Below are 483,356 nucleotides of genomic sequence, written 5' to 3'. Positions count from 1 at the left end.
TTCACAACGCTTCGGTTCACGGGCTCAGATTCTTTGAATGGCAGTGACAGTTTAGCCAACTTGTGTGTAGAGTTTGGGTAGAACTATGCCAGGTGAAATAAACAATAGCGCGGACTAGTCAGTAGCTGTTGTGTAGGTTGGTACAAGTAGCTGGTGTGTGTTTTCTCTGACTATTTCTGGAGCTATGTGTGGGCCTCGATTAGCTAGCGTGGAGCGGCACCGTAATCTGGGGATTCCGTAAGTGAACATGTCTTTACAGGTCATCTCTAGTAGTGTAAATTGGGAAGTTGGAATGTATAGGACTTAGTTTAGTTTGACGTTCTAATGTGTTTCTTTCAGGTGCGACCACTGAAAATTATGCCATGCAATTAATTCCAATTAGGGATTGGTATCGCATTTATTAATATTCCGTTTCTTTAGCTTGAGCCACAGCAGCTTAGCAATGGAAGAATGTTTTAGCCAACCTATGTATAAATTCGCTTAGTTTGTAGATCTTATGTGTGGATGCGTTGTGTGTTTTATTTTCGTGTTTGATTTCTTTTTATATCCTTCGATGTCATTTAATTAGTACGCGATTCATGTTTCTAGTAGCATGTGAGATTGTGTGATCGCACCCACGTTCTTCGCATGTGGTGTACTGAGCCTTCAGCTATAGTAATTCATCTTCTTATGCCGTAAGCTTTGTTATAATCTTCCGTGTGTGTGTTTTCATTTAATACAAATATCTCTCGCGACTTGGGTGTTTTCCATAGGGTATGGTTCAAATGGCTCTGAGCACTATGGGACTTAACTTCTGAGATCATCAGTCCCCGAGAACTTAGACCTACTTAAACCTAACTAACCTAAGGACATCACACACATCCATTACCGAGGCAAGATTCGAACCTGCGACCCTAGCGATCGCGCGGTTCCAGACTATAGCGCCTAGAACCGCTCGGCCATTTCGGCCGGCTCCATTGGGTTTCTTGTCTGAGTTAGACCACCTGTGTTCTCGAACCGTGGTGAATTTTCAAGACAATATAATCAGCTCCTGCTTGCTTCGAATACCAATTTCACCTTATCGTGTGTCAAATTACCTTTGTTCCAAATGTTTCTATATTAGTCGTATTTACGAAGTATTTAAGTTACCGATCATGCGGTCGACCGGTAAACCTAGTCACTCTGTGGCCCAAGTAGAAACATCCTTGTAGCTTTTATTCTGCCATGTGTCTGAATTATTATTGTGAATGTACCTGTGCTTTGACGAATCCTTTCTTTTATTTATCCTGCAATTAATGAAGTGCGTACTTTATTTTCTAATGAGTAACAGGCACCAGCATTCCCTTGCGATTCTGATTTTCATTTGATTTCTTTTGTGTTGAATAATCTAATCAGAAAATAAAATTTCACTTATTTCTTAATTGCGATCCTATTGTTAATTTATGCAAACTAGCGCCACTTTTCAGCCTAAGTTTCTTCAAAGCCATCCGCTTACCAGTCCCTCAGTGACAACTGTTTGACTTTTAATATTTTACTTCATATGCTTAATTAATGCAAGAGTCTCTATTCTGATTTCGATGAAATACTAACCAGAGAGGTAATTTTGTTACAGCTCCCGTTATTGTAACTGAATTAATTATTCACTAACATCAAACATTATTGATTGAGGCACAGAGTTCACTCAGAGTGAACGAGCACCAAGCAGTCATTCGTCTTGGCCACTGAGTAGGACGTGTTAAGTGAAAACTGATTAGGAATCATTTAGCTGGATCATGTGCTGCTTTATGTTAATTCATCTTTATGTTGTAATGCATGTTCATGTTCTCAGGCATAGCAGCCGGCCGAGACACCAGTCATCAGGGAAGTAACCGATTTTTGACATTTTACGAGTCTCTAACCAGGAGCGAATTGTATAATTTTATCTGTGTGCTTTGGTAGTGTAGTGATAATTTAATATTTAATGGACACATTTCTCGCCCATTCGTTTGTGTCGGAAAGTAAACAAATTTTGTGACAAATTACAAGTTCCTAATCAGGAGCGTATTATTTAGTCTCACCAGAGCCCTTTGGTTGTTCAGATTTTGAATCTCTGCGTGTTAATTTAATTTATTAGACACAGTTCTTGCGTTTTCCTCTGTATCTACAGCAGAGTTCTGGAGCGCGTGTCAATTGTCCTTTGTTTGTCTGGGTAGTGCAATTTTCCACGGTCTTTAGCACGGATAGTGACTGTGACTGCTGTTTGCGTGTGCGGGTCGAGTTGGTGACACATTGCTCTTAGCTTCATGCTGTGACGGATTCGTTTACGTAGCTTGAAGCTACAGTGGATGGGTATTACTGTGTCGTTGCGCGCTACGCTTACTCGGCCGTTGAGAGCTCGTGAAGAGGTTTCTGTGCTGTGGGCGCCGCGGAGGGCAAATTGTCGTGCGTTGTTCTCACAACGCGTGCAGACTGTCGTGTTCCGCGCCTCGCAGCATGGGAAAGAAGGGTGTGCAGAGGAAACCTGCCGCTACGAAGGGTCCTTCGGTTGTGCAACTCACTGAGTCTGCCGACCATGCAAGGAACTCCCGAGAAGACGAGTCGCGGCCTGTCCCCCCTTTGTACGTCAAGTGCAAAGGCGGGTGGACAGCGCTGTTCGACACCATTACGAATTGCGCTCGGAACGAGGTGGTCTACGAGTCTGTCGATACAGACTCGCTGACCTGCGTTCGAGCTGCAAACGTGGCCGACCACAGGGCGATCAAGGTCGCAGTGGCCGACCACATCGTCGACGCGCCGCCGGCGCGTGAGAAGGCACCTTCCGTAGGAAGGATGAAGACGACAGAGGCTCGGTGCTGTGACGAGGCAGCGGTCCGGGAAGGGCTGCTGCAAGCCGGGTTTGCTAATGCAACCGCAAGGTTGCACTACCGGACCAACAGGAAGAGGGCACCGCTCTATGCCGTGACCGTGCAAACGGTCGACGGCGGGAGCGACATCTTCGACTTGCGGAAGTTGCTTGGCTTCCCGGTTACGACAGAGGCTCTCCCGACCGCCACGGACCTCCAGCCCCAGTGCTTCAGGTGCCAGGGCGAGGGCCACGTCGCGAAGTATTGCCGCAACGCGGTGCGGTGCGTCAAGTGCTCAGGGGAGCACGACAGCCGCGCCTGCGACACGGCAGCAACGTTCTGCCGACCTGTGTCCGGTGTGGCGGCCCGCACGTCGCCAGCTGGCGCGGTTGTGCGGCTTTGTCGAGGCGCAACCGTGCCGAGGGCGGCGAGGCGGCCGCGGCGGCACCGACGCAGCAGAAGAAGAGAAGACGACGTCGAAACGGCGTAGGGCGCAGAACAGCCCGGCGCAGCAGAGGGACGGCGCAGCAGCAGCTCCACCTGCCAGGAGCAGGGAAGACCGCTCGGAAACGGGCAGTCGGGACGCAGCTCGCGCTCCCGAGAAGAAATGTGACCTCGAACTCGGCACCGCCGTGAAGGAGGCCACTGCAGCCCTCAAAGCCGTCATGGCCTTGAGGCAATTGCGAGCAGTCTTTGCCCGAGGCCTCAGCGCAGCAGTACCTGCGAACACTCCTGCGACCTCGCAGAAGGACGTTCGCGCGCCTGTCCCAGCGGTTGCCCCAGCAGCACCGCAGGTGAAGGGTGCAAAGGAGAAAACCGCCGCCCTAGCGGAACCGGTAGCAACGCCGACTGCTGCGGGAGCGGCCCCCGCAAGGGATCGAGAAGCCAAAAGGGCAGCCTTCATCGCACAAGCGCGAGCGAACGGCCTGACCTCCTCCGACGCTGAATTGGCGCAGCTCTCTGAACAAGCCGAGCTCCTAGAAGCTGCAATGCAGAAGAGCTTCGCTGTGCAGTAGAGGAGGACGCTGAACGGCAGCCGACCGACGCCGTTCTGCACCGGCCTGATGAAGCTGTACCAAGTCACTGACGACAAGGCGCAGCAGAGGGCCTAACAGCAACGCATGCGTTGCCGCGCCGAACTCTTATGTTACAGGGAGGAAGCCACTGCGGCCGGCCCAGGAGACTACACGCGAGCCCAGCCGCAGCATCCGTACTGACCCAGCTAACAAACACGCAGTACATAGGTAACGATGCACGATACCTCACGCTCTCATTGAGATTGACCCCTCACCCGTGGTCGAATGCCTCTGGGCGTGACAGGAGGCGAAAAACTTCTCAGGGGGCTGCACGTAAGGCTTTCCCGGTTAGTCTGACAAACAGGTTCCAGGTACTGCCTGTGGCTGACACTGTCGCTTAGCCATATGTAGACGTCTGTCCTGTTTTTGAGGAAACCTCTCAGCTTGCAAAATCGTGGCAATCTCAGAGAGTGAGATTATTGGAATTTGGTAGCTCCAATATTAGACGTTTATGAGCCACGTTAGGGACATGGTTGGAGAAGAAAGCCAATGCACACTTCGTGTACATTGGGTGGAATCACTCCAGACATGGAACGGGTCCTTCTGGCTGCCATGAAGAGTATAGGGTGCAGCCAACTGCAGGTGTTAGCTGACGTCGGTAAAATGATGTGTGTCGCTTTGGATCGGAAGAAATTCTCTCGGGTTTCGAGAAGCTGACAGAAGTGGTAAAGGCTACCAGTCTCGCTTGCGAGATGAAAGCAGAGCTCACCATTTGCAGCATAATCGACAGGACCGGTTGCGGATCTCTGGTGCAGAGCCGAGTGGATGGTCTGAATCAGAGGTTCAGACGTTTCTGCGACCGTGTAGGCTGCAGATTCCTCGACTTGCGCCATACGATGGTTGGGATGGTCAGGAGTCCGCTGCACGTAGAAGGGTAGAAGGCTGCTACTCGGGTAGTAGGGGCTGTATAGCGTGGACTGGAGTTTTTTTTTTTTTTTTTTTTTTTTTTTTTTTTTTTTTTTTTTTTTTTTTGTTAGAGCATCGCTGGGTAACACAGAAAGGGCTTCAGTTTCAAAGAGTGCAGGTCGAACACAGGAAGGACGTGGATCAAGGAACCACTGGTGTGTTGTTGTTGTGGTCTTCAGTCCTGAGACTGGTTTGATGCAGCTCTCCATGCTAATCTATCCTGTGCAAGCTCCTTCATCTCCCAGTACCTACTGCAACCTAATTCCTTCTGAATCTGCTTAGTGTAGTCATCTCTTGGTCTCCCTCTACGATTTTTACCCTCCACGATGCCCTCCAATACTAAATTGGTGATCTCTTGATGCCTCAGGACATGTCCTACCAGCCGATCCCTTCTTCTGGTCAAGTTGTGCCACAAACTTCTCTTCTTCCCAATCCTATTCAGTACCTCCTCATTAGTTACGTAATCTATCCACCTAATCTTCAACATTCTTCTGTAGCACCACATTTCGAAAGCTTCTATTCTCTTCTTGTCCAAACTATTTATTGTCCATTTTTCACTTCCGTACATGGCTACACTTCATACAAAAACTTTCAGAAACGACTTCCTGACACTTAAATCTATACTCGATGTTAACAAATTTCTCTTCTTCAGAAACGCTTTCCTTGCCATTGCCAGTCTACATTTTATATCCTCTCTACTTCGACCATCATCAGTTATTTTGCTCCCCAGATAGCAAAACTCCTTTACTCCTTTAAGTGTGTCATTTGCTAATCTAATTCCCTCAGCATCACCCGACTTAATTCGACTGCATTCCATTATCCTCGTTTTGATTTTGTTGATGTTCATCTTATATCCTCCTTTCAAGACACTGTCCATTCCATTCAACTGCTCTTCCAAGTCCTTTGCTGTCTCTGACAGAATTACAATGTCATCGGCGAACCTCAAAGTTTTTATTTTTCCTCCCTGGATTTTAATACCTACTCCGAATTTTTCTTTTGTTTCCTTTACTGCTTGCTCAATATACAGATTGAATAACATCGGGGAGAGGCTACAACCCTGTCTCACTCCCTTCCCAACCACTGCTTCCCTTTGATGTCCCTTGACTCTTATAACTGCCATCTGGTTTCTGTACAAATTGTAAATAGCCTTATGCTCCCTGTATTTTACCCCTGCCATCTTTAGAATTTGAAAGAGAGTATTCCTTTCAACATTGTCAAAAACTTTCTCTTAGTCTACAAATGCTAGAAACGTAGGTTTGTCTTTCCTTAATCTTTCTTCTAAGATAAGTCGTAAGGTCAGTATTGCCTCACGTGTTCCATTTCTACGGAATCCAAACTGATCTTCCCCGAGGTCGGCTTCTATCAGTTTTTCCATTCGTCTGTAAAGAATTCGTGTTAGTATTTTGCAGCTGTGACTTATTAAACTGATAGTTAGGTAATTTTCACATCTGTCAACACCTGCTTTCTTTGGGATTGGAATTATTATATTCTTCTTGGTCTGAGGGTGTTTCGCCTGTCTCGTACATCTTGCTCACCAGATGGAAGAGTTTTGTCAGGACTGGCTCTCACAAGGCCGTCTACTCCCGGGGCCTTGTTTCGGCTCAGGTCTTTCAGTGCTCTGTCAAACTCTTCACGCAGTATCGTATCTCCCATTTCGTCTTCATCTACATCCTCTTCCATTTCCATAATATTGTCCTCAAGTACATCGCCCTTGTATAGACCCTCTATATACTCCTTCCACCTTTCTGCTTTTCCCTCTTTGCTTAGAACCGGGTTTCCATCTGAGCTCTTGATATTCATATAAGTGGCTCTCTTTTCTCCAAAGGTTTCTTTAATTTTCTTGTAGGCTGTATCTTACCCCTAGTGAGATAAGCCTCCACATCCTTGCACTGGTGTAACAGTTGTAAATTGTCGTAGCGGTGTTAGGAAAGTACGAGAGCTCCAAGCGCTAATACAGTGCACTAATGATCAAATCGTTACAGGCATTGAAGGCTGCCTAAAACCTGAGGTAAGTTCCGCCGAAATTTTTGCGAAGACCTAACGCTGTTCAGGAAGGATAGGCTAAACACGGTTAACGGTGGCGTGTTTATTGCTGTCAGAAGTAGTTTATCTTGTAGCTAAATGGAAGTAGATAGTTCCTGTGAGTTAGTATGGGCAGAGGTCATGCTTGGCAATCGGAATAAAGTGATAATTCAGTCCTTTTACCGATCTCCCAAAACACATGATACAGTTGCTGAAAGGTTCAAAGAAAACTTGAGTCTGATTTCAAACACGTACCCGACTCTTACGATAACAGTTGGTGGTGACTTTAATTTACCTTCGATATGTTGGCGGAAATACATTCCGCAGGTACGCATAAAATATCATCAGAAATTGTGCTAAACGCATTCTCTGAAAATTATTTTGAGCGGTTAGTTCATGAGCCCACGCGAATAGTAAACGGTTGCGAAAACACACTTGGTCTCTTAGCAACAAATAATCCTGAGCTAACAACAAGCACCAAAATGGTTACAGGGATTAGTGAACACTGGGTTGCCATAGCGAAACTGAATATTGTAATCCCCGAATCCTCTAAAACTAAACGAAAAATATGTCTATTAAAAAAGAAGGAAAGAAAGAAAAAAATGGATAAAAATGTATTTGACGCCTTCCTGGGAGACAGTCTTCACTCCTTTCAAATTAACAGACTAGGTGTAGAGCAGATGTGGATTGAATTCAAAGAAACAGTATCGACAGCAGTTGAGAGATTTATACTAAATAAATTAACAAATGGTGGAGCTGATCCTCTTTGGTACACAGAACAGTTCAGAACACTGTTTCAGAAACAAAGAAAAAAGTATCTAAATTTAAACGAACGCAAAATCCCCAAGATTGTCGATTTTCAACAGAAGCTCAAAATTTATAGCGGACTGCAATGCGAGATGCTTATTATAGTTTCCACAAAGAAACTTTGTCTCGAAATCTTGAAGAAAATCCAAAGAAATTCTGGTCGTATGTAAAGTATGCTAGTGGCAAGACACAATAGATGCCTTCTCTGTGAGGTAGGAAAGGTAATGTTATCGACGACTGTGCTGCTAAAGCGGAATTACTAAACGCAGCCTTCCGAAATTCCTTCACAAAAGAAGACGAAGTAAATGTTCCAGAATTAGAATCTGGACAGCTGCCAACATGAAAAATTTAAAAGTCGACATCCTCGGAGTACTGAAGCAACTTAAATCATTAAATAAAACTAAGTCTTTCGGTCCAGACTGTAAACCAATTAGGTTTCTTTCAGAGTATACCGATACAATAGCTTCATACTTAGCAGTCATATATGACCGCTCGCTAGACGAAAAAACCCACATCCAAAGACTGGAAATTTGCACAGGTCACAGCAATATTCGAGAGAGGTAGTATGATTAATCCGCTAAATTGTCTGCTTATGGAATATCGTCTCAGTTGTGTGGCTGGATTCGTAGTAAATGACGGAAGTCATCGGGTAAAACAGAAGTGATTACTGGCGTTCCACAGGCCCTCTGCTGTACCTTATCTATATAAACGATTTAGGTGACAATCGGAGCAGCCGTCTTAGGTTGTCTACAGATGATGGTGTTGTTTATCGTCTAGTAAACTAATCAGAAGAACAAAACAAATTGCAAAACGATTTAGAAAAAATATCTGAATGGTGCAAACATTGGAAATGGACCCTAAATAGTGAAAAGTATTAGGTCATCCACATGAGTGCTAAGAGGAATTCGTTAAACTTCGCTTACAAGATAAATCAGTCAAATCTGAAGGCCGTAAATTCAACTATATACCTAGGATATAAAATTCCGAACAACTTAAATTGGAAAGAACACACAGAAAATGCTGTGGGGAAGGCAAACCAAAGACTGCGTTTTATTGCCAGAATACTTAGAAAATGCAATAAATCAGTGATAAGACTGACTACAGTACGATTCTCCGTTCCTCTTTTGGAGTACTGCTGCGCGATTTAGGATCCTTACCAGATAGGATTAACAGGGTACGTCGAGAAAGTTCAAAGATGAGCTGCACGCTTTGTATTATCCCAAAGTAGGGGAGAGAGTGTCACTGACATGGTGCAGGATTTGGGGTGGACATCATCGAAACAAAGGGGTTTTCCGTTACGGCGGAATCTACTCACGAAATTTCGATTACCAACTACCTCCTCCGAATGCGAAAATATTAGGGAGAAACGAACATCACAATAAAATAAGGGAAATCAGAGCTCGCACGGAAAGATATAGATGTTCGTTTTTTCCGCGTGCAGTTTGAGATTGGAAGAATAGAGAATTATTGTGAAGGTGGCTCGATGAACCCTCTGCCAGGCATTTCAGTGTTATTTGCAGAGTATCCATGTAGATATAGATGTAGATTTAAGTATTCTGGAACTTTCTCATTAATTTGACAGAAGTATGTTCAGTAGCCAGTTTGTTCTACTTTGTGTACGTGTCATGGAACGTGGACCAATGAACTGCAAAATTCACTGGCTGATGAATCAAAATTCGGTACAGCGTTTTCCGCAGACAGAACAACCTGCTCTACATGCATACAAGGGAGACGATGTGTGTCTTAATGTTGTCGTTGTGGTCTTCAGTCCAGATACTGGTTTGATGCAGCTCTCAATGCTACTCTATTCTATGCAAGCTTCTTCATTTCCCAGTACCTACTGCAACCTAACCCTTCTGAATCTGTTTAGTGTATTCATCTCTTGGTCTCACTCTACGATTTTTACCCTCCATGCTGCCCTCCAATACTAAATTGGTTATCCCCTGATGCCTCAGAATACGTCCTACCAAGCGATCCCTTCTCCTAGTCCAGTTGTGCCACAAATTTCTCTTCTCCCCAATTTTGTTCAATATCTCCTCATTAGTTATGTGATATACCCATCTTATCTTCTGCATTCTTCTGTAGCACAACATTTCGAAAGCTTCTATTCTCTTCTTGTCTAAACTATTTATCGTCCACGTTTCACTTCCATACATGGCTACACTCCATACAAATACTTTCAGAATCGACTTCCTGATACTTAAATCTATACTCGATGTTAACAAATTTCTCTTCTTCAGAAACGTTTTCCTTGCCATTGCCAGTCTACATCGACCATCATCAGTTATTTTGCTCTTCAAATAGCAAAACTCATGTACTACTTTATGCGTCTCATTTCATAATCTAATTCTCTGAGCATCACAAGATTTAATTCGACTGCATTCCATTATACTCTTTTTGCTTTTGTTGATGTTCATCTTATATCCTCCTTTCAAGACTCTGTCCATTTCGTTTAGCTGCTCTTCCAAGTCCTTTGCTGTCTCTGGTAGAATTACAATGTCATCGGCGAACCTCAAAGTTTTATTCTTCCCCGTGGATTTTATTTCCTACTCCGAATTTTTCTTTTGTTTCCTTTACTGTTTGCTGAATATACAGATTAAATAACATCGGGGAGAGGCTACAACCCTGTCTCACTCCCTTCCGAACCACTGCTTCCCTTTCATGCCCCTCGACACTTATAACTGCCACCTGGTTTCTGTACAAATTGTAAATAGCCTTTCCCTCCCTGTATTTTACTCCTGCCACCTTCAGAATTTGAGGAGGCTATTCCAGTTAACATTGTCAAAAGCGTTCTCTAAGTCTACAAATGCTAGAAACGTAGGTTTGCCTTTGCTTAATCTATTTTCTGAAATAAGTCGTAAGGTCACGTGTTCCAACATTTCTACGGAATCCAAACTGATCTTCCCCGAGGTCGGCTTCTGCCAGTTTTTCCAGTCATCTGTAAAGTATTAGTGTTAGTATTTTGCAGCCGTGGCTTGTTAAACTGATTGTTCGGTAATTTTCACATCTGTCAACTCCTGCTTTCTTTGAGAATGGAATTATTATATTCTTCTTGAAGTCTGAGGGTATTTCGCCTGTCTCATACATATTGCTCACTAGATGGTGGAGTTTTGTCAGGAATGGTTCTCCCAAGGTTAAGAGTAGTTCTAATGGAATGTTGTCTACTCCAGGGGGTTTGTTTCGGCTTAGGTCTTTCAGTGCTCTGTCAAACTCTTCACGCAGTTTCATATCACCCATTTCATCTTCATCTACATTTTCTTCTATTTCCATGATATTGTCCTCAAGAACATCGCCCTTGTATAGACCCTCTATATACTCCTTCCACCTTTCTACTTTCCCTTCTTTGCTCTTGATATTCATGCAAGTGGTTCTCTTTCCTCCAAAGGTCTTTTTAATTTTCCTGTAGGCAGTATCTATCTTACCCCTAGTGAAATACGCCACTACATCCTTACATTTGTCCTCTAGCCATTTTGCACTTCCTGTTGATCTCATTTTTGAAACGCTTGTATTCGTTTTTGCCTGCTTCATTTACTGCATTTTTGTATTTTCTCCTTTCATCAATTAAATTAAATATCTCTTCTGTTACCCAAGGATTTCTATTAGCGCTCGTCTTTTTACCTACTTGATACGCTTCTGCCTGCACTATTTCATCTCTCAAAGCTACCCATTCTTCTTCTACTGTATTTGTTTCCCCCATTCTTGTCAATCGTTCCCTAATGCTCTCCCTGAAACTCTGTACTACCTCTGGTTTAGTCAGTTTATCCAGGTCCCATCTCCTTAAATTCCCACCTCTGGTTTAGTCAGTTTATCCAGGTCCCATCTCCTTAAATTCCCACCTATTTGCAGTTTCTTCAGTTTTAATCTACAGTTCATTACCAACATATTGTGGTCAGAGTCCACATCTGCCCATGGAAATGTCTTAAAGTTTAAAAGCTGGTTCCTAAATCTCTGTCTTACCATTATATTATCTATCTGCTACCTTTTAGTATCTCCAGGCTTCTTCCATGTATACAACCTTCTTTCATGATTCTTGAATCAAGTGTTAGCTATGATTAAGTTATGCTCTGTGCAAAATTCTACTAGGCGGCTTCGTCTTTCATTTCTTAGCCCTAGTCCATATTCACCTACTACATTTCCTTCTATTCCTTCTTCTACTACCGAGTTCCAGTCACCCATAACTATTAAATTTTCGTTTCCCTTCACTGTCTGAATAATTTATTTTATCTCATCATACATTTCATCAATCTCTTCGTCATCTGGCGAAGCTAGTTGGCATATAAACTTGTACTCCTGCATTATCCCTATTTGATTTTGTATTTATAACGCTGTATTCAACTGACCAGAAGTCTTGTTCCTCCTGCCACCGAACTTCACTAATTCCCACTATATATATCTTTAACCTATCCATTTCCCTTTTTCAATTTTCTAACCTACCTGCCCGATTAAGGGATCTGAAATTCCACCCTCCGATTCGTAGAACGGAAGACGCCATCCTCATTTAATCATACAGTAAAGCTGCATGCCCTCGGGTAAAATTACGGCCGTAGTTTCCCCTTGCTTTCAGCCGTTTGCAGTACCAGCACATCAAGGCCGTTTTGGTTAGTGTTACAAGGCCAGATCAGTCAATCATCCAGACTGTTGCCCCTACAACTACTGAAAAGGCTGCTGCCCCTCTTCAAGAACCACACGTTTGTCTGGCCTCTCAACAGATACCCCTCGGCTGTGGTTGCACCTACGGTACGGCTATCTGTATCGCTGAGGCACGCAAGCCTCTCCACCAATGGTAAGGTCCATGGTTCAGATGGAGGGGGAGAGGGGGTGTCTTAATAGAAACAGTGAAAGATGAGTAGATTTTTGTATAATGTTAAAAGTAACAATTATCTTAACGAACAGTGCCCGAAGCGCTTTCCTGCTTATTTGCATTAGGCAAGAGTTACTCCAAAGGAGCAAATTTTAAATATGTCTAATAGTTCGTTGTTCAATCCATCGACGTGTCTACAGCCTTCATTGTGATTTGCTGCACTTATCTTCGACTATCGCTGACAGATCTAACGTAGCTTTTTACGTGCGGCCATTTTCTTTGTTTGCTGGCCGGTTACAGGTGACTACTACCTCTGGAGATCGCAGTGGTCCCAAAAAAATAATGAGGCGTTTTTCTGAGCTTAAACCATCTTTGACGTGCTTCACGACGAGAACCATGCCTCGTGTGAGCACAGCTTTAATCACCCTGATAGCGAGGGTAGTACAAACATTTTGAATACCAATATGGGCGTCATCGCCTGAACAGGCATTACAGGTGTTGGAAGGATGAAGAAAATTAATACGGAACGTGAACAAACTGCCGCCTTTATTTTATCATTGTAAGCTCTCACTTTTGGATTTTGCACATACTAGTATTACCGTTTTATTAGTTTATTTATTTAGTTATTCTGCGTTCTGATTTTTAAGGGAGGCGACTTAAAACGTGTCAAGTCCGACATAGAAATAAACCGTCCGTCTAATTTTCATGACATTTCTGTAATTAATGGCTATAATGGATAATTACACGTGATTAGGATCTGTTACGGATGACAACACGATGCAACGTAAGTCGGGGGAAGACGCCAAGTTGGGGAAAGACGCAAACATCGTTAGATTCATTGAACCAACAACCAGGTGACAGCACCTCCAGTGTCAGAGCGTGTAGCTACAATCTGTGAACGTTGTGCTTGTCAATGTCACTGTGTTTATCGGTTTTAATCGTCGTTAAACTGAAAAGTAAACTGTTTGACCGTGATGAGTACACATATTATATCATTGCGCTGTCGATTCTTAAGGTTTGGTGACGGGATCATTAGATTAGACGCGATAATGGTGTGATGTGTGTGTCGTGCAGAGCTTGGGGAGCATGTGGTAACGCGAAACAACTAGGCGGAAGCCGCAGTGCACAAAGACATCGTTGTGGATTCTTCCCCCAATGCTTATTAACATAAAGCAACACACTAAATACGGTATTTTGTAAGAGAGGAGCATTAGTAATCTACAGAAGTCGTCAGTTGCGTGTAAATGATGCCATAAACTGAACATAACATGATAAATGACCATATTAAAAACACGTTGTTTATTCATGTGTTTAATTAGTCGTCCATCCTGCCTTAAACAAATCATGGGAAGAACGTACGATCGTAAAACTCAACGTGCAGCTTGCACAGGAAAAGATCTGTAAGGGGTTTGTGACTCAGTAAACAGCGGGTCATTAAAATTATGGGATGCAGCAAAAACATTTGGAATACCATACAAAACATTAAAGCTGTGTCTTGAGACATTTATTTTTGTGGAAGGATCGCCCAGGGCCTCTTTAATAAATGTTTGTTTTGTTAAATGAAATCCATTTTACAATATTCTTTACTGATATTTGCAGAATGTCTCGAAACAGAAAATGAAAAAAGTCTTGTTAAATATATTCAACATCTTCAGAGGACAGGTTTCCACCTGCTGAAGCAGATATCCGACGTTTGTTCTTTTAATTTTTCGAAAAGAATAATATAGCCCACCCCTTCAACAAAGAAACTAAAACCGCAGGCTACGATTGGCTGCAGTCATTTCGGAGAAGACATTCTGAGGTAGCTGAGCGAAAGGTGGAGGTAATTTCGATGGCAAAAGTATTGGGAATGAACCGCGTTGAAGTTGGAAACTACTTCACTCTGCTGCTCCAAATATGTAATGAAAATGGCTTTGTGGGGCATCCAAGCAAGATTTACAATGTGGATGAATGCGGTCTGGAGTTGAATAATGATCCAGGGAATGTCCTGGCAATGAAGGGTTCCTGTGATGTTCACCATGTCGCATCAGCAGAGAATGGTGAGACCATCACTGTAATGGCGTGTTGCAGTGCAGAAGGAAGATTTCTGTCTCCGTATTGCATTTTTTTAAAGGTCGAAGAAAGAAGGCCGAGTTTGAAGAAGAGATGCCACTGGGGGCCATCATTCATGTGAACAAAGAATCAGCGTATGTGAATTCAGATGTCTTCTTTTAATTGCTGAGGACACACTTCACCCCACATAAAGACCCTGGGAAGGTGCTCCTTATTTTAGATGGGCACAGAACACATTGTTCTGATGTTTCTTTGCTGCATTTCGCATCTGAACATGAAGTGATACTGATCTGCCTTCCAAGCCACACGACTCAGCAACTTCAGCCCCTGGACAGGTCGTCCTTCGAGCCATTGCAGACATTTTGGCAGCAGACCCTAAACAACTGGATCCAATCTGATCTGGGCCACAGAATCAAACTTCATTTTGTGTCTTTGCTGAGCGCTGGGTGAGATTGCACAGCCATTGTTGGAAATGGCAGTGTGGGATTTTGTGCATGTGGAACGTTTCCGTAAAACCCACAAAAAAATTCAGAAAACGCGTTTACCATTTGTGACGATGTAAAAGGGAATTTATCTGACGACAACGAAGTCAATGCACATCCAGCCGTACCTACAAAAAGCAGCAGCGGCGCCACAACTTCTTTTGGGGAAATCAGTCCTATCTGCAGACCGCAGACACGTAAAAAAACTGAAAGAAAGAATGAAACTGCAGAAATCCCAATGGGGTGGAGAAACGAGAGGTATTGAGATGAAAGGCTACTTCGACGACAGAGAAAAGACGAAAAATTGCAGAGAAGAGGATGAGGAAGGACAGTTGATCTTCAGCAACCTCTGCTCCTGAGGAGGACGATGATATTTGCGTTGTGTGTGAGGGATACTTTCTTGACGACAAGGGCGCAAAATGCGTTTGGCTTCAATGTATAACATGCAAGAAGCGGCTACTTGAAATTTACAGCGAAGACAATTTGCATTCCTTTAAACGTTAAAAATAAAACAACAAAACAAATGTATTATCCAGCGTCCCCCCTCCACCTCCGTCCTCTCCCTCAGTGATTTATAATAGATACTGTGCAGTGTACCTTCTGTGTTGAAATAAATTTTGTAATTTTGTCCATCACAACAGTTGTTTTCAGATACGTTGCTTCTTCACCTGCATTATGTGGCATCTTCCCCACATGACGAGGGGAACACGCCAGTTTTGTTACCTTCCATGTAAATGCATACTTCTCAGTTTGACGTGTCATTAACTGTAATAATATGTATGTGACTAATAGTATAAAAGCCAACCAGGGCGTTTACATAATTGATGCTTTGTCCCTCACTTCTTTCCGTCAGTAAATGTTGGGTGTTGCATCTTCCCCCGAGTTACCTTTATATAAACTTAGCAATGAATGTTCTGAACCATTTTTGAAGACCTACAATTTTGTAATCCACTGTGATTATTTGTCATTTCGGAGAGTCACTACATTTAATTGATTTTGATTCTTTCACTGATCCCAGTTTCAATTTTTACTACAGTCCCCTATGCGTCGGTGATTCTTATTAGTAACTTCAGTTCTCCTCCTGCTTAAGTTTTACAGAGAGGGTAATTCTGCTACTTGCGGGTAAACAGAAGGAAACGTTCGCATAAGGAGCAAAAAAAAGGTCATACGCACATATATCTGGAAATGCATTCAACGGGAAATGCATTCGGTGGAGATTACAGATCTTTGACACTGTAGGCCGGCCGCGGTGGTCTCGCGGTTCTAGGCGCGCAGTCCGGAACCGTCTGACTGCTACGGTCGCAGGTTCGAATCCTGCCTCGGGCATGGATGTGTGTGATGTCCTTAGGTTAGTTAGGTTTAAGTAGTTCTAAGTTCTAGGGGACTGATGGCCACAGCAGTTGAGTCCCATAGTGCTCAGAACCATTTGAACCATTTTTTTTTTGACATTGTAGATTTCACTAATCGAAAACATAGATGAGAGCACACCAGGTGAAAAGGAATTTCCTGAAACTTTCTGACAGATTGAAACTGGGTGCTAGACCGAGACTCGAACTCGGGACCTTTGCATTTCGCGGGCAAGGGCACTACCAACCGAGCTACCCAAGCACTACTGGAAGAGCTTCTGTGAAGTTTGGAAGGTAGGAGACGAGGTGCTGGTGGAAGTAAAATTGTGAGGACGGGTTGTGAGTCGTGCTTGGATAGCTCAGTTGGTAAGAGCACTTGCCCGCGAAAGGCAAAGGTCCCGAGTTCGAGTCTCGGTGCGGCACACGGTTTTAATCTGCCAGGAAGTCTCAAAATCAGCGCACACTCCACTGCAGATTGAAAATTTCGTTCAGGAATTTCCTGTCTGTACTAGTGTTTTAGCTCCACACTCAAGAGGGCAGTAATGTCATCCATGATGACGACGCGCTCACACGTCGGTACTACAGGGCATCCACTTCATTGCTGTTGCCGACGCATCGTGGTGTGGACGTGTGTGACGTGTAGAGCGGCGTTGAGGAACAATGGCTCATTATGCAAACGAGGAACCAGCGGTCTGGTCTTTACACACTGACAGAGAAAGGGCAACGAACAGGGAGAACGACTGTACTGGGAATATTATCCCTACCGACAGCAAACATACCATGAACTGTTTTGTTGTTTGTGCGAGACAGGTTAGTTTACAGGAATGGGCAACCATGAAAGGCCGATGCACCTGGTACATACACACTCCTTGCAGAAACACGTGTTGAACACTGTACAATATAACCCTGGAGTCAGCACCAGGGGGGTGGTCTGCCAGCATAGGATAATCCAGTGGAACATGATGCACAACTGCCACTCTCTGTATCAGAATGCATGCAGGTATTCTTATCACAGATATTCCTCGGTCACGAAAGTTTTGTCACTGGCTTGTCACACAGGTCACCTCAGTAATAGGATTTCTGTCAAGCGTCCTATTCACAGATGATGCCACCTTCACGAGGGCAGTATTGTCAAGCTTCATGACATCCACCTCTGGCCTATGGGGAATCCGAATGGTATGATGGCAGCGAACCATTATCAGCGGTGGGGTTATCAGTAACCATCTCTTGAGGCCAGTTGGTTTTCCACAAAGCCTCATAGGCGAGGCATATGTGCAATTTCCTGTGGGTTGCCCCTGTCTGCCCTGTTGCAAGACGTTTGGTTGGCAGTACAAAGTATAATGTGGCTACTACCTGATGGTGGTTGAGCTCTCTTCCGCATTTCCGTTGGGATGCATTTCGACAATATATATCATGGCGATGGATCGGAGAGGTGGTCCAGTCACATGACCTGCCTAGTCGTTGGATCTCAGCGTTGTAGATATCTACCTGTGGACGCTCCAGAAATAAGTCGTGTTCTGCATCAAACCAGTCTTTGGACTGAAGACCACAACTACAACAGCAACAACATGTAGTGGCCATTAGCCTCTGGAATAAACACATTCAGCGGCTGTGACGCCATTCTGTTGCACGATGTCACATGTGACCGTGTGCATTAGTCGGTGCTGCGCCGTGTTCGTGCATGCTTAAAGGATCGTAGAGGCTGATTCACCTTGTGAACGACAGCTTCGTCACAGCATGTCATACAATTCATTATGCTATACAGACATGATGAGTTAATAAATACCGGTTCTAGGCGCTACAGTCCTGCTCGCACCTGGCCAATTTTGATTTTAAGTAGCCTCTCCAACACTACCAGCGGTTCGTGAGTTCACCTTAAAAACATTTATTTAGTTTCTTTTCTTCCTGTAAATAACGGGCATCGGTGTGATTTGTTTCGTTGTTATTCTAAGGTGAAAGTGGCTATTGCGTTTCCTTCCCATGTACACTTTCTTCACCGAAAACGCGACACACGTAAGTTGAGTTGTTTATTCCTTAGCTTCCATATAGTTTTTCTTTTTACAACAGGCGTATAGCTTTTAACTCTTTCGTGATCGATGGGATACGCGTGTACCACTAAATTAATATGTAGTTTTGAGCGTTTGGACGTCTACATTTCTTATCTGTCTATTGCTAGCACGTTACGAGATGTTTTCGTAACTCTGAGAAAAATACCACGGACCGTTGCGTGGTTGTATAAAAGGCTGCGAGCCATCAAATGGTCTGTTTATACGATTCTAAGTTCTAAGCTACTGATGACCTCAGAAGTTAAGTCGCATAGTGCTCAGAGCCATTTGAACCAATTTAATAAATACCGTGCAGCACAGACACCATGCGTTTCCAACCGTACGTCCATGTGATTTGCTTTTCTATTATCCTATCAGGGATCTTTACTGCAGTTTGTCCCTGTTAGCAAAATCACTCTACATACAGGGTGTTACAAAAAGGTACGGCCAAACTTCCAGGAAACATTCCTTACACACAAATATAGAAAAGATGTTATGTGGACATGTGTCCGGAAACGCTTAATTTCCGTGTTAGAGCTCATTTTAGTTTCGTCAGTATGTACTGTACTTCCTCGATTCACCGCCAGTTCGCCCAATTGAAGGAAGGTAATGTTGACTTCGGTGCTTGTGTTGACATGCGACTCATTGCTCTACAGTACTAGCATCAAGCACATCAGTACGTAGCATCAGCAGGTTAGAGTTCATCACGAACATGGTTTTGCAGTCAGTGCAATGTTTACAAATGCGGAGTTGACAGATGCCCATTTGATGTATGGATTAGCACGGGGCAATAGCCGTGGCGCGGTACGTTTGTATCGAGACAGATTTCCAGAACCAATGTGTCCCGACAGGAAGACGTTCGAAGCAATTGATCGACGTCTTAGGGAGCACGGAACATTCCAACCTATGACTCGCGACTGGGGAAGACCTAGAACAATGAGGACACGTGCAATGGACGAGGCAATTCTTCGTGCAGTTGACGATAACCCTAATGTCAGCGTCAGAGAAGTTGCTGCTGTACAAGGTAACGTTGACCACGTCACTGTATGGAGAGTGCTACAGGAGAACCAGTTGTTTCCGTACCATGTACAGCGTGTGCAGGCACTATCAGCAGCTGATTGGCCTCCACGGGCACACTTCTGCGAATGGTTCATCCAACAATGTGTCAATTCTCATTTCAGTGCAAATGTTCTCTTTACAGATGAGGCTTCATTCCAACGTGATCAAATTGTAAATTTTCACAATCAACATGTGTGGGCTCACGAGAATCCTCACTCAATTGTGCAATCACGCCATCAACACAGATTTTGTGTGAATGTTTGGGCAGGCATTGTTGGTGATGTCTCGATTGGGCCCCATGTTCTTCCACCTACGCTCAATGGAGCACGTTATCATGATTTCATACGGGATACTCTACATGTGCTGCTAGAACATGTGCCTTTACAAGTACGACACAACATGTGGTTCATGCACGATGGAGCTCCTGCACATTTCAGTCGAAGTGTTCGTACGCTTCTCAACAACAGATTCGGTGACCGATGGATTTGTAGAGGCGGACCAATTCCATAGCCTCCACGCTCTCCTGACCTCCTTTTGTATTTCTTTTGAGTCATCAGTCTCTGACTGTTTTGATGCGGCCCGCCACGAACTCTCCTGTTCCAATCACTTCGTCTCAGAGTACCACTCGCAACCCACGTCCTCAATTATTTGCTTGACGTATTCCTGTCTCTGTCATCCTCTACAGGTTTGGCCCTCTACATCTCCCTTAAGACCATGGAAGTCATTCCCTGATGGCTTAACAGACGCACTATCATCTTGTCCTTTCTCCTTGTTAGTGTTTTCCACATATTCCTTTCCTCTCCGACACTGCGTAGAACCGCCTCATTCCATACTTCATCAGACTACCCAATTTTTCATATTTGTTTGTAGCACCACATCTCAAATGCTTCGATTCTCTTCTGTTCCAGTTTTCCCACAGTCCATGTTTCACTACCATACAATGCTGTGCTCCAAACGTACATTCTCAGAAATTTCTTCCTCAAATCAAGACCTATGTTTGATACTAGTAGAATTCTCTTGGCCAGGAAACCATCTTTGCCAACGATAGTCCTTTCCCCGTTCATCACTGGTTACTTGTTGCCTAGGTAGCAGAATTCCTTAACTTCATCTATTTCGTGACCATCAATTCTTATGTTACGTTTCTCGCTGTTCAATTTTCTGCTGCTTCTCATTGCTTTCGTATTTCTTCCATTTACTCTCAAACCATGTTCTAGACTCATTGTACTGTTCACTCCATTCCGCAGATCATGTACTTCTTCTTCACTTTCACTCAGGATAGTAATGACATCAGCGAATCGTATCAGTGATATACTTTCACCTTGAATTTTAATTCCACTCCTGAATCTTTCTTTTATTTCCATCGTTGTTCGTTCGATGTACAGATTGGACAGTAGAGGTTAAAGATTATATCCCTGTCTTTCACCCTTTTTAATCCGAGCACTTCGTTCTTGGTCATTCCCTCTTGGGTCTTGTACATATTACATATTACCCGTCTCTTCCTATAGCTTACTCCTATTTTTCTCAAAATTTCGAACATCTTGTACCATTTGCCATTGTCGAACTTTTTTTTCAGATAGACAAACCCTATGAAAGTGTCTTGATTTTTCTTTAGTCTTGCGTCCATTATTAACCGCAACTTCAGAAATGAGCCTCTGGTGCCTTTAACTTTTCTAAAGCCATACTGATCGTCATCCAGCACACCCTCAATTTTCTTTTCGTCTTCTGTATTTTATTCTTGTAAGTAACTTTGATGCAAGAGCTGTTAAGCTGATTGTACGATAATTCTCGCACTTGTCAGTTCGTGCAGTCTTCGGAATTCTGCGGATTATATTTTTCTGAAAGTCTGATGGTATGTCGCCACCACCGACGTGAATAGTCGTTTGGTTGCTACTTCCCCCAATGAGTTTAGAAGTTTTCAAGGAATAATGTCGATCCTCTCTGCCTTGTTTGATCTGAAGTCCTCCAAAGCTCTTTTAAATTCTGATTCTAATACTGGATACTCTTCTAAACCGACTCCTGTTTCTTCGTCTATCACGTTAAACAAATCTTTCCCCTCATAGTGGCCTTCAGTGTACTTTTTCCACCTATTCGCTCTCTTCTCTGCATTTAACATTGGAATTCCCGTTCAATTCACCAAAGGTTGTTTTGACTTTCCAATATTCTATGTCAGTTATTCTGACGATCATTTCTTTTTCGTTTTCTTCACATTTTTCATGCACCCATTTCGGTTTAGCGTCCCTGCACGTCCTATTTATTTCATTCCTCAGAAACTTGTACTTCTATATTCCTGAATTTCCCTGAAAATTTTTGTACATCCTACTTTCTTCGATCAGCTGAAGCATTTCTTCTACTGCCCATTGTTTCTTCCCAGTTACTTTCTTTGTACCTATGTTTCTGTTTCAAGCATCTGTAATTGCCCTTTTTAGAGATGTCCATTCCTCTTCATCTGTACTGCCTACTGGGTTATTCCTTATTGCTTCATCTATAGCCTTAGGTAACTTCAAGGGTACCTCGTTATTCCTTATTACTTTGATACCCGTCTTCTTTGCGTAATTATTCTCCTTGACTAATCTCTTAAACTTCAGCCTACTCTTCATCACTACTATATTGCGATCTGAGTCTATGTCTGTTCCTGGGTACACCTTACAATCCAGTATCTGATTCCGGAATCTCTGCCTGATCATGATGTAATATAACTGAAATCTTCCCCTATCACCCGGTCTTTTCCAAGTACACCTCCTGCTGTCGTCATTCTTGAACAGAGTAATCGCTATTACCAGCTGAAGTTTATTACAGAATTCAATTAGTCTTCCTCCTCTCTCATTCCTTGCACCAAGTCCATCTTCTCTTGTAGCCCGTTCTTCAACTCCTTCCCCTACAACTGGATTCCAGTCCCCCATGACTATTACATTTTCATCTCCTTTACGTACTGTTTTACCCTTTTAATATCGTCGTATATTTTCTCTATCTCTTTATCTTCAGCTTTCGGCGTCGGCATGTATACCTGAACCGTCATTGTCGGTATTGGTTTGCTGTCGATTCTGATCAGAACAACCATGTCACTGACCTCCTCATAGTAACACACTCTCTGCCCTACCTTCCTAGTCATAACGAATCCTACTCCTGTTGTACTGTTTTCTGTTGCTGTTGATATTACCCTATACTCATCTGACCAGAAATCCTTACCTTCTTTCCAATTCATTCATTGACCCCTACTATATCTAGACTGAGCCTTTGCATTTCCCTTTTCAGATTTCTAGCTTCCCTACCACGTTCAAGCTTCTAACATTTCACGTAGAACGTTATCTTTTCGTTGATTATTCAATGTTTTCTTATGGTCACCTGCTCCTTGGCAGTCCCCTCCCCGAGACCTGAATGGGGGACTATTCCGGAATCTTTTGTCAATGGAGAGATAATCATGACACTTTTTCAATTACATGACATTTTTGTATTAATTTTCCTTACTCTTTAACCATTTCTATTAAGACATCGTAATCATCACCTTTCCGTGCTCATTCCTCTAACGGCCTTATGCAGTTTACAATGAAGATTATGAAAAGTGTTATACTATGTAGTACAAGGCTGATATTTATCAAAGTTTTGGGAGGTGTCATGACATAATGTGTATTAAACCATTAAACTTTCATTCCATTCGGAACTGATGTACATCATCAACATCACTCTTGTATTCCATGTGACATGAGAGTAAACAGCCATGACATGCCATGTCATACCTGAAACATATGCTGTATCAGTTTAAGAAATATGCCAACTGTAGGCTGGTGTGAAACTATGGCTTCCCATTGCATTCCAGACGAATGAGTGGACTGGGCAAGCCAGTCAAGAATCTCAGTGATCCGTAATTTCCTCAAGGCGTTTTTAGGAATATGCCAATTGATATCCTGATCTCACAGGGTTTATTTGACATACTTGCCACGTACTAGTGAGCATTCAGGAGTTGGAAGGGTAAACGTGTTGAGACTCATTGTTTTCTGTTACTTTTACGTCTACGGACACGTTGGCGTCGCTGTGACGGCCACTAAAAGAAGCGACACTCATCGTTGTACACCACAGACTGCAACTCAATGTTCCAGTTGTCTCGGTCTCCACACCGTGCACATCTCTATCGCCTGCGGTGTGGTGTCAGCGATAAGACACGTATGTCAGCTGGAGATATCAATTCAGCTTCAAGTAATGTATTCCTGACGATTCTTGTTGATAGCCTGGAATTTGTGGCCAGATTTCAGCTGTTGTTATTCGTCTGTTCTCCAGAGTCAGTTAAACAATCCTGTCATCTTCTCTGTGGAAGGACCCAGGCCTGCTCTTCTTGCCACGTCATTGTCAGCACTCGTTGTGTAGTCATTGTACTTCAGCCAACTGTCTGCATGATGTGTCCATAAGATGCTGCCACATACCTCATACTAATGACTCGACCTTTCTCAAAGTCCGAAAGATGGTAAGCTGCACGTGCACATCTTCTGAGAGTAGTGTGTTGCGATCTCCAACTGAAATGTTACTGTAACGTTAGACAAACCCATGGCCATCAATTATTCACATCATTATTGCGACGGGCATGGCCATCAATTATTCACATCACTATTGCGACGGGGCGGAAAATAAGCGCGGTTGAAGCGTTCATACGAATGTGCATATACAAATGTCCATTAAAAAGTGTTAGTGCAGATTTTGGCTCTCACGTAAGTCTCAGGGGATGATTTCCACACTTGGTGCATTAGTACACTGTTCCACACCCGCGCATTAGTTATAGTTTTTGAATTACTTTTCACTCAGACATGAATACAGCTGATGCTACGAAACAAAAATTAGGCGATTATTATAGCAAAATCATTTTTTCATGCACAGTTCAATCACTATTTATTGGCGTCGTCCTTTTCTTTCACACAATGGAATTAGCCCTGGTGAGAGGATTTACAGTTTTAATTTAATAATAATTTGATTTCGAGCCCCCACTAGCAGTAATGTAGGCTGCTATAATCGATAATTACGCAATCAACTCGAACAGAACCGCAAGTCCCACTGCCGTCTTTGTTCTCACAGTTTTGGCGCGAAACCACAGATCGCTACATGTTCACTTACGCCGATGTGTACCTCGTAATTCGTACTCACACAAGTAATCGTAGCGCTTCCAGTTCACCAAATATATGCTTGCACTATTAAACAATACTCTTTGTGGAAATAAATTGGTGCGAAAAATCCTTACTCAAACGACCACATGGGGCACCCACAAGTGGGACTCGCTCGCCACCCACCGGCCAACTCCCCCGCGACTGACCAACGACTGACCCCTGGCCAAGATGGCCGCTCGGTTATAAATTTTGACACATACATCCCTCAACAGAAATAAGTACACCATCGGAACCGCGCTAAAAAGTACATCTCATTTACTATGTTACATTAAATTCTAGGATTATTCTGTCACCCGTAAATCGAGTTTTAGTTTTTGCAAAATTTCGCTACTTAGGTTAAATTTACTTGTTTACATCTGTGCTGCAAAGTTTTAACATACACTCCTGGAAATGGAAAAAAGAACACATTGACACCGGTGTGTCAGCCCCCCCCCCCCATACTTGCTCCGGACACTGCGAGAGGGCTGTACAAGCAATGATCACACGCACGGCACAACGGACACACCAGGAACCGCGGTGTTGGCCGTCGAATGGCGCTAGCTGCGCAGCATTTGTGCACCGCCGCCGTCAGTGTCAGCCAGTTTGCCGTGGCATACGGAGCTCCATCGCACTCTTTAACACTGGTAGCATGCCGCGACAGCGTGGACGTGAACCGTATGTGCAGTTGACGGACTTTAGCGAGGGCGTATAGTGGGCATGCGGGAGGCCGGGTGGATGTACCGCCGAATTGCTCAACACGTGGGGCGTGAGGTCTTACGGGTTTATGATCAGCCGTGCAGGATTCATGGTGTCAGTTCCCACCATATCTACTTCAGACATTAGTCGAGTCCATGTCACATCGTGCCGCGGCACTTCTTCGCGCTCGCTGGAGCCCTACACGACATTAGGCAGGTGTACCAGTTTGTTTGACCCTTCAGTGTATTTCACACATGTTTAACATATTCCACATGTATTTGTACACGTATTTCACCAGTATCTCTAGCGAATTTCACCCTGCAGTTTTTGTGTTCACGCTGATAAGTGTTTATGATGGTCTTCTAAACTATGTGTCGTACAATGATATATTTTTGTAGGTACGTTCAGCCGCATATATAGATACCGCCTCCGAAACGTGTTCCGAATATACTTAGCAGTAAAGAAGTAATAAGCTAAAACGTCATGCTTCATGCTGCGGTTTTTCTACGTGAACAGCGAAAATCCAGAAGCAATACACTTTTTCCTTTCATCGTTTTATTGGAGTTGTCAGGAGGAAAAGTTTGAAAGTATGTGTAAACTTCGTTGCAAGTCATTAAGTGCTCTCATTCTCAAATATTGATTGAATAAAATATAGATATTCGCGCGTCATGACCTACACTGCTTTTTCGTGTGCGCCCTCTACCCGTTTGATAAGCAATTTCTTCTTACCATTATGGCAATTATCGCCAGGTAGTAAGTGGTATATGTGTACCTGGTTTGCCGGCCGGTGTGGCCGAGCGGTTCTAGGCACTTCAGTCTGGAACCGCGCGACCGCTACGGTCGTAGGTTCGAATCCTGCCTCGGGCATGGATATGTGTCATATCCTTAGGTTAGTTAGGTTTAAGTAGTTCTCAGTTATAGAGCTCTGATGACCTCAGATGTTAAGTCCCATAGTGCTCAGAGCCATTTGAACCAGGTTTGGTTGAAATAGGTTCAGTGGTTTAAGAGGAGACGTGGAACATACATACATATACACTCCTGGAAATGGAAAAAAGAACACATTGACACCGGTGTGTCAGACCCATCATACTTACTCCGGACACTGCGAGAGGGCACAGCGGACACACCAGGAACCGCGGTGTTGGCCGTCAAATGGCGCTAGCTGCGCAGCATTTGTGCACCGCCGCCGTCACTGTCAGCCAGTTTGCCGTGGCATACGGAGCTCCATCGCACTCTTTAACACTGGTAGCATGCCGCGACAGCGCGGACGTGAACCGTATGTGCAGTTGACGGACTTTGAGCGAGGGCGTATAGTGGGCATGCGGGAGGCCAGGTGGACGTACCGCCGAATTGCTCAACACGTGGGGCGTGAGGTCTCCACAGTACATCGATGTTGTCGCCAGTGGTCGGCGGAAGGTGCACGTGCCCGTCGACCTGGGACCAGACCGCAGCGACGCACGGATGCACGCCAAGACCGTTGGATCCTACGGAGTGCCGTAGGGGACCGCACCGCCACTTCCCAGCAAATTAGGGACACTGTTGCTATTGGGGTATCGGCGAGGACCATTCGCAACCGTCTCCATGAAGCTGGGCTACGGTCCCGCACACCGTTAGGCCGTCTTCCGCTCACGCCCCAACATCGTGCAGCCCGCCTCCAGTGGTGTTGCGACAGGCGTGAATGGAGGGACGAATGGAGACGTGTCGTCTTCAGCGATGAGAGTCGCTTCTGCCTTGGTGCCAATGATGGTCGTATGCGTTTTGGCGCCGTGCAGGTGAGCTCCACAATCAGGACTGCATACGACCGAGGCACACAGGGCCAACACCCGGCATCATGGTGTGGGGAGCGATCTTCTACACTGGCCGTACACCTCTGGTGATCGTCGAGGGGACACATAATAGTGCACGGTACATCCAAACCGTCATCGAACCCATCGTTCTACCATTCCTAGTCCGGCAAGGGAACTTGCTGTTCCACCAGGACAATGCACGTCCGCATGTATCCCGTGCCACCCAACGTGCTCTAGAAGGTGTAAGTCAACTACCCTGGCCAGCAAGATCTCCGGATCTGTCCCCCATTGAGCATGTTTGGGACTGGATGAAGCGTCGTCTCACGCGGTCTGCACGTCCAGCACGAACGCTGGTCCAACTGAGGCGCCAGGTGGAAATGGCATGGCAAGCCGTTCTACAGGACTACATTCAGCATCTCTACGATCGTCTCCATGGGAGAATAGCAGCCTGCATTGCTGCGAAAGGTGGATATACACTGTACTAGTGCCGACATTGTGCATGCTCTGTTGCCTGTGTCTATGTTCCTGTGGTTCTGTCAGTGTGATCATGTGATGTATCTGACCCCAGGAATGTGTGAATAAAGTTTCCCCTTCCTGGGACAATGAATTCACCGTGTTCTTATTTCAATTTCCAGGAGTGTAGAACTGCATATAGCACTGTTTTTAGACGTAATCTATAGCAATCTAAACATTGCGCTGCTCAAAATCTTCATATCTGTAATAATTAATTAATTATGGGCGACAAATGTTAATAATAATTTGCAAACAATGAAAACTACTGCAAGTTAAGTGTATAGTATAACTTAACTAGTTTAAAATACGTGTGATGCCACCCAAAATATTACATAGTGGCGTTTTTTACGTCATGAATTTTCTATTGAATTATATAAACAATTTCCCATCAAACTTTGTTTATTGCTCTTTACGAGCTTAATTATTTGTGAATCTTTACATATGACTACGGCACTCGATCTACTATCACGGGATATTTTTAATGAGAGCTCGCTCATCCCTGAAAGTTGTTATTTACTATTTTTATTAATCTTTCGGTGTTCGTGTTGTTAAACAATTTTCAAGTTACTATAAGTTTTGTTTCTCGTGACTTAAAATAAAGATCGATCAAGGTGCATATTGCTGGCCACAATCTACTGCCACATCGCTCTTCACCCTAAGTTACATAGTTTTCGCGTAATGCGTGAAAAACCAACCAATGCCCCAAGCTGCGGGAAACGTGGCCGCCCGGCGATGGAGCCATCCCACCGACTGTTGCAAATCTCGCACGGGCGCGCCACGCGCTTCCGTGAATGGCGCACCATGTCGCGTGCTCGCTCTCCACAAAGCAATCCTTGCGCACTAGACCTATTCGTCTAGTGACGGGGATTTGTACCGTCACATTATTCATCGCTTATTGTCAAATGAAACACCTTTCAGACTACTAAATTTCAAAATTGTTATTTTATTGGGCTACCAGTTCTGGCGATATATTATGCCATCTTCAGGCCCCTTGATCGATGTGTAGGAAGATTCCAACCTCGGTTCTGGTCAAAATAGGTGCCAACGTTCGAAGTCTGGTATCTATAAAATTTGAGGCAGCGATCATTTCAAACATCACGTGCCTGGTGTAATATAGCGCCCAAACTGGTAGCCCAATAAAATAGCAATTTGGAATTTAGACTGGTGAAAGATGTTTAATTCGACATTCTGTACTGAGCAGCCAAGATCCCGAACCATCTATGAAAAGATGGACGTACAGTGACATCATTCTTCATCTGTAGGAATGGCGTTTTCTTCCGTACTGAAAATAAAGGAAATAAATTTACTTAAGGATGAAATTTTAATCAACATGTCTCACAGGCGTGAAAATGCTGGAGTACCAGTTTGGTAAAGTTCTATAAAGGTGTTCACCGTATAATATCTTCCATTTCCGTCAGTTTATGTGCTATTATTTCCAGGATGCCATTTTTATTATTAGTTATCTGTGTTGCTGACTTGGTTTTTGACCTACACAAATAGATAAAAAAACTTCGAACTCTTGGATAATTTTCTGTCTTCTTCTACTAGTCTTTCACCTGGATCGGAATGCCGTTTTCCTTGAAACCTGCACATATCGCGAGGCTTCCGACAACCTTATCCACGAATACATCAGCCCTCCGAGGTGCGAAGAGATTAGTGCGACACGTGAACAGTGCTACAATTGGACAGAACTGTGCTGGAAGCAGCACCTTAGTTCTTCTGGTTCACAGGTCTTGCGATCTGCACCAACAGATCGCGTGCAGATCGCGAGCCACCAAATAATAGAGGCCAATGCTGTCACTTAACAATGAACCAATGTTTACGTTAGCAGACTTTAGTCACGGTGCTGTCTGCAGCACAGACTGACGACCACTCCAGCCATACGAGGTTTGTCCAGAAAATACGTATAAAAGTTGAATAATGTCTTTATGTTACAGGTTGCAGTCACCGCCAGGTGGGAGTACTGCTTCAGTTGCCCTTTTTCACCTGCCTCTGATTGAGGAACAGCGCGTCAACATCAAGTTTCTTGCAAAGCTAGGCAAGAATGGCCGTGAGATTTTTGAGTGTTTGAAACAGGTTTAAGGAGACAGTTCTCTGAAGGAACCAACCGTGAACAAGTGGTTGAAAAGGTTGCGGGATGGCCGAGAAGAAGTGAACGCTGACCCTCGCCCAGGACGCCCGTCGACATCGAGTTCCGATGCAAATGTTGAACGAATTCGGGCTTGTGTTCTTAAAGACCGTAGATTGACAGTCAGAATGATTGCTGACGAGCTGTCAGTCCCCGAAACAATCTTTCACGAAATCCTGACACAAAAACTTGAAATGAAGAAACTGTGTGCGAAAATCGTACCGAAGCCCTTGACGCCAGAACAGAAAGCAAAGAGGGTTGAGTGCTGCGAGGATTGGTTGGAAGCAGAGGAACGAGGGGACTTTCTCAAGCGACTCATCACTGGAGACGAGTCCTGGTTTTACGAATTCGATGTGGAGCTCAAATCTCAAAGCAAAGAATGGAAACTAGCAGGAGAACCGAGAACAAAAAAGTCGCGAAAATCAAGGTCCAATGTGAAGACAATGTTGATTGTTTTCTTTGATTCTGGGGGCATTGTTCACAAGGAATTTGTCCCTCCCGGCCAGAGAGTGAACGGGAATTTTTACGTTGAAGTTCCGACACGTCTCAGATCTCGCGTGGCGCGAGTTCGACTGGAGTTGGCAAAAGGGGGCAGGTGCATCCTTCATCACGACAATGCGCCCGCCCACACGTCGCTCGTTGTGTGCGAGTTTTTGGCCTGAAGCTCAATCACCGTGACAGACCACCCGCCTTATTCACACGATTTAGCCCCGTGTGACTACTTCATGTTCCCGAAATGCAAAATGGTGCTTCGGGGGCGGCACTTGGGAGATGTGGAAGCCATCAAGGCGGAAACGACACGGCAACTGAACAACATCACAACTGAAGACTTTCAGCAATGTTATCAACAGTGGAAACGGCGTTGGCAGAAGTGTATCGCGTCTCAGGGCGAGTACTTCGAAGGAGACCATATTGTAATACCTGAATAATTGTAAAATAAAGTTATTATTCAACTTTTATACGTTTTTTCCGGACAAACGTCGTACATATTTCTCACAAAGCGATTTATTAAAATTTGTTACTTTAAGGGTGCTAATAGCTGTTCAGCGTGAGTGTATGTCTTGGATATTGGGATCCACCATGTTTGATTCCCGTTAGTACTCACTAATATACAACTATGTACCCTCACCCCAATTCTAAGCGAGTCACTTTTTACAGCTATTATAACTAGTAGTACCTGCTAAGTAATTAACGTATAAAATGAACAATGCTCTTATTACACTTCCGTGGAGCATACAATATGTTATTCCTGTGCTGTAGATAACGTTTCGTACAGGAGAACAGGGCTGCATCCTCCTTGTCAGGAAATGTCCAATCAGTAACGTAACACAATATCTTCCAAAAGATGTCATATTCGCCATCGACTGTACTATTAATTTCTTACCGAGCGAGGTGGCGCAGTGGCTAGCACACTGGACTCGCATTCGGGAGGACGACGGTTCAACCCGCGTCCGGCCATCCTGATTTGCGTATTCCGTGATTTCCCTAAATCGCTCCAGCCACATGCTGGGATGGTTTCTTTGAAAGGGCACAGCCGACTTCCTTCCCTGTCCTTCCCTAATCCGATGAGACCGATGACCTCGCTGTTTGCTCCCCTCCCCCAAACAACAAACAACCCAACACAACTGTTAATTTCTTCATTTGTGTGGCCATATTGTTCGTAGTTGCTTTACAGTTCGCGAGGGTATTTTGTTCCGCCGTTACAACTACAAGAAAAGGCATTTTTTTTATTTTTTTTTACCAGAGGAGTTTCGCTTTATTCAGGTAAAGCACCATCAGTGGTCTGCAATTAAAGATATTTACAATCTAATTTGTTTTTAAGATCGAAAAACATTTCGTCAACAATTTGTTCGTTTTTACTTAGTGATTTTTGCTTGGATTCTCGACTACACCAGGAAATCCCGTCTGTTAGCATGTCTTTGGTGTCTTTATTCTTTAGATACTGATACTTGTAGACTAATTTTTCGTTTCTCAGCAGAACTATGCATTTCTTACGTTTTACACAGCACACTTTTTCGTACATCACTGTTTTCTTTCTATTTTTATACTTCGAAGAATGTATTTCTTCTTTAGACACTGATACTTGTAGACTAATTTCTCGTTTCTCAGCAGAGCTATGCATTTCTTACATTTTAGACAGCACACTTTTTCGTACGCCACTGTTTACTTTCTATTTTTACACTTCCAAGTAAGTATTTCGTTTTGTAGTGTTGCGAACATAAAACTGTCACTAGTTTGTCTTGGACCTATATTTTTGATTTAAGTTATTCTGTTTAATAATGTTGCTGTGTTTTTATATACTGTGTAAGAGTAAAGAAGGAATAGTGATGGAGCGTTTTCTTTTTTTAAATTGATGGAGGAGGGAGAAGCAAAGTTGCGTGATTGCACATATTGAAAAATAGTTATATACAAACACACATTTATGCCAATGAACGTTGTGTCTAAATTTCAAACCATTTTGTTAAAACTTTTCGAAGATTTGCGATTAGGGACATTTACAGTTTTTGTATAAGTGCAAACGTAGATGTTCGTTTCTTCAGAATCACAAATCTGACGGTTCTTCGCGGTTGCTTTGAAATTTTGACACAAAGTTGCATTCGAATACTAAAGTGTTTTATATACCTATTGAAACGTCATCTGGTACATATGTAACATATATGTAATAAAAAGGGAAACATTATAAAAAAGTAAATGTTTGTTCAAAATCGTTAATCGTGACAAATAAAAACACCTACAGCCGTCCTTGCGATTTTATTTTCTTTTGTCGCAAAAATAAAATAAGATCATAAGGACAACTGTAGGTGTTTTTATTTGTCACGATAGTAAACGGCCGTCGTCCCAGAGACCTCCTGCTAAAAGGATGGACATACAAAAATCGTTAATATCCGGAAGTTTTTGACTGATTACTTTAAATTTTGGCACAACGTCGAATTCTAATACAGGTTCCTAATTCTTTAATATATGTATATTTTAATACATATAGCTTATATACATGGTGAGTCACCTAACATTACCGCTGGATATATTTCGTAAACCACATAAAATATTGACGAACCGATTCCACAGACCGAACGTGAAGAGAGGGACTAGTGTAATTGGTTAAAACAAACCATAAAAAATGCGCGGAAGTATGTTTTTTAACGCAAACCTACGTGTTTTTAATGGAACCCCGTTAGTTTTGTGAGCATATCTGAACATATAAACAAATACGTAATCAGTGCAGTTTGTTGCATTGTAAAATGTTAATTACATCCGGAGATATTGTAACCTAAAGTTGACGCTTGAGTACCACTCCTCCGTTGTTCGATCGTGTGTATCGGAGACCACCGACTTACGTAGGAATCCAAAGGGAACGGTGATGGACCTTAGGTACAGAAGAGACTGGAACAGCACATTACGTCTGTATGCTAACATCTTTTTATATGTATTTTTCACTGACGCACATGTACATTACCATGAAGGGTGAGGTACACGTACACACGTGGTTTCCGTTTTTAATTACAGAATGGAATAAAGTGTGTCCCGACATGTCAGGCCAATAGATGTTCAATGTGGTGGCCATCATTTGCTGCACACAATTGCAATCTCTGGCGTAATGAATGTCGTACACGCCGCAGTACATCTGGTGTAATGTCGCCGCAGGCTGCCACAATACGTTGTTTCATATCCTCTGGGGTTGTAGGCACATCACGGTACACATTCTCCTTTTAAGTACCCCACAGAAAGAAGTCTAGAGGTGTAAAATCAGGAGAACGGGCTGGCCAATTTGTGCGTCCTCCACGTCCTATGAAACGCCCGTCGAACATCCTGTCAAGGGTCAGCCTAGTGTTAATTGCGGAATGTGCAGGTGCACCATCATGCTGATACCACATACGTCGACGCGTTTCCAGTGGGACATTTTCGAGCAACGTTGGCAGAAACGCGATGTATGTTGCAGCTGTTTGGGCCCCTGCAATGAAGTGAGGACCAATGAGGTGGTCGCCGATGATTCCGCACCATACATTTACAGTCCACGGTCGCTGTCGCTCTACCTGTCTGAGCCAGCGAGGATTGTCCACGGACCGGTAATGCATGTTCCGTAGATTCACTGCCCCGTGGTTTGTGAAACCCGCTTCATCGGTAAACAGGTAGAACTGCAACGCATTCTCTGTTAATGCCCATTGACAGAATTGCACTCGATGATAAAAGTAATCACCATGTAATTGCTGATGTAGCGACACATGAAACGGGTGAAAGCGGTGACGATGCAGTATGCGCATGACACTACTTTGACTCAGTCCACCGGCTCTCGCAATGTCCCGTGTACTCTGCATGGGGGCTTAATTAAATAAAATACTAATGATTTTTAGTTTTAGTCGCTGTTTGTCCGGTTACGCAGTCTCGTAACCGGTTGGCCCTTACTAGTATTACTCCGCAATCTGACTGCACAGAATAACAACAAAGAATGAAAGGAACTTTGTGTTAACACAATTAATTAATTAAGTCCCCAGCAACTATAAAAGCTACGAAACAACAAAGCACAAGTATAACTGTTCTGTATGTGGAAGTGTGATTCAACGTACACATCTGGCACGGTTCTTCCTCAATACGACAAGATGCTTTCAACGCCATTTATAATGAAGTAATAAAAAAAAAAAACAGAAGTACTATGATTGCACATAGAAACCAGAATTACAGTCAGATACATCAACACAAGCCAGATGCTTTGTTGACTGAACCTGTGACTAAAAGGCATTGTTATTTACGACTGAAATAAAAATATTTCCTTACCTTCATATATATTGACGAAAAATACACTCTGATCATTACAACATCCCCAATCCAATAACATCTGGTGTCTTGCCCAACAGAACAACTAATACTCTATCGACGTCTCAACAAGCACAGATCACGCCTATCTCAGAACTACCACTGCCCTCAGCAACTTCTCAGCGGCAACTGCCAGTGGAGGCGGCTGAATAATACTCTTTGGCGCAATCTTTGGCGCTGTGGCTCAGTGTAGCCACCTTTCAACTCATGTGTGGGTTCATGGCAACAGCAGCTAACACACCAACTGCACCCGCTTCTCCTGTGACGGACCCGTTTGCGTGCTACGACCATACCTGTTGCATACAGTTGGCGGTAAATGTTTTGCAATGTGCGACACGTTGGATGCTCTCTGTCCGGGTACCGTTCTGCATACACCCTGCAGGCTTCAGCTGCATTTCGTCAACGCTCGCCATAGATGAGCATCATCTCCGCCTTTTCAGAATTCGAATACACCATGGTCACAGATCCTACAACACTACACTATCACAGACGCGGTGTACTACAGTTGGTCTGCGTGCGGAGACGAATGCAGAATAACAATAGCACCAAGCGCTACAAGCGGACACTGCGGCAGCTAGACCAAACCACAACAGTGCACTACAGCCACACTCGTAAACACGGTCGTCACTGTAAACATGTCCCTGCAGATGCTGGCCCGACCGTGGCCCGTGTTTGTTACAACACGCAACTGAACGTCGGAGGTTACAAGCGTCAACTTCAGGTTACAATATCTCCGGATGTAATTAACAGTTTACAATGCAACAAACGGCACTGATTACGTATTTGTTTATATGTTCAGATGTGCTAACAGAACTAACGTGGTTCCATTAAAAAAAACGTAGGTTTGTGTTAAAAAACATACTTCCGTGCATTTTTGTAAGGTTTGTATTAAACAATTACACTAACCCCTCTCCTCACGTTCGGTCTGTGGAATCGGTTCGTCAGTATTTGATGTGGTTTACCAAATATATCCAGCGGTAACGTTAGGTGACTCACCCTGTATAATATACAAAGGGAAAATATTTTTACCAAAAATCTCAAAATGTACCTTTTCGATTTACTTCAAATGTTTTTACGGTACTGTCATAAATGTTTAAACACATATAGACTGTATACTTTTTAATATATAAATATACAATAGCGAAACGTTGTTAGCAAACAGGAAGGTTCTATTTATGGCTTGTGATTGGAATTCTATTACAGAATCTGAATTTGCAGTAATGATAAACAAGGGTCAAGGTCAGAGAGAGGGGGAAGAGAAGATGGACGTAGGGGTGGGAGGAAATGGACATAAAAAACGGGAAGAACGGGATAGACAGAGAGAGGAGGCAGGAGGGTATGGAAAGAGACGAGGGGGGAGGAGAAGATAGACAGAGAAAGGGGGGAGGAGGTGATGGACTGACATAGGGGGAGAGAGACAGGCAAGAGGAGATAGAGAAAGTGGGCAGGAGAAGGTGGTCAGAGAGAGGGGGAGGAGGTGCTGGACAGAGGCAGTTGGATGGAGAAGGAGATGGACAAAGAAACAGGGAAGATGCACAGAGAGAGGGAAGAGAAGGAGATTGGGATGTATATCCAATTCCCATACATATTAAAAACGTGTGCTTCCTTTTTTTATTTCTTTTCCATTGAAGCACAGCAACACTAAAGCGTGGCGCGGTATAGCCAGCAGTATTTAAAAGTAGAATTGACGGTCAAGTATCTTCTAAAAAAAGTTTTTTTCTGCGGCTGGGTAGAATTTGTATTATGGAAAGGATGAAACGGGAGGGCGAACGTTACGCTTTTACACATAATTCCTAGGCTTTTTGCTGAATAGTTACACGAATTTTCGGGATTTGGAGATCTGTACGAATGACTGAGTTTGGTAGGTAACAGAGTGCATCGATTGGAATTTGTATTGCACAGTGTATACTGCCTAGAAATTAATAATGGCTTTGCAAGGACCAGATTTGAAAGCCGTAAGTGGATGCAGGGAGAAGAAAAACTTGGAAGAGTGTTGGTTTTATGTTGATGGTGAGTGAAATTGCCTTTGATGAGCAGATACATTTCATGTATGAGGTGATTTTCTTTATGGCAGATGCGGACAGTGCAGTGTTTAAATCTTAACTTGAGATCGATGATGAGGGCTGGATATCTGATCTTTGCCTTCCACGGTAGGCTGTGGCTGAGCGGTTCTAGGCGCTACAGTCTGGAACCGCGCTGCCGCTGCGGTCGCAGGTTCGAATCCTGCCATGGGCATGGGTGTGTGTGATGTCCTTAGGTTAGTTAGGTTTAAATGGTTATAAGTTCTAGGGGACTGATGACCACAGCAGTTAAGTCCCATAGTGCTCATTTGAACCATTTGAGCCATTTGAACCATTTTGAACCTTCCACGGTAGAGCGGTTCCTGTTCTAGTAATTGCAGCATCCTAAGATATCTGTTTGTTCGTAAACGTAATGGCTTATATTCGGGGGCAATATTGGTAACATTTCAAAGGAGAATCCAGTTCTGAATTTTTTGTAGGTGATGTACTTAGCAGACAATGAATTGAAAAGTGAAAACATATTTTGATCTTCTTTTGTGAAGGAACATTTGTAGTCATAATTCAGCACTTTGGCTTTCGTTTAGTTATAATTTTTTTCGGTACCCTGTTGTGTAAACAAATGTCTGGATACTAATTTTTTGTATAATTGTCATAAAGTCAGTTCACTTAACATGTGCTTATTCTGTACCTATTCTATAGTAGTTCCAGTTCTTTTAAAAATCTTCCTGATACTATCTGCGTACCAAAAGAGTTTCCTCTGCCATATTTAATTGTTCTGCCAAGTACATATTAGCTAGAGCTTGACTGACTATTCACTAAAACTTGAAATGGACTAATTTGTTTGAGATGACTGACAGAAATATTAGTAGCAATTGAAGGAGAAAGGATACAAAAGAGATACAAAAGTAAACCTTGGTTATTGTGTTTATACCTTTAATGTTGAGTATGTATTTGAGCAATGAATTTTCAGCTCGTTTCAGCAGTGACTTAAATGATCGCTACTTCCAGGAGAGAGAATCGGAGCATTGAAAAAAGCTTGCTTCTGATAATAAGAGGGCGAACAAGGGATACATACTGTGAAAGAATGAAACTGTGTTCGTTGGAAAATGTCACAACTCGAGCCTTCAACAGTTGGGTCGGAACGTTTGTGCGGAGAGCTTCTGCGGAGAGAGAAGTCTGTGAATCCCGGAGCTCCTGTTGGGATAAATGGCTTTTCACAGGTAGCATAAATGCGCATTAAGAAGTGTAGCATTGTAGTACAGCGGGCTGTAGTTTTCGACACGTGTACTAGGAATTAGTATTTCTGTATCTTGAAAAACTGAAAAAAATTGCGACCTCTCACTTTTGCCTGATAATTTATTTTTCCGTTACCAATATCAGGCTGAGCTGCCCTTCTTCAGTTGGAGAGAGAAGGAATGGATGTAGTTGTATTTTATTTGCCTACGTTTTCACTGCAACAACGGCGTTCGATGTCCACCCATATTGTTGTTGTTGTGGACTTCAGTTCAGAGATTCGCTTAATGCAGCCCTCCTTGTTACTCTATCCTGTGAAAGCCTCTTCATCTACGAGTAGCTACTGCAACCTACATCCTTCTGAATCTGCTTCGTGTATTCATCTCTTGGTCTCCCTCTACGATTTTTACTTTCCACGCTTTCCTCCAGTACTAAACTGGTGATCCCTTGATGCCTCAGAAAGTGTCCTTCCAATCGAACCCTTCTTCTCCCCAATTCTATTCAGTACCTCCTTATTAGTTACGTGATCTGCCCATCTAATCTTCAACATTCTTCTGTAGGACCACATTTCAGAAGCTTCTATTCTCTTCTTGCATAAACTGTTTATCGCCATGTTTCACATCCATACAAAGCTACAGTCTGTACAAATATTTTCAGAAAAGGATTCCTGACACTTAAATCTATACTCGATGTTAACAAATTTCTCTTCTGCAGAAACGCTTCCCTTGTCATGGCCAGCCTATATTTTGTGTCCTCTCTACTTCGATCGTCCTCAGTTATTTTGCTGCCCAAATAGCAAAACCTCATCTACTACTTTAAGTGTCTCATTCCCTAATCTAATTTCCTCAACATCATCTTATTTGATTCGACCACATTCCGTTATCCTCGTTCTGCTTTTGTTGATGTTCATCTTACATCACGTTCCAAAACACTGTCCATTACTTTCAACTGTTCTTCCTAGTTCTTTGCTGTCTCTGAAAGAATTACGATGTCATCGGCAAACCTCATTTCTTCTCCCTGGATTTTAATTCCTAGTTGAAATTTTTCTTTGGTTTCCTTTACTGCTTGTTTAATGTACAGATTGAATAACATCGGGGATATGCTAGAATCCTGTCTCACTCCCTTCTCAACGATTGCTTCTCTTTCGTGCCCCTCGGCTCTAATAACTGTCACATGGTTTATGTACAAATTGTATATAGCTTTTCGCTCTTTTCAGAATTTGAAAGAGAGTATTCCAATCAACGTAGTCAAAAGTTTTCTCTAAGTCTACAAATGCGAGAAACGTTTGTTTGCCTTTCCTTAATCTAGTTTCTAAGATAAGTCGTAGGGTCTACAAATATTGATTCTAAGAATCTCTCAAAGGAAGTTCCGTAATGATTCCCCAGAAGAGGCATGGTCTTTGACACAATCTGCTTTCTTCTTCCCTTCTTGTGTGTTTGTGCCGTATCAGCTTATGGTCCCCACTGTTATTTACGGACCTGAAACGGTTAATTTAAAAGGTGGCCGGATGTCCTGCCTATCGTCACCTCGCTACCCCCAGGACGCAGTGTGTGTGTGTACCCCCCACTGTCTGCGTGTAGAGTTAGTCAAGTGAAAGGGGGCGACAGTTTTTTAAATGACTGAGGTGAGATTTGGGTACCAGTCCGGCATTCACCTACTGGGATGTGGGTACCCGCATAAACACTACGCCCAGGCTGGCCGGCACACTGACTCTCGTCTTTAATCCGCCGGGCGAATTCCATCTGGGGCCGGCGCACCTCCCCATCCCCATCTGGCGGGTCTTCTACGTCTTCATAACTGAATATTTTACAAACTGCAAGTGACATTACCTGATTGTGTGTCGTTTCCACAGAGCACCACAGGAGGTAGTCTTTTGTATGGGTTTGTATTTATTCCAGTCTTCTGTTAGTCCACCTCTTCCTTCTTTCTCGCTGTTCATCTCTTCCTCCCTCCTCGCTCTTCTTTTCCATCTCTTTCCTTGCCCTGCCCTTCTCCTCCTCTCCCCTCTGTCAATCTCCTCCTCCCCCATACTGTGTCCATCTCCTCTTCGACCCCCTTTTGTCTATCCATTCTTCTAGCCCCTTCTTTCTCCACTTTGTCACCTCCTCCCCGATAGGAGGCTGGTGGCTCTCACTGCCACAGTATTTCTTTCCGGATCGTAGCAAAAACGTTTACCAAATTTCGTTGAAATCGTTCCAGAGGTTTGGGATGAGCTTTCTATTCATGGCTTTGCTTACATAAAGATGTGTCAAATATTCCCTGAATAGCCAAAGAAACTGGAATAGGCATGCGTATTCAAATACAAAGATATGTAACCAGACAGAATAAAGCATTGCGGTAGGCAACGACTATATAAGACAAGTGTCTGGTACAGTAGTTAGATGGGTAACTGCTGCTACAATGGCACGTTATCGAGATTTAAGTGAGTTTGAACGTGGTACTATAGTCGGTGCACGAGCGATGGGACACAGCATCTCCGAGGTAGCGATGAAGAGGGGATTTTTCCGTATGAGCATTTCACGAGTGTACCGTGAATATCAGGAATCCGGTAAAACATCATATCTCCGACATCGCTGCGGCCGGAAAAAGATGCTGCAAGAACGGGACCAACGACGACTGAAGAGAATCGTTGAACGTGACGGAAGAGCAACTCTTCCGCAAGTTGCTGTAGATTTCAGTGCTGCGCCATCAACAAGCATCATCGTGCGAACCATTAACCGAAACATCATCGATATTGGCTTTCGGAGTTGAAGACCCACGGGTCTGCACGACACAGAGCTTTACGCCTTGCCTGGGCTCTTAACAGTGACATTCGACTATTGATGACTGGAAACATGTTGCCTGGTCGGCCGTCTCGTTTCAAATTGTATCGAGTGGATGGACGTATAAGGATATGGAGACAAGCCCATAAACCCATGGTCCCTGCATGTCAGCAAGGAATTGTTCAAGCTGGTGGAGGGTCTGTAATGGTGTGGGGCTTGTGCAGTTGGAGTGATATGGGATTCATGATACGTCTAGATACGAGTCTGACAGGTGACACGTACGCAAGCACCTGTCTGATCACCTGCATCCATTCATGTCCATTGTGAATTCCGACGGACTTTGGCAATTCCCCACACAACCAGAATTGCTACAGAGTGGCTCCGGGAACGCTCTCTTGAGTTTAAACTCTTCCGCTGGCCACCAAACTTCTCAGACATGAACATTATTGAGCATATCTGGGATGCCTTGCAAAGTGCTGTTCAGAAGAGATCTCCACCCTCTCGTACTCTTACGGGTTTATGATCAGCCGTGCAGGATTCATGGTGTCAGTTCCCACCATATCTACTTCAGACATTAGTCGAGTCCATGTCACATCGTGCCGCGGCACTTCTTCGCGCTCGCTGGAGCCCTACACGACATTAGGCAGGTGTACCAGTTTGTTTGACCCTTCAGTGTATTTCACACATGTTTAACATATTCCACATGTATTTGTACACGTATTTCACCAGTATCTCTAGCGAATTTCACCCTGCAGTTTTTGTGTTCACGCTGATAAGTGTTTATGATGGTCTTCTAAACTATGTGTCGTACAATGATATATTTTTGTAGGTACGTTCAGGCGCATATATAGATACCGCCTCCGAAACGTGTTCCGAATATACTTAGCAGTAAAGAAGTAATAAGCTAAAACGTCATGCTTCATGCTGCGGTTTTTCTACGTGAACAGCGAAAATCCAGAAGCAATACACTTTTTCCTTTCATCGTTTTATTGGAGTTGTCAGGAGGAAAAGTTTGAAAGTATGTGTAAACTTCGTTGCAAGTCATTAAGTGCTCTCATTCTCAAATATTGATTGAATAAAATATAGATATTCGCGCGTCATGACCTACACTGCTTTTTCGTGTGCGCCCTCTACCCGTTTGATAAGCAATTTCTTCTTACCATTATGGCAATTATCGCCAGGTAGTAAGTGGTATATGTGTACCTGGTTTGCCGGCCGGTGTGGCCGAGCGGTTCTAGGCACTTCAGTCTGGAACCGCGCGACCGCTACGGTCGTAGGTTCGAATCCTGCCTCGGGCATGGATATGTGTCATATCCTTAGGTTAGTTAGGTTTAAGTAGTTCTCAGTTATAGAGCTCTGATGACCTCAGATGTTAAGTCCCATAGTGCTCAGAGCCATTTGAACCAGGTTTGGTTGAAATAGGTTCAGTGGTTTAAGAGGAGACGTGGAACATACATACATATACACTCCTGGAAATGGAAAAAAGAACACATTGACACCGGTGTGTCAGACCCACCATACTTACTCCGGACACTGCGAGAGGGCACAGCGGACACACCAGGAACCGCGGTGTTGGCCGTCGAATGGCGCTAGCTGCGCAGCATTTGTGCACCGCCGCCGTCACTGTCAGCCAGTTTGCCGTGGCATACGGAGCTCCATCGCACTCTTTAACACTGGTAGCATGCCGCGACAGCGTGGACGTGAACCGTATGTGCAGTTGACGGACTTTGAGCGAGGGCGTATAGTGGGCATGCGGGAGGCCGGGTGGACGTACCGTCGAATTACTCAACACGTGGGGCTTGAGGTCCCCACAGTACATCGATGTTGTCGCCAGTGGTCGGCGGAAGGTGCACGTGCCCGTTGACCTGGGACCGGACCGCAGCGACGCACGGATGCACGCCAAGACCGTAGGATCCGACGCAGTGCCGTAGGGGACCGCACCGCCACTTCCCAGCAAATTAGGGACACTGTTGCTCCTGGGGTATCGGCGAGGACCATTCGCAACCGTCTCCATGAAGCTGGGCTACGGTCCCGCACACCGTTAGGTCGTCTTCCGCTCACTCCCCAACATCGTGCAGCCCGCCTCCAGTGGTGTCGCGACAGGTGTGAATGGAGGGACCAATGGAGACGTGTCGTCTTCAGCGATGAGAGTCGCTTCTGCCTTGGTGCCAATGATGGTCGTATGCGTGTTTGGCGCCATGCAGGTGAGCGCCACAATCAGGACTGCTTACGACCGAGGCACACAGGGCCAACACCCGGCATCATGGTGTGGGGAGCGATCTCGTACACTGGCCGTACACCTCTGGTGATCGTCGAGGGGACACTGAATAGTGCACGGTACATCCAAACCGTCATCGAACCCATCGTTCTACCATTCCTAGACCGACAAGGGAACTTGCTGTTCCAACAGGACAATGCACGTCCGCATGTATCCCGCCCAACGTGCTCTAGAAGGTGTAAGTCAACTACCCTGGCCAGCAAGATCTCCGGATCTGTCCCCCATTGAGCATGTTTGGGACTGGATGAAGCGTCGTCTCACGCGGTCTGCACGTCCAGCACGAACGCTGGTCCAACTGAGGCGCCAGGTGGAAATGGCATGGCAAGCCGTTCCACAGGACTACATCCAGCATCTCTACGATCGTCTCCATGGGAGAATAGCAGCCTGCATTGCTGCGAAAGGTGGATATACACTGTACTAGTGCCGACATTGTGCATGCTCTGTTGCCTGTGTCTATGTGCCTGTGGTTCTGTCAGTGTGATCGTGTGATGTATCTGACCCCATGAATGTGTCAATAAAGTTTCCCCTTTCCTGGGACAATGAATTCACGGTGTTCTTATTTCAATTTCCAGGAGTGTATATGTAGATCTACTTTTCTAATATGTGTGGATCTTCAAAAATGGTTCAAATGGCTCTGAGCATTATGGGACTTAACTTCTGAGGTTATCAGTCCCCTAGAACTTAGAACTACTTAAACCTAACTAACCTAAGGACATCACACACATGCCCGAGGCAGGATTTGAACCTGTGACCGTAGCGATCGCGCGGTTCCAGATGTAGCGCCTAGAACCGCTCGGCCACCCCGGCCGGCTGTGTGTGGATCTGCTAGGTTCATCAATGTACGCCGCAAGCCACCTAATGACGTGGTGCGGACGGGCTTGTGGTACCACTAACTGATCCCTTTTACCCTGTTCCACTTGCGAATGGCGAGTAGAAAGAATGGTTGTCGACAAGCCTCTGTATTGGATCTCATTTCTCAAATTTTCTCGTCGTGGTCACTACACGTGATGTGTGTCGGAGGATGTGATTTGTTGTCCAGCTCTTTCCAAAAAGTGCTCTCTAGAAATTTCAGTAGTAAACTTCTCCGTTCTGTACAAAGCTTTTTTTCAAGCGTCTTTCAATGGAGTTTGTTTAGCATCTCCTTAACGCTCTCTAGCCGGCTAAACGATCCCGTGACGAAACTCGGCGCTCTTGGTTGGGTTTCTCTATCTCTTCTAACGGTCCTACCTGGTAGGCATCCCATGTTGATGAGCAATATTCAAGTACTGGTCGAACAAGCGCCTTATAAGCCACTTTCTCCGCGGATGAGTTAAATTTACTTAAGAATCTTCCTATGAATCTCTGTCTGGAAACTGTTTTTCCCACTATTGGTTTGATGTGGTCATTCCACTTGAGGTCGCTCTGGATAGTTACTCCCAGATATTTTACGGTAGATACTGTTTCCAGCACTTTCTCATCAGGAGTGCAATTGTACAGTACTGGTTTTCTTTTCCTATGTACCCACAATACATCATATTTATTTACGTTCAGGGTCAATTGCCAGAGATTGCACCATTCTGTAGTCATTCTGCAAATCGATACTATCTTCTGGCGGTGCTACTTTGTTACAGACAACCGCGTCATCTGTGAACATCCGACACTTTTTACTAGATCATTTATATACATTGTAAACAGCAACGCTCCTATCACACCCCCTTGCGGTACTCCGAAAATCACCTTCACTTCTTTCGATTTTGTTCTGTTAAGAGCGAATATGTCGAGTTCTGTTTGCAACGTAATCTTGAATCCAGTCTCGTATTTTTTTCACTGAACGACGGTACGGGACGGTGTCAAACGCTTTCCTAAAGTCAAGGAACACGGCACCAACCTGGCACCGTTGTCTACAGCGCTATGAATATCATGGAGGGACAGAGCGAGCTGAGTTTCCGAATATCTCTGTTTGCGAAATTCATGTTGATTTTTACAGAGAAGATTTTCGTTCTCCAACAATGCCATAATTTTTTAGCATAAAACATGCTCCATAATTCTACAATAGATTGATGTCAACTATACACACTGAAGAGCCAAAGAAGCTGGCAGACCTGCCTAATATCGTGGAGGGCCCCAGCGAGCACGCATTACTGCGGCAACATGACGTGGCATGGACTCGACTAATGTCTGAAGTAGTGGTGGAGGGCTGCAGGGCTGTCCACAAATCCGTAAGACTACGAGGGGGTGGAGATTTCTTCTGATTAGCACGTTGCAAGACATCCCAGACATGTTCAATAATGTTCATGTCTGGAAAGTTTGGTGGCCAGCGGTAGTGTTTAAACTTAGCAGAGTGTTCCTTGAGCCACTCTGTACTCATAGCAGTTCTGGACGTGTGGAGTGACACATTGTCCTGCGGGAATTGCCCAAGACCGTCGGAATGCACAATGGACACAAATGGATGCAGGTGATCAGATAGGATGCTTACACATGTGTCACCTGTCAGAGTCGCACCTAGGCATATCAGGGTTCCGTCTCACTCGAACTGTACACGCCCCACACCATTACAGAGCCTCCACCAGCTTGAACAGTCCCCTGCTCACATACAGGGTCAATGGATTCATGAGGTTTTCTCCATATCCGTAGACGTCCATCCACTCGATAGAATTTGAAAAGAGAATCGTCCGGTCAGGTAACATGTTTTCAGTTATTAACAGTCCCATGTCACTGTAGACCGGCCCAGACAAAGCGTAAAGCTTTGTGTCGTACAGTTATCAAGCGTACACCCGTGGGCCTTCGGCTCCATATAGTTTCGTTGCCATGTTCGTTGAATAGTTCACACGCTGACATTTGTTGATGACCCAACATTGAAATCTGCAGTAATTTGCGGAAGGGTTGCACTTCCTTTTCTTTTCTTTTTTTTTAAATATTATTTTGTTGGCTTTTGTTCGTTGCATCTGCTCGGGGCGGACGTCGTAAGACATCCGTTTAAGTTCGTTATTGATTGATTAACTCATTTTTTTTATTACAGAGGGCAGCTAACCCTCTGACCGAACACGCTGAGCTACCGTGCCGGCTAAAATTTTCACTCGAGGGAAGACTTGATTCTGTCACGTTGAGCGATTCTCTTCAGTCGTCGTTGGTTACGTTCTTGCAGGATCTTTTTCAGGCCGCAGCGATGTAGTAGATTTGATGTTTTACCGGATTCCTGATATTCCCAGTACACTCGTGAAATGGTCATAAGGGAAAATCCCCACTTCATCGCTACCTCGGAGATGCTGTGTCCCATCGCTCGTGCGTCGACTACAACACCATGTTCAAACTCACTGAAATCTTGATAACGTGCCCTTGTAGAACCAGTAAGCGATCTAAGAACTGCGTCAGACATTTGTTGTCTTATATCGACATTGCCGACCGCAGCACCACGTTCTGCTTGTTTACATTTCTCTGTATTTGAAATCGCATGCCTAGACCAGTCTCCTTGGCACTTCAGTGTAATTGTGTGTATCTGTGTTCCGCCCCAGGGCACCTGAGCTTTCTCCCGGTCGCTAGATACCCCACTGCCAATGGGTATGACGTGCATTAAAGTATTTTTCAGTATTTACCTAATTTCCAATGATTGTCGTATTTTATTCTTCATTGTAATTTATGTGCGTAACCCATACACGATAGAAGTGATTTTAAATTGCCGCAAAATTGTATCTTTTTAAAACCTTTGCATTAATCTTGTCTGTCTTAATTGCTAACTTCTTTCTGCTTTTCCATCTAAATTTAAAATTAATCTGTCAAAATGATGGCCATCGTACTCTGCTCCTTCTCGTAGGCATTTTTTACTCATGAGTAAACATTTGGATAAAATTTTGATAACGTATTTACACTTCGGCTCCGCCCTTCAGAGACGTCGTTAGTGCGATAGTTCTATCCACTGAAATTCACATCTGTCTTGGTATATGTTTCTTATCAAGCTACAGAAGTCATGAAAGTTTTGGTTTTCAGGCGTGCTGTCATTCTTATGTGATAGAGTATTTCTTCGCATTCGTTAGGCAGGAACAAGACTACAACACTGAATTTGTTTTCCCAAACATTCACTACGATGATAATTACAGTCGATAATTTCAGTTTCAGGAAACATACTTCTAGCTGACTGGACAACTATAACTTTGAAGTTCATCTTGAGTGGCTCAGGGTTCCATCAAGGCACGTTAGTTTTAATAGCTTAAAAACTGATGACATATTTCTCGCATTTTGTTGCGTTGCAAAGCGTAAACAGCTGAAGTAGTGTTTGTTTCCTCCCAATAAATTTTAAGATTGGCGTGAAGAATAAACAACTGTCCAACTGGCTTCCTCGAACTCTTGAACGCTCTGTCCTTAAAGAGTGATTCACAGTTTTCCCCGTTTCGCTGACAAACACCAGTACTCTCCGATTCGATCCTATATTGGCATCTGTAAGTAGAAAATTGCTGCCACCATGCACCTGTGAATTTTTTCTTGAATGAATATTCCTCCAAAATCCGTTGCATTCCATGTAAGCCCCATATATTTTCTCGTAATGTGATGAATGTATTGTTCCACATTTATATGTTAGTAATTCATAGCCTTGACTAAAGAGCTACCTACTTCTTCAACGTAAACCTATGAAACTGTGGCACCTGGTTCTTTAGCACATACAACATATTTTCGCCGTTCATTTTCTGCTTCACCTGGAACACAAACATTCGCCTAAAACTATATTATTTTTAGTGGATGATTTTCCTTCGCATTTATTCTATATTACGTTTACACAATCCGCCGCTTGTGGTCTCGCGATAGCGTTCTCGCTTCCCGAGCACGGGGTCCCGGGTTCGATTCCCGGCGGAGTCAGGGATTTTCACCCGCCTCGAGATGACTGGGTGTTGTGTCTTCACCATCATCCTACATCCCCATTACGGTCGGGGGAAGGCAATGGCAAACCACCTCCACTAGGACCTTGCCTAGTACGGCGGTGCGGGTCTCCATCGTTCCCTTACGCTCTGTGAAGGAGTATGGGACTTCATCATCATCACGTTTACACAAGACCGGTAAGTTGCATCTTCTTTGTTGGTATTTTGCACTTAATACTGATGCCCTCTGTAAGTCAATGAAAGTGCCCTTTCGGTAGTCTCGGTGATCTCCGCCTCTGCAACACTTACAGCACGGAACACTACTTGTCTGTGAAAGATCAACTGCAGTACTGAACTCTGGTAGAAAGGTACGTACGACAGCCGTCACCGAGTGAATTGGTGTGTGTGGCCTCTCACAATAGTATGTGACAGATAGTGGCAGACATACCAGTTTAACCTACTTCTGGAACACCCTGTTCCGAACTCCACTAGGCTCCATAGAAATGTCAACACATTCATTTCCGCACAAGAGTCACACCATGAACGTGTCGCGGACTCGTCTACAGTTACTAGAGCCAGATCTGCGCTACACGTAGGATGGTAGAAAATACCTCATGACACAGGCCTACGTGAAGGTTCTTAAGTAGGTCTTAAACCACACAAACGTCAGTACCAAAAATTGATACGTAGAATTATGAGTTACTCTGGGGAGCTAACAATTATACAATAAAACTGTGTATGAAACTGCATGAAAATTTGTCAGATAAAATGACAACTCCTATTACATCACGGTTATCGGGTTCGGCTGTAGGTATTTTGCCTCTTTAGGTGAGAAATATATTTGACTCCACCTCCCATCTCCCGTTCCCAATAAAAAATCTGTGTTGTTTGCTCCTTGTTTTGAGTCATCAGTCTTCTGTCTGGTTTGAAGCAGCCAGCCACAAATTTCTCTCCTGTAGCAGTCTTTTCATCTGAGAGAAGAACTTGCAACCTACTTTCTCAAATATTTGCTAGATGTATTCCAATCTCTGTTTTCCTCTTGCGTTTTTATCCTCTACAGCTTCTTTCCTCTAGTTCCCTGCAAACTATTCCGTGACGTCCTAGCAGTTGTCCTGTCGTCCTGTAACTTCTTCCTGTCGGTGTATAAAATAAATTCCTTTCCTCTCCGATTATGGGGAGAGCGTCCTCATTCATTACCTCATCAGTCCACCTATTTTGCAACAATTTTTTCTGTAGCACCACATCTTAAATGCTTCGATTCTTTTCTGTTCCGGTTTTCTCACAGTCATGTACAATGCTGTGCTCCAAACGTACATTCTCAAAATTTTCTTCCTCAAAGTAAGGCCTGTATTTGATGCTAGTAGACTTCTTTTGATCAGGAATGCTCTTTTTGGTAATGCTAGTCTGCTTCTTATATCCCCCTTGCTCCGTCTGTCATAGGTTATTTTGCTTCTTTGATAGCAGAATTTTTTGACTTCCTTTACTTCCTCAGTCCCAATTCTGTTTTTAAGGTTCTCGCTATTCTCACTTCTGTTACTTCTCTTTACTTTCGTCTTTCTTCGATTTACTCTCAATCCATATTCTGTACCCATCAGACTGTTCATTCCTTTCAACAGATTCTGTAATACTTCTTCACTTTCACTGAGGGTAACAGTGTAATCAGCAAACCCTATCCTTTCACTCTGAATTTTGATCCCGTACTTGAATCTTTCTTTTACTTCAGTCAGTGCTTCTTCGATGTATACATTTAACATTAGGGGCGAAAAACTACATCCTTGTCTCACATCCTTATGCCCCCTCATGCATCTCAGAAACTGTAATTTTTAGTATGATGTTGTGTAGGTTGGATAAACAAAAATTACGAATTTAACTAACAAAAGAGGCGCAGGAGAACAATATTACATTGACGTAGTCTTAGAATTAATATAAAAGTCCGATAAGTTGCCATACAGTTCTGACACGAACATTTGCTAAAAGCTCGAAAAGGCGCAATCCCACACAGAGCAATTCGACCAGGAGGACACAGAGAAATGAGCCCCATACTGCTCAGAGAATTTCTGCCCACCGTATGCGCCAGAGAAACGACAAGAAACGACGAATCGCACGTTGCCGCCAGCTGTCTGCCAGTCACTGGATCTGTGCGGCTTGTCGCATACGATGTGGAGTGGGGGACTCAGAAAAGGCCTTAATTCACTGAAGATTATCGTAATTCACAAGAAAATAAAGAGTTTGTGGACAGTATGTCACTGTGAACGTAAAAGACTTCCTCTAGGGAAGCAGGAATATGTCTCGGATACACAGGATGATCCACACACCACCGGCAAATTTTCAGAACTTGTTCGGGGATACCTTCTGCGGGTTACCTTCCGAGTACTTTGGTATAAGGGACCCAACGGTCTCCAGCACCTCCTTGATTTCTTACCCCAGTTAGCTTTGTATCTGTACTGCAGTAAAAATACGATTGGCAGCGCAAATGTCGACGGTATGCGTTATGTCTTGTTTGGAAAGAAGCTTGTTCGATTCACTCACTGTATTTGTTGTTGTTGTTGTTGTGGTCTTCAGTCCTGAGACTGGTTTGATGCTGCTCTCCATGCTACTCTATCCTGTGCAAGTTTCTTCATCTCCCAGTACTTACTGCAACCCACATCCTTCCGAATCTGCTTAATATATTCATCTCTTGGTCTCCCGCTACGATTTTTACCCTCAACGCTGCCCTACAATGCTAAATTTGTGATCCCTTGACGTCTCAGAACATGCCCTACCAATCGGTCCCTCCTTCTGGTCAAGTTGTGCCACAAATTCCTCTTCTCCCCTATTATATTCAATACCTCCTCGTTAGTTAAGTGATCTACCCATCTAATCTTCAGCATTATTCTGTAGCACCACATTTCGAAAGCTTCTATTCTCTTCCTGTCCAAACTATTTATCGTCCATGTTTCCCTTCCATGCATGGCTACACTCCATACAAATATTTTCAGAAACGACCTCCTGGCACTTAGATCTATACTCGATGTTAACAAATTCCTCTTCTTCAGAGACGCTTTCCTTGCCATTGCCAGTCTACATTTTATATCCTCTCTACTTCGACTATAATCAGTTACTTTGCTCCCCAAATAGCAAAACTCCTTTACTACTTTAAGCGTCTCATTTCCTAATCTAATTCCCTAACCCGACTTAATTCGACTACATTCCATTATCCTCGTTTTGCTTTTGTTGATGTTCATCTTATATCCTCCTTTCAAGACACTGTCCATTCCGTTCAACTACTCTTCCAAGTCCTTTACTGTCTCTGAGAGTAATACAATGTCATCGGCGGACCTCAATGTTTTTATTTCTTCTCATGGATTTTAATTCCTACTCAGATTTTTTTTTGTTTCCTTTACTGCTTGCTCAATATAGAGATTGAATAACATCGGGGAGATGCTACAACCCTGTTTCATTCTCTTCCCAACCACCTTTCATGTCCCTTGACTCTTATAACTGCCATCTGGTTTCTGTACAATTTGTAAATAGCCTTTCACTCCCTGTATTTTACCCCTGCCACCTTTAGAATTTGAAAGAGAGTATTCCAGTCAACATTGTCAAAAGCTTTCTCTAAGTCTACAAATGCTAGGAACGTAGGTTTGCCTTTCCTTAATCTTTCTAATAACGTAAGTCGTAGGGTCAGTATTGCCTCACGTGTTCCAACATTTCTACGTAATCCAAAGTGATCTTCCCCGATGTCGACTTCCACCAGTTTTTCCATTCGTCTATAAAGAATTCGCGTTAGTATATTGCAACTGTGAATTATTAAACTAATAGTTCGGTAATTTTCACATCTGACAACACCTGCTTTCATTGGAATTATTATATTCTTCTTGAAGTCTGAGGGTATTTCGCCTATCTCATACATCTTGCTCACCAGATGGTAGTGTTTTGTCATGACTGACTCTCTCAAGGCCGTCTGTAGTTCTAATGGAATGTTGTCTACTCTCGGGGCCTTGTTTCGACTCAGGTCTTTCAGCACTCTGTCAAAATCTTCACGCAGTATCGAATCTCTCATTTCATCTTCATCTACATCCTCTTCCATTTCCATAGTATTGTCCTCAAGTACATCGCCCTTGTATAGAGCCACTGTATACTCCTTCTTCCTTACTGCTTTCCCTTCTTTGCTTAGAACTGGGTTTCTATCTGAGCTCTTGATATTCATACAAGTGGTTCTCTTCTCTCCAAAGGTCTCTTTAATTTTCCTGTTGGTAGTATCTATCTTACCCCTAGTGAGATAAGCCTCTACATTCTTACAATTGTCCTCTAGCCATCCCTGCTTAGCAGTTTTACAATTCCTGCCTGCTTCATGTACTGCATGTTTATATATTCTCCTTTCATCAATTAAAGTCAATATTTCTTCTGTTACCGGAAGATTTCTACCAGTCCTCGTCTCTTTACCTACTTGATCGTCTGCTTCACTACTCCTTCCCTCAGAGCTACCCAGTCTTCTTCTACTGTATTTCTTTCCCCCATTCCTGCCAGTTGTTACCTTATGCTGTCCCGGAAACTCTCTACAACCTCTGGTTTAGTCAGTTTATCCAGGCCCCATCTCCTTAAATTCCCACCTTTTTGCAGTTTCTTCAGTTTTAATCTACAGTTCATAATCAACAGATTGTGGTCAGAGTCCACATCTGCACCTGGAAATGTCTTACAATTTAAAACCTGGTTCCTAAATCTCTGTCTTACCAGTATATAATCTATCTGAAGCCTTTTAGTATCTTCAGGTTTCTTCCATGTATACAACCTTCTTTCATGATTCTTGAACCAAGTGTTAGCTATGATTAAGTTACGCTCTGTGCAAAATTCTACCTGACGGCTTCCTCTTTCATTTCTTACCCCCAATCCATATTCACCTACTATGTTTCCTTCTCTCCCTTTTCCTACTCTCGAATTACAGTCACCCATGACTATAAAATTTCCGTCTCCCTTCGTTACCTGAATAATTTCTTTTATCTCATCATACATCTCATCAATTTCTTCATCACCTGCAGAGCTGGTTGGCATATAAACTGGTACTACTGTAGTAGGCGTGGGCTTCGTGTCTATCTTCGCCACAATAATACGTTCACTTTGCTGTTTGTAGTAGCTTACCCGCACTCCTATTTTTTTTATTCATTATTAAACGTACTTCTGCATTAACCCTATTTGATTTTGTGTTTATAACCCTGTATTCACCTGACCAGAGGTCTTGTTCCTCCTGCCACCGAACGTCACTAATTCCCACTATATCTAACTTTTACCTATCCACTTCCCTTTTTAAATTTTCTAACCTACCTGCCCGATTAAGGGATCTGACATTCCTCGCTCCGATCCGTAGGACGGCAGTTTTCTTTCTCCTGATAACGACGTCCTCCTGAGTAGTTCCCGCTCGGAGATCCGAATGGGGGACTATTTTACCTCCGGAATATTTTACCCAGGAGGACGCCATCATCATTTAACCATACAGTAAAGCTGCATGCCCTCGGGAAAAATTACGGCCGTAGTTTCCCCTTGCTTTCAGCCGTTCGCAGTACCAGCACAGCAAGGCCGTTTTGGTTAATGTTGCAAGGCCAGACCAGTCAATCATCCAGACTGTTGTCCCTGCAACTACTGCTTCCCCTCTTCAGGAACCACACGTTTGTCTGGCCTCTCAACTGATACCTCTCCGTTGTGGTTGCACCTACGATACCGCCACCTGTATCGCTGAGGCACGCAAGCCTCCCCACCAGTGGCAAGGTCCGTGGTTCATGGGGGATAACTGTGTTTACTGTTGTCAAAATATCCACTTACTCTTCTCTCTGAAGACTGCATTCAGCGCTGCTCTGTTCTCTCCAGGGTCCGTTTTTCCGGCAGTGTTAGTTGTTGCTTAACACCGTAACGTATACCGCAGTGTGGATAGGTTTAGTGATGCAGAGTTGGCAGAGGTGCATCCAGTGTGTGTGACTTCACTGAACTCAAAGGAAGAGCGGTCAAAGACGTTACGCCACGTTGTTCCAGCAGCGAAGGAAACCGAATCGTAGTACTTTTTGCATTCAAGGTTTGCTGCAGCACTCTTTTTTGTGCTTGGTGAAGGATGTTTTCACAGAAACCTAGGTAACTGGAGCAACAAACTTAGTAAATCACAATTACATTAATACTAAGTAAGGAGCCACCTGCGACTGTGCGTCCCTTATGCCGAAATATTCAGGAGGTATCACTGTACAGCCTCTGAAACTTTGTCGGTGGAGTTGTGTATACAGGGTTCCGAAACTGTAAGTTTAAATTAGTACAGGATGTAGAGAACATTAAAACAAACATATTTATTTTTGGAACATATGATCCTCGACGTGGTTCTCATATGATTCCTCAAAGCATTGCTGAAATAGCCTGGCGCTCCGTTACGCTGGAAGTTCATAATTCATCTTACAGTCTACGCAGACCTCAGGGCCAAACTTTCGTACTAAGAGCAGTCTTGAATGTCAGTACACATTCCCATTCAGCGGTGCAGACTAAACAACTTACATCACCACCATTAACAAAATGTTTCCTAACACTACAAGTTCACTTCAGTGACCATATGCTCCTTCTCGATGTTCTTCACATCCTGCATTAATTTGAACGAATAGTCTCTTAACACCCTGTATATAAATTATATAATATGTCTTGAATGCCAGTATTTACATAATTACCTGTTCAGAATCGTGGAGAACACGTATTGTAGCTCTGCAAATTTGTGGGATAATTCCTGAAATGTTTGGTGCAGAGTTCCAGAACATGTACATCAGTGAAGAAAAAATGTCAGTTGCCACTCAATGCCTCAAACATTCTAACATCAGCCGGAATCGCCTCACAATAGTTGGTGTTGTTCTTATCATTGACGTGATTTTATCCAGCAACAACTTAAAAACTTCCAATCTCATTAGTGTAAATTTTTTAACATAGTTTCATCGTCACTAACCTGTTTCCTAGAAGTTTTTGCAATGTTCCTGACCTCCAACAAGTAATTACTTCTCCGGCGTTTTGGTTTTCTGCTTTCCCTTCTGTTGCTCAAGATTACGACCAAGAATATAGCTGCTGCTACTGATTACAAAGAGATATTGTGCTATTCTGATGTTGCTTCAGTGGAACTGACGGAGGTCCACAATACAAACTTTGGCAACTTACAGCATTTGACATCAGGCAACACTTTTGCCTGAGCGACAAACTATGTAGCACCGTTTCAAGCAGCACACCAAATCTCGGCCACACTAGACAACGTGTAGCATGCGGCTTGGAGCAAAACGACATCTAGTGCTGCTTCAGTGAAATTCCTTCTGAGGAGATTCCAGTTTCCTGTAAAAAGCCACAAATACCAACTTGAATTTTTTTGTGGGGAGTGGGTGGCTGCTCCTAGATTTTAGCTGCATGTTGTAGCTTGCGCACCGTTCTATAGACACTGTAAATGCTCGGGTTCAAATAGAGAGCCTAGCCTATACAGAGCGCAAGGAAATTGGCTGCTAATATAACAAAGGCGTCGTGTCATAGACAGCGTTAATGCTCGGGTTCACATATTGAGCCAGCCTATACAGGGTGGAGGAAAATTAGCTGATGACGTAATAGAGGCAGGGGACATGGAATTTTCCAGACAACCATAGATCGGAACTGCACCGTTGTAGAACTACGACCTTAAGACGTGAGCCATTCAGCGAAGAGGCGCGGAAGTATGTGCATTTAACTGACTTGCCCAAGTTAACATTTGTTTTGCTAAAGACTACAGTTAATGATTGGATTAGCTGAAGATAACTGTTTCAGCTGAATAGTGAAACCTTTAAATTCCTCTCCGTGATTGGTTACGTTAGTCTCGAATTTTCTGAGACGTTTACGGGATAAGGCTAGACTACTGAAAAGCTACACTAAACACAACATAACGTCATTAATTTATTAATGTAACAGGTCATTCTGCAGAAACGGCAAGCTGTAAGATTGTCGACATATAATAGGGGAGAGTGTTGTATCTGGAGGATAATGTTCCGAGAAATGCTTAATGTTTCCTAGTCAATACAACAGTTTAGTGATTGGCTTTAGAGAACGTGTTTTGTGCAGGGTTTGTAAATATTTCGAATTCTACACATGTAAGTGCAATATAATATATTAAAGCTATGTCGAGTACATTGTTAATTCTTTAGTTACAGATTTTGATGACAAGTAAAATTCTGTACATTTTATAACTAATTTTACGATGTGTGGACGGTTAACCCTTATTTCGTCGGTAGTGGACCATCCTGTACCGATGAAGGTCTCGTACCATGTGACATAAAGTATTTTCCCATTAACTGAATTTCGTTAATGTCTTCACAGTTTTACCTGTCTTGAAAATGAAAATTTTTAGTTCTTTCCAATAGTTTCCATTTCAAAATTTATTTAACTTGTAACTAGATTTTGATAATACTTCTGATTAATTTGGTTTCACTTACTGGTTATTGTACATAGTAGACTAATAATGTAATACATCGACTATTAAATACGGTATTGACAAAATTTCTCGTTTGCACACTTTTAAATTTCAACAGAATGTTTGTTCCTAGATAAATGACCATGTAGTACGTAGGAAGAGGTTTTCACATCTGGAAAAATCTTAATTTTCCATAGTAATATTTTAATTTCAGGAAGAGAATGCAGCATATACAAAGTGAATGCAATCATTTAGAAACGGGATAAGAAAATATATTGCAGTTTTATTACAGGGTTGGGTAGAGGCGAAAGTGTGAAAACTGTTCCTGGGTACAACACTCTCACCTACTGAGAGGTGGATGTTGTTAATAGAATTCGAATTTTAATGACGAGTCATATATTTTTGCTGGACTCTAGGCTGAATTTTACAACAATCTATGCAAGAATCCAGGTAGTGTAGTGAGGAAAAATGTATTTTTACTGTGCATATACAGTCTTATTACACCTTTGTTGGTAACAGGTCATATTTCGGCCAGCTTTTTGCCAAACAAGCATGTACTCGTATTTGTCGTGCCTTTAAGGACACAAGAATAAAATGATGAAATTGTTGTTCACACGACAGTGTTTCGGGTGATACTGTCACAAATAAACACAGTTACTACAAAGCTTTATTTCCCAGGAGTACGCTGAGATGAAATACATGGGATAGCACTATGCATGTATACAGGGTGTTACAAAAAGGTACGGCCAAACTTTCAGGAAACATTCCTCACACACAAAGAAAGAAAATATGTTATGTGGACATGTGTCCGGAAACGCTTACTTTCCATGTTAGAGCTCATTTTATTACTTCTCTTCAAATCACTTTAATCATGGAAAGGAAACTAACAGCAACAGAACTTACCAGCGTGACTTCAAACACTTTGTTACAGGAAATGTTCAAAATGTCCTCCGTAAGCGAGGATACATGCATCCACCCTCCGTCGCAAGGAATACCCGATGCGCTGATGCAGCCTTTAAGAATGGCGTATTGTATCACAGCCGTCCACAATACGAGCACGAAGAGTCTCTACATTTGGTACTGGGGTTGCGTAGACAAGATATTTCAAATGCCCCCATAAATGAAAGTCAAGAGGGTTTAGGTCAGGAGAGCGTAGAGGCCATAGAATTGGTCCGCCTCTACCAATCCATCGGTCACCGAATCTGTTGTTGAAAAGCGTACGAACACTTCGACTGAAATGTGCAGGAGCTCCATCGTGCATGAACCACATGTTGTGTCGTACTTGTAAAGGCACATGTTCTAGCAGCACAGGTATAGTACCCGTATGAAATCATGATAACGTGCTCCATTGAGCGTAGGTGGATCGAAACTAAAATGAGCTCTAACATGGAAATTAAGCGTTTCCGAACACATGTTCACATAACATCTTTTCTTTATTTGTGTGTGAGGAATGCTTCCTGAAAGTTTTGGCCGTACCTTTTTGTAATACCCTGTATATAGGTGGCGGAGGCATCGCGTACACAAGATGTAAAAGGACAGTGTACTGGCGGAGCCGCCATTTGTACTCAGGTGATACATGTGAAAAGGTTTCTGACTTGGTTATAGCCGCAAGTCGGGAATGCGGATAAATTAGTTTATTACGAGCAGAAAATGTATGTGAAAGTTCTGTTACAGGTGCAGAAATTCAAGAAACAGCCACCTTCACTGCTGCACCACTCTCAGTCTGTTCTTAAACGACGGGCTTATTGACTTAATGCTGCTGAGAATTACCGAACCAACTACACCAAATTAAAGACAATCTTTTATGAGCTCGATAGCGATGAATCAAGTGCTATCAGATCTGTGAAAGAAGTGTTTACAGATACCTTTTCTGGAAACTTGACATACGTCAACACCAACTTTTCAGTGGTACAAAAGTCATCGCCCGACTGAAAGCTGCTGGTACTCAACTGTGTGACGTCTGTATACTGGATCGAACTGGTGATCATGTTGAAACCTTCCCGTCTCCTCTATACCTCTTTTGTTATTGATAACCTTCCTTTTTATAATAAACTATGTAACCGTTTCTTAGGATTTCTTTCTCTGGCTTAATAATAACAAATGAAGTCATCCCTTTGAAATTTATGCTCTTTCTCTATCTTCGCATACAAATTTAATTGCTGCTTATTAAAAGTGATTTTCTGATTATTTTGACGAAACATAGAATGTGTCGTCGTCGTGTCCCTCCGTCGTTATCTGCAATAACCCAAAACTGTTCCTTACCTTTTTTACTGTTACTGGATCGCTATCTGACTGCTACGTCGAACTGCGACATGAATATACTTACTCTGTTTTACTATACTCTATTAGCTGCTGGTGGGCTTTCACAATAAGTGGCTGTATTTATTACCAAAGCTGACGTTATTCTTTAATAGCAAAGCTAATGTTATTCTTTAATTAATTAGACTGAAGTTCCGTAATTCATAGTTAAACTTTTTCTTGACAACAATAAAAATTTTGCAAAGTTTTACGTTGATGGTTTTTGGGATGGATTTTATTAGAAATGCAATATTGCTGGCAAAAGTTAATTATATTCTGAATGAAATGATTTTACAAATGTTCAAATGAGACTTACTTTTTACAATAATCTTACAACTAGCAATGCGCAAACATACCTTCAGTAGTCTTGAGTTTCCCCCCAAAAATTAATTCAATAATATTAGTCCCTCTTATTATAATAGTTAGCTGATCTCTCTGTACATTCGTTTATAATCTCTTGTAAATCATAGCTAGTGGCTGGCAGGCACACCGCTTCTCTCAACCTCTCTTTTCAGACCTGGTACCAACTCGCTTCACTTCTCGCTTACTACTGACTTCCTACGAACGCTAAAGTGCTGTTTCTCCTGCCAACTATGCTTTCTGGTGCAGACAATCCCTGCTAGCATTACAAAATATATCAATGCGCGGTCTTTCCCGCTCTTTTCTTAAAATGTATCCATACGCGGTCTCTCCCGCCCTTTTTAAAATTATATCAATTTGCGGTCTCTCTTGTCAACAATACCTGCTACCACAATTATTTCCAACATGACAAATATTAATTATTCCTACTTAACCCTATTAATAAAATATAAACATCATTCATAAATTGTGATTTAACAATAAACAATAGAAATATACACGTCTTACAATGTGACTCCCAAGGTGAACAACAAATTGCAAAATGTTCTCCAGCGAATTCCTGGACATTCTACAATGTGCGAAATTAGTGATAGTCTTTTTGGGAATACCACAACATTTCTGCATCTACATGATTACTCTTCAATTAAAAATTAAGTTCCTGGCAGAGGATTCATTGAACCACCTTCAAATTATTTCTTCGCCTTTCCACTCTCGAACGGCGCGCGGGAATAACGAATACTTAAACCTTTCTGTGCGAGCTCTGATTTTTCTCATTTCATCATGATGACCGTTTCTCCCTTTGTAGGTGGGCACAAACAGAATATTTTCACAGTCGGTGGAGAGAGTTGGTGAATTTCATGAGAAGATTGTGCCGCAACGAAAAACGCCTTTATTTTAATGACTGACTCCCCAATTTCCGTATCATGTCTGTAGCACTCTCTCCCTTATTTGGCGTCAATGCAAAATGAGCTGCACTTCTATGAACTTTTTACATGTTCTCCTTCAGTACCTTCTGATGCGGATTCGACACAGCACAGCAATACTCCAGAAGAGGGCGGACAAGCGTGGTGTAAACTATCTTTGGTTTTCTTTTCCCACGGCATTAATTATTTGATCATTCCAATTAAAGTTATCCTTAACTGTATTTAGTTGAATTTACGGGATTTAGTTTTGTGTGAATCACATGTAACCGAAGTTTAGCAGATTCCTTGTAGTACTTACGTGGATGACTTCACGCTTTACATTATTTAGAGTCAATTGCCACTTTTCGCACCATACAGATATTTTGGCTAAATCATTTTGCAATTCGTTTTGATCATCTGATGAAATGACACCATTATCTGCAAACAATCTAACAGGGCTGCTCATATTGTCTCCTATGTCGTTTATGTAGATCAGGAATAGCAAAGGGCCTATACCAACTTCCTTAGGGAACGCCAGATATTATTTCTATTTCTCTCGATGACTTTCCGTCAATTACTACGAACTGTGACATTTCTGAAATTCTGACAGGAACTCACTAATCCAGTCTCACGACTGAGGCGATAATCCATAAGCATGCAATTTCATTAGAAGTCGCTTGTGAGGCATGATGCGAAAAGTGTTCTGTAAATCTGGCAATATGGAATAAATTTGACATCCCTTATCGATAGCACCCATTACTTCCCGAGAATAAAGAGCTAGTTGTGCTTCACAAGAACGATGTTTTCTGAATCCGTGCTGATTATTTGTCAATAAGGTGTTTTCAAAGAGGTTTCATAATATTTCGATCCAGTTTACGTCTTCCAAAATCGTACTGAAAAGCGACGTAATTGATATGAGTCTATAATTAAGTGGTACTCCTATTTCCTTTCTTCGGTACTGATGCGACTTGGGCAACTTTGCAGTCATTAGGTACGGATCTTTTGACGGTATATGGTGGTAGTATATGATTGCTAAGTATGGAGCTATATTGTCAGAATACCCTGAAAGGAACCAGACTATTATACAATGTGGACCTGATGGTTAGGTTAGTGTTCTTTTAACGTCCCGTCGACAACGAGGTCATTAGAGACGGAGCACAAGCTCGGGTTAGGTAAGGATGGGGAAGGAAATCGGCCGTGCCCTTTCAAAGGAACCATCCCGGCATTTGCCTGAAACGATTTAGGGAAATCACGGAAAACCTAAATCAGGATGGCTGGAGACGGGATTGAACCGTAGTCCTCCCGAATGCGAGTCCAGTGTGCTAACCACTGTGCCACCTCGCTCGGTCATGTGGACCTGAGGTCTTGTCTTTATTAAGTGATTTAAGGTGCTTCACTACACCGAGGATATCTGCTTTTAAGTTACTCAAGTTGGCAATTGTTCTAGATTTGAATTCTGGAATATTTGCTTCGTCTTCTTTGGTGAAGGAGTTTCGGATGATCGTGTTTAGTAACCCATTTGTAGTGGCTCTTTCTTCAGTGACATCACTGTTGTTATTGCGTAGTGGAGGTGTTGATTGCGTCCTGCCACCGGTGTACTTTAGATATGACGAGAATCTCTATGGGGTTTCTGCCATATTTCGATACAGAGTTTCTTCGCAGATACTATTAAAAGCATTTCGCATTAAAGCACGAGCTAAATTTCAAGTTTCTTTAAAACTTCACTAATCTTGGAGGTTTTGCGTTCTTTGAAGTGTGACATGTTTTTTTATTGCTTCTGCAACAGTATTCTGAACTGTTATGTGAACATGGTGTATCAGTATCATCTCGTATTAATTTATTTGATATATATCTCGATACTATGTCTTTGAATTTACGTTAACCTTTTGGTCCCTGATCACTGCATCCGTCATTAAATATGCGAGAATGAACCAAAGCTGGCCTTCAGTGACCTCCTCGTTTCTTTGACGTTCAGTGTTGGGAAGATGAGCTTTTCCAGATACAAAACTACCGTCAGCGACAACTATAGATTTTTGAAACTGGAAAACCTGAAAATGCATCTTGTGATCCAATGCAACTCTGCAGAAACTGAAGATTGACAGGACGTGTTAACTAAATTGTAATACTTTTGAGAATTGGTGTGCAGTAGTGAAAACAAGGTGTTATTGTCTTCACTGTACTTCGTGTTTCTCTCAGAGCCATGCATACATTTAAAAAATAAGCGCTAGCTACTTTCAGGCATTGCAAAACCCAAGTACTATACTGACAATTTGTTCACAAGTGAATTTTGTATTACATGGTATATAAAAAAATCAACAAGAACGTTTTTTATTAAACATATGAAGTCAGATTTTATTTTTTATGCTGATTAAATTTTAGGTCATAATTACTTGCATATTTCGCTGTTTCTAGGTCATTAAAATCTGGGAGATAATTACAAATGGCTCAAATAGCTCTAAGCACCATGGTACTTAACATCTGAGGTCATCAGTCCCTAGACTTAGAACTACTTAAACCTAACTAACCTAAGGACATCACACACGTCCATGCCCGATAATTACATCTAAAGGCCACTTGTTTTAGTTTTTCTTAAAGTACAGAGAGCAGTAATATTCATTTCAACTGGTAGAGTAGTTCATAAAGTGTGAACTAAGAGAAGGGCGGAAAAGAAAAAGAAAATTAAAGTTTAAATTATCGTTTCTTTCTCAAACTATTTTTTTACAGCAAACGCTCGTAATTCTTGCCTCCCGTATCGCTACAAAGTTGACGTCACAGAATAAATAAAGAATCGCACTGAGAGACACGTCCAAACACGTTCGTTTACCGGGCAAACTCTCGAGCACTCGCCGCTGCTGATTGGCTGCCGTTTTATGGCCGTAGCCCCATAACGGTGCATCTCCGATCTACGGTTGTCTGGAAAACTTCGCTCGATTCGACGTCCCCATCCTTCCTCTGACCTAGTATGAGATTGTTTTCTTCTACCCTGTACAGATAGAGGATGTCCAATGATGATATCGTCCCTGATTGACTGAGAGCTCAGGACGCCATGTTTTTCCAGTATTATGTTTGTTTAGCCTGGTGTAATGCGTGTGGTGGTGTTGTATATTGCATTAACGCTCTGAATATCGTTTCCTTGGCGTATTATCTCTTTGAGAAAATATAATACGTCCCCTCGTGTTATGCTTTTGCAGTTTCATTTTACGTAATTTAACAGCAATAAACAACTTATTCTCTAAGTCGAGTATGTGGCGATAGTTTGTGAATCAAATTTTCACAGCAATTTTTTGGGGCTAAATTTTGACTGAAGCTGATTTGCTGATTATAATTAATTTGGCTTACGTAATTTGAGCGTCAGTCTAGAACCATGCCAAGTTCATTTATTGTTGCCTCAGAAGTCGTAGACGACTTCATAATGCGAGACCTCAAGAACAACAATAATTTCTTATAATTAAATGTTTTCCTGAGACATTTAAGTCTCTTTTTTTATTATGTATGATACCGATCGAAGCAGACGAAATGAATTAATATTTGTGCTGCGGCCGGGATCCGAACCCGTTGTTGTTGGGGAGGGCACTCAGGTTAGGTAGTTCGTGCAGCAATATTGAATATTGTGCTGTGGTAGTGTAATGGTTAGCGTTTCTGCCTAGCAAACAAAAAGACCCGAGTTCGAGTCGCGGCTGAAGTACAAATTTTAATTCATTTCCTCTGTTTCGATCATAGTAGTAAACAATAATTTCATTTCTCTTATCGTTGTGTAAGTTGTAATTATGTAAGGGGGGAGACAGGGAAGGGATGAACTGATGATATCAGCTTCATTAGGACTTTATGCGAAATCAGTGGCGATGAGTGGATATCTGTACTGGACCAGGATTCGATCCAGGAGCGCCTACTTACTAGGCAGCTGCATTAACCACTGCATCACCCGGACACAGTGTTAATTGTAAATACACAGACTATCTTGGCCCGCTCCTCGACCGACCTACATTTCAACCTGGTGCCACCACTTATCCGCTGTCCCCGTCCATGGCCTCCGTACTCGTCGTGATAAGGCGTGATCTGCTATGAGCCCACAACCATCACTGCAGATGCACAGTTAGTTCGACATCCAGCGGGAATTAAAATTAGCTCGCGCGGACGACATGGACAGGGTAGTGGCGCTAGGTGGGAATGTCGGTTGGCCAAGGAGTGCGCCACGACAGTCCACACATTCGTGATTCATACTTTTTCTGGTTGGTACAGTGGTTACAGCGACTGCCAAATAAGTAGGAGATCCCGGTTTCGAATCTCAGTCCACCACACTTTTTCACTCGTCGCTGCTGATTCCGCATAAAGTCCAAATGGTTCAAATCACTCTGAGCACTATGGGACTTAACATCTGAGGTCATCAGTCCCCTAGGACTTAGAGCTACTTAAACCTAACTAGCCTAAGGACGTCACACACATCCATGCCCGAGGCAGGATTCGAACCTCCGACCCTAGCGGTCGCGCGGTTCCAGACTGAAGCGCGTAGAACCGCTCGGCTGCATTAAGTCCCGATGCAGCTGAAATTAACAGTTCCTTCCCTTTCCATTCCACGCTTCCCCGCCCCTCCTCCTTCAATTTACATAGTATGTATCACAGCTGGTGGTGTCTTTCTGATATGTACGAAAGAACAGACATCATGCATTCATCTCTGTCATCATGATCCTGGCATTTTGACATTATGACGTGTCGCCACATTTTATTCAAAGTATACGTGCTATCTCTGCAGATAATCAGAAACGAAACATGAATATTTCAGAGAATGCCTTAGCTCTCCATGAAATATCACCCAAGAAGTCCCATAATATAATTACACTATGGCACATTAATTGATTACAAAATATTTCCAAAACTGAGTTGAGGTTTATGAATAGGTAACTGGCAAGCAACCTCTTGAAAGCTATGTCGCAAGTTCAATCTTTAACAAGGCTCATTAGAAAGCGTTGCGTTAAAAATTATGACAGGAAAAAGATAAGCTGCTAATGACCTTGTGCGTCAGGAGGGCGACGACCAGGAATCAAGAAGAAGCAAGTTATTTTGACCAGTTATTGGCCAATAGCAGTGCTCATACTTTAGCTGTAATTCTGTCACGCACATTTTCCCACTCTTGCTTGTTGTGACGTAAGTATCCCGTACTGCTCTTGCAAGATCACACACACGAGAAAGAATCGAAGGGGGCAGAGCACCTCCAACTACACGCAGCACTGTAAATAACTTTCGAACCAATTTACCATCCAGATTAACAATCGGCCTAACTGTACACGGTGCTTTAAGGTGTTGATGTTACTTGAACTCGATACAGCTCTCTTAGTACCTGTAATTTCCAGGATTCCTTTCATTTATATTTCCTGTTTAAATCCTAAATGTTCGAAGTTGAAAACAAATTCCTTACTGAGCGAGGGGATAAATTTGTTTATCTCACGTACAAATTTAGGGGCCGATTCTGCAGTTTGCAATGCATCGTCAAGTTGCCGCTTTGTTTGAAATTTCATTATCTTACGTCTTTCGGTTGTGTAGCACTGTCTGATGTTATGCAAACATCCACTGCTTCCCTTGAAATCACTATGATCTATGTCGTCGAGCATCCTTGAAACGCGCAAACACCAGTTTTTATCCTCCCTTAAATATCCGTAGTAGTTTCCTATGCACTACACGGTTATATTGCAACGGATTTATAGAAATCTGATCATAATTGTTTTATCACTCTGCTGCAGATGATCTTCCATGTCCGTAATTATTTTTAGTGCCCGATCCTTGGACAACGATATCCTTTGCTATGTTTCACTGGAAATAGGCTTTGTGGCTCCATGTCTTCACCTGTTAAGGACGTATCGCCAACATTGTATTCCTCACATACATTGTCCGCACTGACGATCGTATACGACCCCTACACATTCTATTGCCTCATCTCGCAGAAACGCTAATATTTCATCTGTCACTTCTTGCTGACTTTGCGAAATCTCTTGGGTTCCTTTCTGATGAAATGTCAACTTCAGCAGCTGTTGTTGTAGATACGGTGCAATGTTTGCTATGTTTTTCGTTGCCATTGCTCTGCTTTATATCAACACCACTAGCAATATAGCACTGTTGTGTATTACTCCTGGATTGAGCAGTTCAATAACACTCCGTAGCCCTATGCTGTGCCCGCCATTGGGTATCTACAGTCAAGCCCCTGTTGCCGTTAGCAGCCAATGTTGTGGTTGTATGGTAGTCAAACGTGGGGCATCGAATGCCTTTTGGGAGCTCACACTCAGTGGATTCCTTGTGAGATACAGTTATTGCGTACTGTTCATCACAAAAATTAATCAACATCACTTCGAAACTGCAAATAGTAGCTCCTTACCTTTGACCATTGCATGTGTTAACAAAATGTAGACATAAGTAACTTGTTGGACTGTATGTGTTTTACATTTGTCACCAGAAAGTGAAGTACAGTAGCTGTATTTTGAAAAGAGAGGGAGGAAGAATACTTTCTCTTCTCACATTTTGATTATAATGTTGCTTTGTTTTGTAAAGTTGCATTCTCTTTCTAGTAGGTATTTATAGCAGTTTGGACAAAATAACTTAGCCTGTACTTGCGCAGACGGCGTGGTTGGGGATGGGAAAATGGCAGTGCTGGGGGTCCACTATTTGGTCCACTATTAATGGCCACCGCACGGTAAGCGAGGTGCAGTGCAACAGCTGAAGGCTATTGACAAGCAGAAGTCATAAGCTACAGCTAGCGAGTCTGCAAACGATCGTATTAACGAGTCGTTCCAGTATGACCAATTATTGAATAAGTCAGCCATTTATTAATGAGTTACCTGATTACGCTGTTATCGTAACAGGAGCTATCTTCGCCTGACTTGTAATCTTTTCTTTCTTTCTCTTGTTGCCATGTTAAAATTAGATTCTTTTGCTATGACACAGAGCAGCTTACAAAATTTCACCTCACTAACATGCTAATGCAGATGCAATCGCGACAGAATCCTGAGACAATATATTATAAAACAAACAACTAACGACACATTTCAATTGCTTATGAAAAGCTTGTGAAAGAAATGTGTAACTTCTTCACTTACGTTGTTGCAAACCCATATTAATTCTCTTTTCATCTGCTATTGGTGGTCCTTAAAATTATTACATTAATTCATTGTAGAATCTATAGTTATTCGTATATTAGAGCAGACAAGAAAGCTTTGCCTGGTAACTACATAGAAAAATAATCTCCGCTTCGTGTGCTATATTTTCCGAAAACTCATTCCGATATCGTGAACCACATGTAAGTTATCAAGGATATTATCAATATTTCATTTTCATTCTGTCATCTGTTCATGTGGGCAGAACTAAGTACACATTAGATCTCATGTCAAGCTTAGAGAAAAATTCGAAATACATTGTGGCCCCTACTTTTCATTGCAAACTGTTCGAATTTCATGTAGCACCTTACTTAATAACGAAATATCACAATAACTATAGCCATTAACGAAACTATAGGCAGTTCATGATTAAGCTAACGGATTAGGCTACAGCATGTGGCAGAATAAATGTTTTTTTTTACCGAATAGTATTTTTAGAATCGTTTGGGAAAGACTGCAGAGCGGAGCACATACGCGCGCCTCCTTTTCTGCAGTGTAATGAGTCGGCCCCCTATAGCCCCGAAGCAAAGGCTGTTTTGTTCATAACAGACGAAGTGCTCAGAGTAGTAGGGAACAGAGGGGCGGACTCACCAAGCGCTGAGAACAAGAACGCGTTTCTTTGTATGGTCTAGTTTTTCTTGTGGGAACTTAGAAGCATATCCATTGTCGCAGCCGTGAGTCGCCATTACTGGACAGTGTGCTTCATTACTGAGTGGGACTGCAGAACTCAGATACCGTTCTGGCAACAAAAGAAATGCTTTTACATAATGTTGGCCAGGATGCAGAACAGTAAACGACCTAAACTGTCAGAATGAATTTTGTAAATTTCTTTTGGATTTCTCTACAAATTTAGCAGCCTATATCAAGATTTTGGCATCCTAGACAGCTGCACACATTTGATGGCAACTTCCAGTGGTTTGTGGTAGAAACGGGCCATGTCACTAACAATGGTATTAAAAGAAGCTGCTGAAATGAAGCAAATATTTTATCACTCACCTCAGTGATTTAATGCCATTTTTTTACTACATTTGGGGAATGGTGGTTCAAAAGCTGTCCAACCGTGTGTAATGTGAATTTAAGGAATCCCAAACTTGTGTAATACATTTATAAATATACTGCAGAGCTAGTATTTGTCTTAGTCGTAGGAAAGAGGAATTTTGTTAAAATTCAGTAATGGTGCAGTTGAGCGATGAAGTATGGGGCCACTGCAGTGTGTGGTAATAGTCGGCAGCCCGTAGGCCAGGAAGGGTAAACACGTCACGGAGCTGGAGCGGCGTATTGTACGTACGATTTGCTTGGAGGGTCAGCGCGACACACTGTCAATCCAAAGGGCCCGGGTTCGATTCCCGGCTGGGTCGGAGATTTTCTCTACTCAGGGACTGGGTGTTGTGTTGTCCTAATCATCATCATTTCATCCCCATCGACGCGCAAGTCGCCGAAGTGGCGTCAAATCGAAAGATTTGCATCAGGCGAACGGTCTACCCGACGGGAGGCCCTCGTCACACGACATTTCATTTCATTGCTTGGAGGGGAGCAACAGCGAGGCAGGGAACTGCAGCGTTCCTTTAAGTTATTGCGATGTATGAGCTGAGGCAGTAGGCCAGAGCCGGGAGTGGCGATGTGTAACTGGCTTACGTGTGGGAATTTACGCCTGCCATAGTTTCTGTCTCTCTCTGACACTATGTCAGAAGTGAGGGGAAAAGGAGTATAAATAGTCAGGCACTTTTAGCTTGAGAGGTGTGCCAGGTCAGTCGAGAGTCGGGTCGGACCTGTGCTGGTCTACGCAGATAGGGGCGAGTCTGGCAGCGATGTTGTAATTATTCTGTGTAAACCTGTACTTTGTTTCTACGTACTTGTTCAGGCTGTATTCCGCCTCCGGGGACACAACACTGGGGCAGGACGGAACAGCAGCCGGGTACCTGGAGACTGCACTGAAGGAGGGCAGTGACGGCAGTCTGCAGCAGGTCCAGGATGGGACACGTTCGCTTACCGGGGTCTGGGTGAGGCGTACACTGTGGGAGGCGCAGCAGCACTGAAACAGCGTTAGGGTGTTGCCATCCGGCAAGCACCACTAGTGGCAAGTTGTGGCACGGTGTACAGGAGGGCGCGGGTTCGACACCGCTACTGTCCTAGGAGCAGCAACAGCTGAGGGCCACAGGTGACCAGTACAACCACCTTCGTCCCACGGTGGGACAGAGCAGGCCAAATGGGGTAGAGGGCGGCGGGCACCAGGGGCTGTAATAGTCTCTGGAATCACGGACAGCTACGCGGCGCAAGACGCGACGCATCGGCAGGCGGCGACTGGGCAGACGCGGCTGACTTCCATTGTCGGGAAGCCTTGATGACTGCAGCAGCAGTGTCGGCAGTCCAGGAGTGCTGAGACGGCTAGACTCGCGGAACAGTGCGCGAGCGGCACGCCGACATTACGCTTCTGTGAACTAGCTGAATAAAGAAATACTTCCGAATACCGCTGTATCACTCTGCACTGCCCCTTGACACTATTGAAATTGCTCAGCCACCTGAGGAGAAACGACGCGGTGGGCCCCGACCTCGGCTCAGCCAAATGACCATCGATGGGTCGCAACAATACTCAAGTTACACTTAGATGACTGAATATAATAACGAAAGAAAAGAGGCTCTCACGATGGAAACATGTTGCTTACTGAAATTATAATCTACAAAAGCTATCGACTACTTCCTGGCATTTAACAAAAATGGTTCAAATGGCTCTGATCACTATGGGACTTAACATCTGTGGTCATCAGTCCCCTAACTAACCTAAGGACATCACACACATCCATGCCCGAGGCAGGATTGGAATCTGCGACCGTAGCAGTCGCGCGGCTCCGGACTGAGCGCCTAGAACCGCTAGACCACCGCGGCCGGCGGCATTTAACAAATGTGGTGTAAATATAGAAGGCGAAAAACAACTGTGCAGAAATACAGCCAGCATCAGACTTTATGAGCAGAGTAATGGTGGAAACTAACCAATCTTCAATAAAGTGACCGATGTAAACCCTTAAAAAAAGGCCTTCATAAGAGCAAAATGAATTTTAGTGACGCTACAACATGACATAATCTCACAAAAACTGTATATGTAGGTATTAAAACTGTATACATAGGTATTATATGCAGAGTACTTTGGTGTTTTTTAACTAAAGAAAAACAGTGAAATGCCAGTTTCTAGAGTTTTTAGACGACACTCTCAAATTGATACACAACAAGTCAGAAGAAGTGTACTGAGAAGTCGTTCTGCATGTATTTCGAAAAGATGTAGTAAGTAATCGAGTTGAAGTGCTGTGATTTAGAAATTATTTTCCGAAAAGTTACCTTCCCCATGCTCTGTGTATATATGCCGAGCATGTGCGGAAGGCAGCCTCAAATTTTCAAGGAGGGGTCATTTGTTTCTTATCCTTAGACTAAAAAAATCTCATTTGTATTACTTGTTTTAATAAAAAGTTTTGTGGTCACTTACAGATCATAAAAATGGATAAAAGTCTTCATTGGCAATAACTGTTATCTCATTCAGGAGTATAGTTTATGAAATTGTGCTGTTTTCGTATTCATAGTTCAGCTTCTTTTTTTTCTGTACAGGTAAGCTATTACAAACCTTTTGCCGATAACTGTTTCTCCACTCTTCTTTCTGTGCCCTACCTGAGTGGTACCTCACGGTTACTGGTGATAAGCTGTAACCTAACGTCCTCTCTAAGATTTTATTCAGTTTATTTTTATACTACTAACATGTATCCTAACATTCATCTACACTTCGAGCCTTCGCGCAATCGATAGCTCGCACCACGTCTCCTGGAACAAAACCTTTGGCATGAATGGGGCGTGGCTGAACATCTTTCGGACACGAGGGACGTGCACTGGAAATGGGAGTGGAGACAGTGTTCCTTTGTCCGACCAGGTCTTGAGGCTCTCCTGACGGCTCCAAGTTTTCCCACTGTTTGTCATCACAAAGCGGCTTTGTATGCTCGGCGAATTAAAAAATGGTTCAGATGGCTCTGAGCACTATGCGACTTAACTTCTGAGGTCATCAGTCGCCTAGAACTGAGAACTAATTAAACCTGACTAACCTAAGGACACCACACACATCCATGCCCGAGGCAGGATTCGAACCTGCGACCGTAGCGGGCTCGGTGAATTACTAATAGTTTATTGTTTTGGTGCCGAGACCATGCGGCATTTATAAAGACTGCTCTTTCATCCCACTGTTAGCGTGGTAATTGTGACTGGTTTGCTTCCTATGCGTGTTTGTGCCCTGCTGCTTCTATGTTGCACTCGGTTCAGCCTTTTGTTGTTTCTTGTTCCCTGTTCCTGTCTCTGGCCTGGTATTTGAGGAGTGTGTCACTCGTATCAAAACATCATTACTTCCATTTGGGAATTGTCAGGGAGTTATGACGTTTTAAATTACTGGGTTTTTGGAAATTTATTTTATGTTCAATGTCATTAGTCATGACGTCCAAAACGTTCTTCTTGCCTAGTACCTTGTGTACTAAATCATCACGTCTCTTTCTTTAGGTACTTGGAGCCCAAAGGCCTATTCACAGGGGGCAAATCTTGTTGCTTGTGTTTTGGTGGGTTATACTTCTAAGCAAAGGAGGGTTGAAGGAGTACGGTATACAGAGGGTCTATAAAAGGGAGATGCACTTGAGGGCAATATTACGGAAATGGGAAAGTAGGTAGAGGAAGAAAAGAGGGTTGGGATACTACGTGAAGAATTTGACAAAGCACTGAAAGAATTAAGTGGAAACAAGGTTCCAGGAGTAGACAACATCCCATTAGAGGTATTGATAGCCTTGGGAGAGCCAACCATGACAAAACTCTTCCAGCTGGTGAGCAAGATGTATGAGACAGACGAAATTCCCTCAGACTTCAAGAAGAATATGATAATTCCAATTCCTAAGAAATCAGGTGCTGACAGGTGTGAAAATTACAGAACTGTCAGTTTAATAAGTCATGGCTTTGAAATACTAACACGAATCCTTTACAGAAGAATGGAAAAACTCGTAGAAGCCTACCTCGGGGAAGATCAGTTTCGACTCCGTATGAATGTAGGAACACGAAGGCAATACTGACCCTGCAACTTCTCATGGCATTTCTAGACTTAGAGAAAGCTTTTGACAATGTTGACTGGAATACTCTCTTTCAAACTGTAACGGTGGCAGGGGTAAAATATAGGGAGCTAAAGGATATTTACAATTTGTACAGAAACCAGATGGCAGTTATATGAGTAGAGGGGCACGAAAGGGAAGCAGTGGTTGAGAAGGGAATGAAACAGGGTTGTAGCTTATCCCCGATGTTATTCAATCTGCATACTGAGCAAGTACTAATGGAAACAAAAGAAAAATTTGGAGTAGGAATTAAAGTCTATGGAGAAGAAGTAAAAACTTGGACGTTTGCCAGTGACATTGCAATTTTGTCACAGACAGCAAAGGACATGGAAGAGCAGTTAAGCGGAATGGACAATATCTTGAAATGAGGATATAAGATGAACATCAACAAAAGCAAAACGAGGATAATCGAATGTAGTCGAATTAAATCAAGTGATACTGAGGGAATTTGGCTAGGAAATGAGACACTTAAAGTAGTAAATGAGTTCTGTTATTTGTGAAGCAAAATAACTGAGGATGGTCGAAGTAGAGACGATACAAAACGCAGACTGGCTCTGGCAAGCAAAGCGTTTCTGAAGAAGAGAAATACGTTAACATCGAATATAGGTATAAGTTCAGGAAGTCTTGATATGGAGTGTAGCCATGTATGGAAGTGAAACATGGAAGATAAATAGTTTAAACAAGGAGAGAATAGAAGCTTCTGAAATGTGGTGCTACAGAAAAATGCTGAAGATTAGATGAGTGGATCTCATACTTAATGAGTTACTGAATAGAGTTTGGGAGAAGAGAAATTTGTGCTGACAAAAAGAAGGGGTCGGTTGGTAGGTCACATTCTGAGTCATCGAGAGATCACCAGTTTAGTAATGGAGGGAAGCGTGTGGAGTAAAAATCGTAGAGGGAGACAAAGAGACGAATACAGTAAGCAGATTCAGAGGGATGGAGGCTGCAATAGCTACTTGGAGATGAAGAGGCTTGCACACCATAGAGCAGCATGGAGAACTGCGACAAACCAGTCTTTGGACTGAAGACAACAACAACAACTTCGAAGCCAAACTTACGTTTACGTAGGTGAGGTTCATCAGCCAACCGTTCGCGTCTTTCTTCAACCTATCTTTCCCGCCCCGCGCGTCTTTTAAATATTTCGAGTTTCCGACTCGTGGCGTGATTTGAAGCTGAATCCGGGTTGGCCGCTGAACTTCTTTAGTGTCAGTGTAAGTGGGGATGGTTGCCTTGGGCAGTTAACTTATCATTAGCGACTTTTCAGAAATGTTTTGTCTTCGTTGCCAGCGTGTAATCTGATGTCTTAAGTTTATTCGCTTTACTTGAAAATTATTCCTCTGTTCATCAGGTTACCACTGTAAGTTTTTGCCTTAATGCGTTTTGTCACTGGTTGCTTAGAAAAAGGGGAGGGTGGGGAGCAGTTTATTACGCCTGCCCCAAGTAATGTGGGGTCCGCCCGTCCGGTCCACACTACTCAACGCGTGGTGGTTCCATACCCAGTGGCTTTAATTGTTTTTCTTTCCTTTTAATGAATTCCTTTTATTTTAAAGATGTTTTTGAACTACTTACTGGGAGACTGTTTTCATAGAACCTATGAAGAGATTTTTATGTAACTTCAATTCGTGAAATATTATCTTGCTTTACTAACTGAAATTTGCTGTAAATATTTCAACAATAGTAACCAGTGGCACACAAGATTTGTATATTTCTGGAAAGAGAATAATATTTGTTATAATTTTAAATTGTCGTCCTTTATGTTCTCATGAATGACTTTCGGGGAGTTGAGAGCAAGTATCTGAATTAACACTATTTGTTATTTGATCTAACTGAAATATTTGATAGCCCTGTTGGTCGATTACCTGTAATTGTCCTTGAATAATTTTATGGGATTGAACAGTTTTGCCTTAATATGTTAAGGTCCTGTTGGTCTAATTACTAAAGTTATTTTGGCTGAGAACTGTTAGTAAAAATCTCGATACGATTGATGTTCAACCCTTATTTGGCCCTGTCCTTCCACTCCCAGGAAAGCTTACGCTAGTAGAGCATACCACACTTTACGTTATTTTACAGATTAATGTCTATCTTCTAGTGTAGCCAAGTACATGTACGTAAGAGACAAATAGAATTTTCGTATCGTTTGATGTCGAGCCATGTCTTGAAAGTTGTCGGTATCAGCAACCTTTCATGACTACTTTATATGTAAAGATAAACTTCACTCCATCTAGCCCAGCAGACTGTTTTTCTGTTATTTGCTTATCATATAACAGTGCCTGGGAGAAGAAATGCATGGAAAACCAACTTCACTGATTCATTTTCCTTTTATCTCGTATTAGCATCCTATGTTACCCTAACTCAGGCTAATGACAGTTAGCTGTGTGAAGCATGAACATAAGGGTAATTGGAGTGCAGGTATGATCGCAGGATCAGTGTAGTTTCCTCGACTCTCGTTATAGAAGCACTGGAACGTATGTAGTATTTTTAGCTTTCAAAGCTGGCTCGTGGCATGATCGGACCAGAGACAACAGCTTGTCTTGCTCTTTTTCCAAGTTTTTCTTGTGACTTGTCAGTCAGGTCAACGGGTTACTAGTAAAATTTTCCGGTGAACTCTTATTCCAATTTTTGTTCGGTAAACCGGTGAGATATTGCATAACAGAAGCTGTAATTCTGAATTTCCAACCGACTCGGCGAAGTGTTTGGAGATTCGAGGTCGGTTTTAGTGACAATTGACTGGCGGCCACCTGATGAAGTTTACACCAGAGCACACAGCGTCTGAGTAGCTTAAGAAAGTTTTGGGTTACAGTAAGCCGTGGTCTCAAGGTGAGGTGAGACATACACTCCTGGAAATTGAAATAAGAACACCTTCAATTCATTGTCCCAAGAAGGGGAAACTTTATTGACACATTCCTGGGGTGAGATACATCACATGATCACACTGACAGAACCACAGGCACATAGACACAGGCAACAGAGCATGCACAATGTCGGCACTAGTACAGTGTATATCCACCTTTCGCAGCAATGCAGGCTGCTATTCTCCCATGGAGACGATTGTAGAGATGCTGGATGTAGTCCTGTGGAACGGCTTGCCATGCCATTTCCACCTGGCGCCTCAGTTGGACCAGCGTTCGTGCTGGACGTGCAGACCGCGTGAGACGACGCTTCATCCAGTCCCAAACATGCTCAATGGGGGACAGATCCGGAGATCTTGCTGGCCAGGGTAGTTGACTTACACCTTCTAGAGCACGTTGGGTGGCACGGGATACATGCGGACGTGCATTGTCCTGTTGGAACAGCAAGTTCCCTTGCCGCTCTAGGAATGGTAGAACGATGGGTTCGATGACGGTTTGGATGTACCGTGCACTATTCAGTGTCCCCTCGACGATCACCAGAGGTGTACGGCCAGTGTAGGAGATCGCTCCCCACACCATGATGCCGGGTGTTGGCCCTGTGTGCCTCGGTCGTATGCAGTCCTGATTATGGCGCTCACCTGCACGGCGCCAAACACGCATACGACCATCATTGGCACCAAGGCAGAAGCGATTCTCATCGCTGAAGACGACACGTCTCCATTCGTCCCTCCATTCACGCCTGTCGCGACACCACTGGAGGCGGGCTGCACGATGTTGGGGCGTGAGCGGAAGACGGCCTAACAGTGTGCGGGACCGTAGCCCAGCTTCATGGAGACGGTTGCGAATGGTCCTCGCCGATACCCCAGGAGCAACAGTGTCCCTAATTTGCTGGGAAGTGGCGGTGCGGTCCCCTACGGCACTGCGTAGGATCCTACGGTCTTGGCGTGCACCCGTGCGTCGCTGCGGTCCGGTCCCAGGTCGACGGGCACGTGCACCTTCCGCCGACCACTGGCGACAACATCGATGTACTGTGAAGACCTCACGCCCCACGTGTTGAGCAATTCGGCGGTACGTCCACCCGGCCTCCCGCATGCCCACTATACGCCCTCGCTCAAAGTCCGTCAACTGCACATACGGTTCACGTCCGCGCTGTCGCGGCATGCTACCAGTGTTAAAGACTGCGATGGAGCTCCGTATGCCACGGCAAACTGGCTGACACTGACGGCGGCGGTGCACAAATGCTGCGCAGCTAGCGCCATTCGACGGCCAACACCGCGGTTCCTGGTGTGTCCGCTGTGCCGTGCGTGTGATCATTGCTTGTACAGCCCTCTCGCAGTGTCCGGAGCAAGTATGGTGGGTCTGACACACCGGTGTCAATGTGTTCTTTTTTCCATTTCCAGGAGTGTATGTGCTACTCTCGAGTGCACCTAGGATAAAACATTTTGGTAGGGAATATGCTTAGCAGTTTCGCTTTCATAATGAAGGTAATGTCTGCAGTAATTAAACTGCCAAGGAAGTTTTGCAGCTAAATTTCGCTTGCGTGAATTTTATCAGTTTCCAACTCAGTTTTTGAAAGGCGACGTGTTTCTTCGTTAGCCACCCCATTAGAATTTCTCCACCATGTTCTACAATTTTTCTTGAGCAGAATGAATGGTCGCAACCCAGGTTTGATAACAACCGCTCGCAATTCGTAGGTATTACTGGTGAATTTATCTTCTAGTGTCTTCCTTCCACTGCTGTAGTGAGTGCTTGGAATTTTTATGTGTTTGCAAGACCAACAGTGTTCCCTCTTTATTAATATTAAAATCTTTGCTGACAGAATAACGTCCACAGAGTTTGTTAAGAAATCAACCACCATAAAGAACCGTAATAATAGTGCGGTTTTTGCTTTGTTAAATGATAACTGAGATTGAAGGACAGTATATCTCATGTAAATAAATGTCCATTTTCGTGGAGTGTGATTCGCTAATCTTTCCACCCACATGCATTCCACCAGTCCATTCGACCTGTAATTAGTGAGAATAGTTGTCATGCTTGAGGAATGCGTTTTCAAATTATCAAGAAATTCATTCATTGATCAGTCATACTGAAGCTGTTTGTTGAAATTATGTTCCGCTTCTAAGATAAATCATAGGGTCAAATCTCATTATATTATCTAATTGACTTCAGGCGACAGTGTGCTCACCGGAATTTACTAATAGAGAGGCACTTTCTACTCTTGATAGGAAGCAAGTAGTTCTACCAAGGTATGCTGAAAGGTGTAGCTCACATTTGGAATAGTGCTAAAGTTCGAAGTTAAGTTAAATCTAATTAAAAGAACAACAGACATCATTTGTCTGATAACGCCTGCCTGAATTTTTCTGATACTACGGAACTTTCATTAGTCGTTAAATTTACTGAAATGTCTAATCTGTAAAATTTATCTTGCAGGGAGTCACAAAAGTCTGTGTTACATAAAACAGCACTAAGATACGGCATTGTTTGTTGTATTTTTCACATACGTTTTGGGAGTTTATGTGTACGAATTTTATGGAGCACGAGTCTCTATGAGTAGATGTGGGGAAGGCATTAAGCACTGTTCCCATGACAGGCGGTGTAGTTAATTAATGGAAAACAATTTTATTTAGCGTTACATCTCGGTTTTATCATTGTTCTTATTTTCTGTTCTGGGTATGCATAGATACACTCAATCTCAAACCATGGACCGATCTGAGGTGATCCATGAACTTGTCAAAAGCGTAGGTTGGGATGTCAATGAGATCTGTTCCCAGAACGAAATACTTGTGTCGGTAGACACAATGGAGTTAGACGAAGCTGGGGGGAAGTTTCGAACTGTGACCTAAATATAATGAAGGGGGCGCGCCCCTTGGGGACTCCAGCAGAGGGATATAGACCACGCGCAATAGCAACGCTTCATGGACCAGCAGGGTGGGTACAGTGTGAGTTCGTTGAACCTACGAAAACAATGGCGAGGGCAGGCTCATTTATTATCCCCAGGTTTGACTAAGACGCTTTTCAGAACCTAATTATACAGCAATTATGGGTGCAGACTGAAAATCTAGGAAAGAAATTGGAAATACGGTGTACTGGCTTAGAGCGCTTGAGAAAGGAAATTAAAGCGCTGAGCTCTGATTTAGAGGAGAGGCTGGAAAAACGACTGAGTTGGAAAATGTCAAATTAGATGCTTATCTCGCCGAAAGCAAGGATACCACAAAAGAAATTAGGAGCGAGACAAAATAGTCATGACAAAGTTAGAAACAGTGAATGACTGGCGTGAAGAAGAGAGCTGTAAGGTAGACAAGGTGGCAGAAAACCAGGCCAACGCAACTGAAGGAATAGATAAACGTTGATAATTTTTCAAAGAGATCTGGATTTGCTATGCTGGTTGCAAAATCATAAGTGAAATTACCAAAGAGCAGATGGAATTGCTACGGAACGTGTTTCAGCAAGTTCTGCAGCATGATGAAGTATTAAACGAATGACGAGAAGTGGCAGCAAAAGTTTTGGATAAGCTGGGGTTGCTAGCCACTGCCGTTGAGCGACTGTCTCTCTGTACAGATGAATCTGTTCTCATTTGTCCCGTTGCAGTAGGCGACAAGAGACAAGTCCAGACGCTGTTAAAATTCACGCAAAATCAGACTGAGATATGCAGAAAGCATAGGGAAGCATTGCATGAGCTCCAACGGATCACACCACAACCAAATGTGGGAAGTGATAGTACAAACGCTGTGTTCAATGAATCAAGTGAGTACATAGTGAATCAGAAGAGCTGAATAAATTACTGCAAAGAATATGACAGTTTTGCGAAACGGCCGTCCAATCTATCTCATTATGCTGGTGAAGTAGAGGGTTTCTGCTGCCACTGACTTGTTTGCCGCCTCCTGAGGACGAGGCAAGGTTATCAGTACATGTCAGTTGAATAGTCGTCAAGTATGTTACTTTTGCACCCTTGTGGAGTGCTACAACAAAGACGGTGTGTAATGCATTTGCAGAGGGATTTTTGAGAAACGTACAAAACGTGGACCATATTTTTTTTGGTAATGGAACTTTCATGCTACACATTTTACAGCAGAGGAAAAGGTCCTGATTTCTGTTCATTGTTTATCCAGTAAATAGAGGTTCCTTTGTAATAAATTATACAGGGTCATACAAAAAGGTACGATCAAACTTTCAGGAAACATTCCTCACAAACAAAGAAAGAAAATATGTTATGTGGACATGTGCCCGGAAACGCTTAATTTCCATGTTAGAGCTCATTTTAATTTCGTCAGTATGTACTGTACTTCCTAGATTCACCGCCAGTTCGCCCAATTGAAGGAAGGTAATGTTGACTTCGGTGCTTGTGTTGACATGCGACTCATTGCTCTACAGTACTAGCATCAAGCACATCCGTACGTAGCATCAACAGGTTAGTGCAGTCAGTGCAATGTTTACAAATGCGGAGTTGGCAGATGCCCATTTGATGTATCGATTAGCACGGGGCAATAGCAGTGGCGCGGTACGTTTCTATCGACGCAGATTTCCAAAACGAAGGTGTCCCGACAGGAAGACGTTCGAAGCAATTGATTGGCGTCTTAGGTAGCACGGAACGTTCCAGCCTATGAATCGTGACTGGGGAAGACCTAGAACGACGAGGACACCTGCAATGAATGAGTCAATTCTTCTTGCAGTTGACGATAACCCTAATGTGAGCGTCAGAGAAGAGAAGTTGCTGCTGTACAAGGAAGCGTTGACCACGTCACTGTACGGAGAGTGCTACGGGAGAACCAGTTGTTTCCGTACCATGTACAGCGTGTGCAGGCACTATCAGCAGCTGATTGGCCTCCACGGGCACACTTCTGCAAATGGTTCATCCAACAATGTGTCAATTCTCATTTCAGTGCAAATGTTCTCTTTACGGATGAGGCTTCATTCCAACGTGTTGAAATTGTAAATTTTCACAATCAACATGTGTGGGCTCACGAGAATCCGCACTCAATTGTGCAATCACGCCATCAACACAGATTTTGTGTGAACGTTTGGGTAGGCATTGTTGGTGATGTCTCGATTGGGCCCCATGTTCTTCCACCTATTCTCAATGGAGCACGTTATCATGATTTCATACGGGATACTCTACCTGTGCTGCTAGAACATGTGCCTTTACAAGTACGACACAACATGTGGTTCATGCACGATGGAGCTCCTACACATTTCAGTCGGTGTTCGTACGCTTCTCAACAACAGATTCGGTGACCGATGGATTGGTAGAGGCGGACCAATTCTATGGCCTCCACACTCTGCTGACCTCAACCCTCTTGACTTTCATTTATGGGGTCATTTCAAAGCTCTTGTCTACGCAACCCCGGTAACAAATGTTAGAGACTCTTCGTGCTCGTTTTGTGGACGGCTGTGTTACAATACGCCAGTCTCTATGGCTGCATCAGAGCATCAGGGATTCCATGTGACGGAGGGTGGATGCATCTATCCTCGCTAACGGAGGACATTTTGAACATTTCCTGTAACAAAGTGTTTGAAGTCACGCTGGTACGTTCTGTTGCTGTGTGTTTCCATTCCATGACTAATGTGATTTGAAGAGAAGTAATAAAATGAGCTCTAACATGGAAAGTAAGCGTTTCCGGACACATGTCCACATAACATATTTTCTTTCTTTGTGTGCGAGGAATGTTTCCTGAAAGTTTGGCCGTACCTTTTTGTAACACCCTGTATACATGCGCAGTGCTATCCCATGTATTTCATCTCAGCGTACTCCTGGGAAATAAAGCTTTGTAGTAACTGTGTTTATTTGTGACAGTATCACCCGAAACACTGTCGTGTGAACAACAATTTCATCATTTTATTCTTGTGCCCTTAAAGGCACGACAAATACGAGTACATGCTTGTTTGGCAAAAACTGGCCGAAATATGACCTGTTACCAACAAAGGTTTTGTAACACTCTGTATATGCATTGACCACCGTCCTCTATGACATGCTGGAAAGTTACTAGTTTTTTGAAAACATGAGTTCTAATTTGTTTTGATGTGTGAGATGCGTTGTGTATAATGGAATATTATTATCTGTTGTTTTCATCGGTGTGATCGATTTATTGAGTTGTGAAGAAGATTTTGCCGAAGTCACAATAGCGAAAAGGGCACTGCGTTGAGTTTTGATGCAAATGGATGCAGAGGTGTGGAGAGTCGTGTAGGTGCAGTAACGAAATTCCTGCCAGATGATTTCAGGAAGAGTGACTAATATTTTTGTTTCTTTTGTAGAATTTTCTACAGGGTGACCATCTGCGGTGGTACCAAGAGAAGATTACTGCGACAACAGCATCCAAAGATAAGAGTGTTGATAGTAAAGAAAAAACGGAATTAATCCACAGAGTGATGACAGGTGAATTAAGGAATGTAGACCTATTCAGATCTATTGAAAATGTATGAAGTAGGGAAAAGAAGCTATATCAAGAGGAGTATATTGCAAGGAAAAGTAGAAGTTTCGACAATCTTCAGTCAGATGCGAGTTACTATACTTATGTCATTGTGCAGTTTTATTGCTAAACTTTATATTTTGCATTCTGCTTATGATGAGTGTTCAGAGACCCGATAGTGAAAGAAGTGTTAGGTCCAGAAGGTCCAAGATGGGAATGGCTGCAATGACGAGTACAGTGTTGGCCCTCTTATGTTTTCTTTGTCTAACTTTTAGTGTTGTTCAAAAGTAGTAACTTGGAATTATTTTTGATTGGTTTGTGGATCATGAGTTGCGATGTGTGTAGTTTAGTAGGTCTGCTAGTTGTGGAGAATGAAGAAAAGTGGCGACAACCATGTAGTCTATTATACAATTCGTAATAAAGTTTGTGATAGTACATTAGGGTGAAAAGTACAAGGAAAAGATTAGTCACTCCAGTATCAGCCGAAGTCAGTAGCGGCTAGAGTCTGTAGCAAATTTTGTGGTCTAGTTTTGGGTTTTGGTTTTATGACCAGTTGCATTTTAATGGGATTATGGTGTTGGTCTTCTAAATTAAATGACCCATACCTTGTCTTAAGTGTGACGTCAGCATCCTGAGTGAAGAAATGTTTGACTTAAGTAAGAAATATCTTTTAGAGTAGCATGGAAAGTATTACCGGAGAAAGTAACGTTTGTAAATAGCTAAACAGAAGTGTACCTCAGGTATACATAATACTGAGAGGGAGAGAGATAGAGAGAAAGAGGGAGAGAGATAGAGAGAAAGAGAGAGAGAGAGAGAGAGATGAGAGGATACTCAGTTACATCTTCCAATAAAGCTTTTAGATTGTTTGGTATGTAATGTAGACTTGTGTGAATATCCAGTCTAAAAATTTCTTTTGTGTGTAGGCTAAGTATTGCTTTTATACGTTGAGAGGCATTACACATCACACTGTAGAAGCAGCGCCAATGTATGTGAGGGCAGCAGCAGAGGTTCCTTCAGATCTACATTAGGTTGTGCAGGCGAGCAGAGCTCTACGGATGCCGCACAGACCCTGCTGCTGACCACCAGGGATAGTACTCATACCACCTTGCTTGGACCACTTCTCAGCCCTCAACGGCATGAGGACCGTCAGCCTGCAATCAGCTATTCCAGGCAGATCTTGACGGTGACCCATCAGCTGGCTGATAGTCTTGAGACACCAACAGGTCCCTCTGCTCACGTCACTGCGGGCGTTCCACACAATGGACGCTCTCCCAAAATGGACTACTTAGAACGCTATATACCATGCGAGCATCCATATCTCATCCCTGACTGCGAGTCCTTCCGCAGGCTGAGAAATGATTTGTTGTGATGAGACATCTTTTACTAAAAGGCCTTGGGCACTGGTGTTGGGCTGACGATCATTATGTAAACAAGAGATTTGTCTTGACTTACGGCAATATACGATGGAATAGCATGACCACTGATATGTGAATTAAGAACACAAAGTGGCTGTGTCATCGGTTCCTAATGCAATTGGCTTATCTCTTTATAAAAGAAAGAGGTGTTTGAACAAAATCAAGAATGCTACTGACTGCTTTCCATTGCCTGTCTAGAGGGAATAGTCTTTCCAGTTCATGAACGTTTGTACATGGAAGTTGTGGACACGTTTTTAGCGAGTGATGGCAGTGTAGAGCTTCCAAGGAAACTCTTCCTAGTGAAGATGATGGTGTGGGGATGGTCCCCAGTAAATTGCAATACTGAAGACTTTTATGATAAGTCATTAATGAAGCATGTGAGGGACCTCTAGCTCTAAAGTGCCCTCTTGGATCCTTACGTCAAGGTAAAAAAAAAGAAATATCGCTAGATTCTGATATTATATAGTAATAACAGGTCCAGCATGATTTTTGTTACTGGCATTGGAATAATGAAAGGTGTCTGTTTCAGCCACCTTAAATCAAGGCAAATGTATAATAACTAACTTGGCTTCACCTAGCGTGCTTTTCCGCTAGTTGCTTATCATATAACAATGTGCGAAGAAGGAATGCAGGGGAGTCAGCTTCACTGATTTTCTTTTCTTTTATTTCGTATCAGCATCCTCTGTTACTCATACTCATAACCTAATCCCAGTTAGCTCTGTGATCGTCATTTTTTCCATTTCTTGTCGATACTTAGTTGCATAAATATTCTTTGGAGGTATATTTCATCTTTCCAACTAAATGAAAGGCAATTTGCTTTTTTACCATACACGTTCTTCTTGTTTTATTTATGAAGCATCTCCAGTGGCCTGTAATACATGTTTGTTTTGTGAATATAATAAATCAGTTATATAGTAGATACAGGTATTTTCTTGATTCTCAGGTTAGAAACAACTTATTGCAACAGAAGTTTCGTGAGGCTAAATTCTCGTTTGGTGTTAAGTAGGATTCCAATGTTTTTAATCCATGTGTGTAATTCTGGAGATTTATTTTCTCGGTCTGAATTCTCCATATGGGCGATTTTCGGTGTTTTTGACCGCTTTTGTCTAAACACTTCACTTTCACTTTTCACTCAGTGAATTCGATTTGTGTGTGTGTGTGTGTGTGTGTGTGTGTGTGTGTGTCAGAGAGGTAGAGAGAGAGAGAGAGAGAGAGAGAGAGAGAGAGAGAGAGAGAGAGAGAGAAGTAGAGAGAGAGAGAGAGAGAGAGAGAGAGACTAATTTATTATTTAGTCTCGTTGTTTTATCTGTTTGTTGTTGTTTTAGTGGCTAACATGATGATTGATCATTGTTTGTACTGATTTGACCAATAATATTACTTCATTTTTCGTTGCAAGGGCTCTTTGTATATGAAAGTTTTCCTGTAGTGTCAAGATTTTTTATAGTAATCGTTCACTCTAATAATTTCTATGTTCTGTTCCATGTTGGATGGTCCATCTCCATGTTTTATCAGGTATTCAGTAAAGGCAGAATGGGTATTTTCATTCTTACAGCATCATATATGCTCTTTATGACTAGTTCCGAAGTTTCTCCCTATTTCCAGATACACTGATTCATGTTACTAAATTCTAAATGGTATATGTCCGCTCTGTGCTATTTATCTAGATGGCCTATTGCTGTTTGTAAATGTGACTGCACTTTGTTTCTTGTTCTGTAAGCAACATGTAATCCTTATTTCTTCAGTACATTTGCTATTCTGTGATTTGCATTTGTATGTTAAAATGTCTCATTTCTTTCCATTGTTCGTGTCGTAAGTGTTACTGTTTTGTGTTTCCATGTACTGTCGCGTCTGAATTGTTTCTGTGTTCTGTGGTGTTTGTGTTCTCTGCTTGTTTTCATCTTTCCTTAGTTGTGTTTTGACTTCGTGGGTGAGTCTTTGTGCTATACAGGTGTTGTAACCATTACTTTTTGGTTATGAGTTGTATTATTTGTAATTCTTTTTTGTAGTTTTCTTTGCTGAGTGGGATATTATTTAATCTGTGTAACAAGTGTCATATTGCTGCTAACTTTTGATTTTGTGATGGTTGGGCATGGTATATATCACAGTCTGCTGCTGTTGGTTTTCTGAAAATGTATGTTTGTGCTTATTTCTGTCTGTTTTTGTTAATTTGCTTTTGTGTCTCCTTTTCTATAGTGAATTGGCTGTTTTTATGCATATTCTTTTTACCTATTTTCTCTGTTGACTGATCTACCATGCTGATTGTCATCCACATACCTGTGCCAGTAAACAATTCTATATCCTTTACTTGTGAGGATTATATCAAAGTTTATATTTTCTATCTGGCTGATGAAAATATTTGCTTATGTTCCAGATATTGGGAATTCCATTGGAAGACCATCTTTTCATAAGAAAAATCGCTTTTAAAATTGGGAATAATTTTGTGGTGTGATTATTTTAATGGTTTTGATTATTTCTCTAGTGTTATCTGCAGCTAGCAGGTTAACTTCAATCAGATTAATTGAGTATGTCATGGGTATCAAGATGCCCATGCTCTCTATGTCAAAAGAATTGAGTGATGATGATGTTTGTGGGATGTATAAATATTTTATTTGTGTTATAAGTTCATTTGTGTTTTTCACATTTCTGTTGTTCTTTGTTTCATAGTGAGGCATTATGATTTTGTTCATGTATTTTGCTACATAGTGTGCATTCACGAAATTATTAACAGGCCTCGCTGGAATTTCAGGTTTGTGATTTTGAGTTGGTTTATGAATGTTAGTGCTTTTGAGTTCTTCTGTGTGATGAGATGTTTTTGTTTGTCTGTGAGTATATGTTTGATGTCGTTGAGGTTATCCTTGTTTGTGTCTGGAAACGTGCCGATGGATCTGATTTCAGTTTACTTGACAGAAGGTGATTTACTTAAGAGAAGGTGAAGTTCTTAGCCGAAATCTCTTGTAAACAACCTTTATTTATTTGGTAAACATAGTTAGCACCTTCACATCTCGGTAAACGGTTATTACACGTCTCCTGAACCAGCTGTACAAATACTATTTCTGAAACATTGGCAGGTATGTGAGGGAATAGATGAAAGATGCATCAGCAACTCCAGGTGGTATGGGATATGTGCATTTGGCGAATTACTCTTTATATTGACAAGGGTACTCGTCATTTATCTCATTCCTCACATATCTAGCACTGAGAGTTTGTATAACTGGTATAGGGGACATGTAATAACCTTTTGTTGAGATCTGGAGATGTCAACCATGCTTATCGAAACCAGTAATTGACAATAAAGATACTTTACAAGCGATCTTCACTTTTTCTCAAGTAATTATTACAGATTGCCTATTACCACTCAAGATGAGTAAACTAAAATATTTCAGTTTTGTTAAATTGTTAGAGGAGATGAAATCTTTAATTTTTCTATATATTGTTTTTTATTGGTCAGTACTGTAGTTATGACTATGATGTTGTTAGACTGAAGTTGTTCTTTTAATTTGTAGTAGCATTGTTTTCTGTTTGGAGGTCCCTGTTTTGCTCTTTCTTTGACGGGGTGATTGTGTTGCTTATTTGCTTCTTCACTGGTTGTTTTTTATCCCATTTTCAGTGTTATTTTCTTTTTTCTATTCCACTATGAAGATGCTTTCTGTTTCTACAATCAGATTTTCTATTTAGTGGTTGTCTGTCTTTGTACTGACGTTGCATTTGAGCCCTTTCTCTAACAGCTGCAGCTCATTCTCTGTTAATTCTGTGTCTGTGAGGCTTATTAGTTTCAGGTGGACATTTTGGAGATGGATGTGCTGTGTTTTTTTTTTCTGGTTGTGTTTTTTGGTGAGTACATGAGTTTTCGAATGTGTACATTGCAGTGATCTTGCTGCGATGTGTTCAGTTTTCTGTATTATGTTAATCAGCAGTATTGGGTTGTTGATAAATGTAGCTAGCGCGAGATTTACATCATATAACATTCTAAAAATACGAATTTGTTGGTATAAAATAATTTGATTTGTTTCTTAACCAAGTCTCTTCTGTAAATATTGCCGTTCTTTGTGCTAACATTGAGTTGTTGCATTTGCAAGTCTGAATCTGACATGTTGGATGGTCTTGTGGAGTCTGAATGGATATTCTTGAAACAATTGTATGAGTTGACCGGAAATGCCTCATCTGGTTGTATTATCTTCGTTTTCTCCGGTTTCCGTCGTTTCTTAGTTGCTTAATGGAGAGATATTCCGTCTTTGGAACTAATGCTTTGCGATGTATGCGTATACGATTAATTGGGAGTGCATATGTAATCGTCAAATTAGTATAACTTTCTTGGTTCTCACTATAGAAGCGTGGGTACGTTTGTCGAATTTTTAACGTCCGTAGCTGGCTTGTGATGTGACTGGGCTGGAGACAATTATTGGTGAAGTTGCCTTCTAGTGTCTTCCTTCCACTGTTGTCGTGAGTGCTTGCGGTTTTAATGTGTTTACAAGACCGATCGTGTTCCATATTTCTGATAGCATCATCCTTTGTTGACAGAATAATGGCCAGTAGGATTTGTTAAGAAATCAACACCCTTAAGGAACTATAATATTAAGGTGATTTTTGCTTTGTTAAATGGTTGCTGAAACTGAGGGGAGTATACCTCGTGTACTTAAATGTCCGTTTTCATGGAGAATGATTCGTTAATCTTTTCGCCCACATGTATTTCACTAATCCTTTTCATCGACTGTGACTACTGAGAATTGTTGCTTTGGTTGATAAATGTGTTTTTAAATTGGCTGTGAAATTCATTCCCTGATCAGTCGTAATGAAACTGTTTAGTCAGATTCTGTTGGGTGTTTTACATACACTCCTGGAAATGGAAAAAAGAACACATTGTGTCAGACCCACCATACTTGCTCCGGACACTGCGAGAGGGCTGTACAAGCAATGATCACACGCACGGCACAGCGGACACACCAGGAACCGCGGTGTTGGCCGTCGAATGGCGCTAGCTGCGCAGCATTTGTGCACCGCCGCCGTCAGTGTCAGCCAGTTTGCCGTGGCATACGGAGCTCCATCGCAGTCTTTAACACTGGTAGCATGCCGCGACAGCGTGGACGTGAACCGTATGTGCAGTTGACGGACTTTGAGCGAGGGCGTATAGTTGGCATGCGGGAGGCCGGGTGGACGTACCGCCGAATTGCTCAACACGTGGGGCGTGAGGTCTCCACAGTACATCGATGTTGTCGCCAGTGGTCGGCGGAAGGTGCACGTGCCCGTCGACCTGGGACCGGACCGCAGCGACGCACGGGTGCACGCCAAGACCGTAGGATCCTACGCAGTGCCGTAGGGGACCGCACCGCCACTTCCCAGCAAATTAGGAACACTGTTGCTCCTGGGGTATCGGCGAGGACCATTCGCAACCGTCTCCATGAAGCTGGGCTACGGTCCCGCACACCGTTAGGCCGTCTTCCGCTCAAGCCCCAACATCGTGCAGCCCGCCTCCAGTGGTGTCGCGACAGGCGTGAATGGAGGGACGAATGGAGACGTGTCGTCTTCAGCGATGAGAGTCGCTTCTGCCTTGGTGCCAATGATGGTCGTATGCGTGTTTGGCGCCGTGCAGGTGAGCGCCACAATCAGGACTGCATACGACCGAGGCACACAGGGCCAACACCCGGCATCATGGTGTGGTGAGCGATCTCGTACACTGGCCGTACACCTCTGGTGATCGTCGAGAGGACACTGAATAGTGCACGGTACATCCAAACCGTCATCGAACCCATCGTTCTACCATTCCTAGACCGGCAAGGGAACTTGCTGTTCCAACAGGACAATGCACGTCCGCATGTATCCCGTGCCACCCAACGTGCTCTAGAAGGTGTAAGTCAACTACCCTGGCCAGCAAGATCTCCGGATCTGTCCCCCATTGAGCATGTTTGGGACTGGATGAAGCGTCGTCTCACGCGGTCTGCACGTCCAGCACGAACGCTGGTCCAACTGAGGCGCCAGGTGGAAATGGCATGGCAAGCCGTTCCACAGGACTACATCCACCATCTCTACGATCGTCTCCATGGGAGAATTGCAGCCTGCATTGCTGCGAAAGGTGGATATACGCTGTACTAGTGCCGACATTGTGCATGCTCTGTTGCCTGTGTCTATGTACCTGTGGTTCTGTCAGTGTGATCATGTGATGTATCTCACCCCAGGAATGTGTCAATAAAGTTTCCCCTTCCTGGGACATTGAATTCACGGTGTTCTTATTTCAATTTCCAGGAGTGTAAATCATGCAGGCAAATCTCATTATATTCTCTTACCGGCTTCAGAGGGCGTTGCTTTCAGTGGAATTCACAAACAGAGAGCCACTTCCTGTACTTGATAGGAAGTACAATAGCTTTACCAAGTCCATTAATTATGGTTAAAAGTGTATTCCGTATCTGGAACACTGCTGTGGTTCAAAATTAAGACTAAATCTAATTAAAAGAACAACGGGTATGTTTTAGTCTTCCTCTAGCTTCGCTTCCATACTTGATTGTTGGAACACCGACTGTGTTGAAAATTTTTACGCCTGGTTTCGCTGAAATCTCTTTCCACATATATTTTTTTGTGATGTTCTAAACAATGAAAAAAATATTTCTCTACGATATGAAATTTTGGCGAAGATATTTCTTTCAATTGTCTCTTAACTCCTGCTTTTTTATCTTCAAATATCTAGAACGACTCGTTCCGTGGTAAACGCTTGTCGACTAAAGACAGTGGGGCACCTTACCCGGTAAAATGTAGCAGTGCTTAATTTCAACCATACAACTCTCCACCATGCCCCCAGCTCCACCTCTGAGCCATAAAAATCATAAGTTTAAATTTTTGAAAACGTGTGATAAAACATAAAAATAAGAGCTCCTTTTGTACAACGTATAGCTCTGAAATGTAGGCTTTTAAAACATAGTTTTCTGTAATTAAAAGAATAAAAAGACGAGATTTAATAAAGGTAACAGGTGATATCGTCTGTCCCCGCAGCAGCCTTACTTTTTCTTCTTAGTTTTGCTCGATACATATCGCTACAAGCTTGTAGTTTTAGCGACAATGACGTCATGTTTTCAACTGCTGCTAGCCACGACATTCAGACATTTGCGTTGTAGCTGTTCGGTGAAGCGGAAGTTTTGGGTATTCACTTGCATTACTAGGTTTTAGAAAAGCCCACAATAAATTGTACATATTGTGAGTGTTCTATACATTATAACTCGTAACTTGGTGATGCTTTTGACACGAATAAAATAAAAAAGACATAAATTTTCTGGAAACTTAAAGTCTATGATTGAAATATTTCATTAACTAACGTATTATTCTGATTATGCAGTACCTCGCTCTGCGTCCCAGCCCATCGTATCACGTTGGTCACCCATTGCCACGTTCACTGGTGCTGGCGTAGAAACAAATTATACTAACGTTGCGGTTTAACACCCGTGTAGTATTGTAAATCTCCGATGTCGAATTGTTCCAGTGAGTCCAAAAATATTCCCTAGGAGGTGCCGGAACGCTGTTCCGGCCGAAATTAAGCCCTGAAATTTAATCGATTTCGTGGTCTTGCACCTGTTGTAAAGTTTGCGTCATCAGGAAGCTGCTTTTGCCGCTGTCAGGTTGTCCACCTGTTTTTTTGCGGCGAATGCTGAGCCGTCCGGTGCATTATGCCTTCTATTGCTCATAAGCAGAAAACCAACGCACTGCTTAGTTACTGTTGTTAGGAGGGAGATACGGTTGTTGTCGGAGTTCATTAGGCGTACTTTCTTGACGGTCTAAGCAGCCATTAAAACAATATTATTGTAGTTCTCATTGTGAGATGAGGAGGTGTGCGGTTTCAGTAAATGCACTGCAGTAACGGATCTCAGAATTGTATTTTGTTTCCCCAGAATGACGGTCTACTTGGAAGACACGGACTCACTGCTGTCGGACTGAATTGTAACAAGTAATCTAGTGAGCAAAATAATTAACCTATTTAATTTCTTTCGATTTGATACAGATTAATTTATAAAATGAGTACAATATCCGTCACACCACGAATAAGAAAAGCCGGAAAGTATTGAACACCTTTTCTAAATGACGAGGTATACGCGGCATCTCTTGAAATTCTGTTATGGCTTAAACTTTCTCATTTTTCTTCAGATCAGTTTCCTGTTAGGAAGCGTCACGATTAATCTGAAATGGGTTCTGGAAGGAGAAACGAAAAGTAGAAAAACTTTAATAAAATAAAATATCACCAGTATTTTAAAGAACGAAAAGTTTGATGTGGTTTGAATCTTCCACAACAATTATTACATTTCCAGAATGAGATTTTCACTCTGCAGCGGAGTGTGCGCTGATATGAAACTTCCTGGCAGATTAAAACTGTATGCCGGACCGAGACTCGAACTCGGGACTTTTGCCTTTCGCGGGCAGGTGCTCTACTTTACAGAAGCTCTCCTGAGTCGTGCTTCGGTAGCTCAGATGGTAGAGCACCTGCCCGCGAAAGGCAAAGGTCCCGAGTTCGAGTATCGGTCCGGCACACAGTTTTAATCTGCCAGGAAGTTTCAATTATTACATTTACGTCTCACGTGTTCTACTTTTGGTTTTGCAAATAGTTTAACTGTAGTCATTTATCATTTTTGCTCATTGTGTGCAGTGAAATCAATCGTTTCAGGCCGGTGGAAATCTCACAAAAGAGCATTTTCGCTAGTATTATACGTTTAAGAGAAAGAAATGACGTCTAAAGCAAATTTACCGTTTGCATGTGCTCTGAATTTTTCTGGTCGATGTAACACGTATGGCATGTTGATCACTTTACAGTTAGTATCACAGTCTGTACTCGCGACCCTACAAAACCTTTGCTGTGGTGTAACTACAGTAGTAAATATGTTTAAAAATAGCGAAAGCATTCGTTTCTGGCTGGTAACTGTGTCACAAGCAAACATTTGCACCTTTAACCCAAGGAGGTGGTTATCTACGCCTAAATACCAAGACTGCAGTGGAAAATTAGTGTTACGAAGTCTAACGTAATGTTAGATTGGTGCTTAAGCTCGTAGCGTTTTCGTTTTGCAAGTTGGTTTTCCGGTTGCTAACGTTTATTTATCAATTGCCATTTTTATTTGTAGTTCACAGTTGCTATATGAGTTTACGTATTGTCATTTTGTCATTTGGAGGTAGTGAGTGTAGTTGTGGACTCTAGAAAATGGAGTGCCAAGTGGAGAAATCAGAACATTTCCGACGAATACTTCTGTTTGAGTTCACAAGAGGGGTGACAGCAGCCAGAAACATTTGCACTGCTCATGGGTATTGGACAGAGCACGACAAGAAAATAGTTTTCCGACTTTAAGGAGGATCGTTTTGACATTAGTGTCTCTCCACGCTCAGAAATACATTCAAGGTTTGTTTACACTCATTAACCCACAATGGTCCAAGTCAATCTACTCGAGAACTGGCAAATGTGTTGACTGTGATCATTTCATCATCGTCCGACAGTTACATGCAATGGCGAAGGTTCAAAAATCGGGTGTATGGGTACCGCAGGCTCTAAACCAAAACCATAGAAATCAGCGGGTGATCGTATGTGCATCTTCGCTTGCTCGTCGGCTCGTGAACAACACGGACAATTCCTACCCTGCACGGTTACTGACGACGATAAATTATGTCTTTCTGTTAACGTAAGGAAACTGAAGGCTTGGTTGAACCCAAACAAATCAGCAACTATTCGTGGAAAGATCTGCATGCATATAAAAAAGATAATGTTATGTAGCTGGCGGAACACTGACGGTGTGGTGTACTACGAATTGCTTCCCCAAGGTGTAACCGTCACAGCTGACATTTATTGTCAATAACTGTGACGTCTTACAATCCAAGAACGAAGAACAGGAATACTACGTGAAGTGATACTACTCCTCGATATCACCCGTCCGTATTCAGCTAGACTGGCAAAAACACTACACAGAAGATGGGCTGGGAAGTCATTCCGCACCCACCTTATTCAAATGACCTATATCCCTCTATAACGAACAACCTTCAAGGAAGCTCGTTTCCGGATGAACATGCGCTCCGAACATGGCTCAACGAGTTCTTCACCTCAAAGCCAAGTGCTTTCTACAGTCGCGGAGTCGAACAGCTACCCCAGCGTTGGCAGACTGTTGTAAATAGTGAAGAAGAATGTATTATTGATGACTAAAGTCTGTGTCAAGTGTTGTGTTTATTAAACTTATGGAAAAACGCTACAAATCTAAACACCAACCCAGTAGTTTGAGCTATACCAGTAGCATGCGGATATAATTACACTTTCACTGATTGACCGTTTTCTCTGCTTGTCTTTGCTCCTCAGCTCGTTTGTGGGTAAACTAGTAAACCCCCACCCCAGATTATTTAAAGAATCGAATTCTTATTTATAAACGATTATATCTCACGAGGTATTTGTAGTAAAATGATTTAAGTTTTCAGATACATTCATGGGTGGTATGTGGATTCTGTCTCCAAAATGTAATACACGTATATTTGGTAGTACAGAAGTAATAAATTAAACGTCATGTCTAGTGTTGCAGTTTTACTACGTGAATAGCGCAAATATAATAACCAATTAACTTTTAGTTACGCAGCCTCCAGAGACGTGCACAGTTTCTAATTAATACCAGAGTTCTTGATGCAACTCTCCATGCTACTCTAGCCTGTGAAAGCCTCTTCATCTCCGAATAACTACTACAACCTACATCCTTCTGAATATCTGCTTACTATATTCATCTCTTGGTCTCCCTCGACTACATTTAACCCCCTCTCCCCGTCCACACACACACACACACACACACACACACACACACACGCATCTTTTGCTTTCCCTCTACGATTTTTACCCTCCACGCTGCCCTCCAATATTAAACTGGCGATACCTTGATGTCTCAGAACGCGTCCTATCAACCTATCCCTTCATTTAGTCAAATTATGCCACGAATTTATCGTCTCCCCAATTGTACTCTGTACCTCCTCATTAGTTACGTGATCTATCCAGCTAATCTTCAGCATTCTTCTGTAGCACAACATTCCGAAAGCTTCTATTCTCTTCTTGTCTAATCGGTTTGTCGTCTGCGTTTCAGTTACATACGTTCCTACAGTGCAGATAAAGACCTTCAGAAAAGACTTCCTAATGCTTAAATCTATACTCGATGTTAACAAATTTCTCTTCTTCACGAATGCTTTTCTTGCCATTGCCAGCCTACATTTTATATTTTCCCTACTTGCTTCTCGAATAGCAAAACTCATTTACTACTTCGTCTCAATTCCTAATCTAATTCCCTCAGCATCACAGGATTTAACTCGAATACATTCCATTACTGTTGTTTTGCATTTGATGTCCATCGTATATCCTCCTGACAAGATACTGTCCATTCCGTTCAAGTGCTCTTCCAAGTCCGTTGCTGTCTGACAGAACTACAGTCTCATCGGCAAATCTCAAAGTTTTTATTCCTTCTCCCAAACTTTAATTCCTGCCCCTGATGTTTCTTTGGTTTCCTTAATTGTTTGCTCACTGTACAGATTGAATAACATCGAGGATACGCTACAGCCTTGTCTCACTCACTTCTTAACCACTGCTTCTCTTCCATGCCCTTGAGTCTTATAACTACCATCTGGTTGCTGTATGGGTTGTAAATGGCCTTTAGCTCCGTGCATATTACTCCTGCTACCTTCAGAACTGCAGTCAACATTGTCAAAATCTTTCTCTAAGTCAACAAATGCTATAAACGTAGGTTTGCCTTTCCATAACTTATCTTCTAAGATAAGTCGTAGGGTTAGTAATGCCTCTCGTGTGCCTACATTTCTCCGAAATCTATACAGATCTTCCCTGAGTTCGGCTTCTACCAGTGTTTGTATTGTTGTACGGAGAATTAATGCTAGTATTTTGTAATCATGACTTATTAGGCTGATAGTTTGGTAATGTTCACATCTGTCAGCAGTTGCTTTCTTTACAATTGGAATTATTACATTCTTCTTGAAGTCCGCTGTAACATCTGAAATTACTGACATGGCCTCTACCAAGATTAAAAATATGCGTACTTTCATCCACTCAAACGAAGTCGCTAATGTGTAGACCTAATATGGGTAAGATGGAGATCTCTAATTCCTGTAAAGTCACGAGAATGCGATAAGAAACGTTTGAAAGGAAACATTACAGTACAGGAACGTATTTTATTATGCATGCAGAGTACACAAGTAAACATTACAATATTAGGAAACGGCACTTAGTAGAGACAGCGCGTAACTCCTCTATAACATAAGAGGAACAGAACTCCACTCCCAGAAGTTTACTGGGGATGCAGGGCGAATGGAGGGGGAGGCTACAAATGACTAGCACAGCGAGATCTGCGTCCGATGCTTTATTTACAGTACAGGGCAGGGTGAGGGTGAGTGTAGCGGGCCACTACGAGTGCTTTCTCTTCTCTAGATGTGTGCGGTGCCGTGCCGGGCTGTGGCGACGGCTGCCACCGCTGGCGGGACCGGGCCGCGCTCCGTCTACCGGCGCCACGGCTTCATGCCCTGCAACACAACACACCGCAGCACGTCATACGGTAGCAGGCCCACGTCACACAGCTCAGTGCAGGCAAAAAGATCAATTACAACTGTTCATAAAGGATGTCCGCCATGCTTAATGTAGACTTACAGAGGCCCTAAAGTCTCCGCAGTTTCGTTCCCTTCTTAGGCGTCCGTTCTTATTCTACCAGTTAATCCCAGATTCCTTTGCGAACCGAAATGCCATGTATAAAACAGCTTCAAAAGTTTGATTACTTTACAAATGTTTTAATGTGGTAAATATTTGACGTTAAGCATGTAAGTGAGAAAAAGTTTGGAAAAAGTTTGAAAGACTTTGTTGCAAATCGATAAGTGTTACACTGGATGAATATACAGCGTGATTTTTTTTCCACAGTGTACAAACTCTAGGGATTGACCAGTGAGAGGATACGGCACAGGAAAGGTCCAGTGAACTTATGTCCGCAAATGCATGGTTTCCATGGTAGAGACCATTAATTCAATCATACTTTGTTACAAAGACTGCGGTCTAATGCGCCCTGGACCATGCATCCACAGTAACTGTATGCATGGTTTCCTCCTAGAGGGTGGTACTCATGCGTCATGCCCTAGCGCCCTCTCCTGCCATAGTAGTTGGTAATTTTGTGTCCGATTCACTTCTCTGGCTGACTCACCTTCCAGTGGATGTGATACAGCTTTGTATACAATGGTTCCGTATTCGAATCGAGAGCTTGCCGAGAACAGGCGGCAGGGACTTATGCCCGCCAACAACAACCGCAGCATTCAATGTTTGCAGCACTGTTTCGCTGTTTGTCTGAGACAGGGTCGTTTCAGGAGTTGCATTTAGGTTTTCCGCGATTTCCGTAAATCGCTCTAGGCAAACGTTGGGATGCTTTCCTTGAAAAGGGCACGACCGATTTCCTTGGCCACCTTTCGTGATCCGATCTTCTGCTCCATCTGTAATGACCACACTGTAGACGGGGCATTAAATTGTAATGTTCCTTCCTTCTCACCTATCACTTCCCTTCCCTCTATTATAACTGCAGTCTGGTTTTTGGTACAAGTTGTAAATAATCTTTCGCTCCATGTATTTTATCCGTGGTACCTTCAAAATTTTAGAATGTAATAGACAAAATTTCAAACAACGAGTTAGAATGATGTAAAATGACAGTCGAGAACGTGAATAGTGCCGTGAAACCAGTAACAGATTTATCGATGATGATATTAAAACATGCCCTGAAGTGAGAGCATGAGTAGAAAGTGGTAGGCGGACACAGGTATGTGTGAAGCTACACCCACCTGCACAGGAGTGGGCGGGGCAGCTGCCCTCTTCTTGCGGTACTGCGCAACAGCCAGTGGGCGAGAGAAGTCTGCTAGCCGGTTCGTCTGCATCTGAAACACAAGCACACACAAGGGATCAGCCGTTATCGTCTCCACACCAACGATCGCTCGAGGAGAGCCACAAACTCAGTTCCACAAGAACGGGGGAGGAATTAAGTTGTGTGCATTTCAAGCAGCCCCCATGGTACTCACACGAAGTGATTTAGAGGAATCATGGGAAACCTAATGAATGTGGTTTGAGTTGGATTCTGACCCTGCTCCTTTCGAATATAAGGCCAATAATTTAACGTCAGAGTCACCCAGTCGGGTAAACCAAGCGAAGTTGCTGTCCAATTTATGTTCTCTTCTCCCATCTTCGGTATGCCGGGTAGTTTTTGCTAGAGCGGAGGCATGGATTAGTCTCGTTCCCTTCCGTCTATTGGAAAAATTAGATACGCCAACACAAATCTATTCCACTCTCTTTCACACACACACACACACACACACACACACACACACACACACACACACACACACACACACACTTTCTATAAAATATTGTAAAGAATAAATTATGATTGAAGTTAGGCCAACATCATTCGAGTGGTCCAACCCACGGTAGTTTCAGATGTGCAACGGAAATCTGGCCCCAGGCATGTATATTAAAGCGAGGAAAGGCTCTCTCATCTACTATACTTCACACGGACAAAGAGTAAACTAGCAGCTAGCAGTGCTGTTACCAACTTTCAAATTCGAAACACAAAAGGTTGCTGGCGATACTGAAACTAGCTAAAATAGCAGTCATCTATATGGTTTCGCAAACTGTGTTCCACCGAACTCTGGTATTATGATGGGAGTGAATAAGTGGTTCGCGAAAAACTATCAGTAACACATCGTTTTTATGTCGGCTTTTTGGTGATACTAATTATTTCTTTAAAACATTATTATTTCTGTGTCATTGTTATGACTTAAAACTGAATTAATCACTTAATAAAATACGTTTTTCTGGTGTTCGTTAAAAATTTTGTTAACCTTCGTAGTACACAAGGCGTTCCATTGAAGTACCAAGATTCTCAGAGTGCTCCGTCAGAGGAAAAGTTTGGGAACCGTAAACTCTGCGGCAACACTGAGGCGTTGCCAGAGAGACGTATACAGAATAGCTTAACGTGATTGGCTGTGGCATCGCTAACCCAAGACAGATGGCGTCAACCCATTGAACAGTGTGTTCTTTCGCCGTACGGACTAGGATACAAAATCACTGTATTTTGTGGAGTTTGTGAATGGTGTGGAATGGGGCCAAGTGCAGAAAATTTGGCTAATTTGTCGTTCGTCTTTGACCATGAGTGCACCAAAAACCTGACTGTCTTGACTAAAGTTCTTAGAGAAATCACCAAGTAGCAAGAAAAGAGCGATTCTTCTATTTTATCCTCTGAAATGTACAACATTCAAAAAGTTCTCGGATAAGTGACCAGGATGTTGAGGCAGAGGTGCACAGTGTTTTGTGAATACGCTGTGTTGGTACCATCAGGCGAAACTTGCTTGTCTAAATATTGTCCATTGTACCTCTTTATTTTTTTATTTATTTATTTAAATTATCATAGGCACAATATTGGTTTAAAAAAAAGGACGTATCACTTTCACATCAAGGATATTCTGTTGTCTCACTTACTTGTTGAAAAGAATGATTGTGAGTGAACGTGCGAGATGTAAAGTGAGTTCACCACAAGCTACATTATTGATTTGTTCGTTTCTTTCTACAGTACCAACCCTTCTTTCTGAAGGTACATTTACGTTGGAACTATGATAAACGATAAGAGAGCTAAAAAGAACGGAGATTGACGCATTTATGACGCGTTCATGATGGAGCTTTGATAACGCCGTGAAAATGAGTGTTTGTTTTGGCTTTGGAATGGAAACAAAGATATTCCTAAATTTACAACTTAATTATGTTCATTCGTTTCGTACTGGAGATGGTGAAAAACAATACTATGTGCGATTAACAGTATGTTACTCTTGCAAACCACATTGCATGACTGTGAATACACGATAAATTGAGAACAATGCACCTGCTTTGTCGAATCGCAATTTCTTCAGGCGTCTGTCTACAGGCCAGTCATTTAACAGTGCAACGTTTGCTTTTCGTGCTGGAGATGCAGCTGTTGCGAGAATCATGAAAGGCAACTAAAGTTACAGGGAAAGATTTATCGAATTGTTAAAAACGAAAAGTGTAGACGTCGACGACTTCGGACAAGTGGGTGTAGACGAAACTGCATACTAATTATTTGAGCTGCCTTCAAAAACATCGAAAATATTATTTTCTTTTGTATTACAAGGACTGGCTGGTTTTATAAGTTCATAAACGCTTATGTTGGTGGATACGGTAAACAAGGCGATGGTGGAACAATTAGACCTTCACCTTTGTTTGTGAATTTGTCAGACGAGACTTAAAATTACTGTTGCGAGTACTTTGGCAAACTGAGATATAACCAGAATTGTTGAATGTATTCTAGATGGAGAATTTAGCCTTTGAAGAATAAAATTCTATAGATTTGGTCTACGATGTTGTTAAATGCCATGTTACTGCATAACTTAGTAATTGACAGAATGTGCTGAACACTATCTCATAGGGAAAAGAACTACAGAAGCAATAAATGTTACTAACTGCAGTTATTACTGTGGCAATAAACATTTTCATCTGTCTGCTGGTTTCACTGTAGCTGTCACCTCATTCCAATGTACAATGTTCTGAAGGAGAATAACTCGAGCAGTTTATTTCATAACAGACAGAATATTTTACTGAGAGACCGATAAACTTCCTATTTACCCTCATCAGTTGAGGTGACTTTTGGAAGTTTCCAGAATCTAAATCCGCCGAAATGACGACGCATTTTGATCTCCTTTCAGGGCTTTCCCGGAGAAACAGTAAATATTTTTGGAGGTAGTTGCATAGACTAACTAGAAGATTACACTCTGTACAACATGCGTCCAATTTTTACGATTGGACTCATTCCTCGTGTTTGTACTCCAGTTGCTGTAAGTTTATTTATCAACTGACATTTTTGTTTTAAGTTTACATAAATGAATTTTTCGACTGACTGTGATTGTGATGGTCATTTATTGGCCAGTTGTACCATATCGTTTACGCATACCTCAAGTACGCTATGTGATCAAAAGTATCCGGACACCTGGCTGAAAATGACTTAAAAGTTCGTGGCGCCCTCCATCGGTAATGCTGGAATCCATTATGGTGTTGGCCTACCATTTGCCTTGATGACAGCTTCCACTTGCGCAGGCATATTTTCAGCCAGGTGCTGGAGGGTTTCTTGGGGAATGACAGCCCATTCTTCATTGAGTGCTGCACTGAGGAGAGGTATCGATGTCTTCAACAGTCGGCAGTCTATGTCAGTCAACAGACTAAGTCGGCCTGTGCGCTTTCGTGCTGTACGAGTCCCTTTATGTTTCCACTTCACTATCACATCGGAAACAGTGGATCTAGGGGTGTTTAGGAGTTTGGAAATCTCGCGTACAGACGTATGACACAAATGACCACGTTCGAAGTCAGTGATTTCCGCGGAGCGCCCCATTCTGCTCTCTCACGGTGTCTAATGACTACTAAGGTCGCTAACGCGGAGTACCTGGCAATAGGTGGCAGCACAACGCACCTAATATGAAAAACGTATGTTTTTGGGGGTGTCCGGATACGTTTGATCACATAGTGTATTCAGAAATTCTGAATATGCCGATATGGTATTTATGAAGGCAAACGCTGTCATTAGTTAAAACTTCCGGGCTGAGAGGCAGTGGTCGATATGTAAAACTTCTTCTTGACGATTCGTTGCCAACTGTGGGCAACATCTTCAGAGGTGAGTCAACGACTATATAAACGGGGCCTCCACGGCGAGCAGCGAGTCGTTACCTCTGAAGATGTTTCCTGCAGTTGGCAATGAAACGTCAGGAAGAAGAAGTTTTACAGATCGATACGGCCTCTCAGCCCGGACTTTTTAACTAAAGAAGACGCCGGCCGTGAATGCCTACACGTTATGATCAAACGCTGGAGCTTGTTACTTGTAGAGAATAAGGCAAATGATTTCCTTATTGCAGAGTGCTCATTCACATTTTCATCGAACTGCGTGAGGCTGGTGCAGTGCCAGTCAGTTATTTCCCATATGAAAGTGTAAATGAACAGAATGCGAACGAAGTAGAAGACATTATTCAGTAGGCAGCACATAGTCTTTCAACAAGGACATGCAGAATTTCTACACCATTCATTGTTCAGCATAAAAGAATGTGGCAGACATTACACATAGACAATCTCTGTCCTCACCAGTAACAACGGATTCAACACCTCTGAGCTGGATTTGAAAGTAAACGATTGGAATTTTGTTGCTGACCAAATGCAAATCGCCGACTAATCGCATTAATTTAGTGTACCGACGAATCTACTTTCACTCGTGACAGTGTCATTAACCTTCGTATCTCGCATCAGTAGTCCGGTGAAAACCCCCATGCCTTTGTGGAGACTCATTTTCATCTCTCTCTGCAAATGCGTGCTTTAGTATCATAGACAATCAGTTGACTAAACCCGTCGTGCTATTACATCGTCTTACACGGCTTCGTTATCTTGCTTTTCTTGTAAACGAGCTTTCAGCATTATTGAAAGGGTACAGGGACTGGCACACGCTTGCAGCATGACGAGGCTCCTGCAAATTCTAGTCGTCTGTTGACACGACATCTGAACCTAACATTCCCCACAATCTGCATCGGCAGACACGGTCGGGTTTCTTGCCCACCAAGGAAACTCGGACAGTACACCTTCAAATTCTTGTGCGTAAGTATAGTTGAAAGGCAAAATCTACAAAGAAAAGGTAAACACAAGAAACAAATTGATCGTTCGGACTATGAATAATGACGTCTTCATAAAATAACGCCAAGGCTATCTCGGAAGAGCTAGACGTGGCGCTGCCAAGACAATTTGAAAGTGGATTGAAATCGGAGGAAGAACTTTAAAAGTACTCAACTTTTAACTTAAATATTTGCCTTTTCTTAATACCTTCTGTGAGCATTGTTTGTATTACTTTCTAATAGCTGTATATCTGTAATCAATAAAAACTGGACACATGTTTTATGGAATTTTGTATTGGAGCTCTACATTACTTCCACGTCTTCACAGACTTCGTACGGCCCGAGATGCAGGTACTGTTAAAGTAGGCGGCTTGATGTATAACAAAGGCATTAAGATCAACGTGTCACAACTGGCTGTATACAGACACGAAATCCGGCTTTCAGTTACGAGCAGTCTGTCGTCCTAGGGTTCTTTTCGCACTCTTCACGTGAACCTGTGGATGATTACTTGAACATGTCCCTAATTCGACCTTCTCGGCTATTTTGTAAATTTATTACCTGTATAGCTGTGAAAGACATTTTGACCCTATAGGACAAGAAAGGAGGTTTTGTGTGTAGCTCTGTGTCAGAGCACGTGCCCCACAGCGTTTTTTGCTGCCTGCTGGTTGCTATCTGGCGTCCGCCACAGCTTTGCGGAAGGAAATGTCAGCCAGTTTACGTTTACGCAACACTCGTACCGTATATATGTCAGTTAAACCCTTGACGGCTGCGATTTATGGTCCGCTTGCGTCGATTGCTTTACGGCTGCACAAACGCTTCGCACGGGATGCGAGCTTTCTGAATGTATGCGTTCAGAACTGTCTCGGTCTCATAGCATAAATCACAATTCATTTGCGTGGGACGCAAATCGCTTGCCGGAATATCCAGCTGTTGCTGAGAGCTACTGCACCTGGGTAAAGCACGCTCGTGATTTAACGTTCAGATGGTCGACTTTCATCAGTGTTCCGACTTAATTAAATATCGCTGGCCGCGTATCACAGAACAATGAATCGATTATGTGATCGTTCTTCTCGTGTCATGTGTTCAGAAGGTGATGGACACTCATTATGATTGAATCTGGTTGTGTTATACACGAAACTGAAGACATTACGATCCGGATGGTAATTGTCTGATTACGCCGTTGACGATCAGTCAGTGGAAATTTTCGTAACGGTAAAAATCGACGAGTACGTACTTGGAGTGATTTAAGGTGGGATGAATAAGTAAATCTAGTTGTAAGAGAGGCATATACCGCAATGGAATCAGTTGGGAGAATTCTAAGCAAACGTTATCTCCGCAGAGATAGATGATAAAATCCTCTTTCTACCTATTCTCAAATAATTTTCGTCAGTTTCGATGCTTTATCTCGGGGAATACAGAGAAGACTGAAAGGATAGTATCGTGAGCCACCGAGAAGGCGTCGCGGACGTCTCTACCAGAGAGACGACGTGCGTCAGAGAGAGACTTATTCTTAACATTCTGAGAACGGATGTAGCCCAGAAGAGACAAGCGACATCTAATTTCCTCCAACGTGTATCTCATCAAATGAGCGTAGTGGTAAACTCAGAGAAATGTGGGTTGTGCACAGTCTATACCGCCAGAAAGGGATATATGATCAATATAAATACAGAAAACTGCAATAAGTCACTTTTTAGAAATAGTTGGCGGCCGTTGTGGCCGAACGGTTCTAGGCGCTTCAGTCCGGTACCACGCTGCTGCTATGCTCGCAGTTTCGAATCCTGTCTCGGGCATGGATGTGTGTGACGTCATTAGTTTAGTTAGGTTTAAGTAGTTCTAAGTCTAAGGGACTGATGGCCTCAGATATTAAGTCCTATAGTGCTTAGAGCCATTTGAACGATTTGAAGAAATAGTTGTTTATTCCATGAATCGATTTTCGAACCTTTCCAGGCTCATCTTCAGTAGCGCACAGGAGGTTACATAGCTATTGTAAAGCGTAATGCTGGGTGCTGGCTTGCGACAGTACGGGCAACTTTGTTGTTAATAACCATCTACCTGCTTCCATTGTGATGAACAGATGGTAACACATTACTCACACAGAATATACATGTATATATACCGTAGTAACAAGCAACAGTTGCACAGCGCATGCTGTACGCTGCATGCTGCAAAGTTTCGTTACTACTGTATATATACATTCATATTCTATAAAAGTGAGTTACGTGTTACAAACTATTACTTGGAACATCCAACAGTTGTATAGCACATGCTGGATGCTGAAAAGTTCGTTTTCTGTTTTTATACTGAATAAACAATGTTTCAGGACGTAGCTTTCACCACCAACCGTAAGGTGGCTGGCGGATTGAGGATGTAGACATAAAAAAAAGTGAACGGATTGGTATTTTGTTGCGCGCACTTTTCGCTGGAAATATTGGCAATGTGATATGTGTCGAATTTTTTCAGTTTTTCCCGGTCAACACGTCAAAGAATGAAAGTTGTATTGCTGAAATCAGTGACTTGTCAGAGTTATAATACATGTTTGGGACCGCAGACAGTTTACCAGAAGACCTACAGAAATACTTCGACTTTGTTATTTCCTGTATCTTCTTGTTCTCTTCACGGAACATGTCTAGCGACTCTTTAGTTTAATGTAAAACCTTCGAATTTAATAAAATGTGACCGATGTTTTCTGTTTTTCTTCGCTGTAATTATTTTCCGAGTGACTAGATTAGTTGATAAATATCAGTTTCATTAAAGCTAACCTATGGTATGAATTTGTTGTATGCGTTCTTACTACTACTGCGGATTCCCGGAAAAGATTTCAAGATTTTACAGTAATGTATCGTGAGAATATTTGGTTAAAAGAGGAGCAGCGTCGTCTCATTAACGTTTCGGGAAGGTAGAGGTAACCTCCAAGGGAGAAACGCTACTCAGTGTCTATTAACAGTAGTGGGTATTCTGTGCACTTGAATTTTGGTGGTATAAATTCACCATTCAGAAGAATGGAAGGAAAACTCGCGTAGATGGCAGTTAAAATGGGGAATGTTTTTAGCTTTTTCGCTGTATTAACGACTCGTAAGAAAAGTTCACGTTGCAAGAAACGTTAAAAATACAAGATATATCGCCGTAGTAGAATCGTGTGGAAATATTGAACCGTCTTTGAGTGGAACAAAGAGGAGATTGTATTCTTTGACTCCACCTTGAATTAATTCTACAGAATATGTGTGAGACAGCATTTATGAGGACCAGCCCATCCGCTTGAAACTAAGCTGAGGACGTATAAATAAAAAAGATTGGTCTGGAAATTCCGTGCGTAACACCAGTCGTATTTTTATGCCACAGCTACTCTATCTACTGCTGAAGACTCTGATGAGCGGTCTAAGAAGTCATCGAGCTCTCTGAAGAAATCAAAATCAGAGGATCCAAACATTCCGTTAACTTATGATTCAGAAGTGACCAGCAGAGATGAACACGCACGTTTTAATTTGGAGACATCTTTAACTCCTGCGCAACAGAAAAATGGTACGGCTAAACATGCCGCTTCTTTTTGACAATGTTCTGTCACCTGCCAGGTGTTGCTATTTCATCAGGTCTTTCTGGGGTCTATCTCTCTCTCTCAGACTATATTTCCAGCTGATCGAACTCCTTTCGGATAATTTCTTTATGATATCTTTGCTGTCTCGTCTACGTTGAGCCGAACCGCGGAAAACAATTTTCGGTCCAGTTTTAGTTTTTTGTCAACCTGTCTTTACAAAAATCGACTTTCACTCCCTCCTCTCCAGTTCGCATGAAGAATCTGCATGACACTAGCACAACATTACTTCGCATAAACACTCGCCAGAATTATTTCTGCGATAAAGATTCTGGATGTGTGCGATGTCGCATTGTCCTTCTAGAATTGCCCACTTCCGTCGGAATGGGCAATGGATATGCATGGATGCAGGTGATGAAGCAGGATGCTTACGTACGTATCACCTGTCAGAGTCGTATCTAGACCCATCAGGGGTCCCATATCACTCCAACTACACATGCCTCACACCATCACAGAGCCTCCACCAGCTTGAACAGTCCCTTGTTGACATGCAGGGGCCATGGATTCACGAGCTAATCTCCATACCCGTACACGTCCGTCTGCTCGATGCAATCTGAAACGAGACTCGGTCGACCAGGCAACATGCATCCAGTCACCAACAGTCCAACTTCGGCAGTGACGGACTCAGGCGAGGCGTACAGCTTTGAGTCGAGCAGTCATCAAGGGTACACGAGTGGTCCTTCGGCTCCAAAGGCCCGTATCGATTATGTTTCGTTGAATGGTTCGCACGCTGACACTTATTGATGTCGCAGCATTGAAATCTGTAGCAGTTTGCGGAAGGTTGGAACTTCTGTCACGTTGAACGATTCTCTTCAGTCGTCGTTGGTCCCGTTCTTGACAGGATCTTTTTCCGTCCGCAGCAATGTCGGAGATTTGATGATTCACCGGATTCCTGATATTCACGGTACATTCGTGAAATGGTCGTATGGGAAAATCCCCACTTCGTCGCTACCTGGGAGATACTGTGTCCCATCGCTCGTGAGCCGACTATAACACCACGTTCAAATTCACTTAAATCTTGAGAACCTGCCATTTTAGTGCAGTACCCGATCTAACTACTGCGCCAGACACTTGTTGTTTTACACAGGCTTTAACTACCGCAGCGCCGTATTCTGCCTGTTTACATATCTCCGTATTTGAATACGCATGCCTATGCCAGTTTTTCGGCGCTCCAGTCTAAATGAGTGGAGGCGGTACGCACCTCGTGCTGGCGGCGACGGGCGAGCAGCTCTGCGCGCGCCTCCTGGATGGCCTCCCACAGCTTGGCCTCGGACAGGATCTGCCGGCTGAGGTCCGCCACGGCCGGCTCAGAGTTCATCTCCAGCAGAGTGCCCACGCTCTCGTCCGACCGCTTCTTGCCGCACCCTGCAACACCGAACACACTGCCATCAGCCGACACTTCCTCACTACACTCAGAAGACGCGGGAGTGCGTGTTGAAGAGCAAGCTCATCGGACAAAATACTAGTCACATTAACTGCCCACGTAACTAACAAGGGAATCTCCCCATCACACCCCCTGGATAGGCCTTGAAAAACTGAACACAGATCAATCGAGGAAACAGGAAGAAGTTGTGTGGAACTATGATAAAAATAAGCAAAATATACAAACTGAGTAGCCGATGCGCAAGATAGGTAACATCAAGGAGACTCTGAGCTCAGGAGCGCCGTGGTCCTATGGTTAGCGTGAGCAGCTGCAGAACGAGAGGTCTTTGGTTCAAATTTTCCCTGCAGCTGCAGAACGAGTGGTCCTTGGTTCAAGTATTCCCTAGAGTGAAAATTTTAATTTTTTATTTTCAGACAGTTATTAAAGATCACGCACTCACACATAATCAACTTCGCTCATTCCAGGACATGTTCAGATTTTCTTGGACACATGCAGGATTTGACGGCCTACACACGGAAAAATTTGGAAATGTTAAAAACATATATTTTGACAGAGCACAGGGAAAACTGTGCGACTGTGAAATTGTTGCATTCATTTGTTGCAGTTTATGTGACGAACTCTTATGTTTTCAACACGTTTTTGGGAGTAATTATCACATCCACAAGAAAACTTAAATCGGGCAAGGTAGAAGAATCTTTTAACCCATTCGCCAAGTGTATAAGTTAGGTGGGTCGACAACATATTCCTGTCATGTGACGCACATGCCGTCACCAGTGTCGTATAGAATATATCAGACGTGTTTTCCTGTGGAGGAATCGGTTGACCTATGACCTTGCGATCAAATGTTTTCAGTTCCCATTGGAGAGGCACGTCCTTTCGTCTACTAATCGCACGGTTTTGCGGTGCGGCCGCAAAATACGGACACTAAACTTATTACAGTGAACAGAGACGTCAGTGAACGAACGGACAGATCATAAATTTGCGAAAATGAAGAAGGTAAACTTTTCGCTCGGGAGAAGACTTCAACCAAGGACCTCTGGTTCCGCAGTTGCTCACGCTAACCACGGGACCACGGCGCTCCTGAGCTCATATGAGCCTTGATGTTGCCTATCTTGAGCATGGAATATTCAGTTTGTATATTTTGCTTATTTTGTTCATAGTTCCACACAACTTCTTCCTGTTTTCTCCATTGATCTGTGTTCAGTTTTTCAAGACCTGTATACTATGCCAACTTATAACTAAATCTGAGGGGTGTGCGATGGGGAGGCTCCCTTGTAAGTAACGGATGTGAAAAAGTTTTTCGTTTGAGCTGTATTGCACTACATTCTAGTCACAGGTAGTGAGATTGGCGACATGTAAATACGCGAGAAATGGCACAAACCTACTCTTCACTTTGCTGTGCTCGTCAATACACTAATCATATTATGAAAAGTGAGCAAGATATAAACTACCAGAGCAACAAAATAACATTGTTTCTGCTTCATTGATTGAAGAAGTACTATGTTGGTTTTAGGGAGTTTTGTACTGACCAGTGAAGGCGTTGCAGAAGGGTCTCTTCATTTTTGCTTCAAACAGTCGATTGAGGAACGGCGAGTCCATATCCTGCAACGATAAAATGACGATGTTAATGTCACTGAAGAAATATCAGTTCTGTGGGCAAGTAATACAGGGTGAAAAGTGTTTAAATGTCCCCTCTCGACTTTTTTTGTGTAGGAAGAGATGCGCAACCTTGTTTACTCAACTCCTGTTACATCATAAGAGGATCTGGTTACCCGGATGGTAGCAGCAGCAGGAACAATTAGGGATACTCCTGGGGTTTTTGCCCTTGTCAGACAGAACATGACCCGACGGTGTAACCTTTGTTTACGTGTCAATGGAGGCATTTTTGAAAATCTACTGTAATTGAAATTGAGTTGTGTTAATGTGTTGTCTCTTGGTCATAAAAAATGGAAAAGTATTTGTTGGTTTAATTAATTTGCCGCCAGAGAAATCTTCCTCTACCGGTTTAAATACTCCCCATAGGAAAAAATGACATTAGGGAAAAATATTTGTTTTGATGTCCCCTACAACCTCCCAGAGTTTGTCGGTTTAAATACTTTTCACCCTGTATAATCAATATGGATTTTATTCGCAATTTCCCATTAAAAATTTACACGAAGGACCGTAGATGACAAGGAATATTTTCAAATTGCCTTGAAAGTAAGTAGACGTTTCCCAATTTCAGGATACTATCGGCGGAGGTGTACGCCCTCTTTGCCTAAATGAGAATGTGTGATTGGTAAGGGAGGCGGTGTGAGGTGTGTAGCAGTGGCTTTGTGCCCAGTGCGGTTGTGGCGGCCGCGTGCAAACTGCGTTAGGCCTGCGCGGTGCCACGCTGCGGCCAGGGTGCGTGACGCAGCACCTGCTCACCCGCTCTCCAGCTCACCTGCTCGCCGCCGCATCGCCACCGTTAAGGCTCGCTCTCCCGCTGTCTGACCGATGAGCAGCCACTCACCCGCTGACGCACCGCCCACCCCTGCTAGTGCCGTCATTTCCCTCTCTGCGTCACTCGCTGTCGTCGCAACGGCCCCATGAAGGCCCACGGGAAAGGCAGGCCGTTGCGGGTACGTCACAGCACGTGACACTGCAGGTCTTACCAGTGCCAGCAGCCGTTTCCGGCGAGGACCGAGGAACTACTTTAGACGAATTTAGTAATTCTTTACTGCGTGTCTGAACGCACAGAAGCTCTCGTAATCTGGTAGCTTCAAAGACATTTAAATCAAAACATTTTGAGATATTCGCGCTTTTCTACTTGTTAGTATCCATGTGATATAATATACTGCATGATGTCAAGTAAAATAACATGATACCTGATGTCATGTCGTATAACACGACACCTGCGGTCATGGCATCCAACATGGCATTTGTCACAACATGTCATTAAAGATTAGGATGCATCCATCCCCACTCTGCGATATTTCCTATTACAGGTGCACCCCCACTCTCGGGAACTTTCTATAGTAGATGTACATCAGACTATTTCCTCTTACACCCCTCACCATATATGTAACGGAGATGGGTTTAAGAGAGCTCAAAGTGCTGAGGCAATAGGGTTAACTCGTGCAAAAGCTTGAGCATGTCAAAACGTTTTGATTTTAATGTCTTTGAAGCTGTCAGATAAATCGAAAAGCTAGTTCCATTCTACTACACCCCTAATTCCGCCCAGTACATATTCGCCTTTTTTGTGCTACGGTAGTAACACTTTTCGTTCTGGCTCCCAACTTTCACTCTACCATAATTTTGACATTAGCCCGCCTTAACTTGGTAACACGTAGCTGTCAACATCCTCGCAATGTGGTAGCTGTGCAGCATCTGATCATCAGTGAGTGGTTTCAGTTGGGATTACATACTTCAAGATACCTATGGACTCTGTTCCTCGCTGAACTGAGGCCATGACCAAGGCTGGCAATATCAGTCTCCTGCGAAGACTAATTTTTTGTCTGGTGTACTTATATACCTTTCCAGAAACATCGATCTCTCTGTCTACATTTAGTACCAATGGAACTGTCTTCTTAAAGAAACTCTGTTTCTGAAGTCTTTCTTCTCTTGGCTATCTTGTATAGCCTGTAGTGTGTACACGGAGATGATGATGATGTTGGTTTGTGGGGCGCTCAACGTCGTGCTCTTATCGTCCGTACAAGTTCCCAATCTTTCCAATTCCGCTCTCGCCACATCTCTGATGATGAGATGATAAGGATAACACCCAATTCCCGGACAGAGAAAATCCGCGACCCGGCCGGGAATCGAACCCGGGACCCCGTGATCCAGAGGCAGCAGAGCTAACCACTAGACCACGGCTGCGGATTGTAGAGGGAGAGCCCATGAGACAAGGAAACCGCTGCGAGTCTCCTTAATAATTTCAGCGTAACTCAGAATGGGATTGGCCAGTTTGAAACTAGTCTGTCAGAATCTGTCAAATTAACTGAGGGACTGGTTTCATATTTTGCTACTTACACAAGCGTGATAGAGTAAAGATGAGAACGGTCTTTGTAAATGACATAAACAACTGCAAGAGATCAGTCAATAGTACCTTATGAATACCCCTACTGTGGTTATGAGGCAATGGCTATACAGTTTTACAACGAGATGGCAAAAGTCCATTTTCCCGGCGTAGTGCATCAGCCCGACGTGGCATGGACTCAACAAGTCGTTGGAAGTCCCTTGTAGAAATATTGAGTCATGCTGCCTCTATAGGCGCCCATAAATATAAATGCTCTATAAATATTTAATGGGATTCGTGTCCGACGATCGGACATCTCTGAATATTGAATTGCCCACAATTTGATAAACATAGCGTCGTTAAAAGGATGCTAGGACTGAGCCGAGCTTGTCAAGCAAGCTTCACGGAAGTCGTGGAACCGCGGCTGTCGTTCCGTTAATTCAGCTATCCGCTTCTGTTTAAATCATGAGTGGACGACAGAATTGTGACTGCTTATCCATTGCCGAGCAGATGTAATTTCAGTTCATGTATGCTTAACTAACCTCTCTATAGTACAATGTGGTCAAAGCAATTGTAGTCACGTCCCATAGTTTTTGCCAGAACTCATTCCAAGTGACATTTTTCGTCCCGTCTTGCTAGTTTTACTTGCTATTCAACCACAGTGCACCATGACCGCTTCTTACGTTTCTTTAAAGATGTTAAGTACGAGGGCTATCCACAAAGTAAATTACGTTTTGGAATTAAAAATAAATAAAGTATTGGATAATTTTTTTATTATATACAGATGAAAGCCACACTTAAATACTACTTTTCTACATAGTTGCCATTTAAATTAACGCACTTATCGTAGCGGTGGACGGGCTTGGAAATTCCTTAGCCGAATTTTACGACGAAGGAATTTCCAAGCTCGTCTATCGCTACGATAAGTGCGTTAATTTAAATGGCAACTATGTAGAAAAGTAGTAGTTATGTGTGGCTTTCATCTGTATATAATAAAAAATATTTCCAATGCTTTATTTATTTTTAATTCCAAAATTTAATGAATTTTGTGGATGATCGTGCTATTCAGATGTCCCTTTGAGATGTAAATATCTTGTAGAATCCTGACTGCTACTGTGATACTTATGAGAAATACTAAAGAATTTGATGCATCCTGTATGTAAAGTTCCCTTTACAAAGTTACACTCAGCAACCAACCCTTTTTAAGTTGTTGTTGCTAGCAGAGTGAGTCAACAGTACGATAGACACCGCTAGCCAGCTGCCCCAAGGTAAAAAAACCCTCTGCTGGAAGTTATACGAGTCCCACTCCCTATGACTGAACTTCTTCCTTGGTTTGTTTGTTCTTAAAGAAACTTCTGTTTTCCTAAGTGTCCATTCCTTTGATTACAGTGTTTTCGCTGATCTCTTAACGTTCATAATTAGCACCAGATTTTTGTTGTGTTGTTACAGCATACAGCGACTTACCCTCTTCTCCATGATGACGTCGTCTGCGGCGGCCCGCTGAAGACACGCCAGCAGGACCAGGAGGGCGGGACACAGCATCAGCAGGGCTCGTGACATTTCGGATGTACTTCCTGCAAGCACACCACCCAACACTCTGATGAGACGAACAACAGCGGACAGACTGAGCCCTACCACTTTTTTCCCATCATACATTACAAATCGCTAAAACAGAATGAAAGAAGATGAGTTACTGCTGATAAATAATAAGTGTGAAGTGATCATAGTAATACTCAGTGACAAAAGTTCGTATGAGGATCAGTTACAGGCAATAGGTAAATTCTTCGCCGCAAATGACCGCAGTTAGTTTAATTAAAAGAAAGCTGCGATATGTCAGCCCTGGAGAGGACGGGAAGTTGGAGATTTCACTTGACGAGAACGATTATTGCGGCATTACGGGCTGACGTTTCTCAGCGTTTGTTAACTACTGTGTTTTCGTCTCCCAGTTTTTATTTTTTATTTCGGTCTATATTTTCATTTATTCTCCATATCCATGAAGCATTTTGGAATCACCTTCGTCAGATGATCATAAATCAAAAAGTATGTAAGGAATAATTACACTTTAACAATATTGGTCCTTTTATACTGTCAAAACTGCAACTGAAGTCAAGATTGTACAGTATACAGGACGTCCCAGGAGGAATGGTCAATTTCAGGGATATGGAAGGAACCATGATCAGAAGCAAAAACACTTGATATGGACATATGCCCTATTCCGAATGGCTTCCGAGATAGAACACATTTAATGTGAACTATTATTTAATTTCTGTATTATTCAATACACTATGAGCTTTGCCATTGTACACATGTACAAACTTTCGTAACCATTATAACTTATGTTTTACAAGACATCAATAAAAAACACGTATTTTAACATATTTGCAAGAGTTATTGTACGCGTCACATTACAACTGTTGTACAGTTCACAATAAACGTTCGAATACCCCCACTCAACTTTAATGTACACTAATGTTCATAAAAATTGCTACACCAGGGAAGGAATGCAGACGATAAACGTGTATTCATTGGACAAACATATTATAGTAGAACTGACATGTGATTCCATTTTCACGCAATTTGGGTGCACAGATCCTGACAAATCAGTACCCAGAACAACCACCTCTGCCCATAATAACGGCCGTGATACGCCTGGACATTGAGTCAAACAGAGCTTGGATGGCGTGTACAGGTACAGCTAGCTGCCCATGCAGCTTCAACAGGATGCCACAGTTCATCAAGTGTAGTGACTGGCGTATTGTGACGAGCCAGTTGCTCGGCCACCATTGACAAATCGTTTTCAGTTGGTGAGAAATCTGGAGAATGTGCTGGCCAGGGCAGCAGTCGAACATTTTCTGTATCTAGAAAGGCCGTACAGGACTTGCAACATGCGGTCGTGCATTATCCTGCTGAAATGTAGGGTTTCGCAGGGATCGAATGAAGGGTAGAGCCACGGGTCGTAACACATCTGAAATGTAACGTCCACTGTTCAAAGTGCCGTCAATGCGAACAAGAGGTGACCGAGACGTGTAAATAATGGCACCCCATACCATCACGCCGGGTAATACGCCAGTATGGCGATGATGAATACACGCTTCCACTGAGCGTTCACCGCGATGTCGCCAAACACGGATGAACCATTATGATGCTGTAAACAGAACCTGGATTCATCTGAAAAAATGACGTTTCGCCATTCTTGCACCCAAGTTCGTCGTTGAGTACACCATCGCAGGCGCTCCTGTCTGTGATGCAGCGCCAAGGGTAACCGCAGCCATGGTCTCCGAGCTGATAGTTCATGCTACTGCAAACGCCGTCGAACTGTTCGTGCAGATGGTTGTTCTCTTGCAAACGTCCCCATCTGTTGACTCAGGGATCGAGACGTGGCTGCACGATCCGTTACAGCCAAGGGGATAAGATGTCTGTCATCTCTACTGCTAGTGATACGAGGCCGTTGGGATCCAGCACTGCGTTTCGTATGACCCTCCTGAAGCCACCCATTCCATATTCTGCTAACAGTCATTGGATCTCGACCAACGCGGGCAACAATATCGCGATATGATAAACCACATTTGCGATAGGCTACAATCCGACCTTTATCAAAGGCGGAAACGTGATGGTATACATTTCTCCTCCTTACACGAGGCATCACAAGAACGATTCACCAGGCTACGCCGGTCAACTGCTGTTTGTGTCAGCACGTTGTAGGTGTCGCCACCCGCGCCAACCTTGTGTGAATGCTCTGAAAAGCTAATCATTTGCATATCACAGCATCTTCTTCCTGTCGGTTAAATTTCGCGTCTGTAGCACGTAACCTTCGTGGTGTAGCAATTTTAATGTCCAGTAGTGTCTTTGTGCACTCTTACTTGTCTGAGTGCTTTGGCACGTTCGATAATGAAGACACCGGCGTCCTTGGTGCGACCAAGCAATTCATCTTGCGTATTCACCTTTTGTTTGTTCACTTCAGACTTCATCCAACCCCATAAACTAAAACCTAATGGTGTAAGTCTAGCTACCTCTTTGACCAGTTAACTGCACTACTACGACCAATCCAACCATTAGGATGAGTGCGGCTGACATGTTCCTTCACACGTCTGGTAAAATGTGTGGGAAGGGGGGGGGGGGGGGGCGGCTCCGTTAAACTGGAAGGACATTGCAGTCTGGGTGGCCAAAGGACGGTCCTCAATGTGTTCCAAAAAAGAATTTTCCTAAAAACACAGTTAACTCTGTCTCGGTATTCGTTCTTCTAAAACGACTGTACCTGTCAATATGTTACCGATCATGCTGCACCAACAGTGAACGAAAAACGATGGTGAAATAGGCTTTCACTATAGCGTGTGGATTTTCCTGCAGCCATCAATGATTATTACGTGTGTTGATGATTCCATTCCTTTTAAATGTGGCTTCATCAGCTGGGTGGGTAAGACACATACGTGAGCACCGATAACTCTAATAATAATAATAATAATAATAAGTACACTGAATTTGTTCTGTCTCGGGGAGCATTCGGAATAGGCCACATGTCCATAAGGAGTTTTTTGCTTCGGATGATCGTTCCTCTCATATCCCTGAATATACACACCTTTCCTCCTGGAATACTCTGTATTTTTGTGTTTCATATAAAGATACCGCCAAATTCTCTGGGTTTAAAGACGTTAACTAATAATACCCTGGTAAGTATAATTAACATTTAAGATAATAATTAACAAGATAGTAAGAGAGGAATATATTTTTAGATACGTAAACATAAAAAACATCGCTTTCTGCGGAGTAATGCAACACATCGTTCAGTACATCTATTATACGGATATAACAAACATGTATTAAAAGCCATTGAGCAGGCTTCGTAAATAAAAGGTGGCTAAACGTGTATGGCATAAAAACATGCAGCGTTTCGTTAGAGCTCCTGCTCCATGGCTCACCACTGCATTACGCCAGTTAATGAATAAACGTGATGCTGCACACAGGGCCTTAGAGCGTAACCCAACTCCCGAGGCGTACGAAGCTTATAGGAAACTCCGAAACAGAACGAAGCAAAGCGTGAGAAATGCCAAAATCAGACATGCCCGCTCTGTCGTATGCGGCATATCAAAACCTGCTGCACTGTGGAAAAAGCTGCGCAGTTTCGGTATAGGGAAGCGAAGATATGACGCTGTTTATCAAGCGTCTGCAGAAGAATTAAACGATTTCTTCTCAACAGCTGTAATCTGCCACGCAGCGACAAATTACCAGCCCCAAGATATCAATCTCTTGAGAGACAAGTTTTTCCTAAAACATGTCACTACCGGCACAGTACACAAGGCAATTATGAGAATCTCTTCCGAGGCAGTAGGAAATGATGGAGTGAGCATTGGCATGATTAAAAACGTCGTAGCCACTATTATTCCAATTATCACTGACATCTTCAACCTGTCTCTTGTCAGTAGTATATATCCTACTGAGTGGAAGCAAAGTTTAATCCAGCCTATACCCAAGACTGACAACCCTAAGTCGCCAGGTGACTACAGGCCGATCAGCATACTACCTGCAATATCTAAAGCCCTAGAATACATCGTCCATGAACAGCTGACGGATTACCTCAAAACTCATAACATCCATGACGAATATCAGTCAGGCTTTCGAAAGCACCATAGTACAGCAACTGCATTAATCAAAGTAACTGATGACATTAAACATGCTATGGACAGACGTGAAGCTACTATCCTAACACTGCTTGACTTTAGCAAGGCTTTTGACACAGTTGACTTCGATATATTACTAATTAAAATGAAACAGCTGAATTTCTCAATCAGCGCAATACACTGGTTCGACAGCTACCTCAAAAACAGAAGTCAACAAGTTGTTTGTGGGTCGGAAAAGTCATCATGGAAAAGCGTGCACTCTGGAGTTCCCCAAGGCTCCGTCCTTGGTCCACTACTCTTCTCACTGTATATTAATGATATTTCTTCAGTGATTCACTCCTGCAGCTACCATCTATATGCTGACGACATCCAACTGTACATAAGTGCAAGCCCCAAAAACATTGCTGGCGCAGTAGCGAGTATGAACGCAGATCTTTGCTCTGTTTCTCGATGGGCACAAAACCTAGGTCTGAAACTAAACCCCAAGAAATCCCAGGTCACACTTATATCTCATCCAAAGTTAATCAGCCGGTACTTTCGCGAAACGGTCCCTAAAATACTCCTCAATCGTACCCAACTACCATACCAAAAAACAGTAAAAGACCTTGGAATAATCTTGGATGAACACCTAAACTGGGAAGAACAAACAGTCACAGCTTGCCGGAAATCGCTCTCCTCCCTACATGCAATTCAAAAATTTAGAAAAATATTTCCAACCCATGTTAAACAAAAATTAGTCCAAACACTAGTCTTGCCTAATCTTTACTACTGCGATGTAGTTCAACACGGCACGAATAGTGAAAATTCTAGATGCCTCGAGCTAGTGATGAATGCTTGCGTCAGATACGTGTGCAATATTCGGTTGTATGATCATATCAGTCCTTCATACTCCCAGCTAGGTTGGATACGCCCACATAAGGCACGCGATCTCCACACGATGTGCTTACTTCATCGATTTCTTAGCCACTGGTGCCCTCAATACTTATCTTCTCACATTAAACATCTATCATCATTCCACAATCGCAATACCAGATCGGATACGTCTATCATCTTGGCTGTACCTTTACATAACACAAAATCTTTCTCCGTGTCATTCTCCATCTCAGCCATACGACTATGGAACGCACTCCCCTGTGATCTGCGTCTTATCCAGAACTACTCAACATTCAAGAGGGAACTCAAAACTTACATATTAGGGACGGTATAGCCACCATTGTTGTGCCCCTAACATCTCTTTCTTTCTTCTCTCCATCACAGCTTCGAATTTTACCATTCTTTTTCTCTTCCTCAAACCTATCCACCTCTTATATATCTCTTTCACCCCATTCTATCGTCTTATGTCTCTGCTCGATGCGAATAACTCACAAGCTGCAAGAATATAACGAGAAAATTCCCAACTAACTGACATTCACAAAAGAAATGTATGTTTACTTTCATATACTTAGTCACTATTATTATTATTATTATTACTATTATCATTATTATTATCATTATTATCGTTGATTGTTATAATTATTTTTATTGTTATAACTATCATTGTACTACTGTTATAATCTCAAATTTTTTTCGTTTGACATCAATACTGCATAATACGTTAAATGTTCTTAATGTTATTTAGTAACTGTAACTCGTTCAATCTGAGTATGCCTGGTTAGGTGTAAGAGAGGGCCTGAAGGCCCTAATCTTGCCAGGTAAAATAAATGCATAAATAAATAAATAAATAAATAGTTACACAGACGGAGAAGAATATTATAACTACATTATTCAATACAACAGTTGTACTGGAACAAATGAAGTTGTGCAGTTATAGAATGTGCCATAAATCAGATGTTAAACAGAATTTGTACTCAAATATCTCAGTATGGGCGTAATTCCCCTGGACAAATAAATTTTAGTTGCATGGTGCTTGAGGGCCTATTTACTAAAGCCTTTACAACGAAATTCATTTAATATAGTAGGTATCCATTAGGTGCAATTTGCCCAGATGGAAGAAGAACTGAAATCCATACCACATGGAAACGGCTATAACATTATTTCGAGAAGATCCGTTGTAACTGCACTACTTAGCTACCGAGGAGCCACGAGACTTTACTCTACAGCCTTTCTCTCACGGAGGACTGCAAGCTACTACAGTAGGAGATATTCGCCGTGCACAGGCGGTGTCGCGAAGCATGTCAGAACTCTCCAGCAATTAAATTAAAACGAGGCGGGCGCCAGAGAAGTTGGTCGCTAAGCAGCGGATTAGCACATCTAGTCTGCTGTTACTCGGAAGGAATTCACTGCGGTCTGTCTCCTCTTGTCGTATGACGCTGACTTCCTTTCCACTCCAGCTGGTCGGATACGAGTGCAGCCACACTCCCACTGAGATTTACCACTGCTTCATTTTGTCACCTCGCGTTCTCAGCACGAATCCCGAGAAATGCAAGCGCTGGTAGAGGAACGACAGATCCGTTGAACAGGCTGTTTGTTTGTGCCTTCCACAGCAGTCATATCCAACCTTTCTCATCTGTTCTTTACGGTGAATTTACACTGTTTGAATCTTACCACTACAGTATTATTCCAGTTTCTCTCTTTTGTGGTCTAGCTTACAACCCCAGGAGCTAACTGTTTTATTAATTTCATCTGTGCATGAAGAACACTTAGAAGGTGCAACAGGTCTACTAAAGAGACTGCTTACACCACGCTTGTATCCCTATTCTCGACTGTGCGCTGTGGGATCCACATCATGTGGGACTGACAGATATAATTGAAAAAGTTCAAAGAAGGGCGGCTCATTTTGTGTTATTGCGAAGTAGGGGAGACAGTGTCACAGACATGATACTTGAATTGGAATGGCAATCATTAAAACAAAGGCATTTTTCGTTGCGACGGGTTCTTCTCATGAAATTTCAAACACCAATTTTCTCCTACAGTTGCGAAAACATTCTGTTGGCACCCACCTACATTGGGAGAAATAATCTTCATGGTAAAATAAGAGAAAACAGGGCTAACACATAAAAATTTAAGTGCTCATTTTTCCCGCACGCCATTCGGGATTGGAACGGTAGAGAGATAGCTTGAAGTTGGTTCATTGAACCCTCTGCCAGGCGCTTTATTGTGAATAGCAGAGTAATCACGTAGATGTAGATGTAAAGGTACGCCACAGCTGTGCTTTTTAAACAACCGCAGACCTGAGACTTCTCAGCTCCCTTTGGGTTACATATTTAAGATGCCATATGGCAAAAAAAGTCATCAATAATGGAATTACTTAAAGATACATATCATGCACTCCGCACTTAACCATTTCCTGATTAAAATTTATTTTACATACATCATGAGATATTGCACACGATTCTTGAACATAACATTTTAAGATGGCTTTGATATACCACACGCCAATGTTTTCTATAATCTATCAAATTTTCTGGGGCATATACATCCTACTACATGCAAATTCTGTACCAACAGACAGTATTACTGTGATATGCAGGAATGTTTCAGAAAACTGTCTGTGATGTATAAGAAAACACAAAATGGTTCAAATGGCTCTGAGCACTATCGGACTTAACATCTTAGGTCATCAGTCCCCTAGAACTTAGAACTAATTAAACCTAACTAACCTAAGCACATCACACACATCCATGCCCGAGACATGATTCGAACCTGCGACCGTAGCAGTCACGAGGTTCCTGACTGAAGCGCCTAGAACCGCACGACCACAGCGGCTGGCAAGGAAACACAATTGGTTACTACAGACATCCTTCGAGTGGAGAAGATGGTAATTCGATCTGATTTTTGTGAAACAAACGTGCTGAGCCACCTATAAACAGACCATTTGATGGCTCGCAGCCTTTTATACAACCACGCAACGGTCCGTGGTATTTTTCTCGGAGTTCCGAAAACATCTCGTAACGTGCTAGCAATAGACAGATAAGAAGTGTAGACGTCCAAACGCTCAAAACTACATATTAATTTAGTGGGACACACGTATCCCATCGATCACGAAAGAGTTAAAAGCTATCCGTCTGCTGTAAAAAGCAAAACTATATGGAAGCGTAGGAATAAACAACTCAACTTACGTGTGTCGCGTTTTCGGTGAAGAAAGGGTACATGGGAAGGAAACGCATTAGCCACTTTCACCCTAGAATAACAACGAAACAAACCACACCGATACGCGTTATTTACAGGACGAAAGGAAAATAAATGAATGTTTTTAAGGTGAACTCATGAACCGCTGGTAGTGTTGGAGAGGCTACTTAAAATCAAAATTGGCCAGATGCGAGCAGGACTCCCACTCTGAAGTTTCAGTACAAACGTAGTTATGTACATCGAGAGTTCATCGACGCGGGGATCAAGAACCTCGACGTTTCTTGGCTGTTATCGACATTAATAGTGGAAACGCGTCGGTCCCGGAAATTCCAGTGCTTTTATGAATGTCTTAATTTTAAGTTTGAAGTAGCATAACATATGACAAATGAAACTTTTTTCTTCTGATATAATTACAAATTAACATTTTTTGTATTTTTTCCGTTACTTTTGCTGTGCAATCTTACTTATTGCCAAATAGTAACCTGTAGGTTTTAATGAGTGAGTTTGCGAATATCAAAGTACGTGATATAATTGGTCATATTTTTGATTGCATTGGCTTAACTTAGAAACTTAACTTTTGCACTACTAATGGGACCATATACATTAGTATGTGAAATAAATTGCACTTGATACATCTAGTCGTTGCTGAGGAAAAGGTGTCTTAATAGACTGAGGGACAAACAGACAATCGGAATAACAAATAAAAGTTGTCGTGTGATGTAGTTACAAAGAAACAATTTTCGGATTTTTTGGTTTAATTTTACTGTGAAACGTTGCTCCTTGCCGAATTTCATGATTCTAGGCCAACAGATCCCATAGGTTTTGATTAGTGAGTTTGTATCAAAATATGTGACACGAGGATTTTCCAGAAAGTAAGTTCCAACCGGTCGCCGGATGGAAACCACAGTGAAAACCAGAAACGTTTTATTTGCAACAGTTAGGTGCACCTTCCTCCTACTTTCCTACTTCTCTACATAGTTGCGCGCTCCAACTTCGAGTTTTGTCGTAGTGTTGTATCAACTTCCCAATATCATCGCCATAGAAAGCAGCCGCCTGTGCTTTCAGTCAGTTATCTGCACTGGTCTGCAGCTCGTTGTCTGCGGAAAATTTTTGTCTTCATAGCCAGCGGTTCTTGTGAGCAGAGACGAGACTCAGGGGGAGCCAATTACGGACTGTATTGTGGGTGATCAAACACTTCTCATCAAGACACTGCAGGAGCATCTTCATTGCCCCTGCAGTGTGATGCCGAGAATTGGCATGAAGAAGGAACTGCTCGACAGTTGTGTTATGTGGGCTGCATGACACAGGCGAAATCTCTAACGAGGCCCTCATAATTGGCGGGAGATTCCATTCCCTACGCATCTTTACATGCTCACTGTTCGCTCAAAACTGAAAAGAGCGACGCGACACGATATACGGGCATACTAGAGACACTGCCCAGCACATCTGTAAAAAGCTTTACCGGATTTTCGCAGTGGTTTCCATGTCGTGACCGATCGGAACTTACTTTCTGGACAACCATCATATATGGCCGTATCTCTTGTATGGATTGACTTAGAAGCTTCAATTCCTTACACCGCCAGGGAACCGTAGACTTTAGTGTGTCACATAAATCTCAAGTTGATGTCAACCTATTCCTTAGAAGAAAGGTTTTCAACAGTCGGACAGACAGACAGTTGGACGAGACAGTGATCTTACAAGCGTTCTGGTTTCATCGATAGAGGTATGGAATCCTAAAAAGAAAAACAATCGACATCTACACATTCATCTGCCTCTGTACTTTACAAGCTGCCTTACGGATTGCGGCGGAGGGTACTTTGTGTACCACAGTAACGTCTCCCTTCCCATTCCAGTCGTGAATGGTTCGCGGATAGAACGATTGTTGGTACGCCACCTTGCGAGCTCGAATCACTCTGCTTTTACGTTCATATCTTGTCCCGAGAAGCACATGGCAGGAAGCAATATATTGGTTGACTTCTCTAGGAACGTATGCGCTCGAAGCTATATGAGTACACCACGGCGTGGCGCAGAACACCTCTCTTGTAGCGTCTGCCAGTAGAGTTGGCTGAGCGCCCGTGTGACTCTTCCACGCGTACTAAATGAACCTGTAACGAAACGTGTACCTGTTATTTGGACCTTCTCTATTTCCTCCATAAATCCTGTCAGGTACAGACCCCACACTGACGAGCAATATTCTAGTGGTGACTGAAAGAGGTTTTTGCTAGTTATCTCCATTGTGGATGTACTGCATCTGCTGAGAATTCTTCAAAAGAAGCTGAGTCTGCCATCAGTCTTATCTGCGATTAACTTTATGTGGTCGTTCCACTTTAAATCACAACGTACGCACACGCTTAGATTGGTCTGCAAGTGTGTAATCATAGAATAGGGGGTCTTTTTGTCTGTTTATGCGCTGTACGTTACATTTGTTTATGGTGAGGGTCAACTGCCAATATCTGCACGACGCGCAGATTCTCTGCAAGTCTTCCTGTATTCCGGTAGGTATACAACGGCATCATCCGCTGAAAGCCTTGTGGAACTTCCGTCGTTTTCTACTTCGTCATTTATATATATTTTGATAATTAATGGACCTATGACCCGGGCATGGGGCACGCACCAAGTTATTTTTAAGCCTGAAGACTTTTCACCCTTGACAGTGCCATGCTCTGCTCTGTCTGCTAGACTCTCTTTAGTGCAATCACACAGTTGGTGTGATATTCCGTACGTTCGTATTTCATTCATAAGGTGACATTGCAGAACTGATTCGAATATTTTACGGAAGTCTGGGAGCATGTCATCGACTTGGGTGCCTGTGTATATTGCTGTATAGGTCTCATCGACGAACAGAGGGAGCTGGGTTTCATACGATCGTTGTTTTAGCAACCCATGTTGATTCCTACAGAGGATATTTGCGGTCTCCAGAAATGCAATATGCGAACGAAAAATATGTTTCAAAATTATTCAACACACCGACATCGAAGAGACAGGCCCCCTATAGTTTTGTGCGTCTGTTCAACAATCTTTCTTGAAAACGGGAATGACCTGCACTTTTTTTTAAATCACAAGGAGCGCTCTGTTCCTTCAGTGAGCTACGGTACATCGTTGAGAACAATAGCTAACACGAATAATTATGGAAACTGATAACGAAAACAATATCAAATTATACACTACTGGACATTAAAATTGCTACACCACGAAGATGACGTGCTACAGACGTGACATTTTACCGACATGAGGAAGATACTGTGATATGCAAATGATTAGCTTTTCAGAGCATTCACACAAGTTTGGCGCCGGTGGTGACACCTACAAAGTGCTGACATGAGGAAGGTTTCCAACCGATAACTCATACACAAACAGCAGTTGACCGGCGTTGATTGGTGAAACGTTGTTGTGATGCCTCGTGTAAGGAGGAGAAATGCTTACCATCACGTTTGCGACTTTGATAAAAGTCGGATTGTAGCCTGTCGCAATGGCGGTTTATCGTATCGCGACGTTGGTCGAGATCCAATGACAGTTAGCAGAATATGGAATCGGTGGGTTCAGGAGGGTAATACGGAACGCCGTGCTGGATCCCGACGGCCTCGTATCACTGGCAGTCGAGACGACAGGCATCTTATCCGCATGGCTGTAACGGATCGTGCGGCAACGTCTCGATCCCTGAGTCAACAGATGGGGACGTATGCAAGACAACAGGCATCTGCACGAACAGTTCGACGACGTTTGCAATAGCATGGACTATCAGCTCGGAGACCATGGCTACGGTTACCCTTGACGCTGCATCACAGACAGGAGCGCCTGCGATGGTGTACTCAACGACGAACTTGGGTGCAAGAATGGCGAAACGTCATTTTTTCAGATGAATCCAGGTTCTGTTTACAGCATCATAATGGTTCATCCGTGTTTGGCGACATCGCGGTGAACACTCAGTGGAAGCATGTATTCATCATCGCCATACTGGCGTATTACCCGGCGTGATGGTATGGGGTGCCATTATTTACACGTCTCGGTCACCTCTTGTTCGCATTGACGGCACTTTGAACAGTGGACGTTACATTTCAGATGTGTTACGACCCGTGGCTCTACCCTTCATTCGATCCCTGCGAAACCCTACATTTCAGCAGGATAATGCACGACCGCATGTTGCAAGTCCTGTATGGGCCTTTCTGGATACAGAAAATGTTCGACTGCTGCCCTGGCCAGCACATTCTCCAGATTTCTCAACAATTGAAAACGACTGGTCAATGGTGGCCAAGCAACTGGCTCGTCACAATACGCCAGTCACTACACTTGGTGAACTGTGGCATCGTGTTGAAACTGCATGGGCAGCTGTACCGGTACACGCCATCCAAGCTCTGTTTGACTCAATGCCCAGGCGTATCAAGGCCGTTATTAGCGCCGGAGGTGGTTGTTCTGAGTGCTGATTTTTCAGGATCTATGCACCCAAATTGCGTGAAAATGTAATCACATGTCAGTTCTAGTATAATGTATCTGTCCGATGAATACCCTTTTATCACCTACATTTCTTCTTGGTGTAGCAATTTTGATGGACAGTAGTGTATATAATATTTTGAATAGGAACTCATGTCCGGAAACGAACCTTTTAAGTGCTACATCCGTTTGCAAACATGTTTGCTAGATAGATGTACAACAAGGTAGTCTTCGTGGGGGGGGGGGGGGGGGTTGATGTCGGGCCGGCTGATGTCATTTGAAGTCTGATTCTTAGCCTCAGTCACGTGTCTGCTGTGAGTGTTACACAAACATAGTTGAGTACACGTTTCGAAGATACACCGACATGGTCCTTTTGATTGACGAACCTCACAATATTGGAAGAACTGTTTGTCGTCTTTATCAAGATCGTTCTCTACAACTTCCGGCTGCATCGCATACCCGTTCAGCCATAGTTACGCAACGGCTTCCAGAATGGGAAACTTCACCGTCAGGAGCCGTGACTGTGGTCCTCCAAGGAGACGTCGCACACCCGAATTGGGAGAGGTTGTACTGCATCACGTTGAGGAGAAATCGGCAACGAATAGTCGAGCAATTTCGTTGATTATTAACCAGCGGAATTCTAAACCAAGTAATGTACTGGGTCGCGCATAATCAATTGTTTATTAAAATTGTCGTGTTACCTACATGTTTTCAAGTGGTTGAAGTACGAAACGCTACGTTTCCGGCCATGGGTTCCAACTCAAAATATTATCTAGCCACTCCCCTCTTCAAGTCCTAGAAGTTCATAACGGGAGTTTCTGAAAACCCTGTATATCGAGATAGCTCTGCTTCTCTTAAAATGAAGAATAAGAAAGTTCGTGATATAAAGAGGCGAGTTGTTGCCGCAGTGTCATCCGAAATGTTCTACTGGAGCTCATAAAGGCTATGAGGGTATGAGGGTTGTTGCGATACACTTTATACTTGATGGCTACCCTCACAAAGTAACCGCATACTGACAGAGCGTATGACCTGGGTGGCAAGCTAGGACCGCAACGACCGCAACCATACTGACCTCTGCTAACAACTCTGTCAGTGGTGGTGGTTGTGTAAATGTGCTCCAAGGTTCCGTCGGCTGTATGGGCAGTTGCTCCATCCTGTTGGAAGAAACTGCAGAGGTGTGGTTAAGTGCACACAATCACGGCCAATCGTATTCACGCTTCCGGACCACTTTTATTTGGCCCACCCTGTATATCGAAGTAGAATACATTCTTGTTCTTCATTTTCTTAGTCTTATCGCGTGTCTTCGCAGGGTCGGCGTGTTAATCTGGATTTGGCAATGTAATTGGTAGAGGGTGGCCGGATGCCCTTTCTTTCGCCAGGCCTCCCCTCCGGAACGGAATCTGTGAAACCCATCCTATTGCGTCTAGTGTTATTCTAGGTGAAAGTGTGAGAACCTTTTGAAATGTTTGCGAATCGTGTAACTGAGGCAGGAAGTGGGTACCAGCTAGTCGGATGTAAGAAATCGCCTGAAACCAACAGCAACACTGGCCGCACACCGGCCCTCGGCGTTAATTCGCTGGGCGTCTTCGGTGGGGGTACAGCACGCCTCCCCGAACGCCGGAAGCGACATGCTAGTGCAGGCCTGTCAGGGCAGATTGAAATAATGTATATTGAAAATAATTACATGAGACGTAACGCTCGGCGGCTAGACAGACTGTAAGAGTGCCAGCGCATTAATCGAAGAAATATCCGGTTTTAGACTTCGGAGTTTGCAGTGGCAATGTGCAAGTAGACTCCGCCTCTAATTGGGCCAACCTGCTTCACGATCGTTGTATTCATACAGACTTACTAGCATGATATTCATATAAACTTAAAAAAACTAGAAAAAACAATTAGAATTATTATTAGCCGTGAAAGCGTCGAAAGTCCAATAAACGAGTGCTCTCTCACCGATTTCCTTCAGCATAGCACTTATTTTCGCTAGGTGGTGAAATAGCACGCTTGGAGGCCGCAATCAATGCATAATAACGTCTTCTGTATCCATTAGTAACGTCTTCATCGTTACTTCCAAACTCCAGTACAGTTATTACAATAAAGTGATTTGACTAAGTCTTCCCCTCACGTCAAGATAACGAATACGTCGAACCAACGCATCTCACGACGTTCTTAAGCTCTTTGACTGTATGGAATCGCTAATGAATAATATCAATTTTTTCACTTCTGGAGAATGAAGACGTCTTTGGTGACGTTTTACAACAGTATGGCTTCTGTGAAAATCAGATGCCTCAGTTGGTGACTGGTTCCCCTTTTTCAAGCTTGTCGCCTCATTTATCACCATTTGAAGAAATTATTGTCACTGTCGGATACCTCATTTGTTTTAAGGCAAACTTGTTGTGAAAGTCAAGAGGGGGAGAGATGGTCTCCAGTTCCAAAAATATGTGCTACGTCGGACGCGTTTCCAGGAACCGGTGTAAGGGCAAGAACGAAGACGTCAGTAGTTCCCGCAGTGCCAACATATGACTCCTTCCTTACGACTGCACCTCGTGACGTGTTTACAGAAGTTGCAGTCGTGTCTTTGTGTGAAGCACACGTGTGAACCCTGAGAAAATCTGAGTTGAATTTGAGAGGATCGAGTTCATGGAAACATATTCACCTATTGCAGAAATTCTTTCGTGAGAAAAAGTGCTGGACTTTCACTCGGGCCAGAAAGACTCGGGCATAGGAGGCCGAGAGGAAAGGGGCTACCGACATACCTTGACCGGAGCTTTTTTGTTTTTGCAGTAGACTGCCACAAAAAACTACATGTGATTTGAAACAGGGAAAGCAAATCAGCGTCACTGTAGCTACCGAAACGTTTGGTGCAATGTTCAGTTCAAATGAAGGGCAGTTGTTAATGTTTCTGGACTCAGTTACTGTGTAGTTGTGATTCTCATCGATTTATGTACACTACTGGCCATTAAAATTGCTGCACCAAGAAGAAATGCAGATGGTAAACGGGTATACATTGGACAAAAATATTATACTAGAACTGACATGTGATTACATTATCACGCAATTTGGGTGCATAGATCCTGAAAAATCAGCACTCAGAACAACCACCTCCGGCGCTAATAACGGCCTTGATACGCCTGGGCATTGAGTCAAACAGAGCTTGGATGGCGTGTACCGGTACAGCTGCCCATGCAGTTTCAACACGATGCCACAGTTCACCAAGTGTAGTGACTGGCGTATTGTGACGAGCCAGTTGCTTGGCCACCATTGACCAGTCGTTTTCAATTGTTGAGAAATCTGGAGAATGTGCTGGCCAGGGCAGCAGTCGAACATTTTCTGTATCCAGAAAGGCCCATACAGGACTTGCAACATGCGGTCGTGCATTATCCTGCTGAAATGTAGGGTTTCGCAGGGATCGAATGAAGGGTAGAGCCACGGGTCGTAACACATCTGAAATGTAACGTCCACTGTTCAAAGTGCCGTCAATGCGAACAAGAGGTGACCGAGACGTGTAAATAATGGCACCCCATACCATCACGCCGGGTAATACGCCAGTATGGCGATGATGAATACATGCTTCCACTGAGTGTTCACCGCGATGTCGCCAAACACGGATGAACCATTATGATGCTGTAAACAGAACCTGGATTCATCTGAAAAAATGACGTTTCGCCATTCTTGCACCCAAGTTCGTCGTTGAGTACACCATCGCAGGCGCTCCTGTCTGTGATGCAGCGCCAAGGGTAACCGCAGCCATGGTCTCCGAGCTGATAGTTCATGCTACTGCAAACGCCGTCGAACTGTTCGTGCAGATGCCTGTTGTCTTGCATACGTCCCCATCTGTTGACTCAGGGATCGAGACGTTGCCGCACGATCCGTTACAGCCATGCGGATAAGATGCCTGTCGTCTCGACTGCCAGTGATACGAGGCCGTCGGGATCCAGCACGGCGTTGCGTATTACCCTCCTGAACCCACCGATTCCATATTCTGCTAACTGTCATTGGATCTCGACCAACGTCGCGATACGATAAACCGCCATTGCGACAGGCTACAATCCGACCTTTATCAAAATCGGAAACGTGATGGTACGCATTTCTCCTCCTTACACGAGGCATCATAACAACGTTTCACCAGGCAACGCCGGTCAACTGCGGTTTGTGTATGAGAAATCGGTTGGAAACTTTCCTCGTGTCGGCATGTTGTTGATGTCGCCACCGGCTCCAACCTTGTGTGAATGCTCTGAAAAGCTAATCATTTGCATATCACAGTATCTTCCTCATGTCGGTAAAATGTCACGTCTGTAGCACGTCATCTTCGTGGTGTAGCAATTTTAATGGCCAATAGTATACTTATTTCCCTCTACAAGTTCTTGAAGCTTGTAACGGAGATTTCCGAACCCGCTGCATTTTCAGATTGATAGATTGACGACCGGTTTACAATACGATATGATGACAGTGTATTATTCATGATTTAATAACCTGACGTAACGATTTTATATTTCGCCTAAAATGATGCTGATGATTGTCAGACATTTGACACTGGTTGTATAAATAAAATATTTTACCAGCAGCTGAAGGCGCTAATATGTCGTTTTTCAAAATTTTCAAGAACTCTCTCATCTGGGCGAGAACAGAGAAAGGAACTATCTCAGTATTGGCCTGAGGTAGCGGAGGAAAATCTCAAGAAAAACAAGAATGACCGGACAGATATTTGAAACCCCTCCTCCGTAATACATAGGCTACAGTCTCTTTGTATGCATTGCACCGTTGAAATTTCACCAAGAATATTCGGTTAATTGAAATGGAAATATTTAACTGCTAGGTTGTTGCGCCCCTAAGGACTCTTGTGTGTCCGCCATAATTAAGGGTCTGCAATCGCAGCCAGTTCTCGAACACTGCTTGTCGTGTACATACTTTCCTATAAGTACCTCGGAAGCCTTTTTCTTGTGCCGCCCACTCCTTTAAGAGAGATGTCACAAAGTGGAAAGCCGAGTGTGTATTTTGTTGTGTGCCTTTCTCTTCGAGCTGTTTGCTCCCGCTCTCCAGACGTCCGGCGTCCCGGGAGATGCCACTTGTCTGATTGGGAGGTCGCTCAGTGTACGGCTTGTTTGTTCAACGATATCGCAACACAGCCACCGCGGTCACTCGCTACATGTGACCCAAGACGTCATCAAAGGTTATCTGCTGGCCGCTAGTAACACCAACACAGCATCAATGTGTAACACTTCACAGCAAGTAGGAAGGACCAAGCGGTTATTACGTTTTATTATCATCTCATTCTGTTATATAGGATGTTTAGAAAAGAGTGAACTGATTTCAAAATTTCATATTCACTGATAAAAACATCAACAAACATGGAATTAATTGCAAAATACTCACAAAATCTTAAAAATTAGCTATACTATTACAAATGCTCTATGTGTTCACCAGAAGCAGCACGCACACCATCTTGATGATAGCTAAATTCGTCATTAACTTCGCATAATGTATCTGATTTTACAGAAGTTACGGCGGCAGTTATTCTGTCCTTTACTTCCTACGTGTCACAAGGTAAAGGGGAAATGAGTACACTTTCCTTCATATATCCCTACAAAAAAAAATCTCAAGGGGTTATGTCTGGCGGTCTTGGAGGTCAAGAATGCAAGAAAATGTCTCGGGGTCCCGTGCACCCTATCCAGTGTTGAGGTAGAGGGTCATTGAGAAACTGACGTACGTTGCATTGCCAGTGTGGTGAAACTCCATCCGATTACAAAATGAAGTCATCGGAGTCCTCCTGAAGTAGTGGGAAAAGCCAATTCAGCAGCATTTGAAGATAGCCCATTCCAATCACTGTGTTCTCCTCAAAAATGAAGGGACGGTACACGTTTTCATGAGAAATAGCACAAAAAACATTCATTTTGGGTGAGTCTCTTTCGAGCTCAGTATTGTATGAGGGTTCTGGAGTCCCCGTATGCGCACGTTGTGTCGGTTTACTTTATCGTTAAAATGAAATTTTGCTACTTCACTGAAAATTAACGGTAGTAAAAATTTATCGCCTTCCAAGTCCTCAAGCAGAACATTCCTGAAGTAAACCCGTTACCTTTTATCACTAACACGAAGACCTGGTGCTAATTGTAGTCTGTATTGTTTACAGACCAATCGACGTCTTGACACTCACCAGACAGTCGTCTGAGGTATTGCCAGTTCTCTGCTTGTACGGCGGTTAGACTTTCGTGGACTCCACTCTAACGTTTGCCGAATTCTTTCCACCATGTCATCAGAAGTGCGAGGTCGACCTGGATCCTTACCCTTGAACAAACATACTGTCTCTTCAAATTAGCGGTGCCAACGACGAATATTTTTGGGTACAGGCGAAAGGCACGCTGGACCGAAATCACTGACTCACTCTTTGCAAATTGCAGCACACAAAACGCCTTCTGTTGAGCGGACACCGTCTTACTTCCGATTAACTGCAAACTAAGAAGACGCACTATCATCTAACGACTGTTTTCTAAATCTCTAGACCATGCACTTGGCGGTAAGTCCCATGTTTCGTAATAATTACCATTCAAAATCACGTGATTATTTTTGAAACAACCCGTATTCTGACACTTTTGCCGTATTGACTAACAATAGAGTCATATGCCGTATGTTACTTACTTCATTAGTTGCTAAATTAGAAGTCCGTTTAAGCAAACATGAAACTATATCCACTCTAGGTACGTATCTGGATATTTTATTTCAGAGTTTATCTTTGATTGTTTGCGGTGATAATTTTATCTTCGTCGTAATTCGTCTCTTTTCAAAGTTAAATCGTTTGTTATTGGTGAATACAAATTGCTTTCTAACCTATACCGTAACAGATGTGTACTATGTTCTGGAAGTAGACTTTCATTCCCAAGCTTTTGCATAGGTAGCTCGGTTGTTGCGGTTTTCTTTATGGTATCCCATGTGTTATTTAACCCTCTGCACTAATATTAACTAAAAGTAATTCACTTGTTCTCGGTTAAGTTCGCAGCAGATGGTGGTTTTAAGAAAAGAAGGAAATACTTGGCTCGCATTTCATCGGTGACGCATGCACGCATGCATGATTGCATCAAAAAGCTAGGAGGTCGGACACGCATTCAAACGTCGCTCCTCCCAGTGGCGAGTCCAATGTTCTGACAACGCCGATTTTATGATTCGTCAGCTTTGTCTATAGCTCAGCTTTTCGGACAAAAGGCCGCAACAGCAATTTATACTTTTCGGACACGGTTATTTGCGGTAATTTTGGACCAACAATACGGGGTTGTCAGAAACAGTCTGTAAAACTTGCAAAGATGTTGTAGGAGAGGTTGTGCTAAGAAACAATTGTTAAGAAAAAAATTTGAGCCGTTTCCAAACAATTAGCATTCAAGGTAGCCGATCAGGCGGTTGTGCGAGCGAACTGAACCTGTCCGCCGGATATAATCAGTCTCTTCTAATAATTTCCGGGTATGCATCCGGATCCCGTCGACATTCTGCCACGATATTTCGGCCCAGAGACGTCCAGCCATCATCAGGTGAGTACACAACTACTGAAGAGCCCAGGTGCAGTCGCGGCAAGCGTCAAAATCGGCAGTAGCAGAGCACTGTATTTCATTGGGACATTCAATGGAATACAATGGAACAAAAATTTTAGCTCCGGTTTCCGGATTTTGGGATTCCGTAATCAAGGAATCAGTGGAAATACGTCTTGCCGATAATCTTATAAATCGTGACAACGGCTTTCAACTGGATAAAACTTGGAATCCTGTTATTAAAATTATACATTCACAGCGGAATAGACAGCGTCATTCGATACTCAATGACTAGATGATCTTTTACTTTCACCACCGAGGGCAGCAAGTACAATTCGACTATGCCGCGCATGTCAACACGTGCGCGAGAATCGGTATAAATACCGCGACTGCACCTGGGCTCTTCAGTAGTTGTGTACTCACCTGATGATGGCCGGACGTCTCTGGGCCGAAATATCGTGGCAGAATGTCGACGGGATCCGGCTGCATACCCGGAAATTATTAGAAGAACAAAAACGCCGGGAAAATTTCAGAAGTCACATAATCAGTCTCAGTCGTCCTCGTAGCGTAGATAACAAGACTGCTCAGCCTTTGGCTCGGTTTCGGTTCTTAGTATCGTCTCATGTCCAACTTTTGTATCGCTCTCTTGTTCTGTCTTGGAGAACGAAACGAAAAGAACACACTTGGCGACACCGTATCTCGTGGGCAGCATGAGCTTGGGGGCGTAACGGCCTGTTGGGCAAACTTCAGTGCTAATTAACTCGAAAATGGCGCAAAATACCGATTTTTTTTTCTTAACGAATATTTCTCAGCACAACCTATCCTGCAGCAACTTTACATGCTTTTCAGACTGCTTCTGACCACCCTGTAGGACTGGATATTACAAAAGTGTAAGCAGTTGTTCTGAATGACAGCACGATAGACAGAAGGTGTTTGCGAAACCAAAGTAATAATTTAAGGGCCTAGCAATAGAAGATTTGTATTTTAAAGTCGCTTATTCCAATTTGAGAAAGGAATCTGAACTGGTAAAAGATCCGTTGGCATTATCTGATTCCGATTGTTGTGCAATATAAAAGATCGATATCTAATTTACTACTAGTCTGCTTTAAAGATGGACAACAGAAAGAAAGTAAACTCTAGGTGCTTCAAGAGAACTGTTACAGACTGCAGTATTGTACGACAAATTCTTTCGTTTATGGCGTCGTCAACAATCTTAAATGCTGCGAAATGAAACATTTTCGATTGAAGGTTTCAACAATTCTCCACGTAGTGTGTGGAAGTAACTGGAATTTCTCTTAAAATATCACTGACTTGTACGTTCTCTAAATAGATCGGTCACCATCCGCGTCTGTTGAATATCTCGGACAATTAAAAGTTAACGTTTCTTGGATTATCGGAATATAATTTAGTAAAAATATATGAATCGATCGAGGGTTTGTTTCATCTCACATTATGCGCAAACATGACAAACACCATCATACAGTGCTCGTATAGCCTTAAAAAAGTGGTATATTTGGTGAATTACTATCACAAAACTGTTAAAAAGGTATTTGGCAAAGACTAAAATCTCCTGCCAAGTAAGCTAAATTGATGCCTTCAACTCTTGAGCACGAACAACCATCAGCCTTTTCACTTTTTTATTTGGGGGTGGCAGTTAAACCAATCAAATTAAATCAGAATTCGCCTGCTATACACATATCTCGCTATGATATGTAATATTTAAGTAAGGACTTTTGTACCACACTGATATCCAAGCAGCTGCGACCGAAAGAAGCACGCGCCCCCACGAAACGTTGAACGTTTGGCAGAAATTTACGAGGGAAACGTTAATCACGCTATAAAGACCTTGGACCCTTACACGTAATTTCTCTATTTGATATTATTTTTTAAATTTGTTTATTCTTTTGTGTGGTGTCGATGTACACGATATCAAGTCAAGTAATATCTAGCTGTTGAAAGAATAATAAAAGCGTTTCCTGACCGACAATGGTGGACTTTAGAAAAGCAGTGTTTGGGCTGGCCCGTTTGTAGGACTTCGCTAGGTGAGACGAGGCCGTGTAATCGTGAGGAAATGTTACTCTGATGCTTCGTTAACTATTTCAACAGAGCTTTAGAGAAGCGGGTTGCAAAATGAAGTAACAGACGGGGCGATTTAGAATTTCTGTGTGAAATGTTTTAGTGATATCTACTGGCGTACAGAGTTGTATCAGTGCATTGTTTTAACTGTGAGTCGTTAACAGGTACTAGATAAGAAGAGAAGAAATAAAGTAATGTTCATGATCAGAAATATCGTTAGTCTCATATTAGAGCCTTCATTACATTGTTTTGCCGCCATTGGTTAGAAGACGAGCAGTAGTGGTAGGAGTACTTGGAAATTTGTGGCAAGGTCGCATGGGACCAAACTGCTGAGGTCATCGGTCCGTAAGCTTATGCACTACTTAAACTAACTTAAGCTAACTTGCACTAAGGACAACACACACACCCCTGCTGAGGGGGACTCGAACCTCCGACGGGGCGAGCCTCGCGGACCGTGATAAGACGCCTAATACCACGCGGCGGTAGAAGTGCTATCACGCTCTCGCTACGAATCGTCATAGTATGACGTTTCTGTTCAGTACATAGTCAACAGATTCACTAACAGCGGAAGTGCAGACCTTCGTTTTCACGAAACTTTTTTTCTAAATAATACAGAACACAAGCTCGTAGCCATCAGACGAATATCGGCTTGTGGAAAAAAGAAGAAGATCTGGGGAAGGTATATAGGTCAATTAATAGCTTCACATAATCAGTTACATAACATCAGGCACGACAACGAGAGGTTCAAGTCTAATCCTATTGTACTTTTGTTAGACTTAAGACTTTTCTGCGTTAAGAAGTTATATGTTCATGATACAGATGTTTGGTGAAGCATACAATTTATATAACTGAAGCAGTAAGTCCTAGTTAATTTTGATAAAATCCATTTGTTCATCTCTATTGTTAAAGATGTCTTTAAAAATTGATTTTACTTAAAAAAACTGCCTTTTTAATTTTCTGTCATCCACCTTCTGATTTAGGCGACATTAGGATATTGAAACATAACGGTTTAGTCATATTGAAGGCAGTATGTTCAACTGAAGAAAGTAAGTAAAGGAATGAGGAAGAGATTTTCTGTTTCTTTTCTAAATTACGCAATGAAAATTATGCCATCACGTTGTTGTCGACGTAAACAATGACCCACATATAAATGGTTTAAATGGCTCTGAGTACTATGGGACTTAACATCTATGGTCATGAGTCCCATAGAACTTAGAACTAGTTAAACCTAACTAACCTAAGGACATCACACAACACCCAGCCATCACGTGACCCACGTATAATAATAATGTTGCGCAGTCATTTGCGTGAAGTATTCTTCTGAGATTGCCCTAAAACTATGTCCTCTTACGCGGGTAATTTTCGTGATCGCAAGGTACCGATTTAAATAACTATTGCGTACTATTTTGCACTGTATAGGATCCGCTGACTGGGCTACCGACTGAGCGTCAGAATCTTTCGATACCGTAGATGTAATTTGCTGGGAGATTTCGAGATCCCATAATGGGATAAAAGAGTGATACTTATTTCTGTTTGAAGTACATATTACTTAAGCCGACCCCTCAAATGGCTTTGCAGTGGGCTAAAACAAGAATGAGTGATTTATGAGTTAAGAGGATACATTTATGCTGAAAAGGTTTCAAAAAACTGCGGGTTCTGTACTGAAAATAGTTACAGAATCTGTAATAATGAGACCCTACAGCCGGAGAAATCAGTATATATCCTTGATCTGGCAAGTATACGTCACTTCCGTAAAGTAAGTTAAGGAGAAAGTTTTCGTTATTCGTGCTATTAGTACACAAAGGGTTCCGGCAAAATGTAGGCCACAAAGGTCTCATGTTAGAGATCTTCAGACATGTACGTGATAGTTTTTGGCCGGCAATTTTGTCCACTGAAAAAGCTTGTTATTTTTGTAGAACGTTTAGGGAGACGGAAACAACACACACTGAGGTGAGGAAAAGACATGGTATAGCGATATGCACAAAAGATGGCAGTAGTATCGCGTACACAAGTTATAAAAGGGCAGTGCATAGGCGGAGCTGTCATTTGTCCTCTGACTCACGTGAAAAGGCTTTCAACGTCATTACGGCTGCACGACGGGAATTAATAGACTTTGAACGTGGAATGATAGTTGGAGGTAGACGCAAGGGGAATTCCATTTCGGAAATCGTTACGGAATTCAATATTCCGACATCTACAATATTAAGAGTGTATTGTTGTTGTTGTTGTTGTTGTTTTCAGTCCTGAGACTGGTTTGATGCAGCTCTCCATGCTACTCTACCCTGTGCAAGCTTCTTCATCTCCCAGTACCTACTGCAACCTACATCCTTCTGAATCTACTTAGTGGATTCATCTCTTGGTCTCCCTCTACGATTTTTACCCTCCACGCTGCCCTCCAATGCTAAATTTGTGATCCCTTGATGCCTCAAAAAATGTCCTACCAACCGATCCCTTCTTCTAGTCAAGTTGTGCCACAAACTTCTCTGTAGGCAGTATATCTATCTTACCCCTAGTGAGATAAGCTTCTACATCCTTACATTTGTCCTCTAGCCCTCCCTGCTTAGCCATTTTGCACTTCCTGTCGATCTCATTTTTGAGACGTTTGTATTCCTTTTTGCCTGCTTCATTTACTGCATTTTTATATTTTCTCCTTTCATCAATTAAATACAATATTTCTTCTGTTACCCAAGGATTTCTGCTAGCCCTTGTCTTTTTCCCTACTTGATCCTCTGCTGCCTTCACTACTTCATCCCTCAAAACTACCCATTCTTCCTATACTGTATTTCTTTCCACCATTCCTGTCAATTGTTCCCTTATGCTCTCCCTGAAACTATGTACAACCTCTGATTTAGTCAGTTTATCCAGGTCCCATCTCCTTAAATTCCCACCTTTTTGCAGTTTCTTCAGTTTTAATCTACAGGTCATAACCAATAGATTGTGGTCAGAGTCCACATCTGCCCCTGGAAATGTCGTAAAATTTAAAACCTGGTTCCTAAATCTCTGTCTTACCATTATATAATCTATCTGATACCTTTTAGTATTCCCAGGATTCTTTCATGTATACAACCTTCTTTTATGATTCTTGAACCAAGTGTTAGCTATGATTAAGTTATGCTCTGTGCAAAATTCTACCAGACGGCTTCCTCTTTCATTTCTTAGCCCCAATCCATAATCACCTACTATGTTTCCTTCTCTCCCTTTTCCTACTGACGAATTCCAGTCACCTATGACTATTAAATTTCCGTCTCCCTTCACTACCTGAATAATTTCTTTTATCTCATCATACATTTCATCAATTTCTTCATCATCTGCAGAGCTAGTTGGCATATAAACTTGTACTACTGTAGTAGTCATGGGCTTTGTGTCTATCTTGGCCACAATAATGCGTTCACTATGCTGTTTGCACTAGCTTACCCGCACTCCTATTTTTTAATTCATTATTAAACCTACTCCTGCATTACCCCTATTTGATTTTGTATTTATAACCCTGTATTCACCTGACCAAAAGTCTTGTTCCTCCTGCCACCGAACTTCACTAATTCCCTCTATATCTAACTTTAACCTATCCATTTCCGTTTTTAAATTTTCTAACCTACCTGCCCGATTAGGGGATCTGACATTCCACGCTCCGATCCGTAGAACGCCAGTTTTCTTTCTCCTGATAACGAGTGTGTTGAGAATGCCAAATGTCAGGCATTACCTCTCACCATGGATAACGCAGTGGCCGACACCATTCACTTAATACCGAGAGCAGCCATGTTTGCGTAGAGTTGTCAGTGTTAACAGACAAGCAACACTGCATGAAATAACCGCAGAAATCAGTGTGGGACGAACGATAAACGTATCCGTTAGGACAGTGCGCTAAAATATAGCGTCAATGGACTGTGGCAGCAGATGCCTGACGCGAGTAGCTGCTCTCCTAGGCTCGTGACCATTTTGGTTGGACCCTAGACGGCTGGAAAATCTTGGCCTGGTCGGATGAGTCCTCACTTCAGTCGGTAAGAGCTGATGGTAGGGTTCGACTGTGGCGCAGCCTCCACGAAGCTATGGATCCAAGTTGTCACCAAGTCACTGTATAAGCTGGTGATGGCTCCATAATAGTGTTTTTGTGTTTTGTAAGTAGGCTGTTTAGGTTTTTATGTTGGTAACGCCACTTAGAGCTCTACATGAAAATCACTGGCTGTGCTGTGTGCAGTCTGTGGCTGATTTGCATTGTTGTTTACTATTGTAGTGTTGGCCAGCTGGATGTGAACAGCGCGTAGCTTTGCGCAGTTGGAGGTGAGCCGCCAGCAGTGGTCGATGTGGGGAGAGAGATGGTGGAATTTTGAGAGCGGATGATATGGACGTGTGTCCATCAGAGACAGTAAATTTGTAAGAATGGATGTCATTCACTGATATATAATGATTTTTGAACACTATTAAGGTAAATCCATTGTTTGTTCTCTATCAAAATCTTTCATTTGCTAACTATGCCTATCAGTAGTTAGTGACTTCAGTAGTTAGAATCTTTTATTTAGATTGCAGTATTGGCGCTCGCTGTATTGCAGTAGTTCGAGTAATGAAGATTTTGTGAGGTAAGTGATTCATGAAAGGTATAGGTTATTGTTAGTCAGGGCCATTCTTTTGTAGGGATTATTAAAAGTCAGATTGCGTTGCGCTAAAAATATTGTGTGTCACTTTAGTGAATGTCTGAGTACATTCAGTTTTGCTCAGCTGTTTGAAAATGAAATAACATAAGATGTTTATCAGCTCAGTAATTCATTAATTTTTCAAAGGGGACGTTTCAGTTTACATGGAATGGACTGGGTTCTATGGTCCAACTGAACGGATCATTGACTGGAAATCGTTATATTTGGCTACTTATAGACCATTTGCGACCATTCAACTATGGAATTTTTGTGGATGACAATGCGCCATGTAGCTGGGCCGCCATTGTTTGCAATTCATTAGAAGAACATTACGAACAATTTGAGTGAATGATTTGGCTACTCAGATGGCCCGACATGAATCCCATCGAACAGTTATGGGACGTAATCGTGCACAAAACCTGCTGCGGCAACACTTTCGCAATTATGGATGACTATAGAGGCAGCATGACACAACTTCAGGCAGGGAACTTCCAACGACTTGTTGAGTCCATGTCACCTCGCTTTTCTGTACAACGCCGAGCAAATGGAAGTTCGACACGATACTGGAAGGAGTCCCATAGCTTTTGTCAACTCAGTGTATTGATACTTGTGGCCGTGCGGAATGACCGCGCGGTTTGAGGCGCCATGTCACGAACTGCGCGGCCCCTCCTGCTGGAGGTTCGAGTCCTCCCTCGGGCATGGGTGTGTATGTTGTTCTTAGCATAAGTTTGTTTAAATAGTGTGTAAGACTAGGGACCGATGACTTCAGCAGTTTGGTCGCTTAGGAATCCACACTCATTTGAACATTTGATTTATTGAGGCTTATTGTAAAAATAGATACGTGGCTATTTCAAACAGGGTTTTCTTCGTTTAAATTGTTTCACTCTCCCAGGACGTTTGTACAGGTGGCTACAATCAATAAACAATTTCCCACTGCCAAAGGATGGGAAACTTCATGTAGGAGTCAAACATCCCTAGCAGCGAGCTACAATATTGTACTTGATGCTGATTCTTTTCTCTCGTCAAGGAAGGAAAGAAAGAAGCTTAGACCTCAAAGTTTGACATTTATATGCACAGAATGCTAGTGATGCTAATTTGGATAAAGATTGGAAAATAATTCACCGGGGCGTTGTTGGAAGAAACATTCTGTAGTTCGCCTGACACAATCAAATGAATCCAGAGAAAAAAAATACTAAGTCACACTGTGGTAACTGTGGTGTAAGCTTCACTTGGGTCGTCTTTTGTTTCAAGAGAACGTCATAGAGCGGATTAAGTTGCTCTGAGAATGGTTACGAGTGGGTGATATCATTGGTCACGGATCTGATGGAGCTTTCCTTTGCCGTATACGATTCATGTAAGTTTTATCTACCATGTATTTAAATTTTTCGCAAAGACAATCTTTTACGTGTAATGCCGCGACAGACTTTGGCTTGTTTGAAATAATCACACAATTCTTGCAAGAAATATTGTACTTAAATGATCACCAATGCGATCAACATACCCCATTTTGACTATACTTAAGTAACGATTTATTTGCGAGAAATGTTGCCGGTGCACACTACCTCTTGAGGTATACATTATTTTTAAAACTTTTTTGATCACAGTATTAACTAGAAGAATTTGCTGTTGGGTTGATAAGCTCAGTCTACATGACAAGGTTTTCTGTAACGACTCATGTTTCTTCATTTGCGACAGCTCTCTCGATGTGACTCAAAATATTGCTAGTAATGGAACGCTACGGACTTAAAAATTAATATAACTAGTCAAAGCCAGTACTGTATTCTAAAAATGAAGGTTGGGGCCAGGTGCGTGTGTACCGCACTCCATTAGACACAGCGGGGAGGTTTGTATTTTATTCCTTATCATTGGCGTAGTCACTGTGGGTGAGAGGAACTCCTCCTTCCCTTGCGACGAAGTACTAGCGAAAAAATTTCCTTTGACCAATAGGATTCGAATCGGCTATTTCAGAGTCGAACCCCACTACACAAGCCGGCCGGTATGGCCGAGCGGTTCTAGGCGCTTCAGTCTGGAACCGCGCGACCGCTACGGTCGCAGGTTCGAGTCCCGCCTCGGGCATGGATGTGTGTGATGTCCTTAGGTTAGTCAGGTTTAAATAGTTCTAAATTCTAGGGGACTGATGACCTCAGACGTTAAGTCCCATAGTGCTCAGAGCCATTTGAACCATTTGAACTAGCCACTACACAGACGAGTGTTATCGACTTCGGCTCTTTACAGCAAAATCAAATCAAATATCTTGAGAGTAGGAAGTGGAGAAGCTGCGGCTTAATGTCACTTGTTTAGGCACTGGATAGAATTGTCACTCTGCTGCAGAGTGTGTGCTGATTTGGAACTTCGTGGCAGATTAAAACTGTGTGTCGCACTAGGGCTCGAACTGGGGGCCTTTGTCTTTCGTAGGAAAGTGCTCTGCTGACTGACCTACCCAATCACGACTTACGATCCGCCCTCATAGCTCTTTTCCTGCCAGTACTTCATCTCCTAACTTCCAAACCTTACAGACGTTCTCCTGCCTACCTTGTGGGACTAGCACTCCTGGATGAAAGGATATTGCGGGAACATATCTCAGCCACAAGTGTTTAGGCCCTAGTTACAACACATATAATGTTAAAATTCGAGATTCATTAGTTTTAAAAAAGAGATATTCTCACATCGTAACTACAGTCACTTCCAGATCCGAAAGCACGGTCGTCAATGAATACTTAGTATTGAAAGAACGCTTATTAGAGACACCAGCGTACAGACGAACTGATAGAGAGTGCTGCTGTTTATAAAAAACGTGGAATATTTCAGAAATACAAACGTGAAAATGTAAGAAATTTCCAGAACTTTCTAGAAATAATAAATATTAAATAACAAATATTTGCAGGCGATCGGATTTCTAACTAGCGACCCACCGTACGCCAGTAAGCGAGGCTAAGCGCTGTTTCACTCTGCACGCAGCGCAGCATGCGTCAATATTGCACAGCGAAAGTTCATTTTATATTTGTTCTCTTATATGTAAAGAAGCGTAGCAAATCTCGGAATCGTGGAACAACAATAAAAGAATAACACTTTCTTGAATTACTTTGTTTGACCGGCAGAGATAGCAATTGCTTGGAAACATTCTAGAATCATATTCAAAGCAATGCTTCTGACTATATTTACTTGGCAATAGTTCTTCTTCATAGCACGTAGCATAGTTAAAGCTGCTAGGCAACAGTAGTTTCACAACTGGAGCAGCGATGTTGGAGGAGCCGCTAACGCCCGAAAGCTCCCAGAAGGCAGCACTCGTCCACAGAGAGCAGCTCCTGGCGATTAGCAGGCAAGAGTTCTCTTCCGGCGCTCTCCGGGGCCACCTTATCGCGAGGTCAAAGCCTCTCGCGCCCTTTCCTACCTCGCGGCTGACGTAGCTGTCTGCCTGCTGTGTCCCAAAAGATACCGCCGACGTAACGAGTACGCAGCTGGAAAAACTAGTTTCGACGATCTCATTTATGTTTGTGTGTATTAAACAAGGACCTTTCCTTCGATCTGTACGAGTTCAATTTTTCCCTTTGGAAACTCTCCAAGACGCTGCAGAAATTCACTGTTTTTCGTAACTCTGAGTGAAACGAAAATATTCAAGGAAGAAGTCATCTCGTGTTATCAGCCGAGAAGCCACGTCACCATTCGACGAATTTCCTATGCCATTAAGCAAGTCATAATTTAAAAAACCAGATGGCAGTTATAAGAGTCGAGTGCATGAAAGGGAAGCAGTGGTTGGGAAGGGAGTGAGACGGGGTTGTGACCTATCCCCGATGTAATTCAATCTGTATATTGAGCAAGCAGTAAAGGAAACAAAACAAAATTCGAAATAGGAATTAAAATCCATGGAGAAGAAATAAAAACTTCGAGGTTCGCCGATGACATTAAAATTCTGTCAGAGACAGAAAAGGACCTGGAAGAGCAACTAAACGGTATGGAAAGTGTCTTGAAAGGAGGATATAAGATGAAAATCAACAAAATCAAAACGAGGATAATGGAATGTAGTCGAATTAAATCGGGTGATGCTGCGGGAATTAGATTAGGAAATGAGACACTTAAAGTAGTAAAGGAGTTTTGCTATTTGGGGGGCAAAATAACTGATGATGGTCGAAGTAGAGAGGATATAAAATGTAGACTAGCAATGACAAGGAAAGCGTTTCTGAAGAAGTGAAATTTGTTAACATCGAGTTTAGATTTAAGTGTCAGGAAGTCGTTTCTTAAAGTATTTGTATGGAGTGTAGCCATGTATGGAAGTGAAACATGGACGATAAATAGTTTGGACAAGAAGAGAATAGAAGCTTTCGAAATGTGGTGCTACAGAACAATGGGTAGGTCACATAACTAATGTGGAGGTATTGAATAGAATTGGGGAGAAGAGGAGTTTGTGGCACAACTTGACTAGAAGAAGGGATCGCTTGGTAGGACATATTCTGAGGCATCAAGGAATCACCAGTTAAGTATTGGAGGGCAACGTGGAGGGCAAGAATCGTAGAGGGAGACCAAGAGATGAATACACTAAACAGATTCAGAAGGATGTAGGTTGCAGTAGATACTGGAAGATGAAGAAGCTTGCACAGTATAGAGCAGCATGAGGAGCTGCATCAAACCAGTCTCAGGACTGAAGACCACAACAACAACAACAACGATTTAAAAATAAATCGCAAAAGAACAACCCGAGAAAGGCTGTAATCAGTATGAAAAAAACTTCGCGAATTTCCTACGTTCTCGTGTTTTAAAGACGTTCATCGATGGCTTTTTCTGGCTTTCCTCATTACGTCACCTGCCGCCAGAACCAAGATATAGACAAGATGACGAGCCAGTTAAGAATATGTTTGAATGATGACGACGGATTCACTGTGCCTTGTAGGACTTTTTCTGTAGTCCTGGCATATGAAAAGTCATACGCTTAGTACAGTCTTATTATTTTCCTATCTGGACATCACACATAACGGAACAAAGGACAAAGTGACTTCTGGCATACTCCACCAAAAACAATTTCATAGTTCATCGGTGTTCTTATAGGCAAAACACAGACACCACACCACACCACACCACACCTCACCTTTGGTCACCCTCAGCTGTGGTCGCAGTGTACAGAATCCTATCTTGGCGCAACTGCTTATTTCTGTCCACTGAGGCCAGGCAAAGGTACTGTTTGGTAAGAAGACCTAAGGTTATAGACACTGGATGTGGCATAATGGTACGTCGTAGGTATATGGGACATTTCACACCGAAGGTGTGCGGACGTTTAATAATCTAGTGCCGAGGAAATGTTGCTTGACGGCAATTATTTCATAATCGTGACGATTAAGGTCACCCTTCGCCATGCACTGCACGGTGGCTTGCTGAATATCTATGTCGATGTAGATGAAGGGGCATGTTTAGAATATATGCACCACTAGGCTGAAGCTGCATAGCGTGTACTATTTGAAGATGTTCTACGACAAACGGTATTTTAGTACAATGTGAAAACTTCATAACTGACTCCATCTTTTGACAGGAATGGTGATATCAGATGTAATGAGTGAACAATAACCCTGCGGATTATGATTTGTTTTACTAATGATTACCGGTTTCGATCCGGCCAACTGATCAGATTTGGCGCAGAAGGAGATGTTTGTCAACAGATGTATCACTGTTGACAAATTGCACTTAACTGCGCAGATTTGAAGGTGACCTGCTGGGCAGATCGAAACCAGTAAACATTAATTAAAGAAATCATGGTCCACACCGCGTTTGTGCAGCCTTTATTGTTCATCCATTCTGTACGTGTATGGTGTGTTTTCTCGCAGCTTGGACGTTCTCATTATTACGGCGTAAAGTCAGCGCCAGCACAGCAGTCGGAAACGATAGAGAAGAGATGGCTGTGAGAAGGGGTCAGCCAATTGCACGCCGACCGACCTTCCTCCAGGACGACGACGCGACAGCAGCGGCCCCTAAGTGAAAAGTACATAAGCGCCAGGCCCGACTGGATGTAACACACTTCGATAGCAGCGTCAATGTTAGCCACTTCGTTAAGAGTCTCTATGTAGCACAGACTTGTGTTGTCTGTTCTGAAGAAGACTGACCATTTTGCATGTCCCCCTTTGGTTGCGACGCATATCAAACCTGAGTAATTGTAATTGTCTTTTGTAATAAAACTTATTAATACGAGTTGTTTGACTGATTGTCTAGCGAACCGAATATCCAGGATTCCTAGACACAACACACCTGATTTCTTATGCAGCTTACATACTTCTAAATAATGGGGTGTTGCAATAATATTGTGCTCACAGTCACTTGTGCAAATATGCCAATCCTTAGCCTGGGCCCTCCGGTGTGGCCGTGCGGTTCTAGGCGCTTAAGTCTATAACCACGCAACCGCTACGGTCGCAGGTTCGAATCCTGCCTCGGGCATGGATGTGTGTGATGTCCTTAGGTTTAAATGGTTCTAAGTTCTAGGGGACTGATGACCTCAGATGTTAAGTCCCATAGTGCTCAGAGCCATTTGAACCATTTGAACCTTAGCCTGGTAAGCAATCTATTGAATTTCACACACTGAAATTTGGAAATTAGTGGTTAAATCTTATGAGACAAAACCGCTGAGATCATCGGTCCCTAAGCTTAACCACTACTTAATCTAACTTAAACTAACTTACGCTAAGGACAACACACACACCCATGCCCGAGGGAGGACTCGAACCTCCGACTGGGAGAGCCGCGCGAACAGTGACGAGACGCCTCAGACTTTGAACAATAACTTTCCTTCTTGTGAAAACAAAGGAGCAATTGTGAGACGTCTGGGCCCTACACTTTCCATACAAGGAGGTGTGAACGTCTATTGTAAACTATTGTAATAATATAACGCAGTATTTGTAAAGAGGTAAACAACCCTTTCTTTTCCTGAGTCAAAGCGTGAGTCAAATACTTGCTCGAATCAAGCTGCACTACATTTGGTAGCTATTCTAATTCTTCCAATATCAGTGGCTGAAGTATTACTGTCGCTTTTTTCAGCAGCAGGGAGACGAAATCCCATTCTGGCTATCCAATTTATATTATCTGTACTTCCCATAAACCGCCTAACTCGATTTTCAAGATACACTCTTTGAAAATGACAAGACTAGATTTTCTCCCCCTATGCTTGTCCAGTCCGCGCTCGTTGTCTTTTTAGTGCTCTACTCATCGGAGCAGTGCTAACAGTGACGTGCGGAAGAGGCAGTATAAAGTATGGGTGTGTTTTTCGGGGTTAGGCTGTGATACCTTATTTTACTTCAGAAAACCCAAAATGCATAAGTATATGAACACACTTTGCAGTATTGTGTACTGCGCACAACAGAGAAACAGTTCGGAGACGATTGTGTCTACCAACATGACAATGTACGCTGTCATAAAGCTGTATCTGTGAGGCAGTGCTTTGTGCACAATAAATTTCCTGAAATGGCCAGACATGGCCTAAATCCGGACCTGACTCCAATGGACCACCTGTGGGATGAGTTAGGACGTCGACTTCTCTCCAGACCACAGCGTGCAACATCACTACCTTCCTTTGTTTCGGCTGTTGAGGAAGAATGGGCTGCCACTTCTCCACAGACATTCGGACAACTTACTGAAAGCACATAGTGAAGGTTAACCTCCAGTTTCATGGACTCCGAACCACGGAACAACCCGAAATTTTTCACTTTGCAAAGACTGACACAGGTGAAAGAGGTAGTAAGTGGCAGATAAAAATCCTGCAACTAACCAGGGATCGAAGATCAGACATTTAGCATATTATCATGGAACCGCCGAGCCAGATGACCGGAGGTTATGAAAAAAAAAAAAAAAACCAGAAAGAAAGAAAGAAAGAACTGACCAGTCAAGCTGTACCAGCAGATTTCTGGTCTGCCGTCTTTAGCCGGTCGTTTTCAAAACTGAAACTGATTAAAACAGGCTTCGAATCTGTATGTCAGAAGATAGGTTCAATATTTCGTATTCGGTTAGTATTTAATGTGCTACTTTTAGACAATCAATATACGAGTATATTGAAGGTATCTTAATAATCATTAAGTGTAGATGTGAGCGATTTAGCCAAAAAGATTATTTACAAATTTCATCCTAATCCTGACTTTTTGGAAAAGTATTACATTTGAACAAAGTAGTGGTAAAATTTATTTGGTTGATACACTCTTTTTGTTATCTTACATTTGCCCAACGAACATGTTTGCTTATAGTTACAGCATATTGTTTTCAAAACTGTAAAACGGATTTTTGCGTGGACGTGAACCAACATGTACATTTACATCTACGTATACGGACACCGAGTCCACTTGACGGTGTGTGGCGGAGGATACTTTTGCTACCACTAACTGATCCTCCTTTTCCAGCTGCATTCGCGAATGGCGCCTGAGAAGAATGATCCTCGGTAAACCTCCGTATCAACTCTAATTTCTCAAAGTTTCTGTTTGTGGAAGGAAGTAAGTTAATACGTTGTCCGACGGATTCCTTTCGGAATTTATATATTACCCTTCTCAGTGACGCACAACGCCTCTCTTGTATCGTCTGCAACTGGAGTTTGTTGCGCGTCTCCATAACGCTCTCGCGCCTACTAAACGATTCCGTGACGAAACGCGCCGCTCTTCGTTGTATCTTGTCTCTCTCTTAACTAACCCAGTCTGGTACGGTCCCAGACTGCCGGCCGGAGTGGACTGCGGCTCTAGGCGCTACAGTCTGGAACCGCGAGACCGCTACGGTCGCAGGTTCGAATCCTGCCTCGGGCATGGATGTGTGTGTTGTTCTTAGGTTAGTTAGGTTTAAGTAGTTCTAAGTTCTAGGGGACTAATGACCTCAGAAGTTGAGTCCCATAGTGCTCAGAGCCATTTGAACCATTTGGTCCCAGATTGATCAGCAATACTGAACAATTAGTCGAACAAGTTTTTTGTAAACCACTTCCTTCGTAGAAGAATTAGATTTCCATATCCCACTAATCTCATTTTGTCATCTCCTTATCCTCCTATTTGTTTTGTGTGGCCATTTCACTTCAGATCGCGCCGGATGGTTACTGTCTGGCATTTTGCGGTTGTTACTGTTCCCAACAATTTGCCATCAACTTAATGTTTTTTTTTTTTTAAGTATACTGTACGGTAGTTGTTCATTCATAGTGATGCTAATAAATCGTGTTCAATACCTTAATGATTTGAATCCTGAATGAGATTTTCACTCTGCAGCGGAGTGTGCGCTGGTATGATACTTCTTGGCAGAATAAAACTGTGTGCCCGACCGAGACTCGAACTCGGGACCTTTGCCTTTCGCGAGCAAGTGCTCTACCAACTGAGCTACCGAAGCACGACTCACGCCGGCTACTCACAGCTTTACTTCGCAGGAGAGCTTCTGTAAAGTTTGGAAGGTAGGAGACGAGGTACTGCCTGAAGTAAAGCTGTGAGTAGCGGGCATGAGTCGTGCTTCGGTAGCTCAGTTGGCAGAGCACTTGCCCGCGAAAGGCAAAAGTCCCGAGTTCGAGTTTCGGTCGGGCACACAATTTTAATCTGCCAGGGAGTTTCGATTTGAATCCTGTTCATTTTTTCAATCTCATAAGTTCACGATACCCTAAATTGTACTATAAATTTTTATACAGTTCAGTCTTAAATGCTGTGTTATAGGTTTTCGATTCGAATGTTGCTCTAAAATGCCACCTTTGCGGGTTAGCCATTAATAACCATCACAACATTACACCTGGTAAAGCTCGCTCCATTGGTGTATACGGCCTAATTGGGTTCCTCTTATATTTATCTCGAGAAATAGTATCTGAATCTTTGTTTTTCCGTCGAATAACACAAAAGGCGCAACGAAGAATGTTTCCCACGACTTGGTGGGAGATGAGAAGGGAGCAGCGGCGCTCCGCGTCAAGCGCCGGAGTCGTGATTAGTTCGAGGTGTCGCCCTGGCTGTACTGCCGGACTGTCAGTTCTTCGCTGCGTCGCAGTAATTAAACGCGGACTGGGGTGGCGGGGCGCCCCGCTGTTGCCTCTGCTACTTAGACGGTTGCCGCCGGTAGCAGCCGGCCGGGGCCTAGGGGTCGCGGTCATCGCTAAAACAACCGGTTTTCGGTTATAGCGTTTTTTTTTCTTCTTCAGTTTAACCTGAACGTCAAAATTACTCAAAAGAACCGGTTTTTGAAATAATCGATTTTCAGATGTTTATTACTATTATTTCAATACTAAATGTACGCTTTGAACAAAGATTGAAAAATTCTAGTGAAGTTGAAGGAGTACCAGATATCGATATGGGATTGAGGCTGTGGCAAAAATCAATCTCAGTATGTCCAACACTAAAAGATATCAGATAGATTATATGATGGATTATATAATGGATAGATTATATAATGGTAAGACATAGATTTAGGAATCAGGTTTTAAATTGTAAGACATTTCCAGGGGCAGATGTGGACTCTGACCACAATCTATTGGTTATGAACTGTAGATTAAACTGAAGAAACTGCAAAAAGGTGGGAATTTAAGGAGATGGGACCTTGATAAAGTGTCTAAACCAGAGGTTGTAGAGAGTTTCAGGGAGAGCATAAGGGAACAATTGACAGGAATAGGAGAAAGAAATACAGTAGAAGAAGAATGGGTAGCTCTGAGGGATGAAGTAGTGAAGGCAGCAGACGATCAAGTAGGTAAAAAGACGAGGGCTAGTAGAAATCCTTGGGTAACAGAAGAGATACTGAATTTAATTGATGAAAGGAGAAAGTACAAAAATGCAGTAAGAGAAGCAGGCAAAAAGGAATACAAACGTCTCAAAAATGAGATCGACAGGAAGTGCAAAATGGCTAAGCAGGGATGGCTAGAGGACAAATGTAAGGATGTAGAGACTTATCTCACTAGGGGTAAGATAGATACTACCAACAGGAAAATTAAAGAGACCTTTGGAGAAAAGAGAACAACTTGTATGAATATCAAGAGCTCAGATGGAAATCCAGTTCTAAGCAAAGAAGGCAAAGCAAAAAGGTGGAAGGAGTATATAGAGGGTCTATACAAGGGCGATGTACTTGAGGACAATATTATGGAAATGGAAGAGGACGTAGATGAAGATGAAATGGGTGATACGATCCTGCGTGAAGAGTTTGCCAGAGCACTGACAGACCTGAGTCGAAACAAGGCCCCCTGAGTAGACAACATTCCATTGGAACTACTGACGGCCTTGGGAGAGCCAGCCATGACAAAACTCTACCAGCTGGTGAGCAAGATGTATGAGACAGGCGAAATACCCTCGGACTTCAAGAAGAATATAATAATTCCAATGAAAACAGGTGTTGACAGATGTGAAAATTACCGAACTATCAGTTTAATAAGTCACAGCTGCAAAATACTAACGCGAATTCTTTACAGACGAATGGAAAAAGTGGTAGGAGCCGACCTCGGAGAAGATCCGTTTGGATTCCGTAGAAATGCTGGAACACGTGAGGCAATACTGACCATACGACTTATCTTAGAAGAAAGATTAAGGAAAGGCATGCCTACGTTTCTAGCATTTGTAGACTTAGAGAAAGCTTTTGACAATGTTGAGTGGAATACTGTCTTTCAAATTCTAAAAATGGCAGGGGTAAAATACAGGGAGCGAAAGGTTATTTACAATTTGTACAGAAACCAGATGGTAGTTATAAGAGTCGGGGGGAATGAAAGGGAAGCAGTGCTTGGGAAGAGAGTGATACATTGTTGTAACATATCCCCGCTGTTATTCAATCTGTATATTGAGCAAGCAGTAAAGAAAACAAAAGAAAAATTGGGAGTAGGTATTAAAATCCATGGAGAAGAAATAAAAACTTTGAGGTTCGCCGATGAAATTGTAATTCTGTCAGAGACAGCAAAGGACTTGGAAGAGCAGTTGAACGGAATTGACAGTGTCTTGAAAGGAGGATATAAGATGAACATCAACAAAATCAAAACGAGGATAATGGAATGTAGTCGAATTAAGTCGGGTGATGCTGCAGGAATTAGATTAGGAAATGAGACACTTAAAGAATTAAAGGTATTTTGCTACTTGGTGAGCAAAATAACTGATGATGGTCGAAGTAGAGAGGATATAAAATGTCGTCTGGCAATGGCAAGGAAAGCGTTTCTGAAGGAGAGGAATTTGTTAACATCGAGTGTAGATTTAAGTGTCAGGAAGTCGTTTCTGAAAGTATTTGTATGGAAGTGAAACATGGACGATAAATAGTTTGGACGGGAAGGGAATAGAAGCTTTCGAAATGTGGTGCTACAGAACAATGTTGAAGATTAGATGGGTAGATCACGTAACTAATGAGGAGGTATTCAATAGAATAGGGGGGAAGAGGAGTTTGTGACACAACTTGACAAGAAGAAGGGACCGTTTGGGAGGGCATGTTCTGAGGCATCAAGGGATCACAAATTTAGCATTGGAGGGCAGTGTGGACGGTAAAAATCGTGTAGGGAGAAAAAATGGTTAAAATGGCCCTGAGCACTATGGGACTTAACATCTATGGTCATCAGTCCCCTAGAACTTAGAACTGCTTAAACCTAACGAACCTAAGGACATCACACAACACCCAGCCATCACGTGGCAGAGAAACTCCCTGACCCCGCCGGGAATCGAACCCGGGCGTGGGAAGCGAGAACGCTACCGTACGACCACGAGATGCGCGCGTGTAGGGAAACCAAGAGATGAATACATTAAGCAGATTCAGAGGGAAGTAGGTTGCAGTAAGTGCTGGGAGATGAAGTAGCTTGCACAGGATGGAGTAGAATGGAGAGCTGCATCAAACCAGTCTCAGGATTGAAGACCATAACAACAACAACAACAACATGTCCAACAAAGATGACGGAGGCGAAGGAGACGGTCGCGGTTATGGCGAGGCGAAAGGTCTTGCCGATGACCTTCTTGCATCGACACTTTTGGATGCTATCAGTTTTTCATCCTGAAGCTACGACAGAATTAAGGGTTGAGCTATGATCCTAAGTCTATAGTGTGTCAATAAAATTGTAGGTATATCAATATAATTTACGTACTCTTCCGAAGAATTTTGTGGATGTTTCCTCCTAATATGATGTCGTAAGATTGTGTTATCCCTCCTCCAGGTTTTAATATTTTAAAGCAAGTGGTTTATTGTCCACCATTGCTTCCAGACTATTGACGGTCCCGTTCTGCAATATAACCGATGTCCGAGGGCGACAGAGAGAAACTACCTTATAGATCAGGGCCAAGACTTGCATACTGCCTGTACACATATCGTCCAATAGGCCACGCCACAGGGTAACAGGTACGTTATTGTCTCAGCAGTGCAGTATCGATTCTTATGTCATGTGTTGCTTACTAGTTTCCAACTGTTGCCGTCATTATTAAAATAACAGTGATCGTGTTTCTCATTTTCTATAATAACCCAATATTTCAAAGTAATGGAAATTTTAAGGATAAACATTAGTCAAAGTTAAAAAAAGTTTTTTTAAAGTCCTAATATTTTGGCACTGCTTTTAGGGCTAATCGATACGCCTGTCTTTTTTTCCCTGGTTATTGGCAAAAAAAATGAAAAAAACTGTCATAACCGATATTAAGCAAATGACGAAAAATACCGGTTATTCAGACCTATCGGTTATTGAGACCTAAAGTACCGGTATCGGTTTTAACCGGTCGTTTTTCTAATTCGTACGCGAGCGGCTGATTCTGTGGCGCCGGGGAGCGCGAATGTTGCTGCATTTCGCTCTGTGAAATGTACAGTCGTGGCGTACATCCCCTGATGCATGCCACTCAGAATACGTTCTGTGCTGTGTTCTGAAGATCAACACGCTGTTAAGCAACTGGTCGTAATGTTTGGTTTCGCCGGTGTGTGTCGAAATGAGTCACTGGTACAGTTGCCATCGGTCCTCAGAAGTGAACGAATACGCATTTACGGAAACTAGTCATCTTTTTTTACTCTTTTTTAGGATATGAGCGTACTCGTCTGATTTTAACCCCTGAAAATGCTATCAATATGTCTATACAGACTATTATGATAATTATATGTATTCTACATCTACATGGCTTATGTATGACGGAAATATATGGTGGATTCATTGATGTACATTGTTTCTCTCCTTGAAGATGAGTGTAACAATCGAAACTGTTAGAGGATGAACATAGTATTGTAAGCTGATTGCACGGATACGATTTTCGAGATTGACTGGCGCTGCGGAGCTACATGAGCGTGGCCTACGTGTGCCACGCAAAATGTCGACCGGCTGTTGGCTGGATAAGCCCGCGGGACCAGGTTATTGCAGCCCCCTAGGCCAGGGGGAGTGGGAGCAGTTTGCCGGGACAACATCCGTGCCGCGGCGCGCTGTGTACCCGCCGGAACCCGCCCCAGACGAGGCCTAGGCGTGGGTTTGGGCGTGGGCGTGGGCGTCTCTGGGAGCTGGCACGCGGCACCGCCGTGCCTACCTGGCCGCTACTGGCTGAGGGCCTCTCACTGCCGGCTGCACTTCCTCACATTCGCATGCTGTCTGGTGAGACACCCAGATGCCACGCCCACTTGTTGTGATCTCCTGTCCGAAGACTGGTTTGTGGGAACTCTCCACCCTGGGCTATCCTGTGTGAGACTCCTCATCTCTGCACAACTATTGCAGTCTAAATCCATTTGAAGCAGCTTGTTGTAGTCAAATACTGGTCTCTCTCTACAATATTTACCCCTCTCCCCTTTCACATTTCAATCCGCTACCAAACAGACGACTCCTTGATGGCTCAGGATGTTTCCTGTCAACCGACACCTTCTTTAAGTTATGCTGAGTCATACATTTCATTTTCTTCTCCATTCCAGTCAGTACTTCTTCATTATTTATTCGGTCTACACGCCTGACCTTCAGCATTTTTCTCCATCACCACATTTGAAAAGCCCCTTTCTCATCTGAACTTTTTGCCGTCCACATTTCACTTCCATACAAGGCTACACTGCAGGCAAATACATTCAGAAAATATTTAGTTAGCTTAAAATTACATCGGACTTTATGGCATCAATGTCGAAAAGACGGAGAGGACCATTATCCGAAGAGCATAAACGGGCACTTCCTGGTCGGCTCAGAAGATACTGGCAGGAAGTCAAAGCTGGAACATGAACAAGACCTAGACACTAAGATGAAATTGGTTGTTACCACGCAGCCCATAAAGGCTCAACACGATAATAAAAAAAAACGACTCTAACATATCTCCCTTTTTCAGAAATGCTTTTCTTAGTATTGTTGGTCTACATTTTGTATCTTCTCTACGTTGGTCATCGTCATTTACATCGCTGCCAAAACAGCAGAACTCATCCTCTGCTGTTAGTAATCCCTCAGTATCGTCTGATTTAATCGACGTTGCATTACTCTTGTTGTCTTTGGTAGGTCTTTATCTTGTAATCTTTTATTTGAAGACAATATCCACTCGCCTCAACAGCTCTTCAAACTCCCTTGCAGCCTGTGACAGAGTCTCAGTATTGTGGAAAAACTTCAAGGTTTATAATTCTTTTTCATGAAATTTTATTTCCTCTCTAGATTTCTCCTCGGTTTCCTTTAATGCTTGCTCAATGTATTTATTAAATAACATCAGGGAGACGTTACAACCGTGTCTTACTCTATTCTCCGCTGCTGCATCCCTTTCATGTTACTCGACTCTCAGGACAAATTCTGGTTTCTGTACTTATTGTAGATATACTTTCGCTCTCTGTATTTTATCCGTGCTAGCTTCTAAATTTCTAAGTGCATACCAGCCCACATTGTGGGTAGCTATCTAAACCTATGTATGATATAAATGAAGGTTTGCCTATCTTCAACTTATTTAGGGTAAGTGTTCCTACGTTTCTCCGTAGTCGAAACTCAACTTTCTCGAGATACGTTTCAACGAGGTGCACGTTCTCATTCTTTTGCCAGTCCCGGATTAGGCTTCATGGACTCACCATCCCTTCTTCCAATAGGATTCTGTTCCACTGCTTGTCGAGTGATTCTCTGAGGTGATATGCGCAATACACGCTCTTTCCAATCCTGCTTCCGTTGCATTAATTTTTCAGTTAATGGTTGTGCCCCTCAATTCTCTCCTTATTTCTTCCTTTCTTATTTTGTCTTCTCTTGTGCAGACTTTCACTGGTCTAAGGAACTTCGTTTCTGATGTTTCAAATTGTCTTAGGCCCTTTGATCATAGTGTCCACCTTTCTGCTTAGTATAATACTGTGGGGAGTGCCATAACTTTATAAAATTTAACTTGATTTTCTCTTTTCGTTTGCCGTTCAGTGTTCTTACCGCGCCACATTTACATTGAACCACCAAAGAAACTGGTATAGGCATGCGTATTCAAATACAGAGATATGCAAACAGGCAGAAGACGGTCGGCAACGCCTATATAAAGCTATAAGTGTCTGGCGCAACTGTTATATCGGTTAATGGCAGATTATCAAGATTTAAGTGAGTTTGAGCGTGTTGATATAGTCAGCGCACGAGCGATGGGACACAGCATCTCCGAGGTAGCGATGAAGAAGGGATTTTCCCGTACGACTATTTCACAAGTATACCGTGAATATCAGGCATCAGGTTAAACATCAAATCTCCGACATCGCTGCGACCGGTAAAAGATCCTGCAAAAACGGGACCACCGATGCATGAAGAGAATAGTTCATCGCGACAGAAGTGCAAGGCTTCCGCAAACTGCTGTAGATTTCAATGCTGGGCCATCAACAAGTGTCAGCGTACGAACGGTACAACGAAACGTCATAGATATGGGCTTTCGGAGCCGAAGGCGCACTCGTGTACCCTTGATGACTGCACGACGCAAAACACCGACATTGGAAAATAGTTCAAATGGCTCTGAGGACTATGAGACTTAACAGCTGAGGTACCCTAGAACTTAGAACTACTTAAACCTAACTAACCTAAGGACGCCCCAGGCAGGATTCGAACCTGCGACCGTAGCGGTCGCGCGGTTCCAGACTGAAGCGCCTCGAACTGCTCGGCCATGCTACGTCATGTTGCGGCACTTCTGCGTGTTCACGGAGGCTCTACACGATGTTAGGCAGGTGTACTAGTTTTTTTGGCTCTTCAGTGTATGTTGCAAGGTATTAATTTTTTTTATTCATCTCTTTCTTTTCTTCAAAAGTTATGGCACATCCTAGGTGCTGTGGATGGGACACTTTTTGTATTATTATATTACTGAAGATTTTCCTGTTTCTTACGGGGCATTTTCTTAAAAAGACCCTTGTTTTTTCGTTGTTGATACCTTTAGGTTATAATTTAGGCATATATTGTTCAATATGCGTATCAGTGCACGTGGTTCGTCTGATTGCCGATCGATGTCCCCCTGACGCCTAAAGAACATTTGTTTGAAACATTTTGCAATTTTCATCTTTACAAACAGTTATTTACGGTGGTCAAGATAAATGAGACACCCTGTATAGTGACATGTTGTGCACTTCATCATTTCGTGACCAGGTCGCCGATGTAGATGTTGAACAATGAAGGTGACTACTGCACCCTTGCCTTACTCCCTGCTTTATCTCCACTACTTGTGTGAGTTCTTTGCCAACATCTATTCTTATTTTGGTGCTTTGTACAAAGCTTGGCATACTTTTGTCACGTATCGGGGGAAAACGTTTTTCTCTATTACTGTCAAAGAGCTATTCTCAGTTTATATGGTCAAACGCTTTTCAATGATCGATAAAACAGAATTCTCGTCTTTTTTGTATAATTTGTATCGGTATGAAAACATCGTCGGAACAGGATTTTTCTTTACAAAACCCTGCTTGCTATTGCACTAAAATTGAGTCAAAGATATTTCGAAGCCTTTTGATAATTATTTTGATGTAGCTCTCACAAGAAACATTTATCTGCTGTAATTATTTGTGATACTTTTGCTCCTTTTTCAAACAGTGAGATATCTTCAACGTATCTCCATTTTTCCGGTATTTCGTCTGTACGCCAACACATGTTATAGAGATGGCGCATTCTAAATTTTAGGTGTATATCATCATAGACGTGGAGTCCTGAGTAAGTAATGCAAAACTTTTTTCCGAAAGCACACTAATTTTATTCGGCATTCCAATACACCATATTATTTCCCAATATTCTGGCTAAAAAACACTATATTTCAACATGACCTTCATTCAATGTGACTTTTTTGTGTTACCTTACTGGGAGGGCCTGTATGTCCACATGGTACCGCACTCTTAATCGACGTCGTTACTGCATTGATAACCTCCCTCTCATGCACGCACTGCTTCACCCGGAGTGCATCCTTCATTGGTACAAACAGATGGAAGTCGGAAGGTGCGTGGTGGTGGTGGTGGTGGTGGTTAGTGTTTAACGTCCCGCCGACAACGAGGTCATTAGAGACGGAGCGAAAGCTCGGGGTAGGGAAGGACTGGGAAGGAAATCGGCCGTGCCCTTTCAAGGGAACCATCTCGGCATTTGCCTGAAACGATTTATGGAAATCACGGAAAACCTAAATCAGGATGGCCGGAGACGGGATTGAACCGTCGTCCTCCCGAATGCGAGTCCAGTGTGCTAACCACTGCGCCACCTGGAAGGTGTGAGACCGGGGCTGTAGCACAGATGACGAACAAAAGTACAATTAAGTTTTGTGAGCTCCGCCGGCCGTGGTGGATGAGCGGTTCTAGGCGCTTAAGTCCATATCCGTGCAACTGCTACGGTCGCAGGTTCGAATCCTGCCTCGGGCATGGATGTGTGTGGTGTCCTTAGGTTAGTTAGGTTTAAGTAGTTCTAAGTTCTAGGGGACTGATGACCTCCGATGTTAAGTCCCATAGTGCTCAGAACCATTTCTTTGTGAGCTCCTCTAGGGTGAGCGGACATGTGTAAGGCTTTGTGTTTTCATGGAGAAGGAGAAGTTCATTTGCATTTTTGTGGCGACGAACACGTTGAAGTCGTTTTTTGAATTTCCTGAGTGTATCAAACTACGCTTAGGAGTTGATCGTGACCCCAATAGACCAGAAGACCGTTGCCACGACTTTACCGGCTGAGGGCGCAGCTTTAAACGTTTTCTTCGCGGAAGAGAGCCTGTGGCACTACTCTATAGATTGGTGTTTTGTTTCCAGTTCGAAGTGATGAAACCATGTTCCATCGTCCGTGACGGTGGGACAAAACATTGCCACATTCAGCTTCGTAACGGGCAAGCAATTCCGCGTAGATGATCCTTCGTTGGCCGACCTGTGTGGCCGTGCGGTTCTAGGCGCTAAAATCTGGAACCGAGTGACCGCTACGGTCGCAGGTTCGAATCCTGTCTCGGGCATGGATGTGTGTGATGTCCTTAGGTTAGTTAGGTTTAAGTGGTTCTAAGTTCTAGGGGATTGATGACCTCAGTAGTTAAGTCCCATAGTGCTCAGAGCCATTTGAACCATTTTGATCCTTCGTTTTGGTCTTCTCCAGGCGGCGAGGAATCCAGCGGCATACACCTTTAAGTACCCCATCTGGTGGACGAGTGTATCAGCACTACCAACAGAGACGTTCAGTTGTGTAGAGAAGTGTTTGTTCTCCGTCGATCACCTCGAGTGACAGTGTCTGCACGTTCCAACATTGCAGGAGTGACAGCTGCGTGTGGCCGCCCGGCAAGAGGGAGATTGGTTCAAATGACTCTGAGCACTATGGGACTTAACTTCTAAGGTCATTAGTCCCCTAGAACTTAGAACTACTTAAACGGCTCTGAGCACTATGGGACTTAACTTCTAAGGTCATCAGTCCCCTAGAACTTAGAACTACTTAAACCTAACTAATCTAAGGACATCATACACATCCATGCCCGAGGCAGGATTCGAACCTGCGACCGTAGCGGTCGCGGGTTCCAGACTGTAGCGCCTAGAACCGCTCGGCCACCCCGGCCGGCAAAGGGAGATTTGGCAGATTTGCGCGACCTTTTTTGATGATAACAGACGCCTCACGCAACGACTCACTGTGGATTTGTTCACTGTCACCTTTTCTCAGACGTTCTGCAAGCGGTTTTGTGCCTGTGTGATCTCCGGTTTTCCGCCAAAAGAAACTCAATGACAGCTCTCTGCTTTGCACGCAACTCCGTTACAGTCTCAACTTTGAAAGCTACGTATAGCACCGCCATTTATAGGGACTTTATGAAATTATAGGAGCTGAAGCAGAATTAGTCCACGATGTCCCTCAATAAATTAAGGATTATTTCAGCATAAAATGACCCAGAAAAAATGTGTTTCATTATTTACTGAATGCCGTCGTATTATCAGTTGTGAGTTAATTCCATCTAACCCAGATGCTTTTCTATGTCTTTGTTTTCTTGAATGCCTATTTTAATTCTGTCAGAACTACACTCCTGGAAATTGAAATAAGAACACCGTGAATTCATTGTCCCAGGAAGGGGAAACTTTATTGACACATTCCTGGGGTCAGATACATCACATGATCACACTGACAGAACCACAGGCACATAGACACAGGCAACACAGCATGCACAATGTCGGCACTAGTACAGTGTATATCCACCTTTCGCAGCAATGCAGGCTGCTATTCTCCCATGGAGACGATCGTAGAGATGCTGGATGTAGTCCTGTGGAACGGCTTGCCATGTGATTTCCACCTGGCACCTCAGTTGGACCAGCGTTCGTGCTGGAGGTGCCGACCGCGTGAGACGACGCTTCATCCAGTCCCAAACATGCTCAATGGGGGACAGATCCGGAGATCTTGCTGGCCAGGGTAGTTGACTTACACCTTCTAGAGCACGTTGGGTGGCACGAGATACATGCAGACGTGCATTGTCCTGTTGGAACAGCAAGTTCCCTTGTCGGTCTAGGAATGGTAGAACGATGGGTTCGATGACGGTTTGGATGTACCGTGCACTATTCAGTGTCCCCTCGACGATCACCAGAGGTGTACGGCCAGTGTAGGAGATCGCTCCCCACACCATGATGCCGGGTGTTGGCCCTGTGTGCCTCGGTCGTATGCAGTCCTGATTGTGGCGCTCACGTGCACGGCGCCAAACACGCATACGACCATCATTGGCACCAAGGCAAAAGCGACTCTCATCGTTGAAGATGCACGGTGTTGGGGCGTGAGCGGAAGACGGCCTAACGGTGTGCGGGACCGTAACCCAGCTTCATGGAGACGGTTGCGAATGGTCCTCGCCGATACCCCAGGAGCAACAGTGTCCCTAATTTACTGGGAAGTGGCGGTGCGGTCCCCTACAGCACTGCGTAGGATCCTACGGTCTTGGCGTGCATCCGTGCGTCGCTGCGGTCCGGTCCCAGGTCGACGGGCACGTGCACCTTCCGCCGACCACTGGCGACAACATCGATGTACTGTGGAGACCTCACGCCCCACGTGTTGAGCAATTCGGCGGTACGTCCACCCGGCCTCCCGCATGCCCACTATACGCCCTCGTCCGTCAACTACACATACGGTTCACGTCCACGCTGTCGCGGCATGCTACCAGTGTTAAAGACTGCGATGGAGCTCCGTATGCCACGGCAAACTGGCCGACACTGACGGCGGCGGTGCACAAATGCTGCGCAGCTAGCGCCATTCGACGGCCAACACCGCGGTTCCTGGTGTGTCCGCTGTGCCGTGCGTGTGATCATTGCTTGTACAGCCCTCTCGCAGTGTCCGGAGCAAGTATGGTGGGTCTGACACACCGGTGTCAATGTGTCCTTTTTTCCATTTCCAGGAGTGTATTATATCTGTCTCCTCCTTCGTTTTTTTCTTCCGTTGCCTCTTCTGCATCTGGATTACACCACAATATCTTATAGTGATTTCCTCAGTCTTCTGAAGGAATTCTATGTATATTTGCAATATTTTTATTGGTTCCTTGTAGATGCCTGATAAGTCTATTTGATATTTCCTGTCTATCATGAATATAATGTACAACTCTGCTTATAAATGTATCCCATGAAGATGTGTGTGTCTGTATTACTATTTTTTGGTTTCGTTTCTGATCTTACTCTATTTTTCCTTAATTTCCCTAGTCTTAGTTATCCATTGTTCCGATAATAATTCATGTCAGTACAGTATACCACTGTAAACGAGCAAAATCTCGAGAAACACAAAGAGGAGGTGAGATGAGCAGCATGAAGCTAGATAGTTTGATTATATTCGTAGTAGAACAAGTATGTAATATCTCCGAATACAATTGAGCACGTGTCTAAGAAAACCTCCGTGGCGAATCAAGGCTGTAAGCTGGAGTGGTTTCAAGGCTAATCTCTGGACTTTCAGACAAACGTTCTGTCACTGCAATGTTACTGGCAAGCGTAATGCACAAGATTCCACACATACGTGTGTCGTGCAGTCAGAGAAGAAACAGGGGTAGCATTCAAGACAGGATATAAAGAGATGGCCGTACTTCGTGGCACTGGAGAGAACGTTGAGATGATATTGGAGGGTGGTGCTTTTCTCATAGATTGTGTTGGAAAGGAAATAAGTTGTCACGTATATAGAATGTCAGAAAATCTTCAGAAACTTTTAAAGCTCCACATTTAGTAAATAGTACTAGATAAGGTTATAAGCTTAACATATTTTTTTCTGTAGTTGCCTAGGACTGTAGGAAATAAATTTAATTGAGAAGAGTGCTGTTAAAAACAGAGGTTGTTCAAGCTCTAAATATACCTGTGAATCCAGGATACAACTAACGCTATGTCAGTGTGGTGATGCAATATTCCGTTCAAGTAACCGTTTGGAACACTGCTGGGAGAAATAATTTTAACCGCCACTATTTGTCTGGCGAGGGAAGGGAAGTGGTGGCGTAAAGTTGATTATCACTAGTCTTTACAGCAGTGCCGTGGATTAAATTCCAAATATCTTCGCAGTGTAACATGGAATGAGGACATGTGATACTGTTGATGGTGATATGTCCGTCGGACGGGGGTGTAAATCTGAGCGGCGCTCTAGGTGCTATTCGGGCATCGGGCTTTACTTTATCGCTTCTCTCATATGGTGTAATAAAAACATTACGCACACCCGTTACGGTCACCAACACTCCCCAACTGCCTCGTACCGCGAGGAAATGGGCCATTGTGCGCGGGGGCAGCAAACCTTTTGCGATTAGGCAGATGAAAATGTCCCTCAGGGAGTCACAGCCAACAATGCCTACGTTTCCTCCCTTCTTTTCATTCCATTAATGTGCATGACCGCAGCTGTTTTCCAAATTATATTTATCGGTATACCATTCAGATTTGTAACTTCATCACTCAGATCTCTGCTGCACTATTTAAATACACTTCTTAATTTAATTTAACAAAGTTTATAGAGAAGAAGTTGAGTAGGAAAAAATCTAAAGAAAACTCTATTTAGCTGGGAAATTGTACGAGGGTAATCCTAAAAGTAAGGTCTCCTATTTTTAAATGCGTACATAGACCTGTTTATTTCTACAATGGTTGAACATTTCGCTATTTTTCGACATAATCATCTGTCGATGCATTTTTGTACACACTGTGGCAATTTTTGTATGCCAATGCCATACCAGCTCGCCGCCAGCTCCGCTGATTTGGCGAAGGATGCCGCCACTGGCGTGATTGTTGCTTGGTCTCAGGTGTAAAGTGGTATGTTCAGGTTTCGTCATCCGTGACAATTGAGTCCGGAAAGTTGTCCTGTTCGGCTGCAAGGCGGTGAAGAAATGCGCGGGAAGCATCAACTCGTTGCCACACGTGGTCCTCAGTCAGCATGCGTGGCACCCATCTTGCGCACACCGTCCGGTAGTTCAATGCTTCCGTTAAAATTCTGTGAGCCGTGCTTCGGGAAACCTCAGGAACCAACGTGCAGAGATCATCCAGTGTGATCTGCCGATTTCACGCATTCTTTGCTCAACCTTCAACACTGTCTTCTCAGAAATTGATGGTCTCCCACTCCTTTGTTTGTCGTTAATTTCGGTCCGACCAGCTGCTAACTCTCTACACCGTTTACGAACATTTTTGATAATGTGTGTGAAATCTTATGGGACTGCTAAGATCATCAGTCCCTAAGCTTACACACTACTTAACCCAAATTACCCTAAGGACAAACACACGGACCCATACTCGACGGAGGACTCAAACTTCCGCCGGGACCAGCCGCACAGTCCATGACTGCAGCGCCTTAGACCGCTCGGCTAATCCACGTGGCAACATTTTTGACATCCATGCACGACTCACCATACACTTCCTTTAACTGGCGATGGATTTCAATCGTCGCAGTGCTCTTTGCGTTCAAAAACCGAATAAGTGCTCGCAATTCGCACTTGGCGGTAACATCCAAAGGGAGCTCAATTCTCAACGGTTGCCAAGCCAAGGCTGAGCGCCTCACCGCGGCGTGCGCATGTTTACACGCAGCGCGTGAAGCACTCTTCATAACAGCGTGACCAACTGCCGCACAAACACAGTTCTGTACTTATCAAAAAATAGGAGACCTTACTTTTGGGATTACCCTCGTAACTGCATGTGCTAGGTAGTTCCGACCTATGTGACAGATTGGTGGAGACGCCACTATCCCTTCTTGGTCTTCAGCGTAACGCGGCAACTGTTCACTAGCTACACGGGGTGGCATTCGGAACAGCTTCCACCCGTCTCGGAATGGATAAATACAGGCTATGTATGGCTTTTAGAGGGAATTATGTACCGTTCTTCCTGCAAAACAGTGACAATTTCAGGTAACGACGATGGAGGCGAAAGCGATCAAGCACCCTTCTCTCCAAAATAGACCACAGAGATTCATTAATAATGAGATCTGGTGACTGTGCTGCTTAGAGTAGATGCTTCGAGTCATCCTCGTGCTCACAAAAGCAGTCCTGGGCGACGCGAGCTGTGTGAACAGAGGTCTTGTCGTCTTGGAACCGAAGATCGCCAATGGAAAACAGACAGGCGCAGAAGCTCTCCGAACAATTCATGGAACGCATGAGCAGCATACATTCAAACATCCAGCACACTGTCGAGATGGAGAAGGAAGGGAGACTGCCTTCCTTAGACGTTTTTCTACAACGACAGTCGGACAGGTGTCTTGGGCACTCTGTATACCGTAAGCCGACGCATACCGATTTATACCTGAATGCACAGAGTTTCCATCATCCTGGTTAGAAGAGAGCCGTTTTAAACACGTTGGTATATACAGCAAAAACCGTTTTTCACGAGGACCACTTAAGGTCCGAGATTAACCATCTGAAGTACGTGTTCCGAAAGAATGGCTATGGTGCACGCGATATAAAGGCAGCGTTCTCCAAAAAAAGAAAACGTGAAAATGCTGCACACTCACAGGATGTAACACCGATTGCGGTTCTCCCTTTTTGTGGCGCGATTTCCAGCACAATAGGAAGGGTCCTGCGTAGACGAGGTATAAAAACTATTTTTCGTACTCCTAAGAAAATTAAGGAGATGATGGACCCTGTTAAGGACAATCTCGATCTCAGGGTCCCTGGAGTTTATAATATACCCTGTGAGTGTGGAAGTAATTATATAGATCAGACGATTCGTACCGTTTTCGACCGCTGTGCAGAACACCAACCCCATATTAAAAATGGGGAACTGGAGAAATCGACAATTGCGGAGCACAGCCTCACGAACAGACATCAAATTTTGTTCGATGAAACAAAAATTCTGTCCCATGCCTCCACGTACTGGGATTCTGTTATTAAGGAGGCTGTTGAAATAAGGATGAGCCAAAACAACTTTAACCGCGATAGCGGATACCATCTGAGCTGTGCATGGAAACGAGCGCTTTATGCAGAGAAGCAGCACAGACGTTCCTTCCAAGGTTTACGTTCCAACGGAAGCGGTGGCGCCACCGGCACACACGGTGACACCGTCTCCGACAGCAGTACGTAATCGCCGACCAATCAGAAGCCGTCCACGGGATATAAATAAGGCTACCGCAGCTCCTGACGATGACGATGGAGGTAATCGTCGAAAGAATCCTTGGCAGCAGGGCGACCTTGTAGAGCACCCATGGGGTCCATGGAATAGTGCGATATGCCTGCCCACACTATCACCGAATCCCCGCCATATTTCGGTCAGAAGGTGGAAACATGTGAAACAAGACTCATCCGACCAGCTGACATTTTTTCATTGCTCTATGATACACACTTTATGGCTTCGGCAACGCATTTTCTTGCTACCGGTATTTGTATCACTGATGTGTGGTTTTGGAATTGCAGTTCCCTGCTTATGGAGCTCTCTTCACATTTTTTTCGATGCTGACAGGGTTCGTGAGTGTGATATTCAGCTCTGCAGTGGCTTTTGCAACTGCCGTTCTCTTATGTTTCGTCACGGTCCTCGTCAGTGACAGCCTGTCACGGCCACTCAAAACACACTTGCGTCCGCCTTGTGACTTAACTTTCCCTGTATACGGTATTAGTCTGCGATATCGTGCCTCTTGGAACACCAGACACTTCGGTTACGTTAGTTACGAAAGCATCCACCATACGAGCACCATAAATTTGTCCACGTTCAGATTCACCTTTCTCCGGCACAATGCACGCATAGCTACACAGGACACTGCTTTGACGACGACTGACACCTGCAACGTACTGAGGGCACTGCACTGGCGCCGTCTGTGGTCAAACACAGCACCACACTCTGGAAGTTTGGCTTGTTATGATTATCCATTATGGATATTTTAGAACCGTGACTGTATATTGAATGTAAATAAGTTATACTAAACTCCAACCAGTCACTTTTTTGAATGATTATGTTTTATTCCATGAACCGGTTTTCGAACCTTTATGGTTTCAGGAAGTTACATCGTTATTGCTGGCATAATGCTGGGTGCTGGCTCTATGTACACTTTAATGTATCGCCATGACTATAGTTTATCTGTCGATATGGATGTAAATTTAGTTTCTTGTTTACTGCAACAATATAGACGGCTTTTTTCGGTTAGTGTCCATCTGTCTCCCTCCATATCACTACTCACTTCCACACAAACTATGCTAGTTAATATTACTTACTGCGACAGTATAGGCGGCTTTTTTCGGTTAGTGAACATCTATCTGCCTCCATTTTGATGTCCAGTGGTTATATCACTACCCACTTCCACACAAACTATGTTAATTAATATTACTTACTGCGACAGTATAGGCGGCTTTTTTCGGTTAGTGAACATCTATCTGCCTCCATTTTGATGTCCAGTGGTTATATCACTACTCACTTCCTCACTCCATTTTGATGTCCAATGGTTATATCACTACACACTTCCACACGATCTGTATTAATTAATATAGTTTGTGTGGAAGTGTGTAGTGATATAACCAATGGACATCAAAATGGAGGCAGATAGATGTTCACTAACCGAAAAATGCCGCCTATACTGTCGCAGTAAGTGATATTAACTAACATAGTTTGTGTGGAAGTGAGTAGTGATATAACCACTGGACATCAAAATGGAGGCAGATAGATGTTCACTAACCGAAAAATGCCGCCTATACTGTCGCAGTAAGTGATATTAACTAACATAGTTTGTGTGGAAGTGAGTAGTGATATAACCACTGGACATCAAAATGGAGGCAGGCAGATGGACACTAACCGAAAAAAGCCGCCTATATTGTTTGCAGTAAGCAAGAAACTAAATTTACATCCATATCGACAGATAAACTATAGTCATGGCGATACATTAAAGTGTGTTCCATCTTTTTGTCCTATAGCCAGCACCCAGCATTTTGCTAACAATAATGATGTAAATTCCTGAAACCATCTGAAGATGAACCTGAAAAGGTTCGAAAACCTGTTCATGGAATAAAACATGATTCAAAAAATGACTGGTTGCAGTTTGGCTAGTATCTGCATTTATGTTCAAGCGTACACATCTCGCAGTCTTCCCACATTTTTGTCCAATCGCTGTCGATGGCTGCTGGCAGACTAGGGACAATTCGTGAAGCTGTCGTATTTTGAGGAAGTGCAGGACTTCCTCATTCCTAAAGGGACTGCCAACGTTCCTTATATGTCTAGGTCATTAGTTACCCTGCGGATTTCGCCTTGGGGAAACAAGAAATGTTTTAAATAGTTTTAAATTAAATGTTGACGAGAGGCGTTGTGATTACAGTTGCATTTGTAGGTAGGATGTTTAGGTATTTGTATGCTGGTAGCGCTATGCAGCGCTCTGTATTAAAGCTCTGACTGCACTTTGTAAGAGACTCTGTGGCTGGTGGGACTCGTTGTTGGAAGTTAATCGCCAGTAGTGTTGGGCAGTTGGAAGTTAGTCGCCAGCAGTGATGGAAGTACTGTTGGGCAGTTGGAGGTGAACAGCCAGCAGTGATGGATGTTAAATCTGAGAAGTTAGCGTTGATAAAGGGTAGAGGTCGGAAATCGTAGGATAACGACCTGTAGATGTTCGAGTTGGAGATTGAATATTATTCATGATTATATACATTTGTACTAGATGTCAATGTCAATTTATATTGGTGTTTCAACTGGATGTCACATTATTAAGGTAAAAAATACATTACTTGGTTTGCAACAAAATCTTTCCTTTGCTAACCACATGCCTATTAGTAGTTAGTGGCTTTAGTGGTTAGAATTTTTAATTTAGCTAGCAGTATTGACGCTCGCTGTATTGTAGTAGTTCGCGTAATGAAGATTTTTGTGAGGTAATGCTTAATGAAATATTTAGATAATTGTCAAGATTGCATCTTACTCAGGGCTATTCTTTTGTATTAATTATTTGAAGTCAGGTAGTGATTTTTTTTGAGCAGTCAGACTGCGTTGCGCTAGAATATTGTGGGTCAGTGTTGACACGATAAGAAAAAGTAAAGACAAAGCAGGCTCAGTACGTTGAGTTTTACTCAGCTGTTTCAGAATAAAATAACGTAGAAGTTTCATCTTCTCAGTCATTCAGCAATTTAAGTACAGATTCACACATTTAAATAAAAAAGTTTAACATCATACAGGACAGTACTATATAAAAAAACGTACATTAGTTACAAACTACGGCGTGCACACACTTTATTCAACATGTAAGCGTCACAACAGATATCCCGATTTATGGTCTGGCATGTTCGATATTCCGGCCGTATTGGTCATCATGTGGTGCAGACGAATAGCAAAATTCTGCATGACCCGCTGTAGTGTCGGAGCATCGGTGCTCTCAATGACCTCCTGAATGGCTGTTTTCAGCTCAGCAATGGTTTTGTGGTTACTGCTGTACACCTTCTCTTTAATGTAGCCCCACAAAAAGGAGTCGCATGCATTCAGATCCGGAGTATATGGCGACCAAACGAGGTCTATAGCAGTGGCCTCTGGGTATCCCAGAACAAGAATGCGGTCTCCAAAGTGCTCCTCCAGGACATCACTCTCCTGCTGCGATGGGGTCGAGCTGCGTCTTGCATCAACTACATCTCGTCGAAATCGGGGTCACTTTGGATAATGGCGAAAAATTAATCTTCCAAAACCTTCACATACCGTTCGGTAGTCACCGTGACATCAAGGAATATCGCATCGATCGTTCCGTGACTGGACATTGCACGCCACAAAGTCACCCGTTGAGGCTGATGAGACTTCTCAATCGTCAAATGCGGGTTCTCAGTCCCCCAAATGGACCAATTTTGCATGGCTATGAGCACTATGGGACTTGACATCTGAGGTCATCAGTGCCCTAGAACTTAGAACTACTTAAACCTAACGAACCTAATGACAACACACACATCCATGTCCGAGGCAGGATTCGAACCTGCGACCGTAGCGGTCGCGCGGTTCCAGACTGAAGCGCCCAGAACCGCTCAGCCAGACCGACCGCTTTTTGCTTACTGACGAACCCATATAAATGTAAGTGGGCTTCGTTGGTAAAGCAAACCATATATTGCATACCAATTCCCATCATGCCCTGCGGCCAACCGTACAGTTTGAACGCCCTAAGGCAAACCGTTCAGAAGTAATGACGATTTTACTTCATATAGTTGTCACCCTGTACTAATTAAAAGTAATTGTCGTATAACAAAGAAAGACTGTTCCAAGGGAGGTACACATAATTAATCAACGTTGTTTGCTTCGGATTTGTCTGAGTTACTCATAAAATGTTTATTTTTGCAGTCGGACTACTTTTACCAATATGAGCAGAAATTAAAATTTCTGATATTGTTCCATTGTTAATCTAAAATGACTGGCGAACCTGGCAGTCCCATGGGATACCTGCAGCGTTGCCGCTCCGATTAGGCGTAAAAAGGCCGCCGCCGGTGTACCGGAGATCCGCGTTCGCCATTCGTCACTGGGTGACAGGAAAGGACGAGCGCGTCAAACGGAACAATAGCGCGACGGGCGCGCCGGTCTCCCGCTAGTTGGGCCTCTTGCAGGTTGCGCTCTTACGACGTGCCATAAAAATTAAAAAAGCGGCACGAGGTAATCCGACGATTGTCCCTGTAATCCCGGCGCGCCGCGCTCTCGCGAACTGCAATAAGCGTCTGGCGCCGGCGGGCTGCCTCTCTTTCTATTTCACCCCCTCCTCCTTTTTTTTTTTTTTTCTTTTCAATATTCGCGGACAGTGCGCGCTGCGTTTGAGTGGCAGCCGCGGTTACGTCACGGGTCTGGGATCCGCCCGCGGCCGGCTCTGAGCCGGACACAGGCGACGACAGGCGCGCACCTGCGTTGCTCACACAGCGCCGCCGAAAACAGCGCGCCCGCAGTTCGGTCGGCTCTTTTTGTGTCTGGGGTGCAAGGACTCGTTCCATTCACAGTTACTACTTCCGCTCTGCGACGAAGGGTGCGCTGTTGTGAAACCTCCTCACAGATAAAAACTAGTGTGCGGGTGCGGAATGAACATTGAGATGTGGCATGAGCCCCCTCTCATATTTCTATCTTACTCTGAGTAATTCGATTTTCCTCTCTAATTGCATGCAGTGGAAAGTTGCTATTCCTTCACACGCGGACTTCCCACGCAGCGTCTCTCGTCACCCGGTGGTCCGGTGACAGTCGGGTTCTGCTGATCTTGAAAGGGTTAAGCTGACGGGTGTGAGTGAGTCGAGTGGATGCTTTCCAGAAGCCGACATTGTCATAAGAGAGGGGCGACACGCCCACAGGGGTCTGACGGAGCGGTTGGGTTAGAGATTCCGTTACTTCGCAGAAACTTAGTGAAAACACTTTCTAGCGGGATAAAAGCGAGGCGTGGGAATGACTTGTGTTCCCAGGCAGTCTTGGCGGTCAAATTCCCGCGAGAAATCATAACTGTGATTGGCTTACTCACGGGATAGCTCCGTGACGAAGCAAAATCGGCACAGAAATTGGCGCCAAGTATCTACATTGGTGGACTAGTAGTGCGCCGGCAATAGAGTGGAATTTTCCGCCGGTTTTCGAGTTGCTGATTGGAACGTTTAACCACGACCACTTTCGAGGGGGCGGCAATGTTCTGTGTTCGGCTTGTACGGGTGCTCTTGAGAGAGTCGGCTCTCACCTTTCGGTCGGAGTAGGTTACAAGACTGAGCTCTCGCTGCTCTGGACAGCCTGCCTTCCGTTGGCTGTCTAATATACTTTTATTTAATTGTAGCTGTTTGACGAAGTTGCTGAAGTTTCGACTTCAACGTAACTTTCCGAGTACAGTTGGAAATTGAGCATTCTGCGTACAAGCGGCCTATGTTGTCTGTCTTGAGCAGTTTTCGCTAAAGTTGACTGTATCGGAGTTACTAAGTGACTTCGCTTGTTAAAATCAATAACTGTTCCGTCAGTGATTGTGTGGCGGGCCTTCTTCGTCTCCCTCAGAGGCGCATTTGTATTGCTAGGAAGTCTTTAGTCTGGAACAACCAAACCAGGATAATTTGTTTCGGGCTATACTCGCGACATTATCATCACCACGACGGGACGTCGATGCAACCAGCCATCGCCTCCGGTACGCCAGATCGTGTTCTTGCAGTTAAGAAGACAGTTTGGTAATGTATGTCCGCAGCACCGGCAGATTAGGGAATTTTGCTATGTGACAATCAGATTTCAGCAGAGAGCGCCTGCTCGTCTTTTCTAACTTTGTTCTGTCTTGGGTGTTCATTGTCTGAGTTCTCACTACTGCAGCAGCAGTTAATGTTGGGTTGGCTGCGTATTTCTCTTAAGATTTGAGTTGCAAGGAATTGGCTCCACATACCACGTCGTCATAAATGTCACAATCTAGTTTATGGACAACTTCACCTTCACAGCATTTATTTGAGTATCCAATTTGATGTACTGTAAATGCTTCATGTGTTTTGTTTATTATTTTGAATTTAGTCATAATGAATCAAATTGTTATTTTGGACAGAACTTTCATTTTGTTAATCGGTAGAACAACCCTTTCATTTCTCACTACGTTAATGAAACTTTATTTAATTAATTTCTATCAAATTAAATTATTGCAGGTGCCAAACTCTTTTCTACTCCACATGCAGGGTCTATTACAGTCAGTTCAACAGCAAAAGTCGGAGTTAGAAAAGGGGGGGGGGGGGGCTTAGAGCATAATTTACATATGAAGATTCTAGAAGAATTTAGTGTTAAATACACTGCTAGCCCCGGCACCTCGCAACATGTCGAGAATAAAGTTTGGGCACCTTCTAGTGGGTGTATTACTTATTTGGAGAACAGATGGACGCCAGCCAGTGATGACAGAAGCAAGAGATGTTAAATTAGAGAACGGAGTTAGTTATTGAGGAACCATGGAGTATAAAAATCTATGGAGTTAGCATTCGCATGCGCAGAACGAGATTCTACCCACAACATCTTCTGCAGCTGAAGTCACGTAATTTTTGAACGGTGCATTTTAGTTTGTATAGCCATTAGCGTACGTTCGGTTTTATTACTTCGCGAAACTTTGTATACGCGTGTTAGAGACTTCTTAAGAATGTGATACCAGGAATTGAAATTAACTTAGCCGGCCGCGGTGGCCGAGCGTTTCTAGGAGCTTCAGTTCTGAACTGCGCGATTGCTACGGTCGCAGGTTCGAATCCTGCCTCGGGCATGGGTGTGTGTGATGTCCTTAGGTCAGTTAAGTTTAAGTAGTTCTAAGTTCTAGGGGACTGATGACCTCAGATGTTAAGACCCATAGTGCTCAGAAACATTTTTTTTTAAATTAACTTAAAGATGTGAAGAGCAATGGTACTGTTCTTTTTCGCCACAGTGCTACAGCTTAGATTCCACTTTATTTAGGCTTTTTCGGTACCGGGATAAGAAATGTCAGCGAACAATATTTTTTTACGTTTTCTATCGCACTTATTGATACTGTCGACTCTCTGTTGTAATTAATTACGTTACACTGACACTGTAGATAGCACCGAAGTGTCACGAAAAAAAAAAACAAAAAAAACGCATTTGGAACTATAAAATTGTTACAGTATATACAGTAAGCGATTTGTACCACCTGATTGTCCATCATTATTTCAAATTTTTATTTAGCCGCGCGAGGTAGCCGTTCGGTATGAGGCACATTGCCACGGTTCGCGCGGTTCTCCCCGTCGGAGGTTCGAGTTCTCCCTCGGGCCTGAGTGTGTGTGTTGTCTTTAGTGTAAGTACGATTAAGTAGTGCGTCAGCCGAGGGACCGATGACCTCAGCAGTTTGGTCCCATAGGATCTTACCACAAGTTTCCATAATTTTCTTCTTTATTTATTCTTTTGATTTTTACAGAAAAGTACAATTGCTGTAATGTTGTTTCACCATCTCATCAGAAAAATAATACCATAATTTATGCGCAAAAAATAAAAAATACAAGATCAATGCTCAAATTTTTGAGTAATATGAAAGAACTGAAAGCCAACAGTATACTTTTAGGTTTTCTATTGCGCGGATTCATAAGGTCGAAGCTGTTCTAGTTAATTACGTCACAAAGACACTGTATAAGAAACTGTCTCATGAAGAAATACTTAAATACACACAAGAATATGAGAACCTGCGTAAATTGGAAAATATTAATCAAACTGTGATGCATAAATTTTATCTGCATATAAGCGTAACACCAACATATATACACTGCCTGGCAGTTTACGCAAGCACATCTACAAATTTATCTGGCACCTGTCTCGTAAACACATGGTATCGAATCCCAGAAATTATCTCTATAGTACAAGACTTTATAATACCGTGTCTCGACGTTTTTCAACATATAAAGAGCCTCATATCAATATGTCATTTACAGTTATACATTTGTTGTACACACCTGTTAGAAGTAGCTGGTCCTCCTTTCACATGCTTCTTTTTACATCCCTAGCAACGGCAATACAGCACGATAGCTGTAACTAAGACACACACCCGCAGGAACTTATCTAAAAGAAACCGAATACGTGTAATATTCAAGTCTCACTATTACCACAAACTGTAGACAAGCAGCATCATCCCAGAATCACGTGACTAGGGCGATTTGTTGTTGATAACATTCAAATGGTTCAAAAAATGGTTCAAATGGCTCTGAGCACTATGGGACTTAACATCTTTGGTCATCAGTCCCCTAGAACTTAGAACTACTTAAACCTAACTAACCTAAGGACATCACACACATCCATGCCCGAGGCAGGATTCGAACCTGCGACCGTAGCAGTCGCGCGGTTCCGGACTGCGCGCCTAGAACCGCGAGACCACCGCGGCCGGCTGATAACATTCGCTGTAGGCTGTGCTCATAGGTAAACATATTCTGTGTGCTGGACTAAAATCAGCAAAGGAGTGAGGGACACACGTCCTAGTTAACTGGGAGCGTTAACGTCCGCCTTAAGGGAAACCAGAGAAATTGTTGTCTTGGGAAAGCGGATAAATTGGCAGTAGAAGACCACAGACTTGCTCCAGTGAACCACCAAATTCGTTTCTCCGACAATTTGGTTTTATCAGGATCCAGTCTTTACTATGCTAGGAAGTACAGAGAGTCCGTAAAAACTCAGAGGCACAAAAACAACTAGAACAGAAAAAAAAGACAGACTGAAAGGTGACAAGTTGTTGACCTTCGTGCTAAATACAGCAAACAGCGCCGATTCTTCCTCACTACACGCTCCATAACACAAGTCGGCGAGACTGCGTGACCATACGCTGCGGTCTAATGAAGTCAAGAGCCGACCATTGCTTGGGCACGTATAAACAGTTATGCTTGCGCAGCATATTTGAGTCGTTCTGAGTCGTTATACCCTCTGATAATGACTCTAACAAAGGAAAACAAAACGTTAGGCACAGAAATGTGGCTTCGACCACTGACTAATGCCCATAAAACAAAAATCACCAACAACACTATCTTTCGTTCGTTTGCCTCTGATTCTTAGCCGCGTTCGATTTTAATTCACATCATAAGTATTCGAAAAACAAAGACATTTATGTGCATGATGGTTTCATCAGGTTTAGGAGCCGCGAGAGCCGAGATGGATATGCGGAAGTGGTTCGGGATAGACGGACTTTCCAAGTTTCACAAGACACGCGTGGGCTGTCATAGTTTTCAACAGCGGCCAGCCCTTCTCAGAATGTAGAAAGCGGAAACGTTGAACGTCGATTTAAAAAAAATAAATACTGTAGCTTCATCTGCTATATTACTCAGAACAGTTCTCCAACAGAATAATACTCAGATGCGTGCAGTATGAATGACTCAGCAAGCAACGCAAAATATCAGCTCCTAGTGATTTGCAAGACTGAGTTATCTCCTGAAAAGCAGATTTCGAATCAGATGGGACGTCATTAACGACTTAATCTTCTGGCCTCACATTCTCGGTGCCACATGTCACATGTTAAATAATTATGTGAACTCGTAATTATTTGTGTTACTGCAATGAAAGGAATTACTCTTCTTTTTTTACGTGAAATATTATCAAACAGTATTGTCAGATACGTCCGACACAAAAACTGTCAGTTATAGTATTCTTTGCTGAATTTAACGTGCATACCCTATAGCGCCGAAAGTCACACTATGAGATACGTTTTAAATGTAACGCAATGCACTATGCAGCCTTGTTACTTTATCATACCATTTTTAGTATAATAAGATTTAAATGAGTCAGTGAAACTCGAGATTTAAAACCTTAGATCGAGACGTTGTACTGAATTTGCTCAAATTAAGATTTCGCTGATATCAGAGATCAACAAAAGTTCACGCATACAAATAGGCATGGTGGAGTGTCATTGCGAATCACACACAATGTCGCTGCGAATGGATGGGTGCAAATCTGCATTTAGATAACTAATTTCCTGACCGGCCTCGAAGGCCGCCAGATAGGACCATATCATCAGCCACTTAACTGCAGTCGAGTATTCCCGCCACGCGCTACCTACGGTGACTAAACTGGGCGGGAGACACGCTTTGTACTACACGGCCTTAATTTACTTTTGTCTGACATTTTAGCTTCCATTTTTCTCAGAATAATACATGTTTTCTGCTACTCATATGAGCTCGTGCGCATATATCACTCATTTTGTAAAGAGGAATCAAGAGTAGTGAACGATTTTGATTGAATCAAATTGCTACAAAAGTGAGCTTTCTTTTCATTGCAAAGTTGCAACTGGTTGAACAGTTGTTGAGACAATGAAATAATTATCGTGTGGAGATCTTAAGAAGCACAAAATGAATCAATGACATACTTTCTGTCAGCAAGTGATAAATCAAATTTCTGTTAGGAATTCCTATTAGTTGGTTTGCAGCGCTATTTTTCTGTAGAAGTAACACCTCCTTCGCCCATTAGGTAATCATTTATCGATAAGAGAAAGACGAAGATATTTCAAATGACTATGCCTAGCGGCTAATCCTCCTTATAACGGCCAAATCTGAGCAGCCGTCTTCGGTTGTTTGCAGATGACGCTGTCGTTTATCGACTAATAAAGTCATCAGAAAATCAAAACAAACTACAAAACGATTTAGCAGAAATATCGGAATGGTGCGAAAAGTGGCAGTTGATCTTAAATAACGAAAAGTGGGAGGGCATCCACATGAGTGCTAAAAGGAACTCGTTAAATTTCGGTTACACGATAAATGCAACTAAATACCTAGGCTTTACAATTACGAACAACATAAATTGGAAGGAACACATAGAAAATGTTGTGGGGAAGGCTAACCAAAGACTGAGTTTTATTGGCAGGACACTTAGAAAATGTAACAGACCTACTAAGGAGACTGCCTCCACTACGCTTGTCCGTCCTCTTTTAGACTACTGCTGCCCGGTGTGGGATCCTTACCAGATAGGACTGACGGAGTACATCGAAAAAATTCAAAGAAAGGCTACTCGTTTTGTATTATCGCGAGATGGGGGAGAGAGTGTCACAGAAATGATACAGGATTTGGGATGGACATCATTAAAATAGTTGACCACCAATAAACTACAGAAAATTTGCAACCTCGACCACGAAATCCTGTCTACTACAATTAATGGTGCAGAAAAGATTGTGTACGAACTGATTTTCACTATGATAACTGAAACAGTTAATACTGCGATAGGAGATTTCTTGTTTCCTAACAGTCTACGAAAAAATAATTATGAAATTTCTGAATATGGAGCAGCTACTAAGTTGTAGTATCACACAAACAATAAAATCGTTTCATCGATACTTTCTCAAGTGTAATGCACGTGCGAATTTTAAAATCGCTTTGGACCGTCTGCTTTCTCGCGGCATTAGCGTAAATTGTAGAGGGAGTTGAGTTACCCGCCATTATTTATTTTCACTGCTGTGTTTTACTCGGAGTGGTACTGACTCTGATGGATGGATGTATAACAAAGACATACGTCAGAATATTGTGTTGTGTCTTGAGATAATTTAATAAATCATCTCGTGAAATTAATTTATATCCGACTTCGGAGTTATTACTGAGATAACCCCTGCCACTAAAACATTCATTAAAGTTTATACAGAAATAAACGTTAAATTTTTGTGGAGCGTGAATTAGTTGAGCTTAGTTATCGATTGGGAACACGTAAAGAGTTTACAATAACGTAATTTTACTGATGTTATTTTGTTTACCAGATTCTTAATTCTTTAGTTTAAAGAACCTACAGAATGCAGATTGAGGACCGATTGAGAGATTAAAATTAACAGTTAACTACTATTTCAATAGTAATTTACGAGGGCAATATATTTTTTCATCTTTACATTTGACATTCAATCTTAGCTTGTCTTGCTTCAAAGAAAAGAATTACTTATCATCTGTGCGTCTCATATTTTTACGTAACCTATGTTCTATCACATTTAAGTTTAGCAGCCAATACCATTTCTAGAAAATATATGATAAATATCATTTTCTTTTTTTGAACTGCAAAAATATTTTTAAATTACATCAAGACGCGTACGTAGATCAGCGTCAGTGCCAACTAAAAAACAATAGTTAGAATGAATAATGGCATAAAATTCAGGCTTTAAAATTTGAGTGTATTACTCTTTTGAAAGTACCGAATGAGCCCGATATCAGAGAGTCCTACTAAGCAGGTTGTCCATTTTATTATTTTCGTGATACTATAAAAGTTCGCATTTTAAGGACGTTACGGAGCTCATATTGTGTCAAAACAATATTCTGTGATCAACTCTGAGCACCCCCGTAGGCATCTTACATAAGCAAAACAGTTTCTTTTCATCTCATACTGAAAGAATCGAACCAAACCACACATATACCTTTCTCGTGATGGAAAATAACTGTATGGCCGAAGCATGCCTTGCACTAGCGGTCGTATGAAGAAACACGGACCATTTGCGCCACTGGGCTCAAGTGTGGGTCCCAAGGGGGCGCAGTGGTGTTGGCTGGGACGGCTTTATGTCCTGCACTTTGCACTGTGAAACCACATAGCCGTAATGAAAACTGATGGCCACAGGCTATGCTATGATAGACTTGCCATCTAAGCCAATCAACAGTTGGAGGATAATAGTAGTTGGCTGTTATAAAATAGTCCATATAAAATAGTCCAATATCTGCTTAGTTGAGAACTCCGTTGCTATTCATTTCCTTTAGATAGCGCAAGAGAACGTAGAATGGTGACTCAGGTCCGTGAAACCGCAGTAATATAACTGGTGGCGTGGTAGCATCTGGGAAAACAACTGTTTTCTTTAGATGGACTCCGCTTCATGCATGCACCGAGGTCTTCGGGTGGTTAGCTAGAAACGCAGTAAATTGTAATGAAACACTCTGATGGAACAAAATCAGTTATTCTCGAAGATACTCGTAGTGTGGACAGTTACTGGCCAGAACTTGACGACCGTCGACGATGTGGAAAATGTGCTAGGGCACTCGGAAAGTCTTTACCCCTATTTTCTGTTTGCCCAAATAAGCTACATACAGGTAATTACAAATGTACACTGCCATGACAAAAGTCATGGGGCAGCGATATGCACATATACAGATGAAGGTAGTATCACCTACACAAGGTACAAAGGAGCAGTGCGCTGGTGGAACTGTCTGCTCGAGTGATTCATGTGAAAAGGTGTCCGACGTGATTATGACCGCACGAAAGGAATTAATAGACTCTGAACGCGCAATGGAAGTTGGAACTAGATGCATGGGAAATTCCATTTCGTAAATCGTTTGGAAACCCAATATTCCGTAAACCACGATTGTGCAGAGAATACCAAATTTCGGGCATTCCATCTCACAGTGGCCGTCGGACTTCACTTAACGACCGGTAGCAGCGGCGATTGCGTAGAGTTGTCGGTGCTAACAGACAAGCAACACTGAATGAAATAACCGCAGAAATGAATGTGGCACATAAGACGAACGTGTCCGGTAGGACAGTGAAGAGAAATTTAGCATTATTGGACTATGGCAGAGTACGACCGATGCAAGTGTCTTTGCTAACAGCACGAGATTCTCCGAAGCGCCTCTCCTGATCTCGAGTCCTAGACGACTGGAAACCTGTGGTCTATTCAGATGAGTACCGAATTCAGTTGGTAAGAGCTGATGACAAGGTTCGAGTGCGGCGCAGTCCCCACGAAGTAATGGACCCAAGTCGTCAAAAAGGCGCTGTGCAAGCTGGTGGCGGCTCCAGAATGGTGTAGTCTGTGTTTGCATGGTCCAAGTGAACAGATGACGCGCTGTAAATTGTTATGTTCGGCTACTTGGAGACAATCTGCAGCTAAATAACGATGGAATTTTTATGGATTATAGTGGTCCATGTCAATGGGTCGCAATTGTTCGCGATTGGTTTCAACAACATTCTGGACAATTCGAGCGAATGATACGGCCACCCAGATCACCCGACTTTAATCTCATTGAAAATTTATGGGACATAATCGAGAGACCAGTTAGTATATGAAATCCTGAACTGGCAACACATTCGCAATTATGAATGTCTATAGATTCAGCATGGCTCGATACTTCTGCAGGGGACTTCCAATGACTTGTTGAGTGCCTGTCACGTCGTGTTGCTGAACTACGCCAGACAAAAAAGAAGTCCGACACGACATTAGGAGCTACCCTACGACTTTTATCAACTTAGTGTACGTACTACTCTAAGCAACTGAAGATATCTTTCTACGTAGTCCCCACATCAGTTCTGAGATTTATCCCGTTGCAGCACTAATTCTGAGATGCTCCTGTAGCAGAATTCTTCCAGTTGTTTATGGAACCACCGTCAGACTGATGTCTTGGTTCACCTTCGCATGTGAATCGTTGTCCTTCCAGGAACGTCTTAGGTGGACCGATAACGTGAAAATCATTAGGAGCGATGTCCAGATTGCATAGTGGGTGTTTCAGATTCGCCCAGCGTTAGGACCGGATGTTTTCGGCGGTTCTGATCGCCACATGTGGCATTGTCGTGGATGATAACCATGTCGACCACATCGAGAATACCTCTGCGCTCCCCGTGACGGCAGACCGAGGACATGACACTGTGGAACAATAACAGATATGTAAACTTTGCGTTTACAGTCGTAATATGGTAAAAAAAAGTAAAAATTGGCCATGTGCGAGTAAGACTCGCGCAGTGAGGGTTTGTGCAAACTTAATATGTATGCACAGTATAATTCGTCCATACTGGGAATTCAGAATCTCAGAGATGTTACCTGTTTTTGATATAGATGCTGCCAAAATATCGGTCCTGGGAATTCTCTACAGTAATTACTCAGACATACAAAGAGAAGCAAGCAGGGGACTTAAGTTTATATATGTAGATATAAAGCACTCCGTCTTCAGGCCACGAGTGGCCTACCGGGACCATCCGACCGCCGTGTCATCCTCAGGGGAGGATGCGGATAGGAGGGGCATCGGGTCAACACACCGCTCTCCCGGTCGTTATGATGGTACTCTTGACCAAAGCCGCCACTATTCGGTCGAGTAGCTCCTCAATTGGCATCACGAAGAAGAGTGCACACCGAAAAATGGCAACAGCGCATGGCAGCTGGATGGTCACCGATCCAAGTGCCGGCCACGCCCAACAGCGCTTAACTTCGGTGATCCCACGGGAACCGGTGTATCCATTGCGGCAAGGCCGTTGCCCTTATGTACATAGATATAGAAGATTTAATGTTCGTCTGTTGTCCTTTTGACAGATGGTGAATGCAATGTATGTTCTAATGGTAAAAATATTTTTTATGTGATATAATTACAATCGAACAACTTTCAGGTTTCTTTCCTTTATTTGTACCGTGATACCTTGTTTATTGCCAAATTTCATGATTATGTGTCAGTTGGAACTACCCTATAGATTTCGATGAGTGGGTTTGCGGGTATCAAAATGTGTGACATAAGTGGCCGAATCTTTTGATTGAATTGACTTAAAAGCTTAAATGTTTTAATGTTTTACACCGCCAAGTGATCATAGATTTTTGTATATAACATAAATTTGAACCTGATACGCCAACTTGTTCCAGAAGAAAAGGTCTTAACAGGCGGAGAGAGACAGATGGATAAAAAATGATAAAAAATTCTTTTCAGGTGATGTAATTACGGATCAGCAATTTTCGAATTTTTTCCTTTCCTTGTAATGTGAAACTGTGCGACTTTGCAAATTTCATGGTTCTAGATCAATGGGAAGTATGCTATAGGTTCTGATGAGCTAGTTTTTGAATGTCAAAATGTGTAACACAAATAGCAATATCTTTTGATTGCTTTGATTTAGAAGATTAAAATTTTTACACCGTCAAGTGAACGCAAACCTTAGTAAGTGACGTAAATTTTAATTATATACTCCAAACTGTCCACGATAAAAAGGGGTCTCAACAGACAGACAGAGAAACAGACAGAGGGATAAAAACGGACAAAAAATATTTTTTGGCGTCGTATAATTACAGATAACAATGGCCGATTTTTTACTTTATCCATACTGTGAAACCTTGCTTCTCGCAAATTTCATGATTCATCTAGGTCAACAGGAAGCTCCTATAAGTTTTAATGACGGAGTTTTTATCAAAATATTTGACGAAAATGACCATATATTTTGGTTGAAGTGACTTAGAAGCTTCGTATTTCGCAAGAGACCAAAGACCTTAGTATGTGACATAAATTTGAACTTGATAGTGTACCTGTTCCTAAGAAAAAGGGATTCTTAACAATCAGACAGACAGAAAAACGAAACCCATGACAACCCTAAAAAGGTTCCGTTTCTACAGACTGAGGCACGAACATTAAAAATGGAGACAAAGACTTTCTGATTTGCCTTGGTATAACGGGTCGTTCAGTAAATAATGCTCCAAATATCATTTTAGGTGCTTCAAGATTGATGTTTCTTCTGCACGTGTGAGAAGTTTCTAACAATTCAGACAGATGCCAGACCCGTAGTGATTCACGAAAATGGCGTCTACGAGGACACTCGTTACACGCGAAGTGGCGTAATTGTATTTTCCATTGTAGAAAAGGAAGTCATAGTGAACATCCATAAACGTTTACGTGCAGTATATGATGTATTTGATATGAGTACTGTCGGGTGATGGGTAAAGATCTTTATAGCATCAAGAAGTGCAGAAACGGAGCTCTTTGATCGGCCACGTTAGGGACTTCCTGTTCCTGACATGGTAAATCACACGGGTGTCATTAACGTGTAGACCGGCGCATGACAACTCGACATCTGACGCTACAGCTATCGGTGACCATTGGAACTGCGGGAACAACGACTGAGGCTCTTGAGTAACCAAAGGAATACTCAAGATGCGGTTCATGAATGCTCACATCGTACCACAAGATTCAAAGACAAGCCATTTCATCCTAACTGTTGGAGCAGTTAAAGGCCAATGGAGAGACCTTTGTGTCAGGGACTGTTACAGTGGAAACATGGCTAGGAGCAACTGGGAGTAGATACTCTTGCACAAATCTGGCGTCAGATCACAGAACGAGATGGAGACAATGTAGAATAATAGCACATCTAAATAAATGCTGAGTTGATATTGTCACCAAATACTAACTCTTGAGAATAAGCACCGTGTGAGAAAAAAAAAAAAAAACCGTGGCGCGTGATGTACTGCACGACTCTTGTATTGATCTGGAATAGTATAAAGGCTATAAATTTCCTGAACTAAAGCTGTTTATCCACCAAGTAAGTGCTACGACAGTTGCATTCATTCACCTGTTGTATGTATTTGGGCTAACTGTTTTTACTTCGAGCCGACTGACGGAAATTCAGCAGATTGACCTTTTGCCATACGTTATTAAGATTGAAACGTCCCCTTTGAACAATTTATACACGACTGTGCTTAAACTGACACACATTTTTTTTTTTTTTTTTTTTTTTTTTTTTTTGCGCAACGCAATCTGACTTTCAGTAATCCCTACAAGAGAATGGCCCTGACTAACATTAATCTATATGTTTCACAAATCACTTACCTCACAAAAATCTTCGTTACTCGAACTACTGCAATACAGCGAGAGCCACTACTGCCAGCTAAATAAAAGATTCAATCTACTGAAGGCACTAACTACTGATAGGCATACTTAGCAAATGAAAGATTTGAATACAGAACAAACAATGTATTTACCTTAATAGTCATAATATATATATCAGTTCATGACACCAATTCTTACAAATTTCAAAACTCCGCCATCTCTCTCCCCACGTCCACCACTGCTGGCGGCTCACCTCCAACTGCCCAATGCTACGCGCTCTTAACATCCAGCTGCCCAACGCTACAATGGCGAGTATTACAACAATGCCAACCAGCCACTGACTGCACACAGCACAGCCAGTGATTTTTCATACAGAGCGCTATGTGGCGTTACCAATAAAAAAACCTTAACAGCCTACTTACAAGATCACCGAGGAGAAGTAATCGAATCTGATAACGAAAGCTGGCGTTCCCTTGTCACGCGCTCGTTCCGATTCAGTCCGTCGTTTTCGAGACTGTAGACTAGCGATCTGTGGAACGCCTTATAGCCGGCCCCCCGCAAGACATATGAGCAATGCACAAAATCGCGGTGCAGGTGCAATGAGAAATAGCGTGGGGCTCTACGACGAGCAGAAAGAAGACAGTTACAAAGGTAAAAAGACAGACAGAAACTGAATGCACCATTGTGTCTATTTTGAAACAGAAATATGAATAGTCTGGGTACAGAGCCAAACAAACAGGCAAGAAACGAACAAAGTTCATTAAATGATGTATAGTGAAGGAAACGTCATAGAAGACGGCCTAATGGAATGTGGCTAAGCGACAGTGGAAAACAGATCGGAAAAAAACTAGAAAACGTAGATAAAAGGAGAAAACTGAAATAGGCGAACGGGAAAAAGCTGATTTTATGAAATTTCCTCATAATTTTAATTAATTGCTTAACTGTATAATATTTTATTAATCACATATTACTTGTAAGTAATCCTACCAAGAGGTCTGTAATCGTTTTGTTTTAATGTAAAATCTGAGTTTTTATCCACGGTTGTATGCTGAAATTTATCCATTTACAAGTTTTCATTTTACTCATTTGGGCAATAATAAACAAATAATAAATGATAAACAGTGTTTACGACCAAATTTTCATTGTAACCACCAGTAACAGTCAGTAAGTTTTCATCTAATTCCTACCGGAACCTACAGTTATGTTGATTAAATTGATTATTTTTATTGAAGGCCCTCGTCCCGAACATAGAATAGGGCAACACCACACTCATTGAAAAAGAAGTCTACGTTTCTAACGTAGTGACGAGGATTTCTTGCTCAAATGTACAGTTCGCCGAGCCAGTTTAGGGGTTAGTAGGAATATTTACTGTTATTTCTAAATTTTTTCGCTTATATTTTCGTCTGCAGTATTCGAAAACAGTTCACTGTGACCTACGTGACGAATAGGATCGTCGCTTCAGTAGAGGTTGTTCGTTCCCGTGAAGCGTGCTAAACAACAAGCCTCTATGGAGCGCTTTTACACAGCGACTAGGGAGTGTGGGAGAAGTTCACGTGTTGGCTGCCGGCCACTGGTGGAGCGCTGGACCGAAACCGTGCGCTCTCTCTGCCACGGGTTTCGACTGGCTGCGAAGCGAACCCTCTTCTCTCTCTCCTCATTTTCTCCGACTTTGTACCGTCATCGAAGTTAATCTTTGGATGACTACAGTGACTGGACGATGGGCTCACAGGCCGACTCGGACACGTCCATCTGCACAGTTTAAATTTAATTACTGTTTTCATTATATAACTCACTTCAAGTGCCCACATCCCTACATACCCCTGCCACGAGCCATTTTGGCCGTAACGCTTAACTATTTTTCATTTTTCATGTAGTTTAACTCATGCTCTAATGTCCAGTAAAAGATGTAGCACCTCTTGTTGGTGACTGTCACGCCATAGTATCTCTTCCTTCACTCACTAACTCAGTTATAGATTTATCTAATAATACATTGGTGTGCATTGTTCTACATCGAAAATAAACTTTCTTTCGTATGTAAAACCGTCCGCATTCTTTGCAAACTCGTACGTTATACCACAGACAAGGCCCTACAAATTCGAATGTTTTGTTCACGTGTGCTTCCGCAGCGTCCCGTTCAGATGCTGACTCAGAACAGCGGAAAAGTTCCTGAAAGTGTTCGTCTAGATAACAGAATTCTATGACAGTGAAACGTGGACAGGGATCAAACAAGAGGAGAAATACTAGAACCTCCGGAAAGTTAGGTGATATGAATATGTTAATAATGGAGAGACACTAGAAAGAATAGAATGGTGGGAAGGTATGGAAAATACTTAGCCAGCCTGGGTGGCCGAGTGGTTCTAAGCGCTACAGTCTGGAACCGCGCGACCGCTACGGTCGCAGGTTCGAATCCTGCCTCGGGCATGGCTGTGTGTGATGTCCTTAGGTTAGTTAGGTTTAAGTACTTGTAAATTCTCGGGGACTGATGACCTTAGAAGTTAAGTCGCATAGTGCTCAGAGCCATTTGAAAATACTTACCTGACACAGGACATGTAAATAGGATGCGTCCAAGGCGATTCACGAATAATCAACTTTCAATATGCGGAAAAAAAGAAGAATAATTATACAGGAAGATAGAGATTACAATATGTAAAACGAGTTATCGAGCACGCTTGGTGTAATGTCTAATTGAAGGTAAAGAAAATGTCATAATTACTATTTTAGATTGTGTTACATGATATAGCCCTTCATTTAACATTTACTGTTACTAGCTTAATATTTTTTTCTAACACATCATATCAGTATGACAAATAGATTAAGAAGGTCGTAACGCTTTACCCTTTTCCAAAATCATCCATAATTATTCCATCATATTTCGCTATGGTATTATTTCTTCTTCCGATAGTTTGGCTGAAAACCGTACAGCCATCTTCAAGGTGAGTCGTCGACAAAATTTAAACCACTTGACACAATGGAATTATGGGACTGATCATTGAAATGGATAGCATGCTGGAAAGTCAGGCTATGTAAACTTCGAATAGTAATCGCTCTGAACGCGTAGATACGCAGCAGAAAAACTGTTGTGTTTCGCTTTACCAGTCTATTGAAGAAACACCTGTAGTGAGTTATTTTTGTTCTTTCCTTCAACACGACATTCAGTCTGTTACGAGAACTTCAGTTCTCTGCGCTGGAACTTTGGAGACAGAAGAAAATTTCGAATTTCCGGCCTTCGGAAGTTGCCGGAGAAAGACGACCCAGATCGGCGTTCGGCTGCAGTTGGCAAGAACACTGGCCCAGGTTTCCTTCTGCCACGTTCCAGCTTGAAAACATCCCTCACTGGACCCATTTATTAACTTGTCATTAAGAACAACCTAATGAGCGGTTCCGAACTTCGCATCTTGATGTGTCAATCGAATAATGTGATGTTTTAATGTACTACTTGCATTCGTGAAGTACTTTGTACTAACAGTCTGCACTATATTTTGTCTTTTTATTACTATGGAGGTGAAGTTTATCTTAATTTGTGCTTTAGTGCTACATATTTAACGTACCTCAACAACACTATGCACTATGCAACCAGTGTTAATCGTTTTTAAAAACATCGAAACCTGGGTAATGGGTTTCTTAATGAACCTTACTATTGCAACTGATTTGGCTGTTTTTCAATCTTTTCCTCACGAACGTCTTTAAAGAGTATGAAACAAGTTTTGTAAAGTGTGTGACTTGTTTAATTAGTAAGGCGGCCAAGTCCGAGTATAGAATTTGGTCTGAAACGATTTTTGTAGTTTAAAAGTTTTTATTTTCTGCACCATTTATGTGACACTTAAAATTTACCAGTGAACCTTAAGAATCACAGTGTGTGTGTAGCGTAGCGATATGCATTGACTGTTAGGAAGCAGTAATGCTCGCCTCTGTGGTCCCGTTCTTACAGAACGTCTGCCCGCACTGGAAAGCTGCCACATGTCGTATTACTGCCGGGTCGTTGCAGGCCCTGTAATTTGCGTGTATGGGCGCAGATCGTTTAAGTCGCACACTGACCTGAAAATTAATGAAGTCATTTACCGTTCACCAGTCGAGATGAAAGTTTATGTAGCCTTTCCGAATGGCAATAGATAACTGTTGTACGTGTTTCAGTCGTATACGTGAAATAGTTTCGGAGGTATTAAAAATCAACCAAAAAACTAAATGTTATAGCTTTTCACTAAAATCAAAATCCTGAGAGATTGACACGTTTTTGTAAATACATCAAAGGACGGCTCAAACTAGATACTTTGTTGATAAACAATTGCCGGCCGAATTGGCCGAGCGGTTCTAGACGCTACAGTCTGGAACAGCGCGACCGCTACGGTCGCAAGTTCGAATCCTGCCTCGGGCATGGCTGTGTGTGATGTCCTTAGGTTATTTAGGTTTAAGTAGTTCTAAGTTCTAGGGAACTGATGACCCCAGAAGTCAAGTCCCATAGTGTTCAGAGCCATTTGAACCATTTGATAAATAATTAACTAAACAATATTTCGTCCATAACAGGATAAGTTAAATGATTGTCTCTGTTTTCAAACAGTAATTTTTGTTTACAGTTGTGTGACATTATAATTATTAGTATTATCCAACGTCCACATTGGAGAACGATAAGCAGCAGATTTTCAATCTGTCTTAGGTTTCCTCTTATTTTCCCAATATTTCTTCATCTTCTCCCCGAAAGCCTTCTTTCCTTTTTCGGTCTACTTTGGTAGGTATGGTTTTGGTTCCATCTCTGGAATACTTCCACTTACCAATTTTGCTTCTGAATGTATCCCTGTCTGACGTGTTTGTTACGTCAATTTCCGCTTCTGTCAAATCTTTCTTAACTTCTTTTAAAGCAACTTTCACAGTTATCAATAGTAACAGGAAACTCTTGCGTTTGATCATGATGTATAACGTTCTATTGAGTACAAAGAAACAATAACTATCTATGCATTTCTTTATTTGTGCATGTAAACTGTATTTGTATAAAAAATAACTGCTTTGGTTACATAAAAGCCCAGTAGCTACTCGATCAACTATTTTTATTTCTTATAAAACGCAATTTACGTTCTGTAAGGATCTAAAATACACAATGGACCAACACTAATTGATGTGCAGTTCTAATTATGTGCAAAACAAACAGAGAAACGAAGACAAGGCGTCGGTTTCCGTTTCACCTCCTACACATTCATTTATGTTTCTTTCCCTACCAGTTATACCAGTACCACCGGTAATCGCACCGTTTACCACGTCATTTATGTAATGTACCAAAGGTATCGAACAGTAGTTTTAGTAGAGCGCAACTCTAATCTTTACGTTAACGATATGAATTACCATTATATTCTCAACGAATAAGCTGCGTTTGTGAAAACGACGTCCGCTTCTTGCTGCATCCGTTACTGTGAGCTGCCAAAACGTGGCACTTTCTACGAGTACTGTGTGGACGTCTGCGCCGTGGCGTGACGTATGGTGGGCGTTTGTCACGCAGCGCAGATCACACGGCAACTGCGAAGCGTGGGGCGCTAGGCCATCCTTCAGACAACGAGGGCCTGGTCGTCGAAATATGGCGATCGTAAAGTGTGGTCGCGATCAAGCCGTGAGGGCGCGCACGCATAGGCAAGGGCCGAGGGACAGCCTGCCCCGTCAGGGAAGCGCCGTGCCACAGTTCGCGTAGGAAAGGTGACGAGCTGCTCGATGGAAGCCGTCGACTATAAACTGATCACTGACTGGTTGTTTTCGTTTTCGTATCGGAAAATGTCGTATTGTGTTGACCGGAGACAGGTGTTAAACTCGAACAAAGGGTGTCCATTTGCAATGTAGCATTTACGCTATGACTAGCACTCCTGAAAGAAAAGATATTGCGGAGACATGGCTTAGCCACAGCCTGGGGGATGTTTCCAGAATAAGCAGCAGCGGAGTGTGCGCTGATATGAAACTTCCTGGCAGATTAAAACTGCGTGCCGGACCGAGACTCGAACTCGGGAACTTTATCTCTTGCGTCAAGTCCTTTCTTTCAGGAGTGCTAGTTCTGTAAGGTTTGCAGGAGAGCTTCTGTAAAGTTTGGAAGGTAGGAGACGAGGTACTGACATACATTCTTTCACATTCAGCAATTTCTTATGCTCGATAATGGGATCACATCCTAACAACGAACTCTCTGCCCCTCCCCTCTCCCACCCGTGCTACAACACAGTTTCTTTCGTACTTCAGTGAAGCAGCTCCACGTGATGGCAACTAACGCATTCCACACATTCGTTACGGGGTGTAACGATTTCATCACAGCAAATCACTCGCTACCAGTCATCCATTGTCTAGTGGCGTGGCTCTTTAAGCCATCTCAAGCGTCGCTTAGCACTTATCATAGGAGCTTGACCCCCCCCCCCCCCCTTTAACTCCCTACGCACTATCACTTTATTAGCTGCACTGCAGGTAGCGCACGAGTGATTTCTTCTGCTCATTTCAAACGATCTTTCCACTACCATCCCCCGCAATGTTCAGCTGTCTCTGTACGTCATTGCATGAGGTCTGACTGGTCTCGGTTTAGTTGTGGTTGTTATTTCGTTTTTCCACGCCAAAGTCACATCACCAATAGTCAGCTTGGGCAGCTTTACAATGGTTGAAATGTCGCTGATGGATCTGTTGCTCAGCTGGCGCGCATCAACTATTGCAGGTTCGAATTTACTGTGGTCTTCTGACCGATTCATTCAGGTGTTACTCCTTCCCTACTGAGAGCCTCCTTTTATACTGGCGTGTCCGCCTCTCGTGACACCCATTGACCAATTTCACGTTAACCACCGAGACGACAAAAATGATGGGATAGCGATGTACACACATACGGATGGCCGTAGTATCGCGTACACTAGGTACAGAGCATGGGCGGAGTTATCATTTGTACTCAAGTGATTCACGCGAAAAGGTTTCCGATGTGGTTATAGCCGCGCGACGGTAACTAACAGACTTTGAACGTGGACTGGCGCTAGATATTTGGGACATTCCATTTCTGAAGTCGTTAGATATATTCAGAGATCTGCAGTGTCAAGAGTACCCCAAGATTATCGACCTCAGGCATTACATATCACCATGGACTACGCAGTGGCTGACGGCCGTCACTTAACGCCCGAAAGCAGAGTCGGCTGTGTCGAGTTGTCAATGCTGCCTGAAATAACCGCTAAAAGCACGATGGGACATACGACCAACGTATCTGTTAGGACAGTGCTGCGAAAATTGGCGTTAATGGGCAATGGCAGCGGACGACCGATGCCAGTGCCTTTGCTAACAGTGCGACATCGCCTGCAGCACCTGTCCTGGGCTCGTGACCATATCGGTTGGACCATAGACGCCTGGAAAACCGTAGCGTGGTCAGATGAGCTAGGATTTCATTTTGTAACAGCTGATGGTAGGGTTCGAGTGTGGTGCAGACCCCGCGAAGCGACGGACCCAAGTTGTCAGCAAGGCACGGTGCAAGGTGGTGGCGGCTCCATAATGGGTTCGGCTGTGTTGACGTGGAATGGACTGGGTCCTCTGGTCCGATGATTCACTGGAAATGATTGTGTTCGGCTGCTTGCAGTCAAACAACGAAGCAATTTTAATGGATTACAATGCTCCTTGTCACCGGGACACAACTGTTCGCCATTGGTTTGAAGAACGTTTCGAACAGTTGGCTATCCACATCGTCCGACATGAATCCCATCGAACATTTATGGGATATAAGCGAGAGGTCAGTTCGCACCGGCAACACATAGCAATTATGGAGGTCTATGCAGGCAGAATGGCTCGATATTTCTGCAGGGATCTTCCAAAGACTTGCTTAGCCCATGACATATCGAGTTGCTGCACTACGCCGCGCAAAGATGGTCCTGCTCGGTATTAGCAGGTACTGGTACCCCACAACTTTTGTCGCCTTAGCTTCCTGCTATAATGTGCAGGTGTTCTTCACGAACGGTGCCAGTAGTTGGTACAAATTTACCTAATTACGCCGGCGACCGTTTCCGTTTGCGTAATTTCAGATTATTTTTTTATTAACAGAACATTGTTTCGATTCCCGTTTGTTCTACTGTTGCTTCCTTTCAATAGAAATCTTTCGCGTAGCGGAAAGCAGTCCTATACCATTCCGTTACACACGATCTTGGTCATTTCAAATCCTTTCACAGTAGTGACACTGTCAGCGAATTGCTAGTTTGGTTGTGTTTTAGGCAGAGCGATGTAATCTCTGTCACACGCGGCATAGTGGCTTGCGGAGTACGGATGTGGAAGTCCAGTAGGTATTTGGTCGTAGGGTGACACACGATGCTAGGTGTAACAACCACTCGCTTCGATTTACGGGACAGGGGCTAGATATGCGTCATCCGTGATCCCATCGGGGCCCACGTGAAATACAGGTCCCACATCGAACGTGTGACGTCACACTAATCAGCTTCTCCACCACACTTCGCTCCGTGCAGGGTTCGCGGGAACTCAATTTGTGTACCAACTGAAAGTCTTTGCCTTGTGTTTTCCAGAGCTCGCATGCATTTAAACATGCAGTCAATAATTATTTTTCAGAAATAGTTATTCGCTCCACGTCGAAGATGGCTGCTTGCAGTCTTTAACATTGTAAGTGGGCTGTTTAGGTTTTTTTTATTGGTAACGCCGCCGCCACGTAGCGCTCTGTATAAAAATCACTGGCTGTGCCGTGTGCAGTCCGTGGCTGGTTTGCATTGTTGTCTGCCATTGTTGCGTTGGGCTGTTGGCTGTTAACAGCGCGTAGCGTTGCGCAGTTGGAGGCGAGCCGCCAGCAGTGGTGGATGTGAGGAGAGAAATGACGGAGTTTTGTAATTTGTAAGACTGGATGTCATGAACTACCATATATATTTTGACTATTAAGGTAAATACACTGTTTGTTCTCTATTAAAATCTTTCATTTGCTAACTATGCCTGTCTGTAGTTAGTGCCTTCAGTAGTTCGAATCTTTTATTTAGCTGGCAGTAGTGGTGCTCGCTGTATTGCAGTAGCTTGAGTAACGAAGATTTTTGTGAGGTAAGTGATTTGTGAAACGTATAGGTTAATGCTAGTCAGGGCCATTCTTTCGTAGGGATTTTTGGAAGTCAGATTGCGTTGCACTAAAAATATTGTGTGTCAGTTTAAGCACAGTCTTGTATAAATTTTTCTAAGGGGACGTTTCATATGTCGACCCTTAGCCAAGGATACCTCACTGGAATCTTCTGATTTTTTCTTGTAGTTTGTGTAATTAGTGTAGATTTTGTTTATTGCTAGCGCGTAATTGTAGAGAGAATTTCCTCTGTAGTTGTAGTTTTTCATTGTTGTACAGTAAAACCGTTGTGGCTTGCATGTAGGTTTGCACCAAGTATTTCGCAGCTGCGCGTGCAAGTAACGAGTTATTATTTTCAGTGCTACGTTAATGTGTTCTCTTATTTTTGCTCTTCAAATTGTGCTTTTCTGTGTTATCGTGTGAAATATTGTGACAATAATGGCGTGTGAAAAACCTAATACTAGACTCCAAAGTAAACTGAGAAATGACAGTGAAGACGAAAGCAGTGTGTTAGCGCCACCGAGTAATGAATTAACTAATGTTCAAAGTAGTAATTTGGTAATTGTACATAGGGAAATGGAGCGGGCTGCAAACAATGGTGTAGGCAGTGAAACAGTTAGTGAACAGGGAAGCATTATCGATCGACCGGTCGGCAACAGCTCGCGTCAGGAATCCGAAATGACAGGACACAATCTTGCAAGTACTGTACATTCAGGTTTTGCGTCCTCACCGTTTTCTCAAATAAGTCAAGACACATTTTTTTGCTTGTCAAAATGTGAATGTTGCCGGTGCAAATGCACTGCCGAAAAGCATAGAGGAACAGATTCCAGACACTAATACATTATTATTGCAATTAATGCAACAAATGAAACAAAATCAGAGACAAACACAGCAACAGTTAGACACAATGGAACAAAATCAGAGAGCTGCAGTGTCGCGTACTGTGACGCACGTGCCACAGCCTGTCCCTGTCCATCTCGCCGGCCCCGTCAGCCCAGTGGCGGCGTTGTCAGCCAACAGAGCGCGACGCGAGCAGCGAGGGCGGCAGCGACCTCTGGGGCTGCCAGATCCCGGCGCGCAGTCATCCACCACGGCGGGCAGCGCGCCGTGCATAATAGAACCGCAGCGCTCACACGTCACCGCTAACTGCAGAGGTGCGCCGCCGCCTGTCCGCAGCTGTGAGCTTCAAGCAGGGCAGGCGCGCTGAAAGATTGCTGCGAGGGCGGGTCGACTGGGCCGGGCACCTAACGCTGATTAATACGCGCCCGTGCTCTGCGGCTCCAGATATTACACCAGAGATGAACCCGTAAGGGCAGCTCCCTGTTTCCGCAACGCGTCCTGTATCAGGATTAACAAGACGTGCAGAGAAGTGATAGTGATAAGCCGAGGAGTGGCAGATTCATCACTGTGCGCACTGAATGCCAAAAGCGAATCCCTGTGCTCAAGTAAGCGTGAGATTAATAGTTAGTTGAAAGCGCCTAAATGAGACATACGTCAACTACTTCGTGTAAACGCGAACGCCAATGCTCAGCTGGTAACAGCAAGGTATTTAATAAAGATTGTAACTAATATTTCGCCGGCCAGAGTGGCCGATCGGTTCTAGGCGCTACAGTCTGGAACCGCGGGATCGCCACTGCCGCAGCTTCGAATCATGCCTCGGGCATGGACGTGTGTGGTGTCCTTAGGTTAGTTAGGTTTAAGTAGTTCTACGGTCTAGGGGACTGATGACCTCAGAAGTTAAGTCCCATAGTGCCCAGAGCCATTTGAACTAATATTTCGTAAGTAGATGTATACATTTGCAACTGATGATTTAATGAAAATTTTGTATTACGCTATCGTCTCTTATAGTATTGTTGTTAACGGGATGTTAATTCCTAAATTAATTACTTTAATCATATTGAGCTCAAAGGGACGATTGTAGTGATTACTTAGGCGAAGAAGAACTTCTTAGCCGAGTTCTCTATAAGGAACCTTTGGCATGACATGTTACGTGATGGGAACCATGTTTTGGCGAACAGTGATTTACATAGTAATTTCAATGCTGACGTGCCAAAGCATCGCTCATTTCATGTTTTATGTACCTGCAAATATTCAATGGAAAGATTTTGTGTGTAGCTGGCGCAAGATATTTGTAACAGCATTTATGAAGCTCTGAAGATGGTAAATTAGTTTTACCGAAATCGGTTACCTACAATAAAAATTTTTACAGCCACAGAAATGATACAGGATCTGGGATGGCCATCATTAAAAGAAAGGCGTTTTTCGTTGCGACGGAATCTTCTCACGGAATTCCAATCACCAACTTTCTCTTCCGAATGCGAAAATATTTTGTTGACACCAACTTACCTAGGGAGGAACGATCACAAATCAGAGCTCGTTCGATGAACCCTCTGGCAGGCACTTAAATGTGATGAAGATGTAGATCTCGGCTAAGAAGTTCTCCTCTTCCTAAATAATTACTAATTTCCTTCCATCTTTTTGCATCACATCGTCTTGCCTGAATCAGAACCTTCATACATACTTGACTTCTTGTATTTGTCGACAGAGGTTGGAAACTCTGTTTAGAAATACAAAAAAGGTGAAGTAGTTTACATCTGTTGGAAAGATCATGCCCAGCATTTGACTAGTTGGTTGGCAGATACGGAGGAGGGGACCAAACAGCGAGGTCATCGGTCCCATCGGATTAGGGAAGGATGGGGAAGGTAAGTCGGCCGTGTGGTTTCAAAGGAACCATCCCGGAATTTGCCTGAAGCGATTTAGGGAAATCACGGAAAACATAAATCAGGATGGCCGAATGGGGGTTTAAACCGTCGTCCTCCCGAATGCGAGTTGTGTGTAACCACTGCGCCAGTTCGCTCGGTCCAATATTTAGAATACTTGCTTTTGGTTACACTGCAGATGGTGAATCAGAAACTGGCGAACACTGCACACGTTTTCTGGACCAGTTGCATGGAAGAATACACGAAAATAAGCCGAGATTGTAAAAGAAAACAATAAAGAATTTTTCCTAAGGACAGTGCACCTATCGAAAAAGCTGCTTTAGTAACACAGAAAGATTTGAAATATGAACTGCTGGAACATCCAGTCTTTTCACCAGATAAGATACCTTGTATTTCCATGTCTGAGTAGATTTGTGGGTGCGACTTTTCCAGTCTAATGAAGAGGTTATGACACTTGTATTTTACATGGTTTCCAGAATCTTGCTTCCTCGATGGAATCTTCCCACTCCTAATGCACTCAAAGTATATTACTCTAAGTGGGAAAATGAAAAGTAAGTGAATTTCAGCCATAAAAAATACACTTTTGCTGCCAGACCAAAAACTCTTCACCTTTCTCTTGTAGTCGTGTTGCCGGTGGTAGCATCAATAGCGTCAACTCGGGTGACATATTCGAAATGGGTTTCGCTAAGTCCACTGCTCCGGCTTCAACCTCGCGACATCTGGATCATAAGTCGCATTATTCAGCAGATCGGTATTCTTTATTGATGGTGTTATCTTCCATTTTAATAATTATAGCGCGTTTTAGAATTCTGTTCCAGAAGCCTCTAGTCAGACACTTCTGGATGGATGTAGTACGGTCATCCGAACTGCACACTTCCGTGTCAGGTGGTAATGACTGGAGCTTACGGATAGAGACCATATTTGCTTCGGTTTCCCATATAACTGAAGCCCCCCTTTTACGCTACAGAGTGTGATGACATGGAGCAGATATAGCGTGGGGTCTCTTTCTCCCTACTTCATGATGTAATGATCTGTAGCTTACAATTTATGATGTTGTTTTCGGCAAATACACTACTGGCGTTAAAATTGCTACACCAAGAAGAAATGCAGATGGTCAACGGGTATTCATTGGATAAATATATTATACTAGAACTGACATTTGATTACATTTTCAAGCAGTTTGGGTGCTTGGATCCTGAGAAATCAGTATCCAGATCAACCACTTCTGGCCGTAATAAAGGCCTTGATACGCCTGGGCATTGAGTAAAACAAAGCTTGGATGGTGTGTGCAGGTACAGCTGCCCATGCACCTTCAACACGACACCACAGTTCATCAAGAGTAGTGACTACCGTATTGTGACGAGCCAGTTGCTCGGCCACCATTGACCAAGCGTTTTCAATTGGTGAGAGATCTGGAGAATGTGCTGGCCAGGGCACCATTCGAACATTTTCTGTATCCAAAAAGGCCCGACCAGGACCTGCAACATGCGGTCGTGCATTATCCGGCTCAAATGTAGGGTTTCGCAAGGATCGAATGAAGGGTAGAGCCACGGGTCGTAACACATCTCAAATGTGATGTCCACTGTTCAAAGTGCCGTCAATCCTAACAAGAGGTGACCGAGACGTGTAACCAATGGCACCCATACCATCACGCCGGGTGATACGCCAGTATGGCGATGACGAATACACGCTTCCAATGTGCGTTCACCGCGATGTCGCCAAACACGGACGCGACGCTCATGATTCTGTAAACAGAACCTGGATTCATCCGAAAAAATGACGTTTTGCCATTCGTGCACCCAGGTTCGTTGTTGCGTGCACCATCGAAGGCGCTTCTATCTGTGATGCAGCGTCAAGGGTAACCGCAGCCATGGGCGTCAAGGGTAACCGCAGCCATGGTCTCCGAGCTGATAGTCCAGGCTCCTGCAAACGTCGTCGAACTGTTCGTGCAGATGGTTGTTGTCTTGCAAACGTCCCCATCTGTTGACTCAGGGATCGAGACGTGGCTGCACGATTCGTTACAGCCATGCGGATAAGATGCCTGTCATCTCGAATACTAGTGATACGAGGTCGTTGGGATGCAGCACGGCGTTCCGCATTACCCTCCTGAACCCACCGATTCCATATTCTGCTAACAGACATTGGATCTCGACCAACGCGAGCAGCAATGTCACGATACGATAAACCGCAATCCCGATAGGCTGCAATCCGACCTTCATCAAAGTCGGAAACGTGATGGTACGCATTTCTCCTCCTTACACGAGGCCTCACAACAACGTTTCATCAGGCAACGCCAGTCAACTGCTGTTTGTGTATGATAAATCGGTTGGAAACTTTCCTCATGTCAGCACGTTGTAGGTGTCGCCATGGGCGCCAACCTTGTGTGATTGCTCTGAAAAGCTAATCATTTGCATCTTCTTCTGTCGGTTAAATTTCGCGGCTGTAGCACGTCATCTTCGTGGTGTAGCAATTTTAATGGTCAGTAGTGTATTTTGGGAATTTTACATTCCCTGAGGCAGCCAGCGAAGATTTTGTTAGGTCGTATCTCAAGAGATTATCCACTCGTGCAAACTTGTCATACATTTAATTTTAGTCTTGTAAAACTGTATAACTGTAGAGTGTGAAGTACTGAACTGAATTCTTTTTAACAACATGGCAGTGAGTATCAAGTGAGCAAGATACGCACTGTATTCGATGCAAATATCTGCTCGTAACGATCGCATTCATTGATTAGAAAGTATCTGTCAAAAGCAGGTGAGAAAGAAGTCGCTGCTGAGCTGTCGATACAGTTTATTAACCTTTGCCAAAAACACTCCCCAACATTTGCAGCACTTATTGTAGCAGTTGTTTAGTGAGTGGTGATTGTCTTCTCTTTAAACAAGTTTCGTTACATAAATTGTAGGACGTATTTGCAAATGACATGTGCAACTTTGGAGCTGTGAGCCGTTGGCTATTGTGTTTCACACAAGGCGGCCCCGTCGTTAATTTACGGCACCGGGTGCGTCAATAGAGAGCGCATTTACATAGTTAAGCGCGAGTATACGCAAAGTCCGCGCGTCCGGCCAGTGTTAAGGGCGTGAAATATTCATAAGCGGCCGCGCGCCGGCGCGATTGGCCCAGGGTGGCCGCGGTCCAGCGCCGCCTTCTGGGGTCTGCCCCGCCTCCTCTGCAAACGACCCTCCCTAAGTGTAGCGCTACGCACTCGCTTAACGGACGCTTTCGTAATATTTTCCATCGCAGTAAATGACACCCTTACTCCTTCCAAACCATTTCTTCAGCAGTTTTCGCATACGTCTTCCTGTGCTAGGACATGTCACCATCCAGTTGCTGCAAAGGCTTGTCATACGTAAGCCAACCTTACGCGATCAGCAAATGTGACACAATATAATGAGTTTTACAGAGGAAAGCCTGAAATTGCTGATGCTCGAAGATAGATGTCGATTACACCGCGAAAGCCTACTTAAAAAGTCTTTTCCTTGACTTCCGGAAGGCGTTCGATACAGTTCCGCACTGTCGCCTGATAAACAAAGTAAGAGCCTACGGAGTATCAGACCAGCTGTGTGGCTGGATTGAAAAGTTTTTAGCAAGCAGAACACAGAATGTTGTTCTCAATGGAGACCGTCTACAGACGTTAAAGTAACCTCTGTCGTACCACAGGGGAGTGTTATGGGACCATTGCTTTTCACAATATATATAAATGACCTAGTAGATAGTGTCGGAAGTTCCATGCTGTTTTTCGCGGATGATGCTGTAGTATACAGAGAAGTTGCAGCATTAGAAAATTGTAGCGAAATGCAGGAAGATCTGCAGCGGATAGGCACTTGGTGCAGGGAGTGGCAACTGACCCTTAACATAGACAAATGTAATGTATTGAGAATACATAGAAAGAAGGATCCTTTATTGTATGATTATATGAAAGCGGAACAAACACTGGTAGCAGTTACTTCTGTAAAATATCTGGGAGTATGAGTACGGAACGATTTGAAGTGGAATGATCATATAAAATTAATTGTTGGTAAGGCGGACGCCAGGTTGAGACTTATTGGGAGAGCCCTTAGAAAATGTAGTCCATCAACAAGGAAGGTGGCTTACAAAACACTCGTTTGACCTATACTTGAGTATTGCTCATCAGTGTGGGATCCGTACCAGGTCGGGTTGACAGAGGAGATAGAGAAGATCCAAAGAAGAGCGGAGCGTTTCGTCCGAGGGTTATTTGGTACGCGTGATAGCGTTACAGAGATGTTTAACAAACTCAAGTGACATACTCTGCAAGAGAGGGGCTCTGCATCGCGGCGTAGCTTGCTGTCCAGGTTTCGAGAGTGTGTGTTTCTGGATGAGGTGTCGAGTATATTGCTGCCCCCTATTTATACCTCCCGAGGAGATCACGAATGTAAAATTAGAGAGATTCGGGCACGTACGGAGGCTTTCCGGCAGTCGTTCTTCCCGCGAACCATACGCGGCTGGAACAGGAAAGGGAGGTAATGACAGTGGCACGTTAAGTGCCCTCCGCCACACACCGTTGGGTAACTTGCGGAGTAGAAATGTAGATGTAGAAGAACCGGCGTTAAGTGAGGAATGTAGGATTACAGGGCGAAAAGTGGGTTGGAGCGTAAGTTCGCAGCGTTATGCCATAAGTTTAGTAAAATAACAGATAAACATAACGAAGACTTTAGTCATGAATAATATATTCTCCTTCACTACTTACAACATCTGCCAACGATAACTTTTCGATTGCGCGACTGTAGAAATCTCGTGGTTTGAGGCGAAGAATCCGTCGAGCCACGTTAGGGGCACATTTTCACCCAGAAAGAAAGTTCCTTGAAGGTTTTTCGATAGAGAGTGGAAAATGTGAAAATCTGAGGGCGCACTATCAGATGAATAAGGTAGGTGCGGAATGACTCCCCAAACCAAACACCCATGTCGTGTGTTTTCTGTCTAACAGAATGCTGGTGGGATTTATTGTGGAGTAACATCACTTCACGCAGTGTTCCTGGTCATTGTTCTTGGACTGCGTCTGCAAGAGGTCTCAGTTGTTGACAATAAATGTCAGCAGTGATGATTACAGCTCGGGGAAACAATTCCTTGTACACCACACCGTCCATGTTCCACCAAATGTATGACATTATCATTAGTGGATGCGCGCAGGTTTCTGTACGGGGACGTGCTGCTTTGCTTGGGATAAGACATCCCCTTCTTTCCCTTATGTTAGCATAAAGACATCATTTCTCGTCATCAGTAATGATACAGAATACGGCTCAGAATGGCTCTGAGCACTATGGGACTTAACAGCTGAGGTCATCAGTCCCCTTGAACTGAGAACTACTTAAACCTAACTACCCTAAGGACATCACACACATCATGCCCGAGACAGGATTCGAACCTGCGACCGTACCAGTCGCGCGGTTTCAGACTGAAGCGCCTAAAACCGCTCGTTCACCCCGGCCGGCCTACAGAATACGAATGACAGGTGCTGTTCACGAGCCAATTAATGACTATTAAGCAGATATGCACATATGGTGACCCGTTGCGAACGCGGTACCCACACATCCGATTTTTGAACCGTTCCCACAGCATTCAAATGTCGCACGTTGGTAGAATCACCGGAATAATCGCGATTCACCACATCTGCCAGTTCTCGATTACACTGACGTGGTTCATTGTGGATCAATGAGTTTAAACGATCTTCAGCATACCCCGAAGATTTTAATGAATGCGGAGAGTCACAAATGACAAAATGATCCTCTTTAAAACGAGAAAACCATTTTCTTGCCGCGCTCTGTCCAGTGGCGTTATCTCTACTCACGGCACAAATGTTTCTGACTGCCTCCACTGCTGTCGTCCCTCTATTGAACTCAACACAGCTTCATTCACTATCACCAAATGACAAAATGACATTGTGTAAATTCAGATAGCGGCAGTGAACTACAAATAAAAGACGACAGTCGATAAATAAACCCATAGCAACTGGAATACCAGCATACGAAAGAAAAACGGTACGAACTTACGCACCAACCTAATATAAATGATTCATTCGTTTTCAGAGTTCCTTATCTTCCAAAGTGTTATATGTATAAATACGATAGATGCATGTATTAATCGTAAACTCACCCAGTTCGCGTTGTGTCCAACAGTTGCCGTTACGAGAGCAGTGCCTTGACAAAAATGCGACAAAGCAAGGAAAGGAGTTTTTGTGTGTTGAAATGTGCAAGATGCTTATCCGTTAAAACAATGCAGCGTGTATTCAGAAGGAATTATGGAGAAGAGGAGAACAGCCATGTAAACAGTGCACTGTGCGTTGATATCGACAGTTTAGGGACGCCGGTTGCCTCTGTGAACAGAAATGCGCCTGTCGACCAAGCGTACACATGCAACACACACACACACACACACACACACACACACACACACACAGTAATGGTCCGCGCAAAGTGTTTGCAAGATTTCGCGATGGCGGTTACATTTCAAACCGTACCGTCTGTAGCTCGTGAAACAATTAAAACCGGAAGATTGTGGCTGGAGCTTTCAATTTTGCAATTTTGCATCACACTGTAGGAAGCACTTGAAGATGGGCATTTCGCCTCCAAGCTGATATTCAGCGACGAATCAACCTCAAATTTGTCTGGAAAGTTTAATCGCCACAACATGAGAGTGTGGACACTGAAATTACTCATGAAACTGTGTTTCATGAACTAGATTCTGTGACGGATGATGACCTCTGTACAGTCTCACAGACGAATCTGTATGGCCGTTTTTCTTCTCTGAGAAGACTGTGACGGGTACCTCCTACCTTGATATGTTGCTGTTGTGGATGTTTCCACAACTGACTGCCGAATCCGAGAATTTCGTCTTCCAACAAGACGAGACAACCCCTGAATGGAGCGACGAACTTACGCGGTGCTGGGCTGAGCGTAGTGGTGTAGATGATGTGGCTATGTTTCCTTGAACCCCCCTCCACGTCTCAGACCTAACGACTTATGCCGTTTTCCTTTGGGGTGTGCATTAAGGAGTTTATTGAGCCCCAAATCCAAGAATACTGGACCAGCGCAGAGAACGCATCAATCTTGCTGCGATGACCATTGACAGGATGTTGCTAAATAAGGCATGGAACGAACTTCACTACGAACTGGATGTGTGTTGCGTGATCAGAGGGGCAGACATAGAACATTTATAGAGCGCAAAATGCAAACTTGGTGACTTCATGATTCTGTTCATGCGGCAATCATATTCGTACATGTAAAACGTTGGAAAAAGGAATGAGACATTTACAGTAGCCTTGTGCTACCAACCCCTACGTACGCCCCACCAAGGGCGCGAAGACAGAATTAGGCAAATTACCGCTGCGCAGAGGCATTTATGCAGGTATTCACCAGGCGCTTAGTATGCAAATGGAAAGGGAAAAACCCTAACACCTGGTATAAGGGGCAGTACCGTCTGCCGTGCACTTCACAATGGTTTGCAGAATTTGGACGTATATGATACTGGCCGTGAAATGGAGGGGGGAATTGACGGAAAATGAATGTCGGATACTGACACTTCATGCTGACAAGAATCTGAACTTTGTTATAGCTGGCATGAGTGCTGGAAAGTGATGATGTTGCTGTAGATGATATTGGGCCTCCAAGATGTTTGTAAGAAAATGGTTACTTGTTTAGCTCAACGTGAAAAACTCTAGCGTGAACTGTGGCCAGTAACAGTATGTATGACAGACTCGAAGCAGCAATGGAAGGCGGAGAGGACTTCTATGAGGTTAATTCAATGGTTCGTAATTTTATTGACACATACAAAACAATAAATTGGTAAGCTATTGTCGTACGTGTTAAACATAAAGCGATAAAAGAGCAAGCCGAGTAAAAAAATTGTCAAATTAAAACTCACCACAGTGAAAAATTTAGAAAGGAACAGTACTGTCAAAAAGGTCGGAACTGCAGCAGACGACCCCCTCGATGTTTCACATATTCTGTCTGATTTCTTGGCCACTTCTAGTAGATGATGTTCAAATAACTTCATCTTACAAGGGGACCACGCTACTCGTCATCACCGATTTTCTCCAAATTGATGGTTTGTCGACAGTACCATTATTTTCTTTAATCAAGCAGAAATTGCACTGCCGTAATTCATAGTTATCAACTGTAAATGACTAGCTGACTATAACTGTATTCAGAAGCTAAGAATAGTCTAGAAACGAAAGCATATCTCTGTGACAGTAAGTAGCCAAGTTACAGGCTAAAGTTAAAACTCAATAGTACCCAAAAAGTTTCACTAGAAAAGCTCTGAGACGCAAGATATATATTTAAAAAAAGTAAAATAACCTAAAATATTGTACACAATAACTGAAAAGGTTAATTAAGTAGGTCTACCCCGTGTTACAACATATGCTTGGCAACAACGTGGCATATTGGCTATGACATGTTTAAAGAGTTGTGTATTGCAGTCTATTCCATTCTGAAGAAATTCAAGGGAACTGAACTTAATTCCTTTTCCAGCTTTTTAGTTACGTGGTTTTATGTCTTTCTGTCGACTGAATTTAATAGAGCGGCTTAATGTACCCGTTTAAATGTTATTTCGTTCCCACCCTTCTTATGGGAATGAGAGGTGCGGTATACAGACATTGAAATTATTATGTTATTTGTCTAAATCACTGGTAGCAGTGTCTTCGCTCAACGATTCCCTTGTGAGATTTACGAGCATCTCCGAGACGTTTTCTTACTGACTGATACCATAGCAGTATGTCTCTGAACTCGTTCTTCCTCCTCTGCACCAAAGAAATCGCACAATTCTCAGTGGGAAAACAGATAAGACTCTAGTATGAGGCCTCATATTCAACAGCGTTGTCTTTTCCTAATTAGCGTTTAAGCACTGGACGTAACGAAATAATACTGTTACAGTCCCAAACGTGCATCGAATCCGAACGGCGTGTTGACAACCTTTTGTCTCTCATATCGGCCAGCTTGAGTGTGATATTTAGGCGGTTTTCCACTCTCCTTTAAGCAAATACTTTCCTGGTCCCCGTCTCCATCTCAGAAAATACTGCGAAAATAAGATAGCGCACAGAACAAAGTTTACACGATTCACAGACATTTGGTGAGGGTGACCGTTCTAGGTTAGAGAGCATATATAGGGCGAGAGTAATTCTCAGGTGGCCGCCATGTCTTTTCATCTACATCTACATCTACATCTACATGACTACTCTGCAATTCACATTTAAGTGCTTGGCAGAGGGTTCATCGAACCACAATCATACTATCTCTCTACTATTCCACTCCCGAACAGCGAGCGGGAAAAACGAACACCTAAACCTTTCTGTTCGAGCTCTGATTTCTCTTATTTTATTTTGATGATCATTCCTACCTATGTAGGTTGGGCTCAACAAAATATTTTCGCATTCGGAAGAGAAAGTTGGTGACTGAAATTTCGTAAAAAGGTCTCGCCGCGACGAAAAACGTCTATGCTGTAATGACTTCCATCCCAACTCGTGTATCATATTTGCCACACTCTCTCCCCTATAACGCGATAATACAAAACGAGCTGCCCTTCTTTGCACCCTCTCGATGTCCTCCGTCAATCCCACCTGGTAAGGATCCCACACCGCGCAGCAATATTCTAACAGAGGACGAACGAGTGTAGTGTAAGCTGTCTCTTTAGTGGACTTGTTGCATCTTCTAAGTGTCCTGCCAATGAAACGCAACCTTTGGCTCGCCTTCCCGACAATATTATCTATGTGGTCCTTCCAACTGAAGTTGTTTGTAATTTTAACACCCAAGTACTTAGTTGAATTGACAGCCTTGAGAATTGTACTATTTATCGAGTAATCGAATTCCAACGGATTTCTTTTGGAACTCATGTGGATCATCTCACACTTTTCGTTATTTAGCGTCAACTGCCACCTGACACACCATACAGCAATCTTTTCTAAATCGCTTTGCAGCTGATACTGGTCTTCGGATGACCTTACTAGACGGTAAATTACAGCATCATCTGCGAACAGTCTAAGAGAACTGCTCAGATTGTCACCCAGGTCATTTATATAGATCAGGAACAGTAGAGGTCCCAGGACGCTTCCCTGGGGAACACCTGATATCACTTCAGTTTTACTCGATGATTTGCCGTCTATTACTACGAACTGCGACCTTCCTGACAGAAAATCACGAATCCAGTCGCACAACTGAGACGATACCCCATAGCTCCGCAGCTTGATTAGAAGTCGCTTGTGAGGAACGGTGTCAAAAGCTTTCCGGAAATCTAGAAATACGGAATCAACTTGAGATCCCCTGTCGATAGCGGCCATTACTTCGTGCGAATAAAGAGCTAGCTGCGTTGCACAAGAGCGATGTTTTCTGAAGGCATGCTGATTACGTGTCAATAGATCGTTCCCTTCGAGGTGATTCATAATGTTTGAATACAGTATATGCTCCAAAACCCTACTGCAAACCGACGTCAATGATATAGGTCTGTAGTTAAATGGATTACTCCTACTACCCTTCTTGAACACTGGTGCGACCTGCGCAATTTTCCAATCTGTAGGTACAGATCTATCGGTGAGCGAGCGGTTGTATATGAGTGCTAAGTAGGGAGCTATAGTATCAGCGTAATCTGAAAGGAACCTAATCGGTATACAATCTGGACCTGAAGACTTGCCCGTATCAAGCGATTTGAGTTGCTTCGCAACCCCTAAGGTATCTACTTCTAAGAAACTCATGCTAGCAGATGTTCGTGTTTCAAATTCTGGAATATTCCATTCGTCTTCCCTGGTGAAGGAATTTCGGAAAACTGCGTTCAATAACTCCGCTTTAGCGGCGCAGTCGTCGATAACAGTACCATCGGCACTGCGCAGCGAAGGTACTGACTGCGTCTTGCCGCTTGTGTACTTTACATACGACCAGAATTTCTTCGGATTTTCTACCAAATTTCGAGACAATGTTTCGTTGTGGAACCTATTAAAGGCATCTCGCATCGAAGTACGTGCCAAATTTCGCGCGTCTGTAAATTTTAGCCCATCTTCAGGATTTCGCGTTCTTCTGAACTTCGCATGCTTTTTCCGTTGCCTCTGCAACAGCGTTCGGACCTTTTTTGTGTACCACGGGGGATCCGTTCCATCTCTTACCAATTTATGAGGTATGAATATCTCAATTGCTGTTGCTACTATATCTTTGAATTTGAGCCACATCTCGTCTACATTCGCATAGTCAGTTCGGAAGGAATGGAAATTGTCTTTTAGGAAGGCTTCTAGTGGTACTTTATCCGCTTTTTTAAATAAAATTATTTTGCGTTTGTTTCTGATGGATTTGGAAGAAATGGTATTGAGCCTAGCTACAATGACCTTGTGATCACTAATCCCTGTATCAGTCATGATGCTCTCTATCAGCTCTGGATTGTTTGTGGCCAAGAGGTCAAGTGTGTTTTCGCAACCATTTACAATTCGCGTGGGTTCGTGGACTAACTGCTCTAAATAATTTTCGGAGAATGCATTTAGGACAATCTCGGAAGACGTTTTGTGCCTACCACCGGTTTTGAACAAGTATTTTTGCCAACATACCGAGGGTAGGTTGAAGTCCCCACCAGACTGCGAACGGGATGGTCAATTATATTTGGTCTGTATCAAGACAGAAATTTGATAATTAACGCCAAAGCAGCATTTCTTGCTTGTTATTTCGAACGTGGCTAAAATAAATACTGTTCCTATATAGTTGTAGATTTATGTGGAGTAAACTGAACAGTCTGGTGTAAAACAATCTATACAGCTGACAGACGTCACAAATAGTTAAACATTAGTCGCTTATTGTAATGTCCTTGACGTTCTGGAAACAATGAAAATCGATCAGAAAAAGTTCCATTTGTTTTATTCCGGAGGGTGTGGAGAGATTTCAGGTTTTCAGGTTTTCCTGCTGGAATATTCATAATTATTGAAGTTAGCCACGAAGCTTTAAACATCTAATTGTTATTCCTGCGTAATGTACTTTCGAGAGTCATTGTGGATCCAACAGAGTTCTCTTATACTGGAGCCTTCCAGAAAATATATTTCTGTACTGACATTTAGAAACGTTAAATTTGTTAAAAAAATAAAAACGGAAAACAATTTTACAGTAGCTGATTTTCAAAAAGTAATCGTAATTTCTTCATTGACACAGTACTAGTCATGCATAACAAGTGAATGATTATTCATCTTACGCGCACTAACAAAATATCCATCGTCAGATTTACATTCTGTATCCATTTTTTCTGTATTAAGTAATTGCCCAGTGAAGCTGAATAAACAGCGACAAAAAAAAAAAAAACAGTCTGTGAACTAATTATAAATCAAATTTTTCACATGAACAAGTGACTGCCAGGGGTGTAAGACGCGAGAAATGAATAATAAAAAAAACATCAACTGACTAACGGTGAACGCGAGATCTTTGTACTGGAAATCTGACACTTTGCACCAACCTACTCCCTAAAACATGGAAACAGTTATCCAATACGTTATGAATCAAATGAATACTTTAAGGATGTGTGATGGCCTGCTACTAAAATCATAGCATGAGAGCTAGTTGTTATTAAAAATGTGTTTTTCGTTTTTATTTTTGTGCTAGCAGCATAGAAACTGCACACCGCAGACGTGCAAGTCTTTGAGCAACAATAGATGCAACGAAATGTTGTCGGTTAGACATTACTAATGGCATATCACAGTACAAAGTATGTGTTTCGCAGAAGGAAATAATTTGTTTTCCACAAATTTCCTTTACGATTCCCCTCTCCCTCTGTGGTTAAATTTCACTGGGGACGGTTTGCGTCTTTTTCTTTCTGCGTTTCTTGTAAATGCAAGCCCCGTGGAGACCCTTTTGCAATAAATAGGATACTGCCTGACGTTGTACTTCATAATTACGTAAATCATATTAGCTAGATTCAGTAAACACCGATCAATCAACATCTAAGTCTATAAAAAAATTTGTGAAAATCAAATACGAAAATTATCGCTGCAGATTAGACTTACAACATGATTCTTTAACTGATGTTAGTACATAAAATGAACTGACAAAGGACATGGACAATTGTACAAAGATCTGTCGCATTTCTGAATGCAGGAACTGACCCAGGAGATATAAACGAACTTAATAATATATTATTTAAATACTTTAAAAATAAGAAAGCCCAGGATTAGGCAAAATGAATTTGAGGCTAACGAAATATGCTGGGATGATTTTTAAATTCGAGCACTTACCTTTCATTATCCTTTTTTGAGAAACAAAAATAACACCCGAAGCATGGAGGAAAGCCAAAGTAAGGTCACTTTTCAAGAACGGTGATAGAATTTCTTGTAATACCTTTTTCTTTTGAAAGAACTGTGACAGACGCTCAACAACAGCGAACTGACATGCATTGATACTATGAAATTATGCATTGATAATGGTTAGTCACTATCCGAAAGCTAGTTTTGCCTAATAAAACTTGGAAAGAAGGACGACTGATTGCTGCGCTCTATCATTTGAAAATCATACCACAGTCACTGAGTCCACTCACGTTCGTAATGGAAGGTAACCTGATAAGGGAAGAAATTCTAATTAATCAAGAAGTACGCTCTTCAGTATGTATAAAGGCCAAATAATTGGGAACTGAAAGGAACTTTTGCGCCCTGGAGTAGAATTAAGTAATAATACGAACGAAAATATAGTGCTGTTTACAGGTGATCAATTCATCCTACAGGGCGATGAAGATAGCCTTGAGAAAACATTAAATATACTAAATATAATTTTCAGAAATCATTATTTTCAGATTTCTAGGCAAAAAACAAAAGTTATGGATTGGCAAGAAAAAGTGCCCAGTAGAGACAAGATAATAATTGACGACCAAACAATAGAACACGTTTCATGCTTAAGTTATTTTGGTTGTGATTTATGGTTTAGAGATGATCACGAGGCGAAGTGAAAGCTTCATCTACTCCAATATAAATGTGGAACATTTGGCGAAATAGAAGGATAAGGTGAGACAAAATACTCAAATTAACTGTGCCAACATTAACGTGAGTAAACGAAAGCATTGAAACAAAATGCAATTTTCTGATATGCGGTTCCGCAGATCAGTGAAAGGATTCTCCCTAAAACACAAAAAACGCAATGAAAAAATGAGGCACCAACTAAATAAATTATCGTTGAGTAACAGTTTCCAAAACGAGGAAATTGGAAAAGCCACATTTTTTTGAATGGAGGACAACAGAATTTTGAAATTTGTTCTTGGGTATCGTACTACCGTAAGAGGAGCTGTTAGTTGATCCATGAGGAGATCGCACGAAAACTGAGGATACTAGCCTAATTCTGGAAGAAAATGAAAGCACGTAAGTAAGTAAACGGCTTAAACGGCTCTAAGTACTATTGGACTTAACATGTGAGGTCATCAGTCCCCTAGACTTAGAACTACGTAAGGCTAACTTAACCTAAAGAAATCACACACATCCATGCCCAAGGGAGGATTCGAACCTGCGACGTAGCAGCAGCGCGGTTCCGGACTGAAGCCCCTAGGACCACTCGGCCACAGCGGCAAGCTAAGTAAGTAAGTAAGTAAGTACATACACTCTAAGAAAAAAATCCGAATGGGAGGAAATTCGGTACATGTACAGACAAACAAATAATTACAGTTTCAGAAAATTTGGGTGATTCAAGAGAAAGAACTTCACAAGTTGAGCAAGTCAGTAACGTGTTGATACACCGCTGGCGCATATGGAATTAGTTATTCGCCTTAGCATTGATTGATACAGTTTTTGTGTGTCCTCATGCCAAATTCTGTCCAACTGGGTGGGAGATAGTCCAAATTCCAAAATGGTTGGAGGGCTTCGCCCGTAATGCTCCAAACGTTTTCAATTGAGGAGAGATCCGATGATCTTGCCAGCCAAGGTGGGGTTTGGCAAGCACAAAGACAAACAATAGAAACTCTCGTCGTTTGCGGAAGGGCATTATCTTTCTGAAATGTAAGCCAAGGGCGGATTGCCACGAAGGTGAACAAAGCGGGGCTAGAATATCGTTAGCGTACCGCTGTGTTGTAACGGTGGCACGGATGAGATCCTTTGGAGACCTGCTATGAAAAGAAATGACACCGCAGGCCATTACTCATAGTTCTCTGGCCGTGTGGCGAGCGACAATCAGACTGGTATCTTATCGTTGTCTGGGACGTTTCCAAAAAAATGTGTGTGAAGGCTTATGGGACTTAACTGCTAAGGTCATCAGTCCCTAAGCTTACACACTAATTAACCTAAACTATCCTAAGGACAAACACACACACTCATGCCTGAGGGAGGACTCGAACCTCCGCCGGGACGAGCCGGACGTCTCCAGACATATCTTCTCTGGTCATCGGGAGTCAGCTCGAAGCGGGCTCATCGCTGAAGACAGTTCTCGTGCAGTCATAAAGATTGCAACCCGAATGTGCTCAACATCACTGCAAACGGGCTTGTTGGCGTACAGAGGTCAACGGCAAGAGGCGAAAGCGGTGCCGTGAGTCCTTGTTGTGACTGAAGCACCAGTTGCATTTCGGACCGAAGACAATGATGAATCCGGTGCTCTGAGTGCCTCGCTGACGATTGGTCGGTTCTCACGTTCTGTCGTTTCACTGTGTCGCCCGCTTCCTTCTTGTCTCCGTGTTGGGCCATGGTTTACCCATTCCAGCTAACATCGTAGAATAGTGGCATCGTTCTTAATGAAATGTCGAGCGATTCGCCGATTACTCCAACCGCCTTCTACGATTCCAACTACACGTCCTCTTTCAAATGGTGAGACCTGTGTGTACTGTTCACGCACCTGGCTGCGAGGCATAGTTTCTGTCCAACTGAATGCACGGAACGAAAGTCGCAAAGACTTTATGTCCTGGTATCGATACGTCCTCTGTTTAATATCCTTGGCAGCTACACGGTGAAATCGCCCTGCAGCGTCACACATTCATCCACCGGCCGCCAACGTTTACAACTTCGTATTTTCCCTCGATGGCTAAATGAATATCAGTTTGTGACCAAAGTGTAACTCCGTCATGGTGTGTCCTTTTTTTCTTCTTGGAGTGTAATTAAGCTACAGTGTAGGTGCTGGCAGCGTTAAAATACGAGGGTAAGTCAAATGAAAAGCTTAAATATTTTTTAAAATTTTATTTATTGTGCAGAAGTGGTACAAAGCTATATCACATTGCAACATAATCTCCCCCACGCTCAATGCAAGTCCTCCAGCGCTTACGAAGTCCATCAATTCCTTTAGAAAAAAAATTCTTTTGGCGGTCCACGCAACCACTCATGCACCGCATGGCGTACTTCTTCATCAGAACGGAACTTCTTTCCTCCTATTGCGTCTTTGAGTGGTCCAAACATATGGAAATCACTTGGGGCAAGGTCTGGTGAATATGGTGGATGAGTAAGACACTCAAAATGCAGGTCTGTGATTTTTGCAGCTGCTGTACGGGCAGTGTGGGGTCTTGCATTGTCATGTTGCAAAAGGACACCTGCTGACGGCAAGCCATATCGCTTTGATTTGATTCCAGGCCGCAGATGATTTTTTAGGAGATCTGTGTGCGATGCACTGGTGACAGTGGTCCCTCTAGGCAAGTAATGCTCCAAAATGGCTCCTCTTTCGTCCCAAAAGTAAGTCAGCATAACTTTCCCTGCTGACGGTTCTGTTCGAAACTTCTTTGGTTTTGGTGATAAGGAATGGCGCCATTCCTTGCTCGCTCTCTTCGTTTACGGTTGGTGGAAGTGAACCTAGGTTTCGTCTCCAGTAAAGATTCTTTGCAAGGAAGCCGTCACCTTCTCGTTCAAAGCGCCGAAGAAGTTATTCACAAGCATAAACACGTCGTTCCCTCATTTCAGGAGTCAGCTCCCGTGTCACTCTTCTTGCAGACACTTTGTGAAACTGGAGAACATCATGCACAATGTGGTGTGCTGACCCATGACTAATCTGTAAACATGCTGCAATGCCATTCAGTGTCACTCAGCGGTTTTCCGTCACTATGGCTTCAACTGCTGCAATGTTCTGTGGAGTCAGAACTCGTTGTGCCCTGACCTGGACGAGGAGCATCTTCCACTGAAGTCACACCATTTGCGAAATTCCTACTAAATTCGTAGACTTGCTGCTGTGACAAACATGCATCACCGTACTGAACCTTCATTTGTCGATGAATTTCAGTAGGTTTCACACCTACGCTACTCAAAAACCGAATAACAGAATGCTGTTATTCCCTGGCGCAAGTCGCAAGTGGGGCGGCCATCTTTATACTGATACTACGACGGTATGTGTGGATCTGCACTATGCTGCCACCCACAGGTCATCCTGCACGCTGTTTGTAGCACGCTTACCAACTTACAGGATAACGGCGCGAAATTTCGATTTGTTGTTACAAAATTAAGGTTTTCATTTGACTCACCCTCGTAGGTCTACGGCAGCTCTACGCACTTACTACAGCCACAGTTAACACGATTTAGCAAGGAAAAATGGTCGCCTAAGCATTCAGCCAATCAGTATGGTCACAGCTGTAGCAATAAATGACTCGAGTCATCAATTCACTTGATGAGAACATGCAGTCGTGTTCCTAGAGAACGTGACAGGATATGTCCTTCGTGCAGTTGGAGTGCACTAGTCACGCGCAGTAATCACCTGGCTGCGGTGTTCTCGTCTGTGAGAGCAGTGGTCGGACCTGGCGGGTAAAGCAGAGCCGCAGGGACAGAGCTGCCGTTGTGCGGCGCAGACCCGGCGCACCCGGGCCATCAGCAAATGTGGCGCGCGGCTGTTAGCAAGTCTGCGGTAATCCCAGGTGCCGGCGCATTGCCGTCTGCGAACGGCTCCTCTGCAGCCGGAAGTTGGCTGATGGCGCGGCACTTCCTGCAGTGGTCGGATGCTTGGGGCCCCCTCTAACGTGCAGCTAGTTCCAGATCTGCTCGCGTCTGCCTGGTGTTGAGAATGACGCAACTGAGCCGGCTGGAAGTCCGTTACCTTCTGGAGAACCAGTTAGAGACGCCTGTGCTAGGTATCGTTTGAAACAACGGCAGCTGCATAGGACAAATTCGTAAGGTAAGGTGCGGGGGTTGTGCTAGCCCACAGGTGATGTCTAATTTTATCTTTGGGAGCCGCAGACTTTCGTAACTGCTTCTAAGATAGCCACATTGTTAAGTGACTAATAGTTAACATTAACGAAAAAAGTAAGAGCTCTTGCACCATCTCCAAGTCCGTTGATTCATATCTTACAAATGTGGAATGTTGCTGTTGATCTTTGATATGTTTTGCATTTATATGTCATGTTCCGTAGGACTAAATAGAGGCGATAGTCTTCATATTCATGAAATGAGTCAGTACCTGAAAGTATAACAGAAGAGTAATAATAGATAAAATTGAACGTACATTAATCCCATTCAGGCGACAAACCATAAGCGTAAATAAACATAACAAACAGCATAACAGGAATTATCTTAATATTTAATTTCTCCCTGAGTTCCTCGACAGAACAGAAAGAGGAAACACTTCAGTTTGGACTTAAAAGTGTGTGGATTACTGCTAAGATTTTTCAGTTCTTGTAGCAGCTTATTCAAAATGGATGCAGCACAATACTGCACGCCTTTCTGCACAAGAGTTAAAGGAAGTGCGATCCAAATGCACGTATTAACTGAGTGAAAGGTGCAAACACTTGGGACTTAAAGAAAATATTGAGAGGCCAATGTCAGAATTCCCAGACTACTGAACAGGGTGACAAGAAGGTCGCGAAATTACGCCACATATTGCTCGAACCATCCGTTTCTGAGCCAAAAGTACAGTTTTTGAATCAGAAGAGTTACCCAAAAATAATGGCACACGACATAAGCGAATGAAAATAAGCGAAGGAGACTACTTTTCGTGTTGAATTATCACTTATTTCACATACCGTTCTAATGTTAAATAAAGCATCATTTAAATTCGAACGAGATGTTGAACATTGGTTTCCTACGTGAGCTTATTATCCATCTGAAAGCCTAGGAATATGAACTGTTCAGTCTAACTAACACGAGGGTGAGTCAAATGAAAACCTTAAATTTGTAATAACAACTCGAAATTTCGCGCCGTTATCCTGTAAGTTGGTAAGCGTGCTACAAACAGCATGCAGAATGACCTGTATGTGGCAGCATAGTGCAGATGCACACGTACCGTCGCAGTATCAGTATATAGATAGCCGCCCCACTTGCGACTTGCACCAGGGACTTATTCGGTTTTTGCGTAGTAAAGGTGTGAAACCTATTGAAATTCATCGACGAATGAAGGTTCAGTATGGTGATGCATGTTTGTCACAGCAGCAAGTCTACGAATGTAGTAGGAATTTCGCAAATGGTGTGACTTCAGTGGAAGATGCTCTCGTCCAGGTCAGGCACAACGAGTTCTGACTCCACAGAACATTGCAGCAGTTGAAGCCATAGTGAAGGAAAACCACCGAGTGACACTGAATGGCATTGCAGCATGTTTACAGATTAGTCATAGGTCAGCACACCACATTGTGCATGATGTGATCCAGTTTCACAAAGTTTCTGCAAGAAGAGTGACACGGGAGCTGACTCCTGAAATGAGGGAACGACGTGTTGATGCTTGTGAATAACTTCTTCGGCGCTTTGAACGAGAAGGTGACGGCTTCCTTGCAAAGAATCGTTACTGGGGACGAAACCTGGGTTCACTTCCCCCAACCGGAAACGAAGAGCGCGAGCAAGGAATGGCGCCATTCCTCATCACCAAGTGATTTCCATATTTTTGAACCACTCAAAGACGCAATGGGAGGAAAGAAGTTCCTTTCTGATGAAGAGGTACGTCACGCGGTGCATGAGTGGTTGCACGAACTACCAAAACAATTTTTTTTTCTAAAGGCATTTATGCACATTGTAAGCGCTGGAGGACTTGCATTGAGGCGGCCGATGTGGACGAGCGGTTCTAGGCGCTTCAGTCTGGAACGGCGCGACCGCTACGGTCGCAGGTTCGAATCCTGCCTCGGGCATGGATGTGTGTGATGTACTTAGGTTAGTTACGTTTAAGAAGTTCTAAGCTCTAGGGGACTAATGACCTCAGATGTTAAGTCTCATAGTGCTCAGAGCCAGTTGCATTGAGCGAGGGGGAGATTATCTTGAAAAGTGATAGCTTTGTACCACTTCTGCACAATAAATAATATTTAAAAAAGTATTTAACGTTTACATTTCAATCACCCTCATATTATCTCCATTCTGTGTAATCAAAATGTCAGATTTTACTGAATTGTCTGTTAGAAACTGTAAAAACTAAGTCTTACTGTGATTTAGCATCAACTTATTTTCTACAAGCCCTGAACTTACGTCTTGAATTGCATTATTTGATACTGCGTCAATAATACACACAGCATCCTTCACTACCAAGTAGGACTCATCAGCAAACAGAAATATTTTTGAATCATCTGTAATATTGGAGGGTATATAACTTATACAAGTAAGAAACAGTGGCGGATCCAGCATCAACCCCTGGTGAACCCTCCCTTAACGCATTGGGACTGAACGTAGTAGCCATTCGCAGTACCGCGGAGAATGATCTTGTGCTGTCTGTTTTTAAAGCAAAAAGTGAACCACGTATGAGATACTCCCATTATTCAACAGTGGTTCCACTTCTGCACTGACATTTTGTGATAAAAACAATCAAACGGCTAGTTAAATCAGAGAAGAGGCCTAGCGTTTGTAGACTCGTCCAAAACCAGACCAATTGCTGAACACTCACCAACATTTTTTATGCAAATTACATACAATATCGCCACAGATAATGAGAAATAGGTTTTATTGTGTTTCTAGCTGCTGTTGTTTGGTCAATAATTTTTTGCAGTTTCTTATTTTCGGAGCTAAAATAGATATAACTTGTGCAGTTTTCTTCCTTATAACATATCCCTTCCTGTAAGGTTTCTGTGGATTTGCGCCATTAAAACCCATAAAAGCTTTCACCAAGGAGAGCTTATTAAGAAGAACATTGGGAGTATGCGTACGGAAAGATTTGAAGTGGAATGGTCATATAAAATTAATTGTTGGTAAGGCGGGTGCCAGGTTGAGATTCATTGGGAGAGTCCTTAGAAAATGTAGTCCATCAACAAAGGAGGTGGCTTACAAAACACTCGTTCGACCTATACTTGAGTATTGCTCATCGGTGTGGGATCCGTACTAGGTCGGGTTGACAGAGGAGGTAGAGAAGATCCAAAGAAGAGCGGCGGGTTCGTCACAGGGTTTTCTGGTAAGAGTGATAGCGTTACGGAGATGTTTAGCAAACTGAAGTGGCAGACTCTGCAAGAGAGGCGCTCTGCATCGCGGTGTAGCTTGCTGTCCAGGTTTCGAGAGGGTTCGTTTCTGGATGAGGTATCGAATATACTGCCTCCCCCTACTTATACCTCCCGAGGAGATCACGAATGTAAAATGAGAGAGATTCGAGCGCGCACGGAGGCTTTCCGGCAGTCGTTCTTCCCGCGAAGAACAGGAAAGGGAGGTAATGACAGTGGCACGTAAAGTGCCCTCCGCCACACACCGTTGGGTGGCTTGCGGAGTGTAAATGTAGATATGGATTGTACAAGTTGTTTCTATTTCAGCTCAGAAAATAAGAAAATGCAAAAAATTATTGAGCGTCTGATAGCATCTGGAAGCACAGTACCCGTAAAGGCAAGTTTGTGTTACCAGCGGCGAAATTGTAGGTATTTTGAAAAAGAAGAGAAAGAAAGAAGATTAGTGACTGTTCAGCAAGGAGTCTGGTTATGGACAACGGTACAGATGTCAAAGATTAACCGCAACTTTCCACATTTGTAAGATATGTATCAAAATAGAAACAAGTTGCGCAATTTTCTTATTTATAAAATCCCCTTTGTGTAAAGTTTCTTGAGATTTACGCTATTAAAGATAGAAAAGCCTTACATATGGGAAGTTTAGGAAGTAGTACATTCTACAAATTGCTTATTTTTTACACCCGACTGATAAAAGAAACTCGCCTCTCTACGGGCATCGCCACTCATTTGTTAGGTTTCTTATTTTCGGGGTTGAATCTGTTTCCTTTGTAAAAAATGGGCATAACTCTAACCTTGATGTTTTTCCTCCAATGATAACAGTTTAGCTTCCCATCTTTAACAATTTTTAAGCTGGTGCGATGACAACAAGCAATCCGACTATGCCTCGCAGTTGGAACCCAAGCAGGACATAATTCAGGGATCGGCCGGTAGATTTTTAAAGGACGAAAATGCTACACAGTTTGGGATTGTTGTTCTGTTTTTCAGTACCAACGAACGAAGCTGTGGGACACCCTCGCTATTAGTAAAACGTCTGACTTTCCTCTTCTCTACTGATGTAGGATGCAGATCGGTAGCTATTCATTTCGCCCCACGCGAAGACCATTGAGGAACAAGAGTGGCGCTTTGTCGGAACAGGGTACGTGTTCTTTGTTTCCTGCAGACACAGTTTTGCTGAGCTACGGATAACGGGAGAATCACAGTGAGGGAGTGGAATGACGAAGGAACTGGAAACGTACTCGCAGGCTGAAGTACGCTTGACAGTACGATTCTTGTGAGCTAAATATCTAAATAGCACACAGATTCGCAGTGAAATTCTGGCGAGATATAGACCAACTTCAGTTTAACGTCTACCCGTAAAGTAATGGTGTCAGCAATTTGACTAAGGCTGCACAATCGAGGAGATGCCGATTGGGAAGTCCAGATTTGCACAATGCGACTTCCATCTTTTCGGCAAACTGAAAGAATTGGAAGAGCTTCTGGTGGGAAAGAGATTTTTGAACGATGCGGATGTTCACACAGTGGTTTTCGAACGGACCAGGGAGCGAATCTCTATCGTTACGGAATTGAACGATTATTAGAACCCGCAGGCCGTTGTATACAAAGACTTGGTGGCTGTATTAGAAAATAGCGTCATGTATCTGTGTCACCTTGAAGACCAGTGTAGCATTTAAAAAATTTACTTGAGCTGTCATGATAATGTGTAACTTGCCTTTCGAGGTCCCCTCGTACCACTCGGGTTGCAAGTTGGTAACAGCTGGCAGGCACTCGCTAAACGAATAAGTAAATGTCATGTGAGTCACATTTCGAAGAAAGCATTCCATTTTGACGCCACATAGGCGTCTTGGATATCAGTAGCTCTTTTTCTGTAAGGAAGATTCCGGTTTAATGCACGAAATGTGTTCGTAGTTACGAATGCAGACAACCAACAACTGTAATGAAATGACGAAAATGTCCCGATCCGGCACAGGTTTTCACTGTCGTCATTCAAATATGCGGATGATGCTTGCGCTCAATCACAGCGGTGAATACATTTCATGTATTTCATAGCCGCTGTAGTTGCCGCAGTGCCTGTTCTCTCCGACATTCACGCATCGCTCTTCGGAAGAGCATAGGAACTGAGATATCGTATTCCAGTTTAAGATCGCGTCGACGACGAGATCAGTAGACAAAAAGCACAAGGTCGGATTGGGGAAGGGTACGGAAGGAAATCAGCGGTGCCCTTTTTGAAATTTAGGGAAATAATCGAAAACCTAAATCTGGATAGCTAGACGGGGTTCTGAATCGCCGTTCTCCAGAATGCGAGTCCAGTGTGTTACCTATGCGCCACATCGTCGTGTGAGCAAACAAGTAATTTTTCATTTGTCTCAATCAGAATGAATCGACTTCCAAATCATTCCATCGTAGAAATGCCTGAGGAGGTCACCGGGAATCAGATCCAAGATCTCGGAATCTTTAGTCACTAGTACGAAAGAGAGCGCTGACAGGTTCCACATAAACATATCCTGTTAGAATAAAATTTGCACATAGGTAATCTACTTATGCAGAAGCTTATTCCGCTAGAAAACGTAAGAGCAATCTTGAGCTCTGACAGGATAAACGAGGTGAAGTAGTTATTTCACTAAAATCGCATTTGGGAGGACTGCGATTGAAATTTCCACCCAGCATCCGTAAGATTCCATGGCTTGCTTCTGTGGATCACTTAAAGCAAATCCAAGGATGATCCTTTGAAAATATTCACTACCGATTTTCTCGTATAGTCTTCTCTAATCCGAGCTAATAACCTCTTCGTAGAAGGATGTTAAACATAATATACATATCTTTTTGGGTTTTCGTTATTAATATTTTGAATTGTATGTTAGTGAAGATCTGGAAGATGTCAAGCCGAGCCCTAGGGTGAAATCTCTCGAAATGGACGGCATTCCCGCTGAATTTTATTTGCAGTTATTTCACCTTTTAAGCGACACATTAACTCCGATCACCAATAAAATTATAATGGCACTTATACACCACCGGAAATTGTAGTGGGATGCATAACGCTCATTCCGAAAATGAATGCGACTCCAAACATCAGTACTGTTCGACCAATAACGTTGTTGAACGGCAATTATAAGATCATGGCGAGTTGCGTCACTCACAGAATGCTGCAAGTCATGCCGCGTGTTATCAGACGTGTGCTGTGTTTGACAGAAACGTATTCGAGGCCATCCTGGCCTATAGGGACTGCATCGATTTGTAAAAAGCAGCAGGATACGATCGGCGGCGATAATGTTGGTCGATTTTCAGAACGCGCTTGATAAGGTCAGTCATGTTTTATTTACGGAGAGTGATGGTTGCGATGGGCTTAGGCCATAAATTTACGGACATGATCCAAAGCTTTTTGAGGAATGCCACGTCGAGTGCTTTCATTAACTGCTGTCTGAGTCCATCGATACAAACTGGTCGATCGGCAAGACAAGGGTATCCCTTGTCTATGACGCTTTGCACCTTAGCGCTCGACCCGCTGCTAAGATATATCTGCCAGGAGTGACGGACCTATGCTGACGATCTAGGAGTACTCTTAGAACGGCCGGCAGATGTCGATAACTTGCACTTCGTCCTCCAGCAATCTGAGAAGGCATCATTATGCACAAGAATTTTTTTTCTCCCCCATATCCCTCGGATGAGAAATGTGTGTCGAGATTGGTTCTGTGTCGTGCAGCAGTAAAAAGTACTGAGCATCACTTTATCTGACAATCCTCAGCGTATGGACGCACTTAATTGGTGAACCACTTTACATAAAATTAGGGTGGTTGGAAAAATACATGCGGCCATGCTTTAGGCGCTTTGTGATAAGGTGAATTTCATCAGCATCACTATTTTGGCAAAAGCGTACTATTTGGCTCAAGTTTTCCCAGTACCGAAGCAACTTGACAGTGCTACTAAACAGGGCGTCTACCGTCTGCTCTGGAAAGGAAAAGTCTTCAAAGTTTCTATTGCCACCTGCACTCAGAGCCCAGCAGTTGGGGGGCTGGGTTGGTAGACTTCTTCGTGAAATGCGCGGCGCTCCTCCTGAAACGGATTACAGCCGTATTAGAGAAGGGACTCAGCACTGCAACGGTTATTTTGTTCAATAAATACCGCCCACACTCAGTGGCTGTCCCGGCCTCGGTCTGTCACATTCCTTGAACGCTCAATTACATGCGCCGTTTTTATCTACTTGACAGCTATCTTGCTCACAGTGACTACAGAGGAGATAGTGTCCGCGAAATCATTCGTGATCTGCGGCGATCACCGGTCAGAGACAAGTAGAAATATCGCATGTTACGTACATCCGTATAAGACTACACTCCAGACAAATACATTGTTAAATTTCTTTTCTTTTCAGAAACGTGTATAAGGCTACACTCCAGACAAATACGACGTTAAATATCTTTTCTTTTCAGAAACGCGTTTCTTGTTATTGCCGCCCCTCCCGACGGAGGTTCGAGTCCTCCTTCGGGCATGGGTGTGTGAGTTGTCCTCAGCGTTAGTTAGTTTAAGTAGCGTGTAAGTCTAGGGACCGGTGACCTGAGCCGTTTGGTCCCTTAGGAATTCACACACAACTATTTTGCTACCGAAATAGGAAACTCGTTTATTATTTCTATTGTATTATTTACTAATCGAATTCCCTCCATATCGCTCGGATTAATTCGATTCCATTTAATTGTTTTACTTTTGTTGAGATTCATGCTATAACCTCTTTTCAAGATAGTATCCGTTCCGTTCAGTTGTTCTCCCAAGTTCTTGGCCGTTTGTGACAGAATTACAGTTTCATCGGCCGTCTTAAATTAAAACCAACAAAACAGAATTTGTGCGTCGCTATTCTCAACTTAACGAACGGGACAAAATTTTACTCACTCTATGGAGACATCGCGCTGGTACCGCATAACACCGTTTCTAGCCTTCATAATGTCGTCAATTCCGAGAGGAAGAGAGTCCACAAGTTTCTTCAGATTTTCCGTAGCCAGTTAAAGCCACTCACTGTTAACTACGTCCTGTAGAGTTGCCAGATTCCGCTAATATTGACCGTTACGTTTCAAAAAGACTCTGACAGTGTGATTAACATCGGACATTTTAAGAGGCCAGTCGAGCAAAGGCGCCCATACACTATTTTGTAGGGAGGATGAGGGTTAGATCTGAGGTATGTATATCTTCAATATTTTGAAAGATGAATGGCGACTTGTAAGTAGCCATAAAAAATTCTGATCCGAGCACTTAAAGGCGAGACTTGAAAGACTTTCACCTGAATACATTATATTTTTTCCTTTCCCTCGGAGGCAGGTGGTGCCGCCCTCCCCCGCCCCTTGCCAATAGGTATAAGTGTCCTTGCAGTCGAGCTGCGATTGAATGCCCGAATGTCCATCAAACAAGGAAAGTGTGGCTGCGGCCCTGTTAATATAGCTGTCGTCATTTTCGAAGACGGGAGTGTTGTCAGCATATTCATCAAGAAATGGCGTAAAGGGCAGCTGTTGGTCACCGAGAATGCTTAAATAAACATGCTGCTTCATATATTGTTAGGCAGTTGAAACTCCCTGGCAGATTCAAACTGTGTGCTGGACCGAGACTCGAACTCGGGACCTTTGCCTCTCGCGGGGCAAGTTCTGTAAAGTTTGCATGGTAGGAGACGACGTACTGCCGGAAGTAAAGCTGTGAGGACGGGGCGTGAGTCGTGCTTGGGTAGCTCAGTTGGTAGAGCACTTGCCCGCGAAAGGCAAAGGTCTCGAGTTCGAGTCTCGGTCCGGCACACGGTTTTTATCTGCCAGGAAGTTTCATATCAGCGCACACTCCGCTTCAGAGTGAAAATCTCATTCTGTAAGTAGGTTGTTTATGTACTATGTAGCGCTCTGCATTGATGACTTTGACAGCGCTGTGTGCACTCTGTGGCTGGTCGCACTAGCGGTTGGAAGGTAACAGTCAGCGGTGATGGAAACTGGAGGTGAACAGCTAGCTTTGATGGAGGTTAAAGGTTAATAATTAGCAGTGTTGGAGATTTGTAGTATTATCGTGAGCAGACGATCTGGACGTGTCCGACTTGGAGACTGAATATTATTCATTATTATATAATTTATTGGAACTGGATGTCATGCACGATTATATAATTTTTTTGAACTGGTTGTCTTATTATTAAGGTAAAAACACATTGTTTGCTTTACAACAAAATATTTCGTTTCCTAACCTTATGCTTATTAGTATTTAGAGCCTACAGTAGTTAGAATCTTTTATTTAGCTGGCTGTATTGGCGCTAGCTGAATTGCAGTAGTTCGGGTAATGAAGATTTTGTTAGGTAAGTGACTTATGTAATGTATAGGTTATTCTCAGGATTTCTTTTTATTCAGGGCCATTCTTCTGTATTAATTGTTGAAGTCAGGTTATCATTTTTGAGCAGTCAGATTGCGTTGCACTAAGATATTGCGGATCAGTGTTGAGATGATAAGAATAAGTAAAGAGAAAATAGGCTGAGTACGTTCAATTCCACTCAGCAATTTAAGTAGGTTCACTTACATTCAGTTTCAGTCAGCAGTTTCAGAATCAAATAATGCAGAAGTTTCACCCTCTCAGTGATTTCAATTAAAGTAAAAAATTAGGAAGTTTCAATACGAATCATGCTTTCGTGGCGATATATACGGAGGTGACACAACGTCGTGGGATAGCGAAATGCACTTATATTGTGATGGCGGTAGCATCGCGTACACAAGGTATAAATGGGCGGTGCATTGGCGGAGCCGTCATATGTACTCAGGTGATTCATACGAAAAGGTTTCCGAAGTGATTATTGGCGCACGATAGGAATTGACAGACTTTTAACTCGGAATGTTAGTTGTAGCTAGATGCTTGGGACATTCCATTTCGGAATCCAACCATCCGAGATCCACAGTGTCAAGAGTATAGCAGGAATCCATTTAACTACAGAACTATATCATTGACGTCGGTTTGCAGTAGGGTTTTGGAGCATATACTGTATTCAAACATTATGAATCACCTCGAAGGGAACGATCTATTAACACGTAATCAGCATGGCTTCAGAAAACATCGCTCTTGTGCAACGCAGCTAGCTCTTTATTCGCACGAAGTAATGGCCGCTATCGACAGGGGATCTCAGGTTGATTCCGTGTTTCTAGATTTCCGGAAAGCTTTTGACACCGTTCCTCACAAGCGACTTCTAATCAAGTTGCGGAGCTATGGGGTATCGTCTCAGTTGTGCGACTGGATTCGTGATTTCCTGTCAGGAAGGTCGCAGTTCGTAGTAATAGACGGCAAATCATCGAGTAAAACTGAAGTGATATCAGGTGTTCCCCAGGGAAGCGTCCTGAGACCTCTGCTGTTCCTGATCTATATAAATGACCTGGGTGACAATCTGAGCAGTTCTCTTAGATTGTTCGCAGATGATGCTGTAATTTACCGTCTAGTAAGGTCATCCGAAGACCAGTATCAGTTGCAAAGCGATTTAGAAAAGATTGCTGTATGGTGTGTCAGGTGGCAGTTGACGCTAAATAACGAAAAGTGTGAGATGATCCACATGAGTTCCAAAAGAAATCCGTTGGAATTCGATTACTCGATAAATAGTACAATTCTCAAGGCTGTCAATTCAACTAAGTACCTGGGTGTTAAAATTACGAACAACTTCAGTTGGAAGGACCACATAGATAATATTGTCGGGAAGGCGAGCCAAAGGTTGCGTTTCATTGGCAGGATACTTAGAAGATGCAACAAGTCCACTAAAGAGACAGCTTACACTACACTCGTTTGTCCTCTGTTAGAATATTGCTGCGCGGTGTGGGATCCTTACCAGGTGGGATTGACGGAGGACATCGAAAGGGTGCAAAAAAGGGCAGCTCGTTTTGTATTATCACGTTATAGGGGAGAGAGTGTGGCAGATATGATACACGAGTTCGGATGGAAGTCATTACTGCAAAGACGTTTTTCGTCGCGGCGAACAGAAAGGTTTAGGTGTTCGTTTTTCCCGCTCGTTGTTCGGGAGTGGAATAGTAGAGAGATAGTATGATTGTGGTTCGATGAACCCTCTGCCAAGCACTTAAATGTGAATTGCAGAGTAGTCATGTAGATGTAGATGTAGATGAATACCACACTCCAGGCATTACGTCTCACCATGGACAAGACTGTGGCCGACGGCCTTAACTTAACGACCCAAAGCAGAGGTGTTTGCGCAGAGTTCTCTATGTTAACAGGCACGCAACATTGCGTGAAGTAACCACAGAAATTTAGGTGGGACGCACGACGAACGTATCAGACCAGGGCGGCAAAATTTGGCGTTAATGAGCTATGGCAGCAGACGGCCGACTCGAGTGACTTTGCCAACAGCACGACATCGCCTGCAGCACCTCTGCTGGGCTAGTGGCCATACCGATTGAACCCTAGACGTCTGGAAAGCCGTGGCCTGCTTAGATGAGTTCCGATTTCAGTTGGTAACAGCTGATGGTAGGGTTTGAGCGTGGCGCAGACCCCACGAAGCCATGGACCCAAGCTGTCAAAGCACTATGTAAGGTGGTGTTGGCTCCATGGCCTGGGTCCTATGGTCCAACTGAATCGATCACTAACTAGAAATGATTACATTTGGCTGCCTGGAGACCGTCTGCAGCCATTCATGGACTTCATTTTTCCAAAAAACAATGAAATTTTTATGGATTACAATGGTCATCTCGCTAGGCCACAATTGTTCGCGATTGGCTTGAAGAACGTTCTAGACAGTTCGGGTAAATAATCTGACCAACCAATTCGCCTGGCATGAATCTCTTCGAAAGTGTATGGAACAGAGTCGAGACGTCATTTCATGCACAAAATCCTGTACCTGCAAGACTTTCGCAATTATGGACGGCAGCAAAAGCAGCATGGTTTAATATTTCTGCAGGGGATTTCCAACCACTTGTTGAAAGCATGCCATGTTTAGCTGATTCTCTACGTCGGGCAAAAGGAGGGCCGACATGATAATAGGTATCCCATGACCGTTGTCACCTCAGTGTACGCTGATAAAATTCTTCCAGGCTGCCAGCCTCGACAAGTGGTTTAAAATTCATGAGATTTCGACTGCATACCACTCGACCATTGTCAGGTGGTTATTGTGGGGCGGTTGCTGCTGCCTTCTTTATATAGCGGCACTACCACCTGTGACGTCACAGGCAACCAGTAAGCGCCAAGATAATTTTTGGATTTTAAAGACCGTCGCACCGGTTTCAAGATTCCTACGGCAAGGTCCCAAGCTGTTCTTAACTGCAAACCACCGTCTTTATTGAGAATTTTTGGGAAATATTTATATCGATCCCTTTTTCTACGGAGCTATCAGATTTTTCGTCGACTGCAATTCGGTGTCCGTTTTACAGATCATGACCCTGATTTCTGAGGACACCGCAAGCAGAAGCACCTCCATGATATACAGGGTGGTCTATTGATAGTGACCAGGCCAAATATTTCACGAAATAAGAATTAAACGAAAAAACTACAAAGAACGAAACTCGTCTAGCTTTAGGGGGAAACCACATGGCGCTATGGTTGGTCCGCTAGATGGCGCTGCCATAGGTCAAATGGATATCAACTGCCTTTTTTAAAAATAGGAACCGCCATTTTTATTACATATTCGTGTAGTACGTAAAGATATATGAATGTTTAAGTTAGACCACTTTTTTCGCTTTCTGATAGATGGCGCTGCAATAGTAACAAGCGTATAAGTACGTGGTATCACGTAACATTCCGCCAGCGCGGACGGCATTTGCTTCGTGATACATTACCCGTGTTAAAATAGACCGTTTACAAATTGCGGAAAAGGCAGATATCGTGTTTATCTATAGCTATCGTGATCAAAATGCCCAACGGGCCTGTGCTATGTATGCTGCTCGGTATCCTGGACAACATCATCCAAGTGTCCAGACCGTTCGCCGGACAGTTACGCTATTTAAGGAAACAGGAAGTGTTCAGCCACATGTGAAACGTCAACCACGACCTGCAACAAATGATGATGTCCAACTACGTGTTTTAGCTGCTGTCGCGGCTAATCCGCACATCAGTAGCAGACAAATTGCGCGAGAATCGGGAATCTCATAAACGTCGGTGTTTAGAATGCTACATCACCATCGATTGCACGCGTACCATATTTCTATGCACCATGAATTCCATGGCGACGACTTTGTACGTCGTGTACAGTTCTGCCACTGGGCACAAGATAAATTACGGGACGATGACAGATTTTTTGCACGCGTTCTATTTAGCGACGAAGCGTCACTCACCAACAGCGGTAACGTAAACCGGCATAATATGCACTACTGGGCAGCGGAAAATCCACGATGGCTGCGACAAGTGGAACATCAGCAACCTTGGCAGGTTAATGTATGGTGTGGGATTATGAGAGGAAGGATGATTGGACTCAATTTTATCGATGGCAATCTAGATGGTGCAATGTATGCTGATTTCCTACGTAATGTTCTACCAATGTTACTACAAGATGTTTCACTGCATGTACTTCCAACATGATGGATGTCCGGCACATAGCTCGCATGCGGTTGAAGCGGTACTGAATAGCATATTTCACGACAGGTGGATTGGTCGTCGAAGCACCCGTACGTTCACCGGATCTGACGTCCCCAGACTTCTTTCAGTGGGGAAAGTTGAAGGATATTTGCCATCTTGATCCACCGACAACGCCTGACAACATGCGTCAGCGCATTGTCAGTGCATGTCCGAGTATTACGGAAGGCGAACTACTCGCTGTTGAGAGGAATGTCGTTACACATATTGCCAAATGCATTGAGGTTGACGGACATAATTTTGAGCATTTATTGCATTAATGAGGTATTTACAGGTAATCACACTGTAGCAGCATGCGTTCTCAGAAATGACAAGTTCACAAAGGTACATGTATCACATTGGAACAACCGAAATAAAAAGTTCAAACGTACCTACGTTCTGTATTTTAATTTAAAAAACCTACCTGTTACCAACAGTTCGTCTAAAATTGTTAGCCATATGTTTGTGACTATTACAGCGCCATCTATCACAAAGCGGAAAAAGTGGTCCAACTAAAACATTCATATTTCTTTACGTACTACACGAATATGTAATAAAATGGGGGTTCCTACTTTTAAAAAACGCAGTTGATATCCGTTTGACCTATGGCAGCACCATTTAGCTGGCCAACCGTAGCGCCATCTTGTTTCCCCCGTCAAGCTAGACGAGTTCCGTTCTTTGTAGTTTTTTCGTTTGACGCTTATTTCGTGAGATATTCGGCCCGGTCACGATCAATGGACCATCCTGTATATGGTGCTGTTCAGTAGTGCTCACAGTCTGTCCAACATAAAAGTGTCCACACCCACGCGGTATTCTGTATACTTCTGGCGTTATGAGGTCTACATCATTTTTCAAAGTCCTCATGAGTTGTCGAAGTTTTGCTAGCAGCCTGAACACCGACTCGATTTTGTGCATCTATAGAACCTTTCCTGTCGCTGAAGCACAGAGCAGAAAAAAATGCAAGATTCTTCATGTTCTCCTAGGGAGGATTCTGTTTGCAAGTCTTTGCGAAGTAGTTTTCGAAATTTTTCGCTTGTTGTAATGGTTTTCTTTGAATACTGTCCACAAGTGGCACGAAACTGAAATGAGAGTAGCGACAAGAACGACGGAGCTAAACTGTAGCATTTCTCGAGGCGAGGGCATGCACTCGTAACAGAGAGTTGCCGCAGAGCCTCAATTAAAATGAGCGCCGCGGCTAAGCCGGTCTCGCCCTCGTAGCCAGTGGCGCTCCGGCTGGACGGTCCGCCACAAAGGCGGCCACACCCCCGCACGCGGCAGCTTTTGTGCGCCCGCTGACGATTATTTGAGGGCAGCGCAGCGGTTCTGTGGGCTGCCAGCGTGTGCTGCTCCCGCTAATGGAGCACCTCCACAGGTGTCACGCCGGCTCGGGTCCCTGTGTCCCATCCCTACTTATATTTACAGCTTCTTCAACGTGTACTTCCTTCCGTCTGTACTTAATGTCGGTTACACACTCTTACTTGCTCTTAAAGTCGTAAGTCTCAGCCCCCCTCCCCTCCCCTATTCTTGCTGAGACGAGGTGGCTTGAGTGCCTCAAGGATACAAATAGCTGCGCTATAGGTGCAACCACAACGGAGGTGTATCTAGGGAGAGACCAGACAAACGTGTGGTTCCTGAGGAGAGGCAGCAGCCTTTTCGGTACAGTAGAGTCTCGAAAATTTGAGTTTCGGGATTACAAGTTCCCCATAGATCCATGCCCCATATGTACAGGGTGTTACAAAAAGGTACTGCCAAACTTTCAGGAAACATTCCTCACACACAAAGAAACAAAATATGTTATGTGGACATGTGTCCGGAAGCGCTCAATTTCCATGTTAGAGCTCATTTTACTTTCGTCAGTATGTACTGCACTTCCTCGATTCCCCGCCAGTTGGCCCAATTGAAGGAAGGTAATGTTGATTTCGGTGCTTGTGTTGACAAGCGACTCATTGCTCTACAGTACTGGCATCAAGTACATCAGTACGTAGCATCAACAGGGTAGTGTTCATCACGAACGTGGTTTTGTAGTCAGTGCAATGTTTACAAATGCGGGGTTGGCAGATGCCCATTTGATGTATGGATTAGCACGGGGCAATAGCCGTGGCGCGGTACGTATGTATCGATACAGATTTCCAGAACGAAGGTGTCCCGGCAGGAAGACGTTCGAAGCAATTGATCGGCGTCTTAGGGAGCACGGAACATTCCAGCCTATAACTCGCGACTGGGGAAGACCTAGAACGACGAGGACACCTGCAATCGACGAGGCAATTGCTCGTACAGTTGACGATACCCTAATGGCAGCGTCAGAGAAGTTGCTGCTGTACAAGGTAACGTTGACCACGTCACTGTATGGAGAGTGCTACCGGAGAACCAGTTGTTTTCGTACCGTGTACAGCGTGTGCAGGCAATATCAGCAGCTGATTGGCCTCCATGGGTACACTTCTGCGAATGGTTCAAGGCAAATGTTCTCTTAACGGATGTTGCTTCATTCCATCCTGATCAAATGATAAATTTTCACAATCAACTTGTGTGGGCTGACGAGAATCCGCACTCAATTGTGCAATCATGTCATCAACACAGATTTTCTGTGAACATTTGGGCAGACATTGTTGGTGATGTCTTGATTGCGCCCCATGTTCTTCCACCCACGGTCAATGGAGCACGTTATCATGATTTAATACGGGATACTCTACCTGTGCTGCTAGAACATGTGCCTTTACAAGTACGACACAACATGTGGTTCATGCACGATGGAGCTCCTGCACATTTCAGTCGAAGTGTTCGTACGCTTCTCAACAACAGATTCGGTGACCGATGAATTGGTAGAGGCGGACCAATTCCATGGACTCCACGCTCTCGTGACCTCAACCCTCTTGACTTTCATTTATGGGGGCATTTCAAAGCTCTTGTCTACACAACCCCGGTACCAAATGTAGAGACCCTTCGTGCTCGTATTGTGGACGACTGTGATACAATACGCCAGTCTCTATGGCTGCATCAGCGCATCAGGGATTCCATGCGACGGAGGGTGGATGCATGTATCCTCGCTAACGGAGGACATTTTGAACATTTCCCGTAACAAAGTGTTCGAAGTCACGCTGAAACGTTTTGTTGCTGTGTGTTTCCATTCCATGATTAATGTGATTTGAAGAGAAGTAATAAAATGAGCTCTAACATGGAAAGTAAGCGTTCCCGGGCACATGTCCACATAACATATTTTCTTTCTTTGTGTGTGAGGAATGTTTGCTGAAGGTTTGGCCGTACCTTTTTGTAACACCCTGTATATGGAAGCCAAAAATTCCCACTAAACAATGTACCGATACCCTCGTGCGTTTGTGTCAATGACAGTATGCACACGCTCCTCCCATTTTGTAATTCTTTACACAAGTAAACATTCTGTTGAGAGCGGTGTTTTTCGTCATTGTCGTTACAATGCCGCGCGGGATTAGCCGAGCGGTCTCGGGTGCTGCAGTCATGAACTGTGCGGCTGGTCCCCACGGAGGTTCAAGTCCTCTCTCGGGGATGGGTGTGTGTATTTCTCCTTAGGTTAAGTAGTGTGTAAGCTTAGGGACTAATGACCTTAGCAGTTAAGTCCCATAAGATTTCACACACATTTGAACATTTTTTGTTGTTACAATAGAGTGTTGTATTTCGTTTTCTTTTTTGACTGTTATTGTTTATATACCTTTTTAAAAATGAGTGCTGTAGGTAAAGGAAATTTGAGTCTTTCAATTAAAATTTAGAAACATCGAAACGCTTTGACAAACAAGAAACAATAAAAAAAACTTCTCGGTGGGACTGATGTATGTGGCTGGCGATGAAGCCGGCTGTAACTTAAACAGTTTTCTTTAAAGAAATGCTCGTAAGAATTTCTTAACCGAAAAATGACAAAGAAGTCGGTGTATGAAAAAGAAACAGGTGAGCCTTTCATGTGGTTTATTATCTACAACAACCTCACATAAATTTCGATAGTCTGAGCTTTCAAGGCTGTAACTATCGAGACTGCTGCAGTTGCAAAGACGTCAATCAGGATGATTGACTGGTTTGGCCCTCTAACGTGACCCATAATGGTCTTGTTGTGCTGTTATTATAATTGCCATAAAGCAATATAAAACTATAGCTGTTACTTTCTCTGGAAGATATGCTGATCTGCTGTCTGGCTAAATGATGGTGGGATCCTCTTAGATAAAATTTTCCGAATCTAAGTCCCTCATTCAGATCTCAACGTTAGGCTAGCCACAGCATGTCGTAGTCACAGGGAAAAAAATTGGCAATCTGCAGGGTGGAGTGTGGAATATTAGATTATTTAGTCAGGCAGATAGATTAGAAAATTCAGAAAGAAAAATGGACAGGTTGCAGTTAGATATAGTGGGAATTAGTGAAAATGGTTCAAATGGCTCTAAGCACTATGGGACTTAACATATGAGGTCATCAGCGCCTAGACTTAGATCTACTTAAACCTAACTAACCTTAAGACTGCACACACATCCAAGGCCGAGGCAGGATTCGAACCTGCGACCGTAGCAGCAGCGCAGTTCCGGACTGAAGCGCCTAGAACAGCTCGGTCACAGCGGCCGGTTGGGGATCAGATAGGAGTGAATCAGGAGTAGGCCCAACAATGAATAATAAGGTTTTCAGAAATTACTGCAACCAGTCGCCTTTTATGTAGATGTATTTTATTTAACCATGACCGGTTTCGAGCTGCCTAGCAACTCATCATCAGATGGTATATACATTTAGTGCTTTTTTGTACCCATTGTGTGGGTGGTTGAGTATCTGTGGCTAGACAGAAACGAGAACAAATAATCGCTACATGTGGTACAGTAACACGAAATATTTACAGCATAATTTATGTTTAACGTATAAGAGCAAATAATCACTACATGTGGTACAGTTACACGAAATATTTACAGTAAGAAAGCACTGAAGGATCTAAGTCGAAACAAGGCTCCTGGTGCAGATTAAATTCCCCAGTACTGCCGATATCGGCCGGCCCCTGGTGGCCGAGCGGTTCTGGCGCTACAGTCGCAGGTTCGAATCCTGCCTCGAGCATGGATGTGTGTGATGTCCTTAGGTTAGTTAGGTTTAAGTAGATCTGAGTTCTAGGGGACTTATGACCTCAGCAGTTGAGTCCCATAGTGCTCAGAGCCATTTGAACCAATTTTTGCCGATATCCTTGGAAGAGGCAGCTATGACAAAAATATTCCATCTGCTGTGGAAGATGCATGAGAGAGGAGAAATAATTTGAAGCCACTTTGACTATTTTTCGACCGTGACTGTCTCAAGAAATATGTAAAGGCTTTTTTAAATTACTGCTACCAGTAACAAACTTCGTTGACTACTGTATTATTTATTTAGCGACATGTTTCGAGGGAATACCTCATTTTCAGCCTAAGTGGCATTGCGAAAACAATTTTACAATAAGATCTTACTGATGTTATATAGTCTTCTTGTAAATGCTGTGGTTATCTTTGTTCTTCTGGCGTGGCAGTATCGTTGTGATGCGCTGATGTGTTTCCATTTCTGTGGCTCTCTTAGCCTTTTTGGTTTTTGTAATCGTGTTTTCAAGTTACTGTTACGTTAGTGAAAATTTGTGAACAGTGACCAAGTAAGCCAAGAGAGCCACGGAAATGGAAACACCTCGGCGCATCACAACGAGACTGTCATTGAGGAAGATCACTTTGGCTCCAGGAAAATGTAGCAGCAAGCGAGGCAAAAATGACCCAACAACATATCTTAGAAGATAGGTTAAGGAAAGGCAAACCTGGGTTTATAGCTTTTAGAGATTTTGACAATGTCGACTGGAATACACTCTTTGAAATTGTGAAGGCAACAGGTGTAAAATACAGGGCGCAAAAGGTTATTTGCAACGTACAGAAACCAGATGTGATAAGAGTCGAAGGCCATAAAAGGAAAACAGTGGTCGATAAGGGAATGAGGCAGGGTTGTAGCCTATATCCAATGTTATTTCATCTTTAGATTGAGCAAGGTGTGAGGGAAAACAAGGGGAAATTTTGAGGCGGTATTAAAGTTCAAAAAGAAGAAATAAAAATCTGAGGTTTGTGTGACATTGCATTCTAACAGAGACAGCAAAAAACTTGGAAGTGCAATTGAACGGAATGGACAGTGTCTTGAAAGAAGCATATAATATGAACATTAACAAAAGCAAAACAAGGATAATGGAGTGTAGTATAATCAATTAGGTGATGCTGAGGGAATTAGATTAGAAAATTAGACACTAAAAATAGTAGGTTAGTGTTACTATTGGGACTGTAAAGTAACTGATGATGGCCGAAGTTGGGAAGATATAAAATTTAGACTGGCAATAGCAAGAAAAGCGTTTCTGGAGAAGAAAAATTTTAACATCGAAGATGTAAGGAGCAGTCAAAATGAAAAAGAAACAGTCGCTAAAAAGTTAGTAAACTGTGTACTATGTAAAAAGTAATCGTCGTAACTGTTAATATATTTATCTCACTGTAAGAGAAGCGGCTCAATGCCTTTATAAGAAAATGTATACGGTTGCCCTGGGAAGCATGATATTACCCAAGTGTGAACCTGTTTGACAGCAGCAAGTCGACGCATGGGTAGAAGTCGGCACTATACGGAGGATGTGTAAGAGCTTTCTGGCGAAACTTCTGCAACATAGTCTAAACAATCTTGGCAACACGTGGGCCGCCCCACAGGACGACCGCACATCTATTGCGTAACACTACCTGCTGACAATGATTCGTTGAATCTGGCATTTACTGTTGGCACTGTTGTTACTGCGCTGGCGCCACTTATTCTCCAGGAATAAAATCAGTCTCGGAAGTTTTTGGAGAACAGTGCATATCATTAATGACGAATTGGATTTTATATGGGTTATCATACCAGTTTACCTTAGTGACGACTGGTTTTCTCTACCATACAAGAGAAAGACTGAATGGGTTTTATTTTTCAATACGTCCAATAGTATGTGCTACAACTAAGTGTACTTTAGTATCGAATGAGTGGATGATGCCTAGGGGCAATGACGCAATCACCCTTCTAATAGAAGGCAAAGAAATATCACCTGACATTCGAAGAACAAGTTTCTACTTCAGATTGTCGTACTAACTAATTACCCCGTTCTGAAGGCAAAGAAATGTCGCCTGACATTCGAAGAACAAGTTGTACTTCAGATTGTCGTACTAACTAATTACCCCGTTCTGGAAAAAGCTCAGCGTCTGACAACACAGAATAAAGCAAAGGAATACAATTTTTAGTGAAAGGCTTCCATAGTCTGGTCAGCGATACTCTTCACACGATAGGCTCTGTTCTATATGTTAATGTAACTTCCACGGTAGACTCACATATACTCCAACTGTTTTTACGTCACAAAAAATAAGTAAATAAATACAATAGAAACAAATTAGTCATTTGCACATAATGGATAGTTTCATCAATTGTTATTACTGTTAGTGTTAATTTTCTTTAAACATTTCGTTACACTTCAGATATGTAACACTCACTCACACATCCACACACACACACACACACACACACACAAGCACACATGCAGCGTGCGTTTGTGTAACTGCAGCTTTTGAAAAGGTTCGGCCAGATGCATGTGGATGTCAAGTGCATTACACTTCTGGTATAGCTATTAATCCAACAGCAGGTAATAAAGGCAGGCCAACAGCTACCCGATAGTGTTATGAGTAGATAGGTGGTGCACTGTTGGCAGCCTTGGCGTTTGCTGGTGCGGCCAGAGTGGCCCCGCTACGACGCCGGGGAGCCCCCGTGGAGCGACAAGCGCAGCCACTCTCCGCCCGCTGCCCGGCTCATGGCACAGCTCACGCCCACTCGGCTCTTAACCCCGATGCTGACTGATGCCTGTCTTGCGGACTTTGCCAACGGCGGCCACAACCACACAGCGAACATTAGTCTTACAAACATACAAGTAACAAACTATTTGTATAGTAAATGAATCCGAAAATGCCTTTTGTAAATACATTGTGTTAACTAAGTTCTTTTTTTTTACCGACTTTATAAATACTTCTCACCAAGAGGAACATCCGAAAATGGCTCGAGCCACTGCAAGTATATTTACGACAGGCATGGTAACCTGACCTAATTCAGAGGCCAAGTTCTTGTTGTATGTGAATCAACGGCGGAAGGAAACATAAAAAAGCATTTTAATATAATATTATTTAAAAGTTGCTACTTATTAATTCATTTATTTATCATAAAATATTTATGTACAAAGCTCTAGAAAAATTTTATGATATACTGGATGAATAACACTTTAAGAATTGCATCACGATCAAAAGCTGGTGTACACTCATTCACAGACAACCACTCTCGGCCAAGCTATCATCTTCAAGTCACGGACTGACATTACATTAAGTTAAAGGAAGATCCCCTAGCTTCAGGTACATAACTACTTTTAGTTACAGCATCGCTCACATACACGCGCGTCTGTTATCGTAAACATTTTTCATCAGTCACCGAGTGGTTCTTGCAACCAAAGATAACGCAGCAATGCTTTAAAAGAAGACCTTCTCGTCGAATGTGGGAAAATGTGTGTGTTGTGGAAAGCAACAGAAGATGTTAGCAAATACATTGGCAGAAATGGTACGTGTTACACCATGAATACCTTTAACAGATGCTACAAAAATGATAACCAATCTTTACATGCTCGCGTTAAATGTTGATTAGAAGTTCATACTCGTTTTAGCGTATTATCAATATTTTGAGAACTGACGAAGCCTTTCTAACAGATGAGCAATGGTGTGAGTACACGACAGCTACTGGGCGTGTCTAACGCTACTGGGACTTTTCAAGTGGAGTTCGCAGCACAGCATGCCTGCAGCAAGTGAGCGTATAGTTCTAGCCACTTTGTATGGTTGCACTGTAAGGTAGTCATTTCATTTTGGTTTTATTATGTTATCGATCTGCACGACAGAGAGAGAGAGAGAGCAAACTACATTATTGTTAAACATTGGTCTTGTCGTGGCACAGTCTACCTCTGCGCAGTCTCTTATGTTCTTAATTGAAGTGTAGTAGATGATGGACGTATTTAGTAGTGCAAGGTGTACCTGTGATGGTACCTTTTACATGAAGAAAGATCGATTGTAAAGGACAGCAAGGTGGATTAAGATGTGTATATTAGACAGCAAAGAGAATATATATTTTGAATAATGTTATGTTTTGAAGAGAAGAAGCTTGAGGTAAGACTGCAGCACTACGCAGCTAGTTTGTCGAAATGGTTATTGTCACCTACTTAACTTTGTTCATTTGCTCAGAGCTGAGAGAAAGACTGCACCACTTAACGTATTAAGTGATTCTTATAGAAATTCTCTGTTAACATCGTACCCTCTTTAAATCATTGTTTAGTTTTTTAAGCGTGGTATTAATCATACATGAAAATCACTTGAAGTTTTACTCTGTCTTTTTGAATATATACTTCATTCTAAAATCGTTGTCCTGGAATGTCTTTTCTTAGGAATACTTACTCTCCCCATCTCACTGTTTATCATGATGCATTTTCACGTCCCACAGTTTGAATATAGTTTGGAAATTTTATTTAGAAATAGGAATCAAGCTTTGTCGCTGCCTGCTTGTTGCTTGCTGTTGTGATTTCGAGAAATCTGCAACAATGTTGTGAAGACGCAAGGTAAGCGGAAATTTTGATTAGGGACAGTAATCGTTTCACTTCAGTTGCGCATTTAATATAAGACAAGATCCATTCAGATCAGTTGCAATTCAGATCAAATTAGGTCCTGTTTAGTCAAAGGTTAGCATGCGAGTTTAAGATGGATAACAGTCTGTGGGGTCATAGCTTTGGTAATACGTAGACTTTTATAGAGTGGAAGATAAAGCTGAACTAGATTTCATACAGAAACGAAGATAATGGGGAGGCTACAGAATCACTGGTATGAAGAACATGGGAAGTTTATACCTAGAAATCCTGCTGTCAGTTGGTCGTGCAATGAGAACAGAACGAGTGGTTACGAGATGGACTCAGGACAACAGTAGGAAAAGAAGAGTAAGTACGGATTATTCCAGAAGGACTACACCACGAGAAGGTGGTAGGATTGTTCGACTGGCTCTGTCGAACAGATGGACGACAACACTTGAAATAGAGGCAGAGATTGTTGGCAGAGTGGCACCGCAGACCGTTGGGAACAGATTACTGGAACCTGGGCTAGAGGTCTCAAGTTGCCACATGTCGCAGACAACATAGACTTGCCTGGTATGGAGACAGAGCCAACATTGAGTGGCATTATTTGGTGTTCAGCGTTTCCACTTGTATTGGTCAGATCTTCACAGGACGCAGTGGTTCCCGAGACACACACCTTTCCAACTCTTACAATCATGGTGTTAAAAGCTATTCGATTTGACAAGATTACTAATTTGGTGATTATTTAAGGGAGGTTGAATGCTCGCCAGTATGTGATAAGAGTGGTAAATCCTGTTGTCACTCACTTCATGACCAGAGTATCAAATGGGATGCTGTAACAGGATAGTACAAGAACCAACATTGAAAGTCAGATCACAAACGCGTTTGGGAACGTATAAATTCTTTTACTTGTCTAGGCTTTCTTCTGATTTGTCATCCTTAGATCAAGCCTGGGATGTGGCGGGAAAATCTAAACTTCTTTAGCAGCCTCCAGCTAGCAAGCTTCAAGAACTGATACATCATTTGTTTCTGGCAAGGCGATTAATTCCTCCACATAGAATTCGGAGGCTGGTTTATTTCATGCCACAACGAATATGAGAACGTGTTTATGCTCCAAGGAGTCAGACGTCACGCTGATGTTCGTGATGGACATCAGTTCCGAATGAAATGAAAGTTTAACTTAGCCGCTATGTGATGAAAATCCTCACAAAGTTTGATAAATATTGGATTAGTGCCACCTGGCGAAACACTCACCATTTCAGCCAGTGTAATGCGACTGGCAAGACGAAGAATCTACGCTGGCCTCAGATTATGAACAGGTCTATACCAGTTTCTCAGAATGCTAGGGGAGAGACACTCTTAGTGTGTGAATTCGCTGCCAGACTCGGCGAGTGACTCTGTACTTATGCACCTCATCGTGCGCTGAGGCAGTCGTGTGACAGCCAGTGGGGGTGGCTGCCGCTAATGCCAGGGCCCGAGTGCTAACCGGCTGCCGCACACGCGCTACACCAGCGGTATAGTGGCTGCTTTTCCCAATAAAGCGCCTTTCAATATTCTGACTGTCTAAAAGCTGTAAATAAACCCAGGTAATCAACCCTGTGATTTTCAGTAATATAATGAGAATATCACATTTTTTTCTCATAGAGAATCATGGAAATACACTGTGTCGCCAGGGTCAAGTGCAACTATTTAATATTATAAAATGTAATTAACATTAACTGACTTCAGACGTAAGGCTTGTTGTATGTTAACCGGGGACCTAGAAACGACGGAGAGGCTCCATCTCCGCCGCAGCCACAGTGGTCCACAACCCCACTACGACTACAGCAGTCTACTTCATGCTTCCCCTTCCCAAACCGAACCACTCTTTCACGGGTACTGTGCGGTTCGGCCCCCGGTGGACCCCCCAATCGAACGTCTCACACCAGACCAGTGTAACGTGTGGTAGAGCAATGGTGGTGTATGCGTACGTGCAGAACTTGTTTGAGCAGCAATTGCCGACATAGTGTACCTGAGGCGGAATAAGGGGAACCAGGTCACATTCGCGGAGGCAGATCGAAAACCGCCTAAAAACCATACACAGTCTGACCGGCTCACCGGACCTCGACACAAGTCCGACGGGCGGATTCGTGCCGGGGACCAGGCGCTCCTTACCGTTCCGGAAATCCGTGCGTTAGACCGATCGGCTAACCGGGCGATCTAGACGTGAAGCATAACGTAATTGTATCACGACACAGGATTAGCCTGACAATGCGGGGATATCTGTACTGGCCACTACGTAATTGCCGCTTATTGTTGGGCTCTAAGAAAATATGTTACTGCAAACTGGCTAGAGGTCCCACAAGTAGTTGCCTTTCAGTGCGGCGACATTAGCCTTCGAACGCACTAGACGTTGTTCTCTAACTAACTTTACAATATGTACCTAAACTAAACTATCGGAACTCCTTCCGAACAGGTCTCGCAAGACCCAACCGCCGTGTCATCCTGAGCTTATTGGCGTCACTGCATGCGGATATGGAGGGGTGTGAGGTCACCACATGACTCTCCCGGCCGTTATCAGTTTTCGTGAGCCGCTACTTCTCAGGTAATTAGCTCCTCAAATTGCTCACAAGGGCCCAGTGCACCCCAGTTGCCAACAACGCTCTGCAGACCGGACGGTCACCTACCCAAGTGATAGCCAAGCCCGATAGCGCTTAACTTCGGTGATCCGATGGGAACCGGTGTGGGCACTGCGGCGAGACCGTTGGCACAATATGTACCTAACAAGTGGAAAATGGGACATCCGTCAGAACGTGGGCTGCATTAAGGAGACGGCGCCACATTCAACTCTCTCTATACGATGATGTGCGCAATGTCTTTTTGGCACCATTCCCGTTTACGTGTCTGGTTATTACGAACCTTAAGTGCTTGAGGCAATGGCAACATTTCTTCAGTGAGACCTTACAATGAAATGCAGGCAGGTCATTTCGTTACTACATTTCGTGGATGTGCTTCAAGATAACCGTCTTAAGAACAAATCCAATAACTATGCCCTTAGCTCTTCTCCGGATTTTCGGGTGTGTGCAGAAAAATAAGAGGGCATTTTACGTCCACCTCTATGTAAACAATTTCTTTACTACTTCAAAACTAGTCTTGGCGTTATTACCATCATCAGTGGGCTTTCTTTTAGTCTTTTCAATTGCACAGTACACCAGTACAGTAGTAACATGTAACAAATATAAAAAGCTTGGATCAAGACGAATCCACAGATCCTATATTGCAACTAATGAAGTACTTATAAAAGTGGAAGTCGTGGGGAAGCAAGCGCTTTTGCTGCGTAATAACAGTGAGAGAGGGGGAAGGACTTTCCCTTCTCTTTCTACACAGGCTCGAGGTCAAACCGAGCGCGCCTTAAGCCTGTACTTGTGACGACAAAGCATTGCACAATTATGTTAATGGAAACTAAGTGCTATTAAAATTTTGTGCATAGAATAGTGTAGAATGATACAGATGTAAGGAATTCTAAGAGTCAACAATATCCAGTTAGTAGTTTCCCCAAAAATGTATATTTGTCGTAATTTTTACAGACGTCAAGAAAAGAGATAAAAAGCTGAAATTCGGAGCATATGTGTGTTTCGATGTACTAATGAACTGTAAATCTTTCGATGAAGTTAACTTCAGTACTTCTCGAGATTTTGAAACAAACGTTAATTTTTCAAGGGGAAAAAAACTGGAAGCCTTAGTAGATTATGCTATAGTTGAATATAATTAAATATAAGCTAGTATATGGAAATGCCACACTCGTATATATGAAGTAATGAAGTTGTGCCAAATTACACTGTACTTTCTGAATTTTACTGAGGCACAGAAATAACAAAAGAGATTTTTCTGAGGGTAAACCCACTCATGACTGCATTGAAGAAATCGTAACAGATATAATTAAATAGAAATAAGAGGAAAATTAAAGGGAAATCCTCATGAAGTAGATTTGCCAAAGGAAAAATTACAGAGTCGAAACATATGCGTTAGACCTTATTAATAATTTAATATGCAGAGAGAGTGCTTTTTGAGCACTAAGCGAGGAACGGTAGCATTTTAGAGGCGAGTGTTCTGTTTCGCGATTTGTTCCAGACTATTTTATTTGAAAAGATTTTTTACTTTCGGTCTAACATGGTTTGTGCGCTGGTCGTCGTATCATCAATTCACATGGCAAGTCGAGTAAGGATTTACCATTTACCACTTTTAGGCGAGCAATAAGCAGTGTTTTGAACTGTAAGTTTCAGAACAGAAATTAACTAGGAAATGGAATTTTGTGGAGATTTAGGCTCTGAACTGTGCCAAGCGCTGGTTAGTGTAGCATAAAGTAATGTGCTTTATAAAAGATACTGCGCGTGTGAAACAATAGATTTTTTGAATATATGTGGTCATGTAAAACAAATGAAGGCCTCCATCAAAGAAGGTTGTATACCACCATTTCATAACTTTTCAGGAAGTAAGAATGATTGTTGTTTCCTTTGGCACTATTTATTTATACATTTCTTGTGTACTATCAAGTGATACAGTATGTATTATAGAACAAGGACATGTGTTTAGCACTTTTTGCAATATTTAGAACATTATCTTATTTTTTAAAGCTTTTCTTGTAAGAACGTTGCATATCCTGTAAAAGCACACTGTGAAATAACGCTATATATAAAGAAATATAAATTTTATGATATAATGGCAAAAGTAGTGTAGAGTATTAACAGAATGTATAACAGAATGTAGTTATCTTACGTCCAAACTAAAAAGAACTAGTTCTATATAGGGCTAGAGCAAAGAAAAAAAAAAAATAAACACAGAAAAAATAAAGTGAACTGTTCCCTCAGAAGGTACGTTTACCTAAAATCCTGTACTGCACATCAAAGCATGTACACATATGCAACAAGTTCTTTATTTGCTATTCCAGCAGCCGGTGAAGCTCTTTATATGACAAAGGAAGCCTCATAACAGGCACACGGATATTAACTTGATGTTGATTTTCTCATTTGTTTTTAGCGGAGAATGATGTACCCAGGGCTGAATGACATTAAGACTAAGACGCAGGTACACTTCATTCGGATCATCTGCATTGGTATACAAAAATGCAAGTTCTAAGTTTCAGGTTTGAGCCAGGTACCATAATTCCTTCAAGAAAATTGACAGCAATAACGTCATTCTGGCTCATTTCCTTTATAATTAAGTGTAGACTTACACAAGCTTCAGACAGCACGTACTTCCGCTCGTAAAAACAAGGTAGTTGTATAAAAATATCATTGTATAATTGTTTTGCCCAAACGAACGCCCAGACCAAACATATTACTCTAGTATACAATTTTTACGTTATAACGATATACAGAATTCTTGGGCGTATCATTTTTGCTGTAGTTTTTTTCAGGCACCTCTTTACCAGCTGCAAAAATATAAAATTTTCCACTGTTCCTCCAACTTTTCTTTTCGTTCTGCTTCCAATTCACTGTGTCTACTTTCCTTTCTATGCCTTTATTTGATGGTACAATATCGTTTGGAGCGAAACTTAACATTAGCCGCGTCCGCCATTTTTACTGATATACAGCCTTCTTCCAGTATGGTCAGTATGGTCCAGTATGGTCAATAGCTCAACTTGTAAACACAAAAAGACATCCGTTGCTATTATATTAAAAAAATGGCTCTCAGCAGTATGGGACTTAACATCTGAGGTCATCAATCCCCTAGAACTTAGAACTACTTAAACCTAACTAACCTAAGGACATCACACACATCCATGCCCGAGGAAGGATTCGAACCTGCGACCATATCAGCAGTGCGGTTCCGGACTGAAACGCCTAGAACCTCTCGGCTACAACGGCCGTCTACTAATTGTCTCATAAGATGTACTACTGTATTCCAGTGAAAACCCAGTTTTCCTTAAAAATGTGGTATACGACCTCCTTTGAGGGAGTTATTCAGTTATTTTCTTATTGCCTTCAAAGTAGCGAGTATGAATATGTTTCAGTCAAGACGAGCGGATACGTGGACAAGTGGAATGTAGCTTACGAGTATCTGGTTTCAGGTTATAACCCCCCGCCCCATGAAGTGACTAATTCCAGTGGAGTTACACGCTGTGTAGCACACAGCACTGTTACTCTCCAGTTAGGTCGTTTCGAAGGGTCGTCGGGACAGTGGAGGGCTGTCTTCGCACATTCAAGGACAGCGGCCGTCAGGCTTCCCAATGCGTGTCTTGTGTAGTGGACCCGCGGAGAGATGCGACGCGCAGAATGGAAGTTAATTGAGTGGTACAGAGCGACGGGCCAAGGCCATTAGCGCTGTTCGCAACAGGCGGCGGACAATTCGGCTCGCGAGCGCATCCCGACACAAAGCCGCCAGCCACTGTGTTTGTCGCACTGTAGCCCGCAGGTAGTCGCACGCAGCGGGCCCCTGCTGAGGGCACATCTACAAAAATACCACCGCCTTTGTCCGCATGTAGGAACGATTTTTTGGACTCCGAGCGGCAAAGAGGATACGGCTCGCTCAGTTATCTGATAAACGCGACGTTTAAACGGTCGTCCTATTACAAAGCGATACGCACAAGTTCTCGTGCAAAACTACCCGCAGCAAAATTAAGATACATACTGTAACAGTAATCCAACCACTACCATGGCTTACGTTCCGTTTAGTGTCACGGTATTCTTAATAAGTGAACGTTATTTGCACTGATGAAAGTTGGTACACCATCAACACGTTGGCCGAGCGCTAGCAAATACACTGAAGAGCCGAAGAAACTGGTACACCTGCCTAATATGGTGTAGGGCCCCCGCGAGCACACAGGAGTGCCGCAGCGCGAAGTGGCATGGATTTGAATAACATTTGAAGTAGTGCTGGAGGTAACTGACGCCATGAATCCTGCTGTCCATAAATCTGGAGGAGTATTTGGGGGAAGGGGGGAGGGGGGTTGGAGATCTCTTCTGAACTGCACGTTGCACGGCATCCCAGATATGCTCAATAACGTTCATGTCTATGGAGTAAAGTAGCCTGCAGAATCCTTTAAAGTCAGAAGGGTGGTCCTGGTGCCACATTGTACCAACTGTGGACGTGTGGGGTGTCGCATTATCCTGTTGGAATTACCCACGTCCATCGGAATGCACAATGAACACGAATGGATGCAGCAGACCAGCTGGGATGTTTACGTATGTGTCACACGTCAGAGACGTATCTAGACGTATCAGGGGTCCCATATCACTCCAACTGCACACGCCCACACCATTACGGAGCCTCCACCATCTTGAACAGTCCCCTTCTGACACGCAGGGTCCATGGATTCATGAGGTTGTCTCCATATCCGTACACGTTGAAATGTCCCCTTAGAAAAGTTTTATGAATTACTGTGCTAATAAACCACTCAAATCATTTGATTTTCAAACAGCTGAGCAGAACTGAACGCACTCAGACATTTCTCTCTTAACTTACTCTGATCATCAGTAAACTGACACGCAATATTTTTAGCGCAACGCAATCTGACTTTCAATAATCCCTACAAAAGAACGGCCGTGACTAACAATAACCTATACATTTCATGAATCACTCACCTCACAAATATCTTCGTTGCTCGAACTACTGCAATAGAGCGAGCGCCACGTCCAGATCGTTCGCTCTCAAAAGTCTGCCATCTCTTTCCTCACATCGACCACTGCTGGCGACTCATCTCCAACTGCGCAACGCTACGCGCTGTTCACATCCAAAACACTACAATAGCAAATATTCCAACATTGCAAACCAGCCACAGACTTCGCACAGCACCGTCAGTGATTTTCATATAGAGCACTACGTGGCTTTACCAACATAAAAACCTAAACAGCCTACTTACAACGTCCATCCTCTCGATACAATCTAAAACGAGACTCGTCCGACCAGGCAACATGTTTCCAGTCATCAACAGACCAACGTCGGTTCTGACGGACCCAGACGAGGCGTCCAGTTTTTGAGCCGTGCCGTTATCAAGGGTACACGAGTGGGCCTTCGACTCCAAAACCCCATATCGATGATGTTTCGTTGAATGGTTCACACGCTGACACTTGTTGGTGGCCGTGCATTGAAATCTGCAGTAATTTCCGTAAGGGTTGCACTTCTGTCACGTTGAATGATTCTCTTCAGTCGCCGTTGGTCCCGTTCTTGCAAGATCTTTTTCCGGTCACAGCGATGTCGGAGATTTGATGTTTTACCGTATTCCCTATACTGGACGGTACACTCGTAAAATGATCGCACGGGAAAATCCCCACTTCATCGCTACCTCGAAGATACTGTGTGTGTCCCATCGCTCGCACGCCGATTATACCACCACGTTAAGACTCATTTAAAACTTGATAACCTGCTATTGTATCAGCAGTGACCGATCTAGCTGCGCCAGGCACTTGTCTTATATAGGCGTTGCCTTTTTGCATATCTCTGTATTTGAATACGCATGCCTATACCAGTTCTTTGACGATTCAGTGTAGATACGGCAATATTTTCATGCCTGAGAGATAGGCTGATTAAAATTTGATTTTTATGAGAACTTATTTTAAGTACAGAAACAAGCCACTCCTACAGATAAAGAGTGATGTGAATACATGATTTGATGCATGTGTATAACGTTACTGGTTCTTTTAAGGTGCACAGAGAGTGCCTAGAGTACGTGCACATAAACAGTCCTTCCCACAGGAAAGGTGACTCATTTGATTTTCGCGGAACTACTAACGTTCTCTGTGAATCGTTGCACGAATTAACGTGCGCGGTATTTCGAATACCAACCGTTTTAAATTTAACAGCACGGCCATCACGGACTGCTCGTAATAACCAAAACTAAAGCACGTTTTGAGCTTTGGTCCTGAAAGAGGAAAGGAGTCATATTCGAACATTAAGTTTTATTTGAAATCGGGTAAATGAGCCACAGACACTTTTTAAGTGATACAGTCTATTTATGGCAGTGAAGCAATGGGCCACAAAAACGTTTTCATTTGATATGCAGGGTTTCGTGACGGTACAGAGAGCATTGAAAATGATTCAAATCCAGGAGCGTGATTGACAGTTCGAGTCGACGAAAATGCTCCGACTTCGAAATGATCGTTGTGCATGTACCAGGTTGATTGTGGAGCTAACTGGAGTCCCAAAACGACTTTGCATCAGATTATAACTGAAAATTTGAGCAAAAGGAAGATATGTTGTCGCTTTGTGCTCCACTTATTCGCTTACAATCAAAAAGATTGCGAAGTGGAACAATACGAAGAGATGGAAATATGTGCCGCTAGGGACTCAGACTTCATGACTTGCATGGTAACAGGTGATGGGAACATGGTGCTTAGTATGGGCCGCTAACAACGCGCTGAAGCTCAGAGTGGAAAGGTACAGAATATCCGAGGCCGAAAAAACTGCGCACGCAGCAAAGCCGCCTAAAGATACTGCTCACTGTTTTACTTTCATTAAAAAGGAGTTATAAACAAAGAATCACTATAGAAGGTCAAATGGTGAACGCAGGTTATTATTAGGGTGTTTTGATAGTTTACGGGCAAGGATTGCTTACGTTCGACATGAATACCGGAATCAAGAAAGCTGGTGTTTGTTGCAGAGCAATGCACCATGCACCAGTGCACGAAACTAAGGACGTACGCTAATTTTCGGCTCAAAAATGTATGGTGGCACTTTAACGCTCTCCTTATTCGCCTGGTTTGTCTCCGTGCGACTTCTGGTTATTTCTAAAACTGAGAATAGCAATGACAGAAAAGCGTTTCGATACGATTTCAGATATCCGAAGGCTAACGCCATGGTGCTACAGATAATTTCAAAGGATGGGTATCATAACCGGTTCGAAAATTTTTTTCTACCGGTTCCTGCTGCGCATTGACTCAGAAGGAACTTATCCGGAATAAAAAGTGATGTAAGCTAAAAATCAACTACCTCTTATATTTTATTTCACATCGGTCAGCTTTGTTATGAGACGGGATGTGGACATCTCATCGCCATCTTTCTGCCCGAAGCCGGCTGGAGTGACCGAGCGGTTCTAGGCGCTACAGTCTGGAACCGCGCGACTGCTACAGTCGCAGGTTTGAATCCTGCCTCGGGCATGTGTGTGTGTGATGTCCTAAGGTTAGTTAGGTTTAAGTAGTTCTAAGTTCTAGGGAACTGATGACCTCAGCAGTTAAGTCCCATAGTGCTTATAGCCATTTGAACCATTTTTTTTCTGCCTGAAACCTCTTTTCATACTCATTCTGACTATAGTACCAAACGGGATATTCCAACAGGATAATGTAAGACCTACACCCTGCAAAGAGAGGCGCCTTGAAGATTGTACGTGTCAGGTCAAACTTTGCCCTGGCATACATAAATATTACGTGAAAACTGTCGTTTCTTTAGTTTTTTATCTCCGGCAGTAAGTGACGAATCAATGTTGGAGCAGAATTAAGAATGTAGCCTTTTTTCTGTTCCTTTTTATCTCATGGAGTTTCCAGTGTAAAATATTGCTGCCGGAGGAAGTAGGCGCGACCTACGAGCGTCACAGCAGAACAGTGTGCAGAGAGTAGTTTCTGTGTTATCCAACAAATGCCAACGTACTGGACAAAGACTGCAAATACAGACATACAGGGTGTTTCAAAACGATCGTACCGGTTTTAAGGCGTTGTAGCATTTATTACGTTCAACTTACAATTGTAAATAATACATCAAATGAAAGAGCAGCTCAAACAGTTTTCTTTGTATACCTGTGCGCCATGGAAAGAGTATGGAATGACAAAGAGTGACTGAAAACCGTGTCCAACGAATGCTAGTATTTTGCCGTGAGCCCCAAGAAATCTGATCGGAAGGCTAGTCGTGAATTCCAGTGGCGTCTGTGTGTAGACTTTTAAGGAGATGCTTGCAACTACGTCCTTGTCTGCAGTTGTTACAAGTTCTAAAGCCTACAGACCACGGTTTACGTGCCAACTGTGCAAACGAAACGTTGTTGCATGACGACGAAGATTTTCTGGATCGTTCATCTTCAGCGATGAATCGACTCTTCACGTCAGTGGAAAGGTACACACATAATGTGCGCATCTGGAGATCAAATTGCAAATTGAAAGTTTCTTGTGCCATGTCCCCGCGGATACTTTATGGGTCATTCTTTTTCAGTGAAGCAAGTGTAACTGATGTTTGTCATCTTGATGTGCTACAGTTATGGCCCGTGCCTCAATGGGAAGAAGCTGAACAACAGGCCTTTATTCGCGCCGCCTCAGTACGCGACTGGTGAAACGACGTTGTATCCTACCAGTGGATTGGGCGCAACGGACCGGCGGCCGCAGCGTTTCACATACGATCTGACGCCACCACGTGTCTGTGCCTCCCATACCAGCTGATCTACCCGAATTCAGAAACATTGTTACTGCAACAGTTACTCCTGACGCATTGATCAAGGTTTCGGAACAAATCGCCTATTGATTCGGTGTGTGATCGGTGTTCACAGTGAATAATCGTAAGAAAAATTGTTTGTGTTTGTCTTTCATTTGGTATACTATTTATAATTGTAAGGTGAATGTAATATGTGCTACAAAGTCTTAAAAATCCGTATTTTCATTTTGAAACGCACTGTACATAAAAGGAATTCAACAGAGCAAATAACAGCAGAATCTTTGAATTACCGACACGGTTGTAGTGATGATTTCTTTTATTATACGAGATATAAAAGTATATATACTATGGTTATTTAGAGATCGGAGAGCGATAGACTTTGTGATTACTGCAAGAACATTATTGTGAAAAACTGGGAATGAAAGTGAGGAAAACTTTAGTAGTTATTTGCGAAGAATACGATAGCGGTAAAGGGATCAATGTGAAATGATGTAGGTAATATAAATCACATTACAAAAGAGTTGTATCTCAGTTTTAGCTGCAAGAATAAATTTTCAATTTGTGTTTTACTGAAAATGAATGTTTCTTTTTCGGTACTGGCAAATTGATGAGCGAACTTAAATCTCTTATTCATTTGCAGATTATGTACTTTTGCTCAAGACACTGGCTGGGAAAATAAAAATATACTCAGCAACCAAGTGCGTCAGGAAAAGGTTCTCTGTCAGCTGCCAGCCGGTGGTGAACATGAACTCTCGTAGTTGGCGCAGTATAGTTACGTTTCTGTTTGTAGATAAAACTTTTATATTTGACATACCGTTGTGTTCATGGTGATGGGAAGTACATATGTGAAGTGAAGCAACTTGCAACACTGATGGACAATACAACGTAAAAATTTTGAAGCACAAGATTCGATGAAGACAGTATAGCTTTGTCAAAAACGGTCATCCAATAAACTGCTTCCTTAGCGATCTTGGCTTGTGATGTTTTCTTCGGATACCAGTAAAAGACAGACTGCAAAAAGAGGAACCAAGTTAGTATTAGTGTGTCCTTTACAGTGGCTGAATAGTAATCAACAGTGGCTGAATAGTAATCAGTCACTGAATAGTAATCAGGCACTGTTTTGGCTGACAGTAGAATACGTAACTGCGAGATGCAGATTGCTTAACAACGATACCAGTTGGTATGAGCACTGATAACTCTGTCAGAGAAGTTGCTGCTGTGCAAGGTAACATTGACCACGTCACTGTTCCCGTACCGTGTACAGCGTGTGCAGGTACTATCAGCAGCTGATTGTCCTCCACGGGTACACTTCTGCGAATGGTTCACCCAATAATGTGTCAATCCTCATTTCAGTGCAAATATTCTCTTTACGGATGAGGCTTCATCCAACGTGATCAAATTGTAAATTCTCACAATCAACATGTGTGGGCTGACGAGAATCCGCACGTAACTGTGCAATCACGTCATCAACACAGATTTTCTGTGAACGTTTGGGCAGACATTGTTGGTGATGTCTTGATTGGGTCCCATGTTCTTCCACCTACGCTCAATGGAGCACGTTATCATGATTTCATACGGGGTACTCTACCTGTGATGCTAGAACATGAGCCTTTACGAGTACGACACAACATGTGGTTCATGCACGATGGAGCTCCTGCACATTTCAGTCGAAGTGTTCGTACGCTTCTCAACAAGATTCGGTGACCGATGTATTGGTAGAGGCGGACCAATTCCATGGCCTCCACGCTCTCCTGACCTCAACCCTCTTGACTTTCATTTATGGGGGCTTTTGAAAGCTCTTGTCTATACAACCCCGGTACCAAATGTAGAGACTCTTCGTGCTCGTATTGTGGACGACTGTGATACTATACGCCAGTCTCCAGGGCTGCATCAGCGCATCAGGGATTCCATGCGACGGAGGGTGGATGCATGTATCCTCGCTAACGGAGGACATTTTGAACATTTCCTGTAACAAAGTGTTCGAAGTCACGCTGGTACGATCTGTTGCTGTGTGTTTCCATTCCATGACTAATGTGATTTGAAGAGAAGTAATAAAATGATCTCTAACATGGAAAGTAAGCGTTTCCGGACACAAATGTCACATAACGTATTTTCTTTCTTTGTGTGCGAGGAATGTTTCCTGAAAGTTTGGCCGTACCTTTTTGTAACACCCTGTATATCGACGATTGCTGCGTAAACACTGTTTCCACGTACGCGTACACCATAATTACTATACCACGCAAACATTTGGGGTTACACTCATCTGGTATGAGACATTCCCGGGGGGAAGGGGTCCCCTGGGGGCCGAACCGCACAATAAACCTGGGTTCGGTATGGGATGGTGGTGAGGTGGGTGGACTACTGTGGCCTGTTGTGGGGTTGTGAACCACAGAGGGCTACGGCGGGACGAAGCCTCTCCGTTGTGTCGAGGTTCCCAGTTTAATGCACAAAACACACAATACACATACAGTTATATCTTAGAGTAAGACATCTCCTCGGATGCCTCCGTTGCTCTGTTGTAATTTGGGACTGCTGCCCGAGGACGGCGTCTATCGCTAAGGGCGAAATATATACTTCTGATAGATTTAGAGAGCTTATACCCTGTACAGATTGTTTTGAAAAGAGTGTCACATATTGCTGCAGGGGGTAAAATTGATCAAAGCTTGAAGAAAATTTCATATAATATGTCTGGAAACCAATGAGATATGATCCGTTAAGGTCCGCAGTTCGTTGCCTGCATTTTATGCACATACCAGGCAAGATTCACAAGAGATGACGTAACACATTTCGGCAATACGCACTTGCGGAGGGATACCAATCCTCGATTAGTCTTGAGGGTGAGGCAGGAATAGTCGATGACAGGCTCATGAGGCCATAGACATTACGAAACAGACTAACAGATGCTGTTTATCTCCGACTTGAGCGTGGTGAATTACCAGCGCTGTTGGAAAACGTTACCCTTGTAAAAAGACAACGACTGTGGCTTATGCACTACGGGGCACCACTCCGTTTTCTACGGATCGTGCGACACTACCTCATCTCACTACCTCACCACTAGCGTTTCAGTGGTGACCTTCCAAGTTTTGGGCCGCATCTACATCCATACTCTGCAAGCCACCTGACGGTGTGTGGCGAAGGGTACTTTGAGTACCTGTATCGGTTCTCCCTTCTATACCAGTCTCGTACTGTTCGTGGAAACAAATATTGTCGGTATGCCTCTGTGTGGGCTCTAATCTTTCTGATTTTATCCTGATGGTCTATTCGCGAGATATACGTAGGAGGGGGCAATATACTGCTTGACTCCTCGGTGAAGGTATGCTCTCGAACTTCAACTAAAGCCCGTACCGAGCTACTGAGCGTCTCTCCCCGCAGAGTCTTCTACTGGAGTTTATCAGTCTTCTCCGTAAAGCTTTTGCGATTACTAAATGATCCTGTAACGAAGCGAGCTCTCTCCGTTGGATCTTCACTATCTGTTCTATCAACCCTATCTGGCACGGATCCCACACCAGTGAGCAGTACTGAATCAATGGGCGAAAAAGTGTACTGTAACCTACTTCCTTTGTTTTCGGACTGCATTTCCTTAGGATTCTTGCAATGAATCTCAGTCTGCTATCTGCTTTACCGACCATTAATTTTATATCGTCATTCCATTTCAAGTCACTCCTAATGCCTTCTCCCAGGTAATTTATGGAATTATCTGCTTCCAGTTGCTGACCTGCTATATTGTAGCTAAATGATAAAGGATCTTTCTTTCTGTGTATTCGCAGCACATTACACTTGTCTACATTGAGATTCAATTGCCATTCGCTGCACCATGCGTCAATTCGTTGCAGATCCTCCCGCATTTCAATACAATTTTCCATTGTTACAACCTCTCGATATACTACAGCATCATCTGCAAAAAGCCTCAGTGAACTTCCGATGTTATCCACAAGGTCATTTACGTATATCGTGAATAGCAACAGTCCTACGACACTCCCCTGCGACACACCTGAAATCACTCTTATTTTGGAAGACTTCTCTCCATCGAGAACGACATGCTGCTCTTCAGTTTCTTTTCACACCATCGACGTTTCGACCCCTGTGCTGTGATCTTCTTCATGGTCTTATAGTGTTCCCGGCTAATTGAAATTGATAACGCAACTTTATTTTTTCGAGATGAAAGTTAAAACTTTACGACTACCATTTCTACAAGAATGTTTTACGGGACAAAGTTTATACGAGGTGAGAAAGCTAAGTGCGTCGTCCAGTATTCTCATTCTGTGCGACGGTCGGTCCTTGTTTCGCCGTGTTATTACAGTTTGTGCGATTTGTCCTTATTTCGCGGCAAACAGCGCCCGCCCCGCGCGCGTCAAGTGGCCCGCGCAGAGGCTGTAGGCTGCCAGCTGGCGCAGCGCCGCACAGTGTCTCGCGCGGCGGCCGGCGGTGACCGGCGTGCATTATTCAACGCCCCCTGGCCTGCCCCGGCCGCTCTATTTGCAAACGGACGGCGCGCTTAATCAAAACTCCCGCGCTCGGCTGGCTACTTGTTTACGTAAGGGCTCCGCTGCCGGCGCTGTTGTCTGCCTTTAATTCGCAAAACATTCTTCCTTTCCGGATAGAGTGGTGCTCCCTCCCTGGCTTCACTGCCCTTCTACGGCCGTCCCGGTAAAAATGGAAATACAGTCAGCCATACCTCCGACGTTCCACACTAACATGGAACGTATGAAATGAGAAATGACAATCTGTTAGTAAGCGAAAATTTTCCAGGTTCATGGTTCTGATTGTTGCGAGTTATTCAGGGATGATAATCCTACAGAAAAAGATGTGACATTCAAGTAGAATATTGATAGGAAGGAAAAAAATTAACGTTTAGCGTCTCGCCGATGTCGACTGTGATATAAATCCAAAGTCTCGCATACAGGCTGATGTAAAGGTGTCAGAAGGTATGTGTTTACTGTGGTTGTTAAAGTAATAGACCTCTCACGGAATAAGGTTCGCACTCGTTTAATATTCTCCAAGATTGTAACTGAGGCTGGTCGTCTAGACCAGACAAACCCATGGCAATTGAAGTACCCCTCTTCACTGAACCAGAGCTGATCCGTATCGACTGCATTGCCTTTGCAATTGCTATGCCCCTATTTGATGAAACAATGGAGTAAGCAAAGAAATAAAACCTTGGCCTAGAGAAACAAGCACCTAAAATAGATCTTAACATTTCGTTTGAAAATCTAAAAATTGAAGTAATGATGATCAACAAAAACCCAAACAAATACTTAAAAGTCTAAGAACAGGTAACAAAAGCAGTAAATAAATACCTGGGGGAATGGATTAGTTGGAATGCAAGAGTTTGCAAGGCAATAGAAACCACGAAAAACAAACTTGAATTTGCGTTCGGTTCGACAAAAGAGAAATACATCGAGGAACTCTTTTATGGGGGTCAAAAGTTAAGCACTACAATACTGTGGTCAAGCTAGAAGCATTGTATGTGGCAAAACCCTAACCATGAATTGCAAAGGCCACACACAACAGCTATAACTAGAAGAATAATTTTAAGAAATATCATAGAAAGTGAATTTCAGGATAATAATGCACGAAGAATAAAATACTTTACTAAAGAATTCAGACACTCTCAGATATTAAGTGAAAAATGAGACTACATTTTTATAGACATCTCAGAATGAATTCTTCTTGATCATATAAACGAATTTTTTACTTATTCCGTGAGTGTATAATGAAACCTAATTGGTTTCCAGAAACTGAAAAAAACTTAAGAGAATTAAAAATTACAGAAAAATTATTACTCGATAGAAAAGCTCACATAACTTCTAAAGACAAAAAATAAGGTTCCAGGACAAAATTTAAAATAAAGGTGAAACTCATGATCTCGGAAGTGGAGAGAAGAAGATGATCAGGAAGAGTGCAGAAATATTGGGCACGAAGGATGGAACGACTAATTCAGTGTACTCTAAAGAGGGTGAAATGAAAAAAGAAGAAGAAATGAATGAATTAGAGTGCAATGCAACCTGAGGTGAGCAACTACGTAGCAGGAGGACCTACTGCCTTACTGTAGGGATCATACTGGCATTCGCCTGTAGCGATCTGTAGTTACAGAGGGTAACCTAAATCAAGATATGAACACCGGTACCTTCGTAAACGAGTCCACAGCGCCAGCTTACTAAGTGAACTTTCTGGTAAAGAGAAGAGAAAGATGGGCGGGGGGGGGTTTCGGCAGTAGAACTTGTAAGACAAATATGTTTACTGCCAGTAATAACGGTTTGGCATATTATGCAAGCCATTCAAAATGGAAGTGTTGCCCTTTAGCATTTTTCGTAGTTTATGAACGATAGGGGTATGTACGAAAAATGGTTCAAATGGCTCTAAGTACTATGGGACTTAAAATCTGAGGTCACCAGTCCCCTAGACTTAGAGCTATTTAAACCTAACTAACATAAGGACATCACACACATCCATTCCCGAGTAAGGATTCGAACCTGCGACCGTAGCAGCAGCGCGGTTCCGGACTGAAGTGGCTAGAACCGCTCGGTCACAGCGCCCGGCGATATGTACGAGATTTTGATAAAAATACTCGTCGGAAGTATGATATAGGTTTTCAGAATTTAGTTTTAGTTTTTATAAGAAAAACTTTGGTTGGATTTGAGGAATTGCGTTAAATATGACTCAAACGCAGACAGCAGGCTAATTCAGATTCACAATCGTTGGCTTCGACTACTCACGACAAAATTAACATTCTCCAACCTCGGTTACACTACAGATCAAGTGTTTTCACAGCACCGCAACCGAAACATGAGTGAGGGGAGAGAGATTATCCCACTCTATCTAGCACTATGTAGCATCTGCCTCGACCTATCGCCGTCTGCTAGATAGCATCGTTTGTAATAACATACTTTAAGTAGGACATGTCAGGGGTCTGTAGCGAAATGTGGTGGAAGAGGAGAAATATGTTTGTAGGAAGAAAGCTCACGCTTCGATTGATCTGACCTAAATAAACAGCGTGAATCAGAGACACACATTCACAGGTAGCGTAATTAGTGGAAGGTATATGAGCTAGGGGATTACTAGATCAGATGTGAAAAGCCTGCGGAGCAGGATATTATAATCAGATTCCCTGTAGTAAAACCATCACACTACAGAACAAGGCATGCGAAAAGTGTCAGACGTTCAGTTAGAAATATATTTATTCTTTTTATACGAGAATAGAAAAAAATGTATGTAGAGACACTGCGCAAAGATCAGCTTGATTTCAGAAAAGATAAATATTACGGAAAAGCAATACATGGTCCTTTACTCAATAGCGGTATAAAGAATTGGAAGTAGCAGGATACATTTATAGGGTATTTTGTAGATCCAGAGAAAATGTTCGACATTTAAGATGAAATATCATGAAAGAATTCAAGGATTACAGACGCAGACAAGTATCTATAAAAACCAAGCGAGAGTAATAAATATAGGAGGCTAAGGAATAAAAGATCGCATTAAGAAGGCTATAAGATGTAAGTTACGACCATCACCATGGCTATTTAAGTCGTACTTGACGAAGAGAACAAATAACTGTACTAAAGCTTACTGCTCGAATATGAAGAAGATTTGTAAGACTTGTGCAATGAAATACATGGCGTACTTAGCACAAAATGTGCGTCAAGCATAAACAAAGCTAAAATGGAACTGACAAAGGCCATTTAAAAGGAAAATATTGACTTTCTTTAACAGTAAATCTGGGGACGAATTGGAAAAACAGTTTCCGAATATCTAAGTGCAGTGGGGTGTGTTAAAACAGACCGGTTCACACAGACTTACAGGAGACCGCTCCTACTCGTCACCATCGATTTCGTTCAAATTAGTGCCATACGTAGGACCTGGTCAGAAATAAAAGTGACAGAAATGAGAGCTACAGATGGCCAAGCGTTTAGAGAAAACAGTACTTTTGGCGCGGCTGCCGCTAGGCAAGAGTCGTTTATGTTAGCGTTTTATCCGAGAAGCCGTTGGCACAGCGAAAAGAATACAAATGAGTAATCCGAGGGTCATTGGGTCGAGTTGGACTTTTTTATTTTCAATTTTTACGATAATTGCACTTCATATAGGGCAAATTAATGCTTAATATGCTTAATATATTGTATACATTTTCATAAAAGACATGAAAAGGAAAGGCAGAGGAGAATTCTGGATTGCAAATAAATTTCTGAGAAGGGACTGTAAGGCACACACGAGAACTTCGGATATAAGATTAGATACACTTATTTTTTTAAAGGTGATGATTCGTCGTAAAAAAAAAAGAGAAGCAGTAATTTTTTGGCGTCTTGTACATGCTATGAACGCCGCATTTTTACAGCCACATGTTGGTTTTTCAAGTTCCTATAGAAAAACAAAATTCGGTTACATTAAAAAAGGTTCTCTCTCATCTCATAGTGTGGCAGGAAACAAGACATAGAGTATGATGTCAACAAATATTGACAATGGAATGTGTTTTGATGCAGTCTTCTTCAGGTATGATTTCTTTTTCTCTCTCAGTGAGGTAGAGCAGTTTTGTAACTTGGTAATCAAATTCTTTACCTGACGATAAAAATGGAAATCGGAGCCTGGCACGAGCTTGTGGATCTGGGAGGGAGGGAGGGGGAGGGGATCACTTTCATACCACATGAAGGCAGCCTTCATGTTGAAAAATCTGGTCGTATGATTATGATTCTTTTGTCCTCCCCACTCGTAAGTTAACAGAAACAATTTGTTGTCCTCCACGCAAGGCTTCATCACATCAGTCCAAAGTTTTTCGTTTAAAGTTCTTTCAAGTTCCCCAAGTTTTGATGGAGTAATGACGAAATTCCTACATTTTGGTATACATTCATCCACGAAATTTTCCTTAGCCTTTCTTTTTCATGCATTTTATGAAACTATCAATAAATACAATATACTGAGCATTATTTCGGTTCATTTTCAGTGTAAGTAACGTAAAAATTGAGAAGAAAATTAGTGTTGCCTCACAGGGTCTCGAAACCCGATCCTTGGATTACAGTTCAGAACTTTTTTTCGCTACGCCTACCGCTCCATGGAAGGGATGCTAACATAAAAGGAACCATGTCTCTTCCGATACGCTCTAAAAATACTATTTTTTGCTTAACGCTTGGTTATCTGGAGCTCCCATTTCTGTCTCTTTAACTTCTGGCCAAGGCCTGCGTCTCCAGTACCATAAATCTGGACGAAACTGGTGATGAGGAGTAGGCGCGGTCTCATTGTCAGTCATGATTCACGAGATTGAACACTGCTAGGCAGGTAATCAGACAGAAGTTTTTATTTTACTGGCGTTTGCTGTAGATACCATATAACGTGCGCCTTACTACACAGTTGATAAATATTAAAATGAATGATAATAAATAAAGCTGTGTGAGGACATACGGAGCACGTTTCACTTGACAAGGAATGATAATACAGCATGGCAACGATTCTCTTAGATTACTGCGGAAAAAGACAAGGAATTGTAAAAAATATACTGATTCGTTCTAAGCTGAAATTCTTCGTAATCTCTAGGTTGTACGACGATTTCCGTTAGGGGAAGTAAAAAACACTAGATGGAGGGGCTCCGTAGTGTGCCCCACTGTATGTTCAGGTTGCGTGGTATTAAAAACGTCATCGAATGTAAGTCGTACTTTTTTGGTGCGAAGACAACGGACGTGCTAGTCGGAAAGTGATGGTTCAGCTTGCTTGATTTCGTGCACAGTGTCGATCGCTGGTCGAAATATCTCTTTTACGAAAATGACAAATTATTTCAATCACGTTCAGATTTTGAGTCGGTTGGAGTGCTTCCGACGCTTATCCTGTTTAGGTGAGTGGAGAAGATTCGGTTTCTGTTTGGAAGGGCCTCCTTATGATGGTCGTCAGGGGTCGTTTACCGTATGTCTCTTTTCTGTACACTATATTAGCGGTGGCCACTGCGCCATTCTGTTTGTCCTACTTTTCTTTTCACGCGTTAAATGGCGTCATTTAAGTTTAATGTTGTGACTGGTTGCATTAAAATGAGATTAGCAAGTTTCATTTGTGCTCTGTGTCCTTTCCAAGGAGGTCTACTCAGTCATTTTGTTGGAGGCATTGGTACCATGGTACGAAGTTCAGTGAAATTCTATACAGCTGTAGCCTAAACACCTCCTCCTTTATCTCCATAAGATAAACATTATTGTTCCAGCGTATTTATGTGAGGCTCAGAACCAGTAATACACAAAAAAGTGAAGTCGTATGACGAGGCTGGTTGCCTTCGAAGGGCAGGTTTAACCGCCTTAATGGATAGGTTTTCTTTGGAACCTTTCTTTCGCGAACTCTGAGAGTTGTGTGCTTAAATGTATCTCATTGGTTTCACGAGTGTGTGTATGTAGTGTGGTTTGATGTTTGTGTTAAATAATGGTGAGAGAAGGAAGAGGGGGCGAGCCAGTGGCGGCACATAACCTACTCATCTAGACCAGCATCACTTGGGCAGCCCGGCTTTACATCCCAGTCCGGCGATGGCTATACATCCAAGTTGGTCACGCCCAATGCTGCTTAACTTCACTATCTGAAGTTAACCGGTGTATTCAACGAGGTGAGTGAAATATGAAATTACACACACCTTCTCGGGTAAGCTAGCTGGACGACTGCTTTCCCGGAAATGGTCTGATGATGGTACTCGGTATCGAAACCGCTGGTGAGTAGACAAAATAAAGAAGCAACTACAGATCAAAGCAAATAATGTTTCTCTGTGTTGGTCGCTGTTCCAACTGGCAGCATGTCGTGAATATACAGGGTGGTCCATTGATCGTGACCGGGCAAAATATCTCACGAAATAAGCTTCAAATGAAAAAACTGCAAAGAACGAAACTTGTGTAGCTTGAAGGGGGAAACCAGATGGCGCTATGGTTGGCTCGCTAGATGGCGCTGCCATAGGTCAAATGGATATCAACTGCGTTTTTAAAAAAATAAGAACCCCCATTTTTATTAGATATTCATGTTGTACGTACAGAAATATGAATGTTTTAGTTGGACCACTTTTTTCGCTTTGTGATAGGTGGCGCTGTAATAGTCACAAACATATGGCTTACAATTTCAGACGAACAGTTGGTAACAGGTAGGTTTTTTTAAATTAAAATACAGAACGTAGGTACGTTTGAACATTTTATTTCGGTTGTCCCAACGTGATACATGTACCTTTGTGAACTTATCGTTTCTGAGAACACATGCTGTTACAGTGTGATTACCTGTAAATACCACATTAATGCAATAAATACTAAAACTGATATCCGTCAACATCGTATTTCGCAATACGTGGAACGACATTCATCTCAACAACGAGTAGTTCGCATTCCGTAATGTTCGTACATGCATTGACAATATGCTGACGCATGTTGTCAGGCGTTGTCGGTGGATCACGATAGCAAATATCCTTCAACTTTCCCCACAGAAAGAAATCCGGAGACGTCAGATCCGGTGACGTGTGGGCCATGGTATGGTGCTTCGACGACCAATCCACCTGTCATTAAATATGCTTGTCAATACCGCTTCAACCGCACGCGAGCTATGTGCCGGACATCCATCATGTTGGAAGTACATCGCCATTCTGTCATGCAGTGAAACATCTTGTAGTAACATCGGTAGAACATTATGTAGGAAATCAGCATACATTGCACCATTTAGATTGTCATCATAAAATGGGGGCCAATTATCCTTCCTCCCATAATGCCGCACCATACATTAACCCGCCAAGGTCGATGATGTTCCATTTGTCGCAGCCATCGTGGATTTTCCGTTGCCCAGTAGTGCATATTATGCCGGTTTACGTTACCGCTGTTGGTGAAGGTCGCTTCGTCGCTAAATAGAACGCGTGCAAAAAATCTGTCATCGTCCCTTAATTTCTCTTGTGCACAGTGGCAGAACTGTACAAGACGTTCAAAGTCGTCGAGATGCAGTTCCTGGTGCATAGAAATATGGTACGGGTGCAATCGATGATGTAGCATTCGCAACGCCGACGTTTTTGAGATTCCCGATTCTCGCGCATTTTGTCTGCTACTGATGTGCGAATTAGCCGCGACAGCAGCTAAAACACGTAGTTGTGGATCATCATTTGTTGCAGGTCGTGGTTGACGTTTCACATGTGGCTAAACACTTCCTGTTTCCTTAAATAACGTAACTATACGGCGAACGGTCCGAACACTTGGATGATGTCGTCCAGGATGCCGAGCAACATACATAGCACACGCCCGTTGGGCATTTTGATCACAATAGCCATAGATAAACACGATATCTGCCTTTTCCGCAGTTAGTAAACGGTCCATTTTAACACGGGTAATGTATCACGAAGCAAATACCGTCCGCACTGGCGGAGTGTGTACGTGATACCACGTACTTACACGTTTGTGACTATTACAGCGCCATCTATCACAAAGCGAAAAAAGTGGTGCGACTAAAACACTCATATTTCTTTACGTACTACACGAATATGTAATAAAAAATGGGGGTTCCTATTAAAAAAAAAACTCAGTTGATATCCGTCTGACCTATGGCAGCGCCATCTAGCGGGCCAACCATAGCGCCATCTCGTTTCCCCCTTCAAGGTAGGCGAGTTTCGTTCTTTGTAGTTTTTTCGTTTGATGCTTATTTCGTGAGTTATTTGGGCCGTTCACTATCAATGGACCACCCTGTATAATGAGTCAGATATGATCATGGTCTCGTTGTATTGCAACCGTCTGCGGAACTGGAGAGCGTGCATGTTAATCCTGCCTCTAACATAAACACTAATACATTCAATTATATTCTTCATTTGTATGGCCATGTTGTCCGTAGTTTCTTTACAATTCCCGAGCGTATATTTGTTCTGTCGTTACAACTACAAGAAAATGCGTGTTTCTCTCACCAGGTGGTTTTCGCTTTATTGGTGACAAACAGACCCGAACTATTTGAATCAGTTAATGCAGAACAGGGAATCAGCGATCATAAAGCGGTTACTGCGTCGATGATTTCAGCCGTAAATAGAAATATTAAAAAAGGTAGGAAGATTTTTCTGTTTAGCAAAAGTGACAAAAAGCAGATTACAGAGTACCTGACGGCTCAACCCAAAAGTTTTGTCTCAAGTGCAGATAGTGTTGAGGATCAGTGGATAAAGTTCAAAACCATGGTACAATATGCGTTAGATGAGTATGTGCCAAGCAAGATCGTAAGAGATGGAAAAGAGCCACCGTGGTACAACAACCGAGTTAGAAAACTGCTTCGGAAGCAAAGGGAACTTCACAGCAAACATAAACATAGCCAAAGCCTTGCAGACAAACAAAAATTACGCGAAGCGAAATGTAGTGTGAGGAGGGCTATGCGAGAGGCTTTCAATGAATTCGAAAGTAACGTTCTATGTACTGACTTGGCAGAAAATCCTAAGAAATTTTGGTCCTATGTCAAAGCGGTAGGTGGATCAAAACAAAATGTCCAGACACTCTGTGACCAAAATGGTACTGAAACAGAGGATGACAGACTAAAGGCCGAATTACTAAATGTCTTCTTCCAAAGCTGTTTCACAGAGGAAGACTGCACTGTGCTTCCTTCTCTAGATTGTCGCACAGTTGACAAAATGGTAGATATCGAAGTAGACGACAGAGGGATAGAGAAACAATTAAAATCGCTCAAAAGAGGAAAGGCCGCTGGTCCTGATGGGATACCAGTTCGATTTTACACAGAGTACGCGAAGGAACTTGCCCCCCTTCTTGCAGCGGTGTACCGTAGGTCTCTAGAAGAGCGCAGCGTTCCAAAGGATTGGAAAAGGGCACAGGTCATCCCCGTTCTCAAGAAGGGACGTCGAACAGATGTGCAGAACTATAGACCTATATCTCTAACGTCGATCAGTTGTAGAATTTTGGAACACGTATTATGTTCGAGTATAATGTCTTTTCTGGAGACTAGAAATCTACTCTGTAGGAATCAGCATGGGTTTCGAAAAAGACGATCGTGTGAAACCCAGCTCGCGCTATTCGTCCACGAGACTCAGAGGGCCTTAGACACGGGTTCACAGGTAGATGCCGTGTTTCTTGACTTCCGCAAGGCGTTTGACACAGTTCCCCATAGTCGTTTAATGAACAAAGTAAGAGCATACGGACTATCAGATCAATTGTGTGATTGGATTGAGGAGTTCCTAGATAACAGAACGCAGCACGTCATTCTCAATGGAGAGAAGTCTTCCGAAGTAAGAGTGATTTCAGGTGTGCCGCAGGGGAGTGTCATAGGACCGTTGCTATTCACAATATACATAAATGACCTGGTGGATGACATCGGAAGTTCACTGAGGCTTTTTGCAGATGATGCTGTGGTGTATCGAGAGGTTGCAACAATGGAAAATTGTACTGAAATGCAGGAGGATCTGCAGCGAATTGACGCATGGTGCACGGAATGGCAATTGAATCTCAATGTAGCGAAGTGTAATGTGATGCGAATACATAGAAAGATAGGTCCCTTATCATTTAGCTACAAAATAGCAGGTCAGCAACTGGAAGCAGTTAATTCCATAAATTATCTGGGAGTACGCATTAGGAGTGATTTAAAATGGAATGATCATATAAAGTTGATCGTCGGTAAAGCAGATGCCAGACTGAGATTCATTGGAAGAATCCTAAGGAAATGCAATCCGACAACAAAGGAAGTAGGTTACAGTACGCTTGTTCGCCCAATGCTTGAATACTGCTCAGCAGTGTGGGATCCGCACCAGGTAGGGTTGATAGAAGAGATAGAGAAGATCCAACGGAGAGCAGCGCGCTTCGTTACAGGATCATTTAGTAATTGCGAAAGCGTTACGGAGATGATAGATAAACTCCAGTGGAAGACTCTGCAGGAGAGACGCTCAGTAGCTCGGTACGGGCTTTTGTTGAAGTTTCGAGAACATACCTTCACCGAAGAGTCAAGCAGTATATTGCTCCCTCCTACGTATATCTCGCGAAGAGACCATGAGGATAAAATCAGAGAGATTAGAGCCCACACAGAAGCATACCGACAATCCTTCTTTCCACGTACAATACGAGACTGGAATAGAAGGGAGAACCGATAGAGGTACTCAGGGTACCCTCCGCCACACACCGTCAGGTGGCTTGCGGAGTACGGATGTAGATGTAGATGTAGATTGACGTAAAGCATTATCAGTGTTCCTTAATTATTGACGCTTTCAATTTGATTTGTTTTTAATATCGAAAAACAATTGGTTAAGAATTTGTTGGTTTTTATTTACGGTAATTTATGCTAGGTTTTTCGCCTACATCAAGAAATGCTAACACGGCTCTGGTTTCTTTCCTCATTTGACACTGTTACTTGTACACTAGTTTTTCGCTGCTTTGCAGAGCTACACATTTTTTGTATTGTACATAACACACTTTTTCGTACACCATTGTTTACTGTCTGTTTGTATACTTCTAAGTCTGCGTTGTGTTTTATGGTGTTGCCAACATTGCCACTGCTTTGTCTTTGACGTCTACATTTGTTTTCTTTTTCTCTGAAGTTAATTATATGTGTTATTCTATTTAGTTATGTTGCCGTGTATTTATATTCCATATAAGATTAATGAAGGAATGGTGGTGGATTTTTTTGTGAGTAAGGGGGGGGGGGGGGGAATAGGAAAGATAAGGGGACGTAAGTGTGATGGTGACTCAACCGGAGGAAAATATGAGGAGCAAAAAGTGAAATGAAAGTGAGGGGGCGGGGGGTGAGTAGGCGGAGGATGAAGGAAGGAAAAGACCCTTTTAATATTAATGTGATTTCTTCAGTTCTTTTATGAGGTGTGTGGTTTCAATATTTATTTTGTCACTGAGCAACTGTTTATTTTGTGTTAATACTTCGTGTATGTGGAAATTTCCTTGGAAAGGGAGGAGGTATCTGCCTATACTGATTCTTATGACGTTCATATCCTTTTCAATAGTGCTTGATCTGTGGCATTCCTGTTTTAGATGATATTCGAATGTTGGATGGTTTGTTCCGCATTTCAGTACTCTGATGTATTCTTTACATCTTGTGTCAAATGTCCTACCAGTCATTCCAACATATATTTTCCACAATCTGTACAACTGAGCTGAGCTCTGTCACATTAGTACACACTTATGTGCACTCATCTTTGCTTCTCCCTACCCCAACTACTCACAAAAAAATCGGTCGCTATTCCTTCATTACTCTTACACTGTATGTAATACACCGCAACACAATTAAATAGAATTCCTTCATTACTCTTGAACAGCACCTAAATACACTGCAACATAATTAAATAGAATAACACATATAGGTAACTAAAGAGAACAAGAAAACAAAAGTATAGGTCAAAGACAAACTAGAGGCAATATTGACAACACTACAAAACACGATACACACTTAGAAGTCTACAAATAAACAGTCAACAGTAAACAGAGGTGTATGAAAAAGTGTGCTGTGTATAACGTAAAAAATGTATAGTTCTGCGAATCAACGTAAAATTATTCTACATGTATCAGTGTATGAAGAGGAAAGAAACCAAAGACGTGCCAGCAGACGGCCATTCATGATGTGTACGAAAGACCAAGTACATATTACCGTGAGTGAAAACCAACAAATAGTTAACAAACTGTTTTTCGATTTTAAAAACAAATAAATTTGTAAGCATCATTAACTACAGGCCACTGATTATGCTTTACTTTGAAACCTTCCCGTCTAATATTGGATGAACGTTTGCTTGCTGACTGAACGCTGCGTCTCTTAAAATCTTTTAACTGCTGCTCTGTCAAGACTACCTGCTGATTATTACGACGAAACATAAAATGTGTTGTCGCCGTGGCCCTCAGTCGTTACCTGAAATTATTAAGACTGATTCTTACCTTTAATTATTTATACTGGATCGCCATCTGACTGCTACAGCAAACTGTGGAATGAATATACTTACTTCTCTTTAACATAATTATAAGCTGCTGGTGGAGTTTCATAATACTTTGTGACTGGAATTCTTTAAGTTGAAGTTAATTTAGATTTGATAAAAGCTGAAGCTCAGTTTAGACTTTTCTTTTAAGATAACAATAAATTCCGTAAAGCATTTACGTGAATGATTTTGGGATAGAAAATTCTTAATGCATTTAATCTGGTAGAAGTTAACTATATTCTGAGAACGATCTTGACAAACAATTACAAGGGGTATAGTTCTTTACAAAAATTCTTAAAAAGTAGCGTTGCGCTACATACCTAATTTTCCATCAAAATTACATAACTATATTCTGAGAACGATCTTGACAAACAATTACAAGGGGCATAGTTCTTTACAAAAATTCTTAAAAACTAGCATTGCGCTACATATAGCGAGTGGCTGGCGAGCACACCGCTTCTTTCAAAGTGTTAATTCATACCTCGCTTACAGCGACCTCCTCTCATGTCTCGCTAGCTACGACTGCCTCGTCTCACATCTTACTCGCAACTGCTCGCTTCCAACGCTCAATGCTACAAAAGTGCGGTCTCGCCGCCAACAATGGTTTTTGGTGCAGACAATCCCTGCTACCATTACAGATGTATTACTGCGCGCTGTTTCCCGCTCTTTCTCAAAATGTATCTATGCGCGGTTTCCCGCTCTTTCTCAATAATACACAATGCAATTTAATTAACAAAACAATTTAAATAAGAATTAACACTTTGAAAGAAGCGGTGTGCTCGCCAGCCACTCGCTATATGTAGCGCAATGCTAGTTTTTAAGAATTTTTGTAAAGAACTATGCCCCTTGTAATTGTTTGTCAAGATCGTTCTCAGAATATAGTTATGTAATTTTGATGGAAAATTAGGTATGTAGCGCAACGCTACTTTTTAAGAATTTTTGTAAAGAACTATACCCCTTGTAATTGTTTGTCAAGATCGTTCTCAGAATATAGTTAACTTCTACCAGATTAAATGCATTAAGAATTTTCTATCCCAAAATCATTCACGTAAAAGCTTTACGAAATTTATTGTTATCTTAAAAGAAAAGTCTAAACTGAGCTTCAGCTTTTATCAAATCTAAATTAACTTCAACTTAAAGAATTCCAGTCACAAAGTATTATGAAACTCCACCAGCAGCTTATAATTATGTTAAAGAGAAGTAAGTATATTCATTCCACAGTTTGCTGTAGCAGTCAGATGGCGATCCAGTATAAATAATTAAAGGTAAGAATCAGTCTTAATAATTTCAGGTAACGACTGAGGGCCACGGCGACAACACATTTTATGTTTCGTCGTAATAATCAGCAGGTAGTCTTGACAGAGCAGCAGTTAAAAGATTTTAAGAGACGCAGCGTTCAGTCAGCAAGCAAACGTTCATCCAATATTAGACGGGAAGGTTTCAACTTCAATAAAGTGAAACGCGTCTGGTGGGAAAAATACACATATTAACAACGAAACAATAATACCCTTAGGACTAACACGCTCAAAAAGAGGAGAGTGACCAATTTTGCTTGACCAAAAGAATAGAGGAAGGCGATACCCACATAATGTTTATCATTTACGTTCTAAAAAATGGCTCTGAGCACTATGGGACTTAACGTCTGAGGGCATCAGTCCACTAGAACTTAGAAGTACTTAAACCTAACTAACCTAAGGACATCACACACATCCATGCCCGAAGCAGGATTCGAACGTGTGATCGAAGCGGTCGCGCGGTTCCAGACTGTAGCGCCTAGAGCCGATTGGCCACCCCGGCCGGCTTTACTTTCTACCCGTCTGTGGATAATTTAATCGGATTCGGGCAGCGCATTCGGACCGTTATCGTGAATATGTTTATTAATCTGACGTGTCACATTTGAGAAGAAGAGAATTTACGTATTTACATCCTTGGGGAAACAAATTTATCCATGACGATCTAACGACGAATATGCAGAAGCATATACACTGTTTGCGAGAGCAGAAAATTGGTCGGCAGACATTTGGTCGGTCTTGACGTCTTCGCTCTTTGCAGATTCTGAAGGAGAGCGCTAATTTGATGCTGCCGTGATTAAAGATCGCGCCGACATCTAACTGGATCACACGAGCGGTCGATAGTGGGTGAGCACAGTGACGAAAAGGCCACATCATCAAGTACAAAGTAAAAATATTGCTTATCGCGTGTTCTAGGCTCAGAAGCAGATGTCTGATTTTGGCTCCGCGTCAATCGTGAGCCGTAGATTAACCCCAGAAGTCGCGAAGTAACTGATATCATATTGTTGTAAACACCACTACTTACAAGGGAACCTCCCCTTCGCACCTTCTCAGATTTAGTTATAAGTTGGAACAGAGGATAGGCCTTGAAAAACTGAACACAGATCAATCGAGAAAACAGGAAGAAATTGTGTGGAACTATGAAAAAATAAGCAAAATATACAAACTGAGTAGTCCATGCGCAAGATAGGCAACATCAAGGATAAGGTGAGCTCAGGAGCGCCGTGGTCCCGTGATTAGCGTGAGCAGCTGCACAATGAGGGGTCCTAGGTTCAAGTCTTCCTGGAGTGAAAAGTTTAATTTTTTATTTTCAGACAGTTATTATCTGTCTGTCCGTCCGTCCGATGCGAGGTAACTGCGCCGTAGTATGGGGACGCTACACCTGAATGGAAAAATTTGAAAACGTTAAAAACATATATTTTGGCAGAGCACAGAGAAAACTGTGCGACTGTGAAACTGTTGCATTTATTTGTTGCAGTTTACGTGACAAACTCATGTTTTCATCACTTTTTTGAAAGTGATTGACACATCCACAAGAAAAACTAAAGCGGGGAAGTTAGAAGAATCTTTTCACACATTCGCCAAGTGTACAAGTTAGGTGGGTCGACAACATATTCCTGTCATGTGACGCATATGCCGTCACCAGTGTCGAATACAATATATCAGACGTGCTTTCCTGTGGAGGAATCGGTTGACCAATGACCTTGCGACCAAATGTTTCCGGTTTCCATTGGAGTGGCGCGTCTTTTCGTCTACTAATCGCACGGTTTTGCGGTGAGGTCGCAAAACACAGACACTAAATTTATTACAGTGAACAGAGACCTCAATGGACGAACGTACAGATCATAACTTTGTTAAAATAAAAAAAAATTAACTTTTCACTCGAGGAAGGACTTGAACCTAGGACCTCTCGTTGCGTAGCTGCACACGCTAACCAGGGGCCCACGGCGCTCCTGAGCTCAGAATATCGTTGATATTGCCTATCTTGCGCATAGACTACTCAGTTTGTATATTTTGCTTATTTTTTTATAGTTTTTTATAGTTCCACACAACTTCTTCCTGTGTTCTTGATTGATTTGTGTTCAGTTTTTCAAGGCCTACCCACTGTGCCAACTTATAATTAAACCTGAGGGGGGGGGGGGGGGGGGCGATGGGGAGGTTCCCTTGTTAGACTTCTGGGGTCGATTATTATAGCCTAGTTTTTCTGAATCAGTTTGACAGTATTATGATAGCGCAATGTAGTCTATTATAGGTATCTTGAAACGATGCTTCCTTTGAGTAGATATATACTGTATATAGACTGCATATTGTAGATGGTTCAAATGGCTCTGAGCACTATGAGACTTAACATCTGAGGTCATCAGTCCGCTATAACTTAGGACTACAAACCTAAGGACATCACACACATCGATGTCCGAGGCAGGATTCGAACCTGCAACCGTAGCGGTCGTGCGGTTCCAGACTGAAGCGCCTAGAACCGCTTGGTCACTCCGGCAGGCTATTGTAGATGGTAGGCACGTTTCAGTGTAGACTGTGCGCAATAATTGGCTGAGAATATCCTCTGGGATCTCATTGTTTCAGTGAAAAAAACTTCAAGAAGATTATGCAGCGCGAGACTGAATGCTGCCTCAAGGTGTTGGCACGTGATTCAGTCTGGAAAATGCACAAGCGGAGCCGAGACGAAAAAGAAATCATAGCGACAATACGGGCCGCAAATGCGGAAAGCCAGTGACGTAAGCGGCTCTGACAAAGGGCTGACTGTTGTTGTTATGGTCTGGCGCCAGCGAACGAACATCTCAGAAACGACGAAGCTGCTCAGTTGTTGGCGTGCTATTGCTGTGAGCACAGAAAGTGGCTGAAGGACGGCGAAACCACGAGTGGGCGATAAGGTATTGGATGTCGCGTTTCATCCCTGCACGTGGTGGTTGGAGGCTGCCCGCTCTGTAAAACAGGGTAGGCGGCGATCTGTGGCTAATCTGAAGACGGAGTGCGATGCTGGTGCAGGCACAGGTGTTCCGGAGCACACATGCGTAGAACACGGGACTCCGTAACAGAGGACCCCTGCGTGCACCGCGCCGTAGACTCAAGCCAGTGCTGGAAGGGGGACATGTAAGTGAAACATTCAAGTGAACCTCCATGGAACCCGTGGTAGTAATGGAAGACTCCATGAAAGCTGTGGTTCACGTGAACATTATCACAAACAACCTGTATCTTCCCGGGCGGCGATGGCATGTTCCAGCAGGATAGTCCGTTTCAGAAGGCCAGAATCGTTCCATAATGCTTTGACGAGCATGTTAGTAAATTCACATTGATCTCTTGAGCACCAGATTCGCACGGAGTGAAGCGGACGGAACACACCTGGGACGCTGTCCTGTCTGGCGCAAACTCGACGCCCATAAATCACCTGTCTGTAATAATTAGCGGGAATGGCGCAATCTATACGCAAACATCTAGAACCGGCCAGTGCGGCCGAGCTCTTCTAGGCGCTTCAGTTTGGATCCGCGCGACCGCTACGGTCGCAGGTTCGAATCCTGCCTCGGGCATGGATGTGTGTGCTGTCCGTAGGTTAGTTGGGTTTAAGTAGTTCTAAGTTCTAGGGGACTGATGACCTCAGATGTTAAGTCCCATAGTGCTCAGAGCCAAACATCGAGTGCTCCACGCACCCGCAAACTTACCTAGAGTTTGTCGAATCGCAGCTGCTGTACTGCTTTCCAGTGGTGGACCGACACGCTTTTAGGGTAGGTGGTCATAAAATGTTGAATCACCTTATCTTACCTGAAGATATGGTTCCGGCTGAAGGGACATAGCTTGTTAATTTGAAATTTCTATGCATGGTTCGTTAAGACGGGCGCCAATTTTCTGTGACGTGTGCTGGAAAAGTTTTCACTATTGAATCAATTACTGTAATGGTATAGTCATGTTATTAATTTGTCAAGATAATAAACAGTAAGCAGTTTAGTCGGTCAAAACTGCACTGCAAGACAAAGCGGAACACTTTCGTCTAGGGATAAACTTCCACACGCCCATTGTTGATTGTCGTTTATGGCCATATCTTACAAGGGTACATATATCGATCCTCCATTTGACAGATCGAATCTGGCCTTACTCATCTTTGCTCTAGTGCAGTAGTGTTGTTGACGCGCCGCGGAGAGGACAGAGTTTTGTAAGCACGTTTAAATGTGAACTACGATCAGTTTCTAGATGAACTGAAACCACACCGCAGTTATCAAGAGTCCAGCCGAAGCCGTCACTCTGAGTGGGTCGCGGGTGCGCGTGATGTGTGCGAACGCGTTTGAAATTGTATCAACTGAAAATCCGCCTAAATCTCACAATTGTCTCATTAGAAGGAGACCGCAAAGCACTGAACAGTAATTTCAAACTCAAATAGAACTGCGTTAACGGCGTGTGAATGTATAACATCTTTCATGTGCTTAAAGAAAAAAAAAAAAAAAAAAACGAGTGTTCATTTGAAGATTATTAAGGTAAATACATTGTTTGTTCTCTATCAAAATCTTTCATTTGCTGACTATGCCGATCAGTAGTTAGTGCCTTCAGTAGTTTGAATCCTTTATTTAGCTGGCAGTAGTGGTGCTCGCTGTATTGCAGTAGGTCGAATAACGAAGATTTTTGTGAGGTAAGTGATTCATGAAAGGTATAGATTATTGTTAGTCAGGGCCATTCTTTTGTAGGGATTTTTGAAAGTCAGTTTGCGTTGCACTAAAAATATTGTGTGTCAATTTAGTGTTGATCAGAGTAAGTAAAGAGAGTAATGTCTGAGTACGTTCAGTTTTGCTCAACTGTTTGAAAATCAAATAACGTACAGTTTTATGAGCAATTCACAATTTTTCAAAGGGGATGGTTCACAGTGTTAGCCTCATTCAACCTTATCATCATTGTTCTAGTGTTTTGGTGTAACTAATGAATAGAAGTAATCGAAGTCACGACAGCACGTGATAGTAGCCGCATGGTTTGGATAAGATATCACGTGTACCTTTTGCTTAAGTCTGCCGTCCTGTGCTGTCGACATTTACAATTCTGTTGCCCAGAGCTTTTGACAGCCAAATAACTCAAACATTTATTTACCCAAGAGAAGGGACTGGTTTCAAGCTCCACAAAGGCGCATTCCCGACCTATTGTTGTTTGGAAAGCACTACTCTGCTGTGATCTGTCATGTTGTTTTACACTACACTGATAGCGCCTTACTGTCACCTTACTTGGAATTTTAGTGAATGAGTCGCATCTGAATGTTATTTAGAGTCCCATTGCTCCATACTGTTTGACTACGTTCTCAGTTACGTGCCGTGGGAGCGCGAAGGAGCAACCAAAAACGAGTATCCTCTGCATCTTGGAGGATCTTCCTCGTACAAAATCGTAAGTGGTGCACACGATTTCCAAGAAACTTTTCCGTAGACCAACCGTATTTACCCGTAAATTTAGCAATAAATCGAATTCTACAGTCTGCTTCACCGAGGACACTAGTCAGGCAAGGGCATAACGCTTTGGATTTCTCGACAAGCTGCGTCCCGGCAAACGCTCCCGGCTGCCTGTGGTGGCGCCGTGCTAGAGGGGGGGGGGGGGGGGGGGGGGGGGGGGGAGCGGCGTGCTCTGCATTCCTGCGTGGTCCGCGTCGCAGACAGCCCGGAAGCGGGAAGCGCGGCCGCCGCCGCTCTGGTCGACAGTGCGCTCTTATTACGGCGCCGCTCGGTTGCCTCCCGTTTTTAGCTCACTCGTGGGCCACACTTCTACATCTACATCTCCCTGGATACTCTGCAAATCACATTCAAGTGCCTGGCAGAAGGTTCATCGAACCGCCTTCACAACTCTCTATTCTCGTATAGCGTGCGGAAAGAATGAACTCCTGTATCTTTCCATACGAGATCTGATTTCCCTTATTTTGTCGTAGTGATCGTTCCTCCCTATGTAGGTCGGTGTCAACAAAATATTTTCGCATTCAGAGGATAAAGCTGGTGATTGGAGTTTCGTGAGAAGATTCCGTCGCAACGAAGACGCCTTTCTTTCAATGATGTCCAGCCCAAATCCTGTATCATTTCTGTGACACTCTCTCCCATATTTCGCGATAATAGAAAACGTGCTGCCTTTCTTTAAACTTTTTCGATGTACTCCGTTAGTCCTATATGGTAAGGGTCCCACACCGCGCAGCAGTATTCTAAAAGAGGACGGCCAAGCGTAGTGCAGGCAGTCTCCTTAGCAGGTCTGCTACATTTTTTAAGTGTCCTGTCAATAAAAAGGAGTCTTTGGTTAGCCTTCCCCACAACATTTTCTGTGTTCCTTCCAATTTAAGTTGTTCATAATGGTAATACCTAAGTATTTAGTCGAATTTACGGCTTTTAGATAAGACTGATCTATCGTGTAACCGAAGTTGACGAGTTCCTTTTAGCACTCATGTGGATGATCTCACACTTTTCGTTATTTAGTGTCAACTGCCACTTCTAGCACCATACAGATATCTTTTCTAAATATTTTTGTAGTTCGTTTTGATCTTGTGATGACTTTATTAGTCGATAAACGACACCGTCTTCTGCGAAGACGGCTGCTCAGATTGTCTCCCATATCGTCTATATAGATAAGGAACAGCAAAGGGCCTGTAACACTACCTTGGGGAACGCCAGAAATCACTTCTGTTTCACTCGATGGCTTTCCTTCAATAGAAGTAATGTGTGCGAAAGCATATGAAATTGTATCAACTGAAAATCGGCCTAAATTTCATAATTATGTCATTAATAGGCTACCGCAAAGCACCGAACAGTAATTTCAAACTCAAATAGAAATGTGTTAACGGTGTGAGAATGTAGAACATCTTTCATGTGTAGGCAGATCGAATCTGACTGTGTGTCAATAGACCGTTTCTTTCGAGGTAATTCATAATGTTCGAACACAATATATGTTCTAAAATCCTGCTGCATATCGACGTTAACGATATGGGCCTTAATTTAGTGGATTAGTCCTACTATCTTTCTTGAATATTGTTCTGACCTGTACAACTTTCCTGTCTTTGGGTACGGATCTTTCGTCGAGCATCACACCTGTGCAATACTTCATCGGATTTTCTCTGTGGTTTGCATTTCGCGACCGATCGTTTCTTACTTTCAGAATAATCCCCGTAGAACGAATATTTTCGTTTAGAATTGACTGTCATGTACACTGAGGTGCCAGAGTCATGGTATAGCGATATGCACATACGCTGCCCTCGGTAGTATCGCGTGCACATGGTATAAAAGGGCATTGCATGGGAAGAGCTGTCATTTGTACTCAGGTAGTTCATGTGGAAAAGTTTCAGACGTGATTATGGCCGCGCGACAGAGATTAACAGACTTTTTACGTGGAATGTTAGTTGGAGCTAGACGCATAGGTCATTCCATTTCACAAATCTTTAGGGAATTCAGCATCAATGTGGAACGTACAACGAACGTATCCGTTAGGACAGTGTAGCGAAATTTGACGTTAATTGGCTATGGCAGCAGACGACCGACGCGAGTGCCTCTGCTAACAGCACGGCATCGCCTATAGCGCTTCTCCTGCGCTGTTGACCATACCAGCTGTACGACTGAAAAGGCGCGCCTTATCAGATGAGGCCCGATTTCGGCTGCTTAACAGCGGATGGTGCGGTTCGAGTGTGGCGCAGACCTCACGGAGGCAAGTTGTCAACAAGGCACTGTGCGAGCTGATGGTGGCTCCATAATGGTGTGGGATGTGTTTACAGCACTCCTCTGGTCCAGCTGAACTGGTCATCGACTGAAGTGGTTTGTGTTCGGCTACTTGGAGACCATTTGGAGCCATTCGTGGACTTCATGTTCTCAGACAACGGTGTCATGTAACCGGGTCACAATTGTTCGGAACTGGTTTGAAGAACATTCTGGACAATTCGCCCGACGTGATTCCAACCAACATTTATGGCACATATTTGCGAGGCAATTATGGACAGCTTTAGAGGCACTGTGACTCAGTATTTCTGCAGGGGACTTCCGATGACTTGTTGAGTCCATGCCGCGTCGAGTTGCTGCACTATGGCGGGAAAAAAGGAGGTTCGACAGAATATAAGGAGGTATCCCACGGTTTTTGTCAACTCAGTGCCAGCCGGAGTGGCCGAGCGGTTCTAGGCGCTACAGTCTGGAACCACGCTACCGCTACGGTCACAGGTTCGAATCCGGCCTTGGGGAATGGATGTGCGTGATGTCCTTAGGTTAGTTAGGTTTAAGTAGTTGTAAGTCCCATAGTGCTCAGAGCCATTTGAACCATCAACTCAGTGTATGTGACTCATGTTACACGGCCGGAAAACGATGCGGACTATTATCCCGACGTAGGGCATATCTAAAATGTTTTTCCGTTGTTTCCCATTTAATCTTGGGAGTCTATATCTACTTAAGTACTCTGAAAACTGCTGCAAAGTGCATCACAGAGGGAACTTAATGTTAGGCTTTCTTCCCGTTCCAGTGGCGTATAGACCGCTACAAGAATGGCTACTTAAATGTCTCTCTGCGCACCGTACGGTTGTGATACATAGGATGCTGCGTATATTCCTAGAATCTTCACCAACAGTTAGTTCTTGAAACAAGTAGTCTCTATCGCGAAAGTTTCCACCTACCTTCAAGAGTCTGTGAGTTCAGTTCCTTCAACATCTCTGTGAACCTCTCTCAAGGATCAAACAAAGCTGACCATTCGTGTCACCCTTCTTTATATACGTTCACTATCTCTGTTAGTCCTGTTTAGGCAAAGCCCACGCTTTTGTGGAATATTCTGGGATGGGACGCACAAATGATATGTGAGCAAATTTCTTCGTAGACTGATTGCATTTCGCTATTATTCTACCAATGAGCAGGATTCCGTCATCGAGCCTATGTGACCATCACATTTCATATCACTACAAACCTTTAGACGTACGTATTTGTATGATTTGACAGATTTTAATTGTGAATCATTCCTTTTGTGGAGTGAATAATTCCACAGTTACTTACAATTACACCAAGTTGCCAAACTTTTCACCATCTCAAATTTTGTTTCATATCCCATAAGATCGTACTTTTGCTAATATATATTTGTGTGGTACCAAGACAAAGCTTTTCGATAGTAAAAAAATATTTAATTAACTCGATTGCCTTCATCCATAATTCGTGATCTTCAGATAAAAGCGGGGACTCGACACTTCTAAGGCGTCCCCTAGACGACCAATGATATTGCACAATTTGTCCTGAAGGGCAATAATGTTGAACGACTAAGGGTGACACTGGGAGATTGCGCAATAATACTGGGAATATAAAAATTTTTTTGCAATATATTGCGTGGCCTGGAAATGTAGGTCGTCTGTTGGCAGTACTGAAAACATCTTTCACAGTGTCTCGCGTGCTACAGTCTATAGGGACATTTGTATTTTCCGTTTGATGTTGTTATCGACGTTGAGCGTGGGAAATTTAAAATGACCGCAAAACAAGAAGAGAGAGCATTTTGATTATAGTGCATAGAACTCTAAAACTCGATGCCCACAGTGTGGGACGTAAAGTCAGCAAGTTAAAAAAACGATGAAGAATGAGTGCTGTGAAGTTATGCTAACGAAATATAGAGAACGGTACCATACAGCCACAAAGGAAGATGTAGTGAAAAAGAAAGAAAATAAAAAGAATTAAGGATTTCAGGAAAAGCGTTATTGGCGCGAATGAGATGTTAGAATAAAATAAAGAAGTTCAAGTGTGCCAATGAATGCAAAGGTATAAATAAAAGTATATGTAGATATTTATGTGTGTTTACAAATTACTCATTTGGATATAGGCCTTCAGTGCACGTATTACTGCATGAAACGTTTCCGTAACTATGTCTCCAATACTGTGAGGTGAAACAGCACTTGTAAATTTCAGTTCGCTCAGTGAATTGCTAGTAATGCGTCAAATTTGGACCATCGACATATAAAACTGTATGATAATCTTGTTTTTCCTTCGACCGCATTTCCCTCGACAGGTTTTGTGAGCGAATATTTTTGGCTCCTTGCAAAAATTTTTCATCACTCTTTTTCAGTTCGCAACAAAGTAGAGCAATTATCACACCAGCAGAGTCTTTGTCGTCCATCATTTCGAACACTCTAGGATTCAATAATATTGTACAATATTACTGCGCAACTTTATTGCGCGACCCAAGGAGAAACTGAATAACATTGCACAATATTATTGCTGTCTCAGTGCCCGATTTTCTCTCTGTCTGCGTAGCACTTTCCCTAGGAGCTGAAGATTCTTAGTTTCCAACTCACAGAACGCCGCAGAAGGAGAATAACAGAATAAATTTGCGGAACAAATTTCTGAATGTGAAGACACGGCTGGTTAAACAGCGATGCCTGTGAATCGGCGTTTGAACGGCTACTTGACGCTGGTACTGTGAACAAGGTTTGTTCGGTCGAGGAGGATTTAATCTGGGGGACCGAGCGAGGTGGGGCAGTTGTTACTACACTGGACTCGCATTCGGGAGGACGACGCTTCTAATCCGCGTCAGGCCATCCTAAAACGCTCAATGCAAATGCCGAGACGGTTCCTTTGGAAGGGTACGCCTGGTTTCCTTCCCCGTCCTTGAAACATTCCGAGCTTGTGCCCCGTCCCTAATACCTCGATGTCGACGGGATGTTGAACCCTAGTCTTCCTTCCTTTCTTTTTCGATTCTGGTCTCGCTCACTTTCCAGTTCCGCAAGTAAAAAATGACTGTAATCTCCAGCAAGTGAACTGAAAGTAACTAATACGAAATACAGTGTGTTTTATGTACAATTTTATAAATAAGTTGTCAGTTTCAGCGAGTATGGTGTAAGTAATACAGCGGTCTTTGAAATATGAAATCTAGCATGTTACGTAAGAAACGTGTGCATAATTGTTCATTTTAAATTATCCGGGTTTTTCGGTTATCCGTGCACTGTGGTGTCTCTATTGATCTGTATAGACTGGAGCTTGCTGTGGAAGGATGACCAATAAAGGACATGTGATAGGCAGGGATGTGGTCGCAGCACGTCATTTTTCCACTGTTGTGCATTTAGACTCACTCCAGCACAGCGTCTTATAGTACGCACTTTAGACAGCCACTAAATATCAGATGTAAATATCTGACTAATTTAATATAGCTTTAGGTTTTAAGGTTACTTTAATGTCTGATTCCCAAGGAAGCGAGAAGCCAGAGAAAAGCCATGGAGTCCCCTAAATATTCGTCTGTGATTTTGGGTGGTCTGGTTTGAAAAGCAGAGTATTTCAAAAATATTCATCCGATTTCACTAGACTACATTTTCTGCATGAATTCATACATATTATAAAAATGGATGTATGTACGAGGTGTGGCTACAAAAAGAAAAGGGACTGTTGCTGTCACAAACTACGCATGCGCTAAAGATGAACGACCAGTAGCCGTGAGGCGTGAAGCTTTCAGTCGAATGCTGCACCTCTGCTTCTGTAGACAAACCATTGTGGCCGTGGCTTTCGTTTGTGTAAAAGCTGTTATTTTGTTTTGTCGGAGAAAAGATGATTGTCATAATAGAGCAACGAACTGTCGTGAGGTTTCACATGAAACATGGAAAACTGCTCCTGAAACCCATCTTTTACTAAAAGATTTTTTTTAACAAGGCTTTTTATCACGTACGCAAGTTTTTGTGTGGTTCAAGCGTTACCAATATGGTCGAGAAGGCGATAGAGATGATTCACTTCCGGGACGCCCTCCACGTCAAAAACGGATGAAGATATCGAAAAAGTGGGTAACCTGATTCAATCTGACCCTCGATTGAGTCTTCGATCGACTGCTGAAACTACAGGCACTGACAGAGAACGTGTAAGACATACTTCACATAACTAATTTAGCATGCGAAAAGTGTGTGCGAAACTGATGTTCGAACAAAAAGAAGCTTGTGAAATTGTTTGTACTTAACATTTTGAGTATCATTGAAAATTATCCCAATTTCTTGGAAAGAGTGATAACAAGTGACGAATCTTGGTTTTTCACCTGTGATCTAGAAATTAAGCGCTAGCCCATGCACTGGAAGGGGCCAACTCCATCAAGAGTGAAAAAGCCTCGAATGAGCAAATGAAGAATCAAAGCGATGACGACTGACGTTTTTCGACATTCATGGAACTGTGTATCTTCATTAGTTTCCTTAAGATCAAGCCATCAGTCAGGATCACTTGACTAAGCTTCTTCCTCAACTCCATGAGAAACTAAGGGAAAAAGGAAGCAAACTGCGAAAGTCATGGATTTTCCATCAAGACAACGCACCGGCCCATACCGCATTGCCTGTTAAGAGATTTCTAGCAAAGTACTGCATCGCAGTGTTAGACCACCTACATTATCCGCCTGATCTAGCGCCATGTGACTTTTATCCATTTCTCAAGGTCGAATCAGCACCAAAAGGAGCAAGCTATTGAAAAAGTGAAAAAAAGCACACTCCCAACAGTGTTTCCATCAACGGTAAACTCACATGAAGTGTTGTTGGCATAGAGGCGTATATTGAGGGTCACAATAACTAAATATTTACGTTTTGGAAAATAATTGCTTTACAACCATTGTACTGCTATTTTGTAGCCACACTTCGTGTGTGTGTGTGTATGTTCAACATCTCCTCCTAAGCCACTGGACCAGTTTCAACTAAACTTGGTATATACATGCCTCACATCCCTCAGCGTGAGGTAACAATCGCTGTGGGGTAAGAAGTACCTAGTTATCATAGTTCAGGAGATATCACGTCATAAACACTGAAATGCACGAAAAACTGCCGCATTGTGCAAGAGGTTTAATTTTTTTTACTTGTTTGCTATTTACTCGTAACATATTTCGCTGATAGAGTCCACACATGCCGCTGAATGTATCAACACAAATAAATTATTCTACGGCACATATTTAAAGAGATATGACATCATAAACACTGAGACGAGTGAAAAATGTCGCATCTTGCATGCAGTTTTAATTCATTTATTCTTTTCTATTAAGACACTCCTAGAGTGCAGCCAACTCAACGATATCCCTGACACCGGGCAGCTCTATTGACAGTTTCCAACTGAGCACAAATGGCTGTAGGCGATTATTTATTATTATCATTTATTTATTTCACTAACAGTACAGGATAACCCACGGTCTTGAAACATAAGGTGGATCGGATGGTAAACGAATATAATATATAAAAAAAATTTAACGTTACAGAGAATCTCTGTCTTGCTGAGGAGAATATAACTTATTCATTTATATAATGCAAACGTCAACAAAATGGAGGAAAGAAAAAGTGTAACACAATAAGTGTGGTAAAGATAAGATGCAGTAACTAGAGGGAAGTGATATGCTACGTTTGGATGTGTAATACAGCCGAAGTACTTTGTAGGTTGATAATTTCCTATTTCTACCTGTTTCAGGTGACAAGGTCTCGGTAGAACTTCGAGTTATTCTCATCTAAAATGTGTTTATGTAGGTTTGTTGTGCTTGTGTGTATTGATATATTACTTATAGTCTTGCATATCAGGACACTAGATGATACTCAGTAGGTGAAAACGGTAGTCGGCTATAGAGCTATGAAGAGCTTTGCCATGGAGATGTTTACAAAATCTCTTTCTAGACATGCGAAGCAGCTGTGGCCAGCATGCAGAAACTGTCCGGGCATAGTTCTTTGTATGACCGTTTCGTAACTTCAAGGGTGTTTTCACGAATACATAAAAATGATATTTTTTCGATGCTTCACCATACACAGTTAATTTCTTGTTTTCGAATAGAAAATTGGCAAAATGAATACCAGGGCAGTGCTGAGCTTGTCAGCTAATGAAGATATAAACTTGGGATATTTTTAACTTACGCATTGAAACTAAAAGTTTACCTTGGCGCCACTGAAATCTGCCCTGGTTCGTGATAGGGGTCTCGATGTTGCAGTGCTCGTTCATGTCGGCTTTTTGGACAATTACGGGAACTTGCCGAAAATTCCAGTTTTCAACTGGAAAGAGCTCTTGACATTAGAACATATCTCTAAGAGCTCTGGACATTATAACATTTCTTAATAACAAACTGTCTTAACGGTGGATCGCCGGAATGCGCAGACGAGTCTCACATTGCACCATTGGCCTCTAAGCTCGCCTCAACGCCCCTCCCGTTTTTTTGGGTTGGGTCGTATGTGAAAGACTCCATCTACGTGCCTCCCCTTCCAACAACTTTTGGTGAACTACGACGTCGCGTAGCAACAGAAGTGAATGCCGTAACCCTGGACATGTTGTCAAAAGAACCGGACAAGTCTATCTTCCGCATGTTTGCCGTGTGTCCAAGGGAACTGAACGATTTGAAAGGTAAATGAAAATTTTGATCCTAAACGTAACTGTAAAGAGTACCTATGTGAATGTATCCTATATCCTATGGAGTCCTATGTGGATGCATCCATTTTAAAAACGTTTTTTCCCCCCCCCAACTTTCTGACTTCATTCATATAGAACATATATAATTGTGATATTCGATGAATCTTTCTGAAACACCCTGTGTACTTCCGGGTATAGGAGTAATTAATTTTGTTAACACGCCAGAAAAACTTTATAGACCCCTCTCCCTCTCTTTTTCTCGGACGAAAGGAACAGCGATAAGAAAGCTTTGGAAGGGCAGTGGAAACGACTGGCAACTACACTGACCATGATTAGTTAGCAAATATTTTTGCTGAAAAACTGGCCTTCTTTCTTCTGCGTCGAAAAACACGGACGAACCTATAAATTCAAGAAAAGAAGGACAGTAAAAATAAATAAATAAAAAATAAAAAAGTCTACAATCTTATCCAGACGATATATTGCAGAAGTAGATAATCTGAGGTGCAATTTACCGCGATTCATTCCGTTGAAGTCCACTGCGCACATTGTAACAGAGCAAGATAGGACTATCATCGTAGTCCTTATACCACTTTTGACATTGATATATTTTTTCTTTTATTTGACGTCGTTTTGTTAATAGCACATATGAAAGAATTACACAAAACAGCCGATGTCCTATATAAGCGGAGATTAGTAAAATATTACCACTCACTTGTAGTTTCTTACTTACTTACGACAAAACTATAGTTAGTTCATACGGAAATATTAATGATTTACTATACATGCAAACTAGGTGAGGGTGAAATTTTATATGCACAAATACTGGGTTGTTTCCGAATTGGTAGAGTTCATTTGAAAGCGCTCATCGTCCTGTATTCAACAAACGTTTTACGTTTTCGAAAAGAATTATATTACGGAAGTGTATTATTCATAAATTTTATGCTCTAGAAAGTTGAAATTATATATTGTGGTTATTTTCAAAATACAATAGTACCATAGTCAGCCCAGATTTGTCTGATTCCAAGAATGCCTATTTTTACTGAAATAACTTGTTAGTTAATTATTAAACTAGAAAATTTCACTTTTTCGAAACTGGTTTTGGTGGCGGGTTTTGGAAATCCTATTTACCTTAAAATCAACCTCATAAAGTACCACCTATTATTTTTGCCGCTTTCTGGTTTTACCGATCTTCGTTAAACAAATTAACGTCACTGTTTATCTCATCATTTAACACGTAACATGCGTATACTTTACCATTTCTAAATTTTTAATTTTTCACCCGTCTATAAATAGGCCTCGTGCAAAAAGTCTCAGTCAGTGGACGTCCGATAGTCAAGCTATATGAGTCAATCTGTCGTTAGGTATCAAATTCCAAACATCATGTAATTTGCATTTTGTGTTGAGCAGTCATTACGTGAATATCATGTAGGCAGTCTCTGTTTAGCGATCAAAATGTTCAATCCGTGCCCGAATCCTATAGATTCAGGTATTAGTCTGCCACCACAGAACTTTATGATGTAGTGCTTATTAGTGCAACTTGCTCATCGGATTCGAACATTTAGACGGCTTGTTAGAAAGATGACCGTCAGACGGGGAACAATGAGTATAAATATATATTCACTGATCGAAAATCAATTACTGTAGAGTGGTGTAGGTTATTTAACGTATGTTCATCAAGTCAGTTAATAGCAGGAGGACAATTCAAGAAGACCAGCTGCGAGACCAGCGGAGGCAAAATCCAGGATAGCAAGCTTACAACATGTTAATTCAAACTTCGGAAAGTGCTAGTAATTCACTGTTGCTGTTTTTGCGGCCTTCACTCGGATGCAGCACTCTGCACTAGGCTCCTGTGCAAACCCATTCATCTCTGAATAACTACTGCAGCCTACGTCCATTTCAATATGATTCCTGCACTCATGCATTGCAGTCCCTCTACTATTCTCTCCCCCCCCCTTTCGCCTTCCCCCTCCCCGCTAGATTTTTCGCTCCATTACTGAGCTGACGTTTCCTTAAGGCCTCAGTGTGTGTCCCCTCAGCCGATTCCTTCTTTCAGCTGAGTTGTGCCATAAATTTCTTTTCTCCCCAGTTCAATCCAGTACCTCCTCATTAATTATTCGATCTACGCACAAAGCCCTTAGCGGTTATCTGAAGCATTAGATTTTAAAAATTTCTGTTGTCTTCTCGCTTGCACTGTTTCACTTCCACATACGGCTATACTCAAGACAAACACTTTCACAGAAGAATTCCTAACACTTAATTTTATATTCGATGTTAAAATACTTCTCTTTTCCAGTGAAGCTTCTTTTGCTTTTGGTAGCCTACGTGTAGTATATTCTTGCCGCTGCTACCATCAGTTAGTCTGTTGGCGAAATGGCAGACTTCATCTACTACTTTCAGTGTCATATTTCCTAACTGAATTCCCTCAACGTAAACTGATTTAATGCTACTTCATTTCACTACCCTTGTTTTACTTTTGTTGATATTCATCTTATAACTTCTTTTCGTGATGCTATTTCATTCATTTTAATTGATCTTCGAAGTCCTCTGCCCTCTCTGACATAATTACAACGCCATTAGCAAACCGTAAATATTTAAATTTTTTTCCTTGAACTTTAATTCTCTTACTAAATTTTGTTTTGAGTTGCCTTTACTGCTTGCTCAGTGCACATATTGAATTCGTTGAGATTAGGCTACAAGCGTGTCCCACTCAAACAGTACTTCTCTTTCATTCCCTTGGATTCATCCAGTTGCAGTCTTGTTTCTGTAAAAGTCGTAAATGCCCTTCCGCTCCTTTTATTTCTTTCCTGCTACTTTCAAAATTTTACAGAGAGTTTTGGAGTTAGAAGTCGCAAAATACAGGGAGGGAATGGTAATTTACAAAATGGTTCAAATGGCCAAATGGCTCTGAGCACTATGGGACTTAACATCTGAGATCATCAGTCCCCTAGAACTTAGAACTACTTAAACCTAAGTAATCTAAGGACATCACACACATCCATGCCCGAGGCAGGATTCGAACCTGTGACCGCAGCGGTCGCGTGGTTACAGACTGAAGCGCCTAGAACCGCTCGGCCACACCGGCCGGCGGTAATTTACAATTCAATACTAAGTTAATATAAACATAAAATAAAGGAACATCAGCAAGCCAATCAGCAGAAACACGATACGCTGCAGTTTAATGAGACATCTAAAGCTCTTAGTTCTAAACCATCCACAACTGTACTGAAGAGCCAAAGAAACTGGTACACCTGCCCAATGTCGTGTAGGGTCCCCGCGACCACACAGAAGTGCCGCAACACGACGTGGCACGGACTCGACTAATGTTTGAAGCAGTGCCAGAGAGAACTGATACCAATAATCCTGCGGGGCTGTCTATAAATCCGTAAGAGTACGAAGGCGTGGAGATCTCTTCTTAACAGCACGTTGCAAGGCATCCCACATCTGCTCAACAATATTCATATCTGGGGAGTTTGGTGGCCAGCGGAAGTTTTTAAACTCAGAAGAGCGTTCCTGGAGCCACACTGTAGCAATTATGGACGTATGGGGTGTCGCATTGTCCTGCTGGAATGCCCAAGTCCGCCGGAATGCACAGTGGACATGAATGGATGCAGGTGATCACATAGGGTGCTTACGTACGTGTCACCTGTCAGAGTCGTTATCTGTGCGTATCAGGAGTCCCATACCACTCCAACGGCACACACCCCACACCATTACAGAGCTTCCATTAGCTCGAACAACCCCCTGCTGACATGTAGGGTCCATGGATTCATGAGGTTGTCTCTGTATCCGTAAAAGTCCATCCGTTCGATACAATTTGTAACGAGTCTCGTCCGATCAGGCAACATGTTTCCAATCATCAACAGTCCAACGTCGGTGTTGACGGCTCCAGGCGAGGCGTAAAGCTTTTTTGTCGTGCATTCATCAAGGGTAAACGAATGGGCCTTCGGCTCCGAAAGCCCACATTGATGATTTTTCGTTGAATGGTTCGCACACTGACACTTATGATGGCCCAGCATTGAAATCTGCAGCAATTTGCGGAAGGACTGCACTTCTGTACGTTGAACGGTGAAGAACTTTCGGAGATTTAAGATTCTGAACAAACGCACATTTACATTTTTACTTTTACGGATTATATCCAGCGTTTCAGAAGATGACTGTGCAAAAACTAAAAAACGTACAGGAAATATACCCGAATCAGTGGATAGATCATCTCTCCAAGTTTTCAGCTCACATTACTGGAGCTCAGTACGGACACCATTTGTGGCACAGCAGACACAAGACGCCACAGTAACTCTTACCGGACCTCTGTTCATTGTGTTGTCTATCTGCAGGTGCGAACTAATTCGAAGTGGCATTACGGAGCTGAAGATTCGTCTGCGTGATCTAACACGCCTGCCACATAGTGCAACTCCGCCACGGCGCTTATTACGAATCGAAAGGCGGAGAGATGCTCTATCGAAGTACTTCCGTTGGATACTTTTTGAGGTTTGTGGTAACAATGTTTCCGCATTATATATTACATATACGTTTATATATTAAAATATATGTAGTCTATGTCTGTCAGAATGTTCCTTAGAGTCTAGCGTAAAAATATGAAGTAAATCGATCAAAAACTTTTCGAGAGTCTTGGTAATAGGGTTTTCTCTTTACATATTATTTCTTATTTACATATTACATATATTTAAAAAAGGTATATAAAATATGCGCTTTTTCGGAAGAAACGTTGTGTCAAAATTTGGAAGCAATCGGCGAAGAACTTTCGGAGATTGAAGATTCTGAACAAACGAAAATTTACATTTTTATTTTTACAGATTACCTCCAGCGCTTCAGAAGATGACTGTGCAAAAACTAAAAGACGTACAGGAAATACACACGTATCAGTGGGTATACCGTCTGTCGAAGTTTTTGACGCACATTACTGCTGCTCAGTACCGACACCGTTCGTGACACGGCAAACGTCAATACGTGCCCGCAGTTCACTGAAGTCGCTGACAGGAGCTGCGTAGGAAGACGCTTCAGCAACCCGCAACTCTTTGTTGGGTTGCCTATCTGCAGGTGCGAACTAATTCGATGCGGCAATACGGAGTGAATGATTTGCCTACGTATTCTGACACGCCTGCCACATAGTACAACTACGCCACGGCGCGTATTACGAATCGAAAGGAGAATAGATGCTATATAAACCGATATGTGTCATTTTCTGCATGTCATAGACTTTACAGTGTCGTGAGAGACCATACAGGGTGAAAAGTATTTAAACCGACAAACTCTGGGAGGTTGAAGGCGACATCAAAACAAATATTTTTGCCTAATGTCATTTTTTCCTATGAGGAGTATTCAAACCGGTAGAGGAAGATTTCTCTGGTGGAAAATTAATTAAACCAACAAACAATTTTCCATTTTTTTATGACCAAGAGACAACACATTAACACAACCTAATTTCAGTTACAATAGATTTTCAAAAATTCCTCCGTTGACACATAAACGAAGGTCACAGCGTCGGATCATGTTCTGTCTGACACAGGCAAAAACCCCAGGAGTATCCTGAATTGTTCCTGCTGCTGCTACTATTCGGGCAACCAGACCCTCTTCTGATGCAACAGGAGTTGCGTAAACAAGGTTGCGTCTCTCGCCCAACACAAAAAAGGTCAGAGGGGCGTATCTGGGGATCGAGCAGGCCATGGTACAGGACCACCTCCTCGTTTCTGGGAACCGTCGGTCCAGGAATTGACGCACACGACGATTGAAATGTGCCGGCGCCCCGTCATGTTGGAACCACATGCGTTGCCTTGTAGGGAGCGGGACGTCTTCCAGCAATTCTGGCAATGCTCTGGCGAGAAAATTGTAGTAGTGCCTGCCATTTAATGGCCTAGGCAGCAGATACGGCCCGATTAAACAGTCCCCAACAACACCGACCCACACATTAACGAAGAACCGCACTTGATGCACGCTAGTAACTGTGGGATGTGGGTTATCCTCCCTCCAGACATGAGAACTGTGCATGTTGAAGACTCCATCACGCCTGAACGTTGCTTCATCGATAACCAACACAGAGGATGGAAATGTAGGACGCATTTCACACTGTTCCAGGTACCACTGCGAAAACTGTGCTCTGGGTGGATAATCAACTGGCTCCAGGTTGTGGAACAACTGAAGAGTGTAATACGGCCTCCACCGGTTTAAATAATCTTCATAGGAAACAATGACATTTAGAACAAATATTTGTTTTGATGTCCCCTACAACCTCCCAGAGTTTGTCGGTTTAAATACATTTCACCCTGTAGATAGTTCTGAATATCCCTATTAGATAGGAGAGGAACGAGAATGTTGCATGACGAGGGATCTCCTGCTAAGAATGACGGCAACTTCTAAATGTGGACTTGGAGCTATTGTGGCCAGGCCCGATAACTGCAACAAAACTGTAAAGGTAGGGCGGGGCAGTAGGCCGAACCCGGACGGTCGGCAACGGGAGGCTAGGCGTGTGCTGCGGCAGGCAGGGGCCGTGCGGCGTCAATGTCGTCATCTCGGCTGATGGCGGACACGCGCCCGCACACAATGGGGAACGCCGGCCGCTGTTGCCCCGCGTGGAGCGTGGCGCGCGCTTGGCGCTCCGCCTGACCAACCGCCGTGAGGCGACTATCGGCCTCTGCGACTCTCACAAGACCGCAGAACACGGCTCTGAGTGCTTTGCAGTTCCCTTCCAAGAAACGAGCCCACCTGAACTTTCTGAGACGGGAAGGTGTAGAAACAAAAGAGACAGGCATAAGGGAAATTTGGAATTTAACAAAACATAATTGCGCGAAGAAGAAAAATCTTAAAATATTTTTTTAGAGGAGAGGAAAAATCACAAAGGAAAGGTGTGTCGATGGACCGATTACAGTAACAAAAGATATTTATTAAAATATAGGGTGATTCATGATTAATAGCGAAAATTGATATGGTTGAACGGTACGATAGTAGAAGCAGGAACGTTTCAGTAACCACGGGGCTGCGTTGTAGCTGCTAGCGGGTGGCTACGATATGCCACTGACTTTGCTGTCAAATACTCTCGTTGTTAGTATAAATGTATTTGACAAGTAGACTTTTCTATGATTGGGCTCAAACTTCACTCAAGGCCTCCCTTATCATGAACTACAACACTATTTCAGCATGTTACAGGTTGAATGTAATGTACACTTGTTTCTGGATCCAATACTACACTCGCCTCGGCAGTGGGTCCCCAATGCCTTCAAGCACCTCCTCACCATGTCTTAAATCTTTACCAGCTTGTATAATTCTCTACTCCAGTTCTTCAACCTTACCAACGGGAGTCCTATACGCTGTAAGTTTGGGATGACCCTAGACAGAAAATCCAGAGAGGATTGAGGTCACATGATTTTGGAAGCCAAGGTGTAAGCACTTTCCATCTTGGACCATACTGGCGTGCGAGATGTCGTTTTAGAGCAGCAGCAAATAGCGCCAGTGACCCATCAGGCATCTAGCACATTCTCTAACTATGGGCCATGGGTGCAGTTTGACGCCAGTTAAACGGCAATTAATGGAAGTTTCGTTTATATTACATCTGAACTAGACTAATATTTCATACGGAAATCGGTGTGGAAGCGTAACTATATATTCACAGTTATCTCACAAAAGTCTCGTTTGCGGACCATTCTCTAACTATGGGCCATGGGTGCAGTTTGACGCCAGTTAAACGGCAATTAATGGAAGTTTCGTTTAAATTACATCTGAACTAGACTAATATTTCATACGGAAATCGGTGTGGAAGCGTAACTATATATTCAGTTATCTCACAAAAGTCTCGTTTGCTGACCTATGTTCACTAGAACTGTTTTGTTTCTACTAACGTGTACTTTCACTCGTGTCAATTTTCGATCTTAATTATTATACATTCTGCACATGTCTGGGGAGTAGCTTCGTGCAGATATGAAACTTAGATAGTCACGAACTAAGGAAAAAGCTGTGATACATCCCAACATACGGCCGCGAAAGTAATTGTTAAAGCTGTTATCAGTTCGGATACTGGTTTGAACTGCTATGGTCCTTACTAGGTGCGATTATGTGAGTGATAGTGTATGCCCTTTCCTTTGTCAGATGTGTGAACTGGACTATATGTTAACGCTGAGTCCGAAACAAGGTATATCTTTGCATTTTTGTGAGACAATTCGTAATAAATCCATTATAATAGTAAGTATATGTGGAGCACTTGCAAGTAATTTTAATCTGTTCATAAGACTCCTAGAAACGTTACTGGCCAATTTGCTGTTTATTTCAATACAGATTTTCTTAAAAACTTTTGCTATAAAAATTTATTGCAGACAGTAACATCTACATCTCCACCACTACCCTGCAGTTCACATCCATGTGCTTGGCAGGAAGAACTGTGACGTATATGCTATGGCACATTACAACGCATGCTGCAAAGTATTGAAGACTGTAATATGGACAACAAAGCAAATGAATTATGAGAAAAAGATAGTCACATCAAGTAACAAAATAAAGGAAATGTGGGGTATAGTGACGGAAGAGACTGTTAGACCAGAGATATGGAGAAATAAATAGGTTAAAGAGTATATGATGCGTTCGTAACATATGTCTGTACTGTTGAAGAACTTTTCGACAAGCACTTCAAAATTGTTACTGAAAAGATGGTGTTTTTACGTTTGCTGCCGTAGAATATCTGAGACCAGTCATTACAAATAACCCCAGTAACATGAATATGACCCACATTACACGGATACACTACCATAAACTCTTCATGATCAAAAATATCTAGGGGTTATGATAAAATATGTACAAGGTTTTAGTGTTTCTTGACATAAATAACATGTTAATTTATTTGTGAAACCAGTCATTTATCACTCAAACATTTCCCATTTTTTCTGAAATATTCTAATGTTAAGCCTTTTTATAAGAAAAGAAACAATGAAATACCATCAAATGTCCGACCAGTATCACTTTTGCGAGCATTCTAGAAAATTAAAAACCTTATATACAAGTGGCTTCTAAACCATCTGACTAGAATTAATATAACGTCAAAGTCACATTTCGGATTTCTAAAAGGTTGTGATGTTGAGAAAGCAATAAATCATAGGCTACTGGTATATTTTGTGGTCTATCAAAGACGTTTGATTGTGTAAAGAAGAGTATTATTTTAAGTAAATTTGAATACTGAGGCTTAACAGGAAATGCTCCAAAATGGTTCAAATCGAATCGCTGTGATAGGACAAAACAGCGTGTCAGTACGAAAGACTCCTGTGTTTAGCTATCAGGCTTCATCCAACTGGGAACTAATTACATGTTGCGTCCAACATCAAGGTTCGAACGTAAGGACATTAATTTTTCTTGTATGTATTAATGACCATTAATCAGTAACATTACCAGAAGCAAATTTTGTTTCGTTTGCCGATATAAACATTGCAAAAAACCGCAAATCAAATATAATTATATAATGATTATATAATAAATTTTTCGTTGATTTTAATAGTTGATTGCTAGTTAATTCTTTGTCATTAAACTTTGTAATGACCCACTATATTCAGTTCAACACTTGTTAGATATGCCCCCCTCTCCCCTCCCCCCCCCCCCCCCAGTAAATGTTTTAAATATGATGATAAGCAGATAGAAAAGGCCTGGTTGTGTTACATTCTTGGGATTACAACTTCGTAACAAAAGGAACTGGGAGAAACATTCCACAGAACAGTTGAAGTTCCTAAACAAATCCTTATTTACATTTCATGTGTGATACGAAAATAATAGAAAGGCTTACGTAATTTGCTTATTCTCATTCCATAACTTTGTAAATGATCATATTTTCGATTAACTCGTCAAACCAAGGTAAGGTATTCCTAATCCAAAAACAATCACAAATTACTCGTGGTGTGAACTCAAGAACGTCCTACTGATACCAGTTCAGGCAACTGGGGATACTGACTACAGCTACCTAGTATATTTATTCCTTAATTAAATTTGTCGCAAATAATATAAAACCTTTTCAAATCAACAAATCAATTCTTGAAACCAATACTGGAAAAAAGAAAAATCATCATATATCATAAAAATTTAATCGCTTGCTTTGGTCCAGGAAAGTGTCCATTATTAAGGAACAAACATTTCCAGTACCTTGCCTGCAGCCATAAGGAATTTAACTGTTAATAAAATTCAGTAAAAGAGAGTCTAAAGCTTGTATTGGTGGCCAACTGCTTCTACTCAATTGAGAAATTTCTTAGTATAAGCTCTTATTTATTATTTACAATATCAAATAGCATCAGCGGTACGTTAAATCTGACTTCTGCGCATTTTCAGTGCAGTAACGTGACCACCGTCAATGACCTGACAGTTGATTTTCTGTTTGATAAACGAGGGCTTGTACGTTTACAAGTTTTGTGACGAACTTGTTAATATATCTTGGATATAATGGACTTGAGTATGCAGATGGCAATTCTTTTATCCACATAGATTCCCTAGTATAATTTGGCAGACTAAATAAGAGTTTAAAAGAGCATGTGGTACCAAAACTTATTTTGTAACCTACCACAAATATAATTTGATTCATCATCAGTTATCTGCTATATTAGCAGGTCCTTTGCCTCTCCATTTTCTGCGATCCAATGCTTCCTTCTTAAGGCTGCTGTATGTTGTACCGTCCATCATGTCATCCAGTATCTGGAATCTCTTCCTTCCTCGCTTCCTTTTCCCTTCTACATAACCTTCTAAAACTGTTTTTATCAGTCCGTCATTCTTTCTTAATATATACCCAATCCAATTTCTTTTTCTTCTCTTTATTACATCTAGTAATGGTCATTTCTCTCCCACTCTTATCAGTACCTCTTCATTTTTTACTCTCTCCATCCAACTTATTCTTTCGATCCTCCGCCATGTCCAGATCTCAAAAGCCTCCAGCCTTCCTCTGTCTTTTTTTCTTATAGTCCATGTTTCAGCGCCATATAGTTTGATTACAGTACCTAAAAGGCTTTATGTCTTATTATCATTTACCTGACTAAAGAGGAAGGATGACTGACCGGTTACTTACTTCTCGATCTATTAAGTAACACTGGGAAAGGAATACGTTGATCAAGGTGACATCCGATCCATTACCCACGAGTAATATGGCTTCAATTGATGTTCTGCATTCAATTTACTTAATATTTCAGTGTGGCCTATTATATTGGTTTCATGGAACATATTAGTTACATTTGATCCATAACAATTTATTTACATGGAAGAGAATGGTGTTGTCTCATTGTAGCTCGGGAGGATTACCCGGCTGAAACCAATTACCGATGCGTGATAAAAGGCCTCTAAGGAGCTGTAGAGAGGGCACCTACGTGCTGAAGTACTTTTTAAGAGGAGGATGAATGTAGTCTTTATTGGAAAATTAATTACCTTAATCTCCAGAGACTTCGCAAATTAGCCAATCTGAGAGCCTCAGTAACGCCGAAATCATTTGCGCGTTGCAAGTGCATACCCATTATTCGACTATATGTGCCGCTCACAGTGGCAGTCTCTGAGGGAGCGCATAGCGTAAGCTGTCTTTATTGCTGGCCATCCGTCTCGTTCCACTTGCCATAAAACGTTCTAAAGAGTGCTCCCCGATGCTCTTCGTTCACCTAACAACATACAGCGATGCTGTTAACGTTGCACTCGTGACATGCAGGTTAGAGCACTTGCACAAACACTCTTTGGTTTTACAGCTGTCGCTGTCAGCTTCTCCTTAGGGCTCGATAATTAATAGAAGATTGATTTAGAATAACAATACCAACAGACAAAGCTTCAAAGAGTTTAATGAGACGTCATGAACGCTGAGCTGAAGGTTCGAACTGTATAGATGAAGCTCCTTTACGTCTTGTTTAACGAAAGATAAAGCGAACATAAACATGGCAAAACAGTTACAGGTCAGTTTGTGCTGCATGCTCCGCTGCGAAAATTTATGACGCTTAAGTGGCTCCTCTGTAATATCCCTTTTATGAAGAAGGAAGCGATATCTCTGACGACAAAATATCGTGTAAGAAAGATGCTGCCTATGAAAACTGCTACGCCAGGAACGATAGCAAATAACGAAATTTTATTTATTGTGTGTATTGATTACGGTAGGAAGAATACATGATTAAATTTTCAGGGGATTTTGGCAGGTCAGTTCATTTCAGGAATGTCATTGACCACAAACCATTTCCTCACATATGCTGATTACTGAGGTGCCTTTTTATGCTGATACAAATAATCGTCGTCTCCTAAATGTTCCTCTGCTGTACGCACGGCACTATGCTGTGAAAAGTGTTCGCATCTTCCACGTTTAGCATTTTATTAACCGTAATAAGGGGACCACACTCTAACCACGAGAAACACCCCATGCCATATACTGCCTCTTCGGTAATTGGCAGTTGGCACTGCATGTGACGAAACTGACGTTCTCCAGGCATTCGGCAACTCACACCGTTCGATCGGACTGCCATAGGATACAGCGCGATACATCACACCAAGGCAGTCTTTTCCAGTCATCCAATGTCCAATGGTGACGCTTTTTGCACCACTTCAAGCATTGCTTAGCCCTGACTGCAGGAATGAGTGGCTGGTGACGAGCTGTTCGACCGCTGTACGCGCTTTTTTTAAGTATCTAAGCGCAGTTATTGTGCTAGATGGACTGCTGATGGCCCCTTGGAACTGGCGAATTCTTACTTCCACTTATTTCACGCAGTGCTCGACGCTCCCTGTCCATCAGTACGAGGGTTATTCGGAAAGTAAGGTCCGGTCGGTCGCGAAATGGAAACCACTGTGAAAATCAATAATACTTTATTTGCAACAGTTACTAGACTTTCTGGCTACTCCTCTAGATAGCCGCCGCTCCGACTTAAACATTTATCGCATTGTTGCACCAACTTTCCAATGGACTCGTCATAACAGGTATTCGCCTTTGCTTTCCATCAAATCTCTACGCTCATTTACAGCTCGTTGTCTGTGCCAAAATGTTTTCTTCATAGCCAGCGGTTCACGTGAGCAGAAACGAAAATCAGTGCGAGCCAATTACGGACTGTATTGTAGGTGATCAAACAATTCCCATCGAAATCGCTGCAGGAGCATCTTCAGTGTTCCTGCAGAGTGCAGCCGAGAATTTTCGTGAAGAAGGAAACGCATGACAGTTATGTTACGTTGGCTGCGTGATATCAGGCGAAATCTCTCACCAGACCCTCACACTTGGCGGGAGATACTATTTTCTAGGCGTCTTTACGTACTCACTGTGCACCTCAGAATACAAAAGAGCAACGTGATTTGGTCGGCGGGCATACTAGTGACACTTCTCAACAGATCTGTGCAAAGTTTCATCGGATTTTCACTGTCGTTTTCACTTCGCGACAGATCGGACCCTACTTTCCGAGTGGCCCTTGTACATGACGTCCGCCTGGTATTGATTTAGCTATGAATATTCTTTCAGATTTTCGCACGACTATCACATCACTAATAGTCGACCAGGGCAGCTGTAGAAGATTTGAAATGTCCCTCATCTATTTGTCACTCAGGTGACACTCACTGACTAACCCACGTTCAGATTCACTGAGCTTTCCTGAACGATCCATTCTCCTGTTATTGTTCTTCTTTTGACAAAACAGTACTTCTTGCCTCCTTTCGTACTGGCGGTTCAGCCCCCCCCCCCCCCCCGTGACATTTGGTAAACAGTTTCGCCTTACGTAGGGGTATCGCGGTACTTTTGATCAGATGGTGTAGCGTAGCCGGGAGTACCTTCGATGTTCCTTGCAGCCTCCACGGACAAAGAATGGAATCCAGCTTATTCTTTGATCTACTCACAAAGATGACACTGCACTGCATCGTGCATTGGTGCATCGAAATTCAGATATGTAAGGGTCCATCAAAAAGTTTCCGTTCGAAGGCCGTACAGTCCAGAATCGGTATGCTAATCAGGCAAAACCGCCGTGAGCACTTACAATGGTCCCACCGACTCACCAGGTTGAAGATATCAGTTTGCTAAAACACCGCAGATCTTCTTTCGACAGTAATCGTTTATTCTTCAAGGCATTTTTTAAGAGACTGAAGGCGTGATAACTGCATGAGAAGAGGTGAGGCTATAGGCAGGTGCTCGAGTGTCTGCAATGGATGAGGCTGGCCTTCCCTATCGATTGGCGTCTTGTGTCGAACCGTGACAAGCAACGAACTTGGCGTGCATTCCACACTTGTGGTTTTAGACAGAAATGCTGCCCTACACACATCATTAATTCTCCGTTGGATATCTACCGGTGTTTGTCCTTCGGCAGCCAAGAAAAGAATAAGAGCTGTTCCGTTTGGTAACAACGTCACCATAGTCCAAGTTTCCTCATTTACCACACGCACGTCGGAAAGACACGGAAGCCACACTAATCCATTGTCCTTATGTCGGTGGTTATATATCCGCATTGGAGTTGCGGTACGTGGAGTATACGTTACAGCAAAGTTCAAAAACAGGAACCCTTTTGTTGCCCCTTACAGATCGAGCGTCAAATCACAGGTATAGTTCATATAAAGTTCTTTGCCGACGAACATAATCTCTCTCGCAACTGGGTATTCTGTGACTCCTAACGCAGTAGCTCTAATCTGTCAGCTCACTCGGTAAGATGGCCGAAAGGTATACGCCCGAAATATTCGTTGAAGAAATGAATTTTCTGCAGCTGCACGCCCGAAACCTAATCGATATCGATACCTAATCGATAACGTTTGTTTTTCGAAATTTGTCGGTTTCGTCTTGTTAGACTCAGTATGTGTTGTTGTAGTTCTGCTCTTCAGTCCTGAGACTGGTTTGATGCAGCTCTCCATGCTACTCTACCCTGTGCAAGACTCTTCATGTCTGAGTACCTACTGCAACCTACATCCTTCTGAATGTGCCTCGTGTATTCATCTCTTGGTCTTCCTCTACGATATTTACCCTCCACGCTACCCTCCAATACTATATTGGTGATCCCTTGATGCCTCAGAACACATTCTACCAACCGATCCCTCCTTCTAGTCAAGTTGTGCCACCAACTCCTCTTCTCCCCAATTCTATTCAATACCTCCTCATTAGTTATGTGAGCTACCAATCTAATCTTCAGCATTCTTCTGTAACACCACATTTCGAAAGCTTCTATTCTCTTCTTGTTCAAACTATTTATCGTCCATGTCTCACTTCCATACATGACTACACTCCATACAAATACTTCAGAAAAGACTTCCTGACACTTAAATCTATACTCGATGTTAACAAATTTCTCTTCTTCAGAAACACATTCCTTGCCATTGCCAGTCTACATTTTATATCCTGTCTACGTCGACCATCAGCAGTTATTTTGCTTCCCAAATAGCAGAACTCCTTTACTACTTTAAGTGTCTTATTTCGTAATCTAATTCTCTGAGTATCACCCGACTTAATTCGACTACATTCCATTATCCTCGATTTCCTTTTGTTGATGTTTATTTTATATCCTCCTCTCAAGACACTATCCATTCCGTTCAACTGCTCTTCCAAGTCCTTTGCTGTTTCTGGCAGAATTACAATGTCATCGGCGAACCTCAAAGTTTTTATTTCTTCCCAAGGATTTTAATTCCTACTCTGAATTGTTCATTTGTTTCCTTTACTGCTTGCTCAATATACAGAATGAATAACATCGGCGAGAGGCTACAACCCTGACTCACTCCCTTCCCAACAACTGCTTCCCTTTCATGTCTCCCGACTCTTATTACTGCCATTTGGTTTTAGTACAAATTTTAAATAGCCTTTCGCTCCCTATATTTTCCCCTGCCACCTTCAGAATCTGAAAGGGAGAATTCTAGTCAACAACTCTGTATGTAAAGAATTTATTTATACCAACGCCTTCTCTTTTTGCCAGATCGAGAACTATTCATGTGTCCTTTGCAATATATGGATTCCCTGAGCCTATATTACAAGTATTCTCCATTAAGTGAGTCATGGTAAGGGCCCTGGTGACATAGGTCTGCCGCCGATAGAGACTGCACGGCGTGGAGGTGAGATCAGCTTTTAGCAGAGGGATGCCTGCCCTCGTGTCCACGGGAGGACCGTAACTGGGTAGCCGCGCTCTTAATTTCTTTTTTACCATAAAAGAGAGGAGCAGGAAGCTGGTGTTGAGTGCGACACCTGTAGCGGCCAGCTAATTAAAATAGCAATTACGGCGACTGGGGCCGCGGTTGTCAGGGACAGCCAGACCGCCGCCCACCACCAGGAAGCGCAGTGGGCCGCCCGCCGTTGTTTGCATCTGTAGCGTCACCGGCCCGCGTAACTCCGGAACAGACGTTCTGACAACTTCACCGCCCAGTCCGCCTGTAATTGCTCGGGTAATGCAACGTGCTCTTCTCTGGCACTTTCACTGGGCACTGATATCTGTATCTTCATCTATTTGTACACGTAAACTCCACAAGACGGTGAAGTGCATGGCGGAAGGCACTTCGTCCCAATACAAGTAAATGGTAAGCTTTATATGTAGCTCGTATTCTTTCTTGTTCTTCTCTTCAGCCTGATACTGTTGCTACGGAGACGTTGGCATCGTTACATGGGTGAGGCAACGTTAGCAGAGGTTTGGTGCGCAGGTGCCCTTCCTTACACGGTCACTCCCACATGAATGTAACCTGTTTACTCCGCCTGTCTGCTTCTACGCTATCTACACTGAGGCGACAAAAATCATACGATAGTGATATGCACATATGTAGATGACACTGGTATCGCGCTATCGTTTACACTCAGGTGATTCATGTGAAGAAGTTACGACGTGATCATGGCCGCACGACGGGAATTAAAAGACTCTGAACGCGAAATGATAGTTGGAACTAGACCCATGGGAAATTCCAGTTTGGGAATCGTTAGAGAAGTCAATATTCAGACACCTAGTGTGTCAAGAACGTGCGGTGACTATCAAATTTCGAGTATTATCTCTCACCATGGACAACGCAGTGGCCGACGGCATTCACTTAACGACCGCGAGCAGCGGCCTTTGCGGAGAGTCGTCAGTGCTTAAAGAAAACCAACACCGCGTGAAATAACAGTAGAAATTGATGTGGGACGTACGACGAACGTAGGACAGTACGGACAAATTTGGCGTTAACGGGCTATGGTAGCAGATGGTAAGCTTCATAGATAGCTCTTGTTGTTCTGGTTCTTCTCTTTAGCCTTGTCCTGTCGCTACTGCGACATTGGCATCGTTACATGGGCGCGGCAGTGTTAGCAACCGCGTTTGCTAACAGCACGTTACCGCCTGCAGCGCCCCTTCTGAACTCGTGACCACATCGGTTGGACCGTAGACGGCTGGAAAACGTGGCCTGGTCAGATGAATCCCGATTTCAGTTGGTAAGAGCTGATGGAGGGGTTCAAATGTGGTCCACACCCCACGGAACCATGGACCCAAGTTGTCAACAAGACACTGTGCAAGGCAGTGGTGGCTCCATAATGATGTGGACTGTGTTTACGTGGAATGGACTGTGTCTTCTCGTCAATCTGAAACGATCATTAACTGGAAGTGGTAATGTTTGGCTACTTGATGTTCCCAAACAATGATGAAATTTTTATAGATGACAACGAGCCATGTCATTGGGACAAAATTGTTTGCAACTTTATTTGCATGGTTTCCCCTGATCAACCTCCTTTGGAAAGTGCCAATAACATCCGCTCTTCCCTGTGTTGCTATCGGGACATAATCGCTGTTGCTCACGCTCGTCGTATGCCCGGACTGTTGGTGTTGACAGTTGTCGACTTCAGCCAGACATTCAATCGCTTCGATCACGACGACCTGGAAAAAGTGCTGCGCAATATGGGATAACCTGATACTACCGTCGACGTCGTAATGCTTCTTGGAGTTAGGTCCCGTGTACTCTACAATGGCCGTCTCACTCCTCCCATCTTTACCCGCCATTCGGTGCGCCAAGGCTGGCCGCTCTCTGCACTGTTGTGTGCTTTCGCTATGGAACCGTCGCTCTGCGGCCTCCGTCAACGCCTGCCTGGGATGTCTCTGTTCAAATGTGTGTGAAATCTTATGGGACTTAACTGCTAAGGTCATCAGTCCCTAAGCTTACACACTAATTAACCTAAATTATCCTAAGGACAATCACAAACACCCATGCCCGAGAGAGGACTCGAACCTCAGCCGGGACTAGCAGCACAGTCCATGGCAGCAGCGCCCCAGACCGCTCGGCTAATCCCGCGCGGCTGGGATGTCTCTCGTTGGCCGTGTATTCTGCTGCACTGCTTATGCTGACGATCTCTTCATTGTTCTTCGCAGCGGTGCTGACATCAGGGAGTCCTTGTCACGGGTTGCCACCCACGGCGAAGCTTCTGGGAGCTGCCTTAACGTCCGAAAATCGAGAGCGATGGCTATAGATGCGGGGCTTCCTTCGCACAACGCTGCTCCTTTGCGTGTAGTTGAAGTTGCTACTATTCGATGCTTAGGACTTGATTTCGCAAGTGATCTACGGCGCACGATAGCCCTCAACTACCGGCGCCTACTCTCCCAATTACGGACTGGGCTCTTATGCCATCGTTTACGAGCCCTTGATCTACAGCGGACACAATATGTACATGTATATTTGGCGTCAAGTATCTCCCACTAGGCACAGACACTTCCTATTTCGTCGTCCATGGCCCGCCGCATGCTAACGGCATTGGGTTCATGTGTTTGCCACGTTGGAGGAACGGTTTAGGTCTGCATCATGTACCTGACAGAGCGATTGCTCTTTTCGTCAACTGTCACTCGACGCTGTGGCGCCCGTTGTTCTACGTGCTTTACCAGGCTATTGTTGGCGTCCCTCGCACCACACACTCTCTCAGCACCTATGCAGCCTTCGGATGTCCCGACGCCATTCTTTCACTCCCGCCACTTATCCCTCTAACTGGCTACGTCCGTATTGCGATACTGGCGACCCACTTGATATCCACGGAGATGACCTATGGCTTTCTTCAGCAGCGCACGTCACCGAATGTGGTTGAGAGAAACCATCCCCACGTCGCCTGGCGTGCTGTTTGGCGATCGACTTGCGCTCCTTATCTTGACACTGACGTCCAGTCTACACGACACCTTACTGTCAATGGGAAGCAAGTACGCCAGTCGCGCATTCGTGGGGTTTACCTCGCAGACACCCCGTTGTGTGTCGCCTGTGATGTTTTGGACACAGACGAGCATCGCCTGGTGTGAGGATCGGCAAGAGGTGTCTGGTTACTGGTGCAACAGATGTTGTCCCTAATTACCCGTACAACTCCTCATCAGATACCTACTCACCAGCTCCTCTTTCCGGACGCGAGATACTTACAGCAAGCGAGGACGAACTCAGTGAAGTGGATTTAAGGACAAGCAGTGCACTACTTGTTTGCCAACGGCGAGAAAAAATCCTTAATTTTTGGCACTTCGTTAAGGCAGATGTCTGCAATCTCAAATACAGACAATTTTTCTGGAGTTTCCTTTGTATTGTCTTCCTTAACCAACCCCAGAGTTGGGGTGTTGCTGGAATGACGAGTTGATCCACGCCTTTTCCACTCCTAGAACCGATTATTCTCTGTGCATCGGAATGTTCTTCTCCGCAAAGCTATGCGCCGATAGTCTCACTGAACCTAGATACCCGCAGCTCCATCCTCTTCGCGACACCGTTTTCCTGGTCTTCTCGGCGTTACTAATAATCATGAAGAAAGAAATTAATATATAAATAAATCATTCATGTTGCTTGTACTTCTACTCCACGTTCCCAACACTTTTCTTGGTTCCTAAGCGGTGGGAAGAAGACATAGTGGCGAGTCCTTGGGTTGCGACCCTGCCCACTTTGCATTCACCTCTCCCTTTTGGAGCCAGGAAGGCAAAATTCCTTTAAAAAATGAGGTAGCGTATTTGACTGGTTATCAAAACGTCCTAGGTCCCAAGTTCCAAAATCACCATAGCTTAAATTTTGAATAATAATCAGCACTTGGCTGCCGAAGACTTCCAATATAAGAAGTCACCCTCGTTCTACCAGCAGCCTTGTCAGAGTGCGAGGGAGCGGACAGAGTTTCAGGGCACTCTCTTGCCCTTGAGGTGGGAAACTGCTGCTAAAGGCGGAATAATCAGCAATGATCAACGACATGAGGATGGAGAAGACAATGGATATCACTGTTTTAAAGACAGATAATGCGTATTACAGGACATGTGGCTTGTAACTGAAAAGGGGGAATGATGATCTCTTCAATGACAGGAGATATCAGTGTAGTCTCCCATTCGGATCTCTGGAAGGGGGCTGTCAAGGAAGAGGTGGTCATAAAAAATGGTTAAATAACCAAGGAAAGGATAACGTTCTACTAGTTGGGGCATAGAATGTAAGAAATGTGAACGTGTTAGGGAAGCTAGAAAATCTGAAAAGAGAAATGTAAAAGCTCTGTTTAGATATAGCGGGGGGTCAGTGGAGTAAAATGGAAAGAAGGCAAGGATTTCTGGTCAGATGAGCACAGGATCATCTCAACACCAGCAGAAAATGGTGTAACGGGAGTAGGATTTGTTATGAAGAGGAAGGTGGAGCAGGGAGTGATAGGTTTGTTCTCATCAGAATCGACAGCAAACCAACACCGACAACTATAGTTCAGGTATATATGCCGACGCGACATGCTGAAGATCAAGAGATAAAGTATGCGTGAACTGGTAATACAGTACGTAAATGGAGGTGAAAATCTAATAGTCATGGGAACGAGAAGAAGAAAAGTTTACGGGAGAATGTGGGCTTGGTACTAGGAATGAGAAAGACTAATTGAGTTCTGGAATTAATTTCAGCTAATGGTAGCGAATACTCAGTTTAAGAATCACAAGAGGAGGAGCTATACTTGGAAATGGCCAGGAGAGACGGAAGATTGCAATTAGATTACATCATGGTCAGACAGGGATTCCGAAATCAGAGAATGGATTGTAAGGCGTACCCAGGATGAGATACAGATTCAGATCACAATAGAGCTGTGATCAAGAGCAGGTTGATGTTTGAGAGATTAGTCGGGAAGAACCAATACGCAAAGAAATTGGATATGGAGGTACTAAACCGCGGCGTTTCGCGGTAAACCGATGTTATGTTATAGAATAAATAATTAAATAGAACTGGATACAGTCTAATCTGTGTTATTGCAACTGAAGCTAAAATTTTTTGGGACTGAGGTAGATCGAATTTTTAATTATTTTCCTTCAACACATGTACCTATAAATTCGTGTGTTAATAGAAATCAGTGTGTGATTAATTTCGTACGAGAGGCAGCATATGTCTTCCAGTCCAGACGTCGAATTAGGGGCGTCTCAGTGCACTGAAATAATAACAGGAGTCGAGGCAAATAAAGTTTGTGTCGTGGGTCGGAGTGGGGCTGGTTACATTATTAAAGTCATTTAACGGACTTAGCAGCGGGAAAGCTGGAATCAGCCATACCAATTTTTGTTGCTTTCATTTATTTTTGTCCTGTATGTGAGGTCTTTCGTTGCGAAACGCAAGAGCGTGCGCTGTACGTCTGAAGCGTGTGGGCGACGGCGGGGTATGCACGCAGCAGAGCATGTGGTGTCCCCGACGAAAGAGTTCTTTCCATAAGCAAAGGTTCGTGTCTGGAGTCGTATTCAAAGGCAAGGAGACATCTGGAAAATATCTACACAACAGCGAGAACGTAATGTGCAATCACTAAACCGTACAATACAAATGGCAGGGTGCTGGAACAAGCCTCAAATACAAAGGTGCTGTGGCGTGGCCGCCTCCTCTACGAGAACAGCCCAGCACAGCGCCGTTGTTGTGCTCTTCTACTGCATTTATTGAACATTTACACGATTTACATGTCGGCTAACTCTACAACAGTAAACCTTTCCACACTGATGTGTATCACTGTTACGGTAGAACTGACACTACCAGAAAAACAAATCCTAGGCAGCAGCGAGCAGTACTCGATGCAGACTTGAAGGTGAGGAGTAATTTAGGTCTTAATGTGGTCAACAGTGAGTGCCGCGACTGAGTGAAACAAGTTTGTTTTTGGAAACGCAGTGCTTGCCGTCGACATTTTCACTGTTGTGCAGATATTTTCTTTGTAATACAAAGATAAGTGCGGCAAGGACTCATACAAAATGGAATTACTCGGCAAGGAGACATCAGGGGTCCCTTATACCAAAATACTCAATATTCCTGAACAACATCTGAAATTCTATCACTGGAGTTCTAGTTCATCACTTATGTTGTTCGAATTCACTATTTTGTGATGGTACAGTCAGAAAAAGTAGTTTTTACACTCGTTTTCCTGATAATTGTTCGTTTTTTAAATATAATTTCCTTGTTTGTAATACAGTGCACTGTGTTTTATATTTTGCCGTGAACTCCGACAAAGGGCCTATCTTTATCATATCACGTAACGGTATGTGGTCAAATGGGCTGGGCCTAAAAGCAATTTAAAAAAAAAGGACGACCATGATTCGATACTGACATTATCAAAAAAATTGCGAAGAACTATGAGACGTCTTCAATGTTATCTGAACGAAAATGGGCAATACGAGAGCGCGTTTGATGTTGAAACATCCCCCTAGAAAATTTTTTATAAATGACTGTGCTGGTAAACCTCTACGTTATTTGATTTTCAAACAGCTGAGCAAAACTGAACGTGCTCAGACATTTCTCTCTTTACATATTCTGATCATGAATAAACTGAAACACAATATTTTTAGCGCAACGCAATCTGACTTTCAATATTCCCTACAAAAGAATGGCCCTGACTAACAATAACCTGTACCTTTAATGAATCACTTACCTCACAAAAATCTTCGTTACTCAAACTACTGCAATACAGCGTGCGCCAATACTGCCAGCTGAATAAAAGATTCTAACTACTGAAGGCACAAACTACTGATAGGCATAGTTAGCAAATGAAAGATTTTGATAGAGAACAAACAACGTACTTACCTTAAAATGTTCAAAAGTCATCATATAGAGTTCATGATATCCAATATTACAAACTTACTCTTTCTGATGGACACACGTCCAGATCGTCCGCTCTAAAAATTCTGCCATCTCTCTCCCCACATCCACCACTGCTGGCGGCTCACCTCCAACTGTGCAACGCTACGCGCTGTTCCAACAATGCAAACCAGCAACAGACTGCACACAGCACAGTCAATGATTTTCAAACAGAGCGCTACGTGGCTTTACCAACATAAAAACCTAAACAGCCTTCTTACAATGTCAGTACATTCCGTACCAAGTGAGAAAAACGGTTTACTATTTCGTTGCAATGTCTTTGTTTGCATGTTTGCATAAAGGATATAAAGGTTGTTTTGGATTTGAAAGTTGTCTTGGATTCTGCAACGAGTAGGACATCCTCCATATAGTCAGTTCTTTCTCATTCCAGTCTACAAATTCTTTCGAGACTAATTTACTGACATCTTTCAGAGGAAGAAATAACACTGAACAGAATTTACTGACACAAGATGTATGGAATCAATGAGGATTAATGGAATGAAACGTAATGACATGATATGATGTTACTGAAGTACCCTTAGGAAATGCTAAAGTCTAATGTAATGAATATGTCTTTAGTACCGAAATTACTGGAACTCAGTATTTCCTGCTTGCTGCGACAAGTAACGTGTTCCTCTGAAGACGCATCTGCAAACTGTAATGGTATGTTACGCCGTCCCCTAAAACGACGCTCATTTTATTCATTTGGTGTGTTAGAGGAGCGTGCCTGCAGTGCGACCGCAGCCGCAGAACGTACTGCCTGACTTAGAGGAGGGGAGCGTGCGCCGTCCAACGCTTTGTCCCCACGTGCACGCATTCTTCGTGTGCCATCCGTTTCATTACTACATTCCCGACAGAAGACACCGGCCGCTTTTTGCCTTTCGCGTCTCGTGTCATCAGTGGCAAAGAAATGTTGCCAATCGCCGTAGCTGTGAAGTCTCCTGAGCAACAGACTGACTCGTACAGAGGTTTTACTCCACACTGAATCCTCCGCGCAAGCTGCCTCATACAAAATTTGTCAAGTGGTTTTCATTTTCAACACAACATATGAGGAAAAATAGCAGGCTAATCATTGGTTAGGTGTAGGCAAGCCTCTCCGTAGCTTCCTGAAGCTGAGTATAAGTTTGTTTCTCACTGTGTCAATCCGCTGCGCCAATGAGCAATAATATGATTTTATTTTTAAATGGCTCTAAGCACTATGGGACTTAACATCTGAGGTTATCAGTCCCCTAGACTTAGAACTACTTAAACCTAACTAACCTAAGGGCATCACACAGATCCATGCAGATTAATGCCCGAGGCAGGATTGGAACCTGTGACCGTAGCAGCAGCGCGGTTCCTGACTGAAGCACCTAGAACCGCTAGGCCACAGCGGTCGGAGGTCTTACTTTATTTGTCTTCTTATTTAACCAGATCTGATTACGGCCACCGGATCCTCTCTTATATTGGACCACGGTTTCACACGTGCAATGCCGTCTCTACGTTATAGTTACCTACGTATTAACAATGTTAACGTGACTAAGAGTTTTAAAATGATTTGAGTGTCAACAGAGACAATGTAAGTAATACTGACTATGAACTAACAAAATTAATTCTTGCAGTAATTCTACTACTGCTGCTGCTGCCACTAATAAAGGTAATAACAATAATAACACACACAACAAAAAAAGTTTTATATCGCCCCGGTTCCCAGAACTCCTGAAGATAGACGTTGAGTGCAGATATTCTATCACAGACACGGTCCCTTTGACTGTTCAGAGATCTCACTAAACCCGCCCGGTGACTGATGACCTCAGATTTTAAGTACCATAGTTCTCAGAGCCAAACCCGCCCAAAGATGTTAACAGCCATGCATGAGCAGCGCCTATTAGACGGAGGGGGCCACTCAGCCGATCAGTTCCAGTCATTCCACCAGGAAGCAGGTACACGACTCGTGTTGTCTGTAGTTCAACCATGCCTAGACGGTCAAAACCGCAGTTCAAGCGCGTCCGCATTGTTACTTTGTGCCAGGAAGGACTCTCAACAAGGGAAGTGTCCAGAAGACTCGGAGTGAACCAAAGCGATGTTGTTCGGACGTGGAGGAGATACAGAGAGACGGGAACTGTCGATGACATGCCTCGTTCAGGCCACCAAAGGGCTACTACTGCAGTGGATGACCGCTACTTGCAGATTATGGCTCGGAGGAACCTTGACAGCAACGTCACCATGTTGAATAACGCTTTTCGTGCAGCTACAGGACGTCGTGTTACGGCTCAAACTGTGCGCAATAGGCTGCATTATGTGCAACTTCACTCCCGACGACGACGTCGCGCCGAGTAGCAGCACGGTCTCAGGCATCTCGTCGCGGTCCGGGAGGCTCCCCGCGTCGAAGGTTCGAGTCCTCTCTTGGGCATGGGTGTGTGCATGTTGTCCTTAGAGTAAGTTAGCTTAAGTTAGATCAAGTACTGCGTACGCTTAGGGACCGATGACCTCAGCAGTTTGGTCCCGTAAGACCTTAACACAAATTTCCAAATTTCACTCCCGTTGTCCATTGCGAGGTCCGTCTTTGCAACCGCGACACCATGCAGCGCAGTACAGATGGGCCCAACAATATACCGAATGGACCGTTCTGGATTGGCAACACGTCCTCTTAACTGATGAGTGTCGCATATGCCTTCAACCAGACAATCGACCGAGATGTGTTTGGAGGCAACCCAGTCAGGCTGAACGCCTTAGACACACTCTCCAGTGAGTGCAGAAAAGTTGAGGTTCCCTGCTATTTGAGATGGCATTGTGTCGGCCGACGTAAGCCACTTGTAGTCATGGAAGGCCCCGCAATGGCTGTACGATACGTGATGCCACCGTCCGACAGATAGTTCAACCATATCGACAGCATATTGGCGAGGCATTCGTCTTCATGCCCCCACCGTACACATCTTGTGAATCATTTCCTTCATGGAAACGACATCAAATGTTCAAATGTGTGTGAAATCTTACGGGACTTAACTGCTAAGGTCATCAGTCCCTGAGCTTACACACTACTTAACCTAAATTATCCTAAGAACAAACACACACACCCACGCTCGAGGGAGGACTCCGAACCTCCACTGGGACCGGCAGATAACGACATCGCTCGACTAGACAGCCGAGTATGTTCTCCACACATGAACCTTATCGAACATGCCTGGGATACAGAATGAGATTTTCGCTCTGCAGTGGAGTGTACGCTGATATGAAACTTCCTGGCAGATTAAAACTGTGTGCCGGACGGAGACTCGAACTCGGGACCTTTGCCTTTCGTGGGCAATTGCTCTACCAACTGAGCTACCCAAGCACGACTCACGCCCCGTGCTCACAGAATTACGTCTGCCAGTACCACGTCTCCTACCTTCTAAACTTTACCGAAGCTCTCCTGCGAAACTTGCAGAACAGAAGTTTCATATCAACGCACACTCCGCTGCAGAGTGAAAATCTCATTCTGGAAACATCCCCCAGGCTGTGGATAAGCCATGTTTCCGCAATATCCTTTCTTTCAGGAGTGCTAGTTCTGCAAGGTTCGCAGGAGAGCTTCTGTAAAGTTTGGAAGGTAGGAGGCGAGGTACTGGTGGAAGTAATTCTGTGAGGACGGGGCGTGAGTAGTGCTTGGGTAGCTCAGTTGGTAGAGCACTTGCCCGCGAAGGGCAAAGGTCCCGAGTTCGAGCCTCGGTCCGGCACACAGTTTTAATATGCCGGGAAGTTCCATACCTGGGATAGATTGAAAAGGGCTGTTTATGGACGACATGACCCACCAACCATTCTGAGTGATCTACGCCGAATCGCCGTTGAGGAGTGGGACAATCTGGACCAACAGTGCCTTGATGAGTGTGTGTATGCCACGACGAATACAGGCATGCACCAGTGCAAGAGCACGTACTACTGGATATAGAGGTACCGGTGTGTACAGAAATCTGGACCACCACCTCTGAAGGTCTCACTATATCGTGGTACAACATGCAATGTGTGGTTTAAATGAGCAATAAAAAAGGGAGAAAATGATGCTTATGGTGATCTCTATTCCAACTTTCTGTACAGGTTCCGGAGCTATCGGAACGGAGGCGATGCAAAACTTTTTAGATGTGTGTAATAATAATAATAATAATAATAATAATAATAATAAACAGTAATGATAGCTGCAAATATAAAATGAATTTATAGGTATACAAAATAGAGTTTTCTAATATAGTGAGTCTTGGGGTAAGAAACTTAAAGAGACTGCACCATCTAAGAACACCGGGAAATGAGGAAGATCTGGTTGGAAAGAAAGATGTGGTAGAGTAAAAATGTTTACAGGTACAATGGTAGTCATTGTTGTTGCTTCAGTAGATATGTCACTAACTGTCTTCTGAAGCTGGTAATGTTTTTCGGTTCTCCAATATAATGCAGGGGGGTTATTCCAGAGTCTGGTTGCTACTACTAAAAAGGATTTCGAGAAAGTGGCTGAACGTTGGAATGGGACAGAAAGGATTTTGCCCTGATGGGAAGGAGTGTTTCTGTATTGTTGTTCAAACAATCGCGTTAAGGTCGAGGAAAATTATGGAAGAGAATGTACGTTGATAAGCCAGTAGCGAAGACAGACATTATGGAAATCTGTGCATTTGTCTGCACGCAGTTTGGTCAGCTGTGAATATGATGGTGAAATGTGATCAGAGAGTCTAACATCACAGATCTGTCGAACAAAGGCATTCAAAACCAATTCCAGATGGCGTGAGCTTTCCTGAGAAAGGAGTTGCAGGATAACATCGTCTTAATCAATAATTGGAAGTATAAGTGATTGTACAAGTTTATTTTTAAGGTTATGGGGAGATTCCTATGCTTTCTTGCATATTGCTGTTACGTACCCAGTACAATTTAGATTTTCATTTGTTATACTCCCAGACTCTTTGCTGAGGTATGCAAGTTGATATTTGTTCCCTGGAGTGGAGGCGACTTTCTTTTCGAGAAACACTACAGAGAAAATTTAGAGAACCGACATTTGAAGCTGACTGCCAAACGATTCTACTGCAGCTAACATACTTCGCGCGTGAAGACGACGAAGTAAGGTACGAGAAACTAGGGCTCATAAGGAGACTATAGACAGTCGTTGCTCCCTCGCCCTATTTGCGAGTGGAACAGGAAAGGAAGTGACCCTTAGTGGTACAGGGTACCCCCCGTTACGCACTGTTCCATGGCTTCCGGAGTATCTATGTAGATGTAGATAGATGTAGATTTGGGATTAAAGGTGGAAGGGATTCCCTATGTTTTGGGATAATTAGCCTAGAATGACTAACCAGTATCGCTTGGATTTCGATGGATTGAGCTTTAACCCTATTCTCGGTACCCATTTTGTTAGTGCACATAGGTCAATATTGAGATTCTCAATATCTGTAAAGCTGTCTTCACTAACAATTAGAAACAACTGGAGGTCATCAGCATACACGTGGTTATTGTATAGGACAAAACTGACGACACATCATTGACGTACAATGAAAATAATATAGGATCTAATACCGAAACCTGGGGCATACTTTCAGTTTCACTTGACTTCATCTATAATTTCTCATTCTCCTGAGGTCAGGATAGGTGTGTTGATTTCAGTGCTGTCTGCATGACATCTTAGTTATTGTTAGTATCTATAGCGCAACTTCCTCGACGCTGTTTAATATTTCTGGTAAGGGATCTAATTAGACATGGGAAAAATAGATTGCAATGTGTCTTGCTACTTGAAGCAGAAAGAAGCCACCCTAATAAGGCAGCTCACAATAAATTCTTCCTATGACAGATCTTTTCCATTGACTGGATTAGGGTTGTGGGATTTCTTTTGTAACAGCCTATCTCTTGCTTGCAAGAAATAACAGGAAAGCTAATTTTCTTCAGCTAGTGCAATATTTCCCCTCATTAGATTTACGTTAACCGGCATATCTAGTTACGGATTGGTACATGCTTTCGACGTGCCGATCACAAGAGTAATGAAGGTCCGCGTGGAGTAAAGTGAAGACCTCCGCTATCTCTCCCTCCCCACTTCCCCCCCCCCCCCCCCCCCCCCACACACACACACATACCTACTCTCCAAGGAGAGGATTAGATTCATAGGTCGAGACAAGGAGGTCCGGACCACGCAGGGCACGTGCGAGGCGCAAGATGGCCTGTCACTGGCGCTGCCGACGCGGATAGCTGAATATTGAATACGTAATGGGGGGCGGCGATTTCCTGTCCGCCGAATATTGACTCGGCCCATGGCCAGGCCCGTCCAGCCCTTCCTTCACACGGGCCGCTACGTCAGTCAACGAGGAGGCATCCGGCTGGCACACTCTGGACCTCCAAAGCAGTCGATCAGCAAGGGGGAGAATACACAGTGGCTGCTGAAGAGGAAGGTCCTGAAGAATGCGTCGGGTTACCAATTTGAACATGTCCGTTCCGAGAAAATGCTGTCTTGCTTAAGGGCTGGTAAATATTTATCCGTACGGGCTGCAATGAAAAGGAACTAACTGCTGTCACTGAACATGTAACACGTCAGTTTCACCTGCTTCTCTGCTACTATCCGATGTTAATTTTTGCAGTAAGAATAATTTTTGAAATAATTTTCCTTGCTGTGGAAGACATTAAACAATTTGGCTACATGATCGTGAGCGAAATACTAGGCGCATAAAAGAAATCAGAATGAAATTAAGATGACATCAAAAGAAATCACAAACTGAATAAATTCAAACGACAATTTCGTTCTAAAAACCAAATTACACTACTTAAATAAACGAAACACAATTTTCATGGTAATTCAGTGAATATTAAAGTCAATAACGTTAAATTCCAGAGAAAAAATGGAGCCAGCATGTCGACTCAGCCTTAAGAATACGCGAAGCACCCAGAAGGGCAGCAGAAAACGAAATCAAACTTCACTCTTTGAGAGGGCATGTGATAATTACTTCAGTGATAACAATATCGAGTCACACTTATAAACAACTTGGCAGTGTAACCACACTTGTCAGTATGATGTTGCACCCTCTCTGGCGTGGTTGGATGCACTGATTCCGTTGGGAAGGGAGTGATAACGCTGTTGTATCCACTCCTGACGTAAGGTGGCCCACAGTAGTTATGATCGGTTCTTGGTATCCTCGAATGTTGCTGCGGGATGGAAGTGGTCCCCACGTGTACTGACAGGGACTGAGGTGGAGCTTTTGCTGGCCAAGGGAGCTCCTCAGTATCACCCAGACGGTTCATAGAGATTAGATTAGATTAGATTCAATTTTCGTTCCATAGACTCAAAAAATGAGATGATTCTCGTGGGTGTGGAACGTGTCAGAAAGTATAACATAAAAACATAAAACATTTGAATATAATACGTACTACACTGATCATCTGTCAGGAAATTGTCAAAATAGTTGAATACATTACAGTTAAATGGAGCCGCTAATATTTACAGAATTAATACACTGTCAGAATGAAACATTGTTATGCACTTTTAATGAATTTATCGTACACAAAATACCAAATCTTCACTATTGTGACCAATTGCTGTCAAAACTGAAAGCTAACAGACATTTTTACCTAACCTGATCTACCATTCCCTTATAAGATATTCATCTAAAGAATACAAGGAGCTGCCTACAAAAAAGCGTTTCAAACTCTGTGATAAGTGATGACGAGAGGTCATTAATGTACACAAGAAAAAGCAACGGACCCAAGATGGAACCTTGAGGAACACCATTCCTTATCAGATGGAGAATGACTGCTTATTGCACAGGTATTTCGCAACGACACCATTTGTTTCCTGTTAGACAGATAAGACTAAAGCCATTTCGCAGCATTGCCAGTGACACTGTAATATTCTAATTTACTTAATAGGATACTGTGGTACACACAGTCAAAGGCTTTTGACAGGTCACAGAAAATACCAGTAGTCTCTAATTTATTATCTAATGAATTAAGTACATTCTCACTGTAAGTTTAAATAGCTTTCTCTATATCAGAACCCTTAAGAAATCCAAACTGTGACTTGGACAATATATTATTTGCAGTCAGATGCTTAAAGAGACGCTTGAACACAGCCTTTTCAAATATTTTTGAGAAAGCCGGCAAAAGCGAAATTGGTCGATAGTTTGATGGTATCTCTTTATCCCCCTTCTTGTAAAGAGGCTTAACTTCAGCATATTTTAGCCAGTCTGGAAATTTTCCTCTGATAAGAGATTGAGACACGTGCCATGTGTGAACTAGCTTGCTCTCTTCAAAAACGGCACCACGATACTGTCACACGAGATACAAGACATGAGGTCGCTGGATGCCCGAGACACACCGTTGTGCCGTTTGACTCCGTCATTACCAGCTGTCACCTCAAGCTATACCCGACGGTTACCCACACCATGACGCCACAGTCAGTCGGCTGTGCCTCTCCAAAACATTGGGAGACTGGACCTCTCCCCATGTCGCCGCCATAGTCATTGGCGATAGTCATTCGGGATACAGCAGAACCTTGATTCATAACTGGGCACAATGCGACGTCACTTGTCAGCAGTGCATGCTTCCGGTCGCAGCATCACTCTAGTCACAATACCTTGTGTGGCGGTGTTAACAACAGGCTGTGCAAGGGACGATAACTTCCTGGTTTAACAGCTGAGAGTCTTCGATCAGAGGTGCAGGATGCCACAGAACGTTGCAGGGAGTTCTCGGACGGCAGGCTTGGATGTTAAGTGGTTCAAATGAGTGCTATGTACGGGTTGTGTGCCCCACATATCGGAAACATTTCTCACAGAAATGGTACACCAACTGGCACCAGATGACGGAACTCAACATGTGCAATGCCTAGTCTAGCCAGCGGAAATGCAAGTGCCACCAGAGATCACAGGCCCAGTGGACCTGTTTGCAAGCGTGCGACACGTGATCGCAAAGAGATCCTCTAGTGTCACTACCCAGCCTTGGTATTTAGGAAGGCACAGAGCAGCTTTCGTCGAGCTCTGGACCAGGCGCTTACTGCACCTGCAGTTCCTCAGTCAGAGCCTCGATCGGAACCTTCTCTGGGTACGACGTCGTGCTGCACCAACCACCGCGGACAGATGGCGCTGCCAGCGCATGTCTTCACCATCGCCGGGACTTGGTCTTCGCTTCGCAGACGTCCAGGAATATGGATCGGTCGTTGACCATCACTATGTCTGAATGAACATTAACATGGACTGTTTCATCATTACGCCCTTCAACCTTAGTTGGACATTTATAAATTCAGTGCTAATCACTAACTGTCACAAACTTGTGGTGATTACCTTTTCTGCAACAGAGGAGTGTCTTGGATTAGTACTGTTATACTTTGTTTACTTGGGTTGTGTTCTCATTGCCCCTCAGCCGGTGCAAGACAGCAATGGTTCAAATGGCTCTGAGCACTATGGGACTTAACAGCTGAGGTCATCAGACTTAGAACTACTTAAACCTAACTAACCTAAGGACATCACACACATCCATGTCCGAGGCAGGATTCGAAACTGAGACCGTAGCAGCAACGCGGTTCCGGACTGAAGTACCTAGAACCGCTCGGTCACAGCGGCCTGCAAGACAGCAATATGTGTGGCGCGCAGTACGGCTATCTTCCCTTGTAGTAGTCAGAAGTGGTCTACTGGAATATTGAGAGCATTTCTGACCTCTCGGTTTCATGAATCCAACATCGAGACACCGTCACATCCGAATTCCCACAAGTCTGGACAACGTACGATGCAACCAGCCGATCACATGGAGACCCACAATGAAGCTTCTTTCATACTCTTTCAGGTGCTGATAATGTCATAACACACGCCTACGCGACATCTCCGTGTCCTTCACAGTGCTCACTCAACATTTGACACCGTCCTTACATACCCTACCAGGCCATGTAAAAGTTCTAAACACGAACAACACTAATGCACGCTGGTGGTCGCTCTCTCTGTCACAGAGAACTACAACTCTAATTATTTACATATCTCCGATGGTGCGTGCGTGTACGAAGTTACATGGACATCTGACTGTATCTTCTGGGTACTACCTTTTTTCTGTGCATTTTCAGTAAGAAGTGAACCTCAAAAAACAAAACTCAAACATTAACAGTGTTATTAAACAAGAACATTGTTATGTTTCAGAGTTACCAATGTCGAATTTCAAATCTAGGCCTAATGTCGAAAACATTTAGGAAACAAGATATGAACTATACCGTATATTCTGCCGTCAAGGCCTACCATCACTTCCATTAACAAGCTACGATAATGTTAAACGGTCGACAGACTTTTCCACTAACAGCAGGAAATGAAGAGTCAAATTTTATGCTCATATCAAGAGATTCGTGTAATCAAACAATTACTTCTACTTTGTGAAAAACTGAGTAAGTTAGAACACAGCATATCCCACTTTTGTCGAAAAACATAAAAAATGACGGAGAATTACTGTAAGAAATATGATATTGGTAAATCATTGAAGCACCGCACAAGGAAATCTCGTCCACGATAACATAAAATTAAGGAGAAGTAAATATGTAGAGTAGATCGCACATATAACACTATCAAAGAAAGTTTTAAGTGCAAATGCAGTTACCGCCTACAATAAGCTTAGAGAACTGGGCGAAAGAGAGCCCTTACGTTCGAGAATAAGATAACTTTCTTCTGCTGGAACGTTTTCTAGGCCTCAGTACTGGCCTTACATTAGAAAGAATTCCTGTTACGTTGGTGACAAGTTATTTTCCCCACGGAATCCAAGATCAAAAAATGATCCTAAAATACACATAGTAAAGTAGAGGAAGGTGTTACGGAATAGTTTTCAAAATATAAAAATAATGTATTTAATTAGGAAATTACAAAATTGTTTCTGTCATAACACCTCTAAACCTGTAAACAGATTATACAGGGTGTTACACAAAGGTACGGCCAAACTTTCAGGAAACATTCCTCACACACAAATAAAGAAAAGATGTTATGTGGACATGTGTCCGGAAACGCTTAATTTCCATGTTAAACCTCATTTTAGTTTCGTCATTATGTACTGTACTTCCTCGATTCACCGCCAGTTGGCACAATTGAAGGAAGGTAATGTTGACTTCGGTGCTTGTGTTGAGATGCGACTCATTGCTCTACAGTACTAGCATCAAGCACATGAGTACGTAGCATCACCAGGTTAGTGTTCATCACGAACGTGGTTTTGCAGTTAGTGCAATGTTTACAAATGCGGAGTTGGCAGATGCCCATTTGCTGTATGGATTAACACGGGGTAATAGCCGTGGCACGGTACGTTTGTATCGAGACAGATTTCCAGAACGAAGGTGTCCCGTTGGACGAGTCAATTCTTCGTGCAGTTGACGATAGCTCTAATGTCAGCGTCAGAGAAGTTGCTGCTGTACAAGGTAAAGTTGACCACGTCACTGTATGGAGAGTGCTACGGGAGAACCAGTTGTTTCCGTACCATGTACAGCGCGTGCAGGTACTATCAGCAGCTGTTTGGTCTACACGGGTACACTTCTGCGAATGGTTCATCCAACAATGTGTTAATCCTCATTTTAGTGCAAATGTTCTCTTTTCGGATGAGGCTTCATTCCAACGTGATCAAATTGTAAATTTTCACAATCAACATGTGTGGGCTGACGAGAACCCGCACGCAATTGTGCAATCACGTAATCAACACAGATTTTCTGATGTCTTGATTTGGCCCCATGTTCTTCCACCTACGCTCAATGGAGCACGTTATCATGATTTAATACGGGATACTCTACCTGTGCTGCTAGAACATGTGCCTTTACAAGTACGACACAACATGTGGTTCATGCACGATGGAGCTCCTGCACATTTCAGTCGAAGTTTTCGTACGCTTCTCAACAACAGATTCGGTGACCGATGGATTGGTAGAGGCGGACCAATTCCATGGCCTCCACGCTCTCCTGACCTCAACCCTCTTGACTTTCATTTATGGGGGCATTTGAAAGCTCTTGTCTACACAACCCCGTTACCAAATGCAGAGACTCTTCGTGCTCGTATTGTGGACGGCTGTGATACAATACGCCATTCTCCAGGGCTGCATCAGCGCATCAGGAATTCCATGCGATGGAGGGTGGATGCATGTATCCTCGCTAACGGAGGACATTTTGAACATTTCATGTAACAAAGTGTTTGAAGTCACGCTGGTACGTTCTGTTGCTGTGTGTTTCCATTCCATGATTAATGTGATTTGAAGAGAAGTAATAAAATGAGCTCTAACACTGAAAGTAAGCGTTTCCGGACCAATGTCCACATAACATATTTTCTTTATTTGTTTGTGAAGAATGTTTCCTGAAAGTTTGGCCGTACCTTTTTGTAACACCCTGTATGGGCGACTCTCATGCTTGACGTAAATATCCACTAAAGACGGTATAATAGTGCATGTATATGTTTAAAAAATACCGTCTTGTAACTAGTGGAAAATATTAACAGAAGTCTTCATGTCGACTCTGCTAATTTTAAGCTTGTTATTATTAGAGTAATGTAGGTGGCACATTTGTGGTCTAGTCCTAAGGCGTCGAGAAATATCAGTCCTTGGACCATCTTAATTCTATCTATAAAACAATTAATTCAACACTGAGATGGAAAAGCATGGTGGCCTCACTTTTTTAGATGTTTTAATTGATTGAAAAGTCGACAGCGACGTGCGATATGGCTATCTTCCACAAGACGACACACGAGAATTAGTACCTCCAAGCAGACAGCTGTTGTCATCTATCGCAGGTGACTGTGTACTCAGTGCACTTGCCCACAGAGCACTTACTACTGCGGAGGAAAAAATAAAAATATTTTGAAGATAATGGCTACCAGACCCGTTCAGACCTACCATAAGCGTCCCAGGTCAAGAGGCATGTAAGCAGTCTTTCTCCTCAAATAGGGCGAATTCTCGCTACACATAACGTGAGGGTTACCTTTCGTCCAGCATCAAAGACGCCATTATCGTTGCTTCTATGTTTATTAGGCGGGCTGCACCGTCCCTCTTACGGCTCAAAGGATAAATAGCGATTCTCAGCCAAAATATCAGTAGAGAAGACGTATTGGATACGGCTGTATTCCTGTAACAGAAGTTCAACCAAGTTGTTGATTCCATTTTATGTACAATATTTCGGCGATCGAACCAGTCTTCTTCTTCAGGTTTTGCGAGTTCCAGTGTTATGTGTAGCTGGGGACTGGACTCCAACTTGATTGTGAACAATTGCTACTGTCGCGTCGATCTTTTATAGCCGAGTTCGACTCCGACGCCCACTCTGCCCTTTGATGCTCATTTGTTTTTCTGGGCCCACACGTTCCGCGAAACGGACATTATCTGACCCTCTTTCTTCTTTGGTGGACAGGGCAATCGGCGAGATCTTAATGGACTGAGTGCTGGACCAAAAGTCTTGTTTAAAGTGAAAATTCACTCCTGGTTTACTAGGATTTTCGAAATTTTTACATCAACATACTCCTTGGTAACGTTGTGCTAGAAACTTGGCGGTTGTACCACGGTACTGGTCTCACAGTAATGCATCATGATGATATTCGAGGCAGTGTTCGGTGAGAACTAATTTGCTTGGTTATTGAAATCGGATGTGGATATCTTTGGACTCGTCGACTGTTGTGATTGTCACGCGTATCACGTAGGAGATGCCACATTCGCACGGGATGCGTAAGCCTGAGAGATAGGAAAAATCGTCCGGTTAAAACCGATACCGGTATTTTAGTTCTGAATAACCGATAATTTTCGGTATTTGTTTGGTCTCGAATACAACAGGTGTTTTTATTTTGGAAGAATGAGTAACTTTTTATCGTAAAATTTACACTGATTTGAAATATTGATTTATTACAGAAAATGGGAAAAAGCATATTTGAATAACAATGTGGAAAAACACGAGCAAAAAAAATGGCATAAGAATTGATACAGTATTGCTGATACAATAATGTACATGTTACCATGTGGGGTATCGCATCTACATGCAGTGTGCAAGACTTGCTTCATCTGGTCTACATGGCAGTGTCTCATTGTAGTCATCGAGTATCAGGTTTGTTACCGAATGATACCAACTCTAGTCTGGAAGTATTATAGGAAGAGCGATATCAATGAAGTACAATATTCCGTTTGCCTTAAAAGATTAAAGCCGGCCGCGGTGATCTCGCGGTTCAGGCGCTTAGTCCGGAACCGCGTGACTGCTACGGTCGCAGGTTCGAATCCTGCCTCGGGCATGGATGTGTGTGATGTCCTTAGGTTAGTTAGGTTTAAGTAGTTCTAAGTTCTAGGGGACTGATGACCACAGATGTTGAGTCCCATAGTGCTCAGAGCCATTTGAACCATTTTTTTTAAAGATTAAAATCGGGAGTAGCCAAAACAAAGCTGTGACATAACACAAGGAGAAAACTTGGAACTTAACGCTTTATTCATAGTTTATAATAAAAACAAAAAGCAGCTGATCTGCTTGTGTCTACGTAATACGGCTTCATCTGCTTGTAGCTCTTGAAAACGGACTAATTAACACGAAAAACAATGTTCTTCAACCTTAGTTTTCACCGTTCAGCAATGACTATTCGTATTGTTCAAGTAGTGGTAATAGTCCAGATTGCTACATGATTGTTGAGTTTCAAAAAATTAGAATGAACAGGTGAATACTGATCACTTTTTTAGTCGTCAATCACTTATCACTTCCATTTCTTTTTTGTTACAGGAAATAATAGGAAAAAATGTAAAGTCGGTTATTTCAGAAACCGGTTGTTTTGAGAGGTTTTAATTGTCTTATCAAACTAGCGTCGAAATAAAGAAACGATACAACCGGAAACCGATTGTTTCAGCGATAACATTCACTCTTAATGGGCCTCATGCCCAGATTTCGGAGACCTGGATCGTCTTTAATATCACAAAGAACACTTTTTTATTTTTGTCGCCCGAAGCGAAATAGATTGGCTGCCATGTTTCCACAGATCTTTCCAGAGACTTGTCCAGCACAAGGACAGTTTAACGATTTTTAGCTTCTCTTTTTCTGTATCAGTCTCAACGTCTTCCGCAGACGTTGTTGATTTAGAATGCAACGCCCACGGAATTTTCGGCGCTTCAGAGTAATTTAAGAAAATTCTTGAATTAACCTGCAAAGAAACCCGGTATGATTCTGGATCACATTTCCTATCGCAAGTGCATACCAATGAATTTACTTGGTTGAAGTAGTAAGTACAAGCAGGCAGTTTTAAAAAGCAAAGTTTTGATTGTGTGGTGGGAGCGAGGAGAACAAGTGGTGGAGCCGGGGGAAGACCCTCTCGTGCGTCGCCCACGCGGCGCTGCGAGCTCCTCTCGCATTCTCACCCCGGCCCTCGACAACCCGCGACGCCGACCACTGAGAGCTCTCCACAGCCCACACGCCGGCCTCCGAGTATATCAATTCCAGCGGCGGCTACGGTCGTTAATAGACGTGTTAGTGGCGTAGGATACACATACTGCGATGTATCACCATTATGTTGTCAAAAGGCTTCTGGTTTAATTTTAAAATGAATATTCTGGGATGAAAGCTGTTTTACTGATTTTTCGATCCGCAATTGAAGTCGGTCAAATCTCACAGTCGTACATAGAGTTACCACGTTTTGAGAGAAATACACTACTGGCCATTAAAATTGCTGCACCACGAAGATGACGTGCTACAGACGCGAAATTACCCAACTGGAAGAAGATGCTGAGATATGAAAATGATTAGCTTTTCAGAGCATTCACACAAGGTTGGCGCCGGTGGCGACTCCTACAACGTGCTGACATGAGGAAAGTTTCCAACCGATTTCTCATACACAAACAGCAGTTGGCCGCCGTTGCCTGGTGAAACGTTGTTGTGATGCCTTGTGTAAAGAGGAGTAACACGTACCATCCGTTTCCGACTTTGATAAAGGTCGGATTGTAGCCTATCGCGATTGCGGTTTCTCGTATCGCGACATTGCTGCTCGCTTTGGTCGACATCCAATGACTGTTAGCAGAATATGGAATCGGTGGGATCAGGAGGGTAATACGGAAGGCCGTACTCGATCCCAACGGCCTCGTATCACTAGCAGTCAAGATGACAGGCATCTTATCCGCATGGCTGTAACGGATCGTGCAGCCACGTCTCGATCCCTGAGTCAACAGATGTGTCGACGGCGATGGTGTGCTCAACGACGAACCTGGGTGCACGAATGGCAAAACGTGATTTTTTCGGATGCATCCAGGTTCTGTTTACACCATCATGACGGTCACATCGTGTTTGGCGACATCGCGGTGAATTCACATTGGAAGCGTGTATTCGTCATCGCCATACTAGCGTATCACCGGCGTGATGGTATGGGGTGCCATACACGTCTCGGTCACTTCTTGTTGGCACTGACGGAACTTTTAACAGTGGACGTTACATTTCAGGCGTGTTACGACCCGTGGCTCTGTCCTTCATTCGATCCGTGGGAAACCCTACATTTCAGCAGGATAATGCACGACCGCATGTTACAGGTCCTGTACGGGTCTTTCTGGATACAGAAAATGTTCGACTGCTGCCCTGGGTAGCACATTCTTCTGATCTCTCACCAATTGAAAACGTCTGGTCAATAGTGGTCGAGCAACTGGCTCGTCACAATACGCCAGTCACTACTCTTCAATCGTGTTGAAGCTGCATGGGCAGCTGTGCCTGTATTCGCCATCCAAGCTCTGTTTGACTCAATACCCAGGCGTATCAAGCCCGTTATTATGGCCAGAGGTGGTTGTTCTGGGTACTGATTTCTCAGGACCTATGCACTCGAATTGCGTGAAATTGTAATCTCATGTCAGTTCTAGTATAATATATTTGTCGAATGAATACCCGTTTATCATCTGCATTTCTTCTTGGTGTAGCAGTTTTAATGGCCTGTAGTGTAAGTTTACTGCACTGTTGCTATTCATTTTTATTTTGCGTTCTGCTACGTTTCGGCTGTGTAGACCTTCTCAGGTAATATGCTTAATCCGTTAGCTAGACACGTTTTATCTTACAGTCACGTAATTGGATGGGCAGTCAGTGGTTAGCCGGATTTGAGAGCTATAGCCGTGATATTTGTTACAGTGGAAACAGCAGCACACAGCTCAGACGTTTATTAGTGTGAAGGAGCACTGGCATGTGTGCAACGACAACACGAGTAAAGAGATAGGCTGCTTGCTACTATTAGTACTGCAATAAATATCGCAAAACGCGTCTAGCTAACCGGTTAACCATTTTACTTGATAAGGACTACAACAAAAAAATGACTCTGAGCATTATGGGACTTAACTTCTGAGGTCATCACTCCCCTAGAACTTAGAAGTACTTAAACCTAACTAACCTAAGGACATCACACACATCCATGCCCGAGGCAGGATTCGAACCTGCGTCCGTAGCGGTCGCGCGGTTCAACACTGAAGCGCCTAGAACCGCTCGGCCACTCCGGCCTGCCAGAAGGACTACACATCCGAAACATCGTAGTAAGTACACAAAATAAATATGATATAAAATTGAGTAACAGTCAGTGCAGGAAGCTCATTTCTTCCAGGACGTTATCTCGGCTGTGCACCATGTTGCAGTTGAGTTATACGTGGATGACAACTACTAGAGATACCCCTGAAGCCTTCTTTCTTGAAAATGTCAACGCGTAAACAGAAACAAATACTGAGTGTTGAAAAAAGTATATTATATTTTGAGTTTTGAGAGATGATAGTGCAGACCAAAGCAAGACGAAAATGGTCCATGAACGTGGGCTCCAAAATGCCTACCTTAAGAGCTATGAGCACTTGCTCATTTTCGCTACTGTGAAACACATCTCTCCGGCTGCAAGCTCTTTGCTACTTACACACGACCTCTAGAATACAATAAACAATTTTGTTACTGCCCATGAGTACAGTACGCAATAAAAATCTGTTAGGGTTGTTACTGTAAATCGTACTCACAGTTTGGGGTAAGTGCAGCGCGTACGTAAGTGCTAATGCAACCAAGTTGTGTTAAGTTTGTAAAATACTTTTACGTTGGAGTTTCATCTTCCCACTTACCAGCATAATGGAAGCCTATTACTGCACACGGGAAATGGAAGATGGTCTGCTATGGTCTCGCAAATGGAAGCAACCGTCTAGCCCACGCCACATATTGTGTTTCACAGTAACAAAATATGTAATGTAATGTAATTTTTTTTTTACTGCGTTTTGTAAATCGTTCGTAGTAGCAAACAGTCTGTAGTGGAAAAGAAGCGTTTCACAGTAGCAAATACGAACGAGTGCTCTTAAGGCATGCATTTTAGAACCCTCTCTGTGTCTGATGAACATACTTAGCCAGAAGCAGTCGCTTGCCCTGTTTCAGGGAAAGCCTCTCGGCCTGCAGGATCGGGGCAATCACTGTGTGTGGGGTTGATATCAGTTGCGAGTGTCAATGTTTAGGCTTGTAACGGCGCCCCTTTGGGATATAACTGACAAGGAGGGAAAGAAGTCTAGTGTGTATTCTGTGTGTCTACTTCTGTGTGTATACGGGGAGGAGTCGTTGCAGATGTGGAACGGAACGGGTCCTTCTGGATGCCATGAAAAGCACAGGGTGCAGCCAACGATGTGTGTCGCTTTGGGTTGGAAGAGATTCTCTCTTGTTTCGGGCAGCTACCTGGACTGCTAAATACTGCTTGTCTTGCTTGCGAGATGAAGGCGGAGCTCACCATCTGTACCATCGTTGATGCGACCGACGGAGGACGTTATAGAGCCGAGTGGACGGTCTGAATCAGTGGTTCACACGGCTCTGCGACAGTGTGGGTTGCATGTTCCTCGACTTACGCCGTAGGGTAGCGGTTCTTCGGGTTCTGCTTAATTGATCAGGCGTCCAATACGCATATGAAGCGGCTACACCGGTAGTGGACGCTGTGTGGAGAGGACTTGGCAGCTTTTTATGTTACACGACTTCGGGAAATTGCAAACAGGGCGTCCGTCTGAAAAGATGCGAGCAGTCATTCTCATCTCTCTGTCTCTAACACTGTTTCTTTTCTAGGAATTCCTCTCTCTGTCGGCTCTCTGCTGTACAAACAAAAGTAGCCTGATTTATCAGTTCTTTCTTGCTGGCTGTTAGCTGTACAATTGCGACTGCCAGACACTGGTTAACTACTCGCGGGTGGGGGGGGGGGGGGGGGGGGCGCCGCCATCTATCCTGCTTCTATTGCATTGCTAGCCTATATACACCAATATTTAAGTAATTTTTTGTAATTTTCACTTTGAGAAAGCTTTCTTTCACAGCTAATTTTATGTTGTGAATATTGTTAGTCATATATTTGCTAAAAGAGTTACCAACTTTATGTTGCTACACAGTAAACTGTAGCCTTCAGTTCGAACATTGAGAGCACAGGTATATATCGTGAGCGCCACTGCACGCCTGTTCAGTTGGCGACTGAAGTACGTATGCTTGTTTATAAAAGTTAGTGTGATATATAATTTTTTTCGTAATACACTCCTGGAAATGGAAAAAAGAACACATTGACAACGGTGTGTCAGACCCACCATACTTGCTCCGGACACTGCGAGAGGGCTGTACAAGCAATGATCACACGCACGGCACAGCGGACACACCAGGAACCGCGGTGTTGGCCGTCGAATGGCGCTAGCTGCGCAACATTTGTGCACCGCCGCCGTCAGTGTCAGCCAGTTTGCCGTGGCATACGGAGCTCCATCGCAGTCTTTAACACTGGTAGCATGCCGCGACAGCGTGGACGTGAACCGTATGTGCAGTTGACGGACTTTGAGCGAGGGCGTATAGTGGGCATGCGGGAGGCCGGGTGGACGTACCGCCGAATTGCTCAACACGTGGGGCGTGAGGTCTCCACAGTACATCGATGTTGTCGCCAGTAGTCGGCGGAAGGTGCACGTGCCCGTCGACCTGGGACCGGACCGCAGCGACGCACGGATGCACGCCAAGACCGTAGGATCCTACGCAGTGCCGTAGGGGACCGCACCGCCACTTCCCAGCAAATTAGGGACACTGTTGCTCCTGGGGTATCGGCGAGGACCATTCGCAACCGTCTCCATGAAGCTGGGCTACGGTCCCGCACACCGTTAGGCCGTCTTCCGCTCACGCCCCAACATCGTGCAGCCCGCTCCAGTGGTGTAGCGACAGGCGTGAATGGAGGGACGAATGGAGACGTGTCGTCTTCAGCGATGAGAGTCGCTTCTGCCTTGGTGCCAATGATGGTCGTATGCGTGTTTGGCGCCGTGCAGGTGAGCACCACAATCAGGACTGCATACGACCGAGGCACACAGGGCCAACACTCGGCATCATGGTGTGGGGAGAGATCTCCTACACTGGCCGTACACTTCTGGTGATCGTCGAAGGGACAGTGAATAGTGTACGGTACATCCAAACCGTCATCGAACCCATCGTTCTACCATTCCTAGACGGCAAGGGAACTTGCTGTTCCAACAGGACAATGCACGACCGCATGTATCCCGTGCCACCCAACGTGCTCTAGAAGGTGTAAGTCAACTACCCTGGCCAGCAAGATCTCCGGATCTCCCATTGAGCATGTTTGGGACTGGATGAAGCGTCGTCTCACGCGGTCTGCACGTCCAGCACGAACGCTGGTCCAGCTGAGGCGCCAGGTGGAAATGGCATGGCAAGCCGTTCCACAGGACTACATCCAGCATCTCTACGATCGTCTCCATGGGAGAATAGCAGCCTGCATTGCTGCGAAAGGTGGATATACACTGTACTAGTGCCGACATTGTGCATGCTCAGTTGCCTGTGTCTATGTGCCTGTGGTTCTGTCAATGTGATCATGTGATGTATCTGACCCCAAGAATGTGTCAATAAAGTTTCCCCTTCCTGGGACAATGAATTCACGGTGTTCTTATTTCAATTTCCAGGAGAGTACACAGTCTGATAAAAAAAGTGAAGTGCTCAGAAGGCATGGTTGGATGTCAAAGTAACTTCCTACACATATACACCATCAGCAGGTATGTAAATGATTAGTATCGCCTTTGTCTGTGACAGGTACAACAGCCACCAGAGCGCATTAATATTGTTTGCGTCTAGAGTTGGTGCCAGGCCTTTGGGGTCTATAAGGGGCGTGGATAGCGTCAGATTTTGATAGATCACTCTGAAGGACCCATAGATGCCGAGCACCCGTGTGACACATTGTTATCAGCACAACTCACAGTATGAAAATAGCCTCATTTTGACTCTCCATTTGGCCAGATAGACGAATAGTATGATATCCAGATATGTGAGGCACTAGTATGTGACAGGCGTCCGATGTTGCACTGCATGAGACTTGAGAACAGAAGTACTCGTCCTCAAGGCTCTGGACGACCACTTCTGACCACCATAAGAAAGGATCACCGTATTGTGCACCAAGCACGTAGTAACTCCTTCATGTCTGCATCTACCATCTGATAACATGTGATGGACACCTTTTAACATTTCGTGTGAATCCGCTCAACAGGTCGGAGACTACCAGCAGCTTCAGTGGGAGAGTACAGTTACATGCGAAGGTTGCCGCCATCACCGCAGTAGGAACGTCTGCATTTGGAGTGGTGCTGCCGTGACCGGAAAGCACGGACCGCTGAAGAATGGCGTCTCGCTGTGTTCAGCCCACGAATCGCGTTTCTGCGTTGCTCCGGATGAACACTGTCGGCGGGTATGGCGGCGTGCTGGGGAGAGAGCCCATTCTTTCACATTTTTGGACAGGCACAGCGGAGTTACTCCTGGTGTCAATCGTCTGGAGCAATCGGGTATGATTTCAGGTCGCGGCTGGTTGTCACTGAGGGAACTCTGAGGCACAATGATTCGTCACGGGCACCATCCGTCTTCATGTGTTGCCTCTCATGTGACCGAATCTTGGTGCCATTTTCAGCATGACAATGCTCGTCCCCCCATGGCACGTGTGTCGATGAAATGCCATCGTGATTTTGAGGTAATCTCATGGCCAGCAAGTCACTCTGATATGTCCCCCGTAGGACATATGTTCGACCGTTTCGAATGTCAATTCCGTCAGAGAGTCGATATCCAGAAGCAGTTACAGCAGTTGTGTGTCACCTTGCCTCGGGAGTCGTAAATGGTTTTGAAGCGCTTCCCAATTGAATCAGTGCATGCATCTAGGCCAGAGGGGGTGCAGTGTTACAGTGATAAGTGGACTCATACTGTCAAGTTGTTTCCAAATGCCACTCGATTTTGTAATGATTGAAGTAGCATCACATTACGTCTCAACCCGTGAACTTTCATTTCGTTTCCTCCGCACTTTCTCACTGCTTCGCTTTTTTTGTCAGGCATTATATTTTACCACCTTCTTCTCTTTCTTTGTTTTTAAACGGGTTATCTGATAACGCCTTGGTTATAGATCGAAACCGGTAATGATACCACTTGGACCACCTGAGACTGCAACATATAATAAAAAAAATTAGAAGAGGGCCACTGTGTTTCCCTGAGGCAGTGTTCCTAGTCTGTGTGCTTCCGTATTCCTTGTAGGCTCCGAAACCCCGGTTTTTAGGAAAAATGCGGAAAACTGTGGTGTGTTATGGATTTATTATTGCTCTCATAAAGTTAGAGTTCATTCAAAAATTCGACGTACAGAGGTGAAACGGTAATTTTCAAAGTTGTGATAGTCAAACACGTTCTGAATATATTTAAACTAGCATTGCGTCGCAAAGGAATAACGTTTAAGAATGAATCACTTACAACTTCTCTGGGAAATGAATGGCCAATCATAGTCCACTGAATCAAATTTAGATAGCGCTGGCAAAACGGCGCGGGCACGATTAATACTGCATGGTTAGAAGCCTCTCGTGAATTTTTTTCTCGGTTGGGTTGCTAACTACTTTCTTAAAGGTGTCTTGGTACTGAATAGAATACGATAATGAGAGAAGAAAATGCTAATTGCACATCACATTCGGATAACATCTGGAACGAGAAGACATTTCCCTTCCGGATGTAAGACTCCCGCTCATTGTTCCCGTTCAGTAATGCAGATTATTAATAGTTCTAGCTATGTCGTTAATATCACTTGTGGATGAGAAAATCTGGCAACATTTATACGTGACCGAAATAAACGTCCGAGAAAATATAAAAGGAAAGAATTTGACAGAAGTTTGCTCCCGAGTTCCCTCGTTGTTCTGCATCACTCATTGCCGCTACAGAAGTTACTCGTCCGCTGTGGTCCGTACCCCGATGCCGGGCTTTTCTTGTGACGCCTCGCAGCCAAGACGTCGCCAACTGTCGGTCTGTGTGGGCGACGTCGCGACGCCGCCAATCAGGGCCGGCGTGCATTATGCATGCCAGCCGCGGGCTGCGACGCTAATGACGCACGCTGAGGTGCACAAACACTTCTTTGTTGTCCCCAGGAGAAGAAAGGGCGGCAATCAGACTCACGTCGTTTTCGTAATCCAACCGCAGTGGGAGGGAGGGAACTGCGAGGAACCACTGCGTGGCGGCGTCCCGCACCGAGTTAGCGCAAAGCGATGGACAGATGCGGCAAGTGGTGCACAAATTCTAGAGGGAATTCAGCTTTCTCAGCCAGTCAGAAAGCCGCGCGAGCTGTTCTCGAACTAATTACGTATTTGTTGATTCTTTGGTCAAATTCGAATTTCCATAGCTTAAGTTACCGTATATTGCGCTACCAAAGAAATTGCAATACGTTGCAGTTGAAGATGAATGATTTTCTTAATGTGCTCGGTGTTTGACTAAAGAGCCGTTCTAGGAACATTTGATGCCATGGTCCAAATTATGAATATGAGATTAGTTGATGAAATCGTCGCGTGTTGTCAGCTGAGTCGTGGTGTTGTCTTCTTGCAGCGTTTATCTACTCGCCATCTTCTTGCTAAGATACTTCAGCCACTTTTAACATTTCAAGGGATAGTAAATCAGTTCTCGAATACAACTGTTAAGACAGAAATGAATATTACCTTCTCACACATACACACATTTTCAGATTGTAAATATCTCAGTTCATCAGTAATTTTACAAATGTATACAATAAATTTCTTTTAAAATGATAGTAAGACGATAATATCTGTGCTAGGGCAATGAAAATGTTTGTAAAATATGAATGTCAATATTGGGTTTTTGTTAGTTGTTGGACAAATATTCAGCGACATGAGTAAGTGCCATTGTGGCAGATCAATCAAGGCCTCCTATGGTATGTGCGAGCCAATATTTTCAGTAACTGATTACAGTTCAGTAGAAAATATCCCTACATTAAGCTATCAGTCACCAACTAGAACTAATTAAGTGTGGTGCCTCACGTGTATTTCATGAGTATTTTAATAGTCTTCCGTAATTTACATTACCAGATGCTAAGTTTGTTTTGTTTGCATATGATATTAACAGCGCGATAAATTGCAAGATTTGTTAATGACATTTTGGTGCACATTAATAAATATTTTCGAGCGGTTTATTTGTCACTGAACTTTGAAGAGGTACACTGCTTGTAGTTCAGCATTTGTAAGTCATTCGCACAAAATATAACGACAAGAGGTTAGGAGAGGTTGACAATGTAGAATTCTGTGGATTAAATTCGACAATAAATTCATCTGGGGTGAGCAAAACACAGAAATGCAAACATAGGTGATTTGAATAGTTTCATTCGGTATTGTCAAACGCGACTATTTTTTTTGGTAACTTGTAAAGTAAACATAAAGCTTTACGAGTGCAAAAACGTGTAATATCAATTATTTGTTGTGTGAGTCCCTTAACATCGTCAGAGGCCTGTATCAGAAAGTGGAAATACTATGTATTGCTTCCATGTAAATTTATTCCTTAATAGTCGTAAATAATATATATATATTTTTTTTCAAATCAGCAACACAGTTTCTGGAATCTGTACTTGAAATAAGAATCATCTACGTGAAGACTTACGTTGGTCCAGACAGCTGACAGTTATTCAGGAACACGTGTTTTCCATAACGTGTCATAGCAGTCATAATATGTTTAAATACTAACAAAGTACAGTTCAGCAGAAGCTTCAACGATTTATTGCTGCCCAACCCCTGTTTCTTCATTTATGAGTTTCTTAATAGAACTAAATGATATGTACATGATTAACAATTAAAAATAACGAAAATGTTGCATAAAATCTGACTCATGTACATCTTCAATGTAGCAATTCGATCTATGTAATTAAGAGCTGTATACTGTTGCCTGTTTAGTCAGGCGTGTTTACAATACCCTAAAAATTATCCTATGCCTCTAAAGGTGTGTATATTTACAGGTTTGTCTCAAGGTTGGTATTAATTTTTAATGTAAGTACTTCTTCATTTTTGACTAATCTTTGAGGACCATTTTAATTAGGATCTGTGGAAGGAACATAATGTATCTACCTATTTTGATTTCTCTTCGTAGTGGATGGTGGGGAAAGCAGTCATGTGATTTGCAATTGAATCGGTGTGTTAAAAATGAGGACTTTTCCCATTAAATAATTTTTTCAAGAGGCACAAAAACTAATTTACTACACAACAGGTCTAAGTGTGGTGACGCGGAGTTGCTCTGTAGTGATTGGCCCCAGTGTGAAACAATATGCACCATAACAACAAATATTATGTATCTATCATGGTCAGTAATCCAGTTTCAATGTACCATTTTGGAATTGATGATTTTGATGAGACAACCATTGTTCTGTCTACAAAGAAAGGATTGCCTTACGCAAGTTTATATTATTTATATTTATTAAAGGAATGAAACTGTGTTATGAGCATAATGGTGTAGTTCAGAATGTACCAAAAATACAACCATAGTCAAAAAGAACTAGCCACTGACAGGTGCTGTTACAAAATGGTTTCCGCTTGTTATGCATGTCTTGTAGAATCGCTACATCCTCCTTTGAACAGCGTAGACAGGAAAGCAGTAATTCCATCAGCGAATCGTCTGGCTTTAATAATTCAAGGAGAAATGGTACTAGAAACGAAGTGGTTGTACATACGAGATGTCTGAAACTACATACTTATTTAGCTACCACCAGAGCAAACTGATGTAGCATCCCTTTTGTAGTGGCTAAGCCACCAGGTCTTGAAGTCCACAATGCCTTCTGTTTCCAAATTTATGAAACTGAATCTGCTTCTGAGCTACAGAGGCAACACGTGCTCTGCCTAGCACCTTATCGACGAATTACTTCGTGAACGAGACATCTCTCGTCATGACGCCTTTTCTAACGCTGTACACATCGAACGTCCACGTCTGTTGATGGGATATTACCCCTTGCTATACAAAGCGATGCGTACACACATTATGATCTGAAAAATGGACTTTACCCTTTTCCAATCCACCATTAAAATATGAATAAATTAGCCTCTGTCTGTAAGTATGTGTTTTTAATTTGATTAATCGTTTTCGGGATTACGAGCTCCATCTTCAAACGCACCTGTAGCAAAATGCTATCGGGAATTGAAAGTTTTTTTTTTGTCTCGGTGCCCTTTCAAAATAATATTCACACGGCTTTATCACACAGATTTCTCTTTGTTGTTGTTGCTGTTGTTGTTGTTGTGGTCTTCAGTCCTGGGACTGGTTTGATGCAGCTCTCCATGCTACTCTATCCTGTGCAAGCTTCTTCATCTCCCAGTACTTACTGCAACCTACATCCTTCTGAATCTGCTTAGTGTATTCATCTCTTGGTCTCCCTCTACGATTTTTACCCTCCACGCTTCCCTCCAATGCTAAATTTGTGATCACTTGATGCCTCAGAACATGTCCTACCAACCGGTCCTTCTTCTTGTCAAGTTGTGCCACAATCTCCTCTTCTCCCCAATTCGATTCAATACTTTCTCATTAGTTATATGATCTACCCATCTAATCTTCAGCATTCTTCTGTAGCACCACATTTCGAAAGCTTCTATTCTCTTCTTGTCCAAACTATTTATCGTCCATGTTTCACTTCCATACATGGCTACACTCCATACAAATACTTTCAGGAACGACTTCCTGATACTTAAACTTATACTCGATGTTAACAAATTTTTCTTCTTTAGAAACGCTTTCCTTGCCATTGCCAGTCTACATTTTATATCCTCTCTACTTCGACAATCATCAGTTATTTTGCTCCCCAAATAGCAAAACTCATTTACTAATTTAAGTGTCTATTGCTACAGTGTTGGTTCTTTTAAATATAATTTCGCTAGCATATGTCATTTGCGGCTGTGTTTTGTAGTTTTCCAGTTTTGTGGCTCTTGAGAGGCATTTTTTGTTACATGTGTTCTCGTAACATGATGTGTTTTAATCATTTTTTTTATTTTACTCTGCCATGATGGTTTTTCATTCATTTTGTTTGTTATTATTGCTCCCAAGTATTTAAAGTTTTCAACAATTTTGATGTCGTGTTCTCCAAATCTAATTTGGTTCCGTTAGAATTATATCCGTTTTTTCAAAAGATATTTTATGGTCAATAATCTGGGTTATTTCCATTAGTGATCGTATTTGTTGTTTGGCTTCTCTAATGTTGTTGGCGACAAGAGCGAAGTCACCATCAAACTCTAAGCAGTTCAACTTCATGCCATCTTTTTGTGCTCCAACCTTAATGTTCTTTGGATTGTACTTGTACCATTCCCTCATTGTGTATTCGAGAGCAGGATTAAAAAGAAATGGTGACAGACTTTCTCCCTGCCTTACACCAGTTTTTACCAAGAATGATTTAGAAAGTTCTCCTCTGAACTTAATTTTCGAGTTTGTGTTTGTCAAGGTAAATTCTATCAATTTAATGAATTTAGGGTGGAGTCCAAAATGGGTCAAAATTTTTAATAGTGAGGGTCTATGGATAGAATCATATGTTTTTTTTAAACCTATAAATGTAATTGAGAGAGGCTTGTTTCGCTTGCAGTAGTAAGCCATGATTAATTTCAGAGTAATTATTAGTTTGACACAACGTCTCCAAGTTCTAAAGCCTCTTTGGTATTCCCCAAGTTCCTTACCCAGACGTTCTTTGATCTGATTGTGTAAAATCTTGGAAAAAATCTTGTAGGTACAATCCAAGAGAGAGATTCCTTTATAGTCTGGATCACTTTTGTCTCCTTTCTTATGAAGTGGGAAATTACAGTCATGGTCTATTCTTCTGGGAATTTTTCTGTTGCCCAAGTCATTTAAACAATTATATGTAGATATGTCTGAGTTTTTTTAGCAGTATATTTCCACATTTCAGCAAACACTTGATTTTCACAACAGGCTTTGTAGTTTCTCATTTCTTTAAGTGCAGTTCCTACTTCTTGTACTGTATATATTCGCTGGTCTGGTTTTTACATGGCTACTTGAGTTTATTGTTAAAAGTTTTGCAGGTTCATTACCGTTCAAGAGCTTGTTGAATGCTTCTGCCATGATTTCTGCGTTTGCCTTGTTATTGTGACCTATTGTTCCATCTTGATTTCTCAGCAGAAGTGTGGGAGAGCAACAGTTTACCAAAGCCTTTGAAATCCTGTCTGAAATTGGTTTTGTAGCAGTTTTCTTCAATGGAACTCAGTAGATATCGCCGCCTTGTTTTTATGGTAATTTGAGAGAACTTTTTCTGATATTTGTGAGGTTAGCTGCGTTTTCTTTTGTTTTGTGAGTATGAAATTTTGCCCGTGCTTGACGTCTTTCATCATGAATTTCATCACATTCTGTAATCCACCATGCATAATTTTTACCTTGATTTACTGTGGCCGATTCTACAGTAAGTCGTTTTAAAACTGGTATCAGTGCCTCAAGATTGTCCGTTACTATTGCATTTTGGTGTTTGTCTGATATTTGATATTTTTTATTAATTCATGTGGGTCGTACTTTCTTTGATCTCCAGTTGCTCTCTGTCTTTTTTTCCTTAATGGGGTGAATTTGATTTTGATTTTGACCAAATAATGATCTGCACCTGCGCCTATTCCTCTCAGTACTTCAATATTTCGAATTTCTTTATCAAAGAATTTGTCCATGCAGACACGGTCCAGCTGCCACGCTCCTCTTATCCAGTCAGAGTGTTTCCATGTCATAAGTTTGCTTGGTTTACTTTTAAAATATGTGGATCTAGAGATGAGCCCACGTATACTGCACATTTTAATGAGTCTTTGTCCGTTTCTGTTAGTTTTTTATGTGGAGCCTATTTGAAATTATACCTTTATACCTCTTTTCTTTCCCATCTGGGCATTGTAAGTCCCTCTTAAGATTTTTACGTTGTTTTTATTTACTTTATTTATTGTCTGATCCAAAAGATCCCAGAATTTTCCTACTTCTGTCATAGTTCTTGTCAGAAAATTGTTATCATTGGTAGGAGAATGGGCGTTTATGATAGTCTAGATCTTGTTTGTGGTCTTCAGAGTTAAAGTTGCGATTCGAGGGAGAAATAGCTTTAAAATCAGTTATGGAATATAACTTTCAAATTTACTGCAAATCCTGTTCCGAATTATGGGCACTGTTTGTCTCTTTGTCCTGGTTTTCTATTGTAAATTCTATACCCTTGACACTCAAATGGATCTTCTTTTGTATTTCTTATTTCTTGGAGTTCTCCTGTTAGGATGTTTTGTCTGTCCAACACATTTGTGAAGTTCTCGACCTTTCCAGTTTTCAGTAAAGAGTTTATGTTATGTGTTGCAATGTAGTTAACATTTTTATGTTTAATTTTGGTAATATGCGCTTGATGAGAGTTGGTTGATTTCGAATGCTCTGACTCATCTGAGTCTTCTAGTTGGCTACCGACCGAGTCCGACACAGCCTTCTCTTTCCTTACTGGGTTGGACGGCGGAAATTTTTCTCTAAAAGACCTTTTCATATTTGAGTGCTAGAGATCTTTTTAGTAACAATAATAGAGAATAAATAGAAATAGATGCACGCCCAGCAAAAGCGAACAAAAGACCACTTAAAGAAAAGATCACGTGGTAGTAACTTCAAAATCCGTTTGCATCAGTCGACTACTATACCACTAATATTATAAGGATGTGAAGCATTAAAATTCAGACATAAGAGTCAGGAAAACTGTCAATATTAGAAACATACTAAGGAAAAATATATGACCGGTATGTTATGAAAATAAAATGGAATGAAAAATAAGAATAAAAATGAAGAATTAAGAGAGCTGGACAAACACCGTAACACTATCGAAGTCTTAAGAGACGAGGAGATCAAACAGTGCAGGCCATGTAGCAAGAATGACGGAAGATAGAATACCTAAAATAGCATAGGGCAGGACAGTAGATGGAACGAGAGGAAGAGGAAGACCCAGAATCAGGTCGCGATATAACCCCGGGGAGTTCAACACCGATTGGGCAAACACTGCACTCGATGGAAAGAAAAGGAATAGGCTCGTACAGCAAACATTTGGTCGATAAGGCACTGCCGCATGTAAAACAACGTAAAGTAACGGCACCGCCCTGCGAAACAACTTAAATTCATTGTATTAATTTTTCCTCCCGCTCCGTTCATTGATACAATGCAAGAACGACTGCGCGGGCGCCCGTGCGAGCAGTATTTTTTTCTAATTTATCTTCACTATCTCTATGATATTCATATGTAGGGGACTCAAAGCTGGTTCTTTGTAATTTTTAAGCAGCTTTTAGGGGGACATTCAAATCTTTTTTATCGCCAGCCAAGATTTTTCAACTATTTTGTTACTCTCTCCCACCAGTCAGACAAGCCTGCAATCGTTCGCGCTCCGGTCTTTTTTATTTGCTCGATGACTGACCTAACATCGATCCCATAAAACACGTGAACAATATGGCAATATGGGTCGTTCCAAATGATTAATAAGCGTTATCTTTCACAGCACAAAACTGTAGTTTTCCAGTATTTTATGAAGTCGAAGGGTAATATTTGTATGATATGACCCGTTACAATTTTGTCTTGCTAACTGCGTGGTGATAGGATATTATAGTCTACATGTTTATGAAGACTGGGCCCTAATGCTCCATCTGTCTGTGGTGTCGGTGTTTCGTATCAGAACTCCACCCTATATGGAATTTCCGTTGTCATACATGCGTTGAAATTTTATTCCCTGTGCAAAAATTATTTTAAAAAATGAGGGGAAAAACGCTTAACCAGAGCGACATACGCAATATGTTCCAACTAAGTAGATTTGTCAGTTAGCGAAAATTATTTTTCTCTCAATCATATTCATTCTCTCCTTCCGCACTCGATCTTACTTCAGAAAATGAACTTGGATATCTAAGCGCGACTTTCGATTCAGAGAAGTATGTGAACTAGATTAATATTATGAACCGGTAATATAATCAAGTGTTGCCACAGATTTCTTCTGTGAAGATATGTTGTCTTTATGAAGTCAAGCTACTCTCACATCTTCCATGAAGGATCAAATATGCGTGTGTATAAAACTTTGCAAAACTTACGCACAGATAGTACCAGTACATTTTTAGAAGAATTATTCATTGCTGCTTTGGTAAATAGCTTATGAATTTGTTCTCGTCGGCAATAATTTCCTTCTGGAGACGATCTTTCTTCCGTATCTTACATCTTTGTTTGGAGAACACCATGTGAAATAAAGGTGAACAGTTGTTAACACATTTCCTGTGAAGTTGTTCTATATTGTTCTCCTCTGATACTCCCACGCCGTCCAAGCAGTTCTCTTCGAGCATATTCAATTGATGCTTCCCGGTGTTGGTTGGATATTTCATTTACTGAACGCGGTCCTGTACCAAATTGTATTTTTAACATAGGAAAGGTTTGAAGGAAACGGAACTGCGATTTGCTTCTTAATCGAACTCTTTTTGTGTTAGACTTGTCTCGCGCAGGCATGGTACGAAATAAGATATTGAAATCTTATTCAGAAACAGAAAGCAAAGTTTAGTCTCCGTTTAATCGGCGAGAGCGACTCCACCGAAAATAGGTAATTCAGTTGAAAGACCGTTTTTTTTAACGTTTGATTTCAAATTAGAATTTCAATAGACGAGGAATTTACTCACAGGAGAAATGGTGACTTTGAATTTCTAGTAGCAGGTGTTCGTCTCAGTAATCAACTCTTCCTTCGTAGTCATAATAAGAGCAGGAAGATTGCCGTCAGAAAATGATTGTGAGCGGGAACTATACATCTTAATGGCTAAAACATCGGCAAATAGATAATTGAATTCTGGTCGCAGATGACATCAAGAGTTTGCGCATTGGCAGTAAAAGTAAAATGATGAGTAGGTAATTATTAATGTTTACTGAAGGCCATATGATTCTTCATGAGCAGAATAATTTTCCGTATCTTTGGACTGTCCCGTATGCTTTATATTTGCTAACCTGTGGTCATCACTGCCAAAGGCTGATGAGTCGCTGGAGTCGGTAGCAGCGTAAGCGGACTGCAGCTGCTACAAGGACTGTACAGACACCTATGTCGATGGCTATCGGTTTTTGTGCTTAAACTCGGAATTTAAAGTATTGCACTGATCTGGTACTAGTGTCCCACATACTTTTAGGTCCTCTTCATTCTTGTCAGAGTCGTTCACTAATTTATGAGTTTGACTAACCATAAGCGTTTATTTAAAAATTTTATATTTTCCCAACCCTTGCAATCAAACGTTTCTTGCGATATTTTGCTAAGAATGTCATTTTGTAATAAGTATGTTTAAGGGGGGTTTCCGGTCTTGAGGTTTCAAAATATTTTTTTTTCATATGTTGACTCTTTACAGTCTTAAGAAAATACGGTCAAAAGGTTTTTATCAGGAAATTATTCTTTATAACTGAAAATCACGTTTCAGTGGTTGGTCTCGGACAGGCTACCCTAGCCACTCTCGACCGTTTGCGACTCCCAACGACAACTCTTTTTCAGTAAAGCTGTTATAACATTCTCAGTCGAAGAAAATATCGATATAGCTGTTGTACGTGTCTACGAGACGTCCCAAGTATAAGGTTTCGACAAAAGTGAGCTGAAAAAAGCTGTTATAGCGGTACTTGACTTCAGGAGTTCAACTAATGACAATTCGCAGCACGATCACTGTTCTGAAAGTTGGTGCAAATGGAATCAAGCTAAGATGAACGAGGCATTGGATACTTTTGATCATAAGCCACCACTGAGGAATGAAATTATTGAAGCTATTTGTGATGTGTACAAACATCTGACTGACGACAATTTGATGGGGAGATACCTTAGAGCCTATATGTAGGGCAAAAATAAAGGACTGAATTTATTAATTTGGACTTATGCTCCAAACCACAGTTTTTATAGTGTAAAATTATTCAAAATTGCTAACAATCGTGAATGCATCATTTTCGACGCCGGATGTAACGGTGTCCTTGTAGCATGAAAGTCATTGGAGTCGTCACGGGCAGCATGGATTGCTTATTCGCCACGTAAAGGAACGAGAAACGCCTCAAGCATTCGGACCGGCTCTCATTCCAGTGCAGCGTCAACCTCAGAATTTCATCTAAAGAGGGCCGCACTTTAAAAAATGAGGTCTTCAAAGAAGAGGAAGGCTTACTCTATGGTCCAGGAATAGCACATTAATGGTAAACTGAAAAGTTTAAAGTTATGTACACAAAAATCGAACTCAAAATTTTAACTGCGTATCTCTCGAGACAACGTTTTTAAAACTGGTTCGTACGATAACATAAAAACTGCTCTGTAAAACTGGGATCCGTTTCGAATTTAATAAAATAGAAACTTGTAATATTGACGTGAACCTCAAATTAATTCATTTTTGATAAAATTTGCTATTAACGTATATTTAAAGGCAACAAAATAGGTCGAGTTTCAGTGTCTACGTTTTCAAGTCACCGACCTCTTGAAATACACCTCAGAAAAATTAATGTCAGAGGTTCAGACCATAGAGAAGTTAACTATGATGATGTACATACGTTTAATTTTGATAGCTGACCTGTACTTCACCTTCAGTCGTGCGAACCGTTTATTTGTGTAACCCGCGCAGAGGTGGGTATTTTGGCCGCTATTTTATGCTCCGTAGGCTCAACAAGTTATCAGCAAAAAATTATGTAGGTAGTATTTAAAATATGTACTTCTGTTTGTTAATTAAGACCAATATGAAAAAACACCTTTTGCCAAACAAGTCTTGGACATGAGCATGAAGTAAAGCTCCGATACCGGAAAACCTCTTTGAGCGTACACCAGGAACGTACTGACGGATTTATTTTCTCTATGGCTTCGTGTCGCAGTAGGTGCGCATGCTACCAAAAATTTGGCTCTTACGGACTCCTCATCGAATTATCACAAGATATTTTCCATGTAAATGTACGCTGTATATGTGGAGCCACATGATTTCAGATCGTACTTGGGATTTATCGAAAACATTAAAGGCCTATGGGTTCTCCTCAACTTGTTTGATAAGCCATTTCATAGTCAAAGTTCAGTAAAACTACAGTCTGTAACTCTAGGACCAAGTCTAGTAAAGGGCTGCTTAAACAAATCATTGTGCCTGCTTCGCTTTACGTTTCATTCCAAAGCTGCAATCAACTAAGATGTGAACAACGTACAGGAACAGTCAGTATAGAAACACACCTGCACGACATATCGGGATGATGGGAAACTGTTGGTGATATGTGTATAATAAAGATCATGAACGCTCTACCGCTGGCGTATGTTGTGGCGCTGGAGTGGGCTGTATGTGCTAGTTGGTAGTATAGAATCAGTGCAGTAAGACAGAGCGACATGGTTACCTGACAAAATGGCACTATCGTGTTTGGAGGTGCCCATGATCACATCTTAAGCGAAGTTGCCCGATTTGTTGGTGTATGGACGCGGAATGCCGACGGTGTCTATAGGAAATGATGTAACGCTAGCAGCTACGTAACAAAGCACAAGCACAGTGACTGTAAAACGATCCTAACCGACAGGGAGCGGAGGCGAGTGTCATGCCTTGCACACGACAGCCAGTTGCTGCTGTCAGAGAATGCAGGTACATCCCAACCAGTACTGCGAGGGGAACTGCATGCCGTGGACATGGAGGTGTGCCATGCAGTCCAGCAGCAGCGATTTTGCTTCTTGTCGTCGCCGAATGGTTAACGCCACTACCTTCGGTGCGGAAGGATCAACGTTCGATCCCCGGTGCATCCTCAAATTTTTTTCTGAGTTAAAGCCTGGGAGGGGGCTACTGAGCATCTTGAAGCCAAATGAGTAGCTGGTCGAATAAAGAAGCAGAAGCATCATCAGAACCCACCTACTGGCAATAACGGCTGGAGGCATAGGCGACATGCTGATCATAGGTACCCTGATGACAGATCGCTCCTTGTATTGCCTTGTAGGCAGCAGTCAGCCAATCGGAACAAGAATAATGCGTAGTCCCTGTGTGGTGGTGTTTTCAAATGACTTAAGGCCTCGAGGGCATTGACGTTTCAGTGAGGCAGTGTGTGGAGGCTGTAGTACAAGTCGAAAGTGGTTCTGTGATGCTTTTGTGGTGTTTTTCGTCGCATAACTTCGACCTGCTGATTCAGGTTACCCTGAACAGGAGCCAGAATTTTTACTTCAACACTCTCGGTGACCGAGTGCTGCTGTTTCTTCTAGATCTTAATGATGAGTACTCTGTGAACCCTCCCGACCAACACATTTATAGCCGTTTTCGCAGGGCTGCAGACACATCTTCCTGGACGGCGAGGTTTAACAAGAAAGAAAGACGTGGTACAAGATACTACGCTGGCTTTCTTCGGTCAAAGTGTGAGGTGGGCAGGTGTCGCTGGCGCCTGCGCACACGTCACGGCAGGACAAAGCGGAGGTAACCGCGTTACGCGACTCCCCGCCTGCGGCCACTCAAACGCCGCTAATCGCATTGAGCGCCTAATGGCGAATGATCTGCGGCGCAACGCTTTCAGATCGACCAATGCGATTAGTCGGCGATTCGCGGCGCTGGACGCGCCGTTTGCCACCCTCGGACGCGCCTCCCGTCATTGGCAGGAGAGCTTCCTGTCCGCCGCGCGTGTCGCAGTACGACGCCTGAATATATATTGGCGGTCCTTTTCAAAATAGTCCCCTTCTGGTAACCGGCATTACAGGTCCTCTCTCGGCAGCTGAAACGGCAGCGTTCCACGGGCTCTGCTGACCGAGTCTCGGTATAGAGTCCAGTCAGCCCTTCTGCATTTATGAACCACTTACCTGGTGGCGCAAAACATGTGTTAAAAAAGTATTTGCCTACGACAGTTTCGTATGGGATGACAGACTCATGTTATCATACTTAGGCAAACAACCTGAAATTTAATACAATAGGTTCTCAAAGTGCATCCCTCCTGTAGTAATGACTGTATAGACCCTTGAACTGAATTCCGTGATGCCTTTCTGAAGAACAATACTTTTCAGTGTACAAAACTCTCTGGAAACTGCAGTACGATTATCCAGGAGTATCGAAGGTGGGTGTTGGAAGACTCTGTTTTTTAGATTATAGCCGGCCGGTGTGGCAGTCTGGTTCTAGGCGCTTCAGTCTGGAATCGCGTGACTGCTACGGTCGCAGATTCGAATCCTGCCTCGGGCATGGATGTGTGTGATGTCCTTAGGTTAGTCAGGTTTAAGTAGTTCTACGTTCTAGGGTACTGATGACCACAGATGTTAAGTCCCATAGTGCTCAGAGCCATTTGAACCATTTTTTTTAGATTATACCCGAAGAAAAAATCACACGGATTGAGATCGGAACTAATGTTGATGTGTCCAGCATAACGATCCAATCTATGAACGTTGCCTGAAGGAAACTGTACTGGTTCACACAGAATGTAGCACATCCACACTGTTAAGTACTGGAACGCAGAATGTTTTCCTCGCGGGCAAGTGTTCATCAGAGGCAAGGGTGTTGCCAGCACTGCCTCAGCAAAGTGTGATAGGACCGCTGTTATTTTCTACAGGCCTGTAGTACACAATCAAATTTCTTTGTCAAAGATTTGATCAAAAATATGATCAAATATTCGTCAAATTTATTTGACAAAGATCTTTGACGTTGATATTACACTGTCATCATATTTTTCGTCAAAGTTCGAGATGGCTGACTACAACTTGTTATTAACCGCAGCAGTTGCATGTCTCACAATTTCACTGTGTGCACATGTGGAGGAGAAGCGGGGGAAAAAAGGAAACGTACCTGGGTGAAGCCGTGGATTTTACGACGAGACGATGACAGCATTCAACAAAACTTGTTACGTGAGCTTGTAGTGGAGGACGTCAAGTCGTACATCAATTACTTAAGAATGGAGGAGAATACATTTCTGTATGTGCTCAGTGAAGTGTATCCTCATATCACAAAGCACAATACTCACTTAAGAACTGCTATCTCTGCAGAAGACAGGCTCACTGTAACACTCCAATTCCTTGCTACAGGAGAAGGTTACTCTAGTTTACAGTACAACACTCCAATACCACAGTGCACGTTAACGAAAATAATACCTGAAACGTATGCAGCAATTAATAAACCACTAAAGGACCAATGTCTGAAGGCAAATAAATGTTCAACACACGTTATGTGCATTAAGAACTATTTTTATTTTATAAACAAATCAGTTACATTTTGTGTCCGAAAACCGTATCTCACGGCTAATAACCTCCGCAATATTTTTATAGCTCTGCAATCTTCCTAATCTATTTTTGTATTCAGGGTGCCTCAAGTTATAAAGCGCCTCATCAGCTTCATACATCTCTATTAATTTTGTAGTTTACGATACACACCAATTGTATTTAGCGGCCATGTTTATAATAAACACACTACAGATCACTCTCCATACAAGATGCTGTGTCCTCCTACCAAGAAATCCAGTCACAAATCTCGCTTCATACACCATATGACTGTACTTTTAGAATTAAGTTTATGTATGTGTGGTACTGAGTGAAATGACTTTTGGAAATCAAGAAACACTGCCTCCATTTGACTGCCTTGATCAGTTGTTACGACACAGAATAACAATGGATAGAAATTAGAAAACTTTTTATTAAAAGTCACTCATACTGCTACACGCACACACAAGTCATGCCAAAGACAGATTCAGAAGTAGGAAGTGAGCCAGTATGTCGTAAGTGGCTGTCCGCTGAACTAGGATATGCATCTAGCTGAAAGGAGACTGCAACTGAAAACCAAAGGAGGTGATACAAGCATTTTCGTTAGCTCCAAGGACATGTTGCAAGAAACTCTGTCTCTTTCACGGGAGCATGTAGCGAGGAACTTGACACAGCAGTTAACCGCCTGTTAAGTGAATGTAGTAGAATAAGGAGGAAACATGTGGCCATTATCAACTGAGCCTCACGTCATAGTCTCATGCCAGCTTCCTTTAAATACCCCAGCTCTCGCCATGAGTTGATCATTGGGACTGATGCTATTCACTGTAATAGTACTGAATTCTATGATTATGACGCTGGTGAGTGTATTTCCCAGGTGCTCCAGCACAGTCTATGAATTAGCCGAAGACGTACTCAAGATGATGGCCTTCACCTGGTGACTTCCGTGCTGCTCGCCACCTACCATCTACTGATGGAGGAAATGACTATCTTCCCACAACTCCACATCACAGAGTTACTGCCAGCACAGAATTTCAACATGAAAGTAGCAAAAGGGTCTGTTGAGGTTCATGTTCTTGTTCAACACTCTGGTGCACCCGGGTGCTGAAATCTAACGGGGCTAGGAAGGAGACAGACAGACCAGATAGATCGTGGATGCGTCATCAAGAGCCACCGCAGAATTCGGAATGGGACCAAGAATACTCTAAGCAGCAAGCGTGAAAATCACTTCGTGCTGGGAACGGCTGCGTCTGCCAGTCGGAAACCCGCCATGGTGCCGAGATCGCTCCCAGCATCGCCTGGGCATGCAGACTAGAGTCCTGCATGACCGAGTAAGCGAGCACAAAATACGGGATGGGGCGAGCACACCCTAACTGGATAGGCTGCCCGCACTAGATGCCGTGGCCGAATACGTAGCATGTAACTTCAGACACATTACACGTGTCATTATCCGTGTGAGACTGCAGCCAGTACAGGCTTCTCATTTGCGGAGTGCCTCTCTCTGTAATCATGCAGCACGAGGAAGGCAGTACAGTAAGATAGAAACCAATGTTTAAACATCGAAGAAGCGGGAAGGTCTAAAAAGCCAAGTGTGGAGTAAATTTCTGTTGGTTGTAGACGAAAACAGTGCGTCTGTTGGGTACGTATCGTGCATAAACTGCTCCACATTTGTGTTTCCAGTCGGGAACCACTCATTTAAAGGAACACAGTTGCAAGAAACCTGACACAGATACAGCTCCTTCAGGGATACAGGCAGTAATAAAAAATAGTATTACAGCAAAGTGTGTTGCAATGTGTGCTAAAGATTTGAGACCTTTTAATGCTGTTTCCGGTGAAGGTTTCAGAGAACTAGGCCAAGAATTAATACGTCTAGGTGCGCATTATGGGGAAGTTAACGTGGTAGATGTCATGCCACATCCCTGTACTATAATCAGACATGTCAAAGAACAAGCTGATGCAATACGAAACAGTATAATGCCTTCTGTTATTGCTGAAATTATTAATATAATATGTGCTGCGACAGTTGATATGTGGACTGGTTCGCATAATGAGGTGCACTATTTGACGCTTACAACCCATTACATTAACACAGATTGGTCTCTTGTTTTATTTACAACAAAATTTCCCGGCCTTAAGAAGACGGGAGTAAATATTACGAAAGAAATTGAAGAGAGGAGGGCTGATTGGGTCATTTTGCCGGATATGTTGCACAGTTTTGTTTTTGCCTCCGACGAGGGTGCCAATGTAATAAAAGCTTTGGAAAATCACGAAAGGATTCCTTGTGCTGCTCATTGTATAAACACAGCACTTAGCCATAGTTTCGATGAAGATAACTTCCTGCTAAATTATGCACCGAACATCGGATCAACAATAAATACTGCAAAATGCATTATAAGGTACATTAAGAAAAGTAGCCTCTGCTCGTCTCTGAAATCATTGTTGAAACTGGAGGTCTGCACACGCTGGAACAGCTTGTACACTATGCTGGAATCCTTACACACTCTATTATCACAGATCCTTCAAGTCCTATGTCATCACCACCCAGAAAGAGAGATCGTTTCAAGGAATGGAGGAACAACAGATCATCCGCATCAGATGAAGCAGATCTCTACATTTTAATGTACCCCGGAGACGATGATGACATCTTAAAGAGGCGGAGCAGACATGAAACAGATCTGCCAGGCCTGGCTACAGTTGCAAGATGTATTTTATGTATCCCAGCAACAAGCGCATCTAGTGAAAGATGCTTTAGTAATGCCGGCATGCCACTAACAAATCGTAGGAGCCAATTACATCCGGAACGCGTTAGTGATTTACTGCTGATCAACAATAACTATGATTTTGTTTCTGTTAAAAACAAGTGAAAAGTTCGACAAGTTACGTCTGTAAATGTATAATGTTCTTTGTATGCTTTCCTTATGAAGATGGGTGTCTTCTTGATTGCAGGGACCGAACTTATTTAATGTTTCCTATTAATGAAAGGAAAAATATATCTTCTGTTTGGAAATGAGACTCGTCTTCTATCCACGATTGTATTGAAATATCATTTTACTTCCCAAGTACTTTATGAATTTAGCTGTGTCACGTACCCGTTCTTGGAAACGTTACGTTTGTATTAAAAGAGAGAGACAGAGGTAAATACATATTGTGTGTGTGTGTGTGTGTGTGTGTGTATGTGTGTGTGTGTGTGTGTGTGTGTGAGAGAGAGAGAGAGAGGCGTTGGATTTGTACGGTATAGTGCAGCGAGCCGGGGCGAGGGGACGTGAGACGTCAGCGGTGACCGGTCATGCTCGGTTATCCGCGTGTCCGGAATCCGGACAACAGACATGGGGCGAGTGCGTGACCGAGCCGAGTCGTATGGGGCCGGACACGAGAGGCTCGGTCCCCGCGTCAACAGGCGAGCCGTGACCGGTCAAACATTGAGCGTTGCAGCACTCTAATGCAGACGTCTGTTGAATAAGCAACACCCGATGCAGGTGCGGAAGAACGTTGACTTGTAAACACTGTGAATGAATGACTGAACTCTAATGACAACAGCTATCCTGACCTCACGTGGAGGTGTCTCACGTTGACCCTCCGTACGTGACTTTCGGAATATTGTGTGACAAAAGTGCGAGTTGTGTTTTACATGATCTACGATTTCGAAATTCTTGCTGGTTGCCATGGAGGAAGGACATTCTGTTCGAGATACTTCATTATGTTTTGAGCTCAGAAAATTTTCCAAGATTCTACAATAAACCGATATCAAGAATATTGGAAGCTAGTTTTGGGATTACTTTTACTGCCCTTCTTGTACATGTCAGTGACCTGTGCGTTTTTCCAACTATTGGGCACTTTTTTTTTGATCAGGTGGCCTTTGGTATATTGTGGATAAAAGAGCTGGTAACTCAGCCGCAAATTCGGTAGAGAATCTGATAAGGATTACATGAGGCTCTGGAGCTTTGTTTAGCTTCAACGATTTCAGGTGTTTCTCAATACTACTGACAGTAATACACTCCTGGAAATTGAAATAAGAACACCGTGAATTCATTGTCCCAGGAAGGTGAAACTTTATTGACACATTCCTGGGGTCAGATACATCACATGATCACACTGACAGAACCACAGGCACATAGACACAGGCAACAGAGCATGCACAATGTCGGCACTAGTACAGTGTATATCCACCTTTCGCAGCAATGCAGGCTGCTATTCTCCCATGGAGACGATCGTAGAGATGCTGGATGTAGTCCTGTGGAACGGCTTGCCATGCCATTTCCACCTGGCGCCTCAGTTGAACCAGCGTTCGTGCTGGACGTGGAGACCGCGTGAGACGACGCTTCATCCAGTCCCAAACATGCTCAATGGGGGACAGATCCGGAGATCTTGCTGGCCAGGGTAGTTGACTTACACCTTCTAGAGCACGTTGGGTGGCACGGGATACATGCGGACGTGCATTGTCCTGTTGGAACAGCAAGTTCGCTTGCCGGTCTAGGAATGGCAGAACGATGGGTTCGATGACGGTTTGGATGTACCGTGCACTATTCAGTGTCCCCTCGACGATCACCAGAGGTGTACGGCCAGTGTAGGAGATCGCTCCCCACACCATGATGCCGGGTGTTGGCCCTGTGTGCCTCGGTCGTATGCAGTCCTGATTGTGGCGCTCACCTGCACGGCGCCAAACACGCATACGACCATCATTGGCACCAAGGCAGAAGCGACTCTCATCGCTGAAGACGACACGTCTCCATTCGTCCCTCCATTCACGAATGTCGCGACACCACTGGAGGCGGGCTGCACGATGTTGGGGCGTGAGCGGAAGACGGCCTAACGGTGTGCGGGACCGTAGCCCAGCTTCATGGAGACGGTTGCGAATGGTCCTCGCCGATACCCCAGGAGCAACAGTGTCCCTAATTTGCTGGGAAGTGGCGGTGCGGTCCCCTACGGCACTGCGTAGGATCCTACGGTCTTGGCGTGCATCCGTGCGTCGCTGCGGTCCGGTCCCAGGTCGACGGGCACGTGCACCTTCCGCCGACCACTGGCGACAACATCGATGTACTGTGGAGACCTCACGCCCCACGTGTTGAGCAATTCGGCGGTACGTCCACCCGGCCTCCCGCATGTCCACTATACGCCCTCGCTCAAAGTCCGTCAACTGCACATACTGTTCACGTCCACGCTGTCGCGGCATGCTACCAGTGTTAAAGACTGCGATGGAGCTCCGTATGCCACGGCAAACTGGCTGACACTGACGGCGCGGTGCACAAATGTTGCGCAGCTAGCGCCATTCGACGGCCAACACCGCGGTTCCTGGTGTGTCCGCTGTGCCGTGCGTGTGATCATTGCATGTACAGCCCTCTTGCAGTGTCCGGAGCTAGTATGGTGGGTCTGACACACCGGTGTCAATGTGTTCTTTTTTCCATTTCCAGGAGTGTATATTGTTTTGTCATCTTTGCAGTGGGACGAGACTGAAATTAAAGCATTACTCTTGGGTATTCCTTTACCAAGGAAAACAGAGGAGTAAAGCATCGTTTGAAAACAGAGTTCAGTATAGCTTCTTTTGAGTTACTACTTTCAATTTCAGTTCTTGTCACTTCCATGGGTAGCTAGACACTCACTTTGGGGCCATTAACAGCCTTTACATGCGACCAGAATTTCTTTGGGTTTTGTGAAAGATCTTTCGTTAATATTCTATAATATTCGTTGAGGATGAACCGCAGTCCTTCGAGCGCAGTCATTTCGAATTGATAGTTAACAAACGTAAGTTTCCATCTTGGGAAAGGAGCAAATAAATAAGAAGACAGACAGTTTAGTGTCAGGTGCTGTTCTTGTGGCGAAACTTAGCGTGAGGTTGGCTGACGGAGTGAACAGCGGCTAGCAAAGTTTGGTAGAGACTTACGGATATACAATAGTTCTTTATCAATGGATGGGAGAGGGGGGGGGTGTTGGAGTGCAAAACCCATAAAAAATGCTTGAGTGCGACCGAAAAACGAAGTCAAGGAATCGCAGACCCCTTGAATTTAAGTTGTGCAAGTCCTGCTTACTGTAAAAAGTACTTCCTGACTTCAAGACATATAGGCAAACAGGGTGTGTCCATCAAATCATCTCGAAAGACGAAAGATTTCTTTTTAAAAGCAGTGATTATAAAATGAAATTAAAAGCTGAAAAATGGCATGGAGGGATGTACCGCCCCGACTGTCTGTCACAAATATCCCTTGTGCGACCCAGTTTGGACACGATATCCTCGAAACAAACGCACTTCATCTTGGCCACTCATGAGCGGAAGACGCTCAAGACTTCGTGAGGACACTCGAGAGCTGGCAAATACGATTTAGTGTAGTGGTGTACATAATTGATGAGATGTACATTAGTAACCTTTCCCCAACTGGTTTTGATTTTTTCTATACACGAACAGTTAGTTACCTAGCTGTTACAGTGAAAACAATCAGCATAAGATAAAACATTACTTCCTGAAAGCAAAGCAATGATGTGTTGTTGTTGTTGCGTGACTGTTGTAAAGGGATATTATCCTGACTTAAGTTTTTTTTCGGGTTGGGAACGCAGGGGCAATATTGGCGTTTTTGTTGGTCCTTGCTGGAGTTTTTGCGTATAATGTATGCCGTATATTGGGTGTATTTGTTGTGCGACGGGTCTCAGAGGAGAAAGTACAGGTGAGGATCTGTTGTGCTTGAAGAGTACAAAGCTCATTTAGGTCCACTGGATTTTACAGCGTACGGAATCTGTACGGCCAACCACATTATTCAAAAACAGCTTTTAAAACCCCTTATGCCACAGGCAACTTATATCACGGCAAGTGGCAGGAATTTTTTTTAGAAGGCAGGTACTAATTACCGAGACGCATGTGACAGCAGTATACTATGTGCAGAAACAGAAGCGCTGGGCCTTATACTGAACGCGTGTATCGACTGATCGACAACCAGTCAAAGCCGGCGGCGCGATTAACACAGTGGCAGGCAGCGAGCGAGATGAGCATGTCACCGGCTGCTGCATTATTTACCGGACGCGGAAGGTCACACAACACTCAGCTGATTTCGCATCTGCTGCAAAGGGCAGACGCCTCTTTGCCGCGTGATACGGGAAGTTTCTGTTGTACCGTGCTGGCTCCTGACAAAATAACAGAGGGGATTTCAAACAGATTCTTTCGATTCCACAAGAGTGTATTTACGCATCGAAAATAAAAGTTTACCTGGGCGCTAGTTGTAATTTGCCGATTCATGTAGTTGATTGTCGGAGACTCGGTCCTTACTCAGCACGCGTCGGTCCAAATAGCGATAACAGAGTGCAAAGGGGCGTTTTGCCTCCGCCTTTTCAACAGGTGCAATTCAGTTACAACGGCGCAGAGTGATTTTCGTGAGAGCACGGCGGTGTACCTTGTACGGCTCAAGGCATTCGACTGTGACACCGGCAATTTCACTGGTTATTTTCGTAACCGGAAAACTACAGGTCGCCTCAGTGAGCTTGTTCAGTACGTGAGAGCGCATCCGACAGACTTAGTACAGCTCCATGGAAGAGTTTTCCTCGTGCCAGCCGAGAGTTGTCCATTCCTCATTTGTTTGTGTGTGTGTTTGTTTTGCGGTGACCTTTGTGTATCAAACCGTCGAGGATTCAACCGCTGAAACCACATCTTGAAAGTGATAACAAAAAAATGGTTCAAATGGCTCTGAGCACTATGGGACTCAGCTGCTGTGGTCATTAGTCCCATAGAACTTAGAACTACTTAAACCTAACTAACCTAAGGACATCACACACATCCATGCCCGAGGCAGGATTCGAACCTGCGACCGTAGCAGTCGCACGGGTCCGAAAGTGATAACAACATGTAGAATTTCGTGAATTCATTCTGGGGGTAGGGATGGAGTATAAAAATTTCCTTTCATGTTTAATGTTAAATGATGGCGCTGCGTTGGGTTTAAATGGGAAAATGAACCACCAAAACTTAAGAATCCCACTCATCTACACAACTACCAAACCGCGTTCAAAGTCTGTTAATTCCGTCGTGTGGCCATAATCACGTACCTGAGTACAAATGACAGCACTGCCAATGCAGTGCCGTTTTATAACTTGTGTATGTTATACTACCGCCACATGTATGCGTGTATATCGCTAACGCATGCCTTCTGCCACCCCAGTGTATGTCTAATGCAGCTGCATGTCATTGTGTACAATAAAGCTAAAGGAGTTATTTTGTGGATTAGTTCTGCTTTAACTGTAATTGAACTAGAGCTGTAGAGATCACTTTCTTTGTCGAAAATACATACTGTCTTAGAAATTTAGCTTCTTCATGGACTCCTCCACTTCTCAAAAGTAGCGTATTTTTCAAATAAATGGGAAAAATTCTGAACTGAGTCACTTCGTAACGGTAAAAAAAGGAGTATTCTGCAAAATGGCACGCAGAACTTTTATTGTCTTCTGAAATATGTGCCATTACGTGATATTGTTACCTGTTCACAACTGAGTTACGTAACAAATCGCTGTATATATTAATTGAGTGTGTTATCCAGCAGATTCTTTCCTTCAGTAAGGCCAGCCGCGGTGGCCGAGCGGTTCTAGACGCTTCAGTCTGAAACCGCGCGACCGCAACGGTCGCAGGTTCAATCCTGCCTCGGGCATGGATGTGTGTGATGTCCTTAGGTTACTTCGGTTTAAGTAGTTCTAAGTTCTAGGGGACTGATGACCTCAGAAGTTAAGTTCCATAGAGCCATTTGATCCATATGAACCTTCAGTAAGCTGCACATAAAAACTGTTAGTCTAATAGAAGTGCTTAGGAGAGAGGAACTGTTGTCTTACTACCACCATTAGTTTACAAAGAGTTGTTCAGTAATCTTAAATTTGATGAAATGAATATATAAGCGCAAATTACTTCAAAAGAAAATAGTGCTCCAATCAGATGAAACTTGTTGATTGTATGTATTGTAGAATATTGTTGCTGCATGTTAACTGACTATAAAGACAGATAACAGTGGCCAGTCAGTTATGAAATATTTGTTTACTTTCATTAACTAGTTTGCGAGTCTTTTCAAGCTCATCTTCTGATGAGGCTCTCAGAAGTGACACATTGGTGTCTTTAGAGTGACTCTGTGTGCTAGAGTCGCTTATTGCGTTAGGGCGGTACTGTTGTTATCATCTACCTGACTGCTTCCATTTTCATTGAATATCTGTCACAGAATTAAGTGTCAATCACTATAACCTCTGAGTGTGGCCAGAAATACGACAGCATCCAGCATATGCTGCTGAACAACTGATGCGTACACTAACATAGTTGTACAGCACTTGCTGGATTCTAGTAGGGAATAGGTAATGAAATCGGAAGCTGCCGCGTGGATGTTAACACCAATACCATCTCTTCTGCATCGAGAAGCGGCTTCAGTAACCAGGATCACGTAAGCACGAATACGTAACTTCTGCTTGCTTCATTTGATGACGAGTGTGGAAAACCTTGGAACTAGTTAACAGACATAAAAAATTCATTAGCGACTGGTCGCAGTTACCTGTATTTGTATTTCAAAAGTATCCTAACAATTTCCTCCACTTCTCAGTATGAGTGTCTTATTGGAGATTAAAATGGGTGTGGTATCGCGTCATTGTATAAAATACTACACTTCCTAAAAGCTGCCGAGATCACCGTGTCCTCCCGAAATTCAATAGGGTACGCCCACAAATTGATACCAGAAAAGAGAGAACCACTTACTATAGAGCTAACAATGCTTTACTAAGGGAAAAGTTACAACTACGCAGCTTCATAGATTGCAACAACAGGCAACTGTACATCAAGCATTAAATTTCTCAGCGAATGAATGCGATAACATCGACAGAATAACTCACAAACAAGTCTGCATGGAAAAGGAGTTGGTCAGCAGTCGACAGAAAAAGGAAAATCAGGAGCTGACACGCAACAAACCACGCACACAGCCAAGTCTGGAGAGAGCGCGTACAGTGGTAAACATCTAGACACACACTATTAGTGTTGCGGCGACGTCAGTTGTTTCTAAAGATTTAAGCTTTGCAGTTGCGCCCAAAAAGTTTTCCGCAGAGGAGGTTATCCAGTCTGTGGAAGCGTCTCTCCACCAAGTACCAAATGTTGAAGCAGAAAACATAAGCCAAGAAGCCGCCAGAATTTTGTGAGGGGAAAGCTACCAAGACAATATTACATTTGAAGAAAGAGCTCCGGAATAACAAGGATCCTGTGGTCCTGCATGCGGATAAAGGATACGCTTCGATATTGATGGACACGCCTGGATGTGAAAAGAATATGCGCGAACTGCTAAGTGACTCCCTTTACAGAGAACTCTGGCGTGATGCGACGCTGATGATAGTCAAGAACACGATGGCCTTCGTAAAGGATTGAGAACTGATCCTGGCAAGTAGGAGGCTCGTCACCAAAGTTCCCGTGCCTCCTAGAATTTATGGAGTTCATAAGCCCCATAAGGCGGCTGGCTACCCACCGAGGCCAGCAGTGAACGGAATCGACTCACTTACCTATTACGTAGCGGAACATCAGGCGTCTACAATGCGTCGTGATGTGCGACGAACAGACTCGTATTTGAATGATTCTTCAAACTTCGTACAGCTGATTAAGGAGCGACGGATGCAGTCAACAGATATTACAATTAGTTTCGATACCATGTCTCTATACCTCTATAGGAGACCATTCGCGTCCTAGAATAGCAGATCCCACATCAACGTACTTTACCTGGTGTGGAAAATATTACGAGCAATTAGATGGAGTGGCAATGTGCTCCCCACTCTCTCCGTACGCTGCACCCATCTTCATGGGAGTTTTAGAGCAAACGGTCGACCTTCTTCAATCTTACGCCCTTATTGCTGGAAACGGTATGTAGATGACACATTAGTGATAGGGCGACACGAAGAAGCAGAGTTGGGAAGACTGCATATGAAAGTGCACTTCACTTACGAAACCCAAAACAACGGCGCATTGCCATTTTTCGACGTGGAGGCATATAGAACTGCGGATGCTGTACTGGGACACAAAGTGATCCGGAAGCCAACCCCCCCAAATCGGTTCCTGCACGAGGAGAGCCACCATCACCCAGATCAGAAGTATTCAGTTCTGGACACGCTGACGCTCATGCTACCTGGAAAGTTTCACTACCAACTGCGAAGAAGAACTGAGGGAGCGGCGCCAGCCGTTTCGTGCAAACGTTATGACAACCACATAATAAGAAATGCGACCGAAGCCAACTGAAATAAAACAAGAGTTGATGGTAAGGAAGGGAAGCGTCCGCTAGTGCACTTAAAATATGTGAAGGGCGTCAGTGAACGACAAGCCAGCATCCTCCGATGACGAGATTTCAAACAATTTTTCCGTAGCATTCACAGTATCCACAACATGATAGGTCCCACCAAGGATACAATTAACGAACTAAATGCTGCAGGGGTATATAAACTACGTTGTGAGTGCGGAACTGTCTACATAGGCGGACAGGGAGACCAGTTTGTACACGAGTAGCAGAACACGAACGTGTGATTAGGACTGCATAATACACTACTCGCCATTAAAACTGCTACACCAAGAAGAAATGCAGATGATAAACGGGTATTCATTGGACAAATATATTATACTACAATTGACATGTGATTACATTTTCACACAATTTGGGTGGATAGATCTTGAGAAATCAGTACCCAGAACAACTACCTCTGGCCGTAATGACGGCCTTGATACGCCTGGGCATTGAGTCAAACAGAGCTTGGATGATGTGTACAGGTACAGCTGCCCATGCACCTTCAATACGGTACCACAGTTCATCAAGAGTAGTGACTGCCGTATTGTGACAAGCCAGTTGCTCGGCCACCGTTGACCAGACGTTTTCAATTGGTGAGAGATCTGGAGAATGTGCTGGCCAGGGCAGCAGTCGAACATCTTCTGTATCCAGAAAGGCCCGTAAAGGACCTGCAACATGCGGTCGTGCATTATTCTGCTGAAATATAGGGTTTCGCAGGAATCGAATAAAGGGTAGAGCCACAGGTCGTAACATATCTGAAATGTAACGTCCACTGTTCAAAGTGCCGTCAATGCGAACAAGAGGTGACCGAGACGTGTAACCAATGACACCCCATACTATCACGCCGGGTGGTACGCCAGTATGGCGATGACGAATACACGCTTCCAATATGCGTTCACCGCGATGTCGCCAAACACGGATGCGACCATAATGATGCTGTAAACAGAACCTAGATTCATTCGAAAAATGACGTTTTGCCATTCGCGCACCCAGGTTCGTCGTTGAGTACACCATCACAGGCGCTCCTGTCTGTGATGCAGCGTCAAGGGTAACCGCAGCCATGGTCTCCGAGCTGATAGTCCATGCTACTGCAAACGTCGTCGAACTGTTCGTGCAGATGATTGTTGTCTTGCAAACGTCCCCATCTGTTGACTAGGGATCGAGATGTGGCTGCACGATCCGTTACAGCCATGCGGATAAGATGCTTGTCATCTCGACTGCTAGTGATACGAGGTCGTTGGGGTCCAGCACGGCGTTTCGTATTACCCTCCTGAACCCACCGATTGCATGTTGTGCTAACAGTCATTGGATCTCGACCAAAGCGAGCAGCAATGTCGCGATACGACAAACCGCAATCGTGATAGGCTACAATCCGACCTTTATCAAAGTCGGAAACGGATGGTACGTATTTCGCCTCTTTACACGAGGCATCACAACAACGTTTCACCAGGCAACGCCGGTCAACTGCTGTTTGTGTATGAGAAATCGGTTGGATACGTTCATCATGTCAGCACGTTGTAGGAGTCGCCACCGGCGCCAACCTTGTGTGAATGCTCTGAAAAGCTTATCTTTTGCATATCACAGCATCTTCTTCCTGTTGGTTAAATTTCGCGTCTGTAGCACGTCATCTTCGTGGTGTAGCATTTTTAATGGCCAATAGTGTAAATCGATGATAGCGGAACACCACCTTGACTATGGACAACCTGTCTTGTACCAGCAATTCCGTCTGCTGGCGAAAGAGTGGTGGACGCTCCAATGCAAAATTCAGGAGGCGACTGAATTTATTAAGCAGCCTGACAGCATCAGTAGAGAGAACGGCTACAAACTTCCGGCGTCCTGGCAGTCGGCTATCCCTGTCAAACGGGCGGCGAGCTGTCGCGGGGCAGAAACCTCACCAGGCACGGACCCTGCAGGCTAAACAAAAGACGGTAGAGGTACTGCGGGCATTTACCCCACAATAGGAAGGAAAGCATACCCACCGGAAGCCAAACGCGGATTTGCAGACTGTCGGCGATCACTGACAAGCTGTCTAGTCCACAAATAGCTTCTTTCCTAGAGTTTACCTTTATTCACGACTAGCCTATTACATGCGAGGGCCAATAAAGTTTCACAAATGTGACGTATTGACACCGACCGTCTGAAATAAACAGAGGCACCTTTCCTCCACCAAAACCAATCTTCGCATGAGGAAGGCCGCTGAAGTACTGTCGGAAAGTTGGTTTTACAGCTCGTAATAAAGTATTTTATTCAATGACACGATATGACACCCAGAATTTTTGATCAACACGGCACAGGCCGCGGAAGCCTACATAGTGATACGAGTGTCCTGTTGTTGGGCGTCTGTTATAAAGGGAGCACGATGCCTATCTCGGAGCAACCCCTGGTTTTTCAGTCTCAGAAGTTGTCGGCGTGGCGCGTCAACGTGGGTGGCAGCGATTCTCACGCCAGGGCGCGGCGCGACAAAAGCTTTAGTTATTTTTAATTAATGGGGCCGTCCCGCCGCGCTGATTTCGCGGGACCTAATTTCCGCCGCCGCTCCGTCCGCCGGCCCTGCAGCACGCACCCCGCACCGCCACCCCTTCGCCGCCCTTTGCCTTCACCGCAACCCCTGCCCTCGGCTCCGGAGCACTCCATTTCTGCTTGTCTGCCTTTCATTCGCAGCTAGTCTGCAGCCAACCTGTGGAGCGCACCATTGACAGCCCCTCTCCTCAGCGCACCAAACGCTGTAGCACTTCCCGAGACCGTTGTGGGGTATCACAGAAGATTCTGAATTTGTGCCGGGAGCAGAAAACTTTTTTCTAACCGAAACAGACTCTCATGTTATGTGGGCCTATTGTTACCGAATACTGTGCCGTTAGCCAATCAATCTCCTTCTTCTTCACTTCATCTGCTGAGCAAATAGCCTGTCACAGTACCCATCTCTTGTATTGTCTTCTTACATTTCTTCTTTCAGTGCATCGATAATGTAGATCCTTTACCGGGAATGTTTCTCCACCCATACGGGCTACATGTTCCTTCCATTTCCATATTAATACTATCTCAATCAGTAGCTCTCATATTTTGTGTAGCTTTTATAGCTTGCATCAGTTCTCTTATAGCAGTATAGTCCAGGATTTTTGTGTCATTTAATTCAGTTAATGTCTGAATTAAAGTCAAATCATATCATAATTTCTTTATAATTAGCTATCCATTCATTCTCTCCAATATTATTAATACGTATACGAGGATTTTCTTGTCTGTTGAGTGATTTCATCATGTTATAAGCGATAGTTTGTCTGCCGCGTGAATCATGCTCTATATCGTTAATAAAGCGTTTCCGTGATTCTGCGTGCGCTTTGCGAATTACGCATTTCCCATTATTTTTCTTCTCTTTATTATTTATTAGTGGGATTCTTTATGTAGGTCTTGAAAGCTTCTTCTTTTTCTTTAATTGCTGTTTCTATCTTTCAAGTCCAGTTCCCTACTCCACTACATTTCCTTCGTTTCCTTTTCTTCCACAGAACCTCATTAGCTATGTTCGGTACGGCTGTTTTTAAGTTTTTCCAATCTTCTTCCAAGCCTTCTACTGTTTCTAAATTTGCTAATGTTTTTATCATCCGATTTTGGTAGAGCTCTCTTATGCTGCTAACTTCTGAAAGATAAACTGTAAGAGCTTGTTGTTCCTTTTTATTCTTAATTGTCTCTTCGATTTTCTCCATCAGTCAATCAATCTGTCGACAATTGTACGCCAAATTAGAGAATTTGTTTCTGCCTGCGTCTGGATACAAAAAGAGAGTGCGCATTCGGGCCTTTAATACTCAGACAGTCGTGTAAAAAGGAATATCAAGACAAAAAAATGGCTCTGAGCACTATGGGACTTAACTTCTGACGTCATCAGTCCCCTAGAACTTAGAACTACTTAAACCTAACTAACCTAAGGACATCACACACATCCATGCCAGGCAGGATTCGAACCTGCCACCGTAGCAGTCGCGCGGATCCAGACTGAAGCGCTTAGAACCGCGGCCGGCTTATCAAGACAGGTTGGAGCAGGCAGCGCCCAACACCTTTTATGGCAGTCGGTACCCACAGAGTAGAACTTAGGAAGAAAACTACATTTTTATCCATATCTGTACTCCGTAACCCAACTTATCGTGTGTGGTACATACATCGGAGACTCATGAGTAATTTTAGTAAGGGAACAAATAAATATTTTTAGGCGATGTGAGGTCCAGATAAAGGAAGTGAAATACATGTTTGCAAATTGATTGTGTTTCATAACAAGCATCTGCCTACCACAACGACTTTGGTGGCGTTTCCTTGAAATAACATTTGACGATCATCTGTGGTATATCCACAAAGGAGTTTGACGTGGGTTTTATTTCATGAGTGGCAGTTGAAAATGGAGCATTAGTCCTTATGAGAACTTTTAGACATGTCTTTAGCGTATTTTCCAGCACGGTGGGTGCCTATAAAGCCGGATGAAAGTAAACAGTTAAGTTTCGTATCAGGCGCCACCATAATTAGAAGAGACTTATCGCTGTCAACAGAAACTTAAGACAAACCGCGGCGCTCAAACCAAACAGACAAAAAATTGCTTACAAAATTGTACTTACTGAGATAGTGTTAGGTCGTGGTTGAGTCCTCCCATTCACCAACAAACCCATCAACTGATCCGTGAAATGCACACTTGGGAGAACAGAACTTGGAGAGTAATGATGAAGCAGTAGTTAGACTCTATCAGAAACAACGTGAACAAACAATGACACCATTTGATTTTGAACCCAGAGTTGCCAGGCAACTCTTGCGATGAAACGCAATCTTAACTCTGAGGAGCTGCTATAAGCTTAAGGTATTCATGTCGACGAGAAAACGATACATTTATTTCTAACATTTTTTCCTTATCTCATAGCGCTCACTTTAGTATAGTCCAATGGTTTGTAACAGCTTTTACGTCAGTGTTTTTTTTCTGGTTTTATCCTGATTGTCGTTACGCAATAAGTAATCTGGACGAGAATTTGATGATTAGATGAAGACATTCAATCAGTTGAGAATCGTGCAGGTAGATTTGTCACCGGCCGATTCTTTTAGTACGAAAATGTCACAGAAATTCTGCATGACCTCAGATGGAATCCTTTGAAGGAAGAATGAGGTCTTTTTGCGAAAACTTCAGAGCACCAGCATTTGCAACGAACTGCGGAGTGATTGTCCTCCCTCCAACGTTCACCTCTCCTAAGGACCGCAAGGAAGATCGGAAGTTTTATAGAAGCATACAGAGAATCATTTTCCCTTCAGCGTGCATGCGAGTGGTACACCAAATGAACTGGTACAAAGTACTCTCAGCTTTTCACTGTGCAGTGGCTCATGGAGCGAAGATGTACACCGTCTAAGATCAAATGTGTATTCGACCAGTCGGTTGTGAGCAGGCTGTATTAAGAGGTAGACGTGCGGCCGCTGTGAATCAACGTTGTTGTAGCACAGAAGGCGATGTAGTAATGATCTGGACGTCTCTAAATCTAGTTTTCAAGACAATTAAGAAGATAAAAGTGTGCGTAAAGTTTGTCCCGGACATCTTGACTCCCCAGAAAACACAACGACGTGTGGATGTCTGCCTTGATATGATTGAAATACGAAACGCGGACAGTTCTTTTCTGAAAAACATCATCAGCTGTCACGAGACTTGGTGTTATGAATACGAACTTACCACAACACGATAAAATGCAGAAATCCGCATGAAGGATCAACACTTTGACGACGTACCTCACATTCAAGTCAATAAGAAGTGCGAACTGAACAACACCGCCAAGGAGTTTTCTGACATATCGTTAGATGAACGACCTCTGCATTCAACTCAAGTGGGGGAAGACTGACACAAATGGGGGAAGACTATGTGGAACACCTGAACCATTAAAATTACCATCATAACGTTTCTCTATTTTCTGTTAAACCAGTCGCGAAACTTTTTGGACTGGTGCGGTAAATGTTTCTTCACTCCTACTGAATTTCTACTGTTGACTAGGCAGTCCTTTGATGAACTGTAGAGCTTTGAATCCTTTCTAGTTCTTCCCGAAAATTAAAGTTGCTAGCTGTCTAAGGGTGATAAACAAAGCCAAGACTTGCTCGAACGAGGTTTTTATATGTAAGCTCGCCGTAACTGAATTTTACTGCCTCCAGATAAGCGAATGTGTATCTGCTCTCTCCAGGGTTAGTGTTATGTGGCCGCTGAACATCATATCACGCTATACAGATGCTCGCTGATCCTCGACGGCTCTGGCTGACTTCCGTCATTGGTCGCCGATGGAACAGACCAGTGGTCGGCAACACGCCACACTCTAAAACTATTTCATACATGTCACAGAACAATCTCTGTTTTCACCATGATACACGGAACAAAATTACCAGAGATTTTAACTGTGTTTTCAAACCACTGTCCTCGCTCCAGACACAAAAGCAGCACTTTCCTCGTGCCTGCCGGCCGAGGTGGCCGAGCGGTTCTAGGCGCTACAGTCTGGAACCGCGCGACCGCTACAGTTACAGGTTCGAATCCTGCCTCGGGCGTGGATGTGTGTGATGTCCCTACGTTAGTTAGGTTTAATTAGTTCTAGGGGACTGATGACCTCAGAAGTTATGTTCAGAGCCATTTTAACCACTTTTTTTCTCGTGCCAACCCTGGCCTTACCTCCGTTCACAGAGCTGCACCTTATCTTGAAACCACTTTGTTTTGCGTCATTGTCGTTAAGCCAAGTTTTCTCGCTCGTACTCAGCAGGCAGAAAAATTTAGGAAAATTCATTCAGTTTCAGTTATTTTTCGAAGACTTTTCTCTATCCAGCTTCATATGATGTAGAATCGAGCTAATACTGCAAGCCTAATCTAAATGTTTTAAAACTCTTTCGTCATTATTTATTTCTTACAGGTTTCTTAGCTGCCAATGCGCCTGTGTTGCTCAGTTTCTATCGCGAATTCATCGACTTTTTCATTGTACTGTTGAGAGGGTTTAGGTGCTTGTGTGACACCACAATTTGAAGACAGATAAATCTTAATCGGCTTTTTTCACCTGATCGTACTGCAACGTGAACGGCATTTCCAGAATAATGCGTTCCCATAGTCATCTACTGCAAAATATGAACAAAAACTTTCTCTGTGACTCTTAAGTTATATTCGTTTTTTCTTGAATTACAATTTGGAATAACAGAGAATTGTGAAGGTGGTTCGATGAACCCTCTGACAGGCACTTAAATGTGATTTGCAGAGTATCCATGTAGTTGTAGATGTAGACTTCTACATTAAATTACATAAATTGCGTAACTAAACGAGTGTGTTTGTAATATTTATCTTCTTAAATAAAGTTATGTTATGAAAAGCATTACTATGTTTCTTTAGCTAAATTACTGTACCTGTTTCAATGCTTCATTTTAAGTAAATGTCTAAGAACCTTACCAGTAAAACAAAAAAGTTGTTTAACTTAATCTTATTCACCACCTTTGAAACATCAAGCTCGAAAAGAGTGCGACTCACAAGGTGTTCAGATTTTGACGTCACCAGCGATTCTAAACGGTTGCCGACCCCATGTATAAACGAACTGCATTTCGTTTATTCGGATATTGTCACGCACATCTCATATTTATTTATGTTGATAGTCAGCTAGCACTCTTTATACTAAATACAGATCGTATACAGGTTTCCGTGCTGGGTTTTGACCACTGCGGAAAATTTACAAGCCTGAAGTGCAGAAACAGTGCGATGCTGTGGTCATGAGACGTCGCATAGCGATTGTAGTTAATATTTGCACCACTCAGACTTCTGTACTGAGGGTGGAGCGGAAGTACCTGTGAGTGCCATGGCCTCAAGTTACCAAGCTATGGGTTATGTGTAGGACAGCACTTTCCATGAGGCGATGCGGTACAGAATCGAGCACCAGTGTATGCTCGGGTGGAGTCAGTCCTCTATTATGACGTGGCGGTGGAAATTCTTCGTTTCTGGCTTATCTCTGTAGGTGCAAGCATATCCATAATTGACGCTGGATGATTTAACAAGTTTTTACAGATTTTATTTAGTGTAGACGTGAATTTCATTGAGTAGTTGTTTTTAAGCCACATTCTGACGAAATTTTTTTAACCTGTGGCCACTTGTCCACATCTAGATGGAAGAGCAAGTTAACAGATGTGCTACCCGTGCATTGTGTACCCCGGTGTCAACTGGAAAGCAATAATATCGTATAAAAGTCCGGAGTTATGTTATCGTTGACTAGAGTGAGTGAGTAGCTGACGGTGCCCACACCCTAGGAACGTGGCGCTTCAGTATGAGACCGAATTCAGTTTCCCTCGATGTGATATGAAAACAGTCTAATTTCATCAATTAACTTTCAGAAATCTGTTTGCTGGTATGTGAGGAATCTGCGATTTCCATTATTTAGTAATTATGTGTGAGACATGTCTCTCTTCCCATACACTACAAAGAAAGTTTATTACTGTCCTAACAAATATAATGAGGAATGAGTCATTAGAAGCGACTGGTAAAGTAAAAATATTACTGAAATTCACATGCTATATTTCTGGCATGAAATTTATACTTGTGTGTAGAATAACAACGATATTTATTTGAAGTAGCCCCCTAAAGATCGCCCTTCATTTTCATGACAAACCTTACAACATCTTACGGGTCGTCTCATTCCATTCAGCACATTGAGAACCTTTGTCAGTTAGGACAACGAGACAAGGTTACCGCTGTACTAGAAAGTAAGGTATCCCACAGAGTTACCTTTCGTCTGAACTAACTGTGTCGCTTCAGAACTACCGATGAATTCAACAGATTACTGACATTACACTTCAAAGTCTGCGGAATTTTATATGGATGACGATTTGTGATGGGAAACATTGGTCGCATTTTGAAATTTTTATGTAATTAATGATTAACAATGTCGTGTGACTAGGGCCTCCCGTCGGGTAGACCGTTCGCCAGGTGCACGTCTTCCGATTTGACGCCACTTCGGCGACTTTCGCGTCGATGGTGATGAAATGATGATGATTAGGACAACACAACACCCAGTCTGGATCTCCGATCCAGCCGGGAATTGAACCCGGGCCCTTAGGATTGACATTACGTCGCGCTGAGCACTCAGTTACCGGGGGCGGACAGTTAATGATTGAACCCGGTTCTATGCATGTTTGTTAGTTCACTACTAAAAGCAGTACTGGAGAACATTTAATTGGCCGACTATAAGGTTCGCCTTGCCAGTCTTTTTTCCTCGCCAGCGACATTCCACATTTTGCCTCTAGCATTGAAACTTTAACAACGAATGGTAGATGTTGATAAAGAAACTCTGAAAGTAGAGCTGAATATCAATTCTATTGTGCAGTCAACGCAGTGTATATTAACAATAAAGTAATAGAAGCAGTTGATGAGTTATAAATTTTAGGGCAGTTGAAGATAATATCTGGGTGGACAGCAGATGACATAAACAGAAAAGTAAGAACGAGCAAGGATGCATTTTTTGGCTAAATAGATTTGCTAAGTTTTTCACATATTTTTTAAAAGTAAAGTTTAAAATCACTGTGTGTTATCCGTTTTGTCCTGTGGCAGTGGAACATGTATTTTTAATGTGAAAAACACTAAGATTTACTCAGCGAGAACAGGCGAATAGCTTTGAGAGACAGAACAACACACAAATGTATTAGGGAACGTACCTGAGTAGATGATGTAATTATGACTGCAATGCAAACCGTGGCGAAGGTGTTCCATCGTCTAAAAAGCCAAATAGGCAAAGTTGTTGCACAACATTTCTTTCATTTATACAGCTTGTATATTACATAATGGTTCAGTTTAGAGACAGCTGGAAGTGTGGGATTTCCGTCCAGGATGTCCGTGAGAAAGACAACATGGTAAGTACATTGCCGCGTAAGAAGGAAAGGCGATGAGAACACGAGGCGTAAAATTTTTCGGCGTGCTATCGGATGATTGTGTCAGCTTTGTCCTGGCTTAGGCCGTGTGACGCTGGGACTTGCCGTGCAGCCCTGGGCTGTAAAGCGTGGCTGCGAACGACCACCTGTTGGCCGATGTGTTCCCACCCTCTCCATGTCAGCCTCTGCGCGTGCGTAGATGTTAGCTCTTTCCAGATGGGAGACGCGTGTCTGCAGCAGTGGCGTAACTTCCTAGTAGCTACAAGTGCTGATTTTTTAATTCTGCCTTAATAATAATGATATGTCTCAGAATCACATCTGAAGGAATCTAACTATTGCTTTCAATATCGAGAGGAAGCAGCGGTGTATCTGAGAACTGCGTCTTGTGTCCCAGTCTTTGGCTCAAGAGCTTAAGTCGAGTTAATGGCACTGAGAATGCCTTTCTGGCACCTCATCAACTGATGTTACTATGAAGCGGGGAAGTCATCAAAACCGGCAGGGCCTAAGAAAAAATGCAACTGTGTCACAGTCCTCCGCGTGTGTGAGTTACGTCGCACGATAGACTACAGAGGCCGGTAAGTCCCACATACAACGAATCAGGTTGAGTGCTGATTGAAACCGTTGCGTCCTTGTCATTTGATGGTTAGTAGATTGATTTCAAATAGTGTGAACTGTGCAACCTTTTTTTTTTCTTTATGAAGCAACAGATTACCACAGTCCGACCTCTCACTTATGACATTTATATTTCGCTGAACACCCCTCTTGCGCGCAACACTAATTTTTGTTTGCCACTCACATGCGTAACGCTTGTACAGTGTTACATTGATCGGTAAATTTATCCTCTAAAGGCGTGAGTGATCCACAAATCATCTGCAAAAATGTAAAGAAGAAATTAATAAATGTACTCATTATCTAAAACAGTGATCAAAATCGCAAGCAACTCTCTTGATGACGTAGTACTGTTACGTAATAAAATGATTACATTGTCACAAATGGGACTGCGCAGAAAATTTGTACAGATTGAGATTCTAGTAGCCTGTAGAGTCCCGTCTAAAAGTGGGCAGTGGAGGGTATAGACATGTGTGGTACGTCTGCCCATAACTGCTGCAACTAATCTCCAAATTCTGTAAACAGCGACGTCTATCTCATGAGATCCTACATATTGTCCGTTAACTAGAGACCGGATTGTGTAGCAGCTCACAGAAGAATGGTACTGTTATGGATAATCTCATGAGCGCTTTGACTGTCCTCGGGTGTGCGTTGTTCCTCTAGAACAAAAGTTTCTGGCATGTCGCACCATCCAGGGCAATATGTGTAGCCGGCCATCAGTGGCAGTGGTGGTGACATGGGCATCGCACCTCTACCATAATGGTTCTGTCACACAGCAGCTACAGATTTCAGCCGTTCGTCATGCTGTCACGGGACCCATCACTGTGACGACCAGCACTACTTGCATAGTTACCACTAAGCTATTCTAAAATTACATTACTAGAAATGTTGAGTGGAGCGTTCTGAGTGATCATTGTACTTTTATATGCGACACAGAAGTTCTCCTCCTGCACAGGATGTATTATTCGTTTATTTACGTGGCCTAATGCCATTGTCTATCGAAACATCGCTTTTATCTGAGCAGACTAATGTCAAAAATACCCCTGCGAATGACATAAGCTGTGTTCTGAAAGTTTTCGCATTCCAATTGTTTGTGCACCGTGTTTATAAGAAATAGTAGGCAAATCATGCTAAACCACAGCCAGAAAGGTCAGTGCATTAGGTCAATGCGCTCTCCGTGTTGCACGTTGTATGAGCAAGTTTCATTTGAACGAGAATAAAATGTATTTGCAGAAAAAGTAAAGATTTGTTTCTCTCATGTTTAATACACATGGCAAAGGGCATTTGTTTTACAAATATTTTTTTTAATATAAAAGAATGATTATAGCCCCAAACCGTGGTAAAATTATCAACAGTTTTAAAAATAGTATGTAAGTTTTGTTTGAGATAATTTTGTTACATTGCTAGATTTTTTGGCCGATATCGATCAGCAGTAATTCTTCATTAGTTTTTTAAATTCTAAAACACTTGGAAAGTAGATTCCTGCACAGAGAAATTACGATGATGTTGTTATTAACAATTTCGTGTATGCAAAACAATTGCACTTTTGCCCTTTTATACTCACATAGTTTATGTACGTATAACAAACTGCCAGATTAACAGCTACACCATCACACACAGTGGAACAAGTAGCTACGTTTATATCCAAAAATATGAGTTTTTGGAAACAATGACCTAGTAAATAGAGGTCAGCATGTAAGCAACAGACATTACGCTCAAAACACATCTACAACACATTCGTACATCACAGTTTGATGATGTAAATAGTATGAAAAGTAAAAAAAAAGTTCAAGTTTAGCAGTTTATTATGTAGAAAATTTACCCGTATGAGGACGTATAGAACATAAGGATGAAATTCATGACAACAATATTTTAAAATTAACGTAATTATGCAACATTATACTTTCTTTACATTTTAAGGAGTTTTGTAAAAAAAAATTGAGGCTGCCGAACTGTCACTAAAACTAATTTAGGGATTAACAATATGCATGAAGATGGACATACATGCAAGTGGAGATTTCACAGCAACTAAGAATACCTGTATGTTGTTCCATTCGCAGATAAATCATTTGAGTTTCTTAGAGAATTAGATGTACTTTATAAAACGTAGCTACCTCTACTGTTGTGCCGCTTGTAAACAGTATAGTTTGCCACTTGATCCCTTGCTTACGTAACACAAACTAGGGGCGTCACCGCCAGGTTGCGTAAGCGCGACGCTTCGTCGGAGGCCAACGCATATCGAACAATGGTTAGGCAGATGAGTGGCCATCTGTTTCCTGATGGGGCGTTGTACTACATGTAAGACGTAGGCAATAGCGCAAAAAATGCATAGGCTGTTGAATTTACCGTCTGGCAATTGCTACTTATTATTATTAGGATACCAGGGACTGCTACTCCTATGTCATTTAGTTAACCCGAACGCTTAGTATTTAATGTACCGCTTACAAAAGGTAAACTGAGGGACACGACAAGCTATTACGTAAAAGCACTACGAAGTTTCTGGATGAAGATAGATCGTCTGATGTTTCTGCCCAAGATCGGCATTGGCCAACCAAGTTCGATGAAAGTCCGAATTTATCGTTGGTGTCAGACGCCCGAGGACTTACATCTCTCTGCTGACAGTTTTTCAGTGGCACCCTGCGAATACTACTGTCTGTTTCAGTCTGGAAACCATTCTTACACATTTATTTATATATGTTAGCGCTCTTAGACAGATAATTATGACCATGTTTACGACCATGTAGAGGATATAAGGACTTGGAAGAGCAGCTGAACAGGATTCGTAGTGTCTTTAAAAGAGATTACAAGATGGATAGCAATAAAGGAAAACAATGGTAATGGAATGTATAGAACACCAGGCGATGGCGAGACAATTAGATTAGGAGCTAAAACGCCAAAATTTTGTTATTCGGGCAACAAAATAACCGGCGTTGGCCAAAGCAGTGAAAATATGAAACGGAGACTGGCAAAAACAATTAATATGTTTCGGAAAAGGAGAAATTCTTTGACGTCTAATATGAATTTAAATGTTACGAAGACTATTGTGAAGATAAGGACCTGTAGAATGGCATGGTCTTGTACGGAAGTGGAAACACGAAAGAGGTACAAGCTTTTGAAATATGATGCTATAAAAGAATACTTATTAGAGGGGGACAACGAATAACAAATGAGGAAGCACTGAATCGAATTGAGGAAAAAGTAAATTTATCGCTCAAGTCGACTAAAGAAGGACTCGGTCTGAGGCATCAAGAAATTGTCAATTTGGTAATCGAAGGAAGTGTAGAGGGTAAAAGCTACAGAGGGAGACCAAGGCTCGAATAAATTAAGTAGGTCCAAACGGATATATATCGCTGTAGCTATGCTAAGATGAAGAGACTTGTACAGGGCAGACTTACCAAGGAGAGCCGCATGAAATCAATCTTCAGGGTGAAGACCACAACAAACAAACAATAGAGGCTGTAAAGAAGAAATCGTGAGGAATGAGGTCGGAGCAATGGAACTTAATTTTTATTGAAATACAATACTTTTTGTCATCCTTTATTTGCATTCCACCTATAAAGGACGGGGTGCCAGCTGCCATATTACCAGTCTTCAGTTTTTACGATAACAATTGTGGGATGAAATGTTTTTTATTAAGGTAAAATAGCGATCAATTTATCACATGATAATGGTGCTGAGCGAGTTTCTGCCCAGTCGCGATTATGATAACAGTAGGTAAAGAATTTAGATAAGGAATGTATTACGGAGGGCGTTGTATAAAAAGGATGTGGGATATACATGGGGTGAGGAACTGTATTTGGAATGTAGGAATTAGGAGATAAATAGGATTTCAGTTAAGCAGGAAGAGAGTAGTCTGGAGCTTTCATTTGGGATGGGACGGGTGGGATACGTTACAGTTGATAGGATAAACATATCTCATGAACTTCTCATGGTCTATGGGGACGAGGTATTTAAAATTGCCCTGGGGAACAAAGGAACGGGAAATGCGCAAATGTTGCCGTGGTTGCAGAATAGGGATGTAATAGGCTGTTGACCTAAGTTTGCAGGAGATGTGACAAAGGAGAAGGTATTCTGGGTGCTTGAGGAAGAGCCAGATCTGACCTCGAGTAATCATCCAGCTGTTTCACAAGTCATGGGTAATATTAGCCAGTTTTTTATTTTACCCCTTGTAAGGATGTCAGTACGAGAAACTTTCTCGCGTACCAGGAAACACTGTCATAAGGCAAACGGCACAAGAAAACTCCGTAGCATTTTTCAGTGCAAAACATTGGCTTCCATTTGGTGCTTGCATTCCTGTTTCGTCTCTGAATTAACGTGGTAGACCCACGCCTCATCGGAGGTAACGAATCGGAGCACAACATAGATAGATTGTCTTAAAGAGGTCCAACCAACGTTTTCATATTTGCTTATGATCAGCATTTAATAAATAGGGTACCCCTATTGCAGGAATCTCTCTCATAATTAGTTATTCGTGTAAAATATCTGAAGCTCTTTCTTCTGACACGTCTGTGGGGATCACGTATCTCTTACACCTTCAACTGCTGTTAGTCCAATATCTTACTGCACTTTTTGTCATTTTTTTGGTTTTCGGTTGCAGTTTTAGAATAATATCCAGGGGAAGTACGGTTGCCATTTCATAAATACAGAAAAGGGAGGATCACTTCCGCCACATTATTCTATCAGACACAGTCAGGAGGACAACGAAATAAGTTTATGATTGGTTCTCGGAAAGTAATTTAACTCTTAATCTTACAAAAATCGATTTTAGACAATCCTGCACAAATAAAAATGAATGACAGACCCCAGAATTATATGTCTATGGACACGCGCTGCATGAAAGTTTGTGTACGACATTTCTAGGCATCTAGATGGATAATAAACTAAGGTAGCACTAGCACGTGGATAAATTAGTGAAAAAGCGTAGTTCTGTCCGCTTTGCGCTTAAAAATTCTGTTACTGAGCTGGCCTGCAGATGGGACTGCTAGTACACTCCTCACAATTAAGCTATACGTTTTCCCACGGTCTAATATCCTGGGAAAATCTAGTCAGGGCGAAATAATATTTATTCTAGGTGCAGCAAGCAGTAAGCATATTGACTGACGCTGTAAAGCGAACAGCTGGCAGGAGCTTCTTCAAGCACCTTGTGATTGTTATATGTAAGTGAGAATAAACTGACTCTCTGATGGTATTTGTGATCAATGAAAAGAGAAAATTTAGAAGATACAGTGGAACTCACGACCACATAATTATAAATAAAAATAATTACCATATAGGCTATTCATCCATGTCTACGATTAAGATATGAGTTTTGTCTTCTGGTGCAAAAGTTTTTGATAGATTTCCAGTCTAGCGTCCAGAGAGGAGTTTTATATTCTGATGCAGAAATTTTTAACAGAATGCCAACAGACATCCGGCAGGAAACTGGAAATCTCTACGTATGCGGCACTGAAGTAAACGAGTCCTTATTTGACACTACTTCGATAACTTATTAAGGTATCAAGATTTTTCGGGATGTAAAAGTATAGTTAACACTAATGTTCACAGTAAACAGGATTTAACTTTATCATTGTTCTGTGGGAAGTTAATATAAACTTAGTGTAAAACAGGAGGAACACGTATTTTTTAACTAGCTGCTTTTTTGTTAATGTAAAGTAACCTAGAAGTAATTCTTCTCATAACTATCGGTGTGTGTAGATTAGCACTAGCTTTAACCGATTGTTAGTACAATTTACAGAGATTGTCCATAGAGTCTCCTTCTGTATATTGATCTAAAACTTGACCAGTTGCATCAGCTGAACGCTCTCTTTCATCATGTTTGTGCTACAAGACGTGTGAATCAATGGATAAATATAAATCTTTACTTACTGCAAGTGAATTTCCGTTAGATAAAAATGTCCGTAAAAGAATTTCATTGTGAAACAGCCGCTAAGAGACTAGTTAGAAAGCCATACAAACAAGTCATTCACAGACCAGAATGTCACTTGCGCTGCATCATTATGCAACGAAGCATACATTACAAAAACAAGATTCAATTGATGTCAACTTCTTCTCTGTGTTCAGCTGATAATTTGCCTCTGTGTCCTCTTTCGTAGCATGAGACTTCTTAAGGTAGTTTGTAGTAAGCCGAGCACAATCGCTGCACAAGCACAAATGACGTACTTGGAGCTTTCAGTGCTGATCGCCGCACTGCATGGGACATGTCACGTGAGCACGTCTCGTGAGATTTTACCTTCAGAGAGTGATGAGATGAGACCGAAGTATTCCTTATCGAGCAGCATGTGCTCAGAGGTGTCTTCACTAGCGTTGAACTACCAGACAGGTCTTCGCCGGTGAAGAAGCGATATGCACCTCCCTAAAATTCTCGTTAACTTGAATAACATTCATATGTCAAAATTCATCATTACTTGGGTAAACTGAGTTCAAGAAATTGTGATTTTCGATGTGGTTGTCGATATACTCACTGGATCATTCTTCTTGTTGCCTGTAATTGATGTACACAGTGGCATCGTGTCCCTCTAACAAAGATTGCTTGGATCAAGTGCTAATCCGTGAACGCTGACGATCCCAATGATAACTCATAACGAGAGCTGGAACGCTGGAATATTTAAACGGAGCTAGTGTGAGGCTATGACTCGAAGTTCGAATCGTAATAACTTTGTGTGTCCTCCTTATTCTGCTGTATGCGATTAACAGGTTGTTATCAGCTGTGTCAGCCCCTCACTAAGAGCTCTTGTGAAAGAAATAGTTTCTTGTAACATGTATTATAGCTAAGGAATACGCTTGTCCCACTTCCTTTGGTTTTCTGTGGCAGTCTCCTTTCTTACGAATGCGTTTCCTCACTCGGCAGACGGCTGTGTTGTGTGTCGACAAACCTGTCCCACCTGCGACGCACCGGCTCGCCTCCTTCTTCTGCCTCTATCTCTGGTCAGTTTGCCTGTGGCAGATTGATTGAGTTTTAATAAAACATTCTAATTTCTACCCCTCATTATTCTGTGTCGAACAGTGCCTTAGTCTCCGTACTCATGAAGACCACTATGCGGCTGTCACATGGAATTACTTCAAAACACGAGGTCGCAGTCTGACAAAAGCAGTCGACGAAAGATGGGTTAAGGTGCATTGCTCGTTGGCTTCGGGGGATCTCTACCTTCTCATCCCTGTATTTCTTCTCGTACAGTCGCAATCAGAGCAGAACGATAAACAGCGTAGAGAACGTCATTGATTGTTATCACTTACCACCAAGATGTATGGGGTCATCAGAGAACAATTCTGTACTGCGCAAAGATGACATTATGTACAGCATAGTCATCGATATTGCAGAGGTGCAAGTGACCATCACTTCGAATACTACATTACCTGGTTTTAATTGCTACTTTCAGTCCAGCCAAATAATTTTTGTACCCTCTATTCAGCGCAGTTCACTTTATTGTAGTTGATCATTTTGCAAAACATTTGGACATTTGTTACACATCCAGCAAATGTAGCGACTCGTTTACGTCCTGCACTCTCAAAACTACACTGAGGTGGTAAAAGTCATGGGATAGCTCCTAATATCTTATCGGACCTCCTTTCGCACAGCTTAGTGCAGTAACTCGACGTGGCATTGACTCAACAAATCATTGAAAGTCCCGTGCAGAAATATTGAGCCATGCTGCCTCTATAGACATTCATAAACGCGAAACTGTTGCCGGTGCAGGATTTTGTGCACTAAACGACCTCTCCATTACGTTCCATAAGTGATCGATGGGATTCATGACGGGCGATCTGGGTGGCCAAATCATGCGCTCGAATTATCCGGAAACTTCTCGAAAACAATCGCGAACAACTGTGGCCCGGTGACACAGAGCATTGACATCCATAAAAATTACGCAGTTGTTTGGAAACATGAAGTCCATGAATGGTTGCAAATAATGTCGAAGTAGCCGAACATTACAAATTTCAGTCATTGATTGGCTAGAGGACCCAGTGCATTACATCTAAACGCAACACACATCATTATGGAGCCACCGCCAGCAAGGCACAGTACCTTGTTGACAACTTGTGTCCATGTCTTCGAGGGGTCTGCGCCACACTCGAACCCTACCATCAGCTCTTACCAACTGAAATCGGGACTCATCCGTCCAGGCCACGAGTTTCCAGTCGTCTTGGGTCCAACAGTCATGGTCGCGAGCCCAGGAGAGGCGCTGCAGACGCTGCCGTGCTCTTAGCAGAGACACTCACGTCGCTCGTCTACTGCCACAGCCCATTAACGCCGAATTTTGCCACTCTGTCCTAACAATACGTTCATAGTATGTGACACACTGATTTCTACGGTTATTTCATGCAGTGTCACTTGTCTGTTAGCACTAACAACTACATACAAGCGCCGCTGCTCGCGGTAGTTAAGTGAAGGCCGTCGGCCACTGCGTTGTCTGTGGTGAGAGGTAACGCCTGAAATTTGTATTCTCAGCATACTATTCACAGTGTGGATCTCGGATGTTGAATTCCCTAACGGTTTCCGAAATGGAACGTCTCATACGTCTAGCTCCACCTACCATGCCGCATTCAAAGCCTGTCAGCTCCATCGTGCGGCCATAATCACGCCGGAAACCTTTTCACGTGGATCACTCGAGTGGAAATGACAGCTCCGTCAGAGAACTGCCCTTTTACACCTTGTGTATGCTGTATCACCGTCATCTGTATCTCTCTACCCCATGACTTTTGACACCTCTATGTATCACGTGTACTATGTATCTGAAGAGACCTTTCATTTTGTTCTGCCTTAAAGTATACTGTTGTTGTTGTTGTTGTTGTTGTTGTGGTCTTCAGTCCTGAGACTGGTTTGATGCAGCTCTCCATGCTACTCTATCCTGTGCAAGCTTCTTCATCTCCCAGTACCTACTGCAACCTACATCCTTCTGAATCTGCTTAGTATAGTCATCTCTTTGTCTCCCTCTACGATTTTTACCCTTCACGCTGCCCTCCAATACTAAATTGGTGATCCTTTGATGCCTCAGAACATGTCCTACCAACCGATCCCTTCTTTTGGTCAAGTTGTGCCACAAACTTCTCTTCTCCCCAATTCTATTCAATACTTTCTCATTAGTTATATGATCTACCCATCTAATCTTCAGCATTCTTCTGTAGCACCACATTTCGAAAGCTTCTATTCTCTTCTTGTCCAAACTATTTATCGTCCATGATTCACTTCCATACATGGCTACACTCCATACAAATACTTTCAGAAATGACTTCCTGACACTTAAATCTATACTCGATGTTAACAAATTTCTCTTCTTCAGAAACGCTTTCCTTGCCATTGCCAGTCTACATTTTATATCCTCTCTACTTCGACCATCATCAGTTATTTTGCTCCCCAAATAACAAAACTCCTTTACTACTTTAAGTGGCTCATTTCCTAAACTAATTCTCTCAGCATCACCCGACTTAATTCGACTACATTTCATTATCCTCGTTTTGCTTTTGTTGATGTTCATCTTATATCCTCCTTTCAAGACACTGTCCATTCCGTTCAACTGCTCTTCCAAGTCCTTTGCTGTCTCTGACAGAATTACGATGTCATCGGCGAACCTCAAAGTTTTTATTTCTTCTCCAAGGATTTTAATTCCTACTCTGAATTGTTCTTTTGTTTCCTTTACTGCCTGCTCAATATACAGATTGAATAACATCGGGGAGAGACTACAACCCTGTCTCACTCCCTTCCCAACCACTGCCTCCCTTTCATGTCCCTCGACTCTAATAACTGCCATCTGGTTTCTGTACAAATTGTAAATAGCCTTTCCTTCCCTGTATTTTACCCCTGCCACCTTCAGAATTTGAAAGAGAGTATCCCAATCAACATTGTCAAAAGCCTCCTCTAAGTCTACAAATGCTAGAAACGTAGGTTTGCCCTTCCTTAATCTAGCTTCTAAGATAAGTATATTATCTCATGCAATATTATGTTCATACCCATGTTGCTACTGAAATAACACGGCTTCGTTTCTTATCTACCTGACTGTTACCTACTGAATTCATTACCCAACAAGATTACAATTTTTGACTCTGCAGTACTTGATGTGTGCCTCATGCTCTCAGCCTTTTCATACACATAACTTAATTTAGAGTATTCTGTATCAGTCTGAAAGAGACACGGGTCGTACCATAAACTCAATAAATTTTCTGTGTGAAGGCCATGGATATTCTGCATTTATTCAGGGTACCTGAACACTGACAAATCTGTAATGCTTGTACCTGCACAAGTACTTTTAAACTGACGTGTTAAGTAATGCACGATCATGGGTAAAGCTGCAGGGTATCATGAAATAAGTTTGTATCTTTTCTCTGGTTATCTTTGTTAAAAGTTTCTTCACACAGTACAGTATCTCTCTTCCTACTTTTGTAAGAATGTATAACATGAACCATTTGAAATAATTGCCAAAAACAAATCTTTTTGATATTTTTAAGAATGCCCTGGTAACAATAATACCTGAGATGTCTTTTATTACAGTCATAAGAAGCATTTTTTTGTTTACATTAATAGCCAGTTACATTCAGGCAGTGCCCACGTGCATACCATCCAGTCATTTACAGGGTTTCCTCACATAACAGATCGTAAAACCTTAAGAATAACATTTATCAGCAGTCGTTCGCTTAATGTAGCTTCCCGCTATTACATAGCTGTTTACCAGATTCAGGAATCCACGCTTGTACTGTCTGTATCTTATCCGATGTGCTCACTAAACACGAGCGCAGGTAATAACCATGCTGCATAGTTTGGTCTGTTCACCCCTTTCAATCACATTTTGTGCATCCCATAGTTTATAGTGCAGTTCTGATAAACATTTTATTCCTCGTCCTGATTTGGGATAATGAAAGTAGATGAGTTTTTAGGGCTAGAAGTGAACAGTAATCGGTGCTGTCACCAATACTGCAATATCGGAGACCTGTATAAATCGTCGAAGCTATCACAGATATGACGAACACGTACATTACGACGTGTGCTGCACACGCAGATCAGTAACAAGTAATGGACATGCTGAAACGTCCTGGCAAATTAAAACTGTGTGCCGGACCGGGACTCGAACGCAGAACCCTTGCCTTCCGCGGACAAGAGCTGCAGGACTGAGCTACTCAAGCACGACTCGTTCCGCCCCAACAGCTTTACTTCCGCTAATACCTCATCTCTTAACTTCCAGAATTATCGGATGAGAACTTCTGTGAACTTTGGAAGGTAGGAGATGTACTAGAGGAAGCTGTGAGGGCAGATCGAGTTGTTGTTGGGCAGCTCAATCTGTAGGCCACCAGTCCCCGGAAGGCAAGGGTCCCACGTTTGAGTCTCGGTTCGGCACACAGTTTTAATCTGCCAAGAAGTTTCATACCAGCGCACCCTCCGATGCAGACTGAAAAATTCATACTGTACATATTGCGAACACAAGTTCATCTTCAAGGGATTCTTATCTCCGACATTCTAAAGTAATGGTGTTGGGAGAGTGGGTGTCCGCTGTTACTGTTTCCAAATCACAAAGAAAGAATAAAACTTGATCTATTGGACTTATAGCAACCGCTGACAGCAGGTAACTATCTAAAACCATGAACACCCGTCCTGACTCAAATCTCAACGCAGCGCTCATTCGCTCTCAAGCAATGAATTCCAGCCATCAGACATGTGCTCTGATGGTGGTATGAGAGGAATCCGGGGAAATTGCCTAAAATGACACGTACCAGTATCACAGGAGGTATGCTGTTACACGAGAACCCACAGTTCTCAGATTTCAGAGTGTGGAATGAGGTTTGCTTTGGAAGAACTCGACTTGCCTCCGATTGTCCGTTGACGCCTGATCACAATAAAGAGGATGTGCTGGCCTTTGTCCTACATAACCGCCAGGCTAGCACACGGGCGTTTGCGCAGGAGAGCAACATCAGCCTTGCATATATTTACGTGGTGTCGTTTCTGTGGGACAATTTGAGTGCTTCAGGGACCGGATGGCCGAAGCGTTTAAGGCAACTGCTCATGAGAAGCGCTAAATCCGGGTTCGAGTTCCGATCCGGCACAAAATTTTCAGCTTTCGCCATTGCATTCCACAATGCCCTGTGCAGCCGGGATGCACGAATTTTCACCCATCCCTTCCCTTCCCCATTCTCTATTTCATAACAACTTCAGTCTGGCGTCTCTCACTCTGTCGCTCCACACCCTCTGATAAAGCCCCAAACCCGCAAATACATCAAATGTCCTATAGTCATGCTTTTGACGCACAGCTATCGTTCTGGCAATGCATCTTAACACAATGACGACAGTGACGTTGATTTTTAGCGTATATGTAGTTTCGTGTGAATCAGTGTCCAACATTAACAGAAAATCATGACATCTGATGTATAAATGTTAGAATGTCAATCCGGTTCTCAAGGTTTGGCATTCCGTCTTCCACCTATATCCAAACTGAAAGAAATACGTAGCTTTGAAATCGATGAAGGGGTTATTTCAGTGCTTGATATTTCAGAGAACTTCGTGGAAGGTAATTGCTGACGGAAAAACGTGGTTGGAGAACACTGACTTAACACACGTGAGTGTTTATCTAAGAAACACTGTCTTTAACTGGTAGCTTGGTTGATTTGGGTGAGGGGACCAAACAGCGAGGTTATCAGTCCCATCAGATTAGGGATGGATGGGGAAGGAAGACGGCCGTTCCTTTTAAAGGAACCATCCCGACAGTTGCCTGAAGCTATTGAGGGAAATCACGGAAAATCTAAATCAGGATGACCGGAGGCAGGTTTGAACTGTCGTCCTCTCGAATGCGAGTCCAGTCTGCTAAGCACTGCGCCACCTCGCTCGGTAACTGGCAGGCTGAGAAGCTCTTATCTTGCCCTTACAAAGTGTACAAACTACAGACTGTAAGCCACAACCAGGCACAGTCTGGCGTACTAATTTTAAGCAACAAGAATGAACACATCTCTCTCCGGTGCAATAGAATAGGTGATGCAAATGAAGATGAGCTATTTACACTTTGAAACGAGTTATGCAAAACTATTTCCTTAAATTGTAACTGTTTATTTCCAACATTTTTCTATATAATCTCGTGTGTGCGTAACTTCTGTAACTAGCGTGTGCTACTTTGGTTAGGCTTGAAAGTAGGAGCATGAGCGCTACTCAGCAGCGTTTCGGGGTGTGTATTTTGTACAGAATGTTCAGCTATCTTAATTTTTGTGTCTTAGAAATGTAATCCATAATGCGTCTCAGCAGTGCTCACGTTCACATAGCTCAAAAATCTCGAGTCATTTACTAATACGTTAACAGACTCCCTAATCTCTCAAGACAGCCTAATCGCTTACAAGCTGTTGTTGATGGTCTTGACGCCGGCAGAACGTTAGGCGTCCTTTCTTCCTTATCTCCATTGCTATCCTGCACCACTCCTGTCATCGCTTCCGACGTCGATAAATCACGCTGTTCAAACTTCAGACTTCATGCTGCAAGAGATCTTCCGTATCAGTATTTGTCCGGTAAGGGGAGAAGAAGAGGTAGTGTACAAATTTCTAATACCATGCTTGAATAGTAAAACTATGTGCAGTGCGTTAAAGAGTAAGTTGCCTGACACTGTTAATTATGATCCGCGTAACCACAAGATGGGAACGTCAGGTTCGACAGCGATATTTCTGTTAGTTAATAAGACTGCAGGCTCACCAACTGTTATACAGTCTCCCTTATTTTCGTTGTATACCCATCGACAAGAATACAAACATAGCAATACACTGATTACAACCTCATCACAATCATCTAAATGATCTAAGTCCCGGAGTTGTCCCGGAAGGTCAGCTTCGAATCCATTACGCATCGGCTTTCGCGATAAGCCGCTCGAGTGTTATTGATTGATGGTGATTGATTTAACAAGCGATTTTCGCTTTATCTCGGGAATCCCTTACTCAGTATTCGGACAACAGCAGGACCGACCGGATAACGACCTGTGTCTTTTAGTTTTCTGCGGGGCTTTAGAGAGAACAGGTAATTTCCGTCTCGCAGCAGGACAGGGGCAAATCCACGGTCTCCGCTTCGCTTACAGTAAAGCGGGTCGGCCACGAGACTCCCGTGCAGCGTCACCAATAGCAGGACACATTTCCACGAATAAATGCATAGAAACTGCGTAGTGTAGCAGATCTTGCCGAATCCGTGTAACAGCGAACGTCTCCCAAACATCGTCCGACTGTGCTATCCGTCGCTATCGATCCACCACCTTTCCAGTTACTGTTGCAGGCCACTGCGTGAGGTTTTTGTTAGTCTAATAGTTCACACTGTCACTATGAGGTACTCACAGAAGAAACTGAGATGAGAGGGAGTTCACGATTCCAAAAAGGAGCAATCTTCGGTGTTCCGTCTTAGTGACAGTTTTCCGACCAATGCAACGACAGGAGACATTGTAACGCAACTAACTAAAATTAAAATCAAATTAACAAGGCTTCTACAATATTTTCTGAAAATGGAGAATTTACGAATTGATTTCTGGCGAGAGGAAAGCGAAATAATGGCTGATGCCCTTTGGAGTCTGAAGAGAAGTATTTAAGGGGACAGCACAAATCAAGTCTTGAGGTAGACGCTGGTGACGTAGGTAAAGCATGTCAATTGTGTAGTGCTTCAGCATACTGAGACCTCTTACTCGACCATCAAGGTATTATTATTCCGGGACTAAACTAAAAAATGGGGAACTATGAATGTACCGAGACTGCTCTGCCTCTAGTCCAGCACTCCATTGTACGACCAAAGGTAGCCAAGACCTCTACTAAGGCCTGCATTGTTCAGATAGCGCAGGGAATAATGGGCTGGAAGTTCCCCCTCCCACCCCACCCATTATCATTCGATGGAGAGACGCTGCAGCCGAAAATTAAAAAAGCCATTTCATCCGTCTCCATCCATGTCATGGCGGACGTCCTGTACATGATCTTCTTGCGTGATGCAGCCGACTACAACAAGGTCATGCAAGTGCTTGACTGAAGGACTACCCAAGTACACTCTTCCATTGGCCCCCTAAAACTGCTGATGGTGGTCTTTCCCCACCTTCCCGTTAAGATGGTTCCCAACCACCTGAAAGAGGAACTAGAGAGCCTCAGTTTTGGCGTGCAGTTCACCTCGTGGATGAAGTCCCCTAGGACACACTGCCCCATGCCACTCTTCCTCGTGATTGTCGTCTACAACTCCAGGATCTTTCTTCTGGACAAGACTGCTAACATAAGTATTATGGTCAATCCGCTCTGTGCGAAATGGGTGCTCGGCACAATGCTTTTTGTGCCAGGACATCAAACACGTTGTCCATTTCTGCTCAATGCCAGTCCACTGCATCAAGTGCACGGACTCTAATCGCAGCAAGGATCTGCTAAAAAGGAGGAGGAGACACCCAAGTGCTGCAACTGTAGTGAACTGTAGATCACTAGTACAGAGGGTGCAGTGCCTTCAAGAAGGGCACCAGAAAGCGCAACAAGCCTGTACATTCTAATAAAGTGTAGCCTGGTCATAGCTTTCCAATGCTGCCAGGGGAATGGTCGCATCACACCAGACGACAGAGGCAACAGGCACCTTCCCCACCTACACCGCTACAACACCCTGACCATCGTGTCCAGCCAGCACACATTTTTGGACTTTGGACTGAGCCCCCCCCCCCCCCCCCCATGCCACTTGGCAGACGGTCCAGGCAAATTGCGAGAGTGGATGCCCGGCAGAGCCCATCACAATTGCCACCAGCTCACCACCTCCCTCCCCCTGCCACAGCAAGTACCCTGCACTGCCTCTTCTCAGGACGAGATCGCTGATGGCGCCTTTCTCCTGCAGCCTGCTTGTGGCAACATGAAAGTGATTCAGGCGTTGCTGTGCTGATTCAGCGACCTTCTCATCCAGCTTCCTATGAAGATTACTGCACGCATGGTGGCGCTCCAGACTGTTTCTGCTGACCCTCAGTCCACTAATCCAGCAAATAATTGAGGACATAGGTTGCAAGTGCTACTCTGGGATGAAGAGGTTGGCACAACAGACGAATTCGTGGCGGGCCGCATCAAATCAGTGAGAAGATCGACGTCTTAAAATAAATAAATAAATAAATAAATAAATAAATAAATAAATAAAAATAAATAAATAAATAAATAAATAAAAACGGGTCTGCACAGCAGGCTAGTGCACCCATGCTGACTGTTGTTCATTGGCGACAAGGGCAGGAATTTGTACACCGGCACCGCAAAATGAGGTCCACCGAATGGCGACAGGCAGTCTTTTCAGATGAATCGCGTTTTGTGCTCCATCGGAAAGATGGTTATTGGCTTGTACATCGTGAAACGTTTGAAAGCAAATACCCTTCAACAATCGTCGGAATGGTACTGGCTTGAGTAGAGAGTGTTCTTCTTGCATTCCCTGGTATCTCGTTATTCTCGAAGGTAAAGTGGATCGACACAAGTATGCATCTATCCTTGTGGACCATGACCATACCTACATGCAGTTTGTTATTCCTCGGCACGATGGCATCCACCGTCAAGACTGTGGAACGGTCATACATCTCGCAGTGCACGTGCGTTGTTTGAAGAGTACCAAGATGAGTATATCTACTAACCTGGCCACTAGACTCCGCAGATTTAAGCCCAATCGAGAATCCGAGGACCACCTTAACCGGACCGTTCCCCCCATGGATCCTCCAACCGAGAAACTAGCCCAGCTGGCCACGGCAGTATCTTCCAGAACGTCACTCATTTTCTTCCTGCTCGCCTCGCAATGGTCCAAGCTGCAAAAGTTCTTTATTTAGTCTTTGACAGGTGGTCACATTAATACGGCTGGACACTGCAGAACCCCGTGAACCACCTTGTTAGTTTTTTTTCTATTTATAGTAGACGCACAACAGTCGCCGCACGGTAGAAAGCTTTCGCAGCGTGTATGTCTAGTTCCTCGAAGGTTCGAATGAGCACACTACACACCGTAGGAAATTACTTTTAAACGAGCCCTCGGCAGTAATTTCCAAGCGAGACACTGTTCACGGCATCTCGTTCACCAGGTAGCTCTCATCTGGCACATAATTAGCGCCAGTTTTTAAAAATAGCGGAAGCTTAGAGTTGCGCCTGTGTTAATGACGGAACGGCAGCCGGCGCTTACCTGCATTACTAGTACCTCCCCAGCCCCATCAGGTCTGCTACAAGTGGCCTCTCAGCGAAACATGACAAAATATCCTGAACTCGTTTTCACGAACGCCGAGGGGGCTTAATCTTGTCTCGCAAAAATATTTTCACGGAACTTACGCCAGAAGTACTCATATTAATAGACCCAACGTTGTCTCGCTTCTCATTATTTCCTTCTCAGCTTCCGGAAAGTAGATTCTTCCTATCACAGTCGCAAGAAAGTGCATTAATAAACGCTAAAGTTGTAAGTACGCTCAGAATGTGAGTTCTCTTGGTGAGACACCCTCCTCTCTGACGCCGAATAGATGATCAAGAAAAATAAAGTTCAATGCAAGCGCATTTTTTAGCTTATATCGCTAAGTATGTGAAGATAATTATTGAGCCAGAAGGATAAGTACTCAGTACTTGTTTGCTGTTGATCGTTGATGAATATCTTGCTCGTAAAGTATTGCTGGTTGCTGTAATAAACAATGCTCGTGTCTAATGCGTACGCTCAGGTTTAACAATACAATTTGGACTCTGCTCTCATCAGTTTCTTCATCACTTGTTTTATTTTCTTTATATCACTCAGATTTCCACAAAATTATACTAATAAGACTTCCATTATAGTAATTTGATTGACAAAATCTTTTCCAGCCAAAATCGAACAGATTTACAGTCCAACACCTCACCGCTCCATTACTGACTGACCGGTTACTATTGCTGTTACCCTTGATGTTAATCAGCGTGAACACTGAGCTCCTTGTTGTGCCCACCTGGTACTTTGATGCCAGTCCCTGATTGTAAAACAGATCACGTATTTTTGCATCAGTTGGCGGAGGAGCTCTTACGAGATAGCAAAAAAGATTGTAGATTTAGAATGTCAGACTTTCTCATTCAGAAAGACGGCTATGGCCTCCACTTCCTTCCTCTGAGGACATCCCCTTTGATGCTGAGCTTCATTATTTCCCACATTCTGCACAAGTGTTAGTAGTAATTCTCAGGGTAGCACAGTCTGTGTGGACATATGATTAGCAAAAAGTGCAAGATCTTTTCTAAAGCAAGTGCCTTCTGCTGTGTACATAAGGCTTCCAACTGCAGTGACTCACTAGACGGCCCCTTTCATGCTAACATTTCATGCTATGTTTCCCCTAAAAAAATATCACATGGATATGTACCCAGCACAAGGAGAAATAATGTATAATTTTATTACTAGAAATTATAACGCTTTCCCAAATGAGTTGTGATCGAATTTAGACCTTTGTAAATACTATAGAATAAGCTGATTAAGATCTCTGTAGATACACTAGAATAATTTTAGTGAGTTATCAGCTTTCAATATGTGAAATGAGGGAGGAAATTAATGAAATTTAGATGATAATAAATTAAATGAAATATAAATAATTAAAATGAATTCTAATAATAATCACAACAACAAATTACAGCAATACCACCCGCCATGGAGCTACTACGGACAGATGTCACTATATTGGCCGACTATCGAAAAATTGAGGGAGCCCGAGATTTCCCGAACTGCGCTGTAAACTACTCGAGGTCCTAGAGTCGTGTTCAGGCACAGCGCTTGTGAGGGCAGTGAGGACGTTCTTGACCTGGGAAAAAGAAAATCTCTCATCTTACTGAAATGTCTAAAGCAGTAACGCAAGCCAAGTTTCAGTTTTGCTCATAAAACTGTTTTAAGTAATCGTGTAGTGTACGTTTCATCGGAAGCAAGAAATTGGAATATCGACTGGTCTCCATTTTTTATTTTAAAGAGCTTATCTCCAACAGAAATCAACTTAAAAAGTTGACGAAAGTATTCTTCTACTTCCTTTGCAACAGACAGGAAATGGGTGGCACTTTCCATTGATATGATCCACATGAATCAGATTCCACAACTGCAATGGAAGATGCAGTCTTCGAGAAAGTACACAACATAGCGGTCGGCATTTAAAGTTGTAAGATATATCAGACGCCATTATAGACATGTAACGAGACAGACAACGTTAAATTTTACACGAAGGACAATCAGTAATATTTATGGAAGCTGGGTGACGAATTTGTTGAATTCTGAAGGAATTTAACTGCGAAAACGAATTTTTCAGGTTGGAAATATCATCGTTGAATGATTCTAAGAAAATACAGAAAGATTTAGACAAAGTTGTCACTTGGTGTAACGAGTAACAGTTCTCTTTAAATGTGGATGAAAGCAAGATAATGTCCACAATAAAGAGAAAGAACCGCATAGCAACTGATTACAAGATTAGTGTCGAACATCTTGAGCCCGTCACACCTTATGGGTACTACGGGTAATGATGAGACGAAATATGAAATGGGACCGACGTATAAACTCAGTTTTAGGTAAGGAGAATGGAACACCTTGTTACAAGGCTCGGAAAAATAGGAAACAGTCTAGAAGACGCTTGTGTCAGCAACTATCGGGGCTGTCTTTGAAGCTCTTATCAAGTAAGCATGACAAGAGGTATCGAACGATTTCAAAGATACGGCTGTGGGGTCTTAACAGAGCGGTACAGCCACGGGGAACTTAGATGGGACGAAAAGTGTCCTAGGCTTAATTTAGAGAATCTGAATTCGAAGAAGGCTGTGGAACCATTCCATCACCACCATTGTACGCCTCAGTGTAAGGATCGTAAGAATAAAAGGAAATTAGGGAGTATACAGAGACATACAGTCGTTATTCCATAGCTCTACACTCAGTGGAAAGAACAAGGTACCGCAGAAACTGGTACGAGGTAATCTCCACCGTATACCATAAAATGGGTTGTGTGGGATAGTTGTAGATTTTACTTTTTTTTAAACGGAATCCAGATGACTGTATCTGCGCTTTTGTTACTGTGGATGACATATGGATCCATCTCAGGTGGCAGTCGAAGTCGTGGGTATGAATCTATGGCCCTGTATGAAAAGTGGGGAAGTTGACTACATCTGCTGGAAAGCTTACGGATAGCAGTTTCCTGAAAGGAAAAAAAATATATTACTGGTTACTTTTAGATAGGATAAAACAATAAATGACGAAAGCCATTTATGTTTTGTGACACAACAACAAACGACCTGAAAAGAGTCCTGGATTCCAAAAGGGAAAAATGATCTAATACGAGGGCAATACAACTAGCCACATAGGCGCTTTTGGTAATGGAAAAAACTGCGGAATTTGCAGTACGAACTGTGTGAACATCCACCATCGCACTCCCATTTATTCTCTCATTGTACAAAATTGTTTTTCTCGGCAACGTTTTGAATCTCATGAAGTTACGACAGATTCAGGTCGATATTTTGCAGCTCTCACTCAGTCTCCATTCAGTTGCTGAATCTGACATGGAACAAGTATGTGGACAAGAGGACATTATGTAAAATGGAACTAAATAAAAAACCAACAACTTTTTTTTTTTAATTTGCGGTAGTGATGCCGATGGTACGAGACCGCAATCGGTAGCAACGGGACCGACTGCGGTGCCTTAACCAGGATTGGTGCCACGCGTTTCCACGAGTTCTAGAAGAGAGTATATATTTGAACGGTGGCTGTTCTGTCGGACATGTCGCAAAGAACACACACCACTTGCGATGACGCGGGTGGTGCAGACATTTATATGAAATAGTGCATGGGGAAAGAACGGGAAGAGATGGGTGAGAATTCGTGACTTCCAGCGGCACACAGCATTGCGGTAATGTGCCGGTCCGGGACCTCGAAACCGGATTTATCGCTTCTTATCGGCGGTTGCCTTAACCGCTTATGCCATACAGACACGGTCCGACTCGAATCTCCAACTAATTGTACACTGCAATGTAGGGGCCCTTCTTCATTAAACCCTACTAGTAAATTATTGTTGCCCTAGGAGTCCGGACGATATTAATGCATCCACAAAGAAAAAAACGTGAAGGAGTTGTCGCGCTTTTACTTACTTACTTATTTCAGCACACACACACACACACACACACACACACACATGTGAGTGGTGTTTGTTCTGTCGGACATGTCACGAATTCATCCCTTCCATTTCTTTCCACATTCTCTACTTCATATAAAAGCTTCCAGAATTGTTGGTCTCGTGTGCCAGTCTGACGCTCTCCAAGATGGATTAAGAAACCTCACAGAGTGATGCAGCTGCAGAGAGCTAGTACTATGTTTGGTGTGTGATCGGTCCAAACTTGCTATTATCTTAACAACTGCTTACAGCCTGATTTAGCGTAATACAGACTGTAATTGTCTTATAGTTTCTTCAATACAGACGATCTGTTGTTACTAACAGTACATTATTTACTCTAAAGCACAATCTATCGCCACTTGAGAGAGAAATTTTCTCTTTGTCCTCACAACTGATCGCAGCGGAAACTAAGAATGCTACCGATCCTAAACCTAGCGACGAACTACCACTTTGCGTCATACAAGAGAAATATGAAGAACGAAACAGATATGAAAGAGCTTGTGATTATCTTTCGACGCATAGGAATTCATATTATAGCACTGGAATAACCAGCGTCTTATTAAGGTACCTTCACACTGAAAATTAGCTCCAACAAACAAAGCACACAACTGTAGAACTTTTGCAAACTTGCAACCGTTGTGAGTTCGACATACAATTGTTGTCATCTATTACGAAACGTTGACAACAAGTTTCAAACTCTTTCAACACACACATTCAGTTGTAATTTTTAATTTCTTTTCCTCAGAAAAACAAATGGATTCTGACTGTGAAGATTCTTGATATAACTGCTTGTCACGAACTCAAAAAGGCACATGTGGTCCAGAAAGTTTTTGTTATAGTAAGAAACCAGTGGAGGTTATAATCCTGTATTGGAGAAGCTCTATATTGAAGACAGTCAAGTTTGAAGAACTTTGTCGGAATGATATGTGGGCAATCGAGAACTCTTGAGGATAGTAGCACCTAAAGGTCAACGGAAAGACTTAAATTTTAGAGCTGCAGCCAGCAGAACAATTTCTTGCAACCCTTCCATTTCTGGCAACAGGTGACAGTTACAATAGCTTAATGTACTCTTGCCGAATATCAGTGGCCAAGACTAGTGAAACTGTGCCTGTAGTGTGCTGAGCTATCGTGATTGTAAGTGCTTTTAACTTTCTATACATTCTTAACACATTAATATATGCACTTATCGGCACATACTGCATATTCAATTTCTTTCCAATATCCCAGTATCCGAAGGCAAGAAACTATAAGTCTCAGATTACCATAGTAGTTGGAACGCGCCTCAACATTTAAGTAAAAAATGAAAGTTGTCGGAAACACTTGAAATACATGGACCTACATCCAGGTGCACTATATCTTGCCAGCTTTTTGCTCTGAAAGGAAGGAACCAAGATATATTTCAAGGTCCAAAATGCCAGTGAAGTGGAGTGTACGTGCATGGAATCAGCGCAGTAACATGGATGGACAAGGGCACTTCACAAAACGGCAGAAAAGAGCTATCGTGTATAAAACGTGCCTACGATAACACCGTGAATCATGTAGCTAGACTTTTTGGTGTAACAACGCGGACTGCCCAATGCGTCTACAAGGGATGGTGTACACTCGCAGCCACGTAACACGATATAAGAGCGGTACTCGGAAAAAGCTCTCAACCGACAACTTGCGGATACGACTGTCACGCCTAGTCAGTAACAGGCGGTTTGAATCCCTACAGGAATTTCTGCTGTGTGTGAATGCACGTCCATCTGAATGAGTCCCGAGGGAATAATGCGAAGGGAACGGCATGCAGAGCGTATGCGGAGTCCGATTGCTCACAAAACATCGTCTCTCATAGCGGCACATTAAGTTGTACGTCTTCAGTGCTCTAAAAAACACACCAACTGGACAGTAGATGAACTGAAGGAGTGTAGTGCGATATGGCGAGTAACGATTCTGCTTGTTTCAAATAATGCAAAGCGACGAATCTATCGACGGCACAATGAGGCGTTTAACGTTCAGCTTGTGGAGGGTGTAGTTAAGGCATGTTTTCGCACCATGACTTGGGCCGATTCATTCAGGTTATCATGATATTGAACTCGGTTGCTAATTTAGGCGTTCTTGGTAACGAAGTGTCGTCCTTTTTCTTCCACATCTTCAAGGTGAGCGTGCTGTGGACTCTATCGCCATTCACGATGACTCCAGCCGTTTCCAAAGGGCCGCACGCACACGTTCCTGGTGTGCCGAACAGTCAGAGACATCTCCACTGGTCCGCTAAATTACCCTAACCAGACACGTGGGAAACGTCTTATTATTTGAAACAGTAGTTAGAAGGTAACAATCAACATTGTCGCAATTTGTTGACCCAAAAGGGATCTAATCATCAACGAGTGAATTCAGCTTGTCATGTCATACTTGGAGAGACATGGAGAAGTTCGTCCTCGCAAAATTGAGGTTTTCATGAAGGTTAGATGTGGTGTTCCGGGTATTAGCATGATATTACAAAGAGTGGCTAACTTTTTGTCCAATGTTCTTACACTCGCGTTATAATTAACCATTAATAACTTCTGTACATGATAACAAAGCAGTGTCCGCCCCGGTAGCTGAGTGGTCATCGCGACGGTATGTCATGCCAAAGTGCCCCGGTTTGATTCCCAGCTGGGTCGGAGATTTTCTCCGCTCATTGACTGGGTGTTGTGTTGCCCTGATCCTCATCATCTCATCCCCATGGACGCGCAAGTCGCCGAAGTGGCGTCACGTAGAAAGACTTGCACCCGGCGAGCGGTCTACCCGACGGGAGGCGCTAGTCGCACGACATTTACGTTTACAGGTAAGCAGTTATGAACCAGATGATAGCCTGACAGGCCATTTTTCAACATTGGCTCTTGAATATTCAGAACATTTATTCACTCAATATTTCGACCATATTACCAGATGCTCATTCGTGAAGAGAGACAATTCTTAATGGACGAAATCTTAGTTATCACATGAAGAAGTATCGTCATGCGTCTCTGAGTTTATGGCATATGGTTCTCTGAAGTATCAAACAAGAAGGAACACCACTAAAAATGGATATACAGGGTGATTCAGCTCCCCGTACCTATGGGTTGTGGCAAACAACAGAAACTACTATTTCAGAAACTACACGCGAGATTTTCATATTCTCTCGCTTGCTAAGCACAAACTATTAGTCCCACAGAGAAAAAGATCCTTCTGCAGGAAATTTATTTTAGTTAAATTTTGTATGGGATACGTTCTCGCTAGAGGCCATAGTTTTCAAATTATTCAAGAAAAACGTTTAAAGTTCTCTTCCCATAAAAAATTTAACTACAGAGAATTTCCTACAAAAAGGTGCTGTTTATACTTTTTTGTGGGACTAATATTTTAATCAGTGAGCGAGAGAATATGAAAATCTCGTTTGCCGTTTTAGAAGATGTTGTAGATTTCATAAGCCCATAAGTAGGGGCAGCAACTCGTTTCTCCTGCTATTCCCTGTGCTTCCTCAGAGTTTGTATTTGCTGTGGTACGAGATTTATTTCGTCGCTTTCTGGATGACTGGTATCACGTACCAAAGCCCAGAATTTGGGCAAGTCAAAATGAAATTGCTATCAGCATTTCAGCCCCTATCCCTTAAAACTTTATTTAGATAACACGTGGCTTAGATAGTAAATATAGGTTACTATGTAACCTATCTTTCAAAACAATAGGGCGAGCTCGCCGAAAAAATAACAGATGGTACTTTCTAGAGTAGGCAGCTCAGCAGTGTGGACATAGATACTAGCTGAGTTAGTCACTGCAGGGATGAGTTGTCCACCACACCTAAATTATGAGTAGAATTAGTTTACACAAAAATGTCCATGCGATAGAAGGTATAGCGTCAGATTAGTGTGTCTCGTAATCTGTATGCAGCAGAACACTTTAGCTATAGTCAACATCTCATTAGCATCACACGCTATGTGTGGTTAACGATAGTATCACAGCTAAAAATAACAGTATTACGCCTTTAAAGCAAAATTAAGTACCCCTCTAAACGAAATAAGGTATTTTATCTTGCCGAAGCGTGTCTGGGATGGCTGTTATTGTCAAGTTATTCACAGACCTTTTAATTAAAACTTCGTAAGAATGCTGTTTACAAATGCAAGTCGTTTCTAAATTGAAAGTTGGTACTGCCTGCTTATTATGTTTCTGCTAACAATGCTTCACCACAGTAACGAAGCTGTCGTGCATGAATTGTCACAACTGGTTTGAAACTTGGAACGATAACGGAGACGAAATTCAAAATATTTTAATACACACGCTGTTGCACGGTACTTATCACAGGCTTCTAGGGGCTGTAAAGGTGTCTTTGTAGATTACAGGTAAGTTCTGGTAAGAAACACGTATCCGGAAAGACACTGTTTGATATAAAATAAGTTTTAAGATCGGATCCCTTTCAAATCTCCCGCTTCACAGTACGGCACGAAATGGTGGAGCTATGCAACATATGTATCGAGAATGTTATCCAGATAGCCTCAGTCCGCCACACATCATTTTAGTCCGAGGAACTGGTACTTCTGTAACTAGGAAAGTTGACTGTGGTGCTACAGAGACAAGCACCATAGTTCGTGGACCGCCTGTATGAAAGCAGGCGTCCCAGATACACCGTGTGCACGTGGAGTACGTCCTGTAGAACTCACGAGTCGTAGCTCATTGTCACCGCTGTGTGCGTAACGGTACAGTTCCGAACATAGCTTCCTAATTACAACATTATCTGCTACAATCCCTGAAAGCCTCCAATAGCAATTGTGAAACACTCTCTAAGTAAACCTAAAATTAAGTAATATATTTTTAGAAGTGTTCTGATTTACTCTCCCTTCACCAAGCAACTTCAGAGAACGAAGACTAAGTGCAAAGTGGGAGTAATCAAATATGAAAATGAAGAGTCTCGAAATTCAACTAAATTCTATGGTGTAGAGAACGTATCGTCAAGTATTGCAGGTTCATTGCTTATCCTCGTGTCACAAGTCAAAGCATTTTATTTGATTTCGAGATCACTAACAGCTCACTTTGGATACACTCAGGCAACAAAAGTCATGGGATAGCGATAGGCCCATATGCAAATATGCTGATAGCGGTAGAATCGTCTTCACAAGGTGTAAAAGGGCAGTTCACTGGAGGAGCTGTCATTTGTACTCAGGTGATTCATGTGAAAAAGTTTCCGATGTGATTGTGGCCGCTCGTCGGAAATTCACAAACTCTGAACGCAGAATGGTATTTGAAGCTGGACGCATGGGCCACTCCATTTCGGTAAATGTTAGGGTTTGTAATACCCCGCGATACACAGCGTCAAGTGTGTGCCAAGAATACAAAATTTTAGGCATTGCCTTCCACCACGGACAACGCAGTGGCCGATGGCCTTCGCTTGACGACTGAGAGCAGTGGCGTTTGCGTAGAGTTATCAGTCCTAACTAGCAAGTTCAAATGGTTCTAAGCACTATGGGACTTAGCATCTGAGGTCATCAGTCCCCTAGACTCAGAACTAATTAAACCTAACTAACCTAAGGACATCACACACATCCATGCCCGAGGCAGGATTCGAACCTGCGACCACAGCAGCAGCGCGGTTCCAGATGAAGCACATAGAGCCGCTCGGCCACAACGGCCGGCGTCAACAAGACACTGTGAAAGTGGATGGTGTGGACTGTGTTTACATGGAATGGACTGCGGCCGCTGGTCCAACTGAAACAAACATTGACTGGAAATGGTGGTGTTTGACTTTGTAAACTGTGGCCATTCGTGGAGCCTTTCGTGGACGTAATGTTCCCAATCAACGATTGAACTTCTATGGATGACAGTGCACAATGTCACCGGGCCACAACTGTCCGTGATTTATTTAAAGAACATTCTGGACAATTCGAGCGTATGATTTGGCACCCAGATCGCTCGAAATGAATTCCATCGAACATTTGTGGGTAATAATCGAAAGGTCAACTCATGTACGAATTCTTGCACTGCCCACAATTTCGCAATTAAGGACAGCCATAGAGACAGCATCGCTCAGCATTTCTTCCAACGGTTTGTTGAGTCCATGCCACATCGGAAGAATGGAGATCACAACGATATTAGGAGGTATACCATGGCTTTAGCCACTTCAGTGTATATCGTCCTGAAATACTGCGCAAAACTAAGTAACCGATTACATTTGAATGAGACGTGTTATCATGTGGCAGGAGAAGGAGCAATGTTTAATAGCTCGAAAAAATCAGAGGGAGAAAAAATTAAATTAAGAAAGAAGATTGTTTAAGAAAGAGAGGCGATTGACTGGAAAGTAGCACAGGTCACACCAATATTCAAGAAAGGACATTGAATTACAGACCCATATCACTGACCTCAATTTGCAGTAGGATTTTGGAGCATACACTGAACTCGAACATTATGAATCACCTTGAAGAAAATGACTTATTGATACACAACGAACACAGAGTCAGAAAATATCGTTCTTGTGCAAAACGGCTAACTCTTTATTCCCATGAAGTAATGAGTGCTGTCGACAAGGGATCTCAGATCGATTCCATATTACTAGATTTCCAGAAGCCTTTGGATACCGTTCCTCACAATCGTCTATTAATCAAATTGCGTGCATATGGAGTATCGTCTCAGTTGTGTGACTGGATTCGTGATTTCCTCTCCGAGAGGTCACAGTTCGTAGTGATAGACGGTAAATCATAGAGTAGAACAGAAATGATATCTGGCGTTCCTCAAGTGTCATAGGCCCTCTGCTGTTCCTGATTTACATAAATGATCTAGATGATAATCTGAGCAGCACCCTTGACTGTTTGCAGATGACGCTGTAATTTACCGTCTAGTAAAATCATCAGATGATCAATTCCAATTACAAAATGATCTAGAGTGAATTTCTGTATGGTGTGAAAAGTGGCAATTGGCACTAAACAAAGCAGTGCGAGGTCATCCACATGGGTACTAAAAGAAATCCTATAAATTTTGGGTATACGATAAATTGCACAAATCTAAGGGCTGTCAATTCTACTAAATGCCTAGGAATTACAATTACGAGCAACTTAAATTGGAAAGACCACGTAGATAATATTGTGGGGAAGGTGAAACAAAGACTGCGCTTTGTTGGCAGAACACTTAACAGATGCGACAAACCCACTAAAGAGACAGCTTACATTACACTTGTACGTCCTCTGCTGTAATATTGTTGCCCGGAGCGGGATCGTTACCTAGTATTATTGATGGAAGACATCGAAAAAGTGCAAAGAAGGGCAGCTATTTTCATGTTATCACACAATAGGGGTGTGAGTGTCACTGATATGATACGCGAGTTGGGGTGGCAGTCACTGAAACAAAGGCGGGTTTCTTTGCGGCGAGATCTGTTTACGAAATTTCAATCACCAACTTTCTCTTCCAAAGGCGTAAATATTTTGTTAACACCCACCTACGTAGGGAGCAATGACCATCATAATAAAAAAAGAGAAATCAGAGCCCGAACGGAAAGATTTAAGTGTTCCTTTGTTTGAGAGTAGAATGGTAGAGAAGCAGTATTACAATGGTTCGATGAACCCTCTGCCAGGCACTTAAGTGTGAATTGCAGAGTAACCATGTAGATGTAGATGTAAAAGTTTAGTCTGCGCTTCGATCCTTAGTAATGGAAGAAAGGGAAGGTAAAGGTATCTTCATCGCGGAGATCAATAGAACGGGAACATGCACTTAGCTCGCTGGGGCTTTGATGGATGAAGAGAGTGGTTGTGGCCATTTTTAAGCAGTCAACACAGCATTTACCTGTAGTTAATGAGGAAAATCAAGACTGGAGACGAAGCAAGTGTTCATTTGGAGAAGCATTTGGAAAGAAAATAGTTCAACATCTTTTTGAAGAAACGATCCAGTCATGTACCTCACATGATTTAAACAGTGCACGAACTTTTAAACAAGACAACAAGAAAGAGCTAGGTCCGTTGACTGTAATGACCACACTACTTAGAAAAGAATTACTGTCGTGCAGTAGAGGCAGCGACTTGCTGAAAATAAAAACTAGAAGAATATTGTTTTTCCTTTTTAAATTTATTGGTAATTGATTGATTGAGACCATGCAGTCATGACTGACGTCAAGAATTTATGCTGTGTAAGAAGTAACGTCGCACTAGCTAGCCGAAGAGACAGAGTTATCAGTAGCAAGTTGGAGCTGGAGAAGAAAGCGTTCTTTTTTTTCATTTTTAGGTATTGAGACACAATTGTGTGATTGGATTGAAGAGTTCCTAGATAACAGAACGCAGCATCTCATTCTCAATGGAGAGAAGTCTTCCGAAGTAAGAGTGATTTCACGTGTGCCGCAGGGGAGTGTCGTAGGACCGTCGCTATACACAATACACACAAATGACATTGTGGATAACTTTGCAAGTTCACTGAGGCTTTTTGCGGATGATGCTATGGTATATCGAGAGGTTGTAACAATGGAAAATTGTACTGAAATGCAGGAGGATGTGCAACGAATTGACGCATGGTGCAGGGAATGGCAATTAAATCTCAATGTAGACAAGTGTAATGTGCTGCGAATACGTAGAAAGAAAGATCCTTTCTCATTTAGCTACAATATAGGAGGTCAGCAACTGGAAGCAGTTAATTCCATAAATTATCTGGGAGTAGGCATTAGGAGTGATTTAAAGAGGAATGATCATATAAAGTTGATCGTCGCTAAAGCAGATGCCAGACTGAGATTCTTTGGAAGAATCCTAAGGAAATGCAATCCGAAAACAAAGGAAGTAGGTTACAGTACGCTTGTTCGCCCACTGCTTGAATACTGCTCACCAGTGTGGGATCCGTACCGGAGGGGGTTGATAGAACAGATAGAGAAGATCCAACGGTGAGCAGCGCGCTTCGTTACAGGATGATTTAGTAATCGCGAAAGCGTTACAGAGATGATAGACAAACTCCAGTGGAAGACTTTGCAGGAGAGACGCTCAGTAGCTCGGTACGGGCTTTTGTTGAAGTTTCGAGAACATACCTTCAGCGAGGAGTCAAGCAGTATATTTCTCCCTCCTACGTATATCTCGCGAAGAGACCATGAAGATAAAATCAGAGAGATTAGAGCCGACGCAGAGGCATACCGACAATCTTTCTATCCACGACCAATATGAGACTGGAATAGAAGGGAGAACCGATAGAGGTACTCAAGGTACCCTCCTCCACACACCGTCACGTGGCTTGCGGAGTATGGATGTAGATGTAGATGTAGAATTAGAGAATAGAGTTTGTGAAATGTCTGTAGCACAGTACGGGTGTGAAACATAGGTGATAAGAATACTTGAGGAGAAAACACTGAAGATATTTGAAATATTGTGCCGTAGGAAGGCATTAAAATCAATTGTAGGAATGAAATACCGAAGAAGTAGTAGCGGATTCAATAGAGTAGTAGAGTAGTCTGTGAAAAACCCTTAGCAGTAGCATAGACTAGTGGAGTATGTGTCAAGGCCTTCAGCAACAGTTAAATTGTCATTGAGAGATGCGTAAGATAGTTCAAATGGCTCTGAGCACTATGGGACTTAACATCTTAGGTCATCAGTCCCCTAGAACTAGAACTACTTAAACATAACTAACCTAAGGACATCACGAACATCCTTGCCCGAGGCAGGATTCGAACCTGCGACCGTAGCAGTCTCGCGGTTCCGGACTGCAGCGCCTTGAACCGCACGGCCACCGCTCCCGGCGATGCGTAAGAAAGAAAAAAATGTGCGAACAGACAGAGTGTGCAGGATCTCAGACGTCGAGGACGTTATGTACGGCAGGGAAACAAGGATGCGAATGCTTGCGTACGATCTGATACGTCACAAAACAGATTATGAAACAAATACGTGTACCTGAAGGGGAACATTTCTGTTTCCATAACTGATCGATTGCGAGTCTGTTTGCTGTGAGCACTCACCTTTGCCTTTTACGGAAAGTCGGCCATGTATGCGATTACGTTGATGGCAAGCCGGCAGCACGAGACACCTGTCGCGCTGCATGTCGGCCGTAGCAGTCGCCGCTCGCAGCGTCGATTACGTGACGCTGCCATTGTCCAGCGACACGGGCGTTGCGTTAGCGTGAATTGCCCGTGTACTACGGCGCATTAAACGTGACGGTTAAGCGCCGACCCGGTAGGCAACTAAACTCACACAGCTGCCGCGCGGGCAGCTGCTCTTGACATGTACAAGGCGCTTCAGTGGGCGACGACTCCCTGGTACTTCGTCAGGAAAATCGTTCCTGTGACTGGGTCTACCAAAGCGTGTTCTGTGTGGCCTACCCAACTTTCGAATCTTGGAAACAAAACTAAAACCAGCCCTAAAAATTATTTTATACTGGTTTCGAGTTCTACAGAAGTAACTGTTATTTTACTTGTGAAACATGTTCAGTCAAGCTGTCACATCAGGGTTAAATGTGTTGCAGCCACAATCGTTTCCTTACTCTCAACTGCAGGCACGGGTAGTCAACAATTGGCGAGGTTGTTATATTTTAGCCTAATGTCTTGAAACAAGTAAAGCAACCGCCTTAGTTGCAAATCCTGTGTAGAAATGTGTACCTACAGCACATTTTAGAGACAATGAATTGAGTGTCCAGCAAACCTAATGCAAAAGTCATAGAGTGTTTCCCGAAGCTTTGGATCACGAATAAAACTTGTGAACGGTTGCCGTGTAAACCTCAAAATTGTAGAAGATGTACAAAATAACAATTTGAAATTTTGTAGAATAATGAGGTATATGTGCTTCGTCGTTCCTTAAGCACAGAAGAGAATTATTCTTGCAGATATACCTTGTCTCGAAAGCCATGTGACTTAGTGGCACTTACTATGAAAAGAAACTACTCAGTTTATTGATATACTTACCCTATGGTGCTTGCAATTCTCTGTCGGTCTGTCAACGTGATGTCGCTGGCGATGAAAAAAGTTGGTGACAACGTTTTTAAAGTGATTCTCGACAGAACAATTATTATTTTCATGTGTTAATTCTTTTTTAGGAAGTCTAAACACAGCGACGTGTATGTTAGTTTTTTAACTGTCAGTTACTCTTAGAAATTAATAAAAACAGTACATTATTTTTTAGTTTTTTAACATATCTCACCGATTGCCGACGAGCACAATTATCACTTTCGTATTGCACTTATTTGGATGATTATTCATACACATTATTTGATAGCTACGGTAAGAGTTGGTTAAAAATCTAGTTGGTAACTACCGGAGCAGTTACGTGTTTCAACTCCTATTATGTATCACGGAAGCTTTTGGGATTCTTGCTACTCGTGTTGTTCATTAATGACACTGCAGACTATATTAATAGAATATTTATGTTTTTCACAGATGACAAAGTTATCCACATTAAAGTAATGTCCGAAAAAAGTTGCAGAAATGTTCAATTAGATTTTGATAATATTTAAAAGTAGTTCAAATATTGATAGCATCCTTTAAATGTACAGAAATGTAATGATATTTCAAGGCATATTTTGTCCAAATAGATATGTTCAGAAACATAATTCAAAACGCATAACAATTTCAAATACATTTGATTTTCACCTGTTATTAACTATTAACGCTAAGCGATAAGTAAAAGCCGTGTTTCATTACGGTCTGGTACCAAAATAAAACGAAGTATATTGTGCGGGGCACAAAGATAACGATTTTTGATACATGGGTAACTACCCTTAACCTGGAGACAATGGCGGAATTTCAAATTTTCAGTGAGGATTATTTTATTTTCACTAGCATTAAGCGGTCTTTAGGGATAATATTTCATTTTTCTGTCTAAGTCATTTCGAAGCTACAGTTCACATTCAAATTCTTGGACTTTACATCTTCTTCTGTTTGTCAAGTATCAGTAAATGAAAGACAAAGTCTTGACTTCAGTGCCATGAGGTACGAAGCATCACACAGTTAGCTACCTCACAAGATACTTGACGAAAAGTGCGTTTATAGATTGCTGTGACGTCATGAACAGACTTAACCTACTCTGGTGTTGTTCGTACGGTTGAAATTTGTCATTTTGTACTGCTGCGAGGAAAATGTTGGTAAGTAATGGTCAAGTCTTCGATATTTACTTCTCATTCTGCTATGGGCAATTCCAATAGTCCGCTGGAATTGCCTGGTTCTTGCTTTACAGCAGCCGGTTCTTCCACGGAACATGTATGTACATACCCGTAGCAATTTTCTGACTCGTCAGTATGTAATTACATGTTAATTTAATCTATCAAGGGAAACAGATGGAAAATTTAATTTTCATTTATTAAAGAGAAATATTACTGTATAATGACTGAATGTTGGCTATACATTACTGCGCTGTTTGAATGTAAACAAAACGTTGATGCTATTTTGGGAACCTGGAAATCGATGACTATATCGGTGATTTCTCACTAACAGTTTATACTGTATTTCATAAAGATTGCGAATTTGAAACTAAGAAAAATTGTCACTTTAGCAATGATTAGACCAGTCTTCGATTGATGGTGTCTTTGATACTTTCTTGTACTTCTTAAGTTAATTTTGTATCATCTCAATCATTTACTGTCACAATTGCACATTACATAGGAAATCAAACTTAGTACAATCAAATGTGATATGAAGTTAAAAATTAGTTAAAGATGCCACTAGAAACAGGGATACGAGTAACTTAAGCAGCCTCATAAAAATGATTGAGAAGAAATTATAACTCTAACATCCAGTTGAAGTGATTGATCAAGTGAAATAAGTCATTTTTAGTTGCTCATTTGCAAACCTGATATATGAGTGAAGGTTTGATCACAAAGCAGGCAGCAGTTTAAAATAATTAACATTTTTACAAAGAATGGCGATAGACTGAATGCAAGCAATAACACTTCGTTGCACAAAAAACTCGCGACTTGCCTACCACACGCGCATCGTCAGGTATGAGGAAAAGAATATTCGGGTATTCTGATTTTATCCCGACAGTGGCCATTGCAAGAAAGAGAAATTTGTGCGAAGAGGTTCTGTAAGGACCAGAACAATGCTTTTTTACTACTAGAAATCACCAACACTCCTACTTTTGCTAACAGCGCATGAACGCAGTGCTGTAGTTTTCAGTTACTGCGTGACTATGAGATACTAAGGTTCACTCCAGGCTTGTTATGCTCAGATCACTGCTAAAGTAGCTGTTGTAGAGTTTACAGTTTGTGTAAGGAGTGGCTAATCAAGATACGCATGTGTGTCTGCAGTGCTCGACCCGACATTAACGAGATGACAGCAGTTTTTTTCTGACGTGAAGGGCGAGATGTCAGCTGTCGTCGTTTAAGATAAATAGAGAGCATAAGAAGACAAACGTTCCTCCTAAGCGCGGGTAACAAGCGAGCATAATTGGGTTGCCTGTGTCCACAATCTGCTGGAATACCAGAAACATCTTCAAACCGCCGACGGTGCAGTTACGCAGTTGTGTTGCCGATAGGAATCGTCACCATCTCCAGCCTCTTCGTCTACTTGAACAAGTTCTAATTTCCTGAGTGCAGTCAATGAGCGACCTCCGTTATTTAAACCAAAGTAGGTGCAGAGCAAAAAAGCGCTGCGGTAAGAAACTGTACCCGCATTCGGAGACAGATAGAGACAGAGAGAGAGAGAGAGAGAGAGAGAGAGAAGAGGGAGAGAGAGGGGGGGGGGGAGGGGGGTTGGAGGAAGACGGTTGTTTGTGAAGACACTAACATAATATGATATACTTCTGTCCCTTTCTTTTATCTTGTCTTTTCACACCCAAGACATTTGCAGTAGTACAGGTTTTGTGTTTCTTTCTGCAGTGTCTGGCTACGGGATTTCTGCTGGTACGTACTTAAAATGTTTCTGTGTGCGTAAAGGTGCATATTAATGCGAAATCATAAGGTAGCTTAAAATTTTAAAATATTGTAGTCTAGCCGCGCGGATTAGCCGAGCGGTCTAGGGCGCTGCAGTCATGGACTGTGCGGCTGATACTGGCGGAGGGTCGAGTCCTCCCTCGGGCATGGGTGTGTGTGTTTGTCCTTAGGATAATTTTGGTTGAGTAGTGTGTAAGCCTAGTGACTGATGACCTTAGCAGTTAACTCTCATAAGATTTCACACACATATGAACATTTTATTGTAGTCTATGTAACATTCCGCGAGAGATTAACTTCGAAATACTGTCATTTCCGGTGGAAGTAATATTAGGGAGATTCCCGTTTCGCTATATGTTGAAACAGCGTCCAGCCATCCAGACTTAGGTTTTCCGTGAATTGTCTAAATATCTTAAAGCAAATTGAGAGATGGTCCTGTTGTGAAGGATGCTGCCGATTTCTTCCCTCTTCCTTCCCAAATCCCCGAATGAGCTCCATATCTAATGACCTCGTTGACAGAAGGTTGAATCGAAAATTTTTTTCCCTCCTTACAGAATAAGTGACTTCGTCCAAAATCTTAAACTCGTAGATTATCTATACCTACGTCTACATCTATATAATTATTCTGTAATTCACATAATGTGCCTGGCAGAGGGTTCAACGAACCACCTTCAAGCTAGTTCTCTACCCTTCCACTGTTGAGTAACGTGCGGGAAAAACGAACACTTAAATCATTCCGTAAGAGCTCCGATTTCTCTTATTTTTTGACAACTATCGTCTCTTCCTATGTAAGTGGGCGCCAAAAAAATATTTTCACTTTCGGAGAAGAAAGTTGGTAACTGAAATTTCATGAGAAGGTAATGCTACAACGAAAACCACAATTCGCTTGTCATATCCGTGGCACTCTCTCCCCTATTTCACTATAATACAAAACGAGCTGCCCTTCTTTGAACTTTTTCGAGGTCCTCCGTTAGTTCTATCTGATGCGGATCCCACATCACACAGCAATTCTCCAAAGAGGACGGACAAGCGTAGTGTAGGCATTCTCTTCAGTACACCTGTTGCTTTTTGTAAGTGTTCTGCCTATAAATCGCAGTCTTTAATTCGCTTTCCCCACAACATCATCGACGTGATCGTTCCAATTTAAGTTATTGGTAATCGTAAGCCGTAAGTATTCTGTTGAAATCGCATCATTTACATTTGTGAGATTTACGGTGTTACCGAAATTTAGTGCAGTGCTTTTAGTCATGTGGATGACTTCACATTTTTCGTTATTTAGAGCCGACTGCCAATTTTCGCACCGTACAGGTATATTCTCCAAATTATTTAGCAGTTGATTTTGTTCATTTGATGTCTTTACAAGAAGGTAAATTACTGTATCAACTGCAAACAATCGAAGAGGGCTGCTCAGATTATCTCCTAAAACGTTTATGTAGATCTGGAACGGCAGAGGGCCTATAACACTTCCTTGGATAACGTCAGATATTAGTTCTGTTTTATTCTATGACTTTCCATCATCTACTACGAACTGTTAATTTTCTGACAGAAAATCATGAATCGAGTCGCACAACTGAGACAATACTCCATGGGCACTTACTTTGATTAGAAGTCGCTTGTTACGAATGGTGTTAAAATCCACCTGGAAATCTGAAAATATGGAATCAATTTGACATCTGTTCATAGTACTCATCACTTCGTGAGAATAAAGAGCTACTTGTGTCAGACAAAAAGGATATTTTCTGAATCTATGTTGGCTATTTGTCAATAAACCGATTTCTTAGAGGTAAATCAAGATGTTCGAACACAGTATATGTTCCAAAAATCCTACTGCAAATCGACGTCAGTGATGTGTGTTTGTAATTTAGCAGATTACTCCTATTGCCTTCCATGAGTATTGGTGTAACCTGAGCAACTTTCCAGTCTTTAGGTACAGGCCTTTCGAAGAACGAGCTGTTGTATGTGATTGCTAAGTATAGAGCTATTGAAACAGCACACTGTGGAAGGAACGTAACTGTTATACTATTTGGGCTGGAGGCCTTGCTTTTATTAAGTGATTTAAGTTGCTTCACTGCATTGCCGTATCTACTTCTACGTTACTCAAGTTAGCAGTTGTTCTTGTTTCGAATTCTGGAATATTTACTTCATCTTCTTTGGCGAAGGAATTTCGGGAAACTGTGTTTAATGACTCTACTTTAGTGGCACTATCATCAGCAACATTAACATCGCTATTGGGCAGGGAAGGTATTAATTGCATATTTTGGCTGTTGTAATTTACATACGAGCAGAATCTCTTTTAATTTTCTGCCAGATTTCGAGACAGAATTTTGGTGTGGAAAACATTAAAAACGTCTCGCATTGAAATTCGAGCTAAATTTCGAGCGTCTGTAAAATTTCACTAGTCTTGGGGATATTGCATTCTTTTTTGTCGCTTCTGCAACCGTGTTCTGACCTGTTTTGTGTACCGTAGGGGACAAGTACCTTCTGTTATTAATTTATTTTGTATACGTCTCTCAACTGCCATCGATGGTATTTCTTGGGATGTAAACCACATCTAGTCTACCAACATAGTCTGATTAGTAGGAGGCTGTCTCTTATGAAGGCGTCAACTAAATTTCTAGCCGGTTCTTTAAACAGATGTATTTTGCGTTTATGTTTGGTTGATTTAGGTGTTACGGTATTCAGTCTTGTTACTACAACCTTGTGGTCATTAATCCCTGTATCCGTCATGACGCTCCATATTTGTTCAGAATTATTTGTTGCCACGATACAACGTATGTTTTCGCAAATATTTAGACCTCGAATAATTTTCTGATAAAGCATTCAAAACGACTTCGGACAACGCTTTTTGCTCACCATAGACTTAAAGCGTATATTTTGACCAACATATCGAGGGTAGATTGAAGTCAGCACCAACTATAATTGTATGAGAGACTGAAGTTTTCTTTGAACTGTTTAGCAACTGTATCACGTCAGTCGGGGATTCGGTTAAAAAAGAAGGTTCAGATGGCTCTAAGCACTATGGGACTTAACATCTGAGGTTATCAGTCCCCTACGCTTAGACCTACTTAAACATAACTAACCTAACGACATCACACACATCCATGCCCGAGGCAGGATTCGAACCTGCGACCGTAGCAGCAGCGCAGTTCCGGACTGAAGCGCCTAGAACCGCTCGGCCACAGCGACCGGCGGGGATTCGGTAAAAGGAACCTATTATTAATTTATTCCAGTTGTCAAGCATAGCTTCTACTCATAGTAGCAAACTCACAGGAACTATCTACTTCGGTTTCACTACAAAGGAAACTACTTCTGACAGCAATAAACACTCCACCACCAAAATTGTTTCGTAAAAATTCTGGCCGTACTTATCTCTGACTTTAGCCAGCTTCTAGTGCCTATAACGATTTGAGCTTCAGTGCTTTCTATTAGCTCGCTTGAGGCTCTGGTTCTCTCCCGACACAGCTTGTGACAATTAATAAGTACTTTCAGTACCGATTGTTGCTTGGTCTACCCTTGTCTTGTGTTTGTCCCGCAACCTTTTAGACTGATCTCCTTTCTGTTTTTTCCGAGACCCTCTAAACTAAATCTAATCTTCCTTAAGCGTCCTCTTTCTCTCTTACCTTTTCTTTTTCACTTCGAAATTTATGAAGACTATTCTTTAGAGATGACTCAATTATTTTCGTATATCTTCAATACAAATCTCAGTAAAGGATTGCCTCACTACGACACGATTGTGCGTTTTCTCATATTTTATTTCGACCGTCATAGTTCTTAAGACGTCCATCTCCACTGGCAGTAACTTGCTGACATTTCTGTCCGTTTCTAGACTATAAGTGGTATCGTACGAAGAAGTTCAGACCAGGTGAGTTTGGATAGCTGGGGACATTGCTACTGATACGACAGTATACAGCACTGCCTACGATTGTCTAGCTGATAGTGAGACGCCCAGCACCAAACTAAACTAAGGACGTGACATTAGGTACGGCTGGAGTAATTCTCCCTTAGCAGATTTTATGAAATCTGGATAGAGGGTAACACAAGTTTATCAGAACAGTGTTGTGTTGTGGGTGGGATAGCGGCCTGTAAAAGGTTAAGGGAGCGTTGGTAAATGAAGATTTTCCTTTTGCACTAGCCCAGCGAATCAGAAAGGACACTAAAGTAGTCAAACCGCTTTCAACAGTAAAATGAAGAATATCAGCAGAAAACGGAACATTTATTTGGATTAATCTGGAGAAGAAATTCGGTGGTTTTCGGTTGAAAAATGCGGAATTTGTTATCGGACACAGTGTAAATATTCCAGCTTCAGCCCCTACTGTTTCATGAAATTTAGATCGCGTCTGTAACGGAAGCGCGTTGCAAGCAGTGAGCTGTCATTGAGTTGTTTTTGGTGGAAAACCATATTATTCTAGCTATTCATAGGCGCTCGCAGATTGTCTACGGAGATCTGGCAGGGAACAAAAGCACGGTGAGTCGTTGGGTCAGGTGTGTGTCATCATCGCAACATGGTCGTGCTGAGCTGTCCGACCGTCCGCGTCCCTGTCGGTCGCACACGGCTGTGGCTCCTGCAGTGTTGGAACGTGCGGACACTCTTATTCGAGGCGATTGACACAAGGCCTCATACGAATCTGGGCATCCGACAAGAGCTCACAAAACTTAATTGGACTGTTTTTTCTCATCTCCTCTGTTGTCCGGATCTCGCACCTTCTGGCTTTCATCTGGCCCAATGAAGGATACTCTCCCCGGGAAACATTACATGGTTGATGACGAAGTTATTGATGCAGCTAGACGCTGGCTCCGACGCCGACCAGTAGATTGATACCATTCGGGGATGCAACCCCTCCCGGTAAGGTGGTGTAGGACCTTCGCACAGAACAGAGATTAAGTTGAAAAACGGGGTTTTGTATCCAGAAGAGGGGGAATAATGTAGTATATTGGAATGCCGGATGAAGCCAACCCGCTTTCAGAAAAAAATTGTGTTAAATTGCTTACTGAACGCCCCTCGTAGTATACCACAAATGCGTATCATTATATGACCAAGAGTACCCAGCCACCTCTCAGATATGATGATGATGTCCCATACTCCTTGACAGAGCGTAGGGGAACGATGTGGGAGACCCGCACCGCCGCATTCGGCAAGGTCCTAGCCGAGCTGGTTTGCCATTGCCTTCCTCCGACTGTAATGGGGATGAATGATGATGATGACGACACAACAACACCCAGTCATCTCGAGGCAGGTGAAAATCCCAGACCCCGCCGGGAATAGAACCCGGGGCCCCGTGCACTGGAAACAAGAACGTTACAGAGAGACCACCACCTCTCAGCCAGCTATACAGAAAAACATTAGAGTTGACGGATCACGTCATGGGGAACAATTTTTGTTAGAGACAAAATGTTCACTGACAATTCCCAGCGACACCAGGAGTCTTTTATTGTTGGTCGTACCCTGCGAGATGGCAAGGCGTAGGCACCCTGCGGCGTTCGTAAGCAGTGTGTGTCATCCAGGCATCTGCTCCGCGTGAAAGGCGGTAGGCTGTGCATTTTTAAAGTTTCTGATTCACTTCAGGAACTTCTTTCTCGGATTGGAGGTGTCACTATCATTTTACTATGGTAGGTAGTATACAACACACCTAGTTAGTATACTGTGCTAGTTCAGTGCAATCTCGTCGTATCAGGACGATAGGCTACTAAACGATGCCTAGCTTCGCTGTGAAGTGGCAGTGAACATTTTGTGTCTATCAAAAATTGTCCTCCATGACGTGGTCTGTCACCCATAGACAACTGTCGGAAAGACTTTGAAACAATATTCTATCTGGCTACGACAGGGTACGAAACTACAGGCAGGCAAGGGGCATCATCCTAGAAACGCCTTCTGTCAGAATGGGTCTGTTCTATGTGATAATGTGCGGATTGGGTCCCAGATGTTCGGGCTGCGAAATTTCGCACGCACCACATGTTTCTTGGACCGCTGTTAAAAATGTTATTGTGGAGTGAGTTGCCAGTAAAACACGAAACAAAACCACAAAACCTACAGACGTGAGTACGGACAGGGAGCACTGAAACCTGAACAATAGATTACAGATCTGTGAACCAATGTGCATAAAACCTTTCCAGTTATTAAAGAAGGCGATATACGCACAATGGGTCGTAAAAGAAAGGTCGTCGGAGAGGTTGTTACAGGTTTCCCGTTTCCTGCTTGTTTTGTCGTGTAGCAGCATGAAAATACTAACGTACAGAATACAATGATGACCGAACGTGATTAGACGAAAATTTTATGCGTTTACTTAAGAGTTTCACTCGATGCCCCTACATGAAACCCATTTACCATCCATGTGAGGAAACACAAATTTGATTTCATTCTAGATCGACTCTCGCAAATGATCAGCTACCAATATTCATCTTGCTTTAGAATTTGTGAATCAGCCGCATTAGTGAAAAGTTTTGCTTGAATATCAGAGCTTGCCAATAGAAGATTCTCATGGTTGTGAATAATTTGGAATGAATTGTAAAAAGTTTCCTGAGGTATAAGTGCGAGCTAAAATACACATAAAAATTAATGTTAGCTTTCCGTTACGTGATCAGTGATCGCCTCTTAACGAAATCACGTAAAAAAAGGAAAATGAGCTGGTGGTCATCTGCAATGAAGTTTCACAATCATTTGACAACTGTAAAGCCCGTCTCATCACAAGGCTATACACCAAACATCTCGAGGCAACATTTGAGATAGTGGTCCAGTGGAATGAACACAAAACAATCAATCATTAAGAATGTGGGCGACAAGATCCCTCACGTGAGACTGAAGAAATTTGAAAAAGATGTGGCTATTACATGGCAGAAACTTCTTCTACGATACAAGAGTTCCATTGTTTGAAATAATTTGTAATTAGCTTTCGAGGATGGAATAAGTATTTAGATGTTACGTTTAAATCAGTTTGTTGCCTCAGACAATCCTACGTCTAAGGAGGAGCGAAATGAGAGGCAGGCAGAGACAGATAAAGAGAGCGTCTACAATGACTGAGGGAGAACTCAGACTTTCATCTCTCTCTAATTCCGATAGTAGGGAACGTAAAGAATACGAATGGCACGAGGTGGCTTCTCTCAGAACGAAGATAGTGAGCTCTGATGGAGAAAGATAAAAAGCATCTTCAACACGCTTTAGACAAGTATGTTCCGAGCAAGATCTTAAGGTATGGGAAAGACCCACTGTGGTTTAATAGCCGAGTTAGGAAACTGCCACGTAAAAAAAGACGGCTTCATTACAGATTAAAGAAAAGAGAAAAACTAGCTCACAAACATAAGCTGAAGGAAGCGGAAATGAGAGAAATGAGAGAAGAGTTCAGTGACTTTGAAAGTAAAATTGTGTCAACAGAGTTAACTAAAAACCTGAGATGTTTTGGTCTTAGTAAAATAAGTAAGCGCTTGGATATGATCTATTCACTCACGCAGTGGCCATAATGGCACCGAAAAGGAAAATGAGAGAGAGAAGGCCGAAATACTGATTTCGGTCTCCCGAACTGGTTCGCTGTGGGACATCCCAATACAGTCTAACCTTTCAATCGTCGTACGAACTTCAACATGACAGATATTGAAATAAATGATCACGGAACATAAAAACAACTACATTCGTTTAGTCTTGGAAAGGCGTCAGGGCCACATGAATTACATGTAAGATTATGCTAAAGGACTAGCTCCTTTTCTAACAGCAGTTTATCGTAGGTCGCTGGTGTAACAAAAGGTACCTAACGACTGGAAAACAGTGCAGATCATTGGTGTTTTCAACAAGCGTCATAGGACAGATGCACAGGATTATAGGCCTATATCGTTAATGTCAATCTTTTCTATAATTATGGGCCTTCTTTATGCTCAAGAACTATGACGTCTTTAGAGAACGAATATTTCCTGTATAAAAATTAACATCGATTCTGCAATCAAAGATCTTGCGTCACGCAGCTCGCACTGTTCCTCCATAAGATCCGCAGAGCTATAGATATTAGAGCTGAGATTGACGTAGTCTTCCTCGACTACAAGGAAAGGCATTTGACACTGTCCCGCACTACCGGTTAGTGAAAAATATACGAGCTTACCGAGTATCGATACAGATTAGCAATTGAATTGAAGACTTCCTTGGAGAAAGCACGCAACTGAAAATCGCCACTGTGTTCCAAGAACCATTCTATCACACTCCTGGCCTTGTGACATGGAGTATTATGTTGTTGAAAATTGCCACTGCCGTCGGGAAACTTGATATCATGAAGGTGTGAGCTTGGTGTGCAATCATTGTACGATACGAATTAACCGTCATGGTGCTTTGTACGAGCTCCACTGGACCCATGACTATTCGCCAGAGCAAAATGGAGCTATTGCCAGCTTGTCTCCGTCCCGCAGTGCAGATGTCAAGGATTTGTTCCCCCGGAAGACGACAGATTCGCGCCCTCCCATCGACATACTGAAGCACGTATCGGGATTAATCACACCACGCAGCGTTCTTCTACTGCGCCAACGTCCAGCGTCGATGATCACGTGCCTATTTCCGTCTTTGTTGCCGATGTCGTGGTGTTAACATTGGCACATAAATAAGTCGTCGGCTGCGCAGGCCCACCGTTAGGAGAGTTCGGTGCACTGTTTGTTCAGACACACTTGTACCCTGCCCAGTATACGCCGCAGTTCGCCGCCTGTCCTGTTTCACCAGTCTGTCCAGCCTACGACGTCCGACATCCATAATGAGGGGTGGCCGCCCAACCCCACGACGACGTCAGTCAGGGTTTCACCTTGGTTTCTCCACGTGTTGAAGACACCCATCGCAGCAGTCCTCGAACACCCGACAAGTTGTGCTGTTTCCGGAATGCTCTTGGCGAGCCTCTGGACCAACACAATCTGCCTTAGGTCAAACTCAGATAGATCGCACCTTCCCCGTTCTACACACGGACAGCACGCTCACTTATACTACGGGCACCCGGTTCAATCCCCCGTCCGGCCATCCTGATTTAGGTTTTCCGTGATTTCCCTAAATCGCTCCAGGCAAATGCCGGCATGATTCATTTGAAAGGGTACGGCCGACTTCCTTCCCCGTCCTTCCATAATCCAATGAGACCGATGACCTCGCTGTCTGGTCTCCTCCCCCAAAACAACCCAACCCAACAACCCAACTACGGGCACCGTTCGTGTGTCTGACTAGGAGTCATTCCTCACCAGGTGACGCCGCTATCGCCTGGACTGGTTTATATCGATAGTAGGCTGGTGGTCATAATGTTTCGGCTGATCAGTGTGTACCAGATAATAGTATCGTGTTACATGCGATTGCCGCTATGTAAATTGGGAACGTTATCTTACGAAACACCATCTGATAAAGTCGTAAATGCGCAGTTTCTTCTCTGAGGACCTGACGAAGTATAGTGAAACTCGTGAAAAGTCTTCCTTCTCGTTTAATTTCAAAATTATATCTTAAAGATGTTGCCAAAATAATGTGTAACGAGCTACGGAGCGCTTCTCACGCCTGTAACACGTGTGGACTGCAAGCCAATGAAATCCTTCCCTCTCTTCGCAGATTCAAGGAAACTAGCGACTACGGAGAGAGTCCTCCTACTGCTGTCGTTGTGGTCTGGTGCCGAGTAAGGGGCCTAAACCAGGAATGTCGCCGCTTCATTGACACCGCCAGTTGTAGACTTCTCAGCCTACGTCACACTGCAAAGGCTTTTAGACACGTTGCGCATCCGTGAGGTATGCGTTGTACGCTCGGTACAATTACATAAACGACTCACAGACTGAATGTTAACGAGGAATATATCAAAAATTCGTTAGTTAATAACTGGGCAACTAAGTCCTAGAATTCAGGTCTGCTCAGGAAAGCACTGCCGTGTCATGGATGTCGATTCTTATTAATGTAAGAAGTAGCATGGCTACGAGGATAGGAGAGAAACTTTATTAAGTATTTAAGAAGATAGGAGACATGATATTGCGTGAAGAGTTCGATAGAGCACTGAAACACCTAAGTCGAAACAAGGCCCCTGGAGTTGACATCATTCCATTAGTACTACGACAGCCTTGGGAGAGCCAGTCCTAACAAAACTCTACCATTTAGTGAGCAAGATGTATGAGGCAGGCGAAATACCCTCAGACTTGAAGAAGAATATAATAATTCCAATCCCAAAGAAAGCAGGTGTTGACAGACGTGAAAATTACCGAACTATCAGTTTAATAAGTCACAGCTGTAAAATACTAACGCGAATTCTTTACAGACGAATGGAAAAACTAGTAGAAGCCGACCTCGGGGAAGATCAGTTTGGATTCCGTAGAAATACTGGAACACGTGAGGCAATACTGACCTTACGACTTATCTTAGAAGCTAGATTAAAGAAGGGCAAACCTACGTTTCTAGCATTTGTAGACTTAGAGAAAGCTTTCGGCAATGTTGACTGGAATACTCTATTTCAAATTCTGAAGGCGGCAGGGGTAAAATACAGGGAGCGAAAGGCTATTTACAATTTGTATAGAAACCAGATGGCAGTTATTAGAGTCGAGGTACATGAAAGGGACGCAGTGGCAGGGAAGGGAGTGAGACAGGGTTGTATTCTCTCCCCGATGTTATTCAATCTGTATATTGAGCAAGCAGTAAAGGAAACAAAAGAAAAATTGGGAGTAGGTATTAAAGTCCATGGAGAAGAAATAAAAACTTTGAGGTTCGCCGATGACATCGTAATTCTGTCAGAGACAGCGAACGACTTGGAAGAGCAGTTGAATGGAATGGACTGTGTTTTGAAAGGAGGATATAAGATGAACATCAACAACATCAAAACGAGAATAATGGAATGTAGTCGAATTAAGTCGGGTGATGCTGATGGAGTCAGATTAGGAAATGAGCCACTTAAAGTAGTAAAGGAGTTTTGCTATTTGGGGAGCAAAATAACTGATGATGGTCGAAGTAGAGAGGATATAAAATGTAGACTGGCAATGGCAAGGAAAGCGTTTCTGAAGAAGAGAAAATTGTTAACTTCGAGTATAGATTTAAGTGTTAGGAAGTCGTTTCTGAAAGTATTTGTATGGAGTGTAGCCATGTATGGAAGTGAAACATGGACGATAAATAGTTTGGACAAGAAGCGAATGGAAGCTTTCGAAATGTGGTGCTACAGAAGAATGCTGAAGATTAGATGGGTAGATCACATAACTAATGAGGAGGTATTGAATAGAATTGGAGAGAAGAGAAATTTGTGGCACAACTTGACTATAAGAAGGGATAGGTTTTTGGGCATATTCTGAGGCATCAAGAGATCACAAATTTAGTACTGGAGGGGAGCGTGGAGGGTAAAAATCGTAGAGAGAGACCAAGAGATGAATACACTGAGCAGATTCAGAAGGATGTAGGTTGCAGTAGGTACTGGGAGATGAAGGAGCTTGCACAGGATAGAGTAGCCTGGAGAGCTGCATCAAACCAGTCTCTGGACTGAAGACCACAACAACAACATGTATTGAAGACAACGCACACGTCGGAAAACGAACCAACTTTGCGACTGCAGTCAGACAAGTTGACAGCCTACTGAGAAAGTGGCGATGTTGTAATGCCTGGGCGAGAACTCTGAGTTCCAATACAGTACTCGTGGCTGCCGCATCGCTATCGAGAAGGGGGGCCGAGGCAGTTTCAAATACCTTTTTACAGTCTGACAATAATTTGTGGATTCGGAGTTTTAGCTTGACGATGTCCACTATGGACAAATGGTAGTTAATTTTATTCTGTAGAAGGTTGGGTTATCCCGACTGAATCCTAGGTAAATCTAGGTGATCTGTGCAAATGAGGCTGTTGATTTTTAAAATTAAGATTTGTCTTAAGGCTCTTGTTTGCCGACGATCAGGTAACAGTTTGAGATTCCAAAGACATACCATAGCGAACTCTGTTTTAAATGAACTGAGGAATGGTACAGTTTCGAAATTTGGCTGCATACATTAGAATCCATGATAATTTGTGGTCCTGCTTAAATTCACTACATGTTGGTCATTAGTAACAAATCCATAAAAGATGTCAGCTTTTCTTCATTGCTGGGTTTCAAATTTTGAATAATGTGATATTAGAAAACGTTTAAAATTATAGATTCTTTATATGTGGAAGTTTAAGAAACAATGATGGAACGAAACAATGCTGAGGTTCTACAAGACTATGGCAGCAGCACCGGTACCAGCACGTTTATATAGGGCTGAAGTGTAGGTCTTCCATTAGCAAGGAAAAGAGTGGACAAGACTAGAGTTCAACCCTGCGATATGTGATTCCTTTGATCAGTCGTCGGAGCGACGAATAGCGACGGGAAAAGAAACAAAGACATACGCAGTCACTAAACATTTGCACCTCAAGCGACAAAATTGAGAATATCAAGATGTGTCTATAGGTGGGCTCGAAGGGTTTCTCCGAATGGTCTGATCAAAGAGGATGGTAGGTCAATTTTGAAGTTAGCAAGAGGTCTAACTACGTAATGGATAAAGAAGACGAAAATAATTAGTATCCCGTGCAAAATGAGAATTTGTATCTTTGCGAAGGTAATGATCACATTAGAGTTGTAGTCCAGGTTAAGTATTCGGTCCATCAAGCTCTAGATAAATGCATAATAAGTGTGATACTAAAAGCTCTTTTTATAGCAGTAATATTATTACAAATATAAGGCAACAAAACTGCTGCAAATTCTGTTGAAAGAGAATGGACAGGGATAGAACTTTGCATGTCTCCAACACATTTCGCGTAACAAGAGAGATTACGAACAATCTTAGAAAATTATAATCCACTGTATAACCATTAAACGGTTTGCCAATGACCGTGTCGCCTGTTGCTGTTCGATCTGTTGTTTAAACAGAAAACTGCAATAATAAAAGACGAAATTGTAAGACACGCTTTTAAAAGTTCATTTACATGCAGAGATGTTGTTGTTGTTGTGGTCTTCAGTCCTGAGAGTGGTTTGATGCAGCTCTCCATGCTACTCTATCCTGTGCTCATGCAGAGATAGCATTACATTATTTACGTAGGCCTCTTTAAGAGTTCGAAAGGCGCTCATAGGCCTACGTAAATAATGTAATGCTATCTCTGCATGTGACAAAGAAATAATCACTCACAATTCTGTTGGGCAAATTCATGAAACAGCTGAAAACAGAAAAATGGCTAAATCGTGGAAGCGCTATAACAAATAAGCTTGGAAAACCGCGCCTAGAACAGGAGAAGGGGAGGGGGGTCTTGTAGCTTGGTTCCTATTTGAGCTAGGAACATAGGGTCAAAAGTTTTTGGTTCAGCACAGGCTAGCAACCATTTGCATAGCCATTCGAATATCTGTTTTACTGTAACTATGTTACAGTATATTAAGCAAGGTTTGAAAGACGAACCGGAGAGCCTTGCCATGTTGCCGCGCGGCTAGAGGCGCCAGGTCACGGACTGCGCGGCCCCTCCCGCCGGAGGTTCGGATCCTCCCTCAGGCATGGCTGTGTGTGTTGTTCTTAGCATAGGTTAGTTTAAGTAGTGTGTATGTCTAGGGCGATGACCTCAACAGTTTGGTCCCTTAAGAACTCACACAGATTTGAACACGAACCGGAGCTGGCGTCCAGGCAGATTGTTGGAATCGATTATTTTCTTTTCCAAAAGATTTTAATTGGGCTGAAATTAATTCTCAGGTAATGGTAAAATTTTTCTGTGCACCGTTAGGATTTTACTTGCAAAAAGAGTGATCCTCGTTGGCGTTATACGTGTAAAAACAGTCATCCTTAAATAACTTCGGACTGGAGTGAGACAGATGGTTGAAATTTGGTCCACTGGTATATCGCAGCTTGATCTAAGAAAAGGTTTTACCATTTTAAAAAATTTTTCTTCGTTTGGGTTTTTAGGTGCAAACAATATGTTTTTTCTGGGAGGTTTTTGAAGCGCGTCGCTTCTGTACTTCAAACTTGTGCGAATTGGTTCAAACTTTGCACGGAAGTAAATAAGATGATAAACTGAAAACGAAATTTTTCTCGAATAATCTTTATCCGTTGTCGAGATACGATGGTTTGAAGTCGAGCTAAACATCACACGCAGTATTGGTTTTTACGTGAATTGAATGTGCAAGCTTGGCTTAAAGTGAATCATCTGAATTAAAAATGCACTCTTACGATAAAATTGAAAACTCGCTTTCAAAAACATAGCTTCAGTCGGATTATCTTGCAAAATACCCGTACTTTGTCACTTTTTATTTATTTTAGCGTCCCACTACTATGTTTCAGACTTGTGTGACTCGGTTCATAATTTTCAAGAAGGCAGATAAAAACATGTATTTAATTCACGTCCTGTTGTTTTGTAAAAACATTATCCGTTGCCACGATATAAACAACATTGTTCGCATGACAATAAAAGTACTCATATCGTATCAGTCATCGTCTGAGTAAAAAAAAAAAAAAAAAATGTTCTTCAGTTGCCAAACTATGGCGGTTTAATGTTGAAATTATGGTAGAGTACAAGCTGGGAACCAGAATGGAAAATGCTCCTATCATAGCACAAGAAAGGCGAATATATCCTAGACGGAGTAAGGAAGAAGAAACTATGTTTTCAGCTTATCTGGCAGCTTCAAAGACATTTAAATCAAAACATTTTGACATATTCGCGCTTTTCTACGAGTTAATCCAACTTCTCCAGTGCAGTGAGCTCTCTTACCTGCACCGAGACAGGTGGCGCAGTGGTTAGAACACTGGACCCACATTCGAAAGCCGACGGTTCAAACTCGCGTCCGGCCATCCCGATTTAGGTTTTCCGTGATTTCCCTAAATCGCTTCAGGTAAAGCGATTCCCGTAAAAGGGCACGGCCGACTTCCTTCCCTAATCCGATGTGACCGATGACCTCCCTATTTGGTTCCCTCCTCAAATCAACCAAATGGTTCAAATGGCTCTGAGCACATGGGACTTAACATCTGAGGTCATCAGTCCCCTAGAACTTAGAACTACTTAAACCTAACGAACCAAAGGACATCACACACATCCAGGCCCGAGGCAGGATTCGAACCTGCGACCGTAACGGTCGCGCGGTTCCAAACTGAAGCACCTAGAACCCCTCGGCCACACCGGCCGGCCCAAATCAACCAGCCAATCGTCTTTTAGCTGCAAGGTGTTGGCACACCTGCATCTTTCAATTTATAGGCTGAAGTCCCTGATTCTGCGCCCAAAATCCAGAAGATTCGCCAGTCATATCAAACAATATATAATGACATATGGCTGAAGAGTATGCATGTAATAGTTTTTTTCCTGTCAAATCAAATTTCTGGAGGTTGTTGCATTATGTTACATTACATGGACAGTAATACTAACAAATGAAAAAGTGCGAATATGTGAAGATGTACTGATTTAAATGTCTTTGAAGCTGCCAGATAAGTCGAAAAGCTTGTTCCCTTCTTTTACATCCCTAACTCTATTCAGGAGATCTTCGCCTTTTTTTAAAGCTGTGATTGGAGCATTTTTCATTCTAGTGCAATTTTTTAAGTTCTGTGTTCAGTCCTGTCTTAAATACTGATTTCCACTGCGGTGGGTAGCATCACTGACGGGAAAAGTGTGCACGTCACACCAATATATAAAAAGCGCAAAAAAAACACATATTCAAAATTGTTGTAAAGTTGCTCCAAAACAGGAATGTTAAGAGATCCTCAATTATGTCGTTAATTTAATTATAATAGAATTTCTTCCCAAGGAATATCTGCTTTAAAATAATCACCAAATATTTAGCAACACTTTTCGTGTCACTGGTGACCATTGTCTTCATACTCGAAATCGAGCGCACAAGCGAATTGGTTCTTTTGTTCTACCCACTGTCAATTGATAACAAAGATCTGGTTGTACAGCGCCCTTCTGGGTAGTGTGTGATGATTTATTTCAGTCACAACTGCGATTTAATATATCTAGGCAGTTACCGGTTTCGGCCATTATGGGTCATTTTCAAACATTTTCATCTTAGTGGGGATGTAACGTGTTAATATCGTCGTCCTATATGATTGCCACAACTTCAAAATTTTTGCCAAATTTATTCTTAACTTTTTGACGTTTTTAAAAATTATTTTAATGTTGTGACTGTCGTAGCTGAGAAAACCGTAGCGATCTATATTATACTTCACCGTAACTGAAATATTTAATCAAATATAGCTTGTCAACAATTTCTACTGACCTGTTTGGATATTATGTCTTACCTTATGGGACTTCCTAGATACTCGCACGGATCTACCTTGAATAGCTTGCTAGGTACAGAACATAATGAGTAAGGATGGCTGGAGAATTTTCTTCAGAAACGTAGATAACTTGAGATTGCAGTAAAGATTACGCTTATATTCTCAATAGATATAAATGATTTATAAGATGGAGTGGGCAAACTTAGATTGTTTTGAAGATGCTAATACCAAAATAAAAGCTTCGTTGATAGAGTATATAAAAATTGTGAAATATTTTATGTAGCGAATGGTGTCTCACATAAATAGACGAGCACAAAGCAATGTCCATATATACTGTAGATGAAAATGCTCGCAGTATTCCACTGCTCTATTAATGGTAAAAAGTCTGGATTTTGTAACGTCAAAGAAGTGCTGAGCTCGAATTTCGGAACAGAACTTAGTAAAGCAAACATATTAAGATATATTTATAGAAGTTCTGTGGAAAATATCGATTTATAAGAAGTATTCAAAAATAATTTATCGCTTTTGTGAAGTCTGCTTGGAAGATAGGCTTCAAAATCAAATCACTGCAAGATGGATCCAGATCTTCTCGAGAAAATTCTCCGTATGTACAGGTCTTGAAGGCCCAGACCGCTATCTCATCCTCAGCCTATATGCGTCACCGGGTACAGAAATAGTGGGGCATTTGATCAGTACACCACTCTCCCGGCTGTTGTCAGTTTACGAGATCGGACTTCTCGAGAAACATTCTTGCTAAGTTTCTGTAGTGTATACGGGCTGCGTCAGTGTCAGTTGTTACAACAGGTTAGTAAAATTTATCTGCCATGAAAACGTTCACTAGAGGCTGCACATATCTGCAGATACTTTTAAGGACTTCCAACTGCCAGAACTTCTGGAAGTCTTCGAAAAAAAGTCTGGCATTCTAAATGACTCATACGAATGTATTATTTGACGGAATACAGCTAAAAAGCTCATTTTCTACTTCCTAGCTCTTGAAAAGTTGATTTGCTGGATTTTTCTCTTGGTTGCGAATGGTGACCCATATTTTATCTTATAAAAGTTAATATAACAAAAATTTTAATCTATGCTTTTTTAACAGTTTAGGTAAGTTAGCTAAATCCCATGTGGCATTTTACTGCACTGCTTTTGTCACTGCAGCTCTTTGCTGCAGCGCCGCCCCCAATCTCCTGAGCTAAGGAAATTTGACGCAGCTCTGGAAAAAAATCTGATATCAGACCTGAAATTTACATGGTTAATAGAACATGATTAACACACCAACAAGTAACACTGCACATTATTAACGAAACAGATGTGAAGTATGGGCCGCACACACTTCTTCACGACCGTATTATTAAGCTAACGCAAGTGGATCACGCAAGTAGTCGTGCAGAAGCAATTATAACATTTAATCGTAGTGTATGTGGAATTTTTTTATTACATTCAATGGGTACTCCGGAAGCCTTCCACTGTTGTGAACCATCGAAACACAGCGCACGTGGAACTTTGAGCATACTTTGTCAGAATTTCCTAAACTTTCGATTGCCTCTAGAGTTCCTCACGTATGTTGGTCGTGAGGGCTACACGGCTGTGACCAGTATGATATTGCGCATACAAACTCGAGTAGCCGTTTGTAGTGTGGCACCCGCGAAATCTTGGGCGGAGCGTGTGCAAATTACGTTCTCGCCGGGTTGCACTGCAGGTATGAAGGTATAAACGAGCAAGACATTCAGTAAGTAGTCCTTGAGTGTTGGGAGTTCGAGAACAAGACGGGTCTCCGTCAAGCTTCATTTATTTTCAGGGCATTCTCGGCTTGTAGTTTTTGCGGACCAAGTGGTTGTAAGGTGTGCTATGAATTCAGTAGCAGACACTGCACTCCACGGATAATATACTGACTGTTTAAAATAGCCACTGAGCTTAGAAAGAAAACCAAGCAAAAGTAGTGTACATAATAATAAAAAGAATATTATTTTCCGTCAGGAACTAACCTTACATTAACTAAAAATAGCGTTGCTACTGATGAAAATGGCAGCTCTTAAGTTGTACAGCTTCATATTTACTTTATATTTGTAAGGATATCTGTGTCATGGAATGATATATCTGTAACGAAATAGTGACACCTAAGAATGGGTTTTGATATGGTTACGTACCTTGAAGCATTTAACATAACATAACATAACAGAGTAGAATAGTCTGAACTTTTGTTTTACTGATAGAGGTGACGATTTTTTTTCTAGTAGTGAGTACATTTGCAGGTTAAGATGTGGATTTTGTGAACAGTTTCCCTGATCTTAGCAATCAACAAACCATTTCAGCATTAAAATAGATGTTAACGACATTTACTTACATACTTACACAGACCACAAGCAACTTAGCAGTGTTCTATGTGTTCTTTGTAGAAAAATTATTGTAGTTGTCCAGACACACATGGTGCAAGGCAGAAATGACTCCCTTTGTTGCTCCATGCGCACAATCACATCAATTGTTCTTACATCATTTACATACAAAATACTCCAGGTGTATCGGAAGCCTCAGCATTGGTGATCGAATCGTGTCGCCTTTCGTGCAAATATTCCTGTTTAAATTCTCTAAAAAAATGTGTCACACTTCGTTATTAGCTATGGCAACGTGTCACCCATGACCCCAACAGCTCGCCTCTGTATTTGTACGATGTCTGCGGTCAGCTATACTTTATAGCTCGAAGCTCTGGAGCAGTTTGCTCAACAAATGTGGGGCAGTCTCCAGACCTTCACTACTAATATTCGCTTATTTTTGCGCGTATTTCGTGAGTCGGTGAGCACGTTGAACCTTAGGTACTCGTGTAGCTGGCTGGTAAGCTAATTCGAAAGTCGAAGACGGCAAGAGCATACTGCGTCCAGTAGGAGAATGGCACTGTGGTGTACAAACCAAACTTCGGTTTGAAGAGAGATTTTTATGCGTTTATTTTAAATTTATTCACACTTAAGGAGGGGTGCCTTTCAGAAAATCTAGTGGAGGCTTCCTTAGAACCATTCTTAGAATCATATTTTACTTTAGAAGTCCGCCGTAAGCTAAGCAAAAGGATCTGAAGAAATTTAGCACGTTGTTGTATGATTTACTGTGCTGCAGACAAAATTGCAGCTTAAGGTTGGAAACTTAACAGCAAAATGCGTCCCAGACGGAGTAGTAGACGGTAATTAACAACGAAGACGCTTCCTTTTTTGTATTTCTTTTTAAGTGCAACGGCGGGCAGCGCCGCCGGCGCTTGCTACTGACCTGTGTGGGGGTGCGCGCGGCGTCTGCTCGGCTGCTCGGCGGTCTCTGCGGGGTCGGCGTCGGCGGCGGCGGCGGAGAGTGCAGCGCGCGGCCCGCGCCGCCGCTTATATAGGCGCAGCCGAGGGCGGAGCGCGGACCGCGGCTGCCCACGCGCCCCCGCCCCTCCACGCGGCCTACGGGCCGCCTCCTCGCCCTCGGCACACCCTCCACACCACACACTTTTGCCACCCGCTGTGCTGAATGTTGCCATCAGCCGAACGCTGCTTTGGTGCACCACCTCACGCTGCTTTATTCCGTGCAAGCCTCATCTTCACTTCTACTTACGTCAGTTTGAACCTGCTTACTGTAGTCAAGCTTTGACCTCTCTCTATGACTTTTACCCACCACACTGCCATTCTTTACCTATTACACCAGTGGTTCCCAACCTGGATATAACTACCCCCTGAAAGACAAAATAAAATTTTCCAAAAAAAAAGAAAAAAAGCGTTCTACACTGAAAGCCAAAGAAATTGGTACACGTACCTAATATACCTGCCTAATATCGTGTAGGGCCCCAGCGAGCACGCAGAAGTGCTGCAACACGATGTGGCATGGACTCGGCTAATGTCTGAAGTAGTGCTGGAGGCAATAGACACCATGAATCCTGCAGGGCTGTCCATAAATCCGTAAGAGTACGAGTGGGTGAAGATCTCTTCTGAACGGTACGTTGCAAGGTATTCAGACATGCTCAATAATGCTCAAAAAATGGTTCAAAAGGTCTCTGAGCACTATGGGACTTAACTTCTGAGATCATCAGCCCCCTAGAACTTAGAACTACTTAAACCTAAGTAACCTAAGGACATCACACACATCCACGCCCGAGGCAGGATTCGAACCTCTGACCGTAGTAGGCCGAGCGGTTCTAGGCGCTACAGTCTGGAACCACGCTACTGCTACGGTCGCAGGTTCGAATCCTGCCTCGGCCATGGACGTGTGTGATGTCCTTAGGTTAGGTAGATTTGAGTAGTTCTAAGTTCTAGGGGACTGATGACCTCAGATGTTAAGTCCCATAGTGCTCAGAGCCTTTTGAACCATCACTGGTCCCATTGTCGGAGTATCTTCTCCTGTCGCAGCGATGTCAGAGATTTGATGTTTCACCGGATTCCTGATATTCACGGTACCCTCGTGAAATGGTTGTACGGGAAAATCCCCACTTCATCGCTACCTCGCAGATGCTGTGTCCCATCGCTCGTGCGCCGACTATAACACCGTGTCCAAACTCACTTGAATCTTGATAAGCTGCCATTGTAGCAGCAGTAACCTGTCTAACAGTTGTGCCGGACACATGTTGTCTAATATAGGCGTTGCCGACTGCAGCGACATATTTTGCCTGTTTACGTATCTCTGTATTTGAATACACATGCCTATATCAGTTTCTTTGGCCCTTCTGTGTATTTTGAAAAGATCATTATTATCATCATCACTATTTCGTAAAACTGTAATACTGAGTACGTGTGTTTCGAAAAATTACGGTTTTTTTATATCAGATAGTAGCATTAACGCGTGAGACAATGTGGTGCAGGTTACAGCTAGTGAAACGGATGTATGAAGAACATCTTCCTTGTTCCTCACATAGTCCGCCTTCTGCACATATACGAGGGGCGTCCAGAAAGTAAGTTCCGATCGGTCGAGAAATGGAAACGACTATTAAAATCCGATAAAGCTTTGCACAAATGTGTTGGGCAGTGTCTCTACTATGACCCCAGATAGCATCAAGTAGCTCTTCCCATTTCTAAGCTCACAGTGAGAGCGTAAAGATGTCTAGAAAATAGTGTCTCCCGCCAAGTACGAGGGCCTGGTGAGAAATGTCGCCTGAAGCTATGCAGCCAACATTACATAACTGTCGTGGTGTTTCTTCTTCAAGATAATTCTCAGCCGCATTCTGTAGGGAGAATGAAGATGCTCCTGCATCGTTTTCATTTGGAAATGTTTGATTACCCATAATACAGCCCGTAATTGTCTCCCTCTGAGTTTCATCTCTGGTCACATGAACCGCTGTCTATGAATACAACATTTTGGCACACACAACGAGCTGTAGGCCAGGGTGGAGAACTGGCGGAAAGCACTGGCGATTGCCTTCTATGATGAGGGTATTGAGAAGTTGGTACAACGCTACGACAAATGTCTAAGTCAGAACGGCGACTACGCAGAGAAGTAGCTAGAAGGTGTAGCTAACTGTTACAAACAAAACATTTCTGATATTCACTGTGGTTTCTATTTTGCGATCAATCGGAACTTTCTTTCTGGACAGGCCTCGTACTTTCTATCATCCGTCTGTGACAGTAAAATTGATACATATATGCTTAAATATCTCATGATAATGTCTTCGCCGAGTTGTACGTAGTTTTCACAATGGACCAGATACCGCTTCATTATTCACTTCGCTACAGTAAATAGTATGGCAGGGATTACAACCAGCTGTAATTACGTAATGGCTACTACATTGCTGTACTGCAGTGGTCAGACGCAAAGCATTGGCAGCCTAAAGTCTTCCAATTGCTACCATTTAAGGGGTAATAAGTCCCGGAATCTAGTGGCACACAAGCAGTAGGTATAGTGAACACCCTTTGACTTGGTTGATTTTAAAATGGTGTTGCGGGTGTGAGTGAGGGAAATGTCACTAGGGAGAGGAGTGGTGCAGAGGAAGCACGTTTTGACATCCACGAAAATTAAATATCACTTATTTTCCTTCATTAAAAAAAAAGCGTTCAAACAAAATTATTTTTCGCTCTAAAGTTTAGTTAGGCGCTGATGTCGATGTTGAGGGTAGGGAGGTGGGTACTGGCCAATATCCGATTGCATTCAGGGCTCATAGTCTCAGAAAGGTTGGGAACCATTGTATTAGACAGTACCTTCAATGCCTTAATGCCTCACTACGCATTCTTGATTCATTTACTAGCTAACTCAGTAATGATCCTCAATTGTTAAATATGAGTGGGAGTTGGATATACATGCTAAACTGCTTCCCACCCTTTCCTGCCTATCTAATCCTCCTCCTCTCTTTGTCCATCTCCTCCTCCTCCCCAACCTCTCTGTCCACCTCCACCACACCCTTCTTGATGTACATTACTTCTCACACTCCCCTCTGTCCTCTTACCCATCTCTCTGATCATAATCCTACTTTATTGTTACTGCAAACGAAAGCTCGAGTCTCTTAAAATGGATGGGTAAATAGGTTGGAATCATTGGTATAAGGGTTTGGGAGGGCTGTCCAGCTGATGGATCTGTCAGGGCAGTAGCATCACTTTGAGTATTTCTATTTGTTTTAACTCTTGGAGCCCCAGTGTTTTCTGTTTGAAATCACTAGTTCATTAATTTCATCACTTCTATTGCAAGGCAGAGGCATCTAGCGGTACCCTTAGGTACTTCTACGAATGTAGTGCATTGTATCAGTCACTTATAGCGTTCAAAGCAAACAGTCAACATACAGAATGTGCTACGTGATTGTAGGTGATTCTAACTTGCGTTTTATTTTATAGTGGCCTTATTGAGAAAACCGCTGACAATGAAAGGAAGTATATCTAAGTTATTGTAAGATAAATTTTTGTTTGTTCTACGGCTTTTATGAGTACTACCGAAATGAAACCATTAAGACAGTCTGTAGTTGTGATACGAAATTTATTAAATTTTAGGCACTTTTTTGTTTGTTATTTAGGACTATAATTTCTTTTGTCATTATGAGTTGACGAGAGTTTCGAGATGTGGGATTTTATCGAAGAAAAATGCGATTTTGCTTTAGATATATCATATGGAATGATAGGTGGTTGAAAGCTGCATGTCCTAAGTGCTTAAAAAAACTGATTATCTTTATCTAATTTCTTCTTTTATTCGTTGCTTACTATGATGATAAAGTTGAATTATGAGAACTTCTTTAAAAATGTGTATTGCTCATACTACTTGGACTCAGAAATTAAACTTGTGATTAGATAGGATTGCAAAGCTTCGGTCGATTCAGGTTCTGTAGTACTTTTATAATCACAAGCCGATAAGCCATGAACAAAACTTTCCTGTTTTCTGTAAAACATATGCCGAGAAAAACAACACACTGTTTTTGTCTCAAAATATTTATAAAGAGGGACAATAATACGGCAGAAGCGTTTTGTATAATTCTTACGAACCGTCCTTTCGTAGTTGAAACTGACCGCGACAAAGAAATAGAAATAGCACATTTACACAGCACAGCACAGCATTTTCTTTTCACAGTTCTTTTCAACAGACTCTACATCATCCCCGGAAAACCACAAAAAAGAACTTGTTTCCGTTATTTTCGACATCATCAGCTGAGGATTCCAAGTCGACCATGCACGGAAAATGGCTAAAATTTTTACGGTATATTCCTAAGATACCGATGTCAAATAGCCTTGAAAATTTTCTTGATATCGTTTATCTGTTTGCAAAATACCAAAGTTCAAAGTTACAGTACTTCTACACGTAAAGTCCGGTATGAGACGAAATCTAAATAATAAATAACTGCTCAAATTTTTAAGGTATATTCTCTAGGCATTTATGTAGAAGAGCTATCTCCCCGGTTTCAGAAATCTTTATTTGTTATCGAGGAACACCCGAAAAACTTCTTGTTTTGGTACCAAAACCCAGCCGCAGATTCCGAAACAGCTATGGACAGCTAATAGCTGTAATTTTTACGATATATTCCTAAGATACCGATCATTAAAACAGCCTCATTTTTGTTTCATGTCTTTATTCGATTTTTAGTTATAGGGGTTCGAAGTTGGCGTACTTCTAAACGTAAAATATGTACACAAAATACGGTGAGAAGCGAAAACGTAGTTTATCAAGCGACGCACGACTGAGAGAACTACTGTAAATTGTATCCGTTATCATCTGGGGACCCCATGTTGTAGTACTGAAGCACATGCAAAATTTGTTTGCAAGTGATATCCGTTCTGAGATGTAAAATTAGTTTTGCATTATCTCAGTTTCACATAAGTAAACTACTGAAATTTTACTGACCAAAAACTTGTTTTAATATGAGTTACATGCTCTACTGCAAGAGGGAAAAGAAAGAAACAAGCGGAAAAATACTACTATCGGAGCAGAAAAAATGCGAATACGTTTCTGTTTATTTGAAACAATCACTGAAAAGTGGGGTACCAATTACTTCATTCTACCTTCCTAAGAGCCTTGCAGAATTTTTCCAAAAATTTTGGTATGCAGACGTAGTGGAGCTTTTTTGTGCTGAGAAAGAAGAAGACAGTGTCAGTGGCAAAGAGACGGAAAAGTAATAAATACTGAATGTTAGACTGTGGTTGTGTAATAGAAAGTGTGAAGGAGACAATGGCATTTTGAGTGAAAGAGAAGGACACTGTGGCAATGGAAATCAGTTGACAGTGAAAGAACAATGTTGGAAAGAGGAGTGAGGGAGACAGTACCACGAGGGGAGGGGGGGGGGGGATAAAAAGAAAAGGAAGAGAAAGTGGAAGTGAAAGCGGGTTAGAACTTGTGATAATAAGAGACAGAGTATATGACAGTGAAAACGAAGAAGAGAGAGAAAGTGGCAGTGAGAAGAGACACCAGCAGTAGGAAGGAAAAATGTGATATTAGCAGAAGAGACAGCAAGAGGAAGACAATGACAGTGAGAAGAGAGAATACTAGTAGGACACAACGAAGGAGACTATGGCTGTGACAAAGGAGACAATGACAGAGCGACACAAAGAGACAATGACATTGCATTGGGCTGAATAAGTGAGTGAGAAAGGACAACTAGGAGTTAATGGGTATGAGCGACTTACAGCGATGGACTAATGGGGCTTGTGGGAGTTCGAGGTGAGCTGCCAGTTAAAAAAAGCGCGAATATGTTCACAATCCAACATTTTCGGAAAAATATTAACGGTGCTGAGCAAGATAGAATGAAGTAGCTGGTAGCTTACTTTTAAATCAGAGTATTTTAAATAAGCACAAACATAATATCTTCTTCTTTGCTCCTATAAGAGCACTTTTCCACTGGCTACAGATATATTTATATATTAAAAAGTTATGGCTTTTGAAGTGATTGACTGCTCCGTCGCTTCTTGGTAGGATATTTTATACATTATGAGTGGAACACATACAACTCTGATGTAATATTCTACAATACTATAGAATATTACACCAGTATTGTGGGTGCTTTATTCGTAATATATAGCTTACGTCAGTCCGAATGTTCCTTAGAGTATCGAGTAAAAATCTGAAGCAAAATGGTTCAAATGGCTCTAAGCACTATGGGACTTAACATCTGAGGTCATCAGTCCCCTAGACTTAGAACTGATTAAACCTAACTAACCTAAGGACATCACACACATCCACGCCCAAGGCAGGATTCGAACCTGCGACCGTAGCAGTAACGCGGTTCCGGACCGAAGCACCTAGAACCGCTCGGACACAAAGGCCGGCAGCAAATTGATCAAGAACTTTTCGAGATATTTGGTAACAATATTGAACAACGACTTTTCTTTGAAGTAGTGTAGATTTATTTATCCAGGATGCATCTCACAATGAGATAAGATTTGCCATCATCATACAATAAAAATACACCGCCTGAAATAAATTTGCTGGACAGAAGAGCAGGAGGAAAATAAATGAAACATTACGTATTGAGAAGGTATGTGATGTTATTTAAGTGACTGCAGTATACAGTCAAATTTACAAAAATCTTGGCAGAATAAGTACGCTTAGCAATATGACGTTGCATCCCTCTCGCCTGGATGCATGCACTGATTCCGCTGGGTAGGGCGCCATAGAGCTGTTGTTTTTCTTTCCCGAGGCAATCTGGCACACAGCTATTGTAACTATTCCTTCACGCCCTGGATACTTGCACTGAATCAGAGTCGACTTCCGAGACGATTCGCACATGTTCGATCAGAGACATATCTGGTGAGTTTGCTGGCAGCAGGAATACCTCAGTATCAAGTAGAAAGTTCGTAGAGACACGTGCTATGTAAGGACGAACATAGTAGTGTTAAAATATGGCAGCACTATACTGTCGCTCGAGAGTTCGCCGATATGGTCACGCGAGGTAGTGCAGAACAATGATTCATCGCTGAACACAATGTGACGTCATTCATCGGCAGTCCATGCAAGGTTGTGACACCATTCCAAAGACAGTAATTTGAGTTATACTGTTAGCAGCAACCTATGGTTGGGTCGGTTAGTCCACCTGCTGGTGCTCCCAAGGTCAGGAAGACCAAACCGTGGAAAGTTGAAAGAAGCCTCACCATCAGTGACCGAAATGTTGTAAACTTTACCGTTGAGTCTTGCAGAGATTGCGGTGCATAAAATTCGATAAAGACAGGATACAACATAAGGAAATCCGATTTCAGCCATCTGATTAGTGTTTTCCGGAGTCCGGATCTGATGGAAGAAGATGACAAAGTGGAAAAGAAAGCTCAAGAACTCATCATCACAACACGAGACGCCATGAAAGGTGCAATACCAGTCATTAGACAAAGAGGCTGGAGTTCAAGAGTAGGAGAGATCGGTGCTAGTTGGCATCGATTTTCGTTTTTGGTATATATCTTTTTTTGTGTAATATGTGGAGAGATTCTGATGAATCCGGTGGATAACTTAGCTGTTTGGCTACAAAATCATATAATATCCACTAATTAAATACGAGTTTAGGTAATTCCAAAAACACATATCCTATAAGCTTGCAGCTAAGCCAACTAACCCTAGATGCGGGCTTAGTTGGCATACCATTAGGGGTGACTTACTCTGACCTGACATGGATGGGGATACTTAGGGCGATCATGGCATTTTCGAGAAATAACTTTTTAAATCTATCTATCGAAACTTCGGATAACCTCTTTTTCAAGAAAAAACTCTTCAAAAATAGATTCCTCATGAAGAAACGATAGTTGAACAAAAAGAAATTATGCTTGGATGTATAAACAACAGTACGAACTTAAATGTATCAACAAACAATGAATTCTTCAATAAAAATCGAATATGTTTATTAGAAGAGCTATCAACAGTTATTTAGCTACAATTAGGTGAATATTTTGAATCAACATCTAATGTAGGAGTTGGGCACTAGTTTATTTGAATAGGTGGGGTCAAATTGAGTACACCTTACGATGACCGTATCAGAATGAATCATCATAGTCTGCCCATCTTCAGTTTTCGCCTTTTATGGTGGACACCCGAAACGCATGACTATCGGTTTCGACAGTCTCCGCAGGATACTGGCGGGCACAGTACTTCACCAAAACAAAGCCATTCACAAGGCCCTTGAGATCGTATGGGCTCGTTTTTGGACTTGTTCGATAAAACCCGTTGAAATATTTTCGAGGTCCTCGTGGGAATTGTCGAATGAGAACCTTCACCATTGTCTTAGCAAGTGTTTGAGGGTGAAAGCTCTTCGCCATGGAGTTCTTCAGCCACTGAACTATTCTTAGGGAAGGTCAACAAGTCATCACTTTCGTCATGCTTGACATACCTTCACCAGAACCCTCAGAAGAGAATTCAAATCGACATTTTTTGGGCACTTTTTCTTCTTAAACCTTAGTCATGTCGCCCTTCTTGACGGCACATGGCTTTTCATTCCTATTGGCCCTTTCAGCTGCAAGTCTATGTTTAATGCAAATGCTTGTTAGAATAGTATTAAACCTTGTTTTTTGGTCAAGGATGGATAGCTGTCGTGCCCCGGCTTCAGGGAAAGGGCTATTTTTTTCTTGGGTGAAGTATATTTATTCGTTTACAGAATGTATTTTTTTTTCAGTGAACAGTAATGGGGGCGTTAGTTGGCAGCAATTAGCTATGCCAACTGATCCAATACCTAATCATGCAACCTAGTCCCACGTGGATATCAAAAACAAAATGGATACCGTACAAATATCAGAAACAAAAGATCATGATACACGTATGCAGCCACAGTTAAACGCTCTTTCGAAAATCGCAATCAATAGCACCTCACTTCAATCTTCAGGTTCACCAGAAGAAAAAAAAAATATTATGAAAAAATTTTTTCACCAGTCAGAAGAACGATTAAACGGGTGACCTTCCTTCGTGAAGCTTCCAAGCATACTGAAGTGACGGTGAATGGCGCATGTTCACATACAGTAGCAAAGGCACAGCGCTCTAGCTCCTCCGTGAAAGGAAACAAAAACTGTGTCCCAACTAGTCTCTTACGCCAGTTAACCCCGGCGTCCCTCACCAGGGGCCAAGAGTCTCCAAAGACTAAGAACAGATGTCAGAAGCGTAAGAAGATTCTACCGGAAAGGCCGCACTGCGGAAGAGAAAGCTCGCAGATCCGGCAGATACAGAGACCTTAAGCAGCAATTTAAAGACCGCCTGCGGCAGGCAAGAATAGAGAGCTGGAATCGATTCGCGGCACGGACCTACATGTTGACCCATGGGGCAGGCTACGCTGTATAAAATCGTCTGTCTAAACACAAAATCTCCGACAAAGCTACCAACTCTAAAACGAGCTAACCGCAGCATGGTAGAAAACTGACGGCGACCAGAACAGTTACTGATCGCATTAGGGTTTTCAAACATATACTGCATTCGAACATCATGAAATACCTCAAAGAAAACGATTTATTGACAAATAGCCAAAACGGATACGGAAATCACCTTTCTTGTGAAACACAACTAGCTCTTTGTTCTCGCGAAGTAATGAGTGCTACTGACGGTGGATGTCAAATTGGTTCCATATATTTAGATTTCCAGAAGGCTTTTGATACCGTTCCTAACAAGCAACTTCTAATCAAATGGCTTGGCTATGGTGTATCGTCTCATTTGTGCTACTGGATGTGTGATTTCCTGTCAGAAAGGTCACAGTTCATAGCAACTTACAGAAAGTCATCGAGTGTAACCGAAGTAATATATAGCGTTCCCCAAGGAAGCGTTAATAGGCCCTTCGCTGTTCCTGACCTACATAAACGATTTAGGATACAATCCGAGCAGCTTTCTTTGATTATTTATAGACGACGCTATCATTTACCGTTCTGTAATGTGATCAGATGATCAAAACATATTCCAAAACGATTTAGACAAGATATCTGTATGGTAGAAAACTGGCAGTTGACTGTAAATAATGAAAAGTGTGAACTCATCCACATGAGTACAAAATATTTTGTTGGCGTTCACATACATAGGGAGGAACGATCATCACATTATAACACGAGAAATCAGAGCTCGCACAGGAACATTTAAGTGTTCGTTTTCCCGTGTGTTGTAAGAGAATGGAACGGTGGAGAAATAGCTTGGAGGTGCTTCTATGAAACTTCTGCCAGGTACTTAACTGCGAATTATAGAGCGATCATGCAGATGTAGATGTAGACACGCGGTTTCCAGAAGACACTGCAGAAGACGAATTTAATGAACACAGAGAATTGCGTAACAAAAGTAGGGAACCATACTGTAAATACGGGATAGTTTTTCGTTTTTCGGAAGGAGAAGTAAGGAAAAATTTCCTGAAACTGAAAAGTAATAAATCTTCTCGTCCTATTGGCATCCCTGCTGAAGTTGTATATGCTCTTCATATGCATAGCAGTTTATATTTGTGTCAGCTCTACAAAGCATGTTTGTAGCAGGGTACAATATAATATATATGGAAAAAAGAGGACACTTCGTTGTCTTGAAACAGGGTGAATACAAAAACCCCCTAACTCTAAAGTCCTACGGACCAATTTGTCCGGTTGATACCTTAGGGAGAGTGCTGGAGAACTGTTATGATTCACGAGAAAAGACTTCTTTACGGAATTAAATCCCAACAGTTTCAAACGTAACTGAAAGGTCAACAGAACACTAAGACTTGCAGAAAATGCCCCATCTAAATATGTTGTAGCCATAATAATGGACATCGCTGGGATTTTCGATCACTTAGGGTGGCCAGAACATCTGATCTGTTGAGTGGAATTAACAGTGTAATAAGTACAGAATATGTATTGAGAGTAAGTCGAAGAAAGACAAAGGTAATGAATTGTAGCAGAAATGAGAATAGTGAAAAACTGAACATCAAAATTGGTGATCACGAAATAGGTGAAGGTAAAGAATTCTGGTGGCTTGGAAGTAAAATAGCCTGTGACGAAGTAAGGAAGACATAAAAAAATAGACTACCACAAGAAAAGAGGGCATTCTTGGCGAAGAGAAGTCTACTGGTATCAAACATAAACCTTAATTTGAGGATAAGATTTTAGAGAATGGACGTTTGTAGCATAGCTTTGTATGGTACTGAAAGACAGTAGGTAAACCGGAACAGGAGAAAAAACGAAGCATTTGAGATGTGGTGCTTCAGAAGAATATTGAAACTTAGGAGAATATATAAGATAAGGAGTTAGGAGGTTAGCACAGGAGAAGAATTCGTGGCGGCCTACATCAAACTAGTCAGAAGACTGATGACTCGAAAAAAAAGTGTAGCGATCAGGTTTTGCCCGCACAAGGAATTTGAACTACACACAAGCGCTATACAACTGTTTTAAGAACGATTGTCAAAACAGAGAAGCAACTCTGTCTCGCCTAGGATGGTCATTTGCAAAAAAAATTTGAAAGGCTGCCCACAGCGATCCATAAGTGGCCCTGTCTTCTGGGATCTGATACGTAGCTCTGTATTAGCTGCAGGATAACAAAACAGTTCGTTATAAAGGTAAGCTCCAAAAGCAACCTGGAAAATGGATGTAACATAGTCCTTCAGTCCTTTACGAGATCCGATCATGAAATGAAGTAACAGGCCCATAAAGAGAAAGTCTAGGCGTCTTACTGGACGAGCCACAAAATTACAGTGCTAATACCGAAACAGTAAGCACGAGAGGCAAGAACATGATGAACAAAATTGCTAGCTTAACCAAGCACGATTATGAACTACCAATGGAAACAATAAAAACGTATGACTACGCAATCCCAAACTGACATCGTGAAATACTGTGCAAATACTTGGCAGTCAGAGTTTTGCTCATAACACCGCCATGGACAGCTAACAGGGTGAACGTGGAATATTTCTTCGTTTGACGGGAGCTTTTGGCACTGTGTCTGTTGAGGCGTTGCACATAACATTTCGAATGTGTCTACACGATCTCCGTACACGAAAAAAAAAAAAATGGCTATGATTGTTTACAGAAAGAGCAACATCATGAAGTGCAGAATTTAATGAGAAAACGGAACACAAGCAAGCAGCAAATTCACAGTCAGATCCTCCGCCTATGGCAGTAACAGTGGGATGATGCCCAAACAACGAGGCGCATCGATCCTTTCTCTCACACAAAGAATAGAGACTGGGAATGAGGCACCTAAGTCCTTCAGGAGGTCTGACACACTTCTTGACGGGTCACGGGACTTACACCATCTACTGGCATCGAATTGATTAAAGACAAGCCTTAGGATGTGTCTGTGGTGAAGAAATCACGCCAGATCGTACTACTGATATTGATCGGCAACAGCTGAATCAGCATAGAAGACTCGATGTTAAGAAGATACTGAGTTGAGAGACAGAATGGAAAATCCTGGTTAGTTCTGTCGACGCTATTTCGAGAAATGCTTGGGTAGCGTGTTACCTTATCAACAAACCTTCGTCTGTTGCACTACAGGCTGTTGCGACAGAAGATCGAGAAGCAGTGGTTGGAAGACATCTGAGATCAGATGTACAGCCAACAGTGCATGCACAGCTGTCGTAACGTCAGAGTGGAATCGCAGCCGTGAGTCGTGTTTCGGCACCCAATTAATTAGAAACGATGTGTTGTGGGACGGCGTGTGGCTACACTTCTCAACTGAAGAAACAGTGCTCCCTCTGAACAGTAGATTTGTCCTCTGCAGCCAGCTGGGAGCCGACAGACAACGGAAAGAACAAATGAAACCACAACGTCCTCCACCGCGGCCATGGAACCTGCTGGATGTGCCTACGGACTGGGGAGCGACAGATTGCAGTGTGGCATGTTGCAGACAAGAGCCGACATTGAAACTTCCTGGCAGATCAAAACTGTGTGCTAGACCGAGGCCCAAACTGGGGACCTTTGCCTTTCACGTGCAAGTGATCTACCAATTAAGCCATCCAAGCACAATTCACGACCCGACCTCACAATATTACTTCCGCTATTACCTCGTCTCCTACCTGGCAGACTTCACAGAAGTTCTCCTGCGAACTATGATAGTCATCGCACATTCCACTGCAGAGTGAAAATTTCATTTGGGAAGCACCCGCAGGCTGTAGCTAAGCCGTGTCACCACAATATCTTTTCCTTCGGGAATAGTAAACCCGCAAGTTTCGCAGGAGAAGTTCGCCGGCCGCTGTGGCCGAGCAGTTCTAGGAGCTTCAGTCCGGAATCGCGCTGCTGCTACGGTCGCAGGTTCGAATCCTGCCTCGGGCACGGATGTGTGTGATGTCCTTAGGTTGGTTAGGTTTAAGTAGTTCTAAGTCTAGGGGACTGATGACCTCAGAAGTCAAGTCCCATAGTGCTTAGAGCCATCTGGACCATTTGAACAGGAGAACTTCCGTGAAGTTTCGAAGGTAGGAGAAGAGGTACTGGCGGAATCAAACCTGTGAGGACGCATTGTGAGTCCCGCATGGGTAGCTCAGCTGGTGGAGCACATGCTGGAGAAAGGCAATGGTCCGGAGTACGAGTCTCGGTCGGTTATACAGTTCTGATCTGCCATAAAGTTTCATATCAGTGCTCACTCCGCTTCAGAGTGAAAGTTTTACTCTAAGAATTGAAATTATTATAATAGTAGTAGGCATAGTTATATTTTGTAATAGGTGTCCTTTTTATTAATGAGGGTGATGGGAAGTAGTACTGCGTTGGATGTAATAACTTATGTCATACAATTAGTTGTCGATTTCTAGAAAAAAAAATTACTGACAATAATAATTTTCTAAGAATGACAACAGTTTGTTTCAATTACTGGTAACAGGTTAAAATAAATACGTTTTCAGTCAGTGATGCAGGATGACACAGAATTTTACAAGAAGACTACGAGTATCTTGTGTTCTCGGGTTGGAGGCGCAGATGTGAATGGCTATCCTCCCTTGTTGCCGTATCATGTGGTCTACCGGAATGTTGACCATGAGTATGTCTGCCCAGATGTTCCCATGCATTCCAAAATGGGGCCACTATCACATTGGAGAAATGCCACAAATCTGGACATTGCACGATTCGATTAGCCAGCCAAATAGAGACGATGAATTAAGTACCTTTCAAACTTTGTCAGGTGCTGATAATGCTGTCTCAAATGAGTGCGCGGCTAGTCCATGTCCTTAACGGTGATCACTCAACCTCAGAGGTTCCTCATGTTGCTTGACTTGCAAGGCCTTATGATAACACTACACGACAACAACATTAATGCACTATCTCACGGAGAGATGAAACTCTAACCACTTACGAGGACATGCTGAAAAGTAATGCTTCCGAATTATTTATGTGAAAACTCATAAAGCTTTTTAAATAAAACAAAGGTTACTGTCATTCTGCATCTTCATTTTTCATGTCTACATTTATCCTGGCGACGAGGGATCGGTTTGTTGATACCGTCGCTGTAGGATGTTTGACTTTGTTGACGGAGTCACATCGCGCGTGAGCTTCCACCGCTTCAACACTATCAGACTGGAGTCCTCGAAGGCGTTATTTATGTTTTGGGAACAGGTGAATATCAGATGGGGCCAAATCGGTAGATGACCGCTGGCAGAGAACCCAAGCCATCGGACTGTTGTAGATGTCGCAGCGCTCGCGTGTGGTCTGGCATTGTAATGTTGAAGAGAGGGTGCTCCATGTGTGGACGAACTCTTCGAGTTCGCTCTTGCAGTTTTCTCAGACATTCGCAGTACCTTGCATAGTTTATGATGCCTTTCCTTTAGGCAAGAATCCCAAATAAACCATAGCTTGTAAATCCCAGAGCACTGTTAGCATGAGTTAACCTGCTCATGGCGTGACCTTGAACTTTCATGGGGTCGGTGACCCTTTGTGGCGGAACTTCATTGATGCTTTGTTGTTTTCGGGGTCAAAACGATGAATACATCTTACTTCACCTGTCACAATGTTGTTGAGGAACCCATCATCCCCACAGAAAGGCGCCGAAGAAAGTGTTGACAGATGTCCAGTCCCCTCCGTATCATGTCAGGAGTGAGTATTCCAGACACCCCGCTTGCACACAGTTTTTCTGTACCGTAGTTCTGTTACGATGGCCAGTGCACGCTCTCGTGGTATGCCATCCTTACCTTATTGCTGTGACTGTGTTACCTGACGATTTTCTCTGGTTATTTCATAAAGCTGATTCCGAGCAGTCTCGTCTTTTGTCGTACGCGGTCGTCCATTCCGAGCTCTGTTACACTAGTCGACTTTAACAGCACCGTTTCCTTCATTAAGAGCACGAACAAGCCCACGCCGCACACTACTCATGTTAATGCAATCATCAACGTACACAGCTTTCACTCTTCTATGTATTCCAATTGGAGGTACGTTTCCTGCGGTTGGAATCTCGATTACAGCACGCTGTGTCTCACGCACTGACATAGTTACGTTACTCACTACCATGTTCCACGCAACAATTCCGAGCTCTCAAACGGCAGAAGATTGCAACCTGCGTCAGTGAAGCTGGAAAGTCGACCATGTAGAATGCGTGACATGTCATATCTCAACCGATACATCACTTTTTAGTAAACTTTCGTACATAGTGTGTACAGACACAGTTACGTTGACATCCAACTTTGCCTTCTCGGTGCTTCACTTTTTTCGTCAGGGAGTGTATTTGTACTTTCCAGTAGGTGTAACGTTCCCATCCCTTCTTCCAGAGTCATAGTATTATTTGTTACTCCTATTACCGTGTATTTTATTTTAGTCATGTTGATCTGAAGCCACATTTTTTTATACTCCCCTTAATTTACTATTGGTATACTCAGTGTCTTCCTTATGTTGTGCCAAATTTGGTGGTCATCGGCAAGTTATAAAGATATACTACCTTCAATTGGGTTTATCGTGTTCTGACATTTTCTTCTTCCAATTTTCCATTGTTACATCCCTGAATACCACTTGTAACTTTAAATCCAGGCGAGAAAACGTTTTGTATTTTTATTCTCGCCGTAGAATTTTCATATAGGTTCCGAATTCATTATTATACGATTAATATTATATCTTGTTAAAGCCTTCCACAAACCGTTTTAGCGTACAGTATCGTTGGCTTTTCCTGTATCTACAAATTCTAAGTGAAGGAATTGATTTCGATAAACTTTTCTTTTCGGGTAGATGCTGCAAACGAAATATACGATCTATATTTGATCTTCCTCTTTGTAGCCAGCTTGCTCTCCTGCCTCCAGTGCCGTAAAGATTGTCTCTAAAAGACGTTTAATAATACTACTATACTTGCTAGTTAGTATGTAATCAAGTATTGATTTTAATTGTAATGTATACTGATGACCAACGCCACATGATTTCTTCATGTGGATAAAGACCATTCGGAATTTGTAATGAATGTTGTTCACATATTAATTAATCTCATATCATTATCATTGACTGTATTTTCTCCATGTGATCCTACTATGTTACCTGGTACTTGTCTCTCTATTGTACTATTGAATCTACGGCAACAATAATTTCTCTTTTACTTCCTTCCACTTCTAGTACGTCATTCTGTTAGTTGAAGATGATATCTTTCAAAGTATCTGCTTCCTTTTCATTTACTGTATAGCCTACTGTCATAGCAATTTTGTGTCCGTGTAATATTACGTCACTTTAACCAAATTTTTACCGATAGCTACCCAATTTGTAACATACTTCTGAAATTATTCCGTTGTTATTATTGACACTCGTCGCTTTACTTTTAGATGTTTTTGTACGCTGCAGTACAACCGTACATATCACCCTTCGGTTTCTGAGCCGTTTCCCTCTCTTTTCTCTGATACTTAATAAAATGATGTCTTGTCTTCTATTTTCCAATTCTTTAATAATTTTCCTTCCTCTATTCCTTAATCATCCCTGGAAAAATTGTATATGTGTTGTGAATATTATTTATTGCTTTTTGTGAAGTTCTGAGTTTTTAATATGTGAGTGTGGTTCAGTAAAAGAATGTAACACGCTTCTGTGTGTATTTCCAGATGAAGTTACGCCAAAAAACCTCTAAAACGATTGTAAGTAATGGCAAAATATAGTCGCAAAATATTCTCGCGCAGTAAACTTTTTTAATAGATATAACTAATTGTTAACTCGACCATCAACCTCAGACAAAAATCATTTCGTTACAGATGGCAAGGTATAGAATAATGCAAAGAAGTTCCTACAGAACCTAGTTTTCTAGAAAATAAGGTAATAACCACAATAAGCATAAAGTGTTTCTTTCCGCCAAATTTTCGTTGCATTAATTATCATTTGAGAGAATATTGCGTTTTACAGACCGGAATGAAAGTATTGGCTGATGCTGGCATAAATCTACTGTAATATATTCAGGCATTAAAAAGAATAGGCAAGTCTGAAATCCCGTTCTTTTACTCTTTTCTCGTCCGCACTGTTAATAGTCCATGTATCGTTTCCATATAATGCCACACCCTAAACAAATACTTTCAGAAACGACATTCTCGTTCTTAAACTTACGTTAGATGTTAACTAATTTCTGTTTTCCAGGAAAGCTATTCTTACTATTGTAAATCTGTATTTTATATCGTTTAAGGTATTTCTTGGCACTGTCTATTCCGTTCAAAGGGTTTAAAGAAAAGAAGGCAGTAGCTCTCATTACGAAAGACTGGAAAGTAAATGAGCCATGCCGGTATCTGCGTCGAAATCCTAAATCTAGATGGCCGGACGGGGAATTGAACCATCGCCCCCCTAAATGATAATCCAGTGTGCTGACGACTGCACCACCTCGCTCGTTAACTGAGATTCCATGTCACTTGTCTCTGGTAGATTTGCAATCGCTTCGGCAAACAATGTTTCTTATTTCTTCTCAGTGAACTTCAGTTCTAGTACCAGGTTTTTCCTTATCTTCCTGTACATCTTGCTCAGTGTGCAGAATGGGTAAAATTGCGGATAGGGTACACTATCCTGTCTCACACCTTCCGATATTTACTTTTCGAACTTCTGTGTGATATCTGTGCAGTGGTAGATAACGATTCCCTCTTGGAATTTGATCCCTATTATTATTATTATTCTGTGTTTGATGCAGCCCGACACGAATTTCTCTTCACCTCAGAGTAGCACTTACACCCAACGTCCTCAGCTGGATATATTCAATATCTACAAAAGCTATACGTACTGGTTTAGCTAATTCGTGTCCTTTTACTGTGCTTGCAACAGTTCATGTCGGCAGAGGGTATGTGTATAGTTACTGTGACTGCGTGTAGTGCGCTTTACCAGTTACCCCGACTGCGAGTGTAAAACTGTTAAGGTCAATATTACTTGACATGTTCAAACATTTCTCCGGAATCCAGACTGACATTTTTCCCAGGTCGGTTTCTTTCAGTCGTTAAATCCTGAGGAATCAGAGCTTAAATAAAGAAATCGATTGCTACATCGAACTTACAAGAACCATGGAATATTCGATGTTCACGAAAAACATTTGATTAGGGTAACACTGTACTGACCAAACAGTGAGAACATGTGTACATGTGTCACACATACGCTAGTACATGCCCGCTTACTGTAGTTGCAAACAGTTCGTGTGGGCAGTGGATGTGGGTATAGTTACTGTGACTGCGTGTAGTGTGCGTTAACAGTTACTCCGACTACGCGTGGGAAGTTTGAGTCTTAGGGAAGGAAGATGACACAGCAAACACACCTGGCTGACATTACGTGTGGCTGGATCGTTGGCAGAGTGATCACCAGCAGCAGTCTTCGCAAGGTGAGCCAGGAATACATTGCCACTCTAACGTCATTTCACGGTTGCGGTGGAGACTAAAGGAGGAAGGAAACATTCGACAATGGCACTGCCAATTTCGACCACGTGTCGAAAGTCATTACCAAAAATGTTATCTTGTGTTAAATAACCAAAGGTGTCCGGCCTGGCTGAAGACCCCATGACACTGCCTGAGCTGTTCGTCACCTATGTACCGTTAAAGTCTGGAGCGATGCTCGGACTCAGCCAGGTGCATTACCCTCACACAATGGCGACTCCTGGTGCTGCGAATGTATTTCGTAGCAACCGTGAGTGAATTAATCAAGAACAACGCGACAGTGTCCTGTTCATGAAAGACTCGCTGTTTAATCTATATCTTCTTCTTTCTCGGGCCTTTGTTCCGCTCCAACGCGGGGCCGGCTTTGTTATGACGGATTTGGCAGTGTTAATGGCAGAGGGTGGCCGGTTGCCCTTCCTGCCGCCACCCCGAACCCCCTGGAACGGAAGTAGTGTACCCCAGCTGTCTGCATCTAGTGAAGGTCATGAAAGAGTATGAACGTTTTCAAATGTCGGTGAGTCGTGTAACTGAGGCGGAACTGGGGGACCAGCCAGGTATTCACCTAGCAGGATGTGGAAAACCGCCGAAAAACCAAATCCAGGCTGGCCGGCATACCGTCGTTCATCAGCCGGGCGGATTCGGTCCGGGGCTGGCGCGCCTACCCGAATCCAGGAAACACGGTCTGGCCGCCTTTATATGACCACCAGTCCGCCCCGGTAGCTGAGTGGTCAGCGTGACAGACTGTCAATCCAAAGGGCCCGACTGGGTCGGAGATTTTCTCCACTCAGGGACTGGGTGTTGTGTTGTCCTAATCATCATCATTTCATCCCCCACCGACGCGCAAGTCGCCGAAGTGGCGTCAAATCGAAAGACTTGCTCCAGGTGAACGGTCTACCCGACGGGAGGCCCTCGTCACACGACATTTCATTTCATTTCATATATGACCACCGCCTATGTTCGACGTCAATGTGCGAAAACTACTCACAGACGGAAGGTGGCAGCACTGGCAGTGGAGGTATTAAGTGAGTTGGGCGTACATGGACGACAATGCAATCTTTGTTGTAATGCGAAAAAGGGGCAATGTCTAAGACGTCCAAAAGGGTTAATCATTAGCTCTCGGGCAAGGGTGGAAGCGTTTCGAAACGACTAAATTTGTAAACTGTTCATGGGCCGCCGTGGTTAAAGTATACAATGACTGGCAAAATGGCGCTGCCTAAAACCAGCTTCGAGGCGGCTGCGTCGCACCACGGACAACAGCTGACTATGGTGAACGACGGCAGTGGAAACGTGTGCGAACGAATATCCATGGCGCTGTTGAGCAACTGTCTGCCCAGATCAACCTAGGGACTACTGTTTCCTTAATGACCTTTCAGCGAACGTTGCTGCGTATTGGTCTCCACTGCAGACAGTCGGTTCGTGCATCCATGCTCACTGCTATTCATCGTCGACGAACGCACTCGACGTCCACTGAATAGCGACAGACGGCCTTTACAGATGAATGATGTTTCATACTCCATCAGACAGATGGAAGTAGGCTTGTAAGGTCCAACCACAACGACGGAACGGTCCAGGCCGGAGGAGGGAGTGTTTTCGTGGGATTCCAAGGGAGGCCTCCTCATTCTGGAAGCCACAATGGATCAAGGCAAGTATGCATCTGTCCTTGCAGACCATGTCATCCTCTGCATGCAGTTAGTTAGTCCACTGCACGATTGCATCTACTGACAGGACAATGCAATGGGTAACGCAGCTCGCAGTGCACGTGCATGGTTCGAAGGACACCAGTATGAGTTTACTGTACTTCCTTGGCAAATGAACTTACCGGGTTGAAATCCAGTCGAGGATCTGTGGGTTTATCTCAACCAGGTTGTCTGCGCCACGGATCCTTAACCGTGAAATCTAGCGCACCTGGCAACGGCATCGGAATCGAAATGTCCCAACATCCCTGTCGCTACATTTCAGAACCTTACTGACTCTCTTTCTGCACATCTACGCTGCAGAAGGTGATTATTCAGGTTTTTGACAGGTGTTCACATTTTGTGAGTGGACAGTGTAACATTACAGGAAGGGGCTTGTTTTCTCGTCTGGAATGACATCAATTTAGTTAAACCTAAGTCACGATGTTTTCTAGGGCTACTGTGATGGATGTAGGATATTGAGATCTCATTCTGTAATGATATTTTCTTCTTCGTGGTATTTAATCTATGTTTGTGCTCGCATCCCATCGTTAGATGAAAATGGTCTATGTTTTTCTCTGGGCCCCGTCGATGGATGGAAATGCTCGACCACAGCAGTTTCGGTTCACACACGAAAATCTTCAACATGAGAACATCAGAGCTTTAGTCGACAGCTCACTGTCTGAACTCAGATCCAATTTAACTTCTATGCAGTGCTATAGGTGGAAGGAAAGCAACGTTAACACCGTCGCCGCTGACCATTGCAGATCCACAGAGGCAATTGTGCATCAGTGGGACTCATTACCATAAATCTTCGTACACAATGTGATTCACAGGATGTGGTGACTTATTGTGCAACCTATATTGTTTTGCGAGGGCATCACACCCCTTCTTGGCGTTCTGCATGCCATAACACCCGGTAAGCGCTGTCCACGACCCATGATTATTTTTCGTGTATATCTCGTGTTTCTATCACAATGTCATGAGCTACAATATTTCTAGAGCACTTTCTAATGCGCAAATTTTAACTGTGCTTTGTGTTTCACAGAGATTTAATGTCCCTTAACTAGACATTAGTGCTGTCGTAAATCACAATACGCAAAGACTCAAACACATTGCTTGTTTTGATTAAGTAAAAGCAACTGATAACTGTTTTCGGAAGAAGTATATCCTATTAGTAAGCATGCAAGGGCAGTCCGAGGAACGAGATTTACCATCGACCATGCCATTACAAACAAAAAATAACATTACAAGTAATGGATTCGCATGTGCGCCGAAGATATGGAGTATGCTGTGATTACAAGTAAGTGGAAACAAAGATCAGCGACGAAAGAAATCCACACTTATAAAGCGTGTAAGAACTCCGTACAGTTTAGGAGTGGAGCGTACGAAACATGTGTCGAAATATAATGAATACTGTCTTTTTCCACATTATTGTCAGATGAGATATGCAGCAAAGATTGGGTAATACTAAAAAGCCTGTAGAGAGAAAAGCGCTAGGCACAAAGAAGATAAATCTGAGGGAAAAATGATTGGAGAATTGCATATCACAAACAATGAATAGAAAAAAAAATATTAATATATTAGGATAAAATTTTCGTGGAAGAACTCCATTGCTTATAAAATTATAAAAAGTTGAGACAGTAAAGAGCAGGGTTCAGCCACACTAAACTGTGTTGACATACAGAAAAAAAATTAAATGTTATCAAAATCTGTGGTTGGATTCAAAGATAGAAATAAAACGCCAAGAAAATACATAAGAAAATGACACTTTTGCAGAAACTCTCATAGCTACAAGTGTGTACGACTTAAACCAAGAGATTTTGAAATGTGCCATCTACACCTCTAACCTTCGCTTCTTACGTTTAGTACTAAAAGCAAAATAATACTTCTCAGCAATAGTTGACGAAAAGATTAACCGAATTCTCCGTCGGTAATCGGGAGAACGTGAAAAAATATAAAAAAGGAAACCCTTTCCTGATGTTTTGTACTTAGTTAAAGTAATTGCTTATTGGTGAATGGGATCGCACTAATAGTGGGAGCTTTCGAAGAATAAGTTTAATATAGGCCGCATATAAGCTGAATTTGTGTCTACTCAACAACAGGTGTTAACCAGTAATTGAATTAAAAATATCAAAGAAACATAGAGTTTTCTTAAAAAAATAATGAACGAAGAGCGTAGCTACCAATAGAGATTAACAACGAGTATGCAGTCAGTCTCCTATTTTACTTATATACTGGTCACATAATAGACAGATGGAACTTTGTGTCGTCCATGTTGGGCTGTGGTATGTAATCTGCGAGTGTTTATGTCATTCAGTAATGTCAGTCCAACAAAGTTTAGATAAATAATAATTGAGTAAAAGAGAAGAGTAAAAAGTTAATGATGTGGAACTGACTACTACAAAATTACTATGAAGTTGAACGTATAATTTTTTAGACTATATTGTGATAAGGTACGACATAGATGAGGACCAGATGAATGTCAGAAGTAATTACAAGGAAATAGGCTGTATGTGCTTGGAGGCGTGTAGTTGAACACTGTAAAGTGAAATGTAATCAGGAAGGGAACTTTATTCATTAAATGGGTGAAAAATAACTTCGAATATTCAAAAATTTGCTTATTAAGGATCCATGCCTACAGCATACTGTTGGTTTTGTTTAGCGCGAGAAGCTCTTTTAGAAAGAACAGGACAGCACGCATTCAACCTCAAATTATATCAGTTTACGAAACACAAGTGTTTCCGCAGCACCTGACGACATCAGGAGTATCTTCTCGCGGAAAATTATACACATTTAACTACTTCAACAGTCTCAAAACATGAGAACGCTTTAAATGAAAGTAAAAAAGAGTTACAATCGGAGCCTGATGAGTTTACGCATAAAGATTCGAGAAAAGTCGAATATTGACGGAGGAAGTGCAACGAATTCTTTCGCTAATTTATCTGGATTAATCTATTCAATTTGATACATCGAAAACAATTTCATGGGATGCTGGTTAGAGAATCCATTACTCAGCGGAATATCCATCAGGTAACATCGCAAAGACCAGACAAAGAAAACAATTTAAGCGTTAATTTTATTCTGCTAAATTCACAATATTTTGAGCTAAAATTCACATAAACATTAATTTTAATTTTCTGACTGCAAGTGTAAGTTTTTTTTTCATATTCAAGGGTGATTTTAGCCAAAATGTCGCGTGGCGCATATGCGCTATAGCTTAGGTGACTTTTGCAGGCCGATTTGAAGTTCTTTCCCGGCTTCACAGACCACACAACGGACCTGTATCAAATTGTTCTCGACTTCACCTACACGACTGTGGGAAGTTGTAAACAATTATTGTTTGCAGCCGGTATTGATCTCTCTGATACTGAAGGGATCTTTTAAAAAGATATAAGGGCGAAGAAATGACATGTATAGATTCGAAGTAGCTGAGACGTGATCAGGCACAGAAATTCTTCATCTGCTCCGACTGCCTGAGTGTTCTGGAGGCTGTTTAGCGGTTGCAGACAGAAAACAAGTCATTTCAAGGTAGTCAGGACTGCGTAACAGGCCGTATGGATATTAATGAAAATCAATTCGCGGATACGGCAGTCAAGGAGACACGTGGTTTAAAATGTATATCTCACTATGAATTCCCGTTACATCCTATGGCATCGGTATTTGAGAGATATTGCATGAACGGAATCGGAGCGTGGAATGTCAGATCCCTTAATCGGGCAGGTAGGTTAGAAAATTTAAAAAGGGAAATGGATAGCGTAAAGTTAGATATAATGGGGATTAGTGAAGTTCGGTGGCAGGAGGAACAAGACTTCTGGTCAGGTGACTACAGGGTTATAAATACAAAATCAAATAGGGCTAAGGCAGGAGTAGGTTTAATAATGAATAGGAAAATAGGAATGCGGGTAAGCTACTACAAACAGCATAGTGAACGCATTATTGTGGCCAAGACAGATACGAAGCCCACACCTACTACAGTAGTACAAGTTTATATGCCAACTAGCTCTGCAGATGACGAAGAAATTGAAGAAATGTATGATGAAATAAAAGAAATTATTCAGATAGTGAAGGGTGACGAAAATTTAATAGTCATTGGTGACTGGAATTCGGTAGCAGGAAAAGGGAGACAAGGAAACGTAGTGGGTGAATATGGATTGGAGGTACGAAATGAAAGAGGAAGCCGCCTGGTAGAATTTTGCACAGAGCACAACTTAATCATAGCTAACACTTGGTTCAAGAATCATAAAAGAAGGCTGTATACATGGAAGAAGCCTGGAGATACTGACAGGTTTCAGACAGATTATATAATGGTAAGACAGAGATTTAGGAACCAGCTTTTAAATTGTAAGACATTTCCAGGGGCAGATGTGGACTCTGACCACAATCTATTGGTTATGACCTGTAGATTAAAACTGAAGAAACTGCAAAAAGGTCGGAATTTAAGGAGATGGGACCTGGATAAACTAAAAGAACCAGAGGTTGTACAGAGTTTCAGGGAGAGCATAAGGGAACAATTGTCAGGAATGGGGGAAAGAAATACAGTAGAAGAAGAATGGGTAGCTCTGAGGGATGAAGTAGTGAAGGCAGCAGAGGATCAAGTAGGTAAAAAGACGAGGGATAGTAGAAATCCTTGGGTAACAGAAGAAATATTGAATTTAATTGATGAGAAGAGAAAATATAAAAATGCAGTAAATGAAGCAGGCAAAAAGGAATACAGACGTCTCAAATATGAGATCGACAGGAAGTGCAAAATGGCTAAGCAGGGATGGCTAGAGGACGAATGTAGGGATGTAGAGGTTTATCTCACTATGGGTAAGGTAGATACTGCCTACAGGAAAATTACAGAGACCTTTGGAGATAAGAGAACCACTTGTATGAACATCAAGAGCTCAGATGGAAACCCATTTCTAAGCGAAGAAGGGGAAACAGAAAGGTGGGAGGAGTATATAAAGGATCTATACAAGGGCGATGTACTTGAGGACAATATTATGGAAATGGAAGAGGACGTAGATGAAGATGAAATGGGAGATACGATACTGCGTGAAGAGTTTGACAGAGCACTGAAAGACCTGAGTCGAAACAAGGCCCCCGGAGTAGACAACATTCCATTGGAACTACTGACGGCCTTGGGAGAGCCAGTCCTGACAAAACTCTACCATCTGGTGAGCAAGATGTGTGAGACAGGCGAAATACCCTCAGACTTGAAGAAGAATATAATAATTCCAATCCCAAAGAAAGCAGGTGTTGACAGACGTGAAAATTACCGAACTATCAGTTTAATAAGTCACAGCTGCAAAATACTAACGCGAATTCTTTACAGACGAATGGAAAAACTAGTAGAAGCCGACCTCGGGGAAGATCAGTTTGGATTCCGTAGAAATACTGGAACACGTGAGGCAATACTGACCTTACGACTTATCTTAGAAGCTAGATTAAAGAAGGGCAAACCTACGTTTCTAGCATTTGTAGACTTAGAGAAAGCTTTCGGCAATGTTGACTGGAATACTCTATTTCAAATTCTGAAGGCGGCAGGGGTAAAATACAGGGAGCGAAAGGCTATTTACAATTTGTATAGAAACCAGATGGCAGTTATTAGAGTCGAGGTACATGAAAGGGACGCAGTGGTAGGGAAGGGAGTGAGACAGGGTTGTATTCTCTCCCCGATGTTATTCAATCTGTATATTGAGCAAGCAGTAAAGGAAACAAAAGAAAAATTCGGAGTGGGTATTAAAATGAATGGAGAAGAAATAAAAACTTTGAGGTTCGCCGATGACATCGTAATTCTGTCAGAGACAGCAAAGGACTTGGAAGAGCAGTTGAACGGAATGGATAGTGTCTTGAAAGGAGGATATAAGATGAACATCAACAAAAGCAAAACGAGGATAATGGAATGTAGTCGAATTAAGACGGGTGATGCTGAGAGAATTAGATTAGGAAATGAGACATTTAAAGTAGTAAAGGAGTTTTTCTATTTGGGGAGCAAAATAACTGATGATAGTCGAAGCAGAGAGCACATAAAATGTAGACTGGCAATGGCAAGGAAAGCGTTTCTGAAGAAGAGAAATTTGTTAACATCGAGCATAGATTTAAGTGTCAGGAAGTCATTTCTGAAAGTATTTGTATGGAGTGTAGCCATGTATGGAAGCGAAACATGGACGATAAATAGTTTGGACAAAAAGAGAATAGAATCTTTCGAAATGTGGTGCTACAGAAGAATGCTGAAGATTAGATGGGTAGATCACATAACTAATGAGGAAGTATTGAATCGGATTGGGGAGAAGAGAAGTTTGTGGCACAACTTGACCAGAAGAAGGGATCGGTTGGTAGGACATGTTCTGAGGCATCAAGGGATCACCAATTTAGTATTGGAGGGCAACGTGGAGGGTAAAAATCGTAGAGGGAGACCAAGAGATGAATACACTAAGCAGATTCAGAAGGATGTAGGTTGCAGTAGGTACTGGGAGATGAAGAAGCTTGCACAGGATAGAGTAGTATGGAGAGCTGCATCAAACTAGTCTTAGGACTGAAGACCACAATAACAACAACAACTGCATGAACGTCCGAGTGGCAAGACGTGAGAGATCAACACATGTTATGGAGATTTTGATATCACACGAAGAACAACGATTTATTTCAGTAAGCGAAAGGGATACACAAAAATAACTTGGATGTGATGTCAGGACGGTCTCACTGTCAGCGATATTCTTTTATTACCTACATAGCACTCTCCCTGATCATCTCCATGTGGGTGATCAGTTGAATGTACTGAACAGAGCTCCCGAAGGATTAGTGACTGATATGTCAATAGTGTTCTTCTACATCTTTTAACAAGATATGTCGAGCAGAACCTATTCCGAATCTCAATCTACTCCCAACTCTCATGTTTCAGATTTAATCGTAATACCTTCTGTAAGTCACGTCCTCTTCGGAGCCGTCGAATTAGTAACCCATTTTCATTCCAGAAATCTTATTTATCCAAAAAGCGTGATTGGTTCATGGTAAGTGGTGGCCACTTCGCCATCGTTTTTCATGCAAAATCACACATGAGTGTACTATTCCCTCTACATATGTGATCACGCCAGAGGATATTACCTGAGATTCAGTACTGCCAAGACTGTTGTGGTTGCTATGAAAGCACAAATGCTAGATGTATAAAGCGATATGCTGTGATATCTCTAAGTGCGTTACAGCCGTCTAGAGGAGTGCTCAGAAATCTTGTTACATCTCGGTCCTCATTATTTAGACTTAACTGTAATGAGGCTTTGTCACACACTGTAAGATTTCAGCCATTTTCTGGTAATATTGAAGCCTGGTCCAGATTTTGGATACAGGCTATATTTTTCCTTGGATAACAGTCGAAAAGCGTAAACGATAGATGTAAACGTATTTGTTAGTGATAGTATGGACGGAGAACTTAAGAACTTGGTTGATGGCATTACTGCCGTTGCAGATACGCACGAAAAACCAAACAAATGCTCATATCTAGGACGTAAGTGTCACAGAAGAACGTTCGTGGTCCTGAAGTCACTATTCAGTATCCGTAGTGTGTGTAATGATAGTGTAAAGTTGCGAAAAACAGTGAAAACATATTTCTTATACTAGAGCTTGTCTTGTGCAAAGGTTTTTCTAAATCACTTCAGGTAAATGCCAGGATAATTCCTTCAGCAAGCCGACGCCCAAGCACCTGTCATATCCTCTTTGTGTCCATTTACATTCATTGTATTTGGACAACAAATTCTACATTATTAGCAGATGACAATAAAAGATAAAACAATTATTAATGTCAGTCAATTTTTATTTACTACTAAGGCGCATTTCTAGGACTCGCATACTCATCTTCAGGAGGATCAATGGATTACATCTCTTTTTATTTGCTGATTGTAGCCAGTTGTTTATTTGAGTTTTATTCAGCTACAAATAAGGGATAATCAGCAACTGTTAATGTAGTATGGCATTACGATTACAAATTTTAAATCTAATAAAGCAACTTACGATATTTTACAGCATTCCAACTGTACTGAGATCATATAATCTAAGAGTTGCTTTGTTCACCAGTAATAAGTTATGTAATAAACTGCCGTACAAAATAACATCCAAGAAAGCCAAAATCTCCGCCTCACGCATTTACTAGCTGAAATGCAATGAATGCCTCACACAGTACATGGGACAGACGAGACGAAGATTCTGAACTAGATTTAAAGAACATAAAAATGCATTTAGATACAACACTCTCAATAAATTTGCCAAAAATGTACACATTAACGACACAAGATATACTTTTGGTAACATAGATTATAATTCAATAATATGTCACAGGTCAAACAAAGGCCACAAACTGAATCTCCACGAAGTATTTGAAATTTTTATTCACAGCAGAAAACAATGGCAAAATACACTCAATGATAAAGCTAAGGCAGTGGCAATGAACTTTTTTGCAAGCTTCTCAAACTTATTTGACGATGGACTGTAGCTTTTGCTAAATCTATTTTTGAGTGATTTAAATCATAAAACAATTCCTAAATCACCTTACCAAATCATTAGCAAGTAAATATGCTGGAGTTAATTTCATAGTTTTCACATTTCCATTTTTTGCAAAAATAATATTCTTAAGCAAAAAGGTTGTAGAGAATTAATCAATTATATACGTTTTTCTGAGTCTTTGATTCGCAATGGAAGCTAGTAATGAATGCACTTTGACCTATAAACAACGGTGGCTTCACATATTTATATGTCTCTACATATGTACAACGTCTGGACTGTATGATACTGGTTCGTGTTTTGTCTGGCATCTAAAGATGACCATTTATATTTATGATCAAACTCAGGGTGCTTTCTGCTGGAACCTATTGTAAGTATGATTGATTAAAACGAATATTATAATTATTATTGTTTAAAATATGTATTTCTGCTGCGATATTTTTTTAACATTTGCTGATTGTACCTTATCTGCAGAAAAATGAAACTCAAAACAGATAAACTGTCTACATGCAGCAAACAAAAAGATATGTAACGTCATCCACAGATCCGCCTTAAAATGAGGGTGTACGCCCTATAAAAGCGACGAGGGAGCAAATAAAAAGTGACTGGCAAAGATAATTATCTCGATTTACCTATTATTGTAGAAGCCGTCGCAGTTTCAAAACCACAGTCCAACATGAATGTCGCAAGATATCAGATGATCCCAGGATGAATAAATAAATATATAAATAAGTATGGGAATGTGTATGGAATTGTGCAAAGATATGTTGAGTTTTTGGGTAACTTAAATGTAATATCGTCATTCAATCCCAGTGTTCCAAATACTGTCTTCTTTGAGTGTTGCAAACGAATGCTTGTTGTCCAAACAAGGAGAAAGTCGTTGATTCTTGTAGAAGATTACTTGCCCCATAAATGTAATATTTATTTCCTGGGAAACCTGCACCCATCATCTTACTGATAAAAGAAAGGCAAAATGTTCGGTTGGGCAACGTCACACAGTTAATGGACTTACTGATTGGTGGAAAATTTGAGGGAGGGGGGGGGGGGGATGGAGTGGGTGTGAGAGATCTTACTTCACGTAAGATACGAGAAGATGTTTCTTATGTAGCGACCTCTATACACAAAACTTCCGTTTTTCAAGTAACAGTGAACACAAAGCAGAGAAGAACAAGAGGGTGAGAGCTTTTCTGCTTGTATTGCCAAGAAAAGGGGCCCAGGGACTCAGAATGCAGACAAATGACTAATCCGCAAGCGGGAAGGCTAGACTCAATAAATGAGCCGTTGTTTTCTACGCCTTAGAAGTGGTCACAACAAACAACAATATTTCAAACGAGGAAAGACCTGTTGTTTCAAATGCTAGTGCGTGTACCGTTTCTCCATCTATGATAGGTCATAACGCCACAGTGAATAAAATTTGAGTTACGGCTCCCAGTTTCGTGTGTCTGGAAAAAGCCTATGAATGTATCGAGGACCAACTGGCAAGGCTAAATTGAAACGTTCATTTTAGTTAACAGAAGCTGTATAACTGAATATTATAAAACATTATATATAACTGGCAACGAACTGCGTTTCATCTCCTCACACTTGAAAAGGAATGTTTGCTCCGCAATTTTGGAGCATTCGAACTAGGTTCTTATTTCTGTTATAGGCTTTGAAAGTTGTAGTTTTTCTCATAAAAAAACTAATGTAGTGGACTCACAAACGTAGAACATTACACCTTCAATTTGCATAGGAGCTGATGATTGTTGGCAGATTGTGAGCTTAGCAATCATTTAGGATATCACTTTCATTTATCTTTGTTCCCACGATTTTGGACACATCCATGATGAAAAGGGGGACCGATATTACAATTAATGCTGTTCATTTTATTTAAGACGCTAGTGATAAGATGCCTGACGGTATAACTGTACGCAGCTTTTTTGTCTAGAGACGATAGGCACAAGCGAGGCACAATAACTAACTTTGTCACTCTAGCCAAATTAAACTACGCCAAGAAATGTACAAGTTTCTCTGGATCCCAACTTGGTTGAGAACACTTGCTATGTATTACATCTTGTCTTCAAGAAACATACCGATAGAATAAAAAAAATACTTAATCGTTTTTGATGCTTCATGCAATGACTCAAATCCCTCGTGGTAGCATGACGCTTTGGAAACAAGTCGTAATTTGCTATCTGACTTTTTTAACAACTTGTGGCAATTCCACAGATTTACCACAGCTGTTATTTGTGATGTGTACGTAGCCCTGTTAGTTAAAGCTAGACAATGAGGACCGATGTCTCACGACATTTTTGCGGTATTGTCTTGAATGCAACACAAGTGACGGTTGAAAAGTCACTGAAGATATGATAGCATATCGCTTCAAACGCCTATCATTTGGGCTTCCACTCAGTCAATTTCTACTATCAGAAGTCACAAGGGAGTTGGGAATCTCTGGGAACAGTTCAGCTTTCTGTATAATCCACACACACAACACAAACAAATCGAGAAAGATAAACATACAATGTCAGTTGCAAACAGTACACACTGTAAACACATAAATTTTGATCACAAAATGAAAAGTGCAAGTGATGAAGATATTTTCACCTAACGAAATTTGTGCTACAAAAGTTGATTCTAAAGCGGAAAAACAAGAGAAAAATATGGCAAAATGTAACATAGTATCATATTGTGACACAGTAACATATTGTAATCACTACATAACACATTTATCATATGTTTAAAAAGAAACGTGTATTACAGGCCAGTGAAGATGCTTCACATGTAAAAGAAGAGAAACGAGTATGGCAATAAAAAAAAAAAACTGCGTTTCATTTAGTTGGATAGGCGGAACATACCTCCATGAATTTTGAAGCAAATGCGCGGCAGCAACTATTGGGAAAGATGTCGAACCCAGTTGTCCTGCAAGTACAAAATACTTCTATGTACTGCTAAATTACAAGCTGTGATCTCTTATGCGCCCAGACAATTTTAATAAGCAGTCGGAAAGCGTAGCTTTGTGAGAACTTACTGCGTGCGTGCTCGGCGTGGCGCGGCGCGGCGGTACTGTGAGACTTGAGTCGCTTCAAGTGTATCACTGAGCTTGTCATCTTCTTCCATGTTCTGCCCTCTAATGGCCTTGATTTTGTGCAGTGTTTCGGCATCAACGTTTGTCTGAGAGATCAATGCAGGACAGGATTTAACATAAGCTAAAGAATAATTAATTTCAGTAAGAGCAAGGAACACATAAAAGTACCAAAGAGATTACATTGGAGGGGTTCGATAGTCAGTGATATTCTTATCATTCCCCGACACAGGAGGCGACTGCCACCGAGTTGCGGACTCAGAAACCAGCAACGCAACCCTGACGTACATGCATCCAGCCAAAGAGATACGTTGAATTACTTTCCAACACATTTCAATTAGGATAAGAACTTCTCTCCTGTCGAGAAGACTCATCAGTACCCCGTGCTTGTGGCGTTTTATTTTCGTTATGACGGATTTTAGTTTGTTACATTTTGTTTGGTGACGTCTCTGTAGTGAGCTACAGCTTTCATTTCTATTTTAGGTTACTACAGGAAAGGTGCAGTGCGTATTTAAAAATCATATGTAGAGTCAAGACTGCCGTCTTGTTAGGGCATATGTTTTGATTTGACATGTGTCTGTGGGTGGCTCTTTCATGTTGTTGTAATAGGAGGTCGACCTTCAGCACATATATGAGAAATATTTACCCGTACTATTTTACAGTTCATTTTTAACAGAGAAATAATTTTTTTCAGGGCCGTTAGAGTGACACGAGAGACAGAGAGAGAGAGAGAGAGAGAGAGAGAGAGAGAGGGGGGGGGGGGAGGGAGGGAGGGAAGGGGAGGACATACTTCCGAAGAGTTTATTGTGTATGGTTGACTTTTTAATAACCGAGATCAACGACGACAGTTATTTCAAATGCTTGAAAATTCGTATTTCGGTACTGCAATAGAGAATAATTTTATGTCACGGCATTACTGTTTATGAATGAAAAAGTTACACCAATTTTAGGCTAACTCGAAAAACAACAAATTTATAGTGTATTATATCAGTCACTAAGAACAACGCAGTAAAACACTTCTCGTTCTGAGGAACCAAATGATGCGAATGTCGACAATCGACGTATTGGGTTACTTGACCACATCATAACAGCATGATGACAGAACACTGAAGGATAATTGAAATAAACAACAATTGGACTTTATGGCATACTAGCGCACCTGGCAATGATTCGCAGTTGCTAAATATGCATTGGAATTGGACATACACCGTAACTCCATCCACCCCCTTCCTATCTCTGCCCATCTCCTACTTCCACCTCTGTCAAAGGCATGGTGAGCGATGGCCAGCGTCTTGAGGGTCATTCCAAGACCTGGGCCGCTGCCCACAACCAGGTGACGGGCAACATTATGCCTAGCTCTTCTCTATTCAATTCTGTTCCTTCCTTCTTTCTAAATATTTTGTCTATTAATATCTCACTTGATTTTGTATCAGTTATAAGTTTTTCTAATGCTGCACAAAAAATATCAAATGGATGTAAACAAATAGAGCCCGCCTCCACGTGGCGGGACACGGGCAACGGTGTGAGTGGGGACGGGAGCCTGGGTGGTGTTACTTTCAGTCACTCCGGACCCTGGACCCAGTCACAGACTAGGCGCGCACTCCGGAACCGCGCGACTGCTACGGTCGCAGGTTCGAATCCTGCCTCGGGCATGGATGTATGTGATGTCCTTAGGTTAGTTAGGTTTAAGTAGTTCTAAGTTCTAGGGGACTGATGACCAAAGATTTAGAAAAGATTGCTGTATGGTGTGTCAGGTGGCAGTTGACGCTAAATAACGAAAAGTGTGAGATGATCCACATGAGTTCCAAAAGAAATCCGTTGGAATTCGATTACTCGATAAATAGTACAATTCTCAAGGCTGTCAATTCAACTAAGTACCTGGGTGTTAAAATTACAAACAACTTCAGTTGGAAGGACCACATAGATAATATTGTCGGGAAGGCGAGCCAAAGGTTGCGTTTCATTGGCAGGACACTTAGAAGATGCAACAAGTCCACTAAAGAGACAGCTTACACTACACTCGTTCGTCCTCTGTTAGAATATTGCTGCGCGGTGTGGGATCCTTACCAGGTGGGATTGACGGAGGACATCGAGAGGGTGCAAAGAAGGGCAGCTCGTTTTGTATTATCGCGTTATAGGGGAGAGAGTGTGGCAGATATGATACACGAGTTGGGATGGAAGTCATTACAGCATAGACGTTTTTCGTCGCGGCGAGACCTTTTTACGAAATTTCAGTCACCAACTTTCTCTTCCGAATGCGAAAATATTTTGTTGAGCCCAACCTACATAGGTAGGAATGATCATCAAAACAAAATAAGAGAAATCAGAGCTCGAACAGAAAGGTTTAGGTGTTCGTTTTTCCCGCTCGCTGTTCGGGAGTGGAATAGTAGAGAGATAGTATGATTGTGGTTCGATGAACCCTCTGCCAAGCACTTAAATGTGAATTGCAGAGTAGTCATGTAGATGTAGATGTAGATGTTAAGTCCCATAGTGCTCAGAGACATTTTTTGAACCCAGTCACAGAGGCTAAGTGGCAACATACGACCCACCATAAGAAATTAGGCGGTGGGTCATAAAAAAATAAGAAGCTAGTGGAAAAAGATCCTCCCACCTCTCTTTGTCCATCTCTTCCCCCTGCTCCTTTCCCCTCTCTCTGTGCATCACCTCCTCCCCCTCTCTCTATATCTAACCTATCTAATCCACCTCTGTCCTTTTACGCCTCTCTCTGTACTTGAGCCTTGTTTAATGTTATTGCAAACGAAACCTTGACTGGGAATTGAAGTCGCTTAAAATGAAAGAGTAAAACGCTTGAGCTCATTGGTACGGTATACCAGATGTGAGAGAGACATGTCCAGCTGCTGGATCTGTCAGGCATAGTTTTAATCTGTGAATGAGTGTGATTACAAATTTTCGGGCTAACCAGATTCCATATTAAGCAGTCCGGACAGAAAATTAATCAACCCAATGCGCACGCACAGATGAATCGTTAAGCCTTTACAGATGGCGCAACGATCGAGTCATCTGATCAACCGAGCGCGCACTACCTCTACGCGTCCGTATCACAGCAGCATTGGGTGAGACATTTATGTTTCAAGCGGACATTGTACATTAACGTGGGTAAAGTTAAGGACGTTACAGAGTGATAAAAAGGGGCATGCTCATGACTATACAGTGTATGAAGGTGCTAATTTTGTTGCTGCTTCGCGGCGGACTGGTCAACGTGTCTACAACCAGTGTTGTAATACATGTGGCCACGAAACACAACATCAGAATTATGTTCGGAAAAAAATCCTGACTAAGAGGGACCGAAGACTCGTTTCACGGCTTGTAAATCAAAATAGATTCCAAATCAGACAGGAATTGCTGCAGGCAGTGAGTGTAGGTTCACCCCAAACCGTCAGCGAAAAAACGTAGCGACGGGAAATCTACGCAATGTACATTTGGAGTATTTCTAAGTCTAGGGCTCTCATGACCTCAGGTCTTAAGTCCCACAGGGCTTAGAGCTATTTGAACCATCACATCACTCGCGTAGCGTTGTCGGCTAGTCGTTTCCTCTAGGCGCTGTGGTGACATCATACTTGAGGGATGTGTCAGGCAGCACTCCAGCTGATCACAGCTCCGCTGACCGACGTAGTGCAAAAATCAACCCAACCCGCTTATATCAGAATATTCGCCATAGATTCCCTTTGCTCTCACGATCATAGAAATAAGCTGCTCTACTGTTTACATAGTTTGTGAAATAACAACTATTACGTCACGCAAGTACATTGTCTCTTGGTACAGTCATTCATGTACGTCGAAAGTATACTGAAATTTGGAAATGCACAGTCGACAAAATAATCACTTGTACTACAAGACTTATTCGTTCTGGTGACGGAAAATTTTGCAGACTACTTCAGTGGATCCTGTTCAATTCCTCTTGGTGAGGTTATGTGTCCTAAAATCTTTATTTGTTTCTCTGCGAACTCCGATTCGTCTACATTCAATGTCACTCTTGCATTTTCGACTCTTTGTAATACTTCTTCCATGATGGACAAATGTTCTTTCCACATCACCATCGTCAATATAATTCATCGTCTTTCTGAATACTTATTCTTCCATTATTTGACCCAACTCATGTATAACACCAAAGCTGACACATATAAACCGAATGGCGGTACTTTAAATTGATAACACTGGCCGTTAAAAAGAAAAGTCGTATATTTGTGACAATTGGAATCTAGTTCCAGATGCCAAAAATTGGTCGTTAAGACCTGACTTGTTAGTAGAGCACGCCTTTGTGACGTTGCAGTAGTGCCTCAGTATTCTCAAACTGATTCAATCACAGGCCGTGAGCCAACATCCTTTCTCGACGCTACATGTTACAAAGTATGGTATCCACTATGAGATCTCTCAATTATGTCTTCTTTCAGTATTCTTTGAAGTTCTGCTTCTGCTATGGCCTTCACTGATGGCATTCGGTATGGCGTTGTTTGAAATAATTCACGTTCTCGAACTCAGAATTTGCATATACATCAGCGCATAGAGAATATGGACTGATTTCTTTTCAAAATTTCCGCCAGTTCGCGTCATTGCACCTCAGACTGTTCGTCAAACGTTTCCACTTTCTCCTCAATTACATCGTCTTTTAACTTCCCTGGTGGCAGTATTATCATCGTGATTATCTTCTCCCCATCACATATTGCGTACGATACTTACTTCTCTTCTTCAATTCTGTACCAGCAGCAATTCTTTCTTTCTTTTCTATAAAACTCTTGAGACTACATTTCCTTTGCTCTTCGCTGTACTTGATAAATAGCTTCTCTTCACTAAAATCCCGCATGGGACATTTCTCTGTGTTAACGTCGTCTCCTAACGCAGGAAAGCTCTATAACCTTTGGAAAGTTAATACGTTCTTCGCGATTTCTCTCTCTCCAATCTTCAATCTTATTAAAGCTTGTCCCTTTATTTATTTACTTTCGTTCCCTATGACATTAGCAATGCTGATTATATTAACTGGTAAGATTTGACTGTTTTCAATTTTCTTTAACTGATCATATATGGTACAGATAAGGCAGCATTCACCTTACTACCTCAGCTTGTTACATTTATTCCTTTTATCTCAGACTTAAAAAGAGGCATTAACATTTAGCTGTTTAAGTCTTCGTTTTCGTGTAATAGGTCTTTCCCTAATCCCATCTAGGCTTCAGATTTAATGGTCATGCACTATACTGGTCTGTTTCCAGTATTCTTTTTCAACTGGATCCTGTTAGAGACTTATTTCGGTTTCTTGAGTCTTGATGTAAGGGTGCGCATTCTCCACCGTTATTCCTTTCTGATGATCAGTTCAGTGACCTTCTCCTATTATTCACAAATTCCTGCCGATCATTTCACCAGTTTTCTCTCTGTCTGAACTGACCTGCTTCATCGTCCATATGATTATCATGCACTTAGCTTGTCGGACGGTCATCAAAATTAAGACGCGTATTCTCTCCCCAGTAATCGTTGTTCCCGTATTCCTTGCAGTTACTTGCAATTACAGAAATCATCCTGTCCGCTTATTATGTGTTCAAGGCCGAACATTTTGTTCTCTCTCTTGTTTCCTTCGTTCCTCTAGCTCTTGAAATGGTGATAATTACGGCCTCTTAATTCAACCAGGTAGGAAATCCAGGAAAGGCTGGACCAGTAGGGATCTTACACACTTTATTCACTAGTAGTACACAAATGTATTTCACACAGTTTCAGTCACATAGCACCCAATTAAGCTTATTTTTTAATTAATTAAAAGGACAAGCAGTGAGACTCTCATTTAAAAATCAATTCCAACTTAAATAATTTACAGAAAATTTAAAATTCACTTTAACACAAGACGACTTAATATTCTTTAAGGGAAGACACGCCCTCTGTAACACACAGAACGAAATAAAGGTAAAGTCGTAATAAACCTAAACAACAATTCCAGAACAGTTGGGCGTTAGTTACCGAGTGGTGAGAATAAAACATGATTTAATCTTGACTGATTTAAAAAATCGAAAACCGCACTTAAAACAACGAAAAAATATAACAACAAGTCTAGGCAAGATAATTTTAAACGCAACACACATCAATTGAAGGTTTAACACATTTTCCAATAAAACAAGAATAATTAAGTAACAACAGATTAAATGTATGTTGGTATCCCAACGCACATCAAAATTTGCTTACGAGGAAGGCCACGAGCTACGTGGTACAAATTCAGATCTATTCCAAGTATAAACTTGACTTGAAAAGGCACATGCAGTAGTGCGGTTGCGGCTGGAGGAAAGACAGCGGCGAGTGCTGCCGAGTGTATGACCTAAACACCTGGCTAAGGAAGTCGACGATGCATGAGTAAGTGGGGCCCGATCCTGGGTAACACGTATCGCCAATGGAGTACAACAGATTATTAACAACAGTTTCCAGCAGTACAAATAATTTCAATTAGACACAATTCCAGCACACAGCCATGCATCAAATAAATAACTCTTATGGTAGAACCAATTACTCTCTGCCTTTTTAATAAGTTAACAAAAGACTTAAGAAAAAAGCGGTAAATATTTGAAAAATTGGTTTCAGCAATAAAAAAGCAATATAGGAATTACTTTTCTTTTTAGAAAACCTTTAAAGCAGCCAAAAGGACACTCGCATAACATTTGAAGCTCATACGTACACACATTAGTCCCTAGCGCTTCGGAGAGAACAAATGCGTCCTGCAACAGACTAAAATTTATCTGAGGCAGTTAAATAGAACAGCGCGCTATACAGTTTCTTAGACAAAAAAGGCCGTTAGCATTAGCTTCAAGGAAACAAGAACAACAAAAGCAAATCACAAATAGTCCAATAAAATAGCAAAACCAACACACATTCTGACATGATCAATTAAACATCAGTGGTAACTGGCAATGCTATACATTTCACTGCACCGCCAGTTGAAAATTACATGGCCAATCATTTACTTTAAAAATCAGAAGAATTATTGGTAGGCGGACAAGAACAGGTAACGCATACACTAATGCACACCGCAACCCTTCCAAGTAAGCTTTCTTCTGGAACAAGGCGCTGCACACTGGCTAAAGGTTCACAAGCACCAAGGGTACATAAAGTTAACACATGAAACAAATTATAAAGAGATACATTCCTATTAATTAGTTTATAATCTCTACCAGATCTTGGAATCTCATTGCCCTTTGAATACCATGGAGACATGGGCATCCATACCCAACAAATAGAAGGCAGACAGACGAAAGTGACAATGAAAAACAACTGGGCACTCTTCTGATAAATCGTAGGACAAGCCGCGTCGGTACTAAATAAATTACACGAGACAACATGACCGCAATATTGGTCGCCCGCCAACAACTAACACCACGGCGAGTAGGCCCCACGGAAAGCCTGTTGCAGCTTTGTTCCTCAGCTCTTACTGCCCGCCAAAACAGCCACCACGACCAGAGCCGCCACACCAGAGAGTGCTGCGCTCCAACTGCAACATGTTAGTCAAAGACCATAAGAATTGCGTGAGGAAGCTGCCACAGCTCAGCTCACAGCTTCCAATATCGCTTCTACCTTAGCCAGTATTAAATATTATACCTCCACATCAGAAACTAATCCACGTGCAGCCAGGGGGTTCCATTTACTCAAAATCGCTATCTATTCTTCTCGTGCTGGTCATGTATTTTTGTCTCAATATGTTTTGTACATTATTTATTCGTTGTATAACGACATATGCAAATAGTCGGTGTCAAGAGTGATGATTCCAGCGACCGTTGTTTATTTAGCGATGGGACGTCTGTAGAATCGCATCTTCCAGTTATTCATAGCTCCTATATTCGTCAATTGCTCTAGACAGAAAATCATCGAGTAAAACTGAAGTGATATCAGGTGTTCCCCAGGGAAGCGTCCTGGGACCTCTGCTGTTCCTGATCTATATAAATGACCTGGGTGACAATCTGAGCGGTTCTCTTGGGTTGTTCGCAGATGATGCTGTAATTTACCGTCTAGTAAGGTCATCCGAAGACCAGTATCAATTGCAAAGCGATTTAGAAAAGATTGCTGTATGGTGTGGCAGGTGGCAGTTGACGCTAAATAACGAAGAGTGTGAGGTGATCCACACGAGTTCCAAGGGAAATCCGTTGGAATTCGATTACTCGATAAATAGTACAATTTCTCCATCCTGTGTCTAATTCATGATATAATGATACAAGCTCTCAATGTGTATCCATATGATCGTGTCTTGCACGGAAAATGGCATTCTGGTCAATGGACAACCACGCCAATGACAACATTAGGACACCTACCAACTGGAATAATGTTTGCCAGGTAGCCCCATATCCACAACCTTTGCGTACACAGTCACAGAAAGTCCAGTATGGCACATAGAAAAAACCTACCAGGTTCTCCCCAGTCGAGGGCCTTAGGAAGAAGCAGGACAGTCGCAAACTGATGTGGCCTGATGGCTTAATGTGAGTCCTTGTGTTGTTTTTCGAATGTGGCGACAGTTTATAGAGGTCTAAACTCTATCCCAAAGACCAGGGCGGGGCCGACCACGTGTAACATAAGAAAGAGAGAACCGTTATTTGGCTGTAAGGGCACGACGATATCGCCTTAGACTCTGCACGGCAACTGAAATCTGACCTCGCAGCATCCACTGGACGTGTTGTAGTGAGCCTGCTGTACATATACCTCTGATGCATATTCACAGAAGGGGACGTCTAGAGTGGAGCCGTCAACATGCCTCCTGGAAGACCGAACAGTGGGCAAATGTTTTTCTCACACATGAGTCCTGATTTTGTCTGGAGAGTGATTCTCGAAGGATTCGCATCTGGACAGAAAGTGGAACTTGATTTTGGAACCCAACTATTGTGGAAAGAGACTGATATTGAAGATGATCCCCAATGGTGCGGTCAGGGATTATGTTGAGCACTCAAACACCATGAAACTGTACGGTTAAGTCGGCGGGAATGGTGTTTAATAAGTTGAATCTAAAATAAATGAATGCAAATACACAGAGTTGAAATCTTGATGACGATCCTGCAACACGTAGAAAAAAATATTGTTAAATACACTATCGCAGTAGTGTGCTACACGAGGCACGGTCGTAACTCGAGACTCGCAAAGCAGCAGTGAATCTGACAGCAGCAGCAGCTCGCCAGAGAGGGAAGTGGGGACGAGAAGCGAGGCTTTCCGGCCGGGTTCAAGAGTGCGTTGCCGGCAGACTAGTACGAACTTTTCCTGCGTGCTCAGACTAACATTCATCTGCAAGTGGGATACAATGCCGCACTCTTATTTGCTCCATGGGTAAAATGGAGGGTGGAGGGTGTACATGTTACATAAACCCTCATCGTGGTGCCGGCGCTCTCATTCTGCCTTCGTTAGTTCGCCTGTGTGGTTGATTGCATGTTCTTGTGCCAATTTCTTTTAGAGCAAAAAAATGAGCGTATAAATCACAGCGACAGTATCAGCTGCGGTAGAAGCAGCAGCAAATGTCTTCGCCAGGACAGCCTACCATGTAAGTTAATTGTTCTAATCATTCAATGACCTCCTTGTTTAGGTTGTAGTCGTTAGAGGCATACCTCCGTACTACAGAGCTTGCTACCGGTTCATTGCTGTAATTTTAGTGAGTTACGAATTTTGATTCAGTAGCTGTTATTACAGTCTTCTTGTTACTGTGGCCTGCATCCTTGAGATGCTGGCTGATATAGATCGTCCGCTGGAGGCTGAGACTATTGTAGAAGCAGTCTCCAACTGAATCGGCGCAGCAAGAACGTGAGTGTATTTTTTTCAACTCCTGGCTATTAGAGAAAGTGTTTTTGTTTTTTGTTCATGTAATCTACTGCGGTTCTATGATGATGGCTCGGGAATGTATATACATTTATTTTTCGTAACGTGATACATCCAGTTGTCTGAGAATTCAAATTTAAATGGCTCCAAGCACTATGGGACATAACATCTGAGGTCATCAGTCCCCTAGACTTAGAACTACTTAAACCTAACTAACCTTATTACATCACACACATCCACACTCGAGGCAGGATTCGAACCTGCGACTATAGCAGCAGCGCGGTTCCCGGACTGAAGCGCTTATAACCGCTCGGTCACATAGGCTGGCTAGTTGTCTGAGACATATTTTTCATTTTCTAGGTGTTTCTATGGCTTTGAGCACTATGGGACTTAACATCTGTGGTCATCAGTCCCCTAGAACTTAGAACTACTTAAACCTAACTAACCTAAGGACATCACACACATCCATGCCCGAGGCAGGATTCGAACCTGCGACCGTAGCAGTCACGCGGTTCCGGACTGAGCGCCTTAACCGCGAGACCACCGCGGCCGGCTGTTTCTATGGATGAGGAAAGAGACATAGAGATATGTGTCGAAGCCGAGAGTCTGGAGCAAGCAATTCAGTCCTGTAAGTAGCCGAATACGATTTTCAAATTGAATGTGTTTCATATGTAAGTAATTTCAGTGAACTAGGGAAGACGATTTTCTATTTACATTTCAGTGAGCTAACGAAAACGATTTTCGGTACTGTTTTCTGTGTGTATGTCTATCATTTGCAAGAAATAATTATGTTCAATGTCTTATTGCTGTAGGTAGCGTCAGTAAGCACGATAAAGGGCCCAGGGCGAGTGTGAAATACCGGAGAGGGTACATGAGACGGTGGCCGCTGCAGAGGAAGCTGAAAGGCAACACCAACACATGTTTTCGAGGGAGGATGAGGAAATACTAATTCGGTTGGGGGAGCTACTGCAAAACCAGACTGAACTGCTCAATTCTTGGACCCAGAGTGGAAAAGGTGATTATAATGCAACCGTCGTCATTACAACATATAATTATTGTTATTCTGAAATATTGTTATTTATTTATAGCACATATTTTTAAAAAATCTTGAGCGTTGTACTTAACTTTTTTTCGTTATTCGTGTGGTACAAAGGCAGCCCAGTCTCCACCAGCACACAACAGCTAGCTGTGGTATGAGCGCCTAGAGTGGTGGTTGAGGGGGCGGGAGTGAAACACTATACCGAGCGGCATGCACCGCCGAGAGGGGGGTGGTTATGGTGTTAGATTATCAGAGGTAGCCCAACTAGCCTATTTTCCCGACAAAATTTGAACTCCCTCTCCCCCCCCCCCCCCCCATGATATCACTGCAACATTGCCACATCTATGGCCACCATCGTGGATCCGCCATCTTGAATAAATCTGGCGACAGTGCAGAGTGGGGTGATGCTCTCTTTACCCTGTTACTATGTATAATCATTTTGTGCGTTTGCTGAAATGGTTGACACTTACACACGTGTCAGTAATTATCACTCACAACACTGGTAGAGGCAACAACAACTTCTTTCTGTCCATGTAATAAAATGGAACACCTACAGCCGTCCTTACGATGTTTTTTATCATATGGCTACCAGTTTCAGTGCTTCAGTATACTATTTTCAAGCCTTAAATGACACTGAGAGGGTTAATTCCAATCGTATACAGGATTCATCAGTGGCCAACATCTATGAAATAGTTTTCGCAGACTAACTGTAACAACAATGTCGTGTCACCAACCATCAACTACTAATGTTTTGGAGAGGCACAGCGGTGTTGTTTTTGTCATCATGTTGTTGGTATACGGCACGTGTGACTTCTGGTCATGACTGGTTGTGAGATAGGGAACTCCACAGCAGTGCATCACGGACATCCTTCATTTTCAAGTCTTATCTCCCATGCGACAGTATTGTGGCGCCAGTTTTCAACATGAAAATGTGCGCCAGCACCCGTCATTGTTGTTGTAGTCTTCAGTCCTGAGACTGGTTTGATGCAGCTCTCCATGCTACTCTACCCTGTGCAAGCTTCTTCATCTCCCAGTACCTACTGCAACCTACATCCTTCTGAATCTGCTTGGTGTATTCATCTCTTGGTCTCCCTCTACTATTTTTACCCTCCACGCTAACCTCCAATACTAAATTGGTGATCCCTTGATGCCTCAGAACATGTCCTACCAACCGATCCCTTCTTCTGGTCAAGTTGTGCCACAAACTTCTCTTCTCCCCAATCCTATTCAATACCTCCTCATTAGTTATGTGATCTACCCATCTAATCTTCAGCATTCTTCTGTAGTACCACATTTCAAAAGCTTCTATTCTCTTCTTGTCCAAATTATTTATCGTCCATGTTTCACTTCCATACATGGCTACACTCCATACAAATACTTTCAGAAACGACTTCCTAACACTTAAATCTATAATCGATGTTAACAAATTTCTCTTCTTCAGAAACGCTTTCCTTGCCATTGCCAGTCTACATTTTATATCCTCTCTACTTCGACCATCATCAGTTATTTTGCTCCCCAAATAGCAAAACTCCTTTTCTACTTTAAGTGTCTCATTTCCTAATCTAATTCCCTCAGCATCACCCGACTTAATTCGACTACATTCCATTATCCTCGTTTTGCTTTTGTTGATGTTCATCTTATATACTCCTCTCAAGACACTGTCCTTTCCATTCAACTGCTCTTCCAAGTCCTTTGCTGTCTCCGACAGAATTACAATGTCATCGGCGAACCTCAATGTTTCTATTTCTTCTCCATGAATTTTAATACCTACTCCGAATTTTTCTTTTGTTTCCTTTACTGCTTGCTCAATAAACAGATTGAATAACAACAGTGAGAGGCTACAACCCTGTCTCACTCCCTTCCCAAACACTGCTTCCCTTTCATGTCCCTCGACTCTTATAACTGCCATCTGGTTTCTGTACAAATTGTAAATAGCCTTTCGCTTCCTGTATTTTACCCCTGCCACCTTTAGAATTTGAAAGAGAGTATTCCAATCAACATTGTCAAAAGCTTTCTCTAAGTCTACAAATGCTAGAAACGTAGGTTTGCCTTTTCTTAATCTTTCTTCTAAGATACGTTGTAAGGTCAGTATCGCCTCACGTGTTGCAGTATTTCTACGGAATCCAAACTGATCTTCCCCGAGGTCGGCTTCTACTAGTTTTTCCATTCGTCTGTAAAGAATTTGTGTTAGTATTTTGCAGGTGTGGTTTATTAAACTGACAGTTCGGTTATTTTCACATCTGTCAACACCTGCTTTCTTTGGGATTGATATTATTGTATTCTTCTTTAAGTCTGAGGGTATTTCGCCTGTTTCATACATCTTGCTCACCAGATGGTGGAGTTTTGTCAGGACTGGCTCTCCCAAGGCCGTCAGTAGTTCCAATGGAATGTCTACTCCGGGGGCCTTGTTTCGACTCAGGTCTTTCAGTGCTCTGTCAAACTCTTCACGCAGTATCGTATCTCCTATTTCATCTTCATCTGCATCCTCTTCCATTTCCATAATATTATCCTCAAGTACATCGCCCTTGTATAGGTCCTCTATATACTCCTTCCACCTTTCTGCTTTCCCTTCTTTGCTTAGAATTGGGTTTCCATCTGAGCTCTTGATGTTCATACAAGTGGTTCTCTTATCTCCCAACGTCTCTTTAATTGTCTGTAGGCAGTATCTATCTTACCCCTAGTGATATAAGCCTCTACATCCTGTCATGTGTGTTTGTAAACTGTCAGAGTGACGTTGAGATCCTCACGTGGCCAAAAATATCCCCAGATCTATCCCTGACAAAAAATGTTTGGGGCCAGCTTGGATGGCACCTCCATCACAATACCACTATCCATAAAATGAAGGGCTAGTTACAACAGTTGTGGGCCAGCTTGCCACAGGAGAGGAAGCAAACGGTTGGGACACGCTTCCAACTGTATCGGTGTATGCACCCAGGCCAGAGTAATGTACAGTGGCTTGCGTAACGTGGATGTAAAGAGTGAAGTTCCTTATATGTAGGTAGACATGATAAAATGGATCGAGTCTGTTCCAGTTTTCTAAGCTCGTTCGTGCGCATTGCGTGGATCACTGATATCAACGTACTCATTTTGTATGGCATAAATGGAACACGTTAGCGACACCCCGCAGGTGCCTACAGTATCAGCTCTACACCTGATTTCTGTGCTCAGTCTGTTAAACTACCTGTTATAATTTAACAATATTTATCATGGTGCATCAGGCGTACAGTATCGTATTGGCCCACACTCACCAGAACTACATATCTCTGCTCGTCCGTCAGTAGAACTACCGTTGATAAATCATACGTGGGCAATGAGGAAACAAGGAAGGGAGATTAGGATCTAGCGTCCCGTCGATCTCGAGGTAAGGAGAGACGAAGCACAAGCAGGAAATCGACCGCGTCCTTTCAAAGGTATCATCCCAGCATTTGCCTGGATTGATTTAAGGAAATTACGGAAAACGTAAGATTGGATCTGAACCGTTGTGCTGTCGAATGGTGAGCAATGAGACCAGTATAAATGACACTTATCTTAAAGCTGAGGCAAACCAAGTGGCAAGTCTCTGACTGAAATGCGTTTGTCACTCTCACCACTCAAGAGGTCCGAACTAATTTTCGACACGTATAGTGCTATAACCTCACTTGTGAACAGACGATCGTTTCCTGATGGGAGGACAAGTGACTGAGAGAGAGGTCTAATGAGCTGCAGACGATAAAATCCACGACTCGACGTCAGTGTGCCTCATTAAGACTTCTCAGATGTGATGAACTATTGATCATCCACCTTTAGATTAGACAGTGCTCAATACACGTATCCAGCAAGAGGCCTCACCAAAATATGACTTCTACGGCGTGCAGTTTTCTGTTTTCCGCATTTTAACAGTTTGTATTGGTTTCTCTGGTAACTAGGTATAAATATTATCATGGATAATCAGTCATCTTCTTTAATCGATGATAAAGTCAATGGTGTTACGTAATTTGAGTTTTTCTTTTTTTTTTAACATTTGACATCCAAGTGTTGGGAGGGAGAGTAGGGTAGAGTAGGGACGCGCCTCTTAAAAAGCCAGAATAACATTTAGTGATTGAATAAAGACATGTTTCCGCTAATCCTATAGCTTTAGTTAATGCACACAGACACGCACACACACACACACACACACACACACACACACACACACACACACACAAAGAGGTATATATTTGCTATTGACCAATTTCAATCTCATGGTCATTATTAAACGTTTGACTATGCCTCGCCAGTCTTCTCAGTCTCTTATTTTTTGACTTCATGAATAGTCTTCAAACGGTAGATTGACCACTTGCATGTAAGTAACTCGTTTTTAATGTTATTATCAAGGCACTGCTGTAACTTTATAACAAGAATTCATATTTATCTTCAAACAGTATACTGACGACTTGCATGTAAGTAATTCGTTTTTAATGTTATTATCAAGGCACTGCTGTAACTTTATAACAAGAATTCATATTTATCTTCAAACAGTATATTGACCACTTGCATGTAAGTAACTCGTTTTTAATGTTATAACTTTATGTGTAACTTTATAACAAGGATTATCTTCATTTTTAAAGTGGCGTGTTTCATTCATATTTGTTCGTTTTGTGTTACTGGGCAAGTGCTTGGTAACGTCCATGACACTGAAAATGGCCAACAACAAAAATCATCATCGCTTTCCAACTCCAATTTCCCGGAAGTGGTGTATAAGAGCTCGCCGTCTCCTATGCCCATACATCTTCTGTTCCAGAATAACTTCCCATTTGTGTCCTTTCTCCTCCACATGTGATCTTATAGCCTCTATCCAGCGTTTTTTTGGTCTTCCCCGTGATCTTCTTCCTACGAGGTTCGGATTTAAAAATTTTTTGGCACATCTTTCGCTGTTCATTCTCATTATGTGCCCATACAGTATTTGATGGCTTTGGACTCATTTATGAAGAAAACAATATGAAGGAAATAAATTATACACTTAGCGAGAGTTTTCATCGTTTAATGACAATAAATTGGCAAGAAAGCATGAATTAATCTCTAAAAGATTTTCAGTAACCGCCGTTTCTGAAGCCATACTGGATTTTCTATTTATCACGATGCTCATATCGACTACGAAGAAAACACACGTAGCATCTAGGAGCATTATTGGTAAAAAGATCGGTAGTGCACACGAGAAAAAGTATGGTTCTTAAGATGGAATTTTGTGGAACACCGCATTTTATTAGTTTCTGGTCTGAAGAAGACTGATACTTTAATACAGAATTATCTGCTATTGATGCCCTTTGTTTACGTTCGAGAGTTATAACTAGTAGTATTCTTTCTTTTGACGCAATAATAGTCAGATTTACTTAAAATAATGCTATGATTTATCCAGTGAAACACAACCACGGAATACAAATTAAATCTATGGGTTTTGTTTAAATACTTCGGTAGTCATGTATATGTGAATGCCCCCCTCAGTATCAGAACACTTCAGAAATCCAGAAACGGACTTCAATATGTTATTTAGGAAACCGATTTTATAACACATTTTCTAAAATTTTTGAGAATTCTGGAAGAAACGACGTTCGGAAAAGGTTAGACAGGCAGAACTTCCACATTTTTTAACCAACTCGGAATTATTTCACTGCTACGTAACTTGGTTAACAAATAACGCATTTTACTAAGCTCGGAAGAATATTCTTTAAAATAACTCATTGTTCTAATCTCGGAAGAATATTCTTTAATTATATATGTTGATATTATATTCTAACATTCAGAACTGTTTTATTTTAAGAATTTTAGGGTAACAATTACTGCTTGTGTTAGAGGGGAGGGAGAGTTCGTGGGACCTGTATCGAAGTTGTTTAGAAGTCTGACCTGACATCTATATTTTATTAGTAGCAGATGTAAGTCTCTTGTTAAAGAAACTTGTCGCAAGGTAAACAGTTACCAAAATAGAGTGTGACCTTAAAATATTTCTCCTCCTTCTGTCTGGTTGTACGAGTATTCTCCTTCTCTACATTCAATGTTAGCTTTGTTTTTGTTAGATAATGTAGCAATCCTTTTATAATCCGTTTGCTGTCATGTATAGACGCCTTTCTTCCATGTTTTATCTGCTATATTTCTTCGTAATGTTATACAGTATCAAAACGAGAGCTCTTCCTCATTGACATACAGTTTACCCTTGTTCTCCTACAACATGCCTCTGTCCCTTGAACAAAAGGAAGATTATAGTTTAATGTCCTGTTAACAGCATGGCAATTAGAGATGGAGAACAAGACTGCGCTACCACGCTCGGCGTTTCTCTTGTGGATGTTATGATCACTGTGAACGTACTCCATTTCATGTCCTCAAGCACTTTGTTGCAATTCTCAGATCTTGGATTATTAACTAGCCTACCTTATTTAGAGGTAGTAGGTTTTGTATCCTATCTGTATTAACATTTAACATAAGAACCTACTTGTCACGGTCTGTAAGACACTTGGTTCTGCCGTATGGTTTTGTTCACGATGCAAACCACAGTCTAACATGACAGTCGCGACGCTCCATCTCGTTTTTGTTGCTCACAGTGATAGCAGCGCAGCAAGTGGCCAGCAAGTGACACTTCTCAATATGATATTAGAAGATCGCGAATGCTAACCTTAGTATTGATTTGTAATATAGTTTTTGCAATATAGAATACATGTAGTGCCATAAAAATCGACAGTAACTAATAACTGATATCACATTTCTCACTATTTAGTTTCCTAAGGATCTTGGAAGATACGAAACACTACTTTACAGGACAGTTTATTCACAATTCCCTTGTAACGTACAGACATTTCCTGAAAAATGATACTTTCGATTAATAAAAAAACTGTTAGTAAACAGCAGAAAAACTAACGTTTTCCAGAAAGACGCCATATACCTACCCAACACTTTCAGCCAAATGAGTGAATTTGGAACGTAGAAAACCTACATACCTATGTTACTTAAAGTAGCAAGTAAGCCACCATAACCATAGCTTAAGGGAAAACCACACAGATGTGATAATAAATCGTCAAAAGCAGTAAAACTGCTTCCCAGCATAAAAGAAACAAGTTCCACTGTTGTTGCTATAACTGAGCCCCAAACGATAAGATTCTTCAACCCTTTTGCTTTTGAAGCAAAAGTAATTACATTCACAAAAATAATAGTGTATTAGAAATTCGAGTGAATTATAAGAATGGAAGAATCATTAGACTCCACAACAAATTTTAAGCCTCAAGGAAAATGCCTATAATAATTACAGCAGACAACGACGGAAATAGCTGATTCTCATGCATGAAATATGTATTTATGGTCTCTTGCTTTCAGGGGAATAATCTGCAAATAAACACGTATTTCAAAATTTTTTTCATGAATAAGTTGTAGTTTATGTCATGGAATCAGTGTGATGCAGCTATTTTTACACGTATTTCACGATAATTTATGTTCCTTGGTAATTTACTACAGCGTGGAATGCAAATACATAACAACTATTTCGTTAGTTAAGTATAAAATAATTAAATACAAAATTTATCCTTACGACGCATGTGACTGTCAACTTTCTCACAGTTTTGAGCGCCAGTATCGCTCTAGTTGTCAATCGGTAACAGCCTTCGCACCAGAGAGTTTCGTGACTATATTTATTACACTGTGATGTAAACGTTGTAGATGAGCCCTCAAAGACTCTGATATCAATGAATTTAACCTTTTAAATATCTTGCCGCTTCTTAGATCACTTGTATCTGTTTGACAATAATAGTCGAGTCAGACTTTCTACGTGGCTGACTGATAATACTCACTTGTTTGGAAATTGTTAGGGAACTGGTACTTCACACAAGTGTCTTAAGTCCTGGCACTTCTCCCGGAACATAATTTGAACAATCTCTCTAACCAGTTTTTGAGAATCTCACGTTTTCACCATTTTTGGAGAAGTATACGTCTTAAGCTTCAGGACATCTGTCTCAAGTTCTAGCAACTGCCAAACAATTACAATGCTGGAGCACTTTTAATGAACCAATAATGCATTTGATACTTTGATCTAAGACAATACATTGTGTCCAAAGTCATTGGAGTTTTCTCGAACATCAGTTTATAAGCGAAATGTGTGAAATCTAAGAAAGGAGTCATGAGAAAATAGCAAAATAAGAACACCGTTTTCTGCAGTTTTTTATTCAGCATTTAGTTAATCTTTTACAAATTTACATTCATGACACATTAACATTTTCAATTCAAAAGAGAATATGTCTTCACTTCCGGAAACCAAGATTGAATTTTACAGACACGGTAATTAACTTCTTCGTGAAACCACAACCTACGCCTATTGTTGATCTGAAGATAGATAATGTTGTACCAACGCTACTATCCTAATAGTGAAATCTTGACCCCACCTCATGTGTCAGCTTACCCACCTGTGATTTTCTCAACTGGAAACAAGCTACAGGTTTTTTTTTCATCTAGAGTCAGTCGCAGTCATTCAGGAACGTGAAAATGACTCACATGAGATCGCCCAAATCAGCATCTGCTCACGTACAGCTTTAATCCTAATTGTCGTTTGACTCAGCTCTCTATATTGGACAGGAAACGTACCGCGAGTTTATGGAACGAACAAAGGAAATCTCAATGAGATGAGGGGAGACGTACTAGAACTGAAGATCTGCCTGAGGCTACGTGACGAGTGGAAATTAAGGCTCACATGATCCAGCGAGGCATTGTGCAGAACATCCAAAATTCTCTTTTCCGTAGCGTTATGGTTAGTTCAACGACGGACGTGGCTGGCCAAGAGCAGTGAGCAGTTTTCGCTTTGTGTTCGTGCGCCCCTGAGAAGCTCGATATGAACGAACTTTGTCGGCGTTTATGCAGACCGCTAGACTCCAGGGCAGAAACACTGGCTCCTAAAATTAAGGATATCTTTGTAATACACTAGGAGGGCGTTATTGTTTGGGTGGTGCCGCTAATTATCTGCTCAAAACAGTTTTGCACCACTTGAATATCTGCAAACGTGTATGCTCTTAGATTTAAGGGAAACAGGGTATGAAAGAACAAGCCTTATGAAATTTAAAAAAAAGTTACTGTGAAAAGAAAACAAAGCAGTAAGCAGGATAAAGCAAGTCTGTTCTAAAGTGCAAATATATGCACATCTGTGAAATCGAAGTCTGTTACTGGTCACAATTCAATACCGTTTCATAAAGGACATCATTGTTGATTTTCATTGCTGTAATTTCTTTATTTACGAACTCCACGATGGCGGTTTGAGCTTTTGGGCCATTTTCAAGAGGAAGGCGTGAAATTATAGCAATTCATTAACACAGTGCCATACAAACGGTAGTTACATGTATTACTACATGATACATTACTTACATTTCGTGAAACAGCACATACAAAAATTTTATTGCATGTAAACGTAGATGGTACATCTTAAATGACTGTGTATGTAATGGAAAGAATGTGTCCAGATTAATCATGTGTACGGCACTCGACTGCTACGGTCGCAGGTTCGAATCCTGCCTCGGGCATGGATGTGTGTGATGTCCTTAGGTTAGTTAGGTTTAAGTAGTTCTATGTCTAGGGGACTGATGACAGTAGAAGTTAAGTCCCATAGTGCTCAGAGCCATTTGAACCATTTGTACGGCACTATGTTAGACAAATAGTCAAATTCTATGTGTGCACTCTGTTTTCACTGTCCACTTCAAAATGTCCCGAAGCCTCAAGCTGCAATCGTGAAGTTAATATATACAAGGTGTTTCAAAAATGACCGGTATATTTGAAACGGCAATACAATCTGAACGAGCAGCGATAGAAATACACCGTTTGTTGCAATATGCTTGGGACAACAGTACATTTTCAGGCAGACAAACTTTCGAAATTACAGTAGTTGCAATTGTCAACAACAGATAGCGCTGCGGTCTGGGAAACTCTATAGTACGATATTTTCCACATATCCACCATGCGTAGCAATAATTTGGCGTAGTCTCTGAATGAAATTACCCGAAACCTTTGACAACGTGTCTGGCGGAATGGCTTCACATGCAGATGAGATGTACTGCTTCGGCTGTTCAATTGTTTCTGGATTCTGGCGGTACACCTGGTCTTTCAAATGTCCCCACAGAAAGAAGTCACAGGGGTTCATGTCTGACGAATAGGGAGGCCAATCCACGCCGCCTGCTGTATGTTTCGGATAGCCCAAAGCAATCACACGATCATCGAAATATTCATTTAGGAAATTAAAGACGTCGGCCGTGCGATTTGGCCGGGCACCATCTTGCATAAAACACGAGGTGTTCGCAGTGTCGTCTAAGGTAGTTTGTACTGCCACAAATTCACGAAGAATGTCCAGATAGCGTGATGCAGTAATCATTTCGGATCTGAAAAATTGGCCAATGATTCCTTTGGAAGAAATGGCGGCCCAGACCAGTACTTTTTGAGGATGCAGGGACGATGGGACTGCAACATGGGACTTTTCGGTTCCCCATGTGCGCCAGTTCTGTTTATTGACGAAGCCGTCCCGGTAAAAATAAGCTTCGTCAGTAAACCAAATGCTGCCCACATGCATATCGCCGTCATCAATCCTGTGCACTATATCGTTAGTGAATGTCTCTCGTGCAGCAATGGTAGCGCGCTGAGGGGTTGCCGTGTTTGAATTTTGTATGGATAGAGGTGTAAACTCTGGCGCATGAGACGATACGTGGACGTTGGCGTCATTTGGACCGCAGCTGCAACATGGTGAACGGAAACCCGAGGCCGCTGTTGGATCACCTGCTGCACTAGCTGCGCGTTGCCCTCTGTGGTTGCCGTACACGATCGCCCTACCTTTCCAGCACGTTCATCCGTCACGTTCCCAGTCCGTTGAAATTTTTCAAACAGATCCTTTATTGTATCGCTTTTCGGTCCTTTGGTTTCATTAAACCTCCGTTGAAAACTTCGTCTTGTTGCAACAACACTGAGTTCTAGGCGGTGGAATTCCAACACCAGAAAAATTCTCTGTTCTAAGGAATAAACCATGTTGTCCACAGCACACTTGCACGTTGTGAACAGCACACGCTTACAACAGAAAGACGACGTACAGAATGGCGCACCCACAGACTGCGTTGTCTTCTATATCTTTCGCATCACTTGCAGCGCCATCTGTTGTTGAAAATTGTAACTACTGTAATTTCGAAAGTTTGTCCACCTGAAAATGTACTGTTGTCCCAAGCATATTGCAACAAACGGTGTATCTCTATCGCTGCTCGTTTAGTTTTTATTGCCGTTTCAAATATACCGGTCATTTTTGAAACACCCTGTATGAGATTTAAAAAAAAATCATGATGACTGTAATATGAAAATGCGACAAAGATGTACTACATAAAGTTTTATACGCTTGTGAGTCCCCACCAAAGAGTATATACAGTATCTGATCAAAAGTATCTGGGTACGGCTAAGTGATACTAAGCTGACCAGCGGATATCACGATACGTAGACCGCCAGTATGAACGGAACCGGGGAGTACTGTGTATCCTCGGAGTCTTTCGCGACGGCATACATGAATAACACGTCCTCGGTTTTCAAGCCACGTCATTTCGAATAATATCGTCGAGCTTTCGATGACCATCTTCGCCATCGTTGTCAGGAGTCCACTGACTGCCGGGGCTGCTACGGTTTCTCGCTTATATAGGCATAATGACATCATCAGCAGCCAATCAGATAGACGCAATGTGGCGCGCGCGCCTAAGTCTATCCGGGCAGCTAGCGGAGCTATTGCCTTTGGCAACACCGGTGACGTCAGTTGGCGCCAGGGGTAGGCGACACGTTGTCTTTGCTTTCTTTAGATGTCTAACGCCAACCCCCATGCCCTGGTCTCTGTTGAAATTTTTGTTGTGTAAACGAATCCCGCCCGCTTCCTTTATAACGGAGTCCCAATATGTACACGCATGAGCCAACACTTTTTTATTTTCGAACTGTATTTGATGTCCGTTTTCTAGGCAATGCTCCGCTACGGCCGACTTGTCAAGCTCCCTTTGTTTTATATGGCGCTTGTGCTCAGTACAACGCTCCGCAACCGTGCGAGTTGTCTGTCCAATGTACGTGCTCCCACACTCACAGGGTAACCCGGACACTCGAAGACCAATATCGTCATTAACAGGGCTCAACATATGTCGTATCTTGGGGACGGGCCGGAACACTGGTCTTAGCCGATGTTTCTGCAGCAGACGTCCTAACTTACTGCTAGTTGCTCCACAGTAAGGCAGGAATACATTCCGTTTGGCCTCTTCTTCTGATTCACCAGCTGTCTTTCGTCGGCGGCCCTTGAAAGCGTTTGCGATGTCTCTTTTGCTGTATCCATTTTCCAGGAAAACACTTTTTAAGTTCTGTAATTCAGATTGTAGGTGGTCGTCGTCAGAGATAATATTGGCTCTATGAACTAACGTGTTCAGGACAGTTGTCTTGTGTACAGGGTGGTGGTAACTATTGGCGTTCAAGTACCGATCAGTGTGAGTAGGTTTCCGATACACTGACTGACCAAGCTGGCCTCCTGCCTTCCGCTCAACCAAAACATCCAAGAATAGTAGCTTGCCGTCCCTTCTCCATCTTGACAGTAAATTTAATGTTGGGATTGAGACCATTCATATGATAGACGAACTGGAGGCAGTGGTGGTCCCATGGCTGTGCCGTCCGTCATCTCACGACATTCATCGCAGTACAAATGTACGTTGTTGTTAGGACGTGACGAAACAACGTAAAGATTCCAGATGGGAAATGTTGGGCCAAAAGATCCAGCGCATCTTGTATTGGCACCCTCGTAAAAAGTGACACAACGTCCAGGCTAACCATCAGGTCGTTTGGACCTATCTTCATTCTCTTGAGTGTCTCAACAAATTTCTGCGAGTTGACAACATGGTGTTCGCAATGTCCCAGTTTTGGTGCTAATAATCCTGCCAGATGTTTAGCAAATCTGTAGGTGGACGAACTGATTGCACTAACAATGGGCCTCAGAGAAACACTTTCCTTTTGTATCTTTAGTAATCCATAAAGCCTGGGAGGTCTGGTGGCACGAGGCGTTTATTTCTTCACCGCTTCATCTGGTGTAGCAACAGCAGAATAACTCGGTCAGGAGAGCTCAGCAGCTCAGCTTCGGACGAGAACTACGCATTGGATGTCATCTAAGTAACAGATCCTTCAGGGACATTTTAGCCCGTATAAAGCTTTCCAAGTCGACTGTCGGTGATGTGATTGAAACATAGAAACGCGAAGGAACAACCACAGTTAAACCAACACCAGTACACAAGGGCAGGGACTGTCGACTATTGCACAGGGTGGTTGGGCAAAATTCTCCGTCGGGCAGGTATTAAGCCGATTTTTCGTAGCAACAACAAAATAAAAGACATTGTGGGCTCGACAAAAGATACAATTGACAAGTTTCATGCCGCCGGAGTTTATGAAATCGAGTGTGAATGTGGACTGGTGTATGTAGGCGAGACTGGGCGTCCAATAAGCACGAGGCTAACTGAACATGAGAGACATATCCGCCTCAAACAATATAGCAAATCAGCGGTGTCAGAACATCATGAGCAGTGCAGGATGAACATCGAATTTCGAGAGGCCCGAGTACTGGCGAAACAGCCGTTTAGTTTGAGGAGGAAGATTAGAGAGGCTATAGAAATAGCCAAGCGACCCGATAATATGAACAGAGAAGACGGGTACAGACTTCCAGCGTCTTGGCTGCCTGCTGTGACAGCTTTGCGGAAGGACAGCTCGCGCAAAGCAACAGGCGTGCGGTAGGCCACAGCGGAGGATGGTACACAGAGCGCTGACGCGGCCTAGTCGATACTAGGCAGTTAGTAAACAACGCTACGTTGCAGTCGCCGCTAAGTCTCCTATTCGCCGATTTCCACCAATGGCAGGCAGTAAAGGAAACTCCAATGGAAAACGCCTATTTCCGCCAATAACAAGACGCAATGCAAACGCCAATAAAATGAACTCCTAGTACCCTTCCTCCTCATCTTCACATCCAATCACAACACTCTTCCATAGTATATATGTACCCACACTTGCGCTCATTCAGCAGTCAGCAACACACCTTGAGGAAGGCGTCTTGCAACAGACGCCGAAACGTTGGAATTTTATAAATGACAATGCGGTCTCTAACCCAGAAGAATTTTATTGACAATCAACATCGAAGTCGACTCAAAGACGAAAATGAGAATCGATGGCAACTGGCGCTAGAACGCACCAGCTCATCTGGTTTCGGCTCTTGTCGAAGAATGGGCTACCGTTTCTGCACAGACACTGAGTCGCCTCACTGAAAGTCTGCCAGCAGAGTTCAGGCCGTTATAGTGGCAAAAGGTGAACACTCGCCATATTAATGACCATTAGGTGTCCAGGTACTTTCAATCAGATAGCTTAACTCAATACTGTGTTGCCAATTTCAAGCATTGCAATATGCTTGGATACTCATTTCGACGAAATGTTACTGCTGAAGCTTGTCACATTCTTCGGCTGTAGTCCGCCTCAGATCAGACCACTGTGTGAGGAGGTTTCTTGTGACGACGCACTGCAAGTTTCAACTGGTAATAAGCATACTCAGTCGGATTTATGTTTGTAGACACCGCACGCCATTCCATTGGGATAACTCGTGGCTCCTGGAGGAACGTCTTCATGAAGTGGACGCAGTGCGATCGTACATTGTCGCCTTGAAAGACGAACCCGTCGCTCGGATGTTGATTTTGAGACTATTCAAAATGATGAACAATGCTAGTCTAGGATATGTCGGACTCACGTCTGTTCAGATCCCATGGGACTGCTTAAATGAATTGTGCATCGGCACCCTGCCGCTTCCGCACTCTTCTACGACGATCATCGGGCATGAGGCAAATCCAGCACTCTGCAATCAATAGACAACTTGATGTCATTGATCGAGGTTCCTTGTCGAGCATTATTTTGCCAGATGCTTCAAGCTGGGTGGGCAGAAGGCGGGCATTCGCGTTGTCCGTAAGGCACGCATTGAGATCAAATTGCTCTCGTGGTGGCACGCAGTTGTGGCGTATTCCCCCGTGAGCCGCTACAAAACATCAGTTTGTGCTGGCGTCCACAGTCGAGCACTACAAAACAGATCTTGAGTGTTCTGCCTCAACGAAAGCCGGCGATTGTTCGAAGAGTGTTGTTGTGTTGTACACTAAGAGTAACTTTATAAGCTGACAACCTTTTTTACCGCACAGTCACAATGTGCACCACGTCTAAGGTTCAAATGACCATTTGAGAAGAGGAGGCAGATTAAACAGTGCACATGAGCGTCGTTGTCTCGTCCACAATTGGAAACACAAGGCGCTCTACTCAACTTCACTGAGGTCGTAGATGTTTTTATTACCTCCGTTACACAGGTGACGTAACAATTTCCTGTAGTACAAAGAATATTAAGAAAGAGGTTGCCAATGAAATTCAAGTAGTATGAAATTATTTTTTTTTTTTTTTAGACTAAGCACTGCCTGACAAAGTGAAGCACCCAGAAGAAAACTACGCAATCGTACGCACTGTCGGCGGTTATGTGAATGATTAAAGTAACAATTCTCTGTGGCGGGTACAACGGCCAACATAGTGCATTTATGTTATCGTGTTTGTTGTTGTTAGCAGCCATGGAGACTGCGTAAGGGGTGTGAGTAACGTCAAATGTTGAGTGATCACTGTGAAGGACACAGAGCTGCCGTGCACTCGTGTGAAACAGCGTTATCAGCACCTGACAGTGTTTGAAAGGGGCCTCTTCTGAGTCTCTGTTGAATCGTACAGTATACAGACCTGTGAGGCATTTGGACGTGACAGTGGTCCGATACTGTTCTGGATGGGAACACGAGGAGAGACGTAGTTGTCGTCAAAGTTCTGGTCGACTACGTTCGAGTACCACAACGGAGGATCATCGTATTGTGTGTCAAGCACAAGAGTGCATCGCCGTATTGTGCGCTAAGCACATCGTAACGCCTTCACATCTGCGCCAGCGATCTCAGTACAAGTAATGGTCACCATCAACATTCTTCTGTGTCATCCAACTACTTTTGTTGAAGACTAACAACAGCAGGACTAGGGAATTATCTTCCAATGCGAACACTGCTGTTAAAATCTCGATACAGACTGCAGCATTTGGGGTGGTACCATGCCTGGGAAACATAGACTTCTGATAAATGGCTCCGCATTGAGTTCGGTGGTGAACTGAGCTTCTGCACTAGCCAAGGTGACCATCGTCGGGGGTTATTACGGTAACCTGAGGAGACGTCACATTCTTCCAATGTTTTGGAGAGACATTCCTGGCGTCGTGGTATAGGGAGCCATCGACTATGATTTCGGGTCATGGCTGGTAGCCATTCAAGGAGCTCTGATAACAAAGTGATGGTTATGTACATCCTGCGGCCTCATGTCTTACCCCATTACCCCTCATGTGACAGTATCGTGGTGCCATTTTTCAACAGGACACTGCTCTTTCATACGTGGCATGTGTCTCCATGAACTGTCTGACTGATGTTAACTTACTCCTGTGACTGACAACATTCCCATGTCTCGCCCTGATAAAACACTTGTTTGGTCAGCTTGGATATCTGACCCACCACTGAGCCAGTATACAGGATATCAATAAACGCTAACCTTTTTTGGGCCAGATTATCTCAGGAGAAGAAACAACGGCTTTATGACAGCCTTCTCAATAGAGTGCACCCAGTTCATAGAGGCTACAACGTCATTCTGATAAGTGGCCTCATTCGCCTTTTTTTTAAAAAAATTTGCTTCATTTTCCAAACACTGAGGTGATATCAGATATCCTCTCGACCCATGAAGTTTCATTTCGTTTCCTCCTCCCTTTCTGGGTCCTCTAAGGCCAACAGTGCATATGTCCGAGCGCAATAAGGCATGTGTAGGAAATTCTTGTTCTAGAACAGTCAAAGAACTGCTATATCCACTGCTGTAACTATTGTTTGTTTCCAGAATGAGATTTTCACTCTGCAGCGGAGTGTGCGCTGATATGAAAATTCCTGGCAGATTAAAACTGTGAAGCAGAAGTGAAGCTATGAGGACGGGGCGTGAGTCGTGCTTGGGAAGCTCAGTTGGTAGAGCACTTGCCCGCGAAAGGCAAAGGTCCCGAGTTCGAGTTTCGCTCTGGCACACAGTTTTGATCTGCCGGGAAGTTTCATATTGTTTGTTTGTTGCGCCAGAGAAAATTAAGAAACTCCATCCTTTCTGTGAAATCGTAGTAACTATAAAACACGCTTGAAATATAATTCTGGAATTAGCAATAAGTGAAAACATTACACAGACGCTATACTGCTGTCTGGTGTGGACAAGATGTAAACAAATCCTTGTGTCCAATCGCTGCTACAAACGTGATTGTAAGAGTAAAATTCATTGAGTCGCTAAAGCATATATTATGACTATATGCAGAAGGCAGAGACAGAAATATTGAATGCAAGAGGCCACATCAGAAATGTAAATAGGTGGGCTTGCTGGGGATGTGGTTGGTTCGATAAATTTTAGATTAGTTTTTGTATCATGATCGCCATTTACGTGTTTGGACTATGCGAGGAACTGACCAGCTCTTTCTAGACCATAAATTTTAACGCAAAAAGGGAAAAAACTGTCTGTCAACATTCTAACGGTAACTTTTTCGCATTTTTTAATTGAGAAAGCATTTGGCACGCTGTTAGAGAAGCCCTGAAATTACACTCCTGGAAATGGAAAAAAGAACACATTGACACCGGTGTGTCAGACCCACCATACTTGCTCCGGACACTGCGACAGGGCTGTAAAAGCAATGATCACACGCACGGCACAGCGGACACACCAGGAACAGCGGTGTTGGCCGTCGAATGGCGCTAGCTGCGCACAATTTGTGCACCGCCGCCGTCAGTGTCAGCCAGTTTGCCGTGGCATACGGAGCTCCATCGCAGTCTTTAACACTGGTAGCATACCGCGACATCGTGGACGTGAACCGTATGTGCAGTTGACGGACTTTGAGCGAGGGGGTATAGTGGGCATGCGGGAGGCCGGGTGGACGTACCGCCGAATTGCTCAACACGTGGGGCGTGAGGTCTCCACAGTACATCGATGTTGTCGCCAGTGGTCGGCGGAAGGTGCACGTGCCCGTCGACCTGGGACCGGACCGCAGCAACGCACGGATGCACGCCAAGACCGTAGGATCCTACGCAGTGCCGTAGGGGACCGCACCGCCACTTCCCAGCAAATTAGGGACACTGTTGCTCCTGGGGTATCGGCGAGGACCATTCGCAACCGTCTCCATGAAGCTGGGCTACGGTCCCGCACACCGTTAGGCCGTCTTCCGCTCACGCCCCAACATCGTGCAGCCCGCCTCCAGTGGTGTCGTGACAGGCGTGAATGGAGGGACGAATGGAGACGTGTCGTCTTCAGCGATGAGAGTCGCTTCTGCCTTGGTGCCAATGATGGTCGTATGCGTGTTTGGCGCCGTGCATGTGAGCGCCACAATCAGGACTGCATACGACCGAGGCACACAGGGCCAACACCCGGCATCATGGTGTGGGGAGCGATCTCCTACACTGGTCGTACACCTCTGGTGATCGTCGAGGGGACAGTGAATAGTTCACGGTACATCCAAACCGTCATCGAACCCATCGTTCTACCATTCCTAGACCGGCAAGGGAACTTGCTGTTCCAACAGGACAATGCACGTCCGCATGTATCCCGTGCCACCCAACGTGCTCTAGAAGGTGTAAGTCAACTACCCTGGCCACCAAGATCTCCGGATCTGTCCCCCATTGAGCATGTTTGGGACTGGATGAAGCGTCGTCTCACGCGGTCTGCACGTCCAGCACGAACGGTGGTCCAACTGAGGCGCCAGGTGGAAATGGCATGGCCAGCCGTTCCACAGGACTACATCCATCATCTCTACGATCGTCTCCATGGGAGAATAGCAGCCTGCATTGCTGCGAAAGGTGGATATACACTGTACTAGTGCCGACATTGTGCATGCTCTGTTGCCTGTGTGTATGTGCCTGTGGTTCTGTCAGTGTGATCATGTGATGTATCTGACCCCAGGAATGTGTCAATAAAGTTTCCCCTTCCTGGGACAATGAATTCACGGTGTTCTTATTTCAATTTCCAGGAGTGTATTATAAGAAACTGAATCTCTGAAGGACACCAATGTCATGTCATGTCAAAAGAACAAACAATGAGACTGTCTGTTCCTGAAGAATTGCATCAGGAGCATTCATCTTGAAATGATATTTGTTACGTCCTCCGAAACAATTCCTTCCAACAGGAAAAGCTCCTTAGCTCGCGCACAGAAAACGTCAACATGGACTACCTTAACGCACAACTTTAAATATTTCAAACTATTACGACTAGTGTAAAATCATGAAACATGTCATCAGTTAGCACAAAAATCTATTGAAACAAAAATTACTGCTGAAGTTAGAAGGGTTAAGGAACTATTTCAAGAAATTATGCGACTGATGGTCCTAATCATTACGTTTTCAATATCGTCAGCGTCTGCCGAGAGGTCATTCAGCATCTTGTCATGAGTTAAGACGTACTTCAGATCAGTAGTGACACAGTCCAGACTCACTCATCCAAATCACTGAATTATTGCATTTTTGATGCAAAGCAAATTGCTGAACAGCCATTTGATTCGATGGGCATTGTTTCTACAAGAGATTAATCTCGAAATCGACTAGCTGGGAGAGGATGAGAATCATGTTGCGGATGCACTATCTCGTCTTCCAGTGGGGATGCAAGGGAGTGCCGCGTTGTGAGATGTAGATGATGAAAAATAAGTACATAGTTAGAAAGGCACAAATTACAGTAGAGGAAAAAACAACTTACAATAAAAGAGAGAAACAAAGGAAATACCCGTAGATTGGGAAGGTATTATGAAAGATGTCAGAGGTACACGAAGTTCCTGTAGCAATGGAAAGTTTCAAATTACAGGAAGGACTATTGTTCATGAATCAAGAGTGTACAATCCATAAGTGGAAGCTATGTTTTCCAGGCTTTCTTAATAAAATGGCCATTTTGATGCATCTGAATATTTTAAAAATTTGAAGAAATATTGTTACTTAAAAGGGTAATTTAAATCAGTAATGTTCGAAACATTATTGAGACGTGTCAGCTTTGTTCCAAGGCAAAATTGAATGTTTACAACACTATATTTCCATTATTCAGCTGTACCAAAAAGTCGTGGAACTCTGCAACGATTGATTAGTATGGATCATTACCACTGGTACAAAGGAAGTAAGATTAGTGTTTAACACCCAATCGAAATCAATGACATTAGAAATGGTAGCACAAGCTCAGATCGTTGCAAGCATGGGGAAAGTAAGGGGCAGGAACAGTCCTGCTATTTATCTGGAGCAATTGAGCGAAATCATAGAAACCTGAATTGGAGTAGTTGTTGCAGATTTGAACGGTTGTCCTCCTGAATCGAATCTTATGTGCTAACTACTGCACCAACAGACGTGATCACTGCTACAAGGATGATAACGTTTCGGTGGTATCAGAGGTCTGAACAAAACTTGCAAAACTATATCTGATAGTGAAATATACTGGAAGAACAATAGTGTGTATTTTGCCAAAGTGGGTGAGCCAGTGGAACTATAGTCAGACAATTTTGCAGAATTTATTGCTCAAGTATTTCAAGAGTTCTTATGGGGTTAGGGAATAAAGCACGGGTTGAATTCAAAATTACACCTGAATGGAAATCCATCTAATGAATTATTGCTAGATTTAGGAAACTCATTTCGAACTTACTGAACAAAGAGGCATGCATTATGGTAACAGTATTTTAAGCAATTTGAAGTGATTTTAAATTATCTACCCCATGATAGTACAGGAATAGCATCCAAACAAGCCACTGGAGAAGTAATAAAAGGAGAAAGTTACAAACTCATCAAACGAATAAAGAAGTTTTTCCGCTTGTGTGAAAGGCCTTACATAGTCATAGAAGTGAAGCTGATAGTTGCATTTGTGCTAAAAGATCTAATTTGTAGGAAAATTGTAGGCTTACACGACACATAAAATTTGTGAATAGATGTATTGGCACGATAAATTAATGTTATAAGACAAGTTCTTAATTTGTTATTGAAGGAGGAGGAGAAATCTTTGCAGTTACCACAGTTTATGAGAGAGGAAGAGTTTGAGGGTTCGGAAGAGTCACTGCTCCGAGGAGCTGGGATTTATATTTTGAATGTTACTGGAACGAATAAACTTAAGATTAAGGTGGAAGTACTTGCGGAATTTTCTATTAAAATGTATGGTTTATCCAGATAGTTTTGGTTAGTGCCATAACGAAAGTGGAAATTACTTTCGGAATGGATGGGTTAGAAACGATGTAGCTTTTCGTATTACTGGAGAAAAGGTAAGAATTGAGTACCAAGGAGAGAAAATTAGGAGAGACTTGTCATTGTAAAGTTGAAGAAAGAAGTGAAGCATAAAATGTAGCGCTTAGTTTTAGTTGTGGGTTTGTTATTACCTTTTATGTATTGTACAGTGATGCATTCTGAATATTTAAGTGGAATGGATACTGTGTTCTTAGCACATTTCAAATGATGCAGTATGAATAAGTAAAACAGATACAATACCAAAGAACTTTATGAAATGAGTAAGCCAGGTAACATAAAAAGGCGGATTTTTAGTGAAATTTAGACTGCTAAAAACTTATGAAGTGGCATGCAAGGAAAAAGGGCCTCAAACAATTTTGTTAACAGATAACATTAGTAAGTAAGTAGAGGGGTTCATTTTGTTTGAAGCAATTTGTCAATACTGTGTGTCCAAAATGGCACATTTGATAGGTGGTGTTAGTGTTGCTTGTAAGTTATTTGTAAGTTGTGCTATAGAGAGATGAAGAAGAAGGCTATTTAGTATTTAATGTCTGGGATGAGAAAATAGAAGATGTGAAGGGCGGTGTTGAGCCCTGGTCAGTTATGAGGAAAGTGGCGGTATGTGTGAATGGGTGTATAAATGTGAATATGATGTGCCATATTTGACTGAAAAGTAATGCTTCCCTCTTCGTAACTCTTCAACAGTTTGCAGTATTGGTATGCGGCAGGTACTGGCTTGTTCCGTAGCCTCTTCTCTACAGCTCCAGTTGGCGGGAGGCCTTAGCGTTGAACGGTTGTGTGGTTACAGTGTAAACCTTGCGCAGACGGATGGTCAACGAGATTTAAGCAACGTGCAGTCATTGAATTCTTGATATCAGGAGGTGTCACCCCAAATGAGATTCATCAGAGAATGATAGCAGTTTATGATGACTGTGTTGATTTCGGTACTGTGTGTCGGTGGGCGAGTTGAAGTGGGGAATCTGACCTGCGTGACAAACAAAGAGTTGGACGTCCTGTGGCAGTAACCACTGAGTTTCACAAGCAAAATGTTGACAGACTGATTCAGGACGATCGTCGTATCACTCAGAGAGAAACTGCAAGCACAATCGGCATTTCACAAGAACATGTGGGTCACATTATTGCTTTGCTTGGCTGTCGGAAGATCTGTGCACGATGGAGAACTGTGAGACTGTGGTTGCGGAAAAAAAGTGTCGACTTCTTCCGTGACGGCTTCAGAAAACTTGCTCATCGTTGGCAGATATGTATCCAAGTGGCTGGTGATTATGTGGAAAAGTGAATATTGGTAATTAAAGATCACATTCTAAGGATTATTTCTGCGTCTGATTTGTTAAAATATTCCCATCCAAACCAAATTATCGAAGATAAGGGCATTACTTTTCATTCAACCCTCATGAGATAGGGTTTTAAAATATATTTTGAGAAGGCCCTGCTTTCATTGTTATGCAGTGATACTGTAATTTCGATGTGCATATCTACATTCAGTGTTGAAAAGCTTAATATTAAGTGGCATTTCTCAATCCCAGCGAGTAAAAAGATTAAGTTGCTTGAAGGCGGTGATGAGAATAACAGCTGTGATGACATAAAGGAAAAGAGTGGAAATGAAATTGTGTTTGCTGAAAATGTACCATTGACATGCAGTCTACCTCTGTAAACAGTGTCAATTATAATCTTCTTGACTGTTGAACAATGGCACAAGAAGAAGACTTCTGTAAGAGGAATGAGTGCTTGACAGCAAAAAAACGAGAAATTGTGGTGCAAAAATTGTAGGAAGGTTGGGACTCTGGGGTTAGAAAAAAGTAAAAAAGGAATGAATATCTCAACCACAGTAGTCAAAAACTTGAGTGCCATGCTTTGGAGTAAACAACACACACCAGATATAGCGCTCCAAAAGAAAACTATAAACTCAAAGTAAGTTCAGCCCATAAAGTTGCTTTGAAAATATTATCTGCAGCAAGTGAGAAACCTGTAGAAGCTGCCTATGTTAAAGCACTGATAATAACAAGTCAGTTACAGCAAATGTTTTTAGAAATGCCTTCAAAATGACCAACAGGAAATAACCGTTAAATGATGAGTCGAAAATTTGTGTTCATAAATTAAATGGAGTGGATATGGGTCGTATCCTTCATCTCAGGATTGTGTGTCAACGTATTAAAACATACAGTACTTCTGCAGAAATGAAAGCCAGAATCATCAAAAATATAATTGAATCACATAGTAAAATTTCCTTGATTTCAATGATTAGTCAAATGTCTCCATTGACTATTAAGATTCGAACAATGCTAAATGATATGTTGAAACAACTAATATTTTCCTTGACTTCATTGAAATAGAATGCATGACACCTAGCGTATATTCACTACTGTTATAAATAGTTTAAAGACTTCAGGTTTTCAACGAGGTCTTTTAAAGGAAAATCTCATTTCTGTCGCCACTGATAGTGCGACAGTTACGATGGGGAATAAGAAAGGTACAACTGCATTGCTGAAACATGCTTTCCCAGAAAGTTTAAGTTTGGGGAAATCATGAGGCGCTGGTTTTACTAGTGCCAAGACTGATATGAACAAAGAATACTGGCAGAAAAATGCATGAAGGTCTTGTACTGAAAAACCAGTATTGACTTTATTCTGGGTCTGGGTTTAAGTGCGACATGTTGCAGGAGTTGTTTGACCCTAGTATAGAACTGCATACTTGTGATATCAATCTTCATAAAAAAAACTCAGAGTATTTGAAAAGAGAAAGGTAAATATAGATCCATATTATAATGAAGCTCTGAAAATAAGAGAATTATTACACTTAAAGAGGATGTATTTTCAGAAAGGAAATGAAAAGAGATTTACAGCTAGGCCAGCATCATTTTATGAAAGGCTGTGAAAATGAATGGAAGATAGACTTTTAAGTCATGAAGGTGATATTTCTTCATGCAATAAACTAACTGAATCCTTCTCACTATCATGACAATCCTGCAGTAACTTTTGCTAGTAAGAAATAAAAAAAATAAGCTAAAGAGTCAGATTTTCGGAAGTAAAAATAATCAGATGTTTTCGAGAGTTCCTAGAAGAAAAGGAATTTACAGTTTCTCTGCTGCCTCGGATAGACAGTTAGCAGCGTACCAGTATCCAGAAGGAAATGTGAGAGGAGATGTTCACTGGCAAACCTTGGTTTAAACCAGTTAACAGCGTCACTGCACCTAAAGCTTGTTGACAACTTCATGTTCATGAAACTAGTAGGACCTCCTTTCCACCTGTTAAGCCCAGCTCCTTCATATGGAGACCTGGTTCCTTAAAGGAAGACACCTCCCCACAGATAGCAAAAGTAAGGTGAAGAAGCAGGAGAATTATGATAGCGATATCCTGACGCCAATTTGGGAGCCGCTTTGAACGATAAGGTTCATCTGTGAGGTACGACTTTTAACCTTAATTCTAGACATAATATAACACTCTGAGTTATTTGCTTGCTTTAGAGTAAGTAAAAAAGGACGTTATAATTTCTCACAGACACAACTCGTAAGAGTTAGACATTGACAACAGCTTACTAAGGGTACTAGCTTAACTAAACATAATGATGTACCTTGCCAAACATTCCATTTTAAACTTATGTCGTCCATGTTGAACTGTAGTAATATACTGCGACTGTTTGTGACAATAAGTGATAAATTAAAATACTTACCTGTGTCAGTCACTTTTTATTCAGAGTCCCACGACGCTTTTTGAGGGAATACACCCTCTTCTTCCGGTGGATCAGGTTGAATTCCATTTCGCTACAAATGTGGTATAATTACCATTTGTTAACGTTATATGGCACCAGGATTACAAATTCTAAACAATATTAAAGCAACTTACAGTATGTTCCGACAAAAAAAACAGAGGTACAACATTAATAAACATTTCCATCTTTAGATGTCACACAAACAGGAACCAACAACATAAACAGGCCACATGGTGCACAGATGTAGAGATACAAATACTTGTAAGTCAAAGAGCATTGATTACTATAGTCCGATAAAAATTACTTGATAGTTGATGTCTGCAACTTGCCGCTACAGCGCTGCCACATTGGCTGCCGGCTCTCCTATGTTATAGGTGATACATAAGCACGGCAGGTCACTTACCAATGCGGAGAAAAGTTGGAAGCCGCCACGACTACGTATGACGGAAATGCGAGATTCTCTGTCGACAGCTAAT

The 483,356-nt window shown here is 42.7% G+C and overlaps 1 protein-coding gene across 1 annotated transcript; it reads right to left on the bottom strand.

The window, feature by feature from the left end:
• Positions 1-94,615: 94,615 nt before the first annotated feature.
• LOC126304998 (cardioactive peptide) lies at positions 94,616-415,075 on the bottom strand. The gene is made up of 6 exons (XM_049992007.1): positions 415,002-415,075; positions 111,547-111,656; positions 107,633-107,705; positions 105,921-106,084; positions 96,268-96,360; positions 94,616-94,977 (listed from the first exon to the last, which is right to left on the bottom strand). Exons 2-6 carry the CDS (start codon positions 111,640-111,642, stop codon positions 94,954-94,956), a joined length of 450 nt encoding a protein of 149 aa, XP_049847964.1. The 5' UTR covers positions 111,643-111,656; positions 415,002-415,075; the 3' UTR covers positions 94,616-94,953.
• Positions 415,076-483,356: the final 68,281 nt, after the last annotated feature.

Source organism: Schistocerca gregaria, chromosome 1, assembly GCF_023897955.1.
Source record: "Schistocerca gregaria isolate iqSchGreg1 chromosome 1, iqSchGreg1.2, whole genome shotgun sequence".
In the NCBI taxonomy this organism is placed as follows: Eukaryota; Metazoa; Arthropoda; class Insecta; order Orthoptera; family Acrididae; genus Schistocerca; species Schistocerca gregaria.
Note: the sequence above shows the minus strand (reverse complement) of the source record. Positions and strands in the feature narration are given on the sequence as shown.

Bases quoted from the DNA above. Each gene is read 5' to 3' on its own strand.
- LOC126304998 (XM_049992007.1), bottom strand. From the start codon at position 111,642: ATGTCACGAGCCCTGCTGATGCTGTGTCCCGCCCTCCTGGTCCTGCTG. The intron at 106,085-107,632 runs GTCAGTACAAAA...TCGGTGTTGCAG, and splicing joins CTTCTGCAACGCCTTCACTG to GGTGCGGCAAGAAGCGGTCG. The intron at 94,978-96,267 runs GTGGGTGTAGCT...GTTGTGTTGCAG, and splicing joins CCCCGCCCACTCCTGTGCAG to GGCATGAAGCCGTGGCGCCG.